Source organism: Callionymus lyra, chromosome 16 (assembly GCF_982586985.1).
Source record: "Callionymus lyra chromosome 16, fCalLyr1.hap1.1, whole genome shotgun sequence".
Taxonomy (NCBI): Eukaryota; Metazoa; Chordata; class Actinopteri; order Syngnathiformes; family Callionymidae; genus Callionymus; species Callionymus lyra.
In genome coordinates, this window is record NC_141833.1 from 11,603,833 (window position 1) to 12,176,301 (window position 572,469).

General features: G+C 39.6%; 36 protein-coding genes and 3 long non-coding RNA genes across 66 annotated transcripts; 19 read left to right on the forward strand and 20 right to left on the reverse strand.

Moving 5' to 3' along the window:
- Positions 1-5,681: 5,681 nt before the first annotated feature.
- On the reverse strand, positions 5,682-40,812 carry LOC148063706 (potassium/sodium hyperpolarization-activated cyclic nucleotide-gated channel 2). The gene is made up of 8 exons (XM_087811910.1): positions 39,643-40,812; positions 36,900-37,323; positions 31,999-32,160; positions 21,901-22,119; positions 13,151-13,297; positions 12,122-12,362; positions 11,874-12,038; positions 5,682-11,243 (listed from the first exon to the last, which is right to left on the reverse strand). The coding sequence occupies exons 1-8, from the start codon at positions 40,746-40,748 to the stop codon at positions 10,294-10,296; spliced, it is 3,414 nt and encodes a 1,137-aa protein (XP_087668036.1). The 5' UTR covers positions 40,749-40,812; the 3' UTR covers positions 5,682-10,293.
- Positions 40,813-42,210: 1,398 nt separating this feature from the next.
- LOC148063707 (uncharacterized) lies at positions 42,211-43,630 on the forward strand. Its single transcript, XR_015713559.1, has 2 exons — positions 42,211-42,945; positions 43,473-43,630. It is a non-coding gene; the product is annotated as an uncharacterized LOC148063707 (long non-coding RNA).
- A 1,093-nt stretch (positions 43,631-44,723) lies between these two features.
- Positions 44,724-47,343, reverse strand: LOC148063708 (E3 ubiquitin-protein ligase RNF126-B-like). Its single transcript, XM_087811314.1, has 9 exons — positions 47,263-47,343; positions 47,118-47,176; positions 46,989-47,049; positions 46,686-46,804; positions 46,525-46,593; positions 46,393-46,459; positions 45,952-46,045; positions 45,537-45,649; positions 44,724-45,470 (listed from the first exon to the last, which is right to left on the reverse strand). The coding sequence occupies exons 1-9, from the start codon at positions 47,329-47,331 to the stop codon at positions 45,195-45,197; spliced, it is 927 nt and encodes a 308-aa protein (XP_087667440.1). The 5' UTR covers positions 47,332-47,343; the 3' UTR covers positions 44,724-45,194.
- Positions 47,344-47,894: 551 nt separating this feature from the next.
- On the forward strand, positions 47,895-55,336 carry sugp1 (SURP and G patch domain containing 1). 2 transcript variants are annotated; one of them, XM_087810985.1, is made up of 14 exons: positions 47,895-48,013; positions 48,839-49,004; positions 49,194-49,291; positions 49,380-49,622; positions 49,738-49,861; positions 49,940-50,037; positions 50,966-51,083; positions 51,148-51,359; positions 52,402-52,508; positions 52,586-52,763; positions 52,847-52,953; positions 54,453-54,598; positions 54,681-54,810; positions 55,000-55,336. In XM_087810985.1, exons 1-14 carry the CDS (start codon positions 47,995-47,997, stop codon positions 55,024-55,026), a joined length of 1,773 nt encoding a protein of 590 aa, XP_087667111.1. In that variant the 5' UTR covers positions 47,895-47,994; the 3' UTR covers positions 55,027-55,336. The 2 variants fall into 2 exon arrangements, with proteins under 2 accessions (XP_087667111.1, XP_087667112.1); XM_087810986.1 differs by having other exon boundaries at positions 49,197-49,291.
- Positions 55,337-56,381: 1,045 nt separating this feature from the next.
- Positions 56,382-68,012, forward strand: stk11 (serine/threonine kinase 11). The gene is made up of 11 exons (XM_087811075.1): positions 56,382-56,568; positions 58,089-58,956; positions 61,092-61,175; positions 61,264-61,353; positions 61,590-61,722; positions 62,183-62,319; positions 62,398-62,525; positions 65,071-65,128; positions 65,206-65,399; positions 66,848-67,095; positions 67,377-68,012. Exons 2-10 carry the CDS (start codon positions 58,673-58,675, stop codon positions 67,054-67,056), a joined length of 1,317 nt encoding a protein of 438 aa, XP_087667201.1. The 5' UTR covers positions 56,382-56,568; positions 58,089-58,672; the 3' UTR covers positions 67,057-67,095; positions 67,377-68,012.
- An 841-nt stretch (positions 68,013-68,853) lies between these two features.
- Positions 68,854-80,117, reverse strand: cbarpa (CACN subunit beta associated regulatory protein a). 4 transcript variants are annotated; one of them, XM_087811418.1, is made up of 12 exons: positions 80,076-80,098; positions 79,937-79,999; positions 79,691-79,842; positions 77,680-77,748; positions 75,238-75,383; positions 75,099-75,160; positions 74,256-74,418; positions 74,012-74,192; positions 73,799-73,936; positions 73,535-73,718; positions 73,261-73,465; positions 68,854-72,456 (listed from the first exon to the last, which is right to left on the reverse strand). In XM_087811418.1, exons 4-12 carry the CDS (start codon positions 77,725-77,727, stop codon positions 70,728-70,730), a joined length of 2,856 nt encoding a protein of 951 aa, XP_087667544.1. In that variant the 5' UTR covers positions 77,728-77,748; positions 79,691-79,842; positions 79,937-79,999; positions 80,076-80,098; the 3' UTR covers positions 68,854-70,727. The 4 variants fall into 4 exon arrangements, with proteins under 4 accessions (XP_087667544.1, XP_087667543.1, XP_087667541.1 ...); XM_087811417.1 differs by having other exon boundaries at positions 80,072-80,089; XM_087811415.1 differs by having other exon boundaries at positions 79,937-80,117.
- A 4,114-nt stretch (positions 80,118-84,231) lies between these two features.
- LOC148063712 (midnolin-A-like) lies at positions 84,232-89,288 on the forward strand. Its single transcript, XM_087811525.1, has 7 exons — positions 84,232-84,566; positions 84,692-84,779; positions 84,857-84,919; positions 85,988-86,416; positions 86,777-86,879; positions 87,787-88,008; positions 88,516-89,288. Exons 1-7 carry the CDS (start codon positions 84,382-84,384, stop codon positions 88,683-88,685), a joined length of 1,260 nt encoding a protein of 419 aa, XP_087667651.1. The 5' UTR covers positions 84,232-84,381; the 3' UTR covers positions 88,686-89,288.
- Positions 89,289-90,263: 975 nt separating this feature from the next.
- Positions 90,264-93,431, forward strand: LOC148063713 (cold-inducible RNA-binding protein A-like). 2 transcript variants are annotated; one of them, XM_087811940.1, is made up of 7 exons: positions 90,264-90,393; positions 90,953-91,062; positions 91,182-91,288; positions 91,688-91,820; positions 91,895-92,054; positions 92,138-92,196; positions 92,607-93,431. In XM_087811940.1, exons 2-7 carry the CDS (start codon positions 90,963-90,965, stop codon positions 92,618-92,620), a joined length of 573 nt encoding a protein of 190 aa, XP_087668066.1. In that variant the 5' UTR covers positions 90,264-90,393; positions 90,953-90,962; the 3' UTR covers positions 92,621-93,431. The 2 variants fall into 2 exon arrangements, with proteins under 2 accessions (XP_087668066.1, XP_087668067.1); XM_087811941.1 differs by having other exon boundaries at positions 91,688-91,790.
- A 1,821-nt stretch (positions 93,432-95,252) lies between these two features.
- On the forward strand, positions 95,253-97,907 carry LOC148063714 (cold-inducible RNA-binding protein A-like). Of its 2 annotated transcripts, none has more exons than XM_087811938.1 (6): positions 95,253-95,467; positions 95,595-95,701; positions 96,160-96,268; positions 96,373-96,541; positions 96,620-96,678; positions 97,088-97,907. In XM_087811938.1, exons 1-6 carry the CDS (start codon positions 95,368-95,370, stop codon positions 97,099-97,101), a joined length of 558 nt encoding a protein of 185 aa, XP_087668064.1. In that variant the 5' UTR covers positions 95,253-95,367; the 3' UTR covers positions 97,102-97,907. The 2 variants fall into 2 exon arrangements, with proteins under 2 accessions (XP_087668064.1, XP_087668063.1); XM_087811937.1 differs by having other exon boundaries at positions 95,254-95,467; positions 96,160-96,298.
- Positions 97,908-99,473: 1,566 nt separating this feature from the next.
- On the reverse strand, positions 99,474-100,749 carry ndufa13 (NADH:ubiquinone oxidoreductase subunit A13). Its single transcript, XM_087810796.1, has 5 exons — positions 100,598-100,749; positions 100,052-100,130; positions 99,912-99,983; positions 99,770-99,839; positions 99,474-99,690 (listed from the first exon to the last, which is right to left on the reverse strand). The coding sequence occupies exons 1-5, from the start codon at positions 100,689-100,691 to the stop codon at positions 99,571-99,573; spliced, it is 435 nt and encodes a 144-aa protein (XP_087666922.1). The 5' UTR covers positions 100,692-100,749; the 3' UTR covers positions 99,474-99,570.
- Positions 100,750-101,744: 995 nt separating this feature from the next.
- Positions 101,745-124,901, reverse strand: LOC148063716 (transcriptional repressor p66-alpha-like). 5 transcript variants are annotated; one of them, XM_087811915.1, is made up of 11 exons: positions 124,604-124,901; positions 112,478-112,947; positions 109,621-109,756; positions 109,333-109,461; positions 109,197-109,268; positions 107,436-107,555; positions 107,042-107,224; positions 106,051-106,294; positions 104,649-105,043; positions 103,397-103,514; positions 101,745-102,988 (listed from the first exon to the last, which is right to left on the reverse strand). In XM_087811915.1, exons 2-11 carry the CDS (start codon positions 112,942-112,944, stop codon positions 102,849-102,851), a joined length of 2,004 nt encoding a protein of 667 aa, XP_087668041.1. In that variant the 5' UTR covers positions 112,945-112,947; positions 124,604-124,901; the 3' UTR covers positions 101,745-102,848. The 5 variants fall into 5 exon arrangements, with proteins under 5 accessions (XP_087668041.1, XP_087668037.1, XP_087668040.1 ...); XM_087811911.1 differs by having other exon boundaries at positions 103,262-103,514; positions 124,604-124,897; XM_087811914.1 differs by having other exon boundaries at positions 103,262-103,514; positions 107,042-107,203; positions 124,604-124,894.
- A 3,968-nt stretch (positions 124,902-128,869) lies between these two features.
- Positions 128,870-142,986, forward strand: armc6 (armadillo repeat containing 6). Of its 3 annotated transcripts, XM_087811137.1 has the most exons (9): positions 128,870-128,932; positions 129,273-129,406; positions 129,534-129,619; positions 129,707-130,277; positions 130,366-130,511; positions 131,906-132,037; positions 132,107-132,244; positions 133,706-133,925; positions 141,092-142,986. In XM_087811137.1, exons 2-8 carry the CDS (start codon positions 129,286-129,288, stop codon positions 133,916-133,918), a joined length of 1,407 nt encoding a protein of 468 aa, XP_087667263.1. In that variant the 5' UTR covers positions 128,870-128,932; positions 129,273-129,285; the 3' UTR covers positions 133,919-133,925; positions 141,092-142,986. The 3 variants fall into 3 exon arrangements, with proteins under 3 accessions (XP_087667263.1, XP_087667260.1, XP_087667262.1); XM_087811134.1 differs by lacking the exon at positions 141,092-142,986 and having other exon boundaries at positions 133,706-134,356; XM_087811136.1 differs by lacking the exons at positions 128,870-128,932; positions 141,092-142,986 and adding an exon at positions 128,957-129,023 and having other exon boundaries at positions 133,706-134,356.
- Positions 136,063-141,081, forward strand: slc25a42 (solute carrier family 25 member 42). Its single transcript, XM_087811138.1, has 8 exons — positions 136,063-136,333; positions 138,345-138,479; positions 138,655-138,766; positions 138,873-138,898; positions 138,963-139,129; positions 139,205-139,321; positions 140,304-140,455; positions 140,516-141,081. The coding sequence occupies exons 2-8, from the start codon at positions 138,420-138,422 to the stop codon at positions 140,839-140,841; spliced, it is 960 nt and encodes a 319-aa protein (XP_087667264.1). The 5' UTR covers positions 136,063-136,333; positions 138,345-138,419; the 3' UTR covers positions 140,842-141,081.
- A 7,479-nt stretch (positions 142,987-150,465) lies between the features above and the next one.
- Positions 150,466-164,189, reverse strand: LOC148063719 (uncharacterized). Its single transcript, XR_015713576.1, has 3 exons — positions 164,094-164,189; positions 161,276-161,343; positions 150,466-151,784 (listed from the first exon to the last, which is right to left on the reverse strand). It is a non-coding gene; the product is annotated as an uncharacterized LOC148063719 (long non-coding RNA).
- A 26,073-nt stretch (positions 164,190-190,262) lies between these two features.
- On the forward strand, positions 190,263-234,895 carry LOC148063720 (neurocan core protein-like). Its single transcript, XM_087811024.1, has 20 exons — positions 190,263-190,454; positions 204,385-204,464; positions 208,025-208,222; positions 209,587-209,769; positions 211,140-211,314; positions 212,922-213,049; positions 213,118-213,402; positions 214,730-214,873; positions 214,950-215,036; positions 215,107-215,258; positions 215,322-215,475; positions 216,706-217,947; positions 222,875-222,991; positions 226,797-226,910; positions 229,234-229,285; positions 230,256-230,362; positions 231,489-231,571; positions 231,764-231,908; positions 233,488-233,670; positions 233,860-234,895. Exons 2-20 carry the CDS (start codon positions 204,392-204,394, stop codon positions 233,976-233,978), a joined length of 3,741 nt encoding a protein of 1,246 aa, XP_087667150.1. The 5' UTR covers positions 190,263-190,454; positions 204,385-204,391; the 3' UTR covers positions 233,979-234,895.
- Positions 234,896-236,089: 1,194 nt separating this feature from the next.
- On the reverse strand, positions 236,090-241,871 carry LOC148063721 (transmembrane 6 superfamily member 2-like). 2 transcript variants are annotated; one of them, XM_087810837.1, is made up of 11 exons: positions 241,741-241,867; positions 241,214-241,330; positions 239,683-239,786; positions 239,518-239,615; positions 239,354-239,457; positions 239,209-239,291; positions 239,025-239,149; positions 237,718-237,819; positions 237,562-237,654; positions 236,682-236,801; positions 236,090-236,619 (listed from the first exon to the last, which is right to left on the reverse strand). In XM_087810837.1, exons 1-11 carry the CDS (start codon positions 241,764-241,766, stop codon positions 236,410-236,412), a joined length of 1,182 nt encoding a protein of 393 aa, XP_087666963.1. In that variant the 5' UTR covers positions 241,767-241,867; the 3' UTR covers positions 236,090-236,409. The 2 variants fall into 2 exon arrangements, with proteins under 2 accessions (XP_087666963.1, XP_087666962.1); XM_087810836.1 differs by having other exon boundaries at positions 237,562-237,819; positions 241,741-241,871.
- Positions 241,872-242,122: 251 nt separating this feature from the next.
- Positions 242,123-246,143, forward strand: LOC148063722 (uncharacterized). The gene is made up of 3 exons (XR_015713534.1): positions 242,123-242,973; positions 243,488-243,528; positions 245,612-246,143. It is a non-coding gene; the product is annotated as an uncharacterized LOC148063722 (long non-coding RNA).
- Positions 246,144-246,844: 701 nt separating this feature from the next.
- LOC148063723 (uncharacterized) lies at positions 246,845-248,085 on the forward strand. Of its 3 annotated transcripts, none has more exons than XM_087811950.1 (3): positions 246,845-247,349; positions 247,450-247,676; positions 247,733-248,085. In XM_087811950.1, the coding sequence occupies exons 2-3, from the start codon at positions 247,472-247,474 to the stop codon at positions 247,966-247,968; spliced, it is 441 nt and encodes a 146-aa protein (XP_087668076.1). In that variant the 5' UTR covers positions 246,845-247,349; positions 247,450-247,471; the 3' UTR covers positions 247,969-248,085. The 3 variants fall into 3 exon arrangements, with proteins under 3 accessions (XP_087668076.1, XP_087668078.1, XP_087668079.1); XM_087811952.1 differs by having other exon boundaries at positions 246,845-247,344; XM_087811953.1 differs by having other exon boundaries at positions 246,846-247,349; positions 247,470-247,676.
- Positions 248,086-249,278: 1,193 nt separating this feature from the next.
- On the forward strand, positions 249,279-291,180 carry LOC148063724 (myomegalin-like). Of its 9 annotated transcripts, XM_087811960.1 has the most exons (49): positions 249,279-250,236; positions 252,279-252,325; positions 252,405-252,472; positions 255,929-256,039; positions 262,423-262,499; positions 264,013-264,136; positions 264,226-264,383; positions 264,455-264,611; positions 265,930-265,983; positions 271,453-271,590; positions 271,663-271,782; positions 271,852-271,944; positions 272,075-272,299; positions 272,370-272,528; positions 272,595-272,696; positions 272,761-272,898; positions 272,968-273,147; positions 273,282-273,476; positions 274,217-274,399; positions 274,465-274,557; positions 274,618-274,689; positions 274,764-274,870; positions 274,925-275,067; positions 276,798-276,928; positions 276,998-277,095; positions 277,161-277,395; positions 278,494-278,659; positions 278,731-278,847; positions 278,921-279,159; positions 279,219-279,415; positions 279,506-279,623; positions 280,771-280,888; positions 280,965-281,019; positions 282,693-282,934; positions 283,013-283,117; positions 283,186-283,344; positions 283,478-283,711; positions 283,782-283,913; positions 284,406-284,522; positions 284,594-284,783; positions 284,856-284,971; positions 285,454-285,690; positions 285,772-285,873; positions 286,993-287,213; positions 287,283-287,426; positions 287,499-287,637; positions 287,711-287,757; positions 287,910-287,964; positions 289,568-291,180. In XM_087811960.1, the coding sequence occupies exons 1-49, from the start codon at positions 250,208-250,210 to the stop codon at positions 289,684-289,686; spliced, it is 6,606 nt and encodes a 2,201-aa protein (XP_087668086.1). In that variant the 5' UTR covers positions 249,279-250,207; the 3' UTR covers positions 289,687-291,180. The 9 variants fall into 9 exon arrangements, with proteins under 9 accessions (XP_087668086.1, XP_087668088.1, XP_087668080.1 ...); XM_087811962.1 differs by lacking the exons at positions 249,279-250,236; positions 252,279-252,325; positions 252,405-252,472 and having other exon boundaries at positions 255,583-256,039; XM_087811954.1 differs by lacking the exons at positions 249,279-250,236; positions 252,279-252,325; positions 252,405-252,472; ... (4 more) ...; positions 264,455-264,611; positions 265,930-265,983 and adding an exon at positions 268,513-270,394.
- A 1,125-nt stretch (positions 291,181-292,305) lies between these two features.
- prkab2 (protein kinase, AMP-activated, beta 2 non-catalytic subunit) lies at positions 292,306-295,890 on the reverse strand. The gene is made up of 8 exons (XM_087811438.1): positions 295,852-295,890; positions 294,830-295,006; positions 294,591-294,748; positions 294,145-294,238; positions 293,889-294,003; positions 293,396-293,529; positions 293,252-293,320; positions 292,306-293,192 (listed from the first exon to the last, which is right to left on the reverse strand). Exons 2-8 carry the CDS (start codon positions 294,986-294,988, stop codon positions 293,115-293,117), a joined length of 807 nt encoding a protein of 268 aa, XP_087667564.1. The 5' UTR covers positions 294,989-295,006; positions 295,852-295,890; the 3' UTR covers positions 292,306-293,114.
- A 770-nt stretch (positions 295,891-296,660) lies between these two features.
- Positions 296,661-304,984, reverse strand: LOC148063726 (mitochondrial adenyl nucleotide antiporter SLC25A24-like). The gene is made up of 10 exons (XM_087811175.1): positions 304,662-304,984; positions 304,436-304,562; positions 304,264-304,351; positions 304,092-304,203; positions 301,664-301,822; positions 301,432-301,584; positions 300,136-300,243; positions 299,905-300,072; positions 299,688-299,838; positions 296,661-298,480 (listed from the first exon to the last, which is right to left on the reverse strand). The coding sequence occupies exons 1-10, from the start codon at positions 304,839-304,841 to the stop codon at positions 298,299-298,301; spliced, it is 1,428 nt and encodes a 475-aa protein (XP_087667301.1). The 5' UTR covers positions 304,842-304,984; the 3' UTR covers positions 296,661-298,298.
- A 2,101-nt stretch (positions 304,985-307,085) lies between these two features.
- LOC148063727 (EEIG family member 2-like) lies at positions 307,086-313,403 on the forward strand. Its single transcript, XM_087811593.1, has 11 exons — positions 307,086-307,307; positions 308,685-308,799; positions 308,940-308,969; positions 309,314-309,430; positions 309,635-309,681; positions 311,017-311,120; positions 311,370-311,465; positions 311,535-311,742; positions 311,817-311,953; positions 312,458-312,521; positions 312,702-313,403. The coding sequence occupies exons 1-11, from the start codon at positions 307,162-307,164 to the stop codon at positions 312,742-312,744; spliced, it is 1,107 nt and encodes a 368-aa protein (XP_087667719.1). The 5' UTR covers positions 307,086-307,161; the 3' UTR covers positions 312,745-313,403.
- A 307-nt stretch (positions 313,404-313,710) lies between these two features.
- On the forward strand, positions 313,711-319,066 carry prpf38b (pre-mRNA processing factor 38B). Its single transcript, XM_087811379.1, has 6 exons — positions 313,711-314,103; positions 314,706-314,774; positions 314,935-315,086; positions 315,694-315,754; positions 316,444-316,694; positions 317,949-319,066. The coding sequence occupies exons 1-6, from the start codon at positions 313,900-313,902 to the stop codon at positions 318,577-318,579; spliced, it is 1,368 nt and encodes a 455-aa protein (XP_087667505.1). The 5' UTR covers positions 313,711-313,899; the 3' UTR covers positions 318,580-319,066.
- Positions 319,067-319,213: 147 nt separating this feature from the next.
- Positions 319,214-354,562, reverse strand: LOC148063729 (uncharacterized). Its single transcript, XM_087811821.1, has 59 exons — positions 354,521-354,562; positions 354,367-354,388; positions 353,749-354,009; positions 353,415-353,681; positions 351,993-352,262; positions 351,659-351,919; positions 350,959-351,219; positions 350,503-350,763; positions 350,175-350,435; positions 349,846-350,106; positions 349,494-349,754; positions 349,161-349,421; positions 348,871-349,091; positions 347,836-348,214; positions 347,510-347,767; positions 346,893-347,156; positions 346,545-346,805; positions 345,553-345,822; positions 344,340-344,597; positions 344,013-344,273; positions 343,692-343,949; positions 343,361-343,567; positions 342,523-342,792; positions 341,290-341,547; positions 340,963-341,223; positions 340,642-340,899; positions 340,311-340,571; positions 340,031-340,077; positions 339,103-339,256; positions 338,776-339,036; positions 338,455-338,712; positions 338,124-338,330; positions 337,633-337,899; positions 337,296-337,565; positions 336,916-337,173; positions 336,589-336,849; positions 336,268-336,525; positions 335,937-336,197; positions 334,602-334,859; positions 334,271-334,534; positions 333,902-334,184; positions 332,579-332,922; positions 332,248-332,514; positions 331,932-332,183; positions 331,593-331,859; positions 330,310-330,567; positions 329,986-330,246; positions 328,367-328,627; positions 328,037-328,294; positions 326,134-326,403; positions 325,145-325,402; positions 324,819-325,082; positions 323,689-323,958; positions 322,501-322,761; positions 322,177-322,437; positions 321,655-321,945; positions 319,834-320,073; positions 319,720-319,773; positions 319,214-319,631 (listed from the first exon to the last, which is right to left on the reverse strand). Exons 1-59 carry the CDS (start codon positions 354,560-354,562, stop codon positions 319,351-319,353), a joined length of 14,559 nt encoding a protein of 4,852 aa, XP_087667947.1. The 3' UTR covers positions 319,214-319,350.
- Positions 354,563-358,584: 4,022 nt separating this feature from the next.
- On the reverse strand, positions 358,585-364,139 carry fndc7a (fibronectin type III domain containing 7a). The gene is made up of 11 exons (XM_087811822.1): positions 363,890-364,139; positions 363,474-363,734; positions 361,821-362,078; positions 361,491-361,751; positions 361,142-361,396; positions 360,372-360,629; positions 360,042-360,299; positions 359,724-359,978; positions 359,394-359,657; positions 359,272-359,295; positions 358,585-358,616 (listed from the first exon to the last, which is right to left on the reverse strand). The coding sequence occupies exons 1-11, from the start codon at positions 364,137-364,139 to the stop codon at positions 358,585-358,587; spliced, it is 2,376 nt and encodes a 791-aa protein (XP_087667948.1).
- A 6,577-nt stretch (positions 364,140-370,716) lies between these two features.
- aknad1 (AKNA domain containing 1) lies at positions 370,717-378,752 on the reverse strand. The gene is given in 20 exon segments (XM_087811823.1): positions 370,717-370,899; positions 370,968-371,115; positions 371,864-371,978; positions 372,051-372,164; positions 372,206-372,340; positions 372,756-372,835; positions 372,922-373,083; positions 373,158-373,448; positions 373,990-374,078; positions 374,164-374,308; positions 374,879-375,019; positions 375,302-375,429; positions 375,829-376,006; positions 376,072-376,205; positions 376,283-376,342; positions 376,420-376,495; positions 377,153-377,260; positions 377,333-377,421; positions 377,496-378,484; positions 378,557-378,752. Coding segments are annotated over 20 exon segments (3,549 nt in total). The 3' UTR covers positions 370,717-370,728.
- Positions 378,753-379,777: 1,025 nt separating this feature from the next.
- Positions 379,778-392,236, forward strand: gpsm2 (G protein signaling modulator 2). The gene is made up of 15 exons (XM_087810282.1): positions 379,778-379,893; positions 380,720-380,758; positions 386,193-386,414; positions 386,481-386,616; positions 387,941-388,080; positions 388,151-388,274; positions 388,984-389,099; positions 389,156-389,311; positions 389,375-389,492; positions 389,555-389,672; positions 390,356-390,432; positions 390,498-390,680; positions 390,739-390,898; positions 391,564-391,748; positions 391,821-392,236. The coding sequence occupies exons 3-15, from the start codon at positions 386,194-386,196 to the stop codon at positions 391,974-391,976; spliced, it is 1,890 nt and encodes a 629-aa protein (XP_087666408.1). The 5' UTR covers positions 379,778-379,893; positions 380,720-380,758; position 386,193; the 3' UTR covers positions 391,977-392,236.
- Positions 392,237-392,259: 23 nt separating this feature from the next.
- On the reverse strand, positions 392,260-402,007 carry wdr47a (WD repeat domain 47a). Its single transcript, XM_087810281.1, has 16 exons — positions 401,869-402,007; positions 399,385-399,546; positions 399,222-399,305; positions 399,068-399,152; positions 397,882-398,013; positions 397,618-397,794; positions 397,038-397,549; positions 396,856-396,973; positions 395,412-395,593; positions 395,086-395,325; positions 394,956-395,016; positions 394,723-394,880; positions 394,316-394,656; positions 393,395-393,526; positions 393,103-393,321; positions 392,260-393,018 (listed from the first exon to the last, which is right to left on the reverse strand). The coding sequence occupies exons 2-16, from the start codon at positions 399,540-399,542 to the stop codon at positions 392,876-392,878; spliced, it is 2,742 nt and encodes a 913-aa protein (XP_087666407.1). The 5' UTR covers positions 399,543-399,546; positions 401,869-402,007; the 3' UTR covers positions 392,260-392,875.
- Positions 402,008-403,663: 1,656 nt separating this feature from the next.
- camsap2b (calmodulin regulated spectrin-associated protein family, member 2b) lies at positions 403,664-433,654 on the reverse strand. Of its 4 annotated transcripts, XM_087810547.1 has the most exons (23): positions 433,125-433,654; positions 428,344-428,603; positions 421,713-421,886; positions 421,416-421,499; positions 420,050-420,082; positions 417,527-417,668; positions 416,043-416,182; positions 414,384-414,474; positions 414,183-414,281; positions 413,508-413,577; positions 413,161-413,445; positions 411,961-412,636; positions 411,749-411,880; positions 410,472-410,688; positions 410,213-410,399; positions 409,566-410,145; positions 408,285-408,421; positions 408,006-408,217; positions 407,851-407,941; positions 407,074-407,139; positions 406,608-406,717; positions 405,069-405,187; positions 403,664-404,995 (listed from the first exon to the last, which is right to left on the reverse strand). In XM_087810547.1, exons 1-23 carry the CDS (start codon positions 433,261-433,263, stop codon positions 404,696-404,698), a joined length of 4,344 nt encoding a protein of 1,447 aa, XP_087666673.1. In that variant the 5' UTR covers positions 433,264-433,654; the 3' UTR covers positions 403,664-404,695. The 4 variants fall into 4 exon arrangements, with proteins under 4 accessions (XP_087666673.1, XP_087666675.1, XP_087666676.1 ...); XM_087810549.1 differs by lacking the exon at positions 420,050-420,082; XM_087810550.1 differs by lacking the exon at positions 407,074-407,139.
- Positions 433,655-435,404: 1,750 nt separating this feature from the next.
- Positions 435,405-437,498, reverse strand: ticam1 (TIR domain containing adaptor molecule 1). Its single transcript, XM_087810783.1, has 2 exons — positions 437,451-437,498; positions 435,405-437,173 (listed from the first exon to the last, which is right to left on the reverse strand). The coding sequence occupies exon 2, from the start codon at positions 437,086-437,088 to the stop codon at positions 435,553-435,555; it is 1,536 nt and encodes a 511-aa protein (XP_087666909.1). The 5' UTR covers positions 437,089-437,173; positions 437,451-437,498; the 3' UTR covers positions 435,405-435,552.
- Positions 437,499-470,289: 32,791 nt separating this feature from the next.
- On the reverse strand, positions 470,290-471,407 carry ccl20a.3 (chemokine (C-C motif) ligand 20a, duplicate 3). Its single transcript, XM_087811423.1, has 4 exons — positions 471,279-471,407; positions 471,094-471,199; positions 470,427-470,501; positions 470,290-470,353 (listed from the first exon to the last, which is right to left on the reverse strand). Exons 1-4 carry the CDS (start codon positions 471,352-471,354, stop codon positions 470,305-470,307), a joined length of 306 nt encoding a protein of 101 aa, XP_087667549.1. The 5' UTR covers positions 471,355-471,407; the 3' UTR covers positions 470,290-470,304.
- Positions 471,408-473,475: 2,068 nt separating this feature from the next.
- capn10 (calpain 10) lies at positions 473,476-481,124 on the forward strand. The gene is made up of 13 exons (XM_087810699.1): positions 473,476-473,705; positions 473,962-474,147; positions 474,246-474,377; positions 474,447-474,643; positions 474,746-474,969; positions 475,542-475,683; positions 476,461-476,627; positions 476,693-476,934; positions 477,015-477,217; positions 477,772-478,027; positions 478,565-478,755; positions 478,827-478,872; positions 480,364-481,124. Exons 2-13 carry the CDS (start codon positions 474,016-474,018, stop codon positions 480,400-480,402), a joined length of 1,971 nt encoding a protein of 656 aa, XP_087666825.1. The 5' UTR covers positions 473,476-473,705; positions 473,962-474,015; the 3' UTR covers positions 480,403-481,124.
- Positions 481,125-481,197: 73 nt separating this feature from the next.
- eif4e2 (eukaryotic translation initiation factor 4E family member 2) lies at positions 481,198-485,046 on the forward strand. 2 transcript variants are annotated; one of them, XM_087810702.1, is made up of 8 exons: positions 481,198-481,342; positions 482,150-482,261; positions 482,347-482,481; positions 482,557-482,661; positions 482,746-482,898; positions 483,012-483,152; positions 484,000-484,064; positions 484,148-485,046. In XM_087810702.1, the coding sequence occupies exons 1-7, from the start codon at positions 481,323-481,325 to the stop codon at positions 484,033-484,035; spliced, it is 702 nt and encodes a 233-aa protein (XP_087666828.1). In that variant the 5' UTR covers positions 481,198-481,322; the 3' UTR covers positions 484,036-484,064; positions 484,148-485,046. The 2 variants fall into 2 exon arrangements, with proteins under 2 accessions (XP_087666828.1, XP_087666827.1); XM_087810701.1 differs by having other exon boundaries at positions 483,012-483,148.
- Positions 485,047-485,126: 80 nt separating this feature from the next.
- LOC148063739 (phospholipid scramblase 2) lies at positions 485,127-488,557 on the reverse strand. The gene is made up of 7 exons (XM_087811517.1): positions 488,314-488,557; positions 488,173-488,250; positions 487,916-488,108; positions 486,288-486,402; positions 486,127-486,226; positions 485,960-486,018; positions 485,127-485,153 (listed from the first exon to the last, which is right to left on the reverse strand). Exons 1-7 carry the CDS (start codon positions 488,555-488,557, stop codon positions 485,127-485,129), a joined length of 816 nt encoding a protein of 271 aa, XP_087667643.1.
- A 1,652-nt stretch (positions 488,558-490,209) lies between these two features.
- Positions 490,210-497,409, reverse strand: chrng (cholinergic receptor, nicotinic, gamma). Its single transcript, XM_087810563.1, has 12 exons — positions 497,268-497,409; positions 496,050-496,186; positions 495,932-495,976; positions 495,749-495,873; positions 495,273-495,428; positions 493,888-493,985; positions 493,633-493,833; positions 493,459-493,573; positions 492,267-492,381; positions 491,944-492,202; positions 491,744-491,877; positions 490,210-490,892 (listed from the first exon to the last, which is right to left on the reverse strand). Exons 1-12 carry the CDS (start codon positions 497,329-497,331, stop codon positions 490,695-490,697), a joined length of 1,647 nt encoding a protein of 548 aa, XP_087666689.1. The 5' UTR covers positions 497,332-497,409; the 3' UTR covers positions 490,210-490,694.
- A 1,088-nt stretch (positions 497,410-498,497) lies between these two features.
- prss56 (serine protease 56) lies at positions 498,498-505,173 on the reverse strand. Its single transcript, XM_087810562.1, has 14 exons — positions 504,881-505,173; positions 503,365-503,523; positions 503,048-503,302; positions 502,796-502,985; positions 501,855-501,963; positions 501,616-501,772; positions 501,381-501,523; positions 501,142-501,301; positions 500,884-501,072; positions 500,612-500,803; positions 500,372-500,532; positions 499,189-499,696; positions 499,015-499,121; positions 498,498-498,958 (listed from the first exon to the last, which is right to left on the reverse strand). Exons 1-14 carry the CDS (start codon positions 504,978-504,980, stop codon positions 498,785-498,787), a joined length of 2,604 nt encoding a protein of 867 aa, XP_087666688.1. The 5' UTR covers positions 504,981-505,173; the 3' UTR covers positions 498,498-498,784.
- A 6,053-nt stretch (positions 505,174-511,226) lies between these two features.
- On the forward strand, positions 511,227-527,338 carry vwa5b2 (von Willebrand factor A domain containing 5B2). The gene is made up of 22 exons (XM_087811602.1): positions 511,227-511,413; positions 512,090-512,243; positions 513,987-514,187; positions 514,367-514,592; positions 514,669-514,826; positions 515,882-516,013; positions 516,071-516,195; positions 517,044-517,220; positions 517,280-517,390; positions 518,679-518,881; positions 519,750-519,864; positions 519,951-520,136; positions 521,005-521,221; positions 521,285-521,610; positions 521,673-521,913; positions 522,337-522,672; positions 522,755-522,886; positions 523,836-523,946; positions 524,012-524,062; positions 524,128-524,224; positions 524,701-524,821; positions 525,714-527,338. Exons 2-22 carry the CDS (start codon positions 512,105-512,107, stop codon positions 526,446-526,448), a joined length of 4,140 nt encoding a protein of 1,379 aa, XP_087667728.1. The 5' UTR covers positions 511,227-511,413; positions 512,090-512,104; the 3' UTR covers positions 526,449-527,338.
- A 185-nt stretch (positions 527,339-527,523) lies between these two features.
- Positions 527,524-531,152, reverse strand: alg3 (ALG3 alpha-1,3- mannosyltransferase). The gene is made up of 9 exons (XM_087810919.1): positions 530,959-531,152; positions 530,288-530,387; positions 530,004-530,151; positions 529,779-529,939; positions 529,316-529,436; positions 528,390-528,595; positions 528,251-528,328; positions 528,040-528,183; positions 527,524-527,981 (listed from the first exon to the last, which is right to left on the reverse strand). Exons 1-9 carry the CDS (start codon positions 531,146-531,148, stop codon positions 527,813-527,815), a joined length of 1,317 nt encoding a protein of 438 aa, XP_087667045.1. The 5' UTR covers positions 531,149-531,152; the 3' UTR covers positions 527,524-527,812.
- A 255-nt stretch (positions 531,153-531,407) lies between these two features.
- Positions 531,408-535,725, forward strand: mul2 (mitochondrial E3 ubiquitin protein ligase 2). Its single transcript, XM_087810856.1, has 6 exons — positions 531,408-531,610; positions 532,943-533,084; positions 533,173-533,260; positions 533,324-533,444; positions 534,219-534,450; positions 534,527-535,725. Exons 2-6 carry the CDS (start codon positions 532,968-532,970, stop codon positions 535,019-535,021), a joined length of 1,053 nt encoding a protein of 350 aa, XP_087666982.1. The 5' UTR covers positions 531,408-531,610; positions 532,943-532,967; the 3' UTR covers positions 535,022-535,725.
- The last annotated feature ends 36,744 nt before the right edge of the window (positions 535,726-572,469 follow it).

Consider the following 572,469-nt stretch of genomic DNA (forward strand, 5'->3'; position numbering starts at 1 on the left):
CATCACCATTTTTTTCCCTATTTCATTTCCTAAAATGATTCAATATCTTGTTGCAAAGTATTACTAAGAAACAATCAAAGAGATTTTGAACTGGTTTGGTTTTAATATGAAATATTTACATTGAAAGTGAAGTGAACATGATGCTAATCATTAGCATCGTTAGCTCCATAGTTAATGTTCCTTAAACCATCAATATATATTTGCCATATATTCTTGTTTAAGACTTGGAAACCTGAAAAACTAGACAATGTGCTGTAAATTAAATTGTGTCTTTATTTTAATTTATACTAGTTTATCTTTAAATATTATTTGATGAAGTTTGTTTCAAGGCCTTTTTCCTACTGCAGTTTCAGTTAATAATGTTAAATGTTAGTAAATTTCATTCACCACAACATTAAGCATTTTAAAATAACAATCTTTGTTGTTTTTCTCAGCGATTATGTTAAAGTTGGTCACAGAAAAAGCAGGTAAGTTGAATAAAAGCAGCAGCTTGTGTTCGTTTTATCATCACATGATCGATGAAAAATGTGACATTCATCGTACATTTTGAAGAATGTGGGCGAGACTAGAAGTACAGTCACCCCCCAGCACGACTCATTCGAAAGCCTCTGACGTGATGTTCGGGGAGCATGTGTTTAAAAGTGTGTGTTCTCGCTGTGATGAATAGCCAGAGTGTCACCGAAGTACAGACCTTGACGGAGCAGAACAGATGAGATGATTCAGAAGCCGCGGCATTGTCCTGGCTCTCGTCACGTCGGCCGGCCGCCCAGAGCAAATATTATCAGTGGAAGCAGATGATGGAGTGAAATTATTGAGCGGGGGCCCTCCTTTCCTGTCTCCAAACAATCGGGGCTGCGAGAGCGCCCAAGATTAAATGTTTCACCCACAAAGGGCTCGGGCAGGAGATCGCAATATGAATTCTTTTCTCTTTTTCACAGCACGTCTACATAATAGATATTCTTTACTCTCGCTCGTTCTTCTGGGCCTGCGGGGTGTTGGGACACTTCTGGGTCGGGTGTAATGGGGAGTGTTTATCTGGTGAAGCTGATGCATGGAACCTCCCTGGAGCAGCTGCTCACAGGAACCCCAGAAGACTTCAGCTTCTCCACACTTTTATAGGGAACAAATTGATACTGAACACAAAAAAAAGTGTCCTTTGAAAATTGATTGATATATTTCAGTAAAGTTTCATTGAAAAGACAATTTAATCAATGTTTTGTCTACAAAAGGTACTTCATGAAAGCCTGTTTTGAAACCAGGATGAAAAGAAAATCTGTCTTTTCTTTCATTGTTTTATATCTAGAACCGTCCTTTCATTAGGAAACTACTTTTGAAGTGTGGAAGAAAGGTTTAGAGTGGGTGAGTGTTTTTGTTCAGGGGGTTTCAAGTTAATACTTGATGAAAACGTTGCATGGAAAATAATGTGAGATTTAATAAAAGTTCATTTTCTCTTAAATAAGTATTTCATTAGAAGTTTAATGTACTTCTCATGACAGAAATAATGTTGAAGTAGGTAATGAAAGTCTGGTTTTGAAACCAGGATGACAAAAATTTAAAAAATAATTGTCACCGAACATACAGCAAAATTAGGAAAATTAAAGTATCTATGTGGTGTTTTCTTCATCAGGGTGTGTCCACGAATTATGTCGAATTAGAGAAAGGGCAAATAGAGTACATTTTACTTCATATAATAGAAATTGTTATAAGATTGAAGTACAATAAAAATCTAAGTTTGAAACCAATGTAAAAAAAAAATCTTCTTCTTTCATTATCTCAACATCCACTTCTCACTACAATCACTGCAGCCCTTTGTGCACAATTACCCATAAACAATGTTTGCACGTACATTCAAAAAAAAGCAGAATTCATTATTTCAGAGATCAATAAATTGCATGTAAGCATTCAAATTACATTTAAATTGCCACAGATGAAATAACTGAAACAAAACCAAAACAGTTCAAGTCTTTTTGTGAATTGATTTGGAGTTATAGTTTATAAAAAAAAGGCTCTATCTAGTCTATTGATGGAAATCCATCTATTTCATTCTTCTACGTACGACTTCCAGAAGGGGACCGAGGTCTCAACATGGAGATGCCTTCGCTGACCTCTCGCAGTATGATTCATAGCCTCATCAGGTGGAGGTCAATGGTCCACGCGACCTTCCGCCCAGAGAGTGTCCATCCCAGTCCTGGCATGTGTTCTCGTGACATCTGACTGACGGATTGAGACGGAGAGATTATGACCTTATGGGTCATTCGCAAACATGGTGGATCGTTCATCCTGTAGGAGCTCGTGCAACAAATGCATCTTCTTTTTTTTCATTCCCCCCCTTTCTTTTCTTTCCATGATCAAATTGGTGAGTCGTTGAGAAGTGCAACTGAGAAAAATAATTGTCTTAAAACACTTACATTTGTGTTATATAACTACTGCAAGATTATACTTCCTCTTTCTTTTTGTTTTTCTCTTGATCATTCCAGCTTGACGCACTTGTCACTTCCTCCCCAGCCCACTGTCCGGCAACTGTGATGCCGCTCAAGCTGCCCGCGGCTGCACTGTCCCTCTCACTGTGTGTGTGTGTGTGTGTGTGTGTGTGTGTGCGCGCGCGTGCATGTGTTGCTCACTGACTCATTCATAGACGCAGAGCAGGGACCAAATGCTAATCTTGGCATTCAGATGTTTGCCGTTTTTTTCGCTTTTCGCTGCACAGCGTCGGTTCTTGTGAAACATTAAGAATGTGTGCGAGTGTGTGTGTGTTTGTGTGTGTTTGTCGTATCCCATCAACATTCATGTTGTGCACGTCTCTCATAAACACAGACCAAAAAGCCTCATGCATGAGTTGCTATAACTGAAAAAATGCTAATCTGGCTTTACTTGAGAGAGTCGAGGGACTTAAATGTTTGTGTTTCTAAAACTGGAGATACGGCCATTTGTGGAAAATGTGTGCAGGGGCCAAGTTACTCATTGGGATTGATGGCAGAGGGACCAGGGTACCTGTATCCGGCTAAATAAGCAAATTGCCCTCTAGAGGAAAACAGCCATGGGGGAGATGGTTTATATGATTAATTGAAGTAGGACATCCAGGACAGAGGAGAGGACCGGCAGCGCTGCAGAGGAAACAGAGGTAGAGGACAATCTTTGTCACACACTGAGAGTACATGCAACTTGGTCAACTTATAGGTATGCAGGCCGTGTTTTCGCAAGCATGAATCCACAATAAAGACCTTCAGGTACATCATGGACAATACACTGCAGGATTGGCCTCACCCACATTTGTACCCGCCGTGTCGGGAAGCTGATGAAGTACCGTAAACGCTCTGTGTCAGAAACCTGTGTGTGTGTGTGTGCGTGAAAGGGTGTGTGTGCGTCACAGACGAGGGCAGTCCAAGGACACACTACACAGGGAGGAGCAAGCCTTTCTTTACCTCTATTTCCTTGTGATACACACACACACACTGCACAGGGAGACTTTAGGTTTCTTGTATCCACACACACACACACACACACACAAAGCTCTTAGACGGCGCACAGACATCTCATCAGCGATGCGGCGGAGCTCTTGTCTGCAGAGAGAGAGAGATCTGATGTGGGGTGGATTGAAGGTGCACGGGTGGATTTACAAGGTTCCAGTGTGTGTTTGTGTTTTCCTTTCATCGTCTCAAGAGGTCCTATCACAGAGACGCAGAGCCTCCTCTGACCTGAACTCGAGGATTCTCCCATAGAAGCACCGGAAAGTTATCAGTTCGACCTGATGAGCGGATAAGTCGCCTGCAGGTGTCAGTAATGAGAGAAGGCGGGAGGATATATGGCATTATTTATTATATCTTCCTGCAGTGATCTCTTTTGGAGATTGCAGACATGTTTCATTTTTTCTATCACACGGGATACGGTATCTCTCGCTCCCGCACGTCACGGATCTATCAGAAGTGGCGTCCTTTACGAGCTTATATGTCAGTGAACACAGAGAACCAGCAGTGGAGTCTGTGTGGCAAACACACAACCACACCTGTACACAATGATTCAGGGATTACACCTCTTTTTTTTTTTTGCATTTTCCAAACAATGGGAGGAACAGAATGTCCAGTTCCACCTTCCCCGGTTTACTCTTGCTCTTGGACTGGGGTGTCAAAGTCAACCACAACAAAAGGGGCTAAAAATATTTTACAGGTCGAGGTCACTGGACAAACAAAAGGAGTATAATCCAGATTGTGACATTGTTTTTTTACGCTTGAAGGCTTGATCTATAAAATCTTAATTGAAATCTCTCATTCTATCCTTAACACTGGCATCTTTATAGGTCAAAATAATATGAACAATCTTCTACTTTGATTTTGAGTCAACCATCCAGGGGACAGGGGGGTCACATAAAATGTCTTGGTCGGCCAGATTAAGTTTAACCCTGGATATCCTCTTAATCCCTCTTCACCGGCACAATAATCCATCAATGGAGCCCTCTCTTCGCTGTCTTTTCTCTTTGTCGTTGTATTTTTAGGAAGGAAAATGACATGTTCATCATCTGGTCTGAGACAAATAGATTTTCCATTTCTATGACTTTAGACAGAATAGTGTTTCCTCCGTGTTGCTAAAATATACTTTGTGTGCAAAACTTGCATTGGTTTTGTCATTTTTACTTTCGTATGTGGGAGCCATACGTTTTACTTAAGCAAGTGACCCTCTTGCTAACTATTCGTCCTCGCGCTGGATTTTTTAATAATTAATTCAGTAAATCATCATTACAAACGAGACTCGAGACAAACTTTTTACAAATTTCAAAGAGCCCTGCATGCACTGTAAAAACCTCTGGCCATCTTGAGATGTTGGCCGGATATTGGCTGACCATTCAAGGATGATAAAAGCCTCGAGAAAAGTTTCAATATGTTCAATACTATGAAGAAATGTAGCTTATTTTAACCAGATTTACCAGCTATAGACACAGTCATAGGCAGCAGCACATGCTTGTATTGTACAGAGTATCTATGGTTTTACACAATCATCTATGAGTGGGAGGTTTTGGTGACTCACACTTTTGTCACGCACACGGAGAGTTTCAGAAGTACACCGCTTTGAAAGTTGCTTTTTGGAGAAAAACAACAACTGAACGACAACAAATGATGTTCGATTTGCTGTTGTGGTGGAGAAATCAAACTCTTTTGTGTGCAAAACCGAACACTGCACTACGCAAAACCTTCGGGAAACTAAAGTGGTTTCTTGCTTGTTTAACTTTTTGACCGAGAACTTAAAACAAAATGATATGGTTCAGACTCCTAGCAGGAGGCTAATGCAGTTAGCTTGTGCTAGTGGTGAGCAAAAGCAAATTTAAAAGATTCGAGATAGCTGTGGCACGATAGTAAGTACTTTTAGTTCGACTTTTCAAACATCAATGATGATCAAATCATGAAGAACAGAAACTGTTGCTCCAATTAAAGACAATTTAAATAGCAAAAACTGTCAAGGAAAACTGTCATGTTTCATTTTCTCTTCGACTACAATCCAGTTGAATTAACCTAAATCCTGGTGGTCTTCCAAATTTTCTAGATATGTATCTTTTTTACCGATAACTGATCATTATTTTTTTGGTTAAATGGCATGTCAATTGTGTTTTAACCCCTTTAGATATTGAGTAACTGTAAACTCGTCCTCATTTGACAAAACAGACACATGAATAAACAAATGTCCACACAGAGTTAAGTATGCCAATGCGCTCATCTTTTTATTGCACAACAATGTATCGTCTTTTAACGAACGCTTAAACAACATTGCCACTGACTGACATACCAGCTTATTGAGAGAGACCAGGTTGTGGTTCTGTGACCTCGGCAAGCGGAGGTGGTGGACAAGACAGCTTTTCTTTTTTTTTTTGGATTCCAAGAGCAAATCAACTCTGCGCCAAAGCATCGCCTTGAGAGACGGCGTGGTCGCGACTGGGAGCTGATTTGTTCTCGAAAAACGTAGACATCAACTTAGACAAGCTGTAAGTTGTAAAGTTGTCGTTGAAGCGGAAGCCAAGCGCAGCCTGAGATGGTTGCAGCCTGGTCTCCAGACAAAAAGATAGAGACAACACATGCTGTGTCATATTTCTGTGCTGTTGTCTACACGGTGCTGGTATAGTATATCTGGATGCCTGCAACAGGCTGCTCGTGCAGCCAGTGGAATGCTACTAAGTCTAAAGATATGTGCTGGAGTCATTTCTAGGATCATTATAGTGGTTTTGTTGTTTGTTTTTGTCCTTGTCTACAATACTTTCTAGCTTGTGCTGGCGTCTCTCTCGGTTGTTCAAAGCCCAGAAATGGCATCATATTCTAAAGTGGGACCAAAATAGTTTTAGGAAAGGCACAGGAAAACACACACACACATCAATTCAAGCACACGATACATAGAGTCCTGAAGCAGAGAGAAGGCTTAGGTAAGCTAAGCAGGCTACAGTAGCTACGACACGAAGATTAAACTTAATTATGGTACAATAGTCGGTACACAACAATGTCTAGAATAATAAGGTCCCACTCAGAACGCTGTTTGGAAAAACAGATTCATGCACTCGGCTTTTCTGTCAGACTCAACCAGGAGTGAAGCTTTGTTACTGTCGTCAGAGTTTACTTGAGGAAGGGTTTTCCTGTATGCAGACAACTTGTGTTGTTTGTTGTGCGGGCAACTCCACGGATTTTGTTCGTCGTTTTTAGTGTGCAGGTGATCTAAGCTCACGTCTATGTCCACCAGAAGCCTGTCAGAGTTCACACTCACCATAGAAAATATTTCTTGCACAGCAGGTTGTGGTTAAAAACACGACAATGTGCCCCACATCTCTGTGTATACCATATCTACAGGACATGAAGTACAGCGCGCATGGTGTTGGAAGGCTCAAACCAACAGAAATGTGCAATTTTTGTGATTTCCCAAATCAGGGAAAATAATAAATACTGACATTGTCATTTCTAGTCTTAGCTAATGTTTATACATATATTGCAAGTTGGAAATAAAAAACACATATTTGCATTTTTACAGGCACATACATACCACAAAAATAGACTATGTGGAGACTAGATATACTAGGCACAAGGTATATACAGTCCGTGTGCATGGGGCACATTGTAAAAACATAATAACAGAAATGTACAGAGAAAACACTTATAAACAAAATAATACCCTGATTTGCTAACATATCAACACCAAGGCATTCAGTACCTTTATTGTCTGGTACAGCAAGAACGAGAGGTTTGAATCTCGGTTACTCTCAATAGTAGTCAGTCAGTGTCAAACATTTAAGGGGGATTTACATCCCGCTTCACAGAAAAGGTCCAGAAGAAGAACCAGATCGAACAATCGCATGTCGAACGCGCAGCCATCGAGGGCAGACACCGCACAACTCAGAAAAACCACACGGTTCTGAAGGAATGATGACGGACAGACGGGGGGGGTTGTACTGTTGTCGGCCCTCATGGCTGCAGGTTCACGCAGAGTGGTACTGATCAAGAGTCCGGAAAAGCCAACCTTTTGTGTGGGAGTGAATTTCACACAACGGTGTTGTACTGGATGGATGTTATGAAAAGAAAGACAGTGCCTGATATTGCCTGAAACATTAGCTCTTTAACTCTCCTCGTCTTGCTCTCACTGACTGTGGACTCATTCACTTAATATCAGCACAGTCCTGATAGCAGCTTTATAGGGCAAACTCTGGTAATAGCACGAAGGAATACGGGGGAAGAGGACCAACGGATCGCACCAGAAACAGTATCGAAGCACACGACCGCAACTAACTCATAAAGACTCACAATCGTATTGGCCATTTGGCATGTACCTTTCCCATAGGAAAAATTAAAAAATGATTTAAAAAAACTTGTGTTGCTGATGAATCAGGAAACATTGCTGAGACCCAAAATATGACGAAAAAACAAAGGTTTTAGTGCATGTTAATAACAGACACAGAGTGACGACGAGGCTGCTGCTCAGTTACGATGGGCCAGCGCTTACAATAATGTGATGAAGCCCTTGATAAAAAACAATCACCTTCAACATGGTTGGGGAAATAAATGAATGAAACGGCAGCATTGAGCGAGAATTACATTTTTTTTTATTCTGAGTCCTCCGAAACCAATCCTTAGCTTAATCCGTCAGCGAACATGTTAACAATGCGAGCTACCTGAATCAATGGGGACCTGCACTGAAGCAATCGATACGTCTCTCTGGGAAGGTAGCGAACCTGAGTGAAGCGTCCATTGCATTCATTTAAACCGTTTAAGATCCATACTCTTGCCGAGAGAAAGTTTGTTTTCTTGTTTATCAGCCGCCACTTTTTCCACCCGTTGCAGTCACATCAGATACCAGGTCCGGGAGAAGAACTGTGAACGTTTTTATTTGAATATATATCGCTATAGTGCAACGCAAAGGTGCTGAACTAGATACCATCAGTGCTCGTTTTGGCCCAAGGAGTTTAAAAGCGTGTTTTTTTTCTTCTCGCTTACAAAACGTTCCGCTCATTTCAGGTCTGGGGGTACGGAGGCTCACAAGGGTCTGATGGATGCAGCAACGTTTCAACCCAGAGAAGCGTTGAGTCTTAATATCACACGGACACTCGGCAACACAAACAGCCACGACCCTTCGTTCATCGTAAAGTTTTCACTCGCTTCCACTTTATTTACATGGCAGTTTATATCTGATTAGCTGTCCTCCTTCTCGTATGGCGTACATTCAGCAAGAGAAGGCTTCCAGGTTCAAGAGGATCAGAAAAAAAAAATGATAGCAAACGAATATAACAAAAGCCTCAACTCACGCCTAGATTTAAGTGTTGAGACATTCATTGAGTGGATGAACAATGGGGCCATAGAGAGTCTCTTATCGTTATTATACATGTCAAATATTCCTGCCCGTATTGCCCAATTTTCTTCTTGATACAATTTAGCAACCTTCACACAAGCTTAAAGTGACACTTAATAGGATGGATCCTCCTCGCGACTCAACGCCGTCCTCGCCACGTGTGTGTGATACAAAAAAAAACAAAAAACGACGGCACACATCGACTCAGTCCCTCAAACATTTTTGGTTAAGGTTAACAACATGGTCACTGGATTACAATACTTCAGTTGAAGCCACAATAGCTGCTGGATTCTTTAAGATTTCACATTAAAAAATAAAACAAAATCACTTTTCTGTACAGCAAATGTATAGATATTTATATCATATATATTTATATATATAGGCGGGGGTAGAGTATTGCAGAATTATATTGCATGTGTCGATAAATGAACAAAAAACAAGCACGGCATGAGTTGATCACAAATGTTTCCCCTTCCACGAAGCTCAGGGTATTAAACCATCTTTGCCTGCGTTCACTGACCAACAGCTTCCCAGATGTTGCGGGAAAATGGGTCATCGACACCGTCGGGCGTGTTGGACCATCACAAAGCCCAGTGGGAGAGTGCATGGGTCCATCCTCTGAAAAATAAAAAGATTCAAAACGTACCAACAAACGCGCACACAAACATTCACCCAAACACTGTACACACACACACACACACACAAACCAAATATATGGCTTCTAACGTTGAATCAAGGCAGTTAAATAAATGGCATTTGTCTCTCTACGTTTCTTTTTTAGTTGATACAGACACAACCAGACTTTGTGTTCCAGCTCAACTTTGGTTTGGGTAGACACGATGAGTATAATATCCGTCCACGCTTTTTTCATGAAGTATTTACACATCGATGTAAGATCGACCAGCGGTCTAAAACACTACTTTGACTACGTTTTTTTTTTTTAAACGATATGAAGAGCAGTGTGTTATTTTCGCGATGACAGCTTATGCAAAAGAATGTCACTCAAAACACATTTGAACGCTTAAAATGTCATTGTCATTTGACCTCAAGTCCCTGATTTTTCATTTTAAGTCCAGCTCCTGCTAGATTGCATTGCATGGATTCTACACAGTTTGCAAATGTTACATTAATCGTACTTTTCTTAACTTTACAGTAAAGACAGCGATATACAGTAGGTGTTTGGAAGCAGAGTGTAGGGGGTGATACTAAGACTAAAGGTGCTGGCACAGTAGATTCGACCAGTTCCACCTCAAGTTACTCTAGTTCAGTTGTTTTGACGCCTCCTCGCCAAAGTCTCAGTCCTCGTGAGATGCTCCCTTCCTCTCGCGGCCACACAGGGCATCCCGGTCAGATGACTGGTGACTCGGGAGTTGGGGGTGGGGGGGGCGGCCGGATCGATCAATTCTCAGGGCTGACGGATCAGCTGAATTGACAGGAAACAAACAGATTCACTTACAAAAAAGGCCTCTTTCCTGAACTCTACCAGGGTCACAAGTTGGAAGACAGCCGGGATCTGGCAGAGTCTAGCTCTGGAAGGCTGACAATTGAATCTTTCTTGGGAGCTCCGGAGTCTGGAGGTACTGACCCAGCAGCGGCTGCTACAGTTCCCGTTCCAGTGGGTCCACTGGGAGGAGGTGTGGAGGCGAAGGCAACTCTTTGTTGAGCTCCCACTGATCTCCCGACCCCTGAGGGCCCCGGAAGATTGGGGTGAGGTGGTTGAGAGGGGCCGATGGAGGTGTTGGAGGTGCGGGTGGAGGTCGTAGGGCTCGGGGCTGCCGAGGCGGCGTGGGGTGCTCCCTCCTGCGGGAGTGAAGGCTGGGAGGCAGACAGTGCTCGGGTGTCCTGGCTCAAGCTGCCTGTATGAAGTGAGTGGGTGCTTTTGTGTGAGGCGGCACGCTGCTGGGTCTGTGTAGGACTGGGCACATGGTGCTGTACTAAAGACAACTGGGAACCAGAAGGTCCTACACTTGCCATGTATTGGAAAGTCCGCCCCGCGGCAAGAGGGCTTTGAACAGGCGGGCTGGAAATGGCCGATCCGAACACCCCTCCGAGTGTCTGGGGGGGCTGAGGCTGCAGGGGGGACATGGACACGGGGCTGGCTAAGTTCTGCATCACTTGGAATCTTCGCACCATACGAGGGGACTGCAGGGTCCCGGGCCCGACCAGAGGGCTGGCCATCTGAGGGCAGAAGCTCATCGCCACCGCCTGCTGGAGAGTCGCGATGGCGGAGCTTCCCGCCCCCGACTGGCCCGGGGGAGCGAAGATGCCGCCGATGGACGGGGTCATGGACATGGCCCTCGGCCGCTGCAGATCCACCAGCTTGACCATCTCGCGGTCGTACTTGACGATCTCCTGGATCATTTCGTTTTCACGGTTGTTGAAGACGCCGGAGTTGAGATCATGCTGGACCTTGTGCATCAGAATGGAATTCTTTTTACCTGGAAGTGGATGAAAGGAAATTTAGACAAAGTAGTAACACTATTTCAACCACTTCCCTGTCTACTGCTCGAAAGTCTTATGATAGTTTTAGTGAACTGCAAAGATCATTCTACCTCGACGATAAACAGTGTTTCCACACCGTGGTATTATTTTACAGTTTCCCGCAATCAGACTCACTTCAGGCCGTCATTAAACCTTTATTATTCCAAATAAATAGAGAGTACATGGGAGGTTCTGATGGGAAGTCGGGGATACATTTGGTTAGATTAACTGAGCGTCATGATGACAAATCTCTGCAAAGAAAGATGAGCAATTATTGACGCAAAATACATTAAAAAAATTATTTCTCGTAGAAATGTAATCTCCTTATCTGTTCAAGAATGGATTAAGATATTTCAATTAAACTTTCAGCGAGACATTTGGCTAAATGACAGTTATACGAATTGAATGCTTTCCTCGTAGTTTCATCTGAGCTTCACAAAAGTACAAACTGCAAACCTTGATTTCGAGAATACCACGTAAAATTGAGTCAGTTTTATATGACTATGGTGACAAAAAGTTTTAGAGTAGTATCCGGATTTCTTGTTTTTTTTAGTGTGGTTTAAAAAAACGAATCTCTTCTGAAATACCTATCCGATCCAGGCGATCGATAGCGACCGTCTCGAAGGCTCGTCTCATCATCGGGTATTCCTCCAGCACCTCATTGAAGTTGTCAACAGACAGAGAGTACAGGCGGCAGTACGTCTCGGCTCGAACACTGGCTGTTCGCCGACCCCTCGTCAATAAACAGATCTCTGAAACCACACACACACAAAAAAAAAACTGCTTACAACAAAGTAAAAACAGAACGATAGTGAGGCTGCCAAGTGCAACCCACCTCCAAAATACGAGCCGTCTGACAGCTTCATAGCCAGGGTTCCTTTTGTGATGACGCTGCAGACTCCGTGCTGGATGAAATACATTTTCTTCCCGATGGTTCCTTCTCTTATGATGTAATCGTGAGGTTGGAAAACCTCGAAGCGCAGCTTGGTTAGCATGGCGGTCACAAAGTTCGGCTCGGCATTTGCGAACAGTGGCATGGACGCCACAAGCTTGCGGCAGTTGAAGTTGACAATTTCCTGAAACAGGAAACACATTTAATACACATAAATAAACCAGTTTTTGGAAAAGTCTTACCCTGGTAATTAATCTTTATGCTTTTACACGTCATCAAATTCTATATTTATTCTTTACAGTGACTTAAGATCTGCAAATATCTATACAAAACTCAGCAAACCATTTTATTTAACTTCTCAGGATCTTTTTCACACAATGTTCCTGTTGATGATCTTCCATGTTTCTCTTCATATTGACAATCAACTGACTTAAAAAATAACTTAAACTGTGAATTTCTCATAGAAAAAAAAATCGATTGACCTATTTCCATTTTAGTTTCTTTCCTTTTTGTTTTTAAATTAAGAGTTGTTTAAAAAAGTAAGAAAGTTAAATAAATCGTATAATACTTTGCTATCGTCTCATGTTTTAACAATATAGATATTTTTAAGCATCTTTTTATTGGAAAGTTTGATTTCCCACAAATTTCTATTGACATATACATATATTTATTGGCATAGACATGGAGTAGGAAAATACTTATTTTTGTTTTTAGAATATATTTAATTAAATGAAAATACTTCCCTTATATAAAATCATATAAAAAAACTTATACACAATTGTCTTATCTTTATCTATGTTTTATTTTTATTTTCTCCTTATTTGATAGTTTTCATCTGTAAAGCATTACATAGTACACGTATTTATCTTCGAATACTTTTATTTGACCCAATATTCGATCTACACATCTTATGTGCCACATTTCAATATTATTTTATTATTGTGTTTGTTTGTAAATGTTTGTATACTTCACCTCTCGCAGCGGCTCGCTCAGTTCTCCCAGAATGCTCTCCTCGTCAAACATCTTCCCCTGGTATCTGTGTTCGTAGTAGTCGTGGATTTTCTGTCGGAAGTCGGCCGGCAACTTGTGGAAGGACATGTACTGCTCCACTTGTTTGTACTGGGGAGGGAAAAACAGTCAGGTATTTGTCGGTGAATGTAAAATTGGAGAAGATGAAAGTAAATATTCATGAACGCCCATCAGATGGTTCGGCTTTGCAAATTGAATTGAAAGCAGAACCGCGGTGTGACAGATGTTGTATGTCTAAGCACAGCAGGACGTCGTCTCCTGTGCCAGAGGACTCAGTTGTTTACCGGAACACTTTGGACCATGTTCTGAGAATGAGCGAAACAGACGGTCTTATACTCTCCAACAAGATGCTAGCCCTACAATTCTACCCCCGGAGAACATCAAGAAACCCGTCTTCAGGCTTTTGTGTGTGGAATGTTTTTAAGAAGGCTTCCACAGGTTTAGGAATAATTTAATTTATTCATGTTTACCTTTTTACCATTTTTGGCAGATCAATAAGTTTAAATGTACTTGTTTAGCCACCAGCTCTGAAAGAAAATTGTCCAAGAAATACCCCAAAAGTTATCATTGTTCAACTATTTCTAGCTGAGAGGAAGTGAAAATGTATCTCGAAATGTATCAAAAAAAGCCACATTAAAAGCTTTGAGGCCAACATTGCGTTCGAGTCATACACTTACAGATGTTTTCCTTTCAGTGCAGATGATAAAAACAATACACGACCATGTGAAAGAATCATAGTTGAATTGCAGGTCTTTGGACTGTGACAAAATGCTTGAATTCTGCGGCCAAATCTAGAGACACCTCAAGTTTATTTTGAAAGCACCTGCAGTTTGATTGACGGGTTGATCTATCGATGTATGACCCAATGATTCAATGCTGTAAGTGAAGCATGCAAACATGTCAAAAAGACTGCTCCTCTTGTGAGCATTGATTAATTCAAAATATAAATCACGTCTAAAGGCTGGTCCAAATCAATAAGTACTACTGTTGATACACAAAATAAGCCACAGTTATAGTATCTGTTTTATTGGGTTTAAATTATTATTTTCCGTGCTCTCATGGAATTGCAACATTCATAGCCTTAAAAAAATGTGGTTTTCAATTTTTATTTACAAAAATCTAATTGAATTCATTTTGAATTAAGAAAGAAAAATCAAATGGCTGGTTTTTGTGATCATTTGAATGAGAGTACTACAAATCCATATCATGGTATATATTATTGTATTAAAACTACAATTGTATTTATTTAAATATATCATTAACCTTTAACTTTCTGACAAAATTAGTCAAACTATTATTTGGTTAGAAAGATTTCCTCCATCAACATCATGGCTAATATCTGCCACAGTATTAGATAATTTATTGACAAAGTCACCAATCCTGGGATAATATAATAGCTGTGGATGACACAGAAAAAATGTTGATACCCTTGAGGCCAAATGTAAGTCTATCTTGTACCAAATCTGGCCCACAGGCCTTCAACAATCACCAGGTAGTTGGTACAAGTGAATACAATCTAATGATTCAATAATTGCTCAGACGCCCGTCGGCTGTCACCTTTAAATCTTCTATTCAATCAATACCGTCCAGAAGCCTGTCGATCCCGGATCAATACGAGCAGAACGACCGACACGGCAACAATGAGGTCGATGAGCGTCGGTTGTTAAAGTGTGACGAGCAGGATTCAGGCAAAATGAGAAGTAAATGAAGCAGTTGTTGTTGTGGTTTGTCACTCCTGTGATTGATGGAACCTGATCCTAGAACAGCTGGTCGTGTTAAGGTGACATCCCATAAACTGTTCCGGAGGAATCCCCAGGTCGGACCTAGCCAAAGTGTGGCTTGACCTCAGTATAATTTCAACTGATGATGTAGAAATAATTATGACAGCTAGTAAACTATCAGGATTTCCTTCTTTATCACTTCTATTTTCTTACTTTAAGAAACTTTATTCTCTAATATTAACTTTTATCTTCCTCTTAACTTAGTTCATAATGAATCATTACATAATATTCATTTATTTATCAAGTTTTAATTATATTTCTTGTTTCTTTTTTTTCTCAAAATAATAATTAGATGCATTTTCCTTTGACTAGTCTTCACATTAATGTTTATAATCCCCACAATCATATATATTTACATTGTTAAATAATGTATTTTTTATGTCTCCTCGAAGGGCACAATTTGGCAAGGAAGTTGCCGGTTCGATTCCAGCTTCAGGCATTTCCTTGTGGAGTTTCTATGTTCTCATGTGCGTCTGTGGTTTTATTCCAGGGAACTCCGTTTTCCTCCCACAGTCCACAAAACATACGATTGAGAACTCTTAATCGTACTTAGTTGTGTGTGCGTGTGAATGGTTGTGTTTCACTGTGTGTCCTATGACTGTCGACCTGTTGGGGGTGCCCCCCGCCTCTTGCCCAGAGTAGCTGGGACAGCCCCTCTTCAACTGCGGTAATTAGGGCTAGAAAATGAATTAATGAATGAATGAAGGAAACTTTTGTTCGTGAGTCAAATATGAAAAGAGCAAAGTCTGCATTTTTTTTTTTTAATAATTCAAAGTTTGTAGTGACGTCTCCTGAGCGGAGACTCAGGCGACGCCAGGTCTCTCCTGTGCTGAACGTGTAGGAAATAGTATGTGTGTGTCAGTGTGTGTCAGTGTGTGTCAAGTGTGTGTCAGTGTGTGTCAAGTGTGTGTGCAGAGAGAAGCTGCCAAAGAAACCCCTCCGGCCTGAAGATCATGTGACCGATCCAGGCTTTTTGTCTCATGAACATCTGCTTTTTGTCATCGCAAAGTCGGAAAACTGAGTGAACCATCCCTTGACTTCTTCTTCTTCTTCTTTCATTTTCCTCCCTCCCTTCTTACATCTCTATCTCTACTTACATTTTCCTCCTTTTAATTTTCCATTCTCACCTCCCTTTATAGCTCATTAACTTCCACTTACTCTACTTATGGTTCCATCTCCTCGATGCCACGAACTTCCTCCACATTCTCAACCACACTTTCCTTTCATATCATTTCAATATTATCTTTTTCTATCTTTTTCCTCCATTTTTCCATTCAACTCTATTTAATTGAGTTTGTGTCTTGTTTATTACTATTATATCATCACATAAACATGGGTTTAGTTTTAGTTTTAGTTTGTTTTTTTTTTGTTTGGTTGCTGTTCCTGACAAACGTCATCAATCTATTCAATTACTTTTCTTTCTTCTTTTCTACTCTTACTTCTCCTCCTTTTACTTCCCTACCTTAACCATCCTTTTTAATTGATGTATTCTTCCATCCCTTCCTTCTGTCCGTTGCGATCTCACCCTCCACCACAAACCCAGGCCCTTTGAGAGTATTAATGTGGCCCTAATGCGGTCAAAGTAAAACCATAAAATACATTAACAGGTTTTTATGGCAACCAACTAACAATTGGATTTTCTACCGTTGAAACATTCATTAGTAAGTCAACTTTAAATAACGAAAAAAATTCATTGTCTCTTGTTCTTCAAAATAAAATGTAAAATATTTTGGTAAATCGTTTTTATTGTTCATATTCAGGGTCATTAAATTATGTGAATTTAAAATGAAGTGACATTCAGTTTAAGTTTAAGGTTTTTTAATCTTATTAACGCCCTTTTTTGTTCCATCTTTCATTTTGATTTGACAGCATTACACGTTACTCTTGTTTCTTTTATTTTAAGTACTGTCCAATGATGTTCTTTAACCTTTATTCCTACTTTTTCTTTTTTTCTATCCCTGTGATCATTTCCCAATCCTTTCCTTTTGTCCTTGCCCTTCCCTTTCTCTCCTTTCTTCCCCGACTCTTCTCTATCTTATTACACTCTCTTGTATCTTTACGTCTTCCTCCTCCTCCCTTTTGCTTCCCTTCCAATCTCTTTATTTCATTTCGTCCTTTCCTCCCTCATCTCCTTTTTTTTCCCCCCTCTTTTCCCATCTTTTCTTCCTTTTGAGTTTCGTCGCTGCCTAATTTCCTCCTCCTAACTCCTCCTACGATCTGGCCATAAGACTTTTTCAATTCCCCTCCTTTTGATTCATTCAGCGAAGAAATTTGGGCTAATTCGTCTCATTACATTATGAAGCACATTCACCACAGAGCGGGGGATCAGATAGCTGTAAGTCGGAGCTGCTTTTTGTCTCCTTTCAATCCTCAGATGTGTACGGAGGGAGGAACAACTCACTGTGGGGTCTCTGGCAGAACAAAGTCTCGTTAATCAAATCGGGCTTCTGAAGAAAAGCCGGAACATTCGCTCGGAGAAAGTCGACCGGAGAAACTGACACAGTGTTGCTGATGAGAATATCAGTCGACACAAGGTTCTTTTTTTTTGTATTTTTTCCTTGTGTTCAGGTTCAGGAATCTCCCTCTGGGGTCCAGATCAATTCACTTAGTAGCTGATGAAGACTGTGGTTCTGAGGGAAGCAAAACAATTTGCATCCCCTTGTGAGTTCTGATGATGAACTCTCGCAACTCTTTCCCTTTTTCTTCTTCGAGAGCTGCTTTGCAATTTAGAATTCTCTAATGCAAAACACTCTCATTAGAATAATTAGGAATATAAGCATAAACAATGAGGTCAAATTAGAAATGAAACATCTTAACACTCCTTGTCATGTTACCAAACAACTAGGAAATTAACACAATAAAACTAAAATTAAAACATGGCAACAACCCGCAAGTATCTGGTTTTGTATTGAATTCCTTTTTTTTTCCGCAGCAAAGCTCCTGAGATAGAAGTCTGTAAACGTGAACTCCGTGATCTCAGACGGTCGAGTCACTTACAGTGTATTTTGTTGACGTAGCATCGGCAGCAAGGAGTGAACTTTCTGCAGCGACAGACTTCTATTAGCACGTCCTGCCGTCCGACACTAATCCTCTCAATGACCGAAGAGAAGGATTTTGACGTCTGCCAGGGAAATTAAACTTCTCTCTGACTCAAGCGTTTCAAGCAGACACAGTAATGTGGAGTTTAGACGGATTTATATTGGAAACTGATTCTGTCCGTATTTCTAGTTTTATTTTTGTTTTCATCCTTTTTCATTACATACGGAAGCGTAGGAGCTGCCAACGTAAAAAAAAAAAAAAAAAAAAAAAAAAAAAAAACGTTATCATGTAATTTCACAATTCAGATAATGTCATTAAGTAATACTTCAGTATCATGTTATAACATAATACTTCAGCATCATGTTATAACGTAATACTTCAGTATCATGTTATAACATAATACTTCAGCATCATGTAATAACTTAATACTTCAGTATCATATTATCACTTAATACTTTACTATCATGTAATAACATACTACTTCAGCATCATGTAATAACATAACAATTCAGTATCATGTTATAACGTAATACTTCAGTATCATATTATAACACAATACTTCAGTATCATGTTGTAACACAATACTTCAGCATCATGTTATAACATAATACTTCAGCATCATGTTATAACGTAATACTTCAGTATCATATTATAACACAATACTTCAGTATCATGTTATAACATAATACTTCAGCATCATGTTATAACGTAATACTTCAGTATCATGTTATAACATAATACTTCAGCATCATGTAATAACGTAATACTTCGGTATCATGTAATAACTTAATACTTCAGTATCATATTATCACTTAATACTTTACTATCATGTAATAACATACTACTTCAGCATCATGTAATAACATAACAATTCAGTATCATGTTATAACGTAATACTTCAGTATCATATTATAACACAATACTTCAGCATCATGTTATAACACAATACTTCAGCATCATGTTATAACACAATACTTCAGTATCATGTTATAATGTAATACTTGACTATCATTTAATAACATAATACTTCACTATCATGTAATAACTTAATACTTCAGTATCATATTATAACGTAATACTTTGGTATCATGTAATAACGTTATACTTCAGTATCATGTTCATTACATGATACATAATATTATTAATCTTACATGATACTGAAAATATTACGTTGTAACATTATACTGTAGTATTAAGTTATCTCATGATAGTGAAGTATTACGTTACAACATAATACTGAATTAGTATGTTATTACATGATAGTGAAGTATTAAGTGATAACATGATACCGAAGTATTACGTTATTACATGATAGTGAAGTATTATGTTATTACATGATGCTGAAGTATTATTTCATTACATGATGATAAAGTAATACGTTATTACATGATAGTGAAGTATTCTGTTATTACATGATACCGAAGTATGGGACTGGGAATATAAAACTTAACATGTATGTCTTAAAGTATTCATTTTTTTTCTTCTAAATTTAATAAATAAATAATTGTTAAAGTAAAATTCGTCCAATTTATTTACTTTTTTATGCCATTTTCTTATTACAGACAGTCTAATTTTTCACTTTAGTGCAGATGATGTAATAGTGTTTTTGTGAGCCCTCTGTCTTTATAATTGCAAAGTGAGAAAATAAAAAAATATAAATGGTTGGAATTGTCTCTTTCCTGAGGTGCAACATTGTAAGTATGTTGGTGTGGGAGGAGGTCGTGAGGAGGTCACGAGGAGTCACGACTAAAAGGTCGAGCTACGTTTTTTATCCACAATTTGGATCACGAGCCACAAGAGAACTGAAGCAACAGGTGAAAACCCGGACCTCTTTTCTCTTACACGGCTGCCCCTGCGACCTGACCATAAATCCAATATCTGTAACTTTCCCTTGTCTTTGTCTTGAATATGTTTTCTGTTGTTACAATCGTCACAGAAACACGCAGACAGACAGAATCACACTTCATCCAAAGTGAAGGCCCACACCTGGAGAACAAAAGACGCCGGGGCGTGTGAAAAAAAAACCCCCATGCAGTAGCAGGAAGGACTTCATCCTCCAATGAGACCTTCTTCTCTCCATCTCCCATCAGATCCCCCTCCCCCCTCCGTTTGCTCCCTGTAGCAGCGGGTTAGCTATAGCATCTCTCAAGGACAGATAGAGGGAAAGGAGAGCGAGGGAGGAGGGAGGGATGGTGGAAAACGGCGCAGAGAAATCCGACGAAGGTAGGGGAGACGAGGGAAAGGAGGCGAGACATTAGGAGAGTGATCCGGGGCGAGAGAGAGAGAGAGACGCCATCGTTGCTGACGTCATTGGATGACATTGGCAGGACACACAGGTCTGCTGCCTCATCAATTCTCCCGCCGCCCGAGGGGACATCACATCTCCAACCCTCCCTCTCTCTCTCTCTTTCTCTTCATGCCTTGTTTCTCCACCTCTTTTCCACATCACCTCCCTCCATCCACCGCTGGCGACGTGGCCCTACCTGGCCGTACACACCCGTGGCGTGTGATTGGCTGCCGCCAGGCGGCAACGCTCCTCAGACTCTGCTTGGAAACAAGAGGCTGCACTGTTGCCATCGCGAAGGCCGGCGAGCTGAGCTCATCCTGCCGAACCACCGTCATTAAAGCCTTGCTTTCACAGCTCCTGATCAATTAGAAAAGGCTCGTGCGACGCCGAACTCGAAGATGTTTCAACTTCCAAACGCCGGCTCATTAAGTGTATTGACCTGCGATAACGCTCCATTACCGGCGAATTACGACAAATTACCTTCAGCGCCTCCCGAAATATCAAATGTCAGACGGAGAAGTACTTTCCGCTTGACCTTATTTTCAGTTTTTGTGTTTGGAAAATGAACTTTTGAGGGCTTTTGTGAGATTATCTGGAGCACAAAACATGTGCTCATTATTCCAAAATGACTGAAAAAAATTGAAAAAGGTGTATTTCCTGACGGTGAGAGTGACTGGCTTATTTATTTGTTGGTGCCTTCATTTTTAATTTGAGCCTAAATCTGGCTATTATATTGGAAAAGAAGCACAAAAATATCCCGTCTTAATTTAACACTTTTAATAATGTGAAAACCCAACTCTCCTGACTCACTCACATGTTTTAAATGTTGACAATTTATTCTCCAAGCTGGAGTCATTACTTTATAAAGTGCTCTCCCGTCTGAAATCTCGGCGAATGAGAGGTTACGAGAGCAGAGTACATTACGATGTAATAATCACTCCTCCTCCAGCCAGCTGTAATCACGCCCTGCTTTGTTTATACAACAAGTCCCTTGGAGGGCGAGACGTCCGGGATTGATGACGTGCGGTGACAAACCTCAATGATGGTAGTGATGATATAGTGGTTGGAAGTACTGTTACACAAGAAAATCCTTCCTTCTTTTTTTTACAATTAAATTAACTGTTTTGGTTGTAGTATTAAATCTTCGTATGATAACAATGTTTGACATAATCTAACTTTAACTTGTGTTTAACGTGTTAGTAAACCTAAGTATAATTTACTTTTGGAATGATTTTAAATGTATATAATCGTACACAAGTATCTTGAAAGGCGTTGTTTTATTTTGTTTGTTTTTTTTCAATTATATAGTATGTATATATATATATAATCATATATAAATATACATTTATATGTATGTATATAAAGTTAAAATTTGAGAAAATCTTTGAGGAACTCCCCAAGGGATCAACACACTTTATATTAATCTATTTATCACAGTTTCGATGAAATAGTTAACATTTAAAGTTCAATTAAACTGAATGTTGTTGTATATTTATTGAAAGTCATTCAGTGTATGATGCTTTTTAAGGTGTATTTTCTCAACGAAGGTGTTGAAGGTGGGATGGAAAAAGAGAGACGGTCCTCACCTTCTCCTGGTACTGTCTTCTCGAAGAGTCCAGGGACTGGATGAGGGCGGTGGCGTGGCCGATGAAGACGGCGTAGCACGTGGCCCCGACAATCATGCTCAACATGGTCAGCCAGATGTCGGACAAACTTTCGGGGGCCTGGCGACCGTACCCGATGCACAGCATGTGGCTCATGGCCTTGAACACGGCGAAGGAGTAGAGCTCGGACCAGGTGTCGTTCTGAGGAGACAGGAAACGAGGGAGACGTGAACCGGGATTCGGACGGAACCAGGAGAACGGCTTAAGGGACGGCCGGGTCATAGACGAGCACTTATACAAATGAGAGCTCCAGGGACACGAACCCATCAGGGAGCCGGAGGGAGGGAATGGAAACAACGTCGAGCGAATCCTCTGCAGCCCAATCAGCTGAGATGACAAGGTGTGGGGTTTATTTCCTCAGAGAGAAATTAAATGGAGGGTCATTATTGTGCTTCTCTTCACTGTGACTCGCTGCTCCTCCGTGAGAACAGAACCAATGATGTCCGACAAGAACAATTTGTCTGCTGCGAAGTCAGTAAAGTGGGTCCGAGATTCATTATTTATGGCTTCATTATTTTAAGGTTGATCGTTTGCTTTCATTCAACTTCACGCTCAGCTTTTTTTTTACTCAACATCATTTTCAATACGTATCAATACTAATGCAACGCTTTTAAAATGTATTTATTTACTCTATATATTTATACTCACTGCGTTCATGTATATGTTTTGCTGAATATATTTTTATGACGATACAAATTCACAGAGTTTTTTTTTAATTTTGTTTATCTTTTTAGTTTTATCATATATTTCCATTTTTTTTCTACAAAGTTTAATTCATTTATTTCAGTTCCAATCTATAAAGACCAGCTTTTTTTTCTCTTTCATTTTAAAGAAAGAATTATAGTATACTAACTATATTGTATTATAATATATTATATTGTATTGCATTCTATTTTATTATATTATATTATATTATATTATATTATATTATATTATATTATATTATATTGTATTGTATTGTATTGTATTATATTATATTATATTATATTATATTATATTATATTATTTTATGTTACGTTACGTTACGTTACGTTACGTTACGCTACGTTACGTTACGTTACGTTACGTTACGTTACGTTACGTTACGTTACGTTACGTTACGTTACGTTACGTTACGTTACGTTACGTTACGTTACGTTACGCTACGTTACGTTACGTTACGTTACGTTACGTTACGTTACGTTACGTTACGTTACGTTACGTTACGTTACGTTACGTTACGTTACGTTACGTTACGTTATTTTAATGTCATGTCATATTATGTTATATCAAACTATTAAATTTGGTTAATTTTTATATATTTTAACTATTTCTTATTTACTTTTTTATTTTGATTTGTGTCACATATTGTTGAACAGTTCCCCTATCTAAACAAAAATAATAATAACTAATTGTTATTGTTATTATTAATAATGTTTTTTTTATTATAATAGAATCGATCTAAAAGTATAGTTTAAAACAAAAACAAAACATCAAATCAGGGATATTTTTAATTCACTTACATTAAATACTACTTTACTAGTACTTGGATGGAAACTTTTAGCCGGTAAAGCAACCTGTCACTCAAGATTGAATTCTCAATTTAATAATTCATGATAATTAAAACCAGAAATATCGTTTTTTAAACAATCAATTCAAAATAAACCACACTATAAAACTCGATTTTTAAAATATAACAGTAATAAAACAAGTGAAATCAGGCATTTAATTAACAAAATTGAATAAAAGTAGAGTAATACCACATGATATTCATAGTTCAACCATTAGTTTCCGTCTTTTTTTTATTTCTTTTTTTTGCCAACCAAGTGTCTTTTAATTTGAACTAGAATTATTACAGAACAAACCAATAAATGTGGCGTAACTTCACACTTCAGTTATTTATTATACCTAATTATTTTACCTCCTGTATCAGAAAAATAAACATCTTATAATGCTTTCCTTCACCTGCGGGGACATGTATATGAATCGACATGTGAATTAAACAACAGATGTAAACACTCGTCAGCAGTAAACAAACAACTATTTATACGGGCGAAGAACAACATTACACCGCTCCACCGTGCTGCCGCTCGCTAAATAAATATAGCTCCACCAAGTGGGCTGAGGCTAAATAGTGTATGTGAGAGAAACAGTGGAGTGAAACAGGTTGAATAATAGATGAAGGATGAGCACTTTGATTCTGAAATAGCACAGGAGAAAGAGAGAGAGAGAGAGAGAGAGAGAGAGAGAGAGAGAGAGAGAGAAAGAAGGGGAGACAAACTTTGCCTCCTCGTAAGTCTCGGCGTCCGCCCTGAGAGAGTTCAGCTCCAGAGCGTCTTTAATGGTGATCAACATTTCCATTAGTTGCATATGTTTGATGTCAGCGCGGACGCGAGAGTGTTTCCGCTGAAATGTAAGAGAGAAGCTCGATGTTTGAAAATGTTTGTGGCTCCGGGCCAACGTGAAGTTAGATAAATCAGATTTAAGCAAACTACTGCCCCGGGGCCAAATGCGGCCGTTTGACATTTTTTGTACGGCCCCCCTTATAACCTTGGACTTTGGGAGGTCCAGGACTAAGACACATCCAGTGTCCATCAGAGGTCACGAGGTGGAGATAGTTGACAACTATAAGCAACTCGTAAACTGGTCCTGCAACACAGACCATGTGTATAAGAAAGTTCATCCGTCTGTGATGATATAACATATATATGTAAAATCATAATAATTTGTTTTGTTTTATATATGAATAGATGCATATAATATGACATAATAAAGAAAGAAAGCTTATATTTTAGATTATTTTTATTTATTTATTATTTTCAACTTTTTTATCTTGTTACTTAATTATTCATTTATTTAACCCCTTGATAGCTCAGGGTCAAGGTGACCCAAAAGCCCCCCCAAAAAAAGGTATTTGTTTAATCGCTTGTGGTTTTCTTTTGGGTCAAAGTAGACGACCTCCACCACTGCATATTTAATTCTGGAAACCAGGGAGGTTGTTCACTTTGACCCTGAGACAACACAAGGGATACCACAAACACATTTTGTTTTCTGGGCCTCCGGGTCACCTTGACCCAGAGATAACACAAGGGATACCACAGACCCATTTGTTTTCTGGCCTCAGGGTCATCTTGACCCAGGGATACCACAGACCCATTTGTTTTCTGGCCTCAGGGTCATCTTGACCCAGGGATACCACAGACCCATTTGTTTTCTGGCCTCCGGGTCATCTTGACCCTGTTATAACACAAGGGATACCACAAACACATTTTGTTTTCTGGGCCTCCGGGTCACCTTGACCCAGAGATAACACAAGGGATACCACAGACCCATTTGTTTTCTGGCCTCAGGGTCATCTTGACCCAGGGATACCACAGACCCATTTGTTTTCTGGCCTCAGGGTCATCTTGACCCAGGGATACCACAGACCCATTTGTTATCTGGCCTCCGGGTCATCTTGACCCTGTTATAACACAAGGGATACCACAAACACATCTGTTTTCTGGCCTCAGGGTCACCTTGACCCAGAGATACCACAAACACATCTGTTTTCTGGCCTCAGGGTCACCTTGACCCAGAGATACCACAAACACATTTGTTTTCTGGCCTCCGGGTCATCTTTACCCTGAGATAACGCAAGGGATACCAAAAAAATGTTTTTTTTCCGGCCTCAGGGTCATTTTGACCCAGGGATACCACAAACACATTTGTTTTCTGGCCTCCAGGTCACCTTGACCCTGAGATAACACAAGGGATACCACAAACACATTTGTTTTCTGGCCTCCAGGTCACCTTGACCCAGAGATAACACAAGGGATACACAAACACATTTGTTTTCTGACCTCCAGGTAACCTTGACACCGAGATAACCCAAGGGATACCACAAAAACGTTTGTTTTCGGGCCTCAGGGTCGTCTTGACCCTAAGATAAACCCAAGAGATACCACAAACACATTTGTTTTCTGTCCTCCGGGGTCACCTTGACCCAGAGATAACACAAAGGTAAAGTATCTCTTCAAATAAGGGACATTTTTGGTTCCCTTCTGTTTTTTTCTTTTAACAGCCTACCACCAGGGTCAAAGGTCATCATTTGCCCCCTCATGAATGGTAATAACTGGTGTAATAGATGTAAGGTCTTCTATAGAGTCATGTGACGCAGACATGTAAGTCATGGTTGTAGGTTCGGTTCCATGAGGAGGATAATGGAAGTTGAACACGTGACCAGGTGCAATAAAGAGGTGCGACAGGTAAACACTCCAGTGGCTTATCAGAGTTCTCAGTGTGTTTGTGTTGTTGTGCTGCAGCGACAGAGATCTCCATATCACGCCGGCGCTGCTCGCTGTTTGTTCAGGCGCCGCCGCCGATCTAAAGCCTCGCTAAAGTTCAATATTTGTCCCATTAGTAGGCCGGGGCTGTGATCTCGCTTGTGTTTTTTTTTCTCCCGTCAAGTCACGGAGAGTGACGTCACTTTCTCGCGCCTGCTGACTTTGGCGCAGAATGCAGGGGTCACTGAGTTCAGCAGCAGTGAAGGGGTTCAGGTACAACTCAGGGATTTCATGAGGTGGTAATTATTCAAGTTTAATAATGAGGGTGCAGCTGAAGTATGGAATATATCGGTGCCATCAGATGATTGAACGGTTGAATTAAACATTTAACAGGTTGAAACTTTAATTTATTTTTAATTAGGTGTTGTTGTTTTTTAAGCATTATATTTGTTTTATTAAATCATTGAATTCAATAATTTGTAAATTAAAAAAATAATAATAATAATGGATTTTTTTTAATTATTTTTTTTAACAATTATGTTGTTTTTTTTATATAGACATAGTTTTGTATTCTTATTCCAATATTTAGGTTTTATTTGTGTTGCTTTTTTTTCATTGAATATTCAATAATTTATATATTGAACAATTACATTTTTTAAATATTTTTTGTAATAATTTGTTTGAAGAATTAGTTTTCTATTTTATGATTAAGTTTGGGTTTTTTTAGAAATATTTTTACATCTAATTCAGATATTTCGTTTTTTAATTGTGTGATTTTTTTTTAACATTTTTCTTTTTTTATTGAATAATTTCATCAATAATTTGTTTGTAGAATTATTATTTTTTTATCATTAAGTTGTTGTTTTTTTAGACATAGCTTTAATTCTAATTCCAATATTTCTGTCTTTAATTCTGTTTTTTTAAGAATTTTGTTTGTCTTAATTGAATAATTAAATTAAATAATTTGGATATTGAACAATACAATTTTTATTAAATCATTTAATCAATCATTTGTTTGTAGAATTTGTTTTCTTTGTTTTTATAATTAAGTTTGGGGGTTTTTTTTATACATAGTTTTAATTATAATTCCAATAATTAGCTTTTCAGTTATGTTGTTTTTTTAGAAAGCATTTTGTTTTTGTTTTTATTGAATAATTTCATCAATAATTTGTTTGTAGATTTTTTTTATGATTAAGTTTGTTTTTTTAGACATAGTTCTAATTTTTTTTAAGCATTTAGTTTGTCTTTATTGAATAATTAAATTTAATAATTTGTATATTGAAAAAAATAAATGTTATTGAATAATTTAATCAATCATTTGTTTGTAGAATTTGTTTAAATTTTTTATGATAAAGTTAAGTTTTTTTTTTGTTTGTTTTTTTAGACATAGTTTTATATTCTAATTCTAATAATAAGCTTTTCAGTTATCTTGGGTTTGTTTTTTTTTAAAGCATTTTGTTTGTTTTATTTAATGTGTTTATGGAATTTGTTATCGTTTTTCAACAATTGAGTTTTGTTATGTATTTTTCGTTTTTAAAATTCAATATTGTTTCATATGTAGCCTTTTAAATTCAGTATAAATGTTTCTACAATAAATTTGCCAAATTTATTTTCAAAATAACTGGAATTAGCATATTCTAACCCTATGTGTAAAATCATTATTATTACTATTACCCCCAAAAAAAGATTCCTATAAACGAAATTCAAATTTTCACCATTTGAAACACTTTAATTCAAGCATCCAAACATTGATAAACGCACTGATATCTTATAAGCATCAACAATAATCGCCTCTTAAATCAACATTTTACATTTCCCTGATTTCTTTGTCGCTGTAAAGCCTCTGTATTGCGCAATGTTGACACTTTTTCTCGTGCTGAGTCTTCAGAGAGTAAATTACATGTTGTTAAGCGATTCGGGCGAAGCTCCTGCTGACTGATGACATGAAAGAGGCTCTGGGTTTATATGCAAACACTCCTGCACAGGTTGAAACACACACTCGGGTGTAATGACAGGGTTGAAACTCTACACTGGGTGCTACTCTCCTGCTACTATGGCAGAACCACATCGTGACTCGGATCTTCTTTGTGTGACTCAAATCTAAAAGAAAAACCGGCGACGGAAATAAAACTTCCTGACGTGTTCCACCAATTACTGGTCAGGAGATGTCATCTGGAGTTAAGTTCTGAACGCCTCTGGGCTCCAATAGCAGCCACCGCGGGGGGGCAGCTTTGACGGACAGCTCTGTTGTAGAACAGTGGTGGGGTTGCAAGTTGTCAGCCACTCAATGGGGGGGCGCGGGGGGGCAGGGTCAGGTGGTACTGGGTCCCTGCACCATCTAGAATGATGGCTCTTCTGGCACCAGACGAAGCTTTAGGAACTCAGATTTGAACATTTTCTCAGACTGATATTGAGAAAAAACGTTTTTTTTTTATAATTATCTCTTTGTGTTGTCTCTGGGTCAAGGTTAACGACCTCCCTGTCTTCCAGAAATACATATGCAAATGTTTGTTTTCGGGCCTTCGGGTCACCTTGACCCTGAGTTAACAAGTAGATTAAAAGGCTAAAAATATTATATTTTAACTGATTAGAATTAGAATAACAATACATATAATATGACATAATATACAAGGAAAGCTTATGTTTTAGTTTATTTTTATTTATTTATTATTTTCAACTTTTTATATCTTGTTACTTAATTATTGATTTATTTAACCCTTGTGTTGTCTCTGGGTCAAGGTGACCCGAAGGCCCAAAAACAAAGGTGAACGACCTCCACCACTGCATATGCATTTCTGTAAGCCAGGGAGGTCGTTCACCTTGACCCAGAGGCAACACAAGGGATACCACAAACACATTTGTTTTCGGGCCACTGGGTCACCTTGACCCAGAGATAACACAGGGGTTAAAAAAGATTCTCCAAATCGGTGAAATAATACAATGATATCTACTCTAATCCAATTTTAATTAACCAAAAAAAAAGAGAACTTGTTGTTGTCCAACTATGTCTATTTGCTGATCCATTTCCAGCTCTATTTGAGCGTCTCATTTTGCTGTACGGGGACGTGTGAATAAATCAAACGCCCCCTCATGGAAACGTAAATCAGCACTTATGCTGGTTATGTCATCACCGGGTTGTTGTTGTTTTCAGAGTTTTTAGTCCGTAGAACATGTTCAACAATGAATCCTCACGTGAAAATCATGTTGTTCATTATTTATCGTTTTAAATCATTAAACTTTAATCGTGATTATGTATGTTTATCTGTCATCGGTCATACTTACCCTGACTAAATACATGTTTAACCATGTAATAAGGGGCAATACGATTAATAATTAACTATTAATACACAAGGAGGGTTATGTTTTATTTAAGATGAACATGATAATATGAAATTCATGCTTCTTTAAACTGTGTAGCCACTGTTAGCGTCTTTATTTATTAGAAGAACTGATACAGTACCTTAATGGTTGAAATAAATATCTATAGAGTTGATATCTAAGTTTTTGTTTTATGTTACTATTACGTGAACAATTCTTATTTTATTGTTTTCTCAATAAAGCTGCACGCTTAGCTTCCTTGTTAGCATCCATAAATCTGCACGCTTAGCTTCCTTGTTAGCATCCATAAATCTGCACGCTTCGCTTCCTTTTTAGCATCCATAAATCTGCACACTTAGCTTCCTTGTTAGCATCCATAGAGCTGCACACTTAGCTTCCTTGTTAGCATCCATAAAGCTGCACACTTAGCTTCCTTGTTAGCATCCATAAATCTGCACACTTAGCTTCCTTGTTAGCATCCATAGAGCTGCACACTTAGCTTCCTTGTTAGCATCCATAATGCTGCACACTTAGCTTCCTTGTTAGCATCCATAAAGCTGCACACTTAGCTTCCTTGTTAGCATCCATAAAGCTGCACACTTAGCTTCCTTGTTAGCATCCATAAAGCTGCATGCTTCGCTTCCTTTTTAGCATCCATAAAGCTGCACACTTAGCTTCCTAGTTAGCATCCATAGAGCTGCATGCTTAGCTTCCTTGTTAGCATCCATAAAGATACATGCTTAGCTTCCTTGTTAGCATCCATACAGCTGCACACTTAGCTTCCTTGTTAGCATCCATACAGCTGCTATCTTAGCAGCTAAGATGCTAGTTTTGATGCTAGATTTTCATGTTCACTGCCTTTTAAACAAACAAGATATTGTTTAATATGTGTTTAGACACGTTTTCGTTGTTATTTTAATGATTTTAATACAAACAAAAATCTAAATCACAAGATTAGCATTTAGAAAAGACTCTTATTGTTGTTGACCCAGCAGTGGAGAAGAAAATCTAGTTTTTGTATTTACATTTTAATTAAGGCAACAACTATTCACTGACATTCCGGGTAATCAGTGGTTTTTCCTTTTTCCAGCGGGTGACTTTAAATTGGTCGGTGGGCGACCCTTTAATATAGACCGGCATCCTGTTGAGCGCTCACCCTGCCCACTGACCCAATTTTCTCCACAACTAGCTCCATTTCAGGAGAAGGAAAAAAAAAGAAAAAAAAGGTAGAAAATGGAGGTGTGGAGTCTGTGCTGCGCATGAGAAATCTCAACGTAATGAAAAAAATATTTTAAAAGCCCAATTTAAATTAAACTTACAGTGAATGAATCATGTGATACTTGAGGAGTAGAAATAAATTGCTTTATTTCCTTATAAAGGAAGATGTTTTGAGTGTTTTAGGTTAATATGTTTTTATATTCTAAGTCAAATAAAGCTTAATTGGGCGTTAAAAGAACTTAGTAGTCCATAGACATCAGGTCCAGAGCCGCCTCGCTAACAGGTTCTCATGAATCAGGCGCGAGGGAGTCAATATTTATCCCCTACAGCACATTAACTTGTTGAACTCAAATTACATTTGTCAAAAAAAAGCGGCTGCCAAGTCGGAAACACTTCAACTCTGAGATTTACACACGCTAGATGGCTGAGCCGGACGGCGGCGGGTAGCTGAGCCCGGTCTCTATTAAAAAAAAAAAAGCCCATTTTGGACTCACGCCTGGTTCATGGTGGGTTCTCTCGGGCTCGGACGGAACTATAAACAAGCGGCTTTTATCTCGCTGAGAGAAAACATGGCAACAAAGAGCCCCTATCTCTCTTTTTACTCCCTTTTATCTCCCCGGTCGTCACCCCCGCACTGGATGGGGAGGAGGCCTTCATCTTCTCAGCAGATACTCTCAATCCAAGTGTTTAAACCATAATGATCACACGACATGTTGTCAATTGAACTTTAATTGTGATTAATGGAGCATGTTTTGTTGCGGATGTTTGTGCTGGTTTTTTAACTTCATCTTAATTTGGTCCTACTGTGATCAAAGTGTCTTTTCCAGCTTACTTATCATTTAGTTTTTTATTTCAACCCCCAAAAATGTTCACTTTTTATCATTTCTTGGTCTGTTTTTTGTAGTTCTGTCCCATTTATCATAGCATCCATAGAGCTGCTAACGTAGCAGCTAAGATGCTAGTTTTTATGCTTTGTCCCCAGACTCCTGTCCAGTTAAAATGTGTGAAATCCTGTTAAAAATGATCCTTTTAAACATCTCTCATAATAAACCTGATTTCATCAATTATGTATCTTGTGAAAACTCTTTTTAAAGTGACAAATGGCTGCTTCCTATCCACGTTAATTGAAGTAATGACGGCATTAATTGGTTTCATTAATACACACTTCCTCTAACTCGAGCGCTGTTAGAGAATCGTTTCCAACTTTAAAAATAAAAAAACACTTTGAACTGACACGTACCTCCATTTTGTTGAGGGACACCCAACAGTCTGAGGGGAAGTCCTGCAGCATCGGAACCAGGAACTGTAGGCAGCCGTCCCAGTGGCACAGCAGCAGCATCATGCCGATCAGGTTAAAGATCCGCATCACCGCACTGGCAAGGTCATAGGTCATGTGGAAGATCTGAGGAAACAAGTGCATTAAAGCGGAGTTTTGATGCTACATTTTTAGCTATTTACAACAAAAAACTCAATGTTATTCAATTGGTATGGCTCTATAGATGTGACCAAATCAAAGCTCATCATGTATTGTAGAAATAACCTTGACCGGGATGACCTCCCAACACTAGATGGCAGTATTGATTGAAGGCATTATGTTTTGTGAAGAAAATTAAGCATATATAATACAATTTAATGTATATTTAAATCTGTTTTTTTATCCCTTTACATCAAAATATTAAAAAATAAAATTATTTTGCACGAACATAAGACTGTCCAGTGATTAATGACATAGTTGGTTTCTGTCACTCATTAAACAAACACAGCAGGAACAGGCGAGACATTTGTTCCACAGGGACAGTGGACATCCATCAGAACGCTGACACACTCAAGAAGCTATCACGCAAGCCCGCGGACACACAGATATGTTACCAGCGCGGACACATACACCAACGCGGAGTGACGGACGGGAAGCCGCGGCGATCCTTAACGACTGAGAGTCCACGTCGTCTCACATATCAATCACCTTCAGTCTGACACGTACTTTGTCTGCTCGTCCGTCACCTGACTGATCACTGCTGACAGCTGCTTCCTGGCTAATCTCCAGTCAAACTATGCAAACAATTACATTTGTGTTCCTGGATCTGAATGGATTCTTGGTGGGCAATTACCTTTTCTCAGGGGGCCACATTTGATATATATATATTTATTTATTATATTTGTTGTGTTTTATTTCAACTTATATATACTTTTTGAGGGGCCACAAATACTCAAGTAAATGAAAAAAGCGAAGGACAAAAGTCCTTTAAAAAAAAGCCTATAATAGAAATAAAAACCAAATCAAATTTTTACTTTCGACATGATCTTTGACCTCATGAGGGCCACATTTATATAGTCAAAGGGCTGGATGTGGCCCCCCCAGGCCTCACTTTCAAGGTCACAGTCGAGTGATTTTTGGACATGAACCTTGCGAATGCCTCTTTAGCATTGACAGGGTGGACATTGTCACTTTTTATCAGTCAGAAACAGTTGATCAGTTCATCTTAAAGGAGATGGAGGGAGCTGCGGTGTGAAGTCCAGCACCATGGACAGCTCCGTGACCGGTTGGAACTATAAATAAACCGGTGTCAGCGGTGGTCCTGGTCGCCTGTGTGACTGTCTCGCTCTACGCCGCATCTCTGGTCTCACTCTTTATCCATGCCAAGTAGCCATTTCACGTCATGCACCACTGTCTCTGTGAGTGTGTGGCATCATATCTTCAGAAAATCCAATTATCCAAAGGTCAAGTGAGCAGTCAAGCCCCCGCTGTGGCGCTCACCACTGCATAATGCCAACACTATGCTCTGCCCTGGCACAGACCACAAGTCCAGGGAACTTTTTGACATCCCTGACCCTGGGACAGCGACCCTCAACAAGTTCACCCATTACGGTGTTAATAAAGTTTTCTCATGTCTCTAAAAAAAAAGTCAATGGGAAGCAATGCAAGCCTGGTTCTCTAAAGGTTTCTGCCTGAATCATACACTGCCTTGGGTTTTGTCCTGTGTCAAACTCAACCACACCAGGGGCCACAATGTTCCGACAATTATGGTTGAGGGACTTAATGTATATTGTAAGAAAATTGTCCTTTCAGTCTTGGATGCTTGATAAACTATCTTTGTGTTCGTCATCCCTTACCAAAGTACAATCAAAATCCAGTTCTGTATAGTTGTTGAAACTGATAAACACTCTGAGATAATGGTTATATCTTAAACACTTGCAATTGTTATGGGTCATAAACAATGAACTTTGATCATCTTAGATATTGGCCCAATCGTCCTGTGGACCACAAAAAAAGGACTTGGCATACTAGAGTTGGCCCCCTGGCCTTGAGTTTGGTGTGGTGTGGTGTAAACTGAATGTAGGTCATTGTGATTGGCGAGACCTGATCATGAGTTTTTTTTAGTTTTATTTCAGTTTAAGGACTCTGTTTGCAAACTGCCAATTTCCAACACTGATTTCGCCACTAATACCTTTGTCGGGACATCGTTCAGTAACCATAAGACACCTAGTTAACAAATTTAATAAAGAATCTAACATAAGTTTTGTTTTAAATTAGCGATTAACTGTCAATAATATTTTTTCAAGAGAGAAATATTGTGTTATACTTTTTATGGATTCAAATCTTTTGAGTAAACCCAGGATGATTAATCAACCCTAACGTCAGACACAGTTAGTAACAGTTTAATCTTTACTAGATCATAAAGGTTATAATAGCATAAAAGTTATTAGACAAGATTTCATCTTTTCCTAACTCCACATGAATCTGTCTTTCCACAGCTTGAAATGATTAAACAAGGGTGAATTACGATCTCTTGTTGTGTTGTTGCCATTGTTCCTTTATTTTAAAAAACAGCGTCTGATTATTTGGCAATGAATATTTATTTTTAATCATCGAGCCTCATCGAGCTCTTCGCAGCGTAAAAAAAACGCGTTGTTATTTTTTTGTGAAGCGTATATTAGCTCTATTGTCCAAACACGTCCTTTCAATAGCGATCCTCAGAGAATACCTGCTTTTTCTAACCTCTCATTTTCTATTAAATCAACAATTAATGACGCAGGTAATCACATTCAGCGCCGCCGCCCCCCACCGGTGCTACATATGATCACCTCGTCCCATCCGAGCCCCTTCTCCCCCACCTGCTCTTCCTCTGGCATCTTAATTGATTAACTGTGTTTGCCCTGGTAATAGGCTGCTTATTAGACCACCTGTGAGACTGGCAGGTCGGACCGGCAGACACGAGCGTGGGTGCCGGGGCGGTGGGTTCGCGTGACAATAACAGTAATTAGAATGCTAAAGTTTGTTAAAGCTTTAAAACATTCTTGCTGACATCAGCGGCCTCTCAGGAAGTGATTATCAGAAGGATGGAGACGTACTCCGGTTGAGGAGGATCACAGTCGGGGGCGCTGCTTATTCTCTCCGTTCTGGTCAGACGCCAAGATCAACATACTGGAGGCTTTTACGAGACCTTTTATCAACAACAATCATGTCGCTTGAAAACACCCAGAAGCCTCGGCTGCTGCTGCAGGATTCAATATCTGGAGTGTCTCATGATATCATGAAGAGGATTTGAACCACACATTAACTCTTTCACTTCGTCTCCAAAATACACATGGGGAGGCCGTCTGATGGTCCCTGATCTCTGGTCTGGTCTTATACTTTTCCACCCTGCCTGCACTTTACTTTAAACTACATTCGAAGCTCTTGTAGCTTTTAAGTTAGGCCTAATGTGTTTTAGCTTCTTCATCTTTAACTGCTACTTATAAATGTACCTGGAGGAAAGCTAAGGTATTTGGGTTTTGCTAACATATTTCCAGTTGTATACAAGACGGCCGTTCGTTTTAACTTTAAACATTAGTTTTAAAAAACCCTTTTCTCTTTAGCGAAACTAATTATTGGTGCTTTGCTAGCATATTAGCAGCTACATGCTAGTATAGCATGTGCGAAATAATCTCTACTTCTTAGACCTTGGATCATTGTTTGCAACTAAATTATCAGTTTGATAAATGGTTTATTAAACAAAATAAGATTATTATAAGTAACTTATTAACTTAGTAAGTAAATATATTTGAGAAGATGTCGCTTTGTCTTGAACTGGTGGTGAAAAAAAGGAGTGGAGTAAAAGTATCAGGATGTTCTGTTCTATGTTAGTCTTTGTATCATCCTTTGTCTTTGTTATTTTTCTTTGATCTATGTTGTTTATCTTTATATTTAGACTTAGATTGTATCATATTGTTCTTTCTCTTTATTTCTCTTTGTTCTTGTTCTTATTTTATTTTGATTTTTTTTTTTTGAAAAATTGCTGTATTTGCTCATACAGGCAGCTCATTGCTGTAATTCAAGTGTTTCAAATGTGTTTTTTAATTATTTAGTGAAATAATGACTGATTTAGAGAATATATTATTGTTGTAAATAAAGGTTTTCCTGTTTATATTATTGTTGATTGTTCCATTTGTCTCTTCCCCGAACAGGGCTTGAAGAGAAAAGATCTCACTGCACATAATTCAACATCCATTAAGTTTTTTTTTAATAAATGGAAAAGAAAGTGGAATCCATTTAAATATCAATTTAAAAGCACTCAAATTTATTTGACTACTCATTCATATTAGATGAGGTTCTTTGAGAGAAATAAACGTAATTCAGTGTGCAAACCAACAATACTGTATATCTCATTTGAGTATTTCATTTAATTTTGACAGCGGTGACAAACAACTAAGCTCGGTGTTGACGTTAGGAAGCCAATGGATAATGTTGCTCTGATGAAGACGACTGTTGTAATGATGTGGCGTCACTTTGAGCTAAAATAAGACGATGTCATTGAAAAGTATGTCGGTCGCAACATGAGCTACAATAGTACCGAATGAATGAACTGACCATATAAGTACTTTCACCTTCTTATGACCCCATAAGCTCCACTGCTTCATCTTGACTTCCTGCAGCCTCGAAGTTTTGTCTTGAGGCTACGATTGAATCTTTTCTTTGTGTTTTTATCTTGACTTTTAAGATAATAAACTATGTTTTACCAATGTAAAAAGGTGATCAAAAAACACCAAGAATAACAGGAGAGAAAACCACATCTGGAGAGCTTTGAGTCCAGATAGGAAGAATGTTCGACAGAGGTATACTTTAGCAGTGAGAGATGAGTGGTGACCTTGTGAATCTCTTACCTCCTCCCATTGGTGAATGTAGCGTATTAATCTGGAGAGCCTCAACAGTCTCAGGAGACTTAGGATTTTGGTGAAGCGGACAATTCTCAAGGCCCTGGCAGTCTTGTACACCTCAGAGTCGATGCCTTTCTCAACTATGAGGAATATATAATCCACCGGGATGGAGGAGACAAAGTCTACTATGAACCACGTCTTTAGATACTGTTTCTTTATGGTCTTAGGGTCCAAAATGATGTCCGAGTTGTCCTCTATGATGATTCCCGTGCGGAAGTTGAGCACCAGGTCCATGAGGAAGAAAGTGTCCGAGACCACGTTGAAGATGATCCAGGGCGTGGTGGTCTCGTCCTTGAAGAAGGTGATGCCCACGGGGATGATGATGAGGTTGCCCACCATGAACAGCAGCATTGTGAAATCCCAGTAGAACCTGACGGGATTGCAGAGTGTGTTTCCATGTTTGTGTGTGTGTGTGTGTGTGTGTGTGTGTGTGTGAGGAGGAAAAGTGGGGAAGGGAAGAAGACAAAAATAGAATCAGATACAGAAGTGAGTTGCTGTGGAAAACTGATAGGCAGAGAGTTTAATAAAGTGCAGGAGCTTAAATCTGCCTGCCAAAACACCAATGACAGTACGACAAGTACAGTGACAGTACACATGTGAAGTACTTCACTAACAGCTGACATATCTCGCAGAAATACTAATACCTCAACTCGGCAGTTAAAGGAACCAATCATAAGGCAAAAAAAACCTGATTTAATTTTCTTTCTTGTTCCTAGTAAAAAATTACATTTCCGTTTCTATTCATCTCTTATTTCTCTCTTTAACACATCCAGGATTAATATAACTGTAATTCGAAGCTCTTGTAGCTTTTTTGGACTCAATGTGTTTTAACTTCTTCATCCTTAACTGCTACTTATAAATGTTCCTGGAAGGAAAGCTAAGGTATTTGGGTTTTGCTAACATATTTCCAGTTGTATACAAGACGACTGTTTGTGTGAGGATTCTATTTGACCCAAATTAAAACATCAGAAGCCGAGAAAAAGTTTTAACATTAAACATCAATCTCTCTTTGGCGAAACTAATTTTTGGTGTTTTGCTAGCATATTAGCAGCTACATGCTAATAATTTGAAGATTCTCCTCTTCTTAGACCGTTGATAATTGTTTGCAACTAAATATCAGTTTGAGTAAAAAAAATAAGATCATTATAAAGTATCTATATTGTTATTTGTAATCTATTAAAATATTTGAGAATATGTTGCGTTTCACACTCACATTGTCTTAAGCTGGTGGTAAAACAAAACTCAATAGACCTGATGGAATTAAGGTCTTTTCTGCTGTTTTTAAGAAGGATAATATATATATATATATAAAAAAGAAAACAGGGAGGTTTTGTGACCGTCTACATGTATTTATTTTGAACCCTTTTGTTATCTCAGGGCCATTTGTTTTCGGGCCACCTTGACCCTGAGATAAGGGTTGATCAAAAAACTTTAAGTAAAGATCAATATATTTCAACGATATGATTAACTGTAAATAACGGGATCAAGAAAACATGCTTCAGTTTTGTTGGTGTTCCTAATTACCATCTGGATCTGGAAATCATTTGAAGATTCCTTTTTAATCATATATACATAGATACATATGCATTTTGAATCCAAACAATGTCATGTAAAAGTTGTTTTTTATCCATTATGAGGATAATTGGTTAAAATTAATTAATTTAAAAGATTGAGAAAATATGTTTAAAATAAGTTGTGGATCAAACGTGAACTTTAATAGAAAATGTGTGGGCAATAAAGATAAACTGCAGCTACACTTGATTTAGAATGAAGTTGCCGGATCTGTTTCATTGTCGGTTATCAGATGTTGATGACAAACTAGAAGAATGAAGGTTTGTCTGCAGGACAGGTGCAGCGCTGAGTCATTTCACTTACGCAACAAGCTCCGAAAAACCTGCTCTCAACCATCTTAACCTGCTTCGTTTTTTGGATGTTCACCGGACCTTTGGTGGAAAATTGAGCAGAACCAGCAGCAGGAACGGGGTCTACGTGTAGAGTAAGGGTCTCTAACGGTGGCGGTGGCGGTCAAGTTACATCTCGAGTTGAGGTGTTCCTACTGACTCTGGGTGATGTGATACAAATGGGCCAAATGTGCGAGCAGATGTGACGCCGGGTTGAAGGTGTCAGGCCTGGAGCTGTCCAGCCCTGCCGGTGCTGAAACCTGCAGCTGCTCACTTTAAGAAGCTCGTCAAGAGTCACAGGATTGTTTTTCTTAAAGGGGGAGACAAATGAACAATCTTTTGCTAAGAAGTGTCAGCTCTGGCGGAGACTGTCTCCGGCGAGCATGCTTGAGGTTTTTTTTTTTTTCTCGCACACTTGGCTCAAGGTGACATTCCATCGCTGGCAGCATCACTCACACGCACACACGCGCACGCAGATGTAGCCCACTTCCTCTCACTGATGTTTTTTTTTGTCGCAGAGCTTTGTTCTGTATATTTTTCTTTATAATCCAAGCATAGAAATGGGGGGCAGGGGGGGTCGCGCGTGTGCGTGAGCAGGCCGGGGATGTGGAGCTACTACTGCTACACGTTTGTTTACAACCTTGAGAGGACAGTCCATGCTAGCGCCCCGACAACAGGTGTGGGGGTCGAGACGATCCGCTCAATGTGATGCACCGATAAGTCGTGAAAAAGAGGGGACCCATAAGTGTTGGGTTCTGATCAACTTGTGGGTGACAGTTTTGTCTTACCTGAAATCACTGTAGGGATGAATAATCCAGTTCCCGGCTGACTTGACCCGCTCCTGCTCCCTCTCCACCGCCTTCTGACTTCCATACATGCGTAAGGAGAATTTGTTAACTCCGGGCTGCAACATGCTACTGAACTGCCGCTGCATGAAGCTGGCTTGGCTGCCCCGGGCGTCCGAGTCGTCGGCGGGCACGATCTGCGGTCCATCCTCCGGCTTCTGGAAGGTGACAGAGTTCCTGGGCTGCGGGGTCTGGGTCGGGCCGTGCAAGGAGGATGAGGCTTTGCGGCTCGGCGCGTTGGAGAAGGACACCTTGGAGTCCTTCTTCTCGTGGCCGGCGGAGCCCGGGTTGACGCTCTCTCCTCCTTGCCCCCCGGCCAGAGAGCCCGCGGGCGTGATGGAGCCGTCCATGCTGGCGGTGGTCGAGTTACAAGCCGCCCTCTTGCCGTCCTCGGCCCTCCCCGACCCTCCTGTCTGCCTCTCCTGCTTGGAGATGATCGAGCGCAGGCTCCCGGTGCCGGAGTCCCTCCTGCATTCTCCGTTTTTGTTGCATTTCATGCTGGATTTTCGAGCGACGCTGGTGCAAACATCACCCGTGCCCGCGCTGAAGGCGTCTACCGCGACTGCTGCTTCCACCGCCCGAGAAGCTCCTCGCAGGGCAGCATCGCCCGGACAGGGTGTGAGGGTCTCGGTGTCTGTGGAGGGAGCAGCGGGCCGTGGGGCGGCAGCAGGGGCGTCCTCTGCGTGCGTAAGGCAGGGCTCCTTGTTGGAGTGTCGCCCTGTAGTAACCGAGGACGCGGCTCCCCCTCCTGGCGTAAAGTTCTTCATCCGAATGCTGCCGCCTCCTCCTCCTCCTCCACCTCCACCTCCGCCGCTGCCGCTCCCCCCGGCGCGGCGCAACCGCGGATGCTGGAACTTGGACTCCTCGTCCCCGTCCTCCGACTCATCCATCACGACGTCCCTGGCCGCTCCGGAACCCGGGGAGTCCAGACAGTTCTGGCAGCTGGGTCGTCTCGTGCATTTGTGCGCGCTGATGCGAGCGCATCCTACCGCCGCCGCCTCCTTCTTCATGGCGGCAGCAGACGCCGGAGAAACCTCATCCCTGTCCATGACATTGAGAAAATCCAACAATTTGGCTCCAATTATTTTTTGGAGAAGGCCAATCAGAGAGACGGGTGAGGGGGGGGGGGTGCACGGATGGAGAGAGAGGGAGAGACAGATGAGGAGGGTGAGAGGAGGAGAGGACGTGACTTCTTTGCAAACATACGTCTCTACTTTCTCTGACAGACGCTCGTCACGCATCTGACCTCGTATTGTCAAAATGAATCTTCAACGTCAAAGAGGCATGAACGTTTATCGATACACTATAATAAAAAGTATTATATATAAATAAACAACGTAGATCATTTGTCATGAAATCATCGTCAATTATCCTCATCCTATCACCATTGTATGAGTCGGTTCTATTGCAGAAGGTGCTTTCAATGACAACATTCACGCTGATTTATTGGTCTGTAGCACCCTCTACCGGTAGATACGGGGAACATACGATCGTAAATGTCAACTAAAGGGTCAGCAGGTTAATTAAATTCAAACTCTAGGGAGTTTCGACCTTTGACCTCGGCTAATGTCAGACTCCAGTCTGCTTCAGAGATGGATTTGGAAAGACAAAACAGGTTTGTGGTACAATTTACTAAAAAAAAATGTTTCTCATGAGGAAAAAGAACCACATAGAATTATAGCCGGAAATATTAGAGAATATAGCACTACACCACTAACTGTCAAAAATTGATGGATGACCTTGTTTTTTGATTTAGATCAAGTTGGGCATCAAATCAGTTAATAGGGTGATAAAGAATGATATAATCATGGAGTTGCAAGTATTAAAACAAATATATTCCTTATATATAATAATAATAATAATATAATATAATATAATATAATATAATATAATATAATATAATATAATATAATATAATATAATATAATATAATATAATATAATAATATAGAAAGATTATTATTTTAGATATCTAGAAGTTAGAGACGACTCTAACCGAGAAATATGTAATATAGATGTAACATCTGTAGTGTTACACTAACATCCTCAGAAGAAGTCCATGAGTGTTACATCCAACAGCTTAAACATTCGAACTTGTAACCGAAGGGCAGATACAAAAACGACTAAAGAGAAACACAACCACAGGTTAAGTAAAGTTCGCAATAAACATTCTCAACTTTTACAACTAGATTTTATTTTTGTCTTCTTGTTTCTGTATAAAATGATGTCTATGACAAGAATGTTACTTTGAATGTTTTTCTCGACACGATTATGGAAACATTTTAAATGTTTATCGTGGCTTTGATTTGTTTTTTTGGAATTGTAGGTTTTCACATGGTTTATAAATGGTTTATTGTTTTTGGTTTATAGAATAGTGTGAGGTCAAGTTCCAAGACACACACTTCTGTCACTTCTCAACTCTACTTTGTAGAGTCATCGCCAAAGACAGGATTTAACTGCTTTCTATTCTTTGTTACTCTTAGCATTCTTTGTCTTTTTTATTTTTCTCCGATCTATGTTCTTTATCTTTAGGCTTAGATCATGTCATCTTATACTTTCTATTTATTGAACTGTTCTGGTGCTCGTTTAAGGAATCTATCGTCTGTGTGGCTCTCTGTTGACTGTAAATGCAAGTCTTATCTTATACGTTTCAGCCTTGTCGCCGACCATCATGAGGCCAGACTATCTTTATTCAGAAACAACCCTCCAGGAACCCAATATTGCGGCTCTTCCTGATAACCCAATCCTTGCTGAAGGAGAACCTGAGGGCTCTAAGACCGGTTCTGAGTTAGTATGTGATGAGGAGGATCATTGGATGTCGCAAGAGCTGCTGGAAGCTGTGAAGTCCATCGTATATTTTCTCATGCGCCGCACTCTGTACAAGTACACAGAGGAGCCCAACATGTGTCTGGAGGACGATGAACCTGAGACTTGCCCATACTATTACCGGAAGAAGTTCCCCGCTCTGATGCGGCGGCTGTACACTCCAAACTTCATCATGGCCATCCAACACTTTCTGAGGGGAAACCACTTTGCGGTCCATGTTGACAGAGTGATGACTGTCGTGGAGATGGTTTTGCTCGATCTGAAATCGGCGAAATTAATCTTTCCTGCGCTCAGCCTTGAATTCCTTGGTATGAATCTAAACAGGGATAAGCTGTTGACTGCGTATAAAATATGGGAGAGACCAATGTTCAGGATCACAATCAGGCAGGACAACAATGGAGAGTTCGTTGTTGACCCATAGGTGAGTACTGTTAGCCCGCATCTGGCTCGCCTACATTCCACAGCACATACGTCATTGTGTCACTTTAATACTAAACACGTGACATCCCTTTCATTTTGACATAAAAATAAAATATTTTCTGGCAGGTAAACATCCTGAAACACAACATATTAAAATCAACACAAACACTATTAAGTCCTAACACTTCACACTTTTTTTTTTTAAATAAGTCTTCCTTGAATTACATTAATTAACTTCATCAAAACATCAAAATGTTTAAACTAAATTCACACATTATATCTTGCCGTCCTGATAGAGTATTACTGTTGTTTTCAGTGAGTCGACGGTTTTCAGTGATGACCTCAGTAGACTTTGTGCACTTTGTGACAGCTAACTGCTTTTTAGTTCTGCATCAACATCTGTGTCAACCTTTGCTGGCTGCTCACTGGAATTTAACTCAAAATGAAAACCCTTGTTAACATGTTTTAAATCCGTAGGAAACACTTTCTCCGAGGTTCTCCTCAAATGTTTTTCTGTTTCTCCTGTAGACTCTGCCATCAGGAGCAACGATGCAGATTTCGGATGTTCTTTAGCGTCACAACCTGATATCACCTCCTCACAAGAACTCGGTCCCCTATACGTTTTCCTCGATGTCCATCTGTTGAGTCATACTTGGAAAAAGGTTGAAATAAACGACTAAAAAGAATGATCAGTGTCTCTGTTTATCGATTCCATTTTCAACAAGGGTCATTTAAAAGTATATTTTGACTTGTGGTTTTAAAGAGAAAACCATAGCTTATCTAACGGATGGTCACATAATGAAGGTGAGGTGACAAAAATAGTGGAGTGTCTGTTTCAAACACTTTTTTAGACATTGGAAAGTTCTATCAAGGTCATCCATCAAATTTTGACAGTAAGTGGTGTAGTACTTCTCTCTAATAATAATTTGTTTTTCCATTGTTTCATAATAATTGTCTACCTAATACGAATGATCATTTATGCCCATCCTGCAGTGTTACATAACATCACATGAAGCTTACATGGTTTGGTTATTACAAAGACATTGTTTCTTTTAGGGATATCATAGGCAGACAATGGCATTACTCAAAAAGTTGTAGCCATTTAATGATTTTTATCTATTTCTTAGTTGTAAGATCCTGTATGATAACATAAAGTAGTTGATGATGGTGATGTTTTTGTTTTTTGTTTTTTAAATGTAAGTAAGAAAGTAATTTTTATTTATATAGCGCTTTTCCACAAAGCGCTTAAACAATCAAAACAATATTCAATAAAGTATATACTTTAAAGGTCACGATAAAACTGATAAGACAACAGGAGTTCCAGAAAATCAAGGAAAAGCCTGAACAAATAGAAACGTCTTAAGATGTTTCTTGAAGGAGTCAGTAGATCATCAAACACAGAGAGAGAGGAAGATCGTTCCAAAGCTTAGGAGCAACAGTCTGGAAGGATTTCTCTCCTCTGGTCCTGAACCGTAGTGTAAGTTTATATTTAATTTTGTCTAGCTAAGCTAATCGATAAATGCTAGCTTCAGTCATTTAAAGTGAAACCTACTGGGTGGTAAAAAAAAAAAGAGACCTGGGTCAAAAATATTATTATTTATTACAAAGAGTAACAAAGCAGGACTATTATACACTCGATAAACAAAATAAAAAAATAACCTGATGAAATCATTGTACTCGTAAATGGACCATCTTTGAATCTATAAAATATAATGACAAGACTGTTGACAATAACAGATTAGAAGAAAGGGATGATAAAAAAGTTCAAACAGCAGTAAATGTATGTCATTCTTTAATACTTATGTGCTCTCATACTGCCATCAAATTGAGGCATGGCATAATGGAAAAGGTCAGTAAACCTTTGTCTACCGCAGAGCACACAAAACATTGTTAGAATATTTAGAAGGGAGGGATAAATACATTGATGTGTTCACGCATCACTCCTCAGGAATGAGGTGCTTGACATATAAAGAAATTAATAAAAATGTAAATATAATTAGTTTTTAGTGCATAAACCATCGTACACCAAATTCTAAATATCAAGTGCGATCGCACATATATCAGGAAATAATCAAGAATACTCTTCCATTCTAGAACAAGGGCTTCATGATCAGGAAGCAACTTGAATCTATAAGCTTGTGACCTGAACCACCACTGGCCACTGCACAGCTAAAATGGCAGATTCCAACTCTCCTCCACTTCTCAAAGAACCTTGTTCGCATTCACTCCAAGCCTTAAAGTCACTCTGATTTAATTCAGGGAGGGGGACGAAGACGAACTTTGGGTTCCCTCATCAGTCTCATCGCTCGTGGAAGTGGAGGAAAAGGGGGAGAAGGAGGATGAGACGGACGACCCGGAGAGGTGAGCGGAGGAGTCGGAGGATGAGGAGGATGAGGAGGAGGAGGAGGAAGAGGAGGAGGATGAGGTCGAGGATGACGGGGACGAGACGTTTGTGTCAAGCAACGGCAGGTCAGCGGTCGTGTCCTGACCACTCAGACTCTCCCTGCACACTGGACACGAATCGTGCTGCGATAGTAGGAAAAGAATGTTTGTAATTCCACTATATGACTTTACTCTCTTTTGATCACTCACCTGTTCCAACCACCTGACGATGCAGTCGTTGTGAAACAGGTGATTGCAGGGAAGTTGACGGACATTTTCCCCGATGTTGTAATCCTCTTTGCACACGGGACACTCCAGACCACCTCAGGCGGGAGCAAAATTATGGTTTTTATAGCAAGCAAGAGGGTTAACGGACGACAGAAGCTACTGTTTATGTGTGTGGGTCGAACAAGCAAGAACAAGGATGTGTTCTGTTATAATAAGAAACACTTTAAAGACATGATACTGCCTAGTTGAGGCCTATTTAATTACATATTACTATGCAATTACAAGAAAGGCATTAATATTCTTACAAGATGATTTTTCTGTCTTATACATTTACTTCTGTACATACTTAAAAACACACCTCAAACCTGTGGAAGAGCTTTTTGAATCTTACACTTACCCATGTGTTCCTCTGTGATGCTGATGGTCGGGATCGTGTCTATTCGGTCTCTGTCCGCCGGAGGAGGTCCGACATTTCCAAACAGGTTTAACAGCTGTTTAATTAAAGAAAGTTTGTTTTTTTAATGGTATCTTTTATTTTAAACTAGGGAAGTCCCATTCAAATCTAGCCAAGAATCCATTTACACACAACCCTGTACATTTCATGCACCTGTAAATAAATTAAATATATTTACCATGTTTTAATTTTGTTATTTGAGATAGTGGTATCGGAATTCTGGGATAAAAAAATCAATACTGGTGATCTACTGAATCTCTATCTTTTTGTTGTTCCTTTTTTTTTTTGTTTGTATAAGAAATTAAGTTTTGAGGATACAAATGCAAAAGTTATAAACATGTATCTGAACTGTAATTGTACAATATTCACAAATACCCTTCCTACCTCTGATATGATGGCGTCAAGTCCGTCAGCGCCCAAGGGAAAGTTGGCAGGGTTAAACTGTGATCCCCTGAAAGATGCAACCATTTTTTTGATTTTTCAACTCAAAGGAAATGGTCAATCTCCTATACCTACAGTGGTTCTGTCAAGGCGTGGTGCATGACTTCAGGAGGAATGATTCCGTTGAGCAGCAGCTGGATGATCCTGCACAAAAAGGAAAGGTTGCTGATTGATTCAATCTCCATTAAAAACCAAATTGTGCCACTAAATTGTCTTTTATGACAAAGTTTCATCACCCTTCGGAAATCATTGCTCCTTCTGACATTTCGTCCACCTGCGCCGCCAGGCCTTCTCGCGGTTGCCAAGAGACTTGTCTCTGTTCCGGCGCCGACTCACTTTCTCTCTGACCGTCCTCCTGGTTGGAATGGAAATACATGTCTAAGTTCTCCTGAAGAACGTCGAGCACAAACATTCCTCGGGAAGACGGAAATAAGAATATGCTCTGTGGATCAATGTGCTGAAGGGAAAGACAAAGCGTGTGTCAGACTAAGATTAATCTCCCGCTTCGACTTATCGTAGACAATAATATTCCATTTGACCTCATAAAAGGTTTGCGCCTCGTCGCTGTAGGATGACGACGAATCCGTCTCCATTAGAGACCTGAGGGAAAAGCAACAATGTCAGTTTCATATTTTTTTTTATGCATTTAGGACATGTTTCGTACAAACCTACTGCCTTCTGGTAACTCTTCCACAAATCCAGAGTTACAGTGTGGGCAAGTGAGATCCTGTGTGGAGATGTTGGTCAATTAATGAAAATAAATGCACATTAAAGTAAATAACTGACTGTAAAAACAGTAGATATGGGGCTCACCGGTATTCTCTGATATATGTCTGATAAGCAGGCGTGACAGAAGTAACGCTGATTTGGTGTTTCCGCCATCGTGACCTTTATTTTAAGTCTACAACGAAGAAAGTACCATGGGGTCAAAGATCAATTGTAAAAATTAATATAGTCTTTGTGTTAACAAACAATATAATAGTAATAAGTGTTGGAACTAAAGCGTTTGATCACAGCACTTGTTCATGATTTCTTCTAGTGTGTGTCTTCGGTTTTTCTGAAGATTTTAGAACCCCATTGTGTTAGCTACCACCCACATTTAACCCATTGAATGACTTTGATTGTTTTTGGCTTTGTAATTATTTTCACATTATTCTACTTTTGTCTTTGGTCTTGGGTTTCCCTTTGATAGGCAGACTTTAGCTGAGTGGCAGTTTAAAAAGGATTATTTAGTCATAAATACTTGTGTTGAGAGTTAATGTACAGAAATCCTCGAAATAAAAGGCATATGAATATAAACTCCCTGTCTGATTATTTTACTCTATGTGCCGTAAATATGTTTATTTGGAAGTGCGGTCGTTGTGTCCTCGTGATCGCTCCTGTTTCAATCTATTTCCGGGGGATTCCTAAAAAGTAATTGTCTTATTCTGGAAGTTATCCGGAAGTGGTTTTATTGTTTTTTGTTGCTAGCTCGCCTACATTGATAGTCGCCTTTTTTTTTTCAAGGTGGTTTTTGGGGAGAAATCGTCTTCCGTAGTTACGACTATGGAGTCAAATAGTAACGGTACAAATATCTTTCATTTTATCGTATGATGAGTTAGTAGTTGGTAGCCGATCTTTTATCGGGCTGCATCTATGCTAGCTTTAGCTAGCAACGTAGCAGCGGTACACAGGCTAAATGTTATTATCCCAGCACAGCTAAGCTAATAGAACAGCGATTACTCTTTAAAGCTTAATAATACATATTTTATTTGCTTATTGTATTTCTTATTTATGTTTTATCAGTTAGTAATGTTGGCCGTTTACGTTCCTCTGTGTATTCATCTGACTTAAACTAAGAAGATGGTTCTAAAGTGTGTGTATATACATATAATAATAATAATAATACTGTATACATGCAAATTATTAGAAAAGATGATGGTATGACACATTTTCTTATTTTCTAGTTTGTTGTTGGGCCAAATTCCAGATTGTTAATAAATATAATTTCATTTTCGTTAAATAATCATCACTAAAAACACTAAATAGAAGAGTATGGGAAGTGTACCCTGTTATTATGTTATTTGGCATTACTATTTTTATTTAGTAATTATTTTAAGTATTTATTTAGTTTTTATTTGTGCAGGCTTTTCCTTGATTTTCTGGAACTCCTGTGTTTTTCTCAGTGTTATCTTGACCATTAAAGTATATACTTTATTGAATATTTTGATTGTTTAAGCGCTTTGTGACCCTGGTCTGGAAAAGCGCTATATAAATACAAATTACTTACTTACTTACAAAAGCGTTGAACTAATACCTATTTTTAAAGCTATTGTTATGGTTGTTTTTTTTAAAGGCCAAGCAAATGATATCTATATCTTTTTTTCCCAACTTTGTTGTCTCTATCAAGGGAGAGGAGGATGGAAGTCGAGGAATTCGCAACCACACAAAAGCAAGATGAACATGAATATTCTTCGGCAGGAAGCCCTCATTGCGCAGAAAAAAAAGGAAATCGAGGAAAGGATGGCAGAGCAAGCGAAAATAAATGCTCTAGCTGCAAACACAAATTCCACTCTGTAAGTTAATGTCATATAAATGTTTAGTTTAATGCATTTTGAAAGCAAAGTTAAAGAAAGCCTCATACCAGTGTATCATTGCATTATTGTAATGTACATAAATGATATAAAAATACACATGTATACTTTTTTAAATGTGTGTTTATCTTTGTATTTGAATGATGGTTTAATATTGTATTTATATTTCAGCAGTGCTACACAAGATCAAAGCACCTCAAACAAGTTTTCAAATGACGGCAGCTTCTTACAGCAATTCATGCGTATGCAGAAGGATAAACCTAGTTCTGGTTTGTATCTAAATCTATGAAGAATAATCCTCACAATGGTTAAATGCTGTCACTCTTTAAATTTTTTTCTTTTCATCAAATCTTCTAGGTTCTACCAATGAGACAAAAAGTACATCAGTAACTTCCCCGGGAGGAAATTCTCTGCCAAAAAAGGGGATCATTTTTGGAAAGCGACCCGGCATGGGGGTCAGCAGCATGCTCAGCCAGTACAAGAACTATGCTCAATCTAAGAAAAGTCCAGTTCTGAGCCAGAGGCCAAGTGTATTCTCTTCACCAGATGATGACGATGGTGGAGAGGAGGCCGACTTGTCAGATTTCTTAGAAATAAAAGGTAAATGAAGCCTTTGGCCAGCAGGATGAGTCGGACATATCGGTGCATACTGGAGCACGTGGCTTGTGACTGCCATTTTGTCCTTCAAGTAAATGTACTGATAGCCTGCTTAAAGTCTCTCCCCCAGAGGATTCAGACACCAGACTCATTATCAACAAGATGGCCTCCTTTGTGGCGGAGGGTGGACGTGAACTGGAGAGGAAAGCCAAGGAGGATTACAAGGACAACCCTCTTTTCTCGTAAGTCTGAAGGGTAGTAAAGCAAATGTCATCAAGCTGCAGTACGTGTGCCTGTTAATGCTGTCTTTGTTCTTTCAGATTTTTATTTGACACAAATAGTGCAGAATACCTCTACTACAAAAAGAGAGTTGCAGAAATAAGAAAGGATCTTCCCCCTGAAAGGGTCCCTGAGGATGGTAGGATTATCCCCTTTTTAATTAAGATCTGTTGTTTATTCCAACAAAAAGATGACCTTTGATATAATATTACGCCTGGGGAATGTCTGAGATACACTCGGGTTCTTTAAAACAGTTGAGGACATCTTACAAGGCATTTAACCCCTTTTATTTTATCTTGGAAATTTTCATTTACACAATGACATACAGTGGTCCCCCGTTTATTGCAGGGGTTACATTCTCAAAAATTTCCCTCATTAAATGAAATCCGTAAAGTTTTTTCTTACTATTCGAATACATTATGTGGCCTCCTATGTCCTCCTTGCACTCTTTGTAGACTTTTCCCAAACTGTCACTAACACTGTCTGTGTTTAAAAAGAATATTTTAAACATTCTTAATAACCTAATTTAAAAAATGACATTATTAATTAGTAGATGGACAACAGACAAGGTTCAAATGAACAATATTTATTGAAACTTTCAAACTCAACATTGCATGTGAGTTGCCATGCCTTTTAACAACCCTGTCAGTAACGATGTTCTGAGCAGCTCCCATAATGCTTTGCCGCCCAGTCACCTAATCCAAAGCTGCTGTTCACGTTTTGTGTTTATGTGTATTTGCTGTTAGAATAAATCTCTGTTTGTTACAGTGTGAACAAAGGTATGGAGTTTTGTCGTCCCTGACTTATGTTTGCTACTTGTTTAAATATGCAATGCAAAACAAAATCTGCAAGACCTTCCTTGAAGGTCTCACGATGGCGAGGGACCACTGTACTTTTGCTTTATCTGTCTGAATTGAGTCCTAGTTTATTCTCCCAATTCACCTCCACTTGCTCCTCCCTCCTTTTCTTATTCCCCATTAGCTCTAGACTGGCGGTGTATGAAGCCAGTTGAGTTTGGTTCAGTAATAGGTGTGAATTGAGCCCCAGTACTGATAGACTTCTTAAAGTCTCCTCCCCAGTGGACGTGAAAACCCAGCCGGTGCCTGCAAAGCCGTCCGGGTTTGTGGCTGAGGCTAACCCCGACGTGAAACCCGCTGTACAGAACAACAATTATTCAACTTTCAGGTTCGTGTTTGTGATCTCAAAAAATTGATTGAGCTTCGTCTCACACCGCACTTCATCTCCTCAGTTACTCGTATGACCAGCAAAGGCCGACAGAGATTCCCCAACCTGCCTCTGCGACATCCTCTGATAGCCAAAGTCAAGAAACAGCAACTCAACCTGTGAAAAGGAAGAGAAAGAGCCGATGGGGCGCCGAGGACGACAAAGTGCAGTTGCCGATTCCTCCAATGGTTGCCCCACCGAATATGGCTGTTCCAGAAGACTCGCCCGCGCTCTCAGGTGCTTGTGCTGTTGATTTATGATTTCAATGACATTTGTTCATAAAGTTAAATTAAACGGTTTGTTAATTCGAAGTGGAAAGCCTTAAACGTAGATCATTGTATTCAAGAATACAATTTATTTGTGTTCGTTTCACTAGTTGATTTGTGAAGGGAATGGAAAGTTGTGTCACTACGAAGAACTTCTAAAATTATAGCATCAAAGCATAAAATAATCTAACATATTGTGGTTCCATATAGTAGTTTAAAACATACGTTTAGTGTATAAAACTTTATTATAGTTTATTCAGTTTTGGTTTTCTATGTGCCTAAGATGAATATAGCTTCTATTAATAAGACGAGGTCATCAACAAAATACCCAAATAAGTATAAAATGTTACCATTAGTCTAAGCTTGTGTTGTGTAATTCTCTTACATTGAATTCTGAGGAGCACAAATGTGCGTCTAACAACTGATTAGTGATGATGATAGTAATCCTATTCTTTGGTTTGTTTGAAAAGGGAAACTCCTTTCTCTGTTGTTTGTTCCTATTGCAAACACAGACAAATCCAAATAAACTAATCTCTCATCCGTGAAGGATTATGGCACAAGTTGAATGATGAGTCAGGTGGAACATGTAACTCAAACCAAAATTGTAGAGCAGACAAGTCTGTAGTTGTTGTCTCTTACACCTTACGGAGATATTTATAGCTTTAGAACGTTGAATCCCGTCATCTAGGGTTGATCATTGTGACTTAAAATAATGTGAAAATTTTAAAGATTAAATGTATGACAATAACATCTTAGTTAATATGTAACTTGTGAAAAAGTAAGTTCAATTTAATATAAAGAAAATGGCAACTATATCCACTTAATAAAAGAGACATCCTTTTTCATTTCATCTATTATTGTCAAAAGATGATAGAAACGTTGAATTTTGCCTACAGTTAATGTATATTTAGTCAAGACTAGTCAAGCTTGGCTGTCTTTCTGAGGGTTTAATGCTGTGCATACAGCTGTCATCGGTGTTTACTGCGTCGTCAAAGTTGTTTCCTGTGCTGCAGTGGCTGAGTTGCAAGGACTTGGTTACAAGAAGGGGAAACCTGTTGGCCTTGTTGGTGTGAGCGAACTGTCTGAAGAACAGAAGATACAAATAAAGGAGCAACAGGAGGTACGTGAATTAAAATTTCATCATAGAAATTAAAACTTGGTTCGTCGTTGTTCACGGCAGCTGTTTGTTCCCACCAGATGCAAGAGATGTATGAAGTTATAATGAAGCATAAGCGAGCGATGGCAGAGATGCAGGTGATGTGGGAGAAGGCCATCAGAGACCACCAGCATGAGTACGACAGCGATGAAGATGTGGACCAGGAGGCCGGCACCTGGGAGCACCGCTTGCGTCAGATGGAGATGGAGAAAACGCGCGGTCGGTCAACATTTCTATAAGTTTTCCTCGCGTTGAGGTTCAAGCTGTCGGTCATAACACTTTAAGTCTCTTTCTATTTTCAGATTGGGCAGAATCCTTAACAGAAATGGGCCGAGGGAAACACTTTATCGGGGATTTCTTGCCTCCAGAGGAGCTGGACAAGTTCATGGAAACATTCAAGGCACTAAAGGTCAAGAGTTCCCACACTTTTTTTTTCATTCGTTTTCTACCTCTAAAAAAATAACGTCCATCATTGATTTAAAATAAAATAGATGATCAAATATTGATCCCTTTTCAGCATTGTCAGACTGCTCAGGCACCACTGTGTCCTTTGGGTCCTTGAGAGTAGCTCACAGGCCAGTTCAAAATATATTTATTTCATTTTATTGTCTCTTGAAATGTTTGATTTGTGAATAATTAATCCCATGATTTAATTATTCAAGTTTTTGCTTTTAATTTATTTTAGAGTTTAAGCTCATATATGTGGTGGCCAGTGTCCTGTTTTATGCTGTGGTGTGTTGGGGTGGAAATGTGTCCAGGAGGAGTGTCAACAGGTTGGATAGGTTGATCAGAAGGGCTCTGTGGTTGGAATGAAGCTGGACTCACTGGTGACAGTTGCTGAGAGGAGATCACTGGACAAACTACTGTCCATCATGGATGATGACAGTCATCCTCTGAACACTGTCATCAGTGAACAGAGAAGCAGATGGAGCACAAATGCTCCTCCCATGATGCAACACTAATAGACTCAAGGACTCATTAATTCCTCGGGCTATTAGGTTGTTTAATTCTGAGTTTGGGTGCAGGAGTAGAGCGAAAGTATCATGATGTTCTATTCTATGTTAGTCTTTGTATCCTTTGTCTTTGTTATTTTTATGTTCCTCTATGTTTATGTTCCTTATCTTTAGACTTAGATTGTATCATCTTGTTCTTTCTCTTTATTTCTCATTTTTCTTGTTTTTATTTTTATGAATAATTGCTGTGTCTAATTGGGGAAAAAACTATTTAATTTCAATCAATAAAGAGAAAGAAAGTTCAATAAAGTTCTACCTAACATAATATAAAAGTAATTGTTGACGGTGGCTGTTTCGTAACAAGGCCACATTCAGGGTCGTCAGTCTGCAAATGGGATTGTAATCATTCAACCATGCTCGTGCGTTCAAGCTGCTTATTCAAGCCCGAGGCCATAAGTAAAAACAGACAACAGAGCATCATGTACATCACCTTTTGTTCCTCTTCAGAGGTTGGAAATCCTCAAGATTACAGTTAAGTCCTTCCCAGTTTAGCAGAACTTTTAGAGGTTATATCAGGCGGGTTAGATTAAAAAGAGGTTTCTTGTTCTACCTTTTTTCATGTTTAATGTTCACTAAAAGCAAATTATCGAATCGGAGAGTAATCGCTTTGAATAATATTTTCAAAATAAAAAGAAATGATGTCTCATTTTTAAATTAATCTCAATATCCCACTTGTAACGAAGATGAACTTTGCTTGATTTGGCTGTCAAAGTGCAGGAAAAATCATACCTCTACTACTACATACTCAACCAGATTTATCACAAGAATCTTCCTTTGTCCTTCTTGTTCTTCTTCTCTTTCTTGTCCAAATAAAGTTCTGGTTCCCCCATAACTTCATCTGAAAATAAACATTTGAGTGTTTCATATTCATAAAAAAAACGTTTCCCACCTGCAGGAGGGACGGGATCCGGATTACTCGGAGTACAAAGAGTTTAAGTTGACGGTGGAGAATCTCGGTTTCCGTATGCTCATGAAAATGGGCTGGAAGGACGGAGACGGCCTGGGCAGCGATGGACAAGGAATCAAAGCTCCTGTCAACAAGTCAGAAAACGTCAATCAAAAATTAAAAATGCTTTATTAACAAAAGTCTTCATCCCCGTCATTGACTTGTTGTCTTCGACAGAGGAACAACTGCGCTCAACGGAGGAGGATTCGGCGTCGATCGTCCAGCCGAATTGTCAAAAAACGATGACGAATACGACGCCTACAGGAAGAGGATGATGCTTGCCTACCGCTTCAGACCCAACCCACTGGTGAGGATGTTAGAAATGTGTATGACGCCTAATGCAGTTCAGCTTTTAAAGATAGCATTCATCAGTAGAGGGCACTCCACTACCGTTCTTTACAACGACTCTTTCAAGATGAGCTGTAAAGAAGCAGGACTAGTGTATTGAGTGGCTTGAATTTGATATAATTCTATGAATCTTTTTTTTCTTCTACAGAATAATCCAAGGAGGCCGTACTATTGATGTCTTGCTTTTAAACCGGGATTACAAATTCCGCCTGCATCAACCAGTATGAGCTACGAAATGACTGTTGCACAATTGAACCCTTAAAATGGAAAGTGTTACTTTATATATAAGTTTCAAAAAGAGACTCTGATTTGTAAAGGAAAATAAATGCTTTTACCGACGTCCTTCATTATCGTTCACTCAAATACTGTAACGCATCAGGTCCGCCATCTCATGTACCTGATTTCCGTGCTTAGAATGGAAACGTTTGTTCACATAATTCATGTCGAGAGTAAGTTATGAGTCATTTCGCCATTAAAAATGTATGTCCTGTGAGTCATGAATCACTGCTTTGTCTCATTACTCAAAAGGTGTTCACAGAAGTCTCTTCTAAATGTTGCACTGCTATATATAGGCTGACTTTATAACATATCCTTATTATCATCATCCATTATTTAATTAAAATCCGTCCGCAATCTTTCACTATGACAAGCCTTCTTCGGGCTCTGTCAGCACTGGAGAGGGAGAGACTGATCAGTGAAATCAGACCTCCAGGTTTCCATTCCTTGGGGGGGTTTAAGTGGGATAAATATAACTCTGAAATCCCAGCTAAGCAAGACCCACCGTCGGGCCCCCCATATCAATATTAAAAAGCTTAAATCGACAACATACTAATCCCCTGTATCAAAAATGTTACACTGAGGGCTTTATTTACTTGTCTTATCTTGTGTAATAAAATATAATGTTTTGTTTACAACACTAAAAAAGTGTATGGTTCTGATTAAAGATAAAGTTAATGTTTTATTTACTTTTAAGACCACTGTTGTGAAATGTGAGACAACCGGAAAGAAGTAGGGATGTTTTTTATTGTCGTTTTAAAGCCTAGTAAGCCACGCAACTTGCCTATAGTTTAAACAAATCTCTCTGATAATAGTGATTCTACATTGGGGTCAAAGAGTAGTTCAATACTTGGACAAGTCATTTTATAAACCTTTTTTTGGGGGGAGTTTTAATCTACATATTGATAGTCAGCTTTTCTGGAGAGAAATGAGCCCCCATGAATTGTAGATGTGCAAACTGTATCCTTTTTTTGTTTTTAATTTAGGTTTTGTACATTTTCTGATTTTTGTTCTTATTATTAAGGAGATATATCAGCTGGAATTAATTTGAATGAACCATAAGCATGATTTTAAAATGATCAGAAATATAAAAAATGCCATACATCAATAGAAAACTTTATAAACTTCCACTTATATGACGTGTAAATAGAAACAAAAACTATGTGCGTGCACCAGACATCTTTTAAGTTTTAAGAAGCGGCGTCTGAACTGAGGGCAACTTTGATTTGACGCATCATGCGGGACTGTCAGTGCCAGAGTCGGGGAGAGGTAAACAAGATGGCGACAACCTGAGCGGCGAGAGCGAACGAACGAAGAGTCACAACATCGAGCCGATGCTCCATTTCACCCCGTGTTACACGTTTGTTTGCGACGAGGACCACCGGAGGAAAGGCACGCGTTGATCGACCGAAGCTGCGGCGAGAAATCGCAAGGATTTCAGGTAAGATAAGGGAATGGTTAGCTTGTTTGCTAACACCCCCCGGTTAGCCTGCGTTAGCTGGATGTATGTGCTGGTCACCTCCGGGTGGAACTGGAGATTTCTCCTCCAGCTGCACGGTGCTACACAGTATGCATGCAAAAACATTTCTAATACCCTTGCATTTTGAACTATAAACGAGAAACAATTTTGTGTTTAAATGTTAGCTGAACCATAGTTGCTTATCATGGTTAGCTACGGCGCTGTGACGTTGTTTCGAGTTACGGTAGGACGGCTGCAGTCGTCACGGATGCGCCGCTACTGTACATTTACACGCATATATTTGACCATAAGTGGGTAATATTCCCCCAAAAGTTGCACGAATGAGTTGCATGGTTCGCTGGTTCATTCAAGCCTACATGCTAGCAACTAAGCTAACTAACTCTTGAGCAGACAGATGCAGTCGGTTCTCTAACAAACTTAATACATTTCGACATTTTAATGCAAAATAAAAACGTTTTTCCCCTGTTCATGATCTACCAGATAACAAAAGACATGTTTACTGGCATCGACATAGTCAACGCCAACCCACAACATACGTTAAAACCATTTTATTGGTTGGTTAGTTCATCTTAAACAGGGGAATGCATCTTACTTTGTTTGTCCATAGTTATAGCACCACGACCTTAAAAATGTCCAGACAGTTTTCAAATTAAGATTATTTAATAAACCTTAAAGGGTATTTTTTTAAAATGGGTCACAAAATGTTTATAATAATTTATTTCTGTAGAGGTGGAAATATTCTAAATAAAGGGGATCAAACTTAATCACAAATGGGGCCAAAATCTTTTAAGTTTAAGCACGAAATCTTGTATCACCAATCTTCTCAATGAGTTATCGTAAGTCTCGGTATATTGTTCGACATTGGAAATATATTTTATTTATTTAATCTTAAACACTGGCATCTTTATATGTTGCAGTATCAACATAAACCTTAATCTACCTTTTATTTTTGAGATTACCATTCACTGGGCCACTTTAACTAACTTGGTGGTCAAGTTTTGGCCCTAGCACCAGAATTTGACATGTGTCAAATAAAAATAATGATGCTCTACCCCCCCCAAAAAAATGCATTTTAGCATATGAAGCGATATGCTCCTGTTACAGAGGAATGCTGCGATCAAAGACAAACTAATGGCTTCTGTGTAAAATAAATCTCTAGCTGCCTGCTATGGCTTCAGCAAGCACTTGCAGTATGTATGCTCATCTTCGCGGTACGTTATCTGCACTGTGGCACATGCCAGCTGGTGATAAGGGTGGCGATGATGGACTCGATTATGTGGGCGGCAAGAGTGCCATTATCAAGTTGTGATTCAACTGTTGCGGGATTTTAAAAGCTCTGCCTTCTTAGTCAAGTCTCCGATGGGACTTGAGTGTCCATGAAATCTGATAACCTCACACTTACAAGAATAGTTTCACCTCTGAGTGGTTGATTTGGAGCTGGATTGTGTCACTTTAGAATTGATGATGATTCTCCATTACAGGGAGTCCAGAGAGCGGCGCAGGCATGGAGGACACCTGAGGGGAGAAGGAAAAGTCGATCGGATGGCTTGGTTTGCCTCCAGATGCTGGACTGAATTTTGTATTTACCTGCATATCTGAGCTTGGTTCCACTCCAAGTACACACACACACACACCATGCAGCATGGACTTGTTAAAGAGCAGCTGTGCTTCATGGCCTTGAACCGGGACTGGCTTCCTAAACACACAGGACGACGTTATTAATTACAACTCACCTTAGCTAAGCTAGACCTGAGTCACTTTCATAACCACACTTCCTGTTGCACTACTCTCTGAAAATGTGTTGTACGAAACACTGATCCGTCACTGGACCAAAAAAAAAACGTTTTACGTCAGCTCGCAGCTTTTTGCTCAATCACGGTCGAAATGTTTACAGATTAGTATTGAACTTCCCCCGCTTTTCGCTCGTCTGGTGCCCAGTATTTTAAATTTCTATCGATTCTCGTGGAACTAATTTTAAAGGCTCCGGGGGATTCCTGCGAAGTCCTAATTGTTACTTAGTTCCTCTTCTCTGGAGTCATCGCTCCCACCTGCTCGTCCGTCAGTCATGAGTGCCGACGAGATCCATCAACTGGACTACCTGAATGAGAACGAACTGATGGAAATGGATACGTTCATTCATCGGATCGACTCCACTGAGGTGATATACCAGCCCAGGAGGAAGAGGGCGAAGCTGATAGGGAAGTACTTGATGGGGGATCTTCTCGGGGAAGGATCGTATGGCAAAGTAAAAGAGATGCTGGACTCTGAGACTCTCTGCCGCCGGGCTGTTAAGATACTAAAGAAGAAGAAGCTGAGGAGGATTCCGAATGGGGAGGCCAATGTGAAGAAGTAAGTGCTGAAACCTTTTTTTTTTAAATTTAGATGGAAATGTATTCTGTGAAAAAGAAAACGGTCTGTAGGAAGTTTATTTTAGTATAAATGAAACATTTGAAATGATTTTATCTTGGTCGCCGTTGGCACGACTTCAGTCTAAACTGGACACAGAGCAGCTGCTGTACATGCTGGAAATTCACTCAACCTCTTCAACTATGTCCTGTCCAATAACTCTAAGAGGAGAATGAATGACTCGCATGTAAATGCATTAACACTATATTCTTTAATGGATTAAAAGACCCTTTCTTTTGTCCATGCACCCAAAAAAAACAACTGCTTGTTGTTATAAATCCAAACAGATTTCATGGATTTTGCCCAAAATTATGATTTTTATGTTCCCGATGAGAGGCCAGGAAAAGAAGACATGGCGGGGGGAAAAAAAGGGTACATTGATGGTGCATGACTCATCAGAGGTAGACCCATGGGTGTAACCAGCAACTCATGTCAATGGCATTCTGTACTTTGGTTTAAAGCTCATAGCATTGGCAGACACAACTGTCTTTGTTCAGCAGTTTACATTCCAATTCAATAACTTACCCACCTTTTATAAATAAACCTGTTAAAGCGTTAAAATGATATTTATCGTTCTCCTCGTCCGGGTGATTCACAGCATCTTTCGCTTGAAGAGTTGGGCAGAGAAGAGAGATGTGATAAGCGATGGCTGATACTTGGTTAATCTAATCTCGGCTTCATTTCTCTGCACTTGTATTTTTGTCATCGCTGAAGATTTAATCACACGGCGAGTTCTTTAATTATTGCAGCGGTCTTTGAAGTGAGCACGAGCTAATTTTAGAGTGTTGTTGAACTGTCGGATGAGTTCACAGACTCGCTGTGCTCGAAGGATTTTACATTTTTGTTAAGTGAGTCATTCGGTCCAATACTTAAGAATTTAATTTAGGTATTTATTCTGTTGGTTTGATGGTGAAAGTGCACTGGGTTTTTCTGCTCCAAATGCATCTTTTCACTCTCTTAAATACACCATTTTATAGCTGTTTTTTTCAAAACGATTGATTTAATTGGAGTTCATTCCAATTGTGGGAGTAGTCCTATGTACACTGTTTTAATTTCACTACAATTCCAGTTTTTTAATCTTTTTCCTGAAGGGATTGAGTAGTTTGGGTTGGGTTTTTTTTAACTGGAAAATAAGTCTTCCCACTTTCAGTAAATTTCAGCAACTCCCATTCCTTGGATTGAACAGATCCGCCAAACGTTTCCTCCTCCTGAAGTGTTTCCATGGTAATGGGCTTGCCCACACTGGCAATGATTGAGCAATACTACACTGTTTCTATGGTGAATTGCAGAGTCACACCATTCCCTTTTTTGGTGCGGCAGCCGGGAGCGCAAATAGCTAGAAAGTTACTTATCCCCCCACTGTGAACTCCTTCATGTTTGGGTCGCAGGTCCGTTTAGAAATGTTAGAGTTTTATCCCAAACAATAGAATTAATATTAGAAACGCTTTGTTGAATCAGAAACAGAAAACTTAATTCCCAGTAATGTAAAGAACAAACAGGATTGTTGCTTTGCAAATTAAATAATTTTCATTAAGAAATGCTATTAACAAAGTTAACTCTTGATGTAAAGTGTTGCATCTTTGTCTTTTCCCTTAAATTGAAAAGAAACGAGAGATTGTTGATGGGTTTTTAGGCTCATGCTTGGCTTGCATCCATTTCATCTCGCTCTACTGCATATATTTGCCAAAAGTTCCGTATGCACAATGAGTGAACAATGTTTGTCACCGTTGGACTCAAAGCATCCAAAACTCACAACATCTTAGACGAATTGAAAAGTTTTGTACACGTGCACTGTCAAACTGAGGAAACAAGCATGTTGAGGAATGTTTAATTTTCATAGGTAGCTTATGTGGATTTTGAAACATAATCTGACTTTTGGACTCTTAAAATGTATCGCTGTAATTCAAAAAATGTCTTTCTAAAGTGGACCTTTTGGCTACAAATCTTATTGTAGCTTATTGTAAGTTCATAAATGAAATCCCACCTAATCTTTCTGCACAGCAATCATGAAGTTATAATTTAACACGAGTAACTTTTAAATTTGTTTTTTAACTGGCCTTGTCTCTGTGACCCTACAGGGAGATCCAGCTGCTCAGAAGACTCCAACATAAGAATGTGATTCAGTTGGTGGACGTTCTGTACAATGAAGAGAAACAGAAAATATATCCTTTCATCAATCTTTTTTTAATAAGCTTCATTAAATGGTTGTCCAATAATTGAATCGGTTTATTTCCTTTAACCCCTGTGTACGTACATGGTAATGGAGTATTGTGTTTGTGGGATGCAAGAAATGTTGGACAGCGTCGCTGAGAAAAGGTTTCCAGTATTTCAGGCTCACGGGTAAGTCTTTTTTTCCCCTTCTCTCCCCCTTCTCTGCTCTCTTTGACTGACTTTCTGCTAAACTTAGCCTGTTCCCTGCTGTGATGAAGCACCTAAGTTTAGCTGCAGGGGCCTCCTCTTTGGGAATAGATGCATGAATGTCTGATGTATGTCTTTGCCAAAAACAACTTTTAACCTTCTGAAATCTTCATGTTTAACCCAATAATATACCTAAGATATTTGCTTTTGTTGTCCAGGTACTTTTGCCAACTCTTGGATGGCCTCGAATATTTGCACAGCCAAGGAATAGTTCACAAAGACATCAAACCGGGAAACCTGCTGCTGACTACGGATGGAGCGCTCAAAATTTCTGACCTTGGAGTAGCAGAGGTGAGATTCTTTTTTCTTTTTCTTTTTTTTTGAAGCTGATGGTTGTTGGCTCATGCTATGTCAACTTACTGCCAATTAAAATCAAGTTAATCTGACAAATGCAGCTCGTGCTAGACCACCAGCAGGTGTCAGTTGAGATCCCTGTCTGTAAAGTTTGTAAAAAGGTGTTCAAAATGGTCAAGAATTTCTCTCTTTTTACTAATGGCAATACAGGAGAAACATTGTATGCTCTTCATTTCCATTGCATTAGTGTTTACCATTATGTATTATATAGCATGTAATTTTTATTAGAATTACAATGACAAATTAAAATCAGAATTATTTTAAACATGAACATTTTTGTGATGTCCTTCATTCTCAAATTTTGTTTTGACTGTGCAGTTTACCTTTAAAAATGATCTAGCACATGTGAATAGCCAAGACACAAACTCATATTTAATTTGCCTTTCTATTGTTTCAGGCCCTACACCCGTTTGCAGACGACGACACGTGCCGCACCAGCCAGGGCTCGCCGGCCTTCCAGCCCCCAGAGATCGCCAACGGACTGGACACCTTTTCAGGGTTCAAAGTGGACATCTGGTCCGCTGGAGTAACACTGTGAGTGACCGTAGCTGTAAATATATATCCTGTGTTAGGAGTTGCATCACATGTTGCTGCAAATATATATTTTTCCAGATACAACCTCACGACGGGCGTGTATCCATTTGAGGGGGACAACATCTATAAGCTATTTGAGAACATTGGAAAAGGAGACTACACTATTCCAGAGGAGTGTGGACCGCTGCTGTCAGACCTGCTACAAGGTATACTTGAAACTATTCTTGCGCCAGTTTTTATCTTGATAATTGTTCTTTTTTAACTTTGGCCATTGAGATTTTATGAATAATTTGGAACGCCAGTACTCGAAGATTTTGGATAAGGTTTGGTAGGTTAGGTAGAACTTTATTGAAATTGTTTTTTTCCAATTAGACACAGCAATACAGAAATTTTTCATAAAAGTAAAAATAAGAACGAGCACAAAGAGAAAGAACAATATGATACAATGTAAAACTAAAGATAAAGAACATGGATCAAAGAAAAATGACGGACAAAGGATAAAAAGATTAACATAGAACAGAACATCATGATACTTTTACTTCACTCCTGCCCCTGAACTCAGAAAATAATAAATGAAGAGATAAAATATTAATATAATATTTGAGGTAAAAGTATTGTAACTGTATATTGTCGCATATTTTTAATCGCCTCTAAAAATGGTTTACTGGATTTTATATCTGTTTCATTTGCTCAGACGTCGTGTCTTTTGATGGTTTAAAGCAGAAGACAAAATATCAGCTGAGATTGTGAACCACATTGCAAAACAATCTCCCTTCATTTAAACAATATCAAGGTTTTAAGCTCCAAGAATGCACTCAGAAAATGTGATAAACCTTTTTGTTTTGTGCAAAAGAAAGTGGAAATATTGTTAATGGCAAATTAAACGTGAGGTAATCAAATTTTTTTAAAATAATTCTTATTGTTGATTCACCCATGGTCATAATCTTGGTTAGTGTCCGTCATTCGTCATATCCGGTCTATCTCGGTGTCGCTTTTTGAAGAGCCCACCAGTGATGTCACGTTTCTGTATCTGAACAAGGAGCATAATGGACATTATTATTCATCATTGGATGTCAAATTTTCTGACTTTTTTCGACTGATTCTTTCAGTGGTATAGGCAGGAAAACGTACTGGAAAAGAGCCTCGCCTAGAATATTTTTCACCAGCTGCCACTGGTTCTTTTATTCTTTTGTGTGGGGCCGTACTTGTGCTCTGGTGCTTATGGTGTCTTTCGTGTGACTTGTGTCCAGTAGGTGGTGCTGTGGCATCGAGATATTATGCTATGTTGCCAGAGGAGCGGGATTCCTTCAGTCCAGCATGCAGAATTCCCTCCAGCAGTTGTGTAGTTTGTTGATGTGGATCACCGAGCAGAATATTAAGTACTTGTGCAGACCAGTACCAAACCTTATATGGATTTGAAAATATGGCTTTTAACAGAAGAGCAAGATCTGCCCGCCCCCCCCCTCCTCCCTGTATATCAAAGATGACGAACATGTTTCTCCAACGATAAGCGTGAGTCCAGGATTAGTATTCTTGTTTTCTTGAGATGATTCATACCTGCGAGGAAAATCAATCCTCACTCTGCAGCTGCAATTACATTTGTAAAGGTAAAAACCTCCACAATGTCTTTCCATTATTACTCATCCCGCTCCTTCTGTGTGTGTGTGTGACGTGTGTGTGTGTGATGACGCAGCAGAGAGACCGACCGTCTGCCCATAATGGCGTAGTCTATAATAAGCTCCAGGCTACAAAAGGTGTCCTTCAGCCACAATCCTGTCGGCTCTGCACACAGCCCTCATCTGCTGCTTGGGGACCATTACATTATTAGCCTGGATGTACACAACATAACCACGGACTAATTACTGCAGACCCCAAGAGGACCCACAGTCTGCCACCTCACTCTTTTTTCCTGCAGCTCGATTATTAGCTGAAGAAAATCTTGTCCATCTTTTTTTCCTTCATCTCTGCAGTGTGTGAGACTCTGGCTGGTTGCAAAAGTAACCATGTTTCTAAAACTGCCCAAGAGTGAGGCTTCGGGGCCACATGTGGCCTTTTGTCCGAGGCGGCCATGATTTCAGAGTGAAATTACAAAACTTAAAGCAGTATTTTATTTTTGGTTTAATGGTCTTCCCTTCCATTTTAAGTTTGTCTACCCAGTCGCTATAAATAATTTGATTTTAATGTTTGAAATATTTTTCGGCAAATTATTTAATGGAAGAAAACCTTTCTCAGCTATTGTCTGTCCCTACAAATAAACTTAATTTCTGTAAATTAAATTTAAATGTTTTACCATCAAATTTTGTCATTGTAACTACTTGAATAGAAAATACTACCACTTTTACTCAGAATCTTAAATTAAATTTCTATAAAATGACATGTCCAGTTACATTTTATGTAATATTTATTTATGGCATTTTAATTGCATGTTCTGTCCTTTACCTCACAATGTAAAGTTGTAAATGCACTTGCTTTATGGCCATTAAACGTCAAAGACAAAAAGCGCAACAAGCAAAAATGCTATTTAAAGAGTAATGTGATCGAGTTAAAGCGATGACGTGTGCCGGCAGTTCATTCCTTTCAACATGATGTCATCAGCTCTATGAGGGTCAGTGGTGTACGAGATTAACTTCCTTGTACGACATCATGTTTGCACTCTGCTGACTCTAGCAGCACGACGCTGAAATGAACAAAGTTACAGGGGCATTCAAAGTCCAATTACTAGTGACTCACTTGACCTTTTTCTATTTCCAGGAATGCTGGAGTACGACCCCGCTAAGAGGTTTTCCATACAAAACATAAGGCAACACAAGTGAGTATATGCTGCTGTTAATTTGCTCTTGCTGGTCTAGAGTTCTTTTGTAAAACGAAGTCTTGTCTATTCTTTAGCTGGGTGAGGAAGAAACACCCCCCTTCCGAGATCCCCGTGCCCATCCCACCTAGTGCGGAGAGCAGGGACCCGTGGAGGAGCATGACGGTGGTGCCCTACCTGGAGGATCTGCACGGCTACACTGAGGAGGACGATGACGAACTCTACGATGCCGAGGATGAGATCATATACACTCAGGACTTTACAGTGCCAGGTCTGTGGGACTCCATGTTGATTTTTCTGCCACGAGTGAAATGTGTACAAACTGGTACTTCAGGTACTGTTGGACCTACTGTATAAACTTGATTTCACCCAAGCAATGAACTATTATGCAGCCAAAGTCGCTAACGTTAGCATTAGCATTTATATTTTTATTATCAAAAACAATGAGAGGTGCCAGGGGAAAAATTTATATGATGCTGTATCAATATTCAACAGCTCTATATTGATTTAAAAAATCATATATATATATATACACACACATGATTTTGTTTTTGTTTTTTTCATTTTTATCAGTTACTACAAATATTACTAACTTACTTACTTACTAAATATAGTGTGTATAAAATTATTTTTATTTACCAATTGCAAAGTTCTAAACTTTTTTGCTTTTCAATGTGACTTCCGGTCACCTCAGATCCCGGCGATGACTGAGGATGAGAGGATACTGTCAAGTCCATCAGCTTCTAAAGCTGACGTTTTTTTGGGTTTCAAAACAAATTAAAGGAGTTACGACTTTGTCAAGAATCATATGGTCTTCAAGTACTCTGCAGTACTACAAATATAACCTTGTTCCTACAGTTTCGCAAAATATATAGTATCGTTAACCCTGTATCGTGATGCGCATCGTATCACTAGATAAATAAACCTCCCTAAAACAACTTTTAAAAAATGTAATGATTTACCATTATTTGAATATACTACTGCCACCTCCCGCTGAGAATCATTGTTAAGAATTATATTTGCCGTTATGCTAAAAAGGTATTGAGTTATACAGATATAATAAATGTAGGTCAACAATAATGATGCTTTAAAAATCATGTCTCTCTCAAATTTCATTTTTTTAAACTATTTTTAAAGATTGGATGTTGACCAAGAATAAAAAAAAAATTAATTGCAGATTAATGACTAACAATAGTGTTTCGCTTCTAAGCTTATTTTAAAACATGTCATGTCCGTCCTCAACGGATCCATGGCTCTTCCAAGCATTATATTAATGAAATATGTTTTTCCTTGAAGACTCTAATGATCCTTATTATCTAATTATCCTTGTAGATCAGATCTGATTTTATTTATTATTTTAAGACCCCTCCTTTTTTCTTTTTTTTTTTTTTTTTCTCCACCGCCGCCGAGCCCAACAATCGCAGACCTTGGTCAGTTGCTAGGCAACCGCCTGCAATCATAAATTCGCCAGTCTCTAGCTTGGAGTGGTGCCCCACATAAAGCCCAATGGAGCAGCAGAATGTGAATGAAGTGATCCAAAAATAGTCCACTTCAATAGGTTTTGGCGTGGGAGTGTGAATAGTTTCCCGGGATTCACTCCCACACGGACACAAACGCGTGCAGCACACACACATCTGTATTTAAAAGTGAAAAGTAGGGTACTTCTATTTTGTCTGTTTGTCGATCTTGATCTAATGTTTATTGGTCGATGGGTTCTAGGACAAGTGGTCGAGGAAGAGGACGAGCAGGACGACGAGGACCACGGTCCGGCCGTAGCCAAGCCCGTGTGCGTCAACGGCACCGAGGGGGGCTCCTTGAACAGCAAGGCCAAAGCCGAGCGACGGTCCTCCTCCTCATCCAACCCCTCACGCAAAGGCGTGTCCACGGCTAGCAAGATCCGCAAGCTCTCCACCTGCAAACAACAGTGACCTCTCCCGCCTCCTCATCTCCTCCCTCTGCAACACCTGGTGAGGTCGCCTCGAAGAAAAAAAAAAAGAACTCGAATCATTTTTTGCAAACTATTATTCAGAACTTTATTGCAGTGGAAGTGGAAAAGCCTCATTTGTGCGACATGTTTTTTTATAAGTAGTTTCACTGGCAGTGCGAGGCTGTTTGTCACGGCTGCAGTGCAGAGGAGACGCTTTTCATTTCAGCCGATGACTCACTCCACGAGACGGATGTTTGCTTCTGCACCCTCTCCCTCGCTACTGTACCGTCTTCATCTCGGCCTCTCTCTTGTCCCTCCCAGGTCGACGTGTCCACGTCCTTCTGCGTCGGGAGACGTCCGACCCACCCTCGCACACAAAAGCCCACCCCCCCAACCCCCTACAGAGTCCCGGCTTGATGTGGCATGAGAGAAGATGAGGACAACAGCATGACATGTTCTTTGCTCTGAGACTGGGTTGGCTATTAGGACGGTTTTCTGTTTTTTTTTCTCCTGAATTATGCCTTCTTTCAACATCTGTTGTCATCCAGCCACGTCCTCCAGTCTGAGAAGGACCCGTGCTGCACTGGACGTTACAAACACTGACACCTCGGTTTATTTACCTCCTTGACCTTTTTACAAAAAAAAAAACCTTAATGACCGTTTCTAAGGCACATTGTGGTGTTTAAAAAAAAAAAAAGAAAAAATTAAAGCAGAAGAAAGTCTTGAATAATTCTGTATTTAAACTTGTGACGAGCGCAAAAAATATCTACTACCATCATGTTAAACCTGCATGCTGTACAGAGCTGAGGAGCCGCTCGGTTTGTGGACGGGACCGGCCGACTGATCCACCTGTTGGGGATTTTTAATTTCCACTTAGGCTTTTTTTTTTTTTGTTTTTCTTTTTTTCCAATGGATATTTTTTAATTGTATTATTTATATAAAACATGTCCCAAAGTGGTTGTGGACCCGATCCTTTCATGTTTGGTGTCCGTCACGGTAGCTTCAGAAGGGTGGTGTCACCGTGATGATGTGCTTCTGACCGCCGCTCTCATCTCTCGTGTTCAACCACAGCATCATCATCATCATCATCATCAGATGCTCGCAGGGAATGGATGTGAGAGCAGGTGAGTCACACAGAGAGTGCAGCTTCCTACGTCATCAGAGCTGATGCAAAGGTCCTCCATTCATGGACAAGTACGAGGAAATGACTGTGTTAACGGGCAGAACACTTTTTTTCTTTTTTTTTTCTCCAAGTGAAAAGGTTTTTTTCTCCCGACCTTTCAAGTCACAGTGGAGAAAAAAAGAAATAGTCCTTTTATCATAAAAAGAAGACCAGCAATGTGTAAAGGGAGGTGTGTGTGAGTAATCTGTGGAAAGGAAGGCTGATATAGTTATTATTGCGCAAAATGTTCACTTTTTTTTTTAAATCAAATCGTGTAAAATCATAATTTTACACCTTAAAAAAAATGCATATAGAATCTGTTATATTCTTTATTTAGCCATTTTAGCGTTCCTACTAGACATTAAAATATATAAGTAAATAATATTTGAAAATATATTACTCAATATTATATTGACGTATATTATTTGACGATGTATAATAAGAAATTATGTTTATAATTGTTTAAGAAGTAAAAAAAAATAATGATTCGACCAAACGTAGCAGGAAATGACCACATTTTATCTGAGAGTATTTATTTTTCTCAACACAACCTAAAAAGATACACACCTGTGTGGAACGGAGTTTTTTTTATTCGTGAAAGCGAAATAATGTCAACACCAACGAGAAAAGGTGAGTTGCTACTTCGTAACGCGTTACTGTTACTAAAGGTAATATATGTGCGTTGACGTTTGTAGTGCTTTTATTTTGTTATAAATCAAAGAATAGACGTGTTTGCTCTACATGCTAATGGTTGTCTGCTAGCATTACAAGTATGTTTAAGCTAACAAAAGAAATTAGCATTGTTTTACTAAAACATTGTTTTACTATTTTTTTTTCTAATTTCACATCAACTATTAAAAAGTAGTCTTTCTGGTTAATAAAGAGTTAATTCAGTTCTCAATTGATCTGCAAGTCGGCGGCCATAGTTCTCGGTTCGAGGAGAAGTTACTGTTTTAGTAGCTTCATAAAATCATTTTCCCTAGGGGAAAAATGTAGCCATTTTGTTGTCACTGAGATGGTGTAACTTGATACCGACTTCAAGATGGTGGGGGGTAGTGATCTAAGGGGCAACATTCCATTTTAAAAAGTGAAGAGACAAAGGGTATTAGCCTCTAAACCAGGAACAGAAAACTAGATTTCCAAAATGGCCGCGACCACCAATTGGCTTCAAAACATGATTAGCAAATGGTTTATGTCAAAATACTATATCCACATTATATACAGTTTATGTTGGTTACTCTACGGATTATTAAAGTTATTATTGACTCTAACAAATATCAAGTATTGTGATGCTTAAAGCGACAGTCTTCAAGACTTTTTACTTACTTACACATTTAGTAAGTAAGTAATTAGTATTTATAGAGCGCTTTTCAAAACCAGGGTCACAAAGCGCTTAAAAAATAAAGAAAAGAAAATAAAATAAATACTTAAAAGGTCAAGATAACACAGACAAACATAAGAGTCTCAGAAAATCTTAAGGATTGGAGAAATGTGAGTTCTTCTACTAGGTCACTAGGTGAACAATTAATATTCCAGTAAAAAGTTAATCACCCAATAACTTTATTGTTGAAAAAAATAAATCAAATTGTTGAATGTTCAGAAACACAAATGAACACAAATTTCTCTACCTTAGTAAAACAAAGGATTATGACTGGATAGCTTATCGATTTATTTCTGATATTTAAAATACTGGAAAAAAACGCTTTCAATATTGTTTTTACTCTGTGTAAGTAAAGATGATTATTAGTGAATACTGAATTTGCTAATCTAATTTAAGACAATTTCTCAGCAATGTTTTCCTAGCTACCGATCACACACTCCAGTCCACTGATGCTTGGTTTATGGAGACAAGGACACTTGAGGAGAATATGGTTTAAATAAGAGAAATGGGCGACAGAAACTCTATCACTACTTTTCTTCTCATCAAAGTGCTGTTTGTTTTTAAAGCTGTACAGTATTCACACACATTATTCAGACACAGAAGCATGCTAGAAACTCACATGTATATCTGAAAATATTGAAATCTATGGATGTGATCAAAGAATATACAGCTTTAGCTAATGCAATAAGTTGTCTTTTCTTCTTTTTTTTTTTTAAACGGATACCTGATTAAGAGAAAACCTTCTTGACGGACACACTTTTAGATTGTTCCTGGGTGAGAGATGTTGTAGAGAATTAAGTAGTTCAAGTATCTCAGGGATTTGTTCTGGACAAAGGGAATGGTGGGCCTTGAGATCGAGCGGTATTGGGTAGGCCTGTCACGCCATACTTTCCATTGCTTGAAAAAGTTTCTTTACGAAGGGGAATGTCAGAAAAGAGCTGGTTAGAATTTCTTGGAGCACAATGCATCTAAGAGATGGTGAAACAGCACAAGTTGGCACTAAGGAATGCTGCGAGGAAAGTTGTGTCGTACACGCCTGGAAATGTATCCGAGCGTGGTTAAGAGTGAGACCTTCAAAGTCAGTCAAGCAGATGGGCGTGGTGATGAAGAGGAGGGCAAAAGTCTATCGTTACATTGGGGTCAAGTCATCGGACGTGATCTTGGACACAGTAAGAACCTGCAGGGAATCTCCTGCGTCACCTTCCTTGGAGCTCCGTAGATTGCCATAGAGCCGGTCTTCCACTGAGATCACTAGTTTATCCGTGACCCCTGCTCCTGCCGTCAAAGACTGACTGCTGTTATTGTTTTTGTTGTCAATCCTTGGGTCCATGTGTTTTTTCGCAGGCAAGCTGCTTGTGCTTTTAATATCCTTATTTGGGGAAACTTGGTAATCGTCTTTGAGGGATTCTTGGGTACTCTCCGAGGCGGTCGTGTTTTCTTTCACGGCCTCCACCGGTCCTTTGTTATCCTCTTTAGCTACCTCTTCGCATGATGCACTCTCGCTGGCTTCCTCGTCGGCAGCGCTCGCAATGCGAGATAGTGTGCTGTGGTATCTGGTATCGAGCGGGTAACTGGCACTGTCGCCTCTCCGCAGAGGAGTAAACCGTTGCTTTTCCAAAGAAGGCGAGTACCGGCCACCGGAGCTGGAGCCCGGGTCGCTGTATTGCTTGTTTCTCTGCCATTGCTTACGTAGGTGAACCCTAGATCGATGCCTGGTGCGGTGCGGAGAATCTGGTTGGTCAAACCTCGGGTCGTGACGAAGGAACTCGTTGAAAAGAGCGTCCGTTTTCTCGTCGATGCTGTAGTCGCGGCGCCGGAGACGGGGCCGGTGAGGACTCGATGGGAGAGAGACGGCCTTGATCAGCGGAGACATCAGGTGTGACTCTGAGGGTTTCTGTGAATTCATCGACTTCATAAGATGATACGGCTCCTGTAGGTTGAGACTCTGGCCACCAAATGTCGTTTCTTTCTCTTTAGTCTTGTCTGTCATCTCGTCCTCCAGCTCCTCCTGAAACAGCTTGGCTTCGATGCTCTCGCACACGGAACCTTTTCTCCCTGAGCTGGTGAAAAATAACCTTCTCTCTGAAGCAGTTTTTCCTCGAGGTGCACCGGGGTTCCCGAAAAGCCTCATCTCCTCTGGTCCTCTGGAAGGGGCTTCGATTGAAGCGTAGCCACTGTCCATCTGAAGTAGTTTCCTGTTTCCTTGCTCGCTCTCTCCGCCCACTCCTCCGCCACTGTCGGTGTCTCCACCTCCCGTCTGTCTGGTCACTCCCAGCTCTCCGTCACCTTCAGGCTCATCGTCCAGGTCCTGGGACAGACAGCTGTCCAGCCCCGATCGAGCTCCGGTACCGACTGATGATACACTGTCTGCATCGCTGCGGATTGATTCCCGGTCGGTGCTGCTCTGATCAGACGAGGCGTACTGTTCTAGAGAGGCTCGCAGATTCCAGATTTCTCTGTAGAGGGACGGCGGAGCCTCTGAGCTCTCCTGGCGATTCATGAAAGAAAACGACGAGCCGGAGTCGGCCCGTTGTCTTGCCTCTGCACCGAACACAAACTCATCCGCTTCATCCATGTCACTCTTCCCTCTCTCGTCAAATTTCGGGCTTTCCGCCTCCATGACGGCAGGTTTCATTATATTCGCAAAGGTTTTCCGTCTCGCATCTTCCTGCTTTGGCAAGAACAAGTCGTCCTGGTCAAAATCTGTATGGACGGTTTCTGCTGTATCCATCGAATGACCTGCCATCAGTTCGGTTTCCATCACAACGACCGTTCCGTTGTCCATCATGTTTCCTTGACCCACGTTGTGGTCTGGTTCACCTCTGAGACCAACACTGCTGATACTGGTGACATCCAACCTACAAGGCAGAGAAGTGATGTTACAACAATGTGGCTCATTCATAACATGTTTTTTAAGAAGTCATGCTTCATGATACAAAAAAGTCAGTAGGAGTTTTGAAATGAACCAATATTTTTTAGGTGGCCTCGTGAAAGATGTTCATAGTTCATGATCATATCTTTTGTTCGACATAGAAAAGTGTGGCCCAAGAGCTAAAAAGGTTGGCCATTGTAAAGTTCAAACTATTACTATAAAACGAATAATGTCCAAATTCATTCAGTAGTTCAATTGTAAACTATAACTTGGTAAACTTTTTTGTTGTTCAACTAAACTTTTTTCTTATTTTCCTTTCTTCTTTTTGTGTACAGCTCCTTAATGTGTACTGACGCCTTGCTATCTTCCATCCTGTTGCATAATGTATATGTATATAAAACCAGATATTTATACTAAAAAATACAATGTGTGTCTTATTTTTTAAATGTCAGGACATAAATACATAAAGTACGCAATTGCTTACTACATTATACGTATTTTACCCTTGTTGCTTTGGGATTTTTTTGGTTATCCAATCATATTTCGGCCTTTTTTTCTTTGTTCCCCTTCTGTTTTGTCTTGATGACGCATCACAACAGACACTGTAGCTATTATTAAATTAAGAAAAATGTCATGCAGTTTTATCGATTTGACAATACAAAGATAAAGAATATTTTGACAGAACTCTGTTTAAATAAACTAGTACATTTGGAGTAGTTTAGTATACACTGGTTTGCCTTCAAACATCACATAACCAATAGATTGTACTGCTCAGTGAAATAAGTCGTACCTGCTGAGGAAGACTGAAGATGATGGGGCAGCAGCAGATTGAGACAAAGTCTCTGCAGACAAAGATTCCAGACCAACGCTCGGAGCAGGCGACAGTGGGAAAGAGTCGCTCACGTCATCTTGAAGCGGCGACAAGTCATCTTCAGTGTGATCAGTGTTCTCGCTCGCGGCTCTCTGTCTCTGAAACGGTCGTCTCTTGGGTGATCCTGATGGAGCAAAAAAAAAAACGTTACAAACCTTTTATTTATTTCCGTTATTATCAGCACAAAGCAAACCTTTAGCATCTAGACTCGCTGCTCGGTGGTTGCTGTCAAACTTCCATCTCCTGAAGTAGGGCGCAGCCCCTTCCAGACTGGCATGGCGTCGCAGTTTGGAGAAGAAATGTAGCACGGACGTTTGGCTCAAGGTTGACTCGCCTCTCATCACATCTGCATCCTTTCTGTCTCCCAGACCCGCCATCTGACATGGATGAAAAAAGAATCGGACATAAATGACACTCTTGGGAATTTGTGCAAAAGGTGGAGCTTAAAGATACGCACTGTCTTAGAGCGTTTGCTCTTCATGCCTGATAAGGTCTGCTTGGGACTTTGGTCCAGGATGGTTGAATGATGAGGGTCTCCCGGCAAGCCACCAGCTTGGCTTGAGCCCACCCAGTCAGGAAGCCTCCTGTCGGTGGGCTGGAGGGGGAAAACAACCAGAGTCAGGATGAGTCATGTGACCAATGGGCTGACTTTAAGGAGGAGTCCAGTGACCTGGTAGATGGCGAGAGGCACTTTGGGCCCAGGGGTCTCATTGATATTGATGGTACTGCTTTCTGTGGAGTCGCACTCCATAATGGTCAGGATCTTGAGGTCACATGGTGCGGGCGGCATGTGGAGCTGGGTCAGCCGAGCCTTCTTCAGGTGGTGGAAGTCTCCTTCAGTCAGAGTGTACCTAACAAAGGGCGGAACATCAATCCCTGCCGATGAGTTGCACTGAAGCACTGCTCGACTCTACCTGCGTCCTTTGTCCTGGGTCGTCTTCTCCTTTTCATAAAGGGCCGATTCATTGAAGGAGACCCTTCGGCCCGTTGAACAGGTCGAGACGAACCTTTCCGACTCTCCTTCATGACAGCTGGAAGCTGAGAGAGCGTCCGATTCATCGAGACGAAACGTTATCTCTGAGCGGGGGAAGCAGAAACAGTCAGTGATGCCCTGTTTACACCCAGTCATGGAAAATGTGTGATATTCTGTAAGAACTAAATAAAGGGCAACATTGATGATGTTCTGAATGTTAACGCTTTAAGGTCCTGTAAGAGACCTTGCCATCAACTACTGCAAACTTGCTGGGTTTTTTTTGTACATGGCAAGGCAAACAGGTGATTTATTTGAACAGCGGATTAATTTAAACACAACCAGAGAACACACTCTTTACTTATAGTACCAACAACAATGGACTCCCATGATACCTTTCTACATACTGCTCTATTTCAGTTGAGTTCAGTATATTTTTGCATTGATTGGTTGCTCCAATACTGTATTTAATTTCAACATGTGTCGCTATGTCCAGAGGGATCGACAGCTGTTATGTGTTGGCTGGGCGGCAAAGCAATAAGCAAGCTATTCAGGCCATCCTTACTGAGAGGGTTGTGGAGAGGGATGGCACTTATTAGGAAATGTGTGTTTTCAAGGTTACATTTTCTATAAACAAGTGAAACAGTTGTTGTTCACTACTTTGCACATTTTGTTTAAAGCGTGGGTTTTTTGAGATCGTATCCCCTCAATAAACGAGGGACCACTGTATTGTATTTCTTGAGATTTCAACAACACCTTATCTGAAACGACACCAATACTAACTGACCTTGGGTAGGCTGCGAATCTTCAGCATATGTCGTGTTGGTTTTCTCCAGGTCATCGCTCGCTCTGTGAAAAAAAAAAGAGAAGATTTAAAAATCCAGCACAAACGCTCAAGCTTGTCTTCATGTCGCCAACAGATATACCTGGAGTAGCGGCGTCCACTCATGCAGCAGCGATGGCAGAAGAGCAGCAGCAGCGACAGCAGGACCAGCGTCCCCCCAGCAAAAATGCTTAGCAGAACCAGCAGCAGCACATAGTTCTCCACATGGCCGGCTGACACAGGTAGATCCTGATCGAAGAGACAGGAGTTACACAGTTAAATAATGTAGGTACATTTCTAAAACTTTTTTTTTAAGTGTAAAAGAAGATTTCAGTGTGGACAAAGGAGTGTATTACATGGAGTGTCCATCAATATCTATCAGTCAATATAAAATGGTAAGGTTTGAACATCCCAACTATAGATTCATCAACCGCTTAAAGATTTGAAGATACGCTATATTTATCAATTGACGTGGAACATCTAGTTAACCTTTTTTTAAATGACTTTTGGCTTTTAGGTTCTGATCCGTTCATGTTTTAGGGCACTGACTGTTTTAGATTCCATGACTCATTCTCCGCCGCCCTCCCCTTTCCACTGCAGTGTATTTGACAGTAGAGAAAGAAGGAAACCTTAAATACAAGATCCAATAGCTTCGTGTAATGATCTGACGAGGGTGTATTTTTAAAGCCCAACATAACAAAAGGATGCGGTACAAACAGTCTAATGGGTCGCTTTAGAAAAAAAAAAAAAGAAACAGACAGTCCTTTTAGCTTTCATCATTTCCTCGCCTTTGCGAACCAGTTCCTGTTAAAATTAGAATTGTTGGTATAGATTGTTCAAAGGCTGAACTACTTTGCGGAGCATTTCACCCTTGTTTCAAATGACGTTATTGTACTTTGAGTAAAATCTCTGAGCTGAAGTCATGAATTCATGTTACAAAAAAACTCACTGCAGGTCTAAAAATAACGCCCAGCAGCCCAAAAAGAACGGCTCTTACATTGTTGAACATCGTTGGATAAAAGGCTAACGTGGCTCGTAAGCCTTTCGCGTAAAGTCTGGTTTTGCTACCGAGTTGTCGTCGTGGACTATAATTGATAACCTAGATACCTTCGACACAGGAATCTCACTCATCCTGTCAGCTCTGCTCTCTAATATAAAGCAAGAAGAATCTCTGGAAGATTCTTGAGTCGAGCAGAGTTGGCACAACTGCTCGTCTCTCTCTGATTAAACTCTTAAGTCTTGGCTGAGCGAGTATAGGGACGCTAATCGAAGCGTCAGGGAGACCCTTAATTCAATTTCCCTGCTCTTCTCGACGAGGGGAAACAAGTCCTCCGCTAGATAAAAATGGAAATAGTGGAGGAGGATGACACAGATGCACATGAGCAATCCCCACTTCAGATTTGCCTGCACGCTCTCTCGCGTCCGTCGAAGGGAAATTACTTGACATTCATGACTTGTGCTTTATGGCATCAAAAGATGATGCACCACTGATCACACTTTCTACACACACAACTGACGCCTAATCGAAAATCAGCCAATGTGGGCTTAAAAAAAAAAAAATACAAGTTGAGATTGAGCAGCTTTTGCAGAGGAGTTAAAAATGTCGAGAATACTCTTTATTGAACATGAAATAAAAAAAGAGTATAATTCCTTTTTATCAAGAGGCCATTTGTCATTTGTAGTCGAAAGTCACCCTTAAGGTGTTTGTAAACTAATACATGGATCTTGCTCAATTAAATAAAATTAAATGATAAAATATATATAGTATAAAATATATATATATTGCAGCCATATTTTTACATTGGGTTTGTTTGCTGCCATTCTTGTTTTGTCTTTTTCGTTATTTATATTATTGTCCATGTTATTACTCATTACTTCTACTTGTTTTGTGTTTGACGTAGTTCTCTTTTTGTGTTATTAAAATTATAATTTTTCTTGTCAAACAAGTCAAAAATAACCCTTTTGAACAAAGAACCTAAAAATAATAAATACAATTAGCGATATATATAAATACATATATCTACATATTTAATATTATAATTTTATCGTTTAAATTACTCAATTTGCTTTGTATTGTGGTATACAGCTGTGAACAACTGGATCTCATACATTACATTAAGACAAAAAACAGCACCTGGAAAATTGTGATTAAAAAAAAAAATGCCACACTCTCCATGGACTCGCCTTGAAAACACACTCTCTCGCACACAGTTTGTTTGGAGCTTAATGAAATCTGTTGTTTTTACAAGCTCAGCCGATCTCCAGGAACAACACAATCAATCGACTGCCGCTGCCTCTTGTCAGCTGTTTCCTAACAATCGCCAGTCGATCTACCCGCCACATACTTCATATACTCCCCGGCAGAACACACAGTCCAGTGTTTGGTAGAAGCCTCTTTCATTAAGCAAAGATCAGTCCTCATCTGCTCACCAGGAGATAACACACCTGCACCTGCCTCGCACAGATATTAATCACTCCATCTGTATGTGTGTTGGATGAAGTCCAAATGTGTGTGTGTGTGACAAATGGATGCCGGTCTACTCACAGAGGCCGTCTCAGTCAGAGTGGTCAGGACTGGTGAATCATTGCTCATGGTCCAGGTCTTGGGTGAACCCTAAAAAACAAGAATAACAGCACTTTTTAAAAGCATTCTTGATATCATACCTGTCTCATCCTTTCATTGTTCTAATTACCCAGAATGCTTCATGCTTTGGCATAAAATCCGCGGCTTCAGATTTTTGAAATCCATTATGATTGTTCCAATAGTGAGTATGATTAAAACGGGGTGGGCTAGGGGGGGTGATTGTTATCCACTTAAATTAATTTGGCCACCAAAACTGCTTTGCGCTGTAATAACATGAATGAAAAACCACAATAATAATAATTATCTGCAGCCTCGCAGAAAATTTGTGTTTTTCAGCTTTTGAGGAACCAAGTGTTTCCTTCAAGCACTTTAAGATGGTGGGTTTGTCCACGAACGCGTGCATGAGTGGTTGCCAGACTCGTGTGTCGTCCCTCCTGGTCCTCACCCATCTGCTTCTATTGATCCAAGATTTTAATATTCAATGAACCTCCGGAGTTTGATCGTTGATATGGGGGATCAAACATGTCCAGTTAAAATATCAAAAGAGAGTTATTATTACTATTTTAACGATGAGACTGTATATGAAAGTAATGGTCACATAAATGCTGATGACTGTAATTATTATTAATAATATGGGGTTTTCATTACTTTCGCCGGTTTATATATAACATTTTATTACATATATTTGGCTGATGAATGAGACGTCACAAGGCAATAAAAATGTTATCTTAGCAATACGGTAGATTTGTTTCAATCCAGATGGATTAACCAAAACACTAAAGTTAAACACTTTTAATTTGATGTGATCCCTGCAACAACCGAAGGGAGAAATGACGGTAAAAAAAAGTCATAAAGCAGGTGAAAAATGATGAGAAAAATGCATGAGGACGTTTTTGCGAATGAGAAATTATATAGAATTATAAGGATGTTCCTGTTTACAAACATGATGAGAATAAAGAAAGTGTCTAATATTGGGGATGGAAAATCAGGATGAGGATGAAAACTATTTTGATTTACTGTGTAAAAAACAGTCACAATGATGATGAACATGACACTAAACCTAACAATAAAGAATGAGCGGATGAGACGATGATGTGTTGATAAATTATAAGGAAAAAATGATGTAAAAACGAGGATCATGATGACTCAGAGCCAGATATTTATCTCGGTGATGAAAGCGTGAACGATTGACTTCACGATTGACTAAAATGACGAAGAGACGACAATGAGGACGACACTGCTGGAGCTGTGAACAATGGGCGTGAGGATGACATTTGAAATGATCGTCACAAGGGGAACGATGGGGATGATTCAGAAGAACAATTTATAGATGATTACGAAACCAAATGTTGACTCAATGTTCTCCAACCTGTCTTGTGCATGAACTTATGTGTGGTCAAATAGAACTCTGATGACATCACACACACACCACCCCACCACCACCACCCTTCTTCAGTACCAGCCAGGTTCTGGTCCAACATGCTCCTCAGACGTCATGTCAACTGACGGCACATCACTGTTAACATCGCTTGTGTAACATCAGGCTGATGGTATTCTTCTCACTGCTGGTCGCTCTGCTGCACATTCTTGCACCATGTGCACCACCAATATTTTATGTAATGTCTCACGGACACACATCAAGGTAGCTGCCGCTGCGAGACCCTCCGACAAACAACTTTATGCTTTCATAATGACATGTGAAAAGAAAAGTCTTTAACAGAAGATGTGTGACAGCTCATTTGTGCTTACACAACACATACATTAAGATAAAAGATATAAATAAAGCAGCGAGAAATAAGAGAAATACCACCAGTAAAAAAAAACAGCAACATGTGACAAGACGAGGAGGAAACCTCAGTACCAGGAGGAGACCTTACAGATGCTGCTGAACATGTGTGTGTCCGACAGACAACAAAAGTCAACACAAATGAAGATGGAGGGAGGAATGGGGTCCAGATGTTCTCACTCTTACGGTCAATATGCAGACGGTCTCGGCTCAGTGACTACAGCTCGGCGCTGCCAGCAGCAGCAGCATCATCATCCTCCTCCTCAGCATCTTCCCCTCTCCTCCGAAAAAGCCTCCACTCCGGACGGTCCCACATCTCGAGTCGCTGGTCTCTCAGCCTGCAGGGGGGGGATCACATCACGACTCACCATCCCGGCTCTCTCGCCCTTACGTAAGGAGCCCGCGGTGACAGCGGCGGAGCGGCGGACTCACCCGGCTGTGGACGCGGCGTAGGCTCGCTGAACACTGCGCTCCCCGCATCCTTTTCATTCGGGGCTGCAAATAAACCACTGTAGTTATGAATGAAGCCACACGCCATTGGACACGCCCACCGCCCGCGACAAGTACCCACGTGACCAGGCGTGACGCTCGTGGCGGAGGTGGTGATGCGAGACGGAGAAGCCCCTGCGTCTCTCGCCAGTGGTCTCCCCCTCCCTCCACCCCACCACCATCACCCTCCTCCTCCTGGACGCTTTGTTTCCTCCGCGATGGTGGTCAGACTCGACAGACGGGTTCGAATATGTCGCTCGTTTCACCGAGTCATGATGTCAATGCAGACAGACGTTTTTGTAGTTACAGTTCTCACCACCAGGTGTCAGCGCTGCGCCGCCCACAAGAAACGCAGTTGAACAGAAAAAAAACATTTTAAAATATATTTAATAAACCGTTGATTTTTTTTTAAATCATATATCGTATTCGTAGATGAATGAACAATCGTTAGTCTTCCGTCCCATTTTTCTGAGATACATTTTCTCCAAGAAAAACAAGTCACCAAAGGAACCTTTCAAGGGATCAATAAAGAAATGTCCATTTAAGATTTCTTTAAGGAGTGTCTCCTGTTATTCGTCCCCCAAAAAAAAATACAAAATGAGTGGCACTAAAGTTACCAGAGCTACTATCAGGAGAGGAGACATGTTTCGGGGGCGGATGAGGAGGAGACTATGAGGAATGTGGTGCTGCCCGAGAAGAGCTAAATGACCTTAATGGGATTATGAATCTCACATTCCATCAGCTATTTTAAGATAACATGTTTATCATATCAAGATGGCTATCATTCCTTTTCAATCGTTCGAGGAACTCGTTTAGCACATTATTTAGTGTGTCTGTGATTTGTTGTTGTTTTGCTGGCCGGAACCTTGACTGATAATTTCACACCAATTGAAATCATAATATAAGATTTCCTTCAACAATTCCTTTGGACTCAATCATATCAATTACTCATCAGTTTTTTTTTTCAATCTTTTGATAAACTTACTGTGATTGGATTCAGAATCAGGAACATGTATTGCCGGTGTTGTAAACACAACCTAGGATTTTTTTCAGCGCAGAATAAAATAATAAAATTACATAAAACACAAAATAAGCCTTAGAAAAACGGGACCAAGCACCAAAACATGCAGTTCTTTTTTTTTTTAAATTTTGATACGTCTCTTCTTTCCAAAAATATGTGTCCGTGATTGGCCAACTACAATAACTGCAAAGTATATTTAGATGCTGTTATTTTGATGTAAGAATTCTTGGTTTCCTGTTAAGATGATCTTCACAGATTGACCTATAGTTGACCTTCCAAAAAAACATACTTAAACGAAATTACAAACAATAAAGCGAAGCAAGAAAGTCCAATTCAAATATTTATTCATGAAGTGTCGACAGGAAAAATACGGATCGGGGCTTGAATGGTTTTTCCACTGTGGAATGCATGAAAATGGGTTGTTAATAGACCACAGGGACACACTGCCTTGCTTCTTTTACTGAGGGTGCATTAGGTTAGACATTAACTAATGGTGTATTAGCATACAAGGGTAAGTATTCTTGCAAGTTGTCCGTATTACCTGACGTTAATTAGTATAGTATTGCTTTTGATAGAATTTTATATTATATATGATTCGTTTTTTCTTTAATTCTATTGCTATTTGGTCATTGTACAGAAAGGGCAGGCTATTGTTTTTTGTTTATTAAATTAGCTCTCGCATTTTAAATTATGTCAAAATGTTTTTAAGCATTTGTCAATGAAGTTTATTACATATACAGTATGTTTTTAATTTGTTATTTTTACAATTACCTAGTCTCACATAGAATTACCACCAAGCATTTTTATTAAAGAATCTCATTTTATTTAACTACAATTTTCATTATTTCATCAATCACACTGATACTGTACTATTTGTTGTTGTTTTTTTTATCATAATGCTCTTTGGTCGTTCTGCAAAAGTGGGACCTATTTTTTCAATTTAATATGATCTCAAGTTTAAAAAACAAAAAACACAACCTAGTTTCACATAGATTTAGCAGCAAACACTCTCATTGAAGAATCTCATTTTATTCAACCACAGTTTTAACTTGTTATTGTACTATTTGTTTCTATTATATTGCTTTTGGGCCATTCTACAAAAAAAGTGTTATTGTTCTCATTCTATTTCATTAGCTGTCAAATGTGAAAATGTATTTAAGGATCTGTTAAAGGAAGTAATAGTACTGACAACACTAAAAATCGCTGGCAATAAAAGTGTCTGATACTGATTCTGATTAAAAATCGGATGTTTTAACTTTTTGGTCATTTAAACAATAACCTAGTCTCACATATAATTAAAGTCATGCATTTTCTTTAAAATATCTAATTTAATTTAAACATTTAAATAATGTTGCATCAGTAGAATGTGCCCTTTAACTGTACTGTTATCTTGAAAAATCATGATTTATGCTCATCTCAGTAGAAATGTTCAATGTTAATGATAAATTAAGATACTAATGGTTAAGTGAAGATCCTAATCAACAGAGATTATCAACGAGAACAATTACACAGATTATACAAAATTATAAGTAAGACTGGAGTGGACGGAATTTCACTGAAGTTTTTTTGAAAAGTAGGGGGGAATTCAGATTAAATTAGATAAAGCCTGAAAAGAAAGACATTTCTTATTTATTTGACATCACACACAGCAGGTAATATAACTCAACTTGCCTGCTTGAGACCTTGGCTCCGACAAGGGTTTACTATTTATATTGATAACATTACATTTTTCTTTCTGGGTAGTTAAGTAGGGACTGATGGGTTTAACCTTACAATGTAATACATCATTTATAGGGAAACTGTAGAAGTGAATTGACAGGTGTGGATTGATTTACACTCAGAGAAATGAATCTAACGTGCAGTGATTTATTGTATCTAAATAAGGACTTTGTGATCTTTCCATCTATGTCGGTGACTCATCACAAAGACTTTCCCAGTTTTTTGTCTGAAACAGGTATAGAGGTGAAATGTTCCACAAGATTCAGAACCGGAGCCAAGAGAGGCCGACACGGGACGGCAGGAATGTGTTGGCGTGTGGGTGTGAGTGTGTGTGTGTGTGTTGTTCCAGGACTCCTGACGTCAGAGCTGCGTCTGCGTGTGCTCTGGAGATCAGGACATCCTGTGGAATTGTTCTTAGCGTAGAGCTGGGAATGTGAGGAGGCAGCCTCTCCCTGCCTCAGACAACAAAAAAAAACAGGAGACCCGTGCCCAGCGGGTATGTTTGGAATGGGACTAGGCTGACGCATTCTTTCAAATCTTAACATGCTTGGCAGAGGCTGTGAAAAGGATTTGTTCATGTTCGCTGTGAGAAAAAAACACGTGTGAATCTAGTCAGACAGACGGGGCGAGACACGTCAGGTAGGACGAGTGGATGAGGAAAAACCAAACAAAAAGTCAGAGAATAACAGGGCAAATGAGTGGGAGGAAGGTAGGTGATATGGAAGTACAGTGACGCAGGCAGGAGAAAGCGGGGGTGTAGTGGGTGTAGCTATTTATATCCACCGTGAAGAGACACACATTTGCTGCATTTTGCTTCCTACGTCACCTGACTCTTGTCCACTCCTGCGCGCATCATGTGACAGGTGCACCACTGAAACCTCCTGTGCAGAGACGGGACAAGAATAATAATCAGCCTGGGTTGGTTTTTTGTAAAAATGAATACATTTCCAGAGAAAATAAAGCTCATAATCATATCCTTCTTATTTCCTAATGATCAAGTCTATGTTCAAACGTGTCACTCGTTCATCAGTTAATATTTAATTGAATTAATAATTAATGCTTAATTATTCACGTTATCAGAATTTTTACAAAACTATTTTATAAATAATTGTACCAGTGTTTATATAGCAGAGAAAACAACCTGGTCTGTAAACTGTCATGATATAATTGACACTTTAAATAAAATGTATTTTGGTTTTTATTTAATCTGAACTTCTGGCATCTGAACCACAACCACAAGTTTCGATCAGCGCTATTTGATCAAAGACCGAAACAGAATGTACAAAACGTTAGAGTGCAGGGAATATTGCGTCATTTACCGTATTTTATGAATGGGGTGTGATGAGCGGCGAACGAGGGCGGTCGCTGTCAGAAGCGGACGTTTCTGATTGGCCGCCGCGGCGTGACCGGCATTGTGCGCGTCGCTGATTGGCCTCCGCGTCAGGAGTGGGCGGAGATTTCCGGTGATAGCGTTGTACTGTTGTGAGCCTGCTGGAGTAGATGCGAGTCTGAGGCGCCGAGAAGAAGAACTTCTGCGCTCGGTGATCAGAGCTAGAATCGACGGTTAAAGAAATGGAATAAAAAAAAGCAAATTGAAGTCACATCTAGCATTAGGTTCGCGTTCGATCCTGCACCTTGACTGACACGTATGGACCGGCAGCGACAGGCGAGCTCCTGCAGCGCCTCCACCATGAGGTTGTTCATCAACTCCACCACCGGCAGTCCTGTGGAGCTCACCGTTCCACAGGAGGAGACCGTGGCTGGACTCAAGTCCGACATCTGTCGGAAGCTTGGACTGCAAAAAGACAGAATCGTGCTCTTGCATAGAGACAGGTGAGTTGTTGTGGCCGATCGAGGACACACACACACACACACACACACACACACACACACACACACACACACACACACACCTCACCCCATGAGCTGCCTGTCATCTGTTGTCTCTACATCTTCAGACAGCTGACTGCAGGACCACTGCTGGACCAGGGGGTGACGGAAGGAAGCAGACTCACCCTGGTGCCCGTGGTTGAAGCAGGTTTAGTGGTGAGTATAGCCACAGCTGAGATGCATGTACACACCTTGTCGTGACCTTTGACACAGTCTGATCTTTCCATCCTCAGTGTGCGTCTGCTAAAGCACAGAAAACCATGATGGACGTGCTGGACAGTTTATCGGAGGATCAGGTAAGCTGCTCTTTTTTTTCACTCATTTGTTCACCCACATATTCAGTGATACTATAAGATTAAAAATTCTGCTTGGTACAATTTGTTCAGTTGGGAACTAATGTCGAAAATGCACTTAATATAACTAGAGGAACACTATAAATATAAACACAATATAAGGGTATATTAGTTAATGTTCTACTAATTATTTTTTTAAATACCCTAAAGATTGAATATAAAATAACTACAGACATTAGGTCAATATGCTATAAAGTTACTTTTTCAAAATGTATTTATTGACATAAAAGGACGACTCTGATAAAAATAGGGATATAATAAAAAAAATGTCTTTGGAAAATTATAAACAAAAAGAGTTCAACTACAAATTATGAATAAAAAAACATTTTGGAATTTGGTTCTTGATCTATACCAGGGGTGGGCGTTTACATCTACTTGGACCACATGGCCACATTCCATGCTAAGGAATATTAATATTCCTTTATTATAATTAATAAGGTATTAATATTAATATTAATATCAAGGAATAGGGGCCATATTCCTTTTGTAAGGGGCCATCAAGCCAAAAGAAAAGAAGGAATGAATAAAAGAAGCCTTAATATGATTCTAAGAATCTTAAAATTAAAAAAAAAGAATTGAGATAAGCTGCTATCTGGTTGCGTATTATATCATTTTTTTTTTTTTCATTCACGAGAAGAAAACATTTGACATATATTATTATATATCATATACTTTTATAAGATTAAGTGGCATCATAATGTCAAACTATATATACTTAAGTTGTTAAAATTATTCCCCCAAAAAGCACTAATAAAAGAAAGAAAACAGTCCTCAAACAATGATCTTTAATGATTTAAATTAGATAGAAAATGCATTTGTTCGCCATCAGAAACATTTATACATGATCATTTTTATAGTTTTACTGTGAAGTACATTCAATTTGGCCCACAGGCCGCACCCATATCTGCTCTTTTCTATTTGCCAGGTGCTCGTCTTACCGAACTTACATGACCGTGTGAATATTATACAACGCATGAAATGACATCTATTAATAACCTAATCGTCCTACAGATCAGTGACTTCCTGTCTGGCCAATCACCGCTGACGTTAAAGCTGGGGATCGGCGCCCATACAATGTACGTGCAGCTCCAGCTGACCGCAAAGGAAGTGGCAGAGCTTCAGCAGGACCGGGACTCCAAAGCTTGGATCAGAAGCAACGTCAGGCTGCCCACGGAACTCGGCGTGAACCGCTCTGGCTCCGCCTCGGCCTGCACGGACGCCGTCCAAGATTTAAAACACTCTCCATCCGCTGCGCCGACCAGCCGAGGAAGACTCGTGTCTGCCCCTGCTGTGAACTGCCGTTATCCATCTACACATCAGCCCAGCTCTCGACAGACATCCGTGTGCTGCGGGGGTCCAAAGCACGCTTCTACACCAGTCGGCCCCCCGGACAACGCTCCTGGACCCCCGAGTCCGCTGCCCGCCTCCACATTTACTGAGGTAAATGGCTGTTGTTTGTGGATAAACTGGGCGTCATACGGTCTTGATCGGGGGTTTCTTAACTTAATTTCTTGGTGTGATTAATGTACCTTAATCTTTTTAGTATAGATTTTTTGAGAATTTTTTTTGATTGTTTACCTTGTGACCCTGGTCTAGAAAAGCGCTCTATAAATATAAATTACTTACTTACTTACTTCTAAATATCTATTCCTATATTTATCATATAATCTTCATCTTAGGTCCTGTTAATCACAAAAGACAGATCTCACTATCGTAATGCACTAAACATCTGGAACTCACACAAATAATCTTCTCTCTGTGTGTAACCATACGAATCGTAACAATTGTATTCATTTGCAGAGTGGACTTCATTTGCCTCCTGGCGACCCGTGCAAGAAACCTGGAGCCATCATTGAGAGTTTCGTGAGCCACTCCCCGGGCGTCTTCTCTGGAACCTTCTCTGGTCAGTTCCTTCACCTTGTTTGTAGAGATAGAAATTCAATAAAACCATTACAACTTTAAAGTATATAAAACCACACAATAAATCACACCAAGATTAGAACCTTAAGTTTTAGAGTGTAAGAGAAACAGCTCTCCAGTAAGACCTCACGTCTCTCTAGTTATTAGTCCATGATAGAAAATTACAACCTCGGGTCTTTCAGGACTGTCATTTTAACACGCAGCCATTCCAAATCACTGCCCTGGACATGTAATTACAGGCAACTCTTTCTTGTTACAACCTTCTTGTTCACTTTCTGAAGCCCCCGTGGAGCTTCATTGTTTTGAAAGAAAACATAGATTAAAGTTGTGTTTTCGTGTTCAGAATCAGAAAAACTTTTATTGCCAGTGTTTGATAACACAACCTTTTTTTTGTGGTGTCCGTACATGAAAAAGAATGAAATAAGATCACACACAAAATAAGTGATAGAAAATCTGAACCAAGCACTAAGGCAGCCATTCTGCTGCGCTTAGTTTGATCTGGATTAAGGACGATTTGGAAGGATTTTTTATCCACTTGTTAGGCTAATTACTGCTGCTGCTCACGTACCGTGTTTCATTCAGAACATTGCTTATGTTCAGTTGACAAAATGTGTCATTGTTGTCATTCAAATTTTGGTTTGTGGTTTCAGTAGAGTAAATAACACAGAAATACTTAAAGATGAATGTCTTTTAAATAAGGAAAGATGTTTTATTGATTAGTTTTCATGATTTGCTTTATAAATGCAGATCTATGGGCTGTCTTAATTATGTGTTTTGCCACAGCTCAGCTCCATCTCGCTAAAAAAACACCATCTGAATAAACATTTATAAAAATAGATATGTTCTGCAGATATGTTCTGCTGTATGACGTCTTACTCTTGTACCATCAGGAACCCTCTCCCCCTGCAGTCAGGGCGGCGTCCGCAGTCCTCGACCGGGGATCACCATCATCCTCCAGATCCTCACGGACCTGCTCAAGGCCGCGTCCAACCGCCAAGAAACTTTGACCACCAGAACCCACCGCTCTGCTTCGCACCAGCCCGTCTCGGCAGAGGAACTCAGCAGAAACTCAACAGAACCCATGTCGGCCCAGCAGGAGGCGCTGAGCAAAGGTGAGCTGCAGCACAAAGGACTTTGTTTTAATGCAGATTGTTGCATCATGAAATACTCTATGCTTAGAACAAGAGATTTGAATGATGTCACAATAAATGATGAGCAATATAGGAATTCTTTCTGAATCTAACGGATTTAATAGTCACTTGAATGGCTTCCAACTGCTGCGGCTTCGTCTGCCAAACACAGCATAAAGTTCAATTATAAAATAAATCAACTTGCATATTACTGTAACTGCTCTCTGCTGCTAGCTGTTTGACAACACATTTGAGCATTGTTAGCTAGAACAACATGTTTTAAACAATCCTGGGAATGTTGTTAGTCTTACTTTTACTCCAGAAACTATGCAGTCCTTGAGTCTTCGGTCAAACAACTCATTGTTGGTTTGTGCTGTTTCAGTGCGTTTCTACCTACAGATGGAATTAAACAAGTCGATGTTTATTTTCACGACGACCCACATGTGAAATGATTTTAATAAAGTTTGTCCTCGTCTCTCCCGCCTGCAGCCGACGGCGCTCGTCACGTGGCCTCGGAGGAGAACCGAACACTTCACTGTAAACTGCAGCAGCTCCAGTTCCTGATGAACCAGCGCCGCACGCGGAGGAAGACACGTCGAGGCTCGCAGATCCAAACGCAGACCTCGCACCCGTACCACCGCTGTCACCAACTACCGTGAAACCTCTTGGCCCCCCCGCCCCCCCGGGATCTTGTTCAACCTGGACCGGACTTTCCACGTCACAGACGAGTTGTAGCAAACGCAGCAGACGCCGACTGACCCCGCTGTGGCCCCATTGAAGCGACATTGCTATGATATTGAGACGGTTCTCTTGCTATTTCTGAATGTCCAGTGTTTATGCCACTTAACTGGCTGATTCATTTTGCCCGAGTAGCTCATGTAACATTTGTTTATTACGAATCCTCTTGAATGATGCCTTTAATAATACCACGCTCCTACACAAGAACACTCAACGTTGAGACTGTTCCTCCGGGTTTACACTGTTATGAGCATGTTCTCTCTCAAGTGTCTGTCAAAGTTCTCTCTCTGCGTGTCTATGTTGCATTTTAACTGTGATGTGTGTTGATGTTTGTGTTCTCTGTCCACGCCTTAAACGATTGTACTTGGCTTTTGTTTTTTTGTCTTCTCAAATGTTGAAATAATGCAAAATCACAGTTTTTGAACTGCCTGATAAAACGTCAAGAGCTGGAGAGTTGAACAAAATGTTCTCACCTTTGTATAAATATGTAAATGAATGATTGAAGAAATGAAGTATCTATGAAACTACGGTGTAAAACATTATTAATATTGAAGAGTTGAAACTCTTTAGTGTTGAGCGACATGATTGTTTCTGATGTGATCCCAGATACTCAGCTACTGATACAGATACTCATTGTTTCCATGCGTTATCAAGAGCGGGATTCAACATGTATTTGCATGTGATAAGAATTCAACCGACAACCATTTACATTTATGCATCTAGCAGACGCTTGTCTCTAAAGCCAGACTACAGGAGCATTTACAATCCAAAAGGATAGTCGGAGGTTTTAAGGCCCTCTATGGTAATGTTGGCTCGGTCCTTTGTGGGGGTTTCGACCAAATGGTGAACCCACACTGGGCAACAGGGGGACCTGGCTTTGTGTGGGGGGGACACTCGAATTTAAAACAATTGAATTTGCAAGAATGGGGGCTAAAAAATGAATTTGGCCCACATGACGGATTGGCTTTAATGGTTACCAGGGTCAAAGAGGCGGGAGAAGAATCAAAACATCAGAAATAGCTGAGTCACTTTATCCCAAAAAAAACATCAGTTATGATCATTTTTACGTCTGGTTTTGGACACACGGGCTCGCGGGCTCGACAGGGCCATGCGGTTTATTTTTTAAACCGGGGGCGACACTAGATGGCCGCAACAAAGAACTTTGAAGTCGTGTGCGGACATAAGGGGTGGAAAAATACTCGACGCAGAGCATGAATTGAAACCGTGGGGGGTTCCTTCTGCAACCCCCCGGTAGCATACACGTTTCAATGCATTGTGGGGGGAGGTGGCGTCAACGTGCACATGTGACTTTAATCCAACTATGTTTTTTTTGTGTGTTCTTTTTTTATCGTACATTCTTTGATACACATGAGACTCAATAAAGCATATGTTTACAAGAATAAAATAATCTATAATCTTCCAAGTGAATTTTTCTTTGTAGCCCTTGAACCAGAGGGGAGGAGATTGTGACGGACTCGCCGCGGCGACCAATCGGAGCGCCGCTCTCGGACATGTGACCCCCCGCAGCTTGTAGCGGTCCGCCGAGACCCTCTGTAAAAGGCGAACGCACGCGCTCTTCTCTCTCACTCGCCCTGCAATCTCTCCGTCGTTGGTCCTTTGAAAGTCAAGGTTCGTCCAAATTCTTTCTTTCTCGTTTTTAAATTACTTGCTTAAACTGTAGTATTGCTAGTATATACTCGTGACTGTTTACATAGATTTCTTATCCAATTAGGGCTTAATTGCAACGTGTTCGCTTCGGCATTAGAATCCTTTTTTAAAAAACCCGTAATATCTTTAAAATGAGCTTGATATCTAAGGTATATGATAGAAAATGGCGGTTAATCCTGTAAATACGCCGTTTAGCCGTCGTCTAAAGTGTTGCTGCGACGACATGGCCCTCGGAACAAAGCGAGGATGTGTGTGCGTTTTTTTTTTAAATGGCGCTCAAAGGAGGACGCAGATGTAGGTTACCTAATCCAGTCTAACGGTACCACGCCGAAGCGCCTGAGGCCTTCACCGCCGAACGATAACCAAACCCTCGTAAATACGACGACATTATTTCCCGCTATTTTGTTGTGTGAACCATCGTTTAGATTAAATATACTTTTGTTGCATCAGTCACGTGATCAATCCATTTTAAACCGGTATGTACCACGTTCGTTTTTTTGATTCGTTTCTTCTCGTACAGAACCGTAAACATGTCGGACGAAGGAAAACTGTTCATCGGAGGATTGAGCTTTGAGACCAACGAGGACTCTCTGTCTGCGGCCTTCAGCAAATATGGAGCCATCGAGAGAGGTACGTGTGACGAACAATGCGGAGCTCATGCTGCATGCTATCATTTTAGCAGCATTGCATCCCTTATGTCATCGATTATCGTCGAGTTTTTTATTCATTTTTCCTTTTTTCTTCTACAGTCGATGTGATCAGGGACAAAGAAACCGGCCGCTCTCGTGGTTTCGGCTTTGTCAAGTACGATAACGTCGAGGACGCTAAAGATGCCCTGGAAGCCATGAATGGAAAGGTGAGATACGAGTGTATTAATCGGATTAATGTGTTTTTATTTTAAACATTTTGGGATTTTTTTGGTGGGGGAAGGGTTTGTAAGGGATCATGGCCTTTAGGGGTCAATGCATTCATAAATCAAAGGAATCATGGCCTTTAGTAATGATGCTGTATGATAACAAAGTAGTTGATGATGGTGATGTTTTTGTTTTTTAAATATATAAGTAACAACCTAACAATATTCAATAAAGTATATACTAAAATATCAAGAAACCGAACACCACAGGAGTTCCATGGAAAAGCCTGAACTTACTAAACACTAAACGTTACATTTTTAAATTAAAACTAATATTGCAAATGCTGTAATGGAAAAACTGAGTTATGGATTCCATTGTAACACGTGTCTATTCTTTGTCAGACTCTGGATGGACGTTCGATTCGTGTGGATGAAGCAGGGAAGAGCGGACGCAACAGATCCAGCTATGGTTCAGCTCCACGTGGTGGAAGTGGTGGTGGTGGCGGTAGGTTCGGTGGCCAGAGGGGGGGAAGAGGTAATGCACCTAGAGTCGCTTGCCTTCTAAAATCCAAACCCCTTTTTCTCACGTTGCCGCGCCTCTACCTGCAGGAAGCTACAACGGCGACCGCAGCTACGATCGGGGTTACGGCGATAGAGGCTTCGGCGGCGGCGGAGACAGAAGCTTCGGGGGCGGCAGCGGTGGTTACAGGAGTGGTGGCGGCGGAGGAGGAGGAGGTGGTGGATACTCCAGCGGTTACAGGGAAAATAGGTAAGCTCTACTTCCACATTCATTCTTCATTGAAGATCTAGCATGTTAGTTGTGAATTAATCATTGTCCTCCATCATCTTCAGGGGCCAGGGTGGCTACAGTGACCGCTCCGGGTCATACCGTGATGGATACGACAGCTATGGTAAGTCTTCTACGTTAACTATTTGATTCATGGGCTCATGTTGGGGCTGCTTTTGTTTCAGTCACACACTTATTACATGGCTACAAAAAACAATGTATAAAATGTCATTTTACTCAAATGTGTAGATCTACAGCCCCAATATATGGTTCTTCCACTCAGTTATGTACTCGAGCCACACTTGATGCCTCTCTGTAGGGTAACTGGTGCTAGCCCCACTCCCACTCTTGTCCGGGGGCTGGCAGAGATCTCACTCCAAAAGTTACACTAATGGATAGATGTCGCTCGAATCTCAGCTGGTGGAGCCGCCTGTAGATGAAGGGAGGGACTGTGGGGGGTTGAGTGGGATGTTGTGAAACTCTAGTGTTGGAACTTTCAGTGTCTTTACCTGTGTGCCCACTTCTTATCCTCAGCTACACACGAGTAAACATCTTCCCTGATTCAAGATCATCACTTGGCTGGCTGTATTTCAAAGATGCGCTCCTCAAGAAAATGTCCACGTGTTATTGCTGACCTTAGTTTTGTAGTTCTGTTGTAGTTGCTCAATCGTCTTTAAAAAGAGAAAAAAAAAACAACCATGTAGCCATTTTGGTCATTCCTTTACAAAAAATAACCTTGTTCAAGATTGGGCACTTTTTTTATTCCTAACAAGTCTGTTCACTAAAAGGCTATCGAACTTCTCCACATCAGACACTAATGTTGCTGCAGACTTTGTCTTCAGATTTTTGGGTTGCGTAGTGTTTTTTTTTTTATACTTAAACATTTGGGTATTTCTGTTTTGCTCATTCCCTCTCTTGACCAACCTCCTGCCAGATTTTTCTTTTTTGTCCGACGCAGAAGAGGCTAACATTAGACCTATTGGTGGGAATTTTATGCTAAATTTGATTATACCGAGCTTAAGTGTAGCCGGGGCTCCTGTCTGTTCAATTTCCCAAAAGAGTGAATTCCTTTCAGACTGGTGAACTACACATCCGAAGTGGCCGGCTGTTCATGAAGTTGCAAATTGCAGCATGCTACAGTCCGAGCAAAGGTATCTCTGTGCTCTGCTCAACCTCTGCATTTTAATTGTGCTGTAAAATGGACTCATCTTGTTAAGTGATCAAAAAAATGTAACTCAAGTTTCCCCAATTAAGATCTCAACCGGGAACAGTTTTGTACTTTATGTTCTTTGTATGATCGATATAATTCTTTTGTCAGTTTGGCTTCATGGAGCCTATTAAACAGACTGTGGAAAATAATCTTGATTCATTTGCCTTTTAAAACTGCACTGGGAAGTTTAACTTTTTTACCCTAAGAATGGGGAAGGAAAAAAAAAAGCCATTTGGGATTTAACACTATGTTAGGGATAAATGTAGGGTGGGGTCTTAGTTTCACTGTCGGGTCTAATACACCCTGACGGAGGAATAATAGTCAAACTTGTAGCGTTGTTGGACATCTTCAGCCAATAAAACAATGGCTGGATTTTTTTTCTTTTTCGGGGGGAATAAAAGTGTGTCTGGTCCTGTTAATGCTTCGTTGAGTTCAAGTGGTCAGCTACACCAAAAACCTACAAGTCCTTGGAGAATGAAGCGTTGCGCCTACCAACAAGTGCTCCTCAGATGAAAGCTGCTCTCTTGCCTAGGTCAATTGTGGAGAAAGTAGGCCAATGCACGTGAGGTAAAAATCTCCTTTTGCTTTGCTCACATCCTTCCAACTCAGTTCTCATTGTTTCCATGAATACCTTCAACGTTTTAGTCGCTGTTAGTCCTGCCTCCAGTGTCGCCCAGAAACATGCCATGGTCTCCCTCACGAGTCTGATTCTTAAACACATGTTCGCTGAGGAAACAAGTCTCTAAGAAGCTCCTCTGGATTCTATTGCTCCACCTTCAGTCCTTCCAAAACGAGTCATGGGTAGAATTGTCCACCTCCGTTCACTGCACTAGACCTCTCTTTAATCTGCTCCAGTAATGACCCACAAGTCTGTTAGCCTGTCTAGAGTTTATCCTTCATATGAATAAAGCGGTGAGATAGAGCTGCATGCCTTCTGGCTGTCATGTCTCCTGTGTTCACGCAGGAAGTGAGCGTCTCTAATAAGACCTGTCTTTCTGTAGGGTGACCTGCTGGGCTGAGCTTCCCCCGGTTCTTCTAGTCTTCTACGCCTGAAGTGTCTGGTCTTCAGGTGCAGCCGCTCATGCCGACTCCGAACAGAGTGAGTACTTGAGACCTTGTGTGTGTGTGTGTGTGAGCTCAAGTACTGACGATCTTGTCCTTTTAAGGTCTGTGTTAAAGGATCCAGTGTCGCGCCGCTGGTACCAGGAAGTGTGAGGCGCTGACTGCAGAGGACTGTGTCGCCGAGTGAATTTGATGAATTGATCAATAAAGATTACAAGTTCATTTGTTTGGCTTTTCAATCAGTTAACTTTTTTTCTCTTTAAGTGACTTGAACGTTTGACTAAAGGGTCATAAAAGATCATTTAAACTTTTTAGACAAACCACCTTGTTTTAAATTAAAAAACAATCACACGCCATCTATAATAATCTCTATGTACTTTTATTTTCTACTCTGACAGTTTTAAGCAAATGTAAAGATTAACTCTTTAAGGCTTTAATAGGCTCCTAAGGCAGTGTTTTTTTTTTTTGTTTTTTTTCAACCATCAGGTGTGCTGTGGGAAAATATACCTAATTGGTGAAACAACTCTGCAAATAAAAGCTGAGATTGGCTGCTCTGTATGTCAATCAAATGGTTATTGGAAGGATTGGTTGTAAAGTCATAAAATACATGGTACCATTTCTTTTTTAACATTTTGGGTTTGGTGTCTTTTTTTCCATAGTGTTTCTTGGCCTGAGGAACACATCTCTAGCAGTCAGTTTATCATTTGTTGCAAGGCATGATGGGTGCTTCAAATATCTATAGAAAAAAAGAATCCCTCTCACTGATGTAAACCTTTTTTGTTTTGCATCATCAGGTTAATGATGGACTCTATACGAATGTACTGTTCATACAAACACGAGTCTATCAACGACACAACCAGCAGGGGGCGCTTTAGTTTGGTAGATAACGGAACTCGTTTGAATGACGCATCATCTTTATGCAGCGGTCACGTTGTCAGTCGTCCATTTTAACTACTGTCGAGACCACGTTCGTTTCTTCGCTCCGTTTCTTCGCTTCGTTTCTTCTCGTGTAGAACCGTAAACATGTCGGACGAAGGAAAACTGTTCGTCGGAGGATTGAGCTTTGACACCAACGAGGACTCTCTGTCTGGGGCCTTCAGCAAATATGGCGCCATCGAGAGAGGTACGTGTGACGAACAATGCGGAGCTCATGCTGCATGCTATCATTTTAGCAGCCGTTAAACATCCGTTTGTTTATCGATTATCGTCGAGTTTTTTATTCATTTTTGCTTTTCTTTTTTCTTCTACAGTCGATGTGATCAGGGACAAAGAAACCGGCCGCTCTCGTGGTTTCGGCTTTGTCAAGTACGATAACGTCGAGGACGCTAAAGATGCCCTGGAAGCCATGAATGGAAAAGTGAGATACAATCGGATTAATGTATCGTATCGATCGTATTAATCGGATTAATGTGTTTTTATTTTAAACATTTTGAGAGTTTCATTTTTTTTGGTGGTGGGGGAGGGGTGGTTGTAAGGGATCGTGGCCTTCAGTAATGATCCTGTATGATAACATAAAGTAGTTGATGATGGTGATGTTTTTGTTTTTTAAATATAAGTAATATATTATTTATAAAGCGCTTTTCCAGACCAGGGTCACAAAGCGTTTAAACAATCAAAACAATATTCAATAAAGTATAAACTAAAAGATCAAGATAAAAACTGAGAACACCACAGGAGTTCCAGAAAATCAAGGAAAAGCCTGAACTTAAACGTTTTAAATTAAAACTAATATTTGCAAATGCTGTAATGGAAAAACTGAGTTATGGATTCCATTGTAACACGTGTCTATTGTAACACGTGTCTATTCTTCGTCAGACTCTGGATGGACGTGTAATTCGTGTGGATGAAGCAGGGAAGAGCGGACGCACCAGCAACAGATCCAGCTATGGTTCAGGTCCACGTGGTGGAAGTGGTGGTGGTGGCGGTAGGTTCGGTGGCCAAAGGGGGGGAAGAGGTAATGCACCTAGAGTCGCTTGTCTTCTAAAATCCAAACCCCTTTTTCTCACGTTGCCGCGCCTCTACCTGCAGGAAGCTACAACGGCGACCGCAGCTACGATCGGGGTTACAGCGATAGAGGCTTCGGCGGCGGCGGCGGCGGAGACAGAAGCTTCGGGGGCGGCAGCGGTGGTTACAGGAGTGGCAGCGGCGGAGGAGGAGGAGGAGGAGGAGGATACTCCAGCGGTTACAGGGAGAATAGGTAAGCTCTACTTCCACATCTTCATTGAAGATCTAGAGTTTTAATTGCGTAATAATCATTGTCCTCCATCATCTTCAGGGGCCAGGGTGGCTACAGTGACCGCTCTGGGTCATACCGTGATGGATACGACAGCTATGGTAAGTTTTCTACGTTAACTATTTGATTCATGGGCTCATGTTGGGGCTGCTTTTGTTTCAGTCACACACCTATTACATGGCTACAAAAAAACAATGTATAAAATGTCATTTTACTCAAATGTGTAGATCTACAGCCCCAATATATGGTTCTTCCACTCAGTTTTGTACTCGAGCCACACTTGATGCCTCTGTAGGGTAACTGGTGCTAGCCCCACTCCCACTCTTGTCCGGGGGCTGGCAGAGATCTCACTCCAAAAGTTACACTAATGGATAGATGTCGCTCGATTCTCAGCTGGTGGAGCCGCCTGTAGATGAAGGGAGGGACTGTGGGGGGTTGAGTGGGATGTTGTGAAACTCTAGTGTTGGAACTTTCAGTGTCTTTACCTGTGTGCCCACTTCTTATCCTCAGCTACACACGAGTAAACATCTTCCCTGATTCAAGATCATCACTTGGCTGGCTGTATTTCAAAGATGCGCTCCTCAAGAAAATGTCCACGTGTTATTGCTGACCTTAGTTTTGTAGTTCTGTTGTAGTTGCTCAATCGTCTTTAAAAAGAGAAGAAAAAAAAAACCATGTAGCCATTTTGGTCATTCCTTTACAAAAAATAACCTTGTTCAAGATTGGGCACTTTTTTTATTCCTAACAAGTCTGTTCACTAAAAGGCTATCAAACTTCTCCACATCAGCCACTAATGTTGCTGCAGACTTTGTCTTCAGATTTTTGGGTTGCGTAGTGTTTTTTTTATACTTAAACATTTGGTTATTTCTGTTTTGCTCATTCCCTCTCTTGACCAACCTCCTGCCAGATTTTTCTTTTTTGTCCGACGCAGAAGAGGCTAACATTAGACCTATTGGTGGGAATTTTATGCTAAATTTGATTATACCGAGCTTAAGTGTAGCCGGGGCTCCTGTCTGTTCAATTTCCCAAAAGAGTGAATTCCTTTCAGACTGGTGAACTACACATCCGAAGTGGCCGGCTGTTCATGAAGTTGCAAATTGCAGCATGCTACAGTCCGAGCAAAGGTATCTCTGTGCTCTGCTCAACCTCTGCATTTTAATTGTGCTGTAAAATGGACTCATCTTGTTAAGTGATCAAAAAAATGTAACTCAAGTTTCCCCAATTAAGATCTCAACCGGGAACAGTTTTGTACTTTATGTTCTTTGTATGATCGATATAATTCTTTTGTCAGTTTGGCTTCATGGAGCCTATTAAACACTGTGGAAAATAATCTTGATTCATTTGCCTTTTAAAACTGCTCTGGGAAGTTTAACTTTTTTACCCTAAGAAATGGGGAAGAAAAAAAAAGGGGGAGCTAACGCTATGTTAGGGATAAATGTAGGGTGGGGTCTTAACGTTTCACTGTCGGGTCTAATACACCCTGACGGAGGAATAATAGTCAAACTTCTAGTGTTGTTTGACATCTTCAGCCAATAAAACAATGGCTGGATTTTTTGGGGGAATAAAAGTGTGTCTGGTCCTGTTAATGCTTCGTTGAGTTCAAGTGGTCAGCTACACCAAAAACCTACAAGTCCTTGGAGAATGAAGCGTTGCGCCTACCAACAAGTGCTCCTCAGATGAAAGCTGCTCTCTTGCCTAGGTCAATTGTGGAGAAAGTAGGCCAATGCACGTGAGGTAAAAATCCTTTTGCTTTGCTCACATCCTTCCAACTCAGTTCTCATTGTTTCCATGAATACCTTCAACGTTTTAGCCGCTGTTAGTCCTGCCTCCAGTGTCGCCCAGAAACATGCCATGGTCTCCCTCACGAGTCTGATTCTTAAACACATGTTCGCTGAGGAAACAAGTCTCTAAGAAGCTCCTCTGGATTCTATTGCTCCACCTTCAGTCCTTCCAAAACGAGTCATGGGTAGAATTGTCCACCTCCGTTCACTGCACTAGACCTCTCTTTAATCTGCTCCAGTAATGACCCACAAGTCTGTTAGCCTGTCTAGAGTTTATCCTTCATATGAATAAAGCGGTGAGATAGAGCTGCATGCCTTCTGGCTGTCATGTCTTCTGTGTTCACGCAGGAAGTGAGCGTCTCTAATAAGACCTGTCTTTCTGTAGGGTGACCTGCTGGGCTGAGCTTCCCCCGGTTCTTCTAGTCTTCTACGCCTGAAGTGTCTGGTCTTCAGGTGCAGCCGCTCGTGCCGACTCCGAACTGAGTGAGTATTTGAGCGCGAACGCTTCAAGCTCAAGTACTGACGATCTTGTCCTTTTAAGGTCCGTGTTAAAGGATCCAGTGTCGCGCCGCTGGTACCAGGAAGTGTGAGGCGCTGACTGCAGAGGACTGTGTGTCGCCGAGTGAATTTGACGAATTGATCAATAAAGATTACAAGTTCATTTGTTTGGCTTTTTAATCAGTTAACTTTTTTTTTCTCTTTAAGTGACTTGAATGTTTGACTAAAGGGTTTTTATTAGACATGTAGGAATTCCAGTACTAGCTTAACTAGAATAATTTATAAAAGATTTCCATTCATTCATTCAAGATTTTTCTCAGTTGAAGGAAACAGTTTCTGGTCAGTTTTATGCAGTGTTGAACAAGAGACATGTCTTTATCAAATACAACACCCAGGTTTCTCAGGCTCAGTTTGACGGACTGACCTAAGTCACCCAAGTACTGACTCAACCCTTGAACCTCATCAGGAGCAATCACCAGATGGAAACATTAAAACACAAACTATATGGGTTGTTAAAGATGAAACCTAGAAAAATCATATTTCACATTCTTTTGGTGTCGTCTGGTGCATAAAAATAATGAAGTGGTCCACAGTGCAAAACAAGACGCAACACAGTGTGAGGTACAGAAAAAGAACAGCTTTAATATTGAACATTTACAAGCAGGTTCAAGTCCAAGACTCGGTCCCGGGTTCCTCTGGATCCATTTCCGATTCCTACACGTACCACATGAAACCGTAGCGGTGGTGTAGATACTGCTCACGTGGGCGAAGATTGTAGACCTCTTCCATCACGGGAGGGACCCAGCGGTCGGTGTGAAAGATCTTCTCACCCACCTGAGGAACACTTGCATGAGAGACCAAAAACTCTGGTTCCTAAACTAGCCTCGAATGATTTTTTTTTTTTTTTTTTTACCTTCCAGCCTGGAACGTCCTTCATGATGACGGCCTCCTCTTCTAGATTCTCCCGCAGCATCCGTAGCATCCTGAACACGGAGAAGTGAGAAGATTGTTCGTACACAACTCAGGTTGAAGGTTAAAAATGTCTCGGTCATTACCAGCGATCGCGCTCAGCCTGTATGAGAGGCATCATCGCTATTATGGCTTCCATATTTTCGATGTGAAGACGCCTGCAAGACAAAAATGCACAACATTGAAACGCCCCGAGATCCTGAGCAGGTTCTTGAAGGTTCTTCACCGTCTCTCCCGGTTCCACTTGAACAGCTTCCAGTATCCGAAGGCCATGATGCCGATGCCGATGCCAAACATACTGTATCCTGTTGACAAGTAAACGTTGAGTTCTCCGAGGTATCAGATTTACTTAAAACAAAACTATGAAGATACATATATGTAGATATGGTTTTTCCATCCATCATATATATTGTTTTAAACGTGTATATTAAACGTCCATTGGAGTTAACAGGTACATACGCAGGTGGGTTGTTGAATCAAAAACGTAATTTCAATGACAATATTTATCTGGTGTTACTATCATCTGACAACTCATCAGACGCTAACATTGTTTATTTAATGTCACTTTTGAAAATAAAAAAAGTCTTAAAATCGTGGTGTGGAGTCGGAACGTATCTGTCAAATCCAATGTTAGATACATTTGTTATTGTTGGGTTTAGCATTGACCGGTTAGCTTTAGCTCGTGTTCTGCTGTTTCGCCTGTCAATATCTTGGTTTCTCTATTAACTCCGGAACCGAGACCGGGCTCGGCGTGCGCGTGTGCAGCATCTACCGGAGAATCCTCGCTTCGGTAAGTTTCTCTTGTAGTCGAAGGCGGCGTAACCTCCCGGAGGAGGCATGTCCTGCTTCACCTTGGACCCCGCCATCTTGCTCGGGCCTCGTCCTGCACACAGCAACCTGCAACAACACGGCCGTGACGTCACGACGCTCTTCTTCGGCTAGTCTCTAACGCGGGCAGCGACTCTCGACTGCCACCTACTGCCTGAGCAAGGAGAATACTTGTCAACTTTAGGAGGCGAATGGGTTCATTAAATTAACTTTATGTACATGTGTGTGTACGTTAGATATTTGTTAACATTTTACTATTCATTTATTTAAAATTGTACCGTTTCCCCAGTTTCATACTGAGCCAATAACTTATTATTATTATTAAATTATTAACACTTAATAGCCTGTTACATGCGTCAACAAGGGGCCATCATTCATTTTTTATCTGGTCAACAAGAGCTTAAAAATAAAAAAAAGTCTCGAAATTAAAGTCTTTACTTGTATTGGGGATTGAAAGTTTCACCTGTTTATTGCTAAGAAAAGATAAGGAAACGTCAATAATTAATCTGTAAAGGGAAAAAGTCTGCAGTGAGCGTCAGAATTTTTATTATATTGATTTAAATGAACCTGAAATAAATTAAACACAGACTGATCTGTATCACATCCGGTCAGAGGACGGCTAGTTTTTAACCAGGCAACAAATATACAGAGCATTTTGTTCGACCCCATGACCTTATTGCGGTTAAGATTTATGCCCCCTTGTGGTGATAGTTTGACAACCTTGGTTTAGTTGCTTATCGTGTTGCTTGATTTGTTACAAGATCCAGGACTAGGTCAATATATTTCAATATTTTTATATGGACAGGTTGATCAGGATGTCATCCTCTGAACACTGTCATCAGTGGGAAGAGAAGCAGATGGAGCGGGAATGCTCCTCCCATGATGCATCACTAATAGACTCAGGGACTCATTCATTTTACCGTGCTATTAGTCTGTTTAATTTATGAGTTTGAGGGCAGAAGTGAACGATCTATCTATCTATATTTATTAAGAAGTATATGTATAAATAACAATCAGAATTCACAACATTAAAATCATGAAACCCACCAAGAGTATCTGAGCAACAGCGAGAAAACAAAACACCACAAATATCAGTTTAAAATGTATATTTTTATTGTCTCTTTTTGAAGCTAAAGGTCAAAGTAAACCAAATAGTTTTCAAAATACTTTTGTACTATACAGTTTAGAGAAATGATGTGATACGGTAGATTATTAAAGACAGTCTTGTGCTTTCCAGAGTCGCAAGTTTGGGAGATTTCCCCTCCACGCCCCCCCCACAAAAAATGAAGTGATTGACGACCTACGTGGTGTAGATCGCAGCTGGATGAACAGGAAGTCCTCACTTCCGTTTCCACTGTAAAAAATCCACTTCAAAGTTTACATCTTCTAAACAAGGATGTAACGCTCGAAATAATCTTACAACGTTTCCATTACAAAATTAGCAAATAACAGATGATAATTACAGGTGTTTTAAGCAAAAGACACCATCCTTAGCTAAGGTGCAAAATAAAACAGGGAGGCTATGCATGCGGATAAACGAGAAGGAAAAAAAAAAAAAAGCTAAAATAAACTCTTCATTTGTGGAGGCCACAAAATACTGAGCGACTTATCAGTCTTAAAATAAACATGAGGAAACAAAATAACTTATCGTAAATACAAAATGACGTCGAACTACAAGGGGTGAGCGATGGACAATTTACAACTCTTGCTTACTTTACTGGAAACAAAATGCGTTTTGCACGATGAACACACGGTCGTGTGAGACTAGAATCATTCAAGTGTCAATAAGTCGAGTCATTTTGACCCACATCATGGCAAACGAGGCTCTGGAGCCCCAAACGTTGTTTTTTTTTTTGTGTTTTTCTTTTTTAACTTGTCAGACACATCACGACCCAGTGTGGAGGTGAGACGCCTCCACGGGAAGCCCTTCAAGTATGTTTTTGTCTTTGATTTTTTTTTTTCCCCCCCCAGATGATCGACAGAGTCCACACAAAGAACAGCAACCCTCAAATTCAAAAAAAAACTAAAAAGAAGTAAACTAGGACGACAATCATATAAAAGTTACAGAAGGAACGTTTTTTCTTCAACAGTTGAGATTGTATTTTGCTAAACAGTCCTCCAGGGGGAGTGCTGCTGGTCACGGAACACCCGAGGAGCTTCCAGACAAACAAAAACAAAAACAAAAAAATCTGGTTCTATTTCCATGTGTGTGCAGTCTGCGAGATGGAGGAGCGAGAGGGAATCATGTCCAGCAGGTACTCCCTCTGACGGGCGTCCACGGAGGCCGACGTCTTGTGGCCGGTCAGGCTCGGGTTCACGTAGGCCATCGTCACGCCTAGAAAGAGAGCAGACGGTGAACCCCGGGGGAGAAGAGCAAGGCTTTGGAAAATACACCACCAACCCCCACCAACACTGAGACGGACACTGAGGAGAAACTAAAGTAGAGGAAGGAAGGAAGCCACCAGACACTACATGAGGAGCAGATTCATGAGGCGACTAGATTACTCTAGATGGGTGATTCAAAAGGGGTCACTGAAGAGAGGTCAGATGTCAGGAGCCAGGGAGGGGGGGGCGTTTTTTTGTTTTGTTTTTGTTTTGGTGAATCTACCTGCGTTGCTGCTGTTCTGCTTCTTCCATGCACTGGCTGAGGAACTACCTCCGCTGACATTCCTGACGCCGCCGAGTCCACTGCTGCTCACCTTTGAGCTCTGGATTGAGCGCTGGGAGACGCGGTCATGCTTACCTGGCCGGCTGACCAAAGCCGCCGCCGCCACCGCGCTCTGCAGCTGGGAGGTGGAGGAGAAGGAGTGGGGGACGCCCCTCACTGAGGAGATGCTGCCGTGGGACAGCTGGCCTTGGTTCTGAGGGAACATGTGCAGCCGTTACACGCCAGTCCTGCTGATCACTGCTAGACTGTCATCATCGATGGATGGTATGAACCATCGATGGCTCAGCAGTTATATAGAAGTATTTTGACATTTACAAATAACTTTCAGTTATACTGGGTTAAACAGTCATGATTTAGCGTTTTATAATATGATGCAGTGAGTATGATGAGTGCAAAAGAAAACAAAAGTGCTAAACATTTTCAGCCCTGAATGTTGTGCTTTGTTAAAAATTTTGCCAGAATAGCATAAATACTGGTAAAAATATCAACAAAACTAAATAGTATTCACTCTTCTTAGGTACTGTAGCAAGGCATTAGTAGAAGGCGTATTAAGCACTGTAGCATAACATTAAAAAAAAACATGTATTTTGCAATGTAATTGAAAAAACAATTTCCCGAAGGAGACCTCCTGAGGGATCTATAAAGTTCTACCTAACCTAACCTGTAGCATAGCATTAGTAGAAGATATATTCAGCACTGTAGCATAGCATTAAAATAACATGTATTTTGCAGTGTAGCATAGCATTTAAAAAAAAAACATGTATTTAGCACTGTAGCATAGCATTAGAAAAAACATGTATTTAGTACTGTAGCATAGCATTAGAAAAACATGTATTTAGAACTGTACCATAGCATTAGAAAAACCGTGTTTAGCACTGTAGCATAGCATTAGGAAAACCGTGTTTAGCACTGTAGCATAGCATTAGGAAAACTAGTATTTAGTACTGTAGTATAGCATTAGAAAAACACTTTCGCACTTTAGCATTATCATGTCGCATAGCTTAAAAAGACAAGTTTTAGCACTAGAAACGCATTAAAAAACAAGGTTTGGCACTATAGAAGAGCATTAAAAAATGCACTTTAGAAAAACATCCATGTTATCAGATTTCATATTTAAACATGACATTGTCATGTGTGCTAAGGCTAATGTAATAACCCTTGTTAATGTTCACAGCTATAAAAGTAGTAACTGTTGTTCATGTCAGCAGCTAACTAGTCACTTAGCTAACCAGGATGACCCTCGGCGTTGCTGTCATACTCAAGTATTATATCACAAAAAATAGCATCTGAGGTTTGAGGTAAAAACCCTCCCGTGACGAGGACCGACCTTGATGGAGTGATGGTGGATTATGTTGCCGCCTCGGTTGACCTGGTGGTGGTGCTGCAGAGACGAGGCCCGGGCGTGCTTGAGCTGCTGGGACACCAGCTGCTCCGCCTTGAGCAGCGAGGAGGACGAGGAGCCGCCGTGCGAGTGCGACGACGACGTCTGCTGGATGATGCGCTGCTCGATCTCCTGCTCCTGCTGCAGCGCCTTGACGAACGCCGCCTTCAGCCGGTTGGTGTGCTCGGCCTTCAGCGCCTTCTTCTGGTTGGACGACATGCAGTCCTCACAGAGGACCTTCGACTTGTCCTGTCTCCACCGGCAGGTGAAGTCGGTTTTGCACTGCATGCAGGCGTACGGTTCCTTGAGCGCAGGCTTGGGCAGAGGAACACCCATCCTCCCTGAGGACACACCACCAGAGTCGAGTCAACATCCTTGATTCAACCGTTTATATCTAAACAACACTGAGACATACTCTTCGTTCAGTTAAAGACACACAAAGAACGAAGAGAGTAAAGAAGAAGACAGAGAGAAGAATAGAGAAAAGAAAATAGCATAGGGAAGAAGCAAGAGGAGAAAAATGAGGATAGAAGTGAAAGAAGAATGTAGGTAAAAAAAAAGAGAGGATAGAAGAAGAGAAAAACTGAGAAAGAAGAGGACAGAGGAAGAAGAAGACTGAGAAAAAGGTGACAAAAAAGAAGAAAACATAGAAGGAAGAGAGATAATTAAGGAGAAAGAAGATAGAGAAATGAGAGAGAAAGAAAAGGGCAGAGGAAGAAAGGGAAGACAAGAAGAATACAAAGAAGAATGCAGAGAAGGAAGAAGAAAAAAAAGAGAGGGATACAGTTAAAAAAAAGAGAGAGAGATAAGAGGACAGGGTAAAGAATAAGAAGAGAGGATTAATGAGAAAGAGAAAGAATAGGGCAGAGGAAGAAAAAGATGACAAGAAGAATACAAAGAAGAAGGCAGAGAAGGAAGAAGAAAAAGATAGAGGAATACAGTTAAAAAAAAGAGAGAGAGAAGAGGACAGGGTAAAGAATAACAAGAGGATAGAGAAAGCAGAAGAGGACAGAATCAGAAGAAAACAGGGAAAGAAGCAGGGGAAGAAAAAGACAACAAAAGAACACAAAAGGAAGGCGACAGAGAAAGAAGAAGACAAGTAATACAGGTAAAAAAGAAAAGAGAGAGATAAGAGGACGGCGTAAGAATGAGATGATGGAGAGAGAAAAGAAAGAGGCGTAGAAAAGGAATGAGACAGAGAAGACGACAGAGGAAGAAGAAAAAGAGAAAGAAGGAGACAGATAAATAATAGTAAAAAGAAAGAGAAAGAAGGAGGGAGACAAAATAAAAACACTGAGCTGAGGTTTGTGGAAGTCAAAGGTGAAGAGACAGGAAGTGGCGTCCACACCTCTGTGGAACGTGTCCAGCAGGTTCTGCACCACCTCCTCCAGGCCCACCAGGTAGATGAACTCGTTGTTGGCGGCGGACGGCAGGAAGTTGAAGACCGGGGCGGGGGGCTTGGGCGGCGGGATCTCCAGGAGGGTCTTCTCCAGCTGCTTGCGCAGGGCCAGCTTGGCGGCGGCCTGGCGGCTGGCGGGCGAGTCGTTGACCAATGAGACGCCGCTCGACGAGCCCTTCATGGACGAGGACGCCTGGAGGAGCAGACAGACGTGATCATCTGAGGAGGTCGGCGGCCATCATGGCGTCATCGTTATCACTCTTTCGACACACTGGCCCTTTAAATGTAGACCTCCTCTAGGATATCGCTGCAGTGATGAGTTCAATGAGAGGAGGTGAGAAGAGGAGGAACGCGGTGTTGCAGGACGAGTATTCATGAAGTCACATAAGTGAGTTTAATCCGCAGTAATAGATGAGGAAAGTTCGTCAACATTTCAATTTATAATCTCAATTTTCTTTATTATTACCATGTTATAAGCTTTGAAAAACAAGTTTAGTTTTTTAATTTAAACCGTTATTACAAAATCAGTATAAAATGGATAAATGTACCACATAAATTAATATATAATATAGTATAAACAGATGAATAATAAAGGGAATAATAAAAACTTTATATTTTAACAAACAAACATTACAATCCCTTAAGTGAAGTTGAATTTTATGTATTTATGTATTTTTTGCATTGAAGTTATTAAGTAAGTAAGTAAGTAATTTTTATTTATATAGCGCTTTTCCAGGACAATCAAAACAATACTCAATAAAATATATACTTTAAAAGGACAAGATAATATTAGGGGGATTCAATAGAAAAAAACTCTGAAATAACTACAATTTTATAATATGAAATATATATAATATAACAAGAAATTAAACGTTTTGTAATGTTTATTTATATATATTTGGTTTGATTGAAATATAAGACACACTCGGGAAACACTCACCAGTGAGTTGCCTCCGACCCGGATGAGACCCGACTGCGACATGTTCCTCTGGCCCGCGGACCCCGAGTTCCTGGGGCCCATGAGCAGCGGCGGGGGCCCCGAGCCTCCGCCCCCTGAAGCCGCCAGCTGCTGCTGCTGCTGCTGCCGGAGAGCCTGGATCTGCTGTGGAGACACAGAGATGGTCTAACCGGGGACGATGAGAGAGGGGTTTGGGGGGGCGACACAGACGTGGAGGAGGATGGGGAGGTGGGCAGCAAAAGTACCAAAGCAAGGGGCACAGACAGAAGAGGAGAGGTCATAAGTCTAAGAACTTAGCTGGTTTGTCTTTTAAAAACAATAAATTGAAGAAAAAAATGGCGGAGAAAATGTTCAAGTGAGAGCATCGAAGACTTACGTGGGCTCCTCTGACCAGAGGCGGCATGATGATCTGAGAGCCGTGTTTGGACGAAATCTGCTGACCTCCTCGCACCAGAGGAGGCGGGATGACCGTCCCTGAGCTCCTGCCCGTCAAGATCTGCACACACAGACGTGTTGTGTTAGAAGACGTTCGTATTAAGAGCACACATTAACACGTCATGTGTCATACGTGAAGGTAAACAACACGGTTTAACTCAATTTGCAGCGAGACATTTTTGTCATTGTCCAGCAGACGTCAGGGGTCGCGAGGTCACAACAGCTCGCACGAGTAGAGTGAGTTCAATGTGTTGTATCTATTGAAAACCGTCGACATCAGAGACGAACTCCTGATACAGGCCGAAGGTCAAATGTTACGCAGTTACTTGTGGAATAAACGTAAACCTTCACCTGGCGAGATGCCGCCACGCTTACAAATAAATACTACCTCTCGCCACCAGATGGCAGTGTTTCCGGTTGAGCTTTCAACGATATATTTAATAAAGTCAGAAATAAACATTGTTGGATTAGTTACTTAGAAATAGTAACTCATTTAAATGACTGAGTTACTTTTGAAAGAAGTAACTAGTTACTTACTCGTTTCTTTTAAGTAACTAGTTACTATGCAAAGTAACTTGTTGTAAGAGAGGGATAAGTGTACAGGCCAGTGTAGTTTTGGATGCTGTGATTAATCAATTCAGTCAAATTGTAAGAAAAATAAATGAAATAAACAAAAACAAATAAACTAAAATATATGAAGGGTGCACCAGGCTGTAAAGTGTGTGGCCAATATGGATTTTGCCCATTTTATTCCTCCTAGGAAACACACAAGTCAATTTTTTTCTATAATTTCTATTGATCACACAAACCTATTTAATAGAAACAAGTTAAGACTGTAATAAAACCCATCAACCTTCAAAGGAGAATAACAAGCAATACAATGGTTAATGTTGAATAAAAACTAATAAGATGAATTAAATAATTTAAATAACTTAATTAATTCACTAATTTTCTCTCGCTTTTTTCCTTATGTCACATGTTGGACACCCTGGACAGTCACTCGAAAACTAAAATAAGTGCAGACAATAGTGAACTAATCAAACCCACAATGTAAACTTTACAAAGATTAGGATTTCTCTCAGAAAGAAAGTTGATGTGTTGTCTGTGTATTACTTTCTTTATTGAAGGGATACAGTGTTATAGTGTTTCCCATTTAGTTTTAAGATACCATCGCTTCTTGAACGCACCATCCCATTGTCATTGAAGGCATCATTGATGTCAATGAGGAGCAAAGAAAGTTAACAGACGTCTGTACCACAAAAAAAGATGAATTGACGGAGAAAGAAGGTGATTTAACAGACAGATGGGAAAGTAAAAGTGGAGAAAAACATTCAGTGTTTGTGTTTGGTGTCAAAATGTTAAATCTTTCCTTTGCACCGCGGATATAATTGGTCTAAATTTAGCCTCCAAGAAAACTTGTTTTCCCCAGAAGTTAAAAGGCAGACTTGCCTTCGGTTACATTACATATTTATTTTCCAGTTATCGACTCTTTGATCAGCTACGATCCTGTCGATCTGTCATGGAGTTGAACGCAGGAATGATTTGTGGGACCAAGAGAAGGTCCCGAGGTGGTGCACATCAGTCAGGACCTCCTAAATATCTACGTTCATGCTCTTGTTGTGCAAGACTTCTGCTAATGATGGTGAACGTTTCAGTCATAAAATAGAAAAGTACGAATGATGTTCATATCTGGTTGGTTCACCTGCTGAGAGCCTTTGTTGCCTGTGATGGTTCCCCGGATCAGAGGAGGAGGAGCATTGGACAGGCTGGAGGTCTGCAACAAGGAAATGGAAGAGTTTTATCCTCCGTCACTCCTGCTGTCATGTGTGTGTGTTTACCTTATGAAGATTATCTCTCTGGATCTGACTCTGTCGCAGCTTCTTCAGCAGCACCAGCTTGGCCTCCTCCAGTCGCAGCTCCTCCTTCAGCTGCTTGATGATGCGCTCGCGCTCCACCGGACTGCTCTTCTGCTCACCAACCAGAAAGAAACAAAACATTGCGTGAACTTTGTGTGACGTCTCTCTATGCCACTGACAAGTTTACTGCGTTGACATTTAAGAGCTAATCTCAGAAATCAATCCAAGCCACAGAGATCACAGACAGGAAAGAGTTGCCTTCCTTCTCACCATCAGCAGATCCGTGTCCAGCTCCTTAAAGTGGTTCACGCCGTTCACGGGCGGACTCGGGGTCTCGTTGTCCGACAGGATGATGACGTCGTCGTCGTCGTCTTCGGGGGACGGAGGTCGCTTCTCCTTCTTCACTCTACAGAGATACACATAAAATTGAATACGACTCAACATAAACGCCAGTAATAACGCAAAAAATTAAGCATGATTACGACAATTTACCCTAAAACCTTTTGTGACCTAAGGGTCAAGGTGACCCGGAGGCCTGAAAGTAAAATGTAATTGTTTTATCCTTTGTGTTGCTTTTTACATTTGTTTTCAGGTCAACTAGACTATGAGATAACACTGTGGGCTTAAGAAAGAATGTTAAGGCGCTACAGAGCACCAACTGTTGCAGTGCATTATGGGCCTTAAACTAGATTTCAACTTGTTTTTTTTAAAGGCAAACATGAATTAAATAATCTCTTCAAAACATTTTGGCATATTTTATGTGTCTGTGTTGTTTTTAAAGACCAATCGCTACAGTCAATAGCCAAGAATAAAAAAAAGAAATCTATCTTTGCGAGCATGTGATTCATTTTCTTTTTCAACTTCTGGTCATAGAAAAATTGATGAATCATTTTCAACTGCAAATAAACTGAAGGAGCAAATCTGTCTGAGATTAATATTTGGAGGGTTTTGTATGTGTGTATATAGCAGATGTTTGAGTTGATCTTTCCATTCATTTAATGTTAAGAAAAGAAATTGCACAGTTTCACGATGATAAGAGTGTATTCGCTAGAAAGGATTTTGAACCAACATATTCTTGTTCGAAACAAGCACTTATTTAATGGTGAACAAGGGAAGAACTGCATGAGTTGAAGGATCTCAGGTCTTGAGTGAGAGGAGAAGAGACTATGAGATCCTCAGAGAGCATCTAAAGTCATTCTAAAACAATGTGGGCCTCAAAGAACCTCCACATTAGTTTACAGTTAAAGTGGCTCAGAGATCTTTGCCTTTCAGGGTTGGGGGGAAGCCCTGTGCTGACCCAGGAGAGCCTCTGTCTAAGGGAGGCTGTGGTCACCTCTGGATCTAGAGGAGGTTGATCTAATAAGCCTCTTTCCTTCATCCGCTGTCTGACCTTTGATAAGCTGTGGAAGAGCTATGTATGGAATCTTGTTACAGAGTTGAGTCACCAGAGCCAAATGTTAAAATCAAATTTGTTTTTGTTAAACATGGTCGGATTATTGAATGAATGTTCGTCCTGTTTGGCTCTTGATTTAAACAACTGAATGAGCATCAACACAAGCTGACGTTGTTCAAGCTGTGATTGAATAAAGTTTAGGAGATACATTCAAGTAGATGCTCTATGTTTTTTCCTCAAGAGTTTAGCGCAGCATTCTGCCTCAAAACCCAGGGCTTGGGGGCTTGATTTATCCACCACAGCAGGAGATTATGGTGGAGCAAGACTTTTCCATATGCTTTTTAACAATAAAGATAGAGAAACAAAGAGATTAAACATGCTTTCAAATTGGCTATCATTCATTTGTGCTTTATCAAGTGTTTTTTTTTCCATTGTAATGAATGTAGCAGTTTCCAAAACAGATCTTTTCTTCTTTATTTAGTGCTGGAACATGCAAAATGTAAAGTGCATTTAAAGTGCATGACCTCCTGCTATTGAGGGGTTCACATAAACAAACACTTTTCCTTAACTTGTCTAGTGTTCAGTCAACATTTATTTAAGTGAAATTCACTCTTGATCCGTGCAAAATAAAAAAATGGGATTTTTTTTTTCAAGTACAAAACTTCACCAACAGGTGGATCATTACTCGTGTTCAACCCATGTTTCTTATTGTGACTCCTCCCAGTTCCAGCTGAGAATGACTAGTTTTTAAAACCGGGTCAGGTTGAACCAGATCTTGACCTCTCTGACACGCCTCAGAGTTCTGCTCGGGATATAAGCCCCTCTTAAGGCAAACTTAACCCTCAAGTCCCAATGATAAAAAGAACAACGTTGCAATATTTTAAAGTGCACGTCACATTATGTGAAATTTATGACCAAGATGTGATCTGCTTCTCTGTAAGCTAACAAGTTCAGACGTCTCTCGGATCGGGCCGGCGCCCTCGCACAACACGGCTTCGAGCCACGAATGTTTCAACCGCATGTTGCTGTGGTTGTGAAAGAAAAGATTTTCACAGTGAACCGAATACGTGGAAAAAAAATATGAAGACGAGCGATAATAAACAAATGCTAACTTTTGAAACGGTCGACCTCAAGCCACGTACAGGCTGGTGCAAAGCTATTTATAATGTGTCTGAAGGTGTTCAAAGTTCATATACAACGCAGGCATGGAAACGGTTAATTCATTTTATAAAGCCATTAAACTCAACGTGACACCATGAGGCCTGTCCTTCTGAGCCGTCCTCCTTTGTGTGTGTGTGTGTGTGTGTGTGTGTTTGTGTCCTCGGGGCTTAGCGCCGCCATCATCACTTCCTGTGGATTAATCACTACTTCCAAAGAAGTCACATGACCTCAAAGTCATCATCACGTGACACGCTCACTTTTCCTCCCACCCTCCCCCCTCCCCTACCCTGCTTCTTCCACGGTGGAAACCATGGCAACGGCCGGCTGGAACCGGTTTGCGACACACACAGCTTCATTTTGTGTGTGAGCGGAGTTTTTTAGGGTTCAGGTGGAGAGTCGGGGCAAAATGGAGGTGGACCGAAAAGTCAGGTTTGAGAGTGAGCTCCCCCACCCCCACTGGAAAGTTCAGCCTCGGCCCGGGCCGCCACACAAATAAAAGTCCTCACAAAAAGTAATGTTTAGCGTTTACGTCGTCATGTTTTGGAGTCTTTCAAGTATAAAAGGAGTTCTCACCCTTTAGTCGTGCTCATGTCCACGGGCTGCTCTCCGGTCTGCACCTCAACCTTGATGGTCGCCTTCACCTCGCCCGTCGCCAGGACCTTCGTCTCCATCAGCCTGTTGCGGGTCTTGGTCTCTATCGTCGGCTCCGTCTTCACCTCCTCTCTCGCCGATCTGTCGTTCAACCCGTCCGCCTTCTTCTCCGCCTCATCCTTCGCCGGCGTGGAAGCCACAGGTGGCGCTAACGGTAGCGGCAACTGACTCTGACTCTCCGGCTCCGGTTCTGATCCGGATGGACTCCGAGCCTCCCGTCCCGGAGCTGGCTCGGCATCGGTGTCGGCTTGTTTCGACTGTTCAGGTGAGTCCAGTTTGGGCCGCTTGCTGTCGCCGGCATCGTCTTGATCGTCTGAAGAATGGGCAGCGACATCCTTCTCCAGCGCCCTCTTCTGGCTGCGAGTCTGGCGGACCGCTTCCTCAGACATCCCCTGGAAACACAAACCATTGAGACAATTAGCCGATAAAAGAAGTAGCTCTCGCTCTCCAGACTTCTCTTGAATATTCAACAACAGATTATATGATCTTACAAAAAGATTCCATTATTAAGTTAAGATATGGGTTTGCAGCAGGTCAAGGGCTGGGTTTTGAACTTCCATTCTTTTGAGGCACCGACCAAAATACTTTGGTAGAACTGAGTATCAAAACATACTATATCTTTTGGTGCCCAAGTAGGATCAAAACTTGACAAAGTGTGTATTTTTCTAAAGAAAATAACAAATAAGCAAAAAGACAGTGAACATTAAATGTATTTGTCACTTATTAGCAACTGTTTATTGCACTAATTTTTGTTCATGTTTGTTTTTAAAGTATTATTATTATTTACAGATTAGACTGGACATTTACCAAAAGCAAAAAATTCCAGATTCGTCATTTTTCTTTTTGTTATAACTGATCTTATTAAAATTGTTTTTTTAAATAAATAAATAAGTGAAGATATCGGTATCAGTACCGCTATTGAAATTTGTCGATCATGTATTGGCAAAAATCTGGCGATACGATACGCATCACGATACAGGTGCAACAATACGATAAATTGTGACATACTGGCATAGTGTACAAACAACAATAAATTACATTTCTTTAAGTAATTTAGTTGCATATTTCTTTTCACAAGAGAGTAAATATTGGCAAAATCAAGAGAATATTTGCATGTTAATTGTTCATTAAAATGGATACGGTGTTGTTGAATATTGATAAAGTATCGTGAAGAAATATATCTCCATATTTAAGGTGTATTGATATTTTCCTACACCCTTAAGAGTCTGCACAAGAACCACTCATCAAAAAAACACCACCTGCTCTTGTGAACATTTTTTTATCTACAGCATCATCGAATACCATCTGACGTCCTTGCAGGGATGCAAGAAATGTCCGAGCAGAAAAAAGCCTTTAAAAAGCTCAACATGCAAAGTGACCAGCAATGTGACATTCTCTTCAGATGACAACAGCACCGAGGATCAGGATGAACAGGTTTCCGACGACGTCCTAATAATAAGAACAGGTGACTTCACAGAGTAATGATCGCTTGAACATCCCATTAGAGGACCAGGTGGAGTCATCAAATGATCATTTGCTGACCAGATGACCTCTTCTTGTGACACTTATGACCAAATGATTGTCACTTAAATGAATGCATTAAATAAAAGTGTTTTGCTTTCATTGCAAACACACACAACCCTGGGATGATGGTGTGCAACATGTATACAGTCCTTCTAAGAAGCTTCATGGAACAAACACCAACTCCGTCGCCAAAAGACAACCATGTCAAGAACTTTGACTACTTTGCTCCATCAAAGATCCCAGATACAGTACATTAAAACATCATACTTCAGTAATTATATATACAAACACACACTTATCATCGTTTGATATCACTATTTCCATCCAAGAAAATAATATTTTCAACTCCAATCAAGTACTAGAATATCTACACAGATTGCTTAAACATTATCAATCAACACATCCATGTTTTAAGTCTAAACTAAAACTAAAAAGTATTTAAAAACCTTCTAAATATATATAAAAAGTAACACACAACAACAATTATATTTTCTGGAATATTTATATTTCCAGGAAAAAATAAATATTGTTTTCATAGGGTTTTCATATTTCTGAATGTTAAATAAAATCACGTTGTGTTCCCGCAGTTCTTTATTCATCCTCTGTCAAGACTTGCCAAATTATGTTTTTATCCGTTTTACTATGTGGCGCATCACAGCAAGACCTTTGGAATTTCCCCAACAATAGGCAGATCCTAATGCCACGACTCTCGACAGGCCACAGCACCAGCCCTTCTAGGAGCATTGAAACAAGGAATTAAAAGTTGAAATGATGTGCCCATAGTGTGTCAAGAGTTACATTCATTATAAAGATGATAACATGCAGCTAGATCTGGAATTGTGAAAGGAAATACGATTGAAAGTTTGACTAGAATATGGAACGGCAGTCGCCGACTTCGATTTATGGATCTGTAGGTCTGTGACTGTTGCTCCAAATTAATCAGAAATGCTGAATAAACCTCATAGGAATAGACAGGTGGTCTTTGAACCCCTTGTTTTTTGGTAATTTGTCCAGAAAACACAATTTTGAAGTACATTATTGGATTAAAAGTCAAAACAAAACTTGAGTAGAATGTTTCTGTCATTCTGCACTTACCATAATAAGGATATGACAACTACAAACATACTACTTAAATGGTGAAGATGTGTTTATTGAGATATTAATAAATAATAATGTGATCACAAATACATTTGGATATGAAACTTTTTTAAAGTTACTTCATTGATAATTGCTATAATCACATCCTAATTGTACTATTCAATTAATTATTGTTCTCAACAGAGTATTATTAAAATATAAAATAATTGTATTCTACTTTTACAAACAATAATTACCACTACCTGTGAACAGATTTTTTTTTTAAATGCTCTTCGTGTACGCGTTCAATTTTTCAATTTTTTATTTTCCAACTGGTGGTTGACTGCTGCTATTCTGGTTCTGTCAAGGTTTCTGCCCAATTGTTTTTCTTGCCATAAAAGGATAACATGGGATGATAAAGGTATTTGATGTGACGAACAGATAAAAAAAAAAAATAATAAAAAATAGAAAAATGTGGATTAAAGATTAGCAGAAAAATCCACCCTCCACCCCAGTTGAAGGACAATAATGTACCCCTGACGAAGATGCACAGACGTTTAATTCATTTATTAAAAAATAATAAAATTACTTATAATTATTTTGGCTCTACATGTGTTTTATGCAAGTATTTTCCCATCATTTTGTACATAATCATGTTTTTTCTTGAGGCAAATCTAAAGATGTACTGGTTTGTGCTACATTAACAGCATCAATTATACATAATATAAATACATTAACATACATACGATCCTTTTCCAAGAGCTCCACGAAACCATTGTGTCCAAACACATTCAAACCGGAGCAGGTTGCCGGTGCAAACGATCAAAAAGCTTTCGCCAGACTCGGCTAACCTTGACTCATCAATAGGGGACATGCAGAGATACTAAAATGGCCTCCAGACAAAACATGTTGGAGCAGCGTGGTCACATGACCAAGATGTCAGAGCCTAGATCAGTCAACTCTTACGGCGCTCAACACAGAACTCGGTAATTATCTGCAACCAATTACCGGCGCAGGCTCGGAGCACATGATGTCGCCGAGCGAAGACCAACAACGCGAGCGATTTAACTACACATTCGTGGAAACATTTCCAACGAATATCTTTCAAACCGCCATCAATCCCAAACACATTCTCCTAGTTAACATGCAACACGTACCGCTGGAATCATCCTGCGGCTCTTTTAACAAGAACCTGTGACCAAGAAAATTCTGCCGTGTGGTGGATCCAGTTGAAGGAGTAGATTAAATTAATCTAAGATAAGTGTGGCTCTCTAATAGATCTCATCAGCCTGATAAATTAGCTGTGAGGCAAATTAATATATTTAGGACAAATTACTTCACATTTATTAGCAATAAATGTTTGATATTACTTGTAAAGTAGCAGCAAATACATGAGAAAACAAGTGTATTAAAGAGTAATACATTTGAATGAGAAGTACTGATAAACAAACAGACAATTAGGTGCATATTATAAAAATGATATATAAATATGTACATTTTAGTTTCATTTCTTGCCTTTGCTTCAAATTGTTTTGCTCTATTAAAATATGTTTGTTTGACCTAAAGGTTTAAATAAATAGCTAAGAAGTGGCAACTAAACTGAGACTGGTTAAGTGATAGTTAAGTAGTACATTTCGTTTCAGCTCGAGCAGGTATTACATTCAAACGTGGCCTACTTTTACTCGTGCGATAATCCTCCCAAATCACGCTGGTGTGTGTCAGCAGATTCTTCCCATACTATAACTTGTTAATGATATTTTAAATTCCAACTACGCCGACTACAAAACAGTACCTTCAGCTAAAGTTCTCCTTCCATGATTATTTTCAATTCCACTGAACATTTGAGTAAAAACTATTGACCAATCTTCTGTCAATGTTTGGATGTATCTAAGTAAATACCTCAGTTCAAATAAAGGGAAGACAAACGGCTTCAGACTCCTATTTACAAAAGATGTCGAAACCAACCGTATCAAGATAAATAAATACCGTAATTTCCGGACAATAAGACGCTCTTTTTTTAAACATACAACGCCATGGATTTCAACGGGTTAACCGCCTCCCCAAGAAGCTCAAGAGCCAGAGAAGTAATAATGTGACACAAAAAGACAATAGCTTGTTTTGAACCATCAATTTGGGCGTCAAGCACACACCCTCGTGAAGGGATGAGATCTTGGAGACGGCAGCGTAAAGCACACCCTCAAAGCATTCCCTTTATTATCAGGCTGTTTTAACTACTGTGTTATGTAAACTGCTCATAAAAAGCCTTTTTGTGTGTATTCTCATTCTGTGTGTAAATATCTCATGTAACAACATGGACACCTGAGGTTTACCATCGATGCCGACTAAAGTCCGGAATTTATAGTAATGAGCATTCATTCATTTTGTTTTATAGTTAAGTTTGTGACACATTTTTTGGGTAAAACCTAGACTAAAATGACTCAAAACGTCACAGATTCTGGGTTTATTTGTTTATCATATACAATTGTTGCGTAATAAGTAGGATTAAAAGTTTCATGATTTAATGCAAAATATACAAGAAACATGAGAAAAAAGGGGTATTAAGGTGCGCTAAAATCAGTGATCAGAAACTGCATCTCCACCCCTATTTTTTGTCCAAGTTTCATAAGACACTGATCATCATATTCTGCTTATAGACTAAAGCTCTTAATCCTTGTTCTTCCCTAATCCCGAGTCCATGTTTATACGTACACACAGGCGTTGGCATTGAAGCTTCACGGGATTATTGCAATGAAAAGTTGAGATTTGACCAAATTGGCTGTTGCGATGTTCGACAATAACGACAACAGAGGTTGACCATGTAAATGTTGCACGAAGATATATAAATATATTAAATCAGAAGTGTGTGATTAAATTTCCTCTGGGGCCACATTATATAGTGGGACTGTTTTAAGTGGACGTCGAGCCAATGCCAAGGACGGACAAAACCTTTGAATGAAAAGAAAGAAACCTTTTATATCAAAGAGAAAACAAGCTAAATTAATTAAAATACTCAATTTGAATGGAAACGTGTGGTCTTCTAAACATTTACAAATACAAATACTCACAAAAGCATTAATCATAACGGAGAAAAAAGGTCTAAAACAAACAGAAAAACATGTTCTGTTGCTGTTACATGGTGGAATGAATCATAAAAATAAATAGATACACATTATTGATCCCTCTGGAGAACACACACTACAATTGCAGCTATCAAAGGAATTTCAACATTATCATAGTTCAACCTAATGAGGGTTCGCATCAAAGGGCCGCATGTGGCCCCCGGGGCCGCACTTTGCCCAGGTCTGTATTAAATGTAGATCAATCCACAACTTTTACCAAGATGTGATCTTGTAAAAGAAGGTAAATCTCAGTCACTATTCATTCCTGCAAAAGGACACAGTTCTTAAATAATTCAAAGATAATTTTGAAAAATAAAAACGTCTATTTTAGATGTTTTAATTAAAGATTTCTTTTACTTCAGGCTCCCACAGGAGGGAACTAGACGCTAGCATGAGTGGAGAGACTGTTCTAAATGAAGTTGTGCTGAAGCAGTTGTAAAATAATAAAAAGGTTTTTTGGGGGTAATATGACAAGACAGTCCTGCTGTGCTTTTCCATGTTCTTTGCTCAGAGGATTTTAAGAATGTCATGTTCGTCCTCATTGGCACACTTTCTAGATTTGGCCAATAGTTATTGATTATCATCGTCTTCAATGAGTTTGTTCACTGCCTACAATAAACATACAAGAGCTATAGCACAACGACAGCCCACCCCTCTGCCAAAGGCCTCGTTTGACGTGACAATAAAAACAGTCAAATTAAAAAAAAACAAATTAAAATTATTAAAGAATTGTAGTGTCCTCCACTTAAAAAACAAACTCGGGGTCCATCCCGCCGCTACTTAACTACTGAACCACCTGCGGCGTTTAGCTAGCATTCCACGGTTTTTATTTGTCTACTTCGTGTCTTTAAGCAAAAATGCTGAATGAATAATAAAAACACATCTTGTCGGCGCAGTCACTGGTGACTCCAGTCTATGCTGTGAATTATAAAGTTAAGGTTCAACTTAAAAGCAGATTAAATGAAATGGGAACCTTTCCAAATGTTTACAGAACACCAGTAATGTTCAACCACATGTTCCTTGTCAAATCTAAATTTGAAGTTCCACTGAAAACAGTATCAAAAATGTAATAACTCACATGAACAAATGATTTTTTCTTGGACATAAGTGTAAAATCCATTATTAAAAATCTCAAATGTTCATGGTTAACCAGTAGGTTTAGTCTGTGTAAGGGACAATACCATCCTACATCTTCTAGTAACACACTAACCACGAGTAGCTCACCTTGGACAAAAACAAAACATTTTCCTATACTTTGTACCAGGAAACATTTGTTATGCCCAGTACAACATCTTGACCTTGGCCTCTGAGAAAGAATTACTTTTTAGACAGTAACACTTTCTACCAGAACATAAACTTTTCCTATTTACAAATCCCTTTTTCTAACAGGTCACCAGTGTCCGAACATCCCCACCCTTAACTTAACCCTTAACCACTTGAGTCAGTGCTGGCAGGGCGGTGGGAAGGATGTACAGGGCCAGAAAGTGAATATGACTGTTGGAGTTACAATCCTGGGGACCGGGTAAAGACTTGAGGGCCACTAATACTACCACTACGACCATAGTCCATACCCTCACGTCTTAACTGTGCTTTGTAAAACATGCTTCATACCATGAGTGAGCTTGTCTTGTGTACTTTAAACATACAAACACACCAAGGACACGGACTGTAGATACTAAAAGTCAGAAGCAAATCCTACTTTAAAGCTCAAAAGTCTCTCTAAAGACACACACAAGAAACTTGTTTACAACCAAGAATAATATTCACCAACTCAAAACCATCAATAAAAATGAATCACGATACAAGCCGACTTACACCTTAGTTCTCGTACGTGACAATTCCTCTCCTCTTTCTGTACTCAGGATCATAGTAAAAAATAAATAAAAATACACACAAGTGTGTGTGCGCCTGGTGCCAAAACCATATACACAAAGTGTCACAATGCAGCACATTGGCTGATGCACTGATAAGACTTTTTTTTTTGTGAACTCTTACATCACTAAGACACACATGACATGACCCTTCCCAGGATTCAGTGGGACACACAAAGCACTTTTCCAGGGAACCGGTTTGGACCAGTCGGGTTGTGTGTGTGTGTGTGTGAGTGTGTGTATGTGTGTGAGTGTGTATGACTGAGCAAGAAGCTGAATCTAGTTTTAACCCTTCAGGTGCCAAAGCAGACACAGAGAGAGTCCGCATCGGCAGCCATTATGTGTGTGAGTGTGTGTGTGTGTGTGTGTGTGATGCTGGCGGCACATGGTCCACTCCACACACACACACGCGCACAACGCTGCGCACCCCGACAACCTCTCAGACACTGACCCTATCTTTGTAACAGGCAATCTGAATGGCAGACAGGTTTCACATTTCATCTCCGTGGCAGTTTACACACACTTTGAGCCCACACACACACACACACACACACGCACACACACACACTCACTTGTGGGATCAAACTCCCACCCACTTTAGAACTTGACATCACATGCAACCAGTGCAAAAACCACTGAAGGCAACTAATCTAGAAACTTCACGCTGCATCCAAACACAGTTAAGACAAACACAGGTTTCAGTGTCACAGGGGTTTATTTTTTGAGTCCATTTTTTTTTCTTTCCATAATCGATTTTTAACATCTCAAAAAACAACAAATACTACTGTGTTACATTCCGGAATAAACACCTTCTCACTGGCCATTAAACTTTCTCTTTGATCACTCTTACATCCGCCTACAGCAAACCTGGTTCTACCAAGGTTTCTATTTGCTTAATTATTTTCTTTGCCACACATGGTCAATCAAACAAGAAATCGGGTATAATAAAATATACTTGAGGCAATAATTTAGGCGTATTAAACTGTTTAAACTGTACTTGAACTAATTTAACTAGACAACATGTAACTAAACAGTGATGTTTCATTCATTTTTTTCCTTTAATAGTTTTCCTCCCTCACACTAGTTTTTCACCAGTCACTCAACCAGAGCCCGGCATTGTAAACATTATACAAAATATAGTCATCAATAATTATACAGAAACACTACAAACTTCCCACAGAAACACAACAAAAGGGTTTGTTTCAAATCCGGATTAAAGACATTTTCGTTAATCCAGGAGGACATACATATGCCAAATGTAAACGTGTAACTATCGTTGAACACATAAAGTTGTGTTCGAGATTGTTACATGATCATGGTGCTGAGAAAAACAGATTGGGGTTGTGAAGGGTCACGGGGTGAGGTTTTTAGGCGCAGAGGAACAAATCACAAATTTGTTTTAGTTACTATTTATTTTCCTCTCTCGAATAGAGGCAATATAATTCCGCCAATTACCAATTACTTATAGAACACTTTTTCTATATATATATATATATATAAAAAGTGTTCTATATATATATATATATATATATATATATATAGAAAAAGTGTTCTATAAGTAATTGGTACTCAATCCTCATTCTTTATGGCACAGAACCAATTTGTCTTTATATAGAATATATATATATATATATATATATATATTATGCTACAAACAATCTGACCTCAAAGTGTATACTTAATCATATCCATATAATTAAATAAATGTATTATAATACCAATACCATGATGAACTTAATCGTATTATTTTTATGTTCTTCTTAATACATTCAATGATCATGTATCGAGTGACCGAAAAAAATGCTACTAATAAATCTACTGTTTTCTACAAGAAACATATTGCTGGGAAAAGAGCAAACGTTGATCGACGCCATCTAAAGAGATCGGATCAATGAAGCCGTTAAGTTGGTCACAGTGTAAGTGGGTCACTCATCTGGTGTTGTAAGGCTGTTGCTTCAACAATTACAACACTAAATACAAAAGTTACATGGAAGTTATTTCACATTTCATCATGCCAACTACGCTCAGCCGTCCTTTCGACCTTTTTAGTGCGTCTAACTTGTTACGAGTAAACAACATTTTTTGGAAGACGGTGACCAGTTCAGTCCGACAATTGTTAACTTATCATGAAATATGAATCCAGTGTATATCCCAAGAATATTCGAGTTCAGTGGATGTGTCCGAAATGCTGGTTGGCGAAGGTCGCCTCGCCAACAATGCTTCTTCTCTTCACACTCCGCTAAACCTACTAGCCTGCGTTTGTCCGACATGTCGGTTCATGAAGAAGGAACCCTTGCAACAGATAGTTAAAATGCAAATGACACGCAACAATGTCTTTGTTGTCATGAACAACTGGATTGACATGCCACAAAAGAATGAGAGAGAGAGACGACCTACTCACATAATGACACTTGTAAATCATTGCATTACAATATTTACCATCTAATGGTAGAATAATTAAGACACGAGGACTACCTAGTATTACAGCACTGCAAGTTTCTGATTCTAATTCTAGTATTATATGCTTCTAGAACGAGTTTACAGTTGTTATCGTTTGAATTAAGTAAGTGATTTATATTTGTAGAGCGCTTTTCCAGACCAGGGTCACAAACAGTTAAACAATCAAATGAATACTCAATAAAATATAAACTTTAAAAGATCAAGGCAAAGTAAGACAAACACAGGAGTCTCACAGAATCAAGGAAAAACCTGCACGAATAAAAGTGTCTTCAGATGTTTCTTGAAGGAGTCAGTAGATTTCATCAATAACTGCAGCTTTATACTATCAAGAACGGAGATTAAACAATTAAATTATTATTATTATCATATAATAACACTATTATTTATCAATAAAATTAACTAATATAGCAATGAAGGGTTGTGTTGTTGTGGTTTCTTATATATAGACGCAGAGCTGACAAGATATTGTTAATGGAAAGTAATTCCGCGTAAATAAGAGTATATTTAAGAATTGTACTTAAGTAAGTTATTTATATACTGTATATATAGAGCGCTTTTCCAGACCAGGGTCAAAATGCGCTTAAACAATCAAAACAATACTCAATAAAAGATACACTTATAAGGGTCAAAATAACAATGAGAAAACTGTTTACTACTTGCTACTGTGATGGTGACAATACAATTGAACTTTGTCTATCAAATACATACATTTGTTTGTTACCTCGTTGTAATAATAATATCATTACTCCAAAAATAAAGATACGACTCCATGAAAGTTTTGAGCAGCAGGTAAAGTAAAAATATGTCTGGGGTGTTATATCAACAAACCATCGGCAAACATGTTCTATTTATCGAGCAAACATCTAAATAATTCAACTCACCCGTCCAGATAAACATTAGTATAAACTGGTTTGAAATATTGAGGTTCCGTTTTGTCCTGGAGCGCTGCAAAAAAAAAAAAACTCGTCTGGCGTGTGTGTGTGTGCGTGCGTGCAAGAGCGTGTGTGTGCGCGTGCGTGCGTGTTCAGCTTTAAGAGGAGGAAGACTACGGTTGTCACAGCGAGAAGTAGGAAGATTAGCTTCCAAGATAGCAGAACCAACACTGGCTTTTGGTCCGAAACCGGTGCCACTTCAAAAAAACCCAGTCCCTCTCCACACACACTAGAACCGAACCCGGTTCTTTTAAATAAAAAAAACCCAGTCCGACAGTACATGTGCAACTCACCGGCTTCTCTATTATTGACACCGCGGCTTGTTATGAGTTAGCGAAGCTAACATTAGCAACATCGCAACAAACAAAAAAAACAACCCAGATTACGACCCTTTAGGTCCGACAACAAAACGACCCCCCAACACCCCCTTAAAACAAACGCGCACAGACTTCATAACAAAGTGATACAAAAAAAAAAACTCCACAGAAACCCTAGGTTTTGACCCGCTATGACCAGAACCGAGTCTTGGGTCGTTAGCCAAAAACGAGAGAGGGGAAGGGGAAGGGGGGGTCCAAACTTTCCCCTCCTTCCTTCTTCTTCTTCTTCTCGCCCCCCATTAAAAAAAAGTAAAGCAGTACCGGAGTCTAAAAACACGACTGTTTACCTGCACGACCCCTCCCGAAGAAAACGCTCCGGGTCGGAACTCATGAATTGGATCGGCCGGCCCACAGACGTTGGAGCTCCGCCGCCGCCGCTGCCGGCGATGAAACGTTAGAATCCAAGCCTCGTTTTCAACCCCCAAAAAAAACACCCGGCACCGGCTTGAAAAACCCCCTTAAAAAAATCGAGATAAGCCCCCCTTTTTGCTCAACCTTTGGCTCTGCGGAGAAGTGTTACTTCCCGGCAGCCCATCAGCGTCTCTCTCGTCACAGAAGGTGGAGGAAGAACCAGGCGTCTCTCGACGAGTCCGGAATAAAAGGCTCCCCTCGATCCACTTTACTAGAAAAAACTTCGGCGCCCCCCCACAACACCACCACCACCCGCACCCCCCCACGGTCAACTTACTCGCTCGCTTCGTCGTCCCTTCTTCGCCGATGGTCGACCAAGGAATGTTTTAATCCGCCGTTAACCCCGATAAATCGTGGCTTTTTTGAAATCCAGGGGATATCCTCTTTTTTTTTTTTTTTTTTTTTTTTCGGCCCTCCCCGCTGCCGCGTCTGTTGCCAAATAATGCGCCTCAACACACATGGAGCCGCTGCGTCCTCCTCAGTGGGCATGCGCAACCTCGGCGTACCAGGGCGACCGGATCACGTCGTTATAAAAAAAAAAAAAAACCACTGACCACCGAGGACCCCCCCGGTCGCAGGGGGTCCCCCCACCCCACTGCGATGACCCCCGACACCTCCCGACAATACCATCTCCCTTTCACACACACACACACACCGAGAAGTCAACACAACAATGTGTGAGAAGAACACAACAGGACTTAGGTTAGGTTAGAACTTTATTGATCCCTCAGGAGGTCTCCTTCAGAATTGTTTTTTTTCTCCAAATTATCCAGAGCAAATACAGCAGTTTTTCATCAAAAATAATCAAAATAAAATAAGAACAAAGAGAAATAAAGAGAAAGAACAAGATGATACAATCTAAGTCTAAAGTGAAAGAACATAAAAACTTCAACATAAAAATAAAGGGGTTTTAAAAATTTAAGGGGGTTATTATTTTTTATTGTTTATGGTATTATTGTTCTTTCTCTTTATGTTCTTCTTATTATTTTATTTTTTATTTTTTATTGTTTATGAAAATGTGCTGGCTATTGGAAAAAAACTATTTAGTAAATAATTCAATAAAGTTTTACCTTACCTTACCTTACCTTAAAGACTTGAAGCTTTTCATGTTTGTGTCTTACTTTGAACGCATCACATGTATATCTGGAGAGTCTTGCATCTGCAGAGGTGAACATGGAAGTGACATCAGATTTCCTTAAGAACATCACAATACTTTTCTTTCAATTGTATTTGTTTTTTAATGTTTAAAACACTTAAATGAGTCGTGAAATAGTTGCACGGGTCGGTGTAAACATCACGGTTCAAAAGTAATGCACCGGCCAGCAAAAGAGCTTCGAGTCCAAAGTCCACTGCTAATCTGGAATAATCTGATTATTTTGCCTATATGATATGGATTGTGGACTTAATATACGTGACACACTCTCAGTCTTTAGAGCAGTTTTTAAAAAGGACAAACCGAAGTCTATTTTTTTACGTGGATCCCTTTCTAAATTAAAAATCAAAACATTTTATACTTTAAAATGAAACTTTATTCTCTTTTTAAATGAACGCTTGACCCCTTTATCAACATTTGATTGCATCATCCAGGACTATAAAGTCATAAAAAACGGTTGGATCTTTCGAATACGATGTGTTATAAACATGGAATACCTTCTGTCGTTATCTCGAACATAGTCCTCCATGAAGTACTACTCGTCTAATAACCAAAAACTGCAGTCAGATATCAGGAAATGAGCTATACTCGAGAAATTTGTAGTTTTACGGTTAAATGGTATCGTGGTATTTTTTTCCAGTTCCCAGAAATGTCACTCAGGGGTCATCAGGCCGATAAATTACAGTTTTCTTATCTTACACTAGCAGTGGGCGTATGAGGAAGCTAAAAAAACATCTAAAACCTGGACTTGTTTCGGTTTCTCTTTCTTTGTGAGCAACCTTTGAACTACCAACCATAAAATAATTTAAAGAACTTCCACCAAGTCATCATTTATTTCATATTAATAATAATCTACATTTTTCTTTTAGAATTTGAAATTGAGTCGCTAGCCAGTGGTAATAGCCCTGTAATAGTGCAAATGATTAAAAAATACATCGGATTTGGACGTCATTCCCAACTACAACTTTTGGAATGTTTTCCAGGAAACTTTTTTCCCAAAAAAACTCTTTTAAGGGTCCATGTCGTCGGTTCTCTTCGTACACACCGACACTTGTTTGGGAGATCATGATGCAGGCGCTGGAAGTGGTTTCCATGAAAGAGAATTGGGAAGGGGCTGGTGTTGTCTAACAGGTGGGGGGTTGGTGGTGTGTTTTTTTTTGTTTTTTTTTCGAGGGCTTTCTCCCTCTCATTCTGCCGTCCTCAGCTGGCTCCAGATGATGCTGTGTCATCACATCTGATTGTTTCCGTCCCCTCATCACAGCCCTCTGTCTCCGGAGGGAACACAGTTGTCTTGTATGAATGCAACCAAATCTCTTGAGTCTTGACCATCCATCCCTTACGTCCCCGAGAGAAGTTAAAAAAATATATGTTTAATGTGTACTTTATGAATTGATTTGAAGGGATATGAACCAATATCAGGTAAACTTGGAACACAGAAGCTCTTGTAAAGGAAAAAAAAATCGCACTTTCTCAAATTCTTGGCTCTTGGTTGGCTGTAAAATTCAGATGTATTTAGGTGGTAACGTGGTGATCTCGTAATCAGAGCAAGATCTAACTCCCTGGACTCCACACTGGTTGCCAGGCAACTGCTCTTTGTCAAAAGTCAGACAAGTATCCTCAGACCTCCTCAGTTTCAGATGATTAAAGGAAAAAATGTTATTCTTGAATGAAATCTTTGTCTCGGTCTGAACTTGGTCCATAAATAAATACCAATATTTACAACGGCGCCAAAGAAAAAATAGATGGTAAATCATTGTAGATGTGTATCTTAAAAATGAGAATACAAAGGCTTTGAAGTCTTTTAACATAACTATAATAATTATGTTTTTATTTGAAAGTATGAATAACCATTATTTTAACACTTTGCTTCTGAAATGGTTACTATTGTTAAAGCATTTACATCAATCAAATATTTATTTCTAATAAATCAAATCACATTCCCCCCCCCCCCCATTTTTAATGAAGATTTTTTTATCCTAGCTCTCGCTTTTTTGGTATTACCAGATGAACATTTTAATTTACAACCGTATATTTCAGAAATGGATAAATTTGTATTGTTAATTCCAAGACACTCTTGAAAAATCCCTTCATTTCTTAAGAAGAATAACATTTTTTATTTTATTCTTAATGTAAATTAAATTAAAATCTGAACTTAAAAGACATACATTACATCAGAGAATATATACAAGTAGTGCATGGATCTGAAAAAGAAATACAACATTTAGTGGATTGAACTTCAATAGTTGTGAAAATACTCCAAATAGGATCAAAGCCAGCATTCTGCCTTGAAATAATGCTATCTGACCAAAGACTGACCACAGGTCTGCTGAGGGAGCAGAGGTCTGGCTGACATGACAGCAGCTTCAACTTCATCCTCACTAAGTAGTGGAACAATGCAGGAAGTAGCTGCTGCAGGCAACAGCGGGCGGCTCACTATTTGGCAGGAAGTGGCTCCTCGCAGCTGGGTCTGAGGCATCCGCGGTCTACGTCCTGAAAGTTTGAACGTCTTGAACGCAGCATTATTTTTTAGAGTCTATATTAACTAGAGCAGCAACGTTAAATGACCTCGAAAACAGAATAATGTGATATAATGTTCAAAACAACCTTTATTGATTTTACGAAATATATATGAATATATATGTATTTTAAAAACGCGAAATAATAATCATTTTATAAATTGATTAGCCGTATTTTCCACCACAACATAATGGTTTAATCTGACACAGTGACAAGTAAACATATGGATCTCTATGCCATAATTGTTTGTTGAAATAACATTACTTGACGCGTTTCCTACTAATTATTTTATATTTTCACGACACCATTCCAGTATATAAAATAAAAAAAAATCTGTTAAACACACATGTTCATTCCACTCACACAAAAAAAGAACTTATTCAACAAGTATTTTTCATGTATTCTGAATATGCTGTAAATTGTAAACGTTGTGTTTGACATCAGAATGGCTACCCACTACTGCCACCCAGTGGTCAGATCTGTAAACCACCAACAGGGAGATTCTAGCACACGATTTAATATTCCATGGCGTGTATACCTGAATCATTTTTATTTTTATATTCTGATTTGAAAATATATATTAATATAAATCCGTGTTATAAAATTCTACATTCTACACCATAAGTATTTTTTAATATTATTATTATTTTGCGACGCAATCATTAACCTTTTATCGAACTATTAAATATGAACTGAAATATATTCAACACTTTTTAAATAACGAAAAGTCATATACAATGACAATTTGTTTAAAAGTATCTTGTGTAGGTATTAAAAAAAATAACTCGTGTTTCAACCGAGCACATTTCGGTGAAACACAGCACTACGTTCTTTGCTATTCACTAAGTGACTACGTACATTTAATAGCGTACACTGTTAGCATATACGCTAAGACCGTATCAGTAGACAACAGAGTCTGGGCGGTGGCGACTGGAGGTAATACTTACTTTATAGTTTTATATGAAACTCGAGTCATTATTGTGTTTACCAAACGGGAAGCAACAATAATAACCCAATAAACCTCGTGGTACGTCCATATATCCACGTCACATTATTAAAAGAAACCCTAGAAACTGGTAAATCGATCCATGATGTGTCTTTAGAGATAACGTTCATTTATGGTCGAAATAGTTGAACTGTTTTGTTCTCAGTTGTAGGAAAAATGTCTCGTATTTCACTACGTTTTGTGGTTAATAGTGTTGTGTGATGTGCTCATCTTGTCTCAACGTGATACTGAAGAAATTGAATTCTACAACTCAATGATTCCTCTACATAGATACAGCAGCAAGATGGCGTTACGAAGAATAACCCAGGAAACATTCGATGCAGCAGTGAAGGAAAACATCGAGGAGTTTGAGATGGATCCTGAAGATGCTCTCAGGGATGCTGTGGAGCAGTTTGAGTCCCAAGGTAACTTCTCCATGGATAATCGCTTTTCGCTGTTAAAAATAGTATATCATTGTTTGTTTTGAAATTGCCTTTACGACATTCTTTATATTGCTTTATCGATTATTATTATCTTGAAAATGTTGCACAGGTGTTGACCTCACTTGCATTGTCAAGGCCGTACCCACTTCATCTACTGACGCTGTAGAAGAGGAGAAGACCCACTTGGTCTTAAAGGTGCATTTCTCCTTCTTAAGTAACTCAAATTAACTGTATTTCTGTATTAATGCCCTCTCTCTTTTTCTTTTTTTTTGGTGGTTGCAGGCATTAGAGTCCCTCCGCAATAACAAAGACTTAAACGACGTCTCAAAATTCTCAGCGGACATGAAGAGCTTCACAGAGCAATGTCAACTTGGATTTGCTCAGAGGTTCCTGGCCGCACAGAAAGAAGCGTATCCTGTTATTATTTCCGTCTGTAAAAGGAGCGTCGACGATTCAGAGTCCGCTCTTACTGCCGTCTCCGCCTTATCGGCACTTACCGACGGACAACCCGATCTGTTGGACGCTGAAGGCCAGCAGTTCCTGGTGGAGGTCCTGAAGAAGTATCCGACCGATCCGGCTGTGACGCGCGCCTGCATCGGTGCCGTACGTCACTGCTGCTTGAAGCACGAGCAGAACAGGCAGGATCTGGTGAAAGGTGGCGTCCTGGCTTTGTTGACGGGAGCGATAACGCAGAACATCGAGTCGGCTGCGATAGTCAAGGAGGCGTCTGCTGCTCTTAGGGTCATGACCTTTGACGATGATGTCCGTGTTCCATACGGGCAGGCTCATGAGCACGCCAAGACTATTGTTTTAGTACATCATGGACTCAAGATTCTAATTAAAGCTGCAGAAGGTAAATATACCTTTTTCTTTATATACCTTTTATCACATAGTCACGTGCTTTTGACATTTTGCGCCTGGTTTTCGTTGACTCCCCACAGCTCATGCCGACAACACTTCGGTCCTCAGTGAACTTTGTGCCACTTTGTCGCGTCTGGCCGTTAGAAACGAGTTCTGTCAAGACATTTGTAATCTGGGAGGATTGAAGCTCATGATGACCCTGATGGCAGATTGCTACGAGTCAGCGGTAGGTCATTCTCAAATCACTTCTCTCAGAGACCAGAGAGTCATCTCTTAGGACACCGACATATAGATGGTCTTACTTACTGTACAATATAATGATGATGATGACGAGTCCTTGTCCAACCTTTTACATTAACTGCTCAACTTTATTTATTTTAAAACAGAGGCTCGAAAGAATTCTGTGTGAATGCTTAATCTGCTGAAACTAGTTCATTAGTAGAATTAGAAGTCATAGTAGAAGTACTATAAAATTGGAAGTACAAGTAGTGGGAGTTGTAAAATAAGTACTAGAAGTAGTAGACGGTAAGTATAAGTAGTCGTAGAATAACTACTGTAGTAGAAGTAGTAGTGGGAGTAAAATACATAGTAGTATTGGGAGTAAAATACATAGTAGTATTGGGAGTAGAAGAAGTAGTAGTAGTAGAATAAGTAGTAGAGTTAGTAGTAGAATAAGTAGTAAAAGCAGTAATAGGATTAGTTGTAGTAATAGCATAAGTGGAATAAGTAGTAGAAGTAGAATAAGTAGAGGTAGTATTACCTAGTAGAAGAAGTAATTCAATGCCATCTTAATATTGAATAGTTTCATATTTTTTTGTATTGAAAGATTAAATTATTCAATATTTGTTATATTTTAATTTCAATTATTCAGTATTTGTTATATTTTACTTCAGATTATTCAATATTTGTTAGATTCAAATTTAAATTATTCAATATTTGTTATATTTTTCAATATAAAAAAATATGAATCCACCAGACAAAACCAAACGAGTACCGAGTTACTGGATCATACTCGCATAAACGATAAGGTGACGTCATCACTGCAGCATCAGTTTAGATATTTTCATGACAAGTTTTGTTTTAACGTCTGGAGTTTAAACGTCTTAAACTACATCTCACGATCAATCAGTATATTCTGATGTAAAAGGATTTAAACGGAAACGATAGTTTACTCTGATGGTCTGATCCTTCTCAACAGTTTGTTGAAGCCCCGCCCACAACCTCAGTGAGTTAATGTGATGTCTCGTCTTTTGGAGTCGCGGGTTCGAAACCTGCTCTAGAACTTTTGTCAGGCGATGTCATGTTTCAGAATTAACTCGTTTCTGGTGAGACTGACTCTCTTTATAACACTGGTTCTGTTAAAAAATGAAATTTTTGGCGCTGATCTACTTCCTTAAGATGGATATAGAGTTTAGGTCAGAAGAGCAAAAGTGCTTCCAGCATTAACTCAATCATTGTAACTGCATTTAAATGCTACCATAAGTGTTACAAATGTTAATGGAAAGTATGAATGAGCATCACACAGAATTCATAATGTGATTTATTGTCACAATTCAACCATTTGTGTTCAATAACGCTGAGAAAATGAATGAATTAAACTCGTGTGTTTTCATCCGACAGGACTTAGTTCGTCAAGTCCTGAGTGCGATACGAGCCATCGCAGGAAACGACGACGTTAAAGACGCAGTGGTGAATGCAGGCGGAGTCCAGCTGGTCGTGATCACCATGAACAAACACAACCTTGATTCCGCTGTAAGTCTTGAACGTCAAATATTATCATGAATGCATTGATCTAAAACTGTTTCAAACGTTCTGCTTCAGGTGTGTGAACAAGGCTGCGCCTGCCTCTCTGTCCTGGCTTTACGAAAACCCAAAAACTGTTCTGTCATAATGGCGGAAGGGGGTGTGTTTGCTGCCATCCAGGCGATGAAGACGCACCCCAACAGTGCTAATGTTCAGGTGACTCTTCTTGACTGTGATTGGGTGAATGCTGAAGGCACCACTCTTGCTCTTCTGACCTACATTTTGTACCTCATCTCCTCCTACAAATTTTATCCAATTTGAACCATTCAAACTTTTCAAAACTCAATTCGGCTCGTTCCCGAAATGTGGGATATGTTCTAGCTCTCTTTTATCTCTTGCACTCTCTCTTCTTTTCCTCTTTTTCTAACCTTTTTTTCCCCCTATTCACTTGAATGGGGGAAACGCTTCAACTAATGTTTCAACTCCTTCCACTTTGACCTTCAGGTACATTCATGTACTTACAGCTAGATACTTCATTCAAAGTGTATGTTTACTTACTACTACTACTCCTTCTACTGTTTCTACTAATTATACTTCTACTACTAATTATACTAATTATTCTACCCCCCTTATACTTCAACTACTACTTTTTCTACTTCTACTACTAATTATTCTACTACTACTCTTACTACTTATTATACTTCTGCTACTTCTTCTTCTACTAATAATTCTACTACTTCTACTCCTAATTCTTCTTCTTCTACTACGTGTTCTACTTCTACTACTACTTTTTCTACTTCGACTACTAATTCTTCTTCTACTACTATGTGTTCTACTTCTACTTATTCTACTTCTACAACTAATTCTTCTTCTACTACTACTTATTCTACTTCTACTACTACTTTTTCTACTTCTACTATTAATTCTACTACTACTACTACTACTACTTATTCTACTTCTACTTTTACTACTTATTCTACTTCTATTACTAATTTTACTACTACTATTCCCTATTCTACTTCTACTACTACATTTTGTACTACTTATTCTTCTTCTACTACTACTACTTATTCTACTTCTACTTGTACTACTTATTCTACTTCTACTACTACTTTTTCTACTTCTGCTACTACTCTTTCTACTTCTACTACTTCTTCTTCTTCTACTACTACTTATTCTACTTCTACTTCTACCACTAATTGTACTACTACTATTCCTTATTCTGCTTCTACTACTACCCTTTCTACTTCTACTTATTCTTCTTTTACTACTACTACTTATTCTACTTCTACTTCTACTACTTATTCTACTTCTGCTACTCCTACTACTTTTTCTACTTCTACAGCTTATTCTACTTCTTCTACTCCTACTACTCATTCTACTTCTACTACTCCTTCTACTTTTACTACAAATTCCACTTTTTTTCTTCTTTTTCCCTTTCTTCTTTTTTCTTCTTCTTAACCTTTTTCACTTTATTTCAACATTTTCACATTCTTTCTTCTTTCTTCCATCCTTTCAACTGTTTCCAGATATTTGTACTTTGAATACTTATTCTATTCTTTCAAGCATTTCAGTTTACAGATTCTCCTTCGCACTGCAATATTTCTAAATTTCACATTTTCTCGTTAAGATGAATCATTTAAGCCAATTAATGTGTGTTTCCTCTCCTCTGTACAGAGACAGTCCTGCATGCTGCTGAGGAATCTCGTCGCCCGTATGAGCCACTTCACTCAACCAATCCTGGACATGGGAGCCGAGGCCCTGATCACTCAGGCGCTGAGGAGCCATAAAGACCTCGGGGACGTTGGCAAAGCAGCACTAAGAGATTTAGGTTGTCAGGTGGAGCTAAGAGAGCTGTGGACTGGCAAGCATGGAAGTCTCACCAACTGAAGGATTTGTGAGATTTTACCACAATGCGCAAAATCACAGTTTAAAAAAAAAAGAAGTTGTCACCCACAAAAGCCAACAGTTATTATCATTCCAGAATAACATCATGTGAAGAACTGCTCGTGATATATTAGAGGCAGAAACAAGTGTTGGAGTTCTTGTTACAATAGAAAACTACTGGTCTGACACTAATAATGTAGTTTAACTCTTTGCTTTGACCTGTGATCTCAGGGTCAAATTGAACCGCGGCTTCCATGAATACATATGCAGTGTTGTAGGTCGTTCACCTTGACCCAGAGACAACACACAACAGTTAATTATGACAAAATTCCCTTGTGATTGTTTTGCACTTGTTTGAATTCATGTCCATTTTTTTTATTGAAACTTATAAAAACTATTTGTTTATACAGTGTCATACTTCATAAACAGATAACCAGTGAATGTGTGATTATTTCTGATGCAATATGAGGCTTTTTACTGCAGACTTGACAGAAAACATGGAAAAACATTTTAAAACAAATCACTAGGATGTAGCTTCAGTGAAAGAGTTCCTATATTCATAGGCAGACATTAGGTGCGCCAGCAGATGGCGCTGTGGATCACTATGCAGGCTAAAATAATGTTTTATTAATAATAATATTTTTAAAAAAAGACAAATTGTGTTACTAATAGAATATTTGGTTCGAAGCATTTATCATAATTTTCCAAAGACTTATCTCAACAACTTTATAATTCAGTGCCCGTTTAAACCGAGCTGTTCAATTCATAGTGCGCATGCCCAGAACTGTTCTCCCTTACACATCCTAGGGGCAGCGATATTTCCGGACCAGTAGCCAATCAAAAAGTCTACATGACAAACCTCTTATCTTGTTCCGTTTTGCGGAAGTGGCAGATAATGGATGGAACACATTTTTTATTTTTAGATAATATTTTAAACATTTATCGAACACCATCCAGTTTCTAAAAAAAAATGACAGCATGTATTATACTGAAAACACAATTTACCATACTTAAACTCTGGAGTGTACATAACAAAAATGAAAATAGAAGATTTATAAAGGAATAATGACGATACATAATTGTAAAATGGCCTTAATATATACATATGATATGATATGGGTTTATATATATATCCAGGATCAGTTTAAGTACATCAGAATACTTGAAGAAGTAGTTGTGTTTCCATATGCTGAAGAGAAAATGCTTTGAAATGGGTGTTTCAACGAGACCATGATCCCATACACACAAGCAAGCCAAGGGGGAAATCATGGTTCCAGATAAACAGAATTCTAGTAATGGAATGGCCAGCACACTCCCCAGACCTTAATCTCATAAAACACTTGTTGGCTGACATAAAATACAGAGGAATTGTGGAAGGTAGTACAGTTGTCCTCGGCTGTAATACCTGTTGACCGGTGTTAAAAGTTGAATCCGTGTACTACAGGTGTAGAGCAGTTATCAGAAACTGTGGTTATAAATAGATGGATAGATGGATAGATATATGGATAGATGGATAGATAGATAGATACATGGATGGATGGATGGATGGATGGATGGATGGATGGATGGATGGATGGATGGATATATAGATGGATGGATGGATGGATGGATGGATAGATAGATAGATAGATAGATAGATAGATAGATAGATAGATAGATAGATAGATAGATAGATAGATAGATAGATACATGGATAGATGGATGGATGGATGGATGGATGGATGGATGGATGGATGGATAGATTGATATGCAGCTAAATATAAGTTTATGAATCCCAGGAAAGTTAAATCTTCAAACATACATCGCAACATAGTTGAAACAGTACATAGTTGATACAGTACATGAGTACAAAGATGTCAACTCTGCTATATATATTTAAACTTTATATTTCAAATATCAATATTCAATATCAAATTCAGTTACATTATCCAGTTTTTTCTATTCGAAACATAATTTTCAGAGTCCCCAAGGCATTTTTGTTAATAATATCGAGCTTTATTTACCTTTTTAAACACACATTTACCCCTCAGTCACGCCCGTCATCTCGACCTATCCCAGCCCACCTACATCGACTACCTACTACATTTCCCGGCGTGCCCCGCGTTCGCCCTTGTCAAACCCCACTGCCTCGCCGTCAGAAAAACATAACAGTATGGACGTCCCCTCTCACTTCAAGTCGCTGCCGTGTTGGAGAGTTTGCTAGCGGACGACAGTAGTCTCGGGGGAACGGAACACCTCCTCCAACAACTCCTATTCACATTTTCTCACCGCTACCGGCACGACTGCCGTCACCATAGCGTGAAAGTAAACGGTCATGTAGCAGCGAGCTAACAGCTAGCCAGAGTTCAACCTGCCGCTGGGCTAATGGTCGCAAAATACCTGCGTGGAAGTTTCTCAAAGTTCTGTCCAATAATTCAGGTGAGTTTATGTTGTTTGTGTGTGAACAAGTTTCATTTGGGGGGTTAAAGGTGAAGGCAGAGCAGGGGGGTTCGTTTGACTGATAATCTTTAATACTTTGCAGTGACATTCTAGAACATTTGGTGGGCAATTGCATTTCCTCAGGGGCCACATTATATACAGGGGCCATCAAGCACAAATGAAGGAGTGAAATAAACAATATCAAGTAATACATTCAAGCTAAATATGCCAAAAATATAATTTGATAGTATTTTATATACCTTTTATTTTTAAATATATTAAAGCACATTTTCTTCCCTTAAGAAAGAAACTTAAATATTTGAGTCTGTATTAAAACTTACAGACCGTAGCAATGGACAAAAGGCTTAAAAAAAAAACCTATATTCGTATTTGTAGACTATTAAGGAATAATTTAAATGAATTATAATCCAGTATAATAAAATGAAAAATAATATATTTGACATACCTTAACAAGTTGTGGTAACTATTGTTATAGTTTTTACACAATTCACTGCAAATCGATGCAATTTGCACGTCAATCCATATTAGATTTAATATCAGAAATGTTTATTTTTAAGTCAGAAATTCATTCAGAATACAGTGTGTAATAGCAGTTCATCCATTTTGCAAGACGTCACATGCAGACATCATGCTGCCAAAATAGTATCACGACCATCTGTAGGTCTTAACCTTGGCACGAGAATAGAAGGTGAATAAATGTACGACTTGTTGTCAACCGTTATGATGTAATGAGTAACAGCTATTTATATATTTAATAGCTAAGTTGACCTCAGGTCACACTAGAATAAATACAAATGTATACATTTAAACTTTTACAAGGACATGCTTTTGATCGGAACAGTACCTTCTTTTATTAACGTCAACCATGCAGATGTCGATGTTTACAGCATGTTGATATGCAGAGGTTTGAACTCTTTAATTCTTGGATGGATCATTTCGTCTGTTGGGTTAAAGGTTCCGTGAGCAGATGATTGTCCGGTCAAATGATTAGCTCTGGACATGTGTTGTAACTGTATTTGTTTTCCAACATTCATTCATTACTTGTTAACATCTTCCCAGACAGCATTTTTGTGTATCAGAGTGATTTCTATATATATTTTTTTGAAGTTACCACTTAAAACTCTCACCTCTCACCTAATATGTTTGGGTGTAACCTTTCTGTGTCGACGTGAGTGGCAGGTGTTTGCTCACACAGCATGCTTGTCAAAAAGGGTAGGGTTTTTACATATAGACATGTTTTTCAATACTCTTTGAATTTCATTTTATTTCATGCCACACCTACAAGTTGCTTAACCTTCCACTAAATGTATGTAACTCGATTTTTTAAAATTCAATTACAAGTTAAACAAGGAAGTTAAATGTTCAGTTTTAAGGCTTTACTAACTTTAATAAACCAATGAAGAGCTTTTGTTTGGGTTTATATCAAATCTATTGTTGTTTATAATGTATATATTATATAAAAAAACAACCATTGTACTAATCAATAAATAATATAATACTTGTGATACTTTATTTAAAGGCAATGTTGTCATAGTATTGTTTGTAGTTTTGAGCAATTCATTTAACTATTAAGTTGAAATTAATAGGTAACAATGAGACAGTTATAAAAACATAATATCATTGATGTTAGTTGTTGAAATGCACTTTGTTTGCATGTAACTAAGTAAGTAATTTTTATTTGTATAGCGCTTTTCCAGACCAGGGTCACAAAGCGCTTAAACAATCAAAACAATATTCAATAAAGTATATATTTTAAAGGTCAAGATAAAACTGATAACACAACAGGAGTTCCAGAAAATCAAGGAAAAGCCTGAACAAATAAAAACGTCTCATGTCTTAAAGATACTCCTTTAACTTTTAAGTAAAATTAGTTAACATCAGGTAAACATAAGGGAAAATGATAGACATGGTGGCAACAAATATTAAGAAAAATGTTTTTAATACATTGTGAAAAGAAAACAACTGACCGCGACCTCTTCTTCTTGTATAGCCTGCTGCTGCTGCTGCTGCCCCCTGGTGGTGGACGTTTGTCTGCTCGGGTCAGTGCTGTGTTTAGTCCTCTGGAATGGGGAATGGAGTCCAGGACCAACCAGCTTCACTCACAAGGGACGATGCTCAGTCAGCGGTAATTGAGGAGTCTAGCATTTAACCCCATCTTTTTAATTTAACTGCACATTGTCCTTTTGAATAAACTGAACTGAACTGAATTAAAACGCCTCCTTTTGCAGAGTGTTAAAATATCTTGTAAGTTTATTAGATGAGATAGACGTTACTAACTCGTGTCCATGTGTTTCCTGCAGAAGGTCAAGCAGACGCGCTCAGTCATCAACTCGCTCTTGTCCGGAGCTCTAGCAGGAGCTGTGGCCAAGACAGCTGTCGCCCCGCTGGACAGAACTAAAATTATCTTCCAAGGCAAGTGTGCTGATACTACTAGTTTATTATTTTTTTAATTGATCAAAAATGTATTTTTATAAACAACAGAAGCGCCGTAAATGTGTTTTGTTCTTTTGTGTTTCAGTGTCTTCTGCCAGATTCTCCGCCAAGGTTGGTTCAGATTTTTTTGGGTGTGAAAATAAAACATAAGCTCATGTTCTTGACGTGACGGCAGGAGGCGTACAGGTTGATCTACCGCACCTACCTGAAGGATGGCTTCCTCAGTCTGTGGAGGGGGAACTCTGCCACCATGGTGCGCGTCATCCCCTACGCCGCCATCCAGTTCTGTGCCCACGAGCAGTACAAGCGGCTGCTGGGAGAATACTACGGCTTCCAGGGGAAGTAGGTGCCATTTTTTATTTTCCATCCTGGTGCTTTCTAAAGATGATGCAACGACAGCTGTGTGTTTCTCTACAGGACTCTTCCTCCCTTTCCAAGGCTGCTGGCCGGATCCCTGGCTGGAACCACAGCTGCTATGCTGACCTATCCCCTGGACATGGTGCGCGCCAGAATGGCTGTGACACCGAAGGAAATGCAAGTTCTCTTCTCCTTGTATCTTCTGTCGTTTGTTTCCGTTTCTCATTTGAGGATTTTTTCTGAAGTCATGAAAACTCTTGATCTGTTAAGCCTCAGGGTTGAGCAAGAATTTTTTGCTAATCTCTTGTTAAGCTGGGTGTTTATTTTTTGTTTGCCTGTGTCTGTTATGTGTGAGTTTGTGTTTAACAAACCAGAATTGGTCGCACAACACGCATTTTGTTGTGTGTAATTGTGTTCATGTAAACATGCATGCATCTGTGTTGACGAGAGTTTTATTTCATGATACTGCATTAATGTTAAATACAGCGATTGTTATTTGAAATAATACATATATATATATATATTTTTAATATCTTTGACTTTAAAGTAATGTTTTTTTTATAATAGTCTCAATGTACTTTTATGGTTTATATTTTATAAAGTGTGTTTAAAGAAAATATTGGCAGATGTTGTTCAATTTTGTGTGCCAATTTAACTTTCGGCCACTGGATGGCAGCAGTCATTATGTCCTCGTGGCCAAAGAAACGAAAGAAAATCCTGCGAGATCGCGCTGATGACTGAGGACGAGAGGATACAGTCGACTTCTGCAACTTTTAACTGTTATGTTGTCTCTGGATCGAGGTTAATGACCTTTCTGGCTTCCATAAATACATATGCAGTGTTGGAGGTCGTTCACCTTTACCCAGAGACGACACGAGGGATACCACAAACACCTTTTTTTTTTCGGTTATTTTGACCCTGAGATAACACAAGGGTTAAAGCTGATGTTTGGTTTCAAAACAAATGAAAGCAGTTTAAACTTCGTCGAGAGTCTGTGAGTCTGTGAATTCTGCAACACCAGAGTCAAGTACTCGACAATACTACATATATATTCTTGTTACTATAGTATTGCAATATATCGTATGTTAATCTGAAGTTGGCAGTGTTATGTTTGATCCTATAGTCCTAGTAGTTTGACTATGGCTTCTGTTGTTCTCAGGTACAGCAACATCTTACAGGTTTTCGCTCGGATCTCTCGAGAAGAAGGACTGAAGACCTTGTATCGTGGTTTTGCTCCGACCATACTGGGCGTGGTCCCTTACGCAGGCCTCAGCTTCTTCACCTACGAGACTCTGAAGAAAGTTCACGAAGGTAACGAGTCGACAGCTGTCCTCGGTCCGCTCGACTCACAATCTTGACTCGTCCCCCCAGAGAGAAGCGGTCGCCCTCAGCCGTACTCCTACGAATGTCTGGTCTTCGGCGCCTGCGCCGGCCTCATCGGCCAGTCCTCGTCGTACCCCCTGGACGTGGTTCGACGGCGAATGCAGACCGCTGGCGTGACCGGGCACACGTACGGAACCATCCTGGGCACCATGAGGGACATCGTGGCTGAGGAGGGGGTCGTCCGTGGACTCTACAAAGGTCTCAGCATGAACTGGGTCAAAGGGCCCATAGCTGTGGGGATCAGCTTCACGACCTTTGAACTGACGCAGACAGTCTTGCAGAAGCTGCACAAGATGGGCATCACGACGCGGTAACACAACTGGTCAGTGTGTTTGTGGACAATAGTGGACGATTAGAGTTTCCTAGATGGTACCAAGTCACGTGTACCGTGTAAACTAAACCTGCAGTACCACTACTTCCCTGCGCGGGGCAGTGTTGCTCTACTTATATCGGTCCTGTACAGCCAACGAAGCTACACATCTTTAAACATTTCATAGACACGCGTTTAAGGCGGTAATTCATAAATGATTCACGATCACATTTGTTATTAAATTAACTATTTAGATTAAATAAAAAAAAAACTAAAATGTTGAGAGAGTTAAAATAACATTATTCGCTCTTTATGATCTTATTAACAAATCTTTTTGGTATTTGTTAACTCGTATTTTGTTACAGAAATGAGAAACATTAACCCAAGATTACAATAACACTAAAAGGTACAGTTGACAAGATAATACAACATTGTACAGTAGAAGTTTTTTTTAAGCGTTATCATTTTTAGCAGTATGCCAAAAAACAAGCCACACCCAAGTATTTCTGAGATGACGCCTGCAGTAAAATTGTAAGATTAAACGATTAAAGCAAATAAGGAAGATTATGGTGCAAAATGATTACTTGAATAACATTGTTAGTCACTGTATTAATTAAGAGTTGTCGAGTAACAAACATATCAGAACTTTGTAAAAGAGATATTTACAAAAATCTAATAAATAAATAAAGTTAAGCCTGCTGAAGATGCACTAACTTACTTATTCACTGCTGCGATATTTAAACGTTTGTCTCGTGGAATTGTACCAAAGAGACGGTGCTAGACTGAGGAGTTTGTCGGTCAAACTTTACTGCTAAAGTAGAAGCAACAACAAGTGAGTGTTTGACACTCAAACATTATATTTCCCATTAAAATAAAAGGGCTTAAAACCTCCATGAGTCGATGATGAACATGTGCTTTAGATAATGTCTATGCCCAAAAACGTCATGTTCGGAACAGTGACACGTTTGTCAGTATTACGAGCCGACACCGAACAGAACAGTGTCGACTGTAAAGGAGCTGGTCCTGATTATTCTCTGTGGAATATTAACAATGAGCGATGAAGTCTCTCGACTTCTGATCTCATGTTTCTTTACGTTTTGGTTTCCATGAATTCATAAACGTCATTGTTTAGTTTACAAACATAGTTCTCTTCAGTCGTTACCTCAAAGTCAGACGTGTTCTTTAACAAAAACATGCCAGCCTCGCATTCTCATCGGTCACTGAGCTGTGGTGATACTTAAACATATTATTTTTATGATTTTTGCAACCACTCATCAGCCGCTGAATATTTGTCGCTCTCAGCTTCGCCACTCGGCTTGGATCGTGGGGTCCAGATGCCTTCCTTTGTCCGAGAGGAGACATGAACTGACTCCAAATAGCTTTTTTTTTCTACACAAAGCAAATGCTCTACCCTGAGTCTCTGATGACAGAGCTGCTCCTTCGATTATTATCGTTAAATCCAAGCCCCTAAATTGTAATAGTTCTTATATGTTACAAGGAAAAGGAATTTTATTTATTCAGAGGTAGATGTAAACAAGAGAAATACATATTTTAGTTAATATTATTAATATTACTTTTATTAAATCCAATGCATGAAATTTAAAGCCTGTCATAAAGGACCTTACCCTGGAGAGTGTCATTATCATCATCATCATCATCATCATCATCATCATCATCATCAAGTGCCTAACCAGTAGTTGAATGATTTTATTGTGACTGAGCGACTTGTACTGACATTTTCTATCCCTTTGCTGTGAATTTACAATTTTTTTTTTTTTTGTCCATAAACTTTGTACGTCAGCTAAACTGCCTTGCACATTAAAAAAAACAAACAACTATTTGATAACCTGATGTGTGTGTGTAACTGGATTTTGATCATGTGATCATCTTGTTTTGGTATCGACACTGTTGACAATCACGAAATGCCAAAAAAAAACAACTGTGGATTCCTGATGTAAAAGCTGCCAGATGTGACACTGAACAAGATGTGATTGTATTTGTGTATAACCCAATATCTACTGGTCAAGTTCCGTGTACATGTCGCCGTACACGCGTGTGTGTTTGCGACGCGTGTGTGTGTGTGTGCTTAGTTCTCGTCCCGATTGTGTGAAAAGATTTAATATAAATAATAAAACTAAATATGACTCAACATTTCTTGTCTTTTGCTCTTGATATTTTTTTTAATTATTTTTAAGGACCACTTATTACTAAATGATGGCATAACTTTAAAATGATTAAATCACTTTAAAATGATATAATTAAAATCATTGAATGAGTACAGCTATCCGTCACTATTGGGAGTAAAAAATAAATAAATCCTGAGCATGCGCAGAATGTTTCTACCGGATAGCGAAAGTGATATAAATAACACTTTTTCAGCTTTATATAATTTACGTCTTTCCCTTCTTAGCTCCACATATTTAGTCACCATTTTTGATTTAATAGACCGCTAGAGGGCGCTCCTGGCCAGTGAACAAAGCCATAAGCTGCACCAAGCACGAACTACTACAGACAACCTGTAGGTGGCGGTAGAGCCCCGCGTGGAGGGGCCGAGGGCCGAGCGTGTGGTCAGAACCTGGTCGCTGATCGAGGCCGTGACGATGAACTTGACCGTGAACGCAACACGGCGATACATCCACAGCAGCAGGGGCAGGATAACGTCACTGCTTCAAGACAATTAATTCATCAAACCTTAACATTTTACTCTTTTATTATAAGATACATTTTTTTAAATCTGTCGCTTAATTCACGAGCTTCGTTAAAAAAAAGATAAAATATATACAATTATATTTAAACATTCAATACATTTTCTCTGTAAAGCTGATTTGTATGATGGTGTTCAGGGAGAAAATGACGTGTTTCCTGGAGGAGAGACAATTAAAAAGACTAATTAGTGATGGAGGAGGAAGAGAGGAGGTGAAAGATGTGGTTGCCATAGATACTTGGCACGATGCCACGAAGAGGCAGAGCCAATTTGCATGTATTCAGATGAAGCTCTTTATTTATCTGTCCATCTGTGCTGCGGCCCCAGTGCAGCACAACACACGCTTTATTTTCATTTAAAAAAAATAGCCCTGGCACGCGGGAAAAAAAGAAAGAAAGGAAATGAAGCAGGAATCACAGGAATAATTGCTGTAAATGTCTGACGTCATAATCTATAACGTATATATAATATATACTGAAGCTCCTTTTGCTCAGCTTATTCTTTCAGCTTATTTTAAACACAATTTTCTCCAAATACGTAATTTAAACTGCAGATACACGTAAATAACGAAACGTGATCGTTTAATTTCGTTTTTAAAAATACCTTTTAAAATTGAATCCCTCCACAAATTATTTTTTTATGCCGAATCCATTTGAAAATATATCTTATTGTGAAACTTAAATTGCAGCTAAATAGAAGTTTTAGTTCCTGAATTATTATAATTATGATTGATGATGAATTATGATGATGCTGACAATACATCAGATTTTTTGCTTTAATATAGATTTTAACACATTCAATAAAAACGGCTTCTTAGCTAATGTTTATTTTGAAATAGAAAATAATTAATTAATTAATTAAAATGGATCTAGTTGTCGTCGTTATTCCTTATTATTATTTTTAGTTTTACTCTATAGATAAAACAATAGAAATAAAATAAAAATCAAGATATAAATTAATAATTAAAAATCATAAAGACTGCAAACATATCAGTAGCGGTTTTAAAAAAAACTTTATTGATACCAGACACAAGTTGTATGACAGTCATGTACAATAAATATTCACGAACAATCTGTTAGTGAAGCAACACAAATGAGAATAAACACTGGTCATCATAACGTTTGATTACACAAATAAGAACACGATTGACACGAATCCGAGCGACTTTTAGAAAATCCGGGATGTTCCTCATGATCTCCATCTGCAAGACACAGAAGGGAAGAAAATAAGTGTCAGAGGCAGGAAACAGTCGCAGTCATGACTATGATTCTCCGGGTCTGGACTGACACAGCACTTCTGTGAGGGAGGGTTTAGGGGGGGCGAAGATCAGAGGAGGGAGTCCCTCGTCATGACTACCAATGTCTGTCTGAGTTCCAGCCTACACTCCTGCACCTCTGACCTCCACACCAGGAACCTATAGTCGGCACACAGAACCCCAAAAATTACACCTGAGGGGAGCCCCGGAGAGTCGCGAGAGGACGTGGTCGGAGACGCCTAGTTTGAATCAAGACTTTCTTGGTTTAGAAGCTCTGTTAGAGGTGATCAGCGTGATGGTGTGAGTCTGTGTGTGAGTCTGTGTGTGAGTCTGTGTGTGAGCCTGTGTGTGAGTCTGTGTGTGAGTCTGTGTGTGAGTATTCACGACCAAATGTACGTCCCTGGACACATGTAGAGGTTCAGACGTTGGGCAATTACGAAGGTCCTAGCCGAGCCTGTAGGGCTCTCCAGGCTCCTCTACTGCCCACGCTGTCCCCGGCACTGGACTTGCAGCTGACACCTCACACACACTCACACACACTCACACACACACACACAAACACACTCGTATGACAGCTATATACTGATGTTTAGTCGTGATTTATGGTTCAAATCATTTTACCGGATACAGTCATGACAAGAACTACAGCTACAACTAAAATAACAAAAACTCAAGGATAATAAATCAACTCTCTACACATTATGGTTTCTTTAGCTTCATCACTAATTATCTATACATTATTTAACACCTTCTGGATAATTTGGTTGCTCTGATGCGTTCAAAGACCTGGTAAACTCTGGATTCATTGCTTACTCGCGAAAACATGTCTTTATTTGAAAAAACGACAAGAGTTACGAATCGACAACTTGGACTTGGAAGTCGGCGATCGAGGCCGTATGGATGGATCCTGGTCTCCATCGCCAACTTCCACAGCGACATTGTGTCCGTCCAACAAAGACGTCCCCGCAGCCCCCTCATTATAAATACATGTCATTGGATCACAGCTCGTTTGAATCCCCGAGTCTGCTGCGCTCTAAGTGGCCGTGACTGAGCCCTGAATGGGTGGCCGAGTGACAGCTATACCAATAGAGCCCAGGCTGTGTGTGCGTGTGTGTGTGTGTGTGTGAGTGTGTGTGTGTCGAAGTGCGATGGCTGCAGCCATCTCTGCCTACGGGAACGAAGGAGTCGCAGTGAGGAAAGGTCAAAGGTCAGGCATATTGCGACAGGATATTTGCAAAAAAAATGAGCAGAGCCAGAAGAGATGATGATGAGGAGGAGGATGAAGATGATCTGAGGCAGAAGAAGAGAGAGAGTAGTATGTGCATTGATACGCAAGACTCAATGAATCGAACTTGAACAAAAATATTATGTGTTAATAATTCATCTTTTATTTAGGTGGCAAGAGAGAGGTTAGCATAGCTACTGTTGCTAATATTTAGCATGAAAATAAGATTATTGTCGCATTAAAGTATATAAAATATTTCAATTGAGGGAGTTATTTTTGCTGCTGCATTTGAGGAATGAATATTCTATTGTTGGTTCTTTACTGGAGCCAAACTGGTACTATAATATTGTTCAAAAACTGCTTTTTACCTTTTTTCTTTTCACCGAAATAAAGCTACATTGTTGGTTCAAAATACATTATATTCTTTAATACATGTTAAAAAGCTGTTCTTTTAAGATTCAGGGACAAATAAAATGAAATACAAATCAAAATCTGTGTTTGCTTTTGGTCCAATTTCTACTATTTACGTCAGAACTGGTGCCGTTAAAGATCCAAGTATTGATAACTATCCCCAGAAATCAAGTGTCTTATTTCTTTACTCTCAAAATTGCCAGTTAATGTAAGTTTCTGACTGATTTCAAACCCACAAAATAATCAAAGGCTGTATGACCAGGATTTCATAACACCTGGTGAAGATCCTTTCAGCCATCCATCCTTGGAATCCCAGAATGCACTGCGACAGAGCTGAAGGTTTAAATCAAAATTGTCATCCTGATGAAACACGAGTTAACATCATTTTTTAAGGTCAATAATTTTGAATCTAAAAAGTATATTTTGGCAAATGTTTGTTAACATGTTGTGACTTAAACTTTTCAAATCTCCTCAACACTCCCTAGATCACTGAGCTGCAACTGAAGACAAAAGTTTCAAAAAACCATCTCGGCCCGTGGAGCTAGCGTCGTGAAATATGACGCGAAAATGTGACGTGCACGAGGTACGGCGTGCAAAAGTGTCGGCCGCCATAAAAGATCTGACGGGGGAAGAATAAACGCCCGTGAAAGAGGGAAAAATGGTGAGATGGAGAATAATGGAAAACCATGTGAGAAGAAAACGAGACAATGAGGGACAAAGAGAGTGAGACAGAGACGTGAGTCCCTAAAAGGTGTCAATGCCGAGCTTCCTTTAGGCTCGGGCGAGAGACAAAGCGCCGCACACACACACACACACACACACACACACACACACACACACACACTCACACACACACGCGCACCAGTGAGACAGGTCTGTGGGTCCATTGAGGGGTCCGGGGAGGGAGTCCTCTCTTTCTGTGGATCTAATGAAGCCTGCACACGCTCGCATAAAGGAAGCCCAGAGTCCTGCATCCCTTTCACTCACATCCTTCCTTCACACGGCTGCTGATGAGCTCATGCTTTCAAGAGTGTGTACCTGTGTTGTTGCATCACTGCTACCATGATGCACGGTTTTTATACTTCAAAACTTGAACCTTTTGACAGGGTTCGATGTACTTGACTTGGCATAGGCTCTACCTTGAACACTAAACCTCTCATTGGGACCTTTTTTTCTGTGGTCCAGAACCCAGAGCTGAGTCATCCGTGAGAAGCTTTCTTCTCAAAGTCTTTGGCTACAGTTATAACGTTTTAGACTTCTCTGAAGATACATAAATGTGACCTTGAATGCTACCAGGACCAGAACGGTGACGTGACTGGTACCAAATTGTTTCCACTCTAGTTAGAAGGACCTCAAAGAAAAAAAGAACTTCCACCACAGGGTCCATAATGCACTGCAACAATAAAAGTCAACTTATTCAAATTGACATACCTGACGGGATAATATCAGAAAACGAAATCAATTATTGTGAACCTTTAACCTCACCAAGTTATTTATGGGGTTCACAATAATAGTCTATTCAACTGTCTTTGTAGAATATTTGATCATATATAGTTTTTTTTGTATATTAAAGTTGTAAACAACTCATTAATGTATATATTTATTTACTTCTATACAGACGTTTGTTAGGCTGGAGTTTGAAATGTATGGCATGATCTGGTATGATCTAGTTTAAATCCCTGGTGTCTCCCAAAAGTTCTAAAGAAATATGATGTGTATTATCATTATTAAAAATATATTCATACACTAAAATATTGCAATATATTTTTTATTTACATCACTGAATCGATACTCAACCGTTCAGTTTAGATGTTTTAATAAACAATTACCAAATGCAAATATTGCAAATATTCACTTGACTTAACTACTACTTTGCTATGAGTTTTCCTGCAATTAAAATATAAAAAAAACACACAATATATTGTTGTTCCTACAGTATCACAATATAGTGTATCGCCCATGTATCCTGATACCTATCGTATCACCGGTTTCTTACCAATTCACACCCCTGTTTTTATCCATTTTGTTGTTTATCGTTACACAAAATAACATCTACTCTGTGCCGTCAACATTGAAGTCATCAAAGCTTCAGAATAGAAAGAAAGAGTAAGCTTTAAAATGAGGATGTTATTTGTAAGTTTGAGTTTTTAAACAAGAATCCGACGAGTGAAACCTCCACATGCGAGTGTGCGGTGGTTTTCTTCAGGGTACAAGTGGAACAAAGCCGCCATCAATCTCCTGAAAGAGCAGCAGGCACCAAAGTGAAGAGCCTGAAAGCAACATGCCACTCAAAAGCAAAATGTCACATGAGCAAAAAAAAAACAAAAAAAAAACGACTCCAAAGTTTGGGCAGGGGAGGTGGGACTCTACCGCGTTGTTCTACTTCACATGATGAAGGAGCTCTTGTGGTCCACTCCCCCGGAACACAATGGAACCCGGTCGTTCTCAAACAGCCATTAGCATCCCGCGACACCCAGACGAGGGCCGGAGTGGCACTCGCGCACGGAACCAGACAACCTCTTGACTGGCTTTGACCCCTGAACTCTAGGCTCCTCTTTCACCTGCTGCCCCCCAGTATTCATGAGTCTGTCTCGCCGCGACCGCATCTGCATATGTTCTCCTCGTGTTCCCACGCCCGGAGCCTCGCCGTCGCTTTCTCTCGTTTGTTTGGTCGCCACATTATCCACGTCTGTGTCGGCGGCCCTCCTCAGGTTCACAACCCTTGTCTGGAACTATTCTCTCGCTCTTCACGCCATTGTTCGCGCTAATCATCACTTCATGAAGTGTTTCAACGTCACATGTTGACAATGAAACAAACGCTACTTTTTAAAACCTTCCATTCTATGACTCTATCTATTTTTTTTTTAAACTTATTATATTTATTCAATTTTGAAAGATTGTTCCGATATTCTTACATTTTTAAATATGCACTAACTGAAATTTTGCTTTAAAACCTTGTATTTTATTTCATTTAAAAGATGCATAAATCTATATAAATTACAAGACACTTTGTCCCAAATAAATATACTAAACAATCTTAAAATCCTCAAGTTATTACTATATATCTAATTTTTAAAAATGTTTAATTGTACTTGTGTAAAATAGTATTATTTAAGTATATAATTGTGTTGTAAAGAAAAAACCATACAGTTTTTAGAGATTGTTTGTGTGACTGACCCTCATGAAAGAAAAAATAATTGAACTTTGTTCATTTAACATAATTTTAAGACGTTATAAAAGCTAATAATGTCTCACTACTATAACTCAAGGTGTTCATGCATAAACGACTACCAACGTAATCCACTTCCTTGCTGCATCTGATGGTTTCGATCCAGCACTTTAAGGGTAAAAAAAACTCGCTGGCCCTTTTTTCCCTTCCTCTTCCTGTCTCTCGCGCGTCAGTCATTGGACGAGGGGCGGCTCGTCGTCCGCCGATTGGTCGGCGTCGCAGAGATGTGGCGAAGCATGAGGAGAATCTCTTACAGTGTTATCGTCCGACCGACGACTCGGAGTGTTGCTGCCGATGTGACCGTTGGACGAGGGGCTGCGTATGGATGCCCCTCTATGCAAATGTCCGAGACAAATGTTCGAGACAAACTAACCCCCCCCCCCACCCCTCTACCCCGACTCTCCTCCATCCCTCATTAATAGTTGCTCCTTAAAAAACCAGATGCCCCCCCCACCCCTCCCTCCACACCCCCACTCAAATAATAACCTCTCCACCAACAGTCCCCCCACTTCATCTTGAGCGAACCCCCACCCCCCAGTCTAGACCCCGCAACCTTGGTCTCTGGAACCAGACGCCGCAGCCGTAACCCCCCCCACCCCCCAAACACACACCCCTCCATCCAAGGCTCCCACGAACCTACAGACAACCTCGTGACGTGCATGACCGCCATTTTGCTGCCCACAGTAGACCCCACTGTACAGCTGGCAGCTGCCCGCGGATGCAAACACGAGCGGCGCCGTCATTGTGGCGAGATGACCCCCGAAATAAACGACACCTGCATATTTAGACGGGGGAAAAAAAAAAGGTACCTGAGACATGTATCTTTTTCCCCCAATAATAAGATCAGGGTTTTCGGGGAGGAAAAAACTGATTATTTGTCGTGCCCGGCGTCATGGTAACCAGACGCCCGCGTGCATAAAAATGAGCCCATTAAAGGGGTCCAACCCGTCTGGTCTCGGTCGGGCCCGGGGATCCCTCCTTAATTAAGAGTCTGAGCCGCTGTGTTTTGCCCTAATGCTTTCATCTGTGCATTATGGACGCGTCGTAAGAAAAAGACACACATGACGGCGTCTGATTAAGGAAGTGCCGAAAAAAAAAAAAGCCTTAATCTTTTCTACAGTGTCACATTTGCATGAGGGGGGCATCACACGCTAACCGCCATATGGTGCCGCGACCCACGCTTCGCGTACACCAATCAAAAGGTTCCGAAAAAAAAAAAAAGAAAAGGAAAAAAACGCTACCTGCAGCCGCCGCGACATGCTAGGCTGCTATGCAAATGCAATTAGCGGCGATTTGCATGCGGCGACTGGGAAAAAAAACGGGAGGACGCAGATGGCAGGCGACGGCGCAGCGCCCGCCATCTTTGGCAGAGGAACGAGACTGGCAGCCATTTTGTCTGTATCAGTGCCCACTTGAATGAAAACACACGCACCATATCGCCCTATTAGGTAATGAGAGAGCACTCGGGAGTGTGGAGAGATACTTGCCTTTTTTTTTTTCCGGAACCGCTCTCTCTGCTCCTGCCGGACCTCGGCGTCCACGATGCTCCGACCACACACGTCTGAGACGGCAGAACCCGGGGAAAAAAATAAAATAATGGAAGTCTCTTATCTGGCTTGTTTTTTGGAGCAGAATGTGGGGAACATGTCAATCTTTTTCAGAAAAAAACTGTTGGCGGTCGTTCAACATTTCCCCCCGTTATTATTTTGGGGGAGCGATCCCCCCCTTCAAGCCAAACCACACACACAGCCTGTGGAGGGCCGCGGTCCGGTTTGAAGGAGCTGCAGCTGAGGGCCACACAGGGCACGTCCTTTGGAGGTCTAGCGGGCCCCCGCGGCCACAGACTAACCCCGGAAAACCCCACACAGGGCCGAGGAGGCACCGTGGTGGATATTGATTTCTCCTGCATGCCAGCAGCTTTCAGATGGGCCTTCGGGGAGCTTCTCCATCCTTCCCCGGCCCACTCACTGGCTTCCCTGCTCGGGCTCCGCTGGCTGGACCCTGGTTAGAGGTAGGGGCCACGGGAAGAAGAAGACGGGAGCCCGTGGCGATGGTGATGAGCTCCAGCGGGTCTCCGAGTTCAGTCATCCAGAAGCCTTCCAAACACCCACCCTCGTTTCCATCTGGAAAAGGAAAAAAAAAATCGGAGCGTTTTAAAAAATCTAACCTTTGGCTCCGTGCTTTCGCTTCGCTCAATGCAAATGCAAATGTAAACAGTAACAGAGAGACTTTGATTAAATATATGTGGGAAGAAACAGCAACTTGCTCTTTGGTAACCTGCCTGGAGGCGCTCCGAGCTGCTTTTCAGAAACATCTCAAACCGTGCCAGGAGGAGGATGTTGTTCTTCTGCAGCACTGTCGGCATTTGAGTCATTAACCGAGAGTATGAATCATCCCTTTGCTAATCGTCGGCGGCGATTCCGGCGCTCGTTGAACAACATTTCTCTTTCATTAGCGTGTTTAATTACAAGTACAATGTGAGGGGTCAGTAGTAGACGATTCAATTATCGATCACAGAAGTGGCAAGCATCGGAAAACACTTCGTAAAGAAGCCGTGGCGGGTTTCTCTTTTTTTTCCAGTCCTAGATAATTAAGACTTTTGCTGTATATTAGCACTTCTGAAAATCCATTATATAATTCAGCATTAATTGAAAAATATTATAATATTGGGGGTGTAAGAAAACACCGATACCCTTTAACACTGCGATGTTTTCTGACATGATACGGTATAGAAAAGCAATGTATTTCTTTTTAAATGTACAATTAACATGCAAATATTTACGCTTTTCTTTGAGCGTGTTACAATCAACCCCGTCCCCCGCATTAAAGAGCAATCAAATCTTGCAAGATCCCGGTGATGCCTGAGGACGAGAGGATACAGTCGACTCCAGCAGCTTTTAAAGCTGATGTTTGGACATAAATTTAAGTAGTTATGACTTCCTCAAGCATTGTGGTCTGTAAACTCTGCAAAGAGTCAAGTACTTGGACAATACTACAGTATTATAATATATATGCATCATATCGCCTGATTTTTAAATACTTCAAATTCTTACTCGGCCATAACTTTTCACTGTAATTATGACCACCACAAGTAAGATGGGCTCCTGGGGGCCTCATCATTTTTCACCCATATTCTACTCTCTGTCCATAATGGGGGGAGCACCCAGAGTAGCCCCGAGCTTGGCCTGTTCAGGGGAGCGTTGTGGGGTGAGATCGGGCGAATTGGGGGGACGATTTTTTTCAGACACAATGCCCCCATTGAGTGGGTTCAGACATGGGTGTTAACTCCCCATTCCTTCACACACAATAGGGCCCCCCACAAGTGCCGTTGTAGGGGACAATGTTGGTTCAGGGCAGCCCTCCACCCGGAGGGAGAGAAAGAGCTGCATTATCAAGATAGCAGAAGAGGAATGGAGGGAGGTTGGAGACTGACGGGAGATAGAAGAATATGTTTGTCTATGGGCTGGGGGTGGGGGGGCTCGGGGGGTCGGAGGGTTGACCCATGGCTTTGGACTTGAGGAACAAAAACAGAAGGACTTGGACCATGAGACCAGAGTCGATGAAAATATAGAAAATATATTATTAAACAGTGAGAAATTCATGTCACAACATAAAAAGGTCACAATGGATTCCATGAGATTGTAAAATCAAAGAGATTCGCTGCGAGTATAAAATCATGAAGATTGTCGCTCAAGGGAGTGAAGCTACTCTGAGGAATTATAGTCTAGTTTCAGCTGAAAACGAATGATTAAGCTGCGATAAATTATCATGCAGTGAAGTAGGTGTTATCTAACCTGTAATAATGTCGACCGCGATGACAGAGACGAGTGGTTAAAATAACCGCTCAGAACAGGATACATAGAATAAGAAAAGGCTCGACATAGATGTGCAGAATGAGAAAAAAAGGCTTGATGGAGAAAGTTGGGTCGTGTGGATGATGGCAATATGCTTGAGTGTGTTGCACCGTGAGTGACAGTTTACTATCTCGGTGTCAGTGTGTTGCCCTTGCTGGTTGGCTCCCCACCCTACCTCATTTCCTCCTCATCCTCACCTCCGCCTCCTCCTGATTTGAGCGTTAAGCAGTCGCCACGACTGTTCTCTACACACGACTGTTCTCTACACTGTTCTCTACACACGACTGTTCTCTACACTGTTCTTTACACACGACTGTTCTCTACACACGACTGTTCTCTACACACGACTGTTCTCTACACTGTTCTCTATACACGACTGTTCTCTACACACGACTGTTCTCTACACACGACTGTTCTCTACACTGTTCTCTACACACGACTGTTCTCTACACACGACTGTTCTCTACACACGACAGTTCTCTACACTGTTCTCTACACACGACTGTTCTCTACACACGACTGTTCTCTACACTGTTCTCTACACACGACTGTTCTCTACACACGACTGTTCTCTACACACGACTGTTCTCTACACTGTTCTCTACACACGACTGTTCTCTACACACGACTGTTCTCTACACACGACTGTTCTCTACACTGTTCTCTACACACGACTGTTCTCTACACTGTTCTCTACACACGACTGTTCTCTACACTGTTCTCTACACACGACTGTTCTCTACACTGTTCTCTACACACGACTGTTCTCTACACTGTTCTCTACACACGACTGTTCTCTACACACGACTGTTCTCTACACTGTTCTCTACACACGACTGTTCTCTACACTGTTCTCTACACACGACTGTTCTCTACACTGTTCTCTACACACGACTGTTCTCTACATACGACTGTTCTCTACACTGTTCTCTACACACGACTGTTCTCTACACACGACTGTTCTCTACACTGTTCTCTACACACGACTGTTCTCTACACACGACTGTTCTCTACACACGACTGTTCTCTACACTGTTCTCTACACACGACTGTTCTCTACACACGACTGTTCTCTACACACGACTGTTCTCTACACACGACTGTTCTCTACACACGACTGTTCTCTACACTGTTCTCTACACACGACTGTTCTCTACACACGACTGTTCTCTACACTGTTCTCTACACACGACTGTTCTCTACACTGTTCTCTACACACGACTGTTCTCTACACACGACTGTTCTCTACACTGTTCTCTACACACGACTGTTCTCTACACACGACTGTTCTCTACACACGACTGTTCTCTACACACGACTGTTCTCTACACACGACTGTTCTCTACACTGTTCTCTACACACGACTGTTCTCTACACACGACTGTTCTCTACACACGACTGTTCTCTACACACGACTGTTCTCTACACACGACTGTTCTCTACACTGTTCTCTACACACGACTGTTCTCTACACTGTTCTCTACACACGACTGTTCTCTACACACGACTGTTCTCTACACTGTTCTCTACACACGACTGTTCTCTACACACGACTGTTCTCTACACACGACTGTTCTCTACACACGACTGTTCTCTACACACGACTGTTCTCTACACACGACTGTTCTCTACACACGACTGTTCTCTACACTGTTCTCTACACACGACTGTTCTCTACACACGACTGTTCTCTACACACGACTGTTCTCTACACTGTTCTCTACACACGACTGTTCTCTACACACGACTGTTCTCTACACACGACTGTTCTCTACACACGACTGTTCTCTACACTGTTCTCTACACACGACTGTTCTCTACACTGTTCTCTACACACGACTGTTCTCTACACACGACTGTTCTCTACGGGGGGAAATGCTCGCTGTGTCAGTGTTTATCGGGAACTTGAAGGCATTGAAGAAGAAACAGAAAAACTGCAAAAATAATTCTCTATTTGAGAAATTGTCCCCCGAGCTGTTGTTTTTAATCAATATTGAGTACATTACACTTTTTTTAAGAGGTTAAATTAATTCTTAAGATGTCGTAAATATTGGAGACGCAATAAAATATCGATGTATATTTTATTAAAAGTATTTTTGTTTGTTTCAACCATCTTCTTGCTACACTGAAAACTGAAATTCTCAAAAGAACTACTAAGATATATAAGCCTTTAAAATAAACAAATTGTGAATTAGTGGATCAACCATATTCGCACGAGTAGCATATTTATTATTGTATTTGTAGCTATTCAGTTATGGCAGTAAAGCTAACAATTAGCAACAGATTTTACAGATGCTTACCAAAAGGTTTTACTATCAATATGACACCACAGATTCATGCTTTACCTAAAACTCCATTGGAAATGTTTAATTCTTATGATTAATATATATAATTAAAATGAACTATAGATGCTACTCTAAGGGAAATGCTACCTAGCTTAAGATGCTAACATTAGCAGCAAATATAAGCATTAAGGAATTGAAAGACGTTTATTTAAACAATGTTAGATAATTTTTAAAACAAGTTATCAGTATAAGTATTGTTGAGACACTATATAAATACCAATGCATAAAAATGTGTTACAGATTTACCTTTTTTGTCTTGATTTAATAAACATATTTACGTTGTAAAGTCCCTTCCATCGGTTGATAAATAAAGCGAAACGACAGATACTTCCAGCGCTTGTATGACAATAAGACGAATAACTGCTGGGAGTCATGAAGCCGTTAAGATGAGGCTCACGCCGGTTGTTTTTCTTTCAGCGATAAAATGTTTGTGCCAAACTGGCGATGAAACATGAGAAAACGCTCTCTGCTCAACAAAGACTAAACACTGTGCAATAGGAGGTCCGGCAGAAGGACCTTCAGTCGTCAATTTCACCAAAGAATTATTCTATCATTATCTCCTTGGCACGGAGTCAGCGGGCGATAGGAAGCAACATCTGGGCAACATCTGACACGCGTGATGACCTCTTGTTTATTTGCTTTGGTTATGACAAACAGCGGCAAAAAAAAAGCAACGAGCGCCTCTCGTCGTCCATTCAAATGAAACATCATCTACATTCTCCACTGTCCGCCGCTGAAAGACTCCTCGCTCCGCTCTTCATCTTCTTCAATGGCTGCCGAGAGTGTATTCAAACAGCTGGATACACACTCAGCTAACAAACCTCATTAAGAGCCTGTATACACCTTCTCTATGCAAACACTAGCTGTCACACAACTCCTCTCAGTTCACACACTGGTGGCCACGCTGACGCCACAAAGCATCTTTACAGAGCTAATTAGAAGGGGCCCCCCCTTTTCTTTTTTGGAGGCGCATCTGAATAGGGGGGAACGGTGATAACGAGAAGGGGGGGGACACGGAGACGAGGGACAGGCCGGGACAGATTTCAGCGGAAAAAAAAAGAAAAGAAGAGGATTTTCGTTGGGGACACTGAGAGAGTTATTATATCGCTGAATTTACAGCAGGGGAGCAGAATTATTGCGACTCTCCTCGTGTCGCTGTGATGTAGCTATGGCGATGGTCGGGGAGGGAAGTGAATGCTGCACTGCTCCCATTGCTAAGTCGCTATCCAGAGAGAGAGAGAGAAAGAGAGAGAGAGGGTAGGAACCAGTTTAACGCCAACATTTTGAAGAAAAGGCGGTAAAAGATACGCACAACGGTTTCATTCATTCGAAATGATTAGTGAGCGTCCATTAGCGAGAGGACGCTCTCTTGTGTGGCTTCTTCTTCGCTATATCAGCAGACTTTAATGTCACGTAAACGGATGTACGTGTAACAAGTATTATTAACTCGGAAACAAATGTAGCTCATTATTGAAACGCAACATTAACGCCGGATTTATTTACCTGCGCTTTCAGAATGAGAGGTTTCCCACTGCTTTTATGAAATAATATAATGTTTAGTGAATGTTAATTCAACGTTAACTCCCCTTTCCCACTTGTGTCCACTATTATTTCTGTTTATTTATTCATCAGCATTTATAATTGTATTTGTTATTATCCTTAACGTGTGTACTGTTTGTCGTAGTATAATGTATATATATGAGTTTTTTTAACTGCTGTGACAACATACATTTTCCCAATTTGGGAAGAATAAAGGGACATCTTATCTTATCTTAGCTTAAAATGATTTGGCAGCAAAGTGAGTATAAATGATGATGATAATAATAATAAATGTTGGTTCAATTTATTGTAATTGTTCATAACGTGTATGTACAGGACTCTTTGTTATGGATAATTATACTTAAAAGGTTGTTTTAACATTACACAATGTCTCACCAGCCTTTGTCCCTAATATATTTTCCAAACCTCCTTTCAAAATGATTATGCATTATTCTATTGTATCCTTTAAAACAGCATCCTTGTGTAAGATTTATTTTATTTTATTTGTTTATTTCATTTATTGTCCTTACCCTTTCCCTGATTTTTTACTAACAGTATCCAAACATACTCTTCCAAAAACACTTAATTTTCCTAGTAAGTAGTTACGTACACAAGGATTAACTTAAAGTAAGGAGAGTTACTTTACTTTTGAAAGACGTAACTAGTAACTAGTAACTAGTAACTAAAGTAACCTGATGAACAACAGGCCGACCGTCAGCTGGAATTTAAGTTCAAGTTGAAAACTATGACCTAATTGTTGTGCTGTCAGTCGTGCGAGGCCCCGATGAGAGAGTAAAGCATTCTGGGAGAATAGCAGGTGTCCCCGTGTCACAGAGCTTTCCAGACGGCTTGTTAATTTGCACAACTTTTACACACACACACACACACACACACCCTCATGCGTGTGTGCGTGCTTATGTATGTGTGTATATATTAGCGGCAAGACTTGACCCTTGCGAGTTGTGCTAATGTTTCGCGTCTTGCTGGGCGTGGGAAAAAGACGGGACCCCTTTTCACAGCTGCCTCAGCCGAGGCCCAGGACCGCTGGGGGCCCCCTGTACGCCCCCCCCACCCCCCACCACCCCCTTCACCAGCACCCGCTACCCCCCCCACGCACCCCTCGTCTGACGCACCCCTCCTTCCATCCCCATTCAAGCTCCGGCCCGCTTTCAAAAGCCGGACCTCCTTCCCAGCCCTTCATAAATACGTCTCATTATTCAAGTCCTAGTTTGCATAGGGATTCCAAAGAGATCTCCGCTCCGCTCGTGAGGCCTGGAGCCCCTTCAGCCTTTTTTCTGGACCGCACAAGTGCAAATTTCGACTCGGTAATCTCACTGTGTTAATATTTGTTTTATAACGATGTGTACACACTCGCAACAGTATCTTAGAATACGCTGCAGAAAAAAAACAACAGTAGAAACCATTAGTCTGGCTCGTCTGTATTCCATCTGCCACAATGATGGTACAGTACCTCATGCACACATTACCCCCCCCACCCCCACTCCCACCCCGACACACACCACCTTTACCCCACTGGCTGCAATGCATTACTGCAGAGATTTATCTCCCATCATGCTGCATAATACTGAGGTTATAATTTACATCCACTTTAGAAAACAGCAGCACAGGCCAGTCCTTGCATATGCTAATATAAAAGCTTGGGAAAATCGGGGCCCGATTCAGAGAACTCCGTCCCTAAATTTGAATAACTGAGCGTTCCATTGAGCCTCAAGGTTGTGGAACCATGAAGATGTGACCTTGCTAACAATATGTACTCATGGTCTAATTCTCAACGGCGAAATTCTATGAGTGGGAATTTTGGAAGGGAACGTTTTCGTGGAAAGCCGGGGAACGTTTTTTTTTTTCGTGTGATGTTTCCGAAATAACATGCCTTCGGGTTTGTGATCGCTTACCCCTGGAACACGTCGGAATATATTCGGTCCACAGCCCCCCCCCCCCCTTCAGGGATTAACACTGTTTTTACTTAACACACAGTAAATTATGCAACGTCTACCTTTATGTTAATGTTGATAATAATAAGCCATACAGTCTGAACACGGAAGGTTTGGCTCGTCAAAGGCCGATTGGACAGAGCCACCCAAAAACCTCTTTCCACATGAGCAGGTTCTGAACCTACGACAGCGCCGACCCTAACGGGATAAAGAACCGAAGCAAAGATTACACGACCGGCTCCCCGGCACCGACCACACACTCCACCTGACAAATAGGATCACAGTGTTTAAAGGGATAATTCGTTGTCGGCATGAGTGGGACACAGTAAGGTGTGTGTGTGTGTGTGTGTGTGTGTGTGTGTGTGTGTGTGGGAAGACTTCTAAAAGGACTGCTCAAACCTTCAAACTATTAAACACAAAGATTGTCACTCGCTCAAGCTTTACAGTGTGTAGCATATCACCGTGAGACACGTTTATTCATCCATTCATCTTCTACCTTTGTGTCCGGCGAGGGCAGGAAATACTTAACATGGTTCCGTGTTGCTTACGATCCTTTTCAGTGATCACGTAAGATAACGTTTGTCTTTTTTACAAGGATAGTTTTAACTCTGTGGTTGCCATAATTCTAAAGAAAAACAAGTTTCTAATGTGTGTTTAAGGAGAAGCTACACAACTTAAAAACAATTTAAATAAATCCGGTTGAGGTAAATATAGAAGCTACAATACATTTACACTTGAGATTAGGGAATAAACCAAAGCATTAATAATTCAAAATATTTCTTATATGTTGGTAATAAATAGATATTGGGGTGTTGTTGATTTAGATGCTGAACAAAGTGTTGAATAAGTACTTTATGATGATTATTAAATGAATAATAAGGTGCTAAAACACACAAAGAAGTAGTTTATAAATCACTATATGTTGTTACATATTACCAATAAATTAAAAGTTTGTTTAATTTACAAATAAGGACACGTGATGCTTATCTAAAGCTACAGTTATGATGCATTATAAGCAACAGTTTCTTCTTCATCATCTTCTAATTTCCTCCAAAGCAGTAAAGTCTGTATAACAAGACTATACAACAACAGCATGGTTTAATTCCCCTAAAACATAAATACTTTGAATTTCAACCCCCAACTGTAAAACATTTTCTGGGTTACTAATGTCAGTCTCATTTCCAAATTAATCTTAAATTTCAAGACAAGGTGGGGATTAAGTCGAATTGAATTCTAAGATAAAATCTTTGTTAAAAAATGAATATGAACGGTCCATGAGACAAACAGTCTTGATAATTATTTGACCAAGAATTAATTAACTTTGAGACGACAATGGCTCGAGACACAGTTTTGAGCAGAAAAGTTAAAAAAGGTGGATTATTTGTGAAAAAATGACTTTGAATCACTTCTTGTAAAGATACAAGACAAGATAGATAAAGATGCGTCAAAGATCACAGACCTAAAATTAAGCTCTTTGCACAGTTTTTATGTTCGTTTTTAACTACATTGTTAGTGTGAAATATGTTACTCAGAAATAAAACATAGAATCTGACAATCAGGTGAAATATTCTTCAATATTCAACTAATAACATCTTCCCTGTGTTCAATTCTAAAACCTATAAACACTTTTAGTCACAAGTAAACAGAAGTTTGAGCATCAAATAAAGTGTTGCATTCGCTGTCATCACTACTTTAAGTGATTTTGTGTTTTCAATGGCTACGTTTGAACGACCACTTCTCCTCAAAGTTGTATTAATATTCTGAGATGTCTGGCACAGGAAAGTTAAGCCAACGTCTCGCTCAAATTAAGATCAATTGGGACGTGACTGTTAATAACTCTTTGTCTTGTGCCTTTTTTTTTGACGTGGAGTTTAATTTTTTTTGAAGAATCTTCACACAGCGCTTCATGAAAATGAGTATTTACCTTCAGGGCCGACGATGTTGCGCCTCATCCTCCTTTGAGTAGTTTAAACAGCCAAGGTTGTATTTCTCCTGGAAGAACAAGAAATCATAATAAAACCAAATGACTCACAGATTTAAAAGGAGTGAAGATTGACAGACGTAAGTGGAAATAGATAAAAGTAACTATTGTGACCTCGTCGCTAACAAGATTGTTTTTATTGATGTTTTTCCCGCACTTTCGACACAAGGTTAAATCTATTTTCAGATGCTAAACGTCGCGATTTTGGTAAAAGTGAAATGAGTGCAGAGTCACCCTATTGTTCCAAAGGATCGGAGACGCTAATGAATTAAACACAAATTGGACCGAAGAACTCAATGAAGTAATGAAAAGGTTGGATATTTTTTCCTCTTCCTCGCAGCAAGATGGTGGACGCATCATAGCGAGGCGTGCACGCGCTTTATGTAGATGGCGTGCACAACACACACTAGTGTGCACGAGCGGCATCCGAGCACTTGTTTAACGGCGCACATCAAATATTGTCAGTCATGGTCTAAATAGAGCATGCTGGGACTTGTGGGATATTCAGTCATCTCTGAGCTTTTGCCGCTTCTGCTCTAAGAATAGATCAAACTCCGAGCCATTGTCCCATTTTGTTCTTATCTCGCAGTCGAACACGAAAATAATCCAGCCGGCCCGAATACAAATGTGAACATATCTGCCATGTCTAACAGGATTGAGCTCCAGTGATGAAAGTGTGGAGGCTGGAGATGGGCCCGTCTCTCCAGCTCCACGTGCTCAGTGTCGAGCCCGCGGGAGGCTTTTCTAGAACATCAATCCACACGCAGTGGTGAGAATCCAACATATAACTACATTAATATATAGGATTCATCGTCAACAGCAGAGCATTTTTTTTTTAAAATTTTGGCTTCTTGTTCTACACCTGCGCTAGCTAGCAGCATTTAGCTTCTACTCCATTAACAACTTTATCAAAATCAAAAGTAAGAACAAATAGAAAAGTTTTATTATCCTAACCTTTAAAATTGAAAAGCGGGGTCTTTAAACAATTTTTATTTGGCTCTGAAAATAGCATTTTTGAAAACAACAGTTCAGAAGAAAACATATGGAGCTAACGCTCACAACTGTAGCACGACAAAAAAAACAACTTTGGCTTTGTAATATAAAATTCTAAGATGCTCCTATAATGATATCCACACAATGTGATTTTTAAATGCAGTCTTGAAACTATTTTCCTTTAGCTTTCATGCTAAAACAACGGCATTGTGTTGAATTTAGTGAATTTATTTCAACTACTTTATTGTTAATAGTGAAGTATTTCTATTACATTTAGAATTAGCTATGTTGGAAAATACTACAAAAAAATGTTTAAGGTTTGAGTTGAGTTGAGTTGTGGAACAATATTATTTTGCAAACATGTACTACAACCTTAAATGTTTGCTCTGTAGATTAAAAAAATATGAAAACACACATTTTTTATCTAAAAGAATAGTAGTTTAAGAGAAATATTGGATAATAATACACCTTTATTTGGCTACGAGGGTGTCATTCAGGTCATGGACTTCCAGTGGTCACCACACTCGTATTAAAGATTGTAATTTTGTAACAATATACACACAAACTGTTACGTTTACATGGCGAGTCTGAACAGCAAGACTCAACCCACACACCATCGTCAACAGCTTCACCCAGCCAGCCGGGGTAACGGCCTCGGAGGTGACAGGAATTATCCCAATCTACTGATATTTGATCAACGTTTAGAGTAAAAGGCGAGGATGGTTTGATAAGAATCCATCTTTAAAAACATATCCACCATCCAAACACGTGACACATTTGGGAAAAAACATGGTGTGTAGCGTGTGTGTGTGTGTGTGTTCCCCTGACCTCACCTGCACACACACACACATCCCGACCACTCACAGGTATAAACACTGTCTTTCTACACACCAAAAAAAAACAAGTCAACACAAGGCGACACAAACATGGATGCTGCTCACAGTCGCCACATGTGAGGGGACGCTGCCTGACTCTGATCACGTGGGAGGGGATCGGAACCAATCAGCGGCTCCGCTCTCGAGAAACAAGTGATCAAACATCACATCCATGTGGTTCTGCTTCTCGTGGAAAGTGTCGCCGCTCACTGTCTTGGTGTCCAGGGCCTTGTAGCATCCTAGCACACGCACACGCGCGCACGCGCGCCCGATGTTGCGTTCTATCTCATCATCTCACCCATCATCATCATCATCATCATCATCATCATCATCACCCGCGTCCACCCCAGCATCCAGCTGCCAACCCCGGCACCATCATCCTCATCCTCATCACCATCATCTTCATCCTCATCATCGTCATCACCGGCGTCTCCTCCTCTCCATCCTCCGAGGCACGCGCGGACCCTCCGGGGCTGAGAAGTGTTTTTGGGCGACAGTTGGTACTTTCGGTTCTCTAGCTTTATGAAATTAAAACTCATACAGCTAGATAACCAAAGACACAAACTGACCCGTCGTCTCTTAAAGGGGCCCGGTTTTTTTTTTTCTCCCCCTCCGATGATCGAACACACACATACACACTCACACACGCGCACACACACACTTGAGAACATCCACCTTCTACCGTGGAAAAATATTAAAATGTAGTTCTTAATTGGAGACTTAATTGACAAACTTTTCAGACTCAGTGAAGCTTCATCCATTAAGAAACTATTCATATTTATGATCACTTTAACTTAAGATGCAACACACAAAAAGTCCAAGTTCAACTCAATATAAATTAAAAATTCAAACTATTTCTTAAAATAAAATCACATTAATACAAAACTACTTACACACACAGCAGGAGTAATCCGTCCCAAAAATCTCTATTCCGTCTTTGTGAGCGTGTGACTTGATTTGAAACAAAAAAAAAGGGTCCCTTCAGTTGTGGAACCAGAACCACGTCCTGCGAGTGTGAACTGCGACTGACAAGTGCAGCAGCAGCGTCCACATGGTGAACACACACACATTAACTCCGCCCATTGAGAGCGAGGGAGGGAGAGAGAGAGAGAGAGGGAGGGAAGGTGGAGGAGAGGAGAGAGAGAGAAATATGACGCTGAAGCTAGTCTAAAATAAATGCTTTTTTTTCACCATTATAACCAAAAACATGCCATTCAGGAAAATGTAAGGAACGGAACAAATAGCAACTGCATATATATGGGTTTATAATATCCAACATTTTACATTTAATATGCTTAATGGAAGGTTTTTATGTCTAATAAATTATAAATGAGCATCATTTTCCACAGGATAAATATGCATATTTATTTACTTTATGTCCTTGATAAAGTAACACCATTTTGACTTAAAAAAGAAGATGATTAATCCATATGTGAACCAAACTATAGTTACAGCAGCTTCATTTACAGGCGAAAAGACAAAAGATAAATGTCATCTACCATTTTCTTAAAAATAAATGCTGAATAAATATGGCTACAAATACGATTTTCAGTTGCTTACTGTGATTGAATTCATGATTTAAACATTCATCCCATCATGTACACACAGACCAGTATTTACTTGTTTGTGGTTTCTGGAGAGATAAGTTGTGTATCAAAGGATGAACTTATATTAGGTAAGTAAGTACATTATATTAGTCTCCAATGGTTTCATAGACACCAAATTACAGCAGAGGAATTCTGGTGTCACCTATTACCGCAATAGAAGTTCCTGCTGCTGAACTAAATCCAAAAAGCATATTCTCGTGCAGCCTCGTGGATGTGATGCGAAGATATGAGTGATATCTGGGCAGAGGAGAAGCTGATAACAATCACATCCTCCATAAATAAAGAAGCCACACAAGAGCCAAACTAGTAATATCTCCTCAAGTGTGTGTGTGTGTGTGTGTTTACAGATAAACCAATAAAACGAGTGCAGGCAGCGACATTCTGGGTTTCCAAACCAAACTAGCATCAGATAGCAGTTACATATCTGATTATTGCGCATGAGCAATCTGTTATCAGCATCGTGGAGGCGCCGCTGCTCTGTCAGGATGCAGCACAAGATCTCCTGTTCTTCCTCTACCTGTCCTCCTCTAGTTTGCATCATTTATAAGTTGATCCAATCGTCACTTACTGCTCGACAACGATGGGATGGAGCCACAGGAACCTCTGTTGCTCGATGACAGCACAGAATACAAATGTAAAGGAAACTACCGCACAATGGATCATAATATTACTGTGAGTCAAATAATTTGAACACAATAATGACAAAACCCCAGTTATAGCTCGGAAATGTATATACATTTAATACTGGACTCAAAGCTACATGCTATAGAAGACAGTACCGGAAAATATGACCTTGATTTTATATTTTTAACTCGAGATCTTGTAGCAGAATAATATATATTTAATTATTCCTGATCAGGTGTTTAAGTTCAATTTGAATACGATTGAAAATACAACTTATATTGACTCTTGCGTTTTGTTGCATTCTTAAATACTTTATATTTTATATTGTATTACTCTGAAATCTAGACATGCTAATATAAGTTTGTGTTGCTCCATAAAATGATTAGAATTAAAATGATTTATATGTGCGATTATATGTCTTTTTGTGTGTTTTTATTTTCACAGAGAACTTTGTTCACACCATAGAGAACACTAAAATAAACTAACGTTATTTAAATAACCCACATAGTAAATGTATCTTACACTTGATCTGATAGTGGTGTCAAAACCAAAATAGTATTTAAGATCCTAAACTTTTTAATGCCTTTATAATCCAGTTAAGTCTCAGCCTTTCTATCTGTATTTGCCTGATTAAATATTTTCCCACATCAAGTGACATCAACTCCCCCCCAGCCTCACCCAGACACACACACCAGCACCCCCCTAAAAGTGCATGTGCTGAAAGAGAGAAAGAAGTCAACATCAAGTTCAACATCGAGCCAGGGAGAGACATTAACATGACAATGGGGTCTGGATGCTGCGGGTCCCCCCACCCTGATCCACACAGTCTGGCATCAGCCCCGCTACACTTTCCCAGGCTCACAACAATGTCTTCCCGCTGAACTCTGCACTGCAGCGCAGCCCGGGGCCTCCTCCTCCTCCTCCTCCTCCTCCTCCTCCTCCTCCTCATCCTCCTCACCCTCATCACCCTCCTCACCCTCCTCACCCTCCTCACCCTCAACTCCTCCATCAATACTTCTTAGGAGCACATGGCAGAGAAACCTCATTGAATATTCTGGAGTTTTTATTTGTTTTTTTTTTAAACATTTCTTTATTAGTTGGCATCAATCTACACATTTGTTTAGATTTAAAGTAAGGTTTTAAAATAGACAATGGTTTATTATACTATAAATAAATCGCAACTGAACATAATATAGAAGTACTATTTTATAATGTGCATTAAATGTATTTATGTCTTGATGTCAATGTGTGAAAATAAAACATCTAAACCACTATTAAAACATGTTTGTACACTAAATATTTATATATATATATTTGCATTCACAGTACAGTTCCTGCTTATACTGCAAACGCACGTGTGTGTTTGGGTGCGTCTTTGTATTTTGTCCAGATATAAAGATACAAATAAAGTTGGATTGAATGGTTGTAGTAGTATAGGTTGTTCTACAAACACACTATTAAAAAACGATCTCCAAACTGCCAGAGGATTTCTATTTAAAAATGTTTAGATTCTCAACCATTGAATTGTTGAACTATGGGATACAATCCTACACACACACACACACACACACACATGCGCGTGCACGCGTTGCAACCCATTGGAGTGTAACGTTAAGCTATACGGTCGACAAGGAGGATGACGATGATGGCTTTGACGATGACGTGTTGATGTGTAGCCAGGGGCCTGTAACCTGCTCTCGGTGCTAAATAAAAATGAATATAAAACGCAGAAAACACAAACACGTATATAACAGGTCACTATAATCTCCTACCTGCGACATTTACGTCATTTCTTCACGTGGGAGAGTGTGTTTAGTCTGCTTTTAAAGTTGGTTTATCAATAATGTACCAATGACAAACCCAAAGTACTGTAATACACCTTCAGAATATTAGTTTAAATAACTACATTTGATAATGAAATGTGTAAAATATCGTAATAGTCAATTCACTGATGCGCAGTAACAACCGCCGCGGATGTTTTCATCTGTTTATGATCGAGGCGTGACTCACAAAAACACACACACACAACACACACACACACAAACACACACAAACACACACACACACACACAAACACACTCACACACGCAGGTGTACAGTAGACCAGAGATGGTGAATCAGCGACACCTGCCGTCCATTTCAACACCAACCGTTGCGATGAAAGAATACTGTATATGATTTAAACATGGTGTAATTAACAATAACCAATACACACATGTAAATATATAAACATATATTGTGACAAATGGAATGACTTCAAAACGTGTGTATTTACATTCAGTCTATCTCAGTGCTCACCTGGTTATGTACCACATATATTATTTGGTATACATTGTACACGAAACTACGACGAAATAGGGCTGTTTAAAAATACATTTTAAACACCTTTGTTTTTAATATGTTTACTTTTATTATTTGGAACCGTTAGAAAAACATATGTGGTATGTTTTATTACAGATCTACAATAGCAGTTTTTTGATACTGAAATCTATTATTTCCAGTCGAAAAATTGTTTTTGGTATTAATTGTTCAAACTAAGTCAATCCAATTGTAGAATTAAAAAAAAAATTGGACCTTTGAACTTAATGTACAGATATTTTTGGCCTTATGACATACAAATCAATACATTATTGGCTCCAATCATCACAAATAAAGGGGGGAATTTTGCGTGTAGAAAATGCAATGAAATGTAATAAAAAAACGTGTATGCATTGTTTTTCAAAAATATGAATCAATATTTTAGAAATAAATAGAATGGTGAGCCACGTGTTATAAGCCAGTTTATCTCATATTTGTTGAGCTGTTTAAAGACAAACGATACACATACTAATATTTCCCTTTGAAATGAACCAAATCAACAATTCACATTATATATACGTTTTATTTAATTAATGACCAATTTAATCTTAAAAACATTCTAATATTATGACAGAAAATTATCTGACACGTTTTATATATTTTTACCATTTACCACTTGCTGTACTTCTGGTATCCCATTTGGATTTGAAAAATATGTATATTCCAAGGATGCTTGTTTTATTCAATTATATAGGTAGGATTCTGAAATGAATTGCCAAAGGCCTTGAGCAAATTATGATAATGCCATTATGAGTTAACAAACATTTTATTTCGTTAGATTACTGATGCATATTCGAATATTCTATTTCAATTCATTTAAACATTGAATGTAGTCTCGTTATTTCTGTAAGTAAAATCAAAACATGGAAAAATATATTTTGCAGGCGTTTTTTTACGTGTAGTATCATACAATTTAATAGTCCGTTATTAATGTATAATAAACATTAAGATTACGCTATTTTTTAACACACACGTGGCAGAAAGATTATGGGCTTCACAACGAAACCAAGTGGAAACAAACGAAGGCCTTAAAATGTCACGTGTTTTTCTTGCGTAGAAAAAAAAGACATTAGCTTTGAAGGTAAATCACTGAATATACGTAAATATAAATAAGGAAATAAATATCGTTGACGTGTCATGTTCATAGACATTTAAAGCATGATTGACAGGAATGACAATATTGAAATTAAATCAGAATGACGTTACAATTATGTTGTTTAAATCAACGTTTGATTAAAACGTTTTTATTTATTGCGTCAAGAATCCACTGTCGTAAATGTCAGAATATAATTCCAGTTGAAATGAGTTCAAGATCAGGAAAGTTCCTGTAACGAGGTAGAAAAAAAAAAAGAAGAGTCGGTTCTTACCAGCAGCTCAGCCTCTCTCTGCGTCTGTCTCGGCTGTGAAAGACAGACTCTCAGCCTCCTGCCTCCATTTGAAGCGGCGCACTTTTATGGTAATGACGGTGACACCGGCCTGCCGCCGTCAATGCAGGGGTCGTCTGCGGCCCCCGCGAGCCCGACGTTCCCACGAGCCGCATTCCTGCGCGCTCAAGTTCAAGCTCAGAGGAGAAGGCGCGAGGATTCTGAAGGGGGGGGAGGTGATGATGATGATGATGATGATGATGAAGATGACATATGTCAGTCAACAATCAATCGTCTATGTTACACTACATTTAACGTTTAGCATCTGTTATATTATTATATATACAGTCTGACATCAGCCCCGCTACACTTATGTATATTGAATTAGTTTCAAATCTTACATGGAAGTCAAATGTATTTTATTTGACTCTTAATAAAGATGTTGATAAATCAAGACGAGTAAAATGTATGTATACAGATTATATCAATTGATATACAGTATCTATCTTTATTGATTTAAAAATAGGATCTTTTCAACTGGTGAGATTGTGTAGCGTCCATTAAAAAACACAAGCATCTTTTATTTTAAATTCGAGTCTCAGGAACTACTAAAATAATTATTTAACATTATTATTAGGAGAGTCTTCTGAATTTAAACACGACCATTTTTAGACAACAGAATTATGTAGAGCTATTGTTCTACGTGGACACATTACCTGTATTTAGACTAGTGAATAATGACTACTATCACTAACCTTTATGAATATATGTTACTATAATTTATATCATATTGCAATATATACAGATGCAAACATAATTTATTATTTTATCTGTATTAATGACGAAGTAGTTTCTTTGTTATCCAAAGACTTGTTAAACTAAATCCACACATGCTGGATCAAGGACATTTTTCTTAAACTGGAAAAGTTGATTTAAACTCTTTCTTGTGTCCCTCATAAAAATATTTTGAACCTCTTTATTTTTTATTTAAAGAGTGCATTGAACCTGGTCAGTGATTGAAGGTGATTTGTAACACGTTGGTTTTCATGCTTTTGTAGCACAATTGAAGAACGAGCAGGATCCAGTATTGAAGTGTCGATGATTTTTCTGTTTTGTTTCAGGTTATTTTTGCATATACTACTGTATAAAAGTAATTATTGTAGATGACTTCTGAGTTTAGACATGTGCAGGATTTCTGTAAAAATGCTATTGCACGTGGATTTGCCTCTAATAATAATAAATGTAGTTGTTATGAAGATGCTGAATTTGATCAGTTTTCTTGAATAAATGCTTCATTAAATGTAATTACATTTCACCATTGAAGGTATTACAAAAGTAGTATCGCATCAGAAACATATGTGTATTTAAAAAGTCATTCATTACAATTTGAAGATGAACAAGGACCAGAAAAAAAGAGCCAGAATGATGCTGTGAAATGTTTTGTTGCAGAATGAAATCCCAAGCTTAGCTCTCCCTTCACCAAAAACACGTCATCATCCCTCAGGTTCAACTGCAAAACTAAAGTAGCAGGAAAAGAATAAACCCTGGTAGCCCTGTAGCATATAGCGCCCGACTCCATACGTAATTAATCCCATGAGCCTTTGCATGAGTTACAGAATAATGAGCTTGCCTTCCTGACGTCTGTAAAAGTGAAGTCCAAACAGTTTGGGCTAAAATTTAAAAAAATGCTTGATTCTTTCTCTTTTAATATTAAGGTAAGATTTGATCTTGCCAGCCTTGTATTTAACTCTTAATACGTGAAAAAGCATTGGGTTTTGAGATGTTGAATCATTAAAGCTGCAGTAATATGTACATAAATGTAAATAAACTCCTACTAACATTTACTTTTCATTAAAATATGACGATAAACTGGTCCTATTTAGCAAAAATATAGGAACAACAGGAAACAATTTTTACGTATTGATTTGTTTTCAGCATGTTAGTTGTTTCTCTAGACTGTATACAAACCTGTCTTAAATGTTCAAATAAACGTTCCTCCCCTTGTTAAAGGGCCTTTCCAAGAACCCGGTTATTAGTGTATTTCAGTCCATTTTACCACATGATATAACACGGTTATTGAATTACTGTGAGTATTTAGGTGCAGTTTCAACCCATTTTTCATCACACCATCTTGTTAAAGAAAGTAAAATATGATGTAAAACAACTCTTTGCAGAGATAGTACTTGAGTTTCCATTACAGTTTATTTGCAAGATTTATTTTTCTCCAATCTTCTTCGATTTTAATGCATCGCCATAAAAGGTTTTATTAGCCATGAGCATAATTTCTTGATATGGGGGAGAGAGAAAATCGTCTTCTGTTGTCACATGTTTTGCGCCATGTTTTCTACTGGTCACATGACTTTAGTCGACACTTTCTGTGACAGTATTTAAAACATTACTCATCATTTCAGATCATCTGTTGTCTGTACATTTATGACAACATTAATGTGATGTAAAGATAGCTGAGCCTTGCCTTCAACTCTCCAGTGTATCCTGGCTCTTACCCGGGGCCTCCCCCCTAACTGAAACACATCAGAAAAGTAGTCCCCTTATGGAAAAATACTATTTATAACTGCAACTATATATTAATGTTTGTTATTAATAATGTTTAATGTAGACACTATTTCCATGGAACAGGGTTTATGGTATGGCAGATGCAGATACCGGCAGAAATTAAATAGCATGACTGGCAAATAAACAAGTGCATACAATACAACTCACTATAGCAATATATTTCCTGTTTCTCTGCAACAAGATAAATCCGTATATAGTTTGTGTTTCACTCATTTTGACTAGTTTACAGGATTAATTATTGACTAAAATTGACCGAAACAAGGGTCTTGAGGTTTGAAGAGTCACAAGCTAGTGTGACTTAAGAAAAAAAACAGTTTTTTTTTCAAAATAAAACACATTTTAAATAGTAATTATCAATACACAGGAATTATATGAGTTGATGTTATTTCTGTGTGGAATCAAGATCCTCACAGATCCACTGCCACACATGTCAGACTCCCTTAACTCATCTTAAAATCGGTTCCCAGGGTCTGAATGAAACGCATCATTTCTGAATCATGCTAATTTCAGCGGCAGACCACGGGAGGTTCCCACATGTATGAAGCAAGTGTGTCTCGCCAGAGTATAATTGGCCGGCCCGGGTCCCAGACAAAACCCCCCCAAGTCCCACCTCGCTGTGTTCCTGCATTTGTCCCCCTATAAAACGGTGTCTGGCTCCCTGATCCCTTGACCCCGGGGGGAATAAATCCTTCGCTCGTGATTCAGACGGTGTGTTTGTGTCTGTGATCGTTGAGTTAGTACTTCTCGCGCTGATATTTAAATCGAAATATATAAAATATACATCATCACAAGTACATGTATGTTTGATAATTCACAATGAAGATCCTCTCATCTCAACCTTTTCTTTTCTTTTCAATGCGTTTACGAGCTTGTGTTGGTTTTCACGAGCGACAGAAACGCCAGTAAACAGCCTCATAAAACACTCACGGCCTTTAAGTGACAAGAAGAATCGAAAGAAGAGCGAAGGAAACGTCCTATTATGTAATGACCACCAAAAGGTCCTTCCCGGGCCAGAGGTGGGTGACCCCCGCTGACCCCCGCGAGCCGGCAGAGTGTGCCGATGACCACTGGGCTGTTGATGGACTGGAGGGCTCCTGGACAGTGCATTTAGAGATCTATGGGGGTCACTCGCCGGACAGCGGCCGGATGTCTCTTTAACCCGGGCGGTATTGATCCGCTGACCCCGTAGGGACCAGGGATCTGCTCTGGTGTCATCTCAGGTTTTAGTTTTCACCTCGACCGTAATTGTTCAACAAACAAGGATTCAATCATCATTTTAAAAAAGTAGATTAATGCTTAAAAAATGGTAGTTTAGACTGTATTTTATTAGATTTATCTATTTAGTTTTTTTAAATAAAACACACAAGAAAACATTCACACACATTTCTTCTCTTTATTTTATTTTCAACTCACTTAAGCAGTAATAAAATCCCATTGAGATTAATGAATGGATGAAGACCTCCTATATACTTAATACTTAACATTTACACTACTTTAAAATGACAAGATGACACAAGTCATGTCAATCAAACAGTTACAAATGAGCTCAAATTCTCTCAGTTTTGATTTCAAGTCAATTACGGATAAAAACTCTTTCAGCTTCCAGTTTCTCTGCAGCATGTTCCGAGCACAGTTGAGTCGACAAAGGTTTTTTTTCTTCCGCCTATGTGTCGGCAAAAGGAACAGCGATCAACAGCCAAGTGTTCGTGCGTCTCTGTAGGTTTAAAACCTTTTAAGAAAGAAACATTGGATACAGAAATATATAAGCTTAATTACATTTTTTTTTTACACAAATTTAAACATAACTTTTCTATGGCTTATTTAGTGTGTTATCTTGTTTCATTATTATATTCTTTACTGACACCATAAACATGTTTTTGTTTCTGATATTTTGAAGTATGAACAGTAAACCTCATCTTCTAAATGTAACCAATGGGCTTAAGTTAAAGTGAGCAGTAACTAAGTTCCTCCACAAATTAATCATTAGCCAGATTCCATTTAATTTGTGACGGTCTTCTTCCGTAAACAACTTCCACTGATTCTTTATAATAAAGAAATAATGTATTCATTGAGGACTACATGCAAAAATACATGACATACCTTTAGGAGGTTCCAAAGAAACTGGAAGTGCAAAAAACGTTCAAAAGAATATACCTGAAACTTTATAGTAGTTTCTGTGAATCCAACTGGTGTTTTTATGACAGTTTTGTCGTCAACACGCAACATCACAGCAGGAAGGTTGCTGGTTCAGTTTCAAACTTCAGTCAACGTACATCCTTTATGTCGCTGAGTATTTACTAACATCCCATACTTATGTGGGTATACACTGGGCACTCAGGTTTCCTCCCACAGTCCAAAGAAAGACAGACTGATAGCTCTGTGAAAGGCTAACTTGTTCAGGGTTTAACTCGTCTCTCGCCCTGAGCAGCTGGGATAACTTTCACCCCCCCGCATCCACGATGAGGAAATGTATGGTGGGAAATAAATAAATGTCCCTGAGCAGCCGATTGTCTCGACCCTTGTGTTGTCTCTGGATCGAGGTGACCCGATGGGCCCCTAAAGCAAGGGATACCACAAACACATTTATTTCTCATCCAATCTCTCAGCACTTTGACCCAGAGACAACACAAGGGTTAAGGACGCAATTTTTTTAAATTTTTTTTAGGATTTTACACCTACAAATATTACAGCTACTTATAAATACTTATCAAACTCAAACATGTCTTCTACTGACACCATTTCTTTACTACTTATTTTTTTAAATATATACATTTTTAAACACCAATAATACTGCATTTACTACTCCAGACGCTACAATAATTACCTACTATAACTTATTAAAACTGCCATTACTTCTGTATTCCACAAATTCCAATTCCATGACTTCTACTACTATCATTAATATTACTATAATTTTATTTTTCTTAAGCTCCTTAAGCTAATATACATAAAACACGATGGTGATATAACTAACACAGCAATGGCCTCCAGTTTTATAACTAATTATACTACTAATAGTTATGATATGAATAACAATGTTTGACAATTATAACAGCTTCTACATCTAATACATACAGTATATAAATGTACTATATAACATAGATGAACCCCTGCTGTTTCTGATATTTTTAAAACAACTGCTTAGTCAGCAACTATCATGAAGGCTTTCACACCTGTCCAAGTAATACATGTAATACAATTGTACTGTGAATATTTGCTGTACAGAGTAGTGGACATTTAAAGGTATACATTTACTAAACTCTACCATCCAATAACAGAAATAGATTTATTCAGAACAATTGAGATAAACTGGAATTCATATTTAATTAATAGATATTTGACCCATAAAATATGCTTAGTCTTGTTAATTATAAAATAGGAAATAATTAAAAAAGATACATATCAAATTAAAATGTTTTCCGTGGATTTAATTCTAAAGTAATGCTCTTGAAATGATGAATATGATGTTGGTTCCCGCTTCAAACTCCTTCACAGACTCTCACCGAGTGATTAATATTCATAAGTGTGTTTCATGGATTAGTCAGGTCTGGCTGCCGGGGTGTTCCGGGGGCCCGTCTGAAACGGCCCCCCACATATATATATATATATATATCTGTAGGTTAGATGCATGTGAGGATGAGATCCAATCTCACCCTCAGTCAAGCGTGTAAGCCACACACCCGTGTCATTGTGTCATGACAGCTTCACATGGGCCTCAGTGTAGCAACTCAGGAGGATGTTGAGAAAATCCCTAAATCAATTCTTTATACAGGTTTATACTGGATTATTTAAAATGATTTAAATTAAATTAAATGTAATAGTCGCTCCTTCACTTCCTGTTTCCCTTCTATAGATCTGTATCTGTCTCTGTGTTCGACTATTCTTGTCTGATATGATCCTCTTTTTTAATTTCTGGCAGAAATAGATCTAAAATACTACATCATGATGGTTCAATCCTGGCAAGACCTGGTGGGTTGGCAGCATTGCCACCCCACCCCCCCCCCCCATCCTTCCGAGCCACCACAAGCACCCGCAAGGCCAGTCATTTTTCACCCCGGCCTTAAGGGCCCCTGACAAGTCTGGGAGAGGGTCTGCCTCCGTGTCAGCCCTGACACCTCCGGTATAGCCGCGTTAATTATGGGCATCTGCTCGGACGCCCCAGTCTGGGGGCCTTCCAGGGTCTTTGGCTGTTGTCATAGGGATGGTGGAGGACCGTTGGTGGAACAGACAGGGACCCCGTTATTCTCCCGGGGGGTGGCCAGACATGACCCCCCACGATTCACTGCTTTTGATTTGGGTGGGAAAGGAGATGCGAGCCAGGAGAGTCGGAAACAGAAGAAAAAAATAAAATAAAAGTAAAGCTCAAATATGAAGTATATTTCGTGTATAAATATTACACACTTGCATATTTACATTCATGGGACTCAGATTTACTTTACATTTGATTACATTGGTTATTATATTAGTTATTTTTAAGATTTAACTCCTTGGATATTATTTAAGTTCAGACTGTATTTCAATGTGTCAGCAGGAAAATCGTTTAATTTTATAAATAGTGTTTTTAATGGAAAAAGAATAAAGACACAGGCAAACACACACACACACACACACATAAACACACACACACACAGTCAGTCTCCGTCTATGCATAAATGAAGTATTGTCTTGTGAAATGCCTTGTAGTGTTTTCCCACACCTCCTCCCCATTTGACGTCTCTTTTGTCAGCCCTGGTGAAAGAAGATTGATGGAGCTGAACTCAGGCTCTGTCTGACCCGGAGCCCCGGCACGGAGCGCCCCCTGGCTGTGAGGAGACGAAGTGTCGCTTCTCAGCGAGATGACGTCGAGAAATGATGTGGAGGTTTCTGACCTTCTGACCTCTAAAGCATGTATTTCTGTCTCGTTGGCAGAGAAACAAAACAATATGAGATATAATACACAATATACAATACAGTATATACACTTAATGATCAATGTATTCGATGAAAGACGAAATTAATATAGATGTTCAAAGCTGAACGTAATTCCAATGTTTCTCTGTAATTAAACTTTTTTTTTATTCAGACCTTTAAAGTTCAACATTCCTGCTCCAAAAAAATAACCCCATTTAAAGATTGATAGTGATTAAATAAATAGATTAAATGTCATCTGGGATTTCTACATATTCATAATTGACCTAGTTTGTGAAAGATATAAACCATCATTTGCTATTTAGGATGAAATAAATAACTGTGTGAATTCATTATATTGCACAGGGAATAAAAAAACTTACGTGAAGTCAGAACATAATTTAGAAGAAATGTATATTATCTTAAAAAAATTATATTTTCTGTAAGATTATTTAATTTGCATTGTTAAAGAAGGATACAAACCACATACTCTTGTCTTTAACATTAGCAAATAAACATAGAAAAGCTTGATTGTCGCTGAATGAAAAATCACACATATACACATATGACTGGTTGGACAACCATTTTAAAAGTCATTAGGAACACAACAAAAATCACCAAAACAACAACAATCACAAAACAAAAACAATAAATAAAAACCATAACAAACAAATGTATTGTTCCATTGGCATTTTCTCTGAAAGCAACTTCCAGCCATTTATGAATATTCACTCTTGTTATTGTATAAAAATAAATACAGATATGCCAGAAATAAGAGCTACTTATTAAATAAAAATGTTTGTTGTTTCTATTTTCTTGTATACAATATATTCGTAATGGTAATCCACTCGTATTGTTTCATATATTTTGTTAATACTTTACATATTTTCCTATTAAGCCCATTAAAGCGTCTGCAACTTTGGATTTAGACAAACATTTTCAAGTTAACCGTTGTGTAATAAAAGTATTTTATGAAAAATATACAAATTTTCCCGGGAGACGCTTGAACTGATGAAGGACTTTAAGTGTTGCGCGTGCTCTGTACTGACACCATCCGGGTTATTGAAGTATTGCTGCGTTTATTTTACTGATATTTTGAGTTTCAGCCTAAACTATTTATTATTTGAACTGGATAAAATCTTGATATCCTACACCAAAGATAACAATAAGAACTTTTGTATTACTTTAATTCGCAAAACACTTTAAAAATATTTGTATATTAATCTCAAAAACAAGAATACAATTAAATGATCCATTTGTTCTTTGTAACGTTTTTTCTAACCAGTACTCGTTTAAGCAATACTTTTCAAATTTTAAATAAGTGTTTTGTTGTTTGTACCTAATGAGTAAGAGATGTTTAAAATAAAATAATGTGACACAAAAGATCGCCACAAGATAGCAGCAAACTCCAACGTAGCACGCATGTCCACTGGACGCTATTGTTGCAAGAAGAGCTGAGATTACGGATGTTTTACACACAAAGAAACAAACACTAATAAATCAAAACTACAAATAATGTTTAGCAAAGTTCATTCTTACGGAAAAGGTTCAGATTTGACCAATTTACTTTTCAGCAAAACTTGCCAAACTAATGTAAATATAGAAGCAAAAAAAGGTTAAAATTAGTGTTTATTTTAATGTAGAGTATGCTAGTTAGGGTCTTAACTTAAGCAAATAAGAAGCTCCCTTACAATATAAAACCAAACATTTTCATCTCACTATGGTTTTAAGCTAGCAGAAAACATTTACTGTTCAGTGATGTTGAAAACAACCAGTAATCGATTCTTGTTTTTTTTTATCCAACCAGGAGCTCCAAGAGGGGATGACAGAGATATGAGTCACTCACAGTCATAAAAACAATCCAGCTAAAACTGAGTTTTCACCGTCTGTTATTTGAGCCTCTATTACTGTGTCAGAGCAAGAAGTCACCGGGGACCAGTGGGGGTGTGAAGTGGCGGACATTCGATTTTACAGAGGCTGTGAGAGAAGCCACAGCTTCTCTGGGGCTCAGAAGAAAGTCAGGTCACCATTAAGATGCAAGTAAGGAGACAAAATAAAGAAGAAGCTGAATCAAAAGAGAAGGGGAAGGAGGAAACCAGTGTGGTTACTATGGCGACTGTGAAATAGATGTGAAATTATGACCCAGGAAAGGATTTGCTGGTGAGAGTAACCACTTAACAAGAACTCCAGGAGGAAGCAAATCAACTTCAGCTGTCATCGGTGTTTAGAGGAAACCATCCCTTTTGATGTGTAGATCACTTTGGAGTTTTATTACTTTAAACCAGTCATTTAAACAATGTTGGTGCTGAACACACTACTGGTGTTGGTTTGTTTTTGGGTTCATCTGCCTGTAGGCAAAATAACTTTTGGTCGGGACAAGGAAACCATGATTACGTATTTGACCTTTTTATGAGTTTCTTTTTGTATTTATGAATATTTTGAAGGTTTTGTCAAACACTTTTATGGCAGAAAAACTGCTGCTGCTAATGGTTCCCACTGCGATAGTAACTAGCAAACACACTCACAATCAAATCACCAACAAATATAAAATGTAATAGACTATAGGGATAGAATAGTTTGTTCGACATTGTTTTAGGAAGCTTGGTAACTCTCGAGATTTAAACAAAGCTAAAATGGTAAAGATTGTGATCTTTTATCTTTTGAGGAATATTTTTTAAGCCCAGTGGTTTTTATCAGCACTATTCTCAACAGTGAATAACAGTGTCATCAGAATATTAAATTATTACATTTTTAACATTTTCTATTGAAAGGTTATTGTCATTTTAAGTGTTGAATCATAAAAAATGGAATGGTTTCCATATTAATAGGTTTAATGTGTTTTTATTGAAAAAATGTACTCAATATACTAAAAGATTGAACGTGTTTTTTTTGTAACAATAAAAAAACGTCAAATAAAAATCACATAGAGTTTGATATTGTAACTCCAATAATGATAAAAAGTAATGTTTAAATTCAATATTTTTTCAGTGAAATTCAAAATAAAAGACCTGGCATTGCGTAGTATTGTATTTGATGAATGTTTTTTAACTTTTGAAATGTTAAATTCAACCATTCAATATTTTGATTCTGATACTGATATACTTCCATAGTTTCTCTATAACAATCTCTTTTATTTAGTCTTGTAAGATGAGCTCCTTGTCGGAGGTATGTGCCCTCGTAATGGTTTTCAACTTTGATTTAATTTTCTTTTGAGTCCTCTCAAATCACGTGACCTCATGTGACCAAGATTTTCAGGTCAAAGATGCTTCGAGTGTATCGTTTCTTTGTCTCGTGACAACAATGAGGCTGTTTTAAGCATCCTGCCTATGAAGGACCACGCCGTACCTCAGAGCTTTGACAGAATCGTTTCCTGCTTTAAAAGCTTTCTATGGGGATGAAAGCAGGTCGAGGAGGACGGAGGCTGCGTGCGACACAGATGCTACACACTCATTAGACACAGACACACACAGCAGCTGCTCCGACACATATGACCTGGATTTTAACTGCCAAGGTGGATCACGGCCTAATTGAGCATGTAAAAGACCCCCCCCCCTTACCGTGTGTTTGTGTCTTTATTCCCATGACGTATGACGGAGAAATGCCATCACCCCGGTCTGAATTAAAACAGCCTCGCACACCCACTCACAAAAACAAAACAAAGAAAATCCAATCCTGAAGAATCGACTTCAAAGTAACAAACATTTGCCAAATACGGCGAAAAAAACGTAATCCAGTTTTTGAAGTGTGCCAATATTTGTAGTAATCACTGCAGAACATGTTTTTCAATCAGGGTTTTAATTTTTAATTCTCTATATCCACGGACTTTCGGCGCTGCTTATTATTTGTGTTTTGATGATATTTTCTCTTCAAACATCTTTCATCCTCAACCCCCGTCGCTGTCAGCGCCCGGGATTGATCACCAAATATAAAGACTGTTTTCGTTGAGCTAAATTTAGGCGTCTGTCTTAAATTAGAAACATCTTCACCCTGCGATAGGAAGTACAAGTGCTCGAGTCAGCCATCTCATCAGGAGTATTGTTGAGAGTACGCAGTACTGTATCAGAATCAGAATCAGAATCCTTTATTTGTCCCGCGAGGGGAAATTCGGTTCAACAACAGCCAGAGCAATATACCAAGAAAATAAAACACCCAAAAATAAAAAATAATAAAAAGAAAAAAAAAGAAAATCTAAATAGAATAGAAAATAAATAAATCTGCACTATATTATATATTCACAATCATATTTACAAAAATAACAAGAAAGGTGCAGTTAAATAGTTATCTTGGTGTGTTTTTGTTGAGGAGTCTGATGGCAGCAGGGAGGAAGGACCTGCGGTACCTCTCCCTCACACACCGGGGATGGAGCATCCTATCACTGATGGAGCTCCTCAATGCCCTCAGTGTGTGCTGGAGAGGGTGAGATAAGTTCTTCCTCATGGAGCCCAGCTTGAGTTCGTCAGGAGCCGCAGAGAAGCATGTGAGGGTTGTGCACGATAGGTACGAGGACAAATAGGAATAGTGGGTTGCATTAGTGCAAGTCCTGGGTCAGACAGAACGTTCACATATTCAGTTGTGGATCCAAAACTTTTATAAATCGAGCTCCTAAAATGTTTCAAAAGTTATTACTTTATAAAGTTTTCTACCGTCTGAAATCTCGGCGAACGAGAGGTTACGAGAGCAGAATCCATTATGAGGTAACAGTGGGCTTCACTCCTCCTCTAGCCAGCTGTAATCACACACCGCTTTGTTTATACAACGAGTCCCTTGGAGGTTGAAATCGGGAGTGATGATGCGCAGTGACAAACCTTGATGTTTGACCAATCTCAGAAGAGTGGGTGTGGTTATGGTAAACAATATTTAATCTCAAGAAAAAACAAAGTGTTGTCAGTGGGCGGGGCTTAAGCACATTTTTAAATGTAAATATTTGAATGAAAAGAAAGTTTTGTACAAACAGACACTGATGAGGATAATAGATTCCTTCTATTTAAGAGACACTTATATCATCGCATTGGTTGGCCTTTAACGAAACCTAAACAATTTGAATATAGTTCCTGTGTATATTCTTCAATAGCTAATGTGGTTATTGCTAATACTCGCTAAAAACTGTTATATTTCAGATTAGAAATCTGTGTTTACAATGTATCATGAAGCCAATCACTATCGAAAGAGTAATATTTGGAGCAAATATTGCAAAAAAACATTACTCTCTTGTCGATGTGGATGGTTTGTGTTATCGTCTCAGAACACTTACACTTGGGCACCATTGTCTTTGGTTCCTGTTAGTATTTGTTGATTTGTAGTTAAAGCAGAGATTCATGAAATCAAGATGATTTTATCTCACTTCCCCTAGTGCTAGAACGGAGCAACTGTAATTTTGCAGGATCTCTGATGCATCCATGCCAAATATCGCATAAACATCTGTTTATAAAACAAGATAAAGGCTCTTGTTGGGTCATCTCCTCTTTTAACCCTTTTGTCAGGGTCAGGGTGACCCGAAGGACGGAAAACAAATGTGGTATCCCTTGTGTGGTCTCTGGGTCAAGGTAACCCAAAAGAACTACATATGTATTTCTCGAAGCCAGTGAGGTTGTCGACCTCAGACACAACAAAAGGGATAGCATAAACACAATCGTTTTCAGGGCCACCTGGAACCCTGAGATAACACCAGGGTTAGCCTTCATTTAGAATCAGGCTCTCAGGAGCTAATAAGTGTCATGGTAAGAGAGGTTATCAGGGGGATCGGAGACCATGTTCAGAGCCAGTAACACTGACAAAAGCAGACCTAGTGAGGGCAGCGAGGAAGCTGCTGCTGCTGTCAGTGAGATTTACCTTAAAATAGAAAATCTGACAAAAGGGTAGACAGTGGACGAAGGGTACAAGGATCTGTAGGATAGGTGAGGGTACAGTGTGACATTGCCTAATGGGGAACTCTGAAAGAAGTGGAGCTAAAGTGTCAATATTACTTATCTATTAGCCGTCACAGACATACTTTGGTGGAAGACGGTGGCAACCTTTTTCACAATGATCCGGTCTCTAATTGCTCTAAAAAGCCTCTGGAGCCTGAACTTTTGAACTGAAAGAAGATAAAAGTACTCTTCCATGCTGCTGACTAAGTGTCTCGGCCCGGCCATTATTATTTTAATGCCTGAAGCCCATTCTGCCGTGGTTCTGAACTTCTTTTAATGCCGGGGCGGCCATTTTAAGGCGCGCTTATAACACTCGACAAAATCCAGAATGTCCGAGCTCCTTCCAGGTGAAGGTTCAGTTATGATTTTATTGCCGCCATTTAATTAATCCATCCGTTTCAGAGTCTCCAGCTTCTTCTGGAATACCATTTATGTTCTCTACATGTGGTTGATCCAGACGTATTTCTTAACCTCTTATGCCTCAGCTCCTGTTTTGGGTCCTGGGTCAAGGTGAACGACCTACCTGGGTTCCATTAAGACGTTTGCAGTGGTGGAGGTTCTTCACTTTGACCCTGAGACAACACGAGGGATACTACAAACACCTTTGTTTTGAAGCCTCCGGGTCATCTTGACCCTGAGATAACACAAGGGATACCACAAACACATTTGCTTTGAGGCCTCCTGGTCATCTTGACCCTGAGATAACACAAGGGATACCACAAACACATTTGTTTTGAGGCCTCCTGGTCATCTTGACCCTGAGATAACACATAGGGATACAACAAACACATTTGTTTTCAGTCCTCCAGGTCATCTTGACCCTGAGGTAACACAAGGGATACCACAAACACATTTGTTTTGAGGCCTCCTGGTCATCTTGACCCTGAGATAACACATAGGGATACAACAAACACATTTGTTTTCAGTCCTCCAGGTCATCTTGACCCTGAGGTAACACAAGGGATAACACAAACACATTTGTTTTGAGGCCTCCTGGTCATCTTGACCCTGAGATAACACATAGGGATACAACAAACACATTTGTTTTCAGTCCTTCAGGTCATCTTGACCCTGAGGTAACACAAGTGATACCACAACCACATTGTTTTTCAGGTCTCCGGGTCATCTTGACCCTGAGATAACACAAGTGATACCACAAAAACAATGTTTTGAGGCCTCCGGGTCATCTTGACCCTGAGATAACACAAGGGATACCACAACCACATTTGTTTTGAGGCCTCCGGGTCATCTTGACCCTGAGATAACACAAGGGGTACCACAAACACATTCGTTTTGAGGCCTCCGGGTCACCTCGACCCTGAGATAACACAAGGGATACCACAACCACATTTGTTTTGAGGCCTCCGGGTCATCTTGACCCTGAGATAACACAAGGGATACCACAACCACATTTGTTTTGAGGCCTCCGGGTCATCTTGACCCTGAGATAACACAAGGGATACCACAACCACATTTGTTTTGAGGCCTCCGGGTCATTTTGACCCTGAGATAACACAAGGGGTACCACAAACACATTTGTTTTGAGGCCTCCGGGTCACCTCGACCCTGAGGTAACACAAGGGTTAAGACAGTGAAGATGATGTTGTTCTGCACTTGTTTGTTTGAGATGTGTTCAGTTCTTCCTGGATGTATTCTTAAGGGAAAGACAAGCTTCTCGGTGTCAGAGAAGAGCAGACGAGGTAAAATGCCTGAAGTCGTCTCCTGTTAAGGTTCAGTGTAATCCAGAAGTACAGTCACGGGGCAACCAAAGTTCAGCTCGTGTGACAACTTAATTATTTAAAATAAAGCAGTGCCAGGGAGTGACTCACTCGATTCTCACGGAAATGGGTTTGGTAAGAAAACTGATGTCACACAGTAGTTAAGTGTACACTTGTACAAACTAAAAGGCTGTATAATCGACTCTTAAGAGGTTGCGAATAAACTAGTGAGAGGCTTGCTATAAATACTGTTGATAGTGGTGAGAAATACTGCGTACTTTCGTATTGTTCCAATACCAATAAAACACTGGTCCTGCCTCGTATCAGACAGTGATTTGTTTTATTATTTGAGTTTGATAAGTAGAGCATTAATAATTTACAGTAAGACAGCTGAACTTCTAGAATTAGGTGTAAAAACTTTCTTTAACCCTTGTGTAATCTCACGGTCAGGGTGACCGGAAGGCCCGAAAACAAATGTGTTTGAGGTATCCCTTGTGTTGTCTCTAGGTCAAAGTGAGAAACTTCCAGAAATACATATGCAGGCCCCCCGAAAGGCCCCGATACATTTGCTTGACCCAAAGATAACACAAGGGATACCCCAAACACATTCATTTTCGGGCCTTTGGGTCACCTTGACCCCTGAGATAACACAAGGATTAATTTGGCTTTTATTTTCTCCTCTCCTGTCCATCACTTGACCCGGTCATTACAACTGGAACCTACACTTTTGCAGCCGCTACTGAATCTTGCTGGTTCCAGTCCGCAGTGTCAGATAGTAAATCCTGTACTACTTATGTTGATCTCCCTGTTTTTTCTCTTTTTTTCCCTTACAGTTTTGTGTTTTGAATTTCTGACTTGTGTCTCTCTTTCTATCAGGTTCTTCGGTTTTGTTCTTTTGACAATTTCAACCTGGAAATGGAAGTTTTTAGAATGAAGATTTTGGATATTTAGTCTTAGTCGCCCTTTTGCAGCAGAAACCAACAGAGGCTCAGAGTTGCTGCTGGGTTGAGGCAGAAATCAACAGGCAGCTCAGCCTTTTGAACTAAATGATTCATGAGGATAAATAAAATTTCACTTTCAAATGTTGAAATAACACTTTAGTCACAGTTCAAACTGTTGTTTTCATCCCCTTTTATTAAGGTCAGCGTATTTATTTCCCTTCAAAAACACACTTTTATAGACTGGCTTATAATTCTTATTATATATATTATTATTACTATTATATTATTATTATAAAGGTGTTCCATTTATTCACTGAATGCTGTTGAAATCAGGCGAGGTAGCAGACAGTACACAAAAGCAGGTCAACCCGAACCATGTCTGATTTGGGCAACGCTATTCCCCGGCGGTCGGGTTCCTGCCTCGTCTGCCCGACTTCCTCCGCCGCTATCGCCCAGATGGGACCCTCGGTCCGTCAGACCCTTCAGCTGCTCATGAGTCTCGCCAACTGTGGTATCAGCACGACACAAACAAACCGGACCCCCCCCCCACCCACCCCCCCCCCCCGTCTCCCCAACTGTTTTTTTATGTGCCTTGCTTACCCGTTTCGTTTGATGTCTTTGAGTTAACGGCCGTAAAAAAACCTGAGAGCACCAAGATCCTGAAGCAATTAACCGAGAACAGAAGCTTAAAAACACGAGCACGGTTTTGTTTTCTCTTCGATCTCATTACACTCTTCTATCCGCCGGAGCAGCGAGTCTAACTGGCTATTACCCGTTTACTAGTGTTGAGATGAGCCTGATAAGACGATAATAGCTTTCTGCCATCTCACCTCGTCCTTCTTTTTTTCCCCGTTTTCTTTTTTGTGTAATTTGACATTTATAGAAGTCACCTGCTCATTCAGAGTTGAAACCAAATTGTAATTGAGATTGTTTTCTTTCAGCTCGGAATATAACGGTCCTTTAATCTCCGACTCGTAATTGACGCTGTCATCAGTTTCCCATTAGATATATTTGCGCATGAATAATTTACAGGATGTTTCTTTAGGACTTAAATATCTGGTTTTCAAACTCACAACTAGCTCTTTGGAGATCTTCCCTCAAGCATTTTGCAGTAAAATGTCACACTTCTTTTTTCAGGGGTGGCGGGCGGGGGGGGGGGGCTCTACTCCTGACTTGTTTGCGGGGAATCAAAAATGCAGAAAGAGCCGGATGATCCCCCGCTGAACTGTTTGTCTGTGTGTTTTCCCATCAGCCTTAGAGCTCTGATGTGTCTCAGCCACCCCTCCGACTGGGACTTGAATGTTCCCAGTAAAGTCAACACAGCGGATCAGAGGCCAAGAGAAACAGGAGCGTCTACATTATCGTACAGTTTCTCCATCTGGAATAGTTTTTCCTTCATCGCACGCAACGGACAGGGTTTAATGTTTTACTAACTTAATGTAATGTCGTTCTTTTCACGGACCGGCCTCTAGATAAAAATACATCTTAACATAACGCTGAATCAGCAGGAGATCTAGGCGTCGATTGAACATTTTCGATACAAATACCGATACCTTAAGTTACTTCGGTTCCTCAACTATACCTTTTTAAATACCAATGACACAAATCTTGAGTTTACATTTTCAGCAAAGTGCCAGTCATTTACACTCCAAGCTTACAGGACAAACATGAAATAACTTCTAGTACAAAATAACTAATGCAAACCATCAAATACTCAGTCCTTTTAGAAACATTATCGTGGCTACTTTCTCGGGATAAGCGTACTTGTCAAAAAAAATCTAAGGATGATGTTTGAAAACAGAGATGCCTGGTTGCTAAGGATAGCACTGTCCTTCTCAGTGACTCTGAAGAGAAGATAAACATAAAACTAAACTATCGGTTAGCTGTTTAACTAGCAATAAACCCATAAAGTAATGCTAAACAATAATATCTTAAGTTAGCTTCATCTTTATTCAAGGTGTTCTCAATTATTTTTCCATCTTACTCACTGTGTGATGCATAAACGTTAAGTACATTTACCTGTTGATGTCCCAGATATAGAGCCTTAGTTGATGCTCTCAGACGTTATGGGATTCTGGCGATGGAGACTTTAAATCAGACGGTTCTGTCAGGTTAACAGATGGACTTGAATGGACCACTCTTGAGTCAAACATGAAGAAACTTTTTTGCTCTTGAATTGATTCCGTGCTAGTTCAGGTGCTTCAACAAATCACATGGTTTAACCCTTTTTGCACATGTTGCATCGCACCAGCTCAGGTTTATACATCACGTTCAAAGAATGACAAGGTCATCTTATGAACCCACAGTGCTAACAATGGTGTCGTCCTAGTGATGCATAAATATCTATGTTCATGAACCCGTCTGTAAACTTCACAGAAGTCTTAGCATGTGATTTACCTCCGGCTGGTAAAACAAATAGCATCGATGAGGTATGAAGCCTGTTTTGATACTCAGTACTACCTCAATCATTTTGGTCGGTCCCTCCAAAGAAGTGAAGTTTGATACACAGTTATACTTGGGCCTTATATATAGTTCAATTGTTTTTTATTAATACATTTGACTGACACAAGCGCCTTGAGTCACAGAGGAAAATCCAATCCCTTTTAAAATCGCCATTTATACACCATTTATTTTTGACTGTTTGATGGTTTGTTTTTGCACTGTTTTTATTTTCCTCATTTCCTTCCGCACTATTTTTGATATATTTTTGTATGTGTAACTTATCTTTACCTATAATGCTCGTGTAATTATTGTTATAAACCTATTCTGAAGACAGCCACGAAAAATTCCATGTATATATACTAATACGTACTGGTGAATAAAGCTGCTCTCGAATCTTGAATCTTGAAATAAATCACCCTGCGACATTAAAATTGAATAGAACAATCAATTATTATTACTTTCTTTTTTCTGTGCGGGTCCATGAACAAATGTCTTCATGGACCAGTACTGGTCCCTGGGTAGCCAGGTAACACTACAACAATTAAATATTGATCGGAAACGGTCAAATCAGTGGTAGAATTGGAAGCTCCTTCACTATAAATAGCTGCTGTCGGAGCTTCATGAATCAGTGTCAGTTCAGTAGGTGGTGCTCTCCCTCTTAAAATGAAGCGAGGGAATAGCTGTTTAAAGAGAAGAACAAAGAGTGCCATCTAGTGGGCTCGGAAAATAAGCACAGTGCTTCATGAAGCACCACTCTTTCACTATGAAGAAGGATGTTGTTTGTTCCAGTTTTCTGTTTGTTCATTAAATTTAAAAATGTATGAAACGATGGCAACTATTTTGTTTCGGAAATCAATGTTTGTGGTATTTAAATAACCAGATCCATTCATTTGAAAGCCAATGTTGCCGTCTTTCCGCTGAGCTAATTGCTATCAATGATGTTTCAAATGCTAAAAATGAAATAAAAGTATATCGACCACATGAATAAAGAGCAATGTGCTTCTAAAGTGCTTCTCCAGTAACAAATATAACAGGATATGAGACTTAAACAAGTGTCTTCACGTAAAAGCTTAGATAAGAATTATATCAGGCTTCCTGTTAACCTACTTTAAAACTGTCAAGCGTCGCTACAGCGGGTCTCACAGTGGTCATCCTGACCCATTAACAGTCTATAACCAGCTCGACATAAAGGAGAAAAAATGCATTATTCAGATCCTGCGGCCGATGTACAGTACGATGAATAACAAAAGCACTTCATCGTGGAGAGAAGCCCATGTTGGTGACTCGCTCACTTGGCCCTGATGATGCATCCGAAACAGCATCTGATCCATTACGTGGTCCCTTAGAGTATTTATTTGAGGAAGCATCTGGTATTTCCAAAAACTCTCTCTTTAGTTAGTATCCGACATTTAAAATATAATACTCGTTCATATGCTGTTTTGGCTCTGAGTGTTTGAGGTTTAATGCTTGAGCTAATGGTAAATAACAACATTGACATTCTAGACAACCTGCCAAGACACGTAAGACAAACACAGAAAATCAGGGAAAAGCCTGAACAAATAAAAAGGTCTTAAGATGTTTCTTGAAGGAGTCAGTAGATCATCAAACACAGAGGGAGAGGAAGATCGTTCTAAAGCTTAGGAGCAACAGTCTGGAAGGATTTCTCTCCTCTGGTCCTGAACCGTGTTCAGGAACCATCAGTAGATCCTGATCCACAGACCTCAGAGCCCGAGCTGGGGTGTAAGGCTGGATCAGATCAGTGATGTAAGGAGGAGTCTGACCATGAATAGATCTGATAGTAAGAACCAGAATTTTAAAGTTGATCCTGAAAGAAACTGGTGAGCCAGTGAAGAGCTTTAAGGATCGGGGAAATGTGAGTTCTTCTACTAGAGCAGGTCAGAATTATGGCCGCAGAGTTTTGTATCAACTGCAGGCGAGACAACTCCTTGTTTAGACACGAAAATAAAAACAATAGTGTAAACGAAAAGACACAAACACAAATATATGTTTATATTGTAACCTCGTAAATGTATGAGCACTGATTCATAATCTTTTAATACATATTCAATTTTTTTTATTTTTATCTTTTGTCATTTTAATTTTTTTCATTGATTATTATAATCTTTCTCTAAACATTCTAAAATGTAGCACAAGTGATTCTAGATGGACTCCAGGATCTCCAGGTCGTGTTCCGCGCCAGGAGGTGTGAGGTTTAGGATGTAATTAATTCACAGACACCAGATCAACCTTTAAGGTTTATGTAGGGGATTATGGTCATATCAAGTCCACCCCCCCACCCCCCAACACCCCTTCTATAATAACCCCCACACCCTCCCCCCTCCCACCTCAACCGGCACCCTCGACTCTGAATGGGGGGCGCTGGATCCGTCTGCTCGCCTCTTTGTTCAAACTGATTCCGAGCAGTGGAGGAAGAGGAGGAAGAGGAGGAAGAGGAGGAAGAGGAGGAAGAGGAGGAAGAGGAGGAAGAGGAGGAAGAGGAGGAAGAGGAGGAAGAGGAGGAAGAGGAGGAAGAGGAGGGAGCACCTTGACTGTGTGTGAGGAAGAGAGAGAGCGAGTCGCTCCAGTGGTCCAGCACACACACACACACACACACACACATTTGGTGCGAGGATGAAGGACGACTCCGCAGCTCACTGAAGTCTGGATAAAGACGCGTGTGCGCGCACTCAGTCTCTCTCTCTCTCTCTCTCTCTCTCTCTCTCTCTCTCGCGCGCGGGTCCAAAGTGCTGTTTCATCCTGGTTCCGATCACCTGCACCGGTCCACACATTCCTGAGGATCGCAGCACCGGAGAGACAGGACCAGTCTCCGAAGGTAAAGAGTCATCTTTTTTTTATCTCCTCTCTCTTAGTTTCTGTCCATCAAACTATAGAAACAGTTGCAGGCCGTATGCGATGGAATAAATGCGCAAAAAAAAAAAGAAGATCTGATCAGTTTTTTCCCCTGCAGTCCAATCAGAGACGCGCACAAACCGCGTGTGAGCTGTTGAATTATTTACAGGCCAGAGCTTTTAATATTGGTCTGTATTTACGAGCCATGTCAGGGCATGAATAAATCATCGTCTCAGCAAATAACCTTTTCAGCTCGTCCTTTACACGCGTTCATCACCCGGCGCGTCGTGTGGAAGTTTCCACGCGTGCTGCTCCCCACAAACCCACCTCAAAAGTTCGGTTCTGGGAAAAAAATTGCCATTTTTTTCATATTTTTATACGGTTCAGAAGTTTTTTTTCAAGTTGGAGGAGTACAATCGTTTAAAATTAAGGAGACTCTATGCCAAAACTGACAAGTTTATTATGATTTAAAATGAAAAACATAACTACTACTATATATACTATTACTTATTTTAGGTCGGTATGCGTTAAACAACATCCACCATTTGAGCCTCGTTTTCCGAATTAATAAATCTATTTTATTTTTCCTGTCTGACGACAATTTTTGGTAACATTTTCAAGACGTATTTTGCCATTTTAAGCTCTGATCATCAAATAACTCTTTAATGTCATTGTTCCGTTGTCGGGCCCTTTAGTAGATTTTATGTGGCCCAAGGTCTCCATTACAAACAGTAAAAAAAATATGAATACACTGTAAAAATGAGATCCAATGAGGCAAATGAAAGACCACAAAGTGGTGATGCTAATACCTTGATAGTGAAAAAGGTTTTTTCATGTCTTTCTGTGGAGAATTTAGTGTTTTTGAACTGGTTCAATGTTGTTCTTTTGTGGTTCACGATTGCTTACGTCATGAAATGTGCCCCCCTTCCAAAAAAGTTTGGACACCTCTGCTCTTGTCAGAGAAGATTCTCCTTAATTAATGATGTTTGCGGATGATATAGTCATGTGTCGTAAGGGTAAAGAGGAAAAGGGTAAGAGCTGGACAGAAGAGAAAACAAGGCAGGAAATGGTAGTTTCTGAATTTCATTAGAAGAGTCAGAGTTGAAGAGGCTCAGGTTTTCATTGTAGGTGACTTGGCAAGAAAAGTGTCAGGAAAGTCTGGAATGAAAATATTGCTTATATTGTTATTGACGGATACTATTGCTGTTCTTTAAAATTTCGTTTCTATACATGATGTTAAGACACACAATTGGGTGGTGTTAGTTCAGCACTACAAAAAGTGGACCAACAACTTTTTCCTTCAACTGAGAAAAATCTCTAAACTCAGGAAAATGGTGTCACAACACGATCTGGAGCTTGTAATCCATGCGTTTGTGTCTTCTCGTTTAGAATATTGTAATAGTTTATTTTCGTGTCTAAACAAGAAGGATCTGTCTCGTCTGCAGTTAATACAAAACTCTGCAGTCGCTCTAGTAGAAGAACTCACATTTCCCTGATCCTTAAATCTCCGCATTGGCTTCCAGTTTCTTTCAGGATCCATTTTTGAAATTCTGGTTCTTACTTTCAGATCTATTCATGGTCATGTAGGTATTTTTAACTGTGTATTGTTTTTGATTGTTCAAGTGCTTTGTGACCCTGGTCTAGAAAAGCTCTTTACAAAAAATGATCTAATTTTCAGGTCTTCAAACCATGTGCAGCTTAGAAAGAACAATGGCTCAGAATAGACTCATCAAGTGTCAGAGAGTGAAACACATATATTGTGCAGCCATTGAAAGGGATTCTAAGAAGAAAAATGTGTCGAAATTGATTCTGTCCTTCAATAGAAGAGTTAACCTTCAATGATAGATTCAGTTCTTACCTGCTCCGACGGAATTGTCGAGGCACAAACAGCATCTCAGTGTGAGTCCAATTTCAACTCGCGGATGCTCTCGCTATTTGCAAACCTCATTTTCACGCACATAAACACGCACAAACACACCGTGGGGGATCACAAAAAGTGGTGGAAGAAGCCGCTGGCCCGCTGAGTGACGCTACCGCGGGGCTGAATGGAACAGGTGTCGGTGAAATCTAATATGTAGATCAGAGTCTTCTGAGGATCAGCGTGAGCTGAACAAGTGCCAGGCTGTTGTCTGCGCTGTCACCTGGAGATGACATCACACAGGCACTCGACTCAAATCTTCCAAATGAGGTGTCAAGCAGGTGAATGGACCATTCAGAGGTTTGCAAACAAACATCTACAAATCACGGAGCGGAGAATAGTTTCGGTCGCCTTGACAAATGAGCTGTTTTGTCTCCGAAGATGAGAGTTCGTCCAGCTCAAAAAAAAAACCTGGCGGGTCTTTCTTCGTCGCCCCCAGAACCCCCTTTTCTTCGGAGCTCTTGTGAGTCGACCCACCACCAGCTGAGTGTCGCTGCCATTAAGCAGGTTAACCAGCCTCACAAAGTCGCAGCTGAGAAACGGTGTGATGACAAGTGAAGGAGAGAAAAGCCTGTGGGACACAAAGAGGGGAAAGACAGGAAAGAGGCCAAGAGACCCAAGTTTCTCCAGCATGCATTTTTCATCCTGTCGGCGTTTGTGTGTGTTTGAAAGGGCGTGAGGGCATCCATGAGGCACGACACGCACACACTTGGTGTTTGTGTCATCCGTGCATGTAGCGTAGCAGTGAAAAAAGGGGTCAGATTTAAAATAGTCTAGTGGCGCACATTTCTCAGATCCGCACTGGCTTTTAGAGAAAAAAGTTTTCGTTTTTTGCTCACAGATAATAAAAGAAAAAATTCAGATCTGAAAAATGAACTCAAATATTTGAGGGTTTAAAATCGCTCGACTTAAAAATCAAAGTAACACTTGTCATTCAATTTGAAGTCGGTTCTTTTTGTCACTGTGGTGTCAAAATAACTCTTTCTTTCTTTTGTTTCTTAAAAAATGAGCTTTAATTGAATTTCAAATTCAAAATTCAAGTAATACTATGAAATATGAATTTTATATTCATTTAGTTTTTGCTTCAAAGTCTTCTCATGTCTTGTTGGAAGTTGCATTTTTTGAAAGCCTGACTTGTTCATGTGCATTCAAATGAATATTTACTTTAATTTTAGCGTCAATCAAATCAATGAGCTAAATGTACACATGGTCATGGTAAAAAGGTCAATATATGGTCTTTGTGAAAATCAATCAAGGATCGAAGAGTTAATGAGACAGAAAAACAAAGGTAAACAAACAAAAAACATATTAAATATGCAGTTTATAACAAAATACTTTTTAAACGTGAGAGAAAAATGGTAATAAAAAGGAATTATAATAAAAGAAAACCATATTTTCATATGATAATTTGACGTAGTAATAAAAAATAAAATATAAAAAATAAATACAAGCCCTTAATTATAGGACTTGAAGATGTCATATTTAGAATTATAATTGGTAAATAAAACAGGATATTATAAACAACAATATTCAGTATTCAATTCAATTTCACCAGGATTCAAAGATTGATTCTGTTTGTTGGAGGTCATGCTGACTTTGTTCAGCACTGGACAGCTCCCAACTCTCATTCTCACTAAAGCGACTCTCAATATTTGCCAAAAGGCAAGAAAAAAGAAAGGCGAATAAAAAGATTGATTGGCGATAAAACACAGAGCTGAACTCCTTTGGAATATTCTGAGACTCAGCCAGAAGGGATTGGGCAAACCAGTCCATCAATCACCTTCAGGCTTCAGCCTGGGAGGGTCTTGCGTGGCGGTCCAGGCCAATGGTTACGGGCGTCGATGAGACCACAGCTGAACAGCCCACCACACAAAGGAAGAGGTCCCTCTCTTTGTCTTTGGCCGGGGGGCTCTGCTCTGACTGCTCCAAGACAAATGCCTCCCAGAAGAGGCTTCTGAAAGCACGACAAACGTGTCCCGGGCAGCCACATTCATACTTTTGTTGATGCGCCATCTTTTATAACATCTTCTCCCGTCATCGCGCGAGCACGAGGCGGCCGCGGAAAAAACACTTGAAGGACACGGTTCTGTATCGCAGCTCGTTGATATTCCTCAGACTCAGCATGTCATTAAAGGGCCTTGGATGGAATCTCACCCGCTCGTCTGTTTGGCCACGTTATTTCCGTTGGATTTCACGTTCGCCGACTGCTCGCTGTGGCTGTGGTGAAACCGTGATCCGCTGCTCGCCCACATATTAGATGTGCTGCCGGTGAAAGCAGACACTCACACCTGATCCTTTCGCCTGCATCTCTGCCGACACCTTATCCCTGAACCTTCACCTCTGACCTCTGGCCTCTCGGCTCAGCTGGTACGAAGGCCACTTTCCATCGTCCTAACAAGCTGAACCGCTTCACATTTGACCTTTGACATGAGTGTAATAGAGCTGTTTGGTTTGTTGTTTATTATTCACCTCATTATTGTGTTAAATATTGTGCTTATGTCAGCAGTTTTTTTAATTGACCTTCAACAAAAATATGTATTATTTTTAATACTCATTTCCCATCAACTAATAGCTAAATATCTAATATAATCACAGCCTTTCTTTTTTGCTTTTAAAACTTTATTAAAAAATATATATTTATATTTAGAGCTTTACATGCCCTGCAGAATAAAGATTAATAGAAGCATATTCTGGGCAAGAAACGTTTTTTATTTCAGCTTTGTACACACATTGTATTCATAAATATTGAACCAATTCCCCTGAGAGAAAATTAAAATAAATAAAAACAGCAGACAGCAAACCCAGAGAAAGGAAAAACAACCAAAAATCAATCATAAATAGTAAAAATAATACAATGACTTTAGTATAATCTTACCCTAAAAATCCTTATAAAACAGAACATAAAATAAAAAAATGAAATTAGAAATAAAAGGTACACACGATACAGTAAGTGACCTCAGAGAATTATTCCATATTCAATTTTGGATTTCTAACTCAACAAAACTGGATTCATATTGAACTTTTTTCATGCCTCGGCAACAAACATTTTGATAAATATAAAACACAATTTGTGGAAGAAACATGTTGGAAATCAAATCGTGTTGTCGCTTAGCTTTCGAACATTGATTTGATTCAGCAAGTTTGAGAAGATGAAAGTTTTTTTTTAATTTTTGTTATTGTCGTCTTTCAAGAGTATATACTGACTTAACAACTGCTGGAGTCAAACTGTGATCAACATTCGACTCAGCAACAGAGAAAAGCTTTAACTTTGCTTGTCTCATGCATTTCTTGTTGTGATTCTCACTCAGTCACACTTCCATATACTTGTTGATGATGCCTTTGAATGTGTTTGTTTTCCTGCAGTCCATCTCAAACTTAATACCTGCAGTGTATAGATTTCTCATGCCTAAAAAGGTCAATAATCATTATTTGTCACTCCGTGTCATCAATCCCGGAAGTCTACACCTCCGAAGGACTCGTTGTATAAAAAAAGCGGGGAGTGATTACAGCTAGCTGGAAGAGAAGGAGTGAAGCCATTTTACGTCGTAATAAACTTCAACTCTCGTAACCTCTCATTTGCTGAGATTTCAGACGGAGGAGAACTTTATAAAGTAATAAGTTCAAAACATGGTCATGATGAGGAACTTTCTTGGAGAGGACGACTTCAACATTTGAAACAAGTCAGTTGGATTTTCACATTAGTTGCCCTAAATATTTCTACTATAAACCATGAGAGACAAACTCAAGGTCTGTGGGCTAAAACCGGTCTGCAAGGTGATTTTATGTAATCCACTCTATAGATGATAGTGTCTAAGACACGTGTCAAAGGGCCAGATCATTTTCCGTGGCTGATGGATTGGTTTGCACAAAATCATAGTAGCTGAACGTACATATTGATATCCTGATTTAAAAGGATGTTAGTGTATAAGATAAGATAAGGTACAAAGATTATTGGTTCCAACAATTACACAGAGATGTTGAAAGAAAGGAATTTGATGAAATTTGATGCTTCCTTATAAAGATGATTTGTGAATATAACATTTGTATAGCCTAAGATCAAGACTGCTCAAAGATTTTTGCTGATTGGTGTGGTTTAGTTTCACTCACCTGGTGACCTGGTCACCTGATGTTATTACCGAAACATAAATCCCTAAAAGAGAGGGTGTACAGTGAAGCGAGTGGATGATTATGCCTAAAGTTGATTGTTCTGGGAATCAAATTGTTTGCTTAAGGATGAGATACCTTGGACTCGGTTTAGCCTCAAAGAGTAACGACAGTTGGATAACACAGACTCATGTCCCGGTAAAGTAGTGCCAGTAATAGATGGTTCAGTAAATCGTAAAGTTGTCTGGCCCACGAGTTGGACTGTGTTTAATATTTCGGTTCATGCTTTAAGGAGCAACAGCCTGGCAGGATTTCTCTTATCTGGTCCGGAAGCGTGTTCAGGAACCATCAGTAGATTCTGATCCACAGACCTCAGAGCCCGAGCTGGGGTGTAAGGCTGGATCAGATCACTGATGGAAGGTCTGACCATGAATAGATCTGAAAGTAAGAACCAGAATTTTAAAATGGATCCTGAAAGAAACTGGAAGCCAGTGAAGAGATTTAAGGATCGGAGAAATGTGAGTTCTTCTACTAGAGCGGGTCAGAATTCTCGCTGCAGAGTTTTGTATCAACTGCAGGCGAGACAGATCCTTCATGTTTAGACACGAAAATACACTGATACAATAGTCCAAATGCCTACTGTACATTCAATCATTATGATATAAACATCATGCCATCATGGTAACTAAATACCATGTTAGCCAACTGTCAGCTTTTAATGGGAAATATTTGTAATTCATTGCACTTTTCTTTGAATGATTGGGTTTACAATGAGATGGTCTATAAATAATATGCAAGATGGAGAATTTGTAGAAAAACCATATCAAAAGATTAAGATTCACAGGCGAAGATTGTTGCAATGGTCCTGCTGGCGAACAGCCTCTTTAAACTCGTTTATTTTCTCTCTGGACGACACAAAGGAAATGCTTCGCTTAGCTGCATCTTGGCTCCTCCCTCCCAAACTATCTCTGTGCCCAGTGAGATCAATGGTGGCATTGTGGAGCGTCGGTGTCATCTTGAACCGGAGGGACCGACAGCTTTCCTACATCCGAGGCTCTGAACTGAAGAAAAATGCGTCATTAGGAGCTCCTGACGTGATTAGTCATCTGCAAAAAAAACCCGACTCAACACTGTGATGTGAAGGAAATCACTCCAGCAATTCTTATTATTTTTGGTTTAATGACCCGTTTATACTGCACCTGTTAGTCAAGATCTCATCTAGGAAAGTGTCTAGTTCGCTGCCATGGGAAGACGAGCCTGCAGCAAGAATCTCCGTGTGGCTGCGTCTCATTGTCACGACAAAATGACCTTTCTTTATACTCTTTCCTCATATCCTCCTATCAGCCGTCTCATTGCTATGTCTGTCACTCATCTGGAGCTTTTACTCGGTTATTCACTTCACTGCATTCTGAGGGAAATATATTCAAGAAAAAAAGTAAAAAAATTAAAGCAAAAAAAGGGAATCTCTTGTTGTAGTAGTGTGGTTTAACATGTGTGTGTATAGATATTTACGACGATCAGATTCACTGACCCTGTTCATTGATGGGGGTTTAATAGGGGAGTTTACAGTAGCTGCGTCATTGACATGTCATGCATGTCAGGGAATCAACACGGGACATAACCTGTCCTAATTTCATGCAAACACGTCTGCGGACAAACAAATATTTTAGCCAAACGATGCGTTGAAATGTAGGTTTACAGTTTCCCTCTCGACACATTTGCTATAACAATTCAGGCGATCTTGGAAAGAACTGCAGAGGTGGATACCATAAATAAATGTATACATTCCCTACGTACTATTTTTGGTCCATTCAAACAGCATTTTATATAAAATACAGGGTTAAATGGTACAATGACTTTCACAGCTACATCACTGAAGCTGGTTAAGCTAAGCGCTAATCCAGCCACTCATCCCTCACCTTATGTTTTCGAGGGTCACATCTGGAAGGCTTAATTGAGCTTCGGCACGTGATAAAACCATTTTATTGGGGGTATTTTTCCTCTTTCTGTCTCCTCCTGCTGTCTGACATCTTCCGGGAATTCTCTTTACTTCCTCTGCCAAATTACAAGCAGCTGTATTGCCTTTGTAACTGTTGCTCAAAGGTCACGTCTCTGTTTGGCCTCGGTGTGTAAACGTTAAAAACATTTCATTGAAATAATTGTCTTGTGGCTCTTTATAGATGACTTGTCCTATTAGTGTCCTTCTATGTCACCCATAGTGCCCCGTATCTACATTTAAGGTCCTGACTAGAACAGGGGTCTCAAAATTGTAGCCGGAAAGATGATATTCTGGGGGCCCCCATTTGATGTTTTATGAGTGGGGGAAGAGCAAGAGACTCCATCAATACCAGTACAATCCCTGACGGCTATAGACATGTTGTCGTCCCATTATATAGTTAAAATAAATTAAATGAATGACTTAAAAATGGCCTAAATTGAAAGTGAAACCGGACAGAAATCTACAAAATTACCAGATATAAGTTAAATTCTGATTCAGCAATATTTTATGGTTATTGGATGTTGGATTTAACCTTTGTGTTGTCTATGGGTCAAGGTGAATGACCTCCCTGGCTTCCATAAATACCTATGCAGCGGTGGAGGTACCTATGCTCACTAAGGTTGAGTCATAATAAGATCCTGACGTCTCCTCATCTGTAGAACAGCTCAAACTCTAACAGTATTTTCAGGATCAAAACATTATTTAGCCAGCGTTGTCTAACGTCAAAGAAACTATTTAAGTAAGTCATGTGATAAGCTAAGGTCCTCAGATGTCTCTCTGGTATTCTGCTGTGAATTCCATCACTATCAGATGGACCAGGATTCAATGGTTTTTGGTTTACTGTCCAATAATACACCATTACCAATGATCTATGTTCCCTAATTCCCCAATTGAATTTCCCAAAGGATCAATGAAGCCACATCTATTTATCTGTGTCATATAAGATCAGCCATTTTGTTAATAATGGTTAATAAAATCATCATGTAATTGTTTGACCTGACTTTTGCATTTTTCACAAAGCTAATTTTCTCTTAAAATAAGTTTCTGTAACCTTCAACCAACCAATGCCTTGGATACTGGGAAGAGTTGGTTTTACAGAAGGAACTTAATTACTTGCTCTGACCCGGGTGGTTGCACCTGACTCGACTGTTGTTAATACAAAACTCTGCAGCAAGGATTCTGACCTGCTCCAGTAGAAGAACTCACATTTCCCAGATCCTTAAATCTCTTCACTGGCTGCCAGTTTCTTTCAGGATCAATTTTTGTAATTCTGGTTCTTACTTTCAGATCTATTCATGGTCAGGCTCCTCCTTACATCACTGATCTGATCCATCCTTACACCCCAGCGCAGGCTCAGGGGTCTGTGGATCAGAATCTACTGATGGTTCCTGAACACGGTTCCGGACCAGAGGAGAGAAATCCTTCCAGGCTGTTGCTCCTAAGCTTTGGAACGATCTTCATCTCCCTCTGTGTTTGATGGATCTACTGAGTCCTTCAAGAAACATCTTAAGACTTTTTTATTTGTGCAGGATTTTCCCTGATTTTCTGGGACTCCTGTGTTTGTCTTAAATTGTCTTGGCCTTTAAGAGTTTTTAAATATTTAGGTATTTTTAAATGTGTATTGTTTTTGATTGTTCAAGTGCTTTGTGACCCTGGTCTATAAAATGCGCTTTACAAATAACTATTACTTACTTACTTACTTAACAGAAAGAGGTTCGAAAGCGAGCCGACTGGACTGTGAAGATTTTGAGGAAGATATTTCTTCACTTTTATATACTGGCTCAATACCAGAGCTCATTTGTAAATGAAGAAACTGAGTGAGCGTTGAAACGTCTTGCTAAAACCCTACACAGTCCAGTAGACTTGCTTTGGTGTGACCTGGATGATTGAGAACCTTCACGGACAGAACTGAAAGAGGTGTCTTTGTTTTTAAGTATTTAAGTGACAACTCAGCAGTAGTAGACACTTCATTAAACAATTTTTGGAAATACATTTTGACACATTTATTCTTTCTTTCAAACCACGAATAACATACATTTCATGTCAAGTAAAGCGGTGGTTTAAGGCAGCAGCAGTTCAGTCGTGAACATTTAATGTAGTATATGTTTCCTTCAATAATGAAAATGGAGAGGTTGTATTAGTGTGTTTAAGAATCTGCCTGAGTGCTTCTGACACGATCAACGGCGCGTTGTTTCTCAAACAGACTGACAGCTCGGTCTGTTCGCCTCCTCACCTGTCTCCTCTCCTCAAAGCCCCGTCATTGTGCTCGCAGTCTCTTAGAAACAGGGGAACTATTGAGACGAAAATCTGTTGCTTGGACGTCCACATTGATGTCCACTGAGGCGTTGTGAAGTCCTGTGCCTGAAAAGCAAGAAGGCCGATTTCAGGGAAGGCGTTCTTGACATCTGACGTCAACAAAAGGCGAGAGTAGTTAGTATGCGGCCGGCGTCCCCCCCCCACCGTCTCTGTACTGTATGTTGTAAAATCTGAATCGCCGAGGTCCGCATGCTCACTTGTACTGCATTCAAGGACGAGTCCACAGGCTGAACCTTGTGTTCTGCTGGTGAGGATAATGGCCGCTGGTCCTCTGCCAGCGCGAGGATCCCTGATACACGTCTGGGCAAACTTCTCGGTGTCACGACCCTCTCCAAGCTTTTTTAGAAAACCCCCCTACCGGCTCCCTCAGCCAATGGTGGAGACCTTCAACATGCAAAGAGTCCAGCAGCTCGACCCCAATCTGTCACAGCCCATCACGGGGTCCTGACCCAACTTTTGGAGATGGGATGCTCGAAAAAGCGGGAGTCTCACCCGCACCACAATCCTTCTTTTCAGCCGTCCGGGGACCAACCGAGACGCTATTAAAAACCAATCAACAAATTGTTGTTTAATGACAGAATAGTTGCGGTGTGACAGAGTGATATACCATGTGAGAGGAACTTCTCCGTTGCCTCACCAGTTTTATACAGTTTTAACTGGTCGGAGACGAAGAGAGAAACCATTATTCCTCGGGTTTTAAAAGGCCAGTTGCATAAGCATCTTTTAGAAAATCACAGATGCTATTGGTGGTTCTGGCCGTTACCTTGGTGAAAGTGAAGCCACAATTTTACCCCCAAATAAAATCATTCTCCAACCGTCTGTTGGGAAACTCTTTCATGAAAACTTTCAGGAAGAAGAGTGATGTCATAGAACAACTCAGAACTTGTTTGTGGATTAGCTACAAAGTTTGTAGATGTGGGTGTTTTATATCTGTTTTATCATCTTTATTTCCCTTCCTGGCTGCTTGTCCAGTACAAGAGAGAAGGTGAGATGCTGGAAGCATGTTTTTGGACAAACTAGTCTTCAGATATAATAAAATGCATCACTTAATACAGAGAAAATCTTTGTTTTTAGTCTGACAGATGATAGTCTGAACCCCGCAGCAGTATTGTGGGTGTATGTGAAGTATTAGAAGTGCGTTGCTAACGGACATTTCTTAGGACAAGAAATCGTTTTAAGATAGATAACTAAATATCATCTTTAGAGCCTTAGTTACCAATCAGGTCTAATTGAAGGTATTGATGGAGCCAAAAAAAGGAAAAAAATAGGCTCAATTTTAAAAAAGGATTACATTTTGACTAAGACAATTTTATTAGTGCAACATCCGTTTCCAGGTCGGTGAAGTTTCCCCCTAATTTGACTTATTTTACACATGTTGGGATGAGGAAAACTGCTTTATTTTATTACTTCTGAAGCTCTTTTGTACAGTGAAAGCAATGATTTGGATTTATTTTTATTCTTTTGGGCAGGTTTTATGTTTTCTTTGCTCAGTTTTGTATTGCAATGCTACTCAGGATAAAAAGTTGTAATTTAAAAAAAGAAAAAAACATTTACTGCAGTTTTCTAGTTCTGGTTTCATTTACTTGTACTACTTACTACTTACTATTAGGGCCACTTAAATCAGATTAAAGTCCTACATATCACAGTCATAATGACATTGTCTCAGCTGCCAGTCGAGATTGCAAAAAGTGTGGTTGAGCTGGAAAAAGGACTGCATTTGAATGTGTGCTGTCGTATCTGTTTGTTTTTATACAACTTTCATCTTGTAAGAAATGTATAAGACTTTAATCCCATAATACATCGAATTACATGTATTATGGGAGTAATTACACAACTTGTATATTGTAATACATTTTATATACAAATGTTACGACTTTAATCCCATAATGAATATGATATTTTCGATTTAAATCTGGTAATATAAGGTAAGGTAAGGTAAAACTTATATATATACTTAATATATATACATAACTGTAATTTCGTAAACAAATAAAATGTTACCTATAATATTTATTTGAGTGGCGGCATGGTCTCACACTATATGTGTCAGATTATCTTAATTATCTTTGAGGACTATACAAATAATATAAATATAAACTGATATTAACTATATTACCATCCTAATACATAATCAACATTAGCATAGCATCGTTAGCATGGCGTGCTAACTCAAAATAGCACCGTTAAGATAAATTGTGGTTATAAAAACACTGAAATATTAAGGATTTGGTGTTGATATAACAAGGAAACACTGTTATTTACATTACATTTACATTTTTAACTGTAAATCTTTATGAACGAACAAACCACTTCGGCCTCATAGGAGTCACGTCCCATTTCCCCGTTCATATCATCTTCCAGCCACTTTTAACAGATACCAACTTTGACGCAAGTATCAATGTCAGAAAGTGCAGGTCAAGGCTAAGAGCATATCACACATTAATCTTTAGGGTGGAAACGTTCTTGAGCAAGACGGCTAATTATAAACCGCCCTCTGCTTGTAGGTTAAAGTGAACGTAGCTGAGGAAGATCTGCCAACAGTGAATATGATGTATCAATTGTGTACCCCATGTGGTTGAGTGGGTTTAGAGGTCACCATGAGCTAGCGACATGTTAATAGATTACACCCACGCACTTTCACTGATATAGACATCACTTCTCACCTGCTGGGTGACACAGACGTACCACCTGATAAACACCATAATTATACCAATTATTCTGAAACATTTACACAAAACTATAGCTTAAATACTTGGTTAACTATAATTGGACCTTTCAGACTATATTTATATTTTCTATCATCTAGAAAGGTTGTTAAGATGTGGTGCATACCTGGTTTATACAGAAGAATGTTGCTAAATTGGTGGGTAATTCAATGAACAGTGGGAGAAATAGCTGATAATAGGGGTCTATAACACAAATAACACAAAAAACAACAACTTTTCGTTAGATTTGTCTTTCAAATTTTTAAATGGTGAATTTATTAAATCCTCTTTGGACAAGGACAAAAAGAGTAAGATGAAATAAAATGTAAATTTGCCGCTGTGATTTTGACAGATTTATCAAAGAGGGTTGAACCACCAAGACATGTGCACGGAAATCGAATGTATTGATAGTATTTTTAAATGAGAACTAAATATAAGATGTTATTCCACCAGGAAGGGTAAATCACATGGCACTAAAAGGGTTTGTGTCATTTACTCGTGATTGAATCTTCTCCAGTAACCTCCTCTTCTTCAGACTGGATAACGAAAAACTGCGATTACTTTGAAAAAAACGGTGGACAATTATGCTAAACAGTGTTAAAGTGCCCTGGAATCTGAATACAAATGTATTTGCAATATTCTTTTCATCCATTTTTCCTGTCACACACTAGAAATTAACGTTAGCATTTCAGCATTAGCAATTCAAAGTGTTTGGTTCGGCTTTTGCAGTTATTAGAGTTTAAGCAAACAGTGAGGAAGAAATGAGATGACTGGCCGTGTAAGAAGCCCTTTCTTTGTGTGTTGAACTATTAACAACTTCTTTTTTGTGTGTTTAAAATCAGAGTTTTGACTATAGTTTCTCTCTCCTCAGGTGTAAGATGGCCCATCATCAGCGTACAGCTCGACACCATCAATTATTCACCCTGATCTTGCTGCTTTATTTTGGATTAGGTGAGTGTTTTCACCATTTTTTCTCTTTGCTGGTATAGAGATTGAATCAAAAAAAGGAGTTAAGTGAGCTACAAACACGTACAGGACCAAACTATTTTCACATTTCATCTGACGAGACAGAGTCACTGGATGCGGTGGGATCGAAACCGAAACACCTCGGAATTGATTCTTCTAAGTTTAGTCAACCATCTGTTCAGCATCCACAACTGTGATGGAAATTCACAATTAGGAAGCTGCAAGACTAAAACGTCTGGAAGCAGCAGGTCTCTAGTGGATAGTATCACAGGTCTGAACATCCACAGGCAGCCTGGAGGTGCCAGCAGAGAAGATAAGTTTCTGTTCCATAATTAGTTTGCTGTAATTGGCATGCACGGATGTACCTGAAGGTGTAAGAAGCTCAGAACAAGGTGTGGAACTTGGAAGCTAAACAATCTATCAGGTAAAAAAAAAAAGAGATTCCATGTTTCTAGTTATAGTGAAAAGCTATTGTTTCTCAGGGATGTTTTTCAGCTTAATTCTTTTGTTTTTTAACGCGGCTCCAAAACAGCTGTGAGGGAAAAACACTTGAGAACTGTTTACTCCTCGCTAAGACTGCGAAGCCACATTCTGCACTTTACCGGTGGCTTGTTGTTAATCTTTTAATAATTCATGATGGTATGGATGGCAGAACATGCTTTTATTTACATCGGTTTAAAATAACTCCGATTCACACACAATCCATTTTTCACTGCGTTTACAGTCAATTTAATGTTCTTGTCGTTTTTTCCTCTTTTTCTCATCCTTCCTTTTCACTGCACAACCTTTTTTGAATTTATATTGTTGCTATTCTACCTGTTATTAACCACGTTTTCATTTATGTTGTCAGATTTATTTTGGATATTATTTATGTTTTTGTTATGGTCAGTGATTAACTTTTATTCTTATAATTATCATCACCAGTATTATTATCATTATTATTATTATTATTTTTCTTCTTTTCATAAATATTAATATTATATTATAATATAGTCTATTTTATAATATTATATAATCCAATTTTATTAATTATATATATATATAATATAATATAATATTATAATATAATATAATATAATATAATATAATATAATATAGTTATATTATATATATATATTAAATATATATATATATATATATATATATATAGTATATATATAATTATAATTATAATATAATATATAATATTATATATTATATAAGAGGTGATATAATACTTATATGATTGATGATATATGATACGACTTAGATTGTGTCATCTTGTTCTTTCTCTTTATGTTCTTCTTATTATTTTATTTTTTATTTATTATCTTTTATTGTTTATGAAAAATTGCTGGCTATTGGAAAAAAACAATTTTCCGAAGGAGACCTCCTGAGGGATCAATAAAGTTTTACCTTACCTTACCTTACCTTATATTGTTGTCATTGTTATCATCCTAATATATTGTATGGTTTTATGCAACATTCTATAGATTTAAATGACTTTGACCACGATTATCTACTAATAAAAGATCAATTTATTGTCCATTTTTCCCAAATTGATGTAGCTTAAAGGTTGTTGAATTGTTAAATCCAAATAATATCTAGAAATCAGGAAATGAAATGCAAAAAATAAAATAAAAATCGATCAACTCATTTCAGCTTTTAGTAGGTTTGTTTATAAAAATAGTTTTCGTGCAAAGCCAGTCAAGGTCGGTCAATATTAGCCGTCGTTACTAAAGATTCTGAACATAAATACTGCTTGAGTATAAAACCAACATGAACTAAATGAATAAAAACTAAATTAAATTGAAAGGCTGCCATGTTGAAATGTTACCGTAAAACAAAAGGTTTTCAAGTTCACAAGGATTTCTGTACTAAATGACTTCAAGTTCATTCGTCTGTATAAAAGTCAGCTTTCCAAACTGAACCAATCATTTTCTATATACAGTTTGGATCCAGCAGTAGGTTGAAGTAATGTCTGCTAATGACAGTAAGTGTGATGTTCAGTCACTTCCAGCTTTCTGTTGCTCCTTTGAGTGCCGCCTTTCTCTTTGGCCATCTGTCAGCGCCACACTCGCACAAACACTCCAGGGTACGACGGCTTTCATCCCGCAATTTCTCCACCGGGTTCCATTCTGCGCTTCGTCATAGTCCAACACACACCCCGACTCTCGCCCTGTTATTTGTCACCATGTGATTACATCTGATTTGGAGAGAGAGGGAGTGTGGGGGGGCAGCCTGTTGGGGTGGTCTTAAGCAGAGATCTCGGGGGGCTCTGCATGGGAAAGCAGTCCAATCTAAATGCAGATGCAAATAGCCTGCAGGGATTCAATTTAGCTAGTCGTACTGTTTTTAACAGATGCTCTGTTGTTGCCTTAAAAACAGTCGAACGAGGAAAGAAACCAATAACCAGACGTGGTCGTGCTGCTACGCTGAATAACTAAATTAAATGTATTTGCATTTTCCTAGAAGAATTGAACAGTGTTGTTAATACATTAAGACAGACTTGTCTATGAAAAAAAAGACTGAAGATGCAAAAAAAACTCTTCTGACTCAATCACATGTTTTAAATGTTGAAATCTTCCTCTCCAAGATGCAGTTACTCCTCATCATGACCATGTTTTGAACTTATTACTTTATAAAATTCTCCTCGTCTGAAATCTCAGCAAACGAGAGGGTACGGGAGTGCAGTCCATTATAACGTAGTAATGGCTTCACTCCTCCTGCAGCCAGCTGTATTCACGCCCCGCTTTGTTTATCCAACAAGTCCCTTGGAGGTGGAGACTTCCGGGATTTATGACGCGTGGTGACAAACCTTGTTTGACCAATCACAGCAGAGTGGGCGTTAACTGAAATACACTTAAATTATAATGGGTATCAAATGGTTTTGCTACTGAGTTTTAAGGTTTCGTCATTTATGAAAATTATTTCTTTACATTTAAATGTTTATCTTCACCATCGCTTCAAGTTTACATCTCAGGAAGCTGCATGTATGTTTAAGTTAGTCGCTGATAACGAGTTTAAAGATTCAACAACAAGGATGAATCAGTCTCACTCACCCTTGTACCCGGGATATATTTCAACATGAAACCTGGTGTACTGTTGTATATAATTCACTTCTGTTCCCCGATTCCATGATATCCCAGGGACACGGTCCTGTGGATGAGAGCAGAGTGTAGAGCGGTACCATCTATATAGGCGATGCAGTTGTCATGGTAACGTAGGACCTCAATATTCAAGTGCAGAATCATAAAGTTTTGTACCCACTGGCCTGCATTGATGCTGCCTTTATATAAAATTCACACTCGGAGCCGACAGTCTAAAGATTTCACGACACGCAACTGGAATTTACATTGCTTAGCTTTAATCCAGAAACAAAGTGTGTTTTCAAGTGTCTCTTTTGCACTCGAGTGTGTCTTCAATCCTTTTAAGCTCCACATGACCTTCTGAAAAGTACCAACTTTTTCTTCAACACAATATAATGTATTCACAGTCATGACTCACCGGAGCGTTTCCTCAGGTGTTGAAAGTAATGACGAAGGTTTTCTGTCCGTCGTCTCCAGGTGACGCTTCATCCATAGTCAACATGCGCAGGATCGCACGCGCTTCGGTACAAGAACCTCTGGCGGGTCGAGCCGTCCTCCCCTGTGTCTTCACCGTCCCCACGGGCTCCTCGGACCAGATCCCCGAGGTCTTGTGGACCTATGTTGGGCAGCCCGGGATGGGACCCCCCGTGGAGCAGATGGTTCTTACCGCTCGAGGTACACGCGTGTGCTTTGTTTCACACAACAATGATACAGTCTCACGATATTAGATACGTTTCAATCACTCTTGAAGATGCAACGAATCTAAAAAACAATAAAAACTATAATGGAAAAAAATGTAGTTTTGGGAAAAAACTCTTAAATCTAAAATGTTTAACGCTTTCTTGGTTAGCGTCAAGGAACGCGACGAAAATAGTCAAGTGAAAGTTTACTTTAATGTAAAAAAAGACAGAATTAAATTTGGTTAGAAGTGCAACGTACTTGAGAAATATATGAATGCTCTGTTGCAGTATCCATCCATGAGGCATTTGTTACTGGGAAAAAAACAGAAGGGGAAAAAAACAATGTATTATCGATTATTAATGTCTGAAATGTGCTTTTTTTGGGGGGGAAATATGGCATTTTAGCTTGTGGTTCTTGACACGTCAAGATGCATGTTTTAGTCAAGTTTATTTATAAAACAACAACTTGTTAACGAGTGTAAAATAAGTGAAACACAACATTTATATGATTTATTTTTACCGTTTTTTAAGGTTAGTAAATAAAATGCCGACATAATACCGGCACATTGGGGACCCCTGCTCCATTACCCATGTGTGAAACTTTCAATCCGGCCCCTCAAGTCATTTTCTGTGGTCCTTTTTTGATGGTTTTCTAAAAATAGATCCCTGATAAATAGATCATTTTTTGTCAGAAAGCAGAGATAATTGGTTTAAAATATTATACAGAAACTTAATGTTTGAAATGTGACTTATAGTATGAAAAACTGTCATGGAAACCAAGCTAGTCAACAAATACACATGGTGAGTTCAACTTTTATGAGAAACAAACAAGCATTTCAACAACACCAGAGGGATCCACAAACAGGCAACCACATAAAAAGCAGGACGACCCACAGAATAGAAAAGAAACACGGGGGTCAAAACACACCCACACAAAACATTGAGAAGTTAAAAGTAGGTGCAATACAAAAATAGAGAATACAACTCTGAGACATTTACTGTAAGGTGAACTGGAAACCACATAAAAAGCAGGACAACCCAGAGAATAAAAAAGAAACACGGCGGTCAAAATGCACCCACACAAAACATAGGGAAGATAAAAGTAGGTGCAAGACAAAAGTAGAAACATTGACTCTGAGGTAAACTGTTGCTGGAAACAGAGATGTCTTAATGTTTACTGAAAATAAATATTTCTCTAACTTCAGGCTGCTTTTATCTCTAAGTTACTCAGTTCTGTGTCTTTCCGTTTCGATTAAAATGTGTTGAAAAACGCACAATGTCGCAAGGTGCAAGCTGTTTTGTAACACCCTTGTTGTATCTGTCGTTCCTAACGTTAAAAACCCAAACTCTCTGCCAAAGGTGATGTAATCAAGGTGAATAAGGCTTTCAGCGGCCGCGTCGGCCTGCCAGGATACGCTGCCAACCCTCTGAATGCTACCGTGGAGATCTCGAGTCTCCGCACCAAGGACTCGGGCACTTACCACTGTCAGGTTGTCATGGGCAACGACTACGAGAGAGACACGGTGCCCCTGGTGGTCTTTGGTGAGTAATGAAGCAACTTAGACAATTCACAAAAGCTGAATCATTCCTTTTTTTAAAGTGAAAAATGAAATATATCTGTGAAAGATTGTTTAGAAGTTAAATGGTTTCATTTTTTGGAACGACTTGTTTCATAGATCCTATATTAAAATGACTTTTGTCACAATTCAGGTCTTAAATTGAATAATTTTGAAAAGGTAAAAAATGACCAGAGCAAAAATGCTTTACATTTTTTTTGATCTTCTCATGAACTTTATTTTCTTTTTTTCTTTTTTGATTACAATCGTCAGATATGGCACCAGTGCAGTTACATGAGTGTGTGAAGTAAATCAATTAAAACTTTTTTTTAGAGTGTTTTGGCTTATAACTCAAATCATGCTTATGATTCTAGTTATAAAGCCTGGAGAAGTTGATATTTTCACTTATTTGATCATTTTTGGATCTTTTTCTTGATTCTTCGTGAGCATGATTTTGTTTTTAAATAGTAAAAGAAAACAAAAGTTTTATGATTTAATGGATCTTCAATGATTCGTGTATATACAGTTTGAATATCCAAGGATACATTTTTTTTGTTTCCTACCAAGTTCTTCTATTAGTAATGCCACTCAGTTGGAAAAAACCCAACAATAAGGTAATTGTATTGTATATTTTTCAAGTTGGATATAATGTTTAAATAAAGTTACTTCAAGTAATTGAAATCAAAGGCATTATGCTACAGTTATCCGTCAATTATATTTTTAACATTTGTACTAAATGTTCATTTATTTGAACAAATATAATGATAAATAAATAAAAAATAAACAGTTCACAATATTTTGTATTTTAGGTCAGGGGTCCCCCAACTTTATCTTTTTTTGGTACCGTGGACCAGTTAAATGTCAGGATTATAATCACGTCCAGATGTCCAGATAGAAAAAAATAAAAAACACAAAAGCATGACCCGCAAAAAAAACAAATGCATGAAAAATGACATTTTACCATAACGCTGAATCAGCAAGAGCGACTTTAAGAGAAAATCTGCAGGGTTTTTTCAAAAGTAAAATACCTTACAGGCAATTTTTCTTGTCTTTCTTCGCGGCCCGGTAATGGTCCCCGGACCAGGAGTTGGGGACCTCTTTTTTAGCTGATATCCAGACATTTTCCTTGATGATAATCACTAAAATTTTTCCATGGAAAGCTGTGAAATCACAAAAGTATAGACAAACTGTAAAAGCGTACTTTAGTCACATAATACACGCAGGAGTACAGTAAGTGCTTGAAAACCATTGTTTGATGAAAACAAGTCTGACCTCGTCCTTTGTTCTTCCCTCTATCTGTATATCTTCTATGTCTTAACACCGACGATGCTAATGAAAGCATGTTGACGCCCACAGGTGTCGTGTTCCACTACCAGGCTCCCAGCGCACGTTACTCCCTCACCTTCGCCGACGCCCAGCAGGCGTGTCGGGAGAACTCGGCCGGCATCGCCACATCAGCCCAGATGTGGGCGGCGTACAACGACGGCTTCACCAGCTGTGCCGCCGGCTGGCTGGAGGATCAGACGGTCCGGTGAGGACGGAATCATTACGACTTGAGTTCGGTCGCGGTGGTGTCAGTGCGTCTCGCTCGTGATGACTCCCAATATAGATCTGGTTCTTGTCCCAGATAATTGTGAAGAAAGAAATATGGTTCAAAAGAGAGAAGAGAGAGTGACATTTCTAATCTTCTTTACTGTGTTACGTAAAAATATCTATAAGATCCTTTAACTGGGTCAGACGACTTAGGCAAAAAGAAAAAAAAAAACGTGTTATGGTTGCAAGCAGAGTTTGGGATTGTGGGCCAAGAGCTGGAACGATGCCTTCATGTCACATGTGTAAGGTAAGGTAAGGTAAGGTAAAACTTTATTGATCCCTCAAACTCAAACTCAAACTCAAGTTATTTTATGTGGCCTTCAGGATGGTTGTCTCAACATCAAAGTAGATTGTGTTGCTATCATGACCTATAAAAAGAAGAGTTTAAGTTAAGATTCGGAATAGAGATCATTGTAAGAGAAGCAATAAGCGTGAAACCGGAAATTGAATTAATTTTGAAGAAATGTGAGTTCTCCTACTAGAGCGCGTCAGAATTCTCGCTGCAGAATTGTGTATTACCTGCAGGTGAGACAGCTCCTTTTGTTTAGACACGACAAAAACTGTTACAATAGTTGGGATTTACATCCTTCTCTGCGGACTAAGCGGTGTGCGATCTGTTGTGCGTCTAAACACATGCCCGTCTCACAATGTGATCAGGATCCTGCGGGACTGGCCGTGAAAAGCACTACACAGAGAATGAATGCATTTCTCTTGTGGACATGGTTTTTCGTTTTAAAAAGACGGAATTAGTGTCATTTTTTTCATTTTCATTAAGACTAGAGCGTCGTCCCTCACTGCAGCGGTCCACAACGTTTTCTTGCACCGCGGTTTAATGTTGACATTTCCATTTATGGATCGACCTTCATATATTAAATAAATCAAATAGAGCAGGGGTTTTATTCATTGTCACTAGTTTACAGGTTTGTGTTTTGAGGAAAATTGACTTGAAACAAGCTAACAGGTTAATGTTACGATAAGAAAAACACCATTTTTTTTAAAAACAAAATACCTTTCAAACAGAAATTATCAATAAATACGACCCAACTTGCAGTCGGGATGAACTTGATGAGGTTTTTCCTTCAAAGCATGTAGTTATATTTACATTTGAATGTATGTTAACGTGTAGGAGTTCATTTGAATGTCTTTACTCCCGGGTTTACTTGTTGTTTTGGGTTTTTTTATTATCATAATTATTGCATTATTTTTGTATTATTATGATAATTGTTAATAGTTCTAGCGGCCATTTTATTTCTACTTTCAATGTTATTTTATCTTAATTAACATTTGTTGTATTTAATTGTAGCCTTTTGTTTGTCTAAAAAATAAATAACAATATCACTTTAAAAATGAATACAAGACGGTATAAATATGGATAAACACATATGCAAAAACAATAATTAAAAGATTGAACAGAATTATATAAATGCGTGCGGTCGTTACCAAAGGTTTTACGGACCGGTGACGGTTCCTGGTCGTACAGCTGTGTCTCACAGGACACACCTCGACGCTTGAATGAATCTGAAATAAAAACGTTTTTCTCTGCAGCTACTCGGTCCAGGCGCCGGAGCTGGACTGCTACGGTCATAAAGAGAACTCTGCTGGAGTGAGGAATTATGGGAAGAAAGATCCAAAGGAGCTGTTTGATGTTTACTGTTTCGCACAAGAACTTGATGGTAAATATGCAGAAATGTGGCTTTGAATGATATCTTGATGCATGTAATGAATCAAGTTTTCCCTCCAGGTGAGGTGTTCCACTCCTCGGTCCCGGGAAGGTTGTCTCTGGCCTCGGCCTCTGACCGCTGCGTGTCCCTGGGGGGTCAGCTGGCCACCGTGGGTCAGCTCTACCTGGCCTGGCGAGCCGGTCTGGACAGCTGCGCTCCGGGGTGGCTCTCGGACGGCAGCGTCCGCTACCCCGTGGGACTGTCGTTCCTGGGCTGTGGAGGGAGTCGGCCTGGAGTGAGAACCGTCACTCCTGAGGGTTTGGACGACAACACAACGGCTCTCTATGACGCCTACTGCTACAGAGGTGAGAGTGTTTCCCTTTACTGTCATAAAATAATGTTTCATTTCAGGAGAGGCTGTGGTTACTTACAGTTACTTACTTCTTTTTTAACATATCATTGATTTCTGATGATCTTTAAAGGTCAACTAATGTGTTGATTTAAGTGAGTCTTAAATAGATGTTGGACTTTTATTGTATCATCAGTGTCTGTTTGTACAAAACTATCTTTACACTCAAATATTTACATTAGAAAATGATCTTAAGCCTACTGAAAACACTTTCTGGAGTTGAATCTTATTTACCGTAACTACGCTCAGTTCACACTTAAAAACAAACCCTTTATATTAAGGTTATTTACAGTACAAATATTAAAATTAAATAAAATGCATGAAAAACCTATAGAATAAAGAAATAGATAATACTTTAAACAGAGCTACAGGTTCACACAGAAATACAAAATTGCAGAGCAGAGAATTCTAATAAAACATACAGTATATATTATCATTATTATTATTTGAGAATATCTTATTTGTCTGTGTGTTTCTTGTGTCACTGCTAGCTTTGCCTTTTTGGCTCAGCTCTTTTTCCTTCACAACAGACTGATAAAAAGACCTCAAAATGGTTGACATTGCGACCATCCAACCGTGGATCTCACGCTCTTTGTTCCCGTACCTGGTAAAGGGCATGCATCACCTGAACCCAAACTCAATTTACTCGCCCTAACTAGCTTCCCTGAGGTGAGCAGGGCGTGTCTCAGTTTGAGATGGATGGTGGCCTTTAGCGTTCAGGTTTACCAGGCACAAAAAAGGAGAGCAGATGGAGAGATTCCATCTTCACTGAAGCTTTATTAATGTCAAAAATATATGTCAATGCATCCTTCAGTCGCAGTGGCACAGGGAGGTATGAAGTCAGGGACTCCCTGATGAAAGGTTCCCTCGTCCGGGGTGAGATAAGCGGCTAGAAAAAGATCATATGGAAAAAGAAAAAAAGATTTAATTAATAGATATCTGCTGGTAAAATGCAGCAGAACATGTGTTGCATAGCAACCGTTGTATCACTGTCAGTGCGCGATAAGACAGTGAATCCTTCAGAAAAACGTGTGACCTGTGAAACGTAATTGAAAATGAAAACTCACCACGTCTGCTCTCGAACGTGTTGACATAACATAGTGGCCTTGAATCTGCAACAATAACACCACATGTCACTGTCGCCGCCGTCGTAGCCATGGCAACCGTGATTTCTCAGTGGAAGTGACAACAGGGAATGTCAGAGTCAAAAAAAACGACACCAGAACGGCAAACAGAATTAACATTTTTAAAACAAGATAAAAACAAATTTTCTGTTTTTGTAGGAAAAGTGAGGGATTCCGGCTCCATCACTCAGATCTACACGTCCCTGTGGAAGCCCTGGAGCTACCTGTCGGGCTCCCGTGATGCCGCCTCAGCAGGGGCCGACGGTCCAGACCAGACCACACAGCAGACTGCAGCTCCCAGAGGTTTGTCTCCGAACATCTGCCACGGAATGGACTTGTTGATTCGAAATATAAACCCATGGCTTCGTTGTGTCTCCAGCAACGGTCTACGGTGACAACGTTCTGTCCAACTGGACCGGCCTGGTGGACATCGAGGAGGAGATGTCGCTTCATGGCAGCAATACGTGTAAGACTTGCTGATATATGGTCGTAATTTACCTCAAACTTCTTAACACTTCACCTGTTTCTATGGTCAGCGTCAGACCCGTGGTCCACTGAGGAGTCTCTGGTGACCCTTCGGTTGATTCCTGGACAGACCTCATTAGACTGGGGGGAGTTCCTCGAGCCTGGTCCTGACTCTGTAGAGTTTCTTCAACCCTCTGAGCTGACAACCCCTCCTGAGAAGAAGGTAAGTCGTTTTATTGCCTACTTGTGACGATGATTAAAGACGTGAATTTTCATCTTCTCTCAGGCTATCTCCAAAATCGTCAAGTCCATCTGGGGGCCTTGGAACTACCTGGTGGGAGCAGAAGACGAGGAAGCGACTAAAGCTCCAAGAGGACATGCGAAGGACAACGAGACAGAGACGAAGATGAAAAATGAAGAGGACGATTTGTCTACATCAGGTATTTATTTTAAAAATAATGTTTGTTTGTTTGTTGGAAAAACATAATTCTCAAAGTGAAAGCTATTTTTGTGTAATGTTTGTACTAAACACCTAAACAAAATGGGTTAATGGATTTTAATGAACTTTTGAGGAAGTATTTATAATAGAACATGTAGCAGAAATTTGCACTTCAGTTGTATTCTGGATTATCATCTGGATCCATGAAGCTTTTGAAGGATGTGTTGGTCTTTGTTTAGTAGACAGAGGCTGTGCCCCAAATGGCGCATTTCTCTAAGAGCACTGGTTTACAGTACACTTATGACAGTGCACCTACTTTTCGACAATAGTACTGTCTCAAATCAAACACTGCCACTACACACTTGAAATGACTCGACAGCTTCTTCTTCTTCTACTTTTTAACGCTGATGTCAACATAACATTATTGCCGACACTTGAAACAAGTTATTATTCGTGTTTTATTGTGTTATTACAGTTGTTGTTGTGTTGTTTTTTGATAAAAAAAAAAAGTGGCATTTCCGTCGGTATCTGCTCCGAAGACGAGTCGTCAGTGACGTAGCTTCCGTTTAGCGTCATCTGCGTCACTAAGATTGAGACTGTTAAGGGTGGAAAGTGTCCATCGATCCATACTCAACTTTCTGGCCATGAGTACGCCAATGTAGTGTTCGTTACGCACTACATTTTTACACACTGCTCATTGGGACAGAGTAAGAGTTTCTGAACTTTCTTCTTTGCTTCTGCTATTGTCTTGTTTAAGAGAGTCCAGGAAAAATACTGCAACCTTCTGGCCCATTGTAAAAAAAAACCTTAAAATGATGTAGATAAAATTTACGTATGGCAATGATATCAGTAAAAAATAAAGGTAAATAAATTCCAAATTTCCATTTTTTGGATAATAATCTGCAAAAACATTTTGTACATATTACTTTAAGAGAAATTGGCTAACCCTAACCCTAATCCTCAAAAAGCAAAACAGTTTTGTTGAAGTCAGTTGAAAGTCTTGGTGTTAAAGATCACTGATTACATTGCGGTTTCGCCCTGTACTTGTATGGCCTCTAACCGCTGCCGCTCGCATGTCGGCTCAAATCATAAATAGTACCAAAAAACACAGCATAATAATCAAAACACTAAAATAATACTTCAAACTATTTTGCATGAAAATTAATAAAGCAAGTCTATTGTCTTGAGTCTTGAAATTTCAAATTTTGTTTTTTTTGTCTGTTTTTTTCAGGTGTGTTTACGTGGAAAAGGTCACAGTCCACCGTCTCAAATGAGGTCACGACAGCCAGCGAAGAATCCACTGGTCCTCCGTCCTCCTCCACCTCAAACGCGTTTGTCTCCGGAGAGGGTGCGACCAGTCCTGAACCCTCCGAGACTCAAACCACATCCCACCCCGCGACTGAGGCGGCGACATCCGGCGGGGGGACTTGGATCCTTGTGGAAACGAAGACCACCTTGCAGCCGAGGGACAAGAGCGAGGCGCCGGTGACTCCCCGGGTCAATTCTCGAGGAGGACGAGGAAGAGGGAAGAAGAATCGAGGAGAAGAAAGGATCCGGGGGGAGGAGAGAGGAAAGGTTGAGGAGGAAGGAAGCGGTGAGATCATCGGTGTTGAGGCGAAGGGGGAGATCCAGGTCTCCCGAAGACCGGTCGGCACCAGCAAGCCGAGAGAGAGGTCCAGAGAGAGAGGGAGGGGTCACAGGCGAGGACAGTCCAGAGGGAACAGGACCACGACGACCGCATCCATGACCGAGAGCACCCATGAACCCACAACCCAAAACATCCCCACGTCTAAGTTCTTATCCATCTACCCGGCAGAGGCTGAGCTAATGTCCATCCCTCAAGAGTCTTCTTCCGGCCCGTCACCGACCACCAGTACCACCTCCCAGTCCCTGTCCTTCTCTCCCACGACGCCGTCCCAGTTCATCGCTCTGGAAAAACAATCTTCCTCGCCATCCCCTCACGTCACCTTCAACCAGTCCACGACCTCACCTGCTTCTCCTTCCTCCACCTCCTCTCCATCATCCACGCCCTCTCTGGCCCCCGACTCGTCCCCGTCATCGACCTCCTCTCGCTCCTCCACCACGTCTGCTCCATCCACCCCCTCGCCCTCGTCCGGCTCTCCGCCGCCCTCCGTCCCGCCGTCCAGTTTCCCGCCCCTGTTCTCGGTCTCGCTCTTATCCTCCTTGTTACCTTCCTTCTCGCCGTCGTCGACGCTGCCTCACCTTCCGTCCTCGCAAACCGTCGGGACGGAGAACTCGGCGTCCCCCTTCCACCTCAACACCCCGGAGAGCACCACGGACTCACAGGCCTTCCTCGACTGGGTCCCGGTGGAGAGCGGAGTGATCAGCGCTTCGGCGGTGACCCCGGAAGAAGAAGAGGCTCACGCCGTCGGCTCCGGCTCGCAGATCCCCGGGATCACCGAGGAGGACAGCAGCAGATCGGGGAGCGACGTGAGCAGCGTGGCTCCTACAGGTGAGTCCATGATGAGCAAGAGATTCAAGATTCAAAGTGTTTATTTGTCATATACATCGAGAAACACGTTTCCCTATGCAATGAAATTCTTTCTTTGCCGTCCCTCCACAAATATCGGCGTAACAAAAAAAAAAATAAATAAATATACATAGCAAAAAGTCAAGATGAAATAACAATAAAAAAATATAAAAAAATAAAAATTAAAAATAATAATAATAATATAAGAAAGGGAGGGGAACTGTACATGAGATGGATTTAAAAAATGATCTCATACATAATGTGACGCACTTTCCAAATGGTTTTCCTGAATTTTATTGAATACTGAAAAATATTGCCACGTATATAGAGGTGGCATCAATGGTAAAATGTAATATTTCAAACTTTTAATTTATGATAATTTAATATTTTATTAATTTTTTAAATAATAATTAACTTCAATATATTTATTATTATATAAAGGTCCCTATTCTTTTGATTTAATAATTGAATATAATAATTTGTATTTTAAAAGGTTCAATTTGATTTTGCCATTTTAATAAAAAGATTAAAATACTCAAAATAATAATTTAGACATTTTAATTCTTCGCCTTTTAAATTAAATATAAATATGTTGGTATTATAGTGACACCAGACAAAAGTTTGATCAAGTAGCTCAGTTCTCTTTTATTATTGTCTGTCACTATTATACCAACATTTTTATATTGAATTTAAAAGGCAAAGAATGAAAAGAAAATTAAATTTAGAAGATTTATTCTTCAATTGTTAGTATTCACATATCAAAATCTATTTGTAAAACAAAAAATAATAATCGTGAGTTGTTCCAATTTTAAATCAAATCATTAAAAAATAAGAAAATTCAATCATCAAATTACAAATTATTAAACATAATTATTAAACTCTTCAATATATACATGTTTGAATAAATTGTATTTAAAAAAAAGAATGGAAAATGACAAACAAATCATTTTAAATAAAATATAAATGAAATTAAAATATCAAATATTAAATAATATTAAAATGAAAAAGTTTCAACGTTTAAAATAAGTTAAATAATACCATTGAAGCACTGATATATATACAGTATATACACTTCCAACGACATGCAAACTTTAAAGTAAAACTTTTTTTGATGCGTTAATTCTATTTCTACTTCTGATATCTGTAATATTTACCGCTTCACTCCCTCACAGCAGCTCTTGTCCGTCCTCTAAACGTAATCCATTGATTAAGTCTATATCTCGGTTTATCTCAGTAAAGCTCCCAGCGTGCCGCCCGACTTATTTTTCTTCTCCATAATGAGAGTGCATGGAAAAGCAGTTGCTGGTTGAAACCCCCACGGGCACGTCACATTCTTGGGTGATTTATTTTACACCATTGCAGAAGCTGCTCCAGTCCATGGCAGGGATGTCAGAGCTTATTGCCATAGGGGGGGCGCTGAAGAGTAGTGGTTTTGAAAACAGCTGTAAACTTTATTGACAAGGAGCTCGGGGGCAAAGCATCGTGGCGGGATGTACAGCTGCATATTGATTCATTAACTAGGAGCAGGAGAAGCATCAACAAGCTAAAGCAACTGTAACAGTGAAATATCAACAAGATAACTCACATGAGTCTTGATCTGGGTAATGAATTAAGCTTCTATGTAAACAGCTTTATCTCTGGTGCTGGTCGACCGGTCTTCTTCAAATAGATCACGAGCACTTCATCGGTTCGGCTCGATCAATGTTGGGAGAAACAGTCTTCAGTGAACAACCTTTGCCGCAACGCAAACTACTATCTTTACACTTGAGCTGGATTTTATCAACTATTTTAGGAGGAATTTATGGTATAAGACCCAACATAGATCCATCAGTCGAAGCCAGAGGTGTTAAACTCCATCAAGGAGACACAATTCTTATCATTTTATAAAATCTCTAAACTTGTGATGTCACAACACAAACTGCAGCTTAAAATCCACACATTTGTGTCCTTCGTTTAGACTATTGTAACAGTTTATTTTCGTGTCTAATCAAGAAGGATCTGTCTCGCCTGCAGTTGATACAAAACTCTGCAGCGAGAATTCTGAGCCGCTCTAGTAGAAGAACTCACATTTCTCCGATCCTTAAACTCTGTATTGGCTTACAGTTTCTTTCAGGATCAATTTTAAAATCCTGGTTCTTACTTTCATATATATTTATGGTCAGACCTTACATCAGTGATCTGATCCAGACTTACACCCCAGCTCAGGCTCTGAGGTCTGTAGATCAGAATCTACTGATGGTTCCTGAACACGCTTCAGGACCAGAGGAGAGAACGATCTTCCTCTCTCTCTGTTTTTGATGGATCTACTGACTCCTTCAAGAAGCATCTTAAGATCTTACTACATACTGACTTACTCACTTACCCATTTAAATCGTTGCTCAAACATAATGTTAATTTTCAAACGTATTATTAAACTCTTAAAGACTATTTTGAGTCTGATTGCGTCATCATTTTTCCTATTCTTGGAGGTGAATTATATCATGTTTGTCTTTATCTATCAAACACTCACCAAGAAAATGTCTTTCCTTCGATCATTTTCTAACATTATTGTAAGTCTCTGTATAACTCTTGATTAATAAGATATGTTGCTTATCTTGTCGTACAGACTGGCATTGACTTTTTATCGCAATATCAACACGAACGTTAATCTTCTTTGATTTAAAACAAACTGTCAAACGGTTGTCACACTCACTATATAATGTGGCCCCTTGGGAAATTTAGTGGCCCGCCCCCCCCGGCTCGTGAACACAGCACACAGAAGGTATATAGAATCTTACAGAACATCCCCCTCTATATACTATGAAAAGACCCCAATATACTTTTGGGGGGGGGGGGATATCCACGTTGAATGGCTAATAAAGGGCATCATCGTCGAGACAACTATGCCTTAGAAAGTAGAATATTTAGTTTTATATTTCAATTAAATTGACACGACATCATGTGCGTCTCCACAATGGAATGTTTTGTGTATACTTGCCTGCCGTTGTGCGACGTGTGCCGAGCAGCGCCCCGAACAGGCCACTCTGTCAGCAGCTTCCACAGGCTATCGATTTTCCCGCAGCACTCGCTTTAATGAACAGCCAATCGCTGAAGGTTTATCCATCACGCACACACAGGGAAGACCGTCACGGCTGTGGGGTCGACATAACAGGTGATGTTTGTCAAGACCGGGCTCGGCCTTGACTGCCGCGCGACATAAAGTGTCACACGCGGTTGATTTTAGCCTCGGACGTCAGCAGGATTTTCAAACTTCCGCGGATTGGGTTTCGCCCGAAATGTATGGCGGATCTATAAATCAGGAGGATATTGTGAGCGATTTTCATCTGGTGGCGAGTCCTTGAGCCGCTGCAGCGACGATCGGCCTCCGGCTAATCATAGCCGAGGTATTGATTTTCACTCATTGTCCCGTGTAAACAAAAACCTGTGCGTGTGTGCACATACAAACAACAACACCCCCCCCCCCCCGCCCCACCTTGCTTTGCATGCTGGACAAAGAGCCCCCACAGCCAAGCTTTTTGCGGAGCACCGAAGGAGTGTTGGTTTTCAAAGACCCGCGGTTGCTCTAATGAGCGCTTCAGGAGCGAAACACATGGCGAGGCAGCCATTGATATGGAAATAGTCCGGCGTGGACCGAGACCACACACGAAACACATTCGGGGGGTGGGGGGGCGTGAATGGCGGAGACGGAGCCTCTCCGAGGGAGGTCCGCTCGTTTTCTGTTGATCATGTTCTGAAGTTCTCACAACGGTTCGACGGTCACTGAAGTGGTGCAGGGCTTTTAGCTTTACATAGGGTTGCCATGACGACAGCGGCTCCGAGTCTGGATGACAAGGTTGAAGCTTCGGGCTTTTGATCTCTCGTGAAAGACACCGAATGTAAAAATGGATCTACTGGATTCGTGCCTTTACTAGAAGATGAAAAACGGATTTATATGATTATTTATGAATACTTTCTTTGAACCACTACTTATTTGTCATTTATTGCTACAAGTCTGAAGAAAGACTTCAGTGAATTCTGCTCTGTGATGGTAAATAAAACTTACATTGAAAATTATTCATAATAAATAAAATCTTATGTAGCAAGTAAACATCAAGAGGAACAAAATAACAAAATACACGTGGAAATATAAGGACAAATAAATGCTTACAGGCATTTTCTCCGCCCACAACTGGGCATGAATCCACTTATTTACATGATTTTGTGCTTATTTCTATTTGTATGTAAATACTGTTTTAATTGAAAATATAAATTCATATTTATTGAATTACATGTGAAAATTACATTTAGCCCAAAGTGTAAAGAAAATTGAAAACATATCTTGAAAATACAGTTAAATTAAGTATTTATATGTATATTTATATAGTTTATGTGATTTACAGTCACTCCATAAAGAATGTATAAGATTTTTGTAAAATACAATTAAACAACAGTTCACTATGTTCTTATTATTTCATGTACAGTATATGCAACATATGTATAGAATACAATTAAAGTCTAATTTAAGAATGGATTCTTCCTTTAATTAATCATAATTTATTACATATTACCATGAAAAGTCGTCCCAAAACAAATGAATTCATCGACACAGTGTTAAGGAAATAAATAAATATTAATATTATCAAATCATCTTTTCAAGGTTTTACATACTTTCACATTCATTCTTACCAAAAAAACTGAATTACGTGAACAAAAAGCACCAGATCAGCAGAATTATCAGCACCGAGGCAAAAACTTTTCATCTTCCTGCTTCAAGCTTGAATCAACACATTGTTTATCCGAGCGACGGTTAATCCTGTCCCTGAAAAAAGAAAAACATGGTGTTTAATCTCCTCTTTTTTGTTTGAGTTGACTAATTAAATCACATCCATAATTCTAATCCCCGAACCCCCTCCTCCCCGATGTGTCTCAGTGGTGGCAGAACCCTGCGTGACAAACCCATGTCTGCACGGAGGGAAGTGTCTTCCTCAGGGGACGGGCTACAGCTGCTACTGCCCGCAAGGATACACCGGGGAGAACTGTGAGATTGGTAAGTGACGCTTACAATAACACACTCACACACTCACACACACAACAGAAGTCACTTCCTCGGGTAAACCGACACAAAGATCCGAGGCTGAGCTGTCCACCACCGTTAAGAGAGGAGCGAGAAAGTGGAGGCCGGAGGGAGGGGAGGGGGGTCAGAGGTCAGAAGCAGACTGTAAGATGCGGGTCATATTTCCTACAAGGTCAAACCTCTGGAGCTTTTTAAATGGTCGGCAATAACCCGACTGTTGACCTCATTGTTCATGAACCCACAGTTGGCCTAACAAGAGGTGCCTCTAGAACTCATGGCCCGGGACCAAGTCGTTTCATGTGGACCACCAGACCTTTTATCTCAAAATAAAAATAGATGAAGGTTCATGTTCATATGGTGACTAATAAAATGATCAGTGTTTATGATTAATACAAGAGATTATTAACTTCCAGTAAGAGTCAAACTGGTGGTGAAGTCATTGGAATGCAGAAGGTATTTGATGACAAACATGGAGATAATTGAGATAGACAGTGCCTCCAAGAATGAAGATTCTATATTTATATATCTATATCTATATATATATATACATCTATATATCGATATATCTATCTATCTATATATCTATATAGATATACTGCTCGAGTTTTGACACCCCAGCAGTCAAAACAAGTCTTAGACTTAGACTTAGTCTGAAATAAATGTATCAATTTCTTATGTTTCTGTTCCGTATGACTCAGTAGTATTGTAGTTAGATTGTTTTCCTACAATGACCAATATCTAAATTCATGTTAACGATTTGTACGATGAAAATAGATTAAAAAAGGCTACAAAAATGTTGAACCGTTAGGGTTCTACCAAGAACAAAATATTGTCCTTCTTTCTGATTATTCACATCTATTATTTATTTTGTATAACTTAGTTTTACGAATAAAATATGTGTCAGTGTTTAATATAGGATTGCCAGACATTGTCCGAAGAGGACAAACATACAGACATTAGGATAAATGAAGCTTCCAAGAATAAAAAAAATAACGATCCGACTCATACTTTTTTTTTTATTATTATTAGCTTAATATTATTCATTTAAATTGCCCCAAGACATCAGAGGTATTTAGCCCTATATCTACGGCATATTTCTTTATTACTTTTGTTGAGTATAGTATTGCAAACAATTAAAAAACTGGTAGAAGGAAATGTCCATACTGGGCAAGGTAATATGGATTCCTTTTCCGTTCCTGTTAACCATCCGGATCCACAAATGTTTTAAAGGAATAAAAGCTTCAATACTTACTTCATTTGTTATGTGTGTGTGTTTTGTGAAGGCTCTGGAACTAGCATCTTGAATTTGATAATTAATGATATCAATATTAGGTTAGCTAATTTGAAAATAAAATACATAAAATATTGGATGAACATCAAAATTAGCAACTCAGAAGGAGGATTTTATATTATTTTGGCTCCCAACGTGAATTTAATCATTTTAAACTGTAATTATAAACTACTTAAACATCTTTCAAACTAATTGAATTCAAATAATGGGAATAATCATCTGCACAATGCATCTGATTTGCAAAGTTTCCATGAAGGAGTAAGAAAGTTTAAAAACCTGTCACACACCTTGAGAAATCCCAGCACATAATGATAATTATACACTTCTTACTCACTCCAGCGCTGCTTCTATGATCCTCTGTGTGAGAACTTGTGCTTCGTGACATGAAGATATAAATCTTCCTTATGGGCCTTAACTTGTCTGCTGACACACACACTTATCTCATTAGGCAGCCACAGCTCAAGGAAATGATCACCGTGAATAAAAGCAATCACACGTGCTATACTTAGCCGTCTCCTCAGCAGCGTTCGCCAGCCGGCACCTCAACACCCGGCGAGTGCCAGGTGGATTCGGACGGACGCCGGCATTGACAGGCAGCAGCTTAGGCGACGCCGTACGCCGGGAGGTTTTCACGTGGATCTGCAGAATTTGCGGAATTATCTCTCCGAGGAGTGGCTTCGCTCTGCATAATGGATGAGATGGACGAGCGGATCCCTCGTCTCCTCGCTGGCGAACATTTTGAGTTTTAATAAGTGTGGAAGTTGGTGGGCTGTGTGTTGTGATAACTAAATGTCTGAGGCGAGGGAACGCGGGGGGGTGTAATTAAAAGCGACACACTTGGATCGAACCTTTCAAACATACAGCTTCTTTAGATATTTCACTGTTTCCAGTGAATTCCAGACGGTGAAGCTAGAAAACTGTCCAGGGTGTCCCCTGCCTCTCACCCTATGTAGCTAGCTATGATAAGTTGTCCTTGCTAGCAAGATAAACAAGAAGGCTCTCTCTCGCCTGCAGTTAATGCAAAACTCTGCAGCAAGGATTCTGAGCTGCTCTAGTAGAAGAACTCACATTTCCCCGATCATTAAAACTCTGCATTGGCTGCCAGTTTCTTTCAGCATCAACTTTAAAATTCTGGTTCTTACTTTCAGATCTATTCATGGTCAAGGTTTTGCCAAAGCTTACTAAGAGCTTCTTATGGAGCTACCTTTGGCCTGATCTTCCTAAAATGAAGATTTTCCGAAGAAGGCAGTTGGGATCTCGTCCGGAAAACACCCGTATCTTAGCTCTCCTTCCTTTTTACGTCCTTAAAAATGATCAAATCTAAGACCTTTCCACATAATTGAGTTAAGCAGTCGGGGTCCAGAATTTAAAATTTAAAACTAAAATCGCAGGGCCCTCTCAACCCACTCATCTAACATTTTACTTTTATTTATTTCTTTAATCCTTTAATCCTGGTGTTATTCTTTTTATTAGTTTTATTTTATTTTATTTGTAGTACTAATTTAAGTCTAAATAATATATATATAAAAAATCTGGAAGTTAAACGATTTTTTTCTTTCTTATGAATAATTTATTTGTCTCCATGTTTTTCACTAATAAATAAAAACAAAAGGAAAGCATGTTGCCATAATATAATAGATCATATTTAAACCTCATTTCAATTTCAAACTTCAATATTTTAGCTCTGCAAGACTGCAATGAATCCCTTCATCCTGGAGCCGGAATAACCCGGAGTGCTGGTAGATTCGATGCCCTCCATTTGCAAAGTGAAACTCTATTGATCCCTGCAGAAGAATGTTCCTGCTGACCGTGTTTTCCTCGGGCGGCGAGGTCAGGGAGATCAGCGGAGCTGCAGCTCTTCACAGAGCTGGACGTGTCGTTGTTAAAGATTTCCTCCGCGGGGAGGACGTCTGGGGAAAATACTCGCAGGATTTATGTTTGTCTGAGGCTTTGGAAGCAAAAAAAAACAAAACAACAAACCAATCTGTTGTCTGACTTAGTTACGCGGAGCAGACAATGAGGGAGAGACGAGAAGAAATTAGACGCCGGAGCTTTAATCTGGACATCAGAGAGGCGTCCACACTGTCGGGGCGGAAATGAGGACAAGGAGGGAATCTAAAGGAGATTAGAGAGCGTTTTGTACTCGACTTTATCGACATTAATTTAGAAAATTGAATCAATGTTGAACAGTTTCTCTTTAAAATTTCCAAGAATGAGAAGAAAATAACTGTCTTGTCGGGTGTATCTGCATATTTAGTCAGGAATCTCACCAGGGCCGGGTCTAGGCAGGGGCAAGAGGGGGCCTGGCCCCCTCAAATAAATGTTGTGCCCCCTCGAACTTGTAAGTAAGTAAGTAACAGCACAATGCCCCCTCAAGATTTGTGGCTGCCCCCTCATACATGCCTGTCTAGACCCGGCCCTGAATCTCACCCAAAATGACCTTGTTTGGAAATATTTTCAGAAATGTATATTTCCCTTCTTTCATAGACGTGGACGACTGCCAGTCAGAGCCGTGTGAAAACGGAGGCACTTGCATCGACAAGATCGACTCCTTCCTGTGTCTCTGTCTGCCGAGCTACGGAGGTGACACCTGTGAGAAAGGTGAGTGAGTTCCTGACTGACGGTGTTGACATGAAGTGACGCTGATTCAGGCCCTCGATAAGAAACGCTTGCCATGAGTGACACTTACTCACACTTGACAAACTCTAGAAGAACTCCTGGGGTCTCATGCACACAAAAAAACTTGCGGACGTACTTTTCCACGTCAAAGTTCATGTGTATCAATAATGAAAAGGTCGGACTTCCTGACATGATTGTAGGTCACGTACGTCCTTATTTCCTGCTCATGCATGTCTAGTCACGTTGAGATGATCACATTAGAGTAACATTAACCATCAATATTTATCAAAAATGAAGACACACGCAAGTGTTTGTAGTGACACGAGTGGGTATTAAATTATTCACAAACTTATAAATATGTTTCTCATTCATCAAACTGATGATCTGTATTGTTAGGACAACATTGATTGTTTTATACTGAACATTTTTATCCACTATTTCACGCTTATCAGAAAAAAATGAAAACGAATCATGAGCTTGTTTTTATAATATAACCAACAAAATGATCAGCGTCTGATCGAACAAGTATTAACTGTTAATCCAGTTTATATTCATGTTTTCTGGTTCATTTAAATATGTAAATTAGGGCTTGGAAAGGTCGAACAAGTCTGTGAATAATTCCGTAAGTTCAATACGTTGATTGAGACACAAAGGAAAAGTTCTTGTATTTGTGTGCACAGATTTATACATCGGAATGTTTTTGTACGTGCACCATTTTCTGGATTTGAGTGTTTTCAGTATAAAATTCGCAAACTTCTTTGTACATGAGGCTAAATATTTAAAGATATAATAAATGACACTGAAGTGAGATGCTAAGCTGTTGTGGAATTGTCTAAAAGCTGAGATTTTTCAGTAGATTCTTTGGATTTTTCCATAAAAAAAACTGAGCCTAGACTAGAGGTTGAGTGAGAAGAGTGAACAAGAAAACCTTTTTTATTAAACAGAGTTTGAGTGTGTGCACCAAAAAAGACGGAATGTGTGTGCGCCTGCATGAATAATGAGGATTAATGAATATCTAACCTTTGCGGTTAAGACGAGCTCCACACGCTTTGCTGTTATTAATGAATACCAATTGAGCCGGGATACGACCACGAGGGCCGTGAATTGAAAGTAATTCTCTCCAGATGCCAAAGTTTTGCGCTGAAGTCTTCATCAGACTTAATTAGACTCGTATATAATTGATTTCAGTGCTGGAATATGAAACTCGCCTCCCTCGGTGACAACAATGACATGGGCACGGAAGATCAGGGTTCGATTCCTTGGCACAGCGAGGGGCTCTAATCCCCCCCCCCCCCCCACCTCGCCTCGGATAAAATGTCATCTAGTGTAATAGAATCTGCTCGGTTAGACAGATGCTTCCGCTGCACAGATGCATTTACTCAAATGTCAGTTCTCGTGTATAACTTTTGATCTACAGAGAGAAAACTCGCAGATTTAATTTGGATTAGGGCAGTCAAGATTAACGCAGATCGATGTGTCATGATCATAAATCTCGTGGTCGATACACAAGGTTCGTATTCTTGCTTATCCAGAGCTCTGGCAGAGGAGCAAGTAGAGCACAGACCACCTAGAGATTTGGCCAGAGTGTGGCATTTGAAAGTGGACTCGTCTTAAAGTGATAGTTCTCAGCTCCACCTACAGTAACTGTATCCTTATTGAAACAAGTACAAGATGTACACTGATGGCATTGTATCTTCCAATAAAAACAAGCTAAAATACAGACCAATTTCAGTTATTTTCTGGATTATTACTTATGTCGAGGCTTTAATACATTACAGACGAGGACCATGAAGGTATTTGGATATTTTCAAGTTTGTCTTTTTGGACGAGGATGAAGAAAACGACAACTGAGCGCCGGTCGCTACATTAGCATAGACATACATTTTTGCCTATAACTCCATAAAGGAACAGTTTATTCTGAAACAATTCCAACCCTTATTCGAAATTTAGGTGAATGGACTCTATTAATACAGGCAGCCCTTACTAAATTAACTAGTCAGTGATATTAAGGGACAATTCAATAAATCCTCTCAGGGATGCTACTTCTCTACTAGCTTCCAGCTTTATGATTAGCCCAACGACTGGATGTTTCTTTGCACACTTTAACCTAAACTTGTCAGGTGATGTATCTACTTTAAATTAATGAACCTTCATTATAAAATTACTTTATAAAAAAGAAGAATCTTACATGGAACTCTTTGAGCAATTGAACAACAAAATATCATATGGATGACTCGTTGTCGTCTCTTTGTCGATAAAGTTGAAGCTGTTCCACGATTAACGTTTTTTTCCCTCTTCCACGCAGACATTGAAGGTTGTGAACACAGCTGGATGAAGTTCCACGGCCACTGCTACAGGTACGAGTCACGTTAAAGTTGGAGTTGCAACGTTGTCTTATCATTAACCAGGTGTGTGTATTGGCAAGAGTCTGCCGTAGCACGATACATGATATCATATATTGTGATACTGTAGTAACAAAGATATCATGAGTTACTTTTAAAGAACTCATTTGTAAACTGTCACAGCATAGGGAACATGCAATGTTTACATCAGAGAAGAGAAGAGAGCAAGAGAAGAAACACATCAAATCAGGATGATATTATCATGTTTATTGTGACGGTGCAACTACTATGTGTTGATTTAAGTTGGACTCTAATGTACTCATCAGTATGTTTTTGTTTGTACAAAACTCTCTTTTAACTGAAATATTTACATTAGAATAATTTGCTTAAGCCCTGCCCACTGAAAACACCCAACTGTTTTTCTGGAGATTAAATCTCATTTACCATAACAACACCCACTGTGCTGTGATTGGTCAAACATCTAGGTTTGTCACCGCGCGTAATTAAACCCAGAAGTCTCCACCATCAATGAACTCGTTGTATAAACAAAGCAGGGTGTGATTACAGCTGGCTGTAGTCAAAGCCCATTATTACATCATAATGGACTCTGCTCTCGTAACCTCTAGTTCGCAGAGATTTTATGGAGTAATAACTTTAAAACATCATCATAATGAGGGACTTACATGTAAGTAAGTCAGGAAAGTTGGGTTTGGACATTCATTTGTTCATTCATTTTCTACCCCTTTATCCCTTACCTGGGTCGCGGGGAGACTGGACCCTATCCCAGTATCATAGGGCGAGAGGCAGGGGACACCCTTGACAGGACTAGTTATCCATACAGTGTTGTTCAATATCAATTAAGTATCTTGGAAAAAAACAAAAACACCAACTATAAGTGTATCGATATTTTCTTACCCTCGTACAGTTAACCTTGACTTGACCAGTCGTCAGGTGGTAGCATTCATTCGGATCTGTTGTCACACAGGTATTTCACGCGCAGACACACCTGGGAAGATGCCGAGAAAGACTGCAGAGAGCACAGCGCCCACTTGGCAAGCGCCATCTCCGCCACTGAGCAGGACTTCATTAACGGTAATTGAACACAGAAACAGCTGTACGTAAACGGTGAAGGTCCATGACAGCATCTCTGGGGGAACAAAGGGTTTTGGTTTCAGGAATCTTCATGTGATGTTTAGGAGGAGAGTTAAGAGACCGTTGTGATAAAGTGCAGAGCATCTTCTGTATATTTGGTTCTTCCAACCCAAATAGGTCCCACGGGGTTGGATGATTGAGTTTCCATTTGTTCGGGATAAAAAGCTTTTTTCAGAGGCTTAGATGAGCGATTGGGATTCCTCACCAGCTGCTTCTGGATGAGGACCAGCGAGAGGAGCATCTTCTACACGGGCCTAGGAATGTGACTGAATGGATTAGTGTCGCTGTAATCATTTCTGATGTCTCAAACTGCACAGAAATTAACAAATATCTGCATCATTTTCCTCCTTATAATTTCACAATAGCAGGAAAGTCCTCACCAGGTTACAACGGGTACTAGATTTTAAAATCATACACAATGTAATAATACAATAAATGAAGGTATTGCAATGCGTTGAAAAAAATGTAATCGTAATAATCATGTTTTTAATAATTGTTTTTAATAGAAATAAATCAGCAAGAAGTAGCAAAGAGCTAATATAAATTGACACAACTACAACATTTTATTGAATAAAACCTTAGAAAAGCTAATTGACTTATTTTTATTTAATTTATAAAATCAGGGAGACGTCTTATGTAATAAAAAAAATTGTAATTGTGCTCTGAGATCACAACTTTATTGACTTTTGGGGATTTCGGATGACCCATGATGACACATTTCCTCTTACAGGTCAAATGGATTTCATTTATTTTATTGATTAGATCGTTTGTTTAGTTTTTTTTTCTTTTGTGGTTCTGAATGCATGTCTTATGAACCCGTGACAAATCCTTCAAAATCTTCCTGGATCCAGATGGTTACCTCTAACACCACCAACATTTTTATCACCATTTCCATCCTTTTAACCTGGAAGTTTTTTTTATTTGTTGCAGAAATATAGAGGGGAAAATAAATCTTTATAAAAAAGAAAGTTTTCGGGGTCAGATGTCAATTGAACCGTGTTCAGTTGTAAAAATGTGTTCATTTAAAATCCCCCCAAAAAGTGAATGAGAGTTGATGGTGTTTCAGGTCTGGGTCACGACAACGCCTGGATCGGTCTGAATGACCGCACAGTGGAGGACGACTTCCAGTGGACCGACAGCAACGACCTGGTGAGTCATCTGGATCCACAAGAATGTTGTGAGAAAACACTATTGAATTATCTTCACACTTGTGTGCAGCAGCATAAATGTCAGACACCCAGCATTTAGATAACACTCCGGGCGCGGAAATGACACACTGTAGATTCCACTGTTGCCGGGCAACAAGTGAGGCAGAATGTGTGTTTTCTGGCTGCTGTGCAGGTGTATGAAAACTGGAGGGAGAGCCAGCCGGATAATTTCTTCGCGGGCGGCGAGGACTGCGTGGTGACGATTGCTCACGAGGACGGCAAATGGAACGACGTGCCGTGCAACTACAACCTGCCCTACATCTGCAAGAAAGGAACAGGTACACCATCGTGTCGCATCCTCTGAGCTGGAGACAAGATTTCTCTCTCTCTTTGGACAGCTGGCACTTTTTCTCACTTCAAGGTCAGAGCGGTCGATGACCCCGGAGCTCTCTCGGATCAAATCGGAAACTGTGCTGCTACTTCAAACCTCCTATCGATTTTTTTTTTCTTTCCAAAAGTCAAATCCATCTCAATCTTCCCATTATTGCCCTCCTGTCCTCCTCTGGGTTCACTTTAACAAGCTACCGCTGAAGAACTTATTGCCAATTACTGCTGAGTTCACGGAATGCATCCAATGTTGCACGCATGTTGTTGACCCGGTTCAGCCAGAGAGGAGAAGTGATGAGATCTTGCGAGGTGCAGAGGATGGAGAAGCCATGGGATTTAGCAAGAGGGCTGATAATTGCCTGGTTGGAGTAAGAGGAGATTCCAATCAGGTGCAACACCGCCCTCTAGAGGAGACGTGTTTTAGTGCAGGGGCAGAGGTGGGGCAGATTAATAAGTGTTAAACGTGTCGCTATACAAGCGAAATTAACAGTACACAGTTTATAAAATAATAGTTTACTAGATAACGTATTTATAAGTCGACTGACCGGGGGTCAGGAGAGATTCCTGTAGGGTCACTGACCCCTTGTAGGCCCCTGTTTAGAACAGCTACTGCATCAAATCCCTTTACGTGGTAAAAATAAGAATGAGTACATTTCTCAATGTGGATTAAAATACCTTTAATATATATATATAAAAAATACGCTAATAGTTTCATGCATTTTATTGGAGATGATGAGGGTCACATTTAATCCAATATAATCCAAATTCCATCAACACATTCAACACAAAATGTCTAACTTTATCGTAGACGGAAATGAGAATTAGCATTAACACTTACTTTGTGTTATATTCCATCGGCCTCATGGGAACTGTTTCAAATTGAACAGTTTTATTTTTGTAAATGTTAAACTCTCTGGTTGAATCAAACCGATTATAATGGACCTCACAGGCCGCAAAATATATGCCAAAAAAAAGAAGAAAGAAAATCCCCATGCAATCTGTTATCACAACATTACACTTACACTGTTGTAACACTAGGGGGAGTCAAAAAGAAATATTGTCAACCTTATGTTTTGCTGCTTTAAAACACAAAATCGCCAAAAAGAAAGTGCTAAAACAAATCGCTTTCACAGATTTCATATTATGTTTCACTCTTATCCTCGAGGCACTTGCCCACATCTACTCTAGAGGGCGTTTTAATCACATCAACATAGTTTTTCTCAGGACAAATAGATCCGGATTATCCATATAGTGGAGGACCCACCCAGACAATATTTCAAAATATTTTAGAATGTTGTTAAGATATACAGTATACTACAATATAGGTTCAATAAATAAAAAGCCTGAAAAGGTTTGAACTGGCCGTATGACTATAAAAGGGAGTTAAAAAAGAAGTTTAGAATCTAAAAATAAAATGGATCTTCAGAAGTCTAAAGATAGCAGCTGTATTTGGGTTCAGGTGTGTCGTGTACTGTCTTCCGAATGACTAAATATAGTAATACTTTTCTTTCTTTGGTTATTGATTGACAGTTCTGTGTGGGACCCCGCCTGCTGTGGAAAACGCCCATCTGGTCGGTCGTCGGAGGTCGCACTACGACATCCACGCGGTGGTGCGCTACCAGTGCTCCGAAGGCTTCTACCAGCGCCACATTCCCACCGCGCGCTGCCGGGCCGACGGGACTTGGGAGCGACCCCGGATCGTCTGCACAAAGTGTAAGGGGGGTCGCTTTCGTGTTTGGCCATGAGCTAACAGATGTAACTGGTGTTTGAAAAGTGACACAACAAGAGCAAATGTTCATATAGAAAATCTCAGTAACGTTAATCTGACACTAGGTGGAGCTAAAAACACCATTTCAAATACTACAGATTAAGGTTTTATAAGTCTCCTATCTCCGTTTCCAGCCCGTCGTTCCCACCGGTACCGCCGTCACCACCACAATCAGCGCCGCGAACGCCGCAGCCACAGACGACACGGAGGCGCCGGGCACAAGGCCGAGGAGGACGCACACAGCTACTACTGAACCAAATACCTAGTCTGCTACGCCGAGGTGCTACACATGGCCCTTAAAAAGACACACAGAGACAGTAGAAGACACACTCCTTTTCTTTACTGCTTGTACTCTACCTAGCGTGACTCCTGAAGAATAACAATATCTTCCTCTAACGTTCACTTTATCTCACAGATTTGCTGTGTGTTTTGATGCTTACCCTCCTTTAACAAAGGTCCATGCGAACACTAACATTTACTAACCCTGTCCTAAAAGTGCAGTGCCCCCCTCTGGAACCACACCCTGACCCCTCCCGATGTGCGTGAGCGGGGTGTGTAAGGAAACATCTAGGATTCTGTTTACAAAGCACAGATGTAAAAATGATGCAAGCTAGCGTTCATCCCCTGGTAACCGTGGTAACTCCCCGAGCTTTTTGTATGGATAGCCGTTCCCCTTTTTTTCCCACCTGAAGAATTATTGCTTTTTTTTCTAATACTTGCTGTTTTTTGTGTAATGTTACTATTTATTATGGATTAAGGACTAGTGGAAAAGCTTTTAATCCAGAGCGACGTCATCTTTAATCAGTCCGACACTAAATCAGTCCTTTGATCCATTCTCCATTATTGTAAATATTGTGGTGTTTATCAGCAGCCGATCACTAATCAATAGCTGGACCTCGTCCAATCAAATAGATTCATCGTCGTGAAGCTAATCAACTGAAGGAGGGCAAGATTATTGGATTCTTTTTTTTTTTACAAAATAACCTCTTGATTGTACCTAAATTGCCGAGTAGAATCTCCATCTTTGCACGACGACATTTAGATGATGACTAGAATGTTGTTTTTTTTTGGTCAATTTGATATCCGGGTGGTCACCACTTTTTGTGTTCTTTACGACGATCGGTTCAGTTTTTGTGTTTCATTCTTAATAAAGATTTTAAAAAAGACGAATTTGTGGTTTTAAAGTCGAGCTCTTGGACACGCCTCAACTCTCACTCATATCAAGCCGCAGACCGGAGTCACATGACAAGCAGGGTTCAGTTTTTATCAGAGATGAGGACATAGAAGGGTTGTGTGTTGAGACACATGCTAACGCTACAATTCACTCAACAGTTGACACAGGGATCAAAGCAAGTTAAAGTGATCTTTCACCCAAAATTCAAACTCCGCTCACTTTCTACTCACCCTCTTCTACTAAGGGATGTGATTATTTTCAGAGTAATCTGTTCCTTTTACTGTTATAGCAGAAATTTATGTTCATTCCATGGTCATGATTGAGGCTCACTTTTCATCGTCCAAAGATACCTCCATACTGCTCGTGTGTAATGTTTCTCATGTTAAAAAGATTGTTAAAAAGTCTATATTTCTATATGTCTAAAAGGCTACACAGACAAGAAAACCGTTGGGGTAAATACCATGAGTGCTCCCAATGTAGACAGTAGAGTTTAAATAATAAACATTTTTTTACACGTTTAACACATTTGAAAATCAATTGAAAGACCAACTGGACAATCAAAATAACCACATAATTTACATGGGTTTAAGGGACAATTTTTGCCATTCTTTTCAATACAACGATGGGAAAGTTTTGAGCTAGAGTATGATTTTCAAATTTTCTTAACCACATATATTATTATAACTGTAGGAGTAGATGTCTTCGTAACACCCACCACCCACGACATAGAGGATAATAACTCATCCAAGTTTGATTTTGGTAGAAAAAGCTTGTGAAACTTTTGACAAAGATATAGCAGCGAACTAACAGCTCTGTGCTTCAGAAAGAATCCAGACGGATGTAAACTCTTGGTTTACACTTCTCACTTGTATTCTAGTAACATGTGTGTTTAAACCAGATGTGATTTCTACTCTTTAAGTAAATTAAACAATCCCCAACTTAAAGAAAATCAATTAAGTCCACTAAAACTTGCATGGCATGTCGGTATTTTAAAACATATTTTTTAAATATATTAAAGTTAACAAATATTTATATTTTAAGATTTAGAACCAATGCTAGTTATTATGTCTTTACATTTGTAAGACTTAAAAATCTGATTTAAGACATTTTAATGCAAATTAAGATCCCATCATTGATTTATTACTCGATTGATCCTTGTTACTTTTTAAAGATCCGCAGACACCGTTCAATTTGTTTAATATCTTTTATTCACTACATAGAAAACAATGAAGATCCAAATACAGGTCACTTACACTAACATGTCAGAGTTTTTGTGCATCAACAAAATTCAAATCAGAGGTTGAACATTGACCTCTTTATCAGCCTTTAGTCAACACAGACGGTTCATATCTTTGTGATACAAGCTAAGGTGAGTTTTTTTAAACATTTCTGTGGAGGAAGATTGAGTCAGTCTTATCGCCTAAATCTACTCTGATCCAACAACGAGTTCCAAAAGTCAACGCAGGAGTGTGACGTCAGCTCTGGTTGTAAAAGGCAGTTTTAGTACATTTTAGTTCATCTTCTTCTCTATCCTGTTGTTGTCAATGGGCACCTTTTTCATAAAATAAGCAGGTAGGAAGTGACAGCGAAGGGCCAGCAGAGCCGGGAGAGCCGCCATAATCAAGTTGGGGGCCACGACGGCCCACCAATTTTGGGACGGGACCCTGTAGGTATAGGCGGTCTTGGAGTGTAGTGAGGCCCCAATGTGACACCACGAAGTCTGCAAGAGGATTGGTTAGGAATCAACTTGTTTAGGATTCAGATGAATGAGTTATTTGTTACCTGAGCCATGGCCCCCGCAAACAGAAGAGTCGAGTCCAGCATCCAGCTGCAGCCTGGGGTCCTGAGCCCATAGATGAGGGCGGCCAGCAGCGGCAGGGCGTAGAAGAAGTAGACCAACATCTTGTAGACAAAAAGAGAGATTCATAATGAGAAACCTGGGTGTTGTATTTGACATGTCCCTGGTACAATAAAAAATGACCAGAAACGGTTTCCTTCACCTCTCTAAACTTATTATTAAATTATATTAAAAATAATGTCGCAACGCAATCAGGAGCTTATAACCCATGCGTTTGTGTCTTCTCTTTGAGACTATTTTAACAGTTTATTTTTGTGTCTAAACAAGAAGGATATGTCTCGCCTGCAGTTGAAACAAAACTCCTTAAAAAGATCCTTAAAACTCTTGACTGGCTGCCAGTTTCTTTCAGGATCAACTTTAAAATTCTGGTTCTTACTTTCAGAGCTATTAGTGGGCAGACCTTACATCTGATCTGATCCAGCCTTACACCCCAGCTCGGGCTCTTAGGTCTGTGGATCAGAATCTACTGATGGTTCCTGAACACGCTTCAGGACCAGAGAAGAGAAAAACTTTCAGACTTTTGAATGATCTTCCTCTTCCTCTGTGTTTGATGGATCTACTGACTCTTTAAGAAACATCTTAAGACATGTTTACTTGTGAAGGCTTTTATTAATTTTCTTGGACTCCTGTGTTTGTCTTATGTTGTCTTGGCCTTTTAGAGTTTTTTAATTTGTAGTTATTTAAAAAAAAAAAAGTAATTGTTTTTGATTGTTCGTTTATGACCCTGGTCTAGAAGGGTGCTTTAAAAAATAACTGCTGCTTACTATTTAAACAAGGTTAGGATCAACTCTTCTTCACACTCACCATCACTCTAGGAAAGCCCACCGGGTCCTTCAGGTAGGGCTCGTAGTCGTAGGCGTAGGTGAAGCAGGCGGCCAGAGGACATTCCAGCACCACCTGAAGAAGAGTCGGTGTTACTTGCAGCAGCCTCCATATTCGAATCGAGAGCGGCAGTCTCACGAAGGCTCTGAAAACAGTGAAGGCTGCAGCGCCCAGCATCAGCAGAGACAGCACCAGGTCAGCGGGGCGAGTCAGGAGACCCTTGCTTTGTTCCAGCAGGATCTGGTGACAACAGTATCAGCTTCAACCCAAGTTTACAAGATTATTACGACAACATCTTGCGTCAGAAGACAATAATATTACAATAAACCTATTTTCCACAATTATTATACCTATGCATTAAAATGCTTTTTATTAAAACAGTTAAACAATGCAAAGTTTTAGAGCAAAGGGTTAAATTTAATTGTACAAGGAGCCAAAACAAAATGTATATTTGCAAAACTGTCTCATCAACCCTTTCTTTCCTTTATAATCAGTTTAACTCTCATTGGAAGTCACTGTAAGATAATGTAAATCCATATTCTCTGATCCTTTTCTTATCTTAATCACTGGCATCTTTATACAAACATCCAACTACTTAAATATTCGGGTTGAATGAAATATCGATACACCTCAATATCACAATATTTATTTTCACAATACATATATCGGTATTCAAAAGCAGGCAACGCTTTCCAACCATATTTATTCATTAATCATATTTGAATTAGTTTTTTGTTTCAATAAAGTTTGTTTTAAATCAAATTATTGTATCAAGTATTCACAATAATTGTGAAATATTCATGGAGTTTGACCATTTTTTGCAATTAAACATCCGGCCACTAGAAGACAGCAGTCCAGATGTTGGAATAATTAAATCCTAGCGATGACTAAGGACGAGAGGATACAATCAACAGCTTTTAAAACTAATGTTTGGACATTTTCTGGTTTGAAAAGAGTTATTACTTTATCAAGAGTCGTGTGCTCTGTAAATTCTGTAACACCAGAGTCAAGTATTCGAAAATACTACAAATATATATCTTTGTTACTACAGAAACACAATATATCGTATTACTGCCCGTATATCGTGACATGCAACTTATCACCAGATTTTTGCCAATAGACATCTCTTATAAATATTTATTTATGTGTGTGAACAATAAATATTGTTATTTTTGTAATATCGAATATTTACACAGGACGGAATGGAAAATTGATAAAACAACATTAACAAATTATACAACGATGACTGGTCATAGGTATAATAAATATCATATTTATGAAGAATAAAAACATCAGTGACACTGTGAAGAAAAAAGATCATGAAAAATGCTGGTAAACAATACAACAAGCATTTGCGTTAACACAAATCTATTGAAAATCTATAAACATCGCTATAATGTGAAAATGTACTCCTTAATGAAAAAACAACTGAAGTTCAATCACACCTTGTCTGCTGGGATGACTGGCATCACTCTGGGTCGGCTCAGGAGCACAGATGCTGCCCAGAAAGGCACCAAGAAGAACGGTATGTTCCTCCAGAAAGCAGGTTTGATGTTTGACCCGTATTTACCTGAAACATAAAAGATTGTTGTAGCATTTAAGGTCAACGACGATGGTTTTACCTCTTACCGACAAGGACCCCTGGGATCAGAACAATCTGTTGCGCTATAGAAGACCCCACCAACAGCAGCGACAGACTCCGGTAAGGCTTTCTGTGAGGAGCTCAGACCTTGTTAGAACTTGGGTGAGTGGAGACGGTGGGATCACAGCGTACCCTCTGAACATCCGGTGGATGATGGTGAGGAGGAGGACAAAGTGAACGACACCTTCCCAGTACGACATCATCAGAGCGTAGGCGGTGACGAGGTGCGGCTCCCCCTGTGGGCACGGGTTCTAGTCACCGGAACATCCTTACATTTGACAGTTATTTCACTCCACCTTCTTCAAGTAGAAGTCCATGAAGCCGGAGATGAACCCATCCTGCTCCAACGCGTTGGTCAAAGCCACACTGCAGGTGAAGCAGAACTCTCCAAACGCTGAGGAGCACAGATGTTCACGTTACTTTTTTTTTAAACTCAATGACTCCATCCACTTGTCTTTTACCATAATATAACGGATCCACCGCCTTGTGGTTTAGAACCAAGAGGGGCACGATCAGAAGAGCCCATCCCACCACGACCAACACGACTCCCAGGATGACCAGAGGCCTGCGATGAGGAAGATTAGCTTAGATGAGAGGGAAAATAACTGTATTGAAACATCACAGCTGCTCTGTTATCTGCTCCAGACTCATTTAGAGAAGCATCGCAGGGTTTTAATTAACATTATAAACTCGTGATTAGCATGAAGACGCTCCGTCCATCAACATTCTTGTCTTCTTGATGCTGGAGCTACAGACACACAATTATTATAGCTGTAATTATCCTGCATTCATAGATTATCATTAATGCGTCTGTGAAATGTTAAAGAAACACTAGTGGCGATGATCACGTGCAAAAATTGAAGGAGGAAATTAACATTATTTAATTTCAATCTATTCTTTTTTTTTTATTCATTCATTATTTAAATGTATATCACGTTAATGTTGTCTATTACTTTTGTTGCACTTCATCTCATTTTATTCCATTTTTATTTATTTTATTCTTTAAATTGTGTCCTGCAATCACAAAAAAGTTTGACCTCGATATGACAAAATGTTAAATATTTTAAACGTGGTAAAATATAAATACAGGAAATTGAGTTAATTATTGAGTTAGGTTAGGTTAGGTAGAACTTTGTTTTTTTCACAATTAGACACAGCAATACAGAAATTATTCATAAAAATAAGAACAAGAACAAAGAGTAAGAACAAGATGATACAATCTAAGTCTAAAGATAAAGAACGTAGATCAAAGAGAGACAAATAATACAAAGACTAACATAGAATAGAACATCATGATACTTTCAATAAAACAAATAATAATAATTATCATTATTTATTTATATAGCACTTTTTTTCACTGAAGTTACAAAGTGCTTTACATATAAGCAAAACTTCAGTTAGAAATATACATTAAAAGACATTAAAACAGCACAGTAGTAAAACAAGATAAAAGGACACGCGTTCTACTTAAGGAATATAGTATTAAATAAAATGATAAAACACTGCAAATAAAGAGATTAAAGCACATTAAAGAATCTAGATAAGGGTTAAAAGGTGACATCACATAAAAGCCAGTCTGTAGTAAGCACTTAACTCCATATACAAGCTAGTAAACAAAATAATTACTTGCCAGTTACAGAGGTAGATTTGTTTCTTTATTATTTAATTTTAAAAAGTTACTTCAATCAAAAAATATACATTTTTTCAATAAAAATTGATTAGTTGTCTTTTTTGTGGGAAGGCCATTTGATGTACGGTTGTGTCTTTAGTTAATAAAATCCCGTATTTTTTTAATTGAAGTAAAAAAAAAAAATGGAATAATTGAGAAACAAATCTCCATACCAGGTTGGCTTAGTCCTTTCATGTCAATTCTTTAAAAAAATGTATTCATATATTAAAGAAATACATTATTTAAATGACCATTCTGAGTCAAAATAAAAGGTCGATCGCTCTGACATACTTTACAAAGTCCAATGAAAGAGTAACACTTACTGCTGGAGCACAGGGATGTTGTTAATGGTGTAAAAGATCCCAGGGGCCAGAAGAGACAGAAGGAACAAGCTGACTTCCACCGGCAGCTTCATTTTCCAGTCGGATTTCTGGGGCTTTCTAGAATAAAAAGTGGAGATTTAAGTCCAATTAAACGTCCTCGAAAGAGGACATGTCGGATGGTGGTTGCTTCTCAAAAGCTGCTGGGACGATTAAAGAAGGAGTGTCTCGGTTGTTTTTTGACCCGCAGTCCAACCCCGGCGTCTGCCGCACTTGTCAAAGTTCAACCTGGCCGCCATGACGAGTGGATGGTGACGTCATCACGTGGCTTCTTTTTCGTTTTTACACATTATTTATTTTAATAGTAGTCACTTTTTGTTACATTACATGTTTCTACCAATAAAGCCACCTTTTTAAAAAGTGAAACACAATACAATTAAATGGAAAAAAAGAAAATTTAAAATCAATTCGTAATATCATAATAAATAAAAACAATATTCAGGATAAATAAAAGACATTAAAAACTTTACCTTCTCCCCTTTTTCGATGATTTCATAGAGAGTGGGAAAGGTTAACGTCTGTTGTTTTTGAAGGTTAGTTACACAAAGACGATTCGAATACATTGCAAGCTATTTATGAACTTAAACACGTAAAAAAGGATGTTCGTGCTACTTTGACCTCGTAATACGTGCTCTTTGTGCGATTTTAATGTCGTAACACAGTAATATACACATTCTTCGAGTGGCCTTAGTATTCCGTCATACAGTCGTAACTTGGTCCTTTAAAGATGTATCTATTTTGATTGTTTTTACATGTATTTATATATGATTGTATGGATTGATATGGATGGAGCTAGACAAAATAATTTCAGACAAAAATATCTCTCGATCTATAAACTCAACGGAACCTTTTTAAGTTGGCAGATACTGACACCTGCTGGTCATACTTTGAACTTCTTATTTTGGTGAAGTTATAACGTCATTAAAAAAAGTGTTTAATGTAAACGTCGTAAAGACAGGAAAGGACTTTAGTTCTCAGCCAGGTCCATATGTGTCACCACTTCTTATGGCCCCTGCGTCTCCTTGAAGAGCCATCTGTTTAATGCAGGATTAAATCCCCCCTTGAGATATCTTGATTACATTGTGGATTACAAGTAGACATTAAATTCACATTATGGGATGTATCTAAACAAATATGTGCTTATAACGGCAGCTTCAAGGAAATAAAATTGCAACCAAGATTATTTGCCTGGCAAATAATGTATTTGTAAAGTAGACCTTCATCTGATGCGACATTATCTTGTGCTTCAAAGCGGCTGAGGAGGATTATACTCATGTTGCCACAGAAACTTAGTGACCAGTGGAAAGAGAGAGTAGCAAAGAGGGGTGGGGAGTCCACGAGGTGACGAGTCCATACGTACTTCTGTCCAGACGCGGGACATACATAGACAATCCATTTAAAGACGTCAAAGAAGTCTGGCACCATGTTTCACCCTCTGATCATTGCCATACTGACCGTGAACACCTCGCTGACCGTCATCTATTGGACCTTCATCCTGGGAGATGCCTACTTCAAGTGGTTGGCCGAGCCTGAAGACAAACCCAAGAAGGTGGTCTCTCCGGCCTAGAAGAGCCAAAAGGGAATGACTTAACGGAAAGACTGGATTTTTTTTTTTTGCTTAACCATAGTTCGCAAGTAGAGCTTTTAAAAAAACATCTGGACGAGATTTTTTATATTGATGTTGATAGGATCCCTTCTAAAAGGTAAAGTATTACCACTGAATGATGTTTAAGAAGCTTCTTGTGTAACTTTTTAGTGATAGAGTAGCTCAAAAATGTTGTCCAGCTCAGTGTGTATTCTGCTGACTCAGCTCTGTGTCGACGGTGGTGGTGAAGTGTCACCAAAATCCTGTCAAGGATTACAAAAGAACAGCCGAGGACCATCAGCTCAGAATCCTCACGACCTCCCGCCTCTCCACCACCTTCTGCTCGTTCCATTTCAATTCCGTCTCGACACCTTCAAGCATGACGTTTGCCTTCTACTGGGGTCTGCACCCGGTCTCTTGGTTCACCCTGCTGGCCAGCGTGGCCGTCACCATCATTGAATGGAGGTTTATTTGTAAGCGTTTTTACGAACTGAACGCTGAGAAGCAGAAAGACACGGACACGGCTGCGGTTGAATGTAAGAACTGGATTAAAGGCTGGGGAAAAAAAAAGTTCTCTGTGATGATAGGCTACTATGACCCTCACTCTAACAATCTTATGTGTTTGTTTCCAGAGTCATCATTATTATCTGATAATCCACTTTGAGTAAACAAGGTAAGACACTTTGCAACTCTCCTTTATCCCCTTGCAGATTCTTTTCTACTTTAAAGCAAAAAAAAAAAAAAAGGCTTTTACTGCTGGTCCTCCTGAGAGTAATATCTGCACAGATTGCAGGTTGAATTATCACCATCATCTCTTTCGTGGAACAGAAATGAGCCGTGAAAATATGGTGCTATGTTGGAGAATTATGAGTCTATGGGACATTAGTTGAATATAAAACTGTGCTATATTTATCCATTAATGCCAGTTGGACCCGATAGAGGCTGGTTTCAGTGAAAAATATGTACTATATTTATATGTGAATATGAGGAGTGTATAAGCTTCTTTGGTGTATTACTGTCCACCTCTCTTCACTCATATCTCTAATCCCCGCAGATGGGAAGCTGATATTCTTCAGTGACAGAGTCAATCCTATTAACTGTGGCTGTCCCATATTCACCTCGCCCCTCGCCCCCCCTTGACACCGATGAAAATTGTAACTCTCAAAAGGAGGTTTAAGTCTAGACCAAAGATTAGCAACACTTGCTCAATCAAGTCATGTTTCTTCAACAGGTCTCCCATGAAAAACGTTTTTTTAATGCTCCACAGCTTTCCTTTCCCATCATCCATTATGAGGAAGAGTAGATTCACAGCCAGACAATTAAACAGACTTTTTACCAGGTAGTTTTCCAAGCATGAATCCCCTCACAGCAGGAGCCCTGCCCTGGAATCTCACCCAGTTGGCGTTTAGGCAAAGAGACCTCCTCCAGACCACCAAGAAGAAAGAAGAGGGGTATTACCTGGACTACATCCCCCCAGCGAGAGACGCCATAACTCTGCCAAGCAATGTAGTCTATGTCCTCATAGGGGTGGTGCTGGTTGTATTGGCTACTTACGCTGTGGTGGGTCACCTGATCAAAGATCTGATGCATGACTTTGCAGGTAAACTACCCTGCTGAACCCACCAACCTAAATCTGGTCCTTCAGCATCTCCTCTTTGTGTTTTGTGGAAGTTCTCTCCACCTACTTGCCTTCACTCTCCGTGATTTTTTGTTCCCCTGTTCTTTTGTTTTCAGATCATTTAATCGTTTCGTTTTAAAGCAAAATTCATTTTTCAAAAGATTGTTTCTAGAACCCCCTGGTGGCAGAAAAGTGCAACTGCAATGCCGTAAACCACTCAACCACCGCAGTTGACTTTTTCTCAGTTATTGTTGAGACAAAGGCTGTCAGTTTCTGGTTTAATCTTCCGGATTATTAGTCTCTGCGTACTTCATATGAAAACATTGTCTCAGACCCACTTTACAATGGTCAAGCCAAAGTTAAGTTAAATGATAATTTAAAGGTGCTGATCATTTTCTCCAAAGAAAGTAGTACAGAATTGTATCAGATTCAATTAAACAACACAAAACATTATTACCATTGATTTTTGGCATGACCAAAACGAACAGTGTCAAGCTATCTGGTAGCTTTACTGTTTAGCTTAGCAATAGACGCGCAACATTTTTTGAGTATGGGGTGAAGGTCATTTGCGGAGTGCGGGCTCAGGTGATGGTTGCACTTTCAGGTTTTTTATTTTACTGTCAACTTTATGTCTCTATGCTGTGTGCTAAATAGCAAAATATATAAATAATTCCTCAACACTGAAGAAAAATAAACAAGTGAATGGATGGCAAGTTTGCTGCTGTAGCTGCAACACCATTATAGAAAAAAAAAACTTGAACGAGATGTGAACCGTGTCGTGGGAGTAAGTTGGCGTAGTAAATAGATCAGCAATAAATAGCACGTAAAAAAACAAAAACAGCAACCTTTATTTCTACCATTATCATAAAATAGTAACGGCAATAAAAAGTGTAATTACACTATGACTTAAAAAAAAGACATCATTGTGTATATTTGAATTTTTATATACATTTCAGTCAATCACAAAAGAGAAACAAAAAGTATACGATACACTTTTTCCAATACTGATCAGTGGCAGAAGCCATGTTAGAACCAGACTCAAATAATATCAGACACGAGAGGAAATAAGTCCAAGGTTAAAAATAAAGAACGCTCAACACATTCTGGTTATTTAGTTTGCTCCCCTCTTTCGTTCCAGACTGGTTTCTTGGCCCAAAACCAGTAGAAGAACGTGTGGAAGAAGGTGGAGCGTTCATTGAAGATCTTCATCTTCCAGTTAAAACGATGGAGCTGCAGGAGCTGATGGTGATGGAGAGGGACGGGTCGCATCCAGGATACCACCGGACGGAGGGAGCAGACCATCTTCCACCTACTCCTTCTCCTCTGAGATGTGCAATCACTTCTTTCTTACAAGGAGAGAAAATAATTCCTGCTCAAAGTGTCACGTTTGCTTCAGCGTCTTGTGCTACTACATCTATGTAAGCTGCTAAAACGATACGCTCTGTAGTCACGCTAAGGCTTTTACATGCTAAATGTATTTCATTTTTACGAATGAAAACTATTCTGTGAGTACAAGTTTAACAGCGAGAGTTTAGATTGAGACACTTGTGTATTTCATTGTCTTAACCCGACGAGCTGCTTCAGTGATGCAACGTCGTGTTTGTCACTCCAGTAACTTTGTCTTGGTGTTCATTTAAGCTTCTCTCCAGTAAACATCTTGTTAATACAAAGTGTTCTGCTGTGTCTTCACTAATCCATCTAACCCTCTCTGGTATCTGCATGTGTCAGGAGCTGCTGCCTTAGAGTGAGCAGCAAGATTAATGCATGGATGCTGTTGACTTACGTCACACAGACAATTTATATATATATATATATATATATATATATGTGTGTGTGTGTGTGTGTGTGCATGCGTGTGCGTATAGAGATCAATTAATTAAATTAAATAAAATAAAGATTAAAACCAGAAAAATAAAATACAAAATAATTGTGTAAATGTCAGAAGAGCAACGTTAAACTCAAAACATTGAAATACTTATTATTGATTATTTTCATAAATACACACTAACCTCATGAAGCCCTAATAAAGATAACCGTATAAAACAAAGAAATCTTACAGAGTTAAGTCTAAAAGTAGCAGGAAACGGAATTGACAACATTTAAACATTTTAAGTACAAGAAAAATGGTTTTATTATTCATTTATAACTATAATTTATCATCATTGTTATTGTGATTTAATTGACTGAATTATTCATGTTAGCGCAATACCATGATAACTAATCTAGTTGAATCTAATTTAGATGAATCTAAGATAAATCGATATAATGTAATTATTAAATTGCCTTTGAAAATCTCAAAAAAATGTCAAGTATGTGTTCTGCAATAAATGGGAATATAAAAAGATAAAATAGGGGGTAATTAAAAGGGTATATGGTATAAGTTTAACTTAAAGAACAAACATTTAAGATCCTCCATCAGCACCTTCAGGTATATATATAAGGAGTTGTAAGTGTTAGACAATAAGGTAAGGTAAGGTAAAACTTTATTGAAAAATTAAATTGCTTTTTTCCAATAGCCACAGAAAATACAGCAATTATTTTCATGAAAAATAAAAAATAAATAAAAATAAAAATAATAACAAGAACATAAAGGGAAACAACAAGATGACACAATCTAAGTCTAAAGATAAAGACAAACATAGATCAAACAAAAACAACAAGGACAAAGGATACAAAGACCATCATAGAACAGGACATGCATATAACATACACAATAAAGTAACACGACCTAATACTCCTGGTGACCTTGAGTACAATCGGCTCCAGATTATCTGATTTACATCCGCGTCACTCTTTCCGCCGACAAACTGGAAACTAAATCTCGTTTTAATTGCACATCAAGAGGAAAAGTTTATTCAACCATCTACCTCAGTAAGGTATTTATTAAAATTCATAACACATGTCTCTAATGGGAGGAGAGCTTTGCTGGTTGTTTGGATGAAGAGTATGTCCCGAGGTGACCTACTGTGTTAAAAGATTTTAAGATTTTCACTCAGCGATGGACGTCCCTGTGGATATGTTGAGAGTCCGTTACAAGGAGGAAGACGGGACGGTGTTGTTCGAGAGCTACATACCGCCGTCCAGGGATGCCATCCACCTGCCCACCTACGTGCTCTACCTGCTCATGGCGGTCTTCATCGTCCTGGGCGTCCTCTACGCCATCATCGGACACCTCATCAAGGACCTCATCCACGACTTTGCAGGTTTGGGACTCGCCTTCTCTGAGATCCACCGACATGTAACCTGTTGTCTTGTCCAGACTGGATGCTGGGAGCTCAGCCGGAGGAAGTGGTGGTGAACTACTGCGAGGCCAAGGACAAGTTCATTGTGGACTGGTTTCCCGAGACGACCCCGGAGCTGGAGGAGATGGCCCGGGCAGAAGAGAAAAAGATGGCTGATAAGGAGTTCATTAAAACCCCTGCGATCTGGGTCATCTCGACAGAACCTTGTGGATCCAGGACAGCACCAAAAGTGCTCTTTGGAGGGAGGATGTGATACACATTGAATGTTGATCTTCATTTATAGGTTATATTTGCAGCTTCTTGCATTCTACTGTTTAGCTTGAGTTTACAAACCTGGTTAAAATAATGGATTAAACCGATATGACCTTTGTACTGGACCTTTTTTTTTTTTAGACAGTTTCGATAAAATGTTATTTGCCAGCATTTTAATGTTTTTTTTTGCTCTGATTTACATTTCAGAATGTGTGCAAACAGGGCGTGTATGATTGATGTAAACTGTTGTCATTTCGCGTGACGACATCGACGACAAAGCGGAAGCAGAAAGTGATATTATGGGGACACCTAGCGACCATTATATATCATTGCAGGTGCTTTACCATATTCTATCCAACATTTTTGTAATTTACTTACCAAATCGGTGACCATTCAATAGTCATGTACCATAAAAACATATTGTTGAATAATATATATATATATAATATAGATAATATAGTATCTATATAATAAAATATGTATTCATCTGATTTTTATTAAACATACATTATTTTAAATATATTAATATAAACAACTCATTCAAAATGAAATAATAATATTTTACTGTGTCACCGAGGTGGTCTGAGACAGATTGACTTTTAACACCTTCCGATGCTACAGTGATTTTAAGCAAACAATGACATAATCTCATTAACATTGGCTCTTTAATCCCAGACTCTCTCACTACAGACGTGACTATCTGATGAGAGATTAGGTAATCTTAAATGCTGTCATTGTTGCACACATTACAGGACTTTGTTGCATATTAAATCATTAACTGACTTCATGTTTCATCAGCTGGTTGTGATGAAAGGAATTGACTCTGCTGACTCATTGTATTCACAATAAAACTGTTAGAATATTAATTTTTATACTTTATTAAAGATGAAATATATATATATAATAAACATCATTCATCATTATGTGTTGTGTTTCTTTTCTATAAAGTGTCCTGCAAGTTTATTTTTATTCAGTCGTGTTGTAGCATAAAGAAAAAAAGAAGAAAAAGAAAATGATTGATTTAAACATAGGTGTTGTTCTGAGCCAAACCAAGATGAACGGTGTGGTTTAGTGTCTCCCAGGTTAAGGATTAAGATATATATTTATTTGCATGATCAGACACTTGTGGTGGAAACACAAAATCACATAACAGAATCTTCTCATCAACCAGAGTGATATTAAGAAGAAATAATCATTACTTATAATATATATAATATATATATAAAGTCATCATTTAAAGGTATATATATATATATATATTTATACATGTCTATTTATACTAAATGGGATTTTCGATGAGGCTCAAGTATTCTCACCAATATAGAATATAGAAATTTAAGATAAATTACATGTATAGTTAAAATTGCTTCATATTAACAAAAGTGAATAACATGAATTCAAATGTTTTAAAGCCATAAAAGAGCAATACATTAAAAATGTTTTACATAAATATTCACGACGATTTTTTAATTTTTAGGATTTTAAAATGTCCATTGTAGAAGCACATTCAATGCTCAGCACATTTATTTGTATTACATTAGTACTCTTAATATACACAACTGTAGTAACAAGTATGTTTTAAGTTCAATAAAGTATTATTTAACCTGGGTCTTCGTGGTTGTATAGTCCTCCCTGACAACAGACAAAAAAACAATAAAGACGTTAAATGACACACAATGGTTGCAAATATGCTGTCTTTGTGCTTTGGACTAGCGAGCCTTCCAGGGTGTCCCCTGCCTTTCCCATAATGGAATTTGAAAAAGACCAGTATAAACAAATAGTATTTGGATTTGTCATTAACGTTAATGTGACAAATGTAGCATCAAAACTAATTTAATAAAGTTAAGAGAAATTTATAGTAGCTTGATTATTTTACTATTATTATGCGTATTACATTGTATCATTATTATTTATATATATTTTGGTACAGTGTCCAAGAGAGCCCAACAATATAATAAAACGTTTTTTAAATTTCATACCCATCTTTCATGAAAAAGAGGTGTTTTTCTATTATCCTAGCCTTGTTTTCATTGTGACGACAGGATCTGTCTGCCTCTCAGCTGACACCAGGGGTCTCTCTCTGGAGTGGGATGGGGTCTCTCTGGCAGCGTCTTCCTCCTTCATCTCCACTCACCCACGCAGCGGAAGACCAGCGTGTTCCTGGGGGTTCTCTCGGACCGGAGAAGGATGGGGTCTCGAGGAAGAGGCTCTGGATGACGGTCTGAGTCACCGCAGTCTTCATGGAGTGGAGCTCGCCGGAGAGTGAGAGGTGAGGCGGCGATTCGGACCTTGTATTTTCGGGGGGCGTGGGGGGGGGAGACACACACACACACCGCGACAATACACGCCATCGAACCATCGAACCATCTTTAGGGGGGTTTAAAGATGACCCGCCGGTCAGAGGTTTGGTGTCTTTTGTGAGCGCGAGGCTCCATCCCAGGCCCGGCTCACATGAGTTATTCATCGGTGCAGCTATTGAGGCCACTAGCGCAAAAAAACAAAACGGTGTCGCTCTGTCCTGGATTTCTCGAGCATCTCAGATTGAAATGTGAGTTTGTCCAGTGTCACCATACCTCAGATCTGCAGCTATAGTGTCAAAATAGTAGAGGATATTTAAAGATGTATATGTTCGGTTCACGTGACTACGTTTCGTCAATTGGCTTGATATAGTGTGTCTAATGGATTGGCGGGTTTTTTTTGTTACTGTACAAACTGAACTCGACAAAATACTCTTTATTTTGTTCTGGTTATGAAATCACGTTCAACCTCCCGTATATCTCTGACGTATCAACGTTTTATCAATTAATCAATCAATCAATCCAAAGGCTGACATGGGGACAATTTGTAGGGACCATTTTTGGCCCCTTAATCATTTTAAGATGAGCTTAAAAAGTTGTTTATTTAATCACCATTGTTTAAGTTGAAGCTGATATATTTAATCGAACTTCTTTTTTTAAACTCACAGTTTCAATATATTTGTACACATTTGTTTTAAGGTTTGAAAAGGGTTTTAATAGTTAATGCCACTGTTGTGAAACTGTATCATGCATGGGGCAAATCATTTGTTTAACAATACAAGTGACCAGTGGAACAAAAACTGTTTGTATCCGTAAGTATACAAACAGTTATAGATATTTAATTACAATTTTTCCATGTCTAGAACTAAATAAATAAAAAATGTATTTGTTGCATGTCAGTTTTAAATCATATTACTGTTGACATTGGTAATCTCTGTTCCTTATCTTGTCTTAAACAATCCTATCTTAATAGGTCATCAAATTAATCTACTTTTTATTTAATGAATGTTGAGTTGATGCTACAAAGATGGATCTTCTCATAACTGAAAAAAGGCAAATTTTCTATAATTATTTTGCCGTTATTTTTGGAAATGTAAAATGCATTTGATTTAAGTATGTTTTTAAAATTCTTTTTCTTAAAATAATTTTCATCATGCATCAGGTACAAGTAAGTAAGTAAGTAGTTAAAGTAAAAAAGTGTTAAGTAATTTTCTAGACCAGGGTCACAAAGCGCTTTAACAATCAAAAACATTACACAGTTAAAATATATACAGGTATATACTAGGTTTACATTATTTTCCTGGTTAGGTTTTGTTCGTCCATGATGCCTTAACTTGGTCTTCATGCTATTTCTGTGATCCTTCCTTTCTGTGAAGTAAAATGATCTACCCCGTTCTCAGTTCCATTTCCAAACGTTGGCCTAATTCCACTTTCACCTGACCAGCACACTTTCATTTGACATGGTTGTATTCCTCCAGAAGAGTGTAAAGATCTGCAGTAAATACCACTTATACTTCAGAAAGATTCTGCTCAGTGAGTCATGTTTGTGTGAGTCATGTTGCAGCTTTGCTTGCTATTCCACCTACATACCAGAACATTCATCACTGATATTTATATAATAACAGTAAATATGTTTACATTTTTACACCACGGCGGACAAAAGCGGGATGGGAGTGTTGGTCGCTGCATGGACAGCACATGTCACGCAGCAAACACTTGTACATTTTCAGCTGTCAGAGGATTTTGACCAACGAGAGACAGGAATGAGGCGTGTGGGCCGTGAGTGCTACTTTGGTCACCCACCGTAGTCTTTCACTTTTTATTGTCTCTGTCGTGTAAACCCCCGAAGTCTGATGGCAAATGTCCCTCCAGATGTCTCCAGCTGAGATTCCCTTTATACCTTCCCCCCTACTCCCCACAGAGGTGCAAATTAGATCTGAAAACACAAGGGGCTTCATTTCTTTAAGTGCTTTTGTGTTTCGACCCGAGTGATAACGTGTCTGGTTCTTCACAGGGCTGAGGAAGAGGAAACGTCGTCCAAGAACACAAGTCACATGACAGGTATAGGAAGTTCTCTATAAAGCTTAATGTTTTAAAATCAGCATCTGATTTGTAACTTTTTCTTCTTTCTCTGGTTTAGACTTGTGTTGTGACGACACCGACAACTCTCCTCCTCTTCAGCCTCACACGCTCAAGCAGTTTGAACAGGTGAGGGAACATGTTTGTATAATTATTTATAAGCTTAAAAAGATCCTGGCTGTATATCTACAGGATTAGTTTCCCAGTAAGTGTTACTGTTAATGATCCCTATCAACCCTATCATGCATGGATTATAATAAGTGACTCTTTTGCAGTGAAACAAGACCATTTTACTTAACAACAAACGTTCACAAAATCAATATTTTTATTATTAGTTTATGCTTTTTGAAAATTGATTTGCACTTACAACAGTTGACCATTAGGTGGCAGTGAATGGCGCGACACACAACCGTCATTACTTGTTCACAACATGGACATGAGAAGACATATGGAATAAAATAGCTTTTAAATACCTGTCCGCTGTATATACATTAACCATGTGCTTTTGAAATGTTAAAAAAAAGGGTAACTGCTTCAAATTAGTAATGTTGTGTTTGTCCCTATGTTGTCTTGGCCTTTTAAAGCATGAATTTTAACTATTCATTGTTTTTGATTGTTTAAGCGCTTTAAGACCCTAGCCTGAGAAAAGCACTTTACAAATAACACTTACTTAAAAAAAAAAAAAAGGATTTTAAAAGACTCTTTGGTATCTTTGCATGATACTTCTTTAACACTTTTCTTAACTGATGGCTTGTCTAGTTCCTGTTTTTGAAAATATGTGGTTGATGCCTTTTTTTAAATGAATTAAAATAAAGTTAATAAGTTACAGTTATATATTATATACATAAAAAATAGGTTGAAGATGTAATGGCAACAAATCAATTCAAACCTAAAATATTAGTATGTATCATATATGATGTGTCCCATCAAACTTTGAATAGGAATTTATTTATTTATTTATTACATTTATTTACATAAAATTATTTATACAGATTTTTTACACAAATGTTTTACAATGAATTTATTCAGGCATTAATAGAATTCACAGCAAAAAAATTGTGCTTGGGATTTAACGTCTTTTTTCTATTTCAATCAAAGTCTAATTTTAATGCTGTAGAAGTTCAGTTTTAGAAACTCTTATTCAAAGTCTGATGGCACACATTTACTTTCATACATATGTAATCACATTCTTGTCTAGTACTCTATAGTCAGCTGAATTTTTATTTTATAAAAATGACTTCATGATCTCAATTTAGTGTCTTTGTTCAGAAATATTGATGATAATATAGGTTTTAACTAGTGCATTCATTAGTTTTTCACCGTTATTTTTTTAATTGACCAGTAAATAAAAGTATTTCATGTAAAGACAGACATCACAAACACTAATCTTTCTTAGCAGTATGACATATTCTTTAATGTATTAATACTAAAGTGTTCTCATCGATGAATCAGACACATCTTCTCACGCAGAAGCATCATCGTGTATAACCAGTGCTTCACAAATACAATAAATAGACTACGAGTCAAGTGCTCAAACTACCATAAACAACTCACCATAAGCAGGAGGTGATTCCAAGTGTCACGCAAGCGCCTCGTTGCTGCTCCGTCCTGCATGTGTCACATTTGCACTTGGCGAGGAGTCGACTCGACATACACAAATACTCCTGCACGCAACACCAGCCGTCTGAGAAATATCACGTTCGGCGTGAAAAAAAACACTGTTATATATGATGTCACCCCCTAATGTTATTTGTAGAGTGAGTTTGGCGCCGGGCAGGTCTTTACCCTGAATTATTTAGCAGCAACATGTAACTGGACACCTAAATGGACGAGAGACGGATGAAGTAATTCCCCATGTTGCTGCACATCAAACTACGTTTATGATGGAGGAGGATTTTAGGTGCAGAAGCTTGAATGGAATAGTTTATTCATGTCATGTAGTATGTTAACCCATGTCAAAGGTTTGCAGAGGGATGAACGGATATTTTCTTTCAACCCGGGACATCCTTCTATTAATAGCAGCGTGGGTGCAGAGCTTCCAGGTCTCCAGTTTCATGGTCTTCTTCGTGACCACCTTTTGGAATCTGTCTTAATCTAACTGCCAAAGATTTACCTTCATTTTCAATTACAAAGTCAATTCTCAGAAATTTAATTGGTTATTTTTACAATTATTATGGTTGTTATTGTTAATATTTCTTAGCAGTAGTAGTACTATTAATTATTGTTAACTAAATAAACAACCTACTTAAATTTACTGCCCAGTGTTATTGTTATCTTAAGCTAACAAAGGCTAAGCTAACTTCTATTAGCCTGGACGAAGTCGATGCTTGGAGGAAGTCACAGTTTTGTTTGTAGTAAACTTATATGATTTACTCCTACAATTCTGACTAATACTGACATGTAAGTCATTTGAAAGTTGTTCTTCTTATTTTATCAAATAATGGCTGGTAGATGGTTTGCTATTTATAGTTTATATTTTATATTTTTCAAGGCATGCTAACTTTAGCAGCTAGCTCTGTATACATGCTAGCTAACTGAATAGTCATTATTTGTTGTTTCTGGAATTTGAAAGTGGTAACAAAAACATTTGTAAAATATTTTTGAGTACTAATATATCATTTTAAATCGAATTTACATTATAGGGAATTTTTTTTTATATTTTTAAGGAATAAAAGCTATATTACTATATATTATGATCTTTAACCTGACTGAACAATTTATTTTTATCACAATGTATTGTAAGTTTAAAGGGTTTATTAATTTAGTATATTAATTTAGGTATTATTAAGTTATTATAACAGAGTAGCCAAAGTCATGTAAGACAAAGTTTATGAGTTTAAATTTTTTTTTTAAATAACATTGAAAATCCTGTAATACAACTAATTTCAAACAGGTTTTCTGTTAAAATATTATTTTTGCTGCTTTTTTTAAACACTTTCTCTTGTGTTTCAAAATATAAACACAGTCACGGTCAATGTCAAATGTCTCTTATTGATATTTAGGATAAGGTCACGACACGTTTGAGCTAGTCTCTTCTCTCTCTCATGTTAATTCTTTTCAACACTTCCATTTTGTGGACAGGCTCAATCCCCCTTCATATCACAAGTGTGTGTGATCCCTCCCCCTCCCTCACTTCCAACCCCATCTCCCTTGGCAGTCTGGGATTCCTGGGATGTCTCGTCCAGTAAAATAAGCTTCTGTCCCAACTGCTGGTAGCTCACAACTCAGGATGGAGCTGACTTGGTTGCATCTGTGACCAGGATGACTGCAGAGATATTCTCTGCACCCTTTTAGATTGTGTGTGTGTGTTTGTACGAGTGTGCACATGTGCTTACTATTGTGTGTGTGTTGTGTTATCCAGATGCCCCTTTTGTAAATATTATTTTTTTCCTCTGGTGGCACATGAGGATGACGCTGGTACCAGCATCTATGGACATGACTCGATGGTTGTTCTAAAATGAGCCCCATCTTCTCTGTAGAACCAGAGACAATTTTCAAGTCGATTTTTTCATCTATAACGGACATGTTTAACAGTGTCGGCGCTCAGTGACGGCCATGTCTAACGGCTACCGTACTTTATCGCAGCACCTGAATGACCTCAAGAAGGAGAACTTCAGCCTCAAGCTCCGTATCTACTTCCTGGAGGAGAGGATACAGCAGAAGTACGAGGAGAGCAGCGAGGATGTCTATCGAACGGTGAGAACTTCATGATTGTCAAAAATGTTTCGATGTAACGCTGGAACCAAACAACTGTGTTGATGTTGAGTTGCTTGTTGAGTGAACAGCTGCCACTGTTTGTTGATCCAGCTGATATGAGGTGAAGTGACCTGGCATGCGTTAGTTTTACGCAGAGCTTTTTCGAGTGGGACTGAAATTCCAAAAAATCTTGTGTTATGCAATCGCTGCAGAAACCTTTTTGGTTTGTTTCCAACTTGTGCAGCTTCATTTATTTTTTACAATAAAAGCAACTTCAATTAATAAGTAAGTAAGTCATTTTTTAAATGGATGTTATTTTCAAAAGATGCTTTTAATATAAGATTAAAAACAAAAATCAAAACTTACATTTCAGGATCATTTAATTGGTTCAGAGTGCCTCATTAATGCATTAAATACCAATTAAATATGTATCTTTTTAACACTTTGACTGGCAGTAAACGTCTTACTTAGCCAACAAATAAATAAATACACAACATTTTTTTTTTTTTTTTACATTTTCTACCCATGGGAAAATGTTAATGAATAAAAAGTGAAACCAGTTTGTTCTTTGATGGTGTATGAAATTTATATTTCATAGTTAAATAAAGGCGTGAGTTTAATCATATGTATTACATATTTTTTTTGACTTTGTAATTTGAAGAATTACGGAAAACATCAAGCCTTTAATTGTATCCAATATAAATTATGATAATAGACTACATTAAAAACATGTGTGAAACGTGATTTATCATGAGAGCATGATAAATGAAATGTAAAGCCTTTTTAGTAGTACAGATAGGTCACTCTTAGATGCAAGTACATTTATCTTAAATTGTAATTACTATAAAAGCCTACAAGGATCAACATCATGTTGGGTTTTTGTTAAAGATTAATTATTTCCTTGAATTTATCAACAACAAATCAAAAAATTTGCTTCAGGAACATTTTCCTGTCCTTTAGGGAATCAAACGTTACGTTATGGGGCAACTAATGTGTTGAGTTAAGTGTATCTTAAATAGATGTTGGAATCTATTGTACTCATCAGTATGTGTCTGTTTGTACAAAACTCTTTTCATTTAAATATTTACATTAGAAAATGTGCTAAAGCCCCGCCCACTGAAAACAATAAATGTAATTGTGAAGATTAAATGTTGTTTACCATAACCGCACCCACCCTGCTGTGATTGGTTAAGAGTTGATGTTTGTTACCATATGTCATCAATCGAGGGGACTCGTTGTATAAACAAAGCAGGCGTGATAGCAGCTGGCTGGAGCAGGAGTGAAGCCATTATTACGTCATAATGGACTCCACTCTCGTTACCTCTCGTTCACCGAAATTTCAGAAAGGGGGGGAACTTTATTAAGTAAAGTTATAACTTAAAACCTACTCATGCATTTTGGAGAGGAAGACTAACATTTGAAACATGTCAGTAAGTTAGAAAAGTTTGACATTTGTTGACCCTTAAAATATACTACCTTGCACTTGTCTTAAGGGTATATTTAATTAGGTTTAGCCCTAAAAAAAAACATTTAATAGAAAGAAAAAATACATATAATTTTTCTTGAAGTCAATATCAAAGTCAAAGTTATTTAGAAAATAGCAGCATGAAGAAATAGTTGAAGATGAAAAGATACATGAGAAAACAAGACCATGTCAAATAAGCTTGTTGCAAATCTGTATGACGTGGATCATTAAAGTTTACTTGCTTATTAATATTTTAGTCATTATTTTACACAATTGTGGCCAGAAGATCTTAACTATTATATATTTTTACTGTAGAAATATCTCCCAATAGTCAAAGTGAGTTGAGTTTTAAATGCTGGGAGCCTCATGTTCCTGTGATTAAATACAGCTGTCTTTAAATTAAATATTTGAGTAGAGGTTGTAATATTTATCCAACAGAGTGGTTAATAAAAGTTTTTTTTCTCACTAAAGTGGTCTTAAAACCTCACTGCTTATACTTTAGCTCTAAAATTAAATCAATTTTATTGTGTGTACTTTGCTCTCGTGTCCATGCAGCTCCAGGAGGGTGACCAGTCTCAGCTGTCCTCTCTTTACGCAAGTCAGCCAAAGTTTAAAACCCGAGTCTTGTTTTCCTGCCTCCTCCAAATCTCTGCTGATCATCAGCTCCCCTTTGATATCCACCAGAATCTGATCCTGTGGCTGGTCCAGCGCTGGGGGGTTCGCACCAATCACTGCATACCAACGCTGATTGAGTAAAGTGATCCCCCACGTCAAGCTGGATTTTTAATCCTCGCCTTTGCGCTGGAACATCAATCATTTCGGATCAATTTCTCATTGTTGGTTGAATCTTTGCTCTTGACTTGTCACCTGAGGAGCTGATGGTGTTGGCTGGGCGTGCTGAACGTTTTTCAGAGAGAGCATAGGTGTTGTGTTGAGCACATAGTGATCTCTTTGAGATCCCGCCGGCTATTTATAGAGTCCTGAGAACTTGTTTATCGCTTGTATTTGTCAGTGTCCAGGTGACATGGAATATGCGTTTGCCCCCTGGGGTTCCTGACACTCAGCTCCTCTGATTGACCTGCACCTCACGTGGCATACTGTGCCGTCCATTTATGACGGGCGTAAGAAAATATTGATACACTTACATATCGATATTTAACAGCATTGTATCAATTTATACTTAATTTCGTCTTTTATTTATTTATTTATTTTGGCTTTAAATTCAAGTTAATTTTTTTTATCATAGTTCCTTTATGTTTAAATGATCGATTCAATTCTGCAAGATCCGGGAAGTGACTGAGGACAAGAGGATGCAGCAGCTTTCACAACAAAATGAAAGCAGTCTCTTTTGTCACAAGCCATCTATAAGTACACAACCCGACTATTTAATGACAGAATATCCTAAAGTGAAGTTAATATTATGAGAAAGTAATTTTCCCTGATGTATAGTCTACTCTAAGCAGTCTGGAGAAGGTCTAAATGTAATAATACTTTTAGATTTTAAGTCATATTTTAAATATTTGTCCATACCAAGGAGGATACAAGCTCTTCTTTACGGTTCTACTGAATTTCTATCTGAATAATAAATCTGAGATGGTGGTCTGAGACGATCTCGGACATGCTGGATGTGGAGGTGACACGTGGTCTACGGTTGTGAGGCTGGTTGGATGAGCTGCCAAATTCTCCGAAAACCCCTTTGGAGAGTCAGGTTTGTGTGTTGGAAGCAGATAGAAAGCAGCACCTTCTGGTTGTGTCCTGTCAAGTGGACTGTCGTCCTGTTTTTTGCTGACATCTTGGCAGCGCAATATTTGCCTCACAGGTGTTCCAGAATACAGCCAAGGAACATGTCAGCTCACTGTGGAAACCTCATGTATCATGTGGCCTGAAAGTAATTTAGGAGATTAAAAATCTCTCAGTACGATCCTTCAGACTGACATGTTACATTATCTTTGTGATGCTTCACTCATTCACATGTGACTCTATAATATTAATACACCTGTTATATTGCTGGAGGCTCGTGGGCCTCCTCCCTTCTCCAGTTAGTCCCTGTTGCTGAGGGTCCACTGGCCAACAGGGGCTAAAATAGCCGGGGCAAAGTAATGGGTATCTATATATAGAGCTGTTTTTCAGATGGGAAAATGGCTCCCTGACTGGAAGATGGTTTGTTGACACACGATCAGCTGCCTCCCGTGTGAGTCACGCCATTATTATAACACTTTGGTTAGTCAGAGAACACTATTTTAAAAATGACGTCTCAATGCTCGCTTGCTTAAAGGATGGTGGAGTTGAACCTTCGTTTGTTCTCTTACTTTGTTTTTTTTGAGGCAATAAAGTTATTTACATTTTCAAGATTTTAATATTTGCTCAAATAATTATCAATTAATGCAAAATATTGGTTAATCACATTAATAATAATGTGTCTGAAATCAGTAAAGGTTTGAAAAAACGTTCAGTGATTTATTACATTTTAACGTTACGTTGAACTTCTTACAACACAGGTATAGGGCATTTTGGGAGATTGTAATGTGATTAGACATAATTATATTTCGTGGTATATGATGTATAGTTTCTTTTGCTAAATTTGAATGATTGCAGTGATAGGGACAGGACTTTGTCATTAGCTAATTTTTTGACACCCTTGACCTTTTAGTATATATTTTATTGAGTATTGTTTTGATTGTTTAAGTGCTTTGTGACTCTGGTCTGGAAAAGCGCTATATAAATAATATATTACAATAATAATGCTCTTATTCTATTTATTAAGTTGAATATTTTCTTAAACCTTGTGTTTTCTCTGGGTCAAGGTGACCTGTTGGCCTGTCATCAAATGTGTTGTGTTGTCTCTGCATTATCTATATGTTTTAGGGCCTTGGGTCACTTTTATCCTTTTTCCAGTTATTGAAAGACTGATTAAACCACTATGGTGGAACCTTCTTGGCAAAGTTAGGGTTAGGGTTTTTTTTTTTTAATTTGTAATAGCATCATTTGATGGAGGTTTAAAAGGAGGTTTAAAATGTATTATATTGGTGTTTTCTTATTTTATTTAAATAATATTATTAAATGTATTTTTACAATTAAACTACCGTAGTAGAACTACTACTTCATTTTATGAATCTCTTTTTATTTCACTTACATTATTTAATTTTTATATTTAGTCCTGATACTATAACAAATTCCTGTGTTGTGTTCCTGGTGATAAAAAGTTTCTGATTCGGATAAGCTTGCCGTTTTGGAAATATTTTATAAAAACATTTTTTGGAATCATTGAATAGATTGAATACAGTTGATAGTTTTACTTTTTTTTTTTTATTCATTTCTGCTTTGATAATTGACAAAGACCTGAGTTGACATCAGGCAAATAAACAGCTTTTATTGAAAATCTTTGTCTGTTTTATGTTTAGCTCAGTAAATCTGCTTCAATTACCATTTTTACATTTTACCGACCTGCAGTCTATATCAGTCTTTTTGCTAACCTGTTGATTAAAAAATAAAAAGGGCTCACATTGAAAACATATTCCCATTGAACCATACAATTGTTTATATCAATTCAACAACATTTGTCCATCTCCATTCAGAAGTAATGCTATTTTTCTTTTTATTGTAGATTGAATACTCACTTTGTTTCAGTGTACTGAGTAAACGAGATAGTAGTACAAATGACGGGTCACAATTGTTGTGAGGTGACCTGGAACCTGGCAGCACTGAAGCGAGTGATAATTCCAATAAGAGCAGCTAATAGATCAGAGCCTGGAACAGATTCCGACAGACAAACTGTTCTTGTCCCCTCGGTCTGAGGTCAGAATGGAAAGAATGAGCCCTGTTAAGGCTCCCGGCTCGTTTGTTGCTCCTGGTTGGTCCATTGATGTCCCCCCTGGACCCCAGCGAGTAAACAACCTGTGGATTTTTGGCCTTTGGCCCCTGGGGCCACTCTGAATATTGACACTCTAAATATACTACAGCCATGTTCTCCTGGAAAAACATGGACAAGCTATAGATTCATGTTAGAGTTTTGTGATGTCCAGTTTGGAAACAATCCCACCAATTCTGCGTGCTTGTAATCTATGGAGATGGATTTGTTTTTTCAAAAAAAGTGAAATAAATGAATGAAATAAAGAAGTTTTAAATTTAAAGAACAGGTCGCTTCAATCAAAAATGACAAAAGCAAAAAGTTACTTAATCAAAGAAAATGTTTAAACTAAGATTACATTAAAGTTACTTTACCAAAAGTTTTAAAAATGTTTCAGGTAATCTTTTTTGTGTTTTTTAATAGAAGTTAAAAAGTTTAAAGTTTGTCTGTTTTTTTAATTGTAGCAACATTTTATTTGAAAGTAGTTTTTTCTGATTACAGACATTTTTTCTTTTCTTTTCTTTGATAATAAAGATATATAAAGATGCAAGCCTACCTCCATAGTTCCTTGTTCCTGGTTTTGCTGAATTATTTTTCCAAAGCCTTTGTTGCCATTTCCAATAATAATGCGACACCATCGTTCCCTCATACTCCGGGAATATAATTAAACTTAATACACTGTCTCGCCCGCAGTTAATACAAAACTCTTCAGGCAGAATTCTGAGCCGCTCTAGTAGATGAACTCACATTTCCCCGATCCTTAAAACTCCGCACTGGCTGCCAGTTTCTTTCAGGATCAAATTTAAAATTCTGGTTCTTACTTTCAGATCTATTCATGGTCAGACCTTACACCAGTGATCTGATCCAGCCTTACACCCCAGCTCGGGGTTTGAGGTCTGTGACTCTGGTCTAGAAAGATCGTACTTAATATTTATAAAGAAATGATATGCAATAATACATCTGAGTGGTTAATTTCTAGTAGGCAGCTGGATAAGAGCAAACATGTTGATCGTTGTCCTGTGTTTATTTACAATATGTTAACTTATTTATCTTTTCTTTAATCTTCTGCAGAACATCGAGCTGAAGGTGGAAGTAGAGAGCTTGAAGCAGGAGCTCCAGGAGAAACAGCAGCTGCTGGACAAAGCCCTGTGAGTAACAAATAAAGATTCTCATATAGAGTTCATTAAATATTCTTATGAAGAAACAAAATAGTGTGTACAAACATCACATGTGAAAAATAATCATATTGAATATGATCACTTAGACTCAATTAATAAAGTTGCCATTGATGCAGATGACAAACATGAGTTGTTTCTAAAATGGCTTCAGCAGCTCATGTATGCATCAATCCCCATCATTAAAGACGGTCAAATAGTCTTCTATTTCCGTGGGTCACACCTCAACTGTCTGCAGACACTCTTGTCTGCTTCTCATATGAATATTGGCTCATTTATCTAATGCACCCCAACATATCTGCACACGACTGGTTCAAAATATCCCAGTTATTTGAGCTGATGCATGTGGCGAAGAGAGTTAAAAACGCGAAGGAGCCGACGTCCAGAAGAGGACTCATGGCGACACGGTGGCGTCTGCCATTCTGGGAGCAGGAATTCTGGGATAGCACTGTTGCCTGGCGGACGCACAGTTGCTGTTAGGGTTGGAGCGTGAAGGATGTTAGAATAAAGATAAAAATATGTTAATTATTACTTATACGAATACACTTTAAAACACTAATCAATATATTCAAAGCATCATATTAAACATTGAACATAATTGTATTGACTTAGTGATTTATTTATTTTCTACTTTTCTTTAACATTTCTTATTGAAATGAGAGATAGTTCGATTTATGATATTTTCTTCTGTTCTTATTGTTAAATACTTAATGAAAATATTTAAACACAAACTAACACATTTTCACTGTAATTTAATTTAATAATATTTTTTCCATGTATTTTTTTCGACTATTTATTTAATTATTTTCTTTAAATAAAACAACATTTTATTTTAATGAGGATGTTATTGTCAGATTTTCTTGCTTTCATTTTTTAAAATTATATATATATATATTTGATGTATTTTCTTTTTCTCTCAATTCTTTAATATTTAATGTTAATAAATCCATACATTTTCACCTCGATCGTTTTATGTTCATGCATTTTTATTATCTTTTGTATTATATTAATTATAAACCCAACATTATTGCTATTGAAAAATGTGCAATTGTAATTAAGTGAGTTTTATAAATGTAATTTCTTTTTAGTAATGCATAAAAAAATTGATTTATTGACTTCATAAAGTAATTAATTGTTTTTAAGAGAAGCCAGTCTACAAATGTACAAAAGTGTCGCCTGCAACCTGTAGTTTCCACCAGCAGGGGTGAATATTTCTGTGTTATTTTGTCTGAGTTATTAGAAAATAAATATATAAAACATCAGGTCTATATAAAGTGCTGTGAGTTAACACATAATAAAATATGTATTGTAGCATTAACCAGACCAATCACTGTCCACTTCAGGGTGTGACTGACCATTGTTTTCACTTCGACAACCAAAACAAAACAAAAAACGTAGTTGTTATAATAGAGATGAGTTGAAAACATGACATGATATCTACACAGTCTGATTCAATTTCTGCTTTACATTCATGTCGTTTCAACAGCACGACAGCCGAGAGCTTGAGCACTCACAATGAGGTGGAGCTGCAGAGACGGTGTCAGGACAGACAACAGGAGATTGACCACATGCAGCAGGTTCTGGAGACAAAGATCCAGCTCCTGCAGGAGGTTTGTCTTCCCACTCGCTCCGTTGTCATACTGACACATACAGCACACCAGTCATCTTTTTACATTACCATCTGTGTGGGTGTTTGCAGGAGGCCCAGCTAGCCCGCAGTCAAGCCGAGAGGATGGCCTCTCTGGCTGGATCCCAGTCCCATGCATCCCTCCTGTCACTGGACACGCCCATGGAGGACATGCCGGAGGACGAGGGGCCTCTGAGCCTCCTCTCCCCGTCCAACATCCACAAAGACAGGTGAATATTCCTTAAAACACAGCGTTAAGTGTTAGAATATCAGCCACAATAAATGTTTTGTCCACATCCAGGGTGATAGAGGAGCTGGCCAGAGAGCTGCGCTCCAAAGATGTTCTGATCACAGAGCTGAGTGGAGAGAAGAGGACCCTCACACGAAGGGTGGGCGAGCTGGAGGGAGAGGTCCAGGAGCTGTCGTCCTCTCTGCTGCAGAAGGACAAGGATGTGGAGGTAGAGTTTTATACTTTCTGTAATCCGTCTTTTGTAACTATGTTTAACGTATAATCTTGACTGTCTATGGTTTAAGTTACATTTTCAGATCATCTTGTTTCTGTTAGATACGTTATTCTCAGTGACGTGCGATGAGGTTCATGGTTGGTGAGGCACTGACTCCTTTAGTATATAAACCCTAAAGAGTAGCTTATTCAATTCACTACTGGTTATTTCATATCTCAGCAGCATTTGTCGGGATTTACTGTTAATATTTAAGTTTGGCTCAAGAGTGAAGAATACAGAGAGACAGTGTCAGACAGATGGTGCTGAAATGACAGAAAGACCTGCCTTTTGTTGCTTCTGATTGGTTCATATTGCGTCAGGCCTTCCTTCCCTGATTGGTTAGATTTATGCAAACCAGAACAATGTTTATTTTGGTGAAAAGAAAAATTTTGAGTATTAAATGGGTCAAAATAAGCGTGAGAAAAACATATTCTATTGTATTTTACTTTGTTTTATCTCTTTTTTTATACAATTTTTATACTGTTTCTGGTCTTAATTAAATCTGTAGATAAAGTCCATGCACCTTTCTTTCGCCACACAAACCTTATAAGTCCACCATATTTTCTTTAGTTTTAAAAGTCTCTACGCCTCAATAGATGTGTCATAGTTTGTGGAGGCTCATTAGCATGTGCCTCCAACTTTGCCTTTTCACTGCAGTTGTATTTCGGATCAGCGACACTAAATAAGACCCTTACGAACATTAAACTGTAATGGTTTAATGCATCAGCCAGACTGTGGAAAATCAAGGCAAATAAACACATCTGTGAGCATTATATTGTCAACATTCAGAGATACGGCAGCAGGCGCGCGTCAGTTGCATGTATCAACACAGTTTGTGATAGATTGCGCATCTTCTTCACCTGCCTCCCCTGACCCCATGTCCCTGGTTAAATTACTACTTTAATACTATATTCAATTTAATTTCATTAAAATTTTGAGTCTCATATTATAACTAAGTTATCTCGAGACACTTTAAAGTTTAAGTTATACTTTAGAGGATAAAAGAAAAACTGATCCCAGTGTGACAACAACAATTAAGTGAATCACAGTGTGGCAGTAGTGAGAAAAAACTTGAGGCAGAAACCTCAAGCAGAACCAGACTCACTCAGTGTTGACGACCTCTTGCTGATGGGGGGAATAGACAGATGGATGGAGAGAATTATACTGTAGTATAACGATAGAATTTGTGTCATAAGGCTTCTCTCTTAAATCGAGACTGATGGTTTCTAATATTTTCTTCTTTAAGGTTTAACGTTAACATTTTATTTTGCAGTTCTACCAAGAGGAACTTGGACAAGAGAGACTCCGAATTGAACAGGAAATGCAGGTAAGGTTTCTGAATATGTTTGGCTTTATCTTTTTAAATCAATTTCCTCTCATCATAAGAGCCATTTCTCCACTAAGGGTCAGAGCAACATCACTTATCGCTCCTTAAATCCAATAGCGACACACAAATAATTTAGCATAGATTCCATTTGTATTCTCAATCAAAGCTTTATAAAGTGTTTTTTAATGGTTTTTGAACAGTTTTATCTTCCTCCTCGGCGCTTCCCCCATCCTTCCTGTGGTTTATCTAATCACACAACGTGCCAGAATCTCATTACATCACCATCCTTACCGACAGTGACAATATTCCCCAAGGACACATTAGTCCTGATACGTCTGTGTAACCACTAGAGCTGTGATGGTAGGAAGTCACAGTGTATAGAAGATATACAACATCATATTTCATCCTGATATTTGGCACCTACAAACATTTGTTCTGTCGGTCTATGTGTTTAATTGCTCTGTTACACAATTTGTTTAAAGGTTGATTAATGGTTTATCAATTCTGAGTCAATATGACATAAATAGATGTCAGTGTTTAAGATAAGATAAGGAACAGAGATTACAAATAAAGTTTAAAAAACAAAACAAAACTGATATACCTTTGCAATTTAGTAAGATACTATTTTCCAAAGGTTGTATAATTGATAATGGATACAAAGCTGTGAGACACACAGGTGCTGTGTATGCTCCTGCTTGTGTGTGTTTGTGTGTGTGTATGCACTCCTTTGCGTGGTTGTGTGTTTGTGTGTACACATTCCCATGAGGTCCCTTCATTCAGGCGTACGTGTGTGCATGCAGGCATCTCACTGGTCGGCAGATTTGTGGGTCCGGTTTCAGCCGGATTGTCGATAGGTCAAGACGACTTTCACAACGGACACTCCGATATCAAGTTGTGTTGTTTCAGACGGTCGCACACAAGAGCTCTTAATTAGTTCCCCAGACACTTGCCTTGTGCGATCAAATCCGTGTGTACACAAAACAGTGGAAGATAATAACCAGTTAAAGTCTGTTACAACTGAAGCCAGACCGGCTCATTAAACAGATGGAAATCAATCCAATACTTTCTATTTTTAAATAATCTTGGCTTTTAGTCATTTTGTATCAACTCAAACTAAACGTTACACATATTCGTGATACTACAAAATAAAGGTTTTGAAAGTAGATGCCTTGTACTTAATCATAAGAGAGATAAAATGATAATGATGTTTAAAATAAACATTATAAATCTATAAATATTTTTGTTATCATCACATTGTAAAACCAGCTGACAAAATGGTGACCCCGCCAAAAAAGATCATGTTGTGTGAGCATCACAGTCGAGTCATTGTTTAGAACATTGGTACCGGGGCATTCTTTAAATAACCTCGACAACATGGTTATTCAGCATGACTTGAACACTGAAGTTAAACATATGAACCCATTCCTATCATGTGATGGTAATTCATTTATATGTGAGTTATTCTATTAAAATGTTTTATTTAGTAACTTTTTGTTAGCTTTTTTTCTGATTGGTCGGAAGTATTGGAACAGCGACCGATAGTACAATAGAGACACCAAACACACTTGTGTTTACTTTGCCTTTTCTGTTTGCTATTAAAAAACATTGACTAAGATGTTTTTAATGATCAACCTGCTGCTCTTTCTCAGTTCGGCATTTAAACATTTGTCAAAAGTGCATTTGGTCAGTCAGTAAAGACGAGAGATGTCTTTCTGGTGACGTCACCTTTTTCTTTTGAAATTGTTTGTACTATTAGAAAGCTTTATTGGTATTAAATTTGACATTGCATTATCCAGCATATATATTAAATATGAACTAGCAATATATTAGCTTTAATTCCTACTAATAGAGGTTCTTAAATATAAATTCGCCATAATGAGGATTTAATCCTCTAATTTAAAGCTTATTTTACTCTCCGTGGTTGTGATAAACGACATGTATGTGTATTTTAAAAGAACATAAATGTAGTATTAGATCTATATTTACACATATTTATACAGTTATTGATATACCTTTTATTTAATTGATGATATAACAAGTTATTTCCAACTCGTGTGTTCATTATTTTTAAACATGAACACGTACAAAAATACATTGTTAATTACCAATGCTGTAGAACTATTTATTTTTCCCTTCGTGTACAGCATGTGATGGTAAATAGAACACAGAGCATCACATTGTAGAGACCATTAATTTTACAGAGCGTCACTAATGTTCCTGAGCATTTCACTTGCTTACTGGGGCGAGTGGATCTCATGAAACACGGCAGGGGGGAAAGGAAGCGTTCACATGATTTTAAAAATGTATTTATAAACGTAGGACAGACATATCTCGCATTTTAAAAGTTGTTTTAAATAGTAATCCGTTCGGTCATTTGAGCCAAATAAAGGATATTCGTGTAACATCAAGAATTACGGTGTGGTATCACCCGGGCTCCCCCCCATCCCCGGTGTTCTCGAATGGTTCGCTCCGCCGCTGCAGGTCTAGTCCAGGCAGTCTCGGCGTTATCTGTCCGGAAGATCTGGGGGTCGCTCTGGGATCCTGCTCGCCGTGTTCGCCCCTCACCTTCACCACTGAAATGAACGAAACGCGCCTGCTACGGATTCGAAGATCGGCGGTAGAACCCGAGTACTGTCCTGGACTGGTGTCGCTGGCGTGCGTCGGTGTGAAAGACAGCGGATAGTTGAGGATCCTGAGGTCGTGATGAAGCGATCCATGTTTTCGTGACACACACGGATGGTTCCGAGCTGAAGAACCGATGATCACCGTCAGAAATAAGCTTGAAAATTATGTTTTGGATTTGATTTCTGAGGCGTCAGGAGGACCGTCGGAGTCTGCGCCAAATCCATCCCAACTGCACCTGCGGAGACAGAACCACCTGCTGGCTTCTTGAAGTCAGTTTTTTTTTCTGTGAAGAGCAACAACCATGGACGTCTGTCTTCATCTTATATTGATGCATTGACGTTACTATTGCCAATAAGCTGTAATTTATTTAAAAGAGGATTTATTGTGCTTTATGTGGTGCCTCTGGTGTAGTTTCTTTGGTGTCCACAATCCTGAATCCTAGAAAAAAAATCAAGGCGTATTATCTTTTAAACCGCTGGCCTGTGGAATGCTTGATCTCAAAATGAAAGAGTTGTGCCGTGTCTGTGGCCGGGATCTCTGTGGGAACCAAAGGCGATGGATCTTCCACCCCACCGCCAAGCTCAATCTGCAGGTTCTGCTCTCTCACGCCCTTGGCCAGGAGCTGACCCGGGACGGCAGAGGAGAGTTCGCCTGCTCCAAGTGCACCTTCATGCTGGACCGCATGTACCGCTTTGACACCGTGATCGCCCGCGTCGAGGCTCTGTCCATAGAGAGGTTGCAACGCCTGCTGCAGGAGAAGCACCGGTTGAGACAATGCATCGGCGGACTGTACCGTAAGACCAACTCGGAGGAGGGCAATGAAACATCCGTTGAAAAGCAAGGGCCGGAAGAAGGCATGGTGGACATTTCAGGTCTAACCCATGCTAAATACTGCGCCCTGCTCCAGGAGGACCTGGTCTACTCTCTGTACGAGTCCTGGGCTGATGACAGTCTGGACGGTCAGCACCACCATCAATGCTCGGCAGGGCCTCCTTCAGAAGTGACGGGGTATCAACGTTGTACGCCAAGCACACCTCGAAGATGTCGAGGATGTTCCCATTGGCGTGTCGCCGAATCAGACTACGAGGCTGTTTGCAAGGTGCCCAGAAAGCTCGCCAGGAGTTTTTCCTGCGGACCGTCAACGAGGTACTCGGCCAGTGTTGCCGGAGGGAGTGCCACCGGCGGCGGAGGGGATGGAAAAGATGCGGAGGAAACCGATGAACTGCCGTCTTCGTTAACCCTTGTTCCCGGTTCTCACGATCGATCAAGGACTTCAGATAGTGATCCCACCCTCGCAGGTCGAGCCAGCTCGAGCCCTTCATTTGCATCCCTGGATACTGGGGAGTACACTCAGCCTGGGGCTCTAACATATGGGACCCACAGCTCTCCCAAAGAACTCATATATGAACGTATATCTGACCCCTTCCCTGAGGAGCACATGCTGGCGCATCATGACCCAGAATCCCCTGGAACAAACATAGCCCTGGCACTGTTTATGCTACAAAACTACTCGGTTTATAGACCCATCCAAAGCACCAAGGGCAGTAAACTGCCAGTTCTGCACAGACAAAGGACCAGTAATGGCGGCACAAGACTGTGCTTTCCCGACCCTGTACTGGGAATATCCTTCAGATCCGATGGAGACAATCACGTACCAACGGCAGAGTTCGATACACCAGTAATACGACTGGACGCTGGGATGCATCGTGGTTTTAGAATCCTGGCCAATATGGATGACTTTATAGAGGATTCCTACAAAGAGTATCCTCGTCCTCCCCCTCACAAGGTAGCCTATAAACAAGAAGCTATATTTATTATACCTCTTTTACACGGAAATAAGGTGTCGACCCGACTATGAAAGGATGACCCGAGTCCACTACAGGGTTGTTTGACACACGTCTTCACATTTATAGTGCTTCAGTTACACAAGAAACATTAGTGTATCTTCTGCTCTTAATCCGTCCAGAATACTTTATTGACACGCAGTCCAGCTATCACGCAAAATTCTCTCTTTCTTTTTGATCTTCACCAGCGGCATAATCCAGCTGTCACTCAAGGAAGGCCAGTTTGCTTAATAAGCTTTCACCGACAGGACGTCAGCGAGAGAAATGTCCAGCTAAGTAGTTTACATGCAAGAAAATACTATTTGCAGTCAAGCGTGGCATGAGCTCAGGCTCACCCTAATTTGCCTGTGTGAGCATTTTTTATATCTTCTCACGTGACAGACCAGATGTAACAACGACTGTAATAATAACGTAGACCTGTTCATCCGGGAAGAACCGGTTGAGAATTTAAGAAATAAATACCAAAGCTACTGTTCATGCAGTTACACCCCAACTGTCATTGAGTCGATTCTGTGATTTAGGAGTGACACACTAATTTTTAGTGCGGCGCATTTATGTAGGTTAGATATGGGGTGACATTAAGACTGAGTGACTCGGCCTATTTTCCATTCGAGCCCTTGAGGCAAAGAGATCCACGCAATATCAGACCACCCAGTCAAGCCAGCCTTTTTGTCCTCAGAACTAGAAAAAACAAATCTTGTATTTCAACACAAACCGACCCTGGTTTATTCATCTTCCTACTATATTTATTTTGTCTATTTTTTTGCTCACAATAGCGCTATTTAACTTGGTTATGTAAAACACTCGTTACATGGAAAATCCACGCACTCATGCATGATGAATTTCATTCACTGTGCCGGAGGTTCTCTTTGCAGAGTACACATGAACGCTCCCTGAATCTTAACCACAGGTTACACAATCTCCTGTTTTGCAGCCGATGTTTTTTCTTTTGTTCAGTAACTTAGCTTTGGGTTTATTTGCTTCTCTTTGTTTATTGCAGAACCTCGTGGAGGAGCAGCAGAGTCAGCTCAACCAGTACGAGTGTGCGGCCGGTCAATGTGTCAATGAGCTGCAGAAGGCCCAGCTCCAGGTCCAGACCTTGAATGCAAAGATGCACGAGAGCGAAGCTAACAACATGGTACAGCTAGTTAGTTAGCTTTGTTGTGAATTTCTTTAAGAAACTATATGATCTACAACCTGCCGTTCGTAGAAGCTGCAGGAGAAGCTGAGCGAGATGGAGTCGGAGCTGCGGTCGCTCCGCCACGCCACTCAAAGTCGAGATCGCACCATCCAGGGCCTCACGGAGTCCATCGGCACCAAAGACAGTGAGGTGAGCTGACCCGTTACATAAAGTCATGTTTTAAAAATGTTTCTTTATTACTCACACTTCTGCTTGCAGGCCCAGGAGCTGTATCAGATGATCGAAGGACAGAACACCACGTTATGCAAGCTCCAAGAAATAGTCCACCGCAACCAGCTCGCCCAGAGAAAGGTGGGATTGAAGTCTTAAAAAGATAACCCAGTGTATGATTAAAACTACAACAAAAACATATATTTGGTGGAATATTTAGAAGCGTATTCTCATATCCAAACCAATGACTTTTTAAAAATACTCTCTTTAGGCTCCAGAAGGCGTCTGTGAAACCTTGACACTCGCCAAACTACAGGAGGAGTTGGTTGGAGTTCAGAGCTCTCTCTTCTCTCTTGGTCTGGAGCTGGAGGTCAGTCAGAGGAGCCTGAGACAAAGCCAGAGGCAGGAGGAGGACGTGGCCCGGTTCAAGGACCGGCTCACCTCCGACCTGCAGGAGGCCCTTCAGCACAAGGAGATGACGGAGAAACACAACCAGGTTTGTCTTCGCTGAACAACTTAAAATCTCGATTAGACGTTTATGTAAAAAAAAAATTCTTTCTGTCCAGGATCTGCGTTGTGCTCTTCAAAAAAGTCGCACTGAACTCCAGGCTAAAGAAGCAGCTCTGAAGGAGAGTGAGGCGGAGAAACTGACGGTGGCTCAGGAGAGCAACAACAGCATTTTGCACCTCAAAAAGGCTCTTCAGGAGAAAGACCGACAGCTCCAAGTATCTGTTGTTCCATTCATCACATATTCTCCTGTTTCTTTTATTAACCTTCTGTCATTTCTGAAGGAGTACATCGAGATTTCCGAGGCAGAGGGGAAGTCCAAAACAAGAGATGCTTTGCTGGAAAAATTAAGAGAGCGCATCAAAGAGAGAGACAAGGCTCTGGAGGTAATGAATAAAATCCTCCTCACTTTAGAGAACGAATGATGATTTAAAGAATCATGTTCTTCAGCGCTCCGTTGACGACAAGTTTCGCTTTCTGGAGGAGCACGAGAACCAGGTGAGGATGCTGCAGCTGGCTCTGAGGGAGAAGGAGCAGGACCTGGAGAGGCTTCGCTGCATCCTGGCTAACAACGGGGAGACCATCACGGTGAGTGTGATGATAATTCTCACGCATTAAAAGAAAGGATTTGATTGACGTGAATGTTGGTGTGTGAAGAGTCTGGACGCTCTGGTGCGAGGTAAAGAGCTGGAGGTGGAGCAGGCAGCCGAGGCGTACAGGAATCTGCAGTGGTTGAAGCAGCAGAGCGACGAGAAGGAGAGGAAGACGCTGCTGGAGAAAGACGGCACCGTCAGGCAGCTGCAGGCGGCTCTGCAGGCGCGCAGCCGCGAGACACAAGTAACTCAAACAACCACTTGTTTACAATCCAGCCCAGAGCTGTTTTTTAAATTTAAAAGTTGACAAACCTGTGTGTCCTGTTTTTCTTGATTCCACTCAAGATGTGCTGACACTGATCCTTGTTTTGTTGGCAGGACTTGACAGCTGCTCTCGTGGCCAGAGTCCAGGCCGGCCCGTCGGAGGTCGTCGAGGAGCTGAAGGCTCGACTGGAACTGAAGGAGAAGCTCTTCCAGGAGCTTCTGTCCGACCGCAGTCGAAGGTCTAATGAGCACCAAACAGAAGTCCAGGACCTGCTGAACACCATCAGCACCAAAGATCAGTACCTGCAGGTAATATATATATTCAAGGTTTGGCGATCACTATGGAAGTTTATCAGTGCCATTAGACTATGGAATCATGGGTAAATTTAACATTTCAATTTTTTTTTTTTTTTAATTGAAACGTTTCGGTTTTTCAAGGATTACATTTTTGTTATTAATTACTTTATTTTAATTATATATATATATATATATATATATATATATAGAGAGAGGTTAAATTTGTTTTTAATAAATATTTGTATTTAATCATTTCTATGTTACAACTTCTTGTTTTTTAATAATTTAATTAAAACATATATATTTTATAAATTTAATATATTTTTATTTGTGGCGTCTTAAACTCAGGGAATGTTAAAAATAATAATAGTAAAAAGTTAGTATGATAGTGCCACCAGGCTAATAAGTAACAACTACTGATCAAACTTTCAGCCAATCTTACGGACTGTAGACTGATGGAATTCATTTTTGTATTTTAATATTTAAATAATTTTACAAATTAAATTACTTTAAAAACAAATAAACCTTTCAAAAAACAACTTTTTTAAGTTTAAAAAAAATGCTTAAAAATGCTAATTTAAATATAAGTTTCAACATTTTCATTATAAATATCAATGTTTTGGGGATATTTTTGGACAGTTTATTGATTAATTCCACTGCATGATTATAACTGAGATCAGCACACATGTGTAACTCATTGCAGGAAAAATAGTTTAAGGTAAAAGAGTTGATCCATTATTTGTGCTCTGCAGGACACCTCCTACAGGTTGTCCATGGTGATCGGCGAGCGGGCCGGCGAGCTGCAGGAGCTCCACAAACAGCTGCTGCTGAAGGAGCAGGATCTGTGCCAGCTGAGGCGGGACCGAGAGCGCGAGTTCGGAGGAGACTCGGAGCGTCTGCAAAACCTGCTGAAGGAGAAAGAAGCTTTTATCAAGGTGCTTATACCTTCAGTTAAATCTTGAAAATCCAGGTGTTTGTCTGACTGTGGCGGTGTGATCAGGAGATGATGCGGAACAGAGAAGAGGCGCCGTCAGAGTTGAGGGCTCTTCAGGATGAGCTGCAGCTGGCGCTCAGGAAGGAGAGGGAGGCCCAGGTGTGTTGAAGACAATATGTTTTCATCAGACACTCGTGATTTAATCCTGCACTTTTACAGAAGGAGCTCTCAGCGCTGCGCTCGTCCTACAGCACGCAGCAGGTAGAAGGAGTGGGTCGTCAGGATCACAAAGTAGGTTTTTTTGTTTATTTAAATGTCACAAGTTTTCTTAGAAAAGTTTACCAAGAATTCATTTGGTCCTGCAGCACGTGCTGGATCAGCTGGTGTCCGAGTATCACAAGCTGAACGAGGCCCTGAGGGCGGAGAAGAGGTTATACCAGAGTCTGGCTCATATTAACAGCAGGAGCGACAGGTAAAGTAAGGGAAGATCATTTTTTTCAGAGTTAAATATCTCTGAATGTCACAGCAGCGCGGAGAAGGTCCAGTCCCTTCACACCGAGCTGGACACGGTTCAGGCTCTCCGGGGACAGCTGGAGGAGGTCCTGGCCAGGACCCGCGACACGGCCCTGAGGATGGACAGGGCTTCCAAAATGCAGCCAGACTTTGGAGGTGGGGACGGGAGGCGCTCGAGCACTAATGACAGTGATTCTTTGTCTGACCACAGCACGGAGTGAGAGTGGCTTAAATACACAGTAATCTGTTTACATTAACAGTCAAGTGGCGTAAAAAAAAATCACTTTAATTCATCTTGTGTTTGATTTTGTCTCTGCCTGCTCACAGTGGTTCTGTATTGCCATGTCTGTGTCTCACCGGTGTCTTCACAGTGGAGTCTCATCTTGTGCTGGAAGTCATGCCTTCTTACAGTGACGCGTCTCCATCCATCACATGTTTGATAGGAAGTCTCTCCGCGAGCGAAGACGGCGACACAGCCATGAGTCACTTTTAAACTTGGCTCTATGGCAGTATATCAGTGCCATCAGAATATTGAATGGTTATTTTAAGCATTTCATTTATTTTAAATTAATTAAACTCAATAATTTATATTATTATTTATTATTATTTATTTGTGTAATTAATTTAATTAATAAACATCAATATTTTGAATTAATTGGGTTTTTGTTCAGGTTTAAAGTTTGACATTTGTATATTATATTGATATATTCAATATTTCAAAATTCCCAGTCATTTTAATTTAATAATGACATTTTTTTAAATGTTATAATGGACATATTTAATGTTGAATATTAAAGGATATTATTGAAACTTATATGTGAAAATAAATGATATATTTTTTTTATACTGTTGCATAATTCAATTATTAAAAATATATATATTTTAATATAAAATGTATTGAATACAGTTAAAATAATAACTTCAATGCTTAAAAAAAACAACATTTCAGTTGTTACACTCATTATGGTGATGGCACTGATGTACTTCCATACAGCCCCCCCCTCGTATGCACTTGTTTTAACTGTAGCATGAAACTTGAGTTTAGCCGTTAGCTTAGCTCAGATACGTCCATTCAGGTACTTCAATACATTCTTGTTCCATCGAGCCTCAACGTTGGATTCCTTTGTCTCCATCTCTTTTGTATCAACATCAATAAACATGTGCTGACTTATTTTGTACAACACTTCTCTCATGGGTTTCTCTTTTTTTCTGGTCGGATTGGGAAATATTTTAAACTTTTAACACCCTGAACCCAGTGAACCTCACGATTGACCCCTTTTTTCCCCCCTAAAAAGCAACCTTTATGACCCCAAACTAATCTTCCCTTTCCCACCCTTTATACCTTCAATTTAATTCAGCAAATAAGAAAGAAATAAGAACATTAAAAAGCTTTTATTTTGAAATAAACCGGCATGCGTCAATGTCTGCATGGTTGTTTACATGTATCGTCCTCTACTAACATAACATCAGTTCACCAAACACAACACAAGCCCCTCCCCTTTCCGTGACACATCCTGAGGTCATGTGATCTTTTGCTCCATTTAGTCGTAAAAATACTGACCTATTAAATGCTTTCCCCTTCTCCAGACCAAATGCATCCCATAATAAAGTGCAGACAAATCACTATAAAAGTCCAGAAACACATTCATTCTTCCAGTTAGTTTGTAGAAGTGACATATTAACTATATTCTATACCTTTAAATAAGAAATCTAGTATAATGGAGGTGAATAAGTGAATGAAAGCATCATCAAAGCACGTCATGGACGAGCACACGCCCACCTTCTGGTTTTTATTTTGTTACATAATGTTTTTTCTTCATGCCGTGAGCTGGAGAACGAGCAGAAGAAGAAAATTAAAATTAAACATGTTCCAATGCTGTTCGCAGAGCTGAGCACTGAGGATGAGGAGGAGGAGGAGGAGGGCGACGATGAAGACGGCAGCAGTGACGAGTTCACTGACAGCATCGAGGAGGAGGAGGAGGATAAAGTTTCAGCCAGAAGTTTCAGCTCCTTTCAGGTGAGAGATTGACCTTTTTTGTTGTTTATTCAATATACATATCATCGTTGACAGAGATGTCTCCTCCAGACGCCGGAAGGACAAGTGACCAAGACTCTGGAGTGTGAGCTGGAAGACCTGAAGGCAGAGCTGCAGAGGGACGGCTTCACGTCTCTGGCTCAGATGAGGTAAAAGTTTTCCTTCTGAGATCATCTTCTTCTGAAGTTACTCACGTCGTTGATATGTGTGTCAGGAGAGCACTGCAGAGGCTTCGGCAGGAGAATCAGGCACTGAAGGAAGGTCACGGGAGGGCAAGAAGAGAGGAGCGAGGACGTTTGGAGGAGGAGGAGGAGGAGGAGGAGGAGGAGGGTAGTTATGATGGTGAAGAGGAGGAGGAGGAGGAGACACATTCAGCTGGACAACATGGTCAGAGACGCACTCGTCCGTCCACGCTGCATCTTTCTCATCACCCTGTGCTGCCTGACACGGTAAGATATTTAAAATTCTTCTACATGTACAGGAACATTTATTGAAAGAACAAATGAAAAAAGGAATTTTTGTACATGATTTTGAGTTCGTCCCCTTTTCGGGAAATCCGGGTTCAATATCACACACGGAACTGTTTCATAATCACACGCATGTACAGAAAACAAGAAAAGACAGTGACCAACTGATTATACTTATAAAGACACTCAAAATAAATACAATCAACACTAAATAAAAAATTATATTTGCATAGAGTAACAAAAAATACATACAACCATAAACCATTTTTAGTGATAAAAAAAAATAATGTTTTTTTTAACTTATGCTATATAAGTCAATCTATCTATTTAATTCCAATAATTAAAAAATAAATTTAAATGTATTAAATTCATTTGTATCATTTTAAATTAAATATAAAAATATATAATAGTGCCTCGGTTTTGATTGATTAACAGGTTAATTAACAGATTAATTGATGGATTAATTGACGAAATAATTAAATTAAATTATTTAAAAAATGTCAACATGTAATGTATTAAATGACAACCATTCAATATTCTGATGACACATATATACTTCAAGACATAAATACATACTAAACATGTAATTTTTAACATAAATCTAAGTTTATATACAAAGTTTATACTTCATTTTAGTGAAGTATAATTGATCATTTTTGCTTGCCAATGAAACCCACAAAAAACTCTGATTACCCTTGTGTTATCTCAGGGTCAAGGTGACCCAAAGGCCCGAGAACAAATGTGTTTGAGGTATCCCTTGTGTTGTCTCTAGGTGTTTTCGGGCCTTCGGGTCATCTTGACCCTGAGATAACCCAAGAACCTAAACTTAAACCTGCGGTCCACAGACCATGATATTCTGTAGCCCTTCTACAAGTTTCTATGAGCGCAGGACTTTTAAGATAAAATAAAAATCATCATCAAATGTTATGGTTTCTTTGGCTCAGATTATATAGTTAAGTTGAGTTTAAGCCCTTATTTTGAAGCACTTTAAGGCCTTAAGGTCACGATCGATTAAATGTTAATTTTCCTACAAGAGATGAGAGAAAGAAAATCATTCAGTCTGTCCTTCATCTGCTTCAGGACTCTGGTCTTGGATGCGAGGCCACGATCCACAGCGACCTCCGCCTGCGCTCCGACCTGGCCCTGAGCCAGCAGGAGAACAGGGAGCTGCAGGAGCGACTGATGGTCTCCGAGGCGACGGTCCAGGCCCAGGCGGAGCAACTGAAGGACTACAGAGATCTTCTGAGTGAGTCCGTCCTCGCGACCTTCAGGGTGCGGGGCCGATGTTTCTGACCCACGTTTCCGTCCGCTCTGCAGCCGAGACGTCCGTCCAGCAGGCCAGCAAACAAGTCCAGGTGGACCTTCAGGATCTGGGCTACGAGACGTGCGGCCGCAGTGAGAACGAAGCGGAGAGAGAAGACGCCAGCAGCCCAGGTGGACCGTCGTGGGGTGAACCTCATCCTGAAGTTTAAAGCTTGTTCCTCATGTCTTCTGTTTTGCTCCGCAGAGTTTGACGACCTTGAGATGTGCACCTCGCTGTCTCTGCCTCAGGACCACGAGGGAGTGGCTGGAGGCTGGTACTCGGGAAACTGCGGGAAAATGGGAGACGAGTCCAGCTCCCTGGTCCAGGATCTGCGCTCCCAGTTGAGCCGCTGCCACAAGGTGATCCGTGGACTTCAGCTGAAGGTCCGCTCCTTGTCCTCCACCAGCGACTATGCGTCCAGCCTGGAGAGAACTCCACGCAAGGTAGGACTGACTTTTAGACGTCTTTTTCTCAGAATCTCTCACACTGACTTATTTTCAAGGTCAACTGGGCTTTCGAGAGGTCGAGCGGAGCAGAAGACGACGAAGGCTGGATGTCGGACAACCAGTCCGGAGCCAAGCGAGGCAGAGAGCTGCAGGAGCTGATGACTCGTGTCACCTCCCTGGAGGCGCAGCTCAGGAGTTCCAAGATGGAGGTCAAAGATCAGGCGGAGGACGGGAAATGTGCCACGTGGCCCGGGTGAGTGCGACGGGGAAAAATGGTCGTGACGTCGAGGAAATGTTTCTCAGTCCATTTTTCAGAAAATTTACCGTTTTTCTCCTCATGCAGGAAGTACAACTCTCTGATCCAGTCTCAGGCCCGTGAGCTTTCCAGCCTGAGGCAGAAGATGAGGGAGGGCCGAGGGGTGTCGCACATCCTCACCCAACACTTGGGCGACACCACTAAGGTTTAAACCCTCAATGATTTCCTCAAGATCAAATCTTCTGGCACATTATTATGCTTCATGGTGTGAATGTTGAAAAGCATTTGACTGTCGTTCCCCTCATTCACTTGACCTTTGACCTTACAGTAAATTCTACTGGTAAATCTACTCACACCTAGAAACTAAATTAGTTTAATTGTTCTTTCTCTTTATTTCTCTTTGTTCTTGTTCTTATTTTATTTTGATTTATTTTTTATGAAAAATTGCTGTATTTGCTGTGCCTATTGGAAAAAAACTTCAATAAAGTTCTACTTTACCTTACCTTACCTTAAATTCAACTTTAAAAACACTTTTCTTTACTAACTACTACTAATACTACTAGTTCTAATTCTACTACTACTTTTAATGCTTATACTACTAATTCTACTACTAATTCTACTATTGCTTCTACTACTAATTCTGCTACTGCTTTTACTAATTATACTTATACTACTAATTCTACTACTGCTTTTACTAATTATACTTATACTACTAATTCTACTACTGCTTTTACTAATTATACTTTTCCTACTAAATATATTACTACTTATACTTGTACTTTTACTACTAATTCAACTACTGCTTTTACTAATAATACTTTTACTACTAATTCTACTACTACTTATACTTCCAATTTTATCACTAATTCTACTTCTACTTCTACTACTAATTCTATTACTTCTACTACTTCTACTACTTGTACTACTACTTCTACTGCTACTTCTACTAATTGTACTACTTCATCTACTTCTACTACTAATTCTAATACTTCACCTACTTCTACTACAAATTGTATTACTTTTTTCTTAATCTTTTTTTTTTTCTTCTTTGTATTTTTCTTCCTTTTCTTCTTTTTTCCTTCTTCGCAACCTTTTTCATTTTATTTCTACATCTTAACATCAGTCTTTTTCTTATATATCATTATTTCAACTGTTTCCACATTTTTACTTTGAATACTAATTAAATACTTTCAAGCATTTCAGTTTTAAACACTCAGCAGGTTCAGCATTCACACTGCATTTTCTTCTGGAAATGCAACATTTTCATTTATATATTTTTATATTTATATTTATATTGTATATTTTTATATTTTTTTCTTGTTGTTCTGACTTGTCCTCACTTCCTGCTGCAGACGTTCGAGGAGCTGCTGAGAGCCAACGACATCGACTATTACATGGGCCAGAGCTTCAGGGAGCAGCTGGCACAAGGCTCGGCTCTGGCACAGAGACTCGTCACCAAGATCAGTGGACGTAAGAGACTCCATCTTGCTGGAGACCAATTAGCCGATTCAATCTATAAATGCTAATGTCTGATGTTGATTGACAGGAGGCCGAGCCGAGAAACACGACAGCAGCACGGATCACGAGCTACTTGCCATGCGGTGAGTTCTGCTGTTTTTCTGTTTTAAATGTCGAACAGCTGCATAGTTTATATTGTTATAGTATTATATTAAATCCTTCAGATATCTAAGGTTTTGAGTTGAGTTTGAGTGTGTGTCATCCATTACCAGACCATTATAATTACAGTAAATTCACCTATCAATCTTTGATTGATCACTTACTGTCTCCTATCACGTCTCACGGCTCATTTGGAATTTAAACTTTGCGTCGTCATTTCTTTCTGCCATAATTGACAAGAGGGAGTTTAATATGAAGAATTTACTTCCTAGGTTTTGCTAAGATTTGACTAATTTGAGTATTTATACAGAATTATTACAGACGGTACTTTTGTTGAGGAGATGCTTTTGTTGTGAATTGCTTTAGTAAAAAATACCGATTGTTAATAAACACAGGTTTTTCTCCAAGAGGCCTGGTTGAGGGTCTTTTTGAGGATTCAGAATATGAGTTAAACTGAGTTAAAAGTGTGTGAAAATCCCTCAAATTTTTGGCGACGACTCCACTTCACTAAAAATTTCCCCTTTTTGGAGATCCAGAGTATGTTCACTCTACTCTGCACCTCGCTCTAATGCCAGGCCAGCAATGGAGCAGTTTCTTTTATTGAATCCGTGCGATGCATGTGAAGTCATTTGCTTTGGAGATTTAAGTTGTGATTAGTCATGTCATGTGACGTATCATGGCATGTGAGGAGCGGTCGACTGTTCTCCTTCTGGCTGCAGTTAATCCACAGCAGCCGCAGAGCAGCTCGTCCGCTCTTAAGTTGCTTCAGGAGAGTAACGTTGCAGGTGTCGCACCAGCTGGACTTAAGAGGCTCAGAGAGTCCAGTCGGTCCAGTAATACTTATAGTAATGATCTTAACAAAGCCCATAAAAACAGTTTTTCTAGTATTGTATTTTTTTTCCAGGACATATTCTTGTCAGTTCCACTCAACACCAAAGTATTTTTTTTCAATATCAATATGTGATTATTTGTGTCTCGGTCTTAACTATAATTAGTACGATGTCACTTACAGTGGCCTCTAGTGGTCAACATGGATACGACAGGGAAATGTATAATAAAAAAATCGAAATCGGAATCAATGGAGATAAGTTTCTTTGTTGTTCAATCAAAATGAAGTTACTTCAATCGAAAGGTTTTCGATCAAAATAGTTGCTTAAATAAAAATAAAATTGGCTTCAATGAATTAAAAATAATTGAATTTCAAAATTGAAAAAAAAAGTTGTTTAGTTCAAATAGATATTTATTGCTTGAATCGTAAATATGTTTCATAAAACGTTTTATTATGAAACTGATTGTTGAAACTGAAACTTTGTTTTATTGTGTCCCATATTATGGGTAGAATAGTTTTCTCTTGATTTAATTCCACTTGCTTCAAGTAGAACATTTGTTTTTCATTATTATTAATGAGACATACGTTTTAAAGTCTTTTTTATTATTAAATAGGAAAAAAAATTATGAGTGAAGTTTTTTTTTATTAAAGAAACTTTGGTTTTCTTGAAGCAACATTTTGACTGAATAATAAAGAAAAATAAAATCAACCTCCATAGAAGTCAGATACATCTTTTTATTAGAGAAAGAATGATGATCCTCCTTTAATAAAATTATAAAAACAATGTTTGCCTCATTAAAGTTATTTCACCTCCTCATGCACCTGCAGGTTGAGCAAAGAGCTTCAGCAGAAAGACAAAATCATCGAGTCCCTCCACGACAAGCTGCAGCACCGACCGGAGACCCCGTCCAGCTGTCAAGCTCTATCCGAGACCACCGACCACTCGGATCGGACCTCCATGGTGTCCGACGAGTACCGCACCACCGAAGACCTGGAGCTGTGCTCAGACCTGGACGGCAGAGAGTATCAGGACGAGCAACGCCTGCCACAGCCGGAACTAGAGCCTGATGGTACTGACATCGCTTTTTTTTTGCATCATTTCTCCATCTTTTTTTACTATTCTTTTACTTTCAATCTGTTTTTTGTAGTCACTCCATCCATCCCACCCCTTCGTCCCTCCCTCAAGTCCTCCAATAGCTGTCCTAACATGCAACTCTTCACCTCTGTGGGCTCGAACAGTCCGTCCTTCAGAGGTCTGAGTCGCTTCTATCACTTTATGATTTTCCAGTCTCGTCTTGCTCACTCTATCATTTCCCTTCAGCCCCCTTCAGTCACCCTCTTTCCTCCCCCTTTGTTGCTTGTGGCCCCGATTATTTCGGTGCAGAGGGCCCTTTTGCACCTCGACCTCGGGCCCGGACCGTCATCGCTGTTCGCCCCGAGTTGGATGCGCTGTATAAGCGTATGAATGAACAGAACAGGGGTGAGAGGCCGGGTGTGTCACATGATCACATTGTTTTCTTCCTTCTTCAACACTTTGTTTATTTTAGACATGTGCCTTGTTTGCATCATTTTTACTGGTCTGTCCTTCAAGCTGTTTTACTTTCTTCTCGCAGAGTTTGCTCTGCATCACGGTTCCCCCGGAGCCCACCACCAGCATGACCTCTCGGGCTACAACCAGCTCCCCCATCACGCCTTCCAGCCCTACCAGCTGAGCGACATCCCAGAAGACTACTCGCTGAAGTCTGACTCCGGCATGGTGACAGGGGGGACCCTGTGGGACAGTGTGGGTCAGAAGTTTGGAAGCTACGCTAGCTCCCCTGCACACCAGTCCACAAACAGCCACTCTGGTATTATTTCGCACGTCTGAGTGTAAAGATCTGGAATATTTACAAAAATATTTTTTTGTTTTGTTTTCAGGTGTAAATTTGATTGAGGAACACCTGCAGGAGGTCCGGTGTCTACGTCAGCGCCTGGAAGATTCCATAAGGACGAACGAGAGACTCCGGCAGCAGCTGGAAGAGAGACTATCTTGCAGCGTACATGATCGAGGTATAGTTTTTAATGTATATCTTCATAGAAAAAGTGGTCCCTCAGAAATTCGTGGTTCACCTTCCATGATATTTTCCTTCGGCTTTGGTTGCCTGGGCGGCAAAGCATTGTGCTAGCTTCTCAGGTAAATGTTGCTAAGAGCATTGAAAGGGATGGCCCCCTCATATGCAATGCAAGTTCAAATAAATGTTGTTTATTGTCCATATACAGTACTTATCGTAAATACAAATAATTTCTTGTTTTTAAAAAATAAATGTTTGTTTGCTGAAACCACTTTATGTTTTGCTGGAATAAAAATGACATGCAAACTGTCACTTACGTGCACACAAAACATATTCTCAGGTGCTCAAAATTTCTAACTGCACGCTCAACAAATAGGCACAAATAAAACGCCATATTTAGAACATATCTACCACAATAAAAGAGGGACCACTGGATTCATATTTTTGACTGAAACAAAGCATCTAACCTGGTCCGTCTTCATTTGTCCAGGAGCGCCAACAAACATCTACATCCAGGGTCTGGATTCTGTCACACAGCTGTCCAATGAAATCCGAGTGTTGAAGGAGGAGAACTTAAACCTGCAGTCTCGTCTAAAGACCAGCACAGGTACTAGAACCAGAGGTCGATCCTGGGGTTCAGGACTCACAAGTGTAGTCGACTAAAAATCCTTCTCGTAGATTCGTGTGAGGAAGTGGTGCAGCTCAGGGAGGCGTTGATTTCAGCTCGCAGCCAAGTCATTCAGGCTGAGCTGGAGGCCGAGCAGTGGAAGGAGGAGCAGCGACGGCTGCAGGTCAGCAGCCAGGAACAGGCGCAGCAGCTCCTCGCCATCAGGCAGGAACGCCAGACCAGCCAGGAGAAAAACAACAGGTCCGTTGCTGGATCCACACGTATTTGACGTGTGTTCTGATCTCACTGCTTTCCATTTTCTGTTCTCCTCAGGCTCCAACATGATGTTTCTCTGCTTCAGCAGCAGCTGTGTGAGAGTAGAGAGCTCATCCACTCTCTGCAGAGCGAGCTGCAGGTTTATGATCGTATCTGCCCCAAGACCAGCAAAGGTTTGTGTTTCCTTAATACTAGGAATAAACAAACCTTTATTCTTTATTTACAGTCACAGACGCCAACAATTTATTTCCCGAGTTTGGCTGTTGAATATATGTATTTACTATATATTTAAATAACTCGGTATGTCATCGTATTATTTTTAAATAACATACTTTCTGACGTTTCTTATACTCGGTAATTGCGCTCTGCCACCATCTAGTGGTTGAATTAAGAAACTACTTATCTCACGTTTTGCTTTTTTATGATTTTATTGTTCTTTACAGGCTCACAGTCCCTAAAACATTCAATTTAATTTCTGATTTAAGGCTGTTGAATATATATATTTAGTATTTATGTGAATATCTCCGGGAGTCATGGTACTATTTATTAAAGCTAAAACGTCTGCGGCTGTAATTACACTCTGTCACCATCTAGTGGTTGAATGCAGGAACTAGTTTTGATTTCTTCCAGCTTATCATCGTTTAATTGTGTTCAGGCTTCTTGAGTGACCTTCCTGGCACGCCCGGTGAGTACGGGGAGCTGCTCGGGGAGGTGAGGAGCCTGCAGGCTCAGCTTCAGAACAGCGTCCAGGACAACAGCGCCCTCAAGCAGCTGGAGCTTCACAAACAGCTGGAGCAGAGGCTTTGTGCTGCCTCCCCTCGTCGACCATCTCTCTCCGCCCTCAGCGCCAGTCCACAGAGAGAGAACCTCTACAGGCGTCAGCTGCTGCACGGTGAGACTTCTTCTTTTGGACTTGTGTGATCATAAAATTAGCATGGAGTTGGTCCGAGTTTGACGTGTGTGTGGCCTGCAGACCCGGCTCCTTCTCCACCAGTCCGGGACATGGGACTGTTCAACTGCGGATCTCCTGGTCCTCCATACTTGGACCTGGACGACGGCCACTGCGTTTCCAACGGTGTGACTTAACTGCACTGCATGACCATTTGATTCGTTCAAATATTCTGCTGCGATATTTCAGTTTATCAACAGAATCTCAGTTTATAAGATGAAAAACATGAATTCTACCTCGAGCAAAGGAGTTAAAAACACTGTATATTTGTGACATTTTACCAAATAACGTGTATATGTTGACAAATCGATTCATATAAAAGCAAAAAAAATGCTTTAAAAGCCTCAAGAAATAGCGATAAATCATTGTAGAGAAAGCCAACCGTGAAAGTTTCTAGTTTTTAATTTTATTTTGTGCTTTTGTTTTTAGTCTTTGCTGTTAAAATTCCCAAAACAATATTCTGTTAATTATATGGAACTTTTTATTTTATTTTAATGTATCTCCATTTTTCTCTGTCTTTCTTTATTTCCATACATTCTATTCATCAATTTTTCCATGTTCTATCCTTATTTACTGTGTTTGATTCAATATTGTATCACTTTTAGTATTTCCCATACTGCGGTTTCTTTATATTTACTTTTCATTTCTTATTTTATGTACCAAAGTACTAAACTCAAAAACAGAAATACATAAGACACCACAAAATAATCCTATGTTGTGTTTACAACACTGGCAATAATAGTGATAATAATAATAACTGATTCTGATCAAATACAATTGTTTCTGGCGTCACCAAGTGTCAGAACAGTGTAACTGCATTGTCCTCATATTCCAGGGGTTTCTAAAGTTTTTGTCGTAAAGGACATATTGGATGAAGTGAAAACTGAAGCGAGGGCCAAATGGGAACATTGCCAAAATAAGAGTTATCTCATTAACAATTTCAAAATAAAAGCTTCCACCACACGGACAAGAAAAAACATTTTAAATCAGCTCTACTTTGTTGTGTTTGCCTAAAAAGATTAAATGATGTTTAAAAACGTTCCTACAATTGAACTCATTTTACATGCTCTGGTTAAAAATATATTTTATAACGAAAACTACGGGCCATGTGGAATCTGCTGAAGGGCCGCAAGTGGCCCTCGGGCCGCGCTAAATTACATTAAAACAATCAGAAAACATTGTCAAAGCGCTGCCTTAGGTAAATATTAAAATGACTAAATGTGTTTTTTATTGCATCTGGACCAGCAGACCCTCTGGACCCTCACTCTGAACTGGAAGGGGAAGCTCCGGACGGATCGTTTGCCAACCGTAACGGACGCCACGCCATCGGCCACGTGGACGACTTCAGCGCCCTGCAGCAGCAGATCCTGGAGGGCCGCAGCCTGGTGCAGCGTCTGGAGACCACCCTGCTGTCCTACCTCGGCCCCCCGCTGCCCGAGAGCAACCAGGAGCACAACACTGAGCTGGTGAGAGAAGTTCTAAAACGTGATCTGAAAACCACAGAGAAGTCACTGACTTGACTCATGTCTGCTCAGATCCTGGAATACGGCTGCGTGAAGGCTCTGCTGTCCAACACCAAGACGCTGAGGCAGATCATGGAAGAAGGTTTGGCTCTGCTGAAGATGTTTTGGAGAGCAGCCCTGCCCAATGCTGACCACCCCAGTCTGAGCCTGAAGAAGGTTTGGATCCAGACATGCGACAGAAGAAATGAAAAGCTTGATGTTGACTTCTTTTTTTTTACCTCCACAAAGGAGCAGGGTCTTCAAGAAGAGGTCCTGTCGCTGAAGCTGCGGATGTCAGAGCAGGAAGAAGTTCTCAAAGGGACGATCCAAAGGCTGAGGAGCACCAGCCGCACCAAGGAGAACATGGAGCACTTCATCGTCAGCCAGCGTGAGTGACTCACGTTTGAACGTAGACCTGAGCGAGTGGATTTCAAAGCTTCACCTCGGTGTCCTCCTCACAGTGTCCAGGACTCGAGACGTGCTGAAGAAAGCCCGGACAAATCTAGAGGTAGGTCTTTGTAATCATCTAGAACACCTCCAGACTTGTGTCCAGTGTTGCCTCACTGTGTCTCTATAAGTCTCAAATGGAAGAATCTGTGACTCCATCACTTCTGTCTCTCACGTCTTCCTTCGTCCCACATCTGTCTCTCCCACCTCCAGAAGAACGAGCAGAGACTTTCCTCTCTTAGCTCCTCCTCTTCCTCTCCTCACGCCGGTAATTGTCTGCCATCGTCTCGCAAGTGTGTGAAAACAATGATCCGCTCGACTTTCCCATCGCCTTGGCTTTTCTTCTCATCCGACTCGGCGCTTTCCTCACCTTCACAAATCAGTTTAACGGCTCCGTTACACAACCTCGAATATTGTGTATCGCTGTTTATTTTTACCGCCTGACCTTCTCCGAGTCTCTTCAGCTCACGCACACGTCACAGCAGCTTCGGTTTCACCTGCAACAACAACTGTTAAAATGTCTAAATATGTTTGAGTGTGTGTGACGGTTAACTGCATTTTGTGACACAGGTTGTGTTGATATTAGGACACTGTTGTGTTGACATGAAAGTGAAAAAAAAGTGACAGCATAGCCTAAAGTGGTTCAAACCTTGTGAAATGATTGTTTTTTTTAAATAGAATTATTACAAATTACACTCAATAATACACAATAAGAATGTCCTTAATAGCAGTGTCTGAATTATGTTGATGTTTGGGGGAAAATCGCTTATTCTCCAAAATAACATTAGCCTGTTACATGCTAGTTACATTAATATTATATAATAAGATAATAATATATTATTTTCATCTTAATACTTTATATTTCTTAATATTATTTAAGCTCATGTGTTACTTTTACATGACACATTAACTAAAGTTAATTTGGCTTTTGTCTTGAAGTTAGATATACTGATTAACTATTAGAAACAATCAAGGTTTAAAATATTCATTAATACTAGAGGAAACTTACAGTTTATTAATATCTCATAATTCCTATTTTAAAAACATTTATTTTTCCACAAAGGGCTGAATTATTTTGGGGAAAAAATGCAAATAATATGATGAAATGAGATGAATTAAAAAACACATCATCGGTTTGAATAAAAAGTCTTTATTTGAATTTATACTGTTTTATTTGTGTTTTTTTTTTAATAAACTTAAATAACACAGGCAAATATAACAAATAATTAAAGATATCATACATATTAGAGAGTACAAATCTAAATATAGAAATTGAATGTATAACATATTGTCTGCATGCTTTAATACAAGCAAAAATGTTAAAGGTCTTTTGCCTCATTCTGCTTTTCCTCTCCCATATTTGCAGCTTCTATTCTATTTAATTACAAATGATTTAACCCTTTAAGTAACTGGTTGAATATGACTTAACTTTGTGTTTGATGGATCTACTGACTCCTTTAAGAAACATCTTAAGACGTTTTTATTTGTTCAGGCTTTTCCTTGATTTTCTGGAACTCCTGTTGTGTTATCAGTATTATCTTGATCTTTAAAATATATACTTTATTGAGTATTGTTTTGATTGTTTAAGCGCTTTGTGACCCTGGTCTAGAAAAGCGCCATACAAATAAAAATTACTTACTTACTTACTTAACTTAGCTTAAAAACTTTTAAATAAATACTTTTAAATAAGCCGTTTTAATGCAGGAATGCGATGTGTTTAAACATCTTCTTCGATCCCAGTGTTTCCTCGCATCTGCTGCCTCAACATTGAAAACTCACGTGGTTGTCATCAGCTCTACATGCATCTGCTCTCATCTTCTAACACGTTTAATTCATGTTCTCTGTTACTGACTCGGACATGTGTCGTGCAGGTGAGAAACCAGGAGGCGCCGCTCAGGAACATCCCGTTGTTCTCGGCGTCCTGAAGGCCGACGACGGCGTCGCTCCTCGTCCGGCCAACAGGAAGCGCAGCAGCCAGTGTCTGCTCTAGACTTTTCTAAAGACCCTCCAACAGCCAAGACAACCCTCCACACCAGCCTCCTCGGAACTTCTCTCCACCCACGTGCATGTTTTTGAAGAGCACCTTTTTAGCCTTAGCGCCCGCCTCCATCGTTGTCTCTGAGTGACGCCGTCAGCAGTTTGCCTTATCCAGTGTGCCAGAAGAAAGGTGATCGACAGGTGTGATTTTCGGGTGGTTTTTCGAGAGGGTGTGAGACCCTCTTAGATGCTGAGCTCAAAGAGAGAGAGTAGAAGAAGGTCGAACGAAAGGCTTGTGAGAGGAATCTGCACACGTGTTCAGTATATGTGGCACTCAGAGACAAACTTGTTCTAGTTGCAAGTACAATGCAAAAAACTAAAAAAAAAAAAACACTTAAATGTATCAGCCTGGAGGAATGTAAGAGCGCGGGAGGTCGTTTGTGAGTCGGAAACATCGAGAAGTATAATTGAAATGAAGATCCTAAAAGTGTTGGGAGATGCAGCAGATGTTCACGGCGAAGCAATATATCTAAAGAAAAGCGTGACCTTCGTGCTGCTCTCGCGTCAGCTGCTGATCATCTCAACAGATCATGTGCAATAACGTTCATCCAACGTGTCGAGAATGTTGCATGACTGAGATTGTAAACCCATCACGAAAAAAAACAGAAGTTTGCCAATAATTGCCACTAAATTGTTGAGAAACAAACACAAAAAATGTATTCTTTTTTTTTCTTTTTTGGACCAAAACCAAACTAATGATAACCTTCGTGCCATCATGTGGCTCGTGATGCTTCTGGTTGTATTGTGTGAGTTTTTAAGTTTGTCGCTGTACATTTGCCATTCTTGCTGTAAATAACCTGCCATGTGTGTGTGTGTGTGTGTGTGCATGGATGTGTGAGATTTTGAAACATCCAACATTTGCTTTTTTTTTCTGCAAACGTTGAACATCGGGGTCGCTGTGCAATATTAGTGTTTTAATTTGATGTTACACATCGTTGTATTTTTTTTGAAGTGTTTTCACTCGAGTGAATGTGTTTTTTCGATGATTGTCGCCATTTTCTTCAAGTGTCTCTTATCGAGTCATTTACTCTGCTAGCTGCTTCGCTTGCCTTCGGCTTGAGCTTTTGTTCATTCTCAGGGGTTTCGAAGAAATCGCCCGCTCAAAACATGGCTTTTCAAGTCAAAAAAGCCCAAGTTTTTAATCAGAATCCAACGTTGAATGTTAAGACAAACCTCTTCTGCAACAACAACGATAAAAAAGCCAATGAGTGTGAATCTAGTGAGCACCTTGTGTGAACAAAGCCTTACTGCTCGTAGTTTTCAAAGACAGTGTGTCGCGTCTGTATATAGAGCCTTTTGAACTGTCGCTGTTTAGTTTTGCTAAAAGAAGAACTAGGAAGCCGAGACCGGACTCGTATGGATCCCGTTTCTGATGAGTGTGTTGTGGTGGCAACGTTTATCCACTGAAGATTTTTTTGGGGGACAAATGAATAAAACAGTTGAAAATGTGTTTGTGTGTCCGTGTCAAAACACACCTAATACATATATACATAGAGAAAGAGATTTATGAGGGTAGTTTTTATTTGTTCAGGCTTTTCCTTGATTTCCTGGTGTTATCAGTTTTATCTTGCCCTTTAAAGTATATACTTTATTGAATATTGTTTTGATTGTTTAAGCGCTTTGTGACCCTGGTCTGGAAAAGTGCTATGAAAATAAAAATTACTTACTTATTAATTTAAAAAAAAAAATTTACAACGAGAACTCTTACTGGAAATTGGAAAATATTGCAAAAATAATGCTTATTTTTTTCAAATTTGAAAAGGACTTTATATCATTTAAAAAACTTAAGAGAGTATAATGGTAGGACTAGAATGTATTATAACATTAAAAAAAAATCTATTATATTATATTTAGACATGCGTCACCCCATGGCTCAGTTCCAAAAACGGGGGGTTATTTATTGGTGAAACTTCAGGTGTCTCAGGTCTCTCGCCCCGAGTAGCTGGGAGTTATTGTAAGTAGAAGGTAAATATAAGTTGTTGTTTTTTTTTTTAATTATCACGAAAACTTTTGTATATAACAGACCGAAATTGGAATAGGCTACTTCCGGTTTGTTAGCTAGCTGCTAGCTAACTGATGCTAGCGTTAAGCTAAAAAAAAGAAAGAAAAGTAAATCAAAAACATAATTTTAAATTTGGTTTAAAGGAAATGATTTTAACATTTTATTCAGAGAATAGTACACCGAAGACACAATATAGAAATGTATTTATTAGCAAACAATATCTCTCAATGATAAATAAGATGAAACTCACTTCAGAACATTTATGAAACTTTTTTTGCCACAAATAATACTTGAAAACTTCAGGTGTCTCACGTCTCTCGCCCCGAGTAGCTGGGAGTTATTGTAAGTAGAAGGTAAATATAAGTTGTTTTTTTAAATTATCACGAAAACTTTTGTATATAACAGACCGAAATTCGAGTACGCTACTTCCGGTTTGTTAGCTAGCTGCTAGCTAACTGATGCTAGCGTTAAGCTAAAAAAAAAAAAGAAAATTAAATCAAAAATATAATTTTAAATTTGGTTTAAATTAAATGTTTTTAACCTTTTATGCAGAGAATAGTACACCAAAGACACAATATAGAAATGTATTTATTAGCAAACAATATCTCTCATAATGATAAATAAGATGAAACTCACTTCAGAACATTTATGAAACTTTTTTCCGCCACAAATAATACTTGAAATCTTTGGACGAGTCATTATGGCATAAGTTTTGACATTCAAAAAGTACCTTTGAGGGCACAAACATCGACAAGTACTGTAAAACATAGTTCAATGGCGTCCAAAATCCATAGACACAACCTTTTATGAAAATGTGCTTAACGTATGATGTGTCAATCACATGAAATATATAGACATTCAGTTTAACACAAAAACTCCACACAAGTGTGAAACACATGATGCTCTCAGTGTTTCTGCTCATAAACGCTTGTCAAATATATTGTATTATTTCTCTCTGTAGAACCAGCATTTCTGTCTCAGCGGTCGTTGCAGCTTCACTCAGTGATCCATCAGGTTATTGCACTTCCATTGAAGGTATTTTCCCATATATTCAACCTTTTTATCAGATTCTTACAATAGAACTTTATATTAAAACCAAGTGTCACATCACTCTTCTACGGCACAAATAAATACTTCAGAAACCGACATGCATATAAAAACAGTGCAGCCAACACACGCACACACATAGTGATGTCATCAGCCCTTTCTGTAGTTGCGTTTCAATCTCGTCGACAAACATATTGCTACGTTCATAGCCCTCGGTAGCGTCTCTGCCAAGTAAACTTGTTTCAGTGCAAGGTTTGGCTAAAGGGGGCGAGAGGTCCGAACAAGACGTCTCCAGGCATGAGAAGAAAAAAAGAAGCACCAGTGGCTGAGGTTTAGATCGGCTTGTACAGCAGAGAAGTCACGTATTTCTTCTTGTATCGGTGAGTCGCGCTCAGAACCATCACGCCGTCCTGCACACACACACGACAAGATGTCAATCACCCGTCCGTCACCGGATTCTGCGTCTTACCTTTATAGAAAGAGCGTACAGGTGGTTCAGCATCACGTGGTTCGGCTCGGGTAACAGAGCCGGGTCACACTGTCAAAAGCACAAACAGGACTCAGGACAAGAATCAGATGTTGTCGTGTCTTAAGAAAGTGTCTCGAGACTCACAGACACGTTGGTGTCCTTGTTCAGGATGACCTGGAGGAGGTGCGGGGGAAGCATGGGCGGGGCCTTGAAATGCTCCTCGGGCCTGAACGAGTACTGCTCCTGTCCGTACGGGCCCGGCGGAGAACTGGACAGATCTGTGTTCAAACAAATTTAAAAGAATTAGTGCTTAAAGTGCATCTGAGTTCAATGTTCAAATAGATCTTAAACTAACACTCAACATGGTCAACCCTACAATTCCTCAATGATTGTGACTTTTACACGCTCTTGCAACAGTTCTAAGTGTAAATATGACTACATGCAAACAAACACAAATGTAGTCTATGACAATCAGAGGTCAGTATCAGGCTCAAGGTTACTTGAAGGTCAGGGGTTATAATCATTAATAGCATTTATTCTCGATAAATAAAAGGATTCTATAAATGAAAAAGTGGTTTCTTTGGAACATTCTGGCTCATGCTTTGTGTTTATGCGCAACATTTTTATACCGACTCACCGATTGTGTCGGAGCTATCCAGAGAATCCACCTGCAGGGCGTCGAACACCTCGAAGTCGGACTTCTTCACGTGGATCAGGTTGTTGATGGTGCCGAGCTGACTGGTGACGACTGGCTGCGTGACAGGAAAACACCACAGAGGGTTATCACAGCAAACAGTTGAGTTGCTTTAACACCAAAACCTGCAATTAAAACACAACTGCATCCTGGGAAACTTTTGTCCTGTTGATCTGGATGACAAGGAAAGGAGAAGCACCTCAGAGGGATCGTGGACCCACTGGCCGTCTACGAAGAACTTGTACTGGTGCTCTCCCTCAGGCAAGTCCAAGATAGCAACAAAGTCATTATGGCTGTGAATGAAAGAAAAACAACATCAATTAATCAGTAAAATGATTAAATGTTATATATGGTTGATTTAAAAGTTGATTCTTTTTTATGTGGATATTGTATAAAGATGCCATAATTAAGATAAGAGACAGCTTATGTCTTCACTTTGTGAAAGAGGCCAGGAATAAAGAGAATTTAGTTAAAATATGGATCAAATAGCAAAAAAAACCCATCAAAATTGTACTTCCCATTAGTAAATATACACTTCTTTGACGCAACACAGACTACAAAAGGATATTGACCCCATCGTGAGATTGAGTTTGTCCCCCCTGGTTTAAAGAAAGAAGTCATCGTTTAAAAGAAGGAATATTTTACCTTTTATTAAGAGGTATCTTGCTGTTCCAGTTGTTAAAAGAGCCAGCGATGTAGACCTCCCTCCCTCCCCCACCCCAACGGATGACTGTGGGTCGAGCTTGAGGTCCGGTCTTCACCAGGTCGTCCAGATCAGGCGTGAACTCTTTTTCTTCCAACACCTAAAAGTAAGACATTTTAGGGGATTTTAAAGGAGTAAAAAACAAAACAAAACATACATTAAAAGTGGAGAACTTCAGCACCTTGGACTCTGGACCGTGGGTGTTGAAGACGTTGGGGTCATCTGTGCTGTCCACCATCTTAGGACTGTGTTCGTGGTCCTTGTGAGCGCCGCCACTGTCGGAGCGATGAGACTTGGCGCCGTGGCGCTCCGCGGCCATGCGGTCGCCGGTGTTACCCATGATGCTCTACTATTTACACTGGAGTAACGATATCATGTGTTACAGACTGTACTCGTCTTGTCTATATTAGACGCACTAATGTGTCAACCTAAGGTCTGTAAATATCACTGCTGTTTGAAGGGAAGATTTAACACACAGTATAATTGACTAAAAAACATATTAAGTAAGTAAGTAAGTAAGTAATTTTTATTTATATAGCACTTTTCCAGACCAGGGTCACAAAGCGCTTAAACAATCAAAACAATATTCAATAAAGTATATATTTTAAAGGTCGAGATAAAACTGATAACACAACAGGAGTTCCAAAAAATCAACTATTTTCAACCAACATTTCTCATACTGTAAGTTGTAAATACCTACTGTACTCATGTTTGGTTTGATGTTACTAATACTAAAATCTGCACCAAACATTACTATTATGAGATTTTTCTTTTTGTTCAAATAAGCAACTAAAGATATTAGGTTTAGTCTCTTAAAAACACAGTTAACTAGAGATGTAACAAGGATTTGAAAAAACTATTAACAAACTCTTATCTTTGTCATTATTATGGGTACAAATGAGTCATTTTATTTTCCCCAAGAATAGCAAAAATCTTCATTTATACTGTCCCCGTTTAACGTGCAAACCCTTAACTCGAAAGCAAATATTAAACCAAACCAAAGTTACGACTTCTCCAAAGTATTTCACCATCAATCAAACCTTGTTTACTCTGCTGTTGCTGCGACAGTAGAATATTTATAGCCCAGACAGCTAGCGAGTTGCTAATTGCTAACTAGCGACTTTGTCAAAACAAACATCGATAACAACAATACATAGGTTCGACTTATATGGATTTTTCAACGACGACACGCAGGATCTTTACCACTGACAGTCGGTGTTGGAGTAAGTTCGTCTCGGAGGTCCTCCTCCTCCACAACAACTCTGGAGAGCAGATACTACGGAGGGCGAGTAGGACAAAAGTAGCGTAGCGCGTTTCTACAGGAGCCGCGAAGGTCAAGATGTTGTATTAGTAAGTAAGTAAGCAAGTAAGTAATATTTATTTATATAGCGCTTTTCCAGACCAGGGTCACAAAGCGCTTAAACAATCAAAACAATATTCAATAAAGTATATACTCTAAAGATCAAGATAAAACTGATAACACAACAGGAGTTCCAGAAAATCAAGGAAAAGCCTGAACAAATGAAAGTGTCTTAAGATGTTTCTTGAAGGAGTCAGTAGATCCATCAAGCGCAAAGAGAGAGGAAGATCGTTCCAAAGCTTAGGAGCAACAGCCTGGAAGGATTTCTCTCCTCTGGTCCTGAACCGTGTGCGTGGAACCATCAGTAGATTCTGATCCACAGACCTCAGAGCCTGAGCTTGGGTGTAAGGCTGGATCAGATCAGTGATGTAAGGAGGAGCCTGACCATGAATAGATCTGAAAGTACGAACCAAAATGTTAAAGTTGATCCTGAAAGAAACTGGAAGCCAGTGAAGAGTTTTAAGTATCGGAGAAATGTGAGTTCTTCTACTAGAGCAGGTCAGAATCAGAGATTCTCCAACTTCATCGTGTCAGGGCCAGCCAGCCAGGGACCCCATTAGCAAGTCACGGCGAATATCTTCAATCGTCAATTTTGTTCTTTCTAGCTAGCTACAAGCTACTTGGTAATAGGTAATAATCATCATCACACATATTCAGAAAAAAAAGAAACCTTTATTTCGTTCCTTAATGATTCCACCATAATGACAAGAGTATCCTTTTCTGACATTATGTGTTGGAGGAATATTGAAGCATGTATTGTCCAAAAATACACATGGTTATGTAAATGTGAAATGTTCTGGCCAATACATCAGTATATTAGATTATTTTAAATGAATAGTCAAAGAAAATAACTTACAATTCAAGAAAATAAAAGTACACCGTTTGGTTTCCTATGTTCAAGTCAAAACAGTAGTGTTTTCACTCAATTTAACACACAGATTATTTGATGTAAGAGTAGATGAGGAAGGTGGTTTTGGAGTAAAAGCCGTCGTTTTCTTTCCAGGTATCAACTTGTAAATAGTCATTTTAGATAGTTTCCTTAAAATGCTACCTGATTTGCATAGAATAAACTACCTTTCAAATGAATAAATAACACAGAGTACAGAACAAACGTATATATATATATATGTATATATACACATCACATTTGATGGCTGCAAGGCACGTTATTTAGATAAACACAGTGTTAACCACATAGTCATGCAAACATATTCATCCAGTGTCTCTGAGAGTGAACAACAGCACCATTAGTTTCAGTGGAATTAAAAAGTCATCTCTGTACTTTGCGAGACATAAATTCCTAAAAGGTTTAGCTAATATAAGACACCAGAGCTATGGATAACAGCCAAAAGTTAGACCACCACCGAAAAATGTGTCACAAAATAGAGGGAATGTTTTCTCGTCATTCGTGAGTCCTTGAATTCAGTTAGATACTAATTTAAAAACCTTTACATTTGCTAAACAATATAACCCTCCACCGTTTATAATGGTTTAATACGGTTCCATACACACTGCATTTAAACTCCACCTAAAAATGTTGCAGTGGATTATAGGAATAATAACTGAATGAATTATAAATGGTTCTTGATTGTTCTTTTAAAAAACGATGATGGCTTTGGCCATATGTAGTTGTATGGTAATTATATTTCTTGTACTTTTCTAGGCTTTTACCAGTGATGTGGGCGTGTGCAAGGTTTCTAAAAACTAATTAATTTCGCAATTATTTTTAATAACCTTGAGTGCAATTAATCCTCTAAATGGTTAAACACACTACAGTTACCAGTAATAACCATTTGTAACATTATTTATTATCTGCCCCTGATTCCCTATTCTGGGCCGTGGGGGGGGGCTTGAGCCTGTCCCAGCTATTCAGGCAATAGGCGACTGACACCCTGTCACGGGAGACACAGAGACTCTCAACCAACCTCTGTATGTTTTTGGACTCTTGGAGGAAACCGTAGTACCTGGAGTATACAGATAGGCTGTAGAATTTGTTTGTTTTCTGTGTTGATCTGTCATTAAAGATAAATCATTTCCTCAATGGTAAAAAGTAATGTAATGTTGTCAGGGGATTTGAAAGTAATGTGTCGATTGAATGTCTATTTAAGTGGTGGTCATTGGCTTTCCATTGTGTACTTATATTGATATTCAGTATCCCTTTGGTGTCTACACAAGCCGAGTCACGTCTTCAGTCTAAATTATTCATGCTTTGGCTGCTGAGAACCCACAGTTGGTTCCTTCACTTCCATTATTTGTTCAGCGAAGTATCAGTCGATGATCCCTGTCAGGATCATTTTGCGATTCCCAAACCGCCCTTCATGTACTCGTAAACTACATAGCTGATGCTGACAGCAGGAATGACTTTCATGAAGTTAGGCAGGATGCCCCGGTAGAGTCCAAAAAAGCCCTCTTTGGCTAAGATATTCCTTATAAGGGATCTCATGGAAGGCTGGTCTGATGGATCCAGGGAAGCTGTGAGGAGAAAAAAAACACAATAAACACATGCTGTTGGTAAAACATTCCGTGTCCATTTGTAATTAGTTACAACCTAGTAGAACTCCCTTTTAGTTTAGAACGTTTAGGATCTATCTGTAGTTAAGTTTTGATCCAAAAAGACTATCGGAAAAGATTGTTGTTGCTCCGCATAAATAGTGTTTTTGGGGGAACCTGTCTGGACTGGCAGTCTGCCAGATGACATGGATATAAGCTTATAAGCCATGTCTTTTAAAACAGTTAATCATGATATAAGTTCATGTATTGAGTAATCATTTTGAGCCTTAAATGTTAAGAAATATCATGAATCCACGCTCATACTTACACCACTTCCGGTTCCAATCACTAGTACTTCAGAATGAGTCTGTTTTTTTATATCTGTCATGTAGATCAAAGAGTTTGAGATAGATTTGTATTGTCTTGGTTTAAATGATGTGACTAAGACCAATCGTGACACACTTTTTTTTATCTTATCTAATGATTAAGCAAGACAGAGCTACTTCTGAGTCAGTGGAGGTCACTAATGATTTTATGGCTCTTGGGCCAGGTGTGGCCCTTTGACTGTATTTAAGTGGCCCATGTGAGGTAAAACGATAGAGCTGAGTATTTACTTTTCTAACTATAACTTAATTTTTTGTACATTTTACATTGTTCAACTCCGACTATAACTTGTTTAAGTTCATAATTATTTTACTTAATACATTAAAAAAATATTTCTGATAATTAAAGTAAAAATTTACTCATATATATATTTTTCATTATTGTTTTCATTTATTATTACTTTCATTTCTGTTTCTAACTTCCTGCGGTGACGACTCAAATTTCCCAACTATGGAAAGTATAAAGAAATATCTTTTATTTTCTTAATTTCCAGCCAAATAAGCTTATTTTTCTCATTTACGGAGGTGCATATTCTTCTAAGTTTCCACTTTATATTATAGCGTGTTTCCTCGCTTTTCACCGTATACAAGGTCCTTGAATTGCTCCCCCGTGGTTTGCATGGCGATATAAAATCAGTATAAATTCAGCCAAAGATATTTGAGGAAGTCACTGGAATGTAATTCCTGACGGAAGTGTTGATGGTACCGTCTCAACACTCCATATTTCAATCATCACTACATAAATATTCATCACGCTGTTAGGGTCATGTTTGGTTTGATGTTACCAAATGTCAGCCGGTGTTTACCTTGTGCCTGCATCCGTGTGCGAATTAGTGCGAGAGGATAGCTGGCGAGCTGCCCGCAGGTGCTGGAGATGGTTCCGCAGCCCAGCAGCACCAGAACCCCGGGGTTGGCGGAGTCTTTAGGGTGGTACGACAGCCACGTGTTCTTCAGACTCTGAGGAAAACATCCAAAGGTTATACTTAAAAACTTGATCTGGATCACAAGTGGCCTCATAAGTACCTCATAAACCGCCAGGTCTATCCCAGCGTAGGGAATAATGCCTATTAAGTTAGGAATGTAACCCTTGTAGAACGCTTTCACGCCCTCTTTCCTCAGGATCGTCTTGGCACAATCAAACATTCCCGAGTACTGGCCGGTTTTCCTCAGTGTCAATCGGGTCTTCAGAACCTAAACCAGGATGATGATCATTTAGAGTGGATCGGCGATGAGTTCAGGCGGCGTGGGTGATACCTCCATGGGGTAGATGGCCGTCTGAGCCGTGGCTCCGGCCATAGATCCAGCCATGAACCTCTTGTGTGTCGGGATGTTTTGTCCCTCCGATGTCAGCAGCTTCTTGTACTGTAACACACAACAAGGATCCGGTGACATTCCTCCCTTAAAGCTACGATCAAATGACTCGTCCGTGACTATTTTTATCCTCGTTCGTCCTAAAAACACACTTTTGAGGGAGAAAATACTAATAGTCTATATAAGATCCATTTGTTTACTAGGCAGTCATTGAAAATACTACTAATGTTTAAATGTCACGGTGAAGTAATAAGCAGGTTTTGTGATGGTATAAAAAAAATATATAACTTATATTTCAATTAATTTTGTTCGTTCTTTCTCTTTATGTTCTTGTTCTTATTTTATTTTGATTTATTTTTTATGAAAAATTGCTGTATTTTCTGTGGCTATTGGAAAAAAACAATTTCCCGTGAGGGATCAATAAAGTTTTACCTTACAAAAACAATCTAATAAACATAATTTAGGTTAAGATTAGCTGTAGCCTTATTTTTTTGTTGTGCACCTCCCACTCCTGTGGGGTCCGTATCCAATGAAAGGTCAGTAATATTATAATAATTTGACAGGTTTACATGAATAGAAAACACACTAGATAGAGCTTTATGAAATCATAATTTCCAAGTGTTGCCAGAGCTACAGTACAGAGCAGAAGTTTGGACACACCCTTTCCTTCAACATGTTTTCTTTATTCTCTTGACTATTTAGCTTGCAGATTATCACTGAGGGCATCAAAACTATCAATAAATACAAGTGGAATTATGTACTCTAATGACTGTTTTGAAGACTTTTTCTTGATGAATTCAAGAGGTCGACCTGACATGGTTTTCACTTCACAGGTGTGTCTTGTCTGACTTACTTTGTGGAATTTTTGATGGAGTTGGGGTCATCAGTTGTTTTGTGCAGAGGTCAGGTTAAAACAGCCTTATTGGACAACTGTTAGAATTCATATTATGACATGAAACAATCAGTTTAAAGCTTTGAATGAGTCTGTTTGGTGTGTCCAAACTTTTGGCCTGGACTGTAAATGACAGAAACCTGAATACAGCATAAAACCTCTCTAACATCTGGAGTGATCCCTGACTGATAAATCATTTCCTCAACGTCCTTCCTGCCTAGATGCAGGTAGATTGCCTGCTAGTACACATGCATTGACTTTTAAAACCATGTGTACTCCATGTATACCATGTATACTTGGCTGCAGTATGTGTAAACAAGGCATCGGTGTCAACCTCTTAATCTTACTTGCTCATAAGCCATGAACTTGATGGCCGTCTCAGGTGCGATCTTCAACACGTTGATTCCGTTGCCCCTCCACAACGAGGCGATCCCGCCCTCCTTGACCATCTGCTTGAATCCACCAGCCAGGCTGATTTTGTTGGTCTTACTCGAGTGAACCTTTGACACAAAAAAAACAGCAGGTTTCATTTAAACGAATACAGGAAATAGTATAAAAGAAGGATTTTTATGTCGGTACCTGCATTAAGACTTTCATCCTGTCCAGAGGCGCCGTCCCCGTACGTGAGACGGCGCCCGCGGCGGCACCAGCGGCCAGTTGTTTCCACAACCTTCCGGAGCTTTTCTCTTCCTCTGTGAATTCATCTGGGATGGCAAGACTGTCTCCAATATCCAGAACCTAACGAACAGATAACACAAAGCCCGAGTCAGTCTCATATCTACTGAATCACTTTTGCAAATCGTTTCACTTACATGAAAAAGTTACTTGAAATAACTCTAAAATCTAAATATATACAGTTTCCAGCAAAAAGCAAATTCTTAATTCAGTGTATCAGCTGAGAGATTCAGATATTACTTCCTTTGTAAAAGAGGAAGTATGTTTTCTTCTTTCATCACATCCATCATGATCAGGGTTTAACCGTGTTGAAACAGTGAGTTGAGCAATTACTTGCACAATTGACACTTGCTGAATTTATCAATAAAATCATTAGGAGACAATTATCACGGGAAAATAATTATATTTATGAATGGTGGTGTACTGTAACATACTTAGATATTGTTAATTAATGTTGTTTTAATGATTTTATTGTACACGCTGCATTTATAATGATATGTGAAAATGAGGCTCTTGGAGGAGGTGTGCGCTCTCTTAGTGCTTTTCTGGTTGAGGTCGATAATCTGCTGGTAAAATACAGCAAAACTTAAGATAATGTTTGTGTCTGCAGCTACGATATAGACGTGTATACCTATGTAGTTTCTTAAATTTTGATACTAAGACGTGGACCTAAAGCGTTTCCAAGCCATTTAAAATAACTAGAGGGTTGTCCTTGACTCACATTATGGTAACATTTTCAATTTGACTGCGTTAATGCAATATATTAATGTACAAGACAATCTTGCCATGTATCAATGCATCTGAAAAACAATAAGACATTTATATTTTATTTGTTATTTTTGGACGAGCTATTTGTACTATTTTCTTGCCGTTTAATTTATTCCAAATAATTTGTTTTATTTGATTTATTTTTTTAACTTTATATGCAATTTTCGCATTGATTCAAGTTTAGCTGTCTAACAAAGTTATAGCAGATTGTTTTGATCAACAGTCCACTGGTGAAAAGCTACTTGGCTAAGGATCAAGAATTTCTGTTGATAACCTCACTAAGAAACAACATGCTGCTGTTAACTGTTTTCAGCTATAATGTCTCCATAATAACAAAGTTACAGACAATCAGCCACAAACTGTATTACAACTGTCAACTACTCAAAGAAAAGCCCTTAAACTTCATACTGTGCTTCCAGGAAGGACGTGCCTGACATCAGAAGCCGCCTATTTTCAAAATAAACACTCACAGATAGAATCCCACAACATTATCTGGACCCGACAGTCCTGCTGGAGAGGAAATACCTAACAAATCAGCTTAAATCCACTTGTTTGGCACGACGAGCGGCACTGACGCAACCGAGCACGCCGCCTTCATCCTCTTTCCTATTATTTATCTTTAATCTGTGCAGGATTAGTAGATGATAACACGAGACACATGCTAGACGATCGATGACAGGAAGACAAGCTTAAACTACAATGATCAGCCATGATGCTTCACTAACTAAGATCATCTTCAATAAGGCGTCTCTTTTCGTGGCACCTTCTTGTCCTCAGCGATCACCGGACTCTCACTTGTGTCATCTCTGGGTCAAGGTGACCCGAAGACCTGAAAACAAATTTGTTTAAGGTATCACTTGTGTTGTTTCTGGGTCAAGAGCAACGACCTTCTAGAAATACATATGCAGTGGTGGAGGTCGTTCATCTTGACCCAAAAGCAACACAAGGGATAAAACAATTACATTTGTTTTTGGGCTTCTGGATCACCTTGACTTTGACCGGACAATATAATTTGAAATATATTAATGAAACAAGATACGATTACTTATCATACTTTATTAATAAACTTTGCTGAAGCAACATCTAATTCAGACAGTCATCATTACAAATGTTTTTATTAATTACAAGTGTATCTCTAAATATACATTTTAAAGTTCCTTTTTTATATTATATGTATTATCTACATGTTCTACACCTAGTTCCATAATTATTTACACTAAGGAGTGATGAATAAATAACAACATTTAAAAATTCTGCCAATTTTTTGGAAATATTTGAGTTTTCTAATCACATCGTGGCTTGTTTTCTTAATTCCTTCTTTCTTTTGGTTCAAGGCAGCTTGTGAAGGTCACAGAATATAAGGTCTCCTTGTGAAGATAAACATGGGTGTTCCCACTTCTATGTTCCTGTCATCCTTTTCGACATCCTAGTGAGCTTTTCAAGTAGTTGGCAGGTGAGCTGCCGATGATCATTTTGACTCCCGAATCCGAATATACAAATCCCAACAGACTGTGCGAGCGCCGGTTGTGATCGAGGCAAGTTTGACTTCATTCAAAGCACCTACCGAGGAATGTTTCCAGAAGCGAATGATCTCCTCCAAGTTGTGACCCGGATATAGAAGGAAGTGTTCTCTCCACTCGTTCCAGTCCACCACCATGGTGCCGTCGACGTCCATGCTGTCGCAGAGAATAGTTTAGTCACACATCGAAGCACGTGTCTGCATCACGGGGTGATACCTCTGGAGGATCTTCTGGGCATCCTCTTTGCTGATGTTCATGCCCAGTTCTTCAAGAGACTCCTGGATCTCTGATGCATCGATGCGCCCTGATGATGTTGAGTTAGAAAGAGAAGCCAAGGGTTAGGCTTTTGACCAAATATGGCAACAAAAAAAAGGACAAGTGTTCCTACCATCGTTGTTCCTGTCCAGACTCTTGAACGTGAGTCTCAGCTTCTTCTCGTGCTCCTTCAGATATTTGGTGAACTCTTCGAAGTCCAGGGTGCCGTCTTTGTTTTGGTCACCAGACATGACGATTTTCTGTTTTTTGGGAGATACAGGAGAAGTTTGAGGGTCACACAAAACGTAAAAAGGAAAAAAACTCCTGCAAAAAGGAACCCCACATGACCCCCTTTATACCTGCGCTGCACCCTGACGGAATATCCCCATCTTCTTGAGTCCGGCCCGCAACTCTGCCACATCCACCTTCCCATCGTTATTCGTGTCGAGTTTTTCGAATAGATCCTGGTATGTCTTCCCACTGTCGGCATCCCAGCAGCGAGCCTCCGACAGGAACAGCCTCCGTATCGCCTGATACATGGTGCGGTTCGGTTGACGCAGCGATTCACCAAATATCAAAAATATCCAAAAGCTTAATCCATCCCGAGGTTGATTTAAAACAAATACCTACTAGCTCCAAGCACGAGCCACGTCCTGTAGAAAACAGTGTTTTGAGCGTGAACTCGGACGAGTTGAGGAACTGCAGCGGCGGTGGGCGGAGCTACGAGACTGCAGAGCTGCTTTTGCTGCTTTATTTCTGCAGAATAAAAGCAACCGCAGGGATATAAATCATAAAATAATTTAGTGCGAACAGTGTTGCGTTTGTAACAAATGTAACCCATATGTGTTTTGTTGTGTGCTCGCAGGAATGTTATCTTTCAATCTACACGTACGTGTCAGTCGAAACTCACGGGGTAGGGTTTCCCAGGAGGATGAAGTACTTATTTTCGCCGCCAGGGTGCATTGTTTCACAGTAAGACAAAGGGGTGTGGGTTCGTCAAGCGTCGGTTGTGCAAGAGGGACTTTATCAATGCCTTTATTGTTATATTTATTGATCTTTTTATTGAAGAGTTCTGAAGTCGCCCAGCCAAACCCAGTTGTAAATCCATTCAATGCAAACTTTTATTCCCTGAATCTTAGCCTGTGGTTGAGCGAGTGAAAATGATGCATGTGTGGGAGGTGGTATGTGTTGGAATCTTACCTATGTGTAGATGTTATTGTATGTATTTGACCTCTCTGCAAGCTTTGTTTTCTGTCAAAGATCAAAACATAAAGAGATGAATGGATGGATGGAGGACAAGAACAGAATGTAAACTAGAAAAGTGGCATGTAAGTTTGCAGAAAAAAGAAAAGAGATAACTTTGTTGAAAAACTCCAAGGGGGTTCTTAAGTGGGGTTCTAACGTTTTGGGAAGACGTTTCAACTCTTATGCAAGAGGCTTCTTCAGTTCAGTTGAAATTTCTTTCCAAATCTCAACTTCGTCCAGTTGCCTCACTTGGGAACCTCTTAGATAACCATGACCTGGATTTATTAAATCTTACACGGAAACTTTTTGGAAAACTTTGAGGCAAATTCAATATGCCAAGGTAGAAGTATTACCTTAATGTAATATTAAAAAAAAAAAAAAAAACAGATGTACCATGTATAAATGTTTATGAAACATTTGTATTTGTTACTAGTTAATCTCTAAATATAACATGTTAAAGTTTCCTGTTCATATTCAATCTATTTACCTGCTCCTAGTATAAATAATATTAAAACTAAGGAGTGTTAAATAAATAGAAAATTTAAAAGCTATCCAACATTTTTTATAATTATATAATGGTTTTTTTTTCTTCATTCCTTCTTCCTCAAGGCAGCTTGCGGCGCTCACAGAATATAAAGTGCACATTTGAAGATAAACATGGGTTTATCTGTCCTAAAATAATGTATCTTTTGTGTGTAACGTTTAATATTTAGGTTTTAAAAGCTTTTTTTCCGAACTCTATGGCATAGGATTTATAAAGTCAAAAGGTTCAAACATTACCTTGATGTAATATAAGAAGACCTAATATCTATTGGGATTGAAAAAACGGTTAACTTATTTATTATTTCAGCTTTTATATATGTTCCATATGGAACCATAATAATAATAATTATGGCATATTTTAGGATTAAAAATATCTCCATTTGAGCTTTGCAGTGATATCATAAGTCATATATATAGTATATAAACAAAACAAAAAAAATTGTGAATACTGGCTTCTCTTTTAGTGAAATAATACTTAAACTATATTTGTAATTACTGTTACTTTCATATTGTATTTTATATATTTTTTAATACACCTAGCATTTAGCATTGCTAAGCTAATTCCACTTCACTCTTTTTTAGGCGGGATCAACCGTCAATCCTTTATAAATCTGTTTATTAAATTAAAAAAATGTTGTTTATTGGGGCTTATTAACCTGTTTAGCCAGATGGTTAAATAAGTGTTTATAATTTCATTGATTAAAATAAAAAATGTAGAAATACTTGATATCACCCAATTTTGACTGCGTGACTTAACTGTACCTTGTGACGGTTTATTTCAATTATATTGAGTTTTTTACAGTTAAAAACATAATACCTGTAAACGAAGACGAAGCACTTGTTGTCAACGTCTACCATGTGTAGGTGTTTATGAAACTTGAGGAAAAAGTAACATGACAACAGTGTGAAGTTGTCACTAAGTTCTGACCAATCAAAGCAAGCGTTGCTCAGTCGTCACGCTGTTTGGAGGCGGAAGGAGGCGGAAGTTTGAATGTCGCTCCAACACTCCGACAGCTGAGGAGCAGCAGGAGTCCAAGTCCCTCCGTCTGCTCGCTCCTGCTCGCTCCTGCCATGTCCTTCATCCTCGTGAAGAAGAAGAAGTTCAAGTTCAGGGTGGACTTCGACCTGGACGAGCTCTCGTCCGTTCCTTTCGTCAACGGCGTCCTGTTCTGCAAAGTCCGCTTGAAAGATGGAGGCTTCGGCGAGGAGTCGACGCGGTAAGATTTCTTCTTCTATTTATAGCTTCCACTCACTTGTTGTCGAAGCCAAACACCTTCCACTCAAGTGTTTTTCTCAAGTTTATTCCTTTCTTTTCACCCCGAGAACTGGTTCAGTTTTTAGAAGTTCGTTACACGAGGGGCTTTGACGTTGCCTTTGATAAACCTTCTCTCTTATAGAAGACATTTGAACTTGTTTTGGTCCATAATTCTATCATATAAATACACTTTTTAGAAACTGTATCATTGCCATCGTGATATACTTTCCAATGTGAGTTAAAGGAGAATCAATGGAAACTCGGTTGCTTGGTAACAACACGACTGGTGTTGTGAGTAAACACCACCAGCATCTCAAATCCCAGAAGAATCACATCAGATTAATAAAGAATAAAATAAAGCTATTATGATTATACTTATTATTATTATTATTATTATACAACTTCTCCTACTGGGTTGCGACATGGATACATTTTCTCTGTGCAACAGGTCTGGGTTGAGTTACCTCCTACTTCAAAACATCATTTAAAGTTCATCATATATTGAAAACCGTCAGATAGACGACCACAAACCTCGTCTCTATTCAGAGATGGACAAAATCTACTCCATGTGTCTGATGGACGTCTGAGCCGATCACACACACCCTAAAAAAACAAATGAATCCATTTGTGTAATCTTGGATTTTGCATTTAGGATCATATTTTTGATGACGTTAATAAACAATGATGCACGTACACCTCATGCTGTTTCAAGAAGCTTCCCTCCGCTGAGTCACTGGAAAATCATAAGAGGTGCAGCACATGTTTTATCACCATGGCAACTCTGTCTGTGTATATAGTTTATATTGCCAAACCCGATCCACTCAAAATAACTGGAATACTTTACGCATTTATTGATAACATATTTTAGGAAGGTCTTATCTTGTAATGTATTCCGTGATGCAGCTTTTGCGATTGTTAGAATATTAATATTTGCTGATGCTAGGAATGCGTTTTAAACTGAATCCCTTAAATCAATTCTGTGATTTAAACGACAAATGAATGTTCCTGAATAAACATGAATTGTCTGGCTTTCTAACAAACAAACCTACAGATGCGAAAAGGTTTGCCAAACTACTTGTTACTGTTCATGTTTCACATCTATTCTATCAGTTCATGGTCAGGTTTGGGTCAGGGTGAAAGGTCAACAGGCTCGCGTGATCACGTCGGTCCATTCACAGGTCACTTGGACTGGGAAGATGTGGGGGGGCGGGGGGGAATGTGCTTTGTCTAGTGTGTTTATTCAGATTGAATGTTAGATAAAAGGAAAATATTGCGCAACTACATACTATTAAGATTTCCGGCTGACTTAATATCTTGTTCTTGTTTGCTTTTCACACAGAGAACCAGTTCAAGCCAACTGTGTTCGCTGGAAGAAGAGGTTCTCGTTCATGTGCAAGATGAGCGCCACTGCCGGAGTGCTGGACCCGTGTGTGTGTCGTGTTTCCGTGCGCAAGGTACTGGTTGTGCTCTACTGTGTGTTTTGTCCACACGACCCACACGCATGCTGTTAGAATTTGCCCTTTCAAATTCTCTTTACAGAATCTTAGCCCGATGTTGAAGGAACTCACTGACTCTTTTTTTTGTGTCATTTTAGGAACTCAAGGGTGGAAAATCATTTGCAAAGGTATGTTTACAATGGAATTATGGGAGATTTTAGCCTTTTCTCGCCTAGTCTTCCGGCTCTGGGTACTCATTAAAAAAATCTATTATGAAAAGTGTCTCAGAGTTAACCAATAACTAATGGATTAAAGATTGTTTCCGGCTGGCAAACACTTTTATATCCTACTATAGTACAACTATTGTAAGTTTGGGCAACTCAGGGAATATATAATAATAATTAAAGCGTCATGAAAAATGATAAATCAAGAATACAAATTAGATTTAACGTATGGAATTTATTTTACATGTGTTTTAAATGGTTATGAAATGTATTATTAAATTCACTAATGAACCCTTCATTTGTTGCAGCTGGGCTTTGCTGACCTAAACCTCTCAGAGTTCGCCGGCTCTGGCAGCACGACGAGGCGATGTCTCCTAGAAGGATACGACACCAAAAACACCAGACAGGACAATTCAATACTCAAGGTATGATTCTCAACTCCCGCTGGTTGTCTGGACACGGTCACATGTCGTCTTCAGACATGTAGAGGGACGTGTCTGAGCTTGTGATCCACAAAGTGACTGAGCTGCAATATTAAACAGTTCTCAGTCACAGTACGTGAAATTTAGTTTGTTTCTCTGCTCACGTTTTAACTAACGCTGACTTTTCATTCTCTTCCTTGCTTGCAGGTTGTTATTACCACCCAGTTGATGTCTGGAGACCCTTGTTTTAAGACGTAAGAACTTGCATTTTTCATTTAAACATGTATGTTTTACTAGATATAGTTATCATTTGAACCCTAATTTGTAATGTATGTGCCTTAAAAAAAACAATTTACAATTATATTTTACTTTAATATGAGTCTTAAAGGAAACCAGGGTTTATTCGGTGTGGCTTTGATTATAATGAACATTACAATCACTTCTACCCTTTTTGTGTGTGTGGAAGTATTTTGGTTCCCTTAAAATTAATAATTTATTTAATAACAAGAAGGGTCTGTTCAGATAGTTACTATGTAATTTTGACAATGGCAGGAAGTTCTAACAGCAGTTCACTTCCTGTCTAAAGTGCGTATGATGAGTCAACGGTTTGAGGTGATTTGCAAGAGTCATCACTTATTAAGTGTCATTTACGATTAAGACAATGACTTGTAAGCGTCTCCAGACGAAAGCCTCTGTCATGCGTGTGCCTACGGCTGTTTTCTGTCGACCAGCAAATATGTCCTCGTCGCATAAATGCCTTTGGGTTTTAGTTTGCCGTTGCCTAGGAGACCACAGCAGTGGAAACCCAAGGAATGAGTCAGCAAGCCCACACAATGTTACTCGGTTTATTTTCAACGATGCCAAAAGATTCAAATTGACCAAATGGTGTTTCACCATGTGTCTGCCTGTCTTTGGTTATTGGTTAAATGTTGGTTTACTTTGAACAGTCTTGACTTTAGTAGAACGCTTTAGCTATTATTTAAACAATGTTCTTCACGATCCAACATTGTGTGGACGTGACCACCAAACTGCTTTTTGAATTTACCAGGAAGATAAAACCAGAATCGGACCCGGCGAGTGACTTTATCTTGGTAAACATGCTGTGTGTGATTACACCTGCTTTCAATTACACTCTTGTGACACAGGGGGAGCCAGAAACAACATTTGTAACCCTGCATATTGCTACTTTAACAGAGGAAATGTAGATGTCTTTTTTTTTATATATATAATTTTGATAATTTATTTGAGCTTCTTAACCAAGTATACTTCACCAGAACACTTTTATCTTGGCCTTGAAATTTTCTTTTTTTGTTTATTCACGAGTACAAGTTATTGATCCTAAAAAGGATAATGATACCATAGCAACAGTAAACAATACCACACACTACACTTCAAAACCATGGAAAGGAAAAGGAAAAGAGAAGAGAGTCATGTAATTATAGACATGGTCCACTTCTTTATAGCAATTAAAAACCAAACATAGTCGGTTGTTAGTCTGGTGTTATCATAAAAAAACAAAACATTTTCTTTCTGCTGATGTGAAAAACAAAAGCCTGTAATAACCTCTTTACTTCCTGTTTCCCTGGCAGACCTCCATCCACAGCCATGACGCTCAGAATTCCTCCGGCCGACGCACAGTGTCTCCTGGAGGACCGGAAAGGAGGAGACATGCACAAAACACAGTCAGCTGCTGGTATGAAAAACAAACCTGATAAATGACAAACGTTATACATTGTTGTTAAAAATTCATATTAGGATCTGGGTATATTGATACATTGTTAACCATGTGTCGAATAAAACCATCTTTTGTCATTTATTCTAATAGTTTTTTAGGACAGTTGTGCTTGTTCTGCACTTATAATTCTAAGTGTACATATACACACATGTAATCGTTCTTATCTGCAGTGTTTCTAATTAAGTTCTTTTTGTTATTATTTACCAGAATTCCCAGTTAAGTCTCCATCTGTTCCTGAAAACCTTGTCGCTCGCGGCCACACCAGAACACACAGCTACACCAGTCAACAATCCAAAGTCTCAGGTAATCAAAGCTTTGAGTAAACGTTTATGTTTTCTTGGTTATATTCTACAACTTATGTTTATCTTCCAGGTTACAGCTCCAATCACTCCAGCGCAACGGACCTGAGTCATTGCAGAAGTGCATCGGGAGGTTCGTCGTCCACGGACATGGGCAGCGTCGCCGAGCCCAGCGAGCAGCAGTCGGGGAAAGGAGGCGGCGAGAGCAGGTTCTCTCCGACCGTCTCTGCGCCGAGCCATCAAACTTCCGATCAACCTTCCACACCGACGAGAGCTCACAGGTGAGACGGGCTTTCATCGATCATAAGATGGAAGAGGAAGGAGTCGTCTTGACAACGACATGTCCTCCTTTCAGGTACCCGGTCAAACAGAACTCGATGGAGAACCAGCTGAAGCGAGTGGACGCCACCAGGGTGGACGCCGACGACATCATCGAGAAGATCCTTCAGAACCACGATTTCAGTCACAGTATCTTGGACTCCAGTGCTGAGGGTGAGTAGACGCGATGTGTCACCGAGCAGTTTGGCTGCTGTTATTACGCTCAGGAAATCACAACAGAACGAGCGTCATAGCTCTTTGTCAGCATAATCATCTACCAGCTTGTGTCAGGTTTTGTTAACTTCTTTTTTGTATTATTCTTCACCAACTTTTTATCAAGCTATTGTTGAATAAGTGTTATTTTAATGTGTCGACAGAAAAGTGACAAATTTCATTTATGTAAGTAAGTTAGTAAGTCATTTTTATTTGTATAGCGCTTTTCCAGACCAGGGTCACAAAGCGCTTAAACAATCAAAACAATATTCAATAAAGTATATATTTTAAAGATCAAGATAAAACTGATAACATAACAGGAGTTCCAGAAAAAAAGGAAAAGGCTGAACAAATAAAAACATCAAAAAAAGTATTTTTGGCAGGTGGTCACCTGGTGTATATTTGAAGGAATAACAGAGTTGGGATGTATCTGTGTGGTCATACGGGTGTCATGTGTCTCCACAGAGGAAGGTCTGAGCCTGTTTGTAGGTCCTGGTGGCAGCACAGCCTTGGGAAGCCAGCACACGCGGTGAGTGTCATTATGTTACTACGTATTTCTGCTTTTTTTCATTCTTATTTAAGATCCCTATTTTGTTCGTAGCGTCTCTGAATGCTGTCAATGACAACATTTATATTAGATAATATAATACAGAGTGAGCAGTCGACCACATGTATCCCGACCGTGTCTAACCCTGGGGTTCTTTTTCAGGGTCGCAGCTGGAGCCTTTGAGCAGGTGGTGATCAAACACTAAAGCGTCAGGAAACGTGTGTGTGTGTCACCTTCGTCTACTGATGCAACACACAGACGCACACGTCACTGCCCTTTCACAAAGAGATCAAATTTCTCTTATATAATCCTCTGAATGTGAACGACGACAGCTATAGAGAAACAGCGACGCCCAGTGGACGAGGCGGAGCTCGACGTCATTGTTGAAGTCGAGGACAGCGCTGGACATGTTTTCATCTTTGTGTTGTCCTTGATGTATGATACAAACTGAGGGCCTTAATCAATAATGTGCTGCCATGTTTTCTATATGTATTTGATTGTTCCTTTAAAAAAATGTTTAAACTGACACAAGCGTTGTTAATGTTCGGTGTGGTAATGTTCTCTTGTTGCCAAATGAGGATCATCAACTGGACATTGTGTATTTATGTGATGTCATTTCAAGTATTGTGCAAATGGTTACTTTTGTTTTACTTTATAGATGCATCTGTTTATATTTGCTCAAGATAAACTGCCTTTATTTTGTTACACAAATCCAGCAAACTGTGTATTCTCTTATAGAAATGTTGTTAAATGTGTTAAATGTTTCACAATTTTTTTGTTGTTTTAAAAAGTGTTTTTCAAATGTTAAATTTTATGGTATTTAAACGTCAAATCATATAATAAAATATTTGTATTATTTTTCAACTTTTTGTTGTGGACAGTAGTTTGTCATTTGTTTGTGTGAAAAAGGTAATTTATATGAATGAAAACGTATAGAAAATGCTAAATATAAATTATAACAACTACATTAAACGTAAATCATAAGTTAAAATAAAAGGGCTGCATGCGGGCCACACTTTGCCCGTGTCTGACCTATAAAAATAATCTATAACAAATCCTCTTGAAATGACCAGAACTTCCACAAACGTACAAAAGCCCACCCCAAGCCTGTAGGTGGCAGTAACGTTCTAACGAGCGTCATTACAGCAACACCGACTAAACACTTCCGGTTTCACCTTGCTCCTCGGCTACTGCTACATCGTCGGCGGGAAATTGTTAGTGAACTTTTAAATAATCCAAACCTCGAAATTTAAACGAAGAAACCAACGGGGATTGTTTATCATCGCGACGGACTGATGGATGTTCGGCTGTGAGTAAGAAAACGGGACATTTAAAGGCATCTTTCTCGGCTGACGCCGCCATGGCTGTGAACCAGTTAGCAGCCCAGGCCGTTAGCAAATCTTCTTCAGGAAAACATGGAAACAATCTGCCCTTGTGGGGCAACGAGAAGACCATGAACCTCAACCCCATGATTCTCACCAACGTTCTCTCCTCGCCCTATTTTAAAGTCCAGCTATATGAACTGAAGACCTACCACGAAGTCGTGGACGAGATCTACTTCAAGGTACCAGAAACGGATGCTAACCCGCATGCTAACCCCTCGCCGCGTTGTTAACTTCACAATAACGACATTTCTTTATTGTGTCTGTTTCAAAAGCGATTGTAGAGATAGTACAAGCCCTAAGAAACGTTTCAGTCGAAACGTTGTGATACTGACGTAATATTAGTTGGTAGTACTAATAATTATTATTAGTAATACCCCAAGAGTACTTGGTGTACTGTTTTCAACATTACATTTAACACTTTGTATTGACTTAATGCATTTCTTTTTTTGACTCCTTTATTTACCATTTTTTACGATAATATAAATTTCTTCCATTTTTCGTCATATCTGTTTGTTATAATTTCATTTGACGACAGGATACTACATACAACTTTCTCGTAATAATCAATGTAAAAAAACATTTAAAAAAAGAGAGATTTTCAGGTCAAGTTATTTTATAGTACACATTTATGATATTTATTAACTCAATGCTGCTGTTTACACTCATTTGATGATGCCTGGAATAAACGGGTGGAATTTTTGATCTCAAGTTGCCGGCGCTCTTAACCCCTGGCATCAATGTGTGAAGCACTATTTATAAAGCATTGCATCCTGGTTATCAGGTGACTCATGTGGAGCCGTGGGAGAAGGGAAGCCGAAAGACTGCGGGCCAGACTGGAATGTGTGGAGGGGTAAGTGAGAAGTACGTGCCTTTTATTTTCCCCCACAAATCTACCGTTCCCTTTATCCTCTTCTAAGAAAGCAGCCACTCCTCTTAAAGCACCTGTACAGAAGCATTGACTTTAGCGACTGTTGTGTCGGTTTTTAAAACGTGTTTCTTGTCTCGGACAGGTGCGCGGCGTCGGAACTGGTGGCATCGTGTCCACAGCTTTTTGTCTTCTGTACAAACTGTTTACCCTCAAGCTGACTCGAAAACAAGTGATGGGGCTGATCACCCACATCGACTCCCCTTATATCAGAGCACTTGGCTTCATGTACATACGGTAAGATTACAGTTTCAATCCTTTTTTTTATTTTTATTTAAAGGTTATCATAATAATAGTCCTTATTTGTGCAGCTTTTCCTTGATTCTCTGAGACTCCTGTGTTTTTCTCGGTTGTGTCTTGACCTGTTAAGCATATATTTTATTGGGTATTGTTTAAGCGCTTTGTGACCCTGGTCTAGAAAAACGCTCTACAAACATTACTTACTTATTATCTTACTTACCATAAGTGTTATTACAATTTACACAGTTGCATACAATAATTTGATAGGTCCTTAAGTAGGACGGTAAACTCTGGCTTCATAATATGTATATAAAAAGCCAAACGATAAAGAAAAACCTTCCGGCCACCACTACAACATAAATAATATCGGATACAAACTCTAAGTACAAAAAAAAAAAATCAATGATGACAAGATAACATGAACTAAAACCTCTTAACTGTGGCGTCAAAAATGTGTACGTGTCGAAGACAATTGTATGTATTTAAGCCATTTACATGCGACCTAATGTCATGCCTCCACGTGTAATTAGAAGTATTAAGAACTCAATGGTAATCTTTCAAGAAACGTCCACAAGGCCTGACACTGTGTCGTCTTCCTCCCCAGATACACACAACCTCCGGCAGATCTAATAGACTGGTATGATGACTTCTTGGATGATGAGGAGGTATGTCGCTACGGGTAATATGTTATTGTTTTCTCTCTCTCTTGCATACACAGTGAGACCACACGCATACAAACATGACTTTTTCAGCTCTCGCCTGTGATGCTCAGAGCTGACTTTTCACCTTTGCCTTCATTTGGCTTAATCCACCACAATAGTCGGTCCACACTGTGGCCATGGTAAGTACCATATGTACTGCTGCGTAAATCCTAGCTGCTCCGTCATTCAAGGCATGTTGTTTATTAACTTAACTATTTATTAGTCTTACAAACGCTTGTTCCATTACATACATTCACGTGCAGTCATCCGTGGTGAATATTACGACACAGGTACCGACAAGTCATTACTAATGTTTTTCACTGGTGATTGAAATTATATTTCCACTCATCTGGTCCATTTCCCTGTTTTTTCCTTTAGATGGCCAATGAGCAGCAGGTGATTTGGGAATTGTATCTCAGCACTGTTGGTTTGCGTGTGTGAGTGCAAAGCAACTGTTTATTTCCATTTAAAGTTATTGCATTTTTGTAACATTTGACCAGTTTTAGTTTTGGAAGTTGACATTAAGCTAGATGAACAGAGGTGAAGCTTCAGTTTTTGGTCATCACAAGTTTCTTCTTAATGTAATGACAACCGGATTTAAAGGAAGTATTTCCACTCATAGCTTCTTGTTTCATTTCCCCGCTCGCCTCCAGGAGCTGGACGTGAAGGCCGGCGGCGGCTGTGTGATGACCGTCGGCGAGATGGTGCGCTCCTTTCTGACCAAACTGGAGTGGTTCTCCACCCTGTTCCCTCGCATCCCGGTGCCCGTGCAGAAGAGCATCGACCAGCAGATGAAGCTCAGGCCCCGGAAGGTTGCTCAGCGGGAACCCGTGGAAGAAGAGGAGGAGGAACCGGAGGCTCCTCCGGCAGAGACGGGAAGACAGACGGAACGACGCCCGTCCAGGTCAGAACGTGACACTCGACTCACTCAAATGTTCAGAGTTGATCCTCCAATAACAACATCTTAGGAAACAAATGCCTCATTTACAGTTTTAGACACGTTGGCAAACATATTCCCACAAATACTGACATTTTTATTATATACCTTCGGTTGTTACTAATCACACCACTTCAGTCAAACTCAATCTTATAAGGTCAACTAAAGCAGTTCAAGTCACCAAACAAAATCTATATTTAACTAACACGACATAGGAGTCTGATTTTGTTATTGATATTACTTATCTTTTTCTTTTTTTTACATAAAGAAACAACCAGGTTAACTCGTATTGTTGTCATCTTCAACCCTGTTCCTTGTCTTAACCCCCAGTATCGTAGGTTTGACACTAGTGATTTACATCGTGTTTTCCGTTCCAAAAATAGTATTTCTGGTTAAAAGATCTCTCAGTACATATGCCGTTATGGAAATGAATGCAAACACCGTCTCTGTGATCCACTGCCGTTCGTGGTCACAGGGGTGACCCACTTGAAAATTAGTTAAAATTGTTGTTAGATTGATCAAAACGCTACATATTCCCTTCTTACTGTGTGACTTTAGAGAAGCTTTGAGGAAGAAAAAGAGCGGAGCTGAAAGAAAAGTTATGACATCAGTGCTGTGTCTCAAATCGCATACTTCTCTTAGTATACTAGAAGTTAGTATGCATCAGGATAGTGTGCATTCTAACTAGTACGCAAATTCTCGACAGATGGTACGTCTCAAATCAAACACTGACGCTACACACTAACTGACAAATGACACGAAATGACACGACAGCTTCTTCTTCTACTTCTATTTAACGATGTTGCAACCAGCTGTTGGAACACTATCGACACCTGCTGGCAGCACGTTTGGAAAAATAAATAAAGAAAAATTATGAGCATCGAAATATTTGCGAAAAAAATATTTAAGCTGGTATCAGCACCGAAAATGCACCTGCTGCTGAAAATGCACCCCTAAGTATATGCATATATATATGACGTAACTTCCGTTTAAAATGTCATTAAGATGGCGGCCGTTTATGGTGGTTAGTGTCCATTGAACCATACTCAGTTTTTTGGGCGTTTTAGTGTGCATGGCGCACTAAATTTCGCATACTAAGAATCGAGACGCACTTGCGAACTAAAAATACTAACTTTGAGTACGCTAGTATGCGATTTGAGACACGGCACACGTTTTATTTGTCCCTATGAGTCATTTTGACACCGACCACTCTCTCGTCAGGACCCCCAGACGGACGCCGAGTCCCAAGCGCTCTCCTAAGAGGTCGCGGAGCAGAAGCCACCACAGGGAGCGGGACAGGGAGCGTCACGGGCCCAGCTTCGACCGAGAGCTGGAGCGAGAGCGAGACAGACAGAAGAAGGAGAGGGACAGAGACAGGGGGGACAGAGGGGAGAGGGACAGACGGCGGTCTCGCAGCGCCGACAGAACCCAGGAGAAGCGAGAGCGCAGGAGGAGCCTCAGCGCCGGCCGAGACAAACGGACCGAGCGACGAGACAGGGAGCGCGAGGACGACCGGAGCAAGAGGAAAGAGAGGGATCACCACAAAGACAGAGGCGCCGAACAGGAGCGGTCCAGGGATAAGAAGAGCAGGGCGGAGACGGACGAGAGGCGACACAAGGACGACAGGGACAGACACAGGGAGGACAAGAAGGGGAAGAAGTCGAGCAGAAGCAGCAGCAAGGAGAAGAGGCACAAGGGCGGAGGAGAGGAGAAGAGCAGGAAGAGGGACGACCGAGAGAGGGAGGCGGAGCAGCGCTCGCACAAGCGCAGTCGCAGCAAAGAGAGAGGCCATCACCAGAAAGACGCCAACGACCAGGGCAAGCACGAGCGACGGAGAAGTCCCAGCGTTTGACCCTTCGGTTCCTCCTGCTGCCTCCCGGACTCTCGTCTGACTGATGAATGGAACTCTGGCCAGATCGATTGTTGAACGAGAAACATTGCTGTTGTTTTTTTTTCTGCCTTTTTTTTCACTCCCCGATAGACCTCTAGACTTCACTTGAAAGGAAAAAGAGGAAAAAAAAAAACGGCATTTTATTTTCTACATTTCTTTTTTGTCCCAAGAAAATGGGTTTGTACATAAAGTGGCGAAGTTTACTCTCGTTTCCAGACAGTTCAGCCTCGGCTTGCATAGATTCTATGAATGCGTTTCGTATCCATGTTCATTTTAGAAAGTCTCGGTTTCTGCCAGTGAACGCCGTAGTCGCATTCGGATCTCCCTGTAGTCCACGGAAGGACAAAATCAAAGATAATTTTTTACCACACGGTCCTTGTTTGTGGGTTAATGCTTTGTTGCGTTTCCGATTTGTTTGTTTTTTTAAATAAAACTTTTATTAAAAATTCACGCTCTTGTTTCCGACACACTTCATCCATGAAAGGACGTTGAAATAAGCTTCAAAGATGACTTTAATTTGGACACTTGGTTTTGAAAATACTTATATACATTTAGAAACCACAAAGAAATGCAGATATATTAGCTTTGACTAACATTTAAATAACAAAGTGAAGCTCGATCCCCAAAAAAGGCTTTTCTACGAAGTAATGAATCATGTTTTACAATTTAATAATAAACTCTGAAGTGAGTTCCCTTTAATCTCTGCAGGTAACTATAGACATTCTGTGCAGGTTATTGCGAGAACTCGGCCAGGCCCGTTTGAATACACACGGGCTCAGACTCCGGTCCGCCGAGGGCCCCGTCCCCGGCCGACACCGAGAAACAGTAGGTGGATCCTGGACTGAGCTGGGTCAGAACCACGCTTCCTCCATACACCGTCATCTCCTGGGCGTCACCGGAGCTGCCCTGCTTCATGATGACCAGCTTGTGCTGAGACTCGGACTCCTCTTGGGACCACTGGAGGAAAACCCCTGTCGGTGTCTGCGTGACCTCAAGCACCGGAGCTCCGAGACCTGTGACGGAACATTTTATTATAATAAATACATCTTAAACATGGAGAAATATTTCAACTAGCAACACATATAAGTTTAAAAAACTCACCATAATTCGACATTTGATCGGTTAAATCTCTTCTCCTGCGCGCGTGCCCTCCAACTATGAAAGAAAGTTGTCCATCAGCTTTAGTTTTGAACTATTACAACAAAATGAACTCACCAAACGTCAGGCTGGTTCCTTCGCTCTCGCCGGCGTCGTTGCTGGCGGTGACCGTGACGTCACTGGTGCTGATGTTCAACAGGGAGCAGGACAGACCGTCGGTGACGCACAGCTGGGAGCCGCTGATGGTGAGGTTTCCGTCGTAGACCTTGTAGCTGGTGGCGAAGACCGAGGCGCTCCAGGACACCGTGGCCGAGGTACTGTCGCCGCTGTAGTGCACGTCCTCGGGCGCGCACGGGGCTGTGGCGGGGAGAAGAGCGGTGCTAGCTTAGCATGCTAACGAAATGAACATTATTTTCTTACTTTTTAACTTTTAAACGATCATTTTATATGAATTCTACTAGTGAACTTCGCCTCAGTGAGTGACCAGGTGGACATTTGCCGTTTTTATTTAATATTTTAAAAAGTAGCGACCACCAAACTTTACGACAGTAAAGTCAAAGGAAACATTTTCATAGCCGAGTTACCGAGAAGACATTTTAAGGCAGTTACGGTAAAATCAGTTCTACTCTCCTGACACTGGGGGGCGCCAGAAACAATATTTTCAAGCTAACGCTATAGTTCAGATTATAGGATAGAATTCTCTTGCAGCCGTTTTCAGCCATTTTTTCTCTCCTCTGGCCCTGCACCGTGTGAGTAGTCACTTAAAAGACAATTTTATCTATTTTTGGTCATTTTAAAGCAGATGGGTCGAATTCAATCCCACAAGTGACCGAAAAAAGTACAAAACAATTCAAAATACTGTATTTTTTAAGATTATATAGCGCATTGAATTATAAGGGGTTATGCAGCTTTGCACGTGTACCACATTAAAACCTTCAAAGGTTAGTAAGTAAGTTGTAAGTAAGTTGTATAGTATTAAATTAAATAATAAATAGTAATTAAATAATCAGGCAACTAATGTGTTGATTTAAGTGTCTCTTAAATGTATCTTAGACCTCTATTGTGTATTAATCAGTATGTGTTTGTACAAAACTCTCTGTAAAAAATGTACCCGCCCACTGCAAACACTTTGTTTTTCTGGAGATTAACCCTTATTTACTCCCACCACGCCCACTCTGCCCTGATTGGTCGAACATCGAGGGTTCCTCACTGTGCGTCGTCAATCCCAGAAGTCTCCACCTCCAAGGGACTCATCGTATAAACAATGTGGGGCGTGACTACAGCTGGCTGGAGGAGGAGCGGAGACCATTATTATGTCATAATGGACTCACGTAACCTCTCGTTCGTCAAGATTTCAGACGGGGAAGAACTTAATGAAGTAATAAGTAGGAAAACATGGTCATGATGAGGGACTTACTGCATCTTGGAGAGTAAGACTAAACTTTAAGTGTGCCTTATACAATATAACAAATCCAATTAAGTGTCTCTTAGATGTATCTTAGACCTCTATTGTATATTAATCAGTATGTGTTTGCACAAAACTCTCTTTTCATTGAAATATTTACATTAGAAAATGTGCTCCATCTTGGAGAGGAAGACTAACTTTTGAAACATTTGATTAAGTCAGAGAAGTTTACTTTAACTGTGCCTTATACAATATAACAAATCCAAATACTAGTAAATTGCAGGCCTAATAAAATATTAATTTACCAAACTGTGACGGGAAGTGTGAGTTTTCTCATGTTGGCTCTTCATTTTTTGAGGTTTGATTAATCAAAATTATCTTTGTCTTTGTTATCGTTTGATACAAAGTTTCAAACATCAAGTTTACTGTTATTGGAAGTCTCTTTATAATTGAAGCCGTCAATAATCTCTGTTTCATATCTTAAACAGTTTAACATCTTTATACACATGTGATCTCAAGCGAGGCTATCTTACCTATTTCCCCGGTGACAGCCTCAGACGGGTCGCTGACCGCAGATCCGGTTCGGCTCCTCATCGTGGCAGAATAGTTGGATCCGCAGGGCAGCGGGATCTCGAAGAACGACGCATTCGTCCAGTAGGACGAGACCTCGAACTGGGCCTGGGCGTCCCCCAGCAAAGTGCCGGTGACCTCCACCAGGTACTCGGAGTCCCTGCAGTCGACCTTGCTCCAGCTGAAGCGTAACACCTGGATGTCCTGCTGCACCGGCAGCAGGTTCACTTCGACGTCTCCGGGAGGACATGGAGCTGAACGAGAGAACAGTAGAAATGTAAGATATTTTCCATGTATTCTGAGGGATACAAATATGTTAAGATAGGAGTTATATTTAATAAATGACCAGACATTTTGACGTAGAAACTTAAGGCAAAATAAAAACATAGTCCTCGAACAAGGAACCCGAGCTCGTCATATTTAGAATTTAAATAGTCAAGAAAAATAAGAATAAACACAAGAATGTTTTTCGGAATGAACCTCACCTGCAGCGCCCTCCAGCGGTTCACTGAAGGAGCTGTTGCACGTCCCGTCCGAGGCCTGGACGGAGAAGTTGTACACGGTTCCACAGTCCAAGCCCTCGAAGCTGCAGTCAGGGGTCGGACTTTGACAGTACAGCGCGTCTCCGTCGTCGGTCAGAGCGCAGCCGTAGTAGTTCACCGCGTTGTCTCTGGCGCTCCACGACAGCGAGGCGGACCGATTGACGCAGTCGAACGTGACGTCCAGGTCCTGAGGCTGACACGGACCTGATGGTCAGAGGGTGTGGAGTGAGAACGAGGATTTCGGACATGGAGTCTTGTAGGTCGTACCGGTGTGGAAGGAGAGATCCTGACTGGCCTTGCTGCTGCAGTTCTCGTGGCTGGCGGTCAAGGACACCTGGTAGTGCTGGTCACACCGAAGTCCGGTCACGCTGCAGTTGTTGCAGGTGGAGTTGCAGGTGTGCACGCGTCCGTCCGCGCCCCTCACTTCCACGTGGTAGGTCTCAGCCACGGGGGAGGACGACCAGGACACCACAGCACTCTGATCCTCACAGGACTTTTCCACCTGAACGTCATGGGGTGGACAGGGTTCTGGAGGAAGACAGGAGGAAGTCATCAACTTATAGTGTGAAGTAAAGTGTGTTTGAGACACTTGTACACCAACATTATGACCAGGTGCACAATGTTGGGTCAATCCAGCGTTTTGGTCACAAAACTAAATGTATTAATGAAGGGAACTCACAATTAAGTTTGTCTCCAGGACTACATTATTTCCCTCCAATTTTGTGACTTTGTGAGGGGCCGTTGACCCAAACAGGACTTAGAAAAAAGTCTCTTAAAATGATGGGATTTTTTGAAAAGAAAAGCTATTAAAATCTAAGAAAATGTAGGTATAATTAAAACTAAGTGCACATTTTTCTCCAAAAGGCAAATGAAAATAGAAAATAAAGTAATTTAAGACGTTATAGTTAGCATTTCATCAGCAATAAATAGTAAAAAAAACAACGACAAAAAACCTTTTTTAAATTATCCTGATACTTTGTTCTCAGTAGGGCCACAAAATAGCAGGCAAATGTCCAAATGTATCCCACGGACCACACTTTCTTAAAGAATGTTAAACACACAACTAAACTGTTTTTAAAGTAAAGAAGAATCCTTTACTGACTATTTTCTAAACTCACAAACACTCATCGACTCACTTGACATTACCGCTCTCTTTTCGTCTCACCCCTTCTCAGTGAACTCAGTGATGCAGCTATGTGCATGTAGCAGATTTTCAAACCTCCATTAGTTATTTTAACTCAAAAAACTTGACACACCTGGATCTGCTCTGACTTTTGGCTGATCTACTGATCTTTATATGAGCGCTTAATAGTGTTGACTTCATTGACAAAATATTTTTGTCATAGTTTTCATCGACAAATAAATTTAATTTTAATATCTGAATAAACGAGACGCTTGCTAAAGAAAACCTCTCTGGTAATGAAGCCGTCATCTTAAGGAAGCAGAAGCTGGTACCCATGCTGATCCTGTACGGCGGGCTCCTCATGCTGCTGCACAGGTCGGAGTCCGCGGCCACGATGACGGTGTAATGTTTGCCGCACTCGGCTCCGTACAGGAGGCAGCTGGTCCCCGTGCCGTTGCAGGTCAGGTACTCGTGGTCGCTGGACTCGGCCGTGGCCGTGTAGACCGTGGACCCGTCGCCGCCGTCCATCAGCTCCCAGACCGCCAGGATGGAGGCGTTGTGACACTGAGGGACGGCTGTGATGCAGGCGAGCGAGCAGGGAGCTGGAGGACGGAAGGTAAAAGTATGAGTGATTATTTTGCTTATTAACAAATTGTTACGTTATTATTAGCTGCATATGGGTCATTTCAAATTGTATGAAGTTGTCATAATGACAGTAGTCCCTCCCAATATCACGGTTCACCTTTCAAAGTATTGTTTTTTTGCCATACGTTCCTTATATTGTAGCAATCTGCAGCCAGGAAGAGCAAAGTTCTATGTTATTATTCACACAGTTTCCAACAGGTTATTTATCTAAACGGCAATTTTTTATTGTAGTTTCATAGTAGGAGGCACTAATTACAGCACCTACCTTACTTATGGTGCCAACAAAGTAGATACTGTACTAATAAATTCCATGTCAAATGTTGACTAACACCTGTCATTGGTTGGCTGGGCGGCAAAGTATTACGGGAGCTGTTCAGATCACCGATATTGAGATGGTTCTTGAGTTGGATCACACTTCATATGCAATGTTGTGCTATAATAATATATAATATATAATATTGATAACTTTAACTTTTGGAAAAACTAGATATTCTCTACTCTACGGATTTCGATAATTCCTCGTATTATCTCAGGGTCGGGATCACCGAAAAACAAATGTGTTTATAGTATCCCTTGTGTTTTCTCTGGGTCAAGATGAACGACCTCCACCACTGCACATGTATTTCTGGAAGCCAGGGAGGTCGTTGACCTTGACCCAGAGGCAACACAAGGGATACCATAAACACATTTGTTTCTGACCACCGGGTAACCTTGATCCAGAGATACCACGAGGGTTAAATGGGGGTGCTTTTTAAAATGTTACTCTCACAAGAAGCCAGAAATAATTTCCTTAAAATGGCAAAGGTCAGAGTCTGACCTGTCTCCAGGCCGATGGAGGTGCTGGCTGGACTCTCACACCGGCTGTTCTTGGCCGTCACCGTGAAGTTGTAAGAGACGCCACATGCCAGGTTCTCCACCTCGCAGGTGGTGTTGGTGGACGTGGTACAGTTGGTAACGCCCTGGTCTCCGCCCACAGCCGACACCGTGTAACTGTCGGCGCCATCCGCAGCGTCCCAGGAGATCCAGGCCGAGTTGGTGACGCAGTCCAGGCTGCCGGCGATATTATGGGGTGTGCAGGGAGCTGCAAAACACATGGTTAGGTACGTTGAGGTTTTCGATGTTCGTATGGATGGATCGCCCTACCTGACATGACGCTGGTGGCCGGACCACAGCTGGAGCAGTCTCCTCTGACGGAGCTGACCTTCACGCTGTAGGTGTCTCCACACGTGATGTTAGCGAGCGAACACTGGGTCTGCGTGGTGTTGTGAGACCGGACTCCGCCGGCATCACCCTCGACCGACACCAGGAAGTACTCGGCGTCTCTGATGGTCTCCCAGGAAACGGTCAAACTGCTGGAGCTACAGTCCAAACGGGTGGTCACGTTGTGAGGTGAGCAAGGAGCTGGAAAATAGTCATTAATTCATTAAGGAAGTACATCGGTGTTGTCAGAATAATGAAATGTCGACTTTAACATTTCAAATGCTAACAAATTTAACTCAATATGTTGAAACTTTGTTTTACTTTTTATTACTGATATTATTATATATTAATATTATGATTGAATTAAGAATATTTATTTAATTTTTCCAAATATTTTTTATTTTATTTAAACATAGAGATTGATATTATATATATATATTTGTTGGTATAGTTGTCTCATTATTTTTGTTTTAAAACTGGTTTTGCCTATCCTTTTCTGTTTCCTGAGCTCCACGGCGTCAGATTATAATTTATTTAATGTAATTATAAAATAGTACTGTTGCTTTGGAATCTGCAATAATAAACTGAGGCGGCACTGCTTCTACGTTGTCACATACGTATTGTTTGGCGGCACTTTTTATACCAACATTTTTATATTTAATTTAAAAGGCTACAAATAGAAAATGTGTTTTTTAATTATTGAAATAAGAATATCAAAGTCCATGTGTTTGAATAATTTTTTTAAAAAGCATTTAAAACAAATACATTTTTTAAAAAGCAAAACAAATTTTACCTTCCAATTTTTCAATCATTATAATAAATTATTTAATTAAAAAAATACATCCTTTAAAAAACTACAGCGTTTATATAAAGACATTCCAAGTACCAACACATATTCTGATGTCACTGAGATACTCCCAGAGACGCCGTACCTGAAGTAAACGTCAGCGCCCGGCTGGGAAGGCTGGAGCAGGTGTCGTCCAGAGCCACAGCCGCCACCGTGTAGACGTGTCCGCACACGAGGTTGTCGAGGCGACAGCAGTGGTCAGTGGAGGCCTGGCAGCTGACGTTGTTGAGGTTGACCTCCTGGCTGTAGGCGGTGACGGAGTATTGTTCTGCGCCTCGACTCGGGGACCAGGACACGAGTGCGCTGTTGTTGGAGCAGTCCATCGCCACAGAGAGGTTAGTGGGCGCACACGGGGCTGTGGGGGAGACCATCATATACAGTTAGTTATAGCTCTTTACTTACTTAAAAGAACGTTTTTGAGTATTTTTACTTTTTATTCCACTTCATTTCATAGAGTTCTGTCAAGACCACAATTCAGCCATTGATTCTATGCTTTTATTCTGAAAGAACACTGCTTCTTCTATCACAACTACAGTCTGTTAAAAACATTAAACCTCGACGTACTTAATTCTGTGTATTACATTGAGTTTTATTTTAAGATAATCTGAGGAGGATTATTAACTTTACATATTTATTTTATCATCAATCTTGTGTTGAAGGAACATTTTTATTAAAGATCTGTAGTTGTTTGAAGAAAAACTATAACCCCTGAGTTATCTATCATAATGTCAGGTTCTACGAATTGGTGCGAAGCCCTCTAACCAATAGCGAAGCTGTTAGAATGCGGAGCACCAATATGAAGAAGAACCCCTGAGTTATCTATCATAATCTCTTCATATGCAATGTTGTGCTATAATAATATATAATATTGATAACTTTAACTTTTGGAAAAACTAGATAATCTCTACTCTACGGATTTCGATAACCCTTGTATTATCTCAGGGTCTAGATATAGATAGATACCAATATGAAGTAGAACCCCTGAGTTATCTATCATAATCTCAGGTTCTAGGAATTGGTGCGAAGCCCTCTAACAGCTTCGCTATTGGTTAGAGGGCCTTGCACCAATATGAAGTAGAACAGTTCATGTAGTTGATGTTTTTAAACATGTGTTTGAAAGCTCACCAAGTATAATGCTAAGATGTTATATTATATTGTATAACATATTTAAATTTAACATATCTACATATTTTTTGTCTATTTGAAGAGAAACTATAACCCCTGAGTTATCTATCATAATCTCAGGTTCTACTAATTGGTGCGAAGCCCTCTAATAGCTTCACTATTGGTTAGAGGGCCTTGCACCAATATGAAGTAGATGTTCATGTAGTTGATGTTTTTAAATATGTGTTTGAAAGCTCACCAAGTATAATGCTAAGATGTTATATTATATTGTATAACATATTTAAATTTAACATATCTACATATTTTTTGTCTATTTGAAGAGAAACTATAACCCCTGAGTTATCTATCATAATCTCAGGTTCTACTAATTGGTGCAAAGCCCTCTAACAGCTTCGCTATTGGTTAGAGGGCTTTGCACCAATATGAAGTAGAACAGTTCATGTAGTTGATGTTTTTAAACATGTGTTTGAAAGCTCACCAAGTATAATGCTAAGATGTTATATTATATTGTATAACATATTTAAATGTAACATATCTATTTATTTTTGTCTATTAAGCATTGTTTTCTTTAATAATCTATATGTTCAGATTATTTTAAATAGTTTTTTATTGAATAAATCAATTAAATATTTTTTTATTTAATAAATACAAAATGATGCATTATGTTATTATTATAAATCAAACTAAGTGTAAAAAAAATATTAATTTAGAAAATGTATATTCAATTAAATTATTCTAAGAAATAATTAAATGCTTAAAAAAAAAGAATTCTCCTCACAGTTATTTATCTCTTTGTCAGACTCAACACCTGCTGTTCTATACAATGAAAAAATCAAAATGTTGAGTTTGAAAGCGCGTCTCACCGGACTGGTGGTGCGTCACACCAGAGGTGCTCTGACACTGTTGGTTGGAAGCTGTGACCGACACAGAGAAGTTGTGTCCACAGCTCAGACCCTGCACACTGCATCGGTCCGAGCTGGACTCGCACGTCTCCGGGACGCCGGTGTCGTTCAGCAGCGAAGCGGAGTAGACGTCCGACCCGTTGCCGGGCTGCCAGGTCACCATGATGCTGTCCGACAGGCAGTCCTGCACGGTGGACACCCGCTCCGGTGGACACGGCCCTGAACCAGACACAGGTATTTTCATTGACACACGTCTAGAGGTTCGCCTGCAGCAGCAGTGGAGCCACTCACATGTGAGCAGGGAGGTGGACGTTCCAGAGTTGCCGGGACAATGCTGGCTCTGAGGTGTGACCATGAGGTTGTAGTTCTGTCCACATGCCAACTGGGTGAAGTGAGCCACGGTAGTGTCGGCGGTGAGTCCGACCGACGTGTTCGAGTTTTCAGCCGTGACTAAATATTCTGAAGTGGTTGCATCGGCGGCGGTCCAATTCAGAGAGACGACCTTCGCGTCACAGTCCACGAGAGCGTGAACAGAAGGAGGCAAACAAGGAGCTGAAAAAAAAAGACAAAATAATTCTTATACTAACATGTTATATTGTTTTCTTTCTTAAACCACATAAATAGTAATTGCTGATATCTCTATGGAAGCAATGATAAACTTTTTATTGAAAGAAAGTTTAGATCTCTTAATAATTTTAATTTAAAAAATGAATTGAATGGGTTGTTTTTTTTAACAAAACAACAAATTATATATATTATATTGTTACGGTGGGGTTTGAAGTGTTAAAGTGTTTGCGATTTGAGCTCGGATTTTACGGAGGTCCGTGAAGGCATCGCGAGTCCCGGTTCATGAAGGAGAAGATGGACAATTGTTTTGTTATATTATATTCGTATTCTAATAATTGAACATTGCAGAATTCAACATGTTTTACTTACGCTTAATTAAGGCTTCATCAACCATTTAAAATCCTCCAGAGGAAGCTTTTATTAATGTCAAAAGGCTACAAATGAGAAAATATGGAATTTTGAATTCCTTTTTCAATTATTGGAATGAGAATCTCATATTTTACAAAATAAATCAAAACATTTTAATTTCTAAACGAAAAGAAAAAACAATTTCGACCTTTTAAGATAAAAAATATTGAATTTAAAGTTGTTTAGGCAGAAGTTTAAAGTAACAGTGTTTAATTAAACATTTTGAAATCCTGATTACACTAATATAATTCCATATATCTCTTCTTAAATTATTTTTAATTGATATTGTTTTCTTTCTTAAACCACATAAATAGTAATTTCTGATATCTCTATGGAAGCAATGATACACTTTTTATTGAAGTGTCTTTTTCAAGCTTTATATTATTGTTTGAATCATTTAATTTAAAAAAATGAATTGAATGTTGTTGTTTTTTAACAAAACAACAAATTATATATATTATATTTTAACGGTGGGGTTTGAAGTGTTAAAGTGTTTGCGATTTGAGCTCGGATTTTACGGAGGTCCGTGAAGGCATCATGAGTCCCGGTTCACGAAGGAGAAGATGGACAATTGTTATGTTATATTATATTCGTATTCCAATAATTGAAGAATAAAAACAGAATTCAAGAAGTTTTACTTACGCTTAATTAAGGCTTCATCAACCATTTAAAATCTTCCAGAGGAACTATCATACCAAGCTTTTATTAATGTCAAAAGGCTACAAATGAGAAAATATGGAAAACTTATTTTGAAACTTATTTTTCAATTATTGGAATGAGAATCTCATCTTTAAAAAAAACAAAAAAAAAAACATTTTAATTTCTAAACGAAAAGAAAAAACTAATTTGACCTTTTAGATAAAAAATATTGAATTTAAAGTTGTTTAGGCAGTTTTGCCCATCCCTGGTTCAAGAGTTGCCTTGTTATAAGTTACCCATGTGGACGACTGAGCTGTTGCTGGCTGGACTGGTGCAGTTGTCATCCTGGGCTGTGACCACCACAGAGTACTGGTCCCCACAGTGCAGGTCGGTCCAGGTGCAGGAGGTGGAGCTGGTGACGCACGGGTGCACGTGTCCGTCAAGTCCGGTCGCTTCCACGTGGTACGTCTGGGCGCCGTCGCTGGGCCTCCAGCTGACCGCGCCCACGTTGTTCTCGCACTCCACGTGGGTCGTGACATCACTTGGGGCACATGGACCTAAAGACAGAGGAGATCTGTGGCAGTGAACCAGCAGGGAAGATCTCCATTTTTTAAAAGTACCTGCTTTGACCACCACAGTGCTGCTCTCCACGCTGTTGCACACGCTTCCTTCTCCTTCCACCGTCACGTTGTAGCTCTGTCCGCACGGCAGGGCGGCCGACAGAGACGCCTCCGTCGTGTTGTAGAAGTCCACGAAGCCCAGACTCCCTCTCGCCCTGATCAGGTAGTTGACCACTCCGCTTGCCGGCTCCCAGGAGATCTGGACGTCTTCACTTTGACAGACGGCCTGAGCCGACACGTTCTGTGGTGGGCAGGGATCTGGTAGAGAGTTGGTGGAAGTAGATATAGGAATGGAATGTAGATTTGTACACAATAATAATTTAGACTCACACCGTCTTGAATGGATAACGCAACATTTCACCCATTTCAGTTTACACACAATGGCAGGAATATCATTAAAATACTTTTAAAAGTTTAAACGTTCTATTAAGAGCTTCACAAAGACACAGCAAAATGATAACAGTAGTGAGTCTAGAAATAAGCCAACAACTATTTTGATTTTTGAGAGGTTGTAATGGCTATTTTGTGACACTAAAAACAAACAAAGTTATGATATAGATTCATTTTTTGGATATAAGTCAATAAAGTCACACTTTTTTTCCCTTTTACTGTTTCATTTAATCTCTAATTTTAATGCAAACAAATATTATTGTGTATCTACTTAATATGTGCGCCTCCTTAAGACTTCTTTAAGACATCTTAAGACCTTTTTATTTGTTCAGGCTTTTTCTTGATTTTCTAGAACTCCTGTTGTGTTATCAGTTTTATCTTGACCTTTAAAGTATTTACTTTATTGAATATTGTTTTGATTGTTTAAGCGCTTTGTGACCCTGGTCTAGAAAAGCAGTATATAAATGAAAATGACCTACTTGCTTACTCCTAATTTTTGGGCTTTAAAACTCTAGGTCCTTATCCCAGTGGTCATTCAAATAGTTGATTAAAAAATATATATTTTTGCAGCACATCATAATAAATTAATTTCGACTTAGTAAGAAACTAATGTATCTCATTGAAATTGTCATTAAATATGTGACACAACTTGACCTTCGATAAAAGTTAGATTTGGTTCGATAGAAAGACTTCAATTAACTTTTTATTAATGTATTGTTTTTAAATGCTCAAAAGCTACTACATACATAAAAACTTCTTTGTGAAGTTAGGGTTTCAGTCACAACACAGCAGCCAACATATAATAAAGTAATTCAAGGTCAGAAAGTACAATGCAATACACATAAAGACATGATTACTTCAATGAGTTTACTGCGTGAAATCACTAACATTACCTGTTTGAAGAGTCACTGAAGAACTGCCTCTGCTGCGGCAGCCGTGACTCTGTGCCGTGACGCTGACGTTGTACGTCTCTCCACAGCTCAGTCCGGTGAAGCGACAGCTCGCGCCGGTCGACTCGCAGAACTTCTCGTCTCCGCCTTCTCCAGTCTTGACCGCCCTCGCCGCGTACGACTCGACCTCCGACCTCTCCACCCACGAGACGAGCGCGCTGCTCCAGCCGCACCGATAATCCACAGCCACGCTCCGAGGAGGACACGGACCTGGGCGGAGGAGGAGTGAAGGTCGTTAGGTCGTGACCCCTGCACGAGCGGGTTTTTTTCGCGGCGTCTCACGTGTGGTGAGGTTGGTCTGCAGGGGGGCCGTCAGGCTGCACTGCTGGTTGCTGACGACGAGGGTGAGGTTGTGCTTCTCGCCGCAGCGTAAACCCGTGACGTTGCAACCGTTCTGCCGGGTCTCGCACAGAACCTGTGCGCCGGTGCTCAGGGAGAAGTTTGCGGCTCCGTCCGTGTCGCTCCAGGAAACAACGGCGTCGCTATCAGAGCTACAGTCCACATCCACGACCAGGTCAGAGGGCAGACACGGAGCTGGAACAATAGTTTCAGGATTAAGTGAACTAAGAAAAACAAATGGAGCGGGTAATACTTTTACCTGTTGCGAGCGTGGTGATCGTGCTGTAGGAGCTGTTCTGGTTCTGACCCACGGCAACGACCCTGATGTCAAACTCCTCGCCACATTTCAGCCCGCTCACCTCGCAGCTGGTCTCGGGGTCGTCGGCCGTACAGGAGGTACACCGCCCGTCTTGACCTTCGAAGAAGGCGACGTAACCCACGGCGTGATCGCTCGACTCCCAGGACGCGCTCGCCGCCTGGCTCTCGCACGCCACGTGGGCCTGGACGTTGTCAGGAGGACACGGTTCTGCGGAGCAAACGAGACCGTGAGAGGGGGGAACTCTAAGTAGGGGCTACCGATGGGGCCGAACCAGTGGTGAGTCGGTGGGACTCGGACGCGGAGCTGTCGTTGCAGGCCCCGCTGTGGGTCTTCACGGTGACGTTGTAGACCTGACCGCACTGCAGTCCCGTCAGAAGGCAGCCGGTGGCGCCGCTGCTGCTGCTGTCGCAGGTCGTGGTCAGACCCTGATCCGTGACGGCGTCCACCACGTAGGCCCGGGCACCGTTTGTAGCGCTCCACTGTACGTGGGCGTGGCTCGCATTGTAATCCACGGAGAGGTCAGTCGGTGGACAAGGTTCTGGATAAACAATAAAACAGTTACAGTGGTCCGGTATCGTCGTGGTTACGCTTTGATAATCCCTCGTATTAAATGAACTTCGCAGTATTAGAGGAAACATTTATTTAAACTTAGGGTTATGGTTAGTTAACTCAACATTGCATTTGATGAGCCATCCCTGTCTCTCAGTAACAGTGACCTGGACAGCTAATCCTTTGCCGCCCAGCCCCCCAATGTCACTCACTTTTGACATAGGAATATAAGTAAGTAAGTAAGTAATTTGTATTTATATAGCGCTTTTCCAGACCAGGGTCACAAAGTGCTTAAACAATCAAAACAATATTCAATAAAGTATATACTTTAAAGATCAAGATAAAACTGATAACACAACAGGAGTTCCAGAAAATCAAGGAAAAGCCTGAACAAATAGAAACGTATTAAGATGTTTCTTGAAGGAGTCAGTAGATCATCAAACACAGAGGGAGAGGAAGATCGTTCCAAAGCTTAGGAGCAACAGTCTGGAAGGATTTCTCTCCTCTGGTCCTGAACCGTGTTCAGGAACCATCAGTAGATTCTGATCCACAGACCTCAGAGCCCGAGCTGGGGTGTAAGGCTGGATCAGATCAGTGATGTAAGAAGGAGTCTGACCATGAATAGATCTGAAAGTAAGAACCAGAATTTAAAAGTTGATCCTGAAAGAAACTGGAAGCCAGTGAAGAGTTTTAAGGATCAGAGAAAATTGAGTTCTTCTACTAGAGCGAGTCAGAATTCTCGCTGCAGAGTTCTGTATTAACTGCAGGCGAGACAGATCCTTCTTGTTTGGACATGAAAACAAACTGATACAATAGTCCAGGCGAGAAGACACAAACGCATGGATTACAAGCTCCAGATCATGTTCCGACAACATTTTCCTATATATATATTTTTATAGACTTAGAATTTAAATATAGTAAGTTTAAATATAGTAGTGTAGAAAGGCATCATGGGAGTTCACTGTTTTGTTGGCATTGTAAGTAGACGCAGTTATAAGTGCGACTACGTTCTGTAGTTCTGCGAAAAAACTATGTATTCCTTCACCTAAACCTTCTCACACCCGTACCTGAACTGAACTGAGCCACTCGTCCGGTGCTGTTGCACGTCAGTCCCACGGACCTCACGGTCACATTGTAGTTTTCCCCACACTGCAGGGAGCTCAACGGGCAGTTGGTGGTCTGGTCACTGTGGCAGTAAGACGTGTCGCCCGACGACGAGACCACCTCGGTCACGTAAGAAGACGCCCCGACGGCAGGCTGCCACGTCACGGTCGCAGAGTCCGCCTCGCAGTCGACGATGGTTTCAACGGCGGTCGGTTCGCAAGGTCCTGTTGTAAGAGATGGAAAATGTCGTTTATTTTTCAAAAAATAGTCTTGGGTATTTAAAAATATATAGTTTTTAAATGTCATGTACCAGTTGATACTGAGGTCACCGCACTGTCGGAGCTGTTGTATGGCTGACCCACAGCATTGACCCAAACGTTATAGTCTTTCCCACACAGGAGTCCAGACGCGGCGCAGCTACTTCCTGTCGCCTCACAGGAAGTCGTGTTGCCGTCTTGATCGTCAAAGTGGGCGACGTAACCCACTGCTAGGGGACTCTGCTGCCAGGACACGATGGCCCTCATGTCTGCACCACACACCAAGCTGACCTGGACGTTTGAAGGTGGGCATGGCTCTAAAAACAAAAAAAGAAACACATCATTTACCGGTGAGAAAATGATGAAATATAAACATATACACACCTGTCGTGACACGCTGGGGGTCAGAGGTCAGGCTGTCACACACCACGTTATGCGCCTTGACGGTGACGTCGTAGCTGTGACCGCACGTGAGACCGGTCAGGGAACATCTGGTGTCTGTGGTGTTGCAGGTCTTGTTGCGAAGACCCTGGTCGGTTTCAGTGAGGACGCAGTAGTGGTCCGCACCGCCTGCTGCCGACCACGTCGCAGACGAGTGACTCACGTTGTAGTGGACGGACAAGTCCTCCGGTGGACACGGTCCTGCAGGAACGTAGAATAATAAGAATGTATTTATGTAGTACGTTGCAGACATTCAGTGTCACAAGGTGCTTTACATAAAAAAACAAACATGATTTATTTAAAAAGGGAAAAGTATAATAAAAGACAAAAATAATTCCATCTAATTTATAAAATAGCAGATTAGATTAAAAAACAGTAAAATAAAAAAAAAAACATTTTAAAACCTATTAATTTAATTTACACCATGTATAGATTTTTTTTTTTTTTTTTTTAAAGTTGGTTGTCTTTCAAAGCATATCGATGAAATAAAGTTGTTCAAGTTTTGGATCTAGATCACAATCCAATGACAACATCCTCAGGTGTTAGCAATCAGTGCTACAGCTCGACAGCTAGCATCAGTGCACAGGGAGCAGAGAACTGGTGGAACAACAACAAAAAAGAGAAAACCATGAACGACAAGGTACTGATAGTATTTATCATTGATTAAATTACGATTTTTGATGCAGTTATTTGGCGTAAAAACAGTGGAAAAGTCGAATATTTGTAGCTAGCAAGAATGTCCTTTAAGCTAATAAGCTAACACGCTAACTGATTAACCGTGTAAGCTATTGTAACTGTTTGAAAGTTTTCTGTAAATACTGTGACTATTTCACAATTTAAATCACTTACAAGCTTCTTGCATGACCCAAACTCCTACATTTAGTTAAATTCGTGTTGATTTTAAAACATTTAATAAATTATTAGTCTTTTTGTATATTTTTAAATGACAACAGCTATCTTCACTTTATATTATATTTGTGTGTTTTATATTTAACGATTTTCCATTGAACAAGTTGTATTTTTAGTACCAATTCAAATCTTAGTATTACTTAAATCAGTTTTCTTTCTTTTGTCATTATTTGTTCACTCTTAGTTATAACATCTAGATAATTTTATATGGGCAACAAATGAGTAATCCTAAACTGAATATAGATTCCAGAACGTCATGCTAAATTGAAACATTTTCAAATATTTTGTAAGACATCAACTTTCTGTATTTTATTGTCATCAAGATCAAATTAATATGTTACATCTATTGTCAATTCACTGTCGACTCACCTGTGGTCAGTGTGGCCGGGGTACTTGCAGGGCCGGGGCACCCAGTATCAATGGCTGCTACTACAACTGTGTACTCTTGTCCACACATCAGGTCTTGAAGAAGACAGGACGTGCCCATAGCACTGCAAGAACTGTTGTGACCGTCCCTGCAGGTCGCCATGACTCTGTAGGAGGAGGCCGTAGCTGCAGAGCTCCAGCTGACCCGTGCTTCACCAGAGGTACAGTTCATTGAAGTGGACACACTAGTAGGAGGACATGGACCTGTGCAGGAGAAAAATATAGTCACAAATAAAGTAGACGTGTGTCATTGTTGGAGGCAGGCTGTGTGTACCAGTGTGTGTCTGAACGCTGCTCATCTCGCTCATGCACACGTTGGAGAGTGCCGTCACAGTGAAGGTGTACAGTTGATCACAGCTCAAGTTCAGAAAGGGACAGAGGTTTTCTGTTGTGTGGCAGGTGGAGTTGACTCCTGAAGCCGATGTAGCCGTAACAGTGTAGTTCTGGTCTTTACTCATCTGGTTCCACTTGACTGTTAAAGTGTCGGTGCTGCAATTCTGCTCCACGAGCGTGTTCTCAGGTTTGCAGGGAGCTGATGATACAAACGTCAAATGTTGCTACACATTATCTGGATTAGAAACACACACCAACTCACCTGTCTGGACCTTGTAGTCAGAGCCTGCTATGATGTCACAGTGGATGGATGATGAAGTGACGGCCACTTCATAGACTTGACCACACTGCAAGTCGTGAATGAGGCAGAAGTTGGAGCTGGTGTTGCAGGAGGTTCTGCTGCCATCACAGCCGATGGCCCACGCCGTGTAGTTGTCGGTGCCGACTGTCTTTGTCCAACTCACATTCATCACATTGGTTTCGCAATCTAGTATCGCGTCGACATCGTCAGGAAGACAGGGAGCTGTGGTAGAAGTGTTTTAGATCAGTGTCAGGTTCAACAAACACACAATATGTGTGTGTATCTCACCAGAATCAAATTGAATATCAGCGTGCTTCGTGCTGTTGCAACCTTCTGTGGACGCCAGTAGTGTGGCCGAGTATGAGCGACCACAGTGAAGCTTAACAGAGCAGGAGGAGTCATTGGACGAGCAGGACGCCACATGACCGTGCTCCCCTGTCACCTGGACGGTGTAGAAACTCGCTCCTGTGCTTTCAACCCATGAGAAGTTCCCTCTGTTTGTCCCACAATCCACCTTGGCAGTAAAGTTTGTAGGCTGGCAGGGAGCTGGACATGTAAATTAAAAAGAATCTCAAAAACTTGACTTTTTTAGCCAGGACCACAATTTAATGTCTACATTGTGGTCCTGTATACATATGACTTTGTTGTATGTTGTGTTTGTATCTTACCTGTGGTTATTTCTAAAGGTGAGCTGTAGCGAGTATCGCCGTTTCCATTCTCTGTGGCCAGTTTGAAAGAGTATCTTTGGCCACACATGAGGTGGGTCATGGTGATGGAAGTGTCTGTGGTAGTGTTTTGATATGGAGGGAGTGTCCCACCGATCACCTCTGTTTCAATAGTGTAAGAGACCCCTGGCTCTGGACTTTGGTCCCACTGAAGAGTCGCCGTGTCTGTCTCACAGTTGAACTCTCCCGTCAGGTTTGAGGTTGCACAGAGAGCTGGGATGATGGAAAGGAAAGTTGTTATTGAATGTATTCTTAATATATAAAGATGTTCTCCTCACACCTGTTGTCACGTCCACAGAGGAGCTGGGTTCACTCCAGCAGCCTCTGTCCACCGTCACAACTGACACATTGTAAGTTTCTCCAGAGTGAAGATCAGTGAAGTTGCAGCAGTGGTTCATGTTTGAGCTGCAGGTGTGTGTGTGTCCATCACTCGCTGTTGCTGTCGCTACATATGAATCAGCTCCGGGGACGTTAGACCAAGACACGCTCACCTCAGTACAAGACTGGTTTACAGAGATGTTCTGCGGAGGACAAGCACCTGGAGAAACAGACGTGAGTAAGAACAGTGTTTATCTCTAACAATATATGAATGAAAAACAAGAGCCACCTCAGACAAGATATTTTTAAAATGCATTTAGACAAAAACAATACATAACATGAGTGAGTAGGTTGTGTATCAAAGCACACTGATTAAAAAAAAGAAAAGAAAAGCTTTGGAGTGAACACTTGAAGTTTAACTTGCTATGGATCTCAACATCAACATTGACTCACCTGTGGTCAGTGTGGCTGGGGTACTGGCAGGGCCGGGACACCCAGTATCAATGGCTGCTACTACAACTGTGTACTCTTGTCCACACATCAGGTCTTGAAGAAGACAGGACGTGCCCATAGCACTGCAAGAACTGTTGTGACCGTCCCTGCAGGTCGCCATGACTCTGTAGGAGGAGGCCGTAGCTGCAGAGCTCCAGCTGACCCGTGCTTCACCAGAGGTACAGTTCATTGAAGTGGACACACTAGTAGGAGGACATGGACCTGTGCAGGAGAAATATATAGTCACAAATAATGTAGACGTGTGTCGTTGTTGGAGGCAGGCTTTGTGTACCAGTGTGTGTCTGAACGCTGCTCATCTCGCTCATGCACACGTTGGAGAGTGCCGTCACAGTGAAGGTGTACAGTTGATCACAGCTCAAGTTCAGAAAGGGACAGAGGTTTTCTGTTGTGTGGCAGGTGGAGTTGACTCCTGAAGCAGATGTAGCCGTAACAGTGTAGTTCTGGTCTTTACTCATCTGGTTCCACTTGACTGTTAAAGTGTCGGTGCTGCAATTCTGCTCCACGAGCGTGTTCTCAGGTTTGCAGGGAGCTGATGATACAAACGTCAGATGTTGCTACACATTATCTGGATTAGAAACACACACCAACTCACCTGTCTGAACCTTGTAGTCAGAGCCTGCTATGATGTCACAGTGGATGGATGATGAAGTGACGGCCACTTCATAGACTTGACCACACTGCAGGTCGTGGATGAGGCAGAAGTTGGAGCTGGTGTTGCAGGAGGTTCTGCTGCCATCACAGCCGATGGCCCACGCCGTGTAGTTGTCGGTGCCGACTGTCTTTGTCCAACTCACATTCATCACATTGGTTTCACAATCTAGTATAGCGTCGACATCGTCGGGAAGACAGGGAGCTGTGGTAGAAGAGTTTTAGATCAGTGTCAGGTTCAACAAACACATCGTATGTGTGTGTATCTCACCAGAATCAAATTGAATATCAGCGTGCTTCGTGCTGTTGCAACCTTCTGTGGACGCCAGTAGTGTGGCCGAGTATGAGCGACCACAGTGAAGCTTAACAGAGCAGCAGGAGTCATTGGACGAGCAGGACGCCACATGACCGTGCTCCCCTGTCACCTGGACAGTGTAGAAACTCGCTCCTGTGCTTTCAACCCATGAGAAGTTCCCTCTGTTTGTCCCACAATCCACCCTGGCAGTGAAGTTTGTAGGCTGGCAGGGAGCTGGTCATGTAAATTAAAATGAATCTCAGAAACTTGACTTTTTTAGCCAGGACCACAATTTAATGTCTACATTGTGGTCCTGTATACATATGACTTTGTTGTATGTTGTGTTTGTATCTTACCTGTGGTTATTTCTAAAGGTGAGCTGTATTGAATATCGCCGTTTCCATTCTCTGTGGCCAGTTTGAAAGAGTATCTTTGGCCACACATGAGGTGGGTCATGGTGATGGAAGTGTCTGTGGTAGTGTTTTGATATGGAGGGAGTGTCCCACCGATCACCTCTGTTTCAATAGTGTAAGAGACCCCTGGCTCTGGACTTTGGTCCCACTGAAGAGTCGCCGTGTCTGTCTCACAGTTGAACTCTCCCGTCAGGTTTGAGGTTGCACAGAGAGCTGGGATGATGGAAAGGAAAGTTGTTATTGAATGTATTCTTAACATATAAAGATGTTCTCCTCACACCTGTTGTCACGTCCACAGAGGAGCTGGGTTCACTCCAGCAGCCTCTGTCCACCGTCACAACTGACACATTGTAAGTTTCTCCAGAGTGAAGATCAGTGAAGTTGCAGCAGTGGTTCATGTTTGAGCTGCAGGTGTGTGTGTGTCCATCACTCGCTGTTGCTGTCGCTACATATGAATCAGCTCCGGGGACGTTAGACCAAGACACGCTCACCTCAGTACAAGACTGGTTTACAGAGAAGTTCTGCGGAGGACAAGCACCTGGAGAAACAGACGTGAGTAAGAACAGTGTTTAACTCTAACAATATATGAATGAAAAACAAGAGCCAACTCAGACAAGATATTTTTAAAATGCATTTAGACAAAAACAATACATAACATGAGTGAGTAGGTTGTGTATCAAAGCACACTGATTAAAAAAAAGAAAAGAAAAGCTTTGGAGTGAACACTTGAAGTTTAACTTGCTATGGATCTCAACATCAACATTGACTCACCTGTTGTCAGTGTGGCCGGGGTACTGGCAGGGCCGGGGCACCCAGTATCAATGGCTGCTACTACAACTGTGTACTCTTGTCCACACATCAGGTCTTGAAGAAGACAGGACGTGCCCATAGCACTGCAAGAACTGTTGTGACCGTCCCTGCAGGTCGCCATGACTCTGTAGGAGGAGGCCGTAGCTGCAGAGCTCCAGCTGACCCGTGCTTCACCAGAGGTACAGTTCATTGAAGTGGACACACTAGTAGGAGGACATGGACCTGTGTAGGAGAAAAATATAGTCACAAATAAAGTAGACGTGTGTCGTTGTTGGAGGCAGGCTGTGTGTACCAGTGTGTGTCTGAACGCTGCTCATCTCGCTCATGCACACGTTGGAGAGTGCCGTCACAGTGAAGGTGTACAGTTGATCACAGCTCAAGTTCAGAAAGGGACAGAGGTTTTCTGTTGTGTGGCAGGTGGAGTTGACTCCTGAAGCAGATGTAGCCGTAACAGTGTAGTTCTGGTCTTTACTCATCTGGTTCCACTTGACTGTTAAAGTGTCGGTGCTGCAATTCTGCTCCACGAGCGTGTTCTCAGGTTTGCAGGGAGCTGATGATACAAACGTCAAATGTTGCTACACATTATCTGGATTAGAAACACACACCAACTCACCTGTCTGGACCTTGTAGTCAGAGCCTGCTATGATGTCACAGTGGATGGATGATGAAGTGACGGCCACTTCATAGACTTGACCACACTGCAGGTCGTGGATGAGGCAGAAGTTGGAGCTGGTGTTGCAGGAGGTTCTGCTGCCATCACAGCCGATGGCCCACGTCGTGTAGTTGTCGGTGCCGACTGTCTTTGTCCAACTCACATTCATCACATTGGTTTCACAATCTAGTATGGCGTCGACATCGTCAGGAAGACAGGGAGCTGTGGTAGAAGTGTTTTAGATCAGTGTCAGGTTCAACAAACACATCGTATGTGTGTGTATCTCACCAGAATCAAATTGAATATCAGCGTGCTTCGTGCTGTTGCAACCTTCTGTGGACGCCAGTAGTGTGGCCGAGTATGAGCGACCACAGTGAAGCTTAACAGAGCAGGAGGATTCGTCAGACGAGCAGGACGCCACATGACCGTGCTCCCCTGTCACCTGGACAGTGTAGAAACTCGCTCCTGTGCTCTCAACCCATGAGAAGTTCCCTCTGTTTGTCCCACAATCCACCTTGGCTTTGAAGTTTGTAGGCTGGCAGGGAGCTGGACAAATCAAGATTTAAAAAATACATTTTATTAGAAGCTTTTATTTTTTTTGCATTCAATATAAATTGTTACCACCCATTAAGTTTGAATAAGCAACAATACATTCTATTGATTTTATTTTGAATTCAAAATAAAATATACTTGTAAATAAACCCGCATCTTAATTGTAAAAAAAAAAATAAGACAAATGTGTTGACATGTTGTTATTGCAAACAAGGGGTACAATTGCGAGGCAACTGGACTGTGTAGAGTTTTGGGAAGACGTTTCACTTCTTGTACTAAAGACTTCTTCAATTCCAAAGAAGCTGGTCTGAGGAGCCAATATATATCTTGCTAGAGGCAAGGCAGAGAACATTTAGGAGGACCATCTCATTATACTAGGTATGGAAGTTTTTGGCAGTTTTCAATAGAGAGAGCTCAGCACTCTATTACAAGTAACTGAGAGGTTATGCCTAAGACCCCCATCTCTAATGAGAGAAGGATTGTGAAGATCTCCTTCCATTTCAAACCATCCGTCCTCTCTAGCCAGCTCCTGTACATTGCTGTCCTCCAACAAGTGTCCTTTAAGTGGAGATGGACGACCCAGTCCTGACACAAGAAAGTGGCTCTCCTGTGTTAAACCATATGCTTGTAAAGCTGCTGTTTAGTTTACGGGACTTTACAAGTGGCCGAAATTAGTTCCTCCTTAGGATGGATGGGCTTTCTCTTAGAGATACAGTGAGAAGCAAGGTAATCCGGGAGAGGCCTGGAGTAGAACCAGAGTAGACGGGCGTAAAGAAAAGTCTGGGCCTCCCTGCTGAAGCTGCTGCACCGTGATCTGAACCCGTATAAGCGGCAGAAGATAGAAGAAGCCTTTTGAATGAGAGGTGGAACATCTTCTCAAAACTCTACTCAGTCCAGTAGCGATGCTGTTAAACCATAAGCTGGATGAGTGAGAACCTAAATGACATATTTGTGTCCTTTTAATCTTACCTGTGGTTATTTCTAAAGGTGAGCTGTATTGAATATCGCCGTTTCCATTCTCTGTGGCCAGTTTGAAAGAGTATCTTTGGCCACACATGAGGTGGGTCATGGTGATGGAAGTGTCTGTGGTAGTGTTTTGATATGGAGGGAGTGTCCCACCGATCACCTCTGTTTCAATAGTGTAAGAGACCCCTGGCTCTGGACTTTGGTCCCACTGAAGAGTCGCTGAGTCCGTCTCACAGTTGAACTCTCCCGTCAGGTTTGAGGTTGCACAGAGAGCTGGGATGATGGAAAGGAAAGTTGTTATTGAATGTATTCTTAACATATAAAGATGTTCTCCTCACACCTGTTGTCACGTCCACAGAGGAGCTGGGTTCACTCCAGCAGCCTCTGTCCACCGTCACAACTGACACATTGTAAGTTTCTCCAGAGTGAAGATCAGTGAAGTTGCAGCAGTGGTTCATGTTTGAGCTGCAGGTGTGTGTGTGTCCATCACTCGCTGTTGCTGTCGCTACATATGAATCAGCTCCGGGGACGTCAGACCAAGACACGCTCACCTCAGTACAAGACTGGTTTACAGAGATGTTCTGAGGAGGACAAGCACCTGGAGAAACAGACGTGAGTAAGAACAGTGTTTATCTCTAACAATATATGAATGAAAAACAAGAGCCACCTCAGACAATCTGAAGTAAGATATTTTTAAAATGCATTTAGACAAAAACATCACATAACATGAGTAAGTAGGTTGTGTATCAAAGCACACTGATTAAAGAAAAAAGAAGACATTTTTTGGAGTAAACACATGAAGTTTAACTTGCTATGGATCTCAACATCAACATTGACTCACCTGTGGTCAGTGTGGCCGGGGTACTGGCAGGGCCGGGACACCCAGTATCAATGGCTGCTACTACAACTGTGTACTCTTGTCCACACATCAGGTCTTGAAGAAGACAGGACGTGCCCATAGCACTGCAAGAACTGTTGTGACCGTCCCTGCAGGTCGCCATGACTCTGTAGGAGGAGGCCGTAGCTGCAGAGCTCCAGCTGACCCGTGCTTCACCAGAGGTACAGTTCATTGAAGTGGACACACTAGTAGGAGGACATGGACCTGTGCAGGAGAAATATATAGTCACAAATAAAGTAGACGTGTGTCGTTGTTGGAGGCAGGCTGTGTGTACCAGTGTGTGTCTGAACGCTGCTCATCTCGCTCATGCACACGTTGGAGAGTGCCGTCACAGTGAAGGTGTACAGTTGATCACAGCTCAAGTTCAGAAAGGGACAGAGGTTTTCTGTTGTGTGGCAGGTGGAGTTGACTCCTGAAGCAGATGTAGCCGTAACAGTGTAGTTCTGGTCTTTACTCATCTGGTTCCACTTGACTGTTAAAGTGTCGGTGCTGCAATTCTGCTCCACGAGCGTGTTCTCAGGTTTGCAGGGAGCTGATGATACAAACGTCAAATGTTGCTACACATTATCTGGATTAGAAACACACATCAACTCACCTGTCTGGACCTTGTAGTCAGAGCCTGCTATGATGTCACAGTGGATGGATGATGAAGTGACGGCCACTTCATAGACTTGACCACACTGCAGGTCGTGGATGAGGCAGAAGTTGGAGCTGGTGTTGCAGGAGGTTCTGCTGCCATCACAGCCGATGGCCCACGCCGTGTAGTTGTCGGTGCCGACTGTCTTTGTCCAACTCACATTCATCACATTGGTTTCACAATCTAGTATGGCGTCGACATCGTCGGGAAGACAGGGAGCTGTGGTAGAAGTGTTTTAGATCAGTGTCAGGTTCAACAAACACGCAATATGTGTGTGTATCTCACCAGAATCAAATTGAATATCAGCGTGCTTCGTGCTGTTGCAACCTTCTGTGGACGCCAGTAGTGTGGCCGAGTATGAGCGACCACAGTGAAGCTTAACAGAGCAGGAGGATTCGTCAGACGAGCAGGACGCCACATGACCGTGCTCCCCTGTCACCTGGACAGTGTAGAAACTCGCTCCTGTGCTCTCAACCCATGAGAAGTTCCCTCTGTTTGTCCCACAATCCACCTTGGCTTTGAAGTTTGTAGGCTGGCAGGGAGCTGGACAAATCAAGATTTTAAAAAATATATTTTATTAGAAGCTTCTTTTTTTCTAGCATTCAATATAAATTGTTACCACCCATTAAGTTTGAATAAGCAACAATACATTCTATTGATTTTATTTTGAATTCAAAATAAAATAAACTTCTAATTAAACCTGCATTTCAATTGTAAAAACAAAATAAGACAAATGTGTTGACATGTTGTTATTGCAAACAAGGGGTACAAACTGGGCGAGGCAACTGGACTGTGTAGTTTTGGGAAGACATTTTACTTCTTGTCCAAGAGACTTCTTCAGTTCCAAAGAAGCTGGTCTGAGGAGCCAATATATATCTTGCTAGAGGCAAGGCAGAGAACATTTAGGAGGACCATCTCATTATACTAGGTATGGATGTTTTGGCAATTTTCAATAGAGAGAGCTCAGCACTCGGTATAAGTAACTGAGAGGTTATGCCTAAGACCCCCATCTCTAATGAAGATCTCCTTCCATTTCAAACCCTCTGTCCTCTCTAGCCAGCTCCTGTACATTGCTGTCCTCCAACAAGTGTCCTTTAAGTGGAGATGGACGACCCAGTCCTGACACAAGAAAGTGGCTCCCCCGTGTTAAACCATATGCTTGTGAAGCAGCTGTTTAGTTTACAGGACTTTACAAGTGGCCGAAATGAGTTCCTCCTTAGGATAGCTCTCTCTTAGAGATACAGTGAGAAGCAAGATAATCCGGGAGAGGCCTGGAGTAGAACCGGATGAGACGGGCGTAAAGAAAAGTCTGGGCCTCCCTGTTGAAGCTGCTGCACCGTGATCTGAACCCGGATAAGCGGCAGAAGATAGAAGAAGCCTTTTGAATGAGAGGTGGAACATCTTCTCAAAACTCGAATCAGTTCAGTAGCGATGCTGTTAAACCATAAGCTGGATGAATGAGAACCTAAATGACATATTTGTGTCCTTTTAATCTTACCTGTGGTTATTTCTAAAGGTGAGCTGTAGCGAGTATCGCCGTTTCCATTCTCTGTGGCCAGTTTGAAAGAGTATCTTTGGCCACACATGAGGTGGGTCATGGTGATGGAAGTGTCTGTGGTAGTGTTTTGATATGGAGGGAGTGTCCCACCGATCACCTCTGTTTCAATAGTGTAAGAGACCCCTGGCTCTGGACTTTGGTCCCACTGAAGAGTCGCCGTGTCTGTCTCACAGTTGAACTCTCCCGTCAGGTTTGAGGATGCACAGAGAGCTGGGATGATGGAAAGGAAAGTTGTTATTGAATGTATTCTTAACATATAAAGATGTTCTCCTCACACCTGTTGTCACGTCCACAGAGGAGCTGGGTTCACTCCAGCAGCCTCTGTCCACCGTCACAACTGACACATTGTAAGTTTCTCCAGAGTGAAGATCAGTGAAGTTGCAGCAGTGGTTCATGTTTGAGCTGCAGGTGTGTGTGTGTCCATCACTCGCTGTTGCTGTCGCTACATATGAATCAGCTCCGGGGACGTCAGACCAAGACACGCTCACCTCAGTACAAGACTGGTTAACAGAGATGTTCTGTGGAGGACAAGCACCTGGAGAAACAGACGTGAGAAAGAACAGTGTTTAACTCTTGTGATATATGAATAAAAAATGTGTAACTGGGTAACTGACAATACGATATTTCGCCCGTGTTAATGACTATATCATGATATCTGCGATATTCTGTATATTGCAATTAGCTTCATCAACGATATATCATGATATTTGACTTCTGCGCTCAAATCCCACTCGCATTTTCCACTTCACCACGATGAAATTCCTGAGTTTAAAAAACAAAAAAAATCCTAGTTCCTTCTGATTATTATTGTGATTCTGATTAAAACAGAAAAAAACACCCATATAAAGAAAAATGTCTTCCGTATTAAATCCCAGACTAACATGTTGACTTATTTATTCACAAAATAAGAAAATAAAAGCAGAGCCACTCACTTGTGCTGAGGATTGAGCTCGGGCCTGGTGCGCTGCCACACTGGTCTCCTTGTGCAACGACGGTGACTGTATAGTTTTCACCACATAGAAGATCTTCCAGATCGCATGAAGTCGCTGGTGAGTGGCAGCAGACTGCGTGTCCACTCGTCCCTGTAGCGTTGACTGTGTATCCTGTAGCGTCAGCCACTGGCAGCCATGATACAGTGGAGATGTTTGTTCCACAGATCAAGTTGCTGCTCTGGACAGAAGGCGAGCACGGTGCTGTAAGAAATGAAGCAGTCGTGTTCGTCAGTACAAGGTCTTGTTGAAAAGAAAAGCCGTGGAGTTGGTTATCCCAGGTGAACCTACCTGTGGTCAGTACCTCTGTGATACCGAGTGTGCTGTTGCAGACGGTGTCTTCCGCTCGAATCGTCAGGTTATACGTCTTACCGCACTGCAGTTGGTCGAGTTGACATGAGGTAGCATTGCTGCTGCAGGAGGTCTGCTGCTGTGACCCGTGCTCTTGAGCAATGACGTCGTGAACGACACCTGGAGCCGCAGCACCCCAGGACACCGTCGCTAGGTTTGACCCGCAGTGGAGGAAAGTGGTCACGTTTGTAGAGTCACATGGTCCTGGATGAAGACAAACGTAGACGTGCAACGTGAGTCAGGACTAGTCTTTTGGTTTAGTTGAAGGCATTACACATTTTTTTATTTTTTTAAATGTATTCTGTAATATAAAGGAGTGTTTATATATTATTATATAAAGGCAAATGTTTAAATATATTTAAAATAAAACGAAGAATTGTATTTCTGTTTACGAAAAGTTAAATAATAATGACATTTTTATTAAAAAAAAATTGTCTTTGATTCATATTGGGATTTTTTTTTAACCTTTTTTGTCCTTTAGTTTTATAACATTACATTACAACAAGACTTATATTTTTACCATGAATTATATAATGACAACATGAATTATAACATACTTGTTGTCATAACTACTTGAGCGGGAGAACTGGTGCATCGGCCGTCATCAGATGTCACCGAGATATTGTACTGTGTGGCACACTGAACCCCTGTGAAGGAACAGGTGGGGTTTGAAGAGTGGCAGGTGTCAGAGACACCATTCGGTCCCGTTAATATGGCTGTGTAGGAAGTTGCTTCAAGTACGGCTGTCCAGGACGCATGGATGGAGTCTGAGGCACAGTTAGAGTCCGCTTGTAAGCCCTGTGGGGGGCACGGGCCTGAAAGTAGAAAATAAATTCGTAAAAATATTATAATTTCCTGATATTTCTGGTGATGACATTATTACCTGTTTGTACGATTTCATACATGTTGTTCTGCTGACCGCAGCCACCGGAGGGAGCTGTCAAAGACACGTTATACGTTTCTCCACACCGCAGACCGCTCAGGACACAACTGGGACTGTACGATTGGCACGTGAATTCTTCCCCGACGGACGACACTGCTGAGGCGCTGTAGCCCGACGAGCCAGAGCCGGAACTGTTCCAGCTGACGGTCAGGTTGTTGCTCTCGCAGCACAAGGATGTGTTCATGTTGACATGGGAGCACGGGACTAGAAAAACAGAATAATATTTGTGAATACATCCTGCCGGTAAATTATGGTTCCCTGACCAGATGTATGTGTTGGTGGCTCCGTCTCTTAGAGTTGAAATATTAATTTGGATATATTTTTGCCATTTTCAAATAGGTTTAGAGCTGAACGATTTGTGGATGAAATTGCGATTCTTTTTATTTATTTATTTTTTAACCAATATTGCAATTGCGATTCACAATGCAATTATTTTTATATATATTTGTTTGTTATATATATTTGTCACACCTCTCGGCGTGCGTATTATTAAGAAAGAAAGAGAAGATGATTTGTTTGAAACATTAAATGCTTTAGTAAAATATCTTTATTTAAATTTTGAAAAAATAAAAGTTTAATAACACATCACTCCAAGCTATACCTTAAATAGACAATAAATCAATTTTGAAATTACACAACTAAGAGAGCAAAAATCGAAATGGACCTGTCTACACCAATGGAATATGGGTAAAATTGCAGCCACTGCTTTTAAAACAATTGCATTGTATTAAATCACAATGGAAATTTGAAAACTCTTTCAGCCCTAGTTATTAGTCGTAAATAGTGTAAATTCAGACTGCCATGTCCAGTATGTAATGTATTTATCTAGATGTGAAGTTTAGGTGTATATTGTTTGTCATTTAATAGAAAGTTATTGCCGTGTTTGGGGAGAAAAATAACAATCTTGTCTTCTTTACAAAAATGTCTGGTAAACCTACAAGGTTCTTGTCTGAAGCCGGAACTGTAGTCGCTGACGCAGAGTCCGTCAGTCGCTGACACGACGATGTCGTACGCCAGTCCGCAGTGAAGTCCACCCAGGGTGCAGTTGGTACTGGAGCTGTTGCAGGTGAGTGTGTGTCCCGCACTGGTCGCTCTTACCGAGTAGCTCTGTGCGTTTAAGCTCTGAGCCCAGGACACCTGAGCAGTGCGGGATCCACAGTGCACCTGACTGCTGACGCTCATGGGAACACACGGTTCTGAAAAAGTAAACGTGAATGTAACTTAGGCCCCAAGGAAGAAAAAGATGTTTGCAAAGGAGCAGATACCGGTGTCGAGGGAAATCGTGTCGCTCTGTTGTCCAGTGCAGTTGTCGTCCGCTCCCACCACAGTGATGTTGTACACCTCCCCACAGTGGAGGCCAGAGAAACTGCAGGACGTCTGGTTATTCACACACTGAGTTACATGGCCTGAGCTGCTCACTGCTTCCGCGACATAATACTTGGAGTTATTGCTGGCAACCCATGACACGTCTACAGATTGAGGAGCACATCTGTACTCTGCTGCAACATTGGTCGGCGGACATGGATCTGCAGGATGAAGGAAGGAAATCTGTCTCACTTGACTATTTAAACTCCACATCAATAGCTAATCTATCTCACGTGTTTTCACGTTGACCTCTGGGCTGGGTAAACTTTGGCATGCGCCGGTGATGGATGTTACTTTTGCCGTGTAGCGGCTCCCACAGTCCAGACCTCCTATGGTGCAGGAAGTGGTCGTGGAGTTGCATTGCATTGGTCCGGCCATGTCTGACGAGATGGTGGCCGTGTAGTTGTCAGCGGGAGAAGAAATGTTCCAGAAGAGCGTCAGATCTCCTGAATCACAGGCCATGCTGGTTCCCACAGACTCTGGACCACAAGGCACTGAAAGGAAAGGATTTGTTTCATCCAATGATGAGTTAAAGGTACATTTTCTATAAACCGCCAGCGTTTTAATGGAGAAACAACAACGTACCAGAGTCCATGCTGATGGTTTGTGAGGTTGAGGGACACTTCCCATCGTCGTATTTGACACTGACGTTATACCTCCGACCGCATGGCAGAGAGTCGATCGAACAACTGTTGACAGTGTCGCTCGTACAGTTGAGTTTGGCCCCAGTCTGGTCTTCTATCAGAGCTGTGTAGCTGCCGGTTAACTGGTGATCCCCCCAGACTATCCTGGCATTGTTTTGGTCACAATCTCTCATCGCCTGAATACTGCCCGGACCACATGCGCCTGAATGAAAGAAAAGAAGTCGCTGGTAATGTCGCATAGCTTGAATTAGCCCAATGTTGGTCACAGACCTGTCGAGAACGAAATGTGATGACTGTTCGAGCTGTTGCAAAAGAAGTTGTTTCCTATGACCATGCCGGTGTAGTTCTGTCCACACCTCAAACGCTCCATCAGGCAGTTAGTGTCCATTGAAATGCAGCTGTAATAATTTCCATCAGAATCCCAAGAGACGGCAGTGTAAATCACAGAGCCCAGGCTGGAGGTCCAGTTCAGGACGGCAGAATCCTGGTTGCAGTCTCCAATCACTGACACGTTTGATGGCATGCATGGAACTGAACAGAAGATGAAGTTCATTTCAAAACAAGTCTGGAGTCCGGGTTAAAATGATCCGACTCTTACCCGAGGAAGCTACTTGTCCCAGGATTTTGTTGGTGGAGCAGTTGTCATTGGAGGCAACGATCCACACACTAAGGTGTTCTCCACAGGGAATACCTTCGATTGTGCAGTTGTTGTAGCTGGTCGTGCAGTTATAGAAGTCTCCGATGTTGCCATTTAATTCTACAGTGTAGTATTGAGCTCCTTCAGCTAGATCCCAGGTTGTGACCAGCCGTTCTGTGCTACAATCATCTGAAGTCCTGATATTTGTAGGCCGACAAGGAGCTGGAAAGAAGAAAAAAAAGGGAGAATCAGGTCCTTGAACCTTTAAAATAAAATCCCTGTCCTTTCGTTTTATCCATGATATTTCATATCAGTGTTGTTTGGGCTGTTTTAAGGGGTTTTAGGATCCTGCGATCCACCAATAACAAATAGGTAGACTTTGGTCTAAATAATCTTTCATAGGTTTAAAGTACTTACAGGTGCGGATGAACTCTGGCTGGCTGACCTCGCTGTTGCACCCAGTGCTGACCGCATACACGTTGTACGTGTAGAACTGACCACAGGCGGTGCTGGTGAAGTAGCACGTGTTGCCTGGTGTTCTGCACTCGGTCACCGCGCCGTTGTTGTCCGTGGCGGTGGCCACGTAGTAGAAGGTGTTGCTGGTCGGCTCCCAGGTGAAGACGATCACATTGGAGCCGCACTCGTGGGACGCCTGGGGATTTTTCGGAGCACAGGGCACTGCGATGGGAATCATAGGTTTACTGTCAGGTTTGGATCGTCTTGATGAGCACTTACATTTGCGTTATATAAGTTAAGACAACGTTTATCTCTTTAGACACAACAGAATCCCTAAAAAACTCTACCTTAAGTTATAAACACACCTTACGTCTAATATGAAAGTATATTTGGTATGTGGCCACTTGTTTTTCCTATCTTTCGTAGCTTGCTAGGTTAGCATGTGCTTGTGTAAGGAAGGGAAGATATCCCTCTTGAACATGTGAAAAGGGGTAAATGGCACAATAGGTGAATCCGTTACGTATCCCACGGGTGTGTTGGATCTGAATGGGTTTGTGTGTCGTATACAGGATAGCATAAAGCGGGTGGGTGAGGCAGCACAGGTGAACACGATGTAAAACATCAGATATGTTTATGGTCTTCACGTGGGACCGGGTCTCACCTGTCTCGAATGTGGTGGTGAAGTTTGGCGCGCTCTCACAGACGTCAGAGATCGCTATCACGTGGACCGTGTACTCCTCGCCACAGCTCAGCGTGGAGATCTGGCAACTGTCGGTTCCCGATGTGCAATCGCGTTCGGCGCCGGTTCCGTCGACCGCGACCGCCCGGTACGAGTCGGCGCCAAACACCAAACCCCAAGAGACCGTCGCTCTGCCGGTGGAGCAGCTGTAGGTCGCGGACACACTCGTCACCGGGCTAATAGCTGGAGGAGTCGATCGAGAGCGTGGTTAGCCATCAATACCATAAGAAAGTTCCCTGAGTTTCAAAGTACTCACTAGAGGTTGTTACTGAATCCTCTAAAGGCTCCCCGGGCACTAAGAACATGTTGATCGATGAGACGCCCACGGTATACGTGGTGCAGGGCTCCAGATGACTGATGTCCATGTAGGTGTTGGAAGTGTTTCTGATGACCGGAGCAATGCCGGGATTATCAACGTCGCTCACAGCGACTTGGTACAGCAGGACACTGGCCACTGGATCCCAGGTCACATGGGCGGTACTCTTGCCGGTCATCAGAGCGTTCACGTTAGCAGGAGGCTCCACCACTAGAGGATTGATCGTATTAGTAGAAGCAATAAAACAACAATATTTGTTGACAAAGTTATCTGCTGGTTCATGACAACAATGGTACGAAACCAACATCAACAAAAATCTACTTAATTGCATTAAATTTGAGCCAAAGTTGTCAAAGTAGAATAATCTTTGCCTCTATTTAATCTTACATTATTTGTATAGAATGAAAAACAAAATGACATATAAATGGAGAAAACTATTTAAAAAAAGAATAAGGCCTGTGTAGAGATCGTTTTTATACGTTTTTTTTATTATGTTGTTTTGCTTTTTTTCTTTGTATTTTAACAATTTTTCGCAACCCCTGTCAAACTGTTGAACCTATAATTTCACTACATATGTTTATTCTTAATTAATACACGTTTTTTAACTAAATAAATCTAGCCGTCAGTAAAATCTTGACAATTATCCTTTTTGAAAATGTCTGTTGTATAAAAAATTCAGATAAACTTTGCCGTGTAACCCAATATTTCACAGATGGAAGAATCAATGCAATTCCAAAATGGTTGGATTACAGGAAAACTCCAACATTTTGTCGGACAAAACTGATTTCTTATAGTCTATTTGAAAAAAATATGAGTAAGCCATATGTCCATTCATAACTGTGAGGATGTGTTGCGTGTTTCTCGAGCATGTAGCGTGCAAGAAGACATTAGTCTTTTTTTTTAAATACATGGAAATGTTGGGGGTTTTTTTTTCTAAAAAATAATAATAAATAAATACTTTTTATAATTGAGACAAGCACAATATTTTTTCTTGCCAACATGAAGTATAGAAACATGTTTTGTTAGATATACACTGTGAAGGAAAATCTTAATTTGACTTTACTCGACAGCAAGCTGTTTACAGATCTCAAGAATACAGTAAACGGCTCTATTATAGTGTGTATTTAATTATTTATCTGATTTTTAAAGGTTATTTTGGAAAAACTATGCACAAAAAACATTTAAATTCTGATTGTTCATACACAGAGATTTAGAATGTTTGACAAGAAATGGTGAAACATTTCTTCAGTTTTATGTTACTATATCTACTTAATGTTCTATATCTACTTAATGTTCTATATCTACTTAATGTTCTATACTACGTTTCAATGGAAGATATGGATATGCTTAAGTTTGACTCACATGTTAGGATTGTCCTGGTGTTGCTTCTCGGTCCTCTGCCGGCTGAATTGGACGAGTAAAGAGAGCAGCTGTAGGTGGTGGAGGGTGTGAGGTTATCCACTTGTTCTGTCACTGTTGTGAACGTCTGGATGTAGCTCCACGGCGGGGTGGCGAACAACGTCTCCATCTCTAAGATGTAGCTGTCCGCCCCGGTCACGTTCATCCACTGAAACCTTATCGACGTGCTGGAAATGGCCTCAGCCGACGTGAATTGAGACGGAGCGGGAACTGTTGCGACAGAACATTTTCAGTTGAGTTAAAAAATCATCTCAATTTTTTTTCCGATTTCCTTCACCTGTCATTTGTCTCGTGGTGGCGGAACACACTTCGTTGTAGAACTCAAAGACCTTGATGGTGATCTCGTAGAGGTATCCCGACTGCAGGCCCATGACCAGCCTCTGGGTGCTGGTGGCCGGCTGCATGACCACCACCGGGGCGAAGTTGGTGGAGTTCAGCACTCGTAAATCCAGCATGTAAACCGACGCTCCCGCGTAGCTGCTCCACACCACGTTTAGGGTGGAGGCTGCCGGAGCTGTCACTGATATAATGCTACATCCTGGAAAGAGATGTGATGTTTTTTGTTTTTTTTTTCTTTTCAAAAACGTTGTTTTGATTCATGGGCTTAATAATATGAACTATATTTTAATTCTTACACGACTGAGAGATCAATGTACATTTACTAACTTAAAAACATTTATGCACATTAAGTTTACACCTAATAATACCGTTATATTTAGGTTACATATTGATGTATTCCAGCAAGTGTAAATTAATAGGCAACATAAATTAATTTGAACTCTTGATCATGTTTTTATCGCCCTCTAGTGGATGATTGAATCCGCCTAGTCCCGTTATGCCCTTTGTCGTCTTAATATCCAATGACCGCAATCGATAAAATAGTTGAATGTTTCACCTGATGCCCGAACCTGTTGCACCTAGAAGAAGAAAAAAAGGAAAGTTTGCATGTTATGAATTAATCCGGGATGGACAGCACAAACATACTAGAATAAGTATAAAATAAATTAGTGAAAAATAATAGTAAATGTAATAATGAATGAAGCGATTACCTGAGTAATAGAAAGGAGGAAGGCTGTATAAAAAGTCCACATTTTTATCCAATATAAAGTTCGGTATGTTACATCCATTCGGGGTTTTAGTCAACTGTAGCTCATCTGGAATCTTCCCAGGCTGGCTTCTATAGATCAGCCTCATGGGAACCAATCAGGGCGTCCTAAACGAGGACAGGTACATGCCTGTGGGCTCACAGTCATCATGAGAAGGAAACGGAGTATGTCGATTGTTTAGAGGCGGAGGTGGGGACTCTCTCGGCCCCCATCATCATATTCCCAATTCCTCCTATCTTGGAAAAAAAAAACTTTTCATAAAAGCTCCACCTTATTTAACCTTTTATATTTTAAAACCCCGTCCCATCGCTGGTACTGGGATGTGGATCGTACAGGAATAATGACAAATTGACCAAAACGTTGTCATCAATTATTTTGGCTTCCCATTACACAAACAAGACGTTCTTGCTGTAACATAATATGAACTCTTTTGTTTGGAATTCCAACTGAAGTTTCTATTCATCATCCTTCTTCCTGGTTCCTTGTGAAATGGAAAAAAAAATTCCCTGAATGTCTTGCAATAATAGAATAAAGAGCAGCTATTTATCTAATAACCGGAATCAACAATAGCAACATTCGTAGAAATCCATATTTTGCATGTATATACAAACTTTATTTTATTTAATAACCTACAATTTATCATAGTTAATATAGATTCATTTAAATGTAGTAATTCACCTAAGTGAGTATGTGTCCAAATAAGTATTTTAATCCATTTTATTATTTTATGTTTTTCAATTCTACTGCTATTATGATGGTATTATTGGCTGATAAAGTTAAATATGTTGACTTTCATTTTGATCACATTCTGTAGTTAAATAAAAGTAATTCAAACGTGTTGTATTCCTCACAAAGTTTTCTTCATGTATGTTTTTGGAAATTAATAAATTGACAATTATTTTTAATGATTGTTGTTACAGATTAAGTGTAATATCATTTTTTGTTGTTGAGTAATTAAAGAAGGTTGTCTCAAATATGTTGTTTTTATGTTTAATGTAAATGTAAATAACTGGTAAAAAGTAAACGGCTGTAAATAACATCATTATAAATTAAATCCACTCTGCTTAATGGTTCTCTCACAATTATCACATTTAAACATTTATTTTTGTATTTTTCTTTACTTATTGTGACACATTTTAATACTTTTACAACAAACTAATTATTGCAGGAAACAAGTAGCCACTCAGTTATCATCGAGGGATCTCTTAGCAGTTAAAGCATCAAGTTACTGTCTTTTTTTCTGGACATCACATGGGGAAGTATTGGGATTAGGTCTCTCTCAGAGCTGCTCGTGGCTGCATGAGTGAACGTGAGCTGGGTTCAGGATGAGAAGTCATGGCGGTTGACAAAAGATCTGCACCTCGTGTCCCTCAGAGAGCTCAGGTTGTTTCCTCTTCTCCGCCCTCAGATCATGAAACACCTGAGCGTGTTCCTGCCTCATGCAGGAGTCAAACTACTTGAATAGAGACACGTTCTGTCATCTCAGTTCCGCTATTAACTCTTTGTGGGATGTCGATTTGGGAATATTTAGTAATTTAAATTTAATCTTTTTTGTGAGCTCAGGATGAACAAAAAAATGATTTCAAATGAGATACTTTGAAAGGTCTTTAGGAGGATTGTGTAATGCTAGCAAAAAAAACAACAGTTTGTGTGTTTCTGTGTTGCGACTATTGGAATGAGCCGTGCAAACAACTAAATGTATCCAGCTAAATGTCTATTGAATTAAATTAAATTAAATGCTTGATGGATCTACTGACTCCTTTAAGAAACATCTTAAGACGTTTTTATTTGTTCAGGGTTCCTTGATTTTCTGGAACTCCTGTTGTGTTATCAGTTTTATCTTGACCTTTAAAGTATATACTTTATTGAATATTGTTTTGATTATTTAAGCGCTTTGTGACCCTGGTCTGGAAAAGCGCTATACAAATAAAAATTACTTACTTACTTACTTACTTAACACTGTTTATGTTTGACATACTTGGAAATGATCCCAAATGTATTTATTTATGTTTTAAAAAGTTGTTTACTTAACCTTCTTATTTTAAGAACACTTTATCAATAGTTTGACTAGTCATTTGAATTATAATTGTGTTACAGTGTTGGATGAATAGTTTCATTGAATTGTGTCAATGTAACTTGCCATATGATGATAAATGTATAGGGTTGGACTACAACATGGCACAGCTATGTTTAAAAATTTAAAAGTAGCTCTTTTTATTTTCAACTTCTTGTCCTCGTCTTATTCTTGTTCCTCTATAATTACAAATAAAGTAAATATTTAACTCTTCGTAAATATGACATTGTTACACAATTTAGTTTTGATTATTTGTCAAATAAATTATCTTCACTAGTGTTTTCTTTTCTTTTTTAAATTGAACCAATCAAGGAGAATTTTCCCTTAAATAATTAAAATCTGTGTGTTTGTTGTGTCAAACTCGATAGGCTCACAATTGGGTCCAACCACTATTCAGTCATTTATGGTTGCAGTACCTTTATGTCCAGAACTATGTCACAGGAGTGTGGGAAAGTAGGCCAGAGATTCCCGGACCAGTTGCACAACTTAAGGTGTCAGCTCAAGTTAGCCTATATATGTATTCCATAGCAATTGTGTCCAGAGACCTAATTTGTTTCTTGTCGGTCTGGTTTTGAATCAGAAGGCGGGTCCACACAAAATGATTGACAGCAAAGACTTTGAAAAATAGTTTTATTGTTGTTCACCCGTCATTGGGACAAATCCACATAGTGAGCGAAACATTCAACGTGACTTTAGGAATCTGATCAGACATTTCTTCCACATGACTTGCGATGTGTGACTGCAGGTGGACTCCGCTTGAGTACGATATTTCAGAGGTCAACATCGATGTGCAAGTTCTTGTGGAGGCCTTCTATTTGGAGAAGTCCTACAATTCTTTCGTTTGATACTATATAGCATTGAACTGAAGTTTCACATTTTGACTGCTTAGAACAAACCGTGGCTGGGGGACATAATGTTTTGGCTCCTTTACCTAAAAGGATACGTTATGGTCAGTATTAATCTCTCAGTATTTCTATAAAATAAATATGTCAGAATACAGATTAGAATCCAGTAGGATCTGGAATCCTACTAGTAGATATTGGAATTCCAATCTGTACTACTACTGAACTGGGATCTGAATATTGGAACTCCAATCTGTCCTAGGAGGATTCCAGATTCTATTAGTGAATTCTACAAGGCTTGGAAGAAGGCTTAGGCACTGTATTTCTATTTTATTTATGCTTAGCACCATTCTATACATGCAATATTTTACTGGAGATGACCTTTTTACCCATTTAAGACAATTGGTTGATAGTTAGTTAACCGAGGCTTGTTGCAGAACGGCCTGTTTTCTGAAATAAACATACATTTTGGGAGAAAAACATTATTTTAAATAAACTTTAAATTATTATAAAGCCAATATTACCATTACCAGCCTCTCGGCCTCGTGACACATTTGATAGAATATATAAGGGTTCTCATGGGAGCTCTTGAATCTATTTGTATATAAAACTTTATATATTCTATTTTTTAATCTTGTGCAAAATTGTTGTTTAGAAGCTGGATCTGAAAATGATCAGCTCAATTCAATCCATGAAGCTTTCCTTTCTTCTGGTGCACATCTGTCATCAGTGTTGTAAACGATATTCTAGAGAAGCTGGAGGGGATCGTGGCTCAGTTGTTCTTTGTAATCCACCTGTACTGATGGAAAAATACAGGTATTAGCTTTTGAGCGTCAACAAGCATCATCTTATTGTGTACAGTTTCACATGCATGTTCGTGATCATCTTACGTCTCACACTCGTCTACATGCTCGTCATGATGTGTGAGTCATGCTTTTCTATACCTTTTTTTTTCCTACACAGTCATGTTTGTTACGCTGTGAGCAGCATCGTAGGCATGCAAGTGTCGAACTTTTGATCAAAGGTCAAGTGTGGTTACATAATGTCGCACATGACACATCTGGTCTATAGTAGGAAATAAACTCACCGTATTAACGTAAGCTTCTTCTTCCACGAACGATCACTGCAGAGACGGGCAACAACAGAAAAATTAAATATATTTGCTTTTATTCAGGAGACAATTACTCAACAAATACATTTAATTTTAATTGACCAATATGTTTCAAAATATTTGTTGTCTGACATTTTTAAAGAACAATGTTTCTAACGATCACGATAAGTTAAAAACTTTTATCAATTTACATTTTAAATCGATTTAATTTAAACACATTTCTAGAGATTTCACTTTTTAGATTTTACAAATTGAAGTTGTATCTTTTTCAATTGATTAGAGAATTAAAAGATAAAAGTGAACAATATTGTAGAGAAACATGTTAGATTCAGTAGATTTGATCAGAATAGAAATATAGAATCAATCTGTTTAGTGAAATTAATGAATTATGTCTTTGCCCATTAGATACAAAAAAAATACAACATTTGAAGCTTTAATGTTTATTATTACATTCATATATATTGTTATGAGAACAAAGATTGGTTTTCTATTGATCAAATGTGGTTATTAATAATATTTTAACAAACTAAATTATAATTTGATAATAAATATTTCGTTTATTTTTTAATGCAACAGAAACTAAAGTTAGTTTTAAAGATATTATTTTATATTTGTGATGGAAAACTTATAAAATATGATTGAATGGACATTAAAAAAAACGGCTTACCTGCACTACTTCCGGGACATGGAACTGTAAATGGAGGAGAAAAAGAAGTATTATCACCACAATTGCAGAAACGGCAATAACTTGGCCAGCAGTTTAAATAAAAATCTTGGTTCCACACCCACCCGCGAAACTTTTGAGGCGACAGAAATCGACTTTTACGCCGTCCTGACCGACCGGCGCCGCCACCACCTTGTACACGTCGCCGCAGATGGTCTCCTGGATGTCGCAGTATTTGCGGCCGGCCGACGCCGCGCACGTGTAGTTGCCTCCTGTCCCGTACAGCTGCACCGTGTGGTTCTGCACCTGCAGGCCGAGAGAGCGCCACTGCACCCTCAGGATGTTGTTGAGCGTGCGCGTCAGTTTGATGTTGGTGGGACAGCAGGCGCCTGTGAGGACACAAATCATGAAGCGGTTTAAATTAATCGTTTTTTGAAATATTTCTTGATATTTACGTGATGAGAATCCTTTTTGGTGGCACACGGATTTGTGTCCCGTGCGACTTATGGCTTCCACCGCCACGCTGTAGTTGGTGCCGCAGGTGATGCAACCCATCAGGCAGTGGTTGTCCAGAGTGTGGCACTTGGCGTGTCCGCGAGACGACGCCAGCGTGGTGATGTAGGAGCGAGCGCCGTCCCCCGGGGTCCAGGTCACGTTGGTCATGGCCTGAGTGACTTGACTCACGTTGATCGACGCCGGACAGCAAGGACCTTGTGGTGGGAAAAGGAGACTCTCAGAATCTCTTTCGCAACAGTTTTCTCCGGACCTCATACCTGTCTCCAAAGTTTTACTATATCCCGGCAGACTGCGGCCGACAGAAGTGGCCGCCACAGCTTCCACCTCGTATATTGACCCGCAGGGCAAATTGGTGAGCTCACAAGAACCGTTCTTGGCGTGGCAGTTGTGCATGTCGTAGCTCCCTGTCGCCGTGATGGTGTAGCTGGTGTTGGCGTGGTTTGGCGTGGAGAACCTTACGGTGTACCTAGATTCATTGTACTGCGTCATGTCTTGGATCTCCGGAGCACACGGAGCTGGTGGACGGAAACCGGTCATTATGTTGATTTTTTTGATTTTTGATATGTCATAAAGCGACAGATTCACACCTGTCTCGTGCGTGTGCGGCTTGCAAGTCCGGTTGCATCCGCCGAACTCGCTGCACGGCGTGACCACCACGGAGTAGACGGTGTTGCAGGCGAGATCCGAGAGCGCGCACACCGGCGCCGTGTCGTTGCAGCGGATCACCTCGTGGCTCTCCGCGGCCGTCGTCTCGTACAGTTCCGCCCCTTTGACCGGCGACCACATGATCTCCAGGGTCTCGGTGGAGACCAGTTTCCCCTCCACGTCCTTCGGGCAACAGGGAACTGCAGAAGCAAAAAAACGGAGGCTCGTCAGACATGTTTCAGACATCTCACTCCCTTCCTCAAAGCGATCCTATTATCCATCAGTGACTAGTATGATTTATCCGTCTGAGACTCAAAATAAAAGTATTGTTTTTGTTACATTGATAACGTCAGTGTCTTGTCTTTTATATGGACAACAATACGGTGTTAGAGGAGAACACGTCTCGGTGTAGAGAAACAGTGGCCAAAACGCCAAAAGGTAACCACACCCCCCTTGATAAAACCCCCCCAATCAATCTTAGTATTCAGAAATAAATTAACCATATTGTTAATTTTTTTTATAAAGATGTGACCTTACTTTTTATTGTAACCTTGAATAATAATAACATCGTAACTCACCTTGTTTTAGAAGTAGCCACAGTCAAGATATCCACCTCATATTTCTTAGATATTTATAACTAAAGCTTAAAGGCATCATACACAGACGACACCGTTTCCTTTGTGTGGCTCGCGATGTCTCTCGGTCGTCTTACTTGTGGTGTAGTTTTGGACGTTGGCGTAAGGGCTGGAGCCGGCGTCGTTGTAGGCGAGGACGGTGGTGAGGAAGGTGTAGCCGCACTTGCAGTTGAAGTAGCAGATGGCGCCGGTCGTGTTGCACGTCTCCTCGGGTCCGTCGTCCCTCTTGATGTAGACCACGTAGTAGTCCACGAGGGCCACCTCCGACCACGTGACCGAGCAGTTGCCCACCTCCGGTTCCTCCAACGAGATGTTTTGAGGCGGACATGGATCTTGTGGGAGAGACGACAATCATCAGAGGTCAGGCTGAGGTGTCTTCCATTGACACTATTGATTCAGTCATGAAAGGATGAAGTTTGTACGTACACGTTTTGTAGGGTTTAGGTTCCGAAGGATCGCTCGATCCGGCCGAGTTGATGGCGAAGACCCTCACGGAGCTGCTCTGACCACAGTCGGCGTTGATGAAACAAAAGTTACTGATGGTAGCGGTGCAGTTTTCACTGGACGTGGCCTCGGCTAAATAGGCTTCGGCACCATGCACTGACAACCAGTACACGGTGATGCTCTGCGTAACGGAGGTTCGACTCTGAGTCACCATCACATGGAGGACGTCTGGGGTCGGTGGGCCTGGAAATCAAAGATGGAATCAGCAAGATCTTTTGCTGAGTCATTTCAGGATAACCCTTTTGTTTTTACGTGTGATCTGGCAGACGGTTAGGTCGTCCCCGGCGCGACCTTCCTCATCCCAAGCGTTCCCTTTTATGCAGTAGGTCATCCCCGCCTGAAGGTCGTCGAAGGTTATGTTGTTGGTGGTGGTGTTGAGCTTGAGGCGGGAGCTGGAACCTTCTTGGATGATGCACAGCGTGTAGAGGACGGCGTTGTCGACGGGGATCCAAGCGACAGTGATGGTGGCGTTGTCAGGAGAAATGGATTCCAGATTCGGTGCCATTACAACTAAAATATAAAGACATTGGCAAGTGTTTCGATGTTTATCATACGGGTTGACAAATGATACGATTAAATCAGAATAATCCTGCTTTAATACCTTTTTTTTTTTTAAATGTCTTAGTCTTTTTATGCAGAAAAAACTACTTGAAGTGGACATTGGTTGGTCTGGTTCATGGTATAATACTGTTTTTTGATGTTTTAACTTACATTACTATGTATAGCCCTTTATATGTTGATGCATTACAGCAATATTCAGTCCTGCTTTGAAACTAAAGGTTGCAGGCAAAACTTTGGAATCAAATACATCAGAATGTAAATGACTAGAGCTGCATCTGATCACGTCTCTCTCCCTGGCCTGGCTTCCCTATTCTATCCTCTCCCTTTTTTATCTCACTGTATCCTCCCTCACTCTTTCCTCCATCCATCTGTCTACCCCCCAAAATCCTCCCTCAACGACCTGGTCTCGTTTGGTTCTGTTCAAGGTTTCTGCCTTCTAAAAGGAACTTTTTCCTCGCCACTGTCGAGCTGCCATTGTTAAGTTGCTGGGATCTGTTTTTCTTTTTTCCCCAATATAGTCTTACAAAAAAGTGTATTTGGATACTTTTTAAATTGAATTGAATTGAAAGTCTGTTCAAAACAATAAATTATTATTACTGTTTTAAGGTGAGATTTAAAAGAGTAATTTCTTGTCCAATTATTATTATCATTATTTGTCCAAATGATATAGTGTAAATCATTATTAATGAGAGCTTAGTGAAATGGTGAGTGTTTACATTTATCCATCGATGAGATGGTCGATACCCTTTAGGGGAAGAAATTTTATATACATATAAAATATGTATATACGGCCACATTATGACTGACACTGACCCTCTCGGCCATGAGGTCAATGATAAGGTCATGGCAGACTCATTACACATTGGAGCAATTGATTCTCTATAATCTTTTTTTTTCACATATGAAATAAATATAAATACATACACAATTTAGGGATGATTTAAAGAATAAATAATGACTAGTTTAATCGTGGACAATAATATTTTTGTTTAGTAAGAGCTGTAATGACATAGATGGCATGCATATTATATTTCATCACTTCTCCTCTGGGAAAAAGTCCGCCCAGTTCTCAAGGTGTCTGCTTTCATAATATAAATGCAGAATGTTGCGGAGAGATGGATACAGTTTCCACCCTCCTGCGTGAGTCTCAAAGAGAAGTGTTGTCGACAAAAGGCAGTGAAATGACAAACTGTTATGACCGGCGGAGATAAGACGCTATTGTCCTCCAGAAACAACAGAGAAGCTGCTTCTCGGCAGTAAATCTACAGTTGACGATGGAAATTATATATTTTTTAAATGTCAATTTGTTTGATCGGAGATGGCGAATGACACTCGTTTCTTTACCCGTCTTGGCGTCGACGTAGTTGGAAGGTTGGCAGCGCCCCCCTGCGTTGACCGACATGACGCTGAGTCTGTATTCTGTGTACGGCTGCAGGTCCACGATGGTTCCCGGCGAACCGCTCACCACGGTCTCGGAGAAGAAGTCCAGATCGTCCGACTCTGCCCTCAGGATGTAGCCGGTTGCCCCGGAAACCTCCCCAAACTCCACGGTGATGCTATCGCTGTGCTTGGAGTAGGCGTCCACGATATCGGGGACCTCAGGGGCTAAGGGGAACACGATGTTAATTACATCATTATCTTTAAACAAATGATCTTGACTGACCCGCTAATGGTTACCCAAAGAGTAGATTGGACTAAGTGCAGTTGCCTCGCTTTAGAGAGACGTCCAATGGTCAACCGTTTTCACTGGTGTGACTGACCTGTTGTGTGTTCCGTCTCATCACTGCTCAGGACGTTCAGACCGTTGTCCATGGCTTCTATCCGGACGGTGTACACCGTGTTTGGTGACAGCGAGTTGAGCGAGCCCATCACCGTCTGACCGCTGTACTGGGCGAAGACCGAAGACTCCGGGTAGTTCTTGGGTATGGCGGTGATCCTGTAGGAGTCGGCGCCGGCGTAGTCGCTCCACTGCGCCGTCATGCTTTGAGAAGTGACCGTAAACACCGACATGCTGATGTCTTGAGAGAAAATCAGGACCAAACTATCGTGTCAGATATGTATTCATCTCTTCAACATTTTTATGCATCTTATCATGGTAAACAAACTAAATGTATTTACCATGATCACCCGTGCACATCTGAAACAATAAAGACATTTTTTTTAGTTTAAAACATTTTAAACTTACAGCCAACCTAAAGGGTGGAAGGATAAAAGTATTCCGGAAGCAAATAATCACCAGTATCATTTTCATTACCGGCAGCAGACGGCACATTACCTTCACTCAACACAGATTGCAACTTGGCTCTGAGCAGGTATTTCTTTCAGGTCGGAATGAATTTGTCTATTGAGCTAGAGTTGGGCACGCTGCATACACTTGGTGAAAGCACTCAAAAGACTCTGTGTCTTCAAAATTCTTTAGTCTTCAAAGTAGATATTAACAATCGCCACATAGCTGGTGGTCAGATAAATAAAAGTGCATTTCCTGTAGAGTGTAATTTATAAATCAAGAGGATGATCTCTTACCGGAGTCAGGCTCAGCAAAAACAAAAGTGGAAACATATTTACGGCTCCCATCGATCCTCCACTAGCCCCGGAGACGGGATGCTGTCGCTCAGACGACTTGAGGAAAAATTGTCCGAGGATTTTAAACCGACTCCTTCGCTGTCTAGTTCTTTGTTCGCTTCTTTCGCTCTCCCTAATGAGCCGACAGGTCTGTAATTGTTTCAGGAGAAAAATACCAAAGAGCCCAGCGGCCGAGACTCCTCCCCTCAGGGGGCTTAGGTGTCCAATCGGAGCGAGAGGAGGAAGCTCACCTTTCCAAGAGATGCTGATGGAAATATATTATATTTACACAATTATTTTACATCTTCATTTTATGATTATTACCAGTGAATCACTCACTTAATGCACTGCAGCACCTGTAATAACCTCGTTTTTATGAGGTATGTCCAGATACAACTTGTTTAACTGTGTAAACAGTAATCAGATTACGCCTCTTTGACGTATTGTGAAAGATGAAACCTCTTTTCAGGCAACATGTCCTCAATTTGTCAAACAATAGAAATCACTGTGGAAATCTTAAATGACTGAAGGCACAGCTTACTAGGAATATTTTACCTGAACAATGTACATTCTGACTGAGTATCACTTCAATTTATTTAAGAAGTAAATGGAAAACGTATCTTTAAGGGTCCGTCCATCATCTACCACTTATTGGATGATTTTGATTGATACACCTTTACTCTTTACCTTTACCTTCTCATATTTGGAAAATTTAGTAAATGCAGTTGAAAAAATATTTACATACGTACACATTATATTCAGATATACAGTAATAATAATAAAACATAAAATGATACAATAATAATACAACAAAAAACAATACACAAATAATAATAATAAACATAAAAAGTTATACACTAAAAATGTATCAACAACTACATAAGTACAAAGGTGGGGGGAGGGAGTTATTAGCAATGACTTAAAGATTTTTTTGAATTAAATAATCTAACAGAAGTAGGCAGAAAGAATCAAGTTATATAAGGAGGTTGGGTTGCAGGGGCAGCAGCTGGAGCAAAGAGGCCCAACTTTCTTCTTAACTAAAACCACTCGGGAAGATTGAAGAGGCCGTTCCTCAATTGGTCTTCATATCAATATTATTAAAAAAAAAAGCATAGAAAATGGATTCATTGTTGAGTTTGTCAATTTGGTCTGTAAAAACATGAATGACCTATTTTAAAATAAAATATTAGTTGTATGTGTTACAATAAATGCAATATCATAATTAATATTTACATTTAGATTAACTATTCAAAAATGAATGTGTATATATATATATATATATATATATATATATATATATATGCATATTATTTATTATGGGATAAATCTACTCAAAACAATTTGCAGAACATTTAGACCCTATGTTCAAAGTGAATTAATGTTGTGTTAATGTTTTTTTTGTTATCTTTAACACTAATACCATAACAAAATGAAAGTTTTCCAATACAACCAAGGATTTGTTACATCATGACAAAGAGACTAACATACATGTACATGTTGACAGTCACATGGTTGCATCACAAAATCTCAGAGAGACACGTGCATTTCTGTGAATCCCCCCGCGGTCCATTTTCTACGTCCTCTATACATCATGCAGAAGATCTAACTGTCCCAGAGGACCAACTGCTTTTTGTTCCATGAGTTCAAAGAGACATAGGAGGAGAGTGAACAGCAACGATCTCCTGTTACTGTGTCTGTGAAGCTCAAGCAAACATGTCTATTGACCCACTTTTGGTTTTAAAGATTATTTGCTAATTTGATAGCATGGATCATTGATCCAAAGTAGTAATTTTATTAATGCTCTTTAAAGACATCGATAAAACATTAAACCATTATCCTGATGTTGTGACCTTATTAAACAAAACTATTTCGCTCTTATTGGGTCAACAGGGATCCGATTTAAGTGGTCCACGTCAAAGGTAACAAGGTCAGAGGAGGGTCCATGTGATCAGAAGACAATAGCTAGAAAGGATGAAAGGGTTTCATGGCTCGTGTGAAGCATAAACATACAGGCCAGTGGTTGTGATGAGATATAATAATAATAATATAAATGTATTTGAACATGAACAGCTGAGACAGGTACTAGTTTTTATTGTTGTCGCTAAATTTACCGTTACTTTATTTATTATTGTTGTGGTATTTTATTTGGGTTTTATTGTAATATTATTGTTATTATTTTTTATTGTTTTTATTATGATTATTATTTATATTTATTATTTATTTATGTTATTTTTACTATTTGAACTCTATGTCTTACTGTAAGGTAAACTTGCGAGCCCCTACATTTAAAGGAAAGAATAACGTCATAACTTATCTGGTATAATTCTGTATGTGAAGTGTTGATCTGCGAGAGGTTGCACAGAGCAGTCAGACTTCTCCTGTAGTTCACCAGAAAAAACACAAGATTGTCTCACACATGTTTCACAAAGATCAGTTAAGTCAGATCTGTCCAACTCTTCACTTCTTTGAAACTATTTCCTCTACATAGGATCCATCAATGTCTTTATTTCTGTGAAAAAGAAGCTTTACTATAAACCTAAGGTAACAGTGACGTTATGATGTTAATGGTTTTGTGTTCTTATTTTAGTAGTTATTGGCGTAAAAGTTTGAGTAAGGGGCCTAGTAGCTATTGGTATCATTATTTTGTTTCTTGTACTTACAATATGTTAAGTCATTTGATATCAAAGTGAAGATTCTGATTGTCTCTGCGTGGTTTGTCGAGCCGACTATCACTGGGTTATTGCTGTGAGCTTCACAGCTGATCACGTTGAAATTTTGACACAGTTGTGACAAAAAGGAGATCCAGTTATTTTTTGGTCACTGAAAAAATGATGTGTTGTTTTTATTGAACCCTTTAAGGCCTCTGGGTCAAGATGACAGTTACCAAAAACAAATGTGCCTGTAGTATCCCTTGTGTTGTCTTCTGGGTCAAGATGAACGACCTCCACCGCTGCATATGTATTTCTGGAAGACAGGGAGATCGTTCATCTTGACCCAGAGACATACAAGGGTTAAGATGAGCAGGTTTCATGTCCTTTGGAAGGCGTTTGATACTGGGCCGCACAGGAAGAGAAAATATAAAATGTAATTATTGTCGTATTGATTATGATTGATTATTAACTGACTGGAAGATCATTTAGTTTGAAAAAAGGCAGGATTTCTCCAAAGTCTTATGAGCTTTTGACTCTTGACATGTAAAGTTTACCAAAGACACAAGTAAAGTAGAGATCAATGAGATGAGGAGGTGTGGGTCTCCTCATCTCATACTGAGATGTGTTTTTATGCAATTCATATTTGTTTTTTGCAGGTTGAGCAGTTTTACTTATTATTTATTTTGTTTTTGTCTGTAGGCTGGTCCGTAACCAGTTAGCAGTGCTAAAAGAGTTGGTACCACTGCTCCAGACGTGCTCCACAGTGTGTCATTCATGCTTCAAGGTATGTCAATGTTTTAAAAGTTTTTTTTTTTTAGTTTCAAGTTTAAAATACAAACAAACCTCCTACCAAAAAGAAGAATGCACTGATATCTTGCACTAGGTGACAAATATTGAAACAATGATCAAGGTTATATACTGTATATATAATACGATGAGAAATGACGAGCCCCTACATATTATTATGCTTAATAATTATATGTAAATATATGAATGTACTAAAACATGTCATTTATAATACATTTAATTAGCACAACTAAAACTAAAGCACAAAATGTGAAGCCAAGAGAAGCTTGTGTGGTGAACACTCAAGTCATGACAGTAAATACAGACTCAGACAAGTAGCAGGTGAGCGTGAGTCGCAGCAGCGCCACCTGTCGAGGGAAGAGAGAACAAAGAGAGGAGAAAGACTCGTGGAGCATCACATTTGACATGTGACTGTTTTGTCACATTTGTATCCCAAAATGTTCTAATGAATTATTAAATGAACCTGCTAAACAGAAACACGAAAAACTAAAAACATAATGTATAATAGAACATTCCATTGCTTGATAAATATCGGTCTAAGACGTGTATTGATATATTTCAAAGTTGCATAATTATATCCGTACGTTTTTTCTTCTACCTATTTTAAGAAACGTGGTGGCAATAATTGCCTCAGACACAAGTACTTCTGGTAGTACACAAAGCACACATTCGTTTCAAATAGACAGTAGGTGCTATAAGAGCACGTTGTATAATTTATAATAAGGAAAATACTGATTGAAAAACTAAATATTGGAAAATGCACACAGCGAGCACAGACAACCACCAAGTTGGGCATTTAAAGCAAATTTTGGATTTGTGTTGGTGACATCGTGCCACGAGTTTGAGCGACGATGAAAAACATAACAGTTTTTAATGAACAAAAACACTATGAATCAACCATAGTCCTATGGCAGCTGTTTTATTGATTGGAATTATGAAATTAAGAATTTAAGGGGATTTTTTCATATATATCCTGAATGCAGCGCAGGGCAGCGTTGTGCTTTGAGACTCACTTCCTCAAAAGACCCCTGGATCCAGATGGTAATCAACAAAATGTATTCATCCGTTTCTTTTTGTCATTTAATCAACATGTTCTATTATAAAGTTTGAAATCTGTCAAATAAATATGTTATTTTCTGCTTAACAAACAGATAAAAACCAACTGTTACCTAATGGCGGTAAATATTATCCAAGAACACATATTCTGCTGCCGCACTCTGGTCAGTCTCGATGTCCCGCAGGTGAGTGACAACAATACGGTGGAGGAATGTTGTTTGTACATCTTCTCTCATGAAACTTGCTTTGACAACAGGGACACTTGACACTCGCCCAGCAGCACAGCATCGGCGGATGATGGCTTCACGACCATAAATGTTTGCAACAGTGCGTAAGAAGACACTGGGACGGTCACCGCCGGCCTGGAGGAGGCATCTCAGAGGCGTCAGGTGAGGATCTTTGCTATAAGCTCAAAAGCTGATACTCATTCAAAGTAAAGGAAGAAAGGGATTTTCCCAAAACGTTACCGCTACCAATCTGACCTATTTGATTTCACTATAACTTCTCACACGCGGTCCCATGACATGCAGAAAGTGTTTGTTAATTGCGTCATCTGCAGGTAAATCATGTCCTCAAAATAAAGGTCAAATACAATGGAAGTATATCAGTGCCATCAGTGGAATATTGAATTGTTGAGTTTAACGTTTAAATGTTGAAATTTAATTTAATTTAATTGTTCTTTTTGTTCTAAGCGACAAATTATTTTCTTTTATATTGAAAGTTTTATTTAGTTTTTGATTTCGGTTATTGTATTGTAAAAGTCATATATTTTCACAATGAATCAATTGTTTAACTATCGTAGCCAATTGTTGATTTGTATTTAAAAGGCTATGAATAGAACAACATTTATATTCAATTTAGACATTTTATTTTTTAACTATTGGAATTAAAATATTACACATTTAAATTCATAGCCTTTTTAAATTCAATAAAAAAAAATGTTGGCACTTTTATACTAACATTTCTATATTGAATTCAAAAGACTATGAATAAGATAATAAAATAAATTAGAATTTGTTAATTAGAATATAAAACTATAAGGGTGAAAAAACAGATTATTGTTTGAATAGTTAACTACATTAATAATTAAAAAAAAAAAATCCTTCCTTTATAAATTATAAAAATGATTGAATCAATTTATTCAAAAAGTTATATGTTTCAACATAAGTAAGTAGTAAGGACGAGCCTGACCATGAATAGCTCTGAAAGTAAGAATTGAAAGTTTTAATTCTACCACTGAATGTTTTCATGTACTTCCACTTTGGACCGCCTTGTTTTGTAATATTTGTGTTGTATGTTTGTGTTGTATGACTGTATGTTGGGAACATGAAAACGTTTTTTCACATTTATAACCTTGCAGCAAACAGCAACCTTATAAATAATTTACAGAATATATTTTATTTTACAACATTTACAACAGACACAAAAACACTATTTACTATTATTTCACTGTATATCCAGATCATATGTGCAAAATGTAACCCAAGGTAGAAATGTTGTTGCAGGTTAAGTCGCTCCAGCTCTTATGAAGCCTGGTGTCTTCCGCCTCCTGGTGGCTGATTGTTGCGTAGCTTCCCTCTGTGCTCAGCTCTGGCCAGATCGGCCGAGAGGGTTCGTGCCATCCGGTCCGTGGTCCTCCTCATGCTGCGAGCCACCTCGATGGCCTGGTCCAGACTCCTGTTCATGGCCTCCTCCTGGACAGTTAAGGAGTTGCAGCTACTTGTTCGTACAGAAAGAGTTTCTTTTAAATGATCGGTCCCACCTTGTCGTCTCTCCTCCGGCCGGTCTTTGGTGCTGGTGATGGCGTCCGCAGGAAGTAGACGTCACTCGGTAAGAGAGCAGAGTCTGACTGGGTGGGACGTTTGATGTGGTGGCGCAGCGACTGTACAGGTGCTTCACGGTATTTGTAGCTGTATTACATAGAAGATTGTTATTGGGGCTTTCATAGGGTGACCGTATGTCATTTTTGGAGACATGGGTTATTATAGATGCCTTATACTGCAATATACTTTACCTCGCTTTTGATTTTGTTCAGGCATTATTCATCATTTTTTTTAACATAATGAGGGACCTATTTTGAGGATTGGGCTTACTTAAAACTGTCTTCCTCTCATTTGTTTCCATTTTTTTAGTAAGTATTTATATTCCTACATAATTGACACCAAAGAAGTTATTCTGGATAAGTACTATCTCAGTTTTTCCGGGATTTGTCAGAGTAGAAGAGATTTTACATTGTATTTTGTTAATTATCTGAATATTTATACAGAACTATTAAAGCCATAACTTGTTGTTAAAATCTTTAGATAATTAAACAGAAACATTTTTTTTGGAAGGGGCTGAGTGAAGAGAGATTTGGGTTATTAGAATTCACTTTTAGCCGAGTTAAAAGTGCTTTAAAAACATACCAGACTCAAAAAACAACAACATATTTGGCAATAACCCAACTCAACGTAGCCCCTTTTGGGAGATTCATGTAATGTCATATTTAAACAGTATTAGATGTGACAGATGTTCAAACTAACTACAACTTGTAGTCTTGTCTTCTATGTTATCAAAACACACGTGTGTGTGTGTGTGTGTGTGTGTGTGTGTGTGTGTGTGTGTGTGTGTGTGTGTGTGTGTGTGTGTGTGTGTGTGTGTGTGTGTGTGTGTGTGTACCTGGCCGGTAAACTGCTGGAGGATCCATAGTTGACCTGAAGTAGAGGCTTCTGTAGTGATGGGGAAGAAATCAGGGGCCATCGATCATCAGGACTGAAGTCCTTAAAGTTGCTGCCTGAGAGTAACAGAGAGTAAGATATTACATAGATTTCTCTCTGTGTGTGTGTGTGTGTGTATCCAGACTCACTTTGCATTCTCTGCCTGACTCTGTTGCTTCTCTCTCCTTTCAACCTTAATCTTGTCGTCGCCAAAGCATTTTCTAAAGAAATGCCATCGAAGAAATATATTCCAGTGGTTTAAACTAAACCAGATAACTCTGCTTTTAATCAAACTACTTCCTACCTTTGCTGTTCTGTAACGTCTCCTGAAGGACGTGCTGAAATTCTGAAACTACACTGCCTCTGCTGCCCCCTATTGGTGAGGTATCGAACCGCAGCTCCGTCTCCGAGCCACCCGTGTCGTCATCGTTGTCGACATCTGCCACACGTTAGTGGAACATATTTATAAACGTCAAAATATTTAATACCACTCACATATAAACAATGCATCTCTAGTAAAAACTATTTTCTGTTAAAACTGTGAGTAAAAGCTTTTTTTAAACAGTTTCATAATGGTCAATGAATGTTTCTTTATATAATGTCATTTAACTTGAAACATAAAAGCTATTTCCTCACCCTTTCACACCATTTATATATAAAAATAAAGCTTTTATTTTATAATTTTGGTAAGAATAAAAAATAAAAAAAGACTTCTGGGAAATGAAAATAAAACTGCAGTAACAGTCCAAACACCAATGAAATTGTTGTGTTGTGAATTTATTTTATATTTGATCAATGTATGGCCGTAAACCAAATCTTGACGTTCATTTGAGTAGATCCTTCAAATCTTGTACCTTTGCTCCTGCTGTGGTCCAGATCTGTAGAGATCCAGTCGTCGATCCTGACACTTAGTTTGCTCCTTTGCTTCCCAAAACTACAATACAATAGAATCATCTCTAATCTCTGTGTTTCTTTTTTTAAACATTCCAGGGTTTGGGTGAATATTGACAGGCGATCTACCTGGATGGTCTCTGGTGGCTCCTGGTCCTGGATCTGCGCTCCTGCCTGTACTTGGAGGTGAGGTAGTCCATTTTCTGGGCCAGTTGAGGCAGCTGGACCAGACCTTCTTTTAGCTCCTGCTTCAGCCTGGAAACCTCAAACTGCAGGGCGACGATAGCTTCACTGAGCAAACACAAGGTCATATTACCTTCAGGTGTGACAAGATCTTCTCTGAATGAAGCGTTTCATATACCGACCTGTTGCAGGTGCACAGTCGGTCTCTCTGTGCGGCCTCCATGCTAGTGTCGAGGATGGTCTCGGGCATGTGTTGATGGAGATGAGCAGGACGGTGGATGTGAGAACCTGCTGAGTCACCCTGGTCTCTGACCAAAGCTCCGTTCTCAGTGGATTGAACCCACAACTCCACTGAAGCGGCTCTGGGAGGCTGAAGCGATGGAGGTGTGATGGTCCACTGGTCAGCAGGATGGATGGTCGTTTGTGGGTTTGAGTCACTGTCCGAGCTGCTTAGATTCTCAGTCTGATCCCTGCTGACGAAAATGGTTAAATGGTTTAATGGTTTAAACAATCCTTCCACTCGGTTTATGAGTCTTTATTGGAAGAATGTCAGTGTCATCAGATTATTGAATGGCTGAATTTTACATTTCAAATGTTAAAACTTTTTTTCTTTTTTTTTCAAGCATTAAATTAGTTTAATACTTTATCGAAAACTTGAATTCATTTTTTTATTTTTTATAATTTAATAAAAAGTTGGATCTGTCACACAATTGATCGATTTAAAAAATTGAGTTAATTTAATTTTTGAATTATTTTAATTACAATATTAAAAATGAATTATTGAGTATAATTTTTTAAAATTCAGTTAACACTTTACAAAGTTCTATCTATACACAAACAAATGATTGAATCAAAAATAATAATTATATATAATAATAATAAAAACGGCAACATTTCAATTTCAAATAATTGAAATCTTGCCATTTTTCTTTTTAAATTTCATCAACTGAAATGCTAAATTCAACCATTAAATATTCTGATCTAACTTCATAGTTCTGTCTCTGTTGAAGTTACCTTTCACTGGTGAGACTTGAATGAAAGTTCCCCGACTGATGCAAGTAAGAACTACCGAACCCACTGTCGGTCTCTGAGCTCACAACGACCTGAAACATTCACAGAAGAATTATCACCACAATTTAACAGGTTTTATATTTGAATAATGAAGTTGTCAAGAGGAATTACTCTGACCTGGAATGTAGAGGAAGTAAGAGGAGGAGATAAATGTTTGTGGGTCGAAGCTGGATTGGAGTCGGAAGAGGAGAACTTTGGAGATGGATTAGGAAAACCTCCTGGATTACGTTCTTCATCGTCGCTCAAGTCACCTTCCTGTTTGCTTTGAAGAAAATGAAAACAACAATTAAATCGACTTTTTAACAAGAAATATAGGAGCTAAACAGCAATATGAGGCATAGTATTAACTAACAAAATATCAAACAAAGTACATTGTCAGGCCACTGCTGTGATGGTAGTGCAACAGTTTTTTTGTATTTATTTTTGTTGAATTACTTCACGTGCCTATTTATTTATTTATTTTAGTCTACATAAATGAGGTATTCATACAAACAATATACATAGAAGCATGTTACAAAATCTATAGTTTACTATTTTGAAAGAGGAAATGGAAAATAAGGAACAACACATAATAACAAAGTGAAATTGCAAAAAAAAGTTCAAATAAAAAAATAATTTATGTAAGATTATCATCAATGAATGAAACTCAAGAAATACATTTTCCAGAGTTGCCTCTTAGAATAATATAGTGTCTGTGAACCATTATGAGCTCAGTGGAAATCTAACAATCATGATTTAGACGACTTTGAGAAGGAAACAGGATGGAGGTATTAAAACAATGCTATGGCTGACAGCAGCTCAAACAAGCTCCATACAAACAAACAACGCTCACCTTTCAGCTTGTGTCTGCAGTCCACTCAGATCCGTGACAACATTACTACTAATAATTCCATCCGAATAGGTGGAGCTCCTTTCTTCATCATCCTCTCCAGACGAGGACTGCACTCCAAACGCTGAGACCCGAGAGCGAGACCTAAACACACAGACCGAATGCTGTTTTTTTTCCGATGCCCGCTGGAACCCAACACCAACACAGTGTCCGTAACACTACCTGCATTTAGGTAGGTCTAGAACGTGTCTTATTCTATTGAGCACACAAGTTCCACTCAAGGTGTTAAAAGACACACAACAACAACAACATGATGGATTGTTGGTGGTAAATCCATCATGTTGCTTTGATGATCAGTACAAATAAGAAGTACACTTGGATGTTCATGACACATTGTTTCTTATAAAAGAATCATCCTGCAAATACCTGCGAGTGCTGTGCAAGTTATCCATGTTGTCCGGTTCAAATGGTCTGACTGTACGTTCAGTCCCACCATCTCCACAACTCTCTCTCCTTTCCATGGTTGATTGTGTTGTTTCAGCGTCCGTGTGCACCTAAATCAAATGTGAGTGAAGCGTTACTGAACCACAGTTCAAGTAAAAATGTGTAGGACATGTTATGAGATGACATTTTCTAGCTCTCCTGCAGATTACAGTTATTATTTGTATTTTATTCACAGTTCTGTAAAGTTACATTTTATAATTGAAATACAGGTTCCTTTGTAGCCTCATTAGAAATCAACAAGATAATTGTTAATACTTAGTTAAAGCAGCAATAAGTAAGGTTATAAATATTGCTTCCGGCTCCCCCCAGTGTCAGAACCGTGCAACTGCAATGTTGAAACTCCATTGCACTTTTCCTATAGGTTAAGTTTGTCTGATTTACATTTTAAAAATAATCTTACCTACTAACTTATCTTTTACATTTTTAAATGAATTTCACAGAAGTATTACCTCATGCAGGAGGTGTATTGTTGAAGCTGGAGGTAACAAAACATTGTTTTGCAAACACGGGTCAGGATCTTTGTGAGAAGACTGAGGTTCGGAGTTCTGCTCACACAGATGTGCATCAATCATCCCCTTGATGTCGTCCAGAAGCATTCCTGCTCTGAATATGTCTCCCTCCAACAACCTACAACGCACATCAGTGAGCACACATGTTAGACACATGTCGGCTAATAGCTGTGAAACGCCGACCTTTCAAGGTCAAAGGTGCCGGTGTTTCCATCGAGTCCCATGTAGTTCTGCATCTCCAGAGCCCTGTGTTCCTCTTTTTTACTCATGTACTTCCTCTCCAGTTGGTCCTGAGCCTCCCTCACGTTTCTCAACATCTGGTCCAAGACAACCGCTTTTATTTAAATAATTATTTTAAAAATATATATTTATGTGACATGAAAAACCAACCAACCATTTGCTGTTCTTCCAGGCTTAATGACTTGATGCTTACACTGTGTTTAAATTCTTCCACCTGGGTATTAAAAGAGGAATACAAGCTTTACGTCATCGTACTGATTTACATTTTTGTCCTTGTAGGTCTTTACTCACAGTTAGCATGAACTGGTTGATGATCAGTCTCAGCTCTGCCGTCATTTCCTCTCCGACTGACGGCTGGTTCTCAGCAGTGATGTTCAAATCTTGCGTATCTTGCATAAGTTTGAAATGGTCATTCAAGACTCCTTAAAAGAGCGAGAGAAATATTGAGTGATGGGACTAGTACATGTTCAGAATCACAACTAAACACTGTTGCGCCATGTTTGACATTTGTAAGGCATTAGATACGAAGGGTGTATATTGCCTTATATTGTGATACTGTAGAAACAAGGATATATTTGTAGTATTTTACGAGATCATGACTCTGGTGTTGCAGAGCGTACAGACTGCATGACTCTTGATGAAGTTTTTATTAGTTTTGAAATCTAAATATGAGCCAAACATCTACTTGGAGTGATATGTATCCTCTCGTCCTCACACTCAAAGCAGTTAATTGTAAATTTTTAAGAGATAAAAAGTGAAGTACAGTTTGAAAAGAAAAGCGATATTTAAGCTTATAGATTTAATTTTTTCTTATACCCCTATTAGATACATAGATACTGTTAAGACTAATATTGTCTTGCATGTAGTTTGTACTTCCCGTTTTCGAATCACAATTTTGAAAGTGGATGATGTAAGAGCAAAGCGGAAAATCTAGAGTAACTAGATCTACCGTTAGGCGACACTGCTTGTCACTACGGCCGCTGCGTAACTTAAAGACGAGCGTGCACATGTCGTGATATCAGATGTCAGGTTGAAGACTTTACCAGAAATATGAGGAGCAAAAGTTCCGAGAGGATTTCTTCCAGATGATTGACCTTCAGCTTCATCATTGTCTACTATAAGGTCAACAATTCTGGTTGCCTGTAGATAAACAATTAAAAAAGTTGGTAATTAATCATCTAAGGTGTTGCTAAATAACATCAACGTGAAGGTAGTTACATTGGATTGTATGTTCAGCTCATGTAAAACTTGTTCCGCCTCAGCATATGTGCTCAGTAGATCATCATAATCTGCCTGAAGAAGAGTCGCATACATGTTAAACTCTCGTCTACTCATTAGAATTTGAAATATCTACTCGGTCAATCCACCTGCAGTTGATGTGCCAGAGCTGGAACCGTCTTTCTCTCCAGGTCTCTGAAGATAAGTGATCTCTCTGTCGGCTGTACCGAGTCTTCGAGCACTCTGCTGATCAGATTCAACATTCCAGGAGAAGACTGGGCTCTGTGCATGCTGCCGACGACCTGCGGACAAGGCTTGACCGGACCGCTGGGAACTTTAGGAATTTTGACTTTGGGGGCAATTTTGGAAAAGTCTGGAAGTGGGTAGTGGACTTGACCTTGGCCGTACTTGAAGTCACTGAAAGATCTGGTTCGCACGAGGGGTACTCTTGGAATGCAGGTCCCTTCGTCACAAACGTCCTGCTTGTCGTCATCCAAGGTTCCCTCATGTAAGGATGTGATCTGAGGATCTTCCTCTGAAGGGTTATCATCCGTCACGTCAGTGTGCTGGTTCAAATCTAGACCACTTCTCTCAGACAGATGGCTCTGTATCGCGCTGTGGAGGGTTGGAGTCCAGCTGTCCAACAGAGAGACGTCCGGGAGAGTCTCCAGTTCAAGCAGCCTCCCAGGTAGTAACAACTGCTCTTTGGAAAGATGTCTCAGCAACACCTGACTAATGTTGGGCAGCTGGTCGTCCACACCACCTTCATCCTTTGGTGATAATATCAACGATTCTTGTGATTTCACCTCGCCATCTTTGTCCTCTAGAGTCAAATCTGGACTTGGATGGATGGTCCCATCCGAGCTGCTGTTGCCCTCAGGACTGCTGGTCTGCTGGAAATAAAGGCCGCTGAGGTGACCATCATACGGTAGGTCTTCCTGCTCCTCATCACTTGTATTCTGTCCCGGGTCCTCACAATGTTTATGGACAGGCGTATCCTCATGCAAAGTGTCGGGTCTCTGGACAGACACAGGTAGGACACTACTGTTCTTCTGACTCTGTTCCACCATCTCGCTCTGACTCCCCTCAACACTGGAGTCTGAAGACGAGTCCTCCAGATCCGACAGCTCTGCACTCACTGTAGACGACAACACACGTGACAAAATATAACAAACAATGACCAATTTAAAGGCAGATCATCTGCACTCACTGTTGAGGTTGACGCTCGGTTCCGACTCAGACTGGGACACACGCAAATCTATGGAGTGGTCCAAGTCGCTGAGATGGAGACTGTCATCGTCACTCAGGTCAATAAAGATTCGCTGCTGAATATGCTTCTGCCACAACACGACAGTCTTGCTCTCCCCCTGAATATCCTCATCAGACTCTTCTGGATGTCCTTCCATGAACGTTTGTGACAACGTGGTGAAGCCTCGCTGGTCCAGGTCTCACCTGGAGAGAAGGATAGAATTACATTACTCTTGTCAAAATGATAAAAGATCAGATTGTCATGAAGTTAACATTGTTTTGAAAGTGTTGGAGTTGAAGGTCTCTAACTACCTTTTATTGTCAGGTATTGATAAAAATAAGTCGCTCAAATAATTTGTATTCTCTTATTAGCAAAAGTAGTTAAACATAGTTATAATTCGTGATAATTTTAAGTCACTGGACGTGACTACACTAAATAAACACAAGAAATATGAGGTAAAGAAGTATAACAGTAGGCACTAAGATTGTACTTTCATTAAAGAATAAAATAAAACGGGTCTAAAGTTAATAACAAACAATAATATCAGCACAAGTCAATGTATGATTCCGCTCATTTAAATATAATAATATACTGACAGCTCCAAACTTACTTTTTATTGATGCGTTTGTCTCCTGCTCTGTTTGTTGACACCATCTTCGAGCCGCTCACAGTAGTTCCATCTCTCCTTCTGACATTACATCTGCTGTAGCGAGCAGGTTCTCTCCGGCGTCATGAATGTATTCATAATGGTGACGCTTGACCGTCTGTTCAACGTGCACCCGGTTGCTAGGTCACCAAAGTAAAAGCATGTGCCGGAAATAAACGCCTCAACCGGAAGTATCGCATATTTACTATCGCGTGTGTGTTCTTTGCGAGCGTTTAACGAAACACAGCATAAGAAGTTTATTTAACCTTTATTTCTTCTCTGCACAGTCGAGAACGAGCTTGTTTTGATCGTATAAACGTGTTCGCCGCTGACAGCTCAACCATCACACGCGTCACCGCCTCTTTTTATTCAAATCTATTGGTCCAATGAGCGCGGCGGGGGGCGTGGTCATCTTTGAATGTCGTCCTTTGATTGGCCAGAGGGGAAAAACAGTCCGATTGCTCTACAAGGCTTCTTTAACTTCTAAGTGAAGTTTGACAATAATTTAAAAAACAATGACACTGGACTAAGTTCTTGTTTATGGCTTTCCTGTAGCCCATAGCTGTGGATTATCTGTGAACGGACTTTATATTAATGTAAAACTGGGAAAAAAGAAGGACAATTCCCCATTGTTCGCACTGGATCGACTAACGTAAGTGCGGAGGCTAACATGCTAACTTCTGTTTAATAGTCTGATCGGATCGATTATCGAGTGAATTCGCGATTTAGACTTTCGATCAGGTGTTGTTTACAAAATAAATATTGAAGACTTGGTCCCGTTTTATTTATTGTCAACTGAACGTGTAGTGATGCCCGACATGGCAACAAGTGGTTCTGCAGTGATCTCCAATGAAAATGATACATTTAAATCTATATATAGTGCAACTGATGATCAACTATCTCTCTTTATATTGTGATTCACATACTCAACAACCCATCAACTATTGTTTATTGATTGAAAATTAAATAAAACATTTTTTTTACATGATTTACACAACTATTTTCCTCAGCTGTCATTAGTAAAAACACACAACAGTCATGTTTCCTTCCAAAATAATATTTCAAATATAACAACCTACTGTTGGTAAAAAAAAATCTGGCTTGATTTAAATGTACATTTACGTGATGTAAATTATGTAATAATGACATTATTATAATGTTATAACATTATTATAATGTTATCAATAATGTAAATGTGCTTTAAATTTTGGTCATCGCTTGATCTAGTGATGCAATAAATTGCCTGATAATATTATGACTAAAACGACAACAAATTAAAACACGTCTCATAAGATAAGAAGTTTAACATTTTAAAGCATCCTTTATTTCCCCATGACTTAATATAAAGTCTTGTTTTTTTAACAGCTGGTCTATATCTGTTTATTCATGAATAGTCGTTATTTGCTTATATGCGTAAATTTATAATAATATGATAAATGTTAATTACATTTCATTAATGAACCTTTTTCTAATTTCAGGCTCAGCAAATTTCCAGTTCCAGTGCAGAAAAAGTACAGGTCAGATTAACAACTTTTATGTTCTTACATGTTTTCCTGTATTTTGGTGCTTGTGCCTCACGTTCTCCGTGGTTTTCCTCTGCTATGTTTAGATGTTGCCGTCATAAGCAGGAGTCATTTTGGTCAACAATGAGCTGTAAACACAAAGACTATAGATTCAAAGATGAGGTCATTTTTACGGTTTGTTGTTCCAGAAAAGATTGATGACTTCTTGTGGAGCCTTCACTGGCTCACAGTGAAGGTTGGACTCTTTTGTCCTTCTCCCAGTTACACACTTGTCCTTGAACACTGTAGCTTTGTAAGTGGTGGGAGAAAACGCCCATTTCTGTGGTGGAAAAAGACAGTTCACATGTTGGCACACATCAATAGGTGGTTATAAAGTTGGGCAGGAACTCGGCCCCCAAATCCTTAAATCCTCTAGTTTGTGTTGCAATCACTCCTGCTTGTGCGACAGCCTGCGAAACCGGCTTAAGACGACGTGCACACGTTCAAAAACAAGCTTCTTTCTGCACCCTGAAATGTTTCTGTAGTCTTAAGTACAGCTCACACACTTACACGTTTCTCACTGTAAATACAATTACCTTAATGGGTCTTTATTTATAAACTAACAAGATATTATTAAGTATAATAATCATATTATAAAATCATCATCATTAAGACTTTCCTTGATAGTTTTGTGATGCCTTTTGAATTGTTAACTAAATTAATATTGTTGTTTTTACTGTGTCGTTCTTAGTGTTATCTTGACCTTTAAAGTATATACTTTATTGAGTATTGTTTTGATTGTTTAAGCGCTTTTTGACCCTGGTCTGGAAAAGCGCTCTATAAATACAAGTTACTTACTTACTTAAAAAAAACTTTGATTGCCATCGTTGTAAACATAACAAATTATTGATGTATCATGTCGGAAATACACAGTTTACAATAATCAATATTTTTTCTTTTTCCACCATAACCAACGTATTATAAAGAAAAAATACTCATGGTAATAGTAATAATAACAGAAATAAAAATAGTAATACTTGACAACAAAAAGACCAACAAACACCAAAACAAATAATCAATACAATGGAATAAACCGTAGACTATTATAACTTTAATTAACTTGTTATTAATCCTTAAATTTCCATATGTTTGAGTGAGTGTGTGTGTGGATGGTTGTGTGTCTTTGTGTGTCATGCGAGAGACTGGGAACGGCTTCATTGTGTCCATTGTGTGCTTCAGCCCCCCATGACCTCCATAAGGGAATCTGCAGAGGAAAAAAATGAATGAATGAACAGGTTTTTAATCATCTACAATAATAAGGGAAGTTCCTCAGTCACATGATCGTCTGCTCGTCACATGATTGGCTGAAACAATAGCTCAGCACTCGTTTGTTGTGGTCTAAACATGTTTATACTACGAATGAATTCCGGACATTTATTTTTCAATTATTGGAGTTTGATCAAACTTTATATGTAAAAATTCCAACTCATTCGTTTTTTAATAAAAAATTTAACCCTTAAAATCAAATTATTAAAAAAAACAAAAACAAAAAAAAACTGCATAAATCCAACCTTTCAATATAAAAACGATAAAAATTAATTTATTACAAAAAAAAACAATACAAAAGCATTTCGATAAAAAGTCAAAGTTTGAAAAGTTAAATTCAACCATTAAATAATCCAAGTTCACTGATATTCTTCCATAGTCGTGATGTTAGGACAATCTAAGTTGATTATTACATCATATATTTGAGATATCTTCTAGTAATATTGTAAAGCTGAAGCAGAATAAGCAGTAAAACACAGATACACACTAGTATTTTAGCTGCTACACATCTGAAGCATGGATGCAACACGGTCTGGAATCTATTAAAGCCTGTTGCTCAAGTCTGTCCATCATGAAAACTACGTCCCCTGTAGGGTTGGTGGGCGGGGCCAGTTTGAATTTAGGGGTGAATGATGTCATGGAGCAAAAGAGTTCCGTTGGTGTACTTTATCTTTTCCTTGTGGCTTCCTTATCACCGTCTCTCCTCCTGCAAACACTCATGTTCTCAGGCTCTGGTGTCGGTTAGAAAAACTCACTAACGCTTCGCAACTTTCATGGCTGCTGTGTCTTGTGTGGAGGGTCGTGTCTCAGACCCTCGTCCGTCGTCCTGCACCGCTTGTCCTGCTGGCTGCTGTTTGGGTGGCGTTGCCATGGCGACCAGTGGCCTGAGAGAGCGTCTTGTGTTCTCTTCACAGAGAGCATCTGACAGGAGAGCGAGAGGCCAGTATGTAGACGAGCAGCTCTGAAGGACCGATGCTCAGGACATGTGTCAGCAGAGCCTTCACTTAAACCGCTGACTCACCGTTAGGCTGCGCCCCGGGTCGGCCGGGAGTCTTCTCCCGTCCTCGTCTCCACTTGAAAATCGCTGACACTTTTTTTTTTAAATCGAAGCCGGGGTTTCTCCCTCGTACTATGCTCTTCAATGGACGCCAGCAGCTCAAGTGTTAGCACGCGAGCGGAGGAGTCGTCACTTCATGTCCGCTACAGGTATGAACTCAGGGATGGATGTCTTACTTTCCATCCACTCGTTTAGTGGCTGTTTTAGGTCGAGTTCAGGAGACTTATCACTATATATATATATATATATATATATTCATATATTGAATGGTTGGATTAAAATGTTGCAACTTTACTTTATTAAAGTATTGTCTGTTTTTTAATTATATTTATAATTAATCAAATTCAATACTTTATATATTGAAAGTGTTGTTTAAATATGATTAAATTAAACATTTTAATATATGAATTATTCAATTTAATTAGTCAAAAATTAATACAATGCTTCAAAAAAACAACAACATATTAATTTAAAAAAATTAAATGTTTCAACCATTCAATGTACAGATGGTTTTGCGGTTCTTCCATAAGGACTCTTGAGTGTTTTACACATGATTTGAGTATTTAAATGAAAGTGATTATTAATGCACGGAGAAGCAGGTGTACACCCGCTTTAATATTTAACAACATCCTGAATTATTCATCTCTGACGCGTTTGTCATTGGATTCATTTCCCCCGTCTTTAGGGGCCTTTTTTCTTTCCAACATGTCTATCGCGCTGAACAACATAATACTTGGTTAATCTGTCGGCCCAACACTCCACATAATCCCAGGCGATCGGGTCGGAGTCGCAAGTTTGACAAAAAGATAAGAAGATTAGCTGAAAATGCTGAAGCGACTGTTCCGCCTGCAGTTTGAGGTTAATGATGATCGCAGACGTCTCTCCGGAAGGTTTTCGGTGTTTCATATCTCTGACGTCACATCGCTGATGCCAGAGATGCCGCTGTCCTCAGTTTGACCCGATTCTAGACCTTTGGGCGAGAAGTCGGCTTTGATGCGACTCTCCATGACTCGGAGCGGGGAGAAGCTCAGAGTAGATGCCGTTGACTTGTTTGGTTTGCAGCTGTTGTTGTAGGACGAGAGAAACCAGCAGGTGAGTTTGAATCTGGATGAGACTCGACATGTTGAAGTTTTAGTAATGACTTCACGAGAATAGAGGCTTGTTTTGGCAAGAATCTGGCGATATCACGATACATGGGCAACGATAGGATATAGTGGGATGTATTGCAATATCGTAGGAACAAGGATATACTTGTCGAGTACTTGACTCTGGTGTTGCAGAATTTACAGACCAAATTACTCTTGAAGAAGTCATAACTAATCTAATCTAACTAATAAACTAGTCGTAACATCGGCTTAAAAATCTTCTGGAGACGACTGTATCCTCTCGTCCTCAGTCATTATCAGGATCTCGTGGGATTTAATTGTTCCTTAAGCTGCTGAGTTCATAATGACTGCTGCCATCTAGCGGCCAGAGGTTAATTTAAATATTGAAATATAAAAAAAGGTGTAAAAAGAATGTAGTATAAGATACAGTATAATGTATAAATCAAGATATTTCCTCACATTCTTACACAAATAAGTCAAAGATAATAGTGAGTTTGACTCTTGTATCCTCTACAGTATTGAGCCAGCGCTTTAATAGTTAAACTTCATAGGGGTCAGCACTAAGGGTCGTGTCAGAACCGTGAACACATCACACAAAACACACAGTGAATACTTGGTTTATTTCCACATCGACAAAAGAACGATTGAGTTTGTTGAGCCCGCGACGTCTTTTCAAGTTCTGATGCATGAACGTTTGTTCTTGTCGCATAAAAAGACTTTCACTAGAAGGAAGTCGTGCCATAAACAGAAGCCAATGGACTTTGTGCGACTTGATATTGTCCAAACATGCTGGTTTCCTGAAAAGAACAAACGTGCCATTTTAAATCTCCGTCAAACGTCACACTCACCCGCACAATAGCAGCCAGTGTGTCGTGCTGCTGCTTTCATGTGTTAAGCATCTACTCTTTCATCTAAAATCAATGTTTGCTTTTCATTTCCTTTAATTGTCAAACGCCATTTAAAAAAAAAAAGCATGCAAGGTCAGCATTTTTGGAGATTTCAACAATGTGTATATAAGACAATACTGTCGATACATGAACTTTTAGTGGAACTAGATTACATTTGTACCTTTTTTTTCTATTATGATCATTTTATTTTTGAACAGTCATGACAAGGGGTGTGGTCGGAGGTCTATTGGCAACACAACAATTAACAAACCTTATATAATATTATTATGTTAATTGTAAATAAATCACCCTTGTTTTTTCATCCATAAAAACTTGTATAACATAAAAATCCATAGAAAAACAATATAATAATAATACAAATAACATATTATTTGAATGACCCAACCAATAAGAAGAAAATAATAAATATATATATATATATATATATATATATATATATATTTCAAAATCGATACAGTTCCATTGAATATCAATACGGTAACGAAAAAATAATTATTGTGATAGTTTGTACATGTGATGTTCGTACGCGCCTAGTCATGATTTGCGAGGAAGCTAGCTATTCTTTCATTGGCGACTTGTCCGATCAGCTTTAGTCCCTGTCTATCAATTTTTACTAATGCTGGAGTACAACAAAAATGCTGTTTTAGAAAACCTGAAACCGACAATAGTCGTTCTCTCGTTTTGTAAACAAATACACGGATCTAACACTAGAGGGAGCCAGAGACAAAATCAAACGGCGAAGTTCTCCTTTAATTGTAGACCGTGATGCAGTTTATTGACATGAAACTTGAAGTTTCCCCCGTCGTGCGAATGAAGGTTGGTTTAAAAATAGCCGTCATAAAACAGTTTCCAAGAAGCTTCAAGTACTTGTCGGCAGAACAAAGAGCAGAGTGAGCTCCGTGCTGGCGGGAGGATGTGAGCTCGGCCATAACAAACAGTCCTCAGTGGCCTCCATTGTTCCGCGGAGGTGGAAGGAAGTGGCTCGACAACATTCTCTGCTTTCACTGCTCCAGTCGGGAGAGAAGCTCAGTCCTGGAACCTCGTGTCTGCAGGATGGAGGTGTCCTGCCTGGAGCTGGCCCTGGAGGGCGAACGTCTCTGCAAAGTGGGCGACTACAGAGCCGGGGTCTCCTTCTTCGAGGCCGCCATCCAGGTGGGCACGGAGGACCTGCAGGTGCTCAGCGCCATCTACAGCCAGCTGGGGAACGCCTACTTCCACCTGCACGACTACGCCAAGGCTCTGGACTTCCACCGGCACGACCTCACCCTGACCAGGTGAGGACTCCGGCCGCGAGACCCTCACGGACTGCAGACCTCACGCGAGAATCCGTCTTCTTTCAGGACGGTCGGGGACCTGATGGGGGAGGCCAAGGCCAGCGGGAACCTGGGGAACACTCTGAAGGTCCTGGGCCGGTTCGACGAGGCCGTGCTTTGCTGTCAGAGACATCTGGACATCGCCAAGGACATCGGGGACAAGGTGGGACTAACTAGACCTTTATGTGGCCCATAAGATGACGTACTGCGGACCTTTATTTGAAGTGCAGCCAATAAGTGACTCTATTTTTTTTTTATTATGGATGGTTAAAAAATATGTAATCAACCCAAATGTTAACAGTATTCTCAGAAAATAACACTTTTCTTTTTCCCTGCAATAATTGTTGTTGTTCAACAAACATGACTAATAAAGTCGAACTCTGGCTTTTTATTCTGACCACGTAACTGCCCAGAGACTTTGACCTTTGAACTTTCACAGCAGACGCTCGGATGAAACCAGAAACCTTCAAGAACATTCATCTTGTTTCCTTGAGTAATGTTCATGCTGTATGTGGCAACATTGCAGTTCCACCTCTCTGCCACTAGGGGAACCAAAAACAATGTTTTCAATCTAACTTATTACTGCTTTAGAGACAACTTTGTAAATATATGAGTATAATTTTGTTTTTTCACCCCAAATCTTATGACAGATTAAAATTAATTAAAGCAGATACAAGAGTAAAAAAGTATTTGAGAATAATTCTTGTCATTTGAACATAAAAATTGTCTGTTGCACCACCTGAAAAATTCGCCTGAATCTTATTCAATCCAAATAACGCAGGAGTTTCAGGTAAAGAAACGATCATCATTTGCTTTTAATTGTAGAAACATTTTCAAAAAACCTGGTTCGTGGACGGAGCTAAATAGGTGCATATGTTTAACACTAAAATAAACTAAAAAATATGAACAATTTACCAAAGACAGTCAGTTTTAATCATCAATTTTATCACATCTTGAAGTTTTCTGTCGACTGAATAAACATTTGATTTGTTGAAACATCTTTTACAGAATACAAACCACAGGAGTCAAACTTACAGCCATTTTACGTGTATTAAAAGCTGTTTGTTTGCTTCATAGAATGTTGATATTGTGACGCTCTAAGCTCAACAAGTTCAAGGTTTGCTCGTTTCCTAACATATGTGTGTTTGTGTCTCTTGTGTATCGAGTCGGAGGTCAAATCCAAGAGATGCTAAAATGATCCTCCAATGACGACAATAACTGACTGACATCACTATTTTTCAACTCATTTCCTTCTCAGAGAGTTTCAGTGACACAGTTTAGTAAATAAATATTGTATTATTGACTATTTGACGCCAGTTTTACGATGTTTTAGCAGTTAGCTCTGTTAGCTTTTAAGCTAGCATTTGAGCTACATCAGTATTTAAGCTAACTGTCGTCATCCCATAAACTGCTCAATAAAAAGAACTAAAGTTTGAGAGTTCAAGAGCAACTTCAAGTCAATAAAGATACTAAATCTTCTACGTCAGGTGGGTCAGGCCAGAGCGCTCTATAACTTCGGGAACGTCTACCACGCGAAGGGCAAGAGCATCAGCTGGAGCGGAGCTGAACCGGGGGATTTCCCCGAGGAGGTGATGACGGCGCTCCGGAGGGCGGCCGAGTTCTACGAGTGAGTGGAGACTTGTTACGAGAGAAGGTTTTTTTGAACTTCCTGTTGTTGATCCGTGAACCACTTCCAGAGCCAACCTGACCATCGTGAAGGATCTGGGGGATCGAGCCGCTCAGGGACGCACCTGCGGGAATCTGGGAAACACTCACTACCTGCTGGGGAACTTCAGGAGAGCCGTGGAGTCGCACGAGCAGGTGACTTATGGGAGTATATCGGAGTATTGAACATTTGATATGTTGATACTTATCTGACATTTATAATGTGAAATTAAAAGATAAAGCATTTTTAAATAATTTAATTCAATAATTCATTTATTAAAAGGTTGAATTTGTTTATATTTACTCATTTAATTCAGTGATTTTTAATGAAAGATTTAATTTGTTTTTTTGGGATAATTTAACTAAATATGTATTTTATATTGAAAGATTTAATTTGTTTATTGCTATAATTTAATGTTTTTTTTATATTGAAATATTTAGTTAGTTTTGTATTAAATAATTGAATGCAATTATTTGTATATTGAAAAGTTCAAAATGAATGTTTTTATTTGTTTTACACATAATTATAATTCCAATATTCCATTTATATACGAAAGGAAATTCAATATTTTATCATTACAACGAATAAATAAAACGAATATATGAATATCTGTGTGTGAATACAATTAGTTCTTTAGTTCTTAAAATGCAATTATTAAAAAAAAAACACACAAACTAATTTAACCTGTAAATACTAAACTATATTTAATTAAATTATTCAATGAAAGAAAATCTTCCTCTCAATATAGAAATTAATGAATAATTATTTTATTTAAAAAAAACAATTTAAATTAAACAATTCAAAGTTTCATTTCAAATCGTTCCTTCTTCTGAGGATAAGATTTTAAATAAATCATGTTTCCAGCGTCTGCTCATCGCGAAGGAGTTCGGCGACCGATCGGCGGAGCGGCGAGCCTACTGTAACCTCGGCAACGCCTTCATCTTCCTGGGCGACTTCGAGGTGGCGGCGGAACATTACAAGTAAATACAAGTTAGTGACGCGTGTGTCGCGTCGAGGCTGACGAGGCTGTCGACAGGCGGACGCTGAATCTCGCCCGGCAGCTGAAGGACCGGGCGGTGGAGGCGCAGGCCTGCTACAGTCTGGGGAACACCTACACCCTCCTGCAGGACTACGAGCGCGCCATCGACTACCACCTCAAGCACCTCATCATCGCCCAGGACCTCAACGACCGGTACCTCGCGCACACTCGTTTGTCGGGGGGGCGTGCACGTGACTGACGCCTCCCTCTGTGCAGGATCGGCGAGGGTCGCGCCTGCTGGAGTCTGGGTAACGCTCACACGGCTCTGGGGAACCACGACCAGGCCATGCACTTCGCCGAGAAACATCTGGAGATCTGCAGAGAGGCACGAGACCTCCTCCGTCCTCTGGAACCTTCTTGAATAATAGTCTTGATGTTTCCCTGCAGACCGGAGACCGCAGCGGTGAACTCACGGCCCGCATGAACGTGTCCGACCTGCAGACGGTCCTCGGTCTGAGCTACAGCAGCAGCAGCTCCATGTCTGAGAGCAAGGACGCCGACAACAACCTGCTCGGTGAACAAACCAGTGATGAAGATGAGAGTTTTCAGGGTCATGGTGGCAGCTAGTGTCTGATTTGAACTCTATAACTTCTATGTACATATTATATATATTTATATTTTAAAATGTATATATTTACACATAGTTTGATATTCTTATCCCAATAATTCAAATATCTATTCTCTAAATTCAATACATTTTCATTCATAGCCTTTTTAAATTCAACATAAAACAAAGGCCACTAAAAGTACCAAATGAGTAAAAAAGCCAATTCAAACTTAATAAACTTAAATAAACTTAATCAAACTTTCAGCCAATCACGTGACGCCTGACAATCATGTGACTGATCGATCAAGTCTGGTGGCTTTAAAAACTCATGTTTTTATTTTTATTGAATTTAAAAGGTTAAGAATGAAAAGATAATATATTTAGATAATATATGTTTTAATATTGGAATAATATAAATTTCTTTGTGTAAAAATAATAATAATTTTGAATTAAATAATAATTATTGATTTAACATTTTTTATTTTTATTCAACTTAATTAATCAATACAAATGATTGAATATGATTTATTTTTTATTATTATTAAAAACCCAAAACATTTGAAAAACTTGTCATAAAAGGTTAAAAAGGTCAAATGTTTACTTGAATATTCTGATGTCAAACACCTTCACTGACGACTCACTGGCTGCAGGTGCGCGGCAGCGGCTGAGCAGGCGTCACAGTATGGAGAACCTGGAGCTGATGAAGCTGACGCCGGACAAGATGAACGTGAGACGACCCTCGTAAATGTGCGCCGGTGACCCCGGGCGTGACCTTCTGTCCTCGTGTCTCAGGGTCAGAAGTGGAGCAGCGACATCCTCACCAAGCAGAACAAACCCTCCATGGTCAAGAGCTCGTCCAAGTTGTTCTTCGTCAGTCGCCTGCGAGGGAAGAAGTTCAAGTCCAGCAGCAAAGTCCTGAAGGACTCCAGCAACACCCTGGACAGCAGCGTGACCTCGGTGCAGGGTCCTCAGAAGGTAGGAGGGTCTTCGTGTGTCGTGGGCCGCGGACCACTCTGACCGTCTGCGTCCACAGAGACTCAGTCCGGACGCACTCGGAGACGAAGGTTTCTTCGACCTGCTCAGTCGCTTCCAGAGCAACCGTATGGACGACCAGCGCTGCTGCGTCCAGGACAACGGCAGCGTGTCGTCGCTGAACAGCCGCCCACCGTCGCCCCCTAGAGTCGTCAGGAAATGTGAGCGCAAACACTCTTGTGTAGTAGGGATGTGTATTGGCAACGATACGATACATTATGATACTGTAGTAACAAGGATATATGTGTAGTATTGTCGAGTACTTGACTCTGGTGTTGCAGAATTTACAGACATGACTCTTGATGAAGTTTTTATTTGTTTTGAAACCAAAATATGTCCAAACATCAGCTTTAAAAGCTGCTGGAATCAACTGTATCCTCTCGTCCTCAGTCATGGCCGGGATTCCATTGTTCTACTTGCTGCCATCTAGCGGCCGAAAGTTTAATTGCAACACCAAAATGAATAAGCCCCTTGAACAAATACCGATATTTTCTCACCGCTTGTCCTCAGTAGTTCACCAGGATCTTACTAAATTGTATTCTTCCTTAAGCTGTGTAGGACGTAATGACTGCTGCCATCTAGTGGACGGATGTTTAATTGCGACACAAAAAAGAAAACGCGCCATAAAGATTTACATGTTGAAAACGACATAAAATATTTTATAAAAAATAATATAAAACATAAGAAAACGAAGGTTAACCATAAAATAATTATAATAAAAACTAAAAGTAATTATTTCGATAGTGTTGTTAAATAATGATACAGTTTTGTGAAAATAAATAAACTATATTAAATTAAAGCAACATTTTCTTCCTCTGCTGCGCAGCCGTGTCCGAGTCGACCAACGTGTCGGGCGCTCGTCGACTGGAGGACTCGGCGGCGGCAGGCGGGTCTCTGCCGGGCCTCAGGCTCCACCAGAACAGCAACCAGGCCGTCCTCAGTCACCTCATGGCCAACGCCGACGGCGCCGAGCCGGACGACAACTTCTTCGACATGCTGGTCAAGTGTCAGGTGAGTCCAGCCTCGGACCACCATTAAAAAAAAAAACATCTCCGGGTCGCTGAGGTCCGTCCTTCTCCTCAGGGCTCCCGCCTGGACGACCAGCGCTGCGCGCCCCCGCCGCCCCCGACCCGCGGACCCACAGTACCGGACGAGGACTTCTTCAGCCTCATCATGCGCTCACAGGCCAAGAGGATGGACGAGCAGCGGGTCACGCTGCCGAGCCACGGGTCCAGCTGAACCAGAACTCACTTCCACGAGTCCAACAGAAGCACTGCTGCGCCGACGTATTTCAAAACATGAACTTGTGTGTCAGGGATGAATCTCACCTTCGTTTGTGTGTATTTCTAAATACACGTGTGTGTTTTTATGTGTTTCATTCTCTCCTACATGTGTGTGTTTTTATGTGTTTCTTTCTCTCCTACATTTGTGTGTTTTTTCTGTCCATGTTTTTCAAAATCCTCCAAGATCTTTTGTACTGAAGGTAATAAAACCTCTTGTTGTTCGACTTCTAACCACTGGCTTGTAAAAGACAATTTTATTGAACGTACCCGCAGTCACACGTCAGCATAAATAACCACATTTAAACTAGCGTTAAAAAAAAAAAAAACACTAAATACTGTACACACATGATCACAACTGAATAAATACATCTGTTAGTTTGATCGCACATCTGTCGCGTCTATACAGCGTTAAAAACATCTGGGGAAAGCAAAAAAATGAGACGAAAGTGCATATAAATAACATCGTTTACGCCCCAAAATACTTGTGCCTTTCAGTGCAAGGAGCACGTCTGCCCCCTAGTGGTGGAACTTAACAGATTCCCTTTTTTTTTCCGTCAGCGCGGCGAAGTTACGCACACGAGCGCATGAGTAGTTACACAACAGTGATGACGCGGCACGACATCCCTCGGAGGAACCACAGCAGCGAGACATGATATGCATGATGACCAGGAGGTCGTACAAGAAAAAAAGGCACCGTCATGGAAACTCTTAAGTTTGTGCAGAAGGTGTGAAACGAAAAGAACGAAAAAGAATGTGAGACGAGTGAGAGAAAGAGATTTTTGGTTTTCTACAGACGTGAGAGGAAAAGGAGGGACGTTGTTATTTAAGTGTGTGTCGACTCTAGAAGTGTGTGTGTCAGGGGTTGTGTGTCCAGAGTGTGACGGTGCGGTCGGCGGAGGACGACAGGAAGGACAGGTCGTCCGTGTGCCACCGACACTGGATGACCTTGTCGCCGTGTTCGCCCACGACCGTCTGAGGCAGCGGCTTGGTGAGGTCACCTGAAGGTCGCCAGACAGAAGAGCGTGAGGATGGAGAGAGAGAGGGAGAGGGAGGAAGTTCAGGGTCAAGAGGTCGGATCCTACCTTGCAGGTTGCTGACTATGACCTTGGTGTCGTAGGAGCCGGTCAGCAGGAAGCGAGCTCCGGGCGAGAACCTGACGGAGCGAACGTCGCTGCCGTGCGGCCGGTACACCTGCACGATCCGACCGCCTCGGATGTCGTACAGCATGCAGGCGCTGTCCTCCTGCCCCGTCGCTAGGAGGCGCCCGCTGGGGTCCACGGCCACCGAGGCCACGGGACTTCCTGTGTGACGATGTTATATAAACGTGAGTCACTGGGGGGCGCTAGAGAGAGGGCCGGTGAGGGCGTCTGGTACCTGAGCCGTGGAAGGCCGTCCCCACCACGCGGACGCAGCTCGGCACCCGCAGGTCCCAGAACCGCACCGTCTTGTCCTGAGAGCCCGAGGCGATCATCCAGCCGCCCCACGTGTAGAGCGACAGGATGTGACCTGGAGAGAAATCTTTTTGTAATTCATTTTTTTTATAATATTTATCATAGTTGTTTTATAGTTTAGATTCAAATAAAGTGATGGAAATGAAATAATTATTCATTTATTATTTAAGGGAGAGTACGGGCAGAAGTCTGGAAATAGTAGAAGTATCCTCTCGTCCTCAGTCTGCGCTAGGATCTCACCGGAGTCTATTGTTCTCCAAACTGCGGAGGACATAATGACTGCTGCCATCTAGTGGGCGAAAGTTATTTTCCAACACAAAAATGATCTAATAATAATAATAATACATTTTATTTAAAGGCGATCTAACACTTAATATTTGTATAACCATAGTAGATCTATCATATATATACAATTTGAATTAAAAAAAAAAAGGTTTAAAAACATTATACAATATTTTTTTTATATCAATTACATTTTCTGACAATTTTTGCAATATTCAAGTGTGTTTCTTACATCCCATAACCATTAAAATGAATGACACGTCTATATACTGGGCTTATTCATTTTGGTGTTGCAATTAAACTCCCCCCAGCGAGATCTCAAGGATGACTGAGGACGAGAGGATACAATCAACTCCAGCAGCTTTTAAAGCTGATATTTGGACATATTTTGGTTTCAAAACAATTAGAAACAGTTACGACTTCATCAAGAGTCATGTGGTCTGTAAATACTGCAACACCAGAGTCAAGTACTCGACAATACTTCAAATATATCCTCGTTACTACGATATACGTTTCATCAGAATGTTTCCAATTCACGCCACTAACGACCTCAGAGCCGCACCTGTGTGTCCACTGAGCGCGTGCAGACCCTGCCCCCGCTGGCAGTCGGTGGTGTAGATGTTACAGTCTCCGGCTCCGGCGCTGATCAAGATGGCGCCTCCGCTCTCGGGGCCCTCCATGAAGGCCAGGTCTCTGATGGTGCCGTCGTGCATGCTGAACTCCAGGTCCGGTCCGGTGGCGTTGCAGGTCTCGGCGCTGAAGGGCAGCACTTTGACGTATTTGTCGTTGGAGCCGGTGGCGAGCAGCTGCCCGCAGTGACTCCACGCCGCGCAGTAGATGGAGCCCTTGTGATGCTTGTTCCTCTTGAAGCGGACCACCGGCTGCTTGACTGGACTGGAGCTGCTGCTGAGGGAAAGACTTGTGAGTCCTGTCCTGAACTTCTGATCTTCCACCGGCGGTAGACCCTACCTGGGGTCCAGGGTCTCGGGGTAGGCGCAGACACGGAGGGTCTTGGAGTTGGATCCCACCGCGTAGAGCGAGCCGGACGGATGGAACGCCACGGCCCGGATGGCCTGGGTGTCTTCCAGGGTGTGCACCGGCACGAACAGACTTTTGGATTTGTCCGTCTGAGGAACACAAGGAACCACAGCTTAACGTCCAGAGACCACCTGACGTGGACCACCTCAGATACCGTGACTCACCTCTTTATTCCTGGACAAAGATGGAGAATCTCCCTCCTCCTCCGGCCTCGTCTTCTCCACGCTGTCACACACAAACATCATGAGCTTGAGGACCTGGTGCTTGTGTAGTAGTGGTCCGCATGAGTGTTACCTCTGGGAGAGGACGGGGGACTCGGTCAGGGGAGGCACCACTCGCCCTCCAGCCGGGGTCTTCTGCGGGGTGCTGCTGAGGACTCCTGCGCGACTCTTGCTCTGGTCCGGCGTCACCGAGGGAGGGTTGTTGTTGTCCTCGGAGGCAGGAGGGTTCCCGTTACACTGCTGCGTCAGAGACTTGACCTCCTCCCCCAAGTTCTCCATCCCTACGTTCAGTTCCTCCAGCTTCTGGATAGACCTGAGGACACGTGAGGCGATGAGTAATTGAAGGACTTTAACTATCGGCGCCACAGATGTGGGCGTGGCCTCTCTTGCGTCTCCTACCGGTTGAGGAACTTCTCGGTGAGGCTGTGCTGCATGACGCTGGGCGGCGGCTCCTGCTGGACTCCACCTTCCAGCAGCATCTGCTGGTACATCTGCGTCTGCTGCTGCTTCTGCTCCAGGTGCTGCTGCACTCGCAGGCGCTGACGGTAGAACTCCTCGTACTTCTCTGTGGCGTCTCGCAGCTGAAGAGCGAAGATGAGACGAGAAGTTAAACTAGGAAAACTCTGTTGGTCTCAGTGACCCAGAGTGGAGAAGGAAGGTCACAAGGGGGGGCGGGGCGGTGTGACCAGAGCCTGTTAAAGACTCTCCATGTTGGACTTTGTTATGTGTCACCATGGTAACCAGTGAGTCCAAGAATGCAAAGTGTTTTCTCACACACACTCCTACTCTCTGTTAGGATGTGTGTTTAGAACAGTCCTGTGCAAGGTTTGAGTTTGTCATAAGTTTTATGATTCATTACTTGATAACTAAGATAAATAACTTGAAATTTTCAAGATCCAACATTTCAGAACTTCATCTTGTACTTTTATAAACTGAATTTAAACAACATAAAATCACAATTCCAGACTTCTTTTTTTTTACTATTACATGGCAAATTAAACTTTAATTCTTACTCATTGCATTTGATATTAACATTAAAATACTTACAAGGCAAAACATAATATAACATTTTATTATTGTTATTTTACTTTTATTCTTTGTCTTTGTTCCCGTTCTTCTTCCCTCGTGGCCCCCACAATAGTGAAAGTATATTTAAAAAATGTGGCCCTTGAAGAAATTCAACCACCAACCACATGTCTAGAAGGTCCCTGAACTATGAGGTGTGTGATGTCATCAATCTGCGACTACCATCTATATAAACAACTTCTCTGACCGACCATTTGTTTTTATCAAATCTAATTTTAAAAGCAACACAATTGATAACAATGCAGGTAAATACATAATTAAAAAAAGTACACTTAAAGCGTACTGTAAAGCAGTGCACACTCGGAGAAGCGGAGGATTTGGCCCAGGAAGTCCCTCAAGCAAAGGATCATGGGATCAAGGAAGTGGACAAATAACCACATCTGAGCACGTTTTGTGTTAATGTCTTGAAAATATACCTAAAGAAAATGGGAATGTTTCATCGAGGCGGCCATATTTGTTGTTAGGAAAACTATTCTGTGTGTGAATGAATTACACAATAAAAATAAACATATAAGCCACTTGAATATATTCCTGAGAGAGCGATCCTCAGAATAAGAAGGTATCACAGGAAATGAAAACATGACTCCACCTCCGGCAGTTCAGAGTTGAAGCTCTAACACACGTGTGTTTACAGGAAAATCTCCCTCAAATCAGATCTAATGGAGATTAGACGTGTGAACACAGCTGAGTCAGCACCGAGCCGAGGAATGTCAACCTTCTGTGCCCGGACAGGTCGGGTCGGATGCTTGTTTCTTACCTCGTTCTTGTCGGCAGCATCTGCAGCAGGCGCGTCCTCGCCCGGGGCAGAATCCGGGCGCAGGCTCTGCGCCCCGCCCGAGCCCATCATCTTGTCCACGGGCGTCTCCGTCCTGGACCTTGAGAAGAAGGTTCAGTGAGCGACCAGTTCCACGGTCAGCTTCAGAGGGGGGGGCGCCTTACGTTTCCGGGGACTCCTCGAAGATGCTGTGGCAGTCGGAGCTCTCCATCATCAGACTGCGACTCAGGTTCTGCCCGCCGTTGCCGGGGTAGTGGAAGTTGGCGAAGGAGTGGGACATGGGGGAGACCCCTTTACCCGGAGCGGGGTCTCCGGCGGCGGACCTCTTGTCCTGCCCGGAGAGCCCGTGAGACAAACCGTCCAGCGCCGGGTTCAGCGAGCGCGACATGTACGTGTCGGCGGACTGGGGGCGCCGCAGGGGGGAGGAGGGGTAGGGGGACAGTTTGCTGATGAGCGGGGTGAGGAGGTCCGAGTAGCCGGCCTTGGTGGGCTTGACCAGCCGGTCCACGTGGATGTTGAGCTGCTTCTGCTCGAAGGCGCAGGAGAAGACGGTGTGGGACAGATTCTGCATCCAGGACAGTAAAGACAGGTCCAGGTCGTCGCAGCCGTTCCCGCAGAGCATGTCCACGCCCAGCAGCACCTCGCCCTCCGTGATCTCCTCGCCCGTCGCTTTGCTCTGCACACAAACCACAGTCAACCACCGATCCGACGGGGCGGGATCGCTCCGGTGTTTTTTTCCCGGACCTGGCAGAACTCCACGCAGCACTCGTACAGGACGCCCTTGAGCATCAGCTGGAAGAGACGGTCGCGGCTGGCCTTGAACCCCGCCTCGCTCAGCTTCCTGTCGGCGGGGATGAACTCCGCCACCATCGTGCACGCCTCCTCGAAACACTGCACCCGGGCCGTGCTCGGGTTCCAGTCCTGGACGTAGAAGTTCAGAGCGTGAAAAAAAATATATGGGGGGGTCAAAGGTCACTGGAGAAGGACGACCCCCGGTTCGACACTCGCCTTGAACTCGGCGTGGTTGGTGAGGCGCGGGAGGGTCAGCAGCAGACACAGCTTGCTGTAGTCGTCTTTGGAAGGACAGAACTCCTCCAGGGCGTGAAGACACTTGACGGCCTCCTGCATCGTGAACTCCAGCTGTGAAGACACACCTTTGATAAACTCACTTTTGAATGAACTCTGCTACACAACTGACATCTACACACATGTGTGTGTTTCCAGTGACCACCGTGAGCATCGAGGGGCTCTGACCTAGAACCTCAGCTGTGACCCCATACAACACTGTGACCTTAATTCAACACGATGGACACGAGTGACGTGAACATCTACTTCAAACTCAACTTCAGACCAGTTAGTGCAAAGAACCAGTAACCATAACATGAAATAACAAAGAACCTTTTATTTCTGAAATGAAAGTTCAATGTTATGTGTCACATGTTATTTAACTAATTCAATGGTTTATTTGCGCCTCATTCTGTGAAAATAGTTGCTCCTTTTTTAAATACAACGATTAAACACACTAAAAGTAAATACTAATCTTAATAAAAAACTGCTGTTGGCAGCTTTATAACAATAATGTCTTTACATGTATATTTGAATTGACTTGAAAATAATCTAAGCAGATCAAGTTGTAAATTAAAATACAATTAAAAATTCAATGATTACAGAGATGCAATATACATATATATATATATATATATATAGACATATATATATATGTATATTTCAGTTTAAACTGAATTTATATTATTATACTTCCTTTTTTTATGATATATAAACCGTTATCTGCAGTTTCACAGTCAAACTAACATGTTGTGAATATAATGAATCATATAATGGATCCAATATAAATTCAGCTACAAATCAATCGTATAGAGTTTGTTTCACTAATTTACAGGTTCATTATTTGAGTAGATTTGACTGAAACAAGGGTCTTGACATGTCAAGAGTCACAGGAACATATCTTTTATTATCATATTATCTTTTTTTCAGACAATAATAATGAACAGGATTTATATGTGAAAATCGTGATGGACTAGTACTAGTCCCCGGAACAGGTTTTGGGACCACTGTTTTAAATGATAAAGGTTGTTGCAACATGACCAGCCTTGTCATCAATCATCAGAAACACAAAACCACCACGTGTGTTCAGAGACGTGTGGTCACGCACACGGACAGAATGTTTACTCACATGTTGTGGCTCGTCCTCCGCAGACATGGCGTTGTTCACACACAGAGCTTCGAGGAACTTCTGCTTCAGGACGATGTAGCGAAACCTGACGGCGACACGAGTACACGGTGACGCACACAACTCAGTGAGACACACACCTTCATCTTGAACGTACCTCTTTTTGTCGAACTTGTCCATGCCCTCCAGAGGCTGGATGAACTGCAGGACTTCGTCCCACTGACCGTCCAGCACCAGCTGCCTGCATCAGTCACGGTGCAAAGTCACGCTCGGATTGTGTCGACGATAAAGTTTAATTTCATGTCGTCTCAAGATCTCACCTGAGGAACAGCATGTCGTCAGAGTAGAGTCCGTTGATGACGCCGCTCTCCTTCTCCAGCGCCAGCATGCTGATGTGCAGCTTCTTGGAGTTGAGGAAGTCCAAGATCACCTTGATGATCTCCACCTCCTTCACGTTGATGGTTTCCTCCGCCGTCATGTTGCTGACGGCAACAACAGAGATGTTACATATTTAACACACATCTGTTTTCCTCCCTGCTGGCCCCCCAAGAGACCCCTGTTCTACAGTCTCCCCTCAGACACACCATAGATTATATCTAAAGTCACACGTGAGAGTTCCGCCTAGAAAAAACAAGAAAATGAGTGACTCACAGTCAAATTTAATAGTTAACTGACCACTAATTCTTTAGGCGTGTTCCATGTTTGCAGAGGTAAGAACAGATTAAAAAAGGATTAAAGGTGAAGCAATAGTTCAAGGGTGTCAAACGCAAACAAAAATATTTTAATGATGTTAGACACAGGCCGAACAAAATGAAAATGTACCAAACTTTCTGATGCCGTTGGCTCGATGTACACTTTTAATTATTTTCTTTTCCCAAACAAATGTCTTTCCTTCAACATTAGTTTATTGCAAGCTTAGAATTGTAGATATAAATAATATATGTTCCTTATCTTTCTAGGTCATAAAATTAACTATATTTTATGTTGATCTGTCGGGCCAAATACGATGACTCGGCGGGTCAGATTTAGCCCTCGGGCCTCACGTTTTTTTGCAATACTTGTTTGCACTGCAAACAATAAATTGACGAAAGCGCAGAGAGATTTGTTGTCTTTATGTAAACACAAAACCAAACTAATGTTTCAAATCCACAATTAAGACGAGTCAGCGCTAAAAACAAGCTTTAAAAATTCTAGTAATGAATAACATCAATAATAATAATAAGATAAAACACATAAAACCTTCTTGTTTGTGTGGGTAACAAAGCTGTCGAGAAGCCGACGAGTTTGCTGCCATCGTTGTTGTTTATAGAGCTTTGAAGCAACATTATAATCCTCTACAAACACAACTCAAACACAACAGCTTCTTCATCTCATAAATCAGGACGTGAAGCATTGATTGACGACTATTTTCTCAACGGTCACTACGAGTCAATGTCATGTAGGTTTGCAGACGTCCTTGACGTTTAAGATGGGAGTGAACTTGTATGAATGACAAGAGATTTGAGATTTACTTTATATAATATCATAATGGTATCACTGCTTGTAAAGTCTATACATTTACAAAAGGAATTTTGTTTTACTCATTTTTGGAACAGTCTGGAGACATTACAAATATCAATGTATTTAAAAAAGCTACAAAAGAACATTTCTAAATAAGTAAAATGAAGGTGAAGTTTGAAAACTGAGGCTGAGGAAGGATAGATCTAGAAAAATAATAAGTGTTAATAATTAGATTATTATATGGTATATATTTTATTGAGTATTGTTTTGATTGTTTAAGCCCTGGTCTGGAAAAGCGCTATATAAATATAAATTACTTACTTACTTATATATATGCTGGCAAATTACATAGTAATAATGTTGTATGTAAACTATAATGTATTTCTATATTATATATTATACTATATTGTGTTATATTGCTAATACAAGACTAGATACATGTTTTATAATACTATTAGTGATTCTTTATTATGTATTTCTATGAATATCTTTGTAGAAATGTGTGTCAAGGTGTTACAAACTAAACAATAGGTAAAAAAGGTGTAAGATATGTCACAATTCAAAATATATGTCTGCCTGGATCTGTATTTCTGTTGCTTTTTTTTGTGTTATTTAATTTAATTCTGACACCACAAAGTAATTATATGCTGGCAATAACAGTTACAACGATTATCATATTTTATAGACGAAATAAATGCATTAATTCAATATATTTTAAACCAATATCATGACTTTAAAATGGTATCATCTTCTAGTTCCATTCAAGAGTGTTTTATTCATTGAACATCTGTTTGAAAGTGACTATTAAAAAATACTAAATACGTAATGTTTTGTCATCGTGACTCCAGAGGCAAGTTAGTGTCGCCTGGAGTGAAACCGACTGAACTAAACCAGAGACAAACATGAAACAGTCTCGACAGATACACGAGTTGAAACAGAAGCTAATAAACAATACATGTTGTTCTGGAGGTGAACGAAGGCAGTGCGCAGCTGCTGTTAGCATGTCTGGGATGCTTAGCTAATAACATGGCACTTAGCCACCGAGAGCTATAAGCTGCTTACACCGCTGTTAGCTTAGCAGCCGCGCTCACCAGATTATAACTCAACTAATAACTAGTTAGTGGTTATAATCTGGTTAATTTACCAACATATTGCGGGAGGCTAGTGAGGCCGAGAGGAGGGAGATAAAGAGGGGGGAGAGAAAGAGGGGTGTCATCCGCTAGTTAGCAGGGCGTTGGGGGGGAGACAGGGACAGGGACAGTCCCCCCTCTTTCTCTAACCATTCTAATCCGGTTTAAACTCACCTGTTTGTCGCGGTGAAGAGAACGCAGCCCCCGGGGTTGGTGGAGGGAAGCAGCCGCTGTCAGGACGGAGCAGCTCGGCTTGGTGTTGACTGTCAGCCCCGCTCCTGTGGAGTGTTTCTGCCGCGGTGTGTCGCCGCCCTGCCCGCCGCTGCTGCTGCTGCCGCAGGCACCGCCTCCTCCTCCCGGCACCAGCCTCAGCACCGGCGCCTGGAGAGGTGCGTGGAAAGTGGAGGAAAACTTTTTATCTTTTGATTTATTAATTCACCTTTTAATTAATTTTTATTTCTTAAATTGTTTTTTCGATTTTTTAGTGTCTTTAATCTCTTCCACTGTTATAAAATCTGAGTAAACAAACATGGTTAAGAGCAGCTGCGTCCATGTTAACTTAACCTGATTTATCCGGTTTGCTTTGGAAACTCTTGAAGATCAAGTCCAGACTTGAGTAAATAAAAGGACATTCTTAAAGACTTAAGATCTTAATCTGATGATTTTTTTTAAACTATTTATTTTATTTATGGAAATCTAATATACCATCTGAAAATAAAATACAATAAATGTAAAATGTTTTATTATGTAACTTATTATGTAATATAATACGTTGATATATGAGCGATTTAATTAAAAATAAATACAATAGAAATGTACCAGAAAATGACAAATAAAAGGTAGTAAAGTTGACAAAAACAAATATCAACTAATGTGTTGATATAAGTAAGTAAGTAAGTAAGTAATTTTTATTTATATAGTGCTTTTCCAGACCAGGGTCACAAAGCGCTTAAACAATCAAAACAATTTTCAATAAAGTAAATACTTTAAAGATCAAGATAATACTGATATAACACAACAGGAGTTCCAGAAAATCAAGGAAAAAGCCTGAACAAATAAAAAAGTCTTAAGATGTTTCTTGAAGGAGTCAGTAGATCATCAAACACAGAGAGAGGAAGATCGTTCCAAAGCTTAGGAGCAACAGCCTGAAAAGATTTCTCTCCTCTGGTCCTGAACCGTGTTCAGGAACCATCAGTAGATTCTGATCCACAGACCTCAGAGCCCGAGCTGGGGTGTAAGGCTGGATCAGATCAGTGATGTAAGGAGGAGCCTGACCATGAATAGATCTGAAAGTAAGAACCAGAATTTTAAAGTTGATCCTGAAAGAAACTGGAAGCCAGTGAAGAGTTTTAAGGATCGGAGAAATGTGAGTTCTTCTACTAGAGCGGGTCAGAATTCTCACTGCAGAGTTTTGTATTAACTGCAGGCGAGACAGATCCTTCTTGTTAAGACAAGAAAACAAACTTTTACAATAGTCCAGATGAGAAGAAACCAACGCATGGATTACAAGCTGTGACCCTGGTCTAGAAAGGCGCTATATAAATAGAGATTATTATTATTATTATAAGCTCCAGATCATAAGATATAAGTGTTTCTTAAATTGATATTTTAAGTAAGTAAGTAATTTATATTTGTAGAGCGCTTTTCCAGATCACTCATCAGTATGTGTCTGTTTGTACAAAAACTCAATTAATTGAAATATTTACATTAGAAAATGATCGTAAGCCCCGCCCACTGAAAACTTTGTATATCTAGAGATTAAATCTTGTTCACCATAACCACGCCCACTCTGCTGTGATTGGTCAAGGATCAAGGTTTGTCATCGAATCCAAAAAGTCTCCACCTCCGAAGGGACTTCTTGTATAAACAAAGCAGGGCTTGTTGAAAAGTATATGATAGCCATCAAAAATATGACTTCATTATTTATATTTATAGTGTTGAACAGAATCCAAAAGAGAAGACAGATAAACACTGTTGATAGCTGGCTTTTATTTAAGCTCAAATAAACAAAAACAAAAAACTCATTAACTGTTAAGCATATTTAGTGAAATAAAATAATACAAAAAGAATAAAATACACATAACTGCACCAGACCTGACTTCATTCACTGCATTCTCAGCTACAAGTTGATTCCCACACACTTCCTCTCACTCCCACGCCGCCTCAGCACACACACCCTCAGATAAAATGTTACAAAAAAATACCTTTTTTTATGCCAAAATATATCTGTACAGTGTCAACAACACGTTGAAATAACACAACATTAAAAATATAAAAAGCATGACTGAAAAGTAGCAACCAAAGTCTGCGATGCGACGACATCTATTTACAATGGTGGACTCCATAAATATGTATGGTGTTAAGAAAAATATGCACATTAAAGTGACATTTTGAGTGTTTTTGGGGTGTTTAATAGTGCTTTATGTGATGCTAAAGATTGCACAGAGTGGCCACTAATGATGTCATGAGCAAGAGAAACAAGAACAATGTGTTTTAAAAAAAAAGCTGATGCTGTTACGTCCGTCATATACAAACACACGTGTGAATTAAATCTATGCGTTTTTAAGATGAACGTGATATGAAAATAAATAGTGTCTCTTGTATTGATTTCCTTCATGGCACTCTGAACTCTTCTTGGCACACACACACGAAGAAGGAAAGGAGTTCTGAGGAGCACAAAAATCCGCCTCTTTTTGTGACGACATTTCTTCGACTGACAAACACTGAGACGCACAACATTTGAGACCAAAACGAGCATAAGGCCACGAAAAAATGAACATCTAGAGACCGAACAACCTGATGAGACATTCAGTGCTTCAGTGGTTCTTCTCGGTCAGGTCCGTCTTTTTAAAAAAAAAAAAAAAACCTCTTGTTTGGCACACGACGACATGAACACACATGCTGCCCACACACGTGTCCGGAGTGTTGCAGCCTAGCAACAGACGTGTGTTTTCTACATTCCAGTTTTGAATTGCACAAAATCCATTGTTTCGATCGGCCTCTATTTAGGGTGCAGTTTTTTCAGGGAAGGCAGTTTCTTGGTCTGCCACAGGTGGCTGGCGATGGTGATGGCGTCCACGCTGGCCGACATGGTTTTGGCCGGGATCAGGCTGAACTGCTTCCTGTCGGAGTTATACTTGTACAGGCCCTCGATCATCTTGGGGGTGATGTTTTTGGGGCCGATGCCGGTCAGCTTGGTGATGTCCTCGGCCTCCGGGCAGTAGGCGTAGACGGACCTGAACTGGCAGCCGGCGTCGCGGAACAGCACCAGGAAGTTGTTGGCTTCGGATTTCTCCATTTCCTGTGAGGGTTTAAAGTTAGACGTGTTTACGACTCGGTCGCTCAAAGAAGTATTCAAGTGCAAAAAAACTTACGTCAAGTATCTTGTTTTTCTGACCCTCGTTGACCTTCCCAGCCAAGCAGCAGTGAGCCAGAGCGTTCTGGATGATGTACTTGTTGGACTTTGCACTGGGTTCTTTGTATAACTTGGGTCCTGGAGGAACAAATAAACATTAGATTCATCTCAAGTTATGACTCTAAAGGCTAACATTACATTAAACGTTTCACACGGCAACAGATCTGATTTAAAACAGGAAAAATAAATGTACTTGAAGCTGTAATAAGACAGTTTGAAAACATTGTTTTTTGCTCCCCCGCCTGTCGAAACGTTGTTACTGCAACGACATTGCTAGTGCATTTGTTTCATTTTTTTATTTAATTAAAAGCTCCTTAATCCATGACTGCTCAACTTTAATCTAAACATGATTATATGTGATTTATATATATATAACATTTAATATGTTCTTCAGTTATCACTGGTTAATTTATGATAAGAAATGTAAAACATAAGAGATCTAAAATATTTCTTCCAATCATTGAGCGCTTTGTTGCTCTGAGATTCATTATTGAGAATATTATTACAAATGTGCTCACAAGGTTTCTCAGTTGCCTTCTAAGCACCAGAAATCCGATTTGATCTTAGGAAACAGCCGCGAGCCTTGTGCGGCCACAATAAGTCCTTTGAGAACCTGAGTCCTGTGAGTGCTCAAGGGTGTTCAATGTTCTTACTGTGGAGTTTATTATTACTTCTTTTCTACAAGGCACTGGTGTTGATTCGCACCTCATTCACCACTTCAATGAACCTCAGTGGTCGTCTCCTTTCTTTAATCTCCTTTATTTTTCGTCATCTTGTCTATTATAGTCGACGTAAGTGGCAAATCTTGCAATTACGTGACATTTTTAAAAATTTAATTGATTCCTTTATGTTTTTATATCAGCCTTTTCCTGCTAGTTATACATAAAAAAGTCCACAGGACCCAGGTTGCATTTACTTCATGTTATATTCATGTTCATGAAAATATTACAACTCTACTTCCTGTTAAGACAGTTTAAAAAAAAAAAGAATATGACAGATGAAATATTTTGAGTTTGACAACCCTTATCAAAATGCAAACATGTTTTTGCTGGTAACTTCTTCCCTTACAGGATATGAATCCTTATCTTTTTGTTTTCCCATAATTCTTATTATTTATTATTTCATTGAGATTCAAATTCTTTGGTCAAGAATCGCGGTTTCTCATGTCATCGTCATCAATCGAGGAAGTCTGCACTTCCAAGGGACTCGTTGTATAAAGAAAAAAATCGCTGCTGTAGGAGGAGCGACGCCCATTACTATGTCATAATGGACTCGCTCTCATAACCTCTCCTTCGCTGAGATTTCAGACGGTGGAGAACTGATAATAAGGTTGTAATAAGGTTCAAAACATGGTCATGATGAGAGATTTACTGCATCTTGGAGAGGAAGACTTCAACATTTAAAACATGTGAGTGAGTCAGGAGAGTTGGGTTTTCACATTAACTTTTCATTTAAATTCCAAAGAACCCGTGGCTCAGCTCAAATCGTGCAAACACACCTGTGTACTCTGTGTTGGAAGGAGTAGACGAAGTAGTGGATTCATTCTCCCAGTCCTTTTCTCGACTGCCGGTCGACGGATGAGATGAGAAACCGTCCGTAGAGTCTGGCCTGCATGAGAAAATAAAATAAATCTCACGGGGTTGAAGCCACAGACGTACACATAGAAACACAGACCAGACACTGACATACTTCTACAGCCCTGCCTGCTCTCTTGCATCACATCTGACTATAGCTGGTGTGTGTGTTAGCAGCATGTGCAATGAAGGATAAATGATCAGCCCAGTGAAGTCTCTTCTGCTTGAAAGAGAAGCCAACGAACACACTTGTTACAGCAGCCAGCAGAGATGAGATGAACAGCAGTTAGAAGATAACAGAGCCTAACTAAGATGGTGACCTGTCAATCATTATACACAGCTACATGATGTAGAACTATCAAGAGGTTCTTGATTCTGAGGTTTACCAACCTTCCCTTTCTCTCTTTAGGGGAGTTTAGAAAGAACGGGACGTGTGAAGAGGCTACTTTAGTGCCTCTGAAGGAAGCATGCAGGACAGAGAACAAGGGGATAAAAGACGGTTATAGACAAGTTTACAGGGTTCCTGAAGCTTAAGGAAAGTTACAGTCAAGACTTTTTAATGTACAATTACAAATTCCATTTAAGAACGACTCAACAATCAACCAAAATTGAGAAAACAGCCAATTCTCATTGAATTTAGACCTCGCCCAAGTCAAACGTCTCTTTCTAAAGCTGCTACAAGTACTCTGTTGAAGTAGAAGCGCCACTATTTTGATTGAATGTCAATCTGTAAATCACTCAAAACATTTTTTTTTTCTATTTCTAATAAACCTGAATCATAAATGTACTTTTTTTTGTTCAAAGATTGGCGATTATTGACCTATTTAAATAAATGTATCTTAAAAACATCACTTTTAATCATTTAATTTGATTCTTTTTTTTACTAAATTCACAGTATTCTCATTAAATATAATTTAAAAGCGAGACAATGGTTAGTTTTAAAAGGTTGTTTCTGGCCCAATCCAGTCTCAGAAATGTTGTCATTTTTCTATGTCTTTGTTTTATAATTGTGTGCAATGCGTCACTGATTTGTAAATACAAACTTTATTAGTAAATTGTATAAACAAGTTTCAGTTAATTGATGTATTTGAGTAATTAATAGTTTGATCTAAACATACGAGCTTCATTCACAGTCAGTATGAATCCACTGCAGAAACTCTTCCTCACCTGTTTGACTTCCTGTTGTCGGGATGGTCGTTGTCGGCCAGCGTCAGTGAGGCCAGAGAGCTGGACACTGAGAATCCTCGAGGACGCACTCCTGCACACAAGGCTCTTAACCACCGACACCATGGGTTGTTGGTCGGTGTCGTCGTCTCACTCACCCGTCACTTTCGCCGGCACGCTGGTATCCATGATGTCCCGGTGGATGGACTTGGGCCTCGGCTTCTTTTTGAGACTTCCAGATCGAGGCTTGATGACCTCGTTCATGTCCTCCATCAGCTTGAGCTGCTTCCTCCTCAGATACTCGTTCTTGATGTAGTCTCTCCTGGCCTTCTCGTTCTCCTTCTTCTGCTGCTCCTCCTCAGCTTTCAACCTGCGGACACACGACTCGTGACGACTCTTCTGTTGCGACAGTATCTGACGGTGGTGAGTCAACCAACCGAGCTTCTTCTCTCTTCTGCTCCTGTTCCAGCTCCAGCTGTTGCTTCTTTTCCTGAGTGTCCTTCTCTCTCCTCAGCCTTTTCTCCAGCAGCGCTGCTTTCTTTGCCGCCATGTCATCTTCTCCTTTCACATCGTCCTGGTGTCGGGTGGGAAAATAGAAGCTTAGCAATTTAGGGCTTCTGATTGAAAATGCTGTATCTAGAAGGAGAACTAAACATTTAACATAGAACTGATTTCAGGGATTCTATCTTGTCAATCTCGGGACGATGACACGACATTTAAAGCAGGTCTATTCAAGTAGACCATTGGTGGACATTGGTCAGATTCCATACCTGCCTCTGCCTCTGTTTTATTTGTTTATCCATAGCAAAGTGTCTTTGTTAAAATAAAAACATAGAGATATTAAGTTTGACTCAAACAATCATGTTAGGCATGAACAAGTTAAGTTCCATTCATCTATCTGTTTGTCCGCTCTATAAAAAAAATCTAGCCTTAAAGCTTAAATAGCTTCATTTTATTTTTTCTTCCTGAATATTAGTTGAATTAAAATATTACAAACATGATCAACCAATTATTTAGGTTGGTTTTTAAAGCTTACAAGCTGATAAGTAAGGAAAACACATTTCTAAATTGACCAAAGCCAGCTAAACACGGTGAAAACATGCCCATTGAAATAAATAATTGTCCTCATATTTGTAACTAAAGGATGATAAACCACAATTTGTTCAGTTGCACGAGGTTGTCTTTGAAGGCAACACGGTTCTTATGCTTTATACAGAATCAATACAGAATCAGTCTTTGGGTGAAACAAAAAAGTTAAACTACTTTGCTTTTTAATTATTTTGCCACAAATTGCTGCTACAAGGAATTATTAAGATGTGTAGCAACAACATAGTAAAAATAAATTGAATAAACAGAAACATAAATTCAAATTTAGAACGTTTTGTATGCCATTTGCTACAAATATAATCGGAATGGTGGAAAATAAGAATATTGTGATTATACTAGTTATGGCAAGACCTCATGAAACAGCTGTGTAGTTTTTATTTGACCACTAGATGTCATTCTAAGTCTGAAAATGTAAGTCAGATTTCAATAATTTAGTAGATAAGAGCCTAAGATTTTAAGTAGAGAGTGCCCTCTAGTGGCCTTTTAAAATAAATACACTGATTCACGAGGCCTCATCAAACCATCACTAGATTCTACCACAAATATTTAGTTTGTTGCATCTTTCTAGTGAATATTCAAGACTATCTAACTGAAAAACCGCTTCAGCTCACCTTGAAGAAGAATCCACAGCACATCTTCTGCTCCTCAGCCCAGGCGTCTCCCCCACTCTCTCCCTCGGCCTGCGTCCCAGCAGGCTTCGGTCCAGACACAGGCGCCGCCACCACGTCCCTCCTGTCCTGAGGGTCTCCTCTCATCTCAGACATGGGCTGGATCAATACCTCTGCAGGCCTTGATTGTTGACCCTCTTGTCCTCCATCTTTCCTTTCTTTGGTTTCATCCTTTGCGGGAGATTTCGTCGTCAGCGCCTCCCCTCTGTCCTTGCTCTTGGTCTCGTCGCTGCCCAGGTAGGCGAAAGAGCTGCTTTGGGTTTGACTCATGGTGAAGCGCCTCAGTCTGGGTAAACTGTCCACCGAGGTCGGCGTGTTGAGCATCCGGCTGAAGGGCGTGACCTTGAGATCGGCCGGCCGCGGAGTCCGAGGCGTCCTGGCGTGAAAGGAGGCGGGCCGCCGCTTGATGCCCGACGAGGAGCGATTGGAAGTGCGGTTGGAGCCCGAAGACGACAGGATGGGCGACAAGGAGCCGACGGATCCTCGGCCGGCGACGCTGCTGCTGCGTAGCTCACGCAGCTGCCTGAACGGCAACACATGTATGTTAAAATCTGGGACGCCGCAAATGACCTTGAGACTTGAGATGCCACCTGTGTGGGGATGGCGCCGGCGGAGGGATGACCCACGCCTGTTGCTGCTGCTGGTCCCTCATGGCCATTATCCTCTCCTGCTGCTGACCCAGACGCTGCATCTCGTTCTGCAGGAACCCCAGCGACGTGTTCAGCCTCTCGATGGACCGCGTGTACTCCGCCAAGTCCATCTCACCCGGAGTCAAACCTGCGGCGACACCAGCCACGCCAACAAAGATCAGGATGAGACTCCAGACACCAAGGAGTTAGGATTACGCACCTCCTCCATCTTCACACGGCGTCTTCGGTGCCGCTCCGTCCGGTTTGCATCTCTCGGCTCGCTCCATGTTGCCGGGGCCGGACGGCTTGGAGAGGGAAGCCGGCTGTGGAGGAGTTTCACTCTGACTGGGAGGTGCGGTGATTCCTTTTCTTCTCACCACGTTGAGAAAAGCGGTTCTTCCCATCCTCTGGCGGTGGCGAGTGAAGGCTGCCTCTACCTGAAAGATGGAACGTCGATTCCCCGAAACTGTCAGCACTTCATTTATCTCATGCATAAGAACAACACATTTAATTACAGTTGTGAAAATGAATGTTGAAAATAATGGCTTGAAAGTAAAGCTTCTACTGGATAAGGATTTAAGGATTAAAGATAAAATTGTCTTCCTGATTATGAAGTTGAACTGAAGTTAATCAACCCTTTTAAACCTTGATCACAAGTTCTACTTTTTGACTCACATGAATACTCTCTTTTTTATATTTTATTTTCTCCAAAGTAACTTATAACATGTTTTAACCTGATGGAGAAATCGGGGTAATTGTCTTGCTCAGGGTTAAAGTCTCATCCGGAGCAGGGATTGAACCTGAAACTTCTTAGACCACAAGCTATCCACCGTCTGAGCTAAGTCGCCATATAATGTTTCTTAATATATAATATATAGCATTTACACCATGTAATATAAGCTATTGTCTTTGATATTCATGTTGACTTTAAGTTTTTTCTGTCACATATCCTTAGAGGAAATAATCAAAATAATAGTAAATGTTATTTATTTATTTATAATATATAATGATGAATGCGGCGTAAATAGAAGCGTTAACTTCTGCTCAGCTGTGTCTCTCTAAAATGTAAAAATACATTTGGAATATCACACAACTCTACAGCTAAGAAAACTACAATATTACTGTAAAGCCTATGATCAAAAGTATATAAAGAAAGCCCAAGTGTGTCTTAAGCATCTTGTTTTTAATGAATATTAAAGACAAAGATTAATATTTATTAAATATCTCTCACGGGTAACTTTTCACAAATCCATTGAACAGACAGTTACAAGTAAATCATTGAATATACAATATATAAGTGACTTCATCAGGTGGTTTATGTTGCAGCTCCAACTTCTATCTATGACTCACATATATATATATATATATATATATATATATATATATATATATATATATCACTGTCTTTGACGAACATAAAATAAAAAAATGATTTTGTCTCCATTGGTCAATAGGATGATGAATTAACGTATTTCATATCAGCTTGTAACTTCTTACCTTCTTCTTCTGAGCTTCAATTGCTCTACGCTTTTCTTCAAGTTTCATCCTCAGCTGGATCATCTCCGATGCGATCAAGTGTGAAGGGTCTCTGCGAGCGGGAGTTGTGATGGGCAGCGGGGGCGAAGAAATCTGAAAAAGAAAACCCAAAACATTTATATATTTGTCTGTGACGTTTCCCAAGATGGTATAGATGTAGGTTTGTTTAACACCTGAGGGTTGTTTCTGGTCTGAGTGTAAGGTGATCCAGAATCTGAGCTCTCCGGTGTCGTTCCTCCGCTGCTCCTCCCTTCCAACTTCCTGAACTTCTGCTCGGCGAAGCTGGTCATCCGCACCAGAGCGCCGCCCGGTGACGACACAGGACTGACGGTGTGGGATCTGGGGAGGACGGGAGCCGAGCTGGAGCACGAGCCGCCTCTCGCGATGCCGTCGCTGCTTCTGCTCTCCATTTTAAAAACAGGAAACACTTTGCTTTGGCCGCCGCTCCTCGCCGGGAGCGGGCACGACCGGGTCATGGCCTCGCAGTCGGCGTCCATGTCCGGATAGTCCCTCAGCGAGGAGTTGTCCTCATCTAAGCTCTGGATGTCCTCCGTCCTCACGTGGATGCCGGTGTCGACCTCGTCGCCGGACGCGGAGTTCGCGTCCTGGTCGTTGAACAGAGTTCTGGTCGGGTCGTCTCCTTGACCCGGGTCGGCGCCGGGCTCGGCCCCGTGGAGAAAGAAACCGTTGTCCGCGCTGCCCACGCTCAGGCTGGCGTGGGGCAGCTCCGTGTTATGGATGATCTTCAGGGCCTCCTCTATGCTCGGAGGGGTTGGCGGGCTCCGGTGGCCCATGCGGTTGCCATAGTGATAGCTGGGGGAGTGGTCAGGAAGAACTCCATTCGGGCACCTGTGCGTAACAAACACCTGGTTTAATTTACAGATGCAATGAATGAAGATAATGGACTGATCATACAGTCATCGCTCTTTAATTGAAGGTTTACATTCTGGAACCCTCAACCCCCATTTAACTTTCCACTTATTTATTTTAACAACATTTATTTGATCTTGAAAATGTGCCATCCCTCTAATAAACCCTCTCATTAATGGTGACCTATAAAGATCCCATAATGCTTTGCCGCCCAGCTGACCAATCATATCTGTTGATCCCTTATCAAAGGGCTACTAAATAGAGAATTCAGTAGAAAGGCATCACAGCAGTTTATTGTTGAAACCATAAGTAAGGATGCTGCGCAAATTAGTGACTCCCACTAAATTCTGTGTTTGAGTTTAGGATCATTTGCAGTATAAAATAAATAAATAAATCAACTGCTTTAACAATCTGAACCATGAGAAGGAACCCCGATATGGCGAGTGAGCACTCTACCCTCCCAGATGATATATATTATTATTAAAAAAAAATGTCATGTTTACCTGCTTTGATTCTTCATCGAGAAAGTGTTGTTCCGTCCCAGAGGCTTGTTGTTGGGGCCGAAGTCCTCCTCCTCCTCGGGTATGTGTCCACTCTGGCCGTTGACGTTGACCGGCGTGAGCGAGAGGTTGCGCTTCATGCCTCCTCGGGGTGCAGAGTGACCTTTGTGACCCAGTCCGTCGCTGCTGGCCGAGCGCGTCATCCCGCGGAAGGAGGGCGCCTCAAATGGCGGCACCGTCGCGTCTCCGTCCAGAGGAATCTCAAAGGAAATTCCCCGTGATGTGGCCCTGAGGAGGAGAAGAGAAGTTAATCTACTGCGCTGAGGAATAAATAATCACGATAAACAAACCTTTTCTCTTTAGGCCATGTTCCGACACAACCTTCCACAAAAGACATTGAGGTAGATTTCTTCATTATACCTGTGGGAGTCAAAAAGTACATTTAATTACTTCTAAATATGTGCAACAACCATAATTCCGAAAAGGAACTAGTGGCTTCTTACCAAATGTGTAAAATAAATGAAATAATCAGCAAGTAAATAAACATCAAGGTTATTAGCGTTACAAATACACACCACTAGAGGGCGTAAAGTAATAAAACAAATTCTATTTTAGGTTCACTTTTGAACATTTTTTCTGCTAACTTTTGTTGTTGTTTTTAAAAAAGCCTTTATTATTATTTAACATATTTAGGAGCAATTTGATTTAGACTATAATCTTATACTATTATATTAAAATATGTATGATAAGATACATGTTTTTTCAAGAAAAAAGAACACACCATGCACATATTGAAAATAAATAATCATTTAAAGGACATAAAACATTTTTTTTAAATATAATAAACAAAAGTAATGTTAGTATGGAATTATACCATAGGGATGATTATTTTATCATTTAATGAGTCTTAATTACTTTAAATTTACTGCATAAATCTACTCATATTTTAACATCAATGCTAATGACATTAGTTATGAATATATATATTTTTAACTACTAATTCCTCCTCAATATCAATTATTCACCTGCAGGAGGGACACGTTCTGGGCCATCAGGTCCATCTGCATAGTTGGGTTTGACCGGGCTGGACACGGGAGCCATGTTTGTTGTGCAGGATGTTCCGACTGCACGAGTGAAAATATGTGGAGTTAATTTAATATACAGACTTGACCTTTAATTTTAAAGGCACGATCACAAACAACTTGCAAGTATTTGTTTGTTGTTACCATTGGGGTCGAACGTTCTGGGCTGAACAAATGAGGGTTTCACTACTTCAAACCACCAGAACAGCTCGGCCATGAACACCAGGTAGTTACTCTGCAGAGACAGTTATGTGAACAAGAATCTTAGTGACATGAAAGCATGACGTTTCCTTTTATGTTGCTAGGTTACGGGGAGAAGAATGATCGTCATTCTGCGATCTGTTAAATTGATGACAAGCAAGCAAGAGCGACTGATCGTAGGAGACAGATTATTAGACAGACGTTGTAGTTTGTTTATAATAAGAGAAGCTGATCTTATGCTTTAACTTCCATATGGTTCTTTGTTTATTTTGCTCTTATCTTTACATCAGTTTACGTTATTAATGTGATTTATATATAAACATATGTTTTTCACTTTATGATGTTTATACAATGTACACGTGCAATTGAACAAATTGTTGTCATTGTTATTATTATTATTTTAACCCTTTTTTTCATACTTTTTTTAGTTTATTTATTGTTGTTTTTTTGTCCTTATGTGTGGGTTTTATTTACCTTAGATATACTTATCTGTTAATAATTTAAATTTAACTTAAATATCCAAGTATATGAGTGCCATCCGAATATTGTATATATAATGTAATGTTAAATTTTTATGCATAGAGTTAGGTATTCTTAGTCCCAAAAAAATGTGTATAATAGTCGTAATTAATTTTATATTGAATTTAAAAGGCGAAAGTATATCAAACTCTATGTGTCATTTTATTTACAAAAACTTGATTCAATTATTCCCTCCCAAAAAATTACTTAGACATTATTGAATGAAATTATTGAATAAAAACAATTTCAAAATGTAAACTAATAAATCGGATTATTCCAAAAATAATTAATAAACATTTCAAATGTTAAGTTTAACCTTTCAATATTCTGATGGCACTGATATACTTCCATAATAAAACAATAATAAAACTGCACAGGCATAAATGATACTAGAGAGAATAGGGAAAACAGAAATGATGAATATTCTGTGCTTCTTTGCAAGTGTGGAACTAACTGTGGCTGTGACTTGAATACAGATGAGTCAACCAAGCTACTGTTCAAGATGCAGCAAAGACCAACACTTAGTCAAACATTTCTTGCTTATAGTTTCACGCTAGGTTTAAAAAAGGAAAGAAACATTTGTTAGAAAACAACAAAGATGGAGGAGGGCGAGCAGAAGAGTCATCAGGAGACTGAATCTGCTGTGTGTGTGTGTGGGAGGGGCAGCTTCACACACACACTGTCACAGTCACTTCATCCAGCACCACAACATAAGCCATTGTAGCAAAAAAACCTTCTTTATGTTCCCGCTAATACACCCAGAGTCTAACACACTAATGAAAACTGAGGCTGCAGCACAAAAATCCATTACACACATTTTCCTTCTATGACTCACTTTTGCCCGTTAAAACGTCCACTGCTCTACTTATCCTCCCCATGTTTAGACTGCAGGGAGATCTGTTAAAAATAAAGTCTATTCTGGAAGAAATGATTGTGGAAATAAACTTTCCGACAGCTGCGTCACTATTATTCTAACAAATTAGCTTCATTTAATCTATACAAAATTGGGAGTTAAATGCTCATTTGCTATGGTAATAGAAAAAAGAAATGGGGTCCGGTCAAGGCAGAACCTCATCCTGGTACCTTGACGGATGCGTGTGCATAGATCAGATCCTCCAGACTGAAGTGGCAGCAGCGGTTGAGGTTGGTCGTGCAGAACTCCTGCACCAGCTGGAGGTTGTACAGACTGTCGGCCAATGACATGGTCTCCTTCAGGCAGATATCTGCTGGACCACGGGGAGGGGTCCCACATGCACACCAGGGACAGGAGATAGCGAAAAGGCCGGACCGGAAGACAAGAGAAGATAAGTCAATCTTAAAGAAAACCCCATTTTTTTCCACTCAATCCGTTGACTAACGCCGTAGAAATCCATGACATGAGTTTGAAAAATTCGACATGAATCATCAAATCCCCCCTCGGTTGTTTCGACAGCAGGCCCAGCGACCGTAGCAACAAGCGACTTAAGTCAAACCGCCGTAAAGGAACTTTTAATGGGGGCTGAGCTGGATCCAACATCTGGTTCCCATGTGTCTGAGCGATGAGAGAACTCCCCAGACGTGAGTGTTGTTTATCTTCGGGCCAGCAGCCGGTTCTAACGGTTCTCAAGCACATTGTCCTCCACGCTAACTTCAGCCCAACACAGACACGTTTTAGAGATGAGGTCAGTGAAGGAGGCTTTTGTTTCTGGAGATCCTGCTACAGCTTTTTTTAAAAACTTTCTATTAAACGTAAATGAAGAACAATCACAGAAATATTCCCCAAAATGTTTAAAAAACATGAATCTTCTTCTTGGAAACTCTTATTTTATCATCTGGTAATCTCCGTATTTAATGTACTTAAATTCTCTTTATCCTTGTTAGTACACTGGAAGTTTTACTTTTATAAGAACTTTCCAGATAACAATATTATTGCAAAACTATAAATAATTATATTGTACAGAACTAAATAATAAAATAGTACTTTTTAAATAGTTTGATTGATTATTATATAACAAAACAAAAATATGTATTTAAAGTAATTGTTTAGTGCCTTAATCGCATGATTGTTCATACCATTATTTTCATACTTTAAAATAAATATCTAAGATTTAAACTTAGCAGTTCAAAGTAAACATCTCAGGCTATAATCTATTAGATTAACTTATTTTTATTGTAAAAAAAATACAAGAAAATGTGGTTAAATTCAATGCAAATACCTAATGTGTATCTTTTTTAAAGAAAATGTAAAAATGCAGGAATTAAATGACAATTGAATATAAAAGAATAATAAAAAATATTAAGGCACTACATTCTACAAATGAATAGATGAAGAAATTATTATTAAAAATAATTAAAGTAAAACAAAAACGTTTGAAAAATTGTAAGTAAGTAAGTAAGTAATTTATATTTATAGAGCGCTTTTCCAGACCAGGGTCACAAAACACTTAAACAATCAAAACAAAAGTCAATATAGGTCTTAGGAAAATTGTGATTAACTATAGATTTTCTTTTTCAGTGTCTGCTAAAGAGAGGCAGAAAGAACGCAGAGATAACATCTGGTCCCAGAATAAAAAAGCGAGAGACTCCACCTTCCAGTCGAACAGCCCGCGGGCAGTAGAAGTGCAGCAGAGCGGCGAGGGCGCAACCATCTGTGTTGTCCTTCAGCAGGTTGTCCACCAGGGGGAGAGATGGCGCACTCCTCTGCTGAGCGAGATCCTTCCTGTAGCGAACCTGCAACCATGGAAACAGAGAAGAGGGTCACATCAATGTGTTATGAAGGTGATGAACTCTGGGGCTCATGCACTGACACGAAAACACGGATCATTCATGTGTCAAAATCAGGGATGACAAGCAAAAGAAGTTTATTTTTAAAAAAAATGTTTCACCTGTTCATGCACGCTACAAAAATGCTTAGATCTTCATTAAATTTAATTAATAAATGTTTTCATACAAGCTGGATTTATCTTCCATCGTATTAGCGTAGTTCATTTTAGTGTCACAATCTCAAACACCAGAAAGATATAAACTGGAGGTCACAGTGGATCAAGTCACTTTAAAAACAGATTTCTAGATGTAAATTCTCATTATAAATATAATATACAAATATAAGATTACATCAGGAGAGAGTCCTTGCATGCTTGATATTAGCACCACATGCAAATATGGGTGAATCAGGAGGTGAGGAAGTGTCAGGATGTGGCACAGGTTGGTGGGTTAGTGTGGGGGGTGAGGGAACAAACGCTGGATTGGATGGACTTACTGGTACTAATTTCCAGTACCATTTGTTTGAGGACTTGATGGTGATGTTTGGACAACAGGAAAAATGTAAATCAGACATTTAGATGTGATAACAACAGGAAATGATCTTCTAAATAACAAATAAGTTCTAGATTAAACCTCATAAAACACACAATTTTTAACAAACATATTGTTTTTGGTGAAAATAAATGGCAGACAAGGCAGTTCAACAGGCTAGTTTGACCATGTCATCATCTGAGGTCAGTATAGATTCAAAATATGTCTTAAATACAAAGATTAATCATTCATCTGTACTGTGTGCATGTGTACTTATGTTTATTGTTGTTGATATATTCATAATTTGTCACGTTCCCCTTCCTGGGGCTTTTATTTTGTAGAGTCCTTCCCTGGGTTTCCTGGGTTTTTGTTGCTCTCTTGACAGTCGGCTTGGCAAGATCCACGGCTGTCGTCTATCAGGACAATTAGCTTTGCTGCATAAAAAGTCTGACTTGAGTCGATGTCAGCTATTTTTTTTTAGTTTGTTTCCTCTTTCTCCTCTGGACCATCAGAAACGCTCTCAGTTGTTCTCCTACTGAACCAACTTTGCATCTAGGACGCTAACCTTAATGTTTTTTTTCCTGTCAGTGCTTTGTGTTTCCTTTGGTGAGTTCTGGATTTAATTTTTACCTTTTTGTGTTTTGTAGTGGATCTCGCGCCTTGCAGCCACACACTCGTTTCCTAGGACTTTTCAATTGGACTCGTAAAGTGTATTTGTGTGTTTTGTGTGATTATTAAACTGTTTTTTGTGCACCTCCTGCCTGGTAATCCTCTGCTTCGTCTTCTTGCTAACTAAACCGTTACATCATTAATTTGTTCATTATTGTGCTTATTTTATTCTATGAATTCTATTTTATTATTATTCCATTAAAATCATATTGTAAATGATATCAAATGTCAATGTAATGTATGTGTTTAATCTATATCTCTAGATATAGGTGTCTATCAATCTCACTTCACAATTGAATTTAAAAATCACGTTGCATCATAGTAAAGCATGTTTGTGTGATCACTGACATTAACTACTATACAGAAAAAAAAAAAAACACTATACAGGTCATCTAGCTCAGGGGTCTGCGACCCACGACCCCATAGCCACATGTGACTCCCTTCATCCTCTTTATGCACAACTATATTTAAATAGCATTATATGTTTAATGTAGTGTTTTGATTGGTCTAATTGGAGAAAAAAACGTTTTTTTTTAAAAAAACATAATGGATTTTATAGGTGTATTAACTATGTTAGCTTCGGTTTATCTGTGAAATGGATTTTGAGTTTTAACTGGAACTAAACGGCTCTTTACATGATGAAGGTCGCTGACCCCTGGTTTACCTAATCTTATTAAAACCTGCCATGTAACACCAGTGGCTTGTTCCTCCACTCAGTCTGTCATCCAGAGCTTCATCTATTTTCAACACTTCTGCCTTTTCATGGAAACACCTTTTTGTCCAGCTTATTAGATCATGTGCTTAGCTACACAATCCTGCTCACAGTGGGGGGGAAAAAATCTTAACTTCTGACCACAAACTCAGTAATAGTAAGACAAATAAAAAAAAAAGATTTGATTGTGAGCACCTGATCTAAACGCAGACATTCCCACAGTATCAACACAAAGATGTCGAGCGGTCATAAGACCACAGCCAAGCGTTACACATGCTCTAAGAATAGCTAAGAAGTGTCTTGTGCTCATCCTGTAATGAGTGTGTGTGTGTGAAGCCCTCCTCCTCCTCAGTGAATAGACTTCTGTTAGAACGGTTAATGCAGAGGCCAAGCTGTGTGACGCAGCGTGGAAGAGGAAAAGCAGCTGACGACTTACAGTGAGACCCTCCGGCCAAGCTGAGACCCTCGCCTTGTGTCAAACGCATAGATGTGTAGATACATGTCAAACAAAAATATACAAACTTCATTATTTAATGAACCATATTTAGGGTCAACCCTATGGGGTTGTGACCTGATGATGCAATGGTGGGGTGTGTGTGTGTCTGTCTGTCTGTCTGTGAACTCACTCTTTTGTCACTCAGGTTACATAACTTCACTGACAGCACTCACTCCAGCCATTTTTCCACCACTTAGTGACCGCCTCACGCTTTTGTACACACAACTGAATGAAGCTTTTTAAGCTTAATTTATTTTTTAAAACTTGTATAAAGAATAATTTCATTATGCTGATGCTTTTGTATCGAACAAAAACTCGCAAAGCAACTATTTGTTCCGCTTTGTTCTCCACGATCATCCCTGTCTGATGCCCGTCTGTCGCTCTCTTTCGTTCACATTTGTGCTCCAGCAGCCGACTTCAGCCTCGTGCCAGAGTTTTTCTTTTTTTTTTTTTTGCAGCTGGTCTGTGACTGAGCTCATCTGTTCCTCTGAATCGTGGAGGCGTCCGTGTGACACTGCTTGTGTACATGAGTCTGCGAGCCGTTGGTGAGGAATCAAACGTAAACACAAAACTCTAGTAGAGCTGGAAGATGAATAGTCCATAGTAACAATATATAATAACAAAAAGTTACTGTCCTTGTTTGTATAGTTTTAGAAACATTAAATGTTGTTTGTGTTCTGAAAAACTATCTGGATCCATGAATAATTTGAGGAGTTGTCTCTTACAAATAATTCAAAATAAGCAGTGCAAGCTCCAGTATTTGCTCTACATACTGTGTTTTGTGTTTTGCAAGCGAGTTCTGGGACGTTTTGCCAGCTGTACTCATGACAAGATTTCAAATGCTAAAAAAGGCCATCAGATTTTAACTGCATGTAGAGCAATACCGTTGGGAAAAAATGGAAATATCAATGGAAACGATTTATTCACGCTTACTTTGAAATTTAAATATAAGCCGAGCCATTAATAGTATCGTGCAAATTTTCTTAACACAAAAGATCAACAGCCTCTGAAAAACTCTGCTGCTTGTGGGAAAACTGTTTGCTAAACCGGTAAAAAACAGGACTATGCACATCAATCCAACTTTGAAATTTAGAAATCCTATAACTAATAGCTTCCCAGTTCAACTTCAGAGTCAGTAGATAAAAATAATTCCCAATTATTATCAGTAAACTCTTAAAATAGGCACTAGTGTAACAACTGCTTCATGGCTTTGATGGCAGCTTTATCAATTTAGCTTTTTGAAGTTTTGCAATGAATTAAAACCCTTTGAAAGCTCTTTGAGTCTGAGATTTTTAAGATTGTTTACCTTATTTGCGGCGGAGGATTCCTGGAGGGAAGCTTCTCTCAGCTTCTGCTCTTCTACCAAAATGTCTCGCAGGTGATCATTGACCTGAGGACACAAAATAATCCAACCTTTTAACGTTTATTAAAAGTACTTAAAGAGTTTTTACTTACAGCAATAAATTGTCTAAATAATCTCACTTTAATAGCCTCCTTTAACTATTCACTTGACAGGACATTAAAGCAAAGTGCTGCTTTAATTCACGAAGAAGTCAATTTCAACCGGATTAGGAGTCGATCTGGCGTTCGGTGAAAGTGTTACCTTATTGATCCACGTAGTGATGGCGTCCTCCGTGTCGTACGGAAGCTCCTGCAAGTCGCCGTCTTTCGGCGCCGGGGAGGAAAAGCGATTGATGCAGGTCATAACTCTCTCCACGCTCACCATCTCCACCGTGTAGGCCATCATGAGGGTATCGATCAGAGCCAGGTGGGACGTCTGCAGGGGGGGGGAAACAAACCATACGCTTGTGTTTACTGACCTCATGTTCTATTTTCGTTGGGCATAAACATCTTTCAAAGCGTGACATTCTCGTGGCCTTTTCTAATCACACGCCGACATGGCCAGACCTTCCCCTTTTCCCCTTCCTGTCACACCTCCTCAAAAACCTTTGGGCTCTTTGTGTAGGTGCTGACGTGTGCTTTACCTCGGCATCCATTCAGGCCCAAACTACCAGAACAAACATCTACAGTCTCCGCGACCCAGGTGCCTAAAGCTAATAGACACAAGCACGACACTCAGCGGGTGAGTCAGAACTTCCCTCCATGTGCAAGTGTTTCCTTCAACAGATAAATCCGCTACAACTCCAGGTGCTCATTGTTGTCAGCTCGGTGTTTTCCTGCTCACTCAGTAGAACGACACAAATCAATTTAACTACGTACTAAACTAATGCTTTAAAGACAGGTAATATAAATGATCGTTTTCCAAGTGTAGTTTCACAAAGCTATGAACTGGTTTGACCTAAAGACACAATTCAGATTAGTTTAGACTTTAATAAACTTCTTAACAGAATGGTAGCATCAGACAGGGATATTTTAAAAAGCTTATCTTAAGAATGGAGTCCATTACAGATGTTTATCATTTAAGTCCAATGGACCTGTTTAGCCATTGAACTGTTTCAGAATAATTTTTCCATACAACTTCCAAATCTGTCATAATTTCAGCCAAGAAATTGTGTTTTTAGACTCATATTTTTTAACTTGTATGGTGAATACTTAACACATTTGAACAAAAGTTGCATTAAGGCTGGCGCAATTATAGCAAAACGTGTAACATTTAAAAGTTCAAGTAAACACTGTACATATTGTACGATGAGAAACATGAATTATTTGAATAGTGTGGTTAAATGAACAACCACATCACTACAACGTAACATTTCACATGTCAAGTGTATCAAAATCCTGTAAGCATACGTAGTTTGATGCTAACTAACAAGACTCTTGAGTAACTAGGAAAATACATAATCCATTTTAAATTCAACAGATTTTATATATATAGTATAATTGAACTACAATAGCTCTTCTCTTTTTATATATATAGTTATAGTTAATTAGTTATAGTTGATGCTAGCAACAGCTTTGCTGCTAACCCTGCTAAAGCGCTAAGAAAGCATCACACATTGAAGTAACCTGCTATTTACTTACAAACATACTTGTAAACATATTTATTAAAAGTAAAAATTTTGATTATTAAAATTGAACATTACCTTTCCCCATTTTTACTTATATATATAGTTAATTATGAAATTGAATATAAGTACAGTTATGCTACGAACTTAGCTGAAATGCTATCGTATCTTACTGTTAACCTAGACATTCTTTTCTTGACAGGGACTAGTCACAAATAAGACATTAACAAATAGTAATATTTAAAGAAATGGGATTAAATTACAATAAATTTCTCTCAATTTATGTTTTAAGCCAATTAATTAAATGTTTGATGCTAGCAACAGCTTAGCTGCTAACTCTGCAAAAGCGCTAACATAGCTACAAACATTGAAGTAACCTTCTCTTTACTAACAAGACATACTTGTTAACATACTTAATTAAAGTAACATTTTTGATCAATAAAATTGAACATAACCTTTCCTCATTTTATATTTATAGTTAATTATAAAATTGAAAAAAGTACAGTTATGCTACTAACTTAGCTAAAATGCTATCGTAACTTACTGTTAACCTAGACATACTTTTCTTGACAGGGACTAGTCACAATTGAGACATTAACTAATGGTAATATTTAAATAAATGGGATTAAATTACAGTACATTTGTCTAATTTTTATGTTTTTAGCCAGTTAACTTGATGTTTGATGCTAGCAACAGCTTTGCTGCTAACCCTGCTAAAGCACTAACATAGCTACAAACATTACAAAGTATCCTGCTGTTTAGCTACAAGACATACTTGTAAACATATTTATTGAAAGTAACATTTTTGATCAATAAAATTGAACATTACCTTTCCTGATCTTATATTTTAAGCCGGTTCATATGTTCAATGCTACAGTTAGCTGCTAACTCTGCTAACACAGCTGCTCACAACACCATGTGACCTACTGTAATCTTACTGAGCATCATAGTAACAATTCAAACCACTTGATAAATTCTGATGAGCAAATATCTCCATTGAAAAATCACATCAATGGACACATACAATGTAGATTGATTTACGGTGAGTTAAGCTCCTGCTTATAGACCAACAGACCGTCTGTTGACAATACATCTGAGATCTTCTAAAGCCTTGTGTCGGCCGTGATCCCGTCCTTCAGTCAGACGGTCACGCCTTATAAGGCCAAACACGACAAAGAAGTGAAGTCTGTCCGTGAGCAGGATGAAGAGAACGTAGGTAGGTGTGTGTTTGTGTACTTTTGATCAAAGCACTCGACGCAGAATCTTCTTACACCTGTGCAAACAAATAATCAAAGTAGGTTGTCAATCAAACGTTTTGTATTTGTCTCTCGGTCCAAGACTCTGTTCTTTTATTGTCGGTGTTACGACTACATGTCCAGTGTGTACTTCATGTGCTCATAAAAAGATACTACATTTCCCGCACACACACTAGGTCTCAAAGAGTGGTCTGGAGCCTATGATGTGGCAATGACACTAGGTGACTTTTTTTAAACTGAAAAAAACAAGAGGTAGAAACGTTGTGAGCAACCAGAAAATAAAAAGAGAAAATTAATAATAAATACAGCGAACATAAATATTAAATACCAGACTAAAGTTGTGTAAAGTTGTTGTAAAATAACTTTAATTCACTAAAATAGAGCAAAGCAAAACTAAATAAAAATAAGGATAATCATAAAATGATGGTTATTATCAGATGGTTTAAACAGGATACATTGAATACATGTAGTTTTACTTGTTACGTAATTAGTATTGTTTTTTTAATTGGAATCAGAACTACAATCAGAAATATTTATTGCCAGCGTTGTGGCGACAGTACAGAATATAAAAAGGAAATAATATGAATGGAATAAAGATTAATTAAATATACTACAATAAATTATAGGGCAATAGGATACATTACCATAAAATAGCATTTTAATAAATAATTAATAATTAATACAAATAAAATTACATTTCATTGTGTCAGAACTATAACACCAAAATCATTTTAAATAAAATGCTATTTCAGTGCAACATAATTTAAAAATGATGTTATAAAAAAGAGAAGCAAAATATTTAATAGATTTTTTAAGTATAACTTTGAATAAAACAACAGGAAAAGCCTTATCACATAAAAAAGAGGTAAATAATTGTGATACTATAGTGTAATAACTTTTGAAAGCCGGAATGAAAAGACAATAATTCACATAACGGTGTTGAAAAGAGGAACTAGAGAGACAGAGAAGGTGAGGATAGAAGGAACGAGCTGCTCCAGTGAGTGTGAAAGAGGTCCGTCAAATCTCCAGCAGCTCTGGGAGGGTCTCAGCTGTGCAGTGGACATGAATCCAGGCTCCACCCTCCAGTATGCAGCAGTAGTTTTCCCTCCTTTTTTTTCCACCCTTTCTCACTTTCGAATCCTACTCACGGAATCTCTCATTTATCAGGCTGTAGACGTTCACCACGTCCTCTCATCTGTTGCTCTACTTTCCTCGTTCCAACTGGAACACAGCCAATGGGAAGCGCAACCCACCCTTTTTTCTCTTCCCTCAGCATGCGTTCGTCCTCTCCAGGAGCTCCACGCTCCTCCCACTATCCCCAGTTATTTCATGGTTTGGAAAAGCACGAGGTCATCATTTTTTTCCTCCTGCAGTCCTTCCAAAAATTGACGACTGCGGCCTGAAATTATCATGCTGAATCCACAAATACTCACTGAGACGGTTACCGTGGGAACACCTTCGAGAGCAAACCTTTATAAGGCAAATATTTATTTTGTCAATTATTGGGAAAGACAAGTAAGCCGAGTTTTTAATTTCAATACGCCAATATTAAGTGCTTTTACTCCGAGCCTCTCACCAAGACAATCTTTAATACCGATTACTTTGTGTCGGCCCAAGTTTTTTAGTTTTTTTTGGGACGTTTTTATAGACAGAAAAGAACAATATTTATCAGTAAAACATTGTTATTGTTACTAAAATAGTTTAAACAAATGAAAGTCAGTAATAGAGTTGTTGGGAATAGGCTTTTTGTTATTTAAATACACATTTCTGTTTGTATTTATTTCCCCTTAGCCAAGTACATGACTTTATTTTACATTCATATAAACATATATGGATATATATATTTTTCCTGTGTATATAGTTCATATTGCTTTTGTCGTAGGAAGAAAAACCATCACTGATTCAAGATTCATTTCCAAGGGCAAGTGTTAAAGAATGACATCAGCATTTTTTTTGTTCAATCTGGATAAGAAATGAATGCAACAAGTATATGACGAAATGTTGGAAACGTGGACCGGTAAATACTTTCTAAAAAAAACGACGTCAAGACGACACCGGATACTGTTATTGAGCTGCCAAAGGAACACGTTTAAACAATCTTTTAGCGTCCCTGATCAAAAAGATACGACGAAGGAGACACAGATGCAAGTGTTTAAGATAAGATAAGAGACGACAGAGATTATTAAGATAAATTGACAAAACCACAAAAAGATGAAAAAACTATATCAAAATTGTACTCCCAAATCCTGTTAGGGGGTAGATTTAAGGTGAAAAAAATGTGGTGGGACATTTTCAACTCATTTCAGTCACAACCTGTTACCACATGCAGCTGGTAAAAAGATCTAGCTCTTAGTATGTTATTTGGATTTAAAGACTTGCAACAAATGACTCCCACGGTCAAGACCCTGAATGACATTGGACGTGTCTCATGACGTGAAGGACGAAAGGAAGATGATGAAACAGTTATGGAGGATGAACAGCTTCACACAGTTGAAGCTTAAATCACCTGCAGCACAGAAGAAAGACTTTTGCAAAAAAGAAAAAAAAAAAGGGCGAGGGAATGACGGGATTATTCAAATGTGGGCAGATGTGGCGGCGACGACCAAGAAGGGCACAGAAGGGGAGAGTCGGAGGGAGAGAGCGAGAGAGAGAGAGGGAGGGAGGAGGCGCAGCACTGCAATGCAGACGCCTCGTAGCACAAGATCTTCAACCACCTGCGAGCTCACGTTGACATTGACGTCGCCGAGGACGGCTAACGTCGTACTAAACAAAAGCTCTTCTCATGATCTGATAATAGAGTAAAAAAAACAGTATTATATAACACTTCAATCATGCATTATTTGTCATTTTTAATTTTTAATTTTTTAGATCATCCTCCTCTATCCACCTCACCATCTACTCCTATTCCCTGTATTTCATGTTTTGCAGTTTTATCTTTTAAAATATACTTTTTTTTAACTTTTTGAACATCTACTTATTTTTTAATTCAGCCTTACTGTGCTTTTGTTTTTTCACTGTGACTTTTTAATCTCTTTGTGCTGTGAAAGGCTCCTTGAAAAATAAAATGTATTATTATTTATATTATATTACACATCCTATACTTACTCCTCTAATATAGTCAATCAAAATGATCCCTTAATTCAAGTTGAATATTGTGACAAACATAAATGTAACCACGAATGATTAAGAATAATATCAAGAATCACTTCAACAAGTTCCTCTCCTCCCTTCACTAATTTCCATTAACACTCTCATACTCATGGCTACAGTTGAAGCCAGGGCTTATCAGCCAATGAGATTGTTGAATATAGCAGAGGTCTCTGTTACACATTAAACTGATTGTATATAGTTTTATCTAATTCAAGTTCAACTCTGAATCTGTTTTATTTTCCAGCGTATACACTGGAAATATCGACCATTTTTATTACTTCAGTTCCTGCTTTTATTAAGCACCTATCATTGCTTTTTGTGTTGGTGTTTTTCATTTATTTGTAATTATTATATGATAACTGTTGCACATGTTTTTATAAATATATAAATAAAACAGAGCATAGGAATCCAGTTATGTTCATTACATAGTATTGATCCCTTTTTTATTGTATTTTTATTTATGTATTTATCTCTCGCCTTCATTACTACACTAAAGTTATTCAAGCTACTCGACAACATTTGACGAATGACCCGAATACGACTGAGTTAGATTGAATTATCCGTTCTTCAAACGAGTGTCTGAAAAAGTGCCAAACACTCAAGAGTCTGAACTTCCACAAGTTTGTCCGAAATAAGCCCAAACACTGAGTCATGAGTTGCTTTTGGAAAACCAGTCATTAGTGTTTGTTTCTCTCAAAGTGACAAAGAAAATGAGGGGAAAGCAGCCAGACACACTGACACCGACACATAAGAAGACAAATGTGATTTTGACGTTTAGAACGTCCACTGTTCAAGGCACTTCAACAAGTTAAACTATGGCAGCAGATCATTGTACCTCCACACGTGTGACCTCCGAACTCACCATTTGTATGGGCGTGCTGCTCAGGTCTCTCTCCGTCACCAGTCTGTCCTGGTCCGTGACGTAAAGACCCTTCTGGGCCAGGGCCTGGATGACGGCGTTGTGTCCCAGCAGAGGTTTGACGGCATCGCTGCGAAGGATCAGGCTTCCCGCCCGACAGTAGAGCTCTGCCGACTGGAGCAGCAGAGCCACCGGAGGCTTCAGGTGCTCCTGCTTGTACTGGTCCCGGTAGAAGGGGTCCGCCAGGTCCTCCGGTACTTCATCTGATTTGTGTCAAGAAGAAAAAAGATATTGTTACTGATGAGGAAACGATAATCCAGTATGGGCTAATAATTAATGTAACGAATTCTACCTTTTTTCAAGCCTTCAAAAAACAACATTTTACACATTTGGGCAACAATTTTTTGCGCTCATGTGGTCCGTCTGATATCATACTTAAGTATTCCGACATTTCTTCTCCATTTTCGGAGATATTGATTTTTGGCCATTTTTTAAAGTTTGAGTGATTAAAATAGGTCGGTTTCTACCTTTTTTCTAGCCTTCGAAAAACAACATTTTACAAATTTGGGCAAAAACGATTTTCGCTCACATGGTCCGTCTGATATTATACTTAAGTATTCCGACATTTTTTTCCATTTTCAGAGATGTCGATTTTTGGCCTTTTTTAAAGTTTGAGTGATTAAAATAGGTTGAATTCTACATTTTTTCGAGCCATCAAAAAACAACATTTTAAACATTTGGGCAACAATTTTTTGTGCTCACTTGGTCCGTCTGATATCATCTGAAAATGGAAGAAAAAGTGCAGAAATCAACAAGTTATCCATTTGAATTGTTCTTTTTTCTTAACACAATACAAATTACAGGAACTATTATAAAAGAAAATACAGTATATACAAAAGAAAGTCCCCTTTAAAATAGTTTTTACTAAGTTTTACTATTCCTTCTTTGCATTTTTATTGTCTTCCACTGTTTTTCTTTAACATTTAATTGTTTCAACTACAATAATGTGTATTGAAATATGTTGGGAAATAAAGAAGATTAAACCTTTAATGAGTAGTTGTGACACTTGTCGTCTCCCATTGAATCGCTGGCTTATAATAACAAAAAGATCAAATCATTGTTCATGTTACGGTTGAAGAGGTCACATGGTCTACACTTCTCTCACCAGATGATCCGACCAGAAAACCAAAAATCATGAGTCTGCTGGAGAGGACCGTTGTCTTGTGAGCACAAAAACTTGAGTGTGTGTGTTTGATAAAGAGTCGAGATTACACACTTTTTTGTGGTAGATATCACAAGGTGAATCCCTGCATTTTGAACAACAGGTTTTGACCATAAAATAAAGTTAAATTCGAGTTTTTTTGTGCATATCTTTTAAATAAAACTAACAACATCAATGGCTTCACTTATATTAGCCTCCATTCGTAGATATAGTCAAAGTAAAGTTCTGTCTTTTTTAGTAACACAACTTCAAAAATCCGGCCCTGTGAGTTACTGGAATGTGTGTTTACTACCAAACCAATGGGATGAAGACAAATATGTTCCAGCATGAGAGTGTTTTCCTGGTGCAGAAGGGTCATTTCCTCTGCATCAAACTAAAGGGGAAACCAAACTTTTGGAATCCATCTTAGAAAAAAAGGTGCAGTTTCTCCCTCTTTCTCTCTCTTTCTGCTTCTGTCGTCCCTTTAAACTCAACGGGTGTAAGTTTAAAAATAAAGTCACATGGCGCTTGTGATCAGACCTCAGCAAGTTTCCAGTGGTTGTGGTCGGTTCCCTTCGAGCGAGCCTGTGGGATCATGAGAAGGAGATAAAGTCTTCAAAAAGGGGGACGCTCGAGAAGACGTCAACAATCTTGTTGACTGGATCTAAACTCTAATGCTATTTCATCGCGGCTAAATAGGTTAGCATGATGGAGTTATCTTCACAGATGAAACCTAAGAATTCTTCAAGTTGATTTGAGTCTCATGACACTTTTTATGTAGTTGTTTGTCTTTTTTTTTTGCTTTAGAAGTTTTAACTAAAGCGACAATAACACGATTAAATAATAATAATAATCATTTTCTGGAACTCCTGTGTTTTTATTGAGTATTGTTTTGATTGTTTAAGCGCTTTGTGACCCTGGTCTGGAAAAAGCGCTCTGTAAATATAAATTACTTTCTTACTAACATTTGAAAACACTTGGACAGCGAAGGGTATGAAAATATGTCAGCTCGAGGGAAAACCCATCTCTTTTGTGTCGACCATCAAAGAGGAAATTGACAGGAAGTAGCTGCCTCAGGAAGTGCAGGCGAATAAGACTGGTCTCCAAGAGACCCTCAACTCGGCACATTTACTCCACTTTTTCAGCAACCATTTGGTCCTATATTGCTTTCCAATGTTGGTTTGCTTCTCTTACGCTCCTCCTGTGTTTTCCCTCTGAGTAAATACTCTCCCACGTGTAGATCCTGTACCTTCGCTTGTGTCTTCTGTGTCATATTTGGATTTGCGTTGGAGCTCATCGTTGACAGACAGTGGAGTGAGTTTGTAGAGACAAGGTTGGGTCTGTTTCTCTTTACTTTAGTGTCTATCGCTGCTTTCACTGGTAATCCTTACGACTCAAATCAAACTATATTTAATCTTTTCGGTCTGTAGTACTGCTGTGGAAACCATGACAACAAAGGTAGAGAGCTCAAATGACTTAGTATTTCTTCCTTTAGTTACTCTTATAAGCTCTTAGGATTTGATCCAAACATCCAGTTGTCATAATACTACATATGATTATCGTTTAAAAGGCTGATTTGATTAAAACATTAATATAAATGTAGGAATGTAATATTTGTGGGGAAAAATAAACACCACCATTTCAATGGCTTCAACTCACACCTGAATCCATTTGTTTAGGTTCTCAGTCTCATAATGGGTTTTCTTGGTCCCTGTCCCAAAAATATAGCGTGGAACACCATCTTGGAAAATAGTGATCCATGTGTGTTGCATTCAAAATACACAACTTTATTTATATAACCGGTGACATAGCGTCTCTTCCGAGTCTCAGAGCATCGATTTTTATGAAAGATAAGAGGAAAAATAAGTCATCGTGTCCATACATTCTACTGTTTAAAGTCAAGATAACTATTGAGACATTCCAGGGGAAAGTTTTTTGTTGGCCAGCATATCCGTTTAAGTTTAGAGGAAAACATGACCGCGGTTGTTTGTTTGTGTTCTCGGTTTATTACAGGCTAAATAATTGTTTAAACTAATTGTACACGTCGTAGAAAAGATCCTGATGTTTCAGAGTAAATGTAAAAAAAAACATGATTCTATTTATATAGCTAAGAATGTCTTGTCTCATTGAGTCTCAAAAACACAATCTCCTCACAAAGAGTTCAGTCTGAACAGAGAGTTTTTGCCACCAGCAGAGATAAATAGGTTTTTAACAAGAGACAGAGAAGACAGTTTCTTTTTCCACGATAGTATAAAACTTGCCGTCTAAGGGATTTTTAGCATTATGCTCCCAGTATCGTTCTAGGTCATAAAAAAGGGAATTCACCATTTTATCAGCAGTTTATCAATTATATAAAAAAAGTTTGTTGTCTAATTCCATCCTCTGCTCTTCTGCCTCCAGAACAAACCCGGCCATAGAGGGCTGACTGAGTATGAAGTCCATCCTTTATATTCCTGACCTTATATTGTGTTGCGATGGAACACAGCGCTGGAAGTTGGGTCGGGATGGCTTTATTAGACGCTGGGAACATCTGAGCATGAGGGCCAGGCTACAATTACTCCAGACCACACCGGGAATGACGGCCAGAGCTGACAGGCAGTCATGGGTACGGAAAAACTACTGACGCAGAGAATTCGCTGTTGTTGTTACTCTTTCTACCAGCGAATGTTGCCGTTTGAACGTTAGAAAAACCAGATAACTGTGTCCAGCTGTACCAAACTTTAGTCTAGCTATAAACTTTTAGACTTTTATTTTAATACTTTAAGCAAGCTTGGATGGAAGAACCAACACTTATTTTTTTATCTGGTCAGTATACGTTGAACAGCAATGGTTACATACATATGGTACGTATATATTTCTGGGCTCACAATTCGCATTAAACCAAAACAGGTTCTCTACAGGTATAAGTACTAGCCATAACAACTGAAGAACTCATCTTGCAGCTTGTCCTGAAAACATTAAAAGACCAGACTTGAAGTAAAAGTGATGTAGTACAAGCAGGCCTGGGCGATCATACAAGCAGGGTTGGGCGATTAAACGAAACATAAAAAAATAGCTTTCCCCTGATACATATGGGGATGACTCAGCGGTGTTTGTTTACAACTGCAGATGACTTCCAAGAGCTTTTGTCAAGCTTAACTTTGACTGTGAGATAATCTAGAAACACACAAATCCAAAGAGCCTGGATCGCGTACTTGAGCAAAAGTTATTGAAGTATTTAATCTCCTTAACTGACTTGACTCTTAAGGATATTCTGACTATACATGGCAGTTTTCTTACTTATTATTACTTATCTGAAACCAAAATATGGCCAATATTATCAAACTTTCTTTGGATTTTGAATGTTAAATCTGATGTATGTTGGTTTAAACTTTGGAACTCCTTGTCAATGATGGTCTAACGGTTAGAAATGACAGGGTCTTAGAAGATGGGTCTCTTTTTGGACCAGGACTGACCAGTGTTTTCCTTCTAACACACTGCGACTTTAACTCACCCAACCATTTTAAATAGACTTTCCCAGGAAAACTTTCATGTTATTATGGCGTGAAAAGTGGTTCTAAATGGAAGCAGAAACCCAACCTACCCGATCCAAACGCCTTGGCCACCAGCCAGGTCAGGCTACAGGAGACTTTGGCCCTGCTGAAGTCGTAGTGGTCGAAGCTCTTGATGGTGGGCACGATGAAGGTCCTTCTCATCCCTCTGTCGTCTTCAGCATCTCCCATCTTTTTCCAGGCTCTGGTTCTTCCAAGAGGAGTTTCTCCTGGTCGTAGATCACATCCCGTCCAGAACCAATGACCGCAGCAGATACTATTTTTTTTTTACGAGGATAAAAAATCGAGCAACTCAGGACCTGAGGGATCCGATCAGGGCTCACGAGGAGGACCAGGACAGACGTGGTTCAGGAGCAGGATTCCTCCAGACTTCCTTCATTCCTCACATCCTGACCGCGCGCCGACATAACGGAGCAGATCCGCCGCAGAGAGAAAAACGCTCTGATGTCCTCGAGATAATAAATCCGAGCTACGAAGACAACAACGTGATGTCGTACATGTTGTTCCTCTCCTTTATTCCTCCCTTTTTTTCTCTCGCTCTCCGCCGAAGAGTCTCCTGCGCTTTTCCTGCCGCGCAGAAACTGGGGATGGAGCGCAGTGCGCATGCGTGATCCACCCACTATTCATTACTGTCACAAAGTCAAAACAATTTAAGGGGAGACTCCGTGCACATCTGGGGGCTATTTTGAATTAATTAGTTAGTTCTCTCCATATATATACTGTCCATTAGAGGACATCCTCTATTTGACTTATATCTAGACTTTTCTTCTTGTTTTGTTTCTTTGAATTAAAGTTAATCCAAAAAGTTCCCTGTTTATCATACATACACTTTCTCTATTTGACTTCTTTTTATATTGTTTTTCATGTTGTACAATTGTGTTAAGAGTTTACCTGCCAGGACAAAGACATTTTAACATTCCATCAGGAAAGAAACAGTTGAAAGAATATGAATGAATAAGATAAAACAGTGGTGGGCAATTTCCTCAGGGGCCACATTATATGTTGTGACTCTTGTAATAAAAAGAAGGAACAAAACCCCCCAACAAATCTATAACAAAATGAAAATAGAGGTACTTTTTCCAATTACATTCATAAACTAAATATGCTATGTTGTATATATTTAAAATAAATAAATAAATATGATAATGGACATTTTATATCTAACTTACTTCAAAATTATTTTTGCGGGAAAAGAAATTCAAAAAAGGACTTAAACAAAAACGAGAAAATCTAATTGTGTTGAATTAAATACATAAATGAATAATAATGATGTAATAAATAAAACAATTGTAATAAATTAAAATTTAAATGATGGTGAATGACAAAGTTACATTATTATACTTAAACCTCACAAGGGCCTCTTACATTAAGAGGGCCGAATATCACCCACAAGCCTCACTTTACCCATGTCTGAGCTAATAAAAATGTATTAAGACTTAAGGATTTGGTTGGTTTCCCAGCAGAAGTTATTGGATAAATACTTTAAAACTCTGAAATAATAGGCTATAATATATGGCTATTAATTCTGCAACTTAATCTTGTATTTAATCTGATTGGTTATCATCCTAACCAGACAAGAGTGTATTTTTTTGTGATTTCCTCCCAGTTAACACTAACATAAATCAAATAAAAATGTATGAAAATTAAAATCCAAATATCTGTGTGGATTAAGGAAAGTTTTAAACATATCATTATTCACTTGTATGGCTTCTAACCGCTGCAACATATACGCTGAGGTCCATTTAGATCAAGCAAAAAAATATATATATAGCTGGACTTTATTCATATACCTTTATTTTTAAATGTATAAAACACAGTGTGTGAGCTACTGCATAAATATCAGCTCTCTTAATGTGCTTCGAATGCTTTTATTATATAATAAACAAACACTATCATGACCTACATTTTTCACAACATACTGTTTAAGTTGTAGAAAATGAATGAACGAGCGTACAAGAGGCAGTGCGACACCGCCACCTAGCGGTGAACATTTGTCAGTGCATACCGGGCTCTTAGACGTTGTACTACTTTGGTCAATAGATGGCAGTCCCTGACTATAAATCTCAATCCATACCTTAAATTAGCTGCTAAAATACAACGAATCATCTGAGATGTTTAGCGGAGATTCTTCCAAATAGTACAATAGGTAAGTCATACATTTAAACGACTTAATCATAACTTTTCTTTTCAGATAAAAGACATGACAGTTTCAGTTTTGAGAACGAATCCTGTTTCGAGCAATAGTTTCAGTTTCATGCGTTATTTCTGACCTCAATGATACATTAACTCTAAAAAAAATCAAAACAAGAACCTCAAGAAAAGTATTTTATTCCTGCTGGTGGTGTATGGATATGAGAACAAAGTGTTTTCCTACATTAAATGTGCAACATTTGAGAACATAAGTTTTAAACGTCTTTAACATGACCTCTTCTTAGCCATGTTTTTGGAACAGTCTCTCCACTAGTTATCATCTCCTGAGGCACATCCATGATCCACCGTCATACGGGAATCATTGCCAATCATAATGTATTTGGCGTTTTCGATATGAATGCTGGGATGTGTCTGTGAAGATCCCGCGAACTCATGAAAGCTGAAAACATGTTCCGGCGACTGATTCTGGACCAGGTGCCTTTGCTGCCGTTTTCTCTGCCGCTCCGTCCACTGTCTCTGCTGCGCCTTGAGCTTCGCCGGCGTGAAGACCTTCTTTAACTTCTTCTCGAAGCTCTTGTTCTCCTCCAGCGGGACGAGCGTTTTGAGGACGGGGGGAATCATCTCTTTGGGCAGACCGTTCTTGGACGGCAACAGAGGGATGACCGTGTTGTATTTGGGCCTGTTGGTGATGGAGTTGATGAGGGCCGTGTCCGTCTTGACCTCCAGCATGCGGGTGTTGAAGTTCCGAGTCAGCAGCAGAACCGTGTACGCGGAGTTGTTGATGGCGTCCTCGATGCACCTCAGGGCGCTCCTCCCGGGGATGTTGAAGTCCTCCGAGAAGGTGGCCCCGTCGGTGCCTATGATGGACTCCATCTTCTCCTTCATGTCCTCGGCGTCGTCCGTGTCCTCCGGGGCGTGCAGGATGACGAACGGGTAGAACGTTTCTTCGTCTTCTTCTTCTTCGGAGAGCGGACCGCTAGAATTCCTCGAAGATAATGTCTTTGCGAGACCGACGTTCGCCGTTTGTGGCGGACCGTCGGCTTTAGGTCTTGTTTTAGGGTCATCGACCTTCTTGTTTTCAACGGGGTGACCCGTCTTTAAAGATGGTTCCGGTTGAGGAAAGGGTTGTACGGATGATTGTTGGGAGTCACCGGACACTTGAAGAGGAGGGCCTGGGCTTTGTCCCGAGCTTATTTCATTGTCTTCCACTATGTCGGTGGGGGGTGCACTTATCTCCAGATGAGACGGGTATGACGGTTCGGGGCAGCTGGCCTGTAGGGACCGGATCCTACTGGTTGAATCCTGATACACTTTCAGGGATCCTTCGACCACGCTGCCACAAGGACCAGAAAGGGAATTTTGGGACGACATCCACACGGCAAACTCGGGCCCGCAGACATCTCTGGCTTCCTCCTTGAGTCTATTATATTCCAGATCCTCACAGATCTGGTTGTCAGTAGAAAGGGCTCTCTTGTAGGCCAGGTTTCTCTGCACAGGCTCGCACAGCCTCTGCTCTGACAGGACCTTAAAAACACAAGCCAGAGCTTGCAGGGATTCTCCCGTTACATCCAGAGCGACTCTGAAATCCGCTAAATCACCGTCACTTTTTTCCAAGATCCCCGCCAGATGTTGAGCGTGGTAGCTGTCCCCCAGCATCTGGAGTTTGTTGAGGGCCTGCTCCCGCCTCCGGAGAATGATCAGGCAAAAGGCGTGCACGATCATTTCTGCCGGAGACTCGCCCAGCTGGAATGTCAGGCTTGTCACCCGATCCAGAGGCGCGTCGACCAGCAGTTCGTAGACGTCCCTCAGTCCCGTACCCACGTCCTCGTCCTCGTCCTGACTCATTATATTGGTTAGTTCCCCCCCCCCCCCGGCTACGAGTCACAACATAGTGCAGGCATATCTCCAGATCACGTCTCGCACCAGTTTCCTTTAAGAAAAAGCATATAAAAATATAAAGTCTCAGTTCAGATGCAGAGGAAAGTTCATCAAACTTGTCGGTTGAACATTAACTTTGATAAGACTCAGAACCAGTGTTCAAGTTCTTGCCGGCTTCCATTTTCAACTCAAACAAAGAAGTCCCTCTACTGCTAGGAAACTACTTCTCACAGGAATGTTTTTCGTTGTCTCGAAAGAGATCAACGACAATACGACTTAACAAATGCTGCTAGTTTTAAACTTATAATTCAACTTTGTAGAGTTCTCACCCGAGCGGAAGCAGAGGCCTGTGACTGCAGCAGCAAGCAGGAAAAACATGTAACAGACTGATGATGTAACACGTTATAGTACAGAGGCTTGTTTGGGACAAAAATACGAACACAATGAGAATCGATTGTAATCTTCAAGAAAGGCAGTGGAAATAGTTGTTTTCAGGTTTAAGCTAATCTTCAATTCAGTCCCAAGTTATTATTTTGAATAATTAGACGTTTGTCGAACTCGTGTTCGTCAAGTTTGCGTGACATGTCAAGAATTCCTGACGTGTTTGCTCGTCGTCTGCTCAGTTTTTTCTGTTGGTGATGAATGTTTCTGTTGTTGGGTCAAGTTGACCCGGAGGCCGCACAAGAGTGAAATGAATAAAATATTGATCTCTTTTTAAAACATTCTAGTAGAAATATGGGGGTATTTGAACAAGAATTCTCTGCGAATTATGTCAATTTTTCGGGAAACCCTGTTTATATATATATATATTTTTTATAAAATCTTGAATATCGCCCAATATATACATTTTATATAATATTGAAAAATTCCACCTAATTGAAAAGAAAATAATGACTATAAATATTTCAACTGCAAATATAAATTAAGTGATGATTAAATTACATTAAATTTCAGTTTCAAAACTCCTGGTACAAGATGTATGTACCAAAGATAATAGTAACTAATAGTAGTGAAAACATTAGTTTTTTCATTGAAACATTTTAGCATGGTCACTTTCAGAGTTTCATAATGTGGTAAACATCCTAGGAGCTTCAAAAAACAAACAAAAAGGGAGTTTTGGTATTTGTTATTGAGGACAAAGATGTTGCATGACAACAGTTATTCATGCGAGTTGCACGACTTCCAGGCATCGGAGCTTTAGAATTCACTTTAGAATGGGGAACACATATTAACTATTAATAAGATACTTATTTATATGTGTATTAACAGCAAATTAGCCACTTATTAACCATTATAAAGTAGTCTAGCCTTAATAACATGACTTTAAGCACCTTAATTACTGATTATTAACAGGTAATAGAGAAGTAATTTAAGATGAACTTTTGGTGAAAAATAACTTGTCTTTATGTACCACTTATTAGGTGTAAGTCCCATGATGGAAATGAATAATACTGTCTCTTTAAAAGTAAAAAAGCAAGAATATACTCATTAATAGCATCATTATTAAAAAACAAGTATATGTAATTGTAAATATGTACAGTAATTAGGGTGTTGTTAATACTTGTAGATTAGTGTTTTTTCACTCGTAGAAAAATACTGCGGTTGTTAAACATTTTGAAATTACAACTGTAATCAAGTACATATATACATATACATATACATATACATATATACTTTAAAATCAAGTATATGAACATGACACTTTAGAACATATTCACAATTTCAAAGACTCACTTTTGAGTAATTGGGATGATGTTAATATTTTTAAACATTATGTTTTTTTCCTTTAAAAGAGACAGTATTATCAACAGTGAATTACTTCTCTGGTCAATAATGGGTAAATAGAGAGCGGTTGGTAAGTTAACCTTTAATTTCTTCTTTATTTCCTGTTAATAATCAGTAAATTAAGGTGTAGTGAAGAGAAAACTCTGCTATTATGGGTTGGAAACATGTCAAATTTTCTGTTAATACACATATAAATGAGTAGCTTATTAATAGGTAATATGTACTCCCCAGTCTTAGTGTTACCGCTTTATCCAAGGCATCTTTTAACATCATGCTCAGACCTCTAGGTCCAGTTTAAAATGTACATTTTCATCTATAGCCTTTTCATGACCGTACACTTTTTTATCAATACACACTGAAGTACATACAAAATGCTAAAAGCCTTCCCGAGGACAACAGGATTAAGGGAGAAAAGTAAGTCCATTTTCTGCTGAGAGCCCAGTGTATTTTTATCGCTGGTAAAAACCACCAACCCTGTATTTACCAGGGGTGGGGTCACACAAGGCAGAGAGCAAGCCAACGTCAGGTCCCTGAACACGGCGCAGACAGAGAGCCTCTGTGTTAAGTGCCGGGCCGGCTATGATATGTTTACTATACAACCACTTCTGAGACGCTGCTCTCACCCTATAGAAAAGCATTTCTGCGATGCACGACGGAAGGTTTCAGCACAACCCGGTGACATTAGACACAACCTTGAAATGTGTTACCATGTCTCACCCTACTTTATATTTAAAAAAATAAAAAGATTGCTCTGTCAGAAACATTAATATTGTAAAAAGAAAAAAGCAAAATAACATACATATTGGTCTACTTAGCATATTGCTAAGTGTAGGTTTTAGCAGTTAACCAAATATTGCTCCTCGGACTCAAATATTGAAAAAGTTAAAATTAATACCTACTTATTCAACAATGTATTCTCGTAACATCAACATGTTACGTGACAACACACTTCAGGAAACATCGCGTGAGAAATGGATGATGTAATAAAAAGGAGTGCCATCGTTTGGAAATAAACACAAATCTCTCTTACAGATACATTTTTTTGTAGTTATAAAAATAATGTTTTGGACTCAATTTAAGAACAACAATATAGCATTACAATGTTAGCATCCCACTATAGCATTGGCTACAGCTAACAGCAGCATGAAGCTGAAACTGGGTCACTTGGTAACAAATTTGATAAAACTGGAAGAGGCCGGAATGAGGTTAAGTGATTCTATTTGGGAGCTATAAGTAACTAAGTAATAGTTATTTGTAAAGAGACTTTCTAGACCAGGGTCACAAAGCGCTTTAACAATTAAATGCAATACACATTTAGAAATACCTACAATTTAAAAACTCTAAAAGGCCAAGACAATATAAGACAAACACAGGAGTCCCAGAAAATCAGAGAAAAGCCTGAACAAATAAAAATGTCTTAAGATGTTTCTTGAAGGAGTCAGTAGATCATCAAACACAGAGGGAGAGGAAGATCGTTCCAAAGCTTAGGAGCAACAGCCTGGAAGGATTTCTCTCTTCTGGTCCGGAAGTATGTTCAGGAACCATCAGTAGATTCTGATCCACAGACCTCAGAGCCCGAGCTGGGGTGTAAGGCTGGATCAGATCAGTGATGTAAGGAGGAGTCTGACCATGAATAGATCTGAAAGTAAGAACCATAATTTTAAAGTGGATCTTGAAAGAAACTGGCAGCCAGTGAAGAGTTTTAAGGATTGGGGAAATGTGAGTTCTTCTACTAGAGCTGGTCAGAATTCTCACTGCAGAGTTTTGTATGAACTGCAGGCGAGACAGATCCTTCTTGTTTAGACACCTAAAAAAAACTGTATTTATTTAAGTTTAGAGATTTCTCTCAGTTGAATGAAACAGTTGAACTAGAGACATGTCTTTGTCAAATACAACACCCAGGTTTCTCAGGCTCAGTTTGACCGACTGACCTAAGTCACCCAAAGTACTGACTCAACCCTTGAACCTTATCATCAGGAGCAATAACCAGAGTTTGAGTTCTGTCCACATCCAGCAGCTAAGTGTTTTCACAGACAAAGACATTTGGACGTACGCACATTCAGCCACATCTGACCTTGACCATCTCTAGACACTTTTCAAACTCACAGCACATTTGGATAAAAAAAGTTTTTTTTGTTTTTGGCGAAAACCTCCCCCCCCTCCTCCTCCTACACTTTCAACCTGACTTAGGATCATCTGCAGTCTGTTACATAACAGACGACCAAATGTCCATCTTTATTGAGGTCAGTTCTGCTAACGAGAGACTCACAGTCCCAGCAGCTGTGTGAGTCAGTCTGCCGGTAAATTCACTTTCACCTCCAGTGACTGTCAGTCGTGCACGGCGTGGTGTTTGGGGAGAGATGCCCGCTGACCTGTGCTTATTTTTGACTTCTTTTTTTTCTTTTTTTTTTGATAGCACATGCAGATCGTTGGTCGTATGACAAGAGCAACGGAAAAAGTAGCAACAAAAAAAAAATGCACAGATGTGCGTCTGTGTTTGTGTGTCGCGGCCGGTCGTGGGAGAGAGCCCTGGGGGAGACACAGAGGGGTCACATATAAGAGGCTTTGGGGCACACAAGTGAAAAGGAGGCCCATTTCTTGGACAGAGACCATGGATTAGGATGAAAGACATACGAGTGGGGGATGCTCTTGTTCTTTTTTTTTTTATCTGTCTCACCCCCTCGCTACATCTCTGCCACATTCTGCGTCAGGTTCTCTTTAGCCGCGAATTAAAAAAGGGGACAAACCGACGCTGAGAGCCAGAGATAACATGGTGAGATAGGAGCAGAGCGAAAGATGAATTGAGACCTTGACAGATCGATAGCTTCTTTAGAAATGAGTCTGTGAGAAGCCATCAGAGGCCATGCAACGCTTTGCTCTTTTTCCCAGCCACTCCATTCGTCACACATGCTAAGAGAATTTAACACACCGGCTTCTCGTCGGGCAAATATATTCTCGCACACACATGTACATGTGAAGACATACGACGGTGTGAGGCCGTGTTGCCAGTCAGGGCTTCGACTTCCACTCTCCGAGGCAGTGAAGGAAACACCTGCGTCGACAAAACTCTCCAGTGGTTGGAGTATTTTTGGATGGAGAAAAAAAGTAGGTTTTTTTAATCAGTTATTCAGAAACACATCTCTCATCCTTTAATAGGTTTAATTTCATCAGTTGGCCACAAAAAACACAAAAGAAAGGTAACAAAAAGTCTTACCCAGTATATTTTTTGTAATTTCTAGTCAAAATATCTCTGCAGACTGAATAAAATGACAAGAGTAAAGAAGACATATAAGTTACACAGTATATCTTGTTAAGTCTTCTTATTTAGAGGCATATCTCAGGTCAAAAACATGTTTTACACTATGTATTTCTTCTGTTTTATTTTTTTAACATAAATCATTTTGTTTGTAAGAAATGCACGTAACTGTAGGTCAACAACCACCTCACACTATGATGAGTTTTACAGTGAATATCTTAAGAAAAGTGTGGTTATTTTCTCACCTTAAACTTCAACTGCAGCTCATTTCAAGATCTTGTTAGGCTGAAATATGTTGTTTAATTTCCAGAAATCCTATCAAAATCATTGTATTCGTTCAACTGGCAGATTATTTAGCATTTAGCACTTTGCCAAAAAATTAAAAAGAGAACATTTACCATTGCAAGTACAACATATCCATCCATCCATCCATCCATCCATCCATCCATCCATCCATCCATCCATCCATCCATCCATCCATCCATCCATCCATCCATCCATCCATCCATCCATCCATCCATCCATCCATCCATCCATCCATCCATCCATCCATCCATCCATCCATCCATCCATCCATCCATCCATCCATCCATCCATCCATCCATCCATCCATCCATCCATCCATCCATCCATCCATCCATCCATCCATCCATCCATCCATCCATCCATCCATCCATCCATCCATCCATCCATCCATCCATCCATCCATCCATCCATCCATCCATCCATCCATCCATCCATCTATGTAGGTAAACAAATAGCCATGGAGGCACCTTTGTTGTTCAAAAATGTCAATAAATGTTGTCCATAATAATAACTATTACTCTTCTGTTAATCTTATCAACATTCAATACATTTTTACTAAATAAATCCAATTTTTACAATATTTGTGGTGTTAAAATTATTTATTCATTCATTGTCTTCTGTTTTATCACTTATGGGGGTCACGGGGAGCCTGGAGCCTATCCCAGTATCACAGGGCGAGAGGCAGGGGACACCCTGGACAGGACGCCAGTCTGTCGCAGGGCACTTAAAGACAGACAACAATTCACACACACACACTCTCATACCTATGGACAATTTCCCAGCGTTCTCAATCAACCTCTGTATGTTTTTGGACTGTGGGAGGAAAACCGGAGTACACGGAGTACAACATAAAAACTCCAAACAGAAAGGTCACAAGTTGGCTCGGCCTGGAAGCGAACCCGCAACCTTCTTGCTGTGATAATCGTTCTTTTATTGTATTTAACTACAAACATTAACAAACAATTAATGTTGAGGATACACTGTCGACGAATATTAAAAGACGACTGAGGACTTGTTGTTGGAATCGACAGGTGACATTGGGATTTAAGTGTTATTTATTGTGTGTAATTGTGTGTATTATATTTAATTACATTTGGATTATTTACTAATGTTGTAAACATAATAAAGTAGTAACTAGTAAACTATCTTGTGGAATCAACAATTAATAAAAAAGCATATCCCAGAGCTTTATTGATTTGGAAAAAGGAAATGTTTTAAACTTATAATCAGATGGAACTGCTTTCATATTCTTACGTCAGTCTCTTTAGCATAACGTGCTAATTGGATATCACTGCGTGTTACTTTGCACATGCAGATCTCTCGCGTGTGGGAGAGAGGCTTCTGCATGAGGTAAAGGTTACGTATAGATGCTGGCAGATTTCAAAAAAATCTACATGAAATTCAGCCCAAAAACCCAAGGTCGTGCACACAGAGGCGAGTTTGTGTTTTTTGTCGACGCGAGGGCCAAACAGATCTGAGCTAATGTGACAGTCAACTAGCATTAATTCAGGAAGCTAAGGTAAATGAAGCGCGGCCCGCGGACACGAGAGACGAGCGCAGCCGGGACGAGCAAGACGTGTGTACTGTACCACGGTGGAGCATGCTTGGGTGAGCATGTAGGCCATGCCAACAACACAATGCATAATACAGCCTCTGGTGATGGGGGGGGGGGGGGCGACTAGCTTCACACAAAACCAAACACACACACCTACACAAACATGCAGAAACATCGACGGTGACGGGGCACGGAGCCGTTTATGCCCATATCAAGGGAAAGTCTTTGATCGGTGTGACAGGAAGGACACTCGCCTCGGAGGAATTAGCAAAGTCGTGCGTTGCAGAAGCACAATAATAAATCAGCCATGGTTTTTTTTTGTTTGTTTTTTATTCCACCGCAGAAGAGAGAGAGAGAGGGACGATCTGATATTTAACTTCATTAATATGCTAAGTGTATGAATGTGATTTGTTCCGGTTCAACGTCCAGAGTAGCATGTCCTGGATGCATTATTAACGATAAACAGTGAGGAGCACCAAGAAATCCAGGTTGCATGTATGATTCCTGTTTTAATAGCTTCCTTATCTTCACACGCTATTCATAGCCGTTCATCAAAGGAAGTTTAAACAGTTATCTCGCTGCACTCAGAGGATCAGACAATTGTTCGAGGACTGCTCCGGGAGCGACTGGAAAAATGTTAGGAATAGTCAAACCAGATCAAATAATTATTATCAATAATAATAATAATTACAATAAAGAATTCAATTTATTTTCTTTGTTTATTTGTAGTTAACTTTTTAAACTCTAGCCTATTCATACAACATAATAATAATAATAATCTCTATTTATATAGCGCCTTTCTACATGAATCTAAACTTTTCATAAAATCTTTTCATAGATATTTATCGAATCCAAATTATTTCCTTTAATTCATTTTATAACAAATGTTATGCTTTCAATTAAAATAAAAACTATACACACACTGTCCTAAAAAACAATTCGCAGCTCATTTATTGTTTAATAACCTCAAATGTTCACAGAATGTATATAAATGTCAACATATTGATTTCATATTTTATTATTTGTTAATATCAGGCTGAGAAAATACAGTTTATGTCTTGGAAAATGCAAGACTGTTCAGCTTTTTCTGCTTTTTCTGCAAGTCGCCCAAAGTTTTTTTTGACCGTCTTATAGCCGTAAGCAGCTTTTAGAAACTGAAAAAAAAGTGTTGTTACCCTTTTAAGTCCTGCGTGTTAAATGCACAACACAATATTTAAATCGCTTTTTTCCTTTAAAATATTTTTTTGGTTTCCATATCTTGTAAAAATCCCTGTGCGATGCAAGGTACTTTAGCTAGTACTAGTATAAACATTGCGTCAAGAGAAACTTCTGTATCAAAATAAAGGCATGGCTCACATACTTCAGTAACCAAAACTCAGTTTGGCTTCCAGCCAGTGTTTTTAATTTTGAATTAGCATTTGTGATAACTATAATCAGAGACTGATTTAATTTAGGTTTGCAGTTAAACAAACATTTAAACAGTTAAACATGTTTGCAAATGACAAATTACAAAGTGAAGGCGCAATGTTTTGTTTATTTTTTGAACGCACAAACTGCAAGTATCAGAGTCAGAAAACGTTTATTGCTGTAAAAAAAAACTAAAAACATGACTTTTGTGTTGTTGTGGAATACAATAGAATACAAAGAACTTGTTAACTACAGTGGGTTAAACAAGCGAAGTTGCTAATTGACTATTTTTAATGTTGGACGAATTAAATTGAAATACAATACGATGAATAAAATCAAATCGGACAAGTGAGTCGTAAAAATGAGTCGAACGTTCATTTCGTAATTAACATTTTTAATTGGAATTACACTTTTGCTGGTAGGAAATGAGACTCAATATGATTCTCTTTTAAAACTTGTTGGGAAATGTTGGGTTTTGTAGGTGTAGACAAAGCATTATGTGTAATTGTGCATACATGGCTGCGTTAACTGTAGCAATGAAAGAAAATGACACACAAAGTACAGACATTTTCAGATCTTTTGTTGACACAAGTTGACCAAAAAATGTACGTTTTAAGGGATACATTTTAATAAACATATAAAGAACTTAAGATCCTGCTTCTTGCATCCGTGATCTACCTTCGTTTTAAGACCTATTTTTGGCTGGAGAGGTATTTAGCGGCAGATGGAGAACAGCATTGATGATCTCAGTCGTTAAGATAATTGTCATCCTTTGAAAGACACTAAATGTCCACTACAGAACAACAATGGCAAGCCTTTGAATGCCATTGTTTTTTGAGGGGTTGAAGAGCACGGAACGAGGAAAAATAACCCAAAAAATCTGGCAGCACTTGGCGTGAGTTTGGATGCCCGTCCAAAAAGCCCATGCCAGTTCCCTCAAGTCACTTTTGTCCATTTCCAAAAACCCAACGGATGCGCGGCTCGTGCAGCAGATGCACCCGACTAAAGGACGCGAGGCATGAACGCAATGGGAAATTCATTACATATTCCTGCCCCCCTCCGCTCGCCATAATCACCACAATTAGCAGACATCTGCAGTGACTCCAGAGCTGCGAGTGTATTCAAGTAATCAGAGCAGCTTCACTGACTGAAGCCCCCTCTGTGATGGGCCTCATCCTGAAGGGAAGCATTCCATTAGAATCTCAGTGATTAATTGAGATGGAGGATTGTCTGCTGGCATCTGACTTGAATGAGAGGCGACAGGAGGCATGTAAGGCGGGGAGATCGGTGGAGGTGGTTTTTTTCGCTCGGCGCGTGGACGTTATGTTGGTGATGTGCGATAAGCTGATTGCACCGGGGGCTGAAATTAGCTTCATGAAAACAGTCGCCACACAATAGCCGCGGGAGGAAGCGCTGAATTTCAACCTGCGCCGGGGACCCCATGGAGGATTTTCACCGTCGCTTTTGTCTTGTGTACGTGGCGTGAGAGGCTTTCGAGAAGAAGGTACACACAGGTTACACAACACAAAGTAGATGAAGTAATAGACGGTGCTGTTGAGAGATAAATATGAATTTACTAGGATCTGTAATTAATCAATCAAATGAATCTATATTTAATCCACCTAAAAACGTCTTAGTGAGCCCTTAAGGTTTTTTCCATTCCATTTTTTATTCTAACAGATCAAAAGATTGATTTAGAATTTTTTTTAAAGTGTCACCATGAAGTTTATATTGTTTGTTCTAATGCAGGGGTGGGCAGTGATCATTTTTAATTTTTCAAGGGGCCACATTAAATTCTGTGAATGTTATTAGGGGCCGTCAAGCAAAAAGAAAGAAGAGAAAATCCCTAAAAAAAAAAGGACATTCGTCATAAGGCCGTTTATTAAGCTAAATAAGCTGCAATTTTATTCCTGAATTAATGAGTTTTTTTCAAAACATTTCTTTTACTAACTTTATAAAATATATTTTGAGGGATTAATATATACTCACAAAATACACACAAAAAGGAGGGGAAGAGTAAATAAGTGTTACGTGAAAATGTAATACAAAATAAAATGTTTAATGCATTAGTACCATTTATAAGGTAAGGTAAGGTAAGGTAAAACTTTATTGATCCCTCAGGAGGTCTCCTTTGGGAAATTGTTTTTTTACAATAGCCAGCAATTTTTCATAAACAATAAAAAATAATACATAAAAAATAACATATACATGACTTTGACATTACGAGGTCCGCATAAATACAGCCAAGGGGCCGCATGTGGCCCCCAGGCCGCACCTTGCTAAGGTCTGTTCTAATGTGTTGCCTGCGATCTAGAATGTTGCTGTGTTTTTTCGTTAAAATCAGGAATATCAATGACACAAAGGGGCCGAAATCTACATAATGTGTATTTCCATAATGGGAAGTAGGAGTTGGATTTGATAAAGCTTTTTATTTTGGGGCTTAATTTATTTAAAGTATCTGTGTTCGTGTCTTTATCAAACATGTTGGTTTCCTTCAACATTATCTCAACTTTTATTTGTAGTCACTTTATGATTGTTGACGTCTATGATCTCTGTTCCTTATTTTATCTTAAACACCAGCACATTCAACTCATCCAACACATGAAATCACCGAAATATTAAATAAAAACAAAAAAACAGGTTCAGTATAGAGTCATGTAATTTATCACATTAAAAAAGGTTTTATACCAATTACCAGAAAAGAAAATTATTTATTTATTAATATTAATAAAGACAATTAACAAAAAACAATCATGATTAAAAATTAATTCACAAATTAATTCAAATGAATCGCATCTTTTTGACTCCCTTATGCACCACAATATTTCCCTCAAACCTGTGAAACTATTACAAAATGAATGATTAAACAGTAACTGTTACTTTTTAGTAAACATGAGGTAATCAGTCTTTTCAGGCTAATCTTAGCATGAACTCCTTTGCTGCTTAACTGATAACACAAGGGACACTTGGTTAACTTTTTAAGACAGAAAACCGAAAGAAAATATACCTTCATCAGACTCAACTATTCATTTGGTTTTTGGTTCACTATAGTTTAATGTTAAATTATGGCCAAATATACATAAGAAACAATACAATTTCAACTTTTATATTTTGTAATTATCACCTTTAAACACTATCATGACGAACAACAACAACAACAATGCAATTAAAAAACATTCAATTGTATTATTTAAAGGGAGATTTAAACAGTTTTGGGCTAAAATCTTCAAAGATAGTGAAGTGTAACGTGGCTGGTAAATTTCACACCAAAATGTAAAATGCAAGTTTTGCGATAATTATAACATTTTCTTCTCTTTGCATTTTGGTAACATGAAAATATATTTATTCTAAATCTTTCATACAGAAGTGCTAACTCAAAAATCATGAACTTATTCTATGTTTTCCGACATGTCACTTGACGAATCAGTGTGTTAGCATTAGCAGGGCTTCGAAAACAACTTGTCGGGCCCAATTTTGCCCCCGGACCTTGGGTTTGTATTTTACCAATAATGAAGCTCTGCTCACAGTAGATAGTAGACGTTTAGAAATATAAATAAAATGGTGCAAAATAATAATAAGAATGAAGTAGGATAGTAACAATATAGTACGATGAATACACTTTAAAATAGTAGGAATATAGAGTTTATTTAAATTAAACTTGTACTTGTTTCGTGAGATGATTATCCCAGAAAATGATGAATGAAAAAAAAAGAACAAGTTAATCGTGAGTTGAACACGTTCATGGTCTCGCAGGCATCTGCAGCACAGAAGCAGTGGAATCTAGCAGAGACGTTCAACCTCATGATACTAATGGTTTTTATTCAAATGTGATGATGCATCTGTTGCTAAACAGCCACCGGGCCCAGTCGTGGGGCGACAGCACATCGCGTCCGCCTTGATTTCTGGATTTGTGCGGAGACATTATCACCACGGGAAGCGCCGCAGTCAGAAGTGAAGGTGAAATCAACAACAGCTAATCAGACGAAAGGGTCTGTCGACTTGTGCCGACGACGTGGACGCAGCCGGAGCAGATTGTTGGAACCTGGAGGTGGATTTCTCCGGCTATTGTTTCCCTCCTGCCTGGCCGTGTCATTTGTCGTCTCTGGAATAGCTGAGGGAAACATTCTGTACACTTTCGGTGCCAGACAGACAATGTCTGTCCTGGAGGGTTTAACTGCACTTTTTTTAAATGTTCTTTGCTTTGGAAATCTTGATTTTTATGATCTTTTGGCTCTTTTTGTCCTGGATTACCACAGCGACTAATCTTGTCATGAGGATAGACGGCAGTGTGTACAGGCTGTGTTGTACCAGAGTTAGAGTTTGTATTTGTGGCTCCTCAGACTCCACCTGACTAGTTTGGCTTCATCATTTTATAAAGTTTATATTATTATTATATTTTTAGCTTCTCTTTCCTAATTACCAGACTAGTACGTACTTGAACAGTTGAAGGACTTTTATATGTTTCATTTTTTTGTTCAGTTGTAAATTGAATGCGTGCACATCTGAGATCTGCTCGGTCGTAGCAGCAGAAGGCGTTTCATTTACCCAACGGGCAGCGTAAGAAAGTGGGTCAGTGGGGGGTGCTGGTCCAGTAGTCTTGTCAGATTCAGCAAGAATAGAACTAATGTTGTCATTTTGAGTGTTTTGTTCTGTTTTAACAATTCATTCTTTAGACTACATTTATAATACTACTTCTACTACTGTTAGTATCTCTACTATTACTACTCATACTTATACTACAATACTAATTGTACTACTTTTACTACTAGTTTTACTTCTACTACTACCACCTCTATTACTACTATTTCTACTACTACTACTATAACTACTACTACTGAATCTACTAATACTAATACTTTTATTATTACTATTACTGCTATCACTAGTATTACTACTACTACTACTACTGAATCTTCTAATACTATCACTTTTATTACTACTATTACTGTTTCTACTACTATTACTAATACTACTGAATCTAGTAATACTACTACTTTTATTACTACTAATACTACTACTACTACTACTACTGAATCTACCAATACTAATGCTTGTATAACTACTATTACTGCTACTACTACTATTACTACTTCTACTACTATTGCTACATCTACTGAATCTGAATCTACCAATACTAATACTTTTATTTCTACTATTACTGCTTCTACTAATACTACTATTATTACTGCAACTACTTTTAATAATTAGAATAATGTAAATACAACATTTCTTCTACTACTACTAATACTACTACTATGACTATTACTTCTGCTACTACTAATTCTACTATGTTTACTACTACTAGTACTACTTCTAATACTAGTTCTGCTATTATAACTATTACAAATTGTACTGATTTTGCTAATATTACTAAGACTACTACTTGTACTTATAATTGCAAAATTACTCACTTACTAATACTACTAGCACTACTGCTTCTACTAATTACTATTATCATTCTTGTAATTAAAAAATAATATTGTTTAGTATTGAATAGTAAACATTATTTATGAGGAAAATTGTAATGTATCAACCAATGGCTTCTATTTTGCAGGTCATTGAATAAATGAAGGAAGATACATTTACATTTTCTAAATTATTTAATCTATATTTGTTTATTTTCTCACTTTTTTTTCTTTTGCTGCTGACACGGGCGGCTTTAACAGTTAGCCGGGGTTATTTTATATATATATATATTTTCCTTTTGTTAATATAATGTTTTTAATGAATCAGGATGAATTTTTGACACAAAAAAAGACATTTAAAATATATTAATTCAGGCTCTACTTAAGCAGATGACCCCCTAAATGCTTCCTCTCTTGGTTCTGAAGTCAGGACTTCATCTGAAAGCTGCATTGTAGCACATGAAGGCCAATTATCGTCAGAAGGTGTGAGGGTTGCTTGTGCTGGAGTATCTGGTTCTTATAAAGGTGCGCCGAAGACAGGCCGCCTCTCTGCTGAAATGTGTTCAATCACCATGGCTACCGGTCAGAGCAGAACCCCTGCTGAGGTTATTAGAATTTGAGTCTGCTCACACACACATCGCTTCAGCACACAGTGTAGCAACTCGCGGTGTGTATCGTGGACTTGTTTTTATGCCTTGTGTTTATCTGGGAGAGAGTGGATTCAAGGAGACACATAAAAATCAATGAAGGTTAAATTCTGAATAAGAATGTAATTTTTAAAGAGTCCTTGATTTTTACTATGATCAGAACAGAATAAGGAACGTAAAATATAGATGGCAAATGACCCAACATTATTACTAAAATATTCAGACTCCAAGATAGTACTTTTCACAGTGAAGAAAGAGACGTGCATTTTAGATCAATAGTATTGTAAGCTTCAAGCTTATACTTCTGCCACTTTCATCTTTCTTTACACCAGGTGCTAACACACACACATCACAACCACTGCAGCCATGTGGGCACAATTACGCATAAATACAATTTCGGAATTGGACTCAATCTTACGAAGAGTCTCAAATCTATATCAATAAACACTTAAATTAAGATATATAAGAGAGGAGGAAAACAAGTCCCAGCGAATCACAATTAAATAATGTATTTATTTCATGTGTTATTTTGTACTTTCAAAACTAAGAAAAACTAATGAAAATAAAGTGAAAAAAGATAACATAACACCACACATTTAGCATATATTTCTAAAAAAAAAGTAATACATATATACATAATATCTATAATATACATAACTATTACAATCTTAATACATACAATCCTTATAGAAAATAAATATTACACAACATAACACAATAGAAATAAGAAAAAGACATGAAAATGAAATGAAATGAAATAATAAATATGCATATTCTAAGCAATATAGTACATAATATAAAAATATTAGTACCTCATTATTATTATTAGTATACCTGTTAATGCAATCACATACTAAGTACTACTAAGAAAAGCAATATTAAAACTGATATTTTCCTAAATTTACCCATTTTCATTCTCAGACATTATTCTTTAGAGCTTAATAGATTGATATTTGTGATGCGCTACAGTGGTCAAACATCCTTTTAACAGGCAGAAACCTGGAGCAGAACCAGTCTCAGTGTGAACAGTCTTCTGCTGTGATAGGCTGGAAGGAAGAGGAGGGTTTTTAAACGTCTCTTCTGAATGATAGTAAGTAAGTAAGTAAGTAATATTTATTTGTATAGCGCTTTTCCAGACCAGGGTCACGAAGCGCTTTAACAATCAAAACAATACTCAATAAAATATATACTTTGAAGATCAAGATAAAACTGAGAACAACACATGAGTTCCAGAAAATCAAGGAAAAGCCTGAACAAATAGAAACGTCTTAAGATGTTTCTTAAAGGAGTCAGTAGACTCCATCAAGCGCAAAGAGAGAGGAAGATTGTTCCAAAGCTTAGGAGCAACAGTCTGAAAAAGATTTCTATCCTCTTTTGATACAAGCATGTAATAGTTTTTTATTTTCACATAAATGTAATTTAACTTGCAAACACTTTACAGCACATTTAGTTGAGAATATCTAGTTTTAAGAGTCCAGAAATAAGAATTTAAGGTGTTAAAACGACAGGACAGCGTGAAGCCCAAATGAATGTCAGAGCAAAGAATGTTTCAAAATAACCCACAAAAATGACTTAAACACAGTAGGAATGTGCCACATGGTCTAGTGGCTGCTCATTCTGAAGACAGACTCGCCTCGGGGTAATCTTTCCTGATATTCCAGTGTTGGAAAAACCCCTCCAGGCTCCTTCTTAAGCAGACAGAGCCAGTTGAACTCACTCACTCATGTTCCAAATCTTATCCTGAGCAGGTGCAGGGTCACAGGTCGCCCTCTCAAATGCAGTATAATGCTCGGAGATGCTTCGGAATTTGGTTCAACATTTAGCTAAACGAAAGTTTAGGGGGTTTTATACATGCAGTTGTTCAAATCAAATAGAAAAAAAGGTAATACTAGAGAATAGTTCAAATGCATCATTGTTAGATATGAATGGAACTACGGTATGTCGCCACAAAGCCAGTCAGGATGTTTTTCGATCACTGTCTTCTGTCAAAAGGCTAATAATTAGAATGTTGCGTTCTAAACATGATTACTAGTTTGGCCTACAAACCCAACTATCTGCCGGAAATTCCTTCTTACAGATCTATTTTTCGACAAGCCATCTTTACCTCATTGGACCGAGAGACTTTGAACACAATAACCTTTTAAATATCTGGTCATAATGATATGGTAAGACTCGCGTTGAGAATATCTATACAGTTTCTATTTGTTCAGGCTTTTCCTTGATTTTCTGGAACTCTTGTGTTGTTCTTAGTATTATATTGATCTTTAAAGTATATACTTTTTTGAGTATTGTTTTGATTGTTAAAGCGCTTTGTGCCACTGGTCTGGAAAAGCGCTATATAAATAAATATAACTTACTTATTTACTTATATATGGACACTTACAATTGCATTAACCTTTAACTTGGAATATGTTTGGGGACAAGTCTAGGGACACCTGACAAGGTATACCAAGAAAAGGTCAACCAATGAGGTTCATGGATGTTGTAAATATAAGCAGTAAGTAAATAAGTAAGTCATTTGTATTTATATAGCGCTTTTCCAGACCAGGGTCAAAAGCGCTTAGACAATTAAAACAATATTCAATAAAATATATACTTTAAAGGTCAAGATAACACTGACAACAACACAGGAGTTGCAGAAAATCAAGGAAAAGCCTGAACAAATAAAAATGTCTGAAAAAAAAAAAGATGTTTCTTGAAGGAGTCAGTAGATCATCAAACACAGAGGGAGAGGAATATCGTTCCAAAGCTTAGGAGCAACAGTCTGGAAGGATCTCTCTCCTCTGGTCCTGAACCGTATTTAATGCAAAATGCTAATAGTCCAAAAGAAATACATTGTACGGATGAGTCTAGTGCACCGAGATCCCCGATGTCCACCTGTCTCCCTTTTACTTTTACAAGCTATCTTAGAAAACAAACCAAACTTATACTTGGTCAACGCACTACCATTTCTCCACCATTACCTTTGTTTCGAAAGGTGTTGATGTATCACCTTCAACCTACTTGTGCAACACTCCTTTGATGCCAGGTTTCTACCTCTCAGGTGCCGGCCAAAGACGATTTGCCTCCATCCTCTAGAACGTGTCTTTCCTTCTTGGCAACGTTTAACTCTTCCCCCAGTTCCATTCATCTCATGCTATGCCACTTAGCACCTTTTCCATTTGTGGCTATTACCCTTTTTTTTAATGTAGTCACACCTAGCAAGCTGGGAATGATGTACAGATGTTGCTCGAGACTGACTCACATCAAAGACACTTTCTATTTCCCTGTCATCGTTTGTTTCAGTCAGTTACGTAATTTTATGCATCTGGCACCGAGATGCCTTCGGGCAAAATATCACACGTCCGCTGGAGAAGCGCTGGACAAAATCCACTCACCCCTAATCCAAGTTTGACATGTTCACAGTTTTTGGATTCTCTAAGCGGATTATCCCCGATGTTGGCAATTACAACCTGATGTGTGTCCCTTTTCCACATCACAGCAGTGTCGGTATATGCTAAACATTTTCCTGGACCTTCTGACACCTGCATCCTGTGGAAGAGATGGTTTTATCTTGTTCTTATGATCCTGTCCTTGGAATGAGTCGTGGAAACTTCCGATCACCAATTCCATCATTACCCATTGATCATAACTATTGGTAAGGGTGGTTTAACACGGAAGGGACGACCCTTGCAGACATAGTATATCACGGTATGTACTTGGTTAATCAGTACTTGAATTCACCACTTTGGAACGATCTTCCTCTCCCTCTGTGTTTGATGATCTACTAACTCCTTCAAGAAACATCTTAAGATGTTTTTATTAGTGCAGGCTTTTCCTTGATTTTCTGGAACTCCTGTGTTGTTCTCAGTGTTATCTTGACCTTTAAAGTATATACTTTATTGAATATTGTTTTGATTGTTTAAGCGCTTTGTGACCCTGGTCTGGAAAAGCACTATATAAATACAAATTTCTTACTTACTTATTTACTTACACTCAGTGTTTTACTTGGTCATGGGTTTTTCTAGGTGATACTACAGACACCATCGCCTGGACTACCCGGACCAGGGGGGGTTAGACTAGTAATCAGGTCCACCTCCTGAACCTGAAAAGGCCAACCTTTTCCAGAATATTCTTCATAGCTTCGCCCGTGAAGTACACAAACCCCTAGGTACCCCAACACACAACGAAAAAAACAGACTTTGCCTCCTTCCATTTTCTAAGTGGACTTTTGACTAAGTGCTGTGTCTCAAATCACATACTTCGTAGTATACTAGAAGTTAGTATGCATCAGGATAGTGTACGTACTTACTAGTACGCAAATTCTCAACCGATAGTAATCTCAAATCAAACACTGCCGCTACACACTAACAGGAAATGACGTGACAGCTTCTTCTTCTACTACTATTTAACGATGGTTGCAACCAACTGTTTGAACACCTGCTGGCAGCACGTTTTACAAGTTTGGAAGAAGAAATAAAGAAAAAATATCAGAAACGAAATATTTCGTGAGATATTTACACCTGTAACAGCACCGAGGATGTGTCATCCTCCTACTACTGTATTGGCTGAAAATGCACCTGTAAGTATAAGAATATATATATATGACGTAACTTCCGTTTACAACGTCACTAAGATGGCAGCTGTTTAGGGTAGATAGTGTCCATTGAACCATACTCAGTTTTCTGGGCGTTTTAGTACGCCAATTTAGTGTGCATGGCTCACTAAATCTCGCATACTAAGCATTGAGACACACTTACGCACTAAAAATACTAACTTTGAGTACGCATGTATGCGATTTGAGACACAGCATAGGTTTCTAGGGACCTCCTTCCTGGTCTCTTTTTTTGGAGGGCTTTCCCGCTCCTCAATAAAAAACCACCCCGATGCTAGTTGTGCTGGCAGGTGAGTCTACCTGGATTGAAGTAGATGAGGTAGAATCAAGAACCCGAGATGGTCGGATCATACCTTTGCATCTCAATTTCTGAGGTCTGTGGATCAGAATCTACTGATGGTTCCTCGCTCAGGGTTCAGTACCAGAGGAGAGAAATCCTTCGAAGGCTGTTGCTCCTAAGCTTTGGAACGATCTTCCTCTCCCTCTGTGTTTGATGATCTACTGACTCCTTCAAGAAACATCTTAAGACTTTTCTATTTGTTCAGGCTTTTCCTTGATTTTCTGTAACTCCTGTTGTGTTATCAGTTTTATCTTGATCTTTAAAATATATACTTTATTGAATATTGTTTTGATTGTTTAAGCGCTTTGTGACCCTGGTCTGGAAAAGCGCTATACAAATAAAAATGACTTACTTACTTACTTATTTATACCCTGATAAACTAAAGCAGGAGTGGGCAATTAACACTCTTCAAGGGCCACATTAAATTCTGTGAATGTTGTTAGGGGCCGTCAAGCAAGAAAGACGAAAGAATCCCTAAAAAAAATGGACTTGCGTCTTTAGGCCGTGACATTTATTAAGCTAAATTAGCTGAAATTTTATTCTTGTAGAGATGAGTTTTTTTCAAAACATTTCTTCAATTAACCAAAAAAATGTTTTGACGGATTAATATATACTAGAAAAATTCTATACAAAAAGGAGAGAAGTGTTATGTGACAATGTAAATTAATAATAAATGCATTATAACCATTTATACATGATCATCATCATCCTTGACATCACGAGGGCCGCATAAATACAGTCAAAGGGCCGTATGTGGCCCCCGGGCCGCACTTTGCTCAGGTCTGAACTAAAGGGTGATAGTGTAGTTGTCGTCATTGAACACTGGTTCTATCAAACAAAGTGTGAAGCAGTAGATTAAAAAAAAATGGGGTTGACAGTTTTCATCATGACTCAACCATTTATTAGTGAAACATGACAGATGTGTGCAATGCTGTGATGAGTGTGAACAGATTTAGCAAAAAAGCCATGAAAATATGTCTAAATATTTTTCAGACACCGGGCATTGTCTGTGCTGGTCCTCCTCCTCCTCCATCCCCCCCCACACCCCGGTTTTTTTTTTTCATCGTGAATAATACACGACAAAGTCCCACTCCCACTCCCAGCTCCCTTGCGGACCAATCGGAGCGCGGCATTTTTATCAAGCTATCTTCTCTCGACCAATCACGGCGCTCCCGGTGATCCCAGTAAACCGGATGCCCTCCCTGGTGCCGCTCACACACACACACGTAATCCGTGGATGTGGGAGTCAGTCGGCGTGGAGTGGCTCAGGGATGAGGGAGTGAACATTTTTTACGAGGGGTCACTTGAAGACATCGCAGGATTTTTCACGCGTAAGTTAAAAAAAATATGTCGTTTCCGGTGTTTTAAGGCTGTTAAGTGTCGTAGTATTTTTATTAGAAACATGAATGAAATGGTGACGATGGCGCGGCGCCTTAATGTCTCTAATAGGAGCGCGTGTACATTTAATAGCACCAAAAAAAAAGAAAAAGAAGAAGAATGTGTGTGTTGACGTGTCTCTGTCGGAGTGGAAGTGTGAAATAACCACACACACACACACGGGCGCGCGCGTGTTCCACTTCTCTGCAGGACACATCCACGGAACACGGTGTACAAATGGATAGTGTTTTTAGAACAAGAGCAAAGTTTTTCCTCTGCGCTTTTAGAACAGTTTTTAAAGTTGAAGAATGGGGGTTTTGGAGGGGGGGGATATAATCCGATGGTCTTCTGTTTCCGCGCACGATGACAAATGGTGGGTATTATTTTTCATCTGAACAATGCGCACCGGCTTTGTGTGCACCATCTGTCATTGTATGGACACCAGAACTGCACCCACCCTTCTTTAAAAAAAAAAAATCACTAGCAGACACCTGGAGACGAGCTCGGTCTCCACCCGTCTGGGAGTCGATCATGAGAAATATTACAAGATCATGGCATGTGGAATAGGAAAACTGCGCATCCCGAATGTCTTTGCGCATCTGACTTCCTCCCCCTGCACATGGTTAAAACTGCCATTTTTTTTTCAGGGTGGATACTTTAGAATCTGATCACCTTAAAAAACCCATTGATCACCCATTTATTTTCCTGTCAACATGCAGTGCCAAGCACTAATATACCTTAAGGTTAATGAGGCTTGATCCATAAATTCTTCTGCCATCTGGATGTAACAAGGTCTAGACGCTTATTGCAGCAGAACGTCCAGCCCCTGGACAGCTTCAATCCAAGCTTAAAAAAAATCTATCTTGCTTTTTTCAATCATCTAAAAGCCAGCAGTAGTTTTCAACGTCAACACTTTAGATTCCTCCACATACTCTCAGTCTCTTGTCTCGTACATTTGGCAAATCGACTACATAGCAAGAAAAACTTGATAAATGTAAGATTAAATGATGGTAAACTGAAGATCAGAACCAGTTTTTATGTGTGAAAGAAATTACATTTTAATACTATTCTGGTACAGGCGGATGAATGGGGTCTTGGTTGTCATGAATCTATATTTTAAACCTGTGATCACTTACTTTGAGGTGTTTATAAATCAAGATTATGAGACGACTCAACTGTTTTTTTACCACCTCGTACAGTCTGGATACTGAGTTTCATTCCTCAACGCAGCGTTTTCTCCCCCCCTCCCCCCCCAAAAAAAGTTTTGTTTGTTTATACGAAGTACTAAAACCAAGAGCCATCTCCGGCTGCTCGTCGCTCTCGCTCTGAAGCTCATTATCGCGTGATGCTTTCCATCAGCTGCACCCCACAATTACACAGGGAGGAAACCTGCTATCTCAGTCAGAGAGGCCCTCAACTACAGACCACTGTTGTTTTCTCCATAGATGCATATCATCTCACGCTCCGAGCAGCAGGCATAGATTAAAAAATAATGTGCCTAGAGTTCCCCTCTAGTAAAAATGTAATGGTCTTAGCATCGGGGAGTCTCATCATCCTTCTCCCGCCGTCACATGACTCCCAGCAGACTTCCAGTTTTATCCCCAGCTGCTGTCAACTATTAAACACACAAATGAGGAGGAGGGGGGGGAGAAGAAAAAAAAAGAACCCATTTAACCACATTATATTTTTGCCATGATGGAAATATAAGTTAACGCTGGATTCTTCTTGTCTGTTCCATCAGCTGACGTCCGGAGGAGAGCGGATGAGAAGAACCAGAAACAGGTAAACGGACTTGAGCGGTCAATGAGTTCACAGCAGCAGGAACATGTGTCCATGTGTGTGTGTGTGTTTGTGTAAACGAAGGGTTGAGGTGGGGGGGGGGGGGGATGTTAGGTAATGGACCCCCAACCCCACTTTAGCCGCCTCGAGGCATAATGGCGCGGATGGCCATGTCGATGAGTGGACGACCTCCGACCTCACCCTGTCTCGCCACAGGCTCAGGGTCAAGCCAGGTTGGCTTTCAAGAACCCCAACCCCGGGCCCACGCTTTTTTTTTTTTGGCAGCCAGTGACATCTGAACCCCCACTTGAGTATCAAACGCACTCTTACTGCTAATTAAAAAAAAAAAGCTATGTTGTGTGCGTGCGCTAATGAGCGGCGCCCAATTACTTTGCCAGTAAACATATAGATCAAGAACGTTAATTAAAGCAGGAAATGCTCTTGAACTGCTGAGACATCATCGACGCACAGTAACGCACTTGATTTATCCGGTTTAGCCACTACACGAAAGATGTGGGTGGTAGCGTTAGGATCTCAAGAAACAAGTTGCTTAACTTCCCGTCTCTGCAAATGATGCGGTTACCATTAAATCAACCCCATTTTTTTTGAGTAATAAACAAATAACTCAAATAATTACAAATAATATCATTACAAAATCCACACACATACTTTGATGCACTACTCCTATCATTAGAAGAATATGTTGAATGTGTAGAAGACGATTTCTGCGATGATACTGGACGTAAAATCTGGCCGTCTTTCCCATTGTTCCTGCAAGGCAAAGAGGGAGTTTGGTTGGAGGGGAAAAAACGCCAGGAAATGACAGGCATTCTTTGTCAACTATTTGAAAAAACAAACTTCCTTGGGCTAAACATAAACCCGTAATTATGAGTTGATCACGCACGTAATAAAAAGAAGCGTTTGTTATTCTCCACGTCCTTAAAGTAGAGCTTAATAACAGTTAAGCTGCGAGAAATGTACATTTTTTTCCCACTTAATTTGTCCTCATGATGCCTCCTTCCTTCCCTTCACTAACCCAGGCTGCTCCCGCTCGGCTTTACGAGGTGTGACAGCGAGGTCTGCGTGCCGAGACGGGGCCACTGCCGGCTGGAAACGTAAAGCTTTACATTCAGTCGTTTAGTGGTGGGGTTTTTGTGGAGGGACCTAAACTCACTTCACCCCTATACGGTCCCTCATATACAGGAAGTGCCGACGTTCTGCTGAGCTGGCATGAAAGCGGCGGATTGAAGGGGAAGAGGAAGGGGGGTTGAAAAAAAAAAAAACTCAACCTGGCTTCTTTAACCGCAAAAACTCCTAATGACTCGCAACCTTTAATGAAAGAAGATGCCCTCTGACAGAAACTGGAGGAAAAGTAGAACCAGATGCCATTTTTTTTTTAACAATTTCTTTTTTTTGCTACTTATAAACCAGGTGCTTAATAACAGGCTTTATTTTTAACTGTCGATTCTCTCTTCGGTCTCGCCGAACGTTTTAACACCTCGCTCTCCCGCCTTTTTCCCTCGTCTTGTTGTTGTTGTTTTTTTCCCAGCAGGCCTTGTGTGGAGGTTTTCCCAGGTATTTGAGCAGTGTAGCGTGGCCGCGAGGCCGGGTTTGTTGTGTCCTGTGTGAGACAAAAGCAGCGTGGCCGAAGGAGAGGGATGAAAGAAAAAGGGGGCAGTGCGGCCACTCCTTTTTTACAATGGGAACCCTCCTTAGTGGGCTTGTCGAGCAAATAGCCACCTTTTCTCTTCTCCTTTTAACAAGCGCCGGAACAAAGTGTGTCTCTCGTTTTGTAGCAGGAAGTGCAGGAAGTGTCTGTGTGCTGTGAACGAACACAGAGGGTCGTGTTGATATTAGGGGATGTCGGGAGAAACGTGCGTCTTCCGGCAGTTAAACAAAACATTTTTCAATTTTTAATGTCTTAAAATCTTTTTACTGAAAGTAGTTTAATTTTAATTAGAACATTTAACATAGAATCCCTTGAATTTCATTTAAAATACTCTCACTTTGGTTGTTAAATATTTTAATAACAGCATTTATTTATATTTGTATTATTTTTTAATGTTTCTTTAATGACAGAATCACATTTGAAATGTATTTCATCACATTATTACTATTTATTGCATGTTTCAAACAAGTTAAAAGTGCTCAGGTTAGTTTATTAAATCTATAATACATTTTTTTAAATATGGCGTTCGCAGTCAGAAGCACCATTTTGAGTCCGACCTCGAGCCTCGAGTTGTTCCTAAAACACTGACTCTCTCTGTGTCCAGAATCTCAGACGGCGTGACCCGACTGGCGCTGTATGTTCTGTTATCTTCCGTCAGGGGGAGGGAGTGAAAAAAAAACAAAAAAAAAACACAGGCGCCTTTAACAGCTCCTCTCGAGAGACAACCTGTTCTTAGACACTTGGCGCTCTTTTATGACATCATAAATTCCTTCATTTCCACCGACGAGGATGCCTTAGGTGTCTTCGGAGGACATACCTGCTCAGTAATTGACCGTCTCGACGTTCAGTCTGGACCGTGAAAACCCCATGAAAGCAGTTTTCTTAGCGTTAATATTTAAATATAATTCGGTTCAAACGCTTCCTCTTTGATATCGAGGGGCAGAAAAGGAAGAACCCGGGGCTGAAAAAGGAGATTTAAGCCCTTTTTTCTTTCTTTTTTTTTGGCGCTCAAACACATCTGATGTATGGCTGAGGCTCCTGGGGGAACCTGGAACAATACATGCACCAGCACGACAACATTCCTTGGGGTTAAAAAGGTCGGAGGTCACGCGGCGACCCCACCCTTTCAATCAGACCCAAGGCACAAACTCCGCGCCCTTTGTTTCAGCTCATGTCTTCGCACTTGTCGAACAGACCCTGCGCCTCGTTTTAGGCTCAAGATCCGGAAATAATTTACTTTTCAACTGATGCCTTTGAAACATTTTAGATTTAAATCACATTTGATCAAACCTGTTTTGATAAAATCTACTTTCTACTTGAGATTTAACACTTTTAAAAGTCACATGATACAACATTTCATTACATTGTCCACTTTTTAACGTATTTTGAGCAAATTATCTTTGCATTTAAAAAAAAAACCCCGCTATTTCTTTTTTTTCTGTTACTCTCTTCATGCTTATGTGTCTTTTTTCTCTTTCAATCACAAACCCGTTGATCATACGTTCATTACAAAGTCATGAATTTATTGGAATTATCTGTTTTTTTTCCCCCACATGTGATATAATGAGAACTTGTCTGATAAAAATCTCTTCCACGGGCAAAAATTCTTTCTGGTTTATGATTCATGATCCGGTCGAATGCCCTTTCGCGTGTTTGGTTTTTTGCAGACAGGAAGTGGCTGTAGTAATGAGCGGCGCATGACACGCTGAGTCACTTTGTTGCGGATCCATCCTGCAGCGATATCCTTTCATCTGGTCACTCGCTGTAATCACCATTTTTTAAAATTCTGCATCACCAAAAAACCTTGGGAGGAAGTAAAAAAGAAAGGATCATTTTGCCAGATTGACTTAAAAATAAAGTGCTGAGGTCAGGGATAATAATGCTGCCAGATGTTTGGCAGGCGAAAAGGTCCACTTATGCCTCCAAGCAGATGTAATAAATGAGCATATTTCTGCACGACGTGTTACGAAACATCCTCCTTTTTTTTATTGTTCCTTGGCGAACTTGGGAAGTGGATCACGTTCAGACGGAGGCGTCGGCCTCTATAAGGAACGACCGGAGGTCTGTTAGTAATTACCAGTGAATGTACAGTACGGGCTGGACATGCAGCTACAGTCTGGCCGCGCCCACCGCCACAGAAGACCACCCCAGAGACGCTGGCACTTCCTCTGCCTCCTCCTACAGCTTCGCCTCGGGGGGGGGGAAGTGCATTTGGGGGATTTCCGGAGGATGTGCCGGACATTAATCAAGTCTCCGTAGGAAACTGGAATATTTATTAATCTGGAGTGTTTGTTTTTTTCTGTCGCCCCTGCAGGTGCCGCCGTCAGACGGACTCCTGCTGCCCATCAGGTATGACTGACAGTCTTGAACCTCTTGTGTCCCAAAAAATGAAATTTTAAAAAAGTAATAAAAAAAAATGACTCATGAGCTACAGCAGGGCGACAATAAAAACCTTTTGGTCTTCAGTGATTATTAAGGGAATCCTCGTGTAACAATGAAGCTCGTTTAAACTAACAGGCTTCATGTAAAGCAGGGGCGGGAACTACGTTTCCCGAGGGCCCACTTTAGATACTGTAGCGAGGGGCCATCAGGCCAAAAGAAAACGGGGACGAAAAAAGAACGATGATAATAACTTCTCAAGGGAAAAAAGGATATTGTTGTTTTTTTTTTTATGCATTTAATTTGATTTAGTATGAATTATAAGACACATCTATGTATATGAAAGTAGTTTTTGGTCAAAATGCAGTTGTTATATATAGTATAATACTCAAAAAGTGGGAAAAGTAGGATAATTAGAATAGTAATATAATGTTAGATTCTTTCTACATAACTATAATAACACCTTCCATGGTAAGAATTAAGATTAATCTAAGGTTCCATTTAACTTTCTTTAACTTAAATATGTTTTCTAGTCTGTCTAGCTCTAGAGTTTTCAGCCTTTTCGGTACAATTAAGTGAGAATAAATTCACATGAAACCAAACCTTTCCTTTTTTCATAATAATTCTTATTTTCTCGGTCATGTTAGGATCGTACCGACCTTTTATCGTCGGCTCACGATTTCACAAATCTACGACAAATCATATTTTCTTGATGTATCTTTCATTTATTCATTACTTAAGAGCAATAAAGATCTTCAGGTTTAAACTCAAGTCTTCATAGAATCTCTTCTAAAAAACTGCTGACAGTAGAAGTTTTTTTGGGGGGGTGGGGGGCGTCTGTTCTCCATCTGGTGTAATTATCTGCCATTTTAAAAGCTAATCTCTCGCCATCATACAGTGTTTAAGCGCGAGCGTCTGTGTGTGACTTGATCTGTGTTAAGTGTAACTATCGGGCCCCGGACGTTTAAGATGGATTTGCTATGATTCCATCGCCAACCCCCCCCCCCCTAGTCACACATACATGCACACACACTCTTAAATGTATATGCCACAGGGTCTCGGCACAAAAGAAATATTCAGCAGTGGAGTGGGGGTCCCTCAGAGGGCGCGACATTGAACTGAGGGGGGGATTAAGAAGAAATGGCTGACACTGGGGTTGCCATGGCAAAGACCCCTTTTCTTCTGTCCCTCGACCCGCTGCCTATTTTTCATGTTAGCTCTCATTGTCGGGTGGTTCCATAGAGAAGTCAAACTATATTTTTATTAAGATAAGTAGTATATTTACTCTATAAAAGGAGTATAACATAAAACAAAGACTGTTTTAAGAGAATTCTAATTAAAATAAACAAGGTTTTTGCTTCAGTTTATTAATGCTTTGTTTTCATCCGTCGTGTCGAGCCGGATACGTCCCGAAATAGAAGTCTCTGATGCCTGATATAATGTCAAAACATCTCGTCTCTGTGAAGATTTTGGATAACTTTTCTGCTTTGTCACGATAATCCCAACACTGGTGCGTTCACTGACCTGTCAAAAAAAACTCACTCAAACTTTCTTTTTAGAAGTTTCTAGTGCGTAATGAATCTTTTATCCCACCCTTAAAATATTTAAGTGTTTTCTTCATTAATTTATCTGTATGCTTAGAAAATACATTTTTTATTTGAATTAATCTCGATGTTTAAGCCAACCACACGCGATTATTTATATTAATAACCAATACTATCGACCTCAGGCGGATCCTAAACTACATTATTTCTTATTAAATGTACCTAAATTCATGCAGAAGCTACATTTTAACCAAATGACATGTTAATAATTCATTTTAAAATGTCATTTGTTCTTACAGTATTCTATAAAGAGAAGGATTTTGTGTAGTTTCACTTCTCGTATATTCAGGAGACGACCCTAAAGCCACAATCCAAAGTGTCACATGACAAACCCAGAATCGTCTGCTCCATGAGTTGCAGAAATGCGTCGCGAAGCCTCGTCTGACGTTCACCTCCCAACCTCCGGCGGGGCTTGTGGCCCCGACGTCGGGGTCTGTCCGGTGACATCAGCGTCAAAGCCGATGAAAACTCGGCGACAAACGTCCATAGATCAGCATTCTGACGTCAGCCGTGCTCAGCAGTCTGACAATGGAGCCTCAGTCCGGGGGTCGCCGAGTAGAAAGGCGGCACAGTTTGACACGGACCCCCATTGTTGGAGCCGTCGCATGTTTAATGCAACGGTCGGACGACATAAATGCCATCATTAGATGTTGAACTTAAAAACAATAGGAGGAACAAACGGAGGCACTGTAACGCGAGCGGCCATGACGCTAATGGCTAACCCACAGCCTCGTTTAACATTCGCTGAATAAAAAAGCAATATTTTAGAAGGTCAACGACAACATAAATCTGATTTAATACCATTTTAATCTAAAATACATTTGTTATTTGTTGTTTTACGACTCGAATCGACCTTCTCATGACAGTTTCTTTTTAGTATGGCTATGCTAAGCTAGCTCATTACTCACCATATTCCGCCTACTTTATTTATGTCTTCATATTTGATTATTTCTAGTTATAAAATAACAAATTCAATATTAACTTTATAATTTCTCCCCAATTTTTTTTTGTATTTTATAATATTATTGTATATAATATTTTCCATATATAGTTATTGAATTCCTCTTTAAACATGTATTAAATTCCATTTTGCTCAGTTGCATCTTTTGCAACTTCATTATTTTAAACTATAATCCAACAAATTCAAGTAACTTATTTTTCTATGCCTTAAATATATGATTCTTTATTATTATTTAGTTTTATTCTGAGGTGTGTGGCATTTTTTTCTTTGTTTTTTAAATATAGTTTCTACTTAAAACACATTGCAAAGAATCATTTTTATCTTTATGTTTCATAATTATCTAACTTAAATATAACACATTTAATGTTAAGTTATTTACCTAGAATAATATATAATATAAATATTATATTTGTGTCTTCTTCCTATTTAAAAATATTATTTGAAGCCACTTTTGTCATCATTATCATTACATTATTCTAGTTTATGATTATATTTTGTTGTTGTATGAATCAGACATCTGTCATTGAACATGATTCTAAAAACTATTAATATTACCCTTTTTATTGATATATTTCTAGCGACCAAGTTAATTTAATAAATATATATTATAATGAAAGTTATCATTGATTAGCACATTAATTTATTAGATAAAATATACATTTTAAGGCAGCAATGACTTCTGTTTTCTTACTCAAAATGCTTAAATGGTTGCTCGATGAAGTGAATACTGATCGTGAATGTTGAAGAAGTAAATTTAATTGACAGATATCAGTGTATTTTTTATGAAATGGCTCCTAAAGACGTTCCTCCTCTTTTTTGTGTTTCAGACGCAGCTGATTTGAAGAAGATCCGGTGATAGTAGTCAGGTTTACGTCTCTCTCCGGCGGTCCAGACGTGCTCAGGTGTCGACCTCTCCTCGCTATTAAACATAGTCACGACTGTTTTTTGCGGCACATTTACACGCCGGCGCCGCCGTCGCGGCCTCAGCTGCAGCTCTGCTGCCTCGGTGAACATTCAACGCTGTCGGTGAGTTTGGCTAAGTGATAAACCATCGACCGTTGACTGTGCCCCGCGGTTCGGCAACTCAGACGTCGTAGAAAAAAAATGCGCAGCTGCGCGAGACATGAAGTATAGCAGACGTACGTCCACTTGCACCCACAGAGCCAAAGGTCACAATCAACATTCATTGCTGTCGCTGGGTTGAACTGTGTGAAAAGCTCACTGAACAATGAGTGCAACTGTGGCCCAGATCTGCCCTATGGACATTTCATTTTCTGATGTGCATCTGTATCTTCACCTCCATCGCTCCTCGTTGCCGTGACGAGAGAAGGAAGACAGGGACGTAAATAGACTCCTGGCTGCTGCTCATCCTCGGCCTCTAATTGGTGGTTGTGTGTGTGCAGCGAGCAGGAAGGAAGTGAAGTGAATGTGTAATCATTCCCACTCTCTCCTCCTCAGATGTTGCTTCTTTTTTTTTTTTTTTGTTTGTCTAATTATACACCGTTGCTCGGTTAACTCTGTTAACTAGGAGTCTGTGTCGACACTTACGATCCGGAGGCACCGCGGGACGCAGGAGGCGTGTTTTTTTTTTTAAAAAGTCACGCGTGGAGGTGACAAAACGCATGGTGAGTCTGAAAGTAATGTTTTTCAACCACGTATTACGGAGTTATTTAGTTCACGGTTCATTAGGTGGAGGAGCGTGAACGGTTAACCTCAGATTATGTGCAAAAATCGAATTAAACAACAGCTAGACGCTGTAGAATTCTCCAAAAAAGCTGATTATATTTTCTTTCTTTTCACCTCAGGCAGCTTCTTTCTATTGTTAAATTGTATATTACAACAACAATTGGTTAAATTGATGAAAAATTATTATCTCAGGAGTATTTTCTGTAACTTAATAGATGCAAGAGAGCTCTAGTATGTTGAGCTAAAATGCTAAAGACTAGATCTCATGTAAGTAAGTAAGTAATTTGTATTTTTATAGCCCTTTTTTAGGGTCACAAAGGGCTTAAACAATCCAAACAATATTCAATAAAGTATATACTTTAAAGGTCTAGATAGAACAAGATGGATAACATAGGATTAGATACAGAGATGGTGGATGTTGACAATAATATATAAACATTAAAACTAAACTAAAGTAAAACTAATCAAACACAATGATGCTCAAGATGGTTTGAGTCTCCAAAAGAAAAACACAAGGTCACAATTCAGACTCACACTTGGTGAATATATATATAGTTTGTTGGTCATGTGACCAAAATTGTTAAAATACTTTGACCCCATTCTGTAGAGTTGAGTTCGACACCTCTGGACTAAATGCTCATAAAAACAACATTTTTAACCTGTACAAAAAATTATAAAATATAAAATAGCTTCAGTATTTATTTAGATTGCTAAGTAATGTCATGATAGTTGAATGTAAACATTTTGTGTATAAAGTTGACAACTTTTCATTTGTTGGTCATTTTTTCTGTATTTCTGTGAGCAAATAAAAAATGCAAAAGGATAAATGACCTGCTGTGATTCTTTGAAACTTTGATGAAACTTTCTTTTTCAACCTCCGTCTTCCATGTATCACTCTCCCCGTCTCACCGTCTGTCCCTCCTTCTGTCTCTTGGGTAACTGGGCTCCATGAGCATGTCTTCTCTCTCCCGGTCTCTGTATTATTCATAGGAAAGCTTTCTGTGCACCGGTGCAGAAGACTGGACGTGATGTAATCGTGGCTGCCGGCACAATTTGGACGGGATTCATCCAGTCTCGGGGAAAATGCTCAGTTTGTTTCGGCTCTGAGGCCTCGAGGCCGGCTCGGGTAGATGGCGATGATGGTTCAGGACAAGACGTTCGATCGTCAAATCATTTCAGATGGTGAGGCAGGATGAAGCATCTAGTTATGACACTGTAGTGCATCAATACAAAAGTACTAAACTTTCATATACATGCATTTATATTCATAGGCCTCGTCAATTTTATGTCAAAAACATTCAATAATCTATTGTCAACATGCAATATTGTCTGTCCTGCAGATAAACCGATGCACAAAATATGTTTATTTTATTTTTTATCATTAATCTGATTCTCATTTTTATTAATGGGGTTTTCCATAAAACATTAAGCTTCAATATCTATTTTCTACATTTTTATTTTTAATTTTGTCTCAGAATACCACGCTTTTATTCCGGGTACTAGTAAGTAAGTGAGTAAGAAATTATGTTTGTAGAGAGCTTTTCCAGACCAGGGTCACAAAGCGCTTAAACAATCAAAATGATACTCAATAAAATATATACTAAAACGGTCAAGACAACACGAGACAAACGAGTCTCAGAAAATCAAGGAAGTTGTGGTTCACAATTTTCTTTTTTCTCTTACCTTCTTCCGAAAATGACAAACTATTTTGCATTTCCTTCTCATCAACTTGAAAAATTGTATTTTCGCTAAATGCTGCTATCTAGTGGCGAGCATTTAAATGGCATCTTCTTTTTAAATTAGTTAATTGGAATCAGAAACTTTTATTGACAGTGCTGTACACATAACATACAGTATGAATTGTTTGTGGAGGCATTACAGAATAAAAGAATGAGATAAGATAACACACAAAATAAGCGATAGAAAAACCGAACCAAGCACCAAGGCTTCTTTTTTTGTATTTCTGGATAAACTATATATATATATATATATTTAACAAAAAATTCCCCTTGTGGGGCTAATAAAGGGAAATCTTATCTTATCTTCTATTCATTTTAATTTAATTTTCCATTTAATTTGTTTTAATCTCTATCTACATTAATGAATGCAATAACTGTTTTGTGTTTTCATGGATTTTTGCAGGGTTAAATATTTAAAATGTTTGTTTCATCACTCTTGGTTCGTGGTTCGTTTAAATTGTACCACCAGGGGTCGCTGTGATCGCTCAACTCTCACTGCTTGACGTCAGCTCTTTTTCGGCAAATTTTTCCTCATTAACAAAAACTCCACTGGTGACATTTTAACTTTGTTTTAAAAAATATTTAATATAGCAAGCACCGCTACAAAAGTAGATATCTTGTCCATTGTATAGCAGAGAAAGGAAACACATTTGCAATTGTAAAAAAATAACAAAGATCAAATATACGATGTTTTTTAAATTCGATTCTTTCTTCTTCTTTTGGGAACAACTAGTGCGTCGGGCCTGCAATGATAATAATCATAATTATATTTAGGATTTCCACAACACTTTGTAAGTAATACAAAAATGTACTCACCCCAACCTTTCAACATAGTCCTGCACCCAGTCCAGAGTAGGATCTGTGCATCCTTTCCCTTTCTTGGTGTGGAAACTGACAAATTAAAAAAATATATGAATAAAAAGTTGAACTTACGTCAAGTTCAGAATTTAGTGATAATAATTGATTAATAATGAATTTACAAAAATAACATTGCCCCCAAATTAAATAATGAATAATGACAAAACTAAATGCAATGAGTGTATAAATAATGGTCCAAAAATATATATTTTGTACATATTTACCTACTTATACAAATATATATACTTATATAGTTATAACACTATAGTATAACTGCTATACTTTGGTTTAATGATTGTAGATCTTATTTGCTACAAAATAAGGACTGTTTTGGACGGTAAACACAATTTTTATAGAATAAATGTATCAGTATTAATGTCTGATAGCTTTATAGAGACATAAAAATATCATCATAAATTGAGTTGACGGCTCCTTAGGTTCAATAATAAACTTGACGCATAAATATGTGTTTCTATGATGATTATAGTTCTTTTTTCAACCCCTGTACTCATATACTCTATATTTATCATTTAGAATGTGGGGTTATTTAATGTTGAAACTTTATGATACAGTTTAGGTGAATTTTTTGAGTGACTGAATGACATGTGATTTGATCAATACTTACATGATGGCATCGATCGGACAAAGCTCCTTAATGGTCTGGACCGAGTATGCTATAATTGCCCGGTAAGGAATTTTCTTCTTCATGTATCCAGGACAGCATCCATTAGCTATATGGAAAAACAAAGATAATGAATAAATCTAGTCATTCAGTTAAAAGATGTACATGATTATATATCAATATTTTACCTGAACACATGTGCGTAGTCAACACACAAACTACAAGCAGCAGAAGAAACATCTCAGAAGCTTTCGTTGACCCCATTATGCATTCTTTGACTTCCTTCTTGTCTCGTGTCTCCTTATATAGCACCTGAGAAGGTAGGAAACTTGTGGAGCCAGATTTAAGAGTGACGTCATAATAAGACGGGGAATAGTGAGGGAGGAACCTCTTACTGCAGCACTTGATTTCAAAACACTTAACAGAAGTGCGTAAGTCATTCAACACATTAAGACAAACATCATTCTGTCGATCATTCAACCTGAAGGCATTTTTTTTGTGTTGTTGCTGTTACGTAAGAGCTGGTTTGTTTGTTTAGTTCATTGAACCTATGACATATTATTATTATTATTATTTTATAATGTGAATAACTATTTCAGTGTGCAGTAATATCGTTTTCTTGATTTATTATGAAGCAGCATTTATAGTTTAGTCCCTTCAAATCACTATGTAATTTAAATTCTGTGATTTTGGAGATAACACTAACACTAAGCATAAATACATCTCATTCTTATTTTTTATTGTTTTCTTATTGAATTTTAATGATTTAACCTTTTGTTTTTTATTATTTTTTATATAAATTTTCCAATTATTGTTGGTTTTATAAATTACCCCAATTATATGAAATGTTAATAAAATATATGATTCGATCTGTCGTTATTTTATATTGGTTTTTCATTTTTTTTATTACACTTTATTAAACATTTTTTTAACATGTGTTTTATCAATTATCATAACTATCACAATAACCATAATTAAGTTACTTTATATTTTGTGACAATAACTAGATGTTAAACACACACACACAAAAAAGTAAAAGATAATAATGGTTTATTATGTAATAACACGTTGGACTGGATGGTACAAGTCGCAGGTGTTTATTTCTGGGTCAGAGGAAAAGGAAAGTGGAAAATAGGTTGCTACAAAGTGAGGGTCTTACTCGTGCGTACTTTCCAACAAAACCACGCTGCACGATACCGATACCTGCTGCATTCACAATCTGACTCTCCCATCTGGCTGTTGTGTGTATTTAATACACTGTAGTGTGTGTTGTTTGTTTTAATCTTCTGTAAAAAAAATACAGGTGATTTGGGAAAAGAAAGACTGATTCCTCTTAAAGAGGTCACACTGGAGTTTTCTGCGCACTTGTAAAACAGTTGGAATTTCCCAGCTCGGGTTTTAAAAATACATTTAATTCCAAAGCTTTTGTCTAATGTAGAAATACATTTATTTATCTTAAGAGTGCTCAAGATTTGTCAAATACACTTTGGTTCATTTGTAAAGGTTTGCACGTACAGAGAGTGGGAGTTTGTTTCACACTTTAAGGGAAAGTACTTTTGCAAAATCAGTACTTGACCCAAATTAAACTGCTGTCATCATCCTTTCGTACATTGTGGGCAGACTGCCCGTGTTCCTTTTGTCTTTCATGCTCTTTGATGTGGATGTTGTGTAACTTGGAAAAAAAAAGATCAGTTAAAAAGTCAAAGTTTGTTTTAAAGATAATTAGCCATTACATTTCAAATGATCATATATTACCAAGACTTGTTATTTTTGGTCCAATAATCTTTTACCCCTTGACTGACAGCTCCATCAGAATTGAAGCTTCTTAACTATATCTACGGAGATGCTTTTAACAGAATAAAATGGACAATTACCAAAAATGTTTTCCTCAGAGTCAAGTTTAAGATGACTACTAATCGAAGTGTGTGTTCATTTTCTGAATTGTTGTCCTCGTCTGCACCAAGGTTTTGCAAATTATTTAGTTCTTTGGTCTAATTACTGCTGAATTTCGACACTTGAAACTCACAAAGGCAATCCAACAATCCACTCAGGCTAAAGGTCATATTCTTAATCTAGTCATCCGCTTGATAATATTCCAATAAAAATATCTCTATGTTGGATCAATAAGCTGTTGCATAGGTGTATTTGTACTCTGAAGGTGGAAAATAATGTAAATAAAAATAATAGTTGTACAAAGATGAGACATGTACTATATTACTTAAATCTCGTACAGCTTCAGAATTCTACCTACATTAAATCTTTTAAAAATGATTACTATTGCATGTTGACAAATATGGCGCAGTTCATGGACTCGCCAGTAGATGGCTGTAGTCAACTGTACAGGAAGGATTCACACTTGCCGGGTGTCAGAGCGGAAGTGTTGTTGTCTCCACCGGAGCTTCTCTAATATCAATCGAATTTAATATAACACAATGCTTATTTTAGTGCTTAAAAATATTGCCAGTTTGTTTTCCAACCTAGTCTCTATTACCCCCCAACATGAAGCTGTTTAAAACGCTACATCAGTGTTTTGCTAACAGCTAGCTTGAAGTTAGCCGCTGTGCTGTTTTGACAACAAGAGAAGGAAATGCTTGATTCGAGGGTCACAGAAAATGGTAAGAATTATTATAAAGTGTGAATGTAAAATAAGTGTAATATGCGTTAAATCTCTCGCGTTTAGGTTTTATTTTATGAATGAAGAATAATTGTATTTATTGAGTTTATGTCCATCTGTACTTAAATAAACACATATTAAAATCTGTCGAAATAGTTAATTTACAAATATACACAGCAAAATACATCATTGCAAATTCATTTTTAAAATCCTTATTAAAAGGTGACATGTAAAGTGAATGTATTTTTTCGTTTTAGGTGCATTAAAGGTCTTAAAGTCTGACAGGAGGGAACATTCAGGCTGAAGGAGCCATGGATGCTGACAGTGGAGGTGTGGAGCTGTTTGAGGACTGGGATTTCCCCCCTAATGACACTTCCTTGTTCTCCGACTGCTCCACACCCATCGCCAGACTTAAGGGCAGCGTCACCTGGCAACGTCCGCAGGTAGGAGTGATGCTTGTTATTATTTCACCCAGATTCCTATGTAGTAAATCACAAATACAGAACGACACCTAACAATGATGTGTCATTTGTACTTCAAGGAGATCTGCCAGTCACCAGTTTTCTACCCCGAAGACACCAGCCTGGCTCATGCAAAACAAGGATTGCTGGGAGACTGTTGGTTTCTCTGTGCGTGCTCTGTCCTCCTCAAGAACAAACATCTCCTACATAAAGTACAGCCTGATAAATCCATCTTTGCTTGTCTGCCATTATGATGATAGGTTCCTTTTTTTTTATTGTAGGTGTTTTCACCAGACCAGCCTTTTTGGGGAGACGGCAGGTACAGAGGCTGCTTTCAGTTCAACTTCTGGAGGCATGGACACTGGACAGAAGTGATCATCGATGACAGTCTACCATGTATCAATTCAACTCCCTGCTTTTCTCGCTGCCACTCCCCAAACGCGTTTTGGGTAGCTTTATTGGAAAAGGCCTATGCTAAGTAGGTTTTAGTCTGTCAATGTATTATCCCTGGAAGTATCTGTGTCTATTCCAGACCATAATGTGTTCAGTCTCATCATTGTTTTTCTCATGTGCATTTTAGGCTTCACGGCTCATATGAGCAACTGTGGGCGGGGCAGGTCTACGAAGCCATGGTGGACTTGACTGGCGGATTGGCAGAGTGCTGGACCTTGGCTGACGTTAGATCTGAGGACAGACAAGGACAGGACAGCGATGAAGGCAGAAGGAAAAGACTGGATCTGAATCTTCTTCAGTCTATGGTGGACACATGTGCCATCAGCTGCTCGAGTCACAGCAGGGCTGAAGGTATGTTGGATCAAATATTGTTTTGAAAAATGGGTCAAAAGATGTTTTGTTCTTGTTGGAATCCGTTTCAAAATTGTATTTGAATAATTATTTCATTGGTTTTGTTCCCAATTTCACTGTTGCAATGCAGTTTAAACACAATTAAATACAAATTGACCTCTAGTCTTTGAAATTTAGAAAATAATCAATATTTAATGTCTTGCGATTCGTACATACACATCAACAAGAATTAGAGATTAATTTAAGTTGTGTTGAAAACACAAGAACAGGAAAATGAAACCTGTAAAAAAAATGTACATTTTTTTAATTAAAACATATCATTTAATTCCCAATGAATCCCACAGTTCTACTGCTTTAAGAACTGACTCTCTTATCTGTATATTTACACACTACTATGAAAACTTAAATTGAGGCTTTTACAAATTTACCCAGTAACACATTTAATGAATTAATCTTTATGGTTAGTAACAGTTTAATCAAATTATCACTTTGTTTTGGTTTGATATAAAATCTTGAAGCCTGCTGATTTTTAACAAATTGTTGTCTTTTCTTTACATAATCGCCTGTTTCAGGCGTCGATGACCTCGACCTCCACCATGCACTGTGTGTGATGGAGTGGGTGGATGTGAAGGAGGTTAATGGGACTGAAGTGCATCTTCTCAGGATCAAGAATCCCTGGGGGAGATGCTCCTGGGGAGGATCCTGGAGGGAGGGGTGAGTGTGCAGGACTTCTCGTATAAATGTGCATGTTGTACCATGAACCATTTTTACAGCTTGAAGAAATTACATTCTTTTTTTAAACCATGTATATTCCAACTAAAAATGTGTGTGTGGTTTCATCTTCCTGTTTTAAGGTCAAAGCATGTGTCAATAATTTACTGTTCTCTGCATGCATGTGTTTGTGTATTAAAACTTGTTCTCTATCTGTGTGGAACACTGATGTCCACCTATAAAGAAAAATATGTAAGGTAAAAATGTAAATAATTTAATCAGGACAAAAATAATAAACCAAATACAAAATGAAACGTATAATTGACACAACAAAAGTGTTACAATTAGTTTATTCTTTTGAATAAATTGTAATCAGAAACAGTTATTGCCAGTGTTGTCACACAAAATAAGCAATAGAAAAACCAAACCAAGCACTAAGGCAGACATAATAAGGTATATTTCATTATCTTGAGAAAATAGTTTTCATTGATACACCAAGTTAATGGTTATAATAAAGGTATTTTTACATATATAAATGTTGAATAAAGTACCAAATAATAGAAAGTAATGATATTTGGGGAAAATATAATTTATTGTTAAGATACTGTAGATAAACACAGGATTATGTGTAACTTTGTAGGAAGAATATTCAGACATAAAGAGAAATTTGAAGGAAACTATTTGAAATGGTAACTACTAGATTATTATTTGAGTCTTTACAAGTAGACAAACTGAAAGGAGATTTTAAGATTCTAACTCTGAACGTCTACTCTGTTGTAGAGGTGAAGGCTGGACATCTCTTGACAATGTTTGTGCCTCGACTCTTAAATCAAGAGTGGCGGACGGCGAGTTCTGGCTCGACGTACGTGAATTTCTATCCGAGTTTGATGATGTCACGGTGGGATACCCCATCAGTGAAGAGGGTCACCTGCAAAGTATATACACAGGTGTGACACGAGGATGTTCGACTTGGTTGAGTTGTTTTTTTCTAAATGATTTGCTCTCATAACAGGGACTCTTCTCAAACACAGTCAGCAGATGGCGGGGCGATGGGTCAAAGGTCACTCCTCCGGTGGAAGTCGCAACAGCAGCAGCTACGCCAGCAACCCCAAATTCTGGCTGAAGGTGTCGGAGAAAGGAGAAGCGCTGGTGTCGCTGCTGCAGCACAGGAAGTGGACGAAGACGCTGTGTCATGAGGGCGGCGGGAACACGACTCACCAGAGCTATCACGCCATCGCCCTCCACATGTGGAAGGTTGTTATCATTTACAAGGACCTGAAACCTTTTATGAAGATCGTAAAGATGTTGAAAATATATTTTCGCTTCTGTTGCAGGTGCAGAAGAAGCGTTTTAATCTGAGCCAGACGGTGAACCGTCCTCCCTATGTTTCTACTCACTGCCACATTTTTGACCGAGAGGTGCTTCTGTCCGGGCAGCTAGAGCCCGGGTTCTACCTGCTGATCCCCAGCTGCTACCAGCACGGAGCCGAGTCCAACTTCCTCATCAGGGTCTTCTCCTCCTGCCCTACGTCACTCAGGTAAGAACGGCAATTTGTCCTCAACTACATGTTTTTGTATACTGTGGTGAAATATAGGGACACTAAAGAATAGCATCATGAATTTTATATTCCAGTTTTTCTGTTAAAGCAAGTTATTCATTAAAAATTCATGATTTACCTTTAGTGATACAATTATAATCATTATTTTTATTTAAGAACACACAATAATACATTTCAATAGTAATTATAGTGAATTTAATTGATTTAATTTTCACTGTAGTCCTTCATTGCTGAAAAATACCAGACAACAGTGACACCTACTGGTTAATTCAGCGAACTAAAATATATGTTTATTCTCATTTTTAATTATAAGCAAAAATAATAGCTATACATTAAACTGTATATATTGGATTTGTGTGCATGTATTGTCAATGTCTAGGATAGATTTTAATAAAAACTTGATCATTGACTATAGAACACACAGAAATAATAATGAAGCAATACAATGCCGTCACGTTTCTACTCTTGCTGCCTCTTCTTATATTATTGTGGATTATAATGATTGACATGAGATCCATCTGTGTCGCCTAAAGTGCCCTAAAAACCTCAGCACCTCCACTGCCGACGGCTACAAATGCCGAGTGGGAGACCCACCACTTCCACGGCTCGTGGGTCAAAGGAAGAACAGCAGGCGGAAGCAGGAACTTCACATCCCACGGGAAGAATCCGTGTTTCCCGTTCACGGTGTCTGATGAGCCGACAGGGACCACAGGGGTGAACGTGAAGGTCACTCTTCATCAGGGCGCCGCTAATTCGGACCTGCTACCGATCGGCTTCCACATATATAAGGTCAGTTATTAATGTGTAGGATTATGAAGGAAAGTCGTCTTAAATCTTTCTGCTTGTAAGTAAGTAAGTAAGTAATTTATAGAGTCTTTTCTAGACCAGGGTCACAAAGCGCTTAAACAATCAAAAAAATACTCGTATTTGTTTTGTTTTTATTTTTGACACCATTAACTGTATTTATTTAGTATTCTTGAAAAAATCATATATAGGTACTTCACTACACAATACACTAATTTGAAATAAAATAAAACATTTAAAAAAAAAAAAATTAATTAAAAAGACCATGGACTTACTAATAAGTATATGAAATAAAAATGTTAAGATGCAATGACAGACCAAGGAATATTAAAAGCACATATGGACTTCTATACTATATACTCTATATACTCTATACTACATATTAACAGGGTTCCATTAAAAAAAACTTAATTTTCATTTTTAATCAGCAAAAAATACTGAATAATAGTCATATTTACAGGTTTAAAGTCCGTTCAGAAAATGCATTTTAATGCACCTTTTTTTAACTTGTTTGATGTTCAGGTCCCAGATGGGGAATCAGACAAGTCCATACCCAGGGCGGATCCTGTAGCCAGCTGCGTCCCACACTGCTTCACACCAGACGTCAGCCTGTCATGCCGTCTGACCTCCGGCCTTTACAGTGTGGTGCCGTCCACGTATCAGCCGGACTGCTCGTCAGACTTCACGCTCAGCATTGCTCGCAGAATCAACAGGTGCTTCTTTTTTTTTTTTTGAACAGTAGGGGTTATTTTTGGAAACGTTTTCTTAAATGTTGCTCTTTCAGGAAAGTCGTCCAGAGCCAGGAGTGTTTGGGGAAAGCTGTTCAAGAGGTATGAACGTTGGTTATCAATGATTGATGTTGTTTATGGCACATGTAAGTAAGTAAGTAAGTAAGTAATTTTTATTTGTATAGCGCTTTTCCAGACCAGGGTCACAAAGCGCTTAAACAATCAAAACAATATTCAATAAAGTATATATTTTAAAGATCAAGATAAAACTGATAACACAATAGGAATGTCAAATCCGAGTCATTTTGTGTGGTCAAAATCAAGGTAGATTAATGTTCATGTTGATAAGGTGGTCTATAAATATGGTAAGATAAGAAAAGGGACAGATATCAACAACATGAGTGAAACTGGAATTGGTTTGGTGACAGAGATAATTCACAGAGATAAAAAAGATAAATCAAGCCTGAAAGAATGAAAAGACGATATCTAAAGCAGACTCGTACTTCCTGTTAGGTAAATTATTTATAAATACTTTTAATACAGGGGATATTTCTTGAATTTCATCAAACTTTGAATATATAACAGACTTATTATTTTATGTCTTATATATGTTCTGTCAGTTTTTTCTTCTATCAGAATTATTTTGGGGCTTCCCCCGTCAGAGGGTTTTCCAGGCATGTGGGGTGAGTGGTTACTACGATCCACTGATCTGATAACATTTTTTTTTTGAGCATCTAGATTAACTGTCCATTAAGGGAAAAAAATCAAATGAGAAACTTTAAAAAAAGCACCAAGAGTTGCCTTGACATTTCCTGTTTTACCGTAAGTTTCACACAGACGGGTCTCGGGTTCGCAACAGAGTTGCTGAATTTGTGACCACATTAACCACTTCACTTTCTCGTCTCCATTTCCTTCCTGTGTTGAACATTTGAGTTCATGAATCTCATCTTATTATAATGATCACACCGATGCTTCTTTTAAAATCAGAACCGTAAATTGAAAAGAAAGTAAAATAACAGAGCCAATGTGGCTACCATGCATTTTAGCATAAACAGTGACTTTTGTAAGGCACAGTCAAGCCAAAGGATGTTTTTTCACATCCTAAAATGAACTTAAATAAAATTGAAAAGGCTTCGGAGAACAACAAGGACAAGAGAAAAAATATATAAGGTAATGATATTGACAATTTTTTATACAAAACTAATGTAAAATTGTTTTATTTGTCTTCTCTCACATTGACTTTATTTGTTATAAAATGTGACATTTGTAAGGGACAGTCAACTTAATGAGAACACTTTCACTTTATTTTTTAAAAATAACTAAAATATGTCCCAAAAATAATAATATTCATAAGTTGTCTTTAAAAAAAAGAAAAAGAACTGGTAACAAATAACAATGGTATATAAAAAAAATGATCCTGACCTCATGGGGACATCATGGGGGCTAATAAACACATTATAAGGGCCACATTTTTTATCAGGGGTGAGATTTGCATTTTTCAAAATATCATTGAGTTGTGTTTGCCGGTGTTTGAAGATGGAAAAGATGGAAAAGAAGAAGAAGAAAAAAGCATTTTTCTATCTGTGTTTACAGGTTTCAAACGTCTCAGTGATGAGCAGCTCGTCCAGTTGAACGTGCTCATCAGGAGAACGTGTGCATGGACATGAACATGCACCAAAAGTGACCGTGCAGCCCGGGGGCCCGATGGCCCCGCCACACACTCCTCAGCGGTTAGGACATCAGAGGTTGTCGGTGGGCTGGGCTGCTAATGAAGTATGACGGGACTGACCGGTGTAAACAAACAGCCGCCATTGAAGAGGGCCGCCGCTGCTCTTGCTCATTCACTCGCTGATGCGCCTGGCGGACTGGAACAAAGAGCGCTCTCATCAAGGTTCTCGCAGGGAGGCACAGGGGGGGCAAGGAATGAGGGGGACGGACTCCCACCACACCGCCAAAAAAAACCTTACCACACTGCCACACCACCACCAGAATGTTCCATAACTTTGCAAGTACTTTCTCCTCATCCACCTGATTTATGCTTCCATGTCAAAAAATTCTTCTGCCCCTTATTCTCTCCGACGTCACTCGGAATCTGAACCCGTGTCCGTTTGATGGTTGCCGTAAGAGCGGCACATCAGAGACGGCGTCATAAAAGGGGCCGCCGGCCTTTTTTTTTTGTTTTTCTATGAGGCTGCATGTGTGTCTGGAGCTCACACAAGCCTGCATGTGTGCTGAAGGACATGGTCTGTGGTCACTAATAAGTTGTTTTTTTTGGGAAACAATTGATTGCCGTCGCACGTCCAAGCCGTGTGAGATATGTGAGAGAATAATAAATTAAATTAAAAAAAAAGGTTCGATCCAAGGGGTTATTTCACACCATATGTTGGCAGCCATGTGGAAACACAACTTCTCAGCTGTCACGTTCAACTTTTTGCGTGCGCGTCCGCGACGGTTCACATTGCGCGCCGCCGCCGCCGTTGCTGCGGAATCCAGGGAATCCAGCAGGCAGTGGTTGGACTGAAGGGGGGGAACAGAAAAAAAGCTACAAAATAATGAACAACAAATTTGACGCGTGAGTAAAAAAGTCAAGGCGTTTTGAGTGACGTGTGTGTGGAGCCCGTGTCCGCGGCGGCGGCGGCTCCTCGTGAAAGGTTGCTGTCGCATGAGAGGTGTGTCACTCAAACTGTGCGCTTCTGTGACGAGCACCAGGTCAAATTCATCCTCAGAGCCATGTGCGGGTGAAACGTTTCGCACACGAGCACGAAACCCGCAGGAGTTTCTGCACCGTTCTCGCATAGGAAGTGTTTGTTAGCATTAGCATCGCTTGACGGAAAAAACCCGACTAGGCCGCAGATCCTCGGTGTGGGAGTAGATGCGTGACCGAGAGAAACTTGTCGATACTTGGCTGTGACTGGTCTCCCGTTGCCGCTGAAACATGGTCCTCGACTTTTAAGTTGCTATTTATACCTGTCTGTTCACGCCCACGCGGGTTTTAATGTATGTTTAAAGCGGAAAACTACGTCATTGAAATAAATTGGAGTCTCAATATTTGTTTTGTTTATCAGTTGGTTGCATTCCTACTTCCTTTAGATAGATAGATAGATACTTTATTCATCTCCTTGGAGAAATTCACGTATAGCAAAGCATCATGTTTTCTTAAATATGTTTGTCTTTATTAAGGTAAGGTAAGGTAAAACTTTATTGATCCCTCAGGAGGTCTCCTTGTTATTGTATATTTGTGTTACCTTTGACCATCATTTTGTCAAAACTACAGAAACTACACATCATAATCTCTCTGTTTTTGATCGAGTCACATCGGTCAGCTCTGAAACACTTATAAAAAAAAAAAGAGTATTCTCGTGAAATCCTTTTCTTGCAGCTTAAAAGATGACGACAGCGGGGACCACGAACAGGACCAAGGCTCACCGAAAGACGGTGAGAAGGAGAAGATCGAAGACGAAGAGAAGGAGCAGATTATTACAAAGAAAAAGGTAAGGTTCACGTGTTACTGCTCGTACAACTCTTAAGCCATTCATCCCCTAATGCTTTCTTCTTACTCCTTTTTTTTAAATGCAGATGGTTATACCTGGGGCAGGAGAACACCCTCTTCAATACAACTACACCTTCTGGTATTCCAGGCGCACCCCCGGGCGACCCGCCAGCACCCAGAGCTATGAACAGAACATTAAACAGATCGGCAGTTTTGCTTCGGTGAGTTACTTCTCTTATTTCTTTAAGTCAAATACTTCATTATGTTGCTTATTCATTCTTCTTATCAAATCGCAGGTGGAGCAATTTTGGCGTTTCTATAGTCACATGATCCGGCCAGGGGATCTAACCGGCCACAGTGACTTCCATTTGTTCAAGGAAGGAATCAAGCCCATGTGGGAGGTAGTTGACTCTCCTCACCTTCACATTAAACAGAAATGACACATAATTTGTGTTTTGATAAATCCTTCTATTAAACTTATTCAGGACGATGCCAATAAAATGGGTGGCAAATGGATCATCCGTCTAAGAAAAGGCCTGGCATCCCGGTGTTGGGAGAATTTAATCCTGGCCATGTTAGGGGAGCAATTCATGGTTGGAGAGGAGATCTGCGGGGCAGTAGTGTCTGTACGCTTCCAGGTACTTAAACCCACTAAGAAGGTTTTTTTTTTTCTCCCTTTCTTCACATTAAATACATTTATTAATACATTTAAGACCATGCAAATTGATGATTGACTCTTTTTTGTTTCCAGGAGGACATAATCTCAATCTGGAACAAAACTGCCAGTGACCAGGCGACGACTGCCCGCATCAGGGACACGCTGCGCAGAGTCCTTAATCTCCCGCCCAACACCATCATGGAGTACAAGACTCACACAGACAGCATTAAGTATGTATGTTTCAACAGTTTCTTACTTCTTCTCGCACCACACCACACCATGATATTGCACTTGCATGTTTTAATATGTATCCATCATAACAAACATTTTTTACAAGATGTTAATAGTTTTGTCTTTGATTCAAAAATGTTCTGTCTTATTGAGAAACCAATTTTTCTTGAAGCAGCAATGTCAAAGACACTGTTTTCATATGAAGTACTGAGAGACTTTTTGAAATCACCAGGAAGATGCAACGGAAAACTGACTCAACACGAACCTTTGTCGTGTTCCAAAACATTGCAGTTATGATTTGTTGACACTGGGGGGAGCCATCCCCAATATTTTCAATTTTGGGCATTGCTGCTCTAACCTGCATTTAGTGATTAATAATAATAATTAAATTTATATACAAGGCGCCTTTCAGAACACACAAGGACATCATACAAACAGATTATAAAACAACAGTAAAATTGATGTATTAAAGATGCGAAAGATAAAATAAGTTTTACAGTGAATAAGCAAGTGAATAGTGGGTTTATTTTTGTTATAGCCGCTTTGCACAAAACCTCAATATTAAAATAATAACAATTGTTAAAGGTTGAGTTCCTAAGATATATCACCGAGAGGTTTTTATTCTCTCCGAATGGGATTTTCAGATGTTTTGAAATTGTCTGCTGGAACAAAAGAATACATGCTTTTAATTTAAAAAAATGCCTCTTGTAACTTGATATTTATTCTGATGCTACACAGTTTTTTTTAATTGTCATTTCATTCGCTAGAAGTAGAAGTTGTTGCTTGATTTTTATTATTCAAAATGTAATATTCTGTTCATTGACTTTCCTGGACTTTGGTTTGTCTGCAGAGCATGGGAAGACTTCCATGGGCTGGTGAATGCTAGTGGAGGATGTTAGCGATTGCACAGTGGAGGTGATAGCTTTTAAATATGTTTTTTTCACATTGAATAAATGTGTTAATGTTGTTATAACTTAAGTTTTTTTTCACACATACAGGATTGTGGTTATCCAGAGAAAAGCAAGGAGTCCAGGGACGGACTCTTCTGTGTAGATGGACACTGTGCAGGAGTCCAGGGAAGACTGACAAGAGCATTCCTTCTGAAGAGCAAGGTGTGTCGGCCGAGTGAAGGCGGGGCGAGTGTTGACTTTTTTAAATCGACCAGAGCTAGACTGGAGCCTTTTTTTTTTAAACATTTTAATTTGCAAGCGAGTATAACTTGCCAGAAGACGAGGCCATACATGAGTTGCTGATTTTTGCTCTGACAAAGTGTACTTGACGAAAAAAAATCCATCAAAACCAAACGGTTTTATTTTTTAATTTCATCCACAGGGTCGCAGGTACAAGTTATTTTTTATTATCGCACCGTATTTTAACTATGAGTCCTGGTTATTTTTAACCAGAATTTCTACAAATATTGTGTAAAATCTATTTGTAAATGTACTTCATTTTTAAAAAAAAAGATCTGGTGATGGAAGGCGAATCAAAAGTCAGGCAGAAGGTTTTCTTAACCCGGCATCTTCTGAATGAACTGCCACGCTGCCTCAAATCACTGTGCCTGGCTTCAGTCTGACCGGACGCGGTCGGAGTCGTCCTCAGATCCACCTTCAGTGATGGCTGGACGTGGGGATGTGTAAAAGGGACGTCTGGGTTCTGGATGTTTCCGGGAGAAACCCTGATTTTTGTCTGTTACTATTTGAATCAGTTAAATTGAAGGGTTTTGTTATTTGGTATCTGGTGAAGAACAGGACGGGTATAGTTTGTTAAAAAACTTTGACACTGCCCATGTTGGGTCGTGATATGATGGCGTGTGTTTGTGTCGGCAGTGTATAATCACGCTCTTGGGTGTACATTTAATGAACTAAAGCAATAAATGTCACATATGCATCTGCTGCTACCACAGTGTCGGATTTATTCTTCGAGAGTGAGGCTGGTTTGATGTCCTCCAGACCAGTCTCTCCATCTGTGGCTGATCTTTCAGCTCATCTCAAAAAACATGTGATTCTAGGAGTCGATGAAATGAATTAGTTTTTGTCATGTAACAACATACTGAAACTACTGGTTTATTACTGTGATGAAGCAAACATTCTAGTTGGCAACAACAGGACATTAACCACACTTGATTTTCATTTCATAATTAGAGGGAAATTTGTTTTATTTCGTTAGTAAAAGAACTATCATGTGGGTCGGTCTAAATTCTTTATTCATTTTATTTCGAGGCACCTTTCTGGATGCTCAAGGTCATTACACAGACATTTAAAACGGCAAAACGCATGAAAAGATAAAGAGCATCAGCAATAGAATGAGGATGAAAAGGTGGAGGGAATAAAATCGGGTGCAAAAGGCAGTTTTAAACAGTTAAATGAAATTAACTAAATTATAGATCTTTAAAAACAAAAGCTATTTTACTGTTAAAGTCATCTTTTTAGTTGTTATTCTCAGGTTAGCAATCTGCATTAATGCTTTTACTGAAAGAATAGAAATCAGATTTGGTTGCATGTTTTACTTGCAAGTGAGAAGAACAAAGAGTTTACATGTCTGTCCGAATTCTTTCTGAAGCAAAGAGCTGTTTGTTCGCTGTTATATCAGTCACAGTTTCACAACCTTTTAATTATGAAACTTGAATAAGTTAATATCAGAAATACTATTTTAACACCCATGTCCACCTTTTATATATAACTTATATAACTTATTTTATTGAATTATATTTTATCTTTTCATTTTAACACTAGATTTATTTTAAATATGATATTGAACTGGTATTGTTTTCGGTCAACATTAGCTAAAATGGTGTCAAAAGAAGTTCTCACCAGTAAGAACGCGGCGGCGAGGAGAAGCACTTTGCTCTGCGATTCCATCTCCGGCGGCACTGGACGAATGAAATAGATTAGAAATGAAGTCATTACAGTAGGGTCACAGCAGGCTGCAGTTACCCCAAATGCCCAGATTACGCACACATGAGAGAAGACCCACTCACCCTCCAGTCCGAAGTACTCGTGGTCCATGTTACGCTCGCCGTTAAAGCCAGGCCATTTTTTCCAGATGCTTCCGATGCTCTTGCTGAGGCTGGAGACGATCTGAGGCGGCAGCACGAATGTAGATGAATGTAGATGAAGTGAAGTCTGGATTTAGATTTACCTGAAACCTCTGGTTGGAGAGACATCTCCAGGGGCAGCAGGGGCCCTGGATGGTGATGGCGGATGACGGACTTCTCGGGTCCTCGACCTCCAGGAGGGGCGTGAACATGCTCCACCTTAATGGCACAGAAGATCGGACCAGATGCTTACATAACGGGCAACCTGGGTCGAACTGGCACACACTTCACACGCTGGCACTGCCCGGCCTTGATGCTTGGTTGAGTCCATTTTCAGTTGATTCCAGAGCACCAAGGCCATTGTTAGCCTGGTGTCAGAGGAGTTCAAACCGGGCCAAGGCTGAGAGAATGTTTCGACCCGTTTTTAGCAGCGGCTCCCTCAAACGTCCGGCCCTCGGATTATGTCAGATGACGGCACAAGTGCTTTTACAAGTCGGCCAGAACCTTCATGCTGCCGTCTGGTAAGTTCTGGAGACCTCGGCTCCGACGCTGCAGCTGCTTCTACCATATGAACCAAGACCGACACCTCGGGTGGTTCAGGTTTTGGCCTCACGAAACTGGCTCATGTGTCGTCTAAGAATGTGCTGGAGTCTCGTATTAGGGGTCAATGAGGTCGAGTTTAAAGAAAGTCCTCCGTGTTTGCTAAAACCATCGTGCAGATCAATGATGTCGAACTCAATCCGACAAAAGTCCAAAAGTCCAGTCTAAACACTGGCATAATATAAACATTAACATGTATTTAATTTGATTTGAGTCGACTAATCAAAGTTAACCTTTAAATTGATGTTTGACCAATCACAGCAGAGTGGGCGTGGTTATGATAAACAAGGTTTCATCTCCAGAAAAACCTGTTTTCTGTGGGCGGGGCTTAAGCACATATTCTAATGTAAATATTAAAATGAAAAGAGAGTTTTGCAGAAACAGATATATACTGATGGGAACAATAGATGTCCAAATTAAGACAAATTTAACACAGTAATCTGATTAGATTTTGGTAATCAGATTAGAACAAATCTTAAATTCTGATGTGATTCTGAATTCAGATCGTCTGTCATCTGGATCAAACCTTTAATTGTCTTTGTTTAAGACCGTAAAACAAAAAGAAGGTGGATTTGAGGAAGAAAATGTAGCAAAACTTTCAATTTGGTCAAATAATCAATTTATATCATATTGTTTCTATATTTTTATTTATATTTTGCACCTGATTTAATCAACTCTTACAGTGATAAAGTAGGTAAAATAGAAATATACTATCAATTAAGCCTTTTAGAAAAGTAAATAAAACTAATACTATGAACCCCCAGAGTTAAATCACAAAATATATATATGTAAATAATATTTCTGTGCTTCATTAATGTATACTTAAAACAAATTTTTATTTTTTATTTTGTTAACTATTGGACACTTAATTTTTTTTTTTTAAATCAAGACTTTTTCCAAATATCTCAAATACAAACAACTACATTGTTTAATTTCGAGCTCTGGTAATTCTGGATTTAATCATCTTAAAACCGTGTATCTGGATCAATGTAATCAATTCCAATTATACTTTGAAAAACTTTCTTAAAAAGTAAACTGGATTATCTGATCCTGGTTAGCAAGAAATCTCCGAATCCTGATTATTTTGATCCGGATTAGATCATGTTTTAGGGGTCGTTATGGGGAGATTCACCTCTGACGAACGCTCCCGATGAGTTCCTTCTGAGGCGTGAACGCCGAGACCTCCATGAGACAACATCCCAAACAACAGGCGTCCGCCCTGAACGGCCTTTCAAAATAAAAGACCCGCCGGCCTCCCTGGTCGAAGCCTGTGAGGCTGCAGGCCCGAGCTGGACCACAACACTGGAGGCACAAACACGAGCTCTCTGCCCAGAACCAGAAGTTTGTTCAGCGAAAATCATTTGTCTGAAGGAAATCTGGGTTTTTTACCTTCGACCACGACAAGCAGCGGAGACCTCCGGGGTCCTGCTGCGATGTTGAAGATCCTTCTCTGGACACATCGTGGACCTTCGGTGATGAGACGAGCCGTCAAGAGTGAAGCAGATGTATCACCAGGATGAAAGTCCTGACCTTGAAGCTGCGGTTCAGCAGTGATGTAGATGTGAGCGACTCCGTCCAGGAAGCTCCAGGAAGTGTCTTCACCTCTTTTCTCGTCTACCGTGAACAAACGCTCCGGTCGTTCCCGCTCGTGGTCGCACTTGGAAATGGTGTCGCGCGTCACATCCGAGGCCTCATGTCTGCTCTGGACCATCGTGGAGATGTGCTTCTCTCGCTCCAGTCCACCGCGAGGAGGCTGAGTGACGACTGCTGACATGCTGCTGGACTCACATCAAATACAACTGTCAATCATGTCAAAATCATCTTTGATTTTTGTTTATCTATCCATCCATCCATCCATCCATCCATCCATCCATCCATCCCTGCTTCTATGTAATACCTGTGAATATATATAATAAATAATATAATATACACTTATATAATATAAACACATGTGTTTATTTTTTGGCCAAAATGTGATTTAAAAAAAAAATTAAATTCACAATGTATTATTGAAACATGAAAAGTAAAGATATTGTAGAAAAGCACTTTAATTTATATTATTATATAAATAAAATCTTTGATTAAAGACATTTGATCCCATTTGATGAGACTATTATTTTATTTAAAGATAAATGTTCTTGTTTTGTGCTTTATGGAGTCATACAAATAAAAGACAAAAACATTTTTTAATTTTGGGAATTATGCTGCTGACTAATAAATATGACCTAAATACACACATAAAACAGGACAGAAATACCTAAGAGGGAACTTGAATACTGCGCTTGATGGATCTACTGACTCCTTTAAGAAACATCTTAAGACGTTTCTATTTGTTCAGGCTTTTCCTTGAATTTCTGGAACTCCTGTGTTGTTCTCAGTATTATCTTGATCTTTAAAGTATGTACTTTTTTGAGTATTGTTTTGATTGTTAAAGCGCTTTGTGACCCTGGTCTCGAAAAGCGCTATATAAATAAAAAAAATAGAACCCACATAAAATGTTAAATTAATTCGTTTTAAGATGGTGATTAAAGACATAAACATCAGTAAATCAAACATCACTTAATTCATTTCTGTTATTGTAAATATAGTTGTTTAGCATTAGGATGTAGTTAACATGAACTATCACTAACATTCATGATCTGGCTTATTATTTAATTTTATTTATGGTTTCTTATAAATGCAATATTCATTTTTTGTGTGTACTTTGCTTTTGTTTTTTCACTTAACATCATGTTTGTTAATGTACGGACAAAATAAATAATCAAAAGTACATAATAAAAATCAATAAAACAACACAGACCATTACATTTAAACAATTTAAACCACAGAAAGTTACAGCAACAACGTAAACATTTAACCTTTTCAGTGAATATGTTGGCGATGAACTTGTAAAGTTAGAAACTCACCTCACAAAGATGCTCCGACCTGCAGAGTGAGATCAACAAAGAGCCCAAAGTTTTAACTCTTCACTCCGACTCGCTATTCAAGTACAGTTGCCATAGCAACCAACCGGACCAGTCTTTTGTCAGAGAACAGGACGTAGAATTAACACGCTGCTGCCAAGATCTTGTCTAGAACGTCAGCTTCAATAAATGAATCCATTTTTAATCTTCATAAATAGATTTTTTTTAAATGAATGTTGGATTGACATGTAGGATTAGCTCCAAACTCATTTATTCCAAAAATCAATACACAATAAATATACATTTCAATGCTGTCAAGGAGGCGAAAGAGCAGATGTGAAATTCAACACAAGACTTTTTAGTGATATTTGCTAAAGAAACAAATGTATTTATGCAATTTATCACCTTGTTTATGTCAAAAACAATGTTTTTATGTCGTAAAACTATGATATTTGCTAAAGAAACAAATGTGATCCATGCAATTTAGCACCTTGTTTATATCAAAAATTATGTTATGTCATAGAATTATGATTGTTGCTAAAGAAAAAAATGTATTATATATATTTTAGCAACTTTGTATTTAAAAATGATGTTAATATGTTATACAATTATAATTATTTATAAAGAAACATATGTATTATATATATTTTAGCACATTTTAAACCAAATATGTTTTATGTTGTAAAATTATGATTATTGCAAAAGAAAAACATGTATTGTATATATTTTAGCACCTTTTTATATAAAAAATGCAGTTGTGGTGTCATTAAATGATGATTTTTGATAAAGAAACAAATGTATTTTATGCAATTTAGCACCTTTTTTATATAAAAAGTGATGTTGTTTTGTCAAAAAAAGACTTCACCATCATAGAAGGGTTGCTAGATCCAGCCCAAAATCAAAAATAAAACAGACCCAATAAAACAACAACTGATCTTAAACAAACCTTCATTGTCCAGAGTTATCAATAAAAAAAAACAATCGATGAGCATATTTCTTTGGATCCGATCATGAACTCTTGTTCTCGGTCACATCGTTTACAAAGGGAAGATACTTTTTGGGGTCTCCCAAGAAGGGCGACGAGGGCGGCTGGTTAAAGTGACCCATCAGGAAGATGCCGATGGTGCCGATGAAGAACACCAGAGCCATGACGATGAAGCAGGCCCTGTCAATCACCCGGGCCGCCAGGAACCACTCCTCGTTCTCCTGGGAAACAAGGATTGTGTAATTACTCAATAGTGAGAATAGTAGTGTGTGATGTATGGAAATATATCTTTATAATATGGAATTTATCATCGAAATGTTTGATTTTTCTTTGCTTTTTAATGTTGTTGTTAATGTCTCATTGTTGTCTATTTAGTTGTCTAGTTAATTTGTATATTGAAAGGTTGAATTACATTTATTTTTTTATTTGAATTTTTTCAATTTATTCTTTTTTTTTAAGCATAGTCTGAAAGTCTGAAATTCAAGGTCCAATTTTACAAAAATTTAATTCAAAAGGCTACGAATTAAAAAATATGGAATTAAAAATATATATTTTTATGTGTAATTTATTGTCTTATATTAAATTATATATATATTTTTAAAAATCAACCAATATAAAATATAAAATCAAATTATTCAATAAAAGCAAATTAAACTTTTCCATATTATTATATATATTTTAGCAACTTTCTATACACAAAATTGTTATTTTGTCTTAAAATTATTATTATTTCTGAAGAAACAAATGTATTTTAATTTATTTATAATTTTTTTCTATTAAAAATGATGTTGTTTTGGCATTAAGTTATGATGTTTGATAAAGAAACAAACGTATTTTATGCAATTTAGCACATTTTTAATCCAAATAAAATCATATTTTTATGTCGAAAAATGCTGTTGTGTCATAAAATGATGATTTCTGATAAAGAAACAAACGTATTTTAAGCAATTTAGCACATTTTTATATCAAAAATTATGTTGTTTTGTCTTTGTTTTGAAATTATTTAACTAAATATGAACATCTCAACATTCTAAAATGTTATCTGATCCACTTCCATGATGTTGACACGTACACTTTGGAAGTGGTTTTGCTGGCGAGCGGTCTCTGCGATGTGTTTGCACGAGGCCACGCACTGCCTCAGCTCCGGCGAGGCCTTGGCCAGACTGGCGCCGATCTGCTCCACGGTTCCTCCCGAGAGTCCGTCTTCTGTAGCGGGCCAGAGAAACGAGACGTGAACATGATGGTTAAACCCTCCTCCGTGTGATCACGTACGTATCTTGTCCAGCACCGTCTTCATGAGTCCGTGCCTCTCCTTCAGTCGGGCGAACATGAGCTCCGTCCTCGCCGTCTTGAACACGTACTCCTCGGCCTTGTTGATGAGGCTCATGGAGCTCCGGCGCCGGTGGCGAGGAACCAGAGAAACGCCGTTCACGTGATTCCCGGAGTCGACGCCGTCCGGGTTTCTGTCGTCCTCCGGTCTCGAGGGCCTTATTTGCATCCGGAGCAGCCGGGGCAGGATGTTGAGGAGGATCTAAAGGGGGGGCGACCCTGGGGGTCACTCAGTTGATGAAGAAAACTCATGAAAATAAACTCACCCTCCGGACACCGTCACTCATCCTGTGAGTGTTGGGCGTCCTCAGGGAGACGTTGAGGACGATCACACAGTTCATCACCACCATGGTCGTCACCGACATCACGAACATCAGGTACCTGCAGGTCAGCGTTAGTTTAAAGTCATCGTCAATAAAGTGATGGAAAATATACACGTTTCTGTTTGGAGTAGTATGTTCTCCCCGTGTTGCGTGGTTTACTCCGGTTTCCTCCCTCAGTCCAAAAACATACAGTGGTTGATTGGGAACTTGAGGACGTTGGTATGAGTGTGTGTGTGAGTGGTTGTCTGCCCCGGACAGAATGGTGTCCTGTCCAGTGTGTCCCCTGCCTCATGCTCGATGAAACTGGGATAGGCTCCGCCCCCCGTGACCCCAATAACAGATTAAGTGGCATAGAAAGTGAATACATGTTGATGTTTATTATAATGTTATTGATTTTTAAGTATTTTATTTTAATAATAAATATTAGAATTAGAATATAGTATTATTGTAAAATGAAAGGTTGAATTTGTCAATCCTCTATATTTGAATAAAAATGTAAATGTATTGAAAATTAAAATATGAAATATGATAATAAATTGCTTGATTTTCTATTTCCAATAATTCAATTGAACAAACTCTAAGTTCTGTATTATTTAATTTATAACATTTTAAATTCAATATAGAAATTCGAATAACATTTTTAATATTTTCAAAATGAAAATATGAAATACGATAATAAATATGAACATGTAGCTTGATATTCTATTTCCAATAATCAAAACGAAAAATGTCTAAATTCTATATTTTTACATTTATAACCTTTTAAATTCAATATAAAAATTCGAATAAAACATAAATAAATTTCTAAATGAAAATATGAAATATGATAAAAAACATTTGCACAATATTTCCAATAATCAAAACGAAAAATCTCAAAATCTAAATGTATAACATTTTAAATTCAATATAAAGATATTAGTATAGATGCGCCACCAGACAATACCAAAGGAGTACCGAGCTACTTGATTGAACTTTCGGCCAATCGAGCGACACGCAGACGATCACGTGACAACGTGTTAATTCAAATCCAAAGAAAAGTAAGATTTCTGCTGTTAATGATACTTTCACATTTAAAGGTTCGATTGAGTGACTCAGTGCTCGATTGGATTGGTCTGGTAAATCGAAAACCACTCACTTTCCAATCAGAGGGACTGCATTGGAAGTCTCCGGGACCTTCTTAGCGATGAGGAGCAGGAACACGGTCTGACCCAAGAGGTTGACGATGGACATGGTGCACTTCTGACCTCCAGCTGCCGACCAGAGTTCGTGAAACCACGCGTTACCAAGAGTGAACTTACGATGAAAACACCTTTGGCGGGAAGGTAGTAGACCAGCAGGACGAGGGAGGAGAAGAGCACGCAGGGCGAGATGATGTTGATGATGTAGAAGAGAGGTTTCCTCTGGATGATGAGGAAGAACAGAACCTCCTGGTACTCCAGGTCATCCTTGGTGTACTGGTCGTTGATCACCTTCTTAGCCGGTCTGTGTTTGATGACCCACTCGCCGTTCTCTGGCATCACAAGACACGTCAACCTCACGTGATGCCTTCAAAGAGTCTTCTTACCTGTGAAGGCCTCTGGGTCGATGTCCACCCACTCCAGGATCTGATCGTCCTCCTCTTTCAGAACCATTTCTATCTCATTGGCGCTGTAAGTCTGCGACCTGACAAAATAATGAATATCTTTATTTGTTTTGGACAAATTCTTAACAGGCGTGTGTGAAAATACATTTAAATGCTTGTTTAATGAAACAGAGTAGTCAATACACACTCACAGTGTGTTTATTATCATGAAAAACGTAAGTAATAATCATAAAACTACAACACATTAAATAATAATTGTATTTTTAGGGCCACTAGTGCTTAAATGTATTCTTTTTTTTCAACTTATTATAAACGTATTCTTTTCAAGTCAACATAAAAAAGCATTGACAATAAATAAGCCGATTATTGCGTAAAACATTTACGCTAAAACTTTAACCTACATTTGTGTTAACTAATGTAAATCATATCTTCTATGTTAAAATATACACAATCATTTCAACAATGTTATTAAGGGAAAAAAATAAAAGTCTACCACAAATTATAAATGTTCAGTTTCACCAGATAAAAATAAAGATATTGCTTACTTATTTCTTAAATAGAGTCAGCTAGAGCGATATTAAAATCCAAGTGGATAGAAGATAAACATCGTTTCCATGTAATTGTTTACGCATTTCCGGTGCTTTTAATTTGATACGAGATTTCCGGTGACATTTTAATTAAGTATACAAAAATATAGCTGTTACTTTGTTAGTTTTTTTTAAACTAACAGCGTCGTGTTGTGATATTTTAAAACCTCCAGGAGACAGAACTGAAGGTATGTTGACCTACTTTTGTGACAGTTTGGTGTTTGCAACGTTTTTGTGTCTAACTTTAAAATATGCTAAACGAGCTAAACAAGCTAATTTGCTATTGTTGACACGATTCGTTCATTGTTTTTTGCTAGTTTGGATAAAAGAAAGCTCAAGATTTAGCCTTAATGGTCAATAAAAAAAGAAAATATAGTAAATACTTAGTTTAGTTTTTTAAATGAATTAAAACATCATATTGTACATTAACTTGTCTATAAAGAAAGAAACGTTTTAATGCAAATAAATGTGACTACTTGATAAAAGAGGAAAAACTTTGCACACAAAATGAGATTATTTACTGTTTAATAAGGAGGTTTTTTAATGTTTATTCCAGTACTGTTACTTGCTATAAGTAAAATGTTCAAAGTATGATAAAAATAATTCAAGACAAATGTAAGACAAAAATTGGACATAAACTACAATTTAAAGTAAAAATCCAATATACAGTATATTAATCCAAAATACTTAAAAGAGACTTTTCTTACACACATATTGAGCTAAAAAACAGTACAAAAAAAGACATGTTACGGATTCATTTGTTATGAAAGTTGTACCCACCGGAACTTCATGGTGCAGTTCTGCCAGTCGAAGGGGAAGTAGTTGACCGTGATGGCACAGGCGCTCCGGTAGATCGCGGGAGGAAGCCAGTAGACGCATCCGTTAGGAGACACCAGAGCGTTGCAGTAAAGTGCAACTTCAAACTGTCCGTCCACGCTGTGAAATTTTCAAACTTTCGATTATTTCTCACACATGTTGTTTTGTGTCACTGGGAAAAGCCGTCGAGTGGATGCCTGTGTAGGGACAGATCATTGGCAGCGAGTCTGTAGGTTCTGCACGTCTGCCAGAACCAGCACACAAATGTTCACAACACACAGCCTGTTGTCAACACAAACCCTGGCTCCGGCAGCAGATGCATGTGCTGTAATCTGCAGACAATAACACGGTCCAAGGTAACAGTCTTCCACGCCGTCAGTCCTGACCAATCGAACGACAATCTTGTTGTTGTACAGATGTGGACGTAACCCCGTTCTTACTTGTTTTCTAGTATGATGTCAGGCAGCCAGATGCTCTTGGAAGGGACACGCAGCTCAGATGTGAGGTTCTTATACACCTCTGACCTCGGGGGCTGGTCCCATCGTAGTCTGTAGTCGCACCATTGCTGCTCACAGAAAACTCTTCAGTCCGTCTTCTCGTAAAAACATAGTTTGTTTTCTTACCATTTCTATCCAGACGCTGGTCGTCAGGGCTTCTTCCTTTTCGCTCTGCATTGATATATGTAGTCGTTACAGATTCTTTTGTTTGTATCTTAACAAAAGTACGCTGCTATGATCTCACCAGCGAGATGAGGTTGGTGAGAGTCATCTTGATGTCCACCTGAGTGACGTCGCCGCTCGTCTCCATGGGCCGAACATTCTTGTTGTAACCCTGCATTAGATCCTTGAACAGCTCTCCTTCGAGGTTCAGGGCCGACGCTAACATAGGTAAGAAACACAAGAGACACACATTTTAAGTTTTGAGATGACGTGAACGGCACGAAACAAGACAATCTGTGGAATAAATATGATTCTCATAATATCTAAATATTTACAGAACATGCAAAGAAAAACAAATTTGGCTTCCTTTCTTGTACACTATTAATCTTTGAGGCGAATCATGAAGAAGTAGTTTACATTTACAAGCAAAATCCTTATTAACGACACATATATTTATAAACGCATCTATTTCCTTTTGAACCGGTCATCATATCATTGAGAAATGGGAATTTCATTTTAGTAAAACATTGCATATACTGTTATAAGCACAAACTTGTCTTTTAATTCCGGTTTTCTACTTTTTAAGATGAATCTTAATATAAAATACATGTTAAATTAGTGTTATAGTAAATTACGTCTGGGTTCTCAAATGTAGGATAACATTTGAATATATAAAGATTAAACATAATCATTATAAGAAACATTACTATTTATATAGCTTTGATCATATTATTACGATAAAACAGATTTCTAAATAAATATTATCGTCTGTTCATTTCTAGCAATTCAGTGACATAACACAAAAATACATAAAGCTAAAATATAGATAACATTTTGATGAATGACAAAAAATAGTCAAAGTTTCCCCGGCTTGTGGCCAAGTCTTATATTGAACTATTTTTTATTTATATTAATTTTATTTGAGTTACTAATAATCGCACACATAGCTTTGATGAAACACAAATTTACAATTTTTATTCATAATTTTTCTTTAATAAAGCATTGGTTAAGGCGTGACTATTAACGCTGTGGACTTTGCATTGGAGAATGTTTTCTGTCTATCAGCTTGACAATCTTACAGCCTAAGGAATTCTTCTTACCATTGTTGAGGATAAAAATGTACCTAAAATAATGTTAATAACCTTACATAATGCCACATCTAAGACAAGTATATATCATATGCTCTCCAAAAGCGATTTGAATGGAGAAGATAAGTACGGTTGTCGGTTCATATTAACTTGTATATACTTATTATTGTATCGAAGTCAACATCGAGATAAAAGTCAACAAAAGCTCTTACCTGTGCTAGAAACCATCAACACCCTGATGAGGAGCGAAAGTGAGATCGTGGGTCCAGGATCCATCTGTGTTCGACTCAGAAACTCTACGGTCACTGATGCTGCTTTGACGGAGCTTCTGGCACCTGGTCGTGTGTGTGTGTGTGTATGATACAGTGTGTGTTTTCCCGCAGACTGAGTTGTGGTTTAGAGGAAGGGAAGTTATGGTGGAGGGGTGGGGAGGGTCGGCGTGATGATTGTTGGGCTTTAAATCCAAGAGTTTATTTCCAGTACTGCATAGCCAGCTGTCACAACAGCACACACACACACACACGGGCACAAACACAATTTGGATGTTGTAATCTGTATGGATTTTTTGTGCTTTTGCCTTCAGCCATTGTCAGTCTACAATAGCTACACTGGCATCTTCATTCGGGGTAATAAAATAAGACACACACAGCGGACAAAATTAGCTCAGCGGCAGTCGATTCTAACAAACACATTTTCCATTTGTGATCGAATTTATACACTTGCTAAGGCAAAAAGAAGTGACTGGAAAGGTGTGTGAGAGATGTTGTAAAAAAAAACAAGACAACAGGTGGTAAACCTCGTCCATTTACAGCAAACCTTGTCAGAGGTTGGCTAATGTCGAGGGTACATTTGTCGTTTGTCACCGGCATGCGTCACGACTCGCACATTAACACTCTCCAGCCACGCAACACACAACACTTACACACTTAAGAACAATGATGTCGAGGCAGTTAACGCCGTTGTACTTGATTTATTTTCGAGTAGCCTCATGATAACTTTGGCTTATCTCCTTCCATGTCGAGCGCCTTTTATATCGTGTCCAGACGGGAAATGTTTCTTCATCGCGGACAATAAAGGACTCACAGCTGAGGGTCCAGTTACCGTCCTGGAATAAGGAGTAAAGTTTTGGGAGGATGGGTGGAGGCTTGTTGAAGCAGCTGCTGTGTTGATGGGAAAGCTCACACTTAAATGGCCCAAAGACAGAAGGTCAGAGTGGGGTCAGAAGGGGAACCAATCAGCTCTCCATCGTGTGTAAATACATTTGTGACCCTCTTAAGTTGCAAGAATTAGCAGCACTGTTAACCGAGAGAAACATGGCGTCCACTGGATCAACCACACTTGAAATAATGATGAACACTTTTTTTTATTAGGGTATATTTATAGATTTTATTTTACAAAAATACAAATGATTTGTTCTATACAAATAAATAAGATGTGAATTAAGATAACCTGAAATATATATATATATGTACAGTCTTCACAAGAGGCTCAACCTTTGTAAAAATAATAACTTATCCTTTGTACAGATTCATAAGTTAGTTAGTTTGGGGAGTTTGACGGATACATTCATGTTTTTAAAACAGCCCCTAAGATGGACAGAGCGCTTCAAACAAGGAGTCCAGTGAGAAAGAACAGAAGGTTATATCGAATAACTTATGAAGAATGATGGGGGATGAGGTAACAGATATGTTGGAGGGGCAGGACATTTGTTTGTTGTGTTTTAAGTAAATCAGGTCTTGAGTGCATCCAGGGCCACCGCGATGATCCTCGGCACGCTGCGGTAAAATGACTCATTTTCCAGGCCGACAAGAGTGTAGAAAGTCAAGGGTTTTCCCCCTACTGAAGCTCTCACTCGAGCCTGATAGAGCCCTCTGTCATTTTTGGAACTTAGATCCACCAAAACCTGGAAAAAATAAATACGTAAAAAAGTGTTAACTTAAAATGTTGTTTGTTGTTTACCTCTTGAAAGTTCATCCTCAGGTTCTTGTTTGGGATGTTCAGTACCCACTGGTATGAGTCTCTAACTTGGCTGACCTGATGAGAACTCTCTCTCACCGCTGGACAAACTGGAAGACAGGAGAGAAAATTAGATAAAAGTAAATCTAAAACCTGAAGACTTCTCTAGACCAGTACCTTTCCCACTCGCCAATGATGTTTGTCTCTTGCGTAGAAGACTTCGATATTTCCTCTGCAGAATCTTTTTTGGTCGTCCTGTCGTCTCCTGAGAGTCGACACTTGTGTCCGACTTTAGCGTGTTTGTGGACTGAGTTTGAGACAATGAAGAAGGTTCTTTGTCAGCCCAAGAAGGGTAGTCCACTATGGTGTCCCATGAAAGAGTAGGAGCGTCTTGACCTTGTGGCACGTCTGTGGTCAACATTTCATTTTGATCTTTTAGATTCTTTATCTCCACCATGAGAGCTGATAAAAGGGACCAGGGTTTGGGAGAAATGGGGACGGCGTCCGTTGTGTTTGGGACTTCGGCCACGATGGAAGTTGTAGGTGAAGATGGTGGAGCTTCTTTAAGAAACGAGGTGTCCAAGTGGAGGATTGGAGGTGGCTCTTTAGAGTCCAGTTTTGAACGCAAAACGGAGATAACCGAGTGATATTGCTCCTCCAACTTGTGAACTGAGATGTCCTCTCCCTGAAAAGAGTAAACGTTTTCTTAACTGAACATCTTCAAGAAGAATTGGAAAAACCTCTGGGTACCCAGAACCTTAGTAGTTGTTGAGTATTAGTATCATCTAAAACTGGAGTTGCTATCGTACATACACAAACTAGTCTCTTTCCTAAAAAATGGTTTCAACTTTTGGTTTGATAGCAGCTGCAGACGTCTTTTGCTTACCAACATAAAATAACAGAAAAAAGGTATTATTGTGCCCAAAGGCAAAATGTTATTGTATAAATTATGGATTGTCTCAGATACAGAATACCAAAACGCATCAGTCTTAATAATTTATTTTCATTTAACTGAGCCCAATAGCCTTACAATACTGTCCGTAATTGTAAATATGTATCTGCAATATTGTTGTTTTTATTCTGTGAGGCTCAATATATCTTATCATCCCTGTGTTTGTCCTCCACTATCACACTAACACTCACCAAGTAAATTTATTTCGTTCAACATTATTTTTACTGTTATTAAAAGCTTCTTAATCCATATTAATTATCTTCTCTTAAGCACATATAAATCTATAGATCAACATATAAACATGCACATTATTCTTCATTGCCTCGAGCCAACAATCGTCAAACCCCATAAAATGACAGATTTGGAGTTCGACGCATGATGATTTAAAGTCTGATTTATTGAACTCACTTGAAAGAAAATCTTTCCTTCCAGTCTTGTGCTCATGTCGGATAAGTTTTCCATGTCTTCGGAGATTTTATTCAGATAGTTTCCCCAGTCGTCCACCGATGGTCCGAGGTTACCGAAGAAGGGCGGCGGCGCTACTGCAGGGTCCTGCTCCTTGGTATCACCTCCTATGAGCATTGAAAACACAGATCAGAAGATCCAACGGAAGATCTTGTGAATCCCAGTCGACGGTCAGGAACGTACCTCTTGTCTCCGTGAGACCGTGGATCGCACCGACGTCCCTCTTTTCTCGCGTGTGAGGGAACGCCGTGCTGTAGATGTGCTCCACCAGCTGTGGAAGGGTCTGGGTGAAGAACGTCAAATCCACTTTGTCCCTGATGTAGTCCTCAGCTCTCTGGAGCAAGTCCAGCAAGGTTTGCAGGAAGGAGCGCAGCTCTAGAACAAAAACCAAACAACTTGATCATTTTACCTCTCATTCCACGTGCTTTACACTCCCTTACATACTTTAAACTTACGACATTTCTTGAAGCGAGTGAGGCACTTGTCCTCCGCCATGCGACTGCAGGCGCTGTCGGTGTGACCGGGCGGACAGGTCAGCGTGTAGAAGCGACACAGGGAGCTGAACTCCGACCTCTGCTCGTCTTCCGACATCTCGTTGGTCTTCAAAAGCTCCGGACACGTTGGTTCGCGGCTTCCTAATGACTCTGTCAATGACAAACGTGGTTGAAAACGTTGATCTTTAAACTCCATTAAGTCTTTAGAAATGGACTCACTCTGTATTTCAGTTTGAATCCAGTCAGAAAATGCAGCCACTCGCGTGTAGACGCCCGGTTTTCCCTTCTCCCCACATCCGTCGCCCCAGGATGTTATTCCGTAGAGCTGGAAACGACCAGACATTCTGTCCTGGTAAATCAAAGGCCCTCCGGAATCACCCTAGAGAACACAAACAGCATTTCTTGAATAACGGTATCGGAAATGATGACCGTTTGAGTGACAGGTTGAAGGTGCTGACCTGACAGGAGTCTATTCCCCCGGAAAGATATCCAGCACACAACATGGTGTTGGTGATCTCTTCTTTGCTGAGGGCGCTTTTGCATATAGTTTGAGGCAGCAGGGGCACTTTGGCCTCCATCACAATGTCCGCCATCGGACCGTCTGGAAAAAAAGGAGGTTAAAATGTTGGTCCGGGAACATCGTTATAAGTGATGCAAAATAGGAACAATTCAATAACGGTATCTTCAACTCACTCTCGTACAGGGTACCCCAGCCGGCCACCAGGCACGGGCTGCCAGTCGGGGGCTCCATGCCAGCAGGGAGGCACACAGGGGTGACCCGTTGGGACAGGACGACGGGCGATGTCAGCTCCACTAAAGCGATGTCATTGTTGTATGTCTTTGGATTAAACTGAGCGAAAAAAAAAGGTATGAGAAATAGTCATGATTAGTGATCTGATAATTTATATCATTTATATATATATTTCTGTTACCTTGGGATGAGGGATGATGCGGTTTATCTTGAGGACTTGCTCATCAGGGTCAGTCTTGGTGATGTCAAAGTCTCCAACGACAGCGGACCAGTAGCTCTCGCTCCGGCTTCTACGAAGACAGGAGCGTTTCAGAGAGAATGCAAATGTTTATTCAATATAGAAACAAGAGAGACATCTAGTGGCTGCCCTTCAATTCACCCTGGCATTATTTGTTTCAATTGATAAATAATTAATAAAGCATAGCTTCAGTAAATACCAAGAGGACGTGACATTTAATTTCTTTGTTGTGATTTGTGTTGAGCAACACACAACACAAATACTATGTTATTACTATGTGGAGCATTTTCTATCTTTATTATTTTTTGTACAAGATAATTGCACTGATCAAGATTGTTTTATTTGTAAAGCGCCTTATCTTTTAGAAAAGTGATTATAATAATATTTGAGATGAGAAGGAGCTGAAGTATAACAACTCAACATTGTCTTTCGCACAGAAACTTGCGTATAACTTATATTATCTTTGTGAGATCTTTTGCTGCCATTCTTCCCATTTTGTGTTCACTAAAATAGAAGTAATGTCGCTATAATTTGCTGCTGGTGTTGACTGTAAATTTAGCCTATAGCCCAAAAAGGAGAATTATACATCAGTTGATGATGTCAAATTGATTGACAGCTATGATTGTTTGGCTGGGCGGCAAAGCCTGATAGTAGCTGCACAAGTCAGCGCTGTTGTTAAGGGGGGTTGGATCCTAATATGCACTGTTTACAAGTTCATATAAATGTTTATATAAAAGAACTTAACAATTAATTGGTCACTACTTTGTGGATTTAGTTTAGTTTAGGTGGTTTCCAGAACGTAAAAGAGGGGCCACTGTAGCCTTAAGAAGAAGGAAGTCTACTGAGATCAAGTGAATCTGTAGCTTACATTAGTAGAGACTCACCCATGAAAGCAGTGAGCGGCTGTGACCACCCAAGAACTGTCCACCAGGACCCCGCCACACATCAGGGCGCCGTCTAGCTGCAGGTTGACCAGCCAGGGCCAACTGCCCGGTGCGGCCGGGGACCCCCCCACGATCCGGGACCGAGCCTGAGTGGTGTTCTGAACGGGGGATGACCTCTGCCCGCACACAGCTGCCAGAACCAGAATAGTATAAGCAAACACGAACACACAATTTGGGAAAACCAAAACCCACCTTCCATGCGCGTCTGCGTCGCAGGCTCCAGGTTCTGCATGGTGTTCAGCAGGCTGCACTGGAGGACCCGGGCACTGCAGCTCTCCCCCATGATCCTGATGCAGCTCTCTCGGTCCAGGTCCGCGGAGGAGCAGCGGTGCTGATAGAACACACAGGCTTGACTCAGAGCCCAGCTCCGCTCCGCCTCGCCCTGGATCTTCTGTGCCCGGCTGATCACGTCGCAGCTGGGCTCGGATAAAGCGTTGGAGGGAGAAGCTGGAGACCAGGAGAGTCAGAACACAGTCCAGTGTGACAAGTTCTAAAAGAGTTGTTCTTACAGCAGGATCCGGACGGCTGGCCGCAGTCTTGGAAGAGGCATGGAGCGCATCCTCTACAGCCGGCCTCGGCCCGACTCCTCTCTGAAGATGCACGGTCCACTGCGGAGAGAGCGCTGCTCATGGCCGCCTCTAAGACGACGGTGCCTCGGTCGGATAAGGCTGCGAGAGAAAGAAGACGCACAGCGTAAGAAATACACTTTTCTGTCCATACAACAACAATTCAACTTTTAATAAGGATATATTTAAATGAATGGTTGGATAAAGACCTAATATATCCATCATGGTGTGACCATGAACTTGCGCCGATATCTGGTATGTGTGAGAGCAGCTTTCGCAGCTCGCTGAGCTCATTGGCATCCCGGGTGGGGAAGTAAGCTCACGCTCAGTGCGCTGTTGATGCTTCTACAGACAGTCAGCGGCGCTTCAATCGTGCCGCTGACCCTTGAGCCCCCCCCCATCCGTGCCGCAACACATCACAGGATAGGCCACTAACAACAACAGTGCTGATTGAAGACTTAATTAGAGGGCCAGGGGCAGAGGCTGGCGGGCACAGAGAGGAAGCAGGGGCAACGGGCCGCTAACCCAGTCAGAACCCGGGCTTCATGTTCCGAACACTTCAGAGACACACTGCATCACCTGCTGCTCAGAAGTTCCCTCGGCAACTATCTGAGGATAGACTAGACCTTCCTAGACCTTTCTTAACAAGTGTATTTAATGGCAGGTAAATGACTATCCTTGGTATCATTACATTTACCTTTTTTTCCCTCACAGTTATTTAAATATATTGTTGCTAGTTAAAGTTCGGAACAGAAAAGCTCTTGGTATTGTACACACTCTAAGAAATTAGTGAATCACATTTCGGTGAGCGACCCACGACACCTTTCTACACACTACTCTATTAACTGTATTTAAATTCTACTTCTATGTTGCTATAACGAAAGTGACCGCTATGATTGAATGGCTGGGCGGCAAAGCGTTGCTGGTGGATGGCACCTAATATGCAATTTTGAGTTTACGACTTTGAATAAATTCTGTTAATATAAACAAGTAAAAAAAAAAACAAGTTTTCAGAACTTAAGCCCCATAATAAACGTCCAATAATGTTTTACTTAAGTCAATATAACTGAATGAGGCTATTAAAGGTCTCAACATTAAAGATTTTTATCATTTACTGAGTGTAAAAGTCACAAAAAAAAGTGTGTGTTGAGGGGGTTTCTTTTGTAGAAGCATAATTAAATGGTGTATCAAAATGTAACATGTTGGCATGAAAAATAAAAAAACTTTTAGCTGGTATAATATTTCTTCATGATTTGACAGATCATACATAAGGGCAGCGGTTGTAGAGTTTATGAACAAAAAGTAATAAATAATATCATGAATGTGTTTGTTTTGCCTCCAGACTTAAGCATAACACAAAAACAGTTGTTGCAAATTGCAAGTCTAGGACTAAATCTGCAACATTTTGTGTAACATCACGACATACCCGAGCAGTAATGGACTTAAAAAATCTTCGTACCTTTAAGGGCGCTCTGGGGCATCCTGTAGACTTCTCTACCTGTGGGCGCTCCCAACAAGCAGTCCAGCCCCGTAAACAACACTAATATCAGCTCCAGCATGATGTCAGAACATCAGACTCCTGCCACAGATCGGTCCGAGGGTCTCCGAGCGAGCGACGGGGAGGTCGAGGTTCTGCCGAAGATGAGGCTGGCCGGAAGGTCGTGGTGGTCTGTGTCCAGCTCTGCGGTGGTGGTCTGCCTACCCCTGGCGTGAGCTCTCTCTCTCACTGCGGTGCAGGGCATCTGTCTATAAATTTACGTAGGGGAACAATAGGTGCCTGGAGTGGTCCTTGGTATATATAGAGTCCCACAGGGGAAGACCGGCCGAGGGGAGGGGGCTGGAATAGGAACGAGAGAGAGGGACATGCAGGGAGGAGGGAGAAATGCTCCCATGGCCAATACACAAACAGATGAATTCATTAAGACTGTGACAGCAAATCGGGCACAACTTGCCAAGGCTGGACATCACAAAGAGGTTTGGTTCTGTGAAAGGAGACAGAGGGAGGGTGAGAGAGCCAGATCAGGGGAGGGGGGAGTGGTAGCGATTGGCCGGGACGGCAGAGAAGGGGGTGTCGTTTGAATTAATTAACGCGACGGGGACGAGGGAGAAAGTTGTGTACATAAGGATATGGCCTGATGTGCGATTGGAGTGGAGGAATGCGGAGACGTCAACAAAGGTCGGGCGGACCGAAGCGTCGCACTGATCTGTGGGGAGTTTGAGTGACAGCGAGGGAGACGGAGGGAGAGAGAGGGAGAGCGAAGTGTCTGCCATTCAATCGGCACACTGAAAGAGGGCATTGTCCTCGGCATCCCTCTGAGGATGCCCACATCAAAGCTGTCCCCCGGGCATCACTTGGCCGCCGCCGCCATTGATCACTTACAGTCTTTTATCCCGTCCATTAAAATATTGTCAGTTCACATCACTTTTGTCTTTCTCTGATGAACTCTGCTTATGTTACATAAAGATACAGTACAACAAGAACTCACGTTGAGTTTTATCAAGTGTCGGAGCAACTCATGCAAACGTCAGAAACCATCGAGGAGTTGCAACCTGTTGATCATTCCACACATAAATGTATTGATTTAAAGGTTTCCGAATAGTCTAATAACAACTGACATTTCTTTAGAGGTCTACCACTTAAAGGTGCTTTATAAATAACCATTACTTATTTACTCACTTACTTACTATTGTCCTTGTTCTTCTTCTCACTACTCAAAGTTCAGTGTATAGCAGTTTGAGCTTTAAAGTGGGGGTCTCTAAACACTGGGCGTTGGCCAAACAGTCTGTGAGAGATTTGATACACCATTTATTTTCTGTTTATTATTACTGTCTGAAAAATTGTTCATTTTTCATTTGAAAAAAAAAAAGTTATTAGAATGTGAAGCCATTTTTTTTTAATTTCACTAAATCAGTATAGAAAATGTGTAAAACACAAACTCATACGACCATCTTGTTCCAGAGAAACCTGCTGATTCAGCATTATCATGACATGTAGCTTTTTATGCACTTAATGTTTGTTTTTCGCAGTCAATGCCATTTTATTTTTGTTGATTTTATATGAAGGCCAGTGCTTCAAAAAACAATGCTGACATTAAAAGGGTACGTGGTGTAATAAAGGTTCGGGAACCCTGTTTTTTTTTGGTCCCCCAATTTGATACCGTTTGTTTTCTGGGCCCAAATATGCCTATTATTAATCTTTAGTCAAATCAAATTAAGTTTTCTTAACTTTTGAATCCGTACATGGATCACCTTTGGATTTAAAAAATAACAATGCCTTTTTAAAATACGTTTCAAATCACTGACTTATATGATCAAAGATCTAGAAAATTTGGATTTACCTAAAATTCTCCAGTTGAAAATGGAAAAGTTGTTATTTTAAATGGAAACGCTAGATGTTGGGGGTCGAACTCATTCACACAAGGGGCCGAAATCGTTACCAATAGAATGTGGTTGTGATATTTTCGAGCGGTCCACGAGTTTTGACACATTTGTATAATATAAATAAAATAAGTATTTTTTTTACATGCATCAAGTCAAAATTGCCATTTATCTACAGTTCCACCCAAATAAATAAACACTTGTGAAATTCTTGTCGAGATGACTAATGGGATTAAAATTCAATTTCCTCGAGATTCACTGGGTTCTGAAAAAGCGGCAGCATCTAGCTGGGCACCAAAAAGAAGTCTGTGCCAACCCGTTATCCAAGGGAGGCCAACAAATTGGAGTCACTTCTGAGCCAACTGAATGGCTGAACGATGAAGAGAGCGGCGGCTCGGTCTTTGTTCACATCAAAGCGAGCCGTCACAAGCGGCCACCAGGCTGCGCTAGCGGCAGAAGTGCTGACGTGGACGTTGAGGTCTCAGAGGCTGGCGCTGCACTTTTGTCCCCTAGAGGTTACATCTGGTTGTGTAGAAGTACAAGATGTCCAAGAGAGGCTGCAGAAGAGGAGATGCTATGGTTGGGGGGGCGGCAGTGGGGGGGACCTTTTGATGTGCATGTTTACTGGGGTGCTCCCTCCATGCACCCGTGCGGCACGATGACCCCGAGATCTGAGGGCTGCTTTAGGCAGACTAGAGCAGTAATCGGCGGCGGTCAAAGAGGCGGCACTCTTTCATGCCGCCCCGTTCAACCATCCATTAAGCCTTTGAAGCCCCTTTGATTCTTTTGGCTTCTGCCAACTGTCCCTGCATCGGACCACGACTGCATCTTCTTCTGCGCTTCTGACAAACGTCTCCATCGTCAATGAACCAATTTCTTTTAACAACATTCCTGCACAGCTGGACTCAAGTTAGATTATATTTTCATTTTTCAATTCTTGATCAACTGTTTTAAACTGAAAAATCAGTGATGTCCATAAACTAATCAAGAACAATTTTAACTTGAATCACTGTATTTTTTTTGGACTGATAGACGGCGGCTAGTTGTACTTTTTGTGACTATGAAGCCTTGTGGAGTAATACTATGGAGCCTCGTGGATAGAGTTTTATTGCCTACCATGTTGGTTCTAAATGGTTTTGACAGATTTCTGAGTGTCGTGTACAACATAAAATTGGGTCGAGGTCAGAATGTAGAACCAGAACTCATAAGGTGAACCGAATTATAACATTACTGTCAATTTTTGGGGGGAAATTAAAGGATTTTTATATAGAGTAGTTATTTCATTGAAGTAGTAGTTCAAGTTGCAGTCAAAGATATTCCAAAACTCTTTTCTTTTTTTTTTTTACAATTCTGATTATCAGCAACATAAACGGATGAATGAACATTTTCATAAAATCTTGATAATGTCACAAAGAAATCAGGTTCAATTCTGGTGGCATTCTCGAGTTCAATTTGAAACACAGAAGCTTTTAAGTATTAAAACTCAAAGCACAGGAGCGAAATCTGGCCCAGTAACTTAATTTGTGTGGCTCAGAACTTTACAAATAAAAGGTTTACCGACACACATATTCACATATAAGCAGAGACAATTAAAACCTTCTCAAAAAACAAAATGACCATTAAAATGTATTAAAACACTCGCATGATATCGCATGTTTTGTCTCATTTAATCCGACTCACGACAACAATTTTCGCCAACTTTTTTATCCAAAGTGCAAGAATGTTTGACTCCCCTGTTGTAATGTTGTTTTTTTTCCCATTTACTTGTATGTCAACTAACTGCACACGTAACATGCTACAATTGGAACTACAAAGAAAAAAAAAAAGGAGGAAAGAATAACTTTTTAAACTCACATCATACATTCAACTTTGCTGACAATTTGTTGTGTTTCCCTTCAATTGGTTTTAGTGCTTTAAGGTTAGATGCTGTAACAATCAGAAAATGGAAACTCTTAACACTATTTTGATCACTTTAGCATCCAAATGTGTTGTTTTGGTTGTAAGTTGTGCTTGTTTTATGGATACCAGTGATTGAAAAACTAGCGTCCCTGTGTAATTTTGATATAGTTAGTAAGTTTTATCTGTATTGTGGAGTCATGGGAGTTGTTTTTTTGAATTGATTGTATGCTGTTTTATAATTAATGTGATTTTATCTCCTTGGGGGAGGTAGGGGCCGTCCCAGTTCTTTTACAATTCTTAATGACGAAGTTGGAAATAATTTCTTACAGTATGCATTAAAAAAAAACCCTACTTAATTATTCATTACAGTAATCTTACTGGTACTTTTTACATATTAAATAATCAAACTCAATTTGTAAAACCAATTTTCTATACACGCACAAGGGCGACGCAGCCCAGCGAGCAGGTTCTTAAAGAAAGAACACAAACTCTCGCCACAATTAGAACCTTGACAACAATCGTGTTGAATAACACCCAGAAATGGTGTTTCGGTTATGAAACCATTTCTTCTATTGTCTCAGCCAGAAAACAATCGAAATCTAGGTCAGTGGGGTACGCAAGCGAGAAGAGGTTCCCAACATTTCGGCGCAGACAGACACTTGAACCCCCGACAATGATGGAGCTCAAGCAGCTCGTCTGGTGTTGCGTCATCTTTAATTAGATGTATTAGGACCTTCACTCTCACATTAAGCGTAAAGACACGTTAGTCACCACCTGCTCGACCTTCCTGCATGAGCTCACGGTCACGATGACGTCGACGTTAATAGAATATCATACAATGCTAAGCATTTATTTGGGTGAGTCGAAAATTTGCATCACAAATGATCTCAAGGGTGTCATCTCGCTCTGATGACGCATCCACTAATAACCTCTCATGGCTATTTTAATCTGAACTTTTACGTTGAACATTTCAAGGTCAAATTAGGCATCACTTGAGAAAACAAAAAGTTTTTTCTGTTTTAAAAATAAAGGAAGAAGAAGAAGAAGCGGATATAAAATGTTTATTTTTCTTATTCTTGCTCACATCATTAAATTCACTTTACTTATTTAATGTCGTCATGATGTCAAGTATTTTGTGTTAAACTGCAACAGTTAATCCCTTTCCACTAAACACAAGCTTAGATAAAACATTTAAACACTTATAAGGTCCAACGGTGAAATATATACATTTCAAAATCACTCGTTTTTATTATCAAAATATCAATGTATATTCAATTTAATCTACTTAAGAAAACCTGTATTGTCTGTTAACACGTGTTGCTTCAATGAAACGGTGACATCTAGCGTCAGACTAGTGTAATGTCTCAATGTCCCGAGTTGTTTCTATGTATTCTCGACTATCTTTCCTCATAATGTACCTTTTTGGCTTTTTCTTGATTTTCTGAGAGTCTTGTGTTTGTCTCTGTGTTATCTTGACCTTTTAAGCACTTATTTTATTGGGTATTTGTTTGATTGTTTAAGCGCTTTGTGACCCTTGTCTTGAAAAGCGCTCCATAAATACTAATTACTTACTTACTTACTTACTTTTTTAAACCGGGGTCTATAACTTTTCTACTCTTGTATTTGATGGTTTTTCTATAATAGATAGACGGATGGATAAACTTTATTAATCCCTCTGGAGGTCTTTGTTTTTCATTGTTTTTCCAACACACAACAACCAGGACAGATTCATGAAACAAGAACAAGTTCAAGAATACACAATCTAAATGTAAAGATAAAGAACATAGATCAAAGGAAAATAACAAAGAAAAAGGATAATATAATAGACGAAGATAATGAGGATAATATTGGTGATTTATAGTATGAAGCATTTTACTTTAGAATTATTTTAGAATCCTAAACTGTCCCAAAATACAACCATAGATTACGATTTATAATTATATTAGAATGTGATATATAATAAAAAAGTTATTTTTGTATGCCTAAAAAAACAAATGCAGATATTTAAAATGACTTAATACACTAAACATAAGCTCAAATAAATTCAAATACTTGCATTATTGCATCATTCTAGACAGTTTTAGGCGACTCTTGTTTAGTGAAACAATACACGATTGTATCTTTGTTCACCTGGAGTTGCTGCGACTGTCTTTTTGACCCGCTGGGAGAGTCGGTGCACTCCTCCCTTCTGCCTCCCCCTCTCTCCCCCTCTTCTCTGCCTCTCTCTCTCTCTGGCCATTAGCAGTGAATTATTGTGCTGCAACATCACAGCCAATTGTCTGGATGGGAAGCAGCCGCCTCACTCACCGCTGTGTGCTATCGTTCCAGCTCTCTGCCCCCAACTATAACCAAACCTAGTTTGTGGTCAACTTTTCTGGTTCAGCACCACAGGTAAGGTTTTCTGCCTTTATTTCGATATGTTTTTGTCATCAACATGTTTTTTTTAGAGGCGAAGAGAAACTATATCAGCATCTCAGTTCATCATCTAAGTCTTGGTCAAGTTGTTTAATAAACATAAAAGCTTTTTTTTTCTTCTCTCCCCCTCTTGAGGTCGGTAGTAGAAGCCGTAAAGAAAAGAGCTGAATCAGCATAATCTCGTATCCAGACAAAAACTCCGAAGGGTGTGATTTCAGAAAAAAAACGAGAGCAGACGATGGGATTGATGCAGTGACTGGACGCCGGGGCAAATGGTCAGACACTGCAGAGAAGTGTACAGTGAGTATTCTAGACGCGAATGCTGACTTCAATGAATAATTGCTACTGCAGTGCTCTAAAGTAAGTTTTGGCAGGAACTGTACGATCAATGCTCTGATATTTCCGTTGCTTTTATGAAGAATATTTAGTCACGTTTAGTGGTACGAGTGTTTAGATTTGATGAGGAAACTAGTTGAGCAGTTGTTCGAGAGGGACGTTCAGTTTAACAGATATCAACGTGAACCATGTGAGCCAGTAGCCAGATGGAAGCTGTTGATCTTGTTAGAAAGGTAGAAAAGACATTACCTGGATCACAGCAAACACAGGAGTGAGTCTGCACAAACACACACACACACACACACGTGGTCTGCAAGCTGGCCTGTGGCTCTGGTCGTCATACAGATTGAATTATGGCTGAAGCATAAAGATAAGTTAAGATCATGTTTATTTGAAACTTTTTCTCTTTTGAATCTTTTGGAGAGTCTTGTGCAGATTTGATGCAACAGAAGGTTGTTATTAGTGAGTGTCGCTCACTGGTGTTAATGGTTAACCAGGTCTCATATATATTCCGACAATCACTGCTGGTTGCTAAGATCCTGAGGACAGGATGTGCACAGATGGTTTGGAAAGAAGGGAAAAAAAAAAGAAGTAGAAGAATCGAGCTGGAGTTAAGGAGCTGACGTTTGACTCTCTTCAGAGTGGAGCTGAGAAGATGGTGGGCCTGAGGAGTCGCTCCACGTGGGAGCCGCTGCTGCTGAAGGCCTCCTGCATCAAGTCCTGCGCGAACGGCTGCTCGCTGGGCATCACGGCTCACCTCACCTACGCCAACGCTGACCTGGAGTCTGTCGAGGGTGAGAGTCATTTAAGATCCATCTGAGAGTTGATTTGTACCTTCATGAAGCAACAACAAGTTCAATGAACTTGTACTTGTATTTATACCAGACTACCAGCCCGACACACACTCATGCACCCTCAACATGTACAACAACTCAACACACAAACACACACACAGACAAATACACTACCCCAACACACTCAGCAATCTCACACAGACTCACATCCCCTCAACACACAGACATAAACCCACCCCTACACACAGACAAATAACAACCCCAACACGCACACCAGCACAGACGTTCACCACCCCAACACACAGACAAATACACCACCCCAACACACACACCAGCCCAGCACAGACTTGCACCAACACAACACACAGACAAATACACCACCCCAACACACACACCAGCCCAGCACAGACTTGCACCAACACAACACACAGACAAATACACCACCCCAACACACACACCAACCCAACACAGACTTGAACCACCAACCATACAGACAAATACACCACCCCAACACACAGAAAAAAATACACCACCACAACACAAACACCAACCCAACACAGACTTGAACCACCCCAACACACAGACAAATACACCACACAAACACACACACCAACCCAACACAGACTTGAACCACCAACCATACAGACAAATACACCACCCCAACACACAGAAAAAAATACACCACCACAACACAAACACCAACCCAACACAGACTTGAACCACCCCAACACACAGACAAATACACCACCCGAACACACAGACAAATACACCACCCGAACACACAGACACACACACCACCCCAACACACACACCAACCCAACACAGACTTGAACCACCCCAACACAAACACCAACCAAACACAAACGCAGACCACCCCCAAAACACTGACAAACAATTACAAACAATTACCCCAACATGCAGACACACACCCCAACACACAGACTCATATCTCACGACTCATCCAGCATAGAAACAGACAAACAGAGTGAAAACACAATAATCACACACAGACCCATACCACCATAACATAGACTCACACCACCCCAACACACAGACACACCCCAACGCACAGACACACACACCAACCTAACACAGACTCGAACCACCCCAGCATAGAAACAGACAAACAGAGCGACAACACAATAAGAACACACAGACCCATAACACCCTAACATAGACTCACACAACCACAGCATAGAAACACACACACACAGCCCCAACGCTAAACATACACACACCGTCCCAACATAAACACACCTCCAGATACAGAAAAAGACATGCATCATTGACACAAAACACATGCACACACAGGCGCACACTCACAAGCCGCCCCAACACAGAAACAGACACATACACACACACACCACAGAAACACACACATGGACACACACCCAAAAATGAAACAGACACACAGTAACAATAAAAAAACATACGCACACACAACCCATTTTAACACAAAAAGAGACACACACAAACAACACAGAAAAAACACAATATAACACACAACCCCAACAAAAAAACAGAAACACACAGACCACCTTCAACATAGAAGTAGATACACACCACATACACACATAAACAAAAACACACATGCATGTAATTGCTGTTAAAAAAGGGGGAAACTATAGTAACAGGGATGAAAATGACAGTGACTTGAGTTGCATTGATGGTTTATTCTGACATTTTTAAAACCTCCCTATCGTTCAGTTCAGCAGAACAAGGTGTCTTTGTGAATCTGTCCAGGTGTGTTTGTGTATCCTCTTGGAGAAAAGGAGGTGGTGGTGGGCTTTGAGGCAGTCATTGCTGGTCGTCTGGTGGGGGTCCAGATTCAGAGCAGAGGGCGGCTGAACGACTGCTGCCTGGATTGTTTCCCCGGGTCTGACCCAGACGGGCGAGAATGGGGCTGCTGTGGAAGCTCCAGCCTGGACGTGCAGTGCACCAACGGTACGAATATTACAATCCTGTCAATATATGCTGCTGAAAGTGAGCGTCTACATCCCATAAATAATGACTTATTACATCTTCCTACATCTGGTCTGATGCAAGAGTTTATATTTTGACTTGAGACTTTTTATGAGGAGAATAAATCTCTATGAAATCAACAAATAAAGATTGTGTTCCAGGACATTTGATACTGGACGAGGACATAGAACGGACCACTTTCATCGTGGGCACGGGGCTCATCGGTCCCATGGACATCGTCTCCATCACGTTAAAGACGACCCTGGAACTTCCCACCTTAGACAACGGAGCCATCCGCATCGTCTACCCGTCGCTGCTCACCCCCGTGGTCTCCGGCCAGATGACGGCCAGCAAGAGTGAGAACGGCTGTAAATCGGAGGAGAACGGGTGAGAGATGGCTTTTTTGAGCCTTTTAAAGTGTTGACCCGCACGCCTGATGATGATGTTTCATTACACGTCTCAGACCAACCAGCTGCTTCGGCGCCACCTCAGGGAAACAAGACCGAGCCTTAGACGCCGAGCAACAGTGCGCTCACGCCGTCTTCACCCATCCTGCCGCCAACTTGGCGCCTTATGAACTCAACTTCCAGCTGCTGGTCAGAGGAGCGTGTCTGCTCGCTGGTACTGCTCCGATATCTGTCTATATATTTAATATGCATTTAAAAACAAGAAAAAATCTTGTTGATCATGATGAATTGATTTAAACTAAATATTTCCATCTCAGCTATACAACCTTTTGAATATGTCTACATACTATTATCTCTGTTGTTACCTGGTTTTAACTTTAGCTCATTACCTTATGTATTCTAGGTCAAGTTAAAAAGCATTGGGCCAAAATTGAGATGATGGTCCCAGTCGTGGGACGTACAAAATCCACAATCTCACCAGTCAAAATTCTTCACAATCTGGCTGTTTTTTATTTAATTATCAACTTATTAATAAGCAAAGGCAGCTAAAAATGTTTTTTTTCTCAGAAGTAACCTTCAGTTTCAAAATTATTTTCTGTGACATCAATGGTCAGTTTAAGGCAACATTTACAATAATACCTGTAGTTTGATAAAGGACATACAAAGATCAACTTTTTTGGCTTACTTTAGGTCAACATGTACAAACTACATGTTAAAAAAAACTCTAGGGATGCAAAATAATGACTTAGTATATTATATTATTTAGTATATTATAGTCTGTATGTGCAACTTTAGGATGGATGTAAATCAGATTTCTGTAAAATGTACTATTAAAAAAAGTAGTATTAAGGGCATATTTTTAACAATAAATAATATCCATTCTCCTGGTAGTAAAGGTTGGAAAATGTAGCTTTTATATTAACATTCAAAACAGACGCATGTATTTGTTTATAAAATAAAAACATTAGAATAATGATCAAATAAAAATCACCAAACAAAAGAGGTCTGACATAACCTTTCAAACACAAATAACATTAAAGAATAATGTTGTTTTAATACTTTTAAATGCAATTTGACATTTGTACATTTTGGGGAACTAATTAATATGAGGGTTCTCAAACAAAGCTCACAAAAGAGTTGAAATGTATAGAAATACAATTTTGAAGCCGCTTTAATTTTTGCTTTGATCATTTATCTAGATGGTTGTTAATCTTTTTCAATCCCTGCTTGTTTAACTCAACACGTCACATGTTCATGTCTCGTCTGCAGGTCTGGAGAGCCCCACACACGCCCTCAGGGCCGACGCTGACCCCAGTGCCCAAAGTGCCTCGGCCACCTACATCACTCTGGCGCAGGACCATCCGTACGACAGACACATCGAAATCCTCCTGCACCTCAGTGGTGAGTTGTGACGAAGCTTCACGGTTCCGGATCATTCCTGTTCGTCTTTCCCGGCAGAACCTCACAGCCCGCTCGTCATCGTGGAGAAGGGCAGACTGTCCTTCAGCCAGTACGAGCAACACGTCTCGTCACGCCGGGATTTCATCCGCTACGTTCGTAAACATCCAGAACCAGATAGGAGGGTGAGCCTCAGAAACTACTTCTTATCAGACTCTTGAGCTGATGTAAAATAGTTGGGGATGAACACTGGGGGGAATTTAAATGGACTCAGGACACATTTCATCATGATTACTAATACTGTGTTTCCATCTAATAAAAGCTTTTTGTATCCAGATGACTTTATACTGTTGTGGAAAAATCCCAAATGCCCTCAATCAGTAATCCGTACCAAGATGGCACCAGTTCTGACAAATTTACTCTTATACCGACTGAAAAGAAAATAACATTGTGTTGCTTTACTTTGATTTTGGTTTCCTTAACTTACTCACTTCTTACTTTATGTTGAAAATAAAGATGCAACGCATCTCTCCTTGTTCATTCAGGGTTAATGTTTTATTGTGTGCTGTCCCTGTTCAAGTAAAGAAATAATAATAATAATAATGTTAAAAATAGACATTTAAATCCATCATATAATTTAACCCCAGAATAATATTAATAGAGTGGAACACAGAGAACGTATTTTTTACTCATAGTTTAATATTATAAGTCCAACATTTTTTCATGTTGTACTTATTAATTAATTTTGTATTACGTGTTTTAATTATAATTAATCATTAACAAAAAATCATTTTGAAAATATTTTAATTTGTTTATATAATTATTTTAAAAAAGAAAAAAGAAAAACAATCATTCAATCTAAAAATTATTGAAAAAATAAAAAATAAAACTCAAAGTTTGAACAGTTTAAATATTATATTCAATATTCAATGACATTTATATACTTTCATATTAATCTCTTCATCGTCTGTGAAAAATTAAAAAAAGCAGCAAAACACTTGGACTGACGTCTCTGGTTCTTGTCCGTTCGTAGCTGGAGTTTGTGCGGAAGCGTTATCACAAAGACATCCTCAACAGTCCAGTGTTGATGCTGAACTTCTGCCCAGACTTGTTGTCGGAACCTCTGGAGCTGAACAAAGCCACCAGAGAACTCCTGTTCCTCGTGGACCGCAGCGGCAGCATGAGCGGCGCCAACATACGCAGAGTGAAGGTGAGTCGCTCGTCAGTAATGGTCTACGTGACAATAATGTTTTTTTATATTCGGGACAGGAAGCGTTGGTGGTGGCCCTGAAGAGCCTTCCGTCCGGCACCATGATCAACATCGTCGGCTTCGGCACCACCATCAAGCCTCTTTTCAACTCCAGTAAACTCTGCACAGATGTGAGTAACGTCCGAACCGAATCGGCGCTCCTGCTGGCAGATGTTCTTCTTCAAACAACACGTCCGTATCTAATCAGGCGATAGGTCAGCGGCGCAGTTGCCGTAGCAGCAGAGTATCAGGTTCTGCTCGGACCAGGAGCGAGAACGACAAACAGTCTCTCCTGCACGCGCTGACCTTTCATGCATTTTCAGCGAAGCAGTCGCTCCGACATGTTTGTCTTCGCCGTGAGTGATGATTGTTGGACAGCAGGTGCTGAGGCTCTCGTTTTGAACACATGCTTGCAATTAAATATTTGTGCAGATGATTTTAGGCATGACTGAACCGTGGAGTGGAGATGATATTTCAGCCTGTCACCACTACAACTAGGGTTAACCTTATATCTGTAGTATAGTAATAAGTAAGTAATAAAATAAGTTAAAATAATATCTACCTAATAGATAAACATATGAATAATTAACAACAAATTTACCTTCTGGCCTTTTTTTATTCTTTTATTCTACTAATACGTTTAGGCTTTTCACAATATACTCACAAATATAAAATATTTTTCAATCAATTTTAGACTAATTCTCTAACTTTATAGACATTCAAATGTCACTCTCTCTTGGTCTCACTCCCTCTTGATAAACTCATCACTGCAGCTGCATACAAGGCTTCAACTATGAAGTATGAAACCACACTAGACTAACTAAGAAGAAGGCTTTTCTCCACTCATCTTTTAACTTAACAAAACATTACTCTCTCCTGGTCTTCTCAGTAAACTCATCACTGTAGCCGCGTGCGAGACATAGACTGACAAGCATGAAACCTCACTCCTCTACAGGTCTACAAAATAAAATAAATATCATCTTGGATCCAATTTCTAACTTATCAAACAATCAAACTCTAAACATCACTTTCTTGGTCTCACTCCCTCTCAGTAAACTCATCACAGCAGCGGATTTTGCATAATCTTTTGTTTTTCTTATTTTCCTTTGTCCTCAGAATTAATTGTCTCAGCTTTCCAACAGGTAAATAGAATTTACAACATTGCAGTTACACTCTTCCATCACTAGGAGGTGGTAAAAACAACATTTAAAATGATAAGGATTGTGCCTTTAAGATGACGGATGCTAACGAGACACTATCTTTCTTAGCAACTTCAACGTGAGGATTTGAGACACTCTTAATTGTGTGACAAATCTGGATGGTGTGGTTTTTTTGGTCTAAAATGACAACAACAACCACATTAACACATTAATTGTTACATCACTAACGGTGACACGTCTGACGCGTATGTTGACACAGGTCACGCTCATGCAGGCCAACGAGTACATCCAGAGGATGAGGGCCGACATGCGCGCCACCAACCTGCTGGGGGCGCTGTCCTGGGTCTACCAGCAGCCCATGCAGCGTTCGTATCCTCGCCAGATCTTCATCGTCAGCGACGGATCCATCAGCAACGTGGCGCGGGTGCTGGAGCTGGTGCGCAGGAACACTTGTGCCGGCCGGTAACTCACTTATTTTTACTTGCAAGGTCGACGTCATTCATAGTGAGATTACTTTTGCGTGTTTAGAAATATAATTATTAAAAGTATATTCAATCAAATAATGATCAGATGAAGAAGAGTTATTGCTATTCTTGTTTTGTTCCTTTCATTTGCTTTTTCATTTACACTTTTAATATCTATATATATTTTTACAACGTATTATATTAAACATTTATATTTAAAACGACAGTACATGTTTCAAAGACACGTCTGAGCAAACAGACTGAAGATCACTGCATGAGTCTGGGGGAGTAAGCGAGGACACAGATAAGGGGACTTTCATTAGTACTTGGACTCCTTTAAGCTCCGCCTTCTAATCCCACAAAGTGCTTTCAACTGCTACAAGAGCCCCGCCCCCTCGCCCCCCCCGCAGACGAACATCCATCCATTTATTTTTCATTAGTATTCTCCTGCTTCACTGACTTTCTGCAAAGTATTTTTGGCATCTGGCCTGGTGAACACTTCCCCTCGTTCGTGAACTGTTTTTTAAACTGTTCTCTTGAGCGACACAGATCACGCTGATGGTTATAGATACACATTTGTTCAGGCTTTTCCTTGATTTTCTGGAACTCCTGTTGTGTTATCAGTTTTATCTTGCCCTTTAAAGTATATACTTTATTGAGTATTGTTTTGATTGTTTAAGCGCTTTGTGACCCTGGTCTGGAAAAGCGCTATACAAATAAAAATTACTTACTTACTTACTTACTTGCATGTCGAAACGGCTGACTCAGCATGAGCTCTGGAAAAATGTGAACATTTCCTGAAGATGTGTGTTTTCAAGTCAAATTAAAGTTTTATCTGACAAGATGTTCACTTGAAACCTTTGCAGATGCTTTGGTCTGGGTTTAGGTCCCAGAGCGTGCAGGAGACTCCTCCAGGGCGTCGCCAAGCTGACCGGAGGGACTGCCGAGTTCTCCGCTGAAGACGAGAGACTGCAACCCAAGGTGGGTCGACACTGAGACCTAAACTAGTCCTTTTCCATTGAAGGTTGTATCTGTAACAAATGCGAGATAAAATGTCTTGACTTTAGTTCATCAAGTCGTTGAAAAAGGCCTTCGAGCCTGTGCTGACCGATGTCCGCATCGACTGGTACCTGCCCGAGAACATGGAGGCTCTCCTCTCGCCCAACGAGATCCCGCCTCTGTACCCGGGAAACTGCCTGATCGGGTACTGCACGCTCTTCGACCTGGCGCCTTTCAAAGCCAAAACTACTGAGGTACTGACGGTTTCGTGTGGTTTCCAGAGAAAAACGGTTGAATATTTAAACAAAATTTAAGAGTTTTTTAAAGCATTCATTGAATTTTTTTTATTTTATTTAATATAAAAATTGATTTTTGTAATTTTTTTCAAAATATTATATATATAAAACATTTCTCTAAATTGTATATTTTTGAATTCATATGCATTTAAATTCAATATATATATATATGTCAGTATATTAGTGCCACCGGACAACACTGAAAGAGTACAGAGCTACGTTGATCGAAATTTCAGCCAATCATGCGACCCGTAGACGATCATGTGACAACGTAGAATCACTGGAGCAACATGGCAGATTCCAAAGCAACTGTACTATATACTATTATACAAACATATTCAAATGAAAGGGCTAAGAATTCAAATTAAATTTAGTTTTTTCTACTTTTGAAATTAAAATACAAACTATGTGTACAAAATAAAAAGTAAATTAATTTGGAAAATATTTGATGAAAAAAAATGTAAATAATAAAAAGAAAACTACATTTTAATATAAAAATAATGTCATTTGTATTTAACCATTCTATGTCCTCATGGCTACAATAAATCGACGTAGGATAAAATCCTTCGCTACGTGTTAAGCACAGCTGCTTAAACATGGAATGATCAAATGTAATTTGTCCGGTGTCTTTGAACGCAACACCGTTTTTACGTATTCAATTTTAACTTTCTAACCTAAAAACGAGTCTGGTAACCAATATGTTATCTCTGGGTCAAGGTGACCACATTTGTTTTTGGGCCTTCGGGTCACCTTGACCCTGAGACCCTGTTTAACAAAGTGATATAGAAGTGAGTGTTTCTACAGACATATATTTTGTTTCCAACAGTCTGAGGGACGGGGGTGCAAAGGAACTCGCAGCGGCTCCACCGGGTCTGTGTTCGGTCAGTCCAACGACGAGCTCTCGCCGACTTCCACGTCCGAGCTGATGCCGGTGGTGACCAGCGAAGGAGGGAACGATCTGGAGGAGGCACTGAGAGAGATCTCCAGAGAAATCTCCTCAGAGTTCTCCTGCGCCAAAGACACGGACGTGGGCAGCAGCCTAGGTCAGACCGACTTTGTTTGAGGTGTTGTCACAGATGTCACAGAGCCGGTGTCGCCCCCTGCAGGTGTGGAGGTGGAGTGGTCCAGCGACGTGAGGACGAGAATCCAAGAGGCGTCGTACATCCAGGAGCAGTATGTTCTCACCCGCTGCTCGCTCAGCAGCGAGCACGGTCTCCCTGCGAACCTGGACAACTCCGCTCGCTCGGACTCCACGAGCAAGGCGTTCCAGACGGACCGTCTGTCGTCCGCCTCGGGCCTGGACACCGGGTCGCTGCCTCAGGGTCTGGAGAAGGTGTCATCGGTGGAGCAGAGGTTGTCTCTGTCTCGCTGGGCCGACGCCGCCTGGCAGGAAAACCTCTCGGTGGAAACTTCAGAGTCCATATCAGCGAAGGTAGTTAAGAGAAGGAGTCGGTATGTGAGTCGCCGCTCATCGTCTCTCTCTCGCGGCGACAGGAATGTTGTCTCAATGTCTGCGACGAGTCCCGTCGGAGGCAGAAAGCCCTGGCCCGCTCCACTCTGGCGGCGCGCAGCTTCTCGACGCCACAGGGGGAGCTAGAGATGCATCGTCTGAGGAGAGCGCTGGAGAGAGTGTCCTTCGACCAAACTCTCGGAGGAGGACGACTGGACGAGAGCGATGGAGAGACAAAGACGACATCGCGAGGGACCACATCACACAAGAGCTTCACCAACTCCAGTAAGTGCATCGTCATCATCATCATCTTCATCGTCAACGCGGTTTAAAAAAGTACTCTTTTATACATTATTTTAATATAAACCATAAAACAACTATAACAAAAATGATTTGAAAGCCAAGATAATGTCTGGATTGAATAGCAGTTGATTGAAAACTAGCGATTGCATTCATTTCCATAAGGGACTTTTCATTAGTTTCCAGGAATATAAAACTGAGTCAACAGGAGCCTTTTTTCGCATTTTACATTCAATCATATGTGGCAACAGTGCTACCGTTTTCAAAGCATTTACGTTTTTCTAACACTAGAGGGAGACAAACGAGTTGAGTCTTGTTTTAGATGAGCCCTCAGGTGAGATTTTGGGTTTTGCGGTTGTGATCTTTTTGTCAATCACCTCACAGTCAGGTCTGTGCATTCATCTCCAGGTGGACTCATTTTCCCGGCCTCTCCCCTGGACTGGGACGACTTCACAGACCCGGAGTGCCTTTTCACAGCCGCCCCAGAGGAGTCGACCACGCGACAGTGCCGCTCCCGCATCCACGGCGTGCTGAGCGGTCGGCCCGTGTCCTGGGAGGCCACCGTGAACCTGGAGCACCTCTCCGCCCCGGAGGTCCAGGACTCACCAGAAGCCGAAGAGTGTCCGGGAGGAGGTGAAGGAGCAGAAGGTGACCTCTGGGAGGAGATGGTTCACCAGCTGGCCGCTCGCTCGGTCATCAGAGACTTTGAAAAAGTGGCCGAGCGAGAGAACCGAGGAGGACACGGTCAGATTTTACACTTGGTTTGGATTACAGGTTGTTTTTTTTTTGTACATCTTATCCGTCCTTTTATTTTAAATCTCCTCAGCGTCCTCCAGGAAGTTCCGTATGAAAGCCATCCAGACCAGCAAACACTGCAACATCATCTGCATGTACACGGCCTTCACTGCCACAGACAGCGGGAGCAGCCAGGAAACAACGGATGACAGACAAAACTCAGGCAAGAATAAATGTCTCCCTTTCTCATCCTTAACAAACTACTGACCCACACATGCCAAATATCACTTTAATTCTAATTGATTATGTCCAGTCAGTATATTGTTTACTCATCAAAGTATTAGTTAATATTTCAGAATCAGAAAACGTTTATTGCTAGTTTGTAAAAAGTGTGTGTTTTTGGATACATTATAAAATAGAAAGAATAAAAACAAACATTACAATAAAAATAAAAATATTTTTTTATAATACACACTTAGTTGAATTATAAACCATCATATAAAAAAATAAAAAAGTTTGCAATATTTAAGTGTATCAATATTTTCTTACATCCCTAGTGTGTTCACTATGTAACTTGAACTGTGGCACTCACTTGGTAAAAAATGTATCCATTAAATGAGGGGATTAAAAACGGCACTTGCATTCATTTCCATAATGATATTTTCAAATAAAGTTTCCATGAAGGGAAAAACCAACTCATTTGCCCCTTTTCTTGTCTTTTAAACAGATATACATGTGTTGTGTGGCAATGGAGCAAAAATGAGATGGATAAAAAAATACAATATAATAAATTAAACAAGTGACTTGTACATTAAATTGGGCATTTGTCAATTAAATAGTTAAATTACATTAAATAATGCATCAAAATTAAATAATTTAAGTGGACGAACCTTGATGTTCTGAGATATCTACCTGATGTCTACCTCGAGGCCCAAACATCTAACTTTAATTAGATTCAACAATAAACTATTTCACTTTCAAATGCAATCAATTAAGACACACAATGAACTAATTTGACAAAGGAATATTATTATAAAAGATAAAATTCTAGAAGAAGAGGGAAAAATAAATATTTAATCCTTTATATGAAGAAATAAAACAGAAATATACTGTTAAAAATACAAAAAATTAAAAATGTATCCTTAGATATGATTGTCTGTCTGTGTGAGCAGGGCAGGTGTTGGGGAAGAGGCGGAGCTCCGGCAGACAGAGGACGTACTCTGTGGGTCTGGGCAGACGTACAGCCAGCAGGGAGGAGGAGGAGGGCGAGAGGAAGAGTGAAGGTAGTCGCAACGTTTCATCTCCATCTTCCTTCATGAGTGTTGAAGAATTGTCCTGCGTCTCTCAGACAAAGACGACACGCCCGCCTCACCCTGCAGCCTGACGTCCTGGGAGTCCAGTAAGTCCTCTGATGACATCATCATCGACGAGGTCGTTTCTGATCGAGACTGTTTCTGGCTTCAGGTGTTGTGGCCAGCATGTCGGCGGGATCTGGACCCGCATGTCCTCGATCGCCCAGAACTATAGAGAGCAAGTCCATGGAGAGCTTCTTCGGGACCAGGTGAACTTGAGTTAAAGTAGAGAAGCACTGAGGCGTGGCATACTTCTGCCAAGGAGCTAGTTTCATATTCCATAAACCTCCATAATTCAACCTTTGTTGTGTGACAGCTAAAAAAAACCTTAACCACTAGACCATGAGTCACGCAACATTTCTTAAAACGTTCACAAACAAATGAAGGACACAAGTTGTCGGAAAAGTCACATTTGAGTTATTGTGTTCGTGAAGTTTTCTGTTTTTTTGCTTGTTCTCGACATGCGCATCAGCAGTGAGAGGCCATACAAGTGAATGACACAACCTTCCTAGATGCATTTTATCATCTGTTCCTCATATTATTATCAAGAAGGCCCGACCGTTTTGTTTAAATACCTTAAGAACTTTATTTTCGAGATGTTAGAAGTTCCGATCGCACGTCAATTTTCCAGAAACGGTAAAGACGACATGAAAAGTGTTTCACCTCAGATCCCCGACGGTTGCAGGTTCCCTCTGGTGCGTCTTCGCTCGTCCATCTCGTCAGGGAAGCAGGTTCCTCTCAAGTCCCACTGTCTGTCTGCTGAGACGGAGAAAGCCGAGAGCGAGACTCCAGATTATCTTCCACTGGTGAGTTTGTCAGTCGTGGTTATAAATAAAGTTTGTTTGAAGGAGCCGGACTGACTGTGGAATGTGGAACTGATCCGAATATTGAATGTTTAACATTGCTAATGTTCAAACTTGTATTTATTCATTCAAATATAGTTTTTATTGAGGTATTTACTTCAGTAAACTGCCTATTGGAAGGTTGAGTTTATTTAATATATACAGTATATATATTTTATTTTAATTAATGATTCCTTTTCTCATAGATTAACATTTTAATTCCAATCATTAAAACATATTTTGAAGTCATTATTTTTACAGTTCATAGCCTTTAAAAAAATAAAATAAAAAATATTATTATTATATAATAATCTTACCAGACCTGTCCAATCGAGCACTGAGATACTTCAACTTTTAAACCACCAAGCTGTAAAACAACCATATATTACACCAACATTTTTTAAATTAAATTTAAAAGGCTATGAATTAAAATAAAAATGAATAAGGAAATAAATAGTTTGAATCGGTGGAATTAGAAAATCAAAATAATGTAATTAAATTAAATTAAGCATTTAAAAATATATATATATATATATATATATATTTATAATAATTAATAATATAAATTACAATATACAATCCACTATCCAAATATATAATTAAATTATTTAAAAAAAAGTTTTTATTTCAATAAAAAACATTCAACATTTTAGGATAGGTTAGGTTAGGTAGAACTTTATTGATTTATTGAAAATATTTTTCTTAACCAACCAGCCACGGCAAATACAGCAATTTTTCTGAAAAAAATCAAAATAAAATAGAACAAGAACAAAGAGAAATAAAATTTTGAAATGTTGAATTCAACTGTTCAATATTCTGATGGCACTAATCTACCGTCCCATGTGACTCTCCTCAGGTCCGGCTGCAGCTGGCGTCCGGGGCGTTCCTCCTCACCGAGGTCTACGCCGACTGTGTCCAGATCTCCCTGGACCGCCTCAAGAGGGCGTCGCCCTACAGCCTCCACCGCCGCAGCCTCAGCCCGCCGTTCCGCTGCACGTCCCCGAGCGCTCCGTCCCTGTCCATCAAACCTCCGCACCAGCACGTCACCTTCTCGCCCTCGTCCTGCTCCCTGACCAAACCCGTCGCACCCCCTTTTCACCACACCCCGGGCGACACCTCCTCCATGCTGGAGCCTCGACTTCGCAGGAGGCAGCCGTCCGACAACGACCCCCTCGCCCTGTCCCCCGACCCCCTCAGCTCTGAGGAGGGGTCCCCGGAGCTGACGGTCCCACAGAGCCACCAGCTCCAGGTGGACAGCGGACGGGGGTCCGAGACGGACATCTGCGAGGGCTCTTCGGTGGAGTTCGGGGACCCGCACGTTAGCAGCCAGCTGGCCCAGGAGGACCTGGAGGGCTCCAGCTGGGCCACCGCGGTGGCTCTGGCCTGGCTGGAGCACCGCTGCGCCGGGTTCTTCATGGAGTGGGAGCTGGTCGCGGCCAAAGCCGACTACTGGCTGCGCTGTCAGGATCTGCCCGAGGGAGTGGACCTGTCGGGGCTGAGAGGCGCCGCCAGGCAGCTGTTCCTGATGCTGCGCCACTGGGACGAGAACATCCAGTTCAACATGCTGTGTTACAACCCCAACAACATGTGAGAACCGGCACCCTAAGGCCGTGCCAGGAGGCAGGTTTGGTAAAAAAACGGCAACATTAAAATCAAACTGCCATTTGGGCCCTTCACCCCTTCTCTCTGCGCCCTGTGAAACAGATGGAAAACATTGTACGAGCTTTCGAGATTTCAGGGGACACTTTAAAGAGAGAATTTTGGAGTTCCTCACAAAGAGCTGACACTTTTACACTAAACCGACTTTTCCTAACTGCCCATCATTCAGGTTCATAATAACGAGTGAGACCACAGATCAGGTCACAGCCATGATGACGCCGGGTGTAAGAAAGTATCAATAACACTTTTAAAGATACTGTATCAATATACAACAGCACTATATAGCTTTTTATTTACAATTTAATTATTTTTTATGTTGCAAATAAAACTGCAACCACAATTATTACAAATAAAATCCAACAAGATCCTGGTGATGACTGAGGACGAGAGGATACAGTCGATTCCAAAGCAGACGTTTGGACCCATTTTGGTTTCAAAACAAATGAAATCAATTACAACTTTTTCATGTGGTCAAGTACTCGACAATACTACAAATATATACTTGTTACTACAGTATCACGATGTATCGTATCATTGCATTCTGGTCAATACACGCCACTATTTCTAACCAACTTAAGGCGTCAACACCTAAAGTTAGAAATCAAATTACTGAATACTTTTGCAACTTATTTAAACCATTGATGTACAATCTTGTTACCATTTTAATCTTCAACTGTTCATTTTGTAATTTTAACCTGCAATGTCATTTTCTGCTACAAGAAAACTTTTGAGTTTTGTGGTCAGTGTGTTCCAGGTTCCAGAAGTGTTTCTGACTAATGCCAAGTTGCCTTTGACTGTAGAGCTGCTGTCGCCACGAGCCTCCAGTCGGTCGTATAGTTTAGAGCTTACAGCGGGAAATAAACTGGACCGATTGTCTGGTGAAATCAATACATGTGTTTGATTCGTAATTCAGTCACAGTGTGAGTGAATAACATCAGAACTGATCTCGGGTTTGAATGTGAAGTAGGGTGGGTTTGGTGGAAGAAAAGTGTGAAGAAAAAAAAGACTTAAATTATATCACTTTTAATATAAAACAGTTTCAGTCAACTACATGTTTTGATGAGGTTGCAGAATGTAAACAAGTCACATGATTGTCTCAGTTGATGAATCATTCTTAATATCTTAAAGCTTATGTAACAAGTTCCTCATCGTTCAGACGTCCACAGCTTCTCTGTCACGGAGTTGAAACCTGAGGACTCCGGTCTCTGAGCAGCTCAGACTTCCTTCACTTTGAGCCGAACCTTCAGGCTCTTCAGCAGCTGGTCAGTTGAAACCCTGTCCAATCCGACTGAAATCTCAGTGGCCTTTCTCCTTCACAGCAGCGCCCCCTTGTGTCGCGGAAGGTCGTGGCGCCAACCAGAGGGAGAGGAGGACGATGAAGTGACAGACGTGGAGGGCGGCGGAGCTGCTGCAGGTGGAGGGGTAGGTGTTCCACGAGAGCTCGATGAGGCCGAGGATCAACACCCTGGAGACAGTAGTTTAAATTAATTTCACGTTTTGAGTTCAGCTCGGGAGTGTTTTACCGCAGCAGGTGACCCATTTTCTTGACGCCTCCGCTCCACAGCAGGAAGGGAAGAGTGTGGAAGTACCAGACGTAGAACTGATAGTGCAGCGAACGACTGAAGCACATGCCGATGAAGTTAGACGTGAACAAGACCAGGACTATCTGTGGGTCTCAGTTAAGGGTGGACTTGACTTAAGATCGCGAGAGAGAAGTACGGGAACGAAAGGATATCATCGGCACTTGATTTCTGGGCTGCGACTTTCCTTCGGGCAGGATCCTTGAGGAGGTCAAAGGTTCCATCGCTTGATCTTGAGACACAAACATCGTGGCGTGTTAGGAACAAACTGTTGAATGAAGAGTCGCTCTCACCTTTTCCAGCATCGCAGGGCGAACAGCAGCAGAGCGAGCAGGTGAGCTGCCAGGAGGAGCAGGTGGAAGTATCGATTCAAGAAGAACCACTCGGGCAGGAAGCGCCAGTTGACCGTCCACTTGAACATGAACTGACGCCCGAGGTCGAAGGCCCGGCTCAGGTAACCCATCGGGTTCTCCAGGAGGAAAGGAAGACCCAAGACCAGCTGGGATAAACAAGGAAGTTATTATTATAGTCTTCTTAGTTTCAGCCCAAATAGCTCCTCACAGTCATGACAAACATCACAGTAAATGTTATTTGTAAAGCGCCTTTCTCAGACCAGGGTCACAAAGTGTTGGAACAATAAAAGCAAATCACAGTTAAAATACTTTATTTAATTTAAAAACTTTAAAGGGTCTAGACAACATAGGGACAAACACAGCAGCCCCAGAAATAAAAAGGTCTTTTTTTTTTCTTGATAACATTTTTAGCTAAATCTCTTCCTTTTTTTTAAATATATTTTTGAGACAGATGTTATGATACAGTTACATTTACAGTATAGCAATTATTAAGATATTTCTCTTTTGTGCAGACCTGTGGGACATCAAAATATATAGGTTTACGCAAGAGTAATTTCTGTTTGTTAGTTTATCTGATCTAGTCTTCAAATGATGACTATTTTTTTAAGGGGAAAGTAATATTTTCAAAAACAGTATACAGTATAATGTTAACAATTAAGTTTTGCAGCTAATTTTAAGATTGCTCAAGAGTATTATTTCAATCTTACTAAGAGATTTCCACTCATTTTTTCCTTAATTAAGTAATAGTTATTTGTAAAGCGCCTTTCTAGACCAGGGTCATTAGCTAATTAATCTTGTATTTACTTATTTTCGGACAAAGACACTTGTCCGGTGAAGCTACTGACTGACATGGAGAGTACTTTTACCTGTATGCCTGCGCAGAGAGACAGTTTTGGGATTGTCCGGAGTAATCCAAACTCAGACAGGAGGAGAAAGAGAAGTCCGGGGGCGAAGAGGAGGACGTTCATTTTGACGGACACAGCTAAACTGTCAGAAGAGAAGGCAGAGGTAGATTTACTTTAAATGGAATTAATTTATGAATATCAAAACACTAAGAACTTAAATCAATATAAAGAAATCTAGAAAATGTCTCCTTGTTAAAGCAGGTTGTTTCTTCACTTTAGGGTCAGATCTATGTAAATGCAAGGTGGTACCGAAGTTTTGCCACCTTACAAAAAAACCAAAACATTTGTTGTGTCAGTTTCCAGATTTATCTTCCAGGTAAGCTGTTAAGGCTCTCAGTACTTGATATGAAAACACCGTCTCTGGCCCTTTTTTCAAGAGGTCAGCTCACTTTGTCACACACAAATAACACTTCAAAAAACCTGCCTGTAGACTCCGCAGCCCAGCGTCCAGCGACCATCCATGAAGAGGTTGACGGCTGCAAACAGCAGCATCATGGCCACCGGGTCGTTGAAGAGACGCAGCACGTAGATGGAGTGGATCCGGTACGAGGCACAGCACATGAAGAAGAAGACGTATGGGGGAACCTGCGAGCAGAACCAGAGCTCGGAAAGGTTGTCGCGTGAGGAACCGTCACTCTCGTCCACTGACCTTCTTTGTGCGGTGGTAGATGCGGAACACCAGCAGCAGCGTCACAAGGTAGAACACCACAAAAATATATTGGCCCAGACGGACGTTTACGCCGGAGCTCGTCATGTAGTAGAGAGCCGTGAAGATGTACACGAAACCAGCTGGATAGCTGCGACAAGTACAAAAAAAATAGGTTTCAAACTTTATATACATGACAGTGCAAAGACAAAAATGTTTATTAATGAATTAACTCAGGGGTATCCAGTTGGGGATTTAAGTCCACGATTGGACTACAGCTGACTTACACAAGCGGCCCAGTGTCTCCTTGAAGCTGCATGTAGTCATAAGTTCCATTGATGACTCCCTCCACCTCATCCATGTACGCCTTCCAGTCGATTTCAGTGTCTGGAAGACGGTAAATCAACAGCTTTATTAGATTAATTATTCTCATTTACATTTGTCAAAGATAAATATCATCATAAGAAACCCCATCAGATGTCAGTCTTCAAGAAACATCTCAAGACATTTTTATTTGTACAGGATTTTGCTTGATTTTCTGGAACTCCTATGTTGTTCTTGGCATTATCTTGACCTTTTAAGTATATATTTTATCGAGTATTGTTTTGATTGTTTAAGCACTTTGTGACCCTAGTCTGGAAAAGCGCTCTATAAATATAAAGTACTTACTTACTTACAGTAAATATGACGCACAAGAGGTTCTTGAACCAATTAAAACATGTCTTAGTTTTGTTTATTATTGTGAATATGTATTTTAATATGAATTAAACTGTAATTGTGAAATGAAAGTAGTTTTATGCAAAAAAAAGAAAAGTCTGTGTCCAGTAGCAATGACAGTCACGTCTTCTGACAGGTGGCTGACAAGTGTTTCTTGCTAACGCTAGCCAGTTAGCGGCGAGTCGCGTCCAAATGAACGGCGAAGCGTGTTAGCATGCTAACTAGCCCCGCGGTGACTTACACGCAACTTTCTGCACGACCCACACGTTGATGCCGATCTCCAGCAGCCACAGCAGGGACACGACCAGCAGCGTGTACTCGGGCTTGAACACCACCAGGTGCTTCTCCTGCCACAGCGTGCTGAGGCTCCGCCACAGCGGGGACGGGGGAGAGGCGCTCGGCTTTCTCCGAGCCGCTACTCCTCCTGCCATCTTACTGTCGTGACGTGGAAGTGACAAGCGCCGCTTTACAGCGCTTGTGACGTCACGTCAACCACGTGACTAGAACGTTAAAAGATATTAATTAAAAATAAATGTGAGTTTATATTTATTTTATTAAACATTTCCGTATCATCCACAAACGTGTTATTTTGGATTCCACGTTCCTTTTATTTCACTTAAGTTCCTTTCGATATGTTAGCGTAGCTGGTGTAAACTGCCGTAAATGAGTAGTGTGTCGTAAATAGTTAAAGGACATTTGTTTTTATATTTCAATAAAACTATCGATTATTCTACAGCTATCATTGACGCTCGCATCAACGGAAATATAAAAATAAATGTGTTTCAGGGAGCGATATTAAACAATGTGAACATGTTATTTTTACTTCTTCTGCAACTTTGCACCGGCTTCACCGTCTCTGTCAGTCGAGCTACACACTCAGGATCACACGACAGGTAAAGTACAGATAAATAAATCATTTTAACAGTTAAAATACAACTGCTCTTTCTTTTAAATCCCTCCCCCGATCATTTAATCTCCGAACTACGAATGTTTCTGTTGACCTCAATGTCGTCTTGTCGACGCTAGTCAAGTAGCCGAGCTAGTCAGCTGTTTGTGTTTGTGTTCACCTGGAGAATAAACTCACTTTAAATTAAATAATGTTCTTACTTTCAGGGTTTTCACCTGCTTTTGTCCGCTGGATGTGCTTTAAAGCTAGCATGACTTGTAGTTGACATGTGACACATACTTATTTTTACATTAATAAACATCTAATGGTCTCAACAATACATGTCAGAAGAAGAGTGAACAACATCTTTGGGATTTTTAAAAATATGTAAATTCCCTGAATCGAAATGAAAGCGAATCAAACACAAACTGACTTAAGATCATATTGTTAAAAACATTTGGAAATATAAATACGAAATATGACTATAAACTGTTGCTTTTCTAGTAAGTAAATAACATTAGTCAGGATATTTCAAAGTGTAGGATCACTGTGATGTTACAACGATCATATAACGTGTATTATATCTTTTCATTAGATTTAAATCACAAAAGAGCTAAGAACAAATATATTAAAATCGAAACTTTTTCCTATTTTCTTGCAATTTCTCGAGTGACAAAAATGACCGAACAGAAAAAGAAGTAAGTAAGTAAGTAAGTAATTTTTATTTATATAGCGCTTTTCTAGACCAGTGGTCTAACAATCAAACAATATTCAATAAAGTATATATTCTAAAAATCAAGATAAAACTGATAACACAACAGGAGTTCCAGAAAATCAAGGAAAAGCCTGAACAAATAGAAACGTCTTAAGATGTTTCTTAAAGGAGTCAGTAGAACCATCAAGCACAAAAAGAGAGGAAGTAAATAAACCCTTAAAGAAATATCTTTCATAGGTAATATTAAAAAAATAAACTTGTAATTTCATCAAATAGTAACTTTGCTGTACATAATAAGTAGCAGCAGCTTTTAAATGACACAATGCAAACAAATCTCTGTTTTTTCTTAACTCAAAAGATGAATAAATACCAAAAATAAATCAATTACAGTAGCTCTTAAATGGGTTAAAGGGCTGCATGATGCGCCACATTTTGACCAGGTGTGTTAAACAATAATAACACAAATAGTAACTTTGCTGCACATAATAAGAAGCAGCAGCTTCACACACAAGGCAAACAAATCTCTTGTTTATTCTTAACTCAAAACCCCTTTTTTAGTCAATCAGATCTCAGCATTTACAAGATATATTGATGAATAATCGCCTCTGCTTGTCTCCCCGACAGGGGAGGGCAGTGAGTGCGACGGGGGATGGATGAATATCCCGTGAAGATCGTCGAGGCCGTGTGTCTGGGAGCCAGCGTCGTCATCTCCGGCATGTGTTTCTACGCCTTCAGGAAGAGTCGACAAGAAGTGGAAAAACTTGACGTCGGTGACATGTGTCTTTTCTGCTTCCTCATAGTTGACGTTCTTGTTGGATTTGTTCGCTGAAGTCTCTCTGTTTTTGAATCGTCAGAACGCACCTCGCTTCAGCATCAACGGAGACCTGAGGAAACTTTTACGAGTGTCTCCTGGAAAGTGTCTCCAGTATGCTGTCATCGAAGGTCAGAGTTCAGACAACAAAAAAAACAACAACAACAACAATAATTGATCCGTAATATTCACAGGTACGGTCCGGGCGACGGCGGAGCCTCTGACCAGTCAGTTCCAGAAAGATACAGTCGGGGTTCTTCAGAGGTTCATGCTCAGGGAACACCGACTGTTGTGGAACAGGGTTTCACACTCATGGTGAGTTCTGTGTCTTTTTCAGGAGGTTCTCTAAAAACCCCAAAAATACTTTTTATTTAAGATACAAAGGGAAAGTAATGTGTTGATGTAAGAGTCTCTTAAATTATCAGTACATGTCAGTTTGCACAAAACTCTCTTTTTATTTGAAATAATTACATTACAAAATGCACTTAAGCCCCGCCCACTGAAAAGACTTTTGCTTGTCACCTCGCATCCACAATCCAGGAAGTCTACACCTCCAAGGGACTCGTTGTATAAACAAAGCGGGGGCCCGATTACAGTCGGCTGGGGGAGAAGTGAAGCCAAAAATACACTTAAGCCCGGCCCACTGGAAAGACTTTTGCTTGTCACCTCGCATCCTCAATCGAGGAAGTCTCCACCTCCAAGGGACTCGTTGTATAAACAAAGCGGGGGCCCGATTACAGTCGGCTGGGGGAGAAGTGAAGCCAAAAATACACTTAAGCCCCGCCCACTGGAAAGACTTTTGCTTGTGACCTCGCATCCTCGATCCAGGAAGTCTCCACCTCCAAGGGACTCGTTGTATAAACAAAGCGGGGGCCCGATTACAGCCGGCTGGAGGAGAAGTGAAGCCATTATTACGTCATAATGGACTCTCGTAACCTCTCGTTCGCCCAGATTTCAGACGGGGGAGAACTTTGTAAAGGAATACGTTTAAAACATGGTCGTGAGGAGGGACTTCATCTTGGAGATGAAGGACTTCAACATGTGAAACATGTGAGTCAGGAGAGTTGACTGGTGATCTTCTGCCCTCAGGATGGACAGCGAGCGAGTCTTGTTCCTCAGAGAGAACGCGGTGCCGTTCGTGTTGGCGGGCGTCGACGAGACCCGCGTCAAGGTGGTCCACCCTCTGCGGGCCTCCGGGGTTCACATGGAGATCACCTACGAGAAGTTCCACCAAAGTAATTATGGTCTGGGGGACATCCTGGGTCAGTACCTGAGCGGGGAGAAGCTGAAAGGACAACTGGAGACCGAGGAGATGCTGAAGGTTCGTCTCGGACGTTAAAAACCGAGCGAGGAAATGTTTCTGATCTTGGTTTTTTTTTTTTTTTTTGACTCCTCAGGTCGGGACCACCATCACGGGCATAGGTAAGCTGGTCCTGGACAGAGACGGCACCATTAACCTCGAACCCCCCTGCGAAGGATCCCAGTACTTCCTGAGCATCATGGACTTCGACACGCTGAGGGAGAACCAGGAGGGCGTGGCGGTGAGATGGAGAACTATGGCGGTGATCTCGGCGGTGGCCGGGGCCGCCCTCCTGCTCTGGCTCGCCCACCGTTGCTACCACCAGCTGCGACTCAAGCGGGAGCGGGATCAGGCCAGGAGGGACTTCCTGAGCCGACGGACCGAGGCCGCCGCCGCCGCCGCTCCTCCACAAGACGCCGAGGAGGAGATAGAGAACGCTTGCGTGATCTGCCTCAGCCAGCCCCGCAACTGCATCCTGCTGGACTGCGGTCACGTGTGCATCTGCTTCGGCTGCTCCGAGGCTCTGACCCGACGCCGCTGTCCCATCTGTGTGCAGGACATCAGCCGAGTCCTGCCCATCTACAACGCATAGTCAGCTTTTGGACTTCTACTGGTGCACTTTTGAGGTGAGATGCATGATGGGACAACTGTGAATATCTGAAGAGATCGTTTTCAGGGTGTGATCTGTGCCTTTTTTCTTTTCTTTTAAAGCAATATTTAACGAACGGCAGAAATAACTTTTTGTTCTTCTTCAAATTAAACCTTGTGTTGAGTCAAATCTTCTTAATTTAGGTGTTTTGTTTCATTTTCTCACACTTTTATTTGTTCAACAATTCAGGGGGAGATCTTTTTTTTTTTAAAAAGGGGAGAGGAACGTATTACAAGGTGGCTAGAGTGGACTTATTGTAGCCCCTGCACCCTAATGATAACAAACTTAACAGATTTAATGAACCTAATGAACAATAGTAGTTTGTACTCAACATTTATTTATAGTTACTCACAGTTGAACAAGAGAAAATCATTTTCATGTTTGTGTAATTATCTTTTCTTTTTTTTTTTTTTTAAGTTACTTGTTAATAAACAGTTCAATGTCATGTTTGTGTCTTGTGTTGTTTTTCAAACGTTTTAAATTCTCGGACTATTATTAGAGGTTGTTTGGCCCCCTCTACTGGCATTTTCTCGTAACTACATCTGCTTGTTTTCATACCAGCTTCAGAATGAAAGTTTTTTTTTTTTTTTACAAACAAACAAACAAACAGAAAGTTGAAAAAAGGGCTAAAAGTCAACGTCTCTGAAATCGGGCAATAATGTCTTTAAACCATAGTTTATCATCAGGCGGATCATGTGAACGCAAATAAATGTTGCCTAAATGTTGAAAATGTTGTTTTCTGAAGCCTCAAATAAAGTTGACATTTTGAGATTTCTTGATCCCGGGGGTTGAAAAAAGGGCAAAAAGTCAACGTCTCTGAAATCGGGCAATAATGTCTTTAAACCATAGTTTATCATCAGGCGGATCATGTGAACGCAAATAAATGTTGCCTAAATGTGGAAAATGTTGTTTTCTGAAGCCTCAAAAAAAGTAGACATTTTGAGATTTCTTGACCCCGGGGGTTGAAAAAGGGCTAAAAGTCAACGTCTCTGAAATCGGGCAATAATGTCTTTAAACCATAGTTTATCATCAGGCGGATCATGTGAATTCAAATAAATGTTGCCTAAATGTTGAAAATGTTGTTTTCTGAAGCCTCAAATAAAGTTGACATTTTGAGATTTCTTGATCCTGGGGGTTGAAAAAAGGACAAAAAGTCAACGTCTCTGAAATCGGGCAATAATGTCTTTAAACCATAGTTTATCATCAGGCGGATCATGTGAACGCAAATAAATGTTGCCTAAATGTTGAAAATGTTGTTTTCTGAAGCCTCAAAAAAGTTGACATTTTGAGATTTCTTGACCCCGGGGGTTGAAAAAAGGGCTAAAAGTCAACGTCTCTGAAATCGGGCAACAATGTCTTTAAACCATAGCTTATCATCAGGCGGATCATGTGAATGCAAATAAATGCTGCCTAAATGTTGAAAATGTTGTTATCTGAAGCCTCAAAAAAGATGACATTTTGAGATTTCTTGACCCCGGGGGTTGAAAAAAGGGCTAAAAGTCAACGTCTCTGAAATCGGGCAATAATGTCTTCAAACCATAGTTTACCATCAGGCGGATCATGTGAACGCAAATAAATGTTGCCTAAATGTGGAAAATGTTGTTTTCTGAAGCCTCCAAAAAAGTTGACATTTTGACATTTCTTGACCCCGGGGGTTGAAAAAAGGGCTAAAAGTCAACGTCTTTGAAATCGGGCAATAATGTCTTTAAACCATAGTTTATCATCAGGCGGATCATGTGAACGCAAATAAATGTTGCCTAAATGTTGAAAATGTTGTTTTCTGAAGCCTCAAAAAAATTGAAATTCTGACATTTCTTGACCCCGGGGGTTGAAAAAAGTGCTAAAAGTCAATGTCTCTGAAATCGGGCAATAATGTCTTTAAACCATAGTTTATCATCAGGCGGATCATGTGAAGGCAAATAAATGTTGCCTAAATGTTGAAAACGTTGTTTTCTGAAGCCTCAAAAAAAGTTGACATTTTGACATTTCTTGACCCCGGGGGTTGAAAAAAGGGCTAAAAGTCAACGTCTCTGAAATCGGGCAATAATGTCTTTAAACCATAGTTTATCATCAGGCGGATCATGTGAACGCAAATAAATGTTGCCTAAATGTTGAAAACGTTGTTTTCTGAAGCCTCAAAAAAAGTTGACATTTTGACATTTCTTGACCCCGGGGGTTGAAAAAAGGGCTAAAAGTCAACGTCTCTGAAATCGGGCAATAATGTCTTTAAACCATAGTTTATCATCAGGCGGATCATGTGAACGCAAATAAATGTTGCCTAAATGTTGAAAATGTTGTTTTCTGAAGCCTCAAATAAAGTTGACATTTTGAGATTTCTTGACCCCGGGGGTTGAAAAAAGGGCAAAAAGTCAACGTCTCTGAAATCGGGCAATAATGTCTTTAAACCATAGCTTATCATCAGGCGGATCATGTGAATGCAAATAAATGCTGCCTAAATGTTGAAAATGTTGTTTTCTGAAGCCTCAAAAAAGTTGACATTTTGAGATTTCTTGACCCCGGGGGTTGAAAAAAGGGCTAAAAGTCAACGTCTTTGAAATCGGGCAATAATGTCTTTAAACCATAGTTTATCATCAGGCGGATCATGTGAACGCAAATTAATGTTGCCTAAATGTTGAAAATGTTGTTTTCTGAAGCCTCAAAAAAATTGAAATTCTGACAATTCTTGACCCCGGGGGTTGAAAAAAGGGCTAAAAGTCAATGTCTCTGAAATCGGGCAATAATGTCTTTAAACCATAGTTTATCATCAGGCGGATCATGTGAAGGCAAATAAATGTTGCCTAAATGTTGAAAACGTTGTTTTCTGAAGCCTCAAAAAAAGTTGACATTTTGACATTTCTTGACCCCGGGGGTTGAAAAAAGGGCTAAAAGTCAACGTCTCTGAAATCGGCAAATAATGTCTTTAAATCATAGTTTATCATCAGGCGGATCATGTGAACGCAAATAAATGTTGCCTAAATGTTGAAAATGTTGTTTTCTGAAGCCCAAAAAAAATTGAAATTCTGACATTTCTTGACCCGGGGGGTTGAAAAAAGGGCTAAAAGTCAAAGTCTTTGAAATCGGGCAATAATGTCTTTAAACCATAGCTTATCATCAGGCGGATCATGTGAACGCAAATAAATGTTGCCTAAATGTGGAAAATGTTGTTTTCTGAAGCCTCAAAAAAAGTTGACATTTTGACATTTCTTGACCCCGGGGGTTGAAAAAAGGGCTAAAAGTCAACGTCTCTGAAATCGGGCAATAATGTCTTTAATCCATAGTTTATCATCAGGCGGATCATGTGAACGCAAATAAATGTTGCCTAAATGTGGAAAATTTTGTTTTCTGAAGCCTCAAAAAAAATTGAAATTCTGACATTTCTTGACCCCGGGGGTTGAAAAAAGGGGTAAAAGTCAATGTCTCTGAAATCGGGCAATAATGTCTTTAAACCATAGTTTATCATCAGGCGGATCATGTGAACGCAAATAAATGTTGCCTAAATGTTGAAAACGTTGTTTTCTGAAGCCTCAAAAAAAGTTGACATTTTGACATTTCTTGACCCCGGGGGTTGAAAAAAGGGCTAAAAGTCAACGTCTCTGAAATCGGCAAATAATGTCTTTAAATCATAGTTTATCATCAGGCGGATCATGTGAACGCAAATAAATGTTGCCTAAATGTTGAAAATGTTGTTTTCTGAAGCCTCAAAAAAAGTTGACATTTTGACATTTCTTGACCCCGGGGGTTGAAAAAAGGGCTAAAAGTCAACATCTCTGAAATCGGGTAATAATGTCTTTAAACCATAGTTTATCATCAGGCGGATCATGTGAAGGCAAATAAATGTTGCCTAAATGTTGAAAATGTTGTTTTCTGAAGCCTCAAAAAAAGTTGACATTTTGACATTTCTTGACCCCGGGGGTTGAAAAAAGGGCTAAAAGTCAACGTCTCTGAAATCGGGCAATAATGTCTTTAAACCATAGTTTATCATCAGGCGGATCATGTGAACGCAAATAAATGTTGCCTAAATGTTGAAAACGTTGTTTTCTGAAGCCTCAAAAAAAGTTGACATTTTGACATTTCTTGACCCCGGGGGTTGAAAAAAGGGCTAAAAGTCAACGTCTCTGAAATCGGGCAATAATGTCTTTAAACCATAGTTTATCATCAGGCGGATCATGTGAACGCAAATAAATGTTGCCTAAATGTTGAAAATGTTGTTTTCTGAAGCCTCAAATAAAGTTGACATTTTGAGATTTCTTGACCCCGGGGGTTGAAAAAAGGGCAAAAAGTCAACGTCTCTGAAATCGGGCAATAATGTCTTTAAACCATAGCTTATCATCAGGCGGATCATGTGAATGCAAATAAATGCTGCCTAAATGTTGAAAATGTTGTTTTCTGAAGCCTCAAAAAAGTTGACATTTTGAGATTTCTTGACCCCGGGGGTTGAAAAAAGGGCTAAAAGTCAACGTCTTTGAAATCGGGCAATAATGTCTTTAAACCATAGTTTATCATCAGGCGGATCATGTGAACGCAAATAAATGTTGCCTAAATGTTGAAAATGTTGTTTTCTGAAGCCTCAAAAAAATTGAAATTCTGACATTTCTTGACCCCGGGGGTTGAAAAAAGGGCTAAAAGTCAATGTCTCTGAAATCGGGCAATAATGTCTTTAAACCATAGTTTATCATCAGGCGGATCATGTGAAGGCAAATAAATGTTGCCTAAATGTTGAAAACGTTGTTTTCTGAAGCCTCAAAAAAAGTTGACATTTTGACATTTCTTGACCCCGGGGGTTGAAAAAAGGGCTAAAAGTCAACGTCTCTGAAATCGGCAAATAATGTCTTTAAATCATAGTTTATCATCAGGCGGATCATGTGAACGCAAATAAATGTTGCCTAAATGTTGAAAATGTTGTTTTCTGAAGCCCAAAAAAAATTGAAATTCTGACATTTCTTGACCCGGGGGGTTGAAAAAAGGGCTAAAAGTCAAAGTCTTTGAAATCGGGCAATAATGTCTTTAAACCATAGCTTATCATCAGGCGGATCATGTGAACGCAAATAAATGTTGCCTAAATGTGGAAAATGTTGTTTTCTGAAGCCTCAAAAAAAGTTGACATTTTGACATTTCTTGACCCCGGGGGTTGAAAAAAGGGCTAAAAGTCAACGTCTCTGAAATCGGGCAATAATGTCTTTAATCCATAGTTTATCATCAGGCGGATCATGTGAACGCAAATAAATGTTGCCTAAATGTGGAAAATTTTGTTTTCTGAAGCCTCAAAAAAAATTGAAATTCTGACATTTCTTGACCCCGGGGGTTGAAAAAAGGGGTAAAAGTCAATGTCTCTGAAATCGGGCAATAATGTCTTTAAACCATAGTTTATCATCAGGCGGATCATGTGAACGCAAATAAATGTTGCCTAAATGTTGAAAACGTTGTTTTCTGAAGCCTCAAAAAAAGTTGACATTTTGACATTTCTTGACCCCGGGGGTTGAAAAAAGGGCTAAAAGTCAACGTCTCTGAAATCGGCAAATAATGTCTTTAAATCATAGTTTATCATCAGGCGGATCATGTGAACGCAAATAAATGTTGCCTAAATGTTGAAAATGTTGTTTTCTGAAGCCTCAAAAAAAGTTGACATTTTGAGATTTCTTGACCCCGGGGGTTGAAAAAAGGGCTAAAAGTCAACGTCTCTGAAATCGGCAAATAATGTCTTTAAATCATAGTTTATCATCAGGCGGATCATGTGAACGCAAATAAATGTTGCCTAAATGTTGAAAATGTTGTTTTCTGAAGCCTCAAAAAAAGTTGACATTTTGACATTTCTTGACCCCGGGGGTTGAAAAAAGGGCTAAAAGTCAACATCTCTGAAATCGGGTAATAATATCTTTAAACCATAGTTTATCATCAGGCGGATCATGTGAAGGCAAATAATTGTTGCCTAAATGTTGAAAATGTTGTTTTCTGAAGCCTCAAAAAAAGTTGACATTTTGACATTTCTTGACCCCGGGGGTTGAAAAAAGGGCTAAAAGCTAACATCTCTGAAATCGGGTAATAATGTCTTTAAACCATAGTTTATCATCAGGCGGATCATGTGAACGCAAATAAATGTTGCCTAAATGTGGAAAATGATGTTTTCTGAAGCCTCAAAAAAAGTTGAAATTTTGAGATTTCTTGACCCCGGGGGTTGAAAAAAGGGCTAAAAGTCAACGTCTCTGAAATCGGGCAATAATGTCTTTAAACCATAGTTTATCATCAGGCGGATCATGTGAACGCAAATAAATGTTGCCTAAATGTGGAAAATGTTGTTTTCTGAAGCCTCAAAAAAAGTTGACATTTTGAGATTTATTGACCCCGGGGGTTGAAAAAAGGGCTAAAAGTCAACGTCTCTGAAATCGGGCAATAATGTCTTTAAACCATAGTTTATCATCAGGCGGATCATGTGAACGCAAATAAATGTTGCCTAAATGTGGAAAATGTTGTTTTCTGAAGCCTCAAAAAAAAGTTGAAATTCTGACATTTCTTGACCCCGGGGGTTGAAAAAAGGGCTAAAAGTCAATGTCTCTGAAATCGGGCAATAATGTCTTTAAACCATAGTTCATCATCAGGCGGATCATGTGAAGGCAAATAAATGTTGCCTAAATGTTGAAAACGTTGTTTTCTGAAGCCTCAAAGAAAGTTGACATTTTGAGATTTATTGACCCCGGGGGTTGAAAAAAGGGCTAAAAGTCAACGTCTCTGAAATCGGGCAATAATGTCTTTAAACCATAGTTTATTATCAGGCGGATCATGTGAACGCAAATAAATGTTACCTAAATGTGGAAAATGTTGTTTTCTGAAGCCTCAAAAAAAAGTTGAAATTCTGACATTTCTTGACCCCGGGGGTTGAAAAAAGGGCTAAAAGTCAATGTCTCTGAAATCGGGCAATAATGTCTTTAAACCATAGTTCATCATCAGGCAGATCATGTGAAGGCAAATAAATGTTGCCTAAATGTTGAAAACGTTGTTTTCTGAAGCCTCAAAAAAAGTTGACATTTTGACATTTCTTGACCCCGGGGGTTGAAAAAAGGGCTAAAAGTCAACGTCTCTGAAATCGGCAAATAATGTCTTTAAATCATAGTTTATCATCAGGCGGATCATGTGAACGCAAATAAATGTTGCCTAAATGTTGAAAATGTTGTTTTCTGAAGCCTCAAAAAAAGTTGACATTTTGAGATTTCTTGACCCCGGGGGTTGAAAAAAGGGTAAAAAGTCAACGTCTCTGAAATCGGGCAATAATGTCTTTAAACCATAGTTTATCATCAGGCGGATCATGTGAATGCAAATAAATGTTGCCTAAATGTTGAAAATGTTGTTTTCTGAAGCCTCAAATAAAGTTGACATTTTGAGATTTCTTGACCCCGGGGGTTGAAAAAAGGGCTAAAAGTCAACGTCTCTGAAATCGGGCAATAATGTCTTTAAACCATAGTTTATCATCAGGCGGATCATGTGAACGCAAATAAATGTTGCCTAAATGTGGAAAATGTTGTTTTCTGAAGCCTCAAAAAAAGTTGACATTTTGAGATTTCTTGACCCCGGGGGTTGAAAAAAGGGCAAAAAGTCAACGTCTCTGAAATCGGGCAATAATGTCTTTAAACCATAGCTTATCATCAGGCAGATCATGTGAATGCAAATAAATGCTGCCTAAATGTTGAAAATGTTGTTTTCTGAAGCCTCAAATAAAGTTGACATTTTGAGATTTCTTGACCCCGGGGGTTGAAAAAAGGGCTAAAAGTCAACGTCTCTGAAATCGGGCAATAATGTCTTTAAACCATAGTTTATTATCAGGTGGATCATGTGAACGCAAATAAATGTTGCCTAAATGTGGAAAATGTTGTTTTCTGAAGCCTCAAAAAAAGTTGACATTTTGAGATTTCTTGACCCCGGGGGTTGAAAAAAGGGCAAAAAGTCAACGTCTCTGAAATCAGGCAATAATGTCTTTAAACCATAGTTTATCATCAGGCGGATCATGTGAACGCAAATAAATGTTGCCTAAATGTGGAAAATGTTGTTTTCTGAAGGCTCAAAAAAAGTTGACATTTTGAGATTTCTTGACCCCGGGGGTTGAAAAAAGGGTAAAAAGTCAACCTCTCTGAAATCGGGCAATAATGTCTTTAAACCATAGTTTATCATCAGGCGGATCATGTGAACGCAAATAAATGTTGCCTAAATGTTGAAAATGTTGTTTTCTGAAGCCTCAAAAAAAGTTGACATTTTGAGATTTCTTGACCCCGGGGGTTGAAAAAGGGCTAAAAGTCAACGTCTCTGAAATCGGCAAATAATGTCTTTAAATCATAGTTCATCATCAGGCGGATCATGTGAACGCAAATAAATGTTGCCTAAATGTTGAAAATGTTGTTTTCTGAAACCTCAAAAAAAGTTGACATTTTGAGATTTCTTGACCCCGGGGGTTGAAAAAAGGGCTAAAAGTCAACATCTCTGAAATCGGGTAATAATGTCTTTAAACCATAGTTTATCATCAGGCGGATCATGTGAACGCAAATAAATGTTGCCTAAATGTGGAAAATGTTGTTTTCTGAAGCCTCAAAAAAAGTTGACATTTTGAGATTTCTTGACCCCGGGGGTTGAAAAAAGGGCAAAAAGTCAACGTCTCTGAAATCGGGCAATAATGTCTTTAAACCATAGTTTATCATCAGGCGGATCATGTGAACGCAAATAAATGTTGCCTAAATGTGGAAAATGTTGTTTTCTGAAGGCTCAAAAAAAGTTGACGTTTTGACATTTCTTGACCCCGGGGTTTGAAAAAAGGGCTAAAAGTCAACGTCTCTGAAATCGGGCAATAATGTCTTTAAACCATAGTTTATCATCAGGCGGATCATGTGAACGCAAATAAATGTTGCCTAAATGTTGAAAATGTTGTTTTCTGAAGCCTCAAAAAAAGTTGACATTTTGAGATTTATTGACCCCGGGGGTTGAAAAAAGGGTAAAAAGTCAACGTCTCTGAAATCGGGCAATAATGTCTTTAAACCATAGTTTATCATCAGGCGGATCATGTGAACGCAAATAAATGTTGCCTAAATGTTGAAAATGTTGTTTTCTGAAGCCTCAAAAAAAGTTGACATTTTGAGATTTCTTGACCCCGGGGGTTGAAAAAAGGGCTAAAAGTCAACGTCTCTGAAATCGGCAAATAATGTCTTTAAATCATAGTTCATCATCAGGCGGATCATGTGAACGCAAATAAATGTTGCCTAAATGTTGAAAATGTTGTTTTCTGAAACCTCAAAAAAAGTTGACATTTTGAGATTTCTTGACCCCGGGGGTTGAAAAAAGGGCTAAAAGTCAACATCTCTGAAATCGGGTAATAATGTCTTTAAACCATAGTTTATCATCAGGCGGATCATGTGAACGCAAATAAATGTTGCCTAAATGTTGAAAATGTTGTTTTCTGAAACCTCAAAAAAAGTTGACATTTTGAGATTTCTTGACCCCGGGGGTTGAAAAAAGGGCTAAAAGTCAACATCTCTGAAATCGGGTAATAATGTCTTTAAACCATAGTTTATCATCAGGCGGATCATGTGAACGCAAATAAATGTTGCCTAAATGTGGAAAATGTTGTTTTCTGAAGCCTCAAAAAAAGTTGACATTTTGACATTTCTTGACCCCGGGGTTTGAAAAAAGGGCTAAAAGTCAACGTCTCTGAAATCGGGCAATAATGTCTTTAAACCATAGTTTATCATCAGGCGGATCATGTGAACGCAAATAAATGTTGCCTAAATGTTGAAAATGTTGTTTTCTGAAGCCTCAAAAAAAGTTGACATTTTGAGATTTCTTGACCCCGGGGGTTGAAAAAAGGGCAAAAAGTCAACGTCTCTGAAATCGGGCAATAATGTCTTTAAACCATAGTTTATCATCAGGCGGATCATGTGAATGCAAATAAATGTTGCCTAAATGTTGAAAATGTTGTTTTCTGAAGCCTCAAATAAAGTTGACATTTTGAGATTTCTTGACCCCGGGGGTTGAAAAAAGGGCTAAAAGTCAACGTCTCTGAAATCGGGCAATAATGTCTTTAAACCATAGTTTATCATCAGGCGGATCATGTGAACGCAAATAAATGTTGCCTAAATGTGGAAAATGTTGTTTTCTGAAGCCTCAAAAAAAGTTCACATTTTGAGATTTATTGACCCCGGGGGTTGAAAAAAGGGCTAAAAGTCAACGTCTCTGAAATCGGGCAATAATGTCTTTAAACCATAGTTTATTATCAGGCGGATCATGTGAACGCAAATAAATGTTGCCTAAATGTTGAAAATGTTGTTTTCTGAAGCCTCAAAAAAATTGACATTTTGAGATTTCTTGACCCCGGGGGTTGAAAAAAGGGCAAAAAGTCAACGTCTCTGAAATCGGGCAATAATGTCTTTAAACCATAGTTTATCATCAGGCGGATCATGTGAACGCAAATAAATGTTGCCTAAATGTTGAAAATGTTGTTTTCTGAAGCCTCAAAAAAAGTTGACATTTTGAGATTTCTTGACCCTGGGGCTTGAAAAAAGGGCTAAAAGTCAACGTCTCTGAAATCGGCAAATAATGTCTTTAAATCATAGTTCATCATCAGGCGGATCATGTGAACGCAAATAAATGTTGCCTAAATGTTGAAAATGTTGTTTTCTGAAGCCTCAAAAAAAGTTGACATTTTGAGATTTCTTGACCCCGGGGGTTGAAAAAAGGGCTAAAAGTCAACATCTCTGAAATCGGGTAATAATGTCTTTAAACCATAGTTTATCATCAGGCGGATCATGTGAACGCAAATAAATGTTGCCTAAATGTTGAAAATGTTGTTTTCTGAAGCCTCAAAAAAAGTTGACATTTTGAGATTTCTTGACCCCGGGGGTTGAAAAAAGGGCAAAAAGTCAACGTCTCTGAAATCGGGCAATAATGTCTTTAAACCATAGTTTATCATCAGGCGGATCATGTGAATGCAAATAAATGTTGCCTAAATGTTGAAAATGTTGTTTTCTGAAGCCTCAAATAAAGTTGACATTTTGAGATTTCTTGACCCCGGGGGTTGAAAAAAGGGCTAAAAGTCAACGTCTCTGAAATCGGGCAATAATGTCTTTAAACCATAGTTTATCATCAGGCGGATCATGTGAACGCAAATAAATGTTGCCTAAATGTGGAAAATGTTGTTTTCTGAAGCCTCAAAAAAAGTTGACATTTTGACATTTCTTGACCCCGGGGTTTGAAAAAAGGGCAAAAAGTCAACGTCTCTGAAATCGGGCAATAATGTCTTTAAACCATAGTTTATCATCAGGCGGATCATGTGAACGCAAATAAATGTTGCCTAAATGTTGGAAATGTTGTTTTCTGAAGCCTCAAAAAAAGTTGACATTTTGACATTTCTTGACCCCGGGGTTTGAAAAAAGGGCTAAAAGTCAACGTCTCTGAAATCGGGCAATAATGTCTTTAAACCATAGTTTATCATCAGGCGGATCATGTGAACGCAAATAAATGTTGCCTAAATGTTGAAAATGTTGTTTTCTGAAGCCTCAAAAAAAGTTGACATTTTGAGATTTCTTGACCCCGGGGGTTGAAAAAAGGGCAAAAAGTCAACGTCTCTGAAATCGGGCAATAATGTCTTTAAACCATAGTTTATCATCAGGCGGATCATGTGAATGCAAATAAATGTTGCCTAAATGTTGAAAATGTTGTTTTCTGAAGCCTCAAATAAAGTTGACATTTTGAGATTTCTTGACCCCGGGGGTTGAAAAAAGGGCTAAAAGTCAACGTCTTTGAAATCGGGCAATAATGTCTTTGAACCATAGTTTATCATCAGGCGGATCATGTGAACGCAAATAAATGTTGCCTAAATGTGGAAAATGTTGTTTTCTGAAGCCTCAAAAAAAGTTGACATTTTGAGATTTCTTGACCCCGGGGGTTGAAAAAAGGGCAAAAAGTCAACGTCTCTGAAATCGGGCAATAATGTCTTTAAACCATAGCTTATCATCAGGCAGATCATGTGAATGCAAATAAATGCTGCCTAAATGTTGAAAATGTTGTTTTCTGAAGCCTCAAATAAAGTTGACATTTTGAGATTTCTTGACCCCGGGGGTTGAAAAAAGGGCTAAAAGTCAACGTCTCTGAAATCGGGCAATAATGTCTTTAAACCATAGTTTATCATCAGGCGGATCATGTGAATGCAAATAAATGCTGCCTAAATGTTGAAAATGTTGTTTTCTGAAGCCTCAAATAAAGTTGACATTTTGAGATTTCTTGACCCCGGGGGTTGAAAAAAGGGCAAAAAGTCAACGTCTCTGAAATCGGGCAATAATGTCTTTAAACCATAGCTTATCATCAGGCAGATCATGTGAATGCAAATAAATGCTGCCTAAATGTTGAAAATGTTGTTTTCTGAAGGCTCAAATAAAGTTGACATTTTGAGATTTCTTGACCCCGGGGGTTGAAAAAAGGGCAAAAAGTCAACGTCTCTGAAATCGGGCAATAATGTCTTTAAACCATAGTTTATCATCAGGCGGATCATGTGAACGCAAATAAATGTTGCATAAATGTTGAAAATTTTGTTTTCTGAAGCCTCAAAAAAAGTTGACATTTTGAGATTTCTTGACCCCGGGGGTTGAAAAAAGGGCTAAAAGTCAACGTCTCTGAAATCGGGCAATAATGTCTTTAAACCATAGTTTATTATCAGGCGGATCATGTGAACGCAAATAAATGTTGCCTAAATGTGGAAAATGTTGTTTTCTGAAGCCTCAAAAAAAGTTGACATTTTGACATTTCTTGACCCCGGGGTTTGAAAAAAGGGCTAAAAGTCAACGTCTCTGAAATCGGGCAATAATGTCTTTAAACCATAGTTTATCATCAGGCGGATCATGTGAACGCAAATAAATGTTGCCTAAATGTTGAAAATGTTGTTTTCTGAAGCCTCAAAAAAAGTTGACATTTTGAGATTTCTTGACCCCGGGGGTTGAAAAAAGGGTAAAAAGTCAACGTCTCTGAAATCGGGCAATAATGTCTTTAAACCATAGTTTATCATCAGGCGGATCATGTGAACGCAAATAAATGTTGCCTAAATGTGGAAAATGTTGTTTTCTGAAGCCTCAAAAAAAGTTGACATTTTGAGATTTCTTGACCCCGGGGGTTGAAAAAAGGGCAAAAAGTCAACGTCTCTGAAATCGGGCAATAATGTCTTTAAACCATAGCTTATCATCAGGCAGATCATGTGAATGCAAATAAATGCTGCCTAAATGTTGAAAATGTTGTTTTCTGAAGCCTCAAATAAAGTTGACATTTTGAGATTTCTTGACCCCGGGAGTTGAAAAAAGGGCTAAAAGTCAACGTCTCTGAAATCGGGCAATAATGTCTTTAAATCATAGTTTATTATCAGGCGGATCATGTGAACGCAAATAAATGTTGCCTAAATGTGGAAAATGTTGTTTTCTGAAGCCTCAAAAAAAGTTGACATTTTGAGATTTCTTGACCCCGGGGGTTGAAAAAAGGGCAAAAAGTCAACGTCTCTGAAATCGGGCAATAATGTCTTTAAACCATAGTTTATCATCAGGCGGATCATGTGAACGCAAATAAATGTTGCCTAAATGTTGAAAATGTTGTTTTCTGAAGCCTCAAAAAAAGTTGACATTTTGAGATTTCTTGACCCCGGGGGTTGAAAAAAGGGTAAAAAGTCAACGTCTCTGAAATCGGGCAATAATGTCTTTAAACCATAGTTTATCATCAGGCGGATCATGTGAACGCAAATAAATGTTGCCTAAATGTTGAAAATGTTGTTTTCTGAAGCCTCAAAAAAAGTTGACATTTTGAGATTTCTTGACCCCGGGGGTTGAAAAAAGGGCTAAAAGTCAACGTCTCTGAAATCGGCAAATAATGTCTTTAAATCATAGTTCATCATCAGGCGGATCATGTGAACGCAAATAAATGTTGCCTAAATGTTGAAAATGTTGTTTTCTGAAACCTCAAAAAAAGTTGACATTTTGAGATTTCTTGACCCCGGGGGTTGAAAAAAGGGCAAAAAGTCAACGTCTCTGAAATCGGGCAATAATGTCTTTAAACCATAGTTTATCATCAGGCGGATCATGTGAACGCAAATAAATGTTGCCTAAATGTGGAAAATGTTGTTTTCTGAAGGCTCAAAAAAAGTTGACGTTTTGACATTTCTTGACCCCGGGGTTTGAAAAAAGGGCTAAAAGTCAACGTCTCTGAAATCGGGCAATAATGTCTTTAAACCATAGTTAACATCAGGCGGATCATGTGAACGCAAATAAATGTTGCCTAAATGTTGAAAATGTTGTTTTCTGAAGCCTCAAAAAAAGTTGACATTTTAGGATTTATTGACCCCGGGGGTTGAAAAAAGGGTAAAAAGTCAACGTCTCTGAAATCGGGCAATAATGTCTTTAAACCATAGTTTATCATCAGGCGGATCATGTGAACGCAAATAAATGTTGCCTAAATGTTGAAAATGTTGTTTTCTGAAGCCTCAAAAAAAGTTGACATTTTGAGATTTCTTGACCCCGGGGGTTGAAAAAAGGGCTAAAAGTCAACGTCTCTGAAATCGGCAAATAATGTCTTTAAATCATAGTTCATCATCAGGCGGATCATGTGAACGCAAATAAATGTTGCCTAAATGTTGAAAATGTTGTTTTCTGAAACCTCAAAAAAAGTTGACATTTTGAGATTTCTTGACCCCGGGGGTTGAAAAAAGGGCTAAAAGTCAACATCTCTGAAATCGGGTAATAATGTCTTTAAACCATAGTTTATCATCAGGCGGATCATGTGAACGCAAATAAATGTTGCCTAAATGTGGAAAATGTTGTTTTCTGAAGCCTCAAAAAAAGTTGACATTTTGACATTTCTTGACCCCGGGGTTTGAAAAAAGGGCTAAAAGTCAACGTCTCTGAAATCGGGCAATAATGTCTTTAAACCATAGTTTATCATCAGGCGGATCATGTGAACGCAAATAAATGTTGCCTAAATGTTGAAAATGTTGTTTTCTGAAACCTCAAAAAAAGTTGACATTTTGAGATTTCTTGACCCCGGGGGTTGAAAAAAGGGCTAAAAGTCAACATCTCTGAAATCGGGTAATAATGTCTTTAAACCATAGTTTATCATCAGGCGGATCATGTGAACGCAAATAAATGTTGCCTAAATGTGCAAAATGTTGTTTTCTGAAGCCTCAAAAAAAGTTGACATTTTGAGATTTCTTGACCCCGGGGGTTGAAAAAAGGGCAAAAAGTCAACGTCTCTGAAATCGGGCAATAATGTCTTTAAACCATAGTTTATCATCAGGCGGATCATGTGAACGCAAATAAATGTTGCCTAAATGTGGAAAATGTTGTTTTCTGAAGGCTCAAAAAAAGTTGACGTTTTGACATTTCTTGACCCCGGGGTTTGAAAAAAGGGCTAAAAGTCAACGTCTCTGAAATCGGGCAATAATGTCTTTAAACCATAGTTTATCATCAGGCGGATCATGTGAACGCAAATAAATGTTGCCTAAATGTTGAAAATGTTGTTTTCTGAAGCCTCAAAAAAAGTTGACATTTTGAGATTTATTGACCCCGGGGGTTGAAAAAAGGGTAAAAAGTCAACGTCTCTGAAATCGGGCAATAATGTCTTTAAACCATAGTTTATCATCAGGCGGATCATGTGAACGCAAATAAATGTTGCCTAAATGTTGAAAATGTTGTTTTCTGAAGCCTCAAAAAAAGTTGACATTTTGAGATTTCTTGACCCCGGGGGTTGAAAAAAGGGCTAAAAGTCAACGTCTCTGAAATCGGCAAATAATGTCTTTAAATCATAGTTCATCATCAGGCGGATCATGTGAACGCAAATAAATGTTGCCTAAATGTTGAAAATGTTGTTTTCTGAAACCTCAAAAAAAGTTGACATTTTGAGATTTCTTGACCCCGGGGGTTGAAAAAAGGGCTAAAAGTCAACATCTCTGAAATCGGGTAATAATGTCTTTAAACCATAGTTTATCATCAGGCGGATCATGTGAACGCAAATAAATGTTGCCTAAATGTGGAAAATGTTGTTTTCTGAAGCCTCAAAAAAAGTTGACATTTTGACATTTCTTGACCCCGGGGTTTGAAAAAAGGGCTAAAAGTCAACGTCTCTGAAATCGGGCAATAATGTCTTTAAACCATAGTTTATCATCAGGCGGATCATGTGAACGCAAATAAATGTTGCCTAAATGTTGAAAATGTTGTTTTCTGAAGCCTCAAAAAAAGTTGACATTTTGAGATTTCTTGACCCCGGGGGTTGAAAAAAGGGCAAAAAGTCAACGTCTCTGAAATCGGGCAATAATGTCTTTAAACCATAGTTTATCATCAGGCGGATCATGTGAATGCAAATAAATGTTGCCTAAATGTTGAAAATGTTGTTTTCTGAAGCCTCAAATAAAGTTGACATTTTGAGATTTCTTGACCCCGGGGGTTGAAAAAAGGGCTAAAAGTCAACGTCTCTGAAATCGGGCAATAATGTCTTTAAACCATAGTTTATCATCAGGCGGATCATGTGAACGCAAATAAATGTTGCCTAAATGTGGAAAATGTTGTTTTCTGAAGCCTCAAAAAAAGTTGACATTTTGAGATTTATTGACCCCGGGGGTTGAAAAAAGGGCTAAAAGTCAACGTCTCTGAAATCGGGCAATAATGTCTTTAAACCATAGTTTATTATCAGGCGGATCATGTGAACGCAAATAAATGTTGCCTAAATGTGGAAAATGTTGTTTTCTGAAGCCTCAAAAAAATTGACATTTTGAGATTTCTTGACCCCGGGGGTTGAAAAAAGGGCAAAAAGTCAACGTCTCTGAAATCGGGCAATAATGTCTTTAAACCATAGTTTATCATCAGGCGGATCATGTGAACGCAAATAAATGTTGCCTAAATGTGGAAAATGTTGTTTTCTGAAGGCTCAAAAAAAGTTGACATTTTGACATTTCTTGACCCCGGGGTTTGAAAAAAGGGCTAAAAGTCAACGTCTCTGAAATCGGGCAATAATGTCTTTAAACCATAGTTTATCATCAGGCGGATCATGTGAACGCAAATAAATGTTGCCTAAATGTTGAAAATGTTGTTTTCTGAAGCCTCAAAAAAAGTTGACATTTTGAGATTTCTTGACCCCGGGGGTTGAAAAAAGGGTAAAAAGTCAACGTCTCTGAAATCGGGCAATAATGTCTTTAAACCATAGTTTATCATCAGGCGGATCATGTGAACGCAAATAAATGTTGCCTAAATGTTGAAAATGTTGTTTTCTGAAGCCTCAAAAAAAGTTGACATTTTGAGATTTCTTGACCCTGGGGGTTGAAAAAAGGGCTAAAAGTCAACGTCTCTGAAATCGGCAAATAATGTCTTTAAATCATAGTTCATCATCAGGCGGATCATGTGAACACAAATAAATGTTGCCTAAATGTTGAAAATGTTGTTTTCTGAAACCTCAAAAAAAGTTTACATTTTGAGATTTCTTGACCCCGGGGGTTGAAAAAAGGGCTAAAAGTCAACATCTCTGAAATCGGGTAATAATGTCTTTAAACCATAGTTTATCATCAGGCGGATCATGTGAACGCAAATAAATGTTGCCTAAATGTTGAAAATGTTGTTTTCTGAAGCCTCAAAAAAAGTTGACATTTTGAGATTTCTTGACCCCGGGGGTTGAAAAAAGGGCAAAAAGTCAACGTCTCTGAAATCGGGCAATAATGTCTTTAAACCATAGTTTATTATCAGGCGGATCATGTGAACGCAAATAAATGTTGCCTAAATGTTGAAAATGTTGTTTTCTGAAGCCTCAAAAAAAGTTGACATTTTGAGATTTCTTGACCCTGGGGGTTGAAAAAAGGGCTAAAAGTCAACGTCTCTGAAATCGGCAAATAATGTCTTTAAATCATAGTTCATCATCAGGCGGATCATGTGAACACAAATAAATGTTGCCTAAATGTTGAAAATGTTGTTTTCTGAAACCTCAAAAAAAGTTTACATTTTGAGATTTCTTGACCCCGGGGGTTGAAAAAAGGGCTAAAAGTCAACATCTCTGAAATCGGGTAATAATGTCTTTAAACCATAGTTTATCATCAGGCGGATCATGTGAACGCAAATAAATGTTGCCTAAATGTTGAAAATGTTGTTTTCTGAAGCCTCAAAAAAAGTTGACATTTTGAGATTTATTGACCCCGGGGGTTGAAAAAAGGGCTAAAAGTCAACGTCTCTGAAATCGGGCAATAATGTCTTTAAACCATAGTTTATTATCAGGCGGATCATGTGAACGCAAATAAATGTTGCCTAAATGTGGAAAATGTTGTTTTCTGAAGCCTCAAAAAAATTGACATTTTGAGATTTCTTGACCCCGGGGGTTGAAAAAAGGGCAAAAAGTCAACGTCTCTGAAATCGGGCAATAATGTCTTTAAACCATAGTTTATCATCAGGCGGATCATGTGAACGCAAATAAATGTTGCCTAAATGTGGAAAATGTTGTTTTCTGAAGGCTCAAAAAAAGTTGACATTTTGACATTTCTTGACCCCGGGGTTTGAAAAAAGGGCTAAAAGTCAACGTCTCTGAAATCGGGCAATAATGTCTTTAAACCATAGTTTATCATCAGGCGGATCATGTGAACGCAAATAAATGTTGCCTAAATGTTGAAAATGTTGTTTTCTGAAGCCTCAAAAAAAGTTGACATTTTGAGATTTCTTGACCCCGGGGGTTGAAAAAAGGGTAAAAAGTCAACGTCTCTGAAATCGGGCAATAATGTCTTTAAACCATAGTTTATCATCAGGCGGATCATGTGAACGCAAATAAATGTTGCCTAAATGTTGAAAATGTTGTTTTCTGAAGCCTCAAAAAAAGTTGACATTTTGAGATTTCTTGACCCTGGGGGTTGAAAAAAGGGCTAAAAGTCAACGTCTCTGAAATCGGCAAATAATGTCTTTAAATCATAGTTCATCATCAGGCGGATCATGTGAACACAAATAAATGTTGCCTAAATGTTGAAAATGTTGTTTTCTGAAACCTGAAAAAAAGTTTACATTTTGAGATTTCTTGACCCCGGGGGTTGAAAAAAGGGCTAAAAGTCAACATCTCTGAAATCGGGTAATAATGTCTTTAAACCATAGTTTATCATCAGGCGGATCATGTGAACGCAAATAAATGTTGCCTAAATGTTGAAAATGTTGTTTTCTGAAGCCTCAAAAAAAGTTGACATTTTGAGATTTCTTGACCCCGGGGGTTGAAAAAAGGGCAAAAAGTCAACGTCTCTGAAATCGGGCAATAATGTCTTTAAACCATAGTTTATCATCAGGCGGATCATGTGAATGCAAATAAATGTTGCCTAAATGTTGAAAATGTTGTTTTCTGAAGCCTCAAATAAAGTTGACATTTTGAGATTTCTTGACCCCGGGGGTTGAAAAAAGGGCTAAAAGTCAACGTCTCTGAAATCGGGCAATAATGTCTTTAAACCATAGTTTATCATCAGGCGGATCATGTGAACGCAAATAAATGTTGCCTAAATGTGGAAAATGTTGTTTTCTGAAGCCTCAAAAAAAGTTGACATTTTGACATTTCTTGACCCCGGGGTTTGAAAAAAGGGCAAAAAGTCAACGTCTCTGAAATCGGGCAATAATGTCTTTAAACCATAGTTTATCATCAGGCGGATCATGTGAACGCAAATAAATGTTGCCTAAATGTTGGAAATGTTGTTTTCTGAAGCCTCAAAAAAAGTTGACATTTTGACATTTCTTGACCCCGGGGTTTGAAAAAAGGGCTAAAAGTCAACGTCTCTGAAATCGGGCAATAATGTCTTTAAACCATAGTTTATCATCAGGCGGATCATGTGAACGCAAATAAATGTTGCCTAAATGTTGAAAATGTTGTTTTCTGAAGCCTCAAAAAAAGTTGACATTTTGAGATTTCTTGACCCCGGGGGTTGAAAAAAGGGCAAAAAGTCAACGTCTCTGAAATCGGGCAATAATGTCTTTAAACCATAGTTTATCATCAGGCGGATCATGTGAACGCAAATAAATGTTGCCTAAATGTTGAAAATGTTGTTTTCTGAAGCCTCAAATAAAGTTGACATTTTGAGATTTCTTGACCCCGGGGGTTGAAAAAAGGGCAAAAAGTCAACGTCTCTGAAATCGGGCAATAATGTCTTTAAACCATAGCTTATCATCAGGCAGATCATGTGAATGCAAATAAATGCTGCCTAAATGTTGAAAATGTTGTTTTCTGAAGGCTCAAATAAAGTTGACATTTTGAGATTTCTTGACCCCGGGGGTTGAAAAAAGGGCAAAAAGTCAACGTCTCTGAAATCGGGCAATAATGTCTTTAAACCATAGTTTATCATCAGGCGGATCATGTGAACGCAAATAAATGTTGCCTAAATGTTGAAAATTTTGTTTTCTGAAGCCTCAAAAAAAGTTGACATTTAAAGATTTCTTGACCCCGGGGGTTGAAAAAAGGGCTAAAAGTCAACGTCTCTGAAATCGGGCAATAATGTCTTTAAACCATAGTTTATTATCAGGCGGATCATGTGAACGCAAATAAATGTTGCCTAAATGTGGAAAATGTTGTTTTCTGAAGGCTCAAAAAAAGTTGACATTTTGACATTTCTTGACCCCGGGGTTTGAAAAAAGGGCTAAAAGTCAACGTCTCTGAAATCGGGCAATAATGTCTTTAAATCATAGTTTATCATCAGGCGGATCATGTGAACGCAAATAAATGTTGCCTAAATGTTGAAAATGTTGTTTTCTGAAGCCTCAAAAAAAGTTGACATTTTAGGATTTATTGACCCCGGGGGTTGAAAAAAGGGTAAAAAGTCAACGTCTCTGAAATCGGGCAATAATGTCTTTAAACCATAGTTTATCATCAGGCGGATCATGTGAACGCAAATAAATGTTGCCTAAATGTTGAAAATGTTGTTTTCTGAAGCCTCAAAAAAAGTTGACATTTTGAGATTTCTTGACCCCGGGGGTTGAAAAAAGGGCTAAAAGTCAACGTCTCTGAAATCGGCAAATAATGTCTTTAAATCATAGTTCATCATCAGGCGGATCATGTGAACGCAAATAAATGTTGCCTAAATGTTGAAAATGTTGTTTTCTGAAACCTCAAAAAAAGTTGACATTTTGAGATTTCTTGACCCCGGGGGTTGAAAAAAGGGCTAAAAGTCAACATCTCTGAAATCGGGTAATAATGTCTTTAAACCATAGTTTATCATCAGGCGGATCATGTGAACGCAAATAAATGTTGCCTAAATGTGGAAAATGTTGTTTTCTGAAGCCTCAAAAAAAGTTGACATTTTGACATTTCTTGACCCCGGGGTTTGAAAAAAGGGCTAAAAGTCAACGTCTCTGAAATCGGGCAATAATGTCTTTAAACCATAGTTTATCATCAGGCGGATCATGTGAACGCAAATAAATGTTGCCTAAATGTTGAAAATGTTGTTTTCTGAAGCCTCAAAAAAAGTTGACATTTTGAGATTTCTTGACCCCGGGGGTTGAAAAAAGGGCAAAAAGTCAACGTCTCTGAAATCGGGCAATAATGTCTTTAAACCATAGTTTATCATCAGGCGGATCATGTGAATGCAAATAAATGTTGCCTAAATGTTGAAAATGTCGTTTTCTGAAGCCTCAAATAAAGTTGACATTTTGAGATTTCTTGACCCCGGGGGTTGAAAAAAGGGCTAAAAGTCAACGTCTCTGAAATCGGGCAATAATGTCTTTAAACCATAGTTTATCATCAGGCGGATCATGTGAACGCAAATAAATGTTGCCTAAATGTGGAAAATGTTGTTTTCTGAAGCCTCAAAAAAAGTTGACATTTTGAGATTTATTGACCCCGGGGGTTGAAAAAAGGGCTAAAACTCAACGTCTCTGAAATCGGGCAATAATGTCTTTAAACCATAGTTTATTATCAGGCGGATCATGTGAACGCAAATAAATGTTGCCTAAATGTGGAAAATGTTGTTTTCTGAAGCCTCAAAAAAAGTTGACATTTTGAGATTTCTTGACCCCGGGGGTTGAAAAAAGGGCAAAAAGTCAACGTCTCTGAAATCGGGCAATAATGTCTTTAAACCATAGTTTATCATCAGGCGGATCATGTGAACGCAAATAAATGTTGCCTAAATGTGGAAAATGTTGTTTTCTGAAGGCTCAAAAAAAGTTGACATTTTGACATTTCTTGACCCCGGGGTTTGAAAAAAGGGCTAAAAGTCAACGTCTCTGAAATCGGGCAATAATGTCTTTAAACCATAGTTTATCATCAGGCGGATCATGTGAACGCAACTAAATGTTGCCTAAATGTTGAAAATGTTGTTTTCTGAAGCCTCAAAAAAAGTTGACATTTTGAGATTTCTTGACCCCGGGGGTTGAAAAAAGGGTAAAAAGTCAACGTCTCTGAAATCGGGCAATAATGTCTTTAAACCATAGTTTATCATCAGGCGGATCATGTGAACGCAAATAAATGTTGCCTAAATGTTGAAAATGTTGTTTTCTGAAGCCTCAAAAAAAGTTGACATTTTCAGATTTCTTGACCCTGGGGGTTGAAAAAAGGGCTAAAAGTCAACGTCTCTGAAATCGGCAAATAATGTCTTTAAATCATAGTTCATCATCAGGCGGATCATGTGAACGCAAATAAATGTTGCCTAAATGTTGAAAATGTTGTTTTCTGAAACCTCAAAAAAAGTTGACATTTTGAGATTTCTTGACCCCGGGGGTTGAAAAAAGGGCTAAAAGTCAACATCTCTGAAATCGGGTAATAATGTCTTTAAACCATAGTTTATCATCAGGCGGATCATGTGAACGCAAATAAATGTTGCCTAAATGTTGAAAATGTTGTTTTCTGAAGCCTCAAAAAAAGTTGACATTTTGAGATTTCTTGACCCCGGGGGTTGAAAAAAGGGCAAAAAGTCAACGTCTCTGAAATCGGGCAATAATGTCTTTAAACCATAGTTTATCATCAGGCGGATCATGTGAACGCAAATAAATGTTGCCTAAATGTTGGAAATGTTGTTTTCTGAAGCCTCAAAAAAAGTTGACATTTTGAGATTTCTTGACCCCGGGGGTTGAAAAAAGGGCAAAAAGTCAACGTCTCTGAAATCGGGCAATAATGTCTTTAAACCATAGTTTATCATCAGGCGGATCATGTGAATGCAAATAAATGTTGCCTAAATGTTGAAAATGTTGTTTTCTGAAGCCTCAAATAAAGTTGACATTTTGAGATTTCTTGACCCCGGGGGTTGAAAAAAGGGCTAAAAGTCAACGTCTTTGAAATCGGGCAATAATGTCTTTGAACCATAGTTTATCATCAGGCGGATCATGTGAACGCAAATAAATGTTGCCTAAATGTGGAAAATGTTGTTTTCTGAAGCCTCAAAAAAAGTTGACATTTTGAGATTTCTTGACCCCGGGGTTGAAAAAAGGGCAAAAAGTCAACGTCTCTGAAATCGGGCAATAATGTCTTTAAACCATAGCTTATCATCAGGCAGATCATGTGAATGCAAATAAATGCTGCCTAAATGTTGAAAATGTTGTTTTCTGAAGCCTCAAATAAAGTTGACATTTTGAGATTTCTTGACCCCGGGGGTTGAAAAAAGGGTTAAAAGTCAACGTCTCTGAAATCGGGCAATAATGTCTTTAAACCATAGTTTATCATCAGGCGGATCATGTGAACGCAAATAAATGCTGCCTAAATGTTGAAAATGTTGTTTTCTGAAGCCTCAAATAAAGTTGACATTTTGACATTTCTTGACCCCGGGGGTTGAAAAAAGGGCAAAAAGTCAACGTCTCTGAAATCGGGCAATAATGTCTTTAAACCATAGTTTATCATCAGGCGGATCATGTGAATGCAAATAAATGCTGCCTAAATGTTGAAAATGTTGTTTTCTGAAGCCTCAAATAAAGTTGACATTTTGAGATTTCTTGACCCCGGGGGTTGAAAAAAGGGCAAAAAGTCAACGTCTCTGAAATCGGGCAATAATGTCTTTAAACCATAGTTCATCAGGCAGATCATGTGAATGCAAATAAATGCTGCCTAAATGTTGAAAATGTTGTTTTCTGAAGCCTCAAATAAAGTTGACATTTTGAGATTTCTTGACCCCGGGGGTTGAAAAAAGGGCTAAAAGTCAACGTCTCTGAAATCGGGCAATAATGTCTTTAAACCATAGTTTATCATCAGGCGGATCATGTGAACGCAAATAAATGTTGCCTAAATGTGGAAAATGTTGTTTTCTGAAGGCTCAAAAAAAGTTGACATTTTGACATTTCTTGACCCCGGGGTTTGAAAAAAGGGCTAAAAGTCAACGTCTCTGAAATCGGGCAATAATGTCTTTAAACCATAGTTTATCATCAGGCGGATCATGTGAACGCAAATAAATGTTGCCTAAATGTGGAAAATGTTGTTTTCTGAAGCCTCAAAAAAAGTTGACATTTTGAGATTTCTTGACCCCGGGGGTTGAAAAAAGGGCAAAAAGTCAACGTCTCTGAAATCGGGCAATAATGTCTTTAAACCATAGTTTATCATCAGGCGGATCATGTGAACGCAAATAAATGTTGCCTAAATGTGGAAAATGTTGTTTTCTGAAGGCTCAAAAAAAGTTGACGTTTTGACATTTCTTGACCCCGGGGTTTGAAAAAAGGGCTAAAAGTCAACGTCTCTGAAATCGGGCAATAATGTCTTTAAACCATAGTTTATCATCAGGCGGATCATGTGAACGCAAATAAATGTTGCCTAAATGTTGAAAATGTTGTTTTCTGAAGCCTCAAAAAAAGTTGACATTTTGAGATTTATTGACCCCGGGGGTTGAAAAAAGGGTAAAAAGTCAACGTCTCTGAAATCGGGCAATAATGTCTTTAAACCATAGTTTATCATCAGGCGGATCATGTGAACGCAAATAAATGTTGCCTAAATGTTGAAAATGTTGTTTTCTGAAGCCTCAAAAAAAGTTGACATTTTGAGATTTCTTGACCCCGGGGGTTGAAAAAAGGGCTAAAAGTCAACGTCTCTGAAATCGGCAAATAATGTCTTTAAATCATAGTTCATCATCAGGCGGATCATGTGAACGCAAATAAATGTTGCCTAAATGTTGAAAATGTTGTTTTCTGAAACCTCAAAAAAAGTTGACATTTTGAGATTTCTTGACCCCGGGGGTTGAAAAAAGGGCTAAAAGTCAACATCTCTGAAATCGGGTAATAATGTCTTTAAACCATAGTTTATCATCAGGCGGATCATGTGAACGCAAATAAATGTTGCCTAAATGTGGAAAATGTTGTTTTCTGAAGCCTCAAAAAAAGTTGACATTTTGACATTTCTTGACCCCGGGGTTTGAAAAAAGGGCTAAAAGTCAACGTCTCTGAAATCGGGCAATAATGTCTTTAAACCATAGTTTATCATCAGGCGGATCATGTGAACGCAAATAAATGTTGCCTAAATGTTGAAAATGTTGTTTTCTGAAGCCTCAAAAAAAGTTGACATTTTGAGATTTCTTGACCCCGGGGGTTGAAAAAAGGGCAAAAAGTCAACGTCTCTGAAATCGGGCAATAATGTCTTTAAACCATAGTTTATCATCAGGCGGATCATGTGAATGCAAATAAATGTTGCCTAAATGTTGAAAATGTTGTTTTCTGAAGCCTCAAATAAAGTTGACATTTTGAGATTTCTTGACCCCGGGGGTTGAAAAAAGGGCTAAAAGTCAACGTCTCTGAAATCGGGCAATAATGTCTTTAAACCATAGTTTATCATCAGGCGGATCATGTGAACGCAAATAAATGTTGCCTAAATGTGGAAAATGTTGTTTTCTGAAGCCTCAAAAAAAGTTGACATTTTGAGATTTATTGACCCCGGGGGTTGAAAAAAGGGCTAAAAGTCAACGTCTCTGAAATCGGGCAATAATGTCTTTAAACCATAGTTTATTATCAGGCGGATCATGTGAACGCAAATAAATGTTGCCTAAATGTGGAAAATGTTGTTTTCTGAAGCCTCAAAAAAAGTTGACATTTTGAGATTTATTGACCCCGGGGGTTGAAAAAAGGGCTAAAAGTCAACGTCTCTGAAATCGGGCAATAATGTCTTTAAACCATAGTTTATTATCAGGCGGATCATGTGAACGCAAATAAATGTTGCCTAAATGTGGAAAATGTTGTTTTCTGAAGCCTCAAAAAAAGTTGACATTTTGAGATTTCTTGACCCCGGGGGTTGAAAAAAGGGCAAAAAGTCAACGTCTCTGAAATCGGGCAATAATGTCTTTAAACCATAGTTTATCATCAGGCGGATCATGTGAACGCAAATAAATGTTGCCTAAATGTGGAAAATGTTGTTTTCTGAAGGCTCAAAAAAAGTTGACATTTTGACATTTCTTGACCCCGGGGTTTGAAAAAAGGGCTAAAAGTCAACGTCTCTGAAATCGGGCAATAATGTCTTTAAACCATAGTTTATCATCAGGCGGATCATGTGAACGCAAATAAATGTTGCCTAAATGTGGAAAATGTTGTTTTCTGAAGCCTCAAAAAAAGTTGACATTTTGAGATTTATTGACCCCGGGGGTTGAAAAAAGGGCTAAAAGTCAACGTCTCTGAAATCGGGCAATAATGTCTTTAAACCATAGTTTATTATCAGGCGGATCATGTGAACGCAAATAAATGTTGCCTAAATGTGGAAAATGTTGTTTTCTGAAGGCTCAAAAAAAGTTGACATTTTGACATTTCTTGACCCCGGGGTTTGAAAAAAGGGCTAAAAGTCAACGTCTCTGAAATCGGGCAATAATGTCTTTAAACCATAGTTTATCATCAGGCGGATCATGTGAACGCAAATAAATGTTGCCTAAATGTTGAAAATGTTGTTTTCTGAAGCCTCAAAAAAAGTTGACATTTTGAGATTTCTTGACCCCGGGGGTTGAAAAAAGGGCTAAAAGTCACCATCTCTGAAATCGGGTAATAATGTCTTTAAACCATAGTTTATCATCAGGCGGATCATGTGAACGCAAATAAATGTTGCCTAAATGTGGAAAATGTTGTTTTCTGAAGCCTCAAAAAAAGTTGACATTTTGACATTTCTTGACCCCGGGGTTTGAAAAAAGGGCTAAAAGTCAACGTCTCTGAAATCGGGCAATAATGTCTTTAAACCATAGTTTATCATCAGGCGGATCATGTGAACGCAAATAAATGTTGCCTAAATGTTGAAAATGTTGTTTTCTGAAGCCTCAAAAAAAGTTGACATTTTGAGATTTCTTGACCCCGGGGGTTGAAAAAAGGGCAAAAAGTCAACGTCTCTGAAATCGGGCAATAATGTCTTTAAACCATAGTTTATCATCAGGCGGATCATGTGAATGCAAATAAATGTTGCCTAAATGTTGAAAATGTTGTTTTCTGAAGCCTCAAATAAAGTTGACATTTTGAGATTTCTTGACCCCGGGGGTTGAAAAAAGGGCTAAAAGTCAACGTCTCTGAAATCGGGCAATAATGTCTTTAAACCATAGTTTATCATCAGGCGGATCATGTGAACGCAAATAAATGTTGCCTAAATGTGGAAAATGTTGTTTTCTGAAGCCTCAAAAAAAGTTGACATTTTGAGATTTATTGACCCCGGGGGTTGAAAAAAGGGCTAAAAGTCAACGTCTCTGAAATCGGGCAATAATGTCTTTAAACCATAGTTTATTATCAGGCGGATCATGTGAACGCAAATAAATGTTGCCTAAATGTGGAAAATGTTGTTTTCTGAAGCCTCAAAAAAAGTTGACATTTTGAGATTTATTGACCCCGGGGGTTGAAAAAAGGGCTAAAAGTCAACGTCTCTGAAATCGGGCAATAATGTCTTTAAACCATAGTTTATTATCAGGCGGATCATGTGAACGCAAATAAATGTTGCCTAAATGTGGAAAATGTTGTTTTCTGAAGCCTCAAAAAAAGTTGACATTTTGAGATTTCTTGACCCCGGGGGTTGAAAAAAGGGCAAAAAGTCAACGTCTCTGAAATCGGGCAATAATGTCTTTAAACCATAGTTTATCGTCAGGCGGATCATGTGAACGCAAATAAATGTTGCCTAAATGTGGAAAATGTTGTTTTCTGAAGGCTCAAAAAAAGTTGACATTTTGACATTTCTTGACCCCGGGGTTTGAAAAAAGGGCTAAAAGTCAACGTCTCTGAAATCGGGCAATAATGTCTTTAAACCATAGTTTATCATCAGGCGGATCATGTGAACGCAAATAAATGTTGCCTAAATGTGGAAAATGTTGTTTTCTGAAGCCTCAAAAAAAGTTGACATTTTGAGATTTATTGACCCCGGGGGTTGAAAAAAGGGCTAAAAGTCAACGTCTCTGAAATCGGGCAATAATGTCTTTAAACCATAGTTTATTATCAGGCGGATCATGTGAACGCAAATAAATGTTGCCTAAATGTGGAAAATGTTGTTTTCTGAAGCCTCAAAAAAAGTTGACATTTTGAGATTTATTGACCCCGGGGGTTGAAAAAAGGGCTAAAAGTCAACGTCTCTGAAATCGGGCAATAATGTCTTTAAACCATAGTTTATCGTCAGGCGGATCATGTGAACGCAAATAAATGTTGCCTAAATGTGGAAAATGTTGTTTTCTGAAGGCTCAAAAAAAGTTGACATTTTGACATTTCTTGACCCCGGGGTTTGAAAAAAGGGCTAAAAGTCAACGTCTCTGAAATCGGGCAATAATGTCTTTAAACCATAGTTTATCATCAGGCGGATCATGTGAACGCAAATAAATGTTGCCTAAATGTTGAAAATGTTGTTTTCTGAAGCCTCAAAAAAAGTTGACATTTTGAGATTTCTTGACCCCGGGGGTTGAAAAAAGGGCAAAAAGTCAACGTCTCTGAAATCGGGCAATAATGTCTTTAAACCATAGTTTATCATCAGGCGGATCATGTGAATGCAAATAAATGTTGCCTAAATGTTGAAAATGTCGTTTTCTGAAGCCTCAAATAAAGTTGACATTTTGAGATTTCTTGACCCCGGGGGTTGAAAAAAGGGCTAAAAGTCAACGTCTCTGAAATCGGGCAATAATGTCTTTAAACCATAGTTTATCATCAGGCGGATCATGTGAACGCAAATAAATGTTGCCTAAATGTGGAAAATGTTGTTTTCTGAAGCCTCAAAAAAAGTTGACATTTTGAGATTTATTGACCCCGGGGGTTGAAAAAAGGGCTAAAAGTCAACGTCTCTGAAATCGGGCAATAATGTCTTTAAACCATAGTTTATTATCAGGCGGATCATGTGAACGCAAATAAATGTTGCCTAAATGTGGAAAATGTTGTTTTCTGAAGCCTCAAAAAAAGTTGACATTTTGAGATTTCTTGACCCCGGGGGTTGAAAAAAGGGCAAAAAGTCAACGTCTCTGAAATCGGGCAATAATGTCTTTAAACCATAGTTTATCATCAGGCGGATCATGTGAACGCAAATAAATGTTGCCTAAATGTGGAAAATGTTGTTTTCTGAAGGCTCAAAAAAAGTTGACATTTTGACATTTCTTGACCCCGGGTTTGAAAAAAGGGCTAAAAGTCAACGTCTCTGAAATCGGGCAATAATGTCTTTAAACCATAGTTTATCATCAGGCGGATCATGTGAACGCAAATAAATGTTGCCTAAATGTTGAAAATGTTGTTTTCTGAAGCCTCAAAAAAAGTTGACATTTTGAGATTTCTTGACCCCGGGGGTTGAAAAAAGGGTAAAAAGTCAACGTCTCTGAAATCGGGCAATAATGTCTTTAAACCATAGTTTATCATCAGGCGGATCATGTGAACGCAAATAAATGTTGCCTAAATGTTGAAAATGTTGTTTTCTGAAGCCTCAAAAAAAGTTGACATTTTCAGATTTCTTGACCCTGGGGGTTGAAAAAAGGGCTAAAAGTCAACGTCTCTGAAATCGGCAAATAATGTCTTTAAATCATAGTTCATCATCAGGCGGATCATGTGAACGCAAATAAATGTTGCCTAAATGTTGAAAATGTTGTTTTCTGAAACCTCAAAAAAAGTTGACATTTTGAGATTTCTTGACCCCGGGGGTTGAAAAAAGGGCTAAAAGTCAACATCTCTGAAATCGGGTAATAATGTCTTTAAACCATAGTTTATCATCAGGCGGATCATGTGAACGCAAATAAATGTTGCCTAAATGTTGAAAATGTTGTTTTCTGAAGCCTCAAAAAAAGTTGACATTTTGAGATTTCTTGACCCCGGGGGTTGAAAAAAGGGCAAAAAGTCAACGTCTCTGAAATCGGGCAATAATGTCTTTAAACCATAGTTTATCATCAGGCGGATCATGTGAATGCAAATAAATGTTGCCTAAATGTTGAAAATGTTGTTTTCTGAAGCCTCAAATAAAGTTGACATTTTGAGATTTCTTGACCCCGGGGGTTGAAAAAAGGGCTAAAAGTCAACGTCTCTGAAATCGGGCAATAATGTCTTTAAACCATAGTTTATCATCAGGCAGATCATGTGAACGCAAATAAATGTTGCCTAAATGTGGAAAATGTTGTTTTCTGAAGCCTCAAAAAAAGTTGACATTTTGACATTTCTTGACCCCGGGGTTTGAAAAAAGGGCAAAAAGTCAACGTCTCTGAAATCGGGCAATAATGTCTTTAAACCATAGTTTATCATCAGGCGGATCATGTGAACGCAAATAAATGTTGCCTAAATGTTGGAAATGTTGTTTTCTGAAGCCTCAAAAAAAGTTGACATTTTGAGATTTCTTGACCCCGGGGGTTGAAAAAAGGGCAAAAAGTCAACGTCTCTGAAATCGGGCAATAATGTCTTTAAACCATAGTTTATCATCAGGCGGATCATGTGAATGCAAATAAATGTTGCCTAAATGTTGAAAATGTTGTTTTCTGAAGCCTCAAATAAAGTTGACATTTTGAGATTTCTTGACCCCGGGGGTTGAAAAAAGGGCTAAAAGTCAACGTCTTTGAAATCGGGCAATAATGTCTTTGAACCATAGTTTATCATCAGGCGGATCATGTGAACGCAAATAAATGTTGCCTAAATGTGGAAAATGTTGTTTTCTGAAGCCTCAAAAAAAGTTGACATTTTGAGATTTCTTGACCCCGGGGGTTGAAAAAAGGGCAAAAAGTCAACGTCTCTGAAATCGGGCAATAATGTCTTTAAACCATAGCTTATCATCAGGCAGATCATGTGAATGCAAATAAATGCTGCCTAAATGTTGAAAATGTTGTTTTCTGAAGCCTCAAATAAAGTTGACATTTTGAGATTTCTTGACCCCGGGGGTTGAAAAAAGGGTTAAAAGTCAACGTCTCTGAAATCGGGCAATAATGTCTTTAAACCATAGTTTATCATCAGGCGGATCATGTGAACGCAAATAAATGCTGCCTAAATGTTGAAAATGTTGTTTTCTGAAGCCTCAAATAAAGTTGACATTTTGACATTTCTTGACCCCGGGGGTTGAAAAAAGGGCAAAAAGTCAACGTCTCTGAAATCGGGCAATAATGTCTTTAAACCATAGTTTATCATCAGGCGGATCATGTGAATGCAAATGAATGCTGCCTAAATGTTGAAAATGTTGTTTTCTGAAGCCTCAAATAAAGTTGACATTTTGAGATTTCTTGACCCCGGGGGTTGAAAAAAGGGCAAAAAGTCAACGTCTCTGAAATCGGGCAATAATGTCTTTAAACCATAGCTTATCATCAGGCAGATCATGTGAATGCAAATAAATGCTGCCTAAATGTTGAAAATGTTGTTTTCTGAAGGCTCAAATAAAGTTGACATTTTGAGATTTCTTGACCCCGGGGGTTGAAAAAAGGGCAAAAAGTCAACGTCTCTGAAATCGGGCAATAATGTCTTTAAACCATAGTTTATCATCAGGCGGATCATGTGAACGCAAATAAATGTTGCCTAAATGTGGAAAATGTTGTTTTCTGAAGCCTCAAAAAAAGTTGACATTTTGACATTTCTTGACCCCGGGGTTTGAAAAAAGGGCTAAAAGTCAACGTCTCTGAAATCGGGCAATAATGTCTTTAAACCATAGCTTATCATCAGGCAGATCATGTGAATGCAAATAAATGGTGCCTAAATGTTGAAAATGTTGTTTTCTGAAGCCTCAAATAAAGTTGACATTTTGAGATTTCTTGACCCCGGGGGTTGAAAAAAGGGCTAAAAGTCAACGTCTCTGAAATCGGGCAATAATGTCTTTAAACCATAGTTTATTATCAGGCGGATCATGTGAACGCAAATAAATGTTGCCTAAATGTGGAAAATGTTGTTTTCTGAAGCCTCAAAAAAAGTTGACATTTTGAGATTTCTTGACCCCGGGGGTTGAAAAAAGGGCAAAAAGTCAACGTCTCTGAAATCGGGCAATAATGTCTTTAAACCATAGTTTATCATCAGGCGGATCATGTGAACGCAAATAAATGTTGCCTAAATGTGGAAAATGTTGTTTTCTGAAGGCTCAAAAAAAGTTGACATTTTGACATTTCTTGACCCCGGGGTTTGAAAAAAGGGCTAAAAGTCAACGTCTCTGAAATCGGGCAATAATGTCTTTAAACCATAGTTTATCATCAGGCGGATCATGTGAACGCAAATAAATGTTGCCTAAATGTTGAAAATGTTGTTTTCTGAAGCCTCAAAAAAAGTTGACATTTTGAGATTTCTTGACCCCGGGGGTTGAAAAAAGGGTAAAAAGTCAACGTCTCTGAAATCGGGCAATAATGTCTTTAAACCATAGTTTATCATCAGGCGGATCATGTGAACGCAAATAAATGTTGCCTAAATGTTGAAAATGTTGTTTTCTGAAGCCTCAAAAAAAGTTGACATTTTGAGATTTCTTGACCCCGGGGGTTGAAAAAAGGGCTAAAAGTCAACGTCTCTGAAATCGGCAAATAATGTCTTTAAATCATAGTTCATCATCAGGCGGATCATGTGAACGCAAATAAATGTTGCCTAAATGTTGAAAATGTTGTTTTCTGAAACCTCAAAAAAAGTTGACATTTTGAGATTTCTTGACCCCGGGGGTTGAAAAAAGGGCTAAAAGTCAACATCTCTGAAATCGGGTAATAATGTCTTTAAACCATAGTTTATCATCAGGCGGATCATGTGAACGCAAATAAATGTTGCCTAAATGTGGAAAATGTTGTTTTCTGAAGCCTCAAAAAAAGTTGACATTTTGAGATTTCTTGACCCCGGGGGTTGAAAAAAGGGCAAAAAGTCAACGTCTCTGAAATCGGGCAATAATGTCTTTAAACCATAGTTTATCATCAGGCGGATCATGTGAACGCAAATAAATGTTGCCTAAATGTGGAAAATGTTGTTTTCTGAAGGCTCAAAAAAAGTTGACGTTTTGACATTTCTTGACCCCGGGGTTTGAAAAAAGGGCTAAAAGTCAACGTCTCTGAAATCGGGCAATAATGTCTTTAAACCATAGTTTATCATCAGGCGGATCATGTGAACGCAAATAAATGTTGCCTAAATGTTGAAAATGTTGTTTTCTGAAGCCTCAAAAAAAGTTGACATTTTGAGATTTATTGACCCCGGGGGTTGAAAAAAGGGTAAAAAGTCAACGTCTCTGAAATCGGGCAATAATGTCTTTAAACCATAGTTTATCATCAGGCGGATCATGTGAACGCAAATAAATGTTGCCTAAATGTTGAAAATGTTGTTTTCTGAAGCCTCAAAAAAAGTTGACATTTTGAGATTTCTTGACCCCGGGGGTTGAAAAAAGGGCTAAAAGTCAACGTCTCTGAAATCGGCAAATAATGTCTTTAAATCATAGTTCATCATCAGGCGGATCATGTGAACGCAAATAAATGTTGCCTAAATGTTGAAAATGTTGTTTTCTGAAACCTCAAAAAAAGTTGACATTTTGAGATTTCTTGACCCCGGGGGTTGAAAAAAGGGCTAAAAGTCAACATCTCTGAAATCGGGTAATAATGTCTTTAAACCATAGTTTATCATCAGGCGGATCATGTGAACGCAAATAAATGTTGCCTAAATGTGGAAAATGTTGTTTTCTGAAGCCTCAAAAAAAGTTGACATTTTGACATTTCTTGACCCCGGGGTTTGAAAAAAGGGCTAAAAGTCAACGTCTCTGAAATCGGGCAATAATGTCTTTAAACCATAGTTTATCATCAGGCGGATCATGTGAACGCAAATAAATGTTGCCTAAATGTTGAAAATGTTGTTTTCTGAAGCCTCAAAAAAAGTTGACATTTTGAGATTTCTTGACCCCGGGGGTTGAAAAAAGGGCAAAAAGTCAACGTCTCTGAAATCGGGCAATAATGTCTTTAAACCATAGTTTATCATCAGGCGGATCATGTGAATGCAAATAAATGTTGCCTAAATGTTGAAAATGTTGTTTTCTGAAGCCTCAAATAAAGTTGACATTTTGAGATTTCTTGACCCCGGGGGTTGAAAAAAGGGCTAAAAGTCAACGTCTCTGAAATCGGGCAATAATGTCTTTAAACCATAGTTTATCATCAGGCGGATCATGTGAACGCAAATAAATGTTGCCTAAATGTGGAAAATGTTGTTTTCTGAAGCCTCAAAAAAAGTTGACATTTTGAGATTTATTGACCCCGGGGGTTGAAAAAAGGGCTAAAAGTCAACGTCTCTGAAATCGGGCAATAATGTCTTTAAACCATAGTTTATTATCAGGCGGATCATGTGAACGCAAATAAATGTTGCCTAAATGTGGAAAATGTTGTTTTCTGAAGCCTCAAAAAAAGTTGACATTTTGAGATTTATTGACCCCGGGGGTTGAAAAAAGGGCTAAAAGTCAACGTCTCTGAAATCGGGCAATAATGTCTTTAAACCATAGTTTATTATCAGGCGGATCATGTGAACGCAAATAAATGTTGCCTAAATGTGGAAAATGTTGTTTTCTGAAGCCTCAAAAAAAGTTGACATTTTGAGATTTCTTGACCCCGGGGGTTGAAAAAAGGGCAAAAAGTCAACGTCTCTGAAATCGGGCAATAATGTCTTTAAACCATAGTTTATCATCAGGCGGATCATGTGAACGCAAATAAATGTTGCCTAAATGTGGAAAATGTTGTTTTCTGAAGGCTCAAAAAAAGTTGACATTTTGACATTTCTTGACCCCGGGGTTTGAAAAAAGGGCTAAAAGTCAACGTCTCTGAAATCGGGCAATAATGTCTTTAAACCATAGTTTATCATCAGGCGGATCATGTGAACGCAAATAAATGTTGCCTAAATGTGGAAAATGTTGTTTTCTGAAGCCTCAAAAAAAGTTGACATTTTGAGATTTATTGACCCCGGGGGTTGAAAAAAGGGCTAAAAGTCAACGTCTCTGAAATCGGGCAATAATGTCTTTAAACCATAGTTTATTATCAGGCGGATCATGTGAACGCAAATAAATGTTGCCTAAATGTGGAAAATGTTGTTTTCTGAAGCCTCAAAAAAAGTTGACATTTTGAGATTTCTTGACCCCGGGGGTTGAAAAAAGGGCAAAAAGTCAACGTCTCTGAAATCGGGCAATAATGTCTTTAAACCATAGTTTATCATCAGGCGGATCATGTGAACGCAAATAAATGTTGCCTAAATGTGGAAAATGTTGTTTTCTGAAGGCTCAAAAAAAGTTGACATTTTGACATTTCTTGACCCCGGGGTTTGAAAAAAGGGCTAAAAGTCAACGTCTCTGAAATCGGGCAATAATGTCTTTAAACCATAGTTTATCATCAGGCGGATCATGTGAACGCAAATAAATGTTGCCTAAATGTTGAAAATGTTGTTTTCTGAAGCCTCAAAAAAAGTTGACATTTTGAGATTTCTTGACCCCGGGGGTTGAAAAAAGGGCTAAAAGTCACCATCTCTGAAATCGGGTAATAATGTCTTTAAACCATAGTTTATCATCAGGCGGATCATGTGAACGCAAATAAATGTTGCCTAAATGTGGAAAATGTTGTTTTCTGAAGCCTCAAAAAAAGTTGACATTTTGACATTTCTTGACCCCGGGGTTTGAAAAAAGGGCTAAAAGTCAACGTCTCTGAAATCGGGCAATAATGTCTTTAAACCATAGTTTATCATCAGGCGGATCATGTGAACGCAAATAAATGTTGCCTAAATGTTGAAAATGTTGTTTTCTGAAGCCTCAAAAAAAGTTGACATTTTGAGATTTCTTGACCCCGGGGGTTGAAAAAAGGGCAAAAAGTCAACGTCTCTGAAATCGGGCAATAATGTCTTTAAACCATAGTTTATCATCAGGCGGATCATGTGAATGCAAATAAATGTTGCCTAAATGTTGAAAATGTTGTTTTCTGAAGCCTCAAATAAAGTTGACATTTTGAGATTTCTTGACCCCGGGGGTTGAAAAAAGGGCTAAAAGTCAACGTCTCTGAAATCGGGCAATAATGTCTTTAAACCATAGTTTATCATCAGGCGGATCATGTGAACGCAAATAAATGTTGCCTAAATGTGGAAAATGTTGTTTTCTGAAGCCTCAAAAAAAGTTGACATTTTGAGATTTATTGACCCCGGGGGTTGAAAAAAGGGCTAAAAGTCAACGTCTCTGAAATCGGGCAATAATGTCTTTAAACCATAGTTTATTATCAGGCGGATCATGTGAACGCAAATAAATGTTGCCTAAATGTGGAAAATGTTGTTTTCTGAAGCCTCAAAAAAAGTTGACATTTTGAGATTTATTGACCCCGGGGGTTGAAAAAAGGGCTAAAAGTCAACGTCTCTGAAATCGGGCAATAATGTCTTTAAACCATAGTTTATTATCAGGCGGATCATGTGAACGCAAATAAATGTTGCCTAAATGTGGAAAATGTTGTTTTCTGAAGCCTCAAAAAAAGTTGACATTTTGAGATTTCTTGACCCCGGGGGTTGAAAAAAGGGCTAAAAGTCAACGTCTCTGAAATCGGCAAATAATGTCTTTAAATCATAGTTCATCATCAGGCGGATCATGTGAACGCAAATAAATGTTGCCTAAATGTGGAAAATGTTGTTTTCTGAAGCCTCAAAAAAAGTTGACATTTTGACATTTCTTGACCCCGGGGTTTGAAAAAAGGGCAAAAAGTCAACGTCTCTGAAATCGGGCAATAATGTCTTTAAACCATAGTTTATCATCAGGCGGATCATGTGAACGCAAATAAATGTTGCCTAAATGTTGGAAATGTTGTTTTCTGAAGCCTCAAAAAAAGTTGACATTTTGACATTTCTTGACCCCGGGGTTTGAAAAAAGGGCTAAAAGTCAACGTCTCTGAAATCGGGCAATAATGTCTTTAAACCATAGTTTATCATCAGGCGGATCATGTGAACGCAAATAAATGTTGCCTAAATGTTGAAAATGTTGTTTTCTGAAGCCTCAAAAAAAGTTGACATTTTGAGATTTCTTGACCCCGGGGGTTGAAAAAAGGGCAAAAAGTCAACGTCTCTGAAATCGGGCAATAATGTCTTTAAACCATAGTTTATCGTCAGGCGGATCAT

Bases quoted from the DNA above. Each gene is read 5' to 3' on its own strand.
- LOC148063706 (XM_087811910.1), bottom strand. From the start codon at position 40,748: ATGGACAGGGATGAGGTTTCTCCGGCGTCTGCTGCCGCCATGAAGAAG. The intron at 37,324-39,642 runs GTAAGACAAAAC...CAATCCCGTCAG, and splicing joins CATCCCTACAGTGATTTCAG to GTTCTACTGGGATTTCACAA. The intron at 11,244-11,873 runs GTATTTCAGAAG...ATCCACTTCCAG, and splicing joins CGATCGCCTGGATCGGATAG to GTAAAAAGAATTCCATTCTG.
- LOC148063708 (XM_087811314.1), bottom strand. From the start codon at position 47,331: ATGGCGGAAACACCAAATCAGCGTTACTTCTGTCACGCCTGCTTATCA. The intron at 46,046-46,392 runs GTAGGAAGGGTA...TTAATTAAACAG, and splicing joins TTGACGCCATCATATCAGAG to CTGTTAAACCTGTTTGGAAA. The intron at 45,650-45,951 runs GTAAGTGTAAGA...CTCCCGCCTGAG, and splicing joins CATCACAGAGGAACACATGG to GTGGTCTGGAGTGTCCCGTG.
- sugp1 (XM_087810985.1), top strand. The intron at 49,862-49,939 runs GTAAGTCTGAAG...TTGTTCTTTCAG, and splicing joins AAGGACAACCCTCTTTTCTC to ATTTTTATTTGACACAAATA. The intron at 52,954-54,452 runs GTCAAGAGTTCC...TCCCACCTGCAG, and splicing joins AAACATTCAAGGCACTAAAG to GAGGGACGGGATCCGGATTA.
- stk11 (XM_087811075.1), top strand. From the start codon at position 58,673: ATGAGTGCCGACGAGATCCATCAACTGGACTACCTGAATGAGAACGAA. The intron at 61,176-61,263 runs ATATCCTTTCAT...ACCCCTGTGTAC, and splicing joins AATGAAGAGAAACAGAAAAT to GTACATGGTAATGGAGTATT. The intron at 65,400-66,847 runs GTCTGTGGGACT...GATGGGTTCTAG, and splicing joins TCAGGACTTTACAGTGCCAG to GACAAGTGGTCGAGGAAGAG.
- cbarpa (XM_087811415.1), bottom strand. From the start codon at position 77,727: ATGAGCAATGATTCACCAGTCCTGACCACTCTGACTGAGACGGCCTCT. The intron at 75,161-75,237 runs GTATATCTGTTG...TTTTTTTCACAG, and splicing joins AGTGGACGCCGCTACTCCAG to AGCGAGCGATGACCTGGAGA. The intron at 73,466-73,534 runs GTTTGCTTTGTG...TTGCTCCATCAG, and splicing joins AGCGAGTCTAGATGCTAAAG to GATCACCCAAGAGACGACCG.
- LOC148063712 (XM_087811525.1), top strand. From the start codon at position 84,382: ATGGACCGGCAGCGACAGGCGAGCTCCTGCAGCGCCTCCACCATGAGG. The intron at 84,920-85,987 runs GTAAGCTGCTCT...ATCGTCCTACAG, and splicing joins ACAGTTTATCGGAGGATCAG to ATCAGTGACTTCCTGTCTGG. The intron at 86,880-87,786 runs GTCAGTTCCTTC...TTGTACCATCAG, and splicing joins CTTCTCTGGAACCTTCTCTG to GAACCCTCTCCCCCTGCAGT.
- LOC148063713 (XM_087811940.1), top strand. From the start codon at position 90,963: ATGTCGGACGAAGGAAAACTGTTCATCGGAGGATTGAGCTTTGAGACC. The intron at 91,289-91,687 runs GTGAGATACGAG...ATTCTTTGTCAG, and splicing joins TGGAAGCCATGAATGGAAAG to ACTCTGGATGGACGTTCGAT. The intron at 91,821-91,894 runs GTAATGCACCTA...CTCTACCTGCAG, and splicing joins TGGCCAGAGGGGGGGAAGAG to GAAGCTACAACGGCGACCGC.
- LOC148063714 (XM_087811937.1), top strand. From the start codon at position 95,368: ATGTCGGACGAAGGAAAACTGTTCGTCGGAGGATTGAGCTTTGACACC. The intron at 95,702-96,159 runs GTGAGATACAAT...ATTCTTCGTCAG, and splicing joins TGGAAGCCATGAATGGAAAA to ACTCTGGATGGACGTGTAAT. The intron at 96,299-96,372 runs GTAATGCACCTA...CTCTACCTGCAG, and splicing joins TGGCCAAAGGGGGGGAAGAG to GAAGCTACAACGGCGACCGC.
- ndufa13 (XM_087810796.1), bottom strand. From the start codon at position 100,691: ATGGCGGGGTCCAAGGTGAAGCAGGACATGCCTCCTCCGGGAGGTTAC. The intron at 99,984-100,051 runs GTGAAGAACCTT...TTTGTCTTGCAG, and splicing joins AAGTGGAACCGGGAGAGACG to GCGTCTTCACATCGAAAATA. The intron at 99,840-99,911 runs GTAATGACCGAG...CTCCGTGTTCAG, and splicing joins CAGGCTGAGCGCGATCGCTG to GATGCTACGGATGCTGCGGG.
- LOC148063716 (XM_087811911.1), bottom strand. From the start codon at position 112,944: ATGTCTGAGGAAGCGGTCCGCCAGACTCGCAGCCAGAAGAGGGCGCTG. The intron at 109,462-109,620 runs GTGAGAAGGAAG...GTTGGTGAGCAG, and splicing joins TGGACACGGATCTGCTGATG to AAGAGCAGTCCGGTGGAGCG. The intron at 103,515-104,648 runs GTCGGTCCTCGT...ATGTTCCCTCAG, and splicing joins TCCACCATCACTCCATCAAG to AACCAAGGCCAGCTGTCCCA.
- armc6 (XM_087811137.1), top strand. From the start codon at position 129,286: ATGGCGTTACGAAGAATAACCCAGGAAACATTCGATGCAGCAGTGAAG. The intron at 129,407-129,533 runs GTAACTTCTCCA...AATGTTGCACAG, and splicing joins GGAGCAGTTTGAGTCCCAAG to GTGTTGACCTCACTTGCATT. The intron at 130,278-130,365 runs GTAAATATACCT...GACTCCCCACAG, and splicing joins TCTAATTAAAGCTGCAGAAG to CTCATGCCGACAACACTTCG.
- slc25a42 (XM_087811138.1), top strand. From the start codon at position 138,420: ATGGGGAATGGAGTCCAGGACCAACCAGCTTCACTCACAAGGGACGAT. The intron at 138,480-138,654 runs GTAATTGAGGAG...TGTTTCCTGCAG, and splicing joins GGGACGATGCTCAGTCAGCG to AAGGTCAAGCAGACGCGCTC. The intron at 138,767-138,872 runs GCAAGTGTGCTG...TTTGTGTTTCAG, and splicing joins AACTAAAATTATCTTCCAAG to TGTCTTCTGCCAGATTCTCC.
- LOC148063720 (XM_087811024.1), top strand. From the start codon at position 204,392: ATGGCCCATCATCAGCGTACAGCTCGACACCATCAATTATTCACCCTG. The intron at 209,770-211,139 runs GTGAGTAATGAA...TGACGCCCACAG, and splicing joins GGTGCCCCTGGTGGTCTTTG to GTGTCGTGTTCCACTACCAG. The intron at 213,403-214,729 runs GTGAGAGTGTTT...CTGTTTTTGTAG, and splicing joins TGACGCCTACTGCTACAGAG to GAAAAGTGAGGGATTCCGGC.
- LOC148063721 (XM_087810836.1), bottom strand. From the start codon at position 241,766: ATGAAATCATCGAAAAAGGGGAGAAG. The intron at 236,802-237,561 runs GTGAGTGTGAAG...TTTGTCTACAAG, and splicing joins TGGGCTTTCCTAGAGTGATG to ATGTTGGTCTACTTCTTCTA. The intron at 236,620-236,681 runs GTAACAAATAAC...ATCCTCTTGCAG, and splicing joins TTGCGGGGGCCATGGCTCAG to ACTTCGTGGTGTCACATTGG.
- LOC148063723 (XM_087811950.1), top strand. From the start codon at position 247,472: ATGGACGTCCCTGTGGATATGTTGAGAGTCCGTTACAAGGAGGAAGAC. The intron at 247,677-247,732 runs GTTTGGGACTCG...TGTCTTGTCCAG, and splicing joins CCTCATCCACGACTTTGCAG to ACTGGATGCTGGGAGCTCAG.
- LOC148063724 (XM_087811954.1), top strand. From the start codon at position 269,096: ATGCTTGATCTCAAAATGAAAGAGTTGTGCCGTGTCTGTGGCCGGGAT. The intron at 271,945-272,074 runs GTGGGATTGAAG...TACTCTCTTTAG, and splicing joins ACCAGCTCGCCCAGAGAAAG to GCTCCAGAAGGCGTCTGTGA. The intron at 283,914-284,405 runs GTATAGTTTTTA...TCATTTGTCCAG, and splicing joins TTGCAGCGTACATGATCGAG to GAGCGCCAACAAACATCTAC.
- prkab2 (XM_087811438.1), bottom strand. From the start codon at position 294,988: ATGGGTAACACCGGCGACCGCATGGCCGCGGAGCGCCACGGCGCCAAG. The intron at 294,239-294,590 runs GTAAAATATTCC...TTTCATTCACAG, and splicing joins AAGATACCTCTTAATAAAAG to CCATAATGACTTTGTTGCTA. The intron at 293,321-293,395 runs GTGAGTCTCGAG...TGCTTTTGACAG, and splicing joins ACAAGGACACCAACGTGTCT to TGTGACCCGGCTCTGTTACC.
- LOC148063726 (XM_087811175.1), bottom strand. From the start codon at position 304,841: ATGTATCAGGCGATACGGAGGCTGTTCCTGTCGGAGGCTCGCTGCTGG. The intron at 304,563-304,661 runs GTATAAAGGGGG...CCCAAAAAACAG, and splicing joins TCCGTCAGGGTGCAGCGCAG to AAAATCGTCATGTCTGGTGA. The intron at 304,352-304,435 runs GTAGGAACACTT...CAACATCATCAG, and splicing joins TCTGGACAGGAACAACGATG to GGCGCATCGATGCATCAGAG.
- LOC148063727 (XM_087811593.1), top strand. From the start codon at position 307,162: ATGTCCTTCATCCTCGTGAAGAAGAAGAAGTTCAAGTTCAGGGTGGAC. The intron at 308,800-308,939 runs GTACTGGTTGTG...GTGTCATTTTAG, and splicing joins GTCGTGTTTCCGTGCGCAAG to GAACTCAAGGGTGGAAAATC. The intron at 311,121-311,369 runs GTATGAAAAACA...ATTATTTACCAG, and splicing joins CAAAACACAGTCAGCTGCTG to AATTCCCAGTTAAGTCTCCA.
- prpf38b (XM_087811379.1), top strand. From the start codon at position 313,900: ATGGCTGTGAACCAGTTAGCAGCCCAGGCCGTTAGCAAATCTTCTTCA. The intron at 315,087-315,693 runs GTAAGATTACAG...CTTCCTCCCCAG, and splicing joins CTTGGCTTCATGTACATACG to ATACACACAACCTCCGGCAG. The intron at 315,755-316,443 runs GTATGTCGCTAC...GCTCGCCTCCAG, and splicing joins ACTTCTTGGATGATGAGGAG to GAGCTGGACGTGAAGGCCGG.
- LOC148063729 (XM_087811821.1), bottom strand. From the start codon at position 354,562: ATGTGGACTTTTTATACAGCCTTCCTCCTTTCTATTACTCAG. The intron at 342,793-343,360 runs GTGAGTCAATGT...CCATCATCCCAG, and splicing joins CCCGGCCACACTGACCACAG to CTCTCTGTGCAACCTCAAAC. The intron at 334,185-334,270 runs GTACATGACATT...CTCTTACAACAG, and splicing joins GGTGACCTCAGTATCAACTG to GACCTTGCGAACCGACCGCC.
- fndc7a (XM_087811822.1), bottom strand. From the start codon at position 364,139: ATGTCGGTGTTTACGGTCACTTCTCAAAGCATGACGGCGCAGTGGAGC. The intron at 361,397-361,490 runs GTACGTACAAAC...CTCTCCCACAAG, and splicing joins ACCTAAACCCTACAAAACGT to ATCCATGTCCGCCTCAAAAC. The intron at 360,630-361,141 runs GTAAGACGACCG...TTGCTTCTGCAG, and splicing joins CGTCCAAAACTACACCACAA to TTCCCTGTTGCCCGAAGGAC.
- gpsm2 (XM_087810282.1), top strand. From the start codon at position 386,194: ATGGAGGTGTCCTGCCTGGAGCTGGCCCTGGAGGGCGAACGTCTCTGC. The intron at 388,275-388,983 runs GTGACTTATGGG...TCATGTTTCCAG, and splicing joins CCGTGGAGTCGCACGAGCAG to CGTCTGCTCATCGCGAAGGA. The intron at 389,312-389,374 runs GTACCTCGCGCA...CCCTCTGTGCAG, and splicing joins GCCCAGGACCTCAACGACCG to GATCGGCGAGGGTCGCGCCT.
- wdr47a (XM_087810281.1), bottom strand. From the start codon at position 399,542: ATGACGGCGGAGGAAACCATCAACGTGAAGGAGGTGGAGATCATCAAG. The intron at 396,974-397,037 runs GTAAGGCGCCCC...CTTCTTCTCAAG, and splicing joins TTCGAGGAGTCCCCGGAAAC to GTCCAGGACGGAGACGCCCG. The intron at 394,657-394,722 runs GTAGGGTCTACC...TTCCCTCAGCAG, and splicing joins CCCGAGACCCTGGACCCCAG to CAGCTCCAGTCCAGTCAAGC.
- camsap2b (XM_087810547.1), bottom strand. From the start codon at position 433,263: ATGGGAGATGCTGAAGACGACAGAGGGATGAGAAGGACCTTCATCGTG. The intron at 410,689-411,748 runs GTAAGAAGTTAC...TCCATCTTTCAG, and splicing joins TTGAAGCTCAGAAGAAGAAG to GTAGAGGCAGCCTTCACTCG. The intron at 410,146-410,212 runs GTGGCATCTCAA...GTTGCCGTTCAG, and splicing joins CCGGCGCCATCCCCACACAG to GCAGCTGCGTGAGCTACGCA.
- ticam1 (XM_087810783.1), bottom strand. From the start codon at position 437,088: ATGAGTCAGGACGAGGACGAGGACGTGGGTACGGGACTGAGGGACGTC.
- ccl20a.3 (XM_087811423.1), bottom strand. From the start codon at position 471,354: ATGGGGTCAACGAAAGCTTCTGAGATGTTTCTTCTGCTGCTTGTAGTT. The intron at 471,200-471,278 runs GTAAAATATTGA...TTTTCCATATAG, and splicing joins GACTACGCACATGTGTTCAG to CTAATGGATGCTGTCCTGGA. The intron at 470,354-470,426 runs GTGAGTACATTT...TTATCATTGCAG, and splicing joins GACTATGTTGAAAGGTTGGG to GCCCGACGCACTAGTTGTTC.
- capn10 (XM_087810699.1), top strand. From the start codon at position 474,016: ATGGATGCTGACAGTGGAGGTGTGGAGCTGTTTGAGGACTGGGATTTC. The intron at 474,644-474,745 runs GTAGGTTTTAGT...TGTGCATTTTAG, and splicing joins TTGGAAAAGGCCTATGCTAA to GCTTCACGGCTCATATGAGC. The intron at 478,873-480,363 runs GTATGAACGTTG...CTGTGTTTACAG, and splicing joins TGGGGAAAGCTGTTCAAGAG to GTTTCAAACGTCTCAGTGAT.
- eif4e2 (XM_087810701.1), top strand. From the start codon at position 481,323: ATGAACAACAAATTTGACGC. The intron at 482,262-482,346 runs GTAAGGTTCACG...TTTTAAATGCAG, and splicing joins AGATTATTACAAAGAAAAAG to ATGGTTATACCTGGGGCAGG. The intron at 482,482-482,556 runs GTGAGTTACTTC...ATCAAATCGCAG, and splicing joins AGATCGGCAGTTTTGCTTCG to GTGGAGCAATTTTGGCGTTT.
- LOC148063739 (XM_087811517.1), bottom strand. From the start codon at position 488,557: ATGTCAGCAGTCGTCACTCAGCCTCCTCGCGGTGGACTGGAGCGAGAG. The intron at 488,109-488,172 runs GTAAAAAACCCA...GGTTCTGGGCAG, and splicing joins GCTGCTTGTCGTGGTCGAAG to AGAGCTCGTGTTTGTGCCTC. The intron at 486,403-487,915 runs GTGAATCTCCCC...TGTGCCATTAAG, and splicing joins ATCGGGAGCGTTCGTCAGAG to GTGGAGCATGTTCACGCCCC.
- chrng (XM_087810563.1), bottom strand. From the start codon at position 497,331: ATGGATCCTGGACCCACGATCTCACTTTCGCTCCTCATCAGGGTGTTG. The intron at 492,382-493,458 runs GTGAGTGGTTTT...GCTGACCTGCAG, and splicing joins GCAGTCCCTCTGATTGGAAA to GTACCTGATGTTCGTGATGT. The intron at 492,203-492,266 runs GTGAGTTTATTT...CCCCCCCTTTAG, and splicing joins TGAGTGACGGTGTCCGGAGG to ATCCTCCTCAACATCCTGCC.
- prss56 (XM_087810562.1), bottom strand. From the start codon at position 504,980: ATGCTGGAGCTGATATTAGTGTTGTTTACGGGGCTGGACTGCTTGTTG. The intron at 501,073-501,141 runs GTGAGTCCATTT...TGTCATTGACAG, and splicing joins GATTCAAACTGAAATACAGA to AGTCATTAGGAAGCCGCGAA. The intron at 499,697-500,371 runs GTGAGTTCAATA...TACTCTTTTCAG, and splicing joins AAGGAAAGATTTTCTTTCAA to GGAGAGGACATCTCAGTTCA.
- vwa5b2 (XM_087811602.1), top strand. From the start codon at position 512,105: ATGGTGGGCCTGAGGAGTCGCTCCACGTGGGAGCCGCTGCTGCTGAAG. The intron at 521,222-521,284 runs GTCAGACCGACT...CGCCCCCTGCAG, and splicing joins GGACGTGGGCAGCAGCCTAG to GTGTGGAGGTGGAGTGGTCC. The intron at 521,611-521,672 runs GTAGTTAAGAGA...TCGCGGCGACAG, and splicing joins CAGAGTCCATATCAGCGAAG to GAATGTTGTCTCAATGTCTG.
- alg3 (XM_087810919.1), bottom strand. From the start codon at position 531,148: ATGGCAGGAGGAGTAGCGGCTCGGAGAAAGCCGAGCGCCTCTCCCCCG. The intron at 530,388-530,958 runs GTAAGTCACCGC...ACCGTCTTCCAG, and splicing joins GGTCGTGCAGAAAGTTGCGT to ACACTGAAATCGACTGGAAG. The intron at 528,184-528,250 runs TATCCTTTCGTT...CTGAGACCCACA, and splicing joins CAGAAATCAAGTGCCGATGA to GATAGTCCTGGTCTTGTTCA.
- mul2 (XM_087810856.1), top strand. From the start codon at position 532,968: ATGGATGAATATCCCGTGAAGATCGTCGAGGCCGTGTGTCTGGGAGCC. The intron at 533,445-534,218 runs GTGAGTTCTGTG...TTCTGCCCTCAG, and splicing joins AACAGGGTTTCACACTCATG to GATGGACAGCGAGCGAGTCT. The intron at 534,451-534,526 runs GTTCGTCTCGGA...TTGACTCCTCAG, and splicing joins AGACCGAGGAGATGCTGAAG to GTCGGGACCACCATCACGGG.